Source organism: Sitophilus oryzae, unplaced genomic scaffold, assembly GCF_002938485.1.
Source record: "Sitophilus oryzae breed Bouriz unplaced genomic scaffold, Soryzae_2.0 scaffold_179_pilon_pilon, whole genome shotgun sequence".
NCBI lineage: Eukaryota > Metazoa > Arthropoda > Insecta > Coleoptera > Curculionidae > Sitophilus > Sitophilus oryzae.
Window position 1 is genome coordinate 6671427 of NW_022146501.1, and position 576716 is coordinate 7248142.

At 32.3% G+C, this 576716-nt stretch overlaps 16 protein-coding genes across 30 annotated transcripts; 5 read left to right on the forward strand and 11 right to left on the reverse strand.

Moving 5' to 3' along the window:
* Positions 1-14359: 14359 nt before the first annotated feature.
* On the reverse strand, positions 14360-28029 carry LOC115882912 (MOB kinase activator-like 1). Its single transcript, XM_030901175.1, has 4 exons — positions 27899-28029; positions 26357-26523; positions 23562-23789; positions 14360-14947 (listed from the first exon to the last, which is right to left on the reverse strand). The coding sequence occupies exons 1-4, from the start codon at positions 27910-27912 to the stop codon at positions 14703-14705; spliced, it is 654 nt and encodes a 217-aa protein (XP_030757035.1). The 5' UTR covers positions 27913-28029; the 3' UTR covers positions 14360-14702.
* On the forward strand, positions 27340-29245 carry LOC115882913 (iron-sulfur cluster assembly 1 homolog, mitochondrial). Of its 4 annotated transcripts, XM_030901179.1 has the most exons (5): positions 27340-27411; positions 28395-28486; positions 28589-28642; positions 28733-28808; positions 28863-29236. In XM_030901179.1, the coding sequence occupies exons 1-5, from the start codon at positions 27351-27353 to the stop codon at positions 29039-29041; spliced, it is 462 nt and encodes a 153-aa protein (XP_030757039.1). In that variant the 5' UTR covers positions 27340-27350; the 3' UTR covers positions 29042-29236. The 4 variants fall into 4 exon arrangements, with proteins under 4 accessions (XP_030757039.1, XP_030757037.1, XP_030757038.1 ...); XM_030901177.1 differs by having other exon boundaries at positions 28733-29245; XM_030901178.1 differs by lacking the exon at positions 27340-27411 and adding an exon at positions 28003-28091 and having other exon boundaries at positions 28733-29244.
* A 26-nt stretch (positions 29246-29271) lies between these two features.
* LOC115882911 lies at positions 29272-37382 on the reverse strand. The gene is made up of 7 exons (XM_030901174.1): positions 37280-37382; positions 35787-37226; positions 35480-35730; positions 35371-35422; positions 30983-31176; positions 30674-30921; positions 29272-29419 (listed from the first exon to the last, which is right to left on the reverse strand). The coding sequence occupies exons 1-7, from the start codon at positions 37334-37336 to the stop codon at positions 29343-29345; spliced, it is 2319 nt and encodes a 772-aa protein (XP_030757034.1). The 5' UTR covers positions 37337-37382; the 3' UTR covers positions 29272-29342.
* A 1146-nt stretch (positions 37383-38528) lies between these two features.
* Positions 38529-129063, reverse strand: LOC115882783 (E3 ubiquitin-protein ligase HERC2). The gene is made up of 77 exons (XM_030901024.1): positions 128731-129063; positions 128490-128658; positions 128146-128414; positions 127987-128083; positions 126940-127096; positions 126707-126877; positions 123502-123760; positions 122382-122511; positions 122130-122327; positions 121980-122073; positions 118262-118541; positions 118123-118203; positions 116787-116961; positions 114693-114867; positions 113656-113798; positions 112630-112824; positions 112367-112574; positions 112032-112156; positions 111788-111961; positions 109748-109935; positions 109596-109687; positions 108106-108374; positions 105709-105995; positions 103441-103618; positions 98378-98634; positions 96623-96839; positions 95969-96148; positions 94303-94439; positions 92002-92423; positions 91735-91945; positions 88966-89155; positions 88553-88872; positions 87484-87776; positions 87114-87330; positions 86818-87063; positions 85974-86241; positions 85742-85918; positions 84512-84675; positions 84256-84459; positions 83817-84006; positions 82932-83072; positions 82735-82873; positions 80756-81009; positions 79644-79912; positions 79485-79578; positions 77062-77180; positions 76683-76881; positions 76126-76319; positions 75942-76065; positions 72661-72735; positions 72375-72574; positions 72149-72319; positions 70919-70993; positions 70647-70858; positions 69437-69677; positions 67122-67253; positions 66509-66741; positions 62245-62451; positions 61903-62100; positions 59393-59641; positions 59204-59334; positions 57522-57767; positions 55551-55720; positions 55316-55436; positions 55106-55262; positions 54895-55027; positions 51804-51928; positions 51620-51743; positions 49506-49744; positions 46842-47036; positions 43424-43572; positions 42934-43120; positions 42746-42874; positions 41273-41455; positions 41017-41180; positions 40398-40642; positions 38529-38870 (listed from the first exon to the last, which is right to left on the reverse strand). The coding sequence occupies exons 1-77, from the start codon at positions 128953-128955 to the stop codon at positions 38721-38723; spliced, it is 14406 nt and encodes a 4801-aa protein (XP_030756884.1). The 5' UTR covers positions 128956-129063; the 3' UTR covers positions 38529-38720.
* A 2809-nt stretch (positions 129064-131872) lies between these two features.
* On the forward strand, positions 131873-191777 carry LOC115882903 (rab GTPase-activating protein 1-like). Of its 5 annotated transcripts, none has more exons than XM_030901164.1 (22): positions 131873-131923; positions 132615-132771; positions 133006-133158; positions 135174-135366; positions 138283-138466; positions 140128-140327; positions 140918-141081; positions 142283-142471; positions 144717-144883; positions 144950-145055; positions 166966-167131; positions 167190-167311; positions 170933-171052; positions 171202-171390; positions 171478-171593; positions 171730-171884; positions 176350-176565; positions 182972-183132; positions 183190-183309; positions 183360-183530; positions 183914-184006; positions 186141-187280. In XM_030901164.1, the coding sequence occupies exons 3-22, from the start codon at positions 133012-133014 to the stop codon at positions 186351-186353; spliced, it is 3192 nt and encodes a 1063-aa protein (XP_030757024.1). In that variant the 5' UTR covers positions 131873-131923; positions 132615-132771; positions 133006-133011; the 3' UTR covers positions 186354-187280. The 5 variants fall into 5 exon arrangements, with proteins under 5 accessions (XP_030757024.1, XP_030757026.1, XP_030757028.1 ...); XM_030901166.1 differs by having other exon boundaries at positions 138289-138466; XM_030901168.1 differs by lacking the exon at positions 186141-187280 and adding an exon at positions 189345-191777 and having other exon boundaries at positions 131875-131923.
* Positions 191778-192949: 1172 nt separating this feature from the next.
* Positions 192950-211071, reverse strand: LOC115882736 (protein disulfide-isomerase A5). Its single transcript, XM_030900961.1, has 12 exons — positions 210974-211071; positions 209427-209475; positions 209047-209273; positions 208783-208990; positions 207859-208079; positions 201764-201969; positions 201025-201092; positions 200731-200888; positions 200526-200668; positions 199898-200100; positions 194285-194462; positions 192950-193319 (listed from the first exon to the last, which is right to left on the reverse strand). Exons 2-12 carry the CDS (start codon positions 209460-209462, stop codon positions 193060-193062), a joined length of 1908 nt encoding a protein of 635 aa, XP_030756821.1. The 5' UTR covers positions 209463-209475; positions 210974-211071; the 3' UTR covers positions 192950-193059.
* A 326-nt stretch (positions 211072-211397) lies between these two features.
* LOC115882686 (zinc finger CCCH-type with G patch domain-containing protein) lies at positions 211398-213963 on the reverse strand. The gene is made up of 10 exons (XM_030900887.1): positions 213708-213963; positions 213480-213647; positions 213214-213420; positions 212939-213159; positions 212715-212875; positions 212547-212665; positions 212363-212483; positions 212118-212305; positions 211868-211989; positions 211398-211780 (listed from the first exon to the last, which is right to left on the reverse strand). The coding sequence occupies exons 1-10, from the start codon at positions 213732-213734 to the stop codon at positions 211597-211599; spliced, it is 1518 nt and encodes a 505-aa protein (XP_030756747.1). The 5' UTR covers positions 213735-213963; the 3' UTR covers positions 211398-211596.
* A 206-nt stretch (positions 213964-214169) lies between these two features.
* On the forward strand, positions 214170-275608 carry LOC115882684. 4 transcript variants are annotated; one of them, XM_030900883.1, is made up of 23 exons: positions 214170-214492; positions 214921-215008; positions 221062-221124; positions 221181-221335; positions 228715-228957; positions 231352-231562; positions 234581-234793; positions 238611-238782; positions 240741-240966; positions 243527-243706; positions 246368-246632; positions 246869-246964; positions 247345-247401; positions 248448-248543; positions 251389-251568; positions 253507-253960; positions 257573-257864; positions 261797-261957; positions 264738-264843; positions 264909-265100; positions 270550-270779; positions 272208-272352; positions 275096-275608. In XM_030900883.1, the coding sequence occupies exons 1-23, from the start codon at positions 214327-214329 to the stop codon at positions 275275-275277; spliced, it is 4173 nt and encodes a 1390-aa protein (XP_030756743.1). In that variant the 5' UTR covers positions 214170-214326; the 3' UTR covers positions 275278-275608. The 4 variants fall into 4 exon arrangements, with proteins under 4 accessions (XP_030756743.1, XP_030756745.1, XP_030756744.1 ...); XM_030900885.1 differs by lacking the exon at positions 248448-248543; XM_030900884.1 differs by lacking the exon at positions 247345-247401.
* A 12829-nt stretch (positions 275609-288437) lies between these two features.
* On the reverse strand, positions 288438-308087 carry LOC115882717 (transcription elongation factor B polypeptide 3). 2 transcript variants are annotated; one of them, XM_030900940.1, is made up of 10 exons: positions 307698-308087; positions 307536-307638; positions 307344-307478; positions 305973-307282; positions 305639-305817; positions 303442-303533; positions 302209-302354; positions 300504-300704; positions 292675-292807; positions 288438-288916 (listed from the first exon to the last, which is right to left on the reverse strand). In XM_030900940.1, exons 1-10 carry the CDS (start codon positions 307785-307787, stop codon positions 288816-288818), a joined length of 2490 nt encoding a protein of 829 aa, XP_030756800.1. In that variant the 5' UTR covers positions 307788-308087; the 3' UTR covers positions 288438-288815. The 2 variants fall into 2 exon arrangements, with proteins under 2 accessions (XP_030756800.1, XP_030756801.1); XM_030900941.1 differs by lacking the exons at positions 288438-288916; positions 292675-292807 and adding an exon at positions 295636-295801.
* An 801-nt stretch (positions 308088-308888) lies between these two features.
* Positions 308889-309754, forward strand: LOC115882737 (peptidyl-prolyl cis-trans isomerase-like 3). The gene is made up of 4 exons (XM_030900962.1): positions 308889-309028; positions 309086-309322; positions 309389-309507; positions 309568-309754. The coding sequence occupies exons 1-4, from the start codon at positions 309026-309028 to the stop codon at positions 309692-309694; spliced, it is 486 nt and encodes a 161-aa protein (XP_030756822.1). The 5' UTR covers positions 308889-309025; the 3' UTR covers positions 309695-309754.
* Positions 309755-323289: 13535 nt separating this feature from the next.
* LOC115882692 (glycine N-acyltransferase-like) lies at positions 323290-370455 on the reverse strand. Of its 2 annotated transcripts, XM_030900900.1 has the most exons (8): positions 370329-370455; positions 368629-368963; positions 355188-355294; positions 333229-333345; positions 327735-327979; positions 326597-326748; positions 326109-326227; positions 323290-323670 (listed from the first exon to the last, which is right to left on the reverse strand). In XM_030900900.1, exons 3-8 carry the CDS (start codon positions 355290-355292, stop codon positions 323431-323433), a joined length of 978 nt encoding a protein of 325 aa, XP_030756760.1. In that variant the 5' UTR covers positions 355293-355294; positions 368629-368963; positions 370329-370455; the 3' UTR covers positions 323290-323430. The 2 variants fall into 2 exon arrangements, with proteins under 2 accessions (XP_030756760.1, XP_030756761.1); XM_030900901.1 differs by lacking the exon at positions 368629-368963.
* LOC115882691 (carboxypeptidase E-like) lies at positions 370095-395431 on the forward strand. Of its 2 annotated transcripts, none has more exons than XM_030900899.1 (11): positions 370095-370154; positions 377983-378293; positions 379440-379558; positions 382527-382723; positions 383816-383971; positions 384232-384398; positions 388510-388649; positions 388835-388974; positions 391588-391714; positions 391834-391988; positions 394671-395431. In XM_030900899.1, exons 2-11 carry the CDS (start codon positions 378187-378189, stop codon positions 394800-394802), a joined length of 1440 nt encoding a protein of 479 aa, XP_030756759.1. In that variant the 5' UTR covers positions 370095-370154; positions 377983-378186; the 3' UTR covers positions 394803-395431. The 2 variants fall into 2 exon arrangements, with proteins under 2 accessions (XP_030756759.1, XP_030756758.1); XM_030900898.1 differs by lacking the exon at positions 370095-370154 and adding an exon at positions 376294-376435.
* A 446-nt stretch (positions 395432-395877) lies between these two features.
* Positions 395878-397831, reverse strand: LOC115882693 (integrator complex subunit 12-like). Of its 2 annotated transcripts, none has more exons than XM_030900904.1 (6): positions 397761-397812; positions 397434-397669; positions 397089-397299; positions 396910-397032; positions 396776-396853; positions 395878-396705 (listed from the first exon to the last, which is right to left on the reverse strand). In XM_030900904.1, exons 2-6 carry the CDS (start codon positions 397657-397659, stop codon positions 396612-396614), a joined length of 732 nt encoding a protein of 243 aa, XP_030756764.1. In that variant the 5' UTR covers positions 397660-397669; positions 397761-397812; the 3' UTR covers positions 395878-396611. The 2 variants fall into 2 exon arrangements, with proteins under 2 accessions (XP_030756764.1, XP_030756763.1); XM_030900903.1 differs by having other exon boundaries at positions 395880-396705; positions 397743-397831.
* A 9382-nt stretch (positions 397832-407213) lies between these two features.
* On the reverse strand, positions 407214-408410 carry LOC115882852. Its single transcript, XM_030901100.1, has one exon. The coding sequence runs from the start codon at positions 408408-408410 to the stop codon at positions 407214-407216; it is 1197 nt and encodes a 398-aa protein (XP_030756960.1).
* Positions 408411-422749: 14339 nt separating this feature from the next.
* LOC115882898 lies at positions 422750-425037 on the reverse strand. Its single transcript, XM_030901153.1, has 3 exons — positions 424024-425037; positions 423874-423969; positions 422750-423820 (listed from the first exon to the last, which is right to left on the reverse strand). The coding sequence occupies exons 1-3, from the start codon at positions 424238-424240 to the stop codon at positions 423630-423632; spliced, it is 504 nt and encodes a 167-aa protein (XP_030757013.1). The 5' UTR covers positions 424241-425037; the 3' UTR covers positions 422750-423629.
* An 81966-nt stretch (positions 425038-507003) lies between these two features.
* On the reverse strand, positions 507004-512633 carry LOC115882853. The gene is made up of 4 exons (XM_030901102.1): positions 512048-512633; positions 507899-508345; positions 507377-507828; positions 507004-507150 (listed from the first exon to the last, which is right to left on the reverse strand). The coding sequence occupies exons 1-4, from the start codon at positions 512631-512633 to the stop codon at positions 507004-507006; spliced, it is 1632 nt and encodes a 543-aa protein (XP_030756962.1).
* Positions 512634-576716: the final 64083 nt, after the last annotated feature.

The following is a 576716-nucleotide window of genomic DNA, read 5'->3' on the forward strand; positions in this document are numbered from 1 at the left end:
CTATAACTTTTTTATTTTTTCAGATAAAAAAACGAGATTTGGTACATTAGTACCTATACAGGGTTGTTCACCACGTACGACACGGCGTATTGTAGCTAAACGATTAGATTTTTACAAATTGTAAGTTTTGGGTTGCAGTAAAAATTGCAGTAAAAATTTTAAGGCTTCATTTCTCCGAGGGTATCAAAGTTTTTAATGCTAAATATTTACTGAAGTTTATTTATTGATCAGTTATTGTGTTGCAATAATAAAAATTATACTACCTTATACAGAGTGTCTAAAAATTTATTTTAAATAATTACTTGCTTTAAACGGCAATAACTTGTTTAATTTAAATGGAATACCCTGTATATTTTATGATAATCAGATGCACAATTTAATTGTCTATCAAATTGTATTATGCCATTTTTTACCTATCTCTTCAAGTTTCCGTAGAAAATGCATTTTCTTGTAATTCAGAACTCATTTATCAATATATCCATGGAATACTGACATTTTAGATTATTTTTAAAGAGTACAGACACTAATATTGTCAATATAGTTTGATTATTTTATTAAAAAAATTAAAAAAAACTGTTTAAATATTTGTTAAAGAGGACCATTTAATATGATTCCATTATTCAAACTGCATTAATTGACTGTTTGCGTTGATTAATAATAATTGCTCCAAACACAAAAAAAATGAATTTGGTATGTGTATTAGACAGTGTGGTAAAAAGTAACACCTTAAAAATTATATTTCATTTTTTGACAAATGTTTATTTATAACAACAGAGACGTTCATTTTCATAACTTATTTATTATATTGATTTCTGATTCAAATCCACATTAATTAAGAATAATTTATTAACTAACACAATTAAGTATGTAATTAATTAGTGGTCGGAAATAATGATGGTATATTTAATTAATGGTATACTCTTTTATAAAGATTTAAATAGTTTTCTTTTTGCATACAAATGGGCTAGTAATATTATCGTTTTGCTAAAAACGAGAATATTACTAGCCTGTACATTTTGTACATTTGTTACTTTAAAAATAATCTAAAATGTCAATATTCCATAGGGTATATTGATAAATGAGGCCTAAATTATAAAAAAATGCATTTCCTACGAAAACTTGAAGAGATAGGGAAAAAGTGGTATAATACAATTCGATAGACAATTAAATTGTGCATCTTATTCTCCTAAAATATACAGGGCATTCCATTTAAATTAAACAAGTTTAAAGCTAGAAATTATTTAAAATAAATTTGTAGACTCTCTGTATGAGGTAGTATTATTTTTATTATTGCAACACAATAACTGATCAATAAATAAACTTCAGTAAATATTTAGTATTAAAAACTTTGATACCCTCGGAGAAATAAAGCCTTAAAATTTTTACTGCAATTTTACAAAATTGAAAATGTTTTAAAAACGGTAAGGCTTAAGTGTAATAAACCATAATCAAATTTACCTTTATTTTAATTGTAGAAACTAAAAATGTAATAATATACAGGGTGTTCCATTTTAAAAAATACAACTTTGATATTTTTAATTTATTTGGGACACACTGTATCTTGTAAAAATATTTTTAAATTGTAGCTCTAATAGTCCTTCAACGAACCCAAAACTTACAATTTGTAAAAATCTAATCGTTTAGCTACAATACACCGTGTCGTATGTGGTGAACAACCCTGTATGACATAAATCAGCCATTGATTGAAATATTCAATAATTGTTTTCGGTCACTTCCTGTTTTACCGCAAACGTCCATAACTTTTGATTTTTAAATGACACCCTCTGTATTTTTTTTACTTTATTCGTCGATTGAAAATGAAACTCTGAATAGAATGACATATATCATATGTCAATTTTTGACATTTTCTCATATGGTTTTAAACCATATCAGAGAAAATGTCAAAAATTGGTTTATTTGAAATTGTAAATTGCCATTCATAGCGACAATTTGACTACAAAAGATGTGTGTGGTACCAAATTATTCGTAATAAAATAATATACAAATATGCTAATGTGCCACCCTTGTTCTATTTGAAAAAATTGAGATATGATTAAAAATACGATTTGGGCATCTTTTAACCGGCCAAAACAGGACACGAAAAACATTAGACGATCATTACCATCACCTACCATCAGTTACCATATCTATTTTGATAGTCTAAGGCTCCTTGATTAAAAATTAGTACCGTATGATCGAAAAAAACGGCGTCCAGTTGGCTGGGAAATGACGATCGATGACATTTCCCAAATAAATTTATATATAAAATGGCAGCGATCTTCATTTCATAGTCATCGCTGACGCCCTTTTTTTCGATCATACGGTATTTTTGACTCGGCCATGGCACTCTACAGTATATCCCCGAATTGACTTTGCAAGAGGAAAAATGTTTTTATTTTTGACATTTTGAGAAAAATGCATTCTTCATTTAAATTCTTGCTTGTTCTATTCCAAATTTCCATACCGTATTAGATAAAATAAAAAATACTCCTAAAAATCAAAACGCGATAGCCTAAAATACTAGTAACACAACATTGCAGTTAATAGTTAGAAACTTATTAACTTTTTATAAAAACGCCTGATTTATATTGATTTGTTTTGCAGCCCTGTGTTGAGGTTTAAAAAAAATAAAAAACGAAAATTGATTGATAAAGGAAATGTAAGTAGCAGTAGCCGTCAATTTCAAGATTATGGACCAAAATGTACGGGATTCTTGACAGACAAAACAGATCTCTTTTTCTTTTTTTTTTTGTCTTTACTTTTGTGATGTGTGACACACCCAAGGACTGTCTATATTCTAAAGGGCTGTTCGATCGCGTCAAATCGCCGCTGTCGTAGTCGCCGTGGAATGCTACGTCACGCGCTGACCAGCGCTCCACAGTGCGGCGGATGGTTATTCTAGCGGGACAAAATCTCAAGAGCAATGTTTGGGGCTTAAAATCTAAGAACGTAGCAAATGGTCTAATATATAGCAACTATATGGTTAAATTTATTTATTTATTAACAACTTAATTTATTAATATTGTAAACTATTGCCAAATACATAAAATTATGATATCAGGTGAAATACTTACAAAAAACTCTTTAGCAGTTATTTTTTAATTACTTTGTAATCTTGTGACACCCTCTATATTTTATTTTAAAAAATTATATTTTATTTTAAAAATATTAATTAAGATAGATATTTTAATTTTAACACTCGGTAATTGTAAATTCATATATAGTACCTAAGTATCTAAGACAATTTTTTAAACTCAGTGCCTTTTGATGGAGTTGTTTTGTTTTTATACTATCCGATTGAAATGAATCTTTTTAGGCATTCACCTGTTAAGCTTGAACTCCCTATAACTGTGACTACCTGTGTTGGTAACTATTGGTAACTCAAAAGATCTACATCATTCAATATATCGATATTTGAAAAAAAAGTGAAAGTTTGATATCTGCAGAACAAAGGCACGAAGGATTTTAACAAATAATATACGTACAGTAGAAAAGTACATACCTTTGGCAATCTTCAACATAATTTGGCTTTCTAATAAAATGTATAAGCACTTGTAAATATTTTGTTTTCGTATGATCTCTGCCTTGCTGAGCAGAAAACGACCAAATTTGGTTGATAAAAATGTATCGAAATACAAAGAATATTCATGCATTTTTGTATCAATTGGAATGTCTACTATTTATTCTTATCAGTACACATTTTTTGGCTTATTTCTATCAAACGCTTTTGTCCCTGGCTAAATTTATCTTCCAACGCACTGTGCGCTCGTCCGTCAAATGCAAAAATAACTGTCACTGTCTAAAATCTTTAGCGCCAACTTCAACTCGATCAGTAGATGACGTAAAAAAACTGACAGTGCAGGAAGATAGGAATCGAACTATCCTTATCTCTATAGTATCCTTATGACACACCAGGAAAATTATTATGTTTCGATTTTTCAAAATTTTGACACACCGAACTCAAAAGGTTCGCCGTCACTGTATTAAGCTATTATCAACGCTTTTATTTTTAAAGTCATGAAAAACAGTTGATATATAACATGGATATAACCGGGCATACTGTTATAAGCATGTAACTCGAAGCACACAAACAAAACAATTTCAAAACCCAACCCAGGGTTTACAGATAAACAATTAAACAACTGTGCAACGTAGACTCTGTTGTATAGTTATTAACGTAATAAGGCCGATAAACAACAAATAACGGCCGGGCTGAAGTTTGTGATCCGAGGCGATAGCCGAGGATCATAAGCAGCCAAGGCCGTTATTTGTTATCGGCCGTGTTGCGTTCTAGATTTTTCGTCATACTGCAGATTTTTTAGAGCAATAAACACTACTATTTAATAACAAATTTTATTGAACAATAACACAAGTAAGGATAAAAATACATAATGTCTTATACTAAAATTCATTTTTCATGATAATGAACATGGAAATTAAAAGTGCACTTGTTCTTCTTAGAAATCTGTAATCCTTCCCAGGGATTTACAGATTTTATAGAAGAAGATGATGCTACTGAAGAATGGCAAATATTTGTATCCACTAAAGACACATTATTTTTTGGAGCTATCATGAAAAAGTTGATTTGTTATTTTCATTCTTTTGGAAACTGATTTTTCTATGTAAGTTTCTGCCACTGTTGAAGACTCCCATCCTCCTAGCTCCTTTAGCGATAGTAAATCACCACCATTTTCGGCGAGCATGGTTGCTGATGATCTACGAAATGAATGCCCTGTATAACGTTCTGGATTCTCCAAGTTCAAAAATTTTGCAATTTTCTGCGGTACGCTCCCGATGGTATGTATACCGACGATTTGCTTAACACACTTGCCTTTCTTGTAACCAATGAAAAATTTTGGATTGTCAAAGTTACGAGGACGCAGGTTGATGTATTTTTGTATAAACCATAGGCATCAAACGGAAGGCCCGTTTTGGAATAAGAAATTTCCTATCTTTCTTATTTTTAGTATTTCTTAATGAGACAAGAATATTTTTCTCCGAATCTTCGAAATCATCAACTGTGAGTGACCAAAGCTCGCTGCGCCTACAAGCTCCAAGAATACCAAGCACCAATACAATTTTTCAGTAACCAGGTGTAATCATCGGCATCCAGTAGAAAATTATTTATATCATTCTCCGACAGAACTTTGGCTTTTTTGGTGAATAACCTTCGTTTTTTGCGCCTCAGAAACATGAACAGTTTACCAAATCTATGAACAAATATAATTTAGATGAGTATGATTAAATATCGAAGAATATAATGGCTTTTTACCTTGATATGTCGATGTTTTCATATACTCTCAACGCAAGCTTCAGCATGGATATCTTTGTCCACAGTGATGTAGGAGAATACATTTCAGACATTCTTCTTTAGCATAAGCCAGCAATACCGCTTCATTTACGCTGTTTATACTTCTATCCTGCCGCCACTTCAAAAATTGTCATATTCCTGCTGATATCTCTCTCTGGTTATAGTCGGAAGTAAATTTTGAGTAGCCGCAGCCGCTTCCTCCCTGTATTTCCAACGGAATTTCTCGCGACATCTCGCTATGGTCTATTTTCCCAATTTTGAAAAGTCCAACTGACAATAAATAGTCATTGTTGCAGGTGACAGACGTTACGATTACCTTAGAAACTTAACGGCCGCCGGCCGTTATGATAACGTCCGGCGGACGTTATATGCATCTTTTCCATTCTGATTTTGCTTATGTTATAATAATATAACAATATAGTATGACGAAAATTATATTTTTCAATCTATCGCTTTATATTACTTTTTTCAGTATTTGTTTATTTTTTGATTTTCTATGTCCATGAATTAAGTACCTAGTACAAAGTGACCTTCAGACTGCAGGCATAAATAAAAAATAAATGAATTTTTACTTGAAATTTTATAAAATGCTGGAATATACAGGGTGTCCCAATATTCCGTGGACTACTACGTATTTTTACTACTCTATACAAAAGTGCTTGATTTGTCCGCTAGAGGGCATCAAAGTTTAAAAAAATAAACACACTTTTTCAAATATTTTAAGAACCGTTATTCCGATTTGAATGAGATTTTAGGTGTCTATGTTTCGCTAAGTGCTTTAACATATTTGACATTAACAAAAATCATAATAACATAATCATAACTTGCCCTTATATTATGGTGTTATATGTCCCAGATGAAGATAAATTAATGTCTAATTATACAGGGAAAGGGAAAAATTAAACAAAATATCTTATTTAATTATTTTATATAATTTATTAAAATATATACAAATAATAACATTATAAAAGACACTACGAGTCGGCAATCAATTTTATACTAACTAAAAAATAATATTAAAAGAAAGAAGTTTTTAGTTTATTATTAAAATGTTACCAAAAAAAAATCATATCACTCTAGCCCTTCTGCAGGCTATTTGCACCCAAGTTGTTCCTCATTTATTCCATCAACTAACAACAGTTAATTATCATTTTTATATAAGATCTATCACATCCCAATTTTTTTTTCTTTGAACAGAGTAAATATATAATTCGTATGGTCGAACAAAAACGATGTCATATTAGGCGTTGTGATTATAACATTACCAATATTAATTGAAATGTTATATCTACGCCTAGGTGTGACGTCGTTTTTATTCGACCACACGGTATATTCATCCATTAGAAAAAACGGTTCGCAAAAACTACCCACAACATTTAAAATCAAATTATAGTCCGTTCTCGTATTGTACTGCGACTATTTCTATACTTATAGCAATTATTTATTGAAATTTTAATGCAACTGGAACAATTTAACAAAAAAATATTGTATGGGGTGTCCCACTAAGAATGGTTCTCGGCTGTGTCTCGGACAGTATTAGTCGTAGGGCTTGCGGAAATAAAATATTTATAACTAAAGAAAGAAAAGTGAAAGAATGAGAAATTGCTGGAAATGAATTTCAAGTTTGTAGAACGGCCGCTACAGGGCGTAACTGCCATGGAAAATAACAAAATGGAATTTTTAAGACATTTTACTTAGATATGATTTACTATAAATAATAGCTTCATAATCTTCAGTAAATTTAGAATATTTTTTGTTATAATCGAATTATTTTCACCATCGAATAATTAGTAATAATTCATATTTCACAATCGAATTAATAATTCGAATTATTTAGTAGAATTATAAATTTAACCTAAAAATAAATTCGTCCCAGCTAGTGCTCGTCTAGGGACTATTTTAAACAAATCTGAACAATTGAATAATTTATAGTTTTAAATTTAAAAGTGCCGAGTTTATGATTTTTATTGTTATGGCCTTTTATAAACATTTCAATTCCTGTTGAAAACCTCCTCTCTAAAATAAAAGCTTCTTCTAAAACGTTATAAGTATGTCCTTGTTTACGTGCGATTCGTATTTCTTTTTATTTTATTAGTGGCAATCAATAATTATTTAGATAAAAGTAGACAATTAATTTTAGTGTTCGGGAGGTGTTCGGTGAAATTTGGGTGAGATGGAAATGAACCAAACAATAGTAGTATTCTTTCGTTCTGAACGAAATGAAAATTTTCACTTAAACTGATTTATTCCTACGTGGTATAGGAAATAACAATGATTTCTGGATTTTTCTATATCGGATCGTTCCTTTCTTTGTCGATTCCCTTTATAAATCAGTTTAGTGAAAATGTTCAGTTGGTTCAGAACGAAAGAATACTACTAATTACTAATCTCTGTTACTAATATTCGTCCATAAGAGGTTATGTTTTATGTTCATTTGTAATTCGGTTACCACAGATATAATATAAAATACTACTAATTTTTATCTCGATTATATCGAAAAAGATAATCGAATTAGTTTTAATTTACTATCGAATTAGTCGAATTATTTAATTCGAATTTTCCCAACACTAATGGTCATAATTTATGACCATTCTAATAAAAAATAAGATAAAAAAGATTATTTTATTCAAAAAGTCGACAATATACCAGAATACCATAATACTAGGTGTATTCATATCTAATAATTAAGATATCAATGACAGTGAACAAGAAACGACGCCTCAGTGAATTCATGGTAGACTTTGGAAAAAAATTGCGTTTAATAGGATAATTTAAACATCAAAATATTATTATATCAACATTTTGATAGTCTCAACAGCGTTTTTATCTTTTGATTTCTTTTCTAAAAATTCCTTTCTTCAAAAGAGAAAAAACGCTGCTAAGATTATCAAAATGTTGATCTAATAACACTTTGACGTTTATATTATTACGTCAAAAGCAACCTAACCTAACCTAACCATGACTTCACTGAGGCGTCGTTCTTACTTACTGTCATTAATATCTTAATTATTAGATATTAATACATCTGACATTATGGTATACTGGTATATTGTCGATTTTAGAATAAACTACTCGTCTCTATCTTATTTTTTATTAGAATGGTCATAATCAAGAGGGCTACTGTACCCGTGTTATAAAAATAAGGTAATTAAAAGCTCATTTTTATTATAATTTTGCTAATATCTTCGGTTTGAAAAGATGCGGTTTTGCTGACTTTTTAAGCTTATATTGATCTTTACTATCAGCTAAAATTACATATACTATCTCATTTGAATTTTTTTGAAAAAATGCACAATGTTTGTTAAATTGTAAGACAGCGCCCCCTAGCGTCTACATTCAAAAGCTTATTATTATTATTTATACTGTATAATATAGAGTAAGAACCGCTCTTTTAAACGAGCCCCCGTTTGTTGGATTCCGTTCATCCAGTCCGGAGTTATTAATATTTAAATAAAAACAGATCTAACCTTCCCCCACCACTTTATTTTGGCAGATACTGGAAAATGGTTTTAACAAAAAATATTCAAAATTTAGTGAAGGTTATGAAGCTATCATTAACAGTACCCGTTATCTAGACAAAATTTTGTAAAAACTCCTTTTTCTTATTTTTGACAGCAGTTGCGCCCTCTAGCGAGATACAGCCGAGAGCTATTCTTAGTGGGACACCCTGTACACACTCATTTGCTACTGTTATCACATCAACTAAAATCTGTGTGGAAAGATTTCTACAGAAAATACAATGTACTTGTGAATTAAAATGACAGACAACTGTCACTGTCACCTATCCTCTCATTGGACAGACTTTATAGTAAATTGTTGAATATTTTCAAAAATAAATAAATATGAGCCAAGATTGGGAAACAATATTCAATATCAATAAATAAAGTTGAAGAAAATAACATAACTCATAACAGTAAAACCACAGCGTATTGATTAGACAGCCAGTCGATTTAACGATCGTTTACATGGAACTCTGCGTAAAGATCTAGACATTCGCTTATCTTATGTAATAAGTCGGATTCTGAGCTCCGCTGAAGCTAAAATTATAAAAACAATCGAGACTGGTGCGCTGACTGCCTGTATGCGTACGAGAAAACGCGCAGCAGGTGAAGCATTGGTACTCAAAAATTAGTGAAAACGACTGGCTGTTTAATGAATAGGCTGTGCTAAAATAATATAACGCTGTTTTAGTGGAGACAGCAGTTGCTTATGATCAATGCGTACAATAATAATTCCTTATTCTTCTTTATAACTGTACAAATACATAGTAGTTCAAATGAACAACGAGTAGTGTTTCGATTTTAAAATTAGAAATTAATAATCTGATTACTATGTAATAAACTGCATAATATCAATTCAAACGATTTGAATTCTATTTTTAAAATTAAAACGCTGAACATTCTTATCTTATACCTTTCTATAGTTAATTATTTCTTTCGTATAGGCCTATAAGCAAGAATGGTGGGTCGAAAAATATTTGATTTCATGGTAATGTATGAAAAATACACTTTTTTTCGCTAAGCTCTACAAAACTTTACATCTAAACAGTACATTGTCATATTACATCAATAGAATTACTTTTCTAGAAATAATATTTCAAAATGAAAAAGCGTTAATTGATATAAGTAGAAATAAAAAAAATTACAATTATACCGGGTGTTTCACAAAAGTCGCTGACTCCTATAACTTTTATATTTTTTTTTAGATAAAAAAAACGAAATTTCATGTATTAGTATATGACATAAATTAGGATTGATTGACGCATTCAATTGTTTTCGGTCAGTCCTAGTCATATATACAGGGTTGTTCACCACATACGACGCGGAGTATTGTAGCTAAACGATTAGATTTTTGCAAATTGTAAGTTTTGGGTTCGTTGAAGGACTATTAGAGCTACAATTTAAAAATATTTTTACAAGATACAGAGTGGCCTAAATAAATAAAAAATATCAGTTGCATTTTTTTAAATGGAACACCCTGTATAGTATTACATTTTTTGTTTCTACGATTAAAATAAAGGTAAATTTGATTAAGGTTTACCGCATTTTAATCTTACCGTTTTTGAAATATTTACGTTTTTGTCAAAATACAGTAATAATTTTAAGGCTTTAGTTCTCCAGGCGTATTAAGTTTTTAAAACCAAATATTGTACTGAAGTATTTCTATTTACTAAATTTTGTGTTGCAATAATAAAAATTATACTACCTTATATAGAGTGTTTAAAATTCTATTTTAAATAATAACTAGCTATAAACGGCAATAACTTCTATAATTTAAATGGAACACCCTGTATATTTTATGGAAATCAGATGCACAATTTAATTGTCTATCAAATTGTGTTATATCATTTTTTACCTATGTCTTCAGGTTTTCGTAGAAAATGCATTTTCTTATAATTTAGACCACAATTATCAATATACCCATGGAATATTGACATTTTTGATTATTTTTAAAGATCTAACAAATTTTTAAAGGTTGCAGATATTAATATTGTCGATAGAGTTCGTTTATGTCATTAAAAAATAAAAAAATAATTGTCTAAATATTTGTAAAAAAGGACCAATTAATATGATTCCAGTATTCAAACTACATTAATTGACTGTTTGCGTTGATTAATAATAATTGCTTCAAATAGTAAAAAACTTAATTTTATATGTGTATTAGACAGTGTGGTAAAAAATAACACCTTAAAAATTTTATTTCATTTTTTGACGGATGCTTATTTATAACAACAGAGACGTTCATTTTCATAACTTATTATTATATTGATTTCTGATTCCAAATCCACATTTATTTAGAATAATTTATTAACTAACACAATTAAATATGTAATTAATTAGTATTTGGGCGGAAATAATGGTGGTATATTTAGTTATGGTACACCCTTTTATAAATATTTAAATAGTTTTATTTTTGTATACAAATAGGCTGGTAATATTATCGCTTTTAGCACCTGTACATTTGTTGCTTTAAAAACAATCTAAAATGTCAATATTCCATAGGTATATTGATAAATGAGGTCTAAATTATAAGAAAAAGCATTTTCTACGAAAACTTGAAGGGATAGGTAAAAATGGTATAATACAATTTGATGGACAATTAAATTGTGCATCTGATTCTCCTCAAATATACAGGGTGTTCCATTTAAATTAAACAAGTTATTGCCGTTTAAAGCTAGAAATTATTTAAAATAAATTTTTAGACACTCTGTATAAGGTAGTATTATTTTTATTATTGCAACATTATACCTGATCAATAAATAAACTTCAGTAAATATTTAATATTAAAAACTTTGATCCCTTGGAGAAATGAAGCCTTAAAATTTTTACTGCAATTTCACAAAATTGAAAATATTTCAAAAACGGTCAGGTTTAAGGGTGATAAACCTTAATCATTTTTACCTTTATTTTAATCATAGAAACTAAAAATGTAATAATATACAAGGTGTTCCATTTAAAAAAATACAACTTTGATATTTTTTATTTATGTGGGACACTCTGTAGCTTGTAAAAATATTTTTAAATTGTAGCTCTAATAGTCCTTCAACGAACCCAAAACTTACAATTTGTAAAAATCTAATCGTTCAGCTACAATACTCCGTGTCGTATGTGGTGAACAACCCTGTATAAGGGGTGAGCTACTTTTAAAAAACACCCCGTATATGTTATTTTCCACGCTCCTCAAATCAAGCAAATCAAGAGCAAAAATAAAATCAGCTAACTAAACTAAAATTAACAAAAACTATGTATAAAAAATAAATAGGATAATTCTTATGTGCGAGCATTATGTACTTGCTACCGTCATAATTTTTTCCGTCTAAAATAAGTATATTTGGTCAAGAAGTAAGTTTAAATATCTTAAAAACTAAACTAAAAATTATTGCACGAAGCAAACGAAAAAAAAATTAATGTAAACAATCTAAAGAAATAATTTAATATCTACGAGACCAAATTATTACACCCTGTGAAATATGTTTTTTTCGAAGTTCTACAAAAAAACTGTATAAATAGTAACCTCAGCGATAAAATGTTTGGTATACAGGGTGACCACTGTTCAGAAAACGTTTTATATGTGATTTCATGTTTGATATTTTCAGTCCGTTTTTTATATCATTTGCGCTTATCTATTTTTTATTAGTACACAGGGCGATTCAAACTATATATCACGCTTAAATTGTATTTTTTTCTAGTTCTGTACATTTAAAACACCTTTAAAATTCTAAAACTCCGAATTATTGTTGCTTTTTTAGTTGAAATATTTTATAATACTGTCCTCTTCCAAACTATCATCTATAGACTGGAATTTCTCACATTTTTTATTTTTGACCACCCTGTATATACCAATCAAATGTATGTAATATACCAAACCTAACCAAACAATATATTGTATTTAGTATCATACTAAACACTTATAAATTACTGTATTTTAAGAATTCTTGGTATTAATTACGATAATTTTAGAATACAAATATTATGCCAATCACCCCGTATATTAAGAAAATTATTTTAAAAGCTGCGCTACCCTTGCAAGCATATTTTGTAAAAATTATAGGTTAAAATGTGAAACTTCGGAAAATTCGATATTTCTTTTCGGAATAGTGAGTCACCCCGTATACTGTTTATATGTGCTTATTTCAATAAATAAGTTACGATTATGTATAAACAGTGTGCATTAAAAAAATATATAATATTTATATATCGAGAAATATTGGAAATCTTTTCTTTAGATCAATCTTAATTTTAATAACAACAGTAAGAACTGAACTCTCTTGTTTATTTAAAATAAAACATTATTATTTATTTGGTATTTCCTTTGTTAGTGTTAATATCAATCATTTTTAACCTAATATTTACAATTAAAAAACACCGTCACGCAAGAATCTGTGTTAAATTAAAACAACCTCAATAAAAAATAATTTTAAAAAGTTCGATTAAAATTAAACTAGATATAGAAAAATATGTTTTAAAAAATTAGTATATGTTAGTAAAAAATATTTGCTAGTTTAACAACTACCCTGTATATAATAAGTATAATCTGTCCAGTCAGAGAATGACAGACGACTGTTACCTGTCATGTATCACTGTTATGTATTGTTTCGCTGGGCAAACTACATTATATGAAATTTTTGCACTGTAATTCTGATTGAATAAAAAAAGAGATCAATTCTTAGCCTTGTTTTGATTTTGCTAAAGTGTCGTATAGTTATTTTTTTTGGAAATTCTTAAATGTAGTTCTGTAATAATAATTGTTTATTGTCATAGATTTTTTTATTTACCTCATTTAGCCCAAAGTTCTTTCTTATAGAAAATGAAGCCCATTTTACCTGAAAATGATTACCTGACAGTAGTGAAGATTCATTTTGGCAAACATTGCGGATTGATACATGGTTGCCAAATCAGCTAGTAAATTATCCAATCCATTATCCCTTTTTTGTGGAGGGACTCAAAAAAGTAGTGATTTGGCTGTCTATAATGATAGCTTTAGCAATTTTGTGTCAAATTTGTGTCAAATAGTACCAAAAATAAAATTACTACTAGAAATGGTCACTTTTTGATAAAAAAAAAAGAATGCAAAAACAATATCTAAAGATCGTGTGTCATGGTATGCTTGCGACAGTGTTTCTAGTGGTTTACTTATCCACGTAAGTATAATATATCTAGGGTTGTAAAATATGTCAATACTGGCTTCATTCAGAACGTCGCAATTAGTAGAATAAATTAGTGGTTTCAATTAACGTAGAAGTTTGTTCCTTTAATATCAATGTAAGCATTCCGAACGTCAAAATTAGTGGTAGACATCTTCAATTAGTAGAAAAAGTTATCAAATTTTTAACTTTTCCACTAATTATACTTCAAAATCTGCGAGAAATGTAATTTTGGCCTGTGACTATCTTCAGTCAAGAGAAATTGTGGTTAGGAATCAAAAGTTTATTGTTTTAAAAGCTAAATATTTGATTTTCTCTATGGATACAACTGACTAACGCAAGCTGTTGCTAGGAGATTCTATTAATTTTAATTGTTTTTTTTTAATATTATGAATGATTGTAAACTAAAAAGTATAAAGTGTAATTGGAACCACTAATTTATTCCACTAATTGCAAAATTCTGAATGAAGCTTTAGTTATTGGAAATATAAAAGTAATTGCGCATAAGCTTTATTTGGTAGCGCATAAGCCCATTTGTCGCAAAATTCTTGACAAATCCTGTATAACTACCCAAACAGAGGTACAAATATACCTCTCCTGTCATCAATTCCAAACATCTACTTAACTAACGACACTCTAGCAAAATACCTTCCTCCCTGCATTCCAATCCAAAACAAACGATTGAATCCTAACAAAAAAAGAATAAAACTAAAAAAGGCCCAGGTCCTCCCTACATAACCCCACTATTTATCGCTGCTCCTTCGCAGTCAGCTTATCGATGAGCTCCTGCAACGGTGCCAGTTCTCTTCGTTCGATCAGGCTGAACTCCTGCACAAAGAAGATAAAGTGCTTGAATGAGGTGTTGAGGTGGGCTTCCTCGCCGAGTTGTACCACCTCGCTGAAGTGCTGGTGGTAGATGTGGGCGTAAACGCGGAACAGGCGCTTCAGGATGGTCTTGGCGATGGACTGGAAGTTTTTGGGGAAGGGTACGCCTGGAAGAGACAAGATGGAATTAGTAGGGGCAAAGATTATTATTTCAGATTTTTCAGTAAGACGGAGAAACTAAATTAAACAAGGATGCATTCGGTCCCTTTAAATCACCGATTTAAAAAGCCACACAAGCCCCAACACAACAGCTGTGCGATCGTGCGACCGGATAAATAAAATTATGCGACGAATATCCTTTTTTTTGTAGTTCAAATCGAAAAAAACAAGAAATGCGAAAAAGAAATTTACTAGAAAATATTTTTTACTTTTTGACGGCATAGCTTTGCTTTTGTTGGGCCTGTGTCGGTATTAGTCATTATTTTCTCCTTGTCTATAGTAGTGATGGGAAAAACTGATTAATTACTCGAGTTTCAAGCGATTGCAATAACCGAGTGATCGCTCGAGCGAAATATTACTCGTATTTAAAAATACGGTTTTTCACCCGTCACGCGTCGCTTGTTGTAAGTACTCGTCAACGCCAAGCGCCAAGCAGTAAGTTGCGCGCGCAGTAATGAATGGCAAGTAGCAAGCGGCGAGCGATTCGCTTGATGGCTTGATTTAGTCTATTTCAAAGCATTGTCGATGTAGGTCGTAAAATTTTGTCCCTCAAATACGCAACGAATAAATATATATACGGCGTCGTATAAATTTGCTATCTGCAATGTATGTAGAAAATTCGCTCGGCTTTTTATCGAGTATGTCACATTAAAATCGGATTTCAATTTATTTCATTCCAGGATCGCTTGCGTTCGTCCTTGGTATTCGCCACTTGCATCGCTCATAATCGAGCGATGTCGATTATTTCAATAATCGAGTACTCGAGCGAATTTTCGCTCGAGTTATCCCATCAATAATCAATAGCTAGCCTACTTTATTCGTCAACCAATCTTACTTTTATACTTTTTAAACTAATACCTGTTTTGTCGCTTGATGTTTACGCTTTTTTAAGAACTTAAAATATGACAAAAATCTAAAAAAATGCATTCCCAATTTTAATTAGGAATACATTTTTTACAAACGGCAACAATGCATTCGAGAAAAAAAAGGAAGTCTGACAACGCCTTTACTCCTGTTAAAGGTCCGAGGCAGTCCGAGGTCACGGCGGCATTTACCAGCAAGGTGAAATAAGTCAAATAAGAGCCACATCTGAAATAATAATCTGTGGTAGGGCACTATTTAGTAATCTCTTATTTTACAAATTGTTATTTATAAATATCAGTTAGTGCATGTCATCTGTGTCTGATTATGTCTGATTATAATCAAGCATTACAGAGATGATTTGCTTTAGGAATAAATGGAATAACAGCCACTACCCATACCAAACAGTACATATTTTACGTAAAAAGTCACGAAAATATATACAGGTACAGACGAAAAGTTATTACTCTTCAAAACAGTTAAAACACGTGTAGGTGGCGTCCCCTAGAAATAAGAGTCATATTGACATCAAAATCAGATTTCTCATTATTTCAAAAAACTCCTAGACACGAATTTTCATCCAAATATTGAAGTTACTTCAGAAATTATTTGGAAAAGAACGAAATAAAAAAGAAACTTCTACACCCTGTATCTCCGAAACTAAGCATTTTAGGCCATACATTTATACGAACTTTTTTACTTATTTTTATCTGCAGAATAAGCTGCCGAAGTTTCCGGAATACAGTTCTGACCACCCTGTATAAAGAAAAATACAAATTGATCTTAAGCAAAAAGTATATTTTCAATTTTCACACATAATCATGAAATCAAATATTTTTAGACCTAATATTACTGCTTATAGGACTATATTAAAAAAATAAAGTGTAGAACTTTTTACCGAAAGAAGGTAAATATGAAAATTAATTAACACTATTCTGTGTTGAAACAACCCAATTTAAGTCAGCTTATTAAACAATGTATAGGTATTTTTGTAGACGTAAAATTCTGATTAGTAAGGCATTAAAGCGTATCGACCATAGACTTAAAATAAAATATAGACTACACTATTTACATCTCAACGCGGACAAACAACCTTTTTTGTACACATGTTTACTTCTGGGTACAGTCGACCTAACCTTCCTCATCCAGCCTATGTTGTCACGTCTTTAATATTATCAATATTTTTTTTCTTGTTATACACATATATTGAGATATTAATACTACAGTTTAATAAAGTAGGTTTTAATATTCCATAGATGTATTAAATAGTCCTTATACTACTAAATTATAAGTCGGATACTGTTTAATAAGGATAAGTTCTTTACAATATGACAACACCGATTAGAGGCGAGGGAGCCTATTCATTCATTTATTACCTTGTAGTACGTGTCGCACGTGTGCGGTAAAGCTTTGTTGCCGCTATCTCCCCGGCTGTATTAACGCATTTTCTTAGCTTGTAGTCCTTAAGTGTTTATTTTATTGACTTTTCTGTTCAAAAACTATAAAATATGGTTCGCCAGTGCCAAATTTGCAAGAAATTTGACTTAAATAATCCATTTAAGTCTTGAAACGACTTTTTGACCGGTAGGCAACTCTCAATTTACCCATTGGCAGTCAGTGGCGTTGTTGTAGAAAGGCGCTTATTTAGATAATATTTTAGTAAAATGTAAAATCTGAATTTTTTTCTTTTACGTTACATTATTTACTTACTTACATTGTAACAAAATCATAATTATAACCCTGTTAATAATTAATAATGTTTTTATTAAAATATATTCCGGTTTATTCTAAAATTATCTTCAGAATCTAAAATAACATACAAGAATTTTTAAAATGATATTACATTATGAAACAATATTTTTAATATACCGGGTCGTCTCAAAAGTGGCTCAACCCTATAACTTTTTTATTTTTCAGATAAAAAACAGATTTGTATGTTAGTAGGTATATGACATAAATTAGGATTTATTGACGTATTCAATTGTTTTTGGTCTCTTCCTGTTTTACCGAAATGATTACATCTTTTTATTTTTTAAAGGCACCCTCGGTATATTGCTACTTTATTCGATAAAAAATGACACTCTGAATAGAGTGACATATCATATGTCAACTTTTGACATTGTCGCTTAAAAACATATCCTATTTTAAATTTCAATCCAGTTTTTTCAATCCACTAAGTTTTAATCAAGGAGCCTTGGAAAAATAGTTTTGATCGTCTAATAGGTTTCGTGTCTTGTCTAGGCCGGTTAAAAGATGTACAAATCGTATTTTTAATCATACATACGTCAATTTTTCAAATGGAACAAGGGTGACTCATTAGCATATTTGGAAAAAGCATTTTTATGAATATATTGATACCACACACTTGGTATTTCGAGTCAAATTGTCGTTATGAACCGCGTGTTACAATTACAATTAAACCATATGCGAAAATGTCAAAAGTTGACATATGATATGTCATTCTATTCAGAGTGTCATTTTCTATCGAATAAAAAATTAAAAGTTATAGTCATTTCCGGTTAAAAAGGAAGTGACCAAAAACAATTGAATGCGTCAATCAATCCTAATTTATTTCATATACTAACATACTAAATCTTGTTTTTTATTTGAAAATATATAAAAATTATGGGGGATGAGCCACTTTTGAGACGCTACACCGGTATAATAAAGACAATACCGAGTTAAATAAATGTAGTTTTTATTTTATCCACTTCCTATCACCTTCCTTGCTTTAATGGAACAGATATTATGTTTTCTCTAATTTACATAATAAGACATCCTTAGCCAGAAAAAAATTACAACAATCATATTTTTTTTTCTCCCTGTCGCCGATTCTATTATATCTGTGGAATAGATCCTGTTTTGATTAATATTAGGGGTTGTAAATGTTTGACTAAAATTAATAATTTATTATTAATTTCAAAAATTACCTAATTTCGATTATAAAATTTCTTCTATAACATGTATTTTATTATTTTTATCCTTTTTTGACTCTAAATTGTTTTTTCTAAACTTTTATTTAAAAAACCTGTCCTAAATCTTAATAAAATATAAAAAAGTTTAAATACGATATATTTTTAATTTAATTATAGCTTCATTAAAATAAAAAAAATACGCGGCTATGATACGGAGAGTTCAGGTGTACTTGAGGAAACGAAAGACAGTGTTGTGTTTCTCGGCAGAGTCGTCAGGGAACGACCGTTACGACAGAGACAACCTATCTATCGCTCGTGTCGCACTCGTTATAACCTAAAACAATAACACAACAATAACAAGACAGTGTCTGACCGCATGTTCCAGCTATTTATGAATGAGATGCTCAGTCTATATTTTATTTTAAGTCTATGGTATCGACCGACCGATGAAAATCACGAAAGTGGAAAGAGAATTATGTTTTAATTGGTAGCTTTTGTAGGATATTGTCTCTATTTCATAACAGCAGAACCAAGAATAGAAATAAAAATAATTCGATGAGTCAGAGACGAGAAAATTTATAAAGAAAAAACAACAAGTAATAAAAGAACCGGAAATAATGTACAATCCCTTTTACTAAATATAGATTAACAGTGTGCTAAGTCATGTTCGAAACATTAACCAATAAATACAGGGTGTTCCACAGAAACCTGTATAGGGTGTCCCAAATTCGAGCTTCTGCCTGAACAGGCTTTATAATAAATTATTCAGGTATTGATTACAACAAGAATATTTTGAGAAAAAAAACAGTTAAAATACAAGCCGATGATTTAGAAAATAATATCCAGCATCTATACTAATATATGAAATTCTTAAGTGACTGACTAAATGGTGGGTTCATACAGCCAAATAAAATAAAATAAGAATAAAATAAAATAAGAAATAAGGAATTCTTATTTGTGTGCGTTCATACAGTCAAATAAAATAAAATAAGAAATATATATTTGCTCATGCGCAGTATGATGAGGCTGGATAAAAGTTAACTTTTACGATTGTTTATAGTAATTTTACTATTTATAGTATATTTATTTATTCGTTGCCTACTATATTATACATTTTACTTATGTGAAATTATAAAATAAATTAAATCCAAACTGAAAATATTTGTAGGTTAGAATTAAGCGTGCGCAAAGCCGTTTTCACATAAAATAAAACAAGAAGTTAAAAGATAAAGACTTCTTATTTTATTTGTTATTTTATTTGGCTATCCCATATAACCAACTTTCTTATTTTATTTTATTTTATTCTTATTTTATTTTATTTGGCTGTATGAACCCACCAATACTGATTAACCACGATCCTGCTCAAACCACTCAACGTAAGAAGCTCAATTTTGGCATACAGGTTGATTCTAGGGTGTAGAGGTTCGATAAGAAGGGATTTTTTGAAATTCCAGTTCCAAGGGGGTGAAACCACCCCCCAAATATTACAATATGTTTTATTTAAAAAATGGTCAAGTTTCCAAAAAAACGCTTAAACCCGTATATTTTATTTTGTTGTTTTACATATTTTAAGATTTTTTTATAAATTTATACAGGGTGTTTCATAAAATATGACCATTGAGTAATCACGATTCTGCTTAAACTGCTTGACGTTTAAAGCTGATTTTTGGTAAACGGATTGATTGTGGGGTGTAGAGATTCGGTAAGGAGGGGTTTCTCGAATCTCAAATTCCAAGAAGGTAAAAACGACCCTCAAATATTACAATATTTGTTATTTAAAAAATGGTTAGTCTCTCGGGAAAACGCTTGGACAGGCAAAATTTATTTGCTTTTTTTACTTACTTTGAATTTTTTAAAAAAATCATACAGGGTGTTCCAAAAAGTTGGGTAATTTCTTAACCACGATTCTGCTTAAACTGCTTGACGTAAAAAGCTTATTTTTGCAAACGGATTTTTCGAAAGTCAGATTCCAACGACATCAAACTACCCCTCAAATATTACCATATTGTTTTTTCTCATGCTGACATAAATGTGAGAAAATTTTATCCAGTTTGTATGTTAATGGAAATTCTTGCTTTGCTTTATCATCACCATTACAAATGATTAATTCGACGCGAACGAAGTCGCTGGTACACACTAGTCAATAAATTTGGACAAAATATCTCACAGCACAACAATGTAAAGCTTTTTTAGGGGATATAGCAGTTGCTCAGGATCAGTGGCTACAATAATAACTCCTTATTTTTTGTTTAAGTTACATATACATAGTAGTTCAAATGAACAACAGACAGTGTTTTGATATTAAAATTCGAAATTAATTATCTGATTACTAAAATATGAAAAGAATAGATTGTGATACAGGGTGCTAAAAATTCGGGGTACGAGCATTGGTATGTCGGTAACCGTAATAGATACGAAGATGTTTAAATTAGGGCAAAATTGCGCTTTGGGATGTTCACCAAGACGCCATCAAAAAAGTTTTAAAAATTTCAATGATTGCTGAGTTTTTTGGAAAAAACAGATTTTTTTGAAAATCAGTTTTTTTTTCCTGTCGTTACTTTTTGATAAATCAAAAAACTAATTGCTCATTCTCATAGCCACTTTATTAGGGCTATCTGACAGTATTTTTAGATTTTCAAATTAGCTGACAATTTGTGAGATACAATTTATTTAAACTAATTTCAAGTCCGGGTCTGTTTTTTTTAAATGTTTAATCTATTCATCGCTACAATATTGATAAGCTTTCAGACTTAACAATGACGTGGAGTAAGACATTGAATACGGAAAATCAAATGCAATAAAATAATATCTTTAAATTGCTCACCTGGATATTACTTATTTGAATCTTCCAATTGGCTCGATTTTCCTTATTCGATGTTAATTAGCGCTGATCAATATTGTTGCGATGAATATAATCAGATTAAATAATTTAAAAAACCAGAGTCGGACTTGAAATTATTTTAATTAATAATTATACTAAGGGCTGGCAAATGTTAGTCTTGGGTCGAGATTTCCGTATGTAAGAAGAGTACAGTGCGTTTATAATGTACTGAACAAAGAGAGGACAGTAAACACGTTGCCAAACGTATGAAATAAACCGAGAAACTGTGCACATCGCTAAGAGACATGGAAGGGAATATAGCAGATTTGTCGCAGTTGACCGGTCGACCCAATCAATACCTCTGTCAGTACTTAAAGTTCTAGGGAAAGGTGTACGTCATGCGTTCAGCTTCACGATTTAATTACGTCTCGTGATACTGGATTTGTTTATTTATTAACGAGTCGTTGTAATTTTCCCTATAGCTTGAATTTTTTTAAGTGCAAACTAGAAACACTTGCATTTTTGGTAAAAATAAGTGGAATTGAGTGGGTGTTCGATAGTGGTCACGCTATTAGAACTCTGAATTCAAAAATCGATATCTCGAAATCTATTAGAAATAATAGTTTGTAGTTTTTTCAAGAACTTTGTTAATATTTCTGCTGTATTTTCTTTGTAGACAGTATGTGAAAAGCTTTATCAATAAAAAAATTACACGATTGCTGAAAATTGCTATGCTCTAAAAGTAAATGGATGGATTGTTTACAATTTTTGAATGGAAAAATCAACCTTATCGAATTTTTCTTATGTAAACATATTGTAAAATATCCGATCTTGAAAATAAAAAAAAAAGTTTCAATATCTAAAGTGGTTCTTGAGTTATGGCCTGTTATGTGTTAAAAGTTGAGTTTTTAAATTATCGCGATTACTGACGTTTTCTCGTTATAAAGAATGACACCCTAACGATATCCTTATAATTCTATTTCAGATGCTCAGAAACATTACAAACCTAATGATTTTATCTAGTTATCTCTTGAAAAAAAGTCTTTTAAAAATAAGCGGTTTGCGATCGTCATTTTACTTTACTTGATAGGGAAAGGCGTATCGGCAACGCCGCAACAGCACACCGCGGTCGGTCGCATTTCTCTCACTCCGACTTAATAAGATCCCAATGCGATTTACTTCTACACATGTAAATGCCGACCCAAAAGTAACAGTTGCCAGCACGGTATAGTTTTGTTGTTGTTAAGATACCCAAAACAAAAAAATGTATAAAGTGTAGGATATCATTGTACTCAGGAGACCGGTCTTTCAAAACCTGAAATAAAACATGCAAGTGCGTATTTAAAAAAATTAAGTTGGCATCTGTATCTCACAAATTATCAGCTAATTAAAATTTTATTTAAAAATTTTATTTAATTTAAAAATCTTAAAATACTCTCAAATAGCCCTAATAAAGTGGTCATGAAAATGTGCAATTAGTTTTTGGATTTTCTAGAAAGTAACGACAGGAAAAAATAAATTGATTTTCAAAGAAATCCGTTTTTTCCAAACCAAACTCAGAAACCCTTGAAATTTTTTAAGCTTTTTTGATGGCATCTTGGTGAACATCTCAAAGCGCAACTTTGCCCCAATATAACCATGTTCGTATCTATTACAGTTACCGAGATGCCAATGCTCGTACCCCGAATTTGTAGCACCCTGTATAATTATTATGTAATAAAACAACATATCAATTCAAATTACTGACACAACTGTCATTGTAATGGATCCTCTGATTGTAAAGACTGTATATGAATATTATTATACTGTATATGAAGATTTTGTCCATAACTACAATACAATCGAAAAAAAAAACGGCGTCAGGGATGGCTTCGAAATGAAGACCTGTCATGAAGATCACTGTCATTTTATATGTAAAATGATATGGGGAATGTCAATAATACTATATTTTTGAAGTGAACTTACCTATTTTAGAAGGGAACAACGTTTCGTCATCTAACTGATCCTGCACCCACGTCATCAAATAATCAATGTATTTTGGTGCGGAACACTTTATTGGTTTCTTAACTGTATGCCCATCGGCCCAGTGGTACTCGTATTTCGGACCAGCGGACATGATGGGACAGCTTTCTTCCGTGCAAAACTCCGTTATGGTACCGTACAACATGTTGATTTGGTTGAAAAAATCCACAGCTGAAAATTAAAAAAAATATGTTGAATGAATTCAAAAATAAATATTATTAAAAATGTTTAGTTGCTACAAATACAACATTGCTAAAGTTGTTTCAACTAAACTCTACAAAAATTTTAGACCTCCTCTAGATTTTATTATTTCCATGAGATTATTCCTATTTAATAGTCTATTACCATAGTTTAAGGAAAAGAGTAGTTGCACTCTCGCAAATATTTTCTGCCAGTTTTTGCAATCTGTCGATGGCCGCCAAAACTGAGTAGGTTCTTAGTTTAGAAGTATTTTTGATTTAAAATGTAAAATATGGATATTTTTTAGTTGTTGGGTGCGTTCTCTTAAAAATTCTTTTTATTTAATTCAAAAGTGAAAATCGAAAAACAGGCAGCGCCGTCTATCTGGGGCAACCCAAACTAATGCCATAACTGCGCTCTGTCACAACTTTTTGATTTAGAATGTAAAATATGAATATTTTTTAGTGGTTAGATGTGTTCTCTTAAGAAGATTGTAGCTTACGAAATAATAGCATAAATAATTAATTAATTAATTTTATAATAGCATAATCTCTTATAAATTTAGTGGACTGTATTTTTTATGTTTTTTTTTTATTTTATTTATTTTTTATTATAAGTGGTCGTAATATAATAATATTCAAGTTATTATAGACAAAATATTGCGTTTATATTTGAGGGAAGAAAAGTGCCACACCTAGCTTTAAATCACCGTAAATATACAGAGTGGCCCATTAGTGCGAGGAAGTCCAATATCGTCGTCGTTGTCGAAGATGTGAAAAAAGTTTTACTCATATGTTTCAAGATTTATAAAGAGGCGTATCCTAAAATATTTCGTTATATACAGGGTGTCACAAAAAAGTTACGGTAAAGTTAATTTTATTTTTTTTTTAATTATTTTACCTCATTCTATATACATTATTCTATATAGGGTATTTTTTATGGCGACACGAAAATCGGAATATTTAAAATGGTATATCTCAATTTTTTTTAAATGCAACATTCTGTATATTATTTTTCTGTCAGATGCAGAATTAAAAAGTGAACATTTTTTTATTTAAAGTGTTTCTATATTTTTAACGGTTTCGCAGATATTCGCAGTATTATATTACATATGGCTCTTTCAACAGTAAATTTTTATCAAAGCCACCTAATATGATCTTTGTCTAATATTCTATCGTTGAAAATCCCATATGTAATGAAATACAGAAAATATTTGCAAAACGGCTAAAAATTTAAGAACACTTTAAATACAAAAAATGTTCACCTTTTAATTCTACATCTGAAAGAAAAATAATATACAAGGTGTTGCATTTAAAAAAAACGAGATACAACATTTTAAATATTACGATTTTGGTGATGCCATAAAAAATACCCTGTATACGATAAATTTTTCTACAAGAATCCTGGTATCCTTCAAGTTTAAGAAAACATAGCTAAGTATTAATAAAGTTATATTCACTCTAGTTTTTTACCACTTTTCGTATATAATGTTTTTAACCAAAGTTTTAGTAAATAAGAAATAGAATGGCAACACCGCAGTGTGCTTTAAATAAAGATAGTGTACTGTATGCAGAATTTTATGCCGAATCCAGTTATCTACAGAAAATTAAACTTATTTTAAATTTAAAAAAAAGTTGTAGAAAATCTATGAAATAGACAATAATATAAAAATATATCATTATATATTTTTCCGCATTTCTTCCCATCATCAGAAGATTTTCAGATACAGAAGAATTGTTACCTACACGAAATGTGAAAATATTCTGTTTTCAAGCAAGTTTTTACTCGATGATCATTTTTTTTTATTTTATTTTATTGTGAACTCATATTTTCCTAAATACATATCTGTGAAACTATGGCGAGTGCCACGACTATACTTTGCCTAGTTAATAGACCACAACTATACAGCTACGTCAGTGGTCACGGGAGGCGAGAACAAGGGCATATAAAGTGGCAGAAAAAGAACAAAGGATTTGACAAGGAGTAAAGCTACTAGTTTCCTTATACTATGCTATTACGCTGTACATTCGGGTCGCTCTCGGGGGTGGGGTAAAGCGGGTGTGTGGCCGAAGGAAATCTATATTATAATTCAGAAATCTGCCTAAGGCTTAGCCCGATCCTGTCGTGTTAAGCCACACCCAAAATTCCAAACACGCGTGCTTTGATTAAGGCTTGATTAAGGTTTGCAGAGCTTCAGCATTTGCCATAAATTAGCAAGCAATTTGTTACAAAACCATAAAAATTATATCAGTGTAATCACAAAAATTAAATCTATTTCCGTATTATAACGGAATTTTAAATTATGTCTTTATTTTCGAGAAAATTTAGTCCAAACATAAGGAATATTTTGTTGATGTTTGACTATCAAAATCTTAAAAATAAAAAAGTTGTCTAAAAATGTGCTACAATACGGATATAGTATAATCCTTTATCTTTAATTTTCTTCTTCATTTGTGTAAAAATACCGAGCCAGTTTTACATAAAACGTTAAATGCCGAACGCTTATTTTGCTACTTTTTCGGACTAGTGAAATGGACTTAACAGCTATGGATACTTACTGTTAACAGCTACCCATTCATTCAAGTCTTCTCCTTCGGGTAGCATGACAGCTAACCGTAAATTTCCTGATCCTAAAGTGGCAGCTGCATGTTTCATTAATTCATACTGATGTGTGCCTTCAGGTATATTCTTCTTAGGTTTAAAAGTCTTCGAAGAACGACTTCCACTAGAAAAAAAATAATAAATTAATTTTTACTTGTCTGCTTTTCACTTTCATTTACTTTTTTGGTTTAGACAAAGTTGTTAAGGTACGTCTACACATAACTTTTTACCTGTCAGTTTTGCATGTCAGGTAAAACAGAAAACCATTTATAAGCGATACTAATTGAACTTTTATAGTTACGTAATCGAAGGCGCGATTTTTAAATTCATTGTTACCAACAATGGCCATATTTGGCGCCGGGCTGACTAAATGGAAATTGCCAAGTTTATTTATTTATTTTCTGACATTGCCATTCGTCTTGACACTTTATATATATAAAAAAAAAAGATAAAATACACCAAATTTGGTTATATTTCACAAGGTCGGGAATGTTTTGCTAAGTTGAAGGAATATGAAGGTTTTTTAAGGCTCCTTTGAAGGAATTCGCTCGAAAATCTCTGACAACACTGCTCTAAATGATCTTCCGTCTTAATTCAATTCACGAAAAACGGACTGGTTTTTCGTCCTACTGAACAGGTAAGACTGACAGGTAAAACCTTATGTGTGGACATAGCTTTAAACAAAGTTGGTACTTATTCCCATTAATTAATAGGTACATATTTACCTATTTATTTATTCATGTTTTTACAGTACCCATCATTTTATATAGCTATTAGGTACATTATTTACAATCTATGACATACATACACAATATGATCCTAAACTTTTATGATCAAGCTTGCTTACATTTTAAATAAACAATTTGATATTTTTAGATAAATTATTCACTTTTTTAACCGTCAAAGTCTGCTTGATAGTAAATATGTTTCATTGCATGATTTGAATGCACAATGTTTGATTCTGATATCCAATATGATTTTATTGCAAATATGCAGACCTTTAGGCAAAAGGGTAAGATCAATATCTATATTTGGATACTAAGAATGGCAAATGGCCAAAATAATATGAAAATAAATCAAAACTTTTGTAAAATATCTGGACAACAGTTCATTGCCAAAGATTCATTACATGACACTCTAGGTGTCCAAGAAGATATTACAGAAAGAAAATATCAAAAATTTGCTTTATAAATCAAATAGTAGGTATGTAGGTACTATTAGATATAACAAATTAGTTGCAAAAACCAAAATTTATAGAATTATTTAAGAATAAATGTAGTTGGTAATAGATATTGAGGATTCTGAGTGATCCAGAAAGTATTAACAGCATTAAAACAATGACGTTTCTTTATTATTGAAATAAAACTTAAAATATTGGTAAAATATCGGTGAAATCAATAGATTTGTATTTTATTTTAAGAACCATTACCATCGTCTAAAAATAGAACCCAATTTTTCCAGTTTTTTAAAGACCGTACCTACAAATGAGTCATACTTACAAAAAGAAACTCATTTTTCCAAACGATTCCGATGAAAACACAACAACACTACACTAAAGAAATAAAGCGAATGGTGAAGAAAATGTTACGGAAAAATTTCACAACAAAAACTCGGTTTTTCTTCACAAAATCAATGACCTTTCACTTGGCCACTCAGATGTTCAATTGTTTTGATGTCAGATGGCAAAAAATCGTACGTCAGTTTACTATTTTTATTTATTGCTTAAAAAAGTGTTACAGCTTACAGCTGACATCAAAATATCAAGTGCTTATTTGATTCATAAATTAATCTTCAAAAATTATTGTTTATTATTGAATTTTGAAGCAATTTTATAATAAATTTTACTGTTTTTAAAGAGCACTATACCATGGCCATCATAAATAAAAAGAAGAATTTGACATTGACAAGTTGACATAAATTACGCAGGTCCGTATTTATGCCAAAATCAATCAATGTAGATCTCACTAAAAATATTATGAAATATTAAATTTTTAGTTAATAATCAAATGGCAACAAAAACTGTAGCGACGGCAACGGTCCGGGCAGTTAAACGAAAATTACTACCTACAAGGCAGGCTTTAATATTGGTAAGTTTAAAATTTGTTCTTATGTAAAAGGTTTCTAACCTCAAAGACTGTTTTTCTTTTACCTATTTCTGACTACCTATTTTCAATAATTAAATTTTACAGACCCCCTCAGCAGTTAATCGAATAAAGGAATTATTAAAAGACAAGACTGAATATGTAAGTAAACATAAAAAACATTTTCTTGCTGTCAAAAAATCATCCAAATAAAAACAATTTATTTGTCAACAAACTTGTTTTTCTTTCTAGATTGGTCTCAAAATCGGTGTTAGGCAACGAGGTTGCAATGGATTATCATATACTCTGGATTATGCCACGAAGAAAGGTAAAAATCAACACATTTTTAATCATTTTAATACAACTTTTTATATTATTTTAGAAAATCTTGACGAAGAGGTAACTCAAGATGGTATAAAAGTATTTATCGACAAAAAGGCTCAATTGACGTTACTGGGAACTGAAATGGATTACGTACAAAGCAAGTTAAGTTCAGAATTTGTTTTTAATAATCCGAATATAAAGGGAACTTGTGGATGTGGGGAATCTTTTAGCGTGTGATATAAAGTGTTCAAATATTTAATGAAATTAAGTAGATAATTATACTTAGAAAGCAAGTAGTAAAATATAATACACCAAAGTGAAACTAGGGTACACTTATTATGCTACTGGCATTTAGATAGGAGTTTTAGGAAAAAATTCTCAAGAATAAAAGAATATAAAATGATAAACTCATATATTTAAAATAGATATTATTTAATTTAAAATATAAAAATAGAACTATACAATAAATTAATTTATTTTATAAAATAACTGATTTATATTTAACTTGTCCGCTCTTAAAAATCTAAACTTTTAAAATTTATAGTAGTTTTGGCTGCTGTTTCAGCTTTGTCAAGTCCAAAATTTTATTGGGCGTTTCTGGACCGAATCTGTGTTCTGTAAAATAAAACTTTGTTTATGTATATTTTATACAGGGTGATCCAGTGTTAAAAAAGTTCTATATCTGGTTTTGTATGTGAAATTTTAACTTTTATAGGGTGGCTCCCCTGTATATTATTGCATTTTTGCCTTCCTTTCAGAGCACCTTATATATTCCTAAGATATCAGTAAATATATTTCGGTAGTTTCAGAAATATTAATAAATAAATAAAAAAAAAATTCAGCCTTTTTTAAAAAAAAATATTAAAAATACAAGAAATGTCGTGAAATTAAAACTATATTAGGTACTTACTTCAGATGGTCTATACTTACTTTGCTATAAATATCGTAATCATAAATCATACAGGGTGTTCAAAATTCTACGCCAAAGTTTCTAAAATATAAAATAATTTTTCTGTGTTTTATATATATTCATATTAATTATTTAACTATATATTATGTTTTTATTAGATCGAATATTAAAAAATGAACAATTTTTGTATTATTTCATATGGCTTTTTCAACGGTAAAATACCAGAAAAAAATCATTAGGTGGCTTTGATAAAAATTTACTGTGGAAAATGCCATATGAAATACAAAACCGCGAATATCTGCGAAACCGTTTTTTGAAAATTTTTTTAAATACTCTAGATACAAAAATGTTCATTTTTTAATTCTCTATCTATTGAAAAAATAATATACAAGGTGGTACTACATACTACATTTAAAAAACGAAGAAAAATTATTTTATATTTTAGAAAGTTTGGCGTATTATTTTGAATATCCTGTATGATTTACGATTACCATATTTATAGCAAAGTAAATATAGACCTTCTAAAGTAAAGACCTAATATAGTTTTGATTTTAGGACAGTTCTTGTATTTTTAATAATTTTTTTAAGAAGGGCCAAGAAATATATATTTTTTATTAATTTATTAATATCTCTGAAACTATCGAAATATATTTACTCATATCTTAGGATTATGTAAAATAATCTGAAAGAAAGCCAAAAATGTAATAATATACAGGGTGTTCCTTTTAAAAAAATCATCCTGATCCACTTACACTTTTTTGTGTCACCCTATAGAACTTAAAATATTTTCCTGAAATACATCCAAGTACATATTTTAGGTTTGCACACAAACAAAATTCCCAAGTTTTTTATTCTAGGAGGTACAGATGCCCAACACACTATTGCCGGACCCTGTATATTGAGCTTCTTCAGAACACTGTGTCGCTCTGTATAATTGCATTCCTAATATATTTATTTACCTCTTTTCCCGTTGGAAATTAGATTGTACTTCTTCATGTACTGTACAGTGGCGAAAGAAAACTCCGGCCTATTTTTTATTGCACCTACTTTTTCCTTTGGCGTTAACATTGCGGGGTTTTGATGTGCATTAGCTCTTTTACTGATTTTTGCTAAGTACTCATCGGGCAAGTATTTCATTAAAAGTTGCTTCACCGTGTAACTTATATCTTCCTGGTTGTATGACTGGTCCCCTGTATCATCAGAAGAACTAAAACAATCACATTATATCATTATTAAAATTGTATTTTATTACTTTTTTAGAAAAATACCAGCTAGAACTTTGGTCCAAATTGGGTACTTCCACTCCAATGTTTCTCAAATGATTTAGCGTTGCTTCTTTTACTTTATGTATAGTTTCGTTCTTTAGTTTTTTACCAATATGCTGACCGTTTTGTTCTTGAAAGTTATACATTTCTTCTTTTGTCTGTATTTGAGCTTTCTGAAGTATTTTGTTTACTTGGGTCTAAAAAAATCATAGTACTTCATGTAGAAACAAAAAAATCAAAATTGTGTTAAAATAAAAATGAAATAAAAATAGTATATTATTTAAAACACATAAGTTTGGGTCATATTACAAAAATGACATCTCCCAGAGAAAAACTATTTACACCCTTGGATTCTACAAGAAAACCTCTACAGAACACAGTTTTCACCTTTTCAGTAAGTTAACTGAGCTACAAGGTCAGTTGAAAAATGTAACAATTTCAAAGTTACCCTGTATTCAATAATTAACCGGGGTCAACTTTCGTTTAGCTGAAATCAGTTATTAGAAAAAAAAAATTGTCTTCAAAAAGCTACTGTGAACCACGGAAAACACAAATTTTCCTGCGGAAATGCGTAATTTCCAAATTTCGCACTTTAGAATAACTGAAATCTGCTATAAAAAAATACATTTTGCGTTTTATTTTTAATGTTTTTCTGAACATATAAACACAGAAATTTATTAGACTTTAGAATAGCTGAAATCAGTTATATAAAAAATAAATATATTTTTGCCTTTTAGAAGCATTCACGAATTGAGGAAAATAAAAGTTTTCCTGCGGAAATAAACTGTATCCATTTTCTGAGGAAATTTAATAGACTTTAGAATAGCTGAAATCAGTTGCATAAAAAACAAATATATTTTTGCCTTTTAGAAGCGTTTACAAACTCAGGAAAATAAAAAATTTCCTGCGGAAATGCTTGATTTTCATTTTCCATTTGTTCCTTATTATATTATCAGGTCTTGTAAAGTATACAGTACGTCTGTCCGTTCTGTAGCTACGGGGTATCCATTAGAGGGGAAACGATTCTCTCGATGTTTTTCGTAAAAAATTAGACGACGCGTCCCATCAATAAAAATTCGACAAATTTGCAAGTAGCCAATAAAATGAGTGGGCGGAGCGATTTGCGGTGATGTACTCGTCAAGTCGACGTATAAAATATATTGCTGTTTATTTAAATGTTTTTTGTCCGCATTCTTTTCATAGACACAGATCCAGCAGACGTACTGTAAGTACCCACGAATTTAGTTTTTTTTTTGGCAGAAAGTCCTATGTTTATAGAACAGTTTAAAAGAAAAAAATCCTTGGATGAAGCACTTTTGAACCAAAAAAAATCATTTGTTATTAATCAAACCTATAAAATTTAATAATTTTTTTGCTAGTTGCAATAGAATAATCGACACAACCTCGATAGAAAAAATTTTTTTTTACAATAATAATAGGCACAAAAATATTACTTCAGAACTGAACTTTAAATTAATTAATGAGACATCATTACATAAAATTATACAGTCAATTAAAACAAATGCGGTTGGTGAAGACAATTTGTCAATAAAGAGATCTACAACTATGCATGCCGTTTTGTGGGGAAACCACTAATGAATATAATAAATACCTGTATTCTTGAGAATGTTTTCCGGATTTGTGGAAAAAATCTGTCATAATACCTATTCCAAAAAACGAATCCTACAAATCAGGAAGACTTTAGACCTATTAGTATTTTGCCGGTTGTTTCAAAAATAGTAGAGAGACATATCTGTAATCAAGTTATTACTTACACCGATTTAATGAAAATTATTCCTGATTGTCAATCAGGTTTTCGTAAAAATTTCAGTACAACTACATGTCTTGTTAAGCTTATTAATGATATAAGACTTTCCCAGGAAATGAAAGAAACAACGTGTTTAAGTCTGCTTGATTTTAGCAAAGCATTTGACGCGTTAAATCATAACTTATTACTAGCAAAGTTGCATTATTTTGGACTATCTGAACAATCCGTTAACTTTTACGTGCTTACCTTACTCAAAGATCGCATTGTGTTGGCATAAAAAAAGACTTTAGTCTGCTAAAATCTCCTTATACTCCTATGACCGCTGGTGTTCCTCAGGGATCAATATTGGGCCCGCTATTATTCTCTTTATATGTAGCAGACATGAATGACGAATTATCGCATTCTAAGTTACAACAATACGCTGATGATTCACAATTGTATCTATCTTTCACCAACGAGAATTATATCATATCAATTTACAATATAATATTGATATAAATAGGATTGATAAATTTGCTACAGATCATAATCTGAAATTAAATACTTCGAAATCTTGTGTACTTTTTTTGAATCCAGCAAGACTCGAGTGACGGGTATTACAAAAAATTTCAAAGTTGAGATCAATAATGTTTTGCTACCTGTAGTTGCTGAGGCCAAAAATCTGGGAATACATGTCGATTCAAAACTTACTTTCAATTCACACATTAAAAATAAACTTACTAATGCATATTGTCGCTTAAAAAAACTAAATATTTATAAAAAATTTCTACCACCTTTTGTTAAATATTACTTATGCAATACACTTATTTTATCATTGTTTGATTATGGTGATATAGTCTATGATGCCTCGTTATCTGCAGGGCTAGCGAAATCTATACAAAAATTCAAAATTCATGTATGCGATTCTCGTTTAATATACCCTATAGACATCACATTATACCATACCTAAATAGTAATTCTATATTATCAATGTGCAATAGACGTAAATGTCATATGTTATCATTTATTTATAAAGTTTTAAAAACCGGAAAACCACCCTATTTAAATTCACTTTTCAATTCTCATGAACATTCTTATTTTACCAGAAATGTAAATAATTTCAAAGTCCCCCAGCACAGAACTGCGGCATTTCAGAGATCTTTCAGCTTTGTAGCGATTCAATTGTGGCATCAGATTCCTAAATGCGTTCAAGAGCTTTCATATGAAAAATTTGTAAATAGTGTCAAGTCTATATATTTAGAACAACAAAAACAAAACCGTTAGAAATTTAAACGAGTGACTAACCTGCCTGCCTGCTTTCGTCGCCTTTTAGTTTTTAATTTTAATAATAACCTGATGATTTCAACTTAATTTAACTTTTCCCTGGTGCCCTAGCCTTCCTCCTGGTCATTCCCGTTGATTGCATTCTCTTTTTTTGTATTTGAGTATATTTTATGTATTTTATTTTGAATTCTTTGTATTAATCTTTGTATCATTTATGCATGTATATTTGTTTTAAATATTTACAGGGCTGTGCGACACAAAAACATTTACTGTTTTTGTTTTTGTGTATCGGTTTTTTTTATAATCGCGACACAGTCCCATTTACTTAATTTTTTCTCTTTGTTTATTGTGTATATTAATGTTTAAAAAAAAGTAAATAAACTATTTTGATTTGATTTGATTTGATTTGATTTAAAAGTGTCTAAAATGCTAACCAATCTATAATAAATCTAATAATATTTTTACAAAATCACAGTTAATTATAAAAATATAAAAACCACAGCTTAACACCCTCCACAAAGAAAAGCTAACCAAAGCAACCCAAATGCTAAATGCTAACCAATCTAATATTTTTGCAAAATCACAGTTAATTATTAAAATATAAAAGAAAACTGCATGATTCAATGATTTTTTGTTTTGAATCAGCCCTATTTACGTAAAGCTTTAATAAAAAACAAGAATAAGTGCAACATTCCGAGGTACTTATAGTTTACAAGAACCTATATTATCTATTCTACAAGAATTGTTATTCCTCCAAAAGATGTTTTACCCCACCCAGCACCCCTATTCGCTCCCGGGTCCCGTACGGTTCTAAACTGAAGAATGTATGAAAAACAATGTGCACAAAATGACATTGACACATTTCCGCAAGAATTTTTTTGTATTTCTTTGCTCGTAAAGGCTCGTATAAAACAAATATAAGTTCATTTTTCATGTAAATGATTTCAGCTATTCTAAAGTCAAAGCATTTTTTTATGTAAAATAAAAATAAAAAATTTCCGCAGACACTTTTTTGTGTTTTCATGTTTAGAAAAATGTCTAAAACACACCCCGAAGACTAGTTTTGATGTAACAGATTTCGGCTATACTAAAGTCCGAAAAATGAAAATGACGCATTTCCGCAGGAAAATTTTTGTATATTTGTACCCCTAACGCCTTCTAGAACGCATATATAAAGTCATTTTTTATATAACAGATTTCAGCTAAACGAAAGTTGAGCCATTAACTGACCTAGGATAAATCTGTGTGAAGCATCATTAGTTTCACAAAAAAACTCTACTTATAAACTAGAAAAATGGGGCACCCTGTATATTTAAATTTTTTATATTAAAACAGAGAAAATTAGTGGTTTCTGTCTTACCATTAAATTATTATAAAACATAGGTGCTATTTCTGAAGAACAATCATCTTCACTGCAACAAAAGAATAATTTTTAAAATGTAAAAAAAAATTATTACAACATATTTTACCTGTCTGAATCTTCAAAGTCGTTCATTGTAATTTTTATACTTGGTTCGGGACTGGGACATGATTCTCTTACTTTAATCGGTTCTTTAAATGTCATTGATACATCCGCTAAAGTTTTATTATTGTCACTGAAATTACTAGGAAATTTGTTTTCATCACCAAAATCTTTATCACTGTTTGTTGTCTCAATTTCTGTAATTTCTTGTATTTTTGGAGGTTCCAGAACTTGTCTTCCTACTTTATTTTTCCCATTCTGAAACAAATTATTGATTTCATTTACAAAAAAATGATTTTTTTAAAGTTATATACCCTATTTTGTGGATTGTTAATTGAAACTTCAAAGCTGGTCATAACTCCAATAGAAAAATTAGAAACCTTGTTCTTTTTTGGAGTCATATCTCTCTGTGGTTCCCTGAATTCTTCATGTTGGGTGCTGGTTATATATTTTTCATCTTTATTTCTTTCATTACCAAATTCTCGTTCCCTTATACCTTCATCAATGCAATATCTCGGTTTACTAAACTCGATACTTTTAGTTTTCTGTACATTCCCTTCATTATCGCGAGAAATCAATGTTGAAATTTGCTTTTGAAGTAATATTAATTGTTCATTTTGTTGAGTGATTTGTTGACTCTGTTGTGATATTATTTTCAGGAGGTCTTTTACAGAAACTTCATCGTCAGACTCAGTTTTTACAGGTAAATTTTCTGTATTTGCCGTTCCCCCACAACAACAATTAGATTTTTGAGGCAAACTTGGTGGATCTAAGTTTCTAAGTGGATTATTATAAGGTAATCTGGGATCAGTTTTATAAAATTCTTGCATATTAGAGGTATGGGTTTGTCTGTGTAAATTTGGCTCATGAATTACAGAAATATGTTGAACTGGTCTTGAGTAATTTGAATTTGGTTCATATATTGCAGGATTATCTTGAACTGATCTTGAATAATAATTGATTTCGGGCACTATATTTTTATGTAGCTGTATATTTTCAAAATTACTATGTATATAAGGAGGATTTTGTAACTTTTCAACTGGAATATTATTGCTACTGTCAAATCTTTCTGTTTTATTTGGATGAATTAAGACATCTTTAGACTGTATATCAGTATTTTTCTGAATTTTATCATTATACATTTTAAACTGATGATTGGTCTCTAATTTTGGACTTGCACATTTAACATTACCTCTTTTATAATTAAAAATATCTGTTACTGAATCATTTAATATAATTTTAGGCTCGACTCTCTGTGCTAAAAATTCCTTATAAGAATTTGGTCTTATATCTTCTTTTATTTCAGCTTTATTGTCAGACTCTCTTGAATTTAATTCAGCGTCATTTTGTTCCACAACCACAGGTGCCTTTTTAGGTGAATCAATAATACTAAGATCTAATTTGCGATTGGGTATGTTAGCCATATAGATTTGCTCAAAATTAGGCATTGGTTTTTCACTTTCTGTTTGTTGATTAGTTAAAAACACGCCCTGTTTCACAGTATTATAATCATTTCTAATTCTACCATCGTTAGCAGGCATGGAATAAAGCTTAGGACTTTCAAATCTAACTTGCTTCTTTAAAATTGATCCATTTGATGAATTTCCACTGAAATTCTCTTTATTTGCTCCTACCATATGATGCTGAGTGGAGTTTTGTTGCATTTTCCATTGATTGTATGGAGTAAAGGCATTTCTGGGTATGTTTGATGAACCCAATACTGATATTTCTGGGACCAAGGGAGTGGCCGTAAGCTAAAATGCGTTTGAATTTTTATAAAATAATATTAATAGGTTATTATCTTTACCGTTTCTCGAACGAAAGGTTGCGGAGGGCGACGTGGGGCATCATAAAATGAATCCATGAAAATGTAAACAATTTAACAGTTAAAATTTTATTTCGAGGTTAGGTAAAAATTCAAAACTCTGTCAAATTCTTCTTTTTAATTTTGTTGTCTTCGTCTAATAATTAACCATAGATTAGAATTTGGACCCTTTCCTTTTGATTATCTTTTTCTAACCTCTGGCCGAATGACCTATATAAGTTCCAGCCACTTAAAGTGGAAAGAAGAAAAAAATATATATATGTAATCTGTGGTTGCGGGTATTTTAAATCATAAATATAAAAAAGAAGAAAAACATTACTGTTATTCTGTGGCTATAGTTCTTTTAAGACCTGAAATACAAAAAAGAAGAAGGACGCAGGTGGCGCCATTGTGAAAAAGTGAGAAAATTTTGAACTAAATTGTGTCCATGGTTGCCAAGATATTAGCGAAATCCTGGAACTAATCAAAATTAGTCTTTTTGTATGTCTAAAATGAATTGAACCATTGCAAAATCATGATAAATCTAATAAACATATAAAACAAACTCTTTTTCAGTAAAATAAATATTATATTTTTATACATAGCTTTATTTATGCAGCAAAAAGTTACCATTTTATTTTACGTGTTTAATCTGACAACGTTGACAGTGCGACATTTTCCGTTGTTAACACCTTGGTTAACAGCATTTTTTTTAACGTTGTGCCGCTCATACAATTTTTCTGCTTTTTTGTAATATAATTATATATATTGGTAATAAAACTCAAATTTCATGTTCATAATAAATGTTTATTTACTAACAAGGTGACTAGAAACATTAATACATCCAAAAAGAGAAAACAAAAATACTTTATGGCAGTCAATTTGAATTAAACAAAATAGTAATTAATAAACAGCAAATATAAACATAAATGAAAATAGTAATTAGAAATCTACAAATCTAGAAAGCAACGAATATAATAATATGTTAATCGCGAGATAACTACTACATGGAAATATAATAATTAATTAATATGAGGAATGTTTTAAAAATAGTACTTTTTAATATAAAAGTTATGTTTAATAATGTAGCATTGTCTGCTTATTATAAGCATGTATATTGCAAGTTACATTTTTCTCTAATCTAAAGAACAACTCCGTTACCGCATTTTTAGATCACAGGTGCAAAAACTTATTTGTTTAACGCTAAGAACGAAAATAAGTTTCGGAATTTTCACAATTCCGGTCGTGATAAAAATAAATTTTTATTTCTTTACGTACATATAAAGCCATGGTATATGATGTGTAGTAAAAACGTTATATTATTTGTATAGTTCTACGTTAAGCTAAAAAGATTCGACATTTATACGAGACATTCACGGTGTTGGACGGGCATCACATATACAAAAATTCTTTTCTTTACAATATTTTCGACAATTTTCCTGGTTTAGTTACTTGTGTCCATTTCAGGGTCGCTTTCGACATCAGAACTGGAACTTACAGCCAAGTCTCCGGCCATAGCTACTCGGGCATATTCGTCTTTGTCGATGGATTTGCAGAAATGAATGGCGTATTTTAGTTTCTGTTGCAGGACGTGCTAGAAAAAGTTAAAGAATGAATCATAGATATGTATACACAAGGGCTTTTAGAACGTCCGAGTTCTAAGAAATTTTATCAAATAAATAAAATATAAATAGAATACAGGGTGTCCCAGGCTGAGCGTGTATTAGAAGTTCCTAGAGAACCACAATATCTAGATCGGAGATTTTTTGCACATCGTTGTTTTACAACGAGATCTATCGATTTAAAATATTTTCAATATGGCGGCACTTCCGGAACTACCGGAAGTTGACAGCAACTTTCTTATTTTAAATGGGTGCCATTTTTTTATTACATACTTAAATTATCTGTAAAATTATATGAATATTGATGTTAAACACTCTATATCTAACATTGACCGTTTTTTAAGAAAAAAAAAATATTTAAAATTTTTAGACAAACAAAATTACCTGTTAAAAAAAATTGTATAGCCTAAAAGTCAAATTTGGTGATTACCACAGCCACTGTAACATAAAGAAAAGAAATGTGGCTATCTATTTCAAAAATTAAATTGTTCAAATGTCATATAATAAGGAGGGTAGCTGTCATGGAATTGAGCGATTAAAAAATTATCATAAATCATTTTTTTCAAATGGAAACCCACTTTTTTATTTCAGTAGTGAAAAGGTTTTTCAATTCGTTACTTTTTAACATGTTCCTATACCTAAAATAAACCGTTTTTAAGTTATTTAAGATTTAGTTTAAAAACATATATTTTTTTGATTTTATCTAGCTTCCTTTCGATCCATTTCATCGATGTTGTTCATTTCCACGCCAACCGAGCGCCGTTTTTTTTCGATCGCACTGTAGTAAACACGTAGCGTTGTTTAGCATTTCAGAAAATAAATTTGCATTTTTTTAAATATCACAGATATACATTTTATCTACATATTTATTTCCCCGGGACTATCAGATATTTATAATAACCTAGGATTATATAAAGTGATCAGGGAAAAGAACGCTAAATTCCAATAATATACAAGGTGTTTCGTTTAAAATCACTCCCGCCCAATCACTCTTTTGAGACAGCCTGTACATATATTTTAAGATACGTCCTAGTATGCAGTTTAGGTTTATACTTCATAAATCCGTAAGTAGGTACTTTATTATAAAACCTATATAGTTTGTCCAACAGTAGAAATCCTGACACTGACAGCTGTGCTTGTCATTTTATTTGCTGTCAATTTTTAGACGTCGTCTGTCGAAATAATCCCTTATTCGTTGGACAGACTATAGATTACTACTACTAGGCGATTTCTCTTAACTGAAAAACGTTATTTTTATTGCTTAAAGTCTGTACAACAAGAGGATAATATCTGACAAAGACAGTTGTTGCCTGTCATTTTAATTCACAGGTAAATTTACTTTTCGGCCATTTTTTTAAGTCATCTGTCCAAATCTTCCTTGACTCGTTTGAAAGACATTTTTGAAACCCATTTTTTACAAAAACGAATAATAAATACCAAACATTCACATGAATTAATTGAACTGAGAAGTTTAGATCTTTTATTCTAATATAACTTACCTTGCATGAGTATTTTGGCATCTTGAGTAAGAAAAAGCAGGTGTAGCTTTCGGGCAAGAAATGATCGGGAGGTGAGTATTTATCTATGATCTGAATAACGAAATCTCTGCCTCTGAAATCGGCTATAGTTCGGGGTAGACGGGTCCTACCCCAAACAAATCTCAAAAATAGGGATCGCTCCTGATTGGTGAATTCCTCCATCACTTCCCAGAACCACTGGATTAATGGAGCAGTACTGTCAATTCCTGAATTAAGAGAAATTTTGATTAGGTATAATACCACAGCTTATTCTAGTAAGTGAACTGTACAACCTAACATAACCTAACCTAACTGAACTGTACACATATGATGAAGGTTTTACATGTTACATCTAAAAATAAAACGCCCATATTAAAACCCCTTCAAGGTCTCGTTTATTTCGTTGATATACACCTTTATTAGACTTTTTATTCAATGGACGAGCCACTGAAAGTTTTCTCTCTGTAGATTTTCAAGTTTCAAGCCAGTGGAACTCTTATTACATAACGATATTTATTACATTTAATATTTGTTTTGGGGTATTATTCTTATAAGGTTACAGGATAATATATGTTAAGCAAGTTTAAACCAAAATGCTTACCTTTATATGTGGCTACAGACTTCAATAAAGACAGGGGTATATCAGGGGAACCGCATACCATAGTCTCTAACTCATAACCGCTAAACAAACTCAACAAAGGTACGGGGACCACCTTTGACATTCCATCTCTGACAGCTTTGACTTGCTCATCAAATTCATGTAATCTACATATAACCAATATTTATGAAGTATTTTATACATACCAATTGATACATGATTAATATGATTAAAAATCATATATAGTTGATTCCTTTACCTGAAATTTAAGGCTAATCTCACGTATTCCAGACGATTTTCGTAAGTTATTCTTTTGTATTTCGTACTGAGCGAAACGTCAATGCTGCAAGATGAAGGCGTGCTGAATGGCATCTCCAAATTTTGGAAAAGAGGTTCTTCTGGGCCAGCTTCTCTGATGCAAAGTAAACCAGGTACATAGTCCCTAGAATATACATTAAAAATGAGTTATTTATTATCACAAAAAATGACCTGCAATATAAAGCAAGTCTTAGAAAAGAACACCACCATAACAGACGTTTAAGAGTCCATTTTACTAGTCCAAAAAAGTAGAAAAATAAGCGATCGGCATTTAACTTTTGATGTAAAAGTGGCTGGAGGTATTTTTACACAAATAAAGAAGGAAATTAAAGATAAAGGATTATACTATATCCGTATTGTAGCACATTTTTAGACAACTTCTTAATTTTTAAGATTTTGATGGTCAAACATTAACAAAATATTCCTTATGTTTGGACTAAATTTCCTCGAAAATATAGACACAATTTAAAATTCCGTTACAATACGGAAATAGAAGTTTTGTGATTACAGTGATATATAATTTATATGGTTTTCTAACAAATTGCTAGCTATTTTATGGCAAATTCTGAAGCTCTGCAAACCTTAATCAAGCCTTAAACAAAGCACGTATGTTTGAAATTTTGGATGTGGCAGGATCGGGCTAAGCCTTAGGCAGATTTGTGAAATATAATATACATTTCCTGCGGCCACACACCCGCTTTACCCGACCCCTGAGAGCGATCCGAACAATACAGAGTAATCGACTCTTAAGGGAAACATTGCAGATTTTCTTTCAAAATTGATAAAGTTCGACCAGTGATGGCTATGAAATGAAGATCGCTGTCATTTTATGAATGTCATCGATCGTCATTTCCAAGCCATCTGGACGCCGTTTTTTTCGATCACACGGTAGAATAGGGTGAATCAACGATAATGTTCATTATTTCATTTGTTTTGTGAAATTTGAAGAAATGTTAAATAGAAAACTTTTGGGAATTGTTAAGATACACAATTTAAAATTAGTTTTGAGTATACAGGACATTTCAAAGAAGTGTGGCGGATATAACCTGTTTTTTTAATTTTTTACCTATTTCTTATTTTATTTTTAGATTCTACCTAAATTCTATAGCTATTTTATATCATCATAATCATCCTATTACGGTGTAGCCTTCCTAATATATCTAAAACTAGTAGTTTTTGTAATTTTTCAATCTACTTTAAAAAATGTTAGATTTCAATATAGTAAAAAATTGTCAGTGGTGTATGGTGCTACTGTTTCTGAAGGTGGAGTACTCAAATTTGGGAGGAGAATTCGAATAGAGATGAAGTAAAAGATATATGTAAAGATATTTGGTGCTGCAGGGCGTTCAAAATAAATTTATGTATTTCACATTCACACTATTTAAAATTAAAAAATCATCATTTTATACTTTACCTATCAATTTCAGTGAGATCTGCAGGAGTGAGGTCCATTCCTGCTAATTGCTTCCACACCGGCTCAGCTAAGTTCAAACTCAAAGGTGATCCAGTTCTTATAGCTATGCCCATCAGTACACCCAAATATCTAATCAAAAAATATAATTACACTGGTGTTTACAGTAATTACTGTTTTTAAGCTGTTACCTGAACATATTCAAATGTAAACAGGTTTTGGCTGTCGGATTCAAAATAAAACAGTCTCTGTTAGCTCCCGCTTCGTCTCTGCCGTTAGGGGTGGGTATTAGTAGGGGTAGTGATCCGTTTTGTAGTTCGTCACACATTTCTGCTATTGACTCGCTATAACCACCACCGCAGTCATCTACACTCTCTCCTGCAGAAAGACAACAAATTATAAATATACTTATAAATATGTTTCATAAAATAATAATAAGAGTTTTACAATTTTTAGTGTTTCTTAATACAGTTGGGGGTGCAATACACAACCTTTGGTGTTAACAACAGCAAATTAAGTCCTTCTAGTACTTGCTACAATTAAAAAGACGTCGGCGTGTATACTTTTTCGGAAAAAAGTTTTTCTGTAACTACGAGAGTGAAACGCGCCTTTAGTGTTAAAAAGTGGAGTTTTTCAATCCTCATTTTCTTTAAATTGGATTTAATCAGATGTCATACATACCTACAAATTCTACTTTCCAAACCCTATGAGGTAATGCTAATGCTTCTGATGTTAACAACGGTAATTTTGTTACCATCTGTCCAAATACGGACTTCATACCGTCCACACCAGCCAGGCCACCTCTTGATCTAGATTTCTTTACTTGTAATCTGTAAAATTAATTAATAGCTGAATATAGTACCAATATTAAATATCAATCTATTATCTATCAACAGTCAATTTTTTTAATATTATCAATATTAATTAATTATTATAAATTTTTTATTTTTATTTTATAATTCTGTCTTCAACTGTAGTCGTAAATTTCTCACAATATAACTCAAGTTCATAATGATATGAATACGCTTTGAATATAAAGATTAAGGAAGGAGCATATCAACAAACATCTACAAAACATGACTGACCTAAATTTCGGTTCATCAGTGCCATTCTAATTTTATTTACAACATGTAAAATTATAATGTAAAGGAGATTCAATAATTTGTTAGTTTTGTTTTACGTTGTCAATAAATGTTATTAGTTATTAAAATTATTAAAAAAATAGATAAGTTATAATATTTATTTAATATCAAAAATACCAGCGAAATCAAATTGACGTATCCAATTATTTTTGACAAGTAGTAATTAACAGCGAAAATTCAAGAAAAAATATATAATTAGTTAATTCTAAGTGATTTTTTCATAATGGACTGGTTTAGTACACGTAACGTATATTATACAATTACCAGTGAAAATGATTCACTTATTAATTTCGATTTTTGATCCGATATCTACTGCACAATTACAGTCTTTCTGGAATTTGCAATAATTCCGTTGTTAGTTACCTTTCTAACACAATACCCTTTTAGATTTACTACCTCAGAACAAAACCACTTGTAGATATTATAAATAATAAATAACATAAAATTAGTTAGAGTTTTCTATACGAAAGTTACTACTATCATGGATGCAGTAATACCACTTTATGATAAACAGAACACTTCCAGGACTTATCCAGCATGGTTCACAAGGGATATAATCAACAACTTAAAAGAAAAATACAGACAGTTCAGAATTTACAAGTGCACCAACTCCGTTATTGCATTAGAATCCTTCAAGCGTCTTCGCGCACTCACTAAGAGACAAATCAAAGAGGCCTACTCAACATATGAACAGACGATCCAAAACAATCTGCAAACCCAACCTCAAGATTTATGGAAATTTGTGAACCAGAAGCGTAAACATTCCCGCATACCAGGCATTATGGAATATGAAAACACTCAGCTTTCCGACACATCTCAAGTACTGGATGCTTTTGGATCATTTTTCCGAAGTGTATACGAACAGAAGCAGGACAATTGTCCTGTACAGCTACCACTAAATTGTGTTTCCCTGATTGGACTTGATGAATCTGATGTTCTCAACGCGCTGCGAAAACTGAAAGCTAAAGTCACTGCAGGACCTGATAGTGTTCCCTCTTCCATTGTTAGAGACTGTGCAGCGGTCTTCTAAACCGCTTACTAAGATTTTTAACTTGGCTCTACGTACTAATACTTTCCCCGATGCGTGGAAGAATGTGAAGATTTGTCCAGTATTCAAGTCCGGTAATGTCAACGTCATTGGTAATTACAGACCGATTGCCATTTTATCAAACTTTGCCAAGGCTTTTGAAATGTGCATATTTACGAAATTATTTCCCCAAATCCAAAACGAACTTTCCCCCAATCAGCATGGTTTCTTCCCAAAAAGATATACTGTAACAAATCTTACTACATTTATGGAATATACATATAAAGCTATTGAAGAACACCAGCAGGTAGATGCAATTTTTATGGACTTCTCGAAAGCATTCGACAAGTTGAGTCACTCGCGACTTCTTCATAAATTGGAAAATTTTGGTTTTATAGAAGAACTCGTAGCATTCTTTTCGTCATATCTTTCTTGCCGATTGCAATACGTTGAATATAATGGCCACCGTTCTTTCAGATTTACACCAACAAGTGGCGCTCCTCAGGGTAGTAACCTCGCACCTCTATTATTCTCCATTTACATCAATGATATATTCAACGTAATTGACTGTCCATCCTTATTATTCGCCGACGATCTAAAATTGTTCTCTGTTGTGACCGACTCAGAAGATTGTATACGAGTTCAGAATTCATTAAACTCCATCTTTGCCTGGACTGTTCGCAACCATCTACCACTCAACATACAGAAATGTCAGAAAATGTCCATAACACTAAAGCACGGAGAAATCATATACGACTACAAAATAGACAGCATTACAATGGGAAACTGCGATATGGTAAAAGACCTTGGCGTCTATATCGACAAGCGTCTCAGTGCACGACAAGCGTCTCAAGGCACTGGGTTTTATATCACGCACAACTAAGAACTTCCACAATATTCCGTGTCTTATTGCTCTCTACAACGCATTTGTGAGGTCAAGGCTGGATTATGCTGCATTGGTGTGGTCTCCATTTTATAGTAGCCACGAGCAACGTCTGGAAAATGTCCAACGTCGTTTTTTAAAATTATTGTTTTTTAAAGAGGATGGAATATATCCTCCTCAAGTTATGATCACGGCCGATTGTTGAAGAGATGGAATTTCCTTTCGTTAAAGGATAATAGACTTCGTTCGTCTATCATATTCCTATATAAGTTGTCTAATTGTCTATTGGATTCTCCTTCTCTTCTCGGTGAACTTTGCTGGAATGTACCGTCCGTAAATACTAGAATGAAAACGACGTTTTATACAAAAAAACCAAGTACCGTCCTTGCAAGCAGAGCTCCACTACATCGTGCCTGTTGCAGTTTCAACGACATCAGTAGACAGACAGATTTGGATCTCTTCCACAACTCCCTCCAAAGTTTTAAAGGGCATCTGGACACTCATTTCTTCAAACGTTAATTGTTATCTATTTTTTCATCTATCTTTTGTTTCACATATATACACTTTCTTTTTCTGTATTTTTTTTATATTTTATTAATTATTACTGTATTTCATATTAATATGTCTAAATTGTCTTTTGTATGGGTAAATACCTGTTAGGCAATAAAGTTATTATTATTATTATTATTATAAAATAAGCTCAGAAATGCCAAATAAATACGCAAAACAGAACTATCAAAAATGAGGGTTCATGATGTCGATTCCGTCTGTAATGTATTAATAGATGGATAGCTTTTTTCTCCTTCTTTAATCTTTTTATTCAAAGAAATTTTCTGACAAAAATTTAATTGTCAGTGTTTTCTTATACAGAGTAAGAATACAGAACAGTAACAGATGTTGTCGGTCATTTTAATCCAAAAAATAAATAAATAAATAAATAAATGCCTTTATTGTCGAAAATTTTTAAAAAATAAAGTGTTTTTCTCTCCCTGCACATAGTATACAGTATGCTCATGACATGAATTCAGCTTAAAACTAAACACTTACCTGTTCAGCTCAATAATAGGCCCGTGGTGTTTATCTCTGACCATGGTTGCCTGAACTACTTTCCTAAAAGTAGCTTCTTTTATGTAATAAATCAGGATATTTCTTAGTTCATGTAAAGAATCGTCACCCGTTATCGGGAACATTGCTATACAGGGACAGATCAGTTCAGTAAAATGATGCAAAAGAACCAATCTCCTGAAAAGCAAACAGTAGTAAAATTAACATTTTTAATGAGTTTAAAAAAAGTATATTGTTTTATTAGGAGTAAAAATGATACTTTTTGTGGCGATGTTGTACGTTTGACGTTACAGGCGAGGCACTAAAAGTTCTTGTTACTCCGAATAGAACATGCTATTTTTTTTTTCAAACGTTACAAATAATTTTTTTAAACAATTTCAAACGTTCCAAATAATATAAAAAGATTACAGTTGAGGGTTGGAACCTTTGGTGTTACACAGCAAAATAAAACGACAGCATAAAGAGCAGGTTTGAAGTGGAGGCTAAGAATCAGTTTGAGTATTTTCCAAGAGTATGGTTTAGGTAGATATTAGGTGATATTTTTGCTGTTTTTGACACACATTCAGACACCATAGATAATTTTATTTCTAAGTTAAATAATCGTTTTCCTTCCATTAAATTTACGCATGAAATTGAGAACAACGACAGATTACCATTTCTAGATGTATTAGTTGTTAGAAATACTAATAATTGCCTGGAATTTGATGTCTATAGGAAAAATACGACCACATGCAGATATATTCCTAATGAATCACATCATAGTGTTGAACATAAAATGGCAATTTAAATTTCTTAGTTCATAGATTACTTAGTTTACCACTTTCCAACGAAAGATATGAAATAGAAAGAGATTACATTAGGAATGTAGCTGAGTGTAATGGATATTCTCCTTCATTAGTTGATAAATTAATTAGAAAACGTAGGTATAGGTTAATGATTTCTGAAAATTCGACTTTTCAAGTAGAGAAAGATACGTCTAAATATTTTTCGATACCGTTTGATAGAGAGTTATCCCGTGGTCTAAAAGGAATTTTTAAGAATGTCAATTATAAACTTGTGTATAGTGCTAATAATAAATTACAACAATTATTAGGTAATCCAAAGGATAAAACACCTCCACTGGAAAGGTCGGGTATTTATAAAATTTCTCGTAAAGATTGTAATCAGAAATATGTTGGGCCAACTAGAAGATCAATATTGACTAGATTTAAAGAACATTTAGCTCAAGATATGGTAGACCGGATAAATCTTGCGTTGCCGAACATATTGTTGATAAAGAACATTGTATAGATCTTAATAATTTAAAATTAATTTAAACAAGTCTCAAATTACAGGCAATTAGATGCATATGAAAGCATCAGAATTAATAAATGTAAAGATAGTATGACAGAGACAACGGTCCAATTCCTTTAAGTTCTTTGTTCCTACTACTCTAGTGGCGGAAATCTAACTGTTACGCTCAGTGGGCTCTGACTCGGTTGGCTAGATTTTGCCACGCCCACTCGGTGCCCACTGAGAGAGTATATAAACGCTCAACTTGTAGATTGTCCTTTAGTTTATAATCATCTGCTGATGATGCTAACATGGTTAGCGAAACGCGCGTCCAGTGTAAAAGTAAAAGTGTTTTGGTGTATTGTGGTGATTTAGTGTTTTATTTTGCAATATAAAAAGATTTAAATGTAATACCTTGTAAGTTATTATATATCGAGAAATTAAGGTTACGTTCGTTGGATTCGACACTTTATGTCAGTTTAATAATATATTTTCGTACTTTTATGCTTAGGCGTAAAAGTAATTTACTTTTATGCCTAGGCGTTAAAATTGCTTTTTTATATTGTCAATCACGTCGCAAAAATTAATACTTTTGTGACGTTTGAAAAAAAATGTATAATAATATAAGGTGTCTCCAAAAAAATACTTTATGGGTATTTCGCCACTGCACTGCAAGAAAATCTACAAAATAAAATAGTTATTTTTTGTAAACACTTCTTCGTTAAACCTAAACGGACACTGCTTGTCAGAAGTTATGTTTACAGTTATACAAATTTGCACAGAAAAAAATGCTTAACGTTTCGGAAATTTTATCTCTTTCCGTCGTCGTTAAAATATTTAAATTCAACTATTCGAGAACGCTTTACTTTTTTAAAACAGATACGTCTACTGTTGACGTTCTGTTAAAATGACACTATATAAAGTTAAACTTCAAAATTAACAATTATAGTTTATTATAGTTTTTTTATTTAATTATAGTTTTTTTCTTTATTCTTCGTATTTTTTTTGTTTCCGACGACGGAAAGAGATAAACTTTCCGAAACGTTAAGCATTTTTTTCTTTGTTAGGCAAATTTGTGTAACTGTAAACATAACTTCTGACAAGCAGTCTCCGTTTAGGTTTAACGCAGAAGTGTTTACAAAAAATAACTATTTTATTTTGTAGATTTTCTTGCAGTGCAGTGGCGAAATACCCATAAAGGATTTTTTTTTGAACAGATGAATCCGCCACATAGGTATAGATATTTTTTTAATATAAGGTGTCTTCAGATTCGTATTTTAGAGATTCAGTATTAGTTCTTACTTCAAAAAAATAAAAATATTTAGACAATTTTGCTAAAACCAAGTCTACATGTCACAAAAATATTTTTTATACCTGTGAAGGACCCATGTTGGTATTTCCTGCAGTAAGTCATATTCTATGGGTGCTACGCTTGGCAGTCTCGCGCTTGCCGAACTATCAGTTGACCAAGCCAAAGTGTGAGCTGACCCGCAGGCTACATTTGTGATTTTCTTAACGTTGGCTTGTAGCGAGGTTATGAGGCGTGGCCTCTGAATACCGTTGGTAGTTCCGTCGCCTAGTTGACCTTCATCGTTGTCACCCCAAGTGAACACCTACTCAGGCAAATAATATAAATTACTTACTGTACGGTAAGGTTTGTTTTTATAAAAGTCCTAACATTAATGCCAATGAAATGCCAATTATCGAGAAAAGGATTTTACTGGGTTTTTGGTAAAATCAAACTGTAAATAAACAAACGGTTTGTTTACCTTTTACTTGTACGGAGCGATCAACAATATTTGAAATAGTTTGCAATACTGTGTTAGAGAATTTTACTATTAGTAATGGGTACTAAAAATTTTTACCTACATTACCTACAATTTTTACATGTCTATGGAACATCTAAATTTTATACAGGGTGGCCTATCGAAAACGTTCCGCAAGATATTTTTATTTCCTAAAAATCCAAAAACACGTCAATTTTGTTTGAGGGGGAAAACTTTTGCCCCAAAAATGATTGCAAAATCTTCAACCCTGTAAGCGGGGGTGTCATCCCCCAACTTTTTTCAAATGGGAAGGGGGGTCAAGTGGCGCAATGAAAAAGGCTTTATATATATGAAAATATAAAGGATTGAAATTTGAAAAGTTATTTTTTGAAAAAAAAAACGCCATAAATTGAATTAATTAAAAAAAACTTACCTTATTAATGAAGCAAATGCTGAAAATGTTGCCCGTCAACCTCCATACAGTGATACAAATTATTTTCAAACCGTTCTCGAACATTCTGAAGAACTTGCGAGGTCACTTCGCGACAAACATCTATAATTCGTCTTCGCCGGTCTTCTAATAAGGCGGGTGGAGTGTTATACACTTTACTTTTTATGTGACCCCATAGAAAAAAATCTAAAGGAGTCAAGTCGGGTGGTTATTGTTTAAAGACCGGGAAAGTTATTGTTTAAATAATTACGGACATTTTGAGAGTAATGTGGAGGTGCACCGCCTTGTTGAAATATTAGTTCCGCTTCAACGTAGCCAGGATTGTTCTCTATGATGTCAGTTAGGGCTGGGTCGATGGTATTTTCCAGTAAATCCAAGTACATATCACCTGTTAGATTTCCAGGAAGAAAAAAAGGACCCACAATAGAATTTCCAAAAATACCAGCCTACACGTTCAATTTCTGAGGGTTTTGTGTGTGCACCTCGTGAAAAACCCTGGGGTTGTCCTCAGCCCAGTACCGACAGTTGTGCCGATTAACTACACCGTTCAAAAAGAAAGTACACTCATCCGAATAACACACATTAAATAGGAAATTATTATAATTTGCCACTCGTTCACTCATAGTTTCACAAAATTGCAAGCGACGATCAAAATCGTCTTCGTTGAGTTCTTGTACCGACTGAACTTTTTACGGGTGGAACTTGTGTTTTTTTAATATCCTTTGGACACTTTTACGATTCACGCCGGTCTTAAGTTTAACGATATTGAAAAGAACTTCAACGCACAAGTCACAGAACAGCTATCTAGCAACTACCACACCTGATCGTTCAACCTTGTGGCAAGTGAAAAAAAATGCCTAAACATCTAGAAATAATAAGAAAAAAAAACAAAACAGGAAATTGGTCGAAGGAATTTATCCTTATCATTTACTCTGATAAATGTTTAAATAAACTTTTCAAATTTCAATCCTTCATATTTTCTCAATGACTCGACCGATTTTCAAAAACGAAGCGGGAACGTATAGAGAATAGAAAGCCCGTTTCATTGCGATACCACTTGACCCCCCTTCCCATTTGAAAAAAAAAATGGGGGATGACACCCCCGCTTAGAGGGTTGAAGATTTTGCAATCATTTTTGGGGCAAAAGTTGTCCCCCTCACAAACAAAACTGACGTGTTTTTGAATTTTCTGAAAAAAAATTACCCTGGCCATTATGCCTTGCGGAACGTTTTCGATGGGCCACCCTGTATAAATGATAGATACACACATACCTCTCCTTCGTCTGAACAGGCGACACAATGTAGTGATCCAGTGGCAATAGACACTATTTTCTTCCCTTGCAAGGCAGCCACTTTCTTTGGTCGTCTGATGTGATCGGCAGTACCATGGCCTAGTCTAAAAAAATATTAAAATTTTGTAAACATTAATTTAGATTTCAAAAACAGTTTTTCTAACCTGTGATAGTCTCCTTTACCCCAAGTGTAGACACTCCCAGACCGTGTCAAAGCTATTGAGAATTGAGACCCACATTCGACCTTTACCACTCCCAAACCTGCCAAGCTTTCAATTTTCATTGGAACCTAAAATTTATTACAATTTTAATAGTGTTCGTAGTGCACGTTACTATGGTAATGGCAAAACAATTTCCGATGCACGTGATCAACTTTGAGTGACAAGCGATGGCGACAGCGCTGCCAGATTGTGATGGATTTATGAGATGAATCTTAATTTAAAATTGACAAACAACATATTTATTATATCATTTTTAAAAGAGTTTTACGTTCTATTTTTAATTTAATAACTAATATTTTAGTAATTAATTGATTTATTTGTTTTATAGCTTATTTTACTTATTACATATTGGCAAAAACTAGTCCATTATGAAGATTATTATAAGCGTTATTATATGGGTTATTGATTTACTGATGTACCGGGTGTCCCACTAAGAATAGCTCTCGGCTGTATCCCGGAAAGTATTAGCCGTAGGGCTAACGGAAAAAAAATATTTATAACTAAAGGGGCTATGAGAAATTGCTGGAAATTATTTTGAAGTTTGTAAAACGGCCGCTAGGTGGCGCAACTGCAATGGAAAATAAGAAAATAGATGTTTTACAGAATTTTGCCTAGATAATGGGTACTATAAATAATAACTTCATAATCTTCAGTAAATTTTGGATTTTTTTTGTTAGAACCATTTTCCCATATCTGCTAAAATAAAGTGGTGGGGGAAGGTTAGATCTATCTTTATTTAAATGTTAATAACTCCGGACTGGATGATCAGAATCCAATAACTTCTTACTCTATATTATACCATAATAATAATCATAATAAGGTTTTGAACGTAGATGCTAGGGGGCGCTTTCTTACAATTTAACAAACATAGCGCGTTTTTTCAAAAAAATTAAATACGATAGTATGTGCTATTTTAGGTGGTAGTAAAAAGTAGTAAAAGCTTAAAAAGTCAGCGAAAACCGCATCATGATATCTTCTTTCTAACCGAAGATAATAGCAAAATTATAATAAATACCAAAAAATAAGCCCTTAATTACCTTATTTTTACAATACGGTATGAGTAGCCCTCTTGATTAGGCACATTCTAACAAAAAAATAAGATAGAAACAGTTAGTTTATTTTAAAGTCGACGAAATTCCAGAATACCATAATACCAGATGTATTAATATCTAATAATTAAGATATTAATAATAGTGAACAAGAAACGATGATTCAGTGAAGTCATGATAGGCTTTGAAAAAAAGTTGCTTTTCGCGTAATAGCATAAACGTCAAATTGTTATTAGATCAACATTTTTAAAGTCTTAGCAGCGTTTTTTATCATTTAAATGCTTTTTCAAAATGCCTTTATTATTTGAAGTAGTTGAAGTTGTTGGCATTTTGAAAAAGCAATCAAAAGATAAAAAACGCTGCTAAGACTATCAAAATGTTGATCTAATAACAATTTGACGTTTATACTATTACGTCAAAAGCAACTTTTTTCCAAAGCCTACCATGACTTCACTGAATCATCGTTTCTTGTTCACTATTATTAATATCTTAATTATTAGATATTAATACATCTGATATGATATTCTGGTATATCGTCGATTTTAAAATAAACTAACTGTTTCTATCTTATTTTTAGGTTAGAATGGGTAATCAAGAGGGCTACTGATACCGTGTTGTAAAAGTAAGGTAATTAATGGCTTATTTTTAGGTATTTATTATAATTTTGCTATTATCTTCGGTTTGAAAGAAGATATCAAGATGCGGTTTTCGCTGACTTTTTAAGCTTTTACTACTCTTTATTATCAGCTAAAATTATATATACTATTGCATTTAATTTTTTTGAAAAAAAAATTTGTAAGACAACGCCCCCTAGCGTCTACGTTCAAAAGCTTATTATTATTGTTTATATGGTACAATATAGAGTAAGAAACGCTCTTTTAAACGAGCCCTCGCTTGTTGGATTCGGACCATCCAGTCCAGAGATATTAATATTCTAATAAAAACAGATCTAACCTTCCCCCACCACTTTATTTTGGGAGATAGGGGAAAACGGCTCTAACAAAAAATATTCAAAATTTACTGGAGATTATGAAGCTGTTACTTATAGTACACCTTATCTAGCCAAAATTGTGTAAGAACTCCATTTTCTTATTTTTTGTTGCAGTTGCGCCCCCTAGCGGTCGTTCTACAAACTTGAAAATAATTTCCAGTAATTTCCCATAGCGTCTTTAGTTATAAATATATTCTTCCGCAGCCGCTACGGCTAATACTTTCCGAGATACCGCCGAGAGCTATTCTTAGTGGGACACTCTGTACATTTTACAACGCCATAAGTGGTAATAACAAGTAAAAGGGGGTGCTATTAATGCATAATCTAATAATCACAGAATTTAGTAAAAAGTAACTTTGAAAGTGGTATAATCTGCTTATCAATCAAACTTACTTTTCTGACTGCAGTCAAGGGTAATAAAGGACCTTTATTGTCACGTTCTCGTTCAAAATAGTTAAAGAAAAACAGGGAAGCTACAAGCTCTTTGCTTCGACTGTTTAAATGCTTCGGCAAATTTTCAACACACGGATTTCAAGAAATGTAATACAAAAACTCGAAAATTTAGTTCTTAAAAAAACTTTGTGCTTAAAATTGCAATTTTTAAAAAAGACTATGAAAATAGGCAAAAGAACGAGAATTACTCAGAAAGATTCAACAACATGATATTATACAAAATAATGACTGACACTAGGATAATTGTCAAATAATAAAGGACAACATTGCTGATCGCGGCGCAATGTGACTAACATAGCGATAATAAAATTCGGTTTAAACTAATTTTTGCAGCTTTAATCTAAATAAAATTTATGTTGCAATCATTTGCTCTATAAGGTAAAATGAAGAGCTGCTCGGTATCTTAAATTATGCAACAAATTTAAACATTTTGGCCAAAATTTAATTTAGTCAGGTTTATAGACTTTAGTGTCAATGTCGATATGATTGATGACCTGCATCGGAAAATGTTTTGCGATTACAATAGATACTCAATTCTTACTTTGCACCCATCTGAGCCTCCTCTACCTAATTTTCCATAATCTCCATCGCCCCAGGACCATACGTTGTCGTCATCTGTTACACAAAGAGTTTGGGCATCGCCTGACCCACATGCGACATCTACCACTTTATACCTTAAAATGATAATTAGATTTGTTTTGTTAAACTTGAACAAATTTTCCTGATTTCTTAATTATTAGGAAAATATTTACCCTACTAAGGTTTCAACTAGTTTAGGCCTTAATTGATCTTCGCTATCGCCATGGCCCAGCCTTCCGTAACGGCCTTTGCCCCATGTGTACAAATGTCCAGACGATGTAATAGCTGCAGAATGTGCCCCACCACACGCTATGTCTATTACTTCATACCCTACAGCGACAACAGTTAATAAATTTGAATTAGAAGTAGAGAATTACATTTACCTTGCAAAGCTTCCACTAATTTGGGTTTTTCACATGATAGTCTATTGCCGTGTCCTAATTTCCCATCTTCACCTTCACCCCAAGAATATACGTCGTTGTCAGATGATAGTGCCAAGCAGTGCTGCAATATTGATGAGTTTTGTTATAAAATATACTATTATTCTTATAAAATAAAACTATAGACTGTCCAACGAAAGGAATCGATAATAACAACAGACTATGAATGGAATTTTACCTTTCCTCCAGAATTGACAGCGATTTTCTTAACAAAAACGTGTTGGATCGACTCTAAAAGAGTTGGTACGGAAACACTATCACATCCGCCTATCCCTAGACGACCACCTGCCCCATATCCAGTGGCGTAGACTTTACCATCAGCTGTCACAGCAAAAAGCGTCTGTTCACCTGCATAGAAAAAAATATATAACTATTTTTAACTGATTTGACTTCCTCTAAGAGATGCGAGGCCTTGTCGTTGGTGGGGATGCTCCTAGTCAGGTGCTAGGGGGAATCCCCTCTAGCACTTTGGCTGGGTCTAAGAAGCATCTCATTATATTGTTTTAACAACTTAAAAATAAGTATATTTCTTTAAATCCGAAAGACTTAGTTTAAAACGCACTGTATACATAAATTATAATTATCGACTTTTTAAATTCTCGTATACCAACGAGAGAAGGGAAAATCTGACAAACGGATAGGATAATTGTTAGGTAATAGCCTTGTATATATATTTTTAAAGTAGATCAATCTAAGACGTTTATGGACTAAGACTACTAGATGGCAGGACCGTCTTCGCTGTATTTTTCTACAGAAAAATATTTTTTGTTACTCTGAATTTTGAAGCGACCAATAAAAACAGAGAAAATAAAAATCGATTATTTTCGGACTGTACCAATTGGATACTAATCGACTAGATACTTTTTGTCTATTAACTATTATAGTTTAAAAATGGCGCTTTTTATGATGTCATGACCAACTATGGTTTCCATTTAGAAAAATATATGTTTGTGTCATATGTCAAAAATGACAGGCTTTAGAAAAAAGGGGAGGACGCAATCTCATTAAGGATGTGATTATCTACAACTTTTATCTGAAAACTTTGTGTCTAAAATTGGACTATAATGGAATTAGGGACAATTTTTAAAATAGCCCAATTTTGTTTTTATCGAAATATCTAGTAAGCCATGAACTTTTTCAAAAATTTCGAAGGCGCATTGCAATTCTTTCCCCATTATCCGACTCTCTATTTCCAGTAGTTTCCGATATACCCATAGAGAACGTCGTGGAAAACACCCTGTGTATTGAAAATACTGAAGACCGTATGAAAAATAAATCTTGCCTTATCTAATTAAATTATTTTCCTGATACATTTTTAATGAAAATGAACTTGAATTATTTCAGTTAGACATGTATCCTGCCTTTAGAAAGTTTTATGGTTTAACGGACTTTGTGTGCGAGTTAAAATAATATGATATTTTCAGTTTCTATATAATTCTTCACACATACAAAGTTAACGCAAACTTGATTTTAAAACTCTGACCATATATTTTACATTAATAAAGATTTAATTGGTGTAATAAAGATTTAGATGGTGTATTAAGTATAATATATCAATTTTAATGTCAAATAATATTATTGAAGCAAGTTGCAATTTTTTGAACATTTAATCAAGAATGTAAAAAGTTTTGTTTTCAAAAAAATTATCGTAAAATTCGTAAAACACTCAATTTAGAATAAAATAATCTAAGAATGAAATGATTCTTTTATAAACCTGCATCAAATCAAATTAAAGTAGGTATGTAACTTTTTTTTTAATATTAATTAACAGTAATTAGCATTATCATAAAATATAAATAATGTACCAATATATCGAAATAATAATTTCTTTGTTACTAAGGTTTAGAATTCTTAAGATAACAGGGCAAAAATAATACATTTGAATATATTGCCGATTGAATAACTTGAAGAATATATAAACAAGGGTAACAGTCCTAGATATGCTAGAAAAGAAGCAAACACTCCATTAACTGGACCGGAACCGGGTTTTTCCCATCGCTAATAATAATATTGTCCTCCCCTGACTGGGCGAATATCTCAGTAAACAACTAAACAGTCTAAAGCAAATAATACTTGGTCACAGCATAAAATTAACTGCCTAAATATATATTTGTTAATTTATATATCCCATATAAACACTTAATTTTACCTCCTACTAATTGCACAGGCCTTAACTGCGTCAAAGCCTCGCAAGGCGTCGGTGACTTCACTTTAGCACCTTCCACGCCCCCTAGCTGTCCTCTGTGGTTATGGCCCCATCCGTAAATTGTACCCGAACCACCCCAACTTAGCGTCCAATCTTCGGGTCTCCTGTTCAACCAAACCAAAAGTTGTTCGTCGTGTTCCTTCTTGAATATCGTGTGGTTCTCGTGGTCCAAGTAACCTTCAGTTAAAACTGAATAAAAATATATTACATGATATTTAAAAATATATACCATATTGGTCACTTTACTTCCGTGCTCTGTATTTTAATGCATACGACAAAGATAAATATACAGGGTCGTCCGAACTGTATTCCGGAAATTTCGGCAGCATACTCTGCAGATAAGAATAAGTAAAAAAGTTCGTATAAATGTGTGTGCTAAAATGCTTAGTTTCGGAGATACAGGGTGTAGAAGTTTCATTTTTATTTTGATTTTTTCCAAATAATTTCTGCAGTAACTTCAATATTTGGATGAAAATTGGTGTCTGGGAGTTTTTTGACATGAGAAATTTGTTGTTGATGTCAATATGACTCCTACTAGTAGAGGGCTCCACCTACATATTTTTTAACTGGTTTGAAGAGTAATAACTTTTCGCCCGTACCTGTATAAAACTACTGAGTAAAAAAATATACATTACGACGTTTTTTACGTAAAAAATGTCTCTTGGTAAAAATCGCTAAAGTATTAGTTTTCGAGATAATATCTAGAATCGAAATTATCAATACCTGTCATCATTGACATAAATTATGCATGTTGACTAAATACTTATAAGACTGAAATCATAAATTTGAAAGTTTTTGTGGCAAAAGTTCAACAGAAACTGTTTTATCATCATTTTTTTGCAGGAAATTTTATGATTAATTTAAAAAAAATAAAAATTTCACAAATTTATTATTTCAGTGAACTAACTATCTACTCAACGTGTTTATTTTTCGTCAATAATGACATGTATTGACTATTTCCATTCTAAATATCTTGAGAACGGTTGCTCGTAGCGATTTTTACAAAGAGATATTTTTTACGTAAAAAGTCACAAAGATGTATATTTTTTCCTCGGTAGTTTTATACAGGTACGGACAAAAAGTTATTACGCTTCAAAACAGTTAAAACACATGTAGGTGGCGCCCTCTACCAGTAGGAGTCATATTGACATAAAAATCAAATTTCTCATGTCAAAAAAATCGAAATAAAAATGAAACTTCTAAACCCTGTATCTCTGAAACTAAGCCATTTTAGGACATATATTTATACGAACATTTTTACTTATTTTTATCTACAGAATATGCTGCCGAAGTTTCCGGAATACATTTCGGACCATCCTGTACATGACCAGTTAGACATAACCTAAACAAAATAAAAAGCGACATACAGTGTTGTAGGTTGGTATGTGAAATAACACAATAAATGAAGATACCATAACTAAGCTATTTAATAATGCTCAATTATTTCAGTCACTTTTTTAAAATGCCATTTATAATTGCAGTTTGTACTTTTGATGCAAAATCCGGCAATACCGCATAGAATTTTTAATACATTTGATTTTTCAGTAAGCTGGCTACATCGCTGTCTTACACGTTAAAATCCAAACCACGCTTCTACGGTGACCAAATCTGTATATTTTTTGTACCTTCAAGACCCTCGGATTGCGTATCGGTGAATTTCTTTCGAACTTCCATGCAGAAATTAATAGGTAGAGGCGTGCGACGTATCAAAGATTTGGCAACCCTTGCAGCATTGCAATATCTTCTGTACCAAACCCTGAAAACAGCAATAACACATGAATCACAATTACACATACTATTGTAACTAAAATTACCATTTGTGGTTGTCTACGACGTCTTTCATTTTGTCCAATTCGAGATCACAGGCTAGGGCTACCAAAACCTTAAAGAAATCGGAATGCATCAAGTGTAGACCTGCCCTGACTGAGCCGTCTTCATACTCGAACTGTCTCAAGAGAGCCTGAGGTAATTCTTCGAGAAGATTGCTCAACGAGCCATCTGGTGAGTTAAGTTGTTTTAGTTGATCTGCTGCTGTCTTGTTCTTTGTGTCTATCACTAAAAGTCTACAAAAAAAGATAGTCAACAAATGGGTCCAGTTGTATTATAGCAAAAGTCGATAGAATAAGTATAAACTTAAAAAATCTAGCATTGTAAAGGCGCACTCTCACGACTCGTCTACTTGGCAAGTACGCCAAACTAAACAACATTGGCAAGTGTGGCGCTCACACGACGTGTTCATTTCAACAAGTACGCTAGCACAAACATTGTTTAAATCCTTGGCAAGTAAACAGTATAGTCGCATCCATGGATACCGGTCGTTTTTTCTTTTTAAGTTCTTTTTCGGTACCCTGCAATACGATTTCTATATTCTTTATGTTTGGTCATCCATATGAAGGGTTCATTTTCGTATAAATCCATAAATTTTAAAACAGCATCATTTGAAGACTAGACGGGAAATACCAGCTTTGTCCATTTTAATTGGAGCCGAGAAAAATGCAATTAAGTGCTTTTAAAGAAATATGTTATTTTCGGTTGAATAGTTAGAAAAATATATATTACTAACTTTGAATTATAAGACTAAGGAAGGTGCATAATGCTATCCATGTATTCATGCATGGTGGGCGGAAAAAGCACTCTAGGGTGGGGATCCTTGACAGTTCTGTTTGACGATTCAATTGACACATTTAAATTTGATTTGAAATTTTGTGGATTTGTCAGTCTTTACGGAGCTTATTTTATGTTATTTATTATTTATTCTACTACTGATAGTTGTATAAAGGTAGTAAATCTAGATGGAAATTGTGGCAGAACTTAAATTAACAGTGACACTATCGCGATTTATCGAAAAAGACTCTAAAATAGTTGGTTGTGTAGCGTACGGTAGATCTCGGCAAAAATGTGTGAAATAATGGAACAACTTTTCGCTAGTAAGTGACTATATAATATACATACGTGTAGTAAACCGATCATTTATGAAATTCACTTATATTAACTAATTATATACTTTTTCTTGCATTTTTGCTTTTATTTACTACTTGTCAAAGATTAGATGTCAAAGAATTTAGATACGTCAATTTGACTTACCTGCTTCAGTAGCGTATCGGATGTTTATGGTTATAAATAATTATTATAACTTAACTATTTTTATTAGAATTTTATATTTTATAACAATTTTAATAACTACCAACATTTATTCACAACGTAAAATAAAAAAAAATATTGAGTCTACCCCACGTCTACCCTACATCATAGTTTTACATTTTTTAAATAAAATTAGAACGGCACTGATAAACCGGAATTTAAGTCGGGCATATTTGAGGCCCATCGCGGTGGACCTAAGATTTTTGATATGCTCCTTCCTTAGTACTCTTATTCAAAGATTACTACCAATTCTGAATTATTAATATTGTTAATTATCGCCATATTCTGAAATACCGAAATAAAAATGTCAAAATGCAAAACAAAAGTCCAGGGATGTCCAATTAATATAAAACCTAAATCTAAACTATTATTTTTTTGTTGTAGGAGGAAAATTAATATTTAAGTAGATTTTTATTACAATACATGGATTTACTACATGTAATCAAGATGCATGCTTGTGGTCCATGCGTAAAAACATCTCTAGTTTTTGCCATATTTACGCATGGACTACTCTGGTTTTTCCCTTGTACAGCAAAATAACAAAGATGTAATATCTGTTGTATTATTTCTTTCTTTTTTCTCGAATGACGTTAAGATTTGTCTATAAAGTTATATCTTAAAAAGTATCGTTATCTTAATTTTTATGAAAATGTGACATATGTATTTTTCCCGTGTAGTCTTCATGTGTTCACTCCATTTATTGCTGTGGGAACGATTTAGGTATGTCGCCAATTGAAGTTATTAATGTAAATTTGATATTATATAATCTATTATTATTTTAACGTTCTAAATTATCCGCAATTAACTCGAAAAACACTACGATCCGGAAATAAACCGGACATACGCTATAACAGTACAATTATTTGCGCAGTCGTTTTTTTGCGCTTCGGCAAGGCTGGTAGGTAGCCAAGGCTGGCCAAGTACACTTGGCAAGTGTACGATTAATTGTATGACTCGGGCTATGTTTACCGACAAAATATTGTCAAATAATTGCACAAGGAAACCGTTCTCACGACATGGCGAGTATATTCCAATAACAAATGTTTGTCAGGTACACGAGTCGTGAGAATCCGCCTTAATGTTACAAGTCAAGTTTTACATTTTCTTAATGAACAAATCATTCCCTACAAAAAAAAAAATTCTATACAATTTTTCGTATCTATTGAATGAAACGACTATATACCTGTGTAACTTTTGAAGTGACCACATTCTTTGGCTAGCAGAAAGGAAACTCAGTTGAGAACAAGCTGCTAAGGCTGCTGCTAATCTTGACATTAAGGTCGCATCTGCTCCGGAGTATAGCTTTGGATCTAACAGACAGGTGACCATGTCCATTGATGGTTGGCTCAATATGGCGCGATCAGATCCTATCTCCATAATCCTGTTTTGAGAGTAAAGAGATACAAAAGATACCTGCCTGGTTTGATTGGTTGCATTAATAGTTGATAAATTATCATTTATCAACAATTAATTAGATATTTTTCAAAAAATATTAATCATATAAAATATGTTTCTTGAAGCTTACCCATTGTTTGGGATAACCGGATACACTGTAAATCTCCAACCCCAGCCGTTGACTGAGCTGTCACTGCTGAACGTCCAATGCAATTCGTCTCCTGAGATCCGTAATTCTGATGACCAATCGGACCATTCTCTTCCGCTGCGCATTGCTACGACCCTTCCTGTTCCATCGGTGATAGTGAGAGGATCATGACGACGTTCAGTAGAACACCTGGTATTAAAAAATACAGTTATTTTTTTATTTTTAAAAATATTTTTTCAGCCTTTCTATACTCTGTTTTTTTTACTCAGGTAAGATTTCGACAGACGATGACAGAAAAAAAGCAGATGACGTCCATACCAATCTATTTAGGTTTATATATAAATCCGTCATGCGTCATCTCTTGTTGTTTTTAACCAGATTTATTGGTTTATTTCAAAAATAACAGATCATATTCCAATATTATTGGTTTAACGGAACGATGAACGATGAACGACAAACGGACGCCGATGCGTGTAAACTCGACTTAAAATTTTTGAACTATGTCAAATAGAAATGATAAATATTTTGCATTTTGGATTTTGGACTGTATTTCTAGAGAGAAACAAGCCCTATAACATAGGATACAACATTTTAATGAACAGCGCTTTCCATAAAATCAATAAAATGAAAAATATACGAAATAATATACATGTACTGTATTCTTTCGAAAATCGACAACTATGAAACTATGAACCCTTCCCTGACACAAACAGTACATTGTGGACAGGAAATTGTAGAGAGTAACAAGCCCTATAACATAGGATACAAGATTTAAATGAATGGTGCTTTCCATAAAATCAATAAAATGAAAAATATACGAATTAAAATAAATGTACTGATTTCTTTCGAAAATGGACAACTATGAAAATATGAACCCTGCCTGGACACAAACGGTACATTGTGAGACAGGAAATTGTAGAGAGAAACAAGCCCTGTAACATAGGATACAACATTTTAATGAACAGTGCTTTCCATAAAGTCAATAAAATGAAAAATATACGAAATAAAATAAATGTAGCGATTTCTTTCGAAAATCGACACCTATGAAAATATCAGCCCTTCCTGGACACAAACGGTACATTGTGAGACAGGAAATTGTAGAGAGAAACAATTCCTATAACATAGGATACGACATTTTAATGAACAGTGCTTTCCATAAAATGAATAAAATGAAAAATATACGAAATAATATACATGTTCTGATTTCTTTCGAAAATCGACATCTATGAAACTATGAACCCTTCCTGGACACAAACGGTACATTGTGAGACAGGAAATTGTAGAGATAAATAAGCCCTATAACATAGGATACAACATTTTAATGAACAGTGCTTTCCATAAAATCAATAAAATGAAAAATATACGAAATAAAATAAATGTACTGATTTCTTTCGAAAATCGACATCTATGAAAATATGAACCCTTCCTGGACACAAACGGTATATTGTGAGACAGAAAATTGTAGAGAGAAACAAGCCCTATAACATAGGATACAACATTTTAATGAACAGTGCTTTCCATAAAATCAATAAAATGAAAAATATACGAAATAAAATAAATGTACTGATTTCTTTCGAAAATCGACATCTATGAAAATATGAACCCTTCCTGGACACAAACGGTATATTGTGAGACAGAAAATTGTAGAGAGAAACAAGCCCTATAACATAGGATACAACATTTTAATGAACAGTGCTTTCCATAAAATCAATAAAATGAAAAATATACGAAATAAAATAAATGTACTGATTTCTTTCGAAAATCGACATCTATGAAAATATGAACCCTTCCTGGACACAAACGGTATATTGTGAGACAGAAAATTGTAGAGAGAAACAAGCCCTATAACATAGGATACAACATTTTAATGAACAGTGCTTTCCATAAAATCAATAAAATGAAAAATATACGAACTAAAATAAATGTACTGATTTCTTTCGAAAATCGACATCTATGAAAATATGAACCCTTCCTGGACACAAACGGTATATTGTGAGACAGAAAATTGTAGAGAGAAACAAGCCCTATAACATAGGATACAACATTTTAATGAACAGTGCTTTCCATAAAATCAATAAAATGAAAAATATACGAAATAAAATAAATGTACTGATTTCTTTCGAAAATCGACATCTATGAAAATATGAACCCTTCCTGGACACAAACGGTATATTGTGAGACAGAAAATTGTAGAGAGAAACAAGCCCTATAACATAGGATACAACATTTTAATGAACAGTGCTTTCCATAAAATCAATAAAATGAAAAATATACGAAATAAAATAAATGTACTGATTTCTTTCGAAAATCGACATCTATGAAAATATGAACCCTTCCTGGACACAAACGGTATATTGTGAGACAGAAAATTGTAGAGAGAAACAAGCCCTATAACATAGGATACAACATTTTAATGAACAGTGCTTTCCATAAAATCAATAAAATGAAAAAATATACAAATAATATACATGTTCTGATTTCTTTCGAAAATCGACATCTATGAAAATATGAACCCTTCCTGGACACAAACGGTACATTGTGAGACAGAAAATTGTAGAGAGAAACAAGCCCTATAACATAGGATACAACATTTTAATGAACAGTGCTTTCAATAAAATCAATAAAATGAAAAATAAACGAAATAATATACATGTACTGATTTCTTTCGAAAATCGACAACTATGAAACTATGAACCCTTCCCGGACACAAACGGTACATTGTGAGACAGGAAATTGTAGAGAGAAACAAGCCCTATAACATAGGACACAGCATTTTAATAAACAGTGCATTCCATAAAATCAATAAAATGAAAAATATACGAAATAATATACACATATCCAAAAAAATCCTTATGGGTTTTTCGCCACTGCACTGCAAGAAATATCTACAAAATAAAATAGTTATTTTTTGTAAACACTTCTGGCGTTAAACCTAAACGGACGCTGCTTGTCAGAAGTTGTGTTTACAGTAATAAAAATTTGCCTAACAAAGAAAAAAATGCTTAACGTTTCGGAAAGTTTTCTCTTTCCGTCTTCGGAAGCAAAAAATATAAAGAATCAAGAAAAAACTATTTAAAATATTTAAATTGAACTATTCGAGAACACTTTACTTTTTAACACAGATACGTCTACAAGAAAACGTTGACGTTCTGTTAAAATGACATTATATTAAGTTAAACTTCAAAATTAACAATTACTACCTGATAATTACTTAATAAGGTAAAACCAAAAAGCCCAAACTTTCTGTATGATTATTTTTAAATTTCACGTATGTTATGTTTATTTATGTAATGTTCTTTAAAATCAAAGAAGCGATTGCCATACATTACTAACATCTACAGATGCATGAGTAATACATTTATTTTTATTAGATTGAATTAAAAAAGCCTCTTTTATTTTTCTTTTAGAGGCTATCGCTTCTTTCATTATAATTTTGGTGTTATTAAAATTTATTCTGTGCCCTGTGTCCCATGAATGCTGACAAATCTTAGATTTGTGAAAATCTCCCTTTCTTAAAAATAATCTTTATGTTCTTTAATTCTAACATTTAAGGGTCTAGATGTTTCACCAATGTAAAATTTATCGCATTCACAAGGTATTTGGTATATTACATTTTTTGTTTGTTGTTTTGTATTCATTGGTTTCGTATGTGATAAAATTGATCTAAGTGTATTTTGTGTTTTGAAAGATGTTTGTATGTTATATTGTTTTCCTATCCTTCTTATTTTTTCCGAAACGCCTCGTATGTATAGAATTGTAAGTTGTATATATTGTGTATTGTTATCTTTGTGTCTATGATTTGGGGTTTGTATTTCGTTTAATGTTTTGTCAATAAAATATGGTGGATAGTCGTTTTTTATTAATGTATTTTTTATGTGGTTTATATCTTTGTTTAGTGAAATGTCGTCTGTACATATTATTTTTGCCCTATCATATAAACTTTTTATTTAAAAAAAAATTATTACTGTAAACACAACTTCTGACAAGCAGCGTCCGTTTAGGTTTAACGCAGAAGTGTTTACAAAAAATAACTATTTTATTTTGTAGATTTTTCTTGCAGTGCAGTGGCGAAAAACCCATAAGGATTTTTTTTGGATAGATGAATCCGCCACATAGGTATAGACATTTTTTAATATACACATAATAATGCAGGAAGTTTCTTGAAGCATGAAAGTAAGAAATAGTTCTTTTTCATAAATCTAAGAGTCTCTTTTTAAGATTCTATACGTAAGTATAAAGTGCCTACCGTCTGTCAAACTCCACTCTAAGTGCCTCGGCTCCAGGCAGTCTAACATGACCACTTAATTTGATGTCATCAAAATAGGGATGATTCGACTCTTGAACTACTGGATGAGGAGTTGAAGAATATGGCTGTGTACTGTTGGTCGTATCTTCTAGTTCCGTAACGCACAATTCTAATAGCATGGCTCCAATGGAGGCATTAGCTGCTCCCATAGTTATTAAGGTGGTTGATAGAATCTAGAAATATATAAAAAATAGAGAATTATAATAAAGCTTTTTTGCTTCTTTATTATTATAAGATATTAAAATAACAAAAACATGTTTTCGTTTTTTTTGGTTATATTGAGTTTATAATAAAATTCCTGACATTTTCAATTGATTTTATTTTTTACGAATATATTAACATTTTTTCTCTTTTCACATTAATCTATAAATATTTTTGATAACTGTGTACGAAAGTAAGTGAAATAACGAGTCACTATGTTTCCTAACCTCGTTTCTAAGTGCGTTCCGAAATTAAGAACTGAGCGCGTTCCAATTTTGCTAATTTCAAGAATGCAAAAATTTAATAAAAGAATGTTTGAAATTCACAATGATATGAACTTTGTTTTATTTACCTCTTTGGCTTGGTCATCCTCTATTCTGCCTGCTACAGCTAATTTGAGAAGATCCACAAGCAATCGGGCGTCGTTCTCGGTCAACAACGAGGTAAAATCATCCAAACCAGTGTAACCGCCATCGCCAACAACCTAATAAAATAACACTTACACATATTAAAAAAAATATTGGATGAATAATAATAACAGAGATCTTTAAATTCGTTCTCTACTTCAGACAAGTATTTTTAGAATCGTTTAAGGCTGGTTTACATTTGTCATTTTTGAATGATTACACTGGATGATTTCATCATCATCATCATCATGTAGCCATCGTTGTCCACTGCTGAACGTAGGCCTCCTCCATATTTCTCCATGTCTCTCGATTTTGGGCCGTCATCATCCAATTTCCAGCAATCCTCTTTGCATCATCGGTCCAGCGTGTCGGTGGTCTGTCTCTGCTACGTTTATCTGCTCGAGGTCGCCATTCTAACAATCTTCTAGTCCACCTGTCTTTAGATGTTCTCGCCACATGACCTGCCTATCTCCATTTCATTCGAGTTACGTGTTCCATTATGTCTTTAATTTTGGTTTTTGGTCTGATAGTGTTATTAGGAATTTTGTCTCTTTTAGTTATTCCAAGCATGGCTCTCTCCATGGTTCTCTGGGCTACTCTTAAATTTTCTGCTGACTTTCGTTAATGTTAGAGTTTCCGCTCCATATGTAATTACCGGCAAGACGCATTGTTCATAAACTTTCCTCTTCAAGCATATGGGTATATCACTTTTAAAGGTCTCCCGCAGTTTGCCAAAAGCAGCCCAACCCAAACCTATTCTGCGCTGTATCTCGTGTGTTTGGTTGTTTTTTCCGATTTGTATTTCGTGCCCGAGATATTTGTATATATGTGTTTCTTTTATGTCTGCGTCACCTATTCTGATGTTCTGTGTGAGCACTAAGTTTGTCATTATTTGCGTTTTACTCGTATTTATCCGGAGACCGACTTTTAATAAGGCCTGCACTAATTCTTCGAGCATCTGCTTTGAATCTCCGATGTTATGTGAGACAAGGACGATGTTATCTGCGAATAGATGTGTCAACCTTTCACCATCGATATTTATGCCCCTATTCTCCCAAGAGAGTGATTTCATTGCGTATTCAAGGACAGCTGTAAAAACTTTAGGCGAAATAGTATCCCCTTGTCGAACTCCTCTGCCTACCTCAATTTTATCTGTTGTTTCGTGAAGTTTTACAGTTGTGGTGGCATTACTATATATGTATTCTATAAGCCTTGTATACCTATAATCTACTCTTCCCTGCTCCAATGCTGCTATTATTGATGTTAATTCTACTGTGTCAAATGCTTTCTGGAAATCAACGAACACCAATGCTAGGGGCCTGTTGTATTCTACAGATTTTTCTGTCAGGACTTTAATGACTTGAAGATGATCGTTTGTTCCATAACCTTTCCTAAAGCCTGCCTGTTCTCTTGGTTGATAGAAATCTAATTTACGTTCGAGACGTTTGGCAATGATTTTGGTAAACAGCTCAAAAAACAAACAAGTGACAAAGAAGGCTTATCGGTCTATAATTTTCAAGCTCGGTGATATCGCCCTTTTTATGGAGAAGTATCGTTATGGCGTTGTTCCATTGAGACGGGATTATTCCTTTTTCAAGGCATAGATTAAATAAGTCTTTAATCCATTTAAATAGTGTTCCTCCTCCGAGTTTTACAGCCTCAATCACTATGCCGTCCTCGCCCGGGGCTTTATTATTTTTCATTTCTTTTAAGGAGTTTCTGATTTCTTCTGTAGTTATTTCCGGTATATCCTCTGATCCCTGGTTAACTATCTTTTTGCACAGACGTTGTTGACTGTTGTATGTTTGTTTGGAACAATACATACTGGATGATTTAACTCTGAGTAATTCAGTTTGGATGTACAAGATGGGCTAAATTGGTCACTTTTAAAAGGAAACACCCTTTTTATAGGAGATATCGGTGTCTGGAGCTCAATTTTTATCAAAAACATGATGGTAAAAGCCACACATAGATATCTGTTACCGTTTCGGAGTTACGGGGTATTTTTCAAAAATGTACATTTTTAACAAATCATTGCAACTTTTTTGCTATGAAAATTTTTGTGTTTTTATAAAAACAAAGTGTCCAAGTTGGCCTACCCTGTACATTAAAACTGAGACAGTGTAAATTCCGCTTTATTCAAAAATACAGATAAGAAAAAAATATTTGACTTGCTCTCTTGTCAATGTTAGAAATTTGTACCAAAGGAAGATCAATAAAAATATATTATTAGTATTATTATTATTACTACATAGCATACCTCAGCATGACTGGTTAAAGTGGCAGCTATGACGCTCATAGCGCTCGTCGACATTTTGCTGTGCTTGGACGAAATACTAGCAGAGCAACTGCTAGCTGTCATCGACTGTAGCAGAACCAAAGGATTCTCTTCTTGATCGGGACTCGTTTGCGACGCTGCCATATCGGCAATTTCGGAAAGTGAAACGGGGCTTCCCCTGCGCCCATCACTGTAGCAGTGTCTAGTGTGGCTTGAGGTGTAGCTCGTGTAATAGTCCTGAAAATAATTCTTTATAGACTAAGGCTATATTCCGTTGCAAAAACCAGGCGAACCAGACCGGTAAACTGTAAACTACGGTAAAGAGCGGTTCCTGAAAACATCGGTTTGATACGGAACGGTTTGGTAAAATACTGGAAACGTCAAATGTTGACGTTTTCTAAATTTCAATACCTCTATTATAAAATTTATCTTTTATGCATTTTTAATGTACCTATTCTCTGCTTTTACGTTTGCTTCTTCTTTTCAATGGAGTTTAATATTGAATAGTACTTTATTAATAAACTGTTAAACTCGTTAAACAGTTCTTCAAGTGAAGATTTGCAGGTCCAATATTAAAACAGATCAATAATAAATAAACAAATCTAATCAATATTTACATTTTTATAGCTTACAAAACATTCGCGATTACTGGTTGTCTTGTTTTTCATGTTTTCTTTAAATGTTCCTGGCTTTAAGAAACAATGGCTGCATGATAAGTTTAAATGGTCCTAAAAAGTCATTCTATTTAGTTAATGAAATTTATTTACCTTTACTGCCTACCTCCATTGTTTCTGGATGTAAATACAAAATATTATTACAAATTTTAGAAATTAAATGAGAATTTCACTCAAACTTCCAATATTTGCTTGATTTCTGTCACATAAATGATATTGATTGACAAACAAAACCAGAAAAACCAGCCTTCTCGCGCTGGTTAGTTTGGTGACAGTTGTGACCGAATTTTTCAGGAACCGTGTTCCGTAATAAGAAAACTTTCAGGAAACCAATAGAAACGGAACATAAAACCATAACCAAGGTAAGCAACGGAATACACCCTAAGATATCTTATATAGCAACAGTCAAAAAGTTCACAACAAACGAAACATGACATAACATGTCAAAATTATTATTTATATTGGCCCATGCTAAAATATGTGTCACATTTTTCAAGAAATGGTAAATATCTACTTACTTTTCTTTTTCCATTGTACCGTTATGTGTGGAATTTTGGTTTTTAACGTTGGTATGACTGCACAGAGCTCTTACAATTGCCTGTCGCAATTGCTGTATATGCATGGCATTCAAAATATGTTGCAAAGCTTGTTGCTTCGCTGTATTGCTTTCTAGTGACATTACTATGCTACTTAAGGTGGGAGCCTTCTTATTAAATGACTTAGTTTGATTCTGGAATGGAACAATTAAAAAATATTTCAGTATCTGATTTTAAATGTCACATAAACTTACTTTTTCCCCGTCGTACAAGCCTAAAATTGACGAACCAAGGGGATCTTTGGGTACAGAAAATATCACTGGTTCCACCTAGATAAAATAATATCTAATAAGTAAACTTTTCAAATCAATTATCCTATATTACTACAGTCAATATACAATCTATTCTATATTTATTAATAATACACTCCATAGACAAGTATAAATGATACTATACCATATACATTGATTTTACATCTGGTTTGTATAATAAGATTTGTGTCATTACATATGTCTAAGAATTTCTAAAGTCATTAAGAAGCATTAGAATCCTAGATCATATATACTTACGTGGATAAATCAACGCCATAAGTTTAGCATTAAAAAATATGTCCGCAACATCACGATATGCCATTTTCAAACCTTCTTTATTGCACTTATGAAACGTTCAATAGGTTTGTCTTTTCCGAGGACCTTACTTTGCGCATGCGCATTAAAAGTTGCACGTATTTCCAAAATAATCACAATTTTATACGGTTTAGAACTAGTACAAATTATACATTGTTATGGAAACCAACTTTTCATTGTCATCATATTGTCATAATCATGTTATCTTATTTCCATTGTGTAACGATGCTTGTTTTTTTGCGTTTTTTATTTTAAAAATTGAATTAATTACTCTTTTATCGACTGCTTTTATATAGCCAAGGATGCAAGTGTGTTCAGTGGGGAGTTAATTTCAAGTTTGTGCAATTATATTCCTATTTTTTTTTCGTTGGACTTTCTAAATACTCGTAAAAATGACTAGAAAGTGTTTGGTGTGTGGAAGTTATAATATAAAGGTCCCAGAATTATCTTTTCATAGGCAAGTAAAGTATTCAGTTGTTCTTTTATTTATATTAAACCACATGCATACTTTCTGGTTAGATTTCCTAAGAATATTGATATTCGTACGGAGTGGCTAAATGTATTTTTTATAATAATTTAATTTTTGTTACAGTAACCATTCAATTTATTGTTCAAATATATGCATTTTACAAATTAAATTTTTAAAATTAATGTTCAAATTTGGCGCGTGGACGATAGGTGCTCGACAAGGATATATAGAGTAGAAGCACCGCGTGTGCAACAAAAAAAGAAGAGAAATGAAAGTCGTTGATATGTTTGCGATATTTTCCATAGTGATTTACTTATCCACGTAAGTATATTTGAACTAAGATTAGAATAGTATTCTAAAATATACCCTAAACTGATATATTAACTTACTTTAGTAACTGTCTGTATGTCTTGCAAAGTCCAAGCTACAGAGTGCGAGCTACCGCACGCAACCCTGTTGATATGTACATCTTCTATGCCGTGAACTAACGCGGGCTTCCTGTTCACAATTGTAGTACCGTTACCTTGTTGACCGTGATCGTTATCACCCCAAGCATAAACCTAGGAAAAAAATATTTTTAGATCAAAAAGTAAAATAATCTAAAATATATTATACTTGTCCTGTATCTGTTACAGCTAAGCAATGAAGAGCACCTACTGCTACGTGTATTATTTTTCTGTCCCTTAGACATTCTATCAAGGTAGGTTTTCTGACATGTTGATCTGTACCGTGTCCTAGTCTGAAGTAATCGCCTTTACCCCAAGTCCAGATGTTTCCAGATTTGGTAAGGGCTAGAGAAAATTGAGCACCGCATTCTGAAATTGGTTATTAGGTTTATATATAATGTTTTTTTTACAATGTTTTTTATATAATGGATTAATTATAGAAAGAAAAATAATACCTATCTGTACAACTCCCAGATGATTTAATCTTTCTATGTTGTGTGGAATGTTACATCCTTCTGATCCGCCTCGGCCTAAAGGAGACAAAGTTAAAGAAATTAATAATAGTTATTTTTTATACAAGACGATAAAATGGTATTTTATCGTAGACCGAAAAGATTTCGGGAGACGATAATGCAATTTCATCGTCGTGTATAAAACAATATATTTTTCCATAGCGAGTTACGTTTTAAAAAATATTCAGAAATTATTATTTCAAGGAATTTATTACGAGTAGAAAAATTTTTGTGCTGGGCTGGCGTTGGTTTCTATGTAATTTGACAAATAAATAAAGCTGTCTCTTTACCTGTCAGTTTTGAGTCAATATTTTTTAATTCTCTTTAGTGTCGATTGCTGATTGAATTGGTGCCAGAAATGGCTCAAAATAAAATAAGTAAATTACCAACAGATATTCAGGCTGAGGCGACAAACGCCATATCCAAACTACTTCCATTTAAATCCCGAATAACTTATGAAAAAGAATACAAAAATGGAAGCAATTAAAAAAACGTGAAAGAAGAAATAAAGTTTTTAACCTATCCTCGCTGTTAAAGTATCATTTAATCTACCCTTGCGGTTAAAGTACTATTTTATCTACTATTTTTGATAGATATAAGGCAATTTTAACAGTTGCTATGAAAGAAAATATTTTTTTGTATAAAGCTTGATTTTCATGCATCCGTTGTCCGACGATACGTTGATACGATATTAATTTTATTGGTAGAATTTAAAGACTTTGATCGGTTAGAAAATAACGCAGTTATTAAATTTTTTGCATTTTCATGCCTCCGTTTATCGGATATACGTTGGTGTTATTTTCGTTTCCATAACGATTTTGTTATTTTACTTATATTTTTATTAAGGTTAGATTAAATTTGTCAAAAAGTGTCATAACGTCCGTTATTGTATGAACGGATCCGTTGGCGGTCTGAAGTAAAATATTTACGGATGAAAAGTGGCGCGAAAACGCTATGACCACCGTCGGACCATCGTATCAACGTATAACGGATGCATGAAAATCAAGCTTTAAATTCATAATACATTTTAATAAACGACAAAAAATCTTATAGACCTTTCAAACACATTTGGTTTGGTTTGCGTCAGATGTAATTGCTATTAAGTAATTCATGATTGCTTGCATTCGCGATATATTGCAGTAAATAATAAATCCAGTATTGTTTTATAATATAATAGTAGCTCCCGTATATAGCGTTTAACGCCTTGGGAGTAGCAAGGTACAGGTTGCCATACCAGAGCCATTCGGTATACAAGGTATACGCAATACATATCATTTTTTTATAAGGGATGTGACGGGATAGATAAAGGAATGATTGATTTAATACTTCCTCATTTATTGCGTCACATCACTTTCATTATTAATACTTGTATTAAAAATAATCATTTTCCAGCTGCCTGGAAAATTGCTAATATTATTCCCACAGCAAAGAACTCTAATCCTGCCAGATTATCTGATTATCGCCCAATAAGCATATTACCTTTCCTCTCTAAAGTATTAGAAAAAATTATGCATAAACAACTAACGGATTTTGTAAATGTCTCTAAGATTCTTCCTTTCACTCAGTCCGGCTTTAGGTCTCGCCATAGTACGGCAACTGCTTTACTGAAAGTCAGTGATGATCTTTTCAGAATATGTGACAAAGGCGATACTGGTTGCCTACTTCTCCTGGACTACTCAAAGGCCTTTGATACGTTAAACCATAGGATACTTTTGGAGAAATTGCAATATTTTGGTTTCAGTGACTGTTCACTGAAACTCATGGCGTGTTACTTGGCTGGTCGACAACAGAGAGTTTTTATCAGAGAATCTCCTTCGACTTTTTGCCTGTAGATCGTGGTGTTCCTCAGGGCAGTATTCTTGGTCCACTTCTGTTCTCTATTTATACGGCAGATTTTAAAACGTATTTAAAAAATTTATCTTCACATCAGTATGCTGATGATTTTCAAGTCTACTGTTCCTTGAGTAAAGATTTCAAAGCCTCCGAAAGCAAAATAAATGAAGATCTGAGAATAATTTATGACATTTCACACCATCATGGTCTTTTCTTAAACCCTAATAAGACTCAACTAATTTTTGTGGGTAAGAACTCGCCAGATGTTTCTCAAAAATTAAATATCGTACTTGACAATATCATCATTACACCTGCTAAAAACTGCAAAAATCTTGGGGTTTATTTTGATTCTAAACTGAGATTTGAAAAGCATGTATCATATATTTTGCAGAAATCGTATTGTAAGTTAAAGACACTATATTTATATAAAGATTTTCTTAACAGAGATGTTAAATTGACCTTGTGTAAAAGCCTAATTCTTCCATTGGTCTTCTACTGCGACACTGTCTACGGCCAGCTCTACTTAACAAGGACAAACAAAGCTTAACAAAACTTGTCAACTCTTGCTTAAGGTATTCATTCAGTACTCCTAAATTTGATCATGTTTCCCCTCTTTATAAACAATCGGGCTGGTTAGGACTTGAACAGTATGCTTTTATACATACGTGTATACTAGGTTATAAAATAGAAAAATTTCAAGAACCTCATTATTTGTTCGACATACTTGTCAAGGCAGCTGACCTCCACGACCTTAATACTAGAAAACACAGCAGTTATGTTGTGCCTAAACACCGGACAGCCTTGTTTGAAAAATCGTTTTCGTATTATGTTTCGAAATGCTACAATTCACTTCCTCCGTACATTAAAAGCTGTCCGTCCATTGCAGGTTTCAGGAAATCTCTTGTTGATTTCAATTTAACTTTATAAAAGTATTATTGAATTGTACCTTAAGCTCATGTATGGGTGTTTTATATGTCTTTTTTTGTTCGTTTATATAATTTAGATTTATTTATATTAAAATTGTTATATTGTTGTATTAGTATTGTATGTGTATTTTGTATTTTTTTAAGGTGGTTAGATTGAGTAGCGTATGCTAGACCTCGCCACCTACATAAATAAAGTCAAATTATTATTATTATTATTATTATTATTATTATATAAAACAGATAAAGTGTGTTCAACGAGTCAGAGAAGATTTTTGACAGACCATATCCAAAAAATGACTATATTAAAAATACGGAGCTATTATGCAATACGAAATGTAAATTAAAATCACAAGAAACTGTCACTGTCAATTATCTTCTTTTTAGACAGTCGTTAGACAGTCTCGCTTCATAAGTAGCTGTTTCCTTTCAAAAAGGAATAGACATTACTAATACTCAATTTTTTACCTAATTTTCCAAAATCTCCATCTCCCCAACTAAAAACCAAACCTTGATCTGACAGAGCCAGAGTCTGAGCATCCCTACTGCCGCAAGCAACTTGAACGATCCTGTGACCTACTAACCCCTTTATCTAGAATAAAACAATTGTTAACTATACCCTAAAATATATATTTTGTTTCCTAAATCATACTAGTTTTGGTTTGAGCTGAGTGACGTTATCACCGTGGCCCAGTCTGCCGTATTCTCCTAGTCCCCAAGTGTATAGCTCGCCGCTGCTAGTGATCGCTGCAGAATGTGAACTACCACACGCTATGTCTCTTATTTTCTTGCTTTTCAGAGCTTCAATTAGTTTTGGTTTATCTAAATTCAGTCTATTTCCGTGTCCTAAAATATCGAATTGTGTTCTTTATGCTTAATTATTTATTTTTAATTTCACAAAGGCAAATCAACATACATATACATATTTCATATCAATTAAACTTTTAGTTACGTAATCGAAAGTGTGATTGCAGAATATTTTATGCAAAAAAAAATAATCCTGTATCTTTTACGGTTTCCGAAATCCCAATGATGAGCGTCGAATTCGAGCCACCCTGTACATACATAATACATATATTCACTACACACATACATAACACATTATTAATATAGGCAAGCATATATACTGGGTATTGAAATTTCTGTCACACACTATATTTTATAATATATAAAATTATTATGACCCTCTTATTTAAAATAATTACTTACCCAACTTCCCATCTTCTCCTTCACCCCAAGAGAACACCTTCCCATCAAGAGTAAGTGCCATGGCATGTTTGCCACCCGAATGGACTGCCACTTTTTTAACGACATACTGACTCAAAAAGGGTATAGGTCGTGGGTGCGGTACGTTCATACTATGTCCCAAACCTAAACGACCATTGGTACCTTCCCCACACGCATATAACTAAAAAAATCATGTTAAATTTGTAGTACAGTTAGAAATATTCGTTACAAGCTACAATCTACCAAAGCGACAGAATACATATATGAATTAGGGAGAGCTGTCAACTATGTTAGTTTTCGTTGTAGGCTGTCAAAATCATATACTCACTCACTGGAAATACTATAGTTATTTAGTTTATACCTTTCCTTCTTGAGAAACGACGAATAATGATTTTGAACCTCCGGCTATGTGTATGGGTCTTAATTGGCTTAAAAATTCTGACTGAATGGGCAACTTAACTTTAGATCCTTTCATACCACCTAGATACAATAAAAAAATGTGTAATTTAATATATTATAGCTATTTTTATATAGATTACTAAGGTTTAACTGTTATAATAATAGACATATCAAGGAGTAGTTCAAATGTACCAATTTTTATTTTGATGGATTTGATTTTAATTTGAATATCATACCAATAAATGATCAACTAAAATCAATTTTTGTGGCAATTTTGATGACTAGAGCATTTAAACTTCATGCAAAACCTCAAAATTAGTGGAACAAATTAGTGGTTTCAATTAGCGTAGAAGCTTGTTCCTCTAATATCAGTGTAAGTGTTCAGAATGTCAAAATTAGTAGTAGTAATTTTCAATTAGTAGAAAAAGTTAACAAACTTTTAAGCTTCATTCAGAACCTTGCATTTTAAACTTTTTAGTTTACGATCATTCACAATGTTTAAGAAACACAATTAAAATTAATAGAATATCCTAGCAACAGCTTGCGTTAGTCCTTTGAATAAGAAGACTAAGGAAGGAGCATATCAAAAATCTTAGGTACACCGCGATGGGCCTCAAATATGGCCGACTTAAATTCCGGTTTATCAGTGTCGTTCTAATTTTATTTAAAAAATGTAAAACTATGATGTAGGGTAGACGTGGGGTAGACTCAATAATTTGTTGTTTTATTTTACGTTGTGAATAAATGTTGGTAGTTATTAAAACTGTTATAAAAATATATAATTCTAATAAAAATAGATAAGTTATAATAAGTATTTATTAACACAAACATCCGATACGCTACTGAAGCAGGTAAGTCAAATTAACGTATCTAAATTCTTTGACATCTAATCTTTGACAAGTAATAAATAAAAGCTAAAATGCAAGAAAAATATATAATTTAGTTAATTTAAGTGAATTTCATAAATGATCGGTTTACTACACGTATGTATATTATATAGTCACTTACTAGCGAAAAGTTGTTCCATTATTTCACTCAATTTTTGCCGAGATCTACCGCACGCTACACAACCAACTATTTTAGAGTCTTTTCGATAAATCGCGATAGTGTCACTGTTAATTTAAGTTCTGCCACAATTTCCATCTAGATTTACTACCTTTATACAACTATCAGTAGTAGAATAAATAATAAATAACATAAAATAAGCTCCGTAAAGACTGACAAATCCACAAAATTTCAAATCAAATTCAAATGTGTCAAATGAATCGTCAAACAGAACTGTCAAGGATCCCCACCCTAGAGAGCTTTTATGGTGGCTTTTCCGCCCATAAATACATGGATAGCATTATGCTCCTTCCTTAGTCTTCTTATTCAAAGCGTTAGTCAGTTGTATCCATAGAGAAAGTCTAATAGTTAGCTTATAAAACAATCAACTTTTGATTTCTAACCACAATTTCTGCTGACGGAAGATAATCAAAGGCCAAAATGACGTTTCTCGCAAATTTTGAAGTATAATTAGTGAAAAAGTTAAAAGTTTAATAACTTTTTCTACTAATTGAAAATGCCAACCACTAATTTTGACGTTCTGAATGCTGACATTGAAATTAAAGGAACAAACTTCTACGCTAATTGAAACCACTAATTTATTCCACTAATTGCGAGGTTCTGAATGAAGCTTTAACTTTTTCCACTAATCATACTTCAAAATTTGCGAGTACTGTCATTTTGGCCGTTGATTATCATCCGTCAAGAGAAATTGTGATTGGAAATAAAAAGTTTATTGATTTATAGGCTAATTATTAAGATTTCTCTATGGATACAACTGACTACCGCAAGCTGTAGCTAGGGTATTCTATTAATTTTAATTGTGTTTCTTAAACATTGTGAATGATAATAAATGTTTGAATATAAAGTTTAAATATATTTAATTAATATAATAATTATTTGAGCATACTTATTTAAACAAGCCGCTATAAAGAATCTAAATATAAAATTAGAAAAAATCGTTTTAACATAATCGCGTTTATTTTAATTCTTGAATTGATTAGTTTATTAGTTAGGACAACTTCTAAATTACTATAAAAAGTATATTAATAATTTTTATGCCATTGTGACAAGTTTATCACTGCAAAATCTGAATATATCATCACTTAAATCAAAAATCTTAAAAATCAAAAATAAAGTTTTACAAACAACGGAAATATTTTTAAAGTTTTGTATTTTAGAACCGATATAGCCAAATTTTACACTAATGTACCTATCAAAAAGCTATAGATATTCATTAATATACTCTGTAGAAATCTCCATTCTGAAATAAAAACTCTTTTATACGCCACTGATTAAGAATGATTGATTTGATTGCACTATACTGTATAAAACACTTACCTAATTGATCTTTATCATTAAGGCCCCAAACAAATACTCTACATCCGGTACTGTTTGTCGTTGAAGCATATTCGTCTTGAGATACCGTAACTACCTGCAAAAAAAAAACATTATTCCAAACCTTATTTTAACAAACTTTGTGCTGATTGTAAAACTTACTGATGGCCCAGGAACCGTATCCTGGTTCAAGTCCCAATCGTTGGCCAAAAATGACACGGAAGTTCTAAAATCGCCCGGTGAGTGACGCTTCACACCGACCACAAATATTCCGTGGATTTTACAATCGATTCCGTTGTTCCGGCATTTTGTGACGTTTATCTCGATTATGGGATAGTACTTGTCCATGTTTGAGAGGAGCAAAACCGATGTCTCGTGGCTTTTTACAGAGACGGAGTTTAGCTCAAACAGTGAGTTAGCAGTGGTGCCTCCTAAAAAATGAATAAATAAATAAATAACACAGCGACATACTGATGAATATTTTTTTTCTCGACCTTGTTCTCTTGCAGCCATGGTAATTACATATTCTATATGTAATGTATCTATAATTACATATATACAGAATTGAACGCTCTACAAAAAAGGTCTCTTACAATTTTTCGATAAACCTACTCCTTCAAAAGTTATTCACGGTTAAAGTTAACCACTCAGTGAATTCCTAAATTCTTCAACTTTTTTGACAAAATTATGATTATTTTCGAAAAATTTAATCTATTACTGTAAAAATATACAATTCTGATAGTGTTAAGGTTGGGAATTAAGAAATCTTCAAGTCGAATGAAGTTAAAACCATTTAAGCTGATTTAAGTATAGCTGATTTATTTTAATAAACATTGTTAATTAAAATAAATCAGCTATACTTAAATGGTAGTAACTTTTGAAGGAGTAGGTTTATTGAAAAATTGTAAGAGACCTTTTTTGTAGAGCGTTCAATTCTGCAAATATTTGCAAAAAGTCTCAAATTCCCATGTAATTTAAATGAGAAATAAATCGTCTTTGGGGTAAGGTTTATTGTAAATATTAAGCGTTTACAATGGTCTGTTATTTTTTTTAGACAATAAACTAAAAATTTATAGGGCGTCGTGAGAGAAATGATCAACTTGGATTTAATAAAAACGGAATTCACTGAATTAATAATTTCAGAACGTATTTAAAATTTTCTGAACCATATGAACTAATCTCAGACACACCTTAAAATGCATATTTAACAAATAATGATGACGTAACGTTGAACAATTAAAGTATAATAGTTCAAATATACCAAACACACTTACCATTCACTATAATAACTGAAGGCATGTAGCTATAATCGGCGGGATCGACTCCGACCTTGAGGCTTTTAATAATGACATTCGGTGATATTTCCAGCCTAATCCAGTGTTTTCCCTGCGATCCATTACTTTGCCATACAGAACCGGGCAAATCAAATCTCGCACCGTACATCGACGACACTGATACATTTTGAACTATTCTTTTCCATTCTGTGATCACTTCTCCTTCCATTTCAACAGTGTCCTGTCTATAGTATCTAAAACATATCAAAATTAATTAGTATTTATAAAGGATATAGAAAATAGTGTTCTAAACGTCAGTAAGTGATACCACAGAAAAAAAAATAACTCAAAATGTTTCCTGAGAAAAGTTACAGCCCTTGAAGGGGTAGATAAAAAGAATATAGTTTGTATATTTTTAAAAACATTGGTACACCCTTTCCATTGAAATTTGGTACACTTAAACATATTTTAATGTTTAACCGAATGGCGATAGTGTAAAAATTCGTATCAGTTATGAGAGAGTAGATTAGGGTAGAGGATAGTTTCTTTTAGATTTATAGATTTTAACTTAACGGATACAGATCTTAATATACAACTATAATTGTTTTCGAGATATTTGCGTTTAAAGGTAAGTCGATTTTAGTATTAGCGAAATTATAAGATATAGGAAAATATACTGTTTTTTTTCTCAGGTAAGATTTCGACAGACGACGACAGAAAAAAAGCAGATGATGTTCATACCAATCTATTTATTTCGCTAAAAAAATGTTTCTAATACTTTTTAAGTTAACTATGGATGAGTTTATTATATATCAATCCGTCGTGCGTCATCTCTTGCTGCTTTTAACCAGTTTTATTGGTTTATTTCAAAAATTACAGATCATATTTCAATATTATTGGAGTCACGCAACGATGAACGATGCATGGACGCTGACGCGTACGAACTCGACTTAAGATTTTTGAGGCTTTGAAATTATAGGTTATAAATTTGTATCAAATTATGTCAAGTAATCTGCCTTTTAGACGATTATAAACATTTGCGAATTGTTTTTGCATTTTGGTTCGTGTTATTACGTGCGTCTTTTGAAGTTAAATGGAAGAAAAATCGAGAAAAACTGAACTGTAGACCCAGAGCACAGTTTATAGTTAATATTCGGTGCACAGACAGGGAGTTTTTTATATCTCAATAAAGTTACCATCAATAAAGTTTTATACCATCTCGTATATGGTACTAAAAACAGGAGTAGCTGTAAAATAACATCACACGATAGGTAAATAATAGATATTAGTACTGCACAAAGATAATGCCAAAAGGTACTGGTTAAAAAAAATTAAAATTAAAGTTAGTTAATCAACTTTTAAGGTATGAAATTCAGAAGCTATTAATTTTATTTTATTTGTAGATAAGTTATATTGATAAATATAATAATAAATGCAGGAAGTTTCTTGAAGCTTGAAAGTAAGAAATGGTTCTTTTTTTATTTTTTGGTATGTGGTGTTCTGTTTAAAACACACCCTTGTTTGTTTTTTATTAACACATACCATTTTTTTTTTTGAAATAAAATAACTCAATTAGACTTTTTTTTTCAATTTTATACAGTTCTTTCTTCATAATATTTTGAAATAATCACTTGTCACTCAAACTTTAAATATATTAATTTCCTGCTATGAGTTCCATTTGTACCAACATATTTCTGTGTAGAATAAAATAAACTACTTTGAAATAAAAATGACAGATACATCTATCACTGTCAAGGATGTTCTCGTTGGACAGACTATATTTGATAGGTAACTAGTAGAAGTTTGAATAGAATGTATTAAAAGGATTTAAATACACTACAAGTATTCCTCAAGGAGCCTCTTAGGGCATATGTTCATAGGAACATTTTCATTCATCTTTATCTGTAATATCACTCATGGAAGTGTGGTACACTATTACTTTTACAGCCTGTATATAGACTCGTTTATATTTAACTTACCTTCCCGCCTTACCGGCGTGGATCTCAGTACTTCCCGGTTCCTGAATACGAACGAAACTGTGACGGTGGTTTTTCTTCGTATAAAAACAATTATCGCATAGGTCGTACCCTTCGCACACTTTACATTTAAATCGGGGGCCTAAAAAACGTCAAGTTGGTGTTAATATTTATACTATAGTTTTAGTAGTTCAAATGACCTCTGATAGGTTGGACGCAGCAACTGTTACAGGCAACACCCTCGTGACAGGAGGGTACTACTTCCATTTCGGAGAGAAGACCTGTCCAATTTTGTTGTTTGGGAAAATCCACAGTGACATCGTGACCATTAGGAGAAATAGCTGAAAAAATATTAACAATTTAGTTCTATAAAATCCTAAGGTGTTTATACTTTTTTTTTCTTAAAATTAAACTTAATAAAAATTGGTCAAGTGCGAGTTGGACTCGAGCACGAAGGGTTTCATACCATTCATTATCTATACAACATTAAACACTATATTATTATAAACTTTTTTCCGATTTAGCCGAAATTTTGAATGCGCGTATAAGTAATTTAAAAAAAATGAAGAAACACATTACTAAAAATTGTATTAATCAATAATAAATATGTAAAAAGTAAAAATAAATATGTAAAAATATGTAAAAATTAAAAAAAACGATTAAAAAAAGTCGCCTTGACTAGGATTCGAACCTGCCTTACTACGGCTCCAACGTTATAGTAGCGTAAAGTCCTAACGCCTTAACCACGCGGCCACCGAGGACTTGAAAGATTCTATGTAAAGTCTTACTTAAGATAATGATAATTATTAATTAATTAATAAATAAATTAAGATAATGTTTAGTGAAAGTACTTTTTTATTTATAAACATTTATTTAATTCTGTTTTTAGTATTTGTTCTTATAGCGGCAACATAGATACATTATCTGTAAAAATTTCATCTGTCTAGCTATAACGGTTCATAAGATAGACCTTTGTGACAGACGAACGGACGGACAGCGAAGTCTTAGTAATAGGGTTCCCGTTTTTACCTTTTGGGTACGGAACCCTAAAAAATACAAAAAAAACATCGCAAATTCATACTCACCAGTTACAATTCCGACGCTGTCATGAGTTACATAACCCCACTTATACCTTGGAGTGGTAACTGTAGATTTCACTCTGACTTTATCGCCTACCTTAATGGTAGTAGGAGTAGGCATAGAAGGAGGAAATCCTAATAATTCCACGTGAATGAATCTCACCCAGTAAGTGCTCACTTTGTGTTGCCAATTTACCTTAAAATTATTAGAATTATTTCAGATTATCCATCAGAAGTTTAAAAAAATACTTATATCTAAATTAAAGATTTTTAAATATTAAAAAAGTTGCATTATGAGATCACTCTTCAGAGTAAGAACCTTAATATCTAGAAATACTTGTACTAAGTTGTGTTGTTTAATAACTTATTACATAGCTTTATTCACTCACTTTATAGAATCTATAAAGTGAGTATATAAGTCCTATATTTAGACTATAAAACTTACCTGAAGATTTAAGTCATGTAAGCCTTCCCTGTCAATTTTAACAACTTTTCCTATATCGCCTAACTGTACCTCCTCATAATTTTTACAGCACCTCACTAACATACCAACTTCAACGTTATCCCTCACATACATAGCGTATTCATCATTTGACAGAAACTGGGATCTCCTGCAATATTGGGTATCCGATTCTTGGTTATCTTCGCCCTAAGATTTTATTGGTTTAAAAAAATCCAGATGGTGTTATTAGAAATATTACGTAAACTCCGAGTGACTGTCCTAAGGCGTTATCGTAAGAAATTGACTCTGTGTCGGACTCGTAAACGGAGCTCATGGATTCTGTATCTTCAGCAGCGACCTCTGGATGTTCCAGTAACCATCCAACTATCGATTCAGGACTCATAAGACTCTCCGGATTAATAGCTAGAAATAAACCAAATACATATATTTTCTAATGTTCTAGAAAAATCGTAAAACCATAGTTTTCCCCTTAAAGCTTGATTCTCATGCATCCGTTGTCCGACGATACAATATTAATTTTATTGGTTGAATTAAGACTTCGATTGGTTAGAAAATTACGCAGTTTTTAAATTTATTGCCTTTTCATGCCTCCGTTCATCGGATATTCGATTTGCTTGTGATTGGTGTCATTTTATATTTTCATTTCCATAACGATTTCGCTGTTTTACTTATATCTAAGAGCTAGCCACGTTTTCGAGAGAGAATTTTAAGAAAGCTGGTTCTGTAATATATCTTTTGTTATGCTCTCCTAAAAAGAGTGCCGACTGTCTGGCTGCCGGCAGACGTTGCGTTCACTACTGCGCATCATATCTGTATTCAACATTTGTTCACTACTGCGCATCACAAATTTGCCCTGTATTTCAAGAACTAAGGAGGCTAGGACAAACCTATGTGTAGCATATTTAGTTTCATAAAAAAGTAGCAAAGTAATGTGAAAATCTCATCATTGTCTCTCTACTCATAAACGAGAAATCCCATAAACCACACGAAAATGGGATACCCTGTACAGATGTGATGTGAAGTAATGAACCGCAGTAGTCTACCGGCAGCCAGACGGCCCGCACTTTGGTCAGGAGAGCACAGGAGAGCATAGCAAAAGAGCGAGCTTTCTTAAAATTCCCGTTTTCCCAAGGGTGCTAGCTCTTGTACTATTATATTTTTATTAAGGTTAGATTAAATTTGTCAAAAAGGTGTCAAAACGTCCGTTATTGTACGATCTTTCTCCGTTGACGGGCTGGAGTAAAAAATTTACAGATGAAAAGTGGCGAAAAAACGCTATGACCAATCAGAGCGCCATCGGACAATCGCAACGGACTCATGAAAATCAAGCTTAAACCGCAGTCCACACGCTACGTTTTACCAACCAAACCAAACCAAATCATACGATTAGACGTCGCGTCTGAACCGTGCTTAAGATCACGTGTGTACATTTTAGAAACCATAAAATAAGTACAAAAATAAACTATACCTAACGACTTAATGGCATATTCTACTGCTTTCTTTGTGAAACCCATTTCCACAATCTGATGCACCATTGGATGAACTGACACATCTTCCTCAAGTTCCATTCTCTTACTAGTTTTTTCGCTAACCACACTTTTTATCGAACACTCGCTATTGGGTGTAGCTAACTCACTTGTAGGTGCTTAAAAAAATAACGTTAAAATATCTCTACTAAAAATAAAAGCAGTATTTTTTACCAGTCTTGATATTAATGTTGCTACTGCTAGGTTTGTCGTTATTGATGCAACAAGGGACTTCAAAATTTCCTTCAGCTGCCAAATACTGGCTCAAATTTAAACCAGCCAATTGCATTTCTTGTAGGTTAAAGCCTGGTTTTAGAGGACTGGGTTGTGTGGCTTTCGCCAGAAGTTTCTGGATTAACAAAATGGGTTGTTGGTTTAGTTCTTCCTCTATGGATTGCTGTTCTTGGGATTGGTCCATACCGTTTACTGGGTACTTCAATACCTGCAGAGAGAAAATTATGGTATATATACCCTATGATATCATTAAATTAAAAAAAATAAAGTAATATACAACGAACAAAAAATACATTAATAACACAACACTAGAAACAGTAGAAGAATTAAGTATATTTAGGACTTTTAATACACCTCTCGGGATCTCTACTACCAGAAATCAATAGAAGAATCAAGTTAGCATAGAGTACTTATAAAAGAAACTCAATCATACTCAAATCTAGAATGCCACTTTACCTAAAGGAGAAAACATTCGACCAATGTGTGCTACCAGTCATGACCTGGACACTTAAAACGGACATTATAAGAAAACTGCAGGTCGTACAACGCTCACTGGAACGAAATATGCCGGGAATAACCAAGAATACGACAAAAGACCCAGGTAATAGATGTCATCCACAGAATCAAATCCCTCAAGTGGCAACGGACATGACACCTGGCAAGAAGGACGGACAATAGATGGACCACAAAAATTACAGCTTGGAAACCACGATAAAATATATCCTCCGTAAACATTCAAAATATACAAAACAAGTAATTTTTTAAAGAAAATTTCAAATATTACCTTTCTTAGCCTATGCTGATTGGTATGCAACACTCTCGTCGCGTTCAAGGCGCTCAAAATATTCTGCTGCGTTCTCAAATACGCCAAATTCACTTGCCCGTGGTAAAACTTCCTATCGTGAGAGTTTAAAGAACTGTGTCTAATTAGAAGTAAGTTTGCCCACATTTTTATTGAATTCTCGTTCATGGGCATTTTTTCAAAAGTAAATTCTGGCGATGGAAGAAGCTTTAAATTATTAATTGACACCTAAAAAATATTGTTCTAATTTTCCGTCGAAAAAACACCAAATAACTTACTTTTCGAACTTCGCCGTTATCGTGAAGTTGCATACATAACCTTCCTTTAGGAGTAACTCTGGTTACTGTACCTAGAGCGCCATCTACTTCCGCTAAAGCACCTACTCTGGGTCTGACGTCCCATGCTCCTATAACGTTCAAGCATGCTACTACCATAAAATGCTGTTGGTCGGAGTTCATAGCGTCGTTTTGTGTAGACAAATCGCTCAGAAAATACCTGTAAAAATTACAATAAATGATACCAACGTTAGTAATAGACATCGTATTATATGGAATTGTATTTTTACATACGCAAATCGCTTATTTTTATAGCGTTACTGTATTAGCTGTGCTACTTTTAGTTATTTTTGCCCATCTCTAACAAACTTACCCTGCCAAATTTAATTTTTGCGATAAGATCGCATTTAAAACTTGATTCCATCCCAGAACTCCATGCAAACTCCTCAAAAGATTGATAATTTCTTGAGCTAAGGTACTACTGTGACTCTGAGTAAGCAGTACCAATGATTTATTGCTTGATAACGGTTTATTTCCGGTATCGTACGAACAAGTAATGATAATATTTCCCAAAATATTTAGTAACTTTTCTAACACTTGAGATATTTCCGGATTGTCCATATCCCAAGAATGTAAAACGGTCTGTAGTAGTCTGATAGTAAGAATCTGTAAAATAGTAATTTGTCTAGCAAATGAAGGTCTTTAATTTTCACATGTCTACACCTTGTATGTATACAGGGTGTAAATAAACAACTGGGAAAAAATATAAAATGATTTTAAACAATTTTTTTGATTTGCCAATTCCCTACAAAGTTATTTCCTTATACCCTGTCGGCAACAGAGAGTCTATGGAGTGTAGAGATGAGGAGAAATATCTCTTATGGGACTTTATTTCACAAAAATGGGAAGAATAAATGTTCACCAAATGTCCACAGTGGCGCTAATGACCCATAAATCTAAAAAATAAAAAGTAGCCATAGATAAGAGAACAAAAGTAAAGTAACCAAACATTACCCCAAAAAAGCTTTGTTTTTATTTTTAGAATATAAAACAATTATTTTTATATATTAGAGGCCCAGTATATTGCTGCTGAATAAAAATTGATAATTTATTTCATGTGGCATGAAAATAAAATTTGTATTTTTTTGAAACCCGCGACTTCACGTCAAATATTTATCTCTTTTGAATCATTTCCTGTTCAAAAAACATTCTAAAACATATTTTAAATTTTAGACTTTTGCTACAGCAGCTCCATCTTAAGTCTTCCCTTTTTTATGACCATTTTTTAATGCACGAAGATATTTCTCCTTACCTCTAAACTCCATAAGTGAGTCTTGGGCTGTTATTTACCAGTGAACCAAAATCACAATGTACAGTGTTAACATTTTATTTTGTCCCACATGTAAAGTATGAGAAAAATTAAGTTAAAATTTATACATTACCTGTTTAGGTAGATTAAATTCGTTACCACCTACGCTACTAGGTGGCGTTAAGAACTCAAGCAGCATAGTCATCCAAGGTTTGGTACTGAAAGCTCTACATAGTTGCTGAGTTTGAGATATGGTTCTTACAAGGGTCAGGTTACACCATTCGAAATTGTTGGTGTTCAAAACAGAGCAAAACAAACTGCTCAATCCGTGTAAAGAAGTAGGATGTAAGTTATTATTTGACAGACCAGAACTTATGGTTAAGTTTCTGAGAAAATTAATGCTGGCATCACGAAGCAGCTTTATCAGTTGGTTATCTTTGACAATTTGAGAACCTGAAAGTAGATAGTAAATAATTTTTGCTGGTTATAATTATTTTATGTACATAATTTCACTAAAGAATAACACATATCTATGTCCACACTTACTTCTTTCATAAGATTCGTCGGTCTCACTCTCCGAAGTGACAGGTGAAGGTGGAGAGGCTAATGTCAAGTCGTATTTACCTTCGACGCCCATCCTGTAGCTATTAGTAGTTCCGTTGGCCCACTCCACTCGAATCCAACCGTCTTCGCCCAATTCTCCAATGATTCGACCTTCTCCTGGAGGATTACCATCCTAAATACAAATATGAGCTTGAAAAAGTCGGTGTAACATAAATAGTTAATAGAGAACAAATACAATGACTAAATGTTTTCATCAAAATAAACAAAAAAAATTATAAAATTAAGTTTTATTATTCCTTTTCATTAAAAATAGTAAAACACAAAATAATAAAATTAAATAGTTTCAAGCAGTTTGTCAAATGACCTAAGATATAAATACACTCATTAGTTCAAATGTCCCATAGTATTTTTATCATGTTCCTAACTTTTATTTATTAAAGATCTAGAATAAATATATAAACAAATAAAAATGTTGTAAAGCAAACTTATAGACTGATACAAACGTCTTTTGTATTCTTCTGAGCTGTTTTTAGTATTTTATATATAGTTATTATATGAAAAAAAAGTTGAAGATTTAGTAGGATTATAGTAGGATTTTTACTCTTATTTAGTAGGATTAATTTTTGACATCTAATAGACCTAAGCGCGAATATGTCAGCCATCACGATTAGAATATCTGCTCACTTTAATGCTAACTCTCCCTACCTCTACATCTCTGGGGTTTACCGAATAAAAACAGCTGGTAGTTCAAATGTACTGGACATATTTTTGCTATTTATTAACTTTTGATTAGCTAATTATAGTACTGATAAGTAACAGACTGAGGGTGTATTCCGTTGCTTACCTTGATTATGGTTTTATGTTCCGTTTTTATCGGTTTCCTGAAAGTTTTCTTATTACGCTTTGAATAAGAAGACTAAGGAAGGAGCATAATGCTATCCATGTATTCATGCATGGTGGGCGGAAAAAGCACCATAAAAGCACTCTAGGGTGGAGATCCTTGACAGTTCTGTTTGACGATTCATTTGACACATTTGAATTTGATTTGAAATTTTGTGGATTTGGCTGTCTTTACGGAGCTTATTTTATTATTTATTCTACTACTGATAGTTGTATAAAGGTAGTAAATCTAGATGGAAATTGTGGCAGCACTTAAATTAACAGTGACACTATCGCGATTTATCGAAAAAGACTCTAAAATAGTTGGTTGTGTAGCGTGCGGTAGATTTCGGCAAAAATTGAGTGAAATAATGGAACAACTTTTCGGTAGTAAGTGACTATATAATATACATACGTGTAGTAAACCGATCATTTATGAAATTCACTTAAATTAACTAAATTATATATTTTTCTTGCATTTTAGCTTTTATTTATTACTTGTCAAAGATTAGATGTCAAAGAATTTAGATACGTTAATTTGACTTACCTGCTTCAGTAGCGTATCGGATGTTTGTGGTAATAAATACTTTTTATAACTTATCTATTTTTATTAGAATTATATATTTTTATAACAATTTTAATAACTACCAACATTTATTCACAACGTAAAATAAAACAACAAATTATTGAGTCTACCCCACGTCTACCCTACATCATAGTTTTACATTTTTTAAATAAACTTAGAACGACACTGATAAACCGGAATTTAAGTCAGCCATATTTAAGGCCCATCGCGGTGTACCTAAGATTTCTGATATGCTCCTTCCTTAGTCTTCTTATTTAAAGTTATTACGGAACACGGTTCCTGAAAAATTCGGTTATAACTGTCACTAAACTAACCACCGCGGGAAGGCTGGTTTTTCTGGTTTTCTTTGTCAATCAATGTCATTTATGTGACAGAAATCAAGCAAATATTGGAAATTCGAGTGAAATTCTCATTTAATTTCTAAAATTTGTAATAATATTTTGTATTTACATCCAAAAGCAATGGAGGTAGGCAGTAAAGGTAAGCAAATTTCATTAACTAAATAGAATTACTTTTTAGGACCATTTAAACTTATCATGCAGCCATTGTTTCTTAAAGTTATAGATAAAGAAAACATGAACAACAAGACAACAAGTAATCGTAAATGTTTTGTAAGCTATAAAAATATAACTATTGATTAGATTTGTTTATTTATTATTGATCTATTTTAATATTGGACCTGCAAATCTTCACTTGGGCTGTCTAACGAACTTAACAGTTTATTAATAAAGTACTTTTCCATATTAAACTCCATTGAAAAGAAGCAGCAAACGTAAAAGCAGAGAACAGGTACATTAAAAATGCATAAAAGATAAATTTTATAATAGAGGTATTGAAATTTAGAAAACGTCAACATTTGACGTTTCCAGTATTTTACCAAAACGGTCCGTATCAAACCGATGTTTTTCAGGAACCGCCAACCGGTCGGTTTTGCAACGGAATACAGCCTGAAATAAACTCCATACTTTAACTAAATTTTCCATAGTTTTCATATAGTTTCATGTTTTAATCATTTACTCCATGTGTTCAACAAAAAGTTCGTAATAAAAACTAATATAATAAACACAAAAATGTTTTCAAGCAATATTTCACTTTTTCCATATAAAAATTGCCTAGTAGTTCAAATGTACCATACAATTTTTTATTCATTTATTAACTTTAAATAATTTAAATGATTATTTTAACAACGTTCATAAAATTATTCACCGTGAATAAAAGATAAAGATAAACAAAGAATAAACACAGTAACGAATATCAAAGAAATATTTAAAAATAACATTTCTCACCTGGTCACCCCATTTCCAATCAGTTCCCCTAACTACCTTAGTTCCGATTTTCATTAAACTCGCCAACTCTGCCCCTGTCAAAGACCTCAAACTCGGTTTATTTACATCCACCGCATCGGCGTAGAGAACGTAAAATTCTGAAACTTTCCTTACTATTGTCTGATCCGAACCTGACTGTTTTAATAACGCCAGAACCGATGATATTACTCCACTAAAAAAGTATATTAGATTAACATAGTTGTGTTTTAAATAAGTTGTAATAAATACCTATTTATCAGTGGATTTAATTCTAAAGCATTGTAATAGTTCGAAGCTAAAATTCCAAGTAACGCTAACAGCATTCGAGCTCTAGGCACATCTCTTAGTAAAGTATAGGTGCCCAAGTTCAAAGAAACCTTAGCGTTCCCTTTTAATTTCGAAGACTTCGATGGTACATCTCTAAGAATATAACTTCTCAGCGTTTGGATGCACCACTCGACAATGCTTAGTTGGGACAGAAGCATTTCGGTTTTGAGAAATGGGGTTACGAGTTGGATGTTTTCCAGACAATGCTGTATTCTGTCATGCTTTCTGTCTAAACCCAGGTAACCGTTTAAGATTGAGTATTTTACGGATGTGAGTAAATAGGATTCGTCTAAAAGTTGTTTTATCATGTTGAGCCCTTCTCTGCGCGTCTTGCATCGTTTAACCTAAAAAATAATGTATCAGTCTTGAGTTTTTCAAGTTTATTCAATTTGGCAACACCACAGTTTATTTACAAGATAATTCGTCGGAGTTTTTCCTTTGTTTACTTTTTCAAGTTTTATTTTACGAAATTTATTAAGCGTTTATATGAAAAAAAATCTGTAATAAGGCGTTTTATCGGAGTAAAACAAAAATTCTGTGAGATGGAACAGGTAAAGTGCATTTTTGAAACTTACAACTAATAAAAAATATATGAGCTAAAATTCAATTAATAGAGCTATTATTTACGGTTTTGTTTATTTGTTCTATACCGGGTGCGTCTCAAAAGTGGTTCACCCATATAACTTTTTTATTTTGTCAGTTAAAAAAACGAGATTTGGTATGTTAGTATATGACATAAATTAGGATTGATTGACGTATTCAATTGTTTTCGGTCGCTTCCCGTTTCACCGGAAATGACTACAACTTTTGATTTTTAAATGGCACCCTCGGAATTTTTTACTTTATTCGATAGAAAATGACACTCTGAATAGAATGACATGTCATATGTCAACTTTTGACATTCTCGCATATAGTTTATTTGAAATTATAACTTGCGGCTCGTAACGAAAATTTGGTTTGAAATACCAAGTGTGTGGTATCAAATTATTCGTAAAAAAATGATTTTTCCAAAAACGCTAATAAGCCAGCCTCGTTCCATTTGAAAAAGTTGGGATATCATTAAAAATACGATTTGGGAATTTTTTAAACGGCCAGGACAAGACATTAAATACATTAGATGATCAAATCTATTTTTCCAACGCTCCTTTATTAAGAATTAGTGTTTTTAACATAGCCGTGGCACTCTAGATTGAAATTTAAAATACAATTTTTTATTAAGCGAGAATGTCAATAGTTGACATATGATACGTCACTCTATTCAGAATATCATTTCCTATCGAATAAAGTACAAATATACCGGGGGTGCCATTTAAAAATCAAAAGTTGTAGTAATTTCCCGTGAAACGGGAAGTGACCAAAAGTAATTGAATGTGTCAATCAGTCCCAATTTATGTCATATACTAACATACCAAATCTCGTTCTTTTACCTGAAAAAATAAAAAAGTTATAGGGGTGAGCCACTTTTGAGACGCACCCAGTTTACAGGGTGGTCCGAACTGTATTCGGGAAACTTCGGCAGCATATCCTGCGAATAAAAATAAGTAAAAAAGTTCGTATAAATGTGTGCCCTAAAATGCTTAGTTTTGGAGATACAGGGTGTAGAAGTTTCATTTTTATTTCGGTTTTTTCCAAATAATGTCTGATGTAACGTCAATATTTGGATGAAAATTGGTGTCTAGGAGTGTTTTGACATGAGAAATTTGATTTTGATGTCAATATGACACCTACTTGTAGAGGGCGCCACTTACGTATTTTTTAACTGATTTGAAGAGCAATAACTTTTCGTGTGTACCTGTATAAAACTACTGGATAAAAAAATATATATTTACGACGTGTTTTCCGCAAAAAAGGTCTCTTGGTAAAAATTTCTACAAGTAATGGTTCTCGAGATATTTGGAATCTAAATTATCAATACCTGTCATCATTGACATAAATTATTAACATGTTGACTAAATAGTTATTAGACTGATATCATAAATTTGAAACGATTTTGTGCCAAAAGTTCAACAGAAACTGTTTCATCATCATTTTTTCATCAAGAAAAATTTATGATTAATTTAAAAAAAAAGTTCCCAGTTGGGTAAAGAAAACAATGTATACTGTAGAGTACCACATAGTGATAATAATAATAGTAATATGCTAAAACACCGGGTTCTGCACTATCCTGTATCAAAAAAAATACAGTGGTAAATAAATCCAAAACTTAAACTGCTATCAACTTACTTGCAAATACATAATCTTCCTTAAGACATCTATATCACAGCTTGATTGAGTTACAAATTCAATGATGGGCGTTACCAAGTCTAAATTTTCGTTAGAAACTTTACTCATTTGCTTCTCAGTTAGTTTAGAAACAATACCTACAAACAAAAATAAACTAGGAAAAATGTCATTATCGCCTGGACAGTGAAAATCAAAGCAGAATATGCAAAAATTGGCAAAATAATAAAAAAATTAAGATTATGTCTAGGATATGCAACGCCAACGCCTTTTTGCCTATAGTCTGTCCAACGAGAAGATCCTTGACAGTGATAGATGTGTTTGTCATTTTAATTTCAAAGTAGTTTATTTTATTTTACAAAGAAATAAGTTGGTACAACTAGAACGCATAGCAGGAAATTAATATATGTATTTAAAATTTGACTGACAAGTAACTTCAAAATATTGTGAGAAAAACTGTGTAAAACTGAAAAAATGTAATCGAGTTATTTTATTTAATAAAAAACGGTATGTGTTAATACAAAACAAACAAAAACAAGACACCACATACCAAAAAATATAGAAAAGAACTATTTCTTACTTTCAAGCTATATGAAACTTCCCGCATTTATGATTATATTTATCAATATAACTTATGTACAAATACAAATTTGTAATATTCCGCAGGAATAATAAAACAACATAAATAAAACAAACTATTTTATTAATAATAACACCAAATTTTATTCCTCACAGGTTGATTAATTAACTTTAATCTTAATTTTTTTAAACCAGTACCTTTTGACATTATTTTTCTGCAGTACTAGAATCCATTATTTACCTATCGTGTGATGTCGATATTTTACAGCTACTCCAATTTTTAGTATGGTTTGGTATGGTCCTTCTACCATATTCGAGATGCACTTATCTACGACGAGATGGTATACGAACTTTATTGATAGTAACTTTATTGGTGTATCTGTATAAGACTTTCTGCCTGGGCAGCGAGTATTAACCATAAACTGTGCTCTGGGTTCTACAGTTAATTTTCACTCGATTTTTCCTCCACTTGACTTCAAAAGACACAAAACACACGTAATAACACGAATCAAAATGCATCATCTTCCAAAACGCAGGGTATTTGACAAGAGTTGTCACAAAATTATAACCTATAATTTGGCAAGACTTTGACAAACGTCAAAAATCTAAAGGCGAGTTCATACGCATCGGCGTCCGTTTGTCGTTCATCGTTCCGTCAAACCAATAAAATTCAAATACAATCTGTCATTTTTGAAACAAACCAATAAAACTGGTTAAAAACAACAAGTGACGACGCATGACGAATTTATATTTAAACCCATCCATAGTTAACTTAAAAATTATTAGAAACTTTTTTTGGTAAAATAAATAGATTGGTATGGGACGTCATCTGCTTTTCTTCTGTCATCGTCTGTCGAAATCTTACCTGAGAAAAAAAACAGAGTATACATTATATGCATACCCCTAAGTCAACTGAAGGTGTATTTCTCATTCGAGCCATAGAGATAAAATGAATATCAAAATACACAATAAGATATGTATAATAAAAAATATACGTACGTAATATACACGCAATATACACGTATAAATGTGATATGTATAATAAAAAATATACATATTTCTTCAAATTAAAAGCATTTAATATACCTACCTGCTAAAGCTGCTTCATTTTCTATCTTTTTCTCTTTGTCTTCGTCGTTTATTTCTATTCTTAACACGTTGTCGTGAATGTCTACATTCCATTTTTCGTCTAAATCTGATTTTAAGTCTTCCACCACGTTTTTGGAAGAGTTTGATGTAAAGGACTCGGTTAGAACGTTTTTGGGTTCACCTATAAAACAATTTCGATGTAAAAAATATTCTATACTAAAAATTAGAAATTCAAAAAAAAACTCAGTTTACATGTTGGTCTTCAGCTTCATTCAGAACCTCGCTGTTCGTAAAGTTTGTTACTTTAATTTTAATGTAAGCATTGAGAACGTCAAATTTAGTGGTAGACATTTTCAATTAGTAGAAAAAGTTACCAAACTTTTAACATTTCCACTAATTATACTTTAGAATTTGCGAGAAATGTCATTTTGGCCTTTGATTATCTTCCGTCAAGAGAAATTGTGGTTAGAAATCAAAAGTTGACTGTTTTATAAGCTAAATATTAAGCTTTCCCTATGAATACAACTGACTAACGCAAGCTGTTGCAAACCACTAATTTATTCCACTAATTGCAAGGTTCTGAATAAAGCTTACATCTCTTAGAATATTCAGTATGACGTAAACGTTATCTTTCGCAAATCCGACTATATCTTACTTTTTTGGCCTGCGTTTTTAATCTCGTTATTCATATCGTCCGTTTCGCTTTTGCTCTCCGCTATCTTTCCATCGGATGGCACTTTTTTAATGGACTGTTTCACTAGATCGTCGTGAGATTTTCGCTCCACCGTCTGAGACTGGATCGTGGCATTAACTATATCTTCCGGTTTCTGAATGTCGGAAGTGTGACGGCCACATTTGAGATCTTTAATAACCTAAAAGAAAAATTTCAATAATCTGTTTTTAAAACTAAATTATCTATATACATATGTAAAAATATAATAATGTTTGTTAGGGTCACTAAAACTCAAGAACGGCTGGGCCGATTTTGCTAATTTTGGTTTTGAAATATTTATAGAAGTCCAAGGAAGATTTATAGGGTGAGAAAATATGAAGAAATTGCCAGAAAAATCGTAAATAATAATCGTAAAAACATAATTAAAAACTGGCGGTGGGCCTGTGGTCTAAGACGAGCGCTTCCAATGGAGAGATCTCTCCTCTGAGATCCCAGCCTTTCAATAAAAGGATTAAGGAAGGAGTATATCAAAAATCTTAGATCGACCGCGACGGGACTCTAAAATGGCCGACTTAAATTCCGGTTTATCAGTGCCGTTCTAATTTTATTAAAAACCTGTAAAAATACGATGTAGGATAGACGTGGGGTAGACTCAATAATTTGTTGTTTTATTTTACGTTGTGAATAAATGTTGGTGGTTATTAAAATTAACTTAACTTCTGCCACAATTTCCTTCTAGATTTACTATCTTTAAACAACTATCAGTAGCAGAATAAATAATAAATAACATAAAATAAGTTCAGTAAAGACTGACGTCGTGATACATAGATAGCATCATACTCCTTCCTTAATCTTTTTATTCAAAGATCCGAGCGCTTCCATTCGAGGTTAGAATCCTGCAAAATCTAAACCTTTTTTTTTAAATATACAAATAAGAGTATAACATATCTTCTTCAACATTATTTCTGTTATATTGTGTGCAAGAAGGGTGATTTACTGTTTTTTAGATATTACCAGGGAACTTATTTTTTAATGTTAATAATTTTGAGGTTAAAAATGAAGATTAAGATGTTATTTATTGTTAATGATTGATTATTAACTAAAGTTAATGAATAATAGCATAATTAATGGGGCAGCTAATTAACAAATAAAGATATAATAAACCTAAAAATAAAGATAAAGTCACCTAGTGATCACACATATTAACATGTTCACATCACATATATACATATACATATATATTCATATATCACACATATGAATGATACAACATTTTAATGAACAGTGCTTTCCATAAAATCAATAAAATGAAAAATATACCAAATAATATACCGATTTCTTTCGAAAATCGACAACTATGAAACTATGAACCCTTCCCGGACAAAAACGGTACATTGTGAGACAGAAAATTGTAGAGAGAAACAAGCCCTATAACAGAGGATACAACATTTTAATGAACAGTGCTTATATAAAATGAATAAAATGAAAAATATACGAAATAATATACATGTACTGATTTAAAGATTAATATTATTTATTGTTAATGATTGATTATTAACTAAAGTTAATGAATAATAGGATAATTAATGGGGCAACTAATTAACAAATAAAGATATAATAAACCTAAAAGTAAAGATAAAGTCAGCTAGTGATACACTAAAAAATTGCTGTGTCTTTTTTGAACTTATATCCATTAATTTTTCCCTAAAACTTACTGTATATGAATGGTAAGTGTACCTTTTTCACAAGCGTTCTAACTCGTGGTTCCTTGTACAAAACGTTGACTTTCTTGAAAGCCTCACTCTCCACGCTGATAGCTGGTTTGACTTCGTACAACAAAAAGCGGCACTTTTCCAGCAAAGGAATGCAAATTTCCTTGTAACTTTTGTTGGCCTCTTGCCTGGATTTGGTCAAGTTCCATTTCGTTTGGTGTACCAAACGTATTACTTCGGAGATAGATTTGGGAACTTTTAAGTTGACTGGCTGAGAAGAATCTAAAAGTAACCAATATTATAAGTCAAACCTTACAGATATAGACTTGATATGATCCTTGATTGATTACCAGAAACAGGCAATACACAAATGATTGTATTTAATGTACGGAGCAATAAACAATAATTGAAATAGTTGGCTATTCTGATTTTGCTCGTTTGGTTGGCAATAAATTTACGAAATACGAATATTTATCGGCTGATATCACTAGGTGGCCGGCCGTAGCTCCAGCGTTAGTGTATCGATCTGCGGAGCGGAAGGTACTGGCACAGATCATACAGCTTATAAACTTTGTTTTTTCTTTATAGTTTTTCGTGGTTCCAATTTTCGGAATCGGGCACTAGTTAGGTTACTAGTTTGCGCACATAGCACGCCCACTTATGGCCTCTAAAATTGTGCACAGCGCCTGACCGGCACAGTTATTAGAGAGATATCGGAAAACCGAATAGCGTCATGCAGTATTTACGCGTACCTTATCATGGTTACGATATGCGCGAGTCAATTTTTAACGCAACACCCACTAATAACGTTACCGCCTGACGTAATTTGCGGATCAATCACACCAAGCGCTATTTCTAAATAACGTTTAAAAATTGCTTAAATGGGTATGTGCGGGTATTTGACAACCGGGGCCGGCCGGCGAGATCTTTTATTTTAGGTTGTGTTTGAACTGTTTTGAATTATTACTTTAGTTTTATTAGGTAATTTGATATTTAAGTAGCTGGGATTAGTTTTAATTAAATAAATATGGCCCAAAATATGGATTCCACCTCTTCCAATATTAAAGAACCTATAAAGAGGCTTAGGTTTACAGCAGATGACGACTTAGCCCTTCTAAGAGAATTTGTTGCTTGTTGCCCTAAACCCACTAGCAGACGTTGAACAATGAAGCACTGGAAATAAGCACTTGAGCCCTTTAGTTTTAAAATACCTAGTAAACAAAACAAGTTTTCTAAGTTTTAAATTCAAAGTTAGGTTAAGTTTAAATAGCGGACGCGACGCGAACAGAATTCTTTCCGATCCGATAACTGTAAATGAAGAGAGTTAATACCACCTCACGTAAAGGAAATAACAGAAGTGTCTAGTCCTAGCCGTCAACTATTAAGCTTGACCAATCAGGTTGGTTAGCGTGGTTATTTGGAGTGTGTTAATTCATTTGTGTTTGTCAAAAACTCTAACGTGATTGGTCGGGCTTAACAGTTGCCTGCTAGGGCTAGACACAAGTGGAAATAACACCTGGCCTCTACATATCTTTATAAATGACATAATCCATCTTCCAAATTGCGATTCTATATTGACTAAAATCAATTTCGATTTTCTAACCTTTTTTCGAACACCAAGATAAAAATAAGCCGTGATTATGTAAGTATTTCTTTTCCATGTTAAACACTATTGTTGTATTGTAAAACAGTATTTTTTCCATTGTAAAATATGTCGATTTCAGAAATAACAAAGTAATTTTTTTTATACACTCACCGGCAAAAAAACCGGCCATAAAAAAACCGGCCATTAAAAACTAGTCCCAATTTCAAAGTTGGATTTCTCACGAACCACTTACTAGATTTTGATGATTTTTTTTTAAATTGTAAATTAATTCCTTCTTAACGGATGCTACGTCAGAAATTTCTTTTCCGAATTTATTTTGAGCATATACAGGGCACAACAATAAGACGAAGTTTTTTGCCCGAACTTTGTAATATCCTATAGGGTGCAGCAGCTGTAGTAGTTATTGCTAAATCAAATAACATTGTAGCCTCATCTTTTGCGAGCATTTTGTTTTTTTAATCACGACATTATCTCTGTTTGTATTGGAGATACGCTGATTTAAAACGAACGTCTCGGAAAAAGATTTAGTCCATAACTCAATATCCCAATTCAAATGTAAACCCGCAAACTGAAGACCTGCTCGACGATGTCTTCGAAGTAGTTGGGGTCCTGTGACAGGCCTCCTTGCAGACAAGCTGTTTTCTTTTAGTCTTCGTCGGAGTGTTCTCTCACTGACTTCAGTTCTACGCACGGCTTGTAGCAGATGTTGATTCTGAAACGCTGTAATTATACGATTTCGTAAAGTATTCAGGATTCAGTCAATTGCATTTGTCTTCCGTTTTCTTCCGGAACTCACTCGCCTGGTGAAATTTCCCGTTTCCATATACCGATTCCAGGCATCCTGGACTGTTGTTCGAGGTATACCCAGGGCACGGCATATAAATCACACGGCAGGCCAACTCGCTTTGGCGGGAACGCTACGCGCATACCCTTGCGCACGCCGCCATTATGGGTGCCAGCGACAGAAATTAACCAGTGTCGTAGTCAGTCGTAGTCTTTGTCATCGACAACGTACAGTTACGGCAGCTTTGACTCAGTAGCGTGCGGCTTAATTTATTTTATTCTTTTCTTGAGTGATATATTTTGTTTTTTTTTAGTTTTATTTTTTGTTTATTGTGTGATATATTTGGTTTTTGTAGTTTAGTAGTACAATGGAAGTCCGAAATTCTTTTTAGTTTTAATACTCAGTCATAGTCTACGGCATTCAAAGTAATTTTTATTATTAGGTATCCTGCAAAATGACAAACAAGATTAATTTCTAAATTACTGTTTTTCTGATTATCCGTATCTATTTTTAATTTTTATGGATAGCTCATGACAATTCAGAGAGAAAAGAAAAGAGGTCTCGTTTTTTTATAAGGTCTGCCGTTTTTAATAAGATGTTTGCCAGATCATTTTGGCAATTTTCAGTACCCGTATGTAATTTTCGGACACAAAGTTTTTAAATGTTCTTCTAAACTGGATGAATTTATCCTGGATGGGAATAATGACAGGTTTACAAGATATTGGAATTAGAAGAATTACAAGATAAAATTGTACCAGATTTTTATGAGTGCAACTGTACACTCAAATCGCTTGTCGCTAAGCTTTTATATAATATAAAATTGTGTAATGACATAATAAAAGTTTTAAAGAAAAAGCTTATTTTTCTTTTAATGTATTTAAATAAAAGCTTGTTTTTAAAAGTTTTTTTCTTAAATTTATTTTTTACTTTTTAAGTTATGCTGGTTTCGCAGTGCCATACACTTAAACTCAATTCTTTTTCTTAAATAACTACCTATGGGCATCCTAATAATATGTGTATCGATTTTCATAAAAAAGGAGAACTTAAAAAAACGACAGCTGTCAAAATTGACAGTTCAAATGTGAGACAAATAAAATGAAAACCGACTATGAGGTAGGGATCATCCAATATATCGATTTTTATCAAAATCGGACAACTTTGAGATTTTTTGACAGCTGTCAAATTTGACAGCTCAATTTTTTTCTTTCCTTTTAACCCATGGCCATCCTATATATAGATTTTTATCAAAATCGGACAACATTGAAATTTTTTTGACAGCTGTTAAATTTGACAGCTCAATTTTTTTTCTTTCATTTTAGCCCATGGCCATCCTATATATCGATTTTTATCAAAATCGGACATCTTTGAAATTTTTTTGACAGCTGTCAAATTTGACGGCTCAATTTTTTTTTGACGGCTTGACTTTTAAAAATATAGCCAAACATTTATATTTAAATTCATCAGTTACTTTTCTTCCTTTAGCTGATTTGTTAATTTGTGCAATTTGAATATTAACAAAATTTGCTATGTCCATTGATGGACATAATTTGTACGTAGCCTCTTTAGATTGTTCAATAGATAATTTATTGGGTATTTCTTTAATTCTTGTTTGTAACTCCTGACTCCTGGCATGTTTTTTAATTTTAATTGTCTATTCTCTAAAGTTAAATATTTAATTGATTTTTTCATACTTTTTGAGGAGTATGCGCGGTTAACGATTCATTTGTTTAGATAAAAGTATTGTGTAAATAAAATTCAGTTTCAGTCAATTACAGTATTTTTTTAATACGTCCCTGTCTAGCAATAGTTTATTTTCTGGGAAATTTTTTGATACGTTTTAATCCGGGCCTGACTCGGCACCCATAATCGTGTTTTCAAGGTCAAATTTTATAGAAATTTTAAACAATGGGATCTGGGCAGAGTTAGCCTGCCGTGTGATTTATATGCCGTGCCCAGGGTATCGGACACATGACGTTGACTTCGGCCATCCTCAATTAAAGCCACAATACTAGCAACATCCGTCACAGATAATGGCATTTTTTTAATTTGACAACGTTGTTGTCATATTGTAAATATTCATAAATCCCTTTTCGTCTATGTCGCATTGATTATTTATAGATAAAACTTTCTGCCTGCGAAGCATTTTTCCGAGACGTTCGTTTTAAAGCAGCGTATCTCCAATACAAACAGAGATAATGTCGTGATTAAAAAAACAAAATACTCACAAAAGATGAAGCTACAATGTGATTTGATTTAGCAATAGCTACTACAGCTGCTGCACCCTACAGGGTGTTACCAAGTTCGGGCAAAAAACTTCGTCTTATTGTTGTGCCCTGTATATGCTCAAAATAAATTCGGAATAGAAATTTCTGACGTAGCATCCGTTAAAAAGGAATTAATTTACAATTTAAAAAGAAAATCATCAAAATCTAATGAGTGGCTCTCGAGAAATCCAACTTTGAAATTGTGACTAGTTTTTAGGGTTTAAATTTCAAGAAGATAAAAATTTACGTCAATAAATTGACATAATTTGCTTAAAATTCTTCGATCGATAATTTGTTTTAGCATTAGTACCAATCACTAATCCTAAAATCTTCTAACACAATATTGCCAACTATTTCAATCATTGTTTTTGATGACTTCGTACTTACTACTCTAAACTAAACTGAACAATGATGAGAGAATGAGAACAACTTACATGCATCTAATATTGGCAAAAGAATGTATCCTAATCCTAAATGCTTTAGTAACACAGCGAACAGAACACGTCCTATCTCCTCTACTGGATGTTCAAACGAAAAATCTACCCTGGTTAAGTAGTTATTTGCTTTCGAATGCTGCTCTACCACCGCTAAGAAAGCTATTACGTATTGATCCTAAGAAACAAATAATAAAGAATAAACATAATGTAATGAATGTATTGAGTAATTAAAATAAATCATTAAAAAAAGTATATACCTTGATCTGCAAATTAATAACGTTTAAAATGATATAAAACTTTTAAAATATTCATACATATTTATATTACATATCAAATTTACTATAATTTAATTCTTTAGAAACTTGTACAACTTCCTAGTTGCTCAAAAAAGGTCTGCGTTGCGCATGTCTCTAGATTAAAATTGCCTATTCCACTGTAACCTTCACAGATTTATTGTGGTATTGTTATCTAGATTACTCTCCAGTCGTATCATTTTTGAAAAGTCTAATAACCTGGAGACCGAACCTTTCATATAGCTCTTTGTCAAACTATCTCAAAGACATAATGTTCTAGCGTTTCTTCTTCTGACTGACAGAATCTGCACATGACTTGGTTTGTTAATCAGCGTTGATTGAAAAAATTGGGAAGATACGCAACCTAATAGACGAATTCATGACAAGGCTGATTTGATTTCCACTTACGTCTCAAGTGCTGTATGGTGGATGGTGGAGTCCCTACTTGTTCTGCGGCCAAAGCATAAAACACTCATTTTCTTTAATTCTACTAACGAAGGCATATCGAAGATGGTGTTGAACTGAAAGCGACAGCGTTGCCTAAAATATGTAACATCTGCAATACGTTTGACGAAAATATCTTTGGATGAAAAATCCGCGTTTATGTATTGAAAATTTATTCGTGTTAAACATAAAATAAACAACAAAAATAACGATTCTTTTATAGGCACTGAATATTTCGTATGATCGAAAAAAGTCGTTTAGTTGGCTTGGAAATGATGGTTACTGACATTTACCATGATATTTTACATATGAAATAACAGAGATCTTCATTTCCAAGCCAATTCTTATGCCGTTCTTTGTTTAATCATATAATATTATATTAAATTGTTTTAATAATAGAAAATCCGTATTATTAACGTACTGTACCCAAAATCCGCTAATTTACGGATTAATCCGTAGTTCTGGCAACACTGTTTCCGGCAACCACCCACTCTGGCGACTGAAAGCAGAACTACGGTACAGTAGTCTTTATCCGGTACGCTGTAAACGACCATCAGCGCGCAGCGGCGCAGACCTAAACTAAATCTCGGATATCCTGACGGTCACAACTACATCTCGGACATATTTTATGCCACGAAATCGTCCATAAGGTTGCGCATCTTCTTATTTTTCAATCAACGGTAATAGTCTATCAACTATCTAGAAACCCGATTATTCCAAATAGGTTGTCTGAATTTTATCATATAAGATAATGCTGGAGATACACTAATTTTTAGGGAGATACACCTTGTTTACTAATTAAAATATGGCGCAAAAGCTTATTAAAGAAAAACTAAAATAAAGATACATTTTAATGACCTGTTTATCGAAAAAACATTTAGTTAAGCTAGATCGTCATAATATATTTTAGCTGCAGGAATATGCATATAATATATAATTTAGTACAGACCTCTACAGATTATACATGTTTTTTAGAGTCTATCACACTGTACTGTTCGGGTCTGGTTATTATATTTCAGAAATCTTAGCTTAGCCCGATCCTGTCGTGTTAAGCCACACTCAAAATTCCAAACACACGTGCTTTGATTAAGACTTGCAGAGCTTCAGCATTTGCCATAGAATAGCGAGCAATTTGTCACAAAACCATATAAATTATATATCACTGTAATCACAAAACTTCAATCTATTTCCGTATGGTAACGGAATTTTAAATTATGCCTTTATTTTCGAGAAAATTTAGTCCCAACATAAGGAATATTTTGTTGATGTTTGACCATCAAAATCTTAAAAATAAAGAAGTTGTCTTAAAAATGTGCTACTATACGGATATAGTGTAATCCTTTATCTCTAATTTCCTTCTTCATTTGTGTAAGAATACCTGGCCAGTTTTACATAAAACGTTAAATGCCGAACGCATATTTTGCTACTTTTTCGAAATAGTAACATGGAAAATTGCATATTTTTAAAATATGATAAACTTTATCCAAATTAAAATATTAGTTACTATAAACTTATTACAATATCTTACCGACAATCTGCTCTCCGCTAGAGCGTTAATGAAAGAATTAATCCTGTCTATCGGCAGCTGAAAACTCTTTAACCGTTTCTGAGCAAGGTTCGCTCTGTTAGGCTCAGTAGGGGTGTTATCGGCTGTCGAATTTGTACTTCTTGATTCCCCCTTTTCCTCCTCGTAGGGATTTGGAGGCTCGTCAGCTTGGAGACCTCCGCTCAGGAAGGGAGCGGAAATCCATTGTTTGTACTGTATTTCTTCGTCTTTCAGTGGTAAACTTTGACGGATATTAAACGAGTGAAGACCTGTGTTGATAAGAGAAAAAAAGAAGTTAAATCGGAATGAATGGCATGTTGTAATGATGGAGACGTCCTTTCTATGGAGTTGATATCCACGTAAGTACAGTAATCGCAAAACAATTTCCCTTGCACGTGATCAACCGCCAAATTGTGGTGGATTTATGGGATGAATCATAATGTAAAATTGGAAAAAACATATCATATTTATTATATCATTTAAAGATTTTTATGTTTTATTTTTAATAATTAATATTTTAGTAATTAATTTATTTATTTTATAGCTTATTTTACTTATTACATATTGGCAAAAACTAGTCCATTATGAAGATTATTCTAAGCGTTATTATGGGTTATTTATTTATTTGTTGATGTACATCTTCAACACCACAAGTGGTAATAACAAGTCAGAGGGTGCCATTAATGCACAAGCTTATAATCACAGAATTCACTAAAAACTAACGTATAAATAAATTTGAAAGTGGTATAATGTGCTTACTAATCAACTTACTTCTCCGACTGCAGTCAAGGATAATAAAGAACCTTTATTATCACGTTCTCGTTCAAAATAGTGTATCAGGGAAGCTAGAAGCTCTTTGCTTCGACTGCTTAAATACTTCGGCATATTTTCAACACACACTTTCAAGAAATGCAATACAAAAACTCGAAAATATAATTCTTAAAAGAACTGTTTGTGCTTAAAAGTGCATTTTAAAAAATAAAACTATGAAAATAGGCAAAAAACGAGAATTACTCACAAAGATTCAACAATAACACGATATTATACAAAATAATGACTGACATGATAATTGTCAAATAATAAACGACAATGTTGATAAACACGGCGCAATGTGACCAACATAGCGATAGTAAAATTTGGTTTAAACTAATTTTTGCAGCTTTAATAAAATATCTGTTACAATCATTTGCTCTATAAGGTAAAATGAAGAGCTGCTCGGTATCTTAAAACATACAACAAATTTCAACATTTTTGCCAAAATTTCATTTAGTCAGGTTTATAAGATTTAGTGTCAATTTTGGTATTATAAAAAGATTAACGTCATAATATTGATGACGTGCATCGGAAAATGTTTTGCGATTACCGTATATATGATAGAAAGTATGTTAAAAATGATAAACTGGGATTCAACAGGAATTAACATCGATGGCAAATTGATAAATCATCTCTGTTTTGCAGATGACATTATTTTAATAACAGACAACATACAGGAGGCACAGAATATGCTGGATATGCTGAATGATGCTTCGGAAAAAGTCGGTTTGAAAATTAACTTGTCAAAGACACAATACATGACAAACCTAGTACTAAGTGGAAATTTAAACATTAATAACATACCTTTGGAACAAGTGCATATATATAAATACTTAGGGCATGAGATCGGTATTAGAAGGGATAATCAGACCCACGAAATTCTACGAAGAATAGGTTTGTCGTGGGCGGCATTTAGCAAACTAAGGCATATACTGAGATCTGATATTCCCATATGTTTAAGAAGAAAGATCTTTAACCAGTGTGTCTTGCCTGTCCTCACGTATGCAGCTGAAACGCTTACTTTGACAAAAAAGATATATATATATATAAGACATAGAATACAGGTCATGCAACGGAAAATGGAAAGGTCTATGTTGGGAGTTACACTCAGAGATAAAATACTCAATCATACAATACGAAATCGAACAGGAGTAAGAGATGCGGTGATATCTGTCTTACATCTTAAATGGAATTGGGCAGGACATGTGGCTAGGATGACAGATGGACGGTGGACAAAGAGACTTGTGGAATGGAGACCGAGACACGAGGCCTATAGAAGCAGAGGACGACCTCCTAGTCGATGGACAGATGACATTAAGAGGGTGGCTGGAAACTGGATTCAAGTGGCACAAAATAGAAGGAAATGGCTAGAGTTAAGGGAGGCTTTTGTTCAGCAGTGGACGGTATAAGCTAAATGATGATGATGATGATGTATATATGATCTAGTATCTGGATCTATCTGGATAAACAGCTTAAGAGTCCCAAACTAGTTCAAGTAACTATAAAAACACTTTACCTGTAAGTGTAAATTCATGTTTTAGCACAACACTACCTATTAATACCTACCTAAAAGATAACCCAAGTTTCGTTCAACGTCCAGTAACATGGAACAGGTGTGCATATAATCGAAATTCCCAGTGGCGGGTGTTTCGGGTTCGGGAAGACAGTAGTTGCCCACTAGGTAGTGTTCGATGGATGGAAGCAAGTAGGGATACGAGGTATTGATGACGTGACTCACGTCTTTGCCGGTGTATTTCTGAAGGATGTCGGTGATGGCAGGATTGTCGTTACGGAAATCTTGGACGTCGTAGACCCGATTGTTTAGTACTAGCCACCTATCAAAAAAAAAGGAACAAATATACAAGGCGGTTCGAAGTGTATTCCGGGAACTTCAGCAGCATAGTCTGCAGATAAAAATGAGTATGTCCTAAACTGCTTAGTTTCGGAGATACAGGGTGTAGAAGTTTCATTTTTATTTGCATTTTTTCCAAATAATTTATGAAGTAACGTCAATATTTGGATGCAAATTGGTGTCTGGAGGTTTTTTGACATGAGACATTTGATTTTGATGTCAATATAACTCCTACTTGTAGAGGGCGCCACCTACATATGTTTTAACTGGTTTGAAGTGTAATAACTCCTCGTCCGTACCTGTATAAAACTAAAGAATAAAAAATATACGTTTACGACGTTTTCTACGTAGAAAAGGTCTCTTAGTAAAAATCGCTACGAGTAATGGTTCTCGAGTTATTTGGAATAGAAATTATCAATACCTATCATCATTGACATAAATTAAACATGTCGAAAATAGTTATCAAACTGAAATCTTAAATATGAAATGTTTTTGTGCCAAAAGTTCAACAGAAACTGTCTTATCATTATTTTCCGCAGAAAAATTTATGATTAATTTAAAAAAAAATTCACAAATTTATTATTTCAGTCAAATAACTATGTACTCAACGTGTTTTTTTTTCAATAATGACATGTATTAACTATTTCCATACTAAATATTTTGAGAACGGTTGCTCGTAGCGATTTTTACCAAGAGACATTTTTTATGTAAAAAGTCGCGGAAACGAATGTTTTTCACTCGGTATTTTTATATAGGTACGGACAAAATATTACTCTTCAAAACAATTAAAACACATGTAGGTGGCGCCACCAAGTAGGAGTCATATTAACATCAAAACCAAATTTCTCATGTCAAAAAACTTCCAGACACCAATTTTCATCCAAATATTGATGTTACTTCAGAAATTATTTGGAAAAAATCGAAATAAAAATTAAACTTTTACACCCTGTATCTCCGAAACTAAGCATTTTAGGATATACGTTTATACGAACTTTTTTACTTATTTTTATCTGCAGAATATGCTGCCAAAGTTTCAGCAATAGAGTTCGGACCACCCTGTATACAAGATCTGCGATTTTCTACATGTGCGTACTAGTCTAGAAACTTTACAGTATGTACAGTTAATAAGTAAGTTACAAAAATCCACTTACATGTGTGGCTAGACTTACTTGGATAACACAGTTAATAACCAAAACACACTTACCTTCCACCATCTAAATTATGGTTTTCCAAATCCGCTTTCCTAATAAGAGGTAGATCGTCGTGTAGTTTATGAGATATATTGATAGGTCTAGTCTGAAAAAAACATAATAAATTAATTTTCAATTTATTGATACACTTATCTTGAAATTTTACCTGTGAAACACCTGGCCAGGAAATATCATCTAAATCTATGTTCTCGATATCGGGCGAGACTCTACATAACTTATCTAAGCACCTTAACGGTTCCCTGAACACTTTCAGCCAATCCATGGACGAAAGAAACATTTCCAGTTCTTGTTCCAAAAGGATGAGACTTACCAGAAGTTCAGGTAACAAAATTCCTACAAAATTTCAACCATATTAAACACTGGATGAAATACAGTAATTAACAATTAAATACAGTAAGTTAATTTAATTAGTACAAATTTATAGTGATTTCTAATATACAGGGTGTCCCAGGCTGAGCGTGCATTAGAAGTTTCTAGAGAACCACAATATCTAGATCGGGGATTTTTATCATATCATTGTTTTACAACGAGATCTATCGACTAAAAATATTTTCAATATGGCGGCACTTCCGGAAATACCAGAAGTTGACAGCAACTTTCTTATTTTAAATGGGTGCCCCCATTTTTTATTATATACTTAAATTCTCTGTAAAATTCTATGAATATTAATGTTAAATACTCTATACCTAACATTAACCGTTTTTGAGAAAAACAAATAATTGGACCAAAAAAACTAACTGTCAAAAAAATTGTATAGCCTAAAAGTCAAATTTAGTAATTACCACAGCCACTGTGACATAAAGAGAAGACATATGGCTATCTATTTCAAAAATTAAATTGTTTAGATGTCATAAAATAATGGCGGTAGTTGTCATGGAATTGAGCGATTAAAAAATGATCATAAATATTTTTTTTCAAATAGAAACCCACTTTTTTTAGTTCACTAATGAAAATATTTTTCAATTCATTACTTTTTAACTATACATGTTCCTATACCTAAAATAAATCGTTATTAAGTTATTTAAAATTTAATTTGAAAACGTACATTTTTCTTGATTTTGTCTAGCTTCCTTTTACATTAAGTGTCAAACGATCAGACAATTTATTTCCATCTGTCTGAAAACGAATTATTTGAATTTCCTATATTATAAATACTGCCTTAAGAGTTTAAAAAGGGTATTTAAAAAAATATATCTTGTATTTTTGCTCTTTAGTTGAGTTGCTATTATTAATAATATTATTCCGGATGATCGGAAAAAAAAACACTTGACGTTTAAAGTCATAGGCTACTGGTTAAAATCAAGAAAAATATACGCTTTAAAACTAAATCTTAAATAACTTAAAAACGACTTATTTTAGGTATAAGAACATGTATAGTCAAAAAGTAACGAATTGGAAAGCCTTTTTACTAGTGAAATAAAAAAAGTGGGTTTCCAATTGAAAAAAATGATTTATGATAATTTTTTAATCGCTCAATTCTATGACAGGTGCGGCCATTATTATATGACGAATTTAATTTTTGAAATAGATAACCACATATTTTCTCTTTGTGGCACAGTGGCTGTGGTAATCACTCAATTTGACGTTTAGGGTATACACATATTTTTGACAGGCAGTTTTTTGTTCAAAAATTTTAAATATTTTTTTTTCTCAAAAACGGTCAATCTTTGATATAGAGTGTTTAAAATCAAAATTCATAAAATTTTACAGAGAATTTAAGTATGCAATAAAAAATTGGGCAACCCATTTAAAATAAGAAAGTTGTCAACTTCCGGTACCTCCGGAAGTGCCGCCATATTGCAAATATTTTTAACCGATAGATCTCGTTGTGAAACTATGATATGCAAAAAAACTCCGAGTTAGATGTTGTAGTTCTCTAGAAACTTCTAATGCACGCTCAGCCTGGGACACCCTGTATACCGTGTTTTTCAAAACTGGCTCACCCTATAACAAGTAAAATAAAGAGGGTACAGCAAACAAATAAAGAGAGTACCATTTAAAAATCAAAAGTTGTAGTCATTTCCGGTGAAACAGAAAGTGACATCAACTAATTGAAAATGTCAATCAATCCCGATTTATGTCACATACTAACATACCAAATCTCGTATTTTATCTAAAAATTAAAAAGTTATATGGGTGAAATTCTTTTGAAAAACACCCAGTATATCAAGAAGTGAACAGTTACCTATAATATCACATTTTAACACCTGCATAACATAAATAAAGTTCTTAGGATTGATCATACAAATATCGTAGGCGAGACTCAACGTCGCTGTCACATTACAACTAAAACATTCGATATATTTCGAGAGTAATGTTTCTGCCGATTCTCGACAGTCGAGATTTTGAAGAATTTTCCCTGAAAAGTAAAATAAAAGTGAAATTAATTCATAAAATATGAGTAACACTTGTTTAATATAAATGTTTACCTATTAATAATCTTTGAAACCTTTGAAGAAGTTTAAGGCTAGGAGATTCAAAAGATTTTTGTGAAGAATTCTTTCCACCTGCGCAGTAATCTTTCAGTGACGTTTGTGTTAAATTACTGCTATTTCTGTAAAATAATATAACAAATTTAATGATCATATTATAAAAAAGGACATATTTCAAAAACTACTCAGTATAGATTGACATTATAGTGTTATAGCAACGGTAAAAAATAGAGCTCTCTCAAAAATATTTATAAAATAAATATATACCATCGAACATAAAAATATCACCAAATACAGAACCTTTTCTGAACACTGCGTCACCTTGTACTTACCTTATTAACTGTCTAACTAAATACAGCAACGGAATGGTGATGGGAGACGAGCCCAGTTCATAATTATCATCCACAGTTGCCATTTCTGAAATATCCACATTCAAAGACTCGTTCAGCGCCATCTCCAGGCCACCGTCAGCCATTAAGGACCACACTAGCAAATCTGTCATAAACCTATGACCAGACTTACACATTTTAGAATCGGAATCTGTAGAAAAAATATATAAAATCAACCTGTATAACTTAATAAAGAAAACTTATACCAGAATTGCCTGAGTTTAGCAACAAAGCTGACAGTGTTCTCGCACGACCATTGGCAGTAGGCAGTAGTGCCGACCAACCGGCTTGAAGCACCGCTTGTGCGGCCGCCTGGACCGTAGGTAGAATATTCGAACTGCTGGCCAAATGAACTACTCTTGATTTTATCGACGCCAACAATTTGGAATTGGCTCCCAAACCTTTAAGAGTAATTTTTGTTATATCATAGTAAATCATAATTATTGAATCCTTAAAATAAACAATATAATATAGCAATCACTGTTACAATACGACATAAATATATAAGATGAATTATATTTATGATTAAAGATAAAACGTAAATGCTTAAAGTTACTATAAAAATTAGGATTTTTAAAAGTAGTTCAAATGTACCACCATACATTTTCATCTGTACAATATATAAAACGTCTAGGGTTTTCATTTCTCGTATTTAGAATCATAATAACCAAAGTGTAATTTAGACAATCTAGTGATATGCTGACTATGCTATTTTTTCACAAATACAATATTATAACTAATACATATTTACCAAAATTCTTGGGTTCTATATTATAAATTACATTTACGATTAAAGTTAAAATATGATAAAAGTTCCTGTAAAAAATAGAATTTTCTAAAAGTAGTTCAAATGTACCACCGTACATTTTCATCTGTTCAATATATAAAACGATTAGAGATTACATTTTCTCTTATTTAGAATCATAATAACCAAAGTGTAATTTAGAAAATTTAGCGATATGCTGACTACTATATTTTTTACAAATACAATATTATAACTAATATTTACAAAAATTCTTGGGTTCTATATTATAAATTACATTTACGATTAAAGTTAAAATATGATAAAAGTTACTATAAAAATAGAAATTTTTAAAAGTAGTTCAAATGTACCACATACATTTTCATCTGTTTTCAATATATAAAACGACTAAAGATTACATTTATTCTAGTAAAATACTGAATATACTAGTTTTTTTTCTCACAAATACAATATTATAACTAATATTTACCAAAAGTCTTGGGTTCTATATTATTATTTATCACGCTGTGCAATTGCAGCTGAAGCAAATTGAGTGTGGAAACGGCGATACATTCTTTGTCTTGAGTTGATGGAGGAGACTGGGTCACCACATCCAAAAGTTGATCTAAATATCTAAAAAACAGTAATTTTTAAGGCTTTTTGAAAATTATAGATAATAATTCAGCAGTAACACTAAAATAATTGCGTACTTTCATTGCTTTTATTTACTTAAAAACAACTTTTCAAATAGATCTCTGACGGTAAAGTTCAAAAAGAGTTTCATAACAAGAAAAAAATCCTAAATTATTGACCCAGTTGAATGTTTGACCAGATACCCTGTGAAAGTGATAAGCATAAATAATTAAAGACGTATAGATCTGAGACTGTATTTACAGCCAACATTTTGACTGCCAACATTTTGAATGCGCGTATATGAAATTTAAAAAAAAATGAAGAAACGCATTACTAAAAATTGTATTAATCAATAATAAATATGTAAAAAGTAAAAATAAATATGTAAAAATTAAAAAAACGATTAAAAAAAGTCGCCTTGACTAGGATTCGAATCTGCCTTACTACGGCTACGAGGACTTGAAAGATTCTATGTAAAATTCTTACTTAAAAGATAATGTTTAGTGAAAGTACTTTTTTATTTATAAACATTTATTTAATTCTGTTTTTAGTATTTGTTTTTATAGCGGCAATATAGATACACTATCTGTAAAAATTTCAACTGTCTAGCTATAACGGTTCATAAGATAGACCTTTGTGACAGACGGACGGACGAACGGACAGCGAAGTCTTAGTAATAGGGTTCCCGTTTTTACCCTTTGGGTACGGAACCGTAAAAACAGTAAAAACATTTTAGGGTGGTATAATTTTTGTGGCATCGAGATTTTGACTAGTCTCTACTCAATAACGACCAATAATAGATCTATCTGTAATATTGTGTAAGTAAAGAAAAATATAAAGCGGATAAAAATTCAATTTTGCCTCTAAAATCAAGCACAAAATAAATTTACTTACTTGAAACTGTGTTCTGATAGATCTATAACGAATGGTATGTTTGTGGGTGGAGTAAAACTGTTAAGATCAGTCCATGCAAAGCTTTGAATCGGACCACAACAGATGCCTACTATTCTATGGCCTTTTAGCGAGTCTAGGACTCTGGGTTGTTGCACAAACGTTTCGTTAGTATCGGCTAAAAAGTAGTTAGTTGTTATTCGTTGCAAAATGTACAGCGCGTGGATTTGTAAAAGTTACAAAACAATATTTTGAGAAATACTTTTATTTAATAATAATAATAGCTCCCGTATATAGCGTTTAACGCCTTGGGAGTAACAAGGTACAGCTTGCCATACTAGAGCCGTTCGGTATACAAGGAAGGTAATGTGGCTAGCACTACGCTTCAACCGCCTATTAATACCTGAGGATTGTGAATCCCAAGTACTCATTTAAGGCTGAGTCGACCTAGGTACCCAAACTATTTTTATTTTAATAAAAATTGTCGGCTGATGAAATGCCGGGTGTGGGATTCGAACCCACTACCTTGAGATTGGTAGACGAGAGCCTGTACCTCTACGACACCGGGCACCTATACTTTTATTTATATATTAAAATAATCTTATTATGAAATAGAAGTGGAAACCGATTCTGCTACACAAGGTACAAATTCATCTTAAATAAGTGCAATATATTCCGGGCTGGTAGAACTCGATAAAAGAAACATATTTTCTCTTTACCGTTTTTCAAATAAGTCAAAAATATATAGAGTTATTTTACTTTCAAAAGTTCCAAAAAAATATATTTTTGCTGAAATGTTGAGAACCCCTGGATCTTTTCTAGGTTGTCTTTTTGAAAATTTATCCGTTGCAAAACCAGGCGAACCAGACCGGTAAACTACGGTAAAGGGCGGTTCCTGAAAAACATCGGTTTGATACGGAACGCTTTGGTAAAATATTGGAAACGTCAAATGTTGACGTTTTCTAAATTTCAATACCTCTATTATAAAATTTATCTTTTATGCATTTTTAATGTGCTTATTCTCTGCTTTTACGTTTGCTTCTTCTTTTCAATTAAGTTTAATATTGAAAAGTACTTTATTAATAAACTGTTAAACTCGTTAGACAGCTCAAGTGAAGATTTGCAGGTCCAATATTAAAACAGATCAATAATAAATAAACAAATCTAATCAATATTTATATTTTTATAGCTTACAAAACATTCACGATTGCTTGTCTTGTTTTTCATGTTTTCTTTAAATGTTTCTGACTGTAAGAAACAATGGTTGCATGATAAGTTTAAATGGTCCTAAAAAGTCATTCTATTTAGTTAATGAAATTTATTTACCCTTACTGCCTACCTCCATTGCTTTTGGATGTAAATACAAAATATTATTACAAATTTTAGAAATTAAATGAGAATTTCACTCAAACTTCCAATATTTGCTTGATTTCTGTCACATAAATGACACTGATTGACAAACAAAACCAGCAAAAACAGCCTTCTCGCGCTGGTTAGTTTGGTGACAGTTATAACCGAATTTTTCAGGAACCGTGTTCCGTAATAAGAAAACTTTCAGGAAACCGATAGAAACGGAACATAAAACCATAACCAAGGTAAGCAACGGAATACACCTTTCTACTACCTATGTTGCCATATTATCAAGAAATTATGGTTTTTAACAGAAAAAAATTCCAAAAAAATTGATTTATTTTTTCGCGAGAAAACCCTCAGAATCGTGTTACGGGGGTCAAATATACTACCTCTAGAAATATTTGCACCTTTTTAAGACTCACCCTGTAAAATTTACCACCCACTTTTTGCTCTCAGTTATGGATGTAAACCTTAAAATTTTATCAGAAGGCGTAGGAGCTGGAATAGAAGGGTTGGAAAAAGGAATAGTAAATAATAGAGACCCTAATCTAGTTAGAGCCTATGGGAACAATCTAATTTAGTTAGGATCAACCAAAAAAGACACCAAAAATGGACGTTTTTCCTTATGGCGTGAATTTTCTTTACATACATTTCACTCAACGATAATACCATTGTATTTTACAATGAAAAATCGACTAATACAGTTAAATCTTAATACCTACCGAACTTTATAATTAACCATACCTATTTGCTTGTTTTCGTTTTTGCCCCAACCAAAAACTTCTCCATCTGAGCTTAAAGCCAAACAATGCGATACTCCCACTGAAACAGAAACTATTTTCTTGTCCTGTAGCACCTCTACTACCTCCGGAGTCCTCACGTGATCTTCATTGTGATGGCCTAACTTCCAACCTTCACCCTGTATAATCATGACAATAAAAGAGGCCATTGTACTAATTATAATTGCATAAAATAAGTACATAGTTAGAAAAAGTTTTTCATAATGAAACCCAAAGATTTGAAGACAGTCAAGTTTCTGTGTCACTTTAAAAACTAAAGTAATCGCAAAACAATTTCGGATGCACGTGATCAACTTTGGGTGACAAGCGATGGCGACAGCGCTGCCAGATTGTGATGGAATTATGAGATGAAATCTTAATTTAAAATTGACAAACAATATATTTATTATATCATGTTTTAAAGAGTTTTACGTTTTATTTTTAATTTAATAGCTAATATTTTATTAATTAATTTTTTTATTTGTTTTATAGCTTATTTTACTTATTACATATTGGCAAGAACTAGTCCATTATGAAGATTATTCTAAGCGTTATTATGGGTTATTCATTTATTTATTTGCTGATGTACATCTTACAACGCCATAAGTGGTAATGTATAAAATCAGTAATCAGTAAGAGGGTGCTATTAAGGCAGAAACTAATAATCACAGAATTTAATAAAAACTAACTTTGAAAGTGGTATAATGTGCTTATCAATCAAACTTACTTCTCTGACTGCAGTCAAGAGTAATAATGAACCTTTATTGTCACGTTCTCGTTCAAATTGTTTATCAGGGAAGCTACAAGCTCTTTGCTTCCACTGTTTAAATGCTTCGGCATATTTTCAATACACAATTTCAAGAAATGCAATACAAAAACTCGAAAATTTAGTTCTTAAAAGTGCAATTTAAAAAAAAAGACTACAAAAATAGGCAAAAAAACGAGAATTGTTCACAAAGATTCAACAACAACACGATATTATACAAAATAATGACTGACAATTGTCAGATAATAAAGGACAATATTGCTGAACACAGCGCAATGTGACCAACCTAGCAATAATAAAATTCGGTTTAAACTAATTTTTGCAGCTTTAATCTAAATAAAATATCTGTTACTATCATTTGCACTATAAAGTAAAATGAACAGCTGCTCGGTATCTTAAACTGTACAACAAATTTAAACATTTTGCCAAAATTTCATTTAGTAAGGTTTATAGACTTTTTTAAAGTTTTGTACATAATACGTCTAGTAATTTACAATTTAAAAAATGTCTACAAGTTCTTTAGAAAATTATATACCTTTCCCCAAGTGTACACTTTTCCCTCAGCTGAAAGAGCTACACTGAAATGAGCTCCACACCAAACATTTGTAATTTCAACCTAAAAAAAAACATAAAATAAAAAAAAAACTTTCAAAAATCATGGAAACAAATATTACATCTTCCAATTTCTCGATCATTCTCGGTATTTTACTACCCTCAGCTCCGCCCCTTCCTAGCTTGCCGTAATCTCCATCGCCCCAGCTGAATACTCGACCCGATGATGTAACGCATAGAGTGTGGGCGTCGCCAGATCCCAGAGCCACGCCCGTCACATGGTGGCCGACCAATGAGAGCACGAGAGTGGGCGTGAGGAGGTCGTCAAAGGAGCCGTGGCCTAGGCGGCCATAGTTGCCACGCCCCCAGGTGTACAGGGTGCCGGAGTTTGAAATTGCAGCACTGCAAAATTTTTAATTTTAATTAACTTATTATAGGTTATGAATAAATAACTGTAAAAATGCAGTGTCTAATCGGCGGGAGGAAATCCAAATAATTACAGATAAGAAAAAATAATCTACTTTTGATTTAAAATAACAAACTTCAACTTTGTCATTGTCAGATTCTTACAATATTTTGATTTAGTCTAAAACTTGATTTTCATGCGTCTGTTATCCGTTGATACATAACCAATGAGATACAGGCCAGAGACATCGATCTGTGATGTCACCGCAATAGTCGGGCTTTTGAATTGTGCGATATGGTACTGCATATAGTTTCTGCATAAATAATCGTATTTATTGATAGTTTTGCCAGATATAAATATGAAAAATATTATACACAAAGGTATTAAAAAATAACATTAACTTTTTATCGCGTTAAAGTAATTGAATAGCATTAAAATTTAGATCTAAAACACGAATATTAATATGAAATAAACAACAGAATAAAATCCAGATAATAAAAAGCATGTCCTAAAATTGCGTTAGCGAGTATTTAACAGCTAGTAATAATATACCTTGTGATAAAGTTTCCAAATATTAAAAAATTTGAAAATTATACTTTATCGACAAGTTAAGAAAATGTATTGTATATGATAAGGGCAGAATACATTTTAAAGTTTAATTAAAAATAATTGTAAAAATTTGCCTAACATATTTAAAAAATGTGGATATCAGGTAGAATTAACTATTATCATTAAGTAATTTGTAGTTCGATGTTCAAGTAACCATTTCCATAAATCGTAAATAAAAAGATAAAGATATTTTTTTATATAAAATACTGAAATAAAGTACAATTCATTTAATTTCTTTAAAATATATTGCCATTTCATAATAATAATAATAATTTTCAATATTTATTTCATCCTGAATTTCCAAATCTTGTTTTCTTTCATCGGAATGTTTTCTCTTTATGGGAACATGCACAGTCATATAAGAGGGTTGATTTGGAAAAATTGTAGGCACATCATCTTCTGTAGGTTTTGGACGTGACTTAGTTACAGTTAATATTGTTGGAAAAGAGAATGTAGACAGATCCTGAGTACTTATTATAATTGCTGCTACAAGGCACAGGCACAAAACAATGTAGCGGCATTTTTTATTTCACAAAGTAAAAATAAAGAAACGACAACTGTTTTACCTAAAAATACACGTCACTTACGTTGGTTTAACACTATACACTAACACTAACGCTATTATGTTTTTATATAAATTCCCCAACTTTTTCCTAGCCCGGACACACAGCCGACATTGCCGGTGTTACTATAATTTTTACCGAAAGTACGGGTTTTTTTCGCGGGTACGATGTTATGAATCGGATCTAGATAGTTCACTATTAACTCAAAATTATTTAGTATAATTTGATTAGCATAGAAACACGTAAAAAACACAGATTTGTTGCGAAACTAATGAAAACAATTGGTTTGTTTACGATTACTAATTCTCGACCACTTCGGTAGAACTGTCAAAACAGTCAGGCCTTGAATATGACGTTAGCCACGGTTGATACGAATGGTCGTAGCGTTTTCGCGCCACTTTTCATACGTAAATTTTTACTCCAGCCCGTCAACAGAGAAAGATCGTACGATAACGGACGTTTTGACACTCTTTGACAAGATAATCTAACATTAATAAAAATATAATAGTACAAGAGCTAGCAACATCGAAAAAACGAGAATTTTAAGAAAGCTGGTTCTTTAATATATCTGTTGCAATGCTCTCCTGAACAAAGTGCGGGCCGTCTGGCTGCCGGTAGACTACTGCGGTTCACTACTGCGCATCACATATGTACAGGGTATCCCATTTTCGTGTGTTTGATGGGATTTCTCGTTTATAAGTAGAGATACAATGATGCGATTTTCACATTACTCTACTTTTTTATGAAACTAAATATGCTACACATAAGTTTCTAGACTCCTTGGTTCTTGAAATACAAGGCAAATTTGTGATGCGCAGTAGTGAACAGATTTTGAATACAGATATGATGTGCAGTAGTGAACGCAACGTCTACCGGCAGCCAAAGGGTCACCACTCTGTTCAGGAGAGCATGACAAAAGATATATTAAAGAACCACCTTTCTTAACCCTTAACTGGTCCGGCGTCGTCTGACAGACTACGCCAAATAATTAACTCAGTCTCATTAGTTACTAGGACCGCCCACACGATTGGCGTTCTAGCTAATCCTTCCCCTCTAGGTCATCAACTGATAGCCATATTTCTGCCCAAACTGGATTAGTTTTTTAGAAGTTCTGGAAGAAGTTACTGAAGCCGTAGTCTCGCAGACGACTCCGGACCGTTTGTGTAAAATTTTATGTGTGACAAATTTCTGTAAAATATAACCGGGTCTTCGAAAAAAGTGCGTTTGGGAGACTCTAGTTATGAGGAAACTATTAAAATGATATGATGAGGACTGTGACAGTGACAATATGACAATCTGCCAGACAAATGCATTTGACAATGTTAAATATTCCACGAGAAATACACTTTACAATTGGTAGAATAATTGCAATTCATGTACAACCAGAAGACGCATACGGAGATATTTTTATCCTAGAGTTCTTATCCTAGTCAAAGACAACGTTATGTCCTAGTTAATTATTTTTAATGCCTAGAATGTACGAATCCATTTTGTAAAACATGTCCAGAAAAACGATGAAATTTGTCTCATGCTGCAACTAAAAACTTTTTCTTTAACTCCAGTTTTATAAGTTATTTTTTTTACCATATAGTATTAAAAACTTATTTCTATATTGTAATGACTGTTAGTAATTTGGTTTTATTTTTAGAGCTTAGTATAAACCAATATTGTTTTTTTCCAAATTTATATGTATGTTGTTTTATTTTGTACTATATTTTCTGAAAATTTATATTAATTGATCCCATTTTTGTCTAGATTAGTTTAATAATATATAATATAATATGTAATGAAATAAAAATTTGTTATTTTTTAGTTTTTGTATGTTATTTGGATTTTTAGAAGGCGTAGTCCTACAGACTACGCCGGACTGTTTATGATACATATTTATTACCGGACCAGTTAAAGGTTAAAATTCTCTCTCGATAACGTTGCTAGCTCTTAGACTATAAGTAAAAGAGCGAAATCGTTATGGACGTGAAAATATAAAATGACAATCACGAGCAAATCGTATATCCGATGAACGGAGGCATGAAAATGCAATAAATTTAAAAACTGCGTAATTTTCTAACCTATCAAAGTCTTTAAATTCAACCAATAAGATTAATATCGTATCATCGTATCGTCGGATAACAGATGCATGAAAATCAAGCTTAAGACTTCTTGGATATTTTATTGGTACATCCCAGATGAATTAATTTTATAAGGATAAGAAAAACAAAACCGGTAAAAGTTTCAAATAATTTAAACAACACATATTATTACCTGTAAGTAGCTCCACATTCTATAAAAACGATATCTTTTCCATTCAATGCCTCTATTTGAGTTGGTTCATCTTTAGCCAGTGTATCTCCATGACCTAAGAGAAACATTTTATAATTTATTTAAAAAATTTATATAATTATATTTTTAAACCTAATCGACCAGCATCCCCATTGCCCCATGAATACACTGTCCCATCTTTCTCCAGAGCCATATAGTGTTTTCCTTCTACATGCGCTGATATCATGATGATCTCCTTGTTTTTCAGCGTCTCTATTTGTTGGGGACACTGTGTTTCTGACGTGTAATATACGAAATACACTGCACCAGTGCGAGTCAAAAGCAATAGGCCTGTTAAATTATATTATTAATATCAATTAAACACATGTAGTTATTTACTAATACCTCTTTCTGAGCATTTCAGTTGTTTAATGCTTAACTCCGCCAAGGATTCGCACGTCTGAGGACCGGAGTTCGAGATCCAACTTAGCCATCCCCAGCCCCATAGTTTTTGGCCATTTATTTGAGAAAGATTCTAAAAAAAATGTATAATGTAACCTTTGAATAAGAAGACTAAGGAAGGAGCATATCAAAAATCTTAGGTACACCGCGATGGGCCTCAAATATGGCCGACTTAAATTCCGGTTTATCAGTGTCGTTCTAATTTTATTTAAAAAATGTAAAACTATGATGTAGGGTAGACGTGGGGTAGACTCAATAATTTGTTGTTTTATTTTACAGTGTGAATATATGTTGGTAGTTATTAAAATTGTTATAAAAATATATAATTCTAATAAAAATAGACGTTATAATAAGTATTTATTAACACAAACATCCGATACGCTACTGAAGCAGGTAAGTCAAATTAACGTATCTAAATTCTTTGACATCTAATCTTTGACAAGTAATAAATAAAAGCTAAAATGCAAGAAAAATATATAATTTAGTTAATTTAAGTGAATTTCATAAATGATCGGTTTACTACACGTATGTATATTATATAGTCACTTACTAGCGAAAAGTTGTTCCATTATTTCACTCAATTTTTGCCGAGATCTACCGCACGCTACACAACCAACTATTTTAGAGTCTTTTTCGATAAATCGCGATAGTGTCACTGTTAATTTAAGTTCTGCCACAATTTCCATCGAGATTTACTACCTTTATACAACTATCAGTAGTAGAATAAATAATAAATAACATAAAATAAGCTCCGTAAAGACTGACAAATCCACAAAATTTCAAATCAAATTCAAATTCAAATGTGTCAAATGAATCGTCAAACAGAACTGTCAAGGATCCCCACCCTAGAGTGCTTTTATGGTGCCTTTTCCGCCCACCATGCATGAATACATGGATAGCATTATGCTCCTTCCTTAGTCTTCTTATTCAAAGAATGTAACACATAATAAAAAGTCTGTACTATCTGTGGTAGTATCCACAGATCTTATAAACTTCGTGGATAAAGCTATGCCATAAGTTTATTGCACACAACTTTGTTTATTGTTATTTTTTATATACCAACCTTGTTAAAAGACAAAGGGGGTATGTGTGGCTCAGCTAGCAGATCAAGTCTAGACATAACAAAAACGCAAGCTTGCTTCAAGTCGATTTCGTAGGATTCCTCGTCGGGCAACTCTAGAAAATCCAGAAAAAACTTCGTGCAGCTCGTATCACCGTCCTCAGATTTTTCTTTGAGTGAAAAGGTTGACTGTTGGGCGGGTATTTCCGAAAATCGGTAAAGGAATGGAAGAAGGGGTGCGCTGGCATTATCTACAGACGATCTGAAATAAAATTAAGACATTTTTATTGTAAAGTTATTATTGGACACAAACTCTTGCTACAATAAACTAATGCAATGAAACCAAAATAATACTGTACCGGTTGCGTCTGAAAAGTGGCTCACCACTATAATTTTTTTATTTTTTCATGTAAAAAAACGATATTTGGTCCGTTAGTATATGACATAAATTAGGATTGATTGACATATCAATTGTTTTTGGTTACTTCCTGTTTCACCGGAAATGACTACAACTTTTGATTTTTGAACGGCACCATCGGTATATTTTTACTTTATTCGATAGAAAATGACACTCTGAATAGAATTACATATGTATGTCAACTTTCGTTTTAAAAAATCGTATTTTAAATTTCAATCTAGAGTGCCATGGCTGTGTTAAAAACATTAAATTTTAATCAAGGAGCCTTGGAAAAATAGATTTGATCCTCTAATGTTTTCATGTTTTCTTCTGGGCCGGTTAAAAGATGCCCAAATCGTATTTTTAATCATATCTCAATTTTTGCAAACGGAACAAGGGTCGCCCATTAGCATATTTGGAAAAAGCATTTTTTACAAATAATTTGGTACCACACACTTGGTATTTCGAGACAAATTGTCGTTGTGAACCGCACGTTACAATTTAAAATATGGGAAAGTGTCACAAAAGTTGACATATGATATGTCATTCTATTCAGAGTGTCATTTTCTATCGAATAAAATAAAAAAATGCCGAGGGTGTCATTTAAAGATCAATAGTGGTAGTCATTTCCGGTGAAACAAGTGACCAAAAACAATTGAATATGTCAATAAATCCTTATTTATGCCATTACTAACATAACAAATCTCGTTATTTTATCTAAAAAAAAAATTTAAAATAGTCATAGGAGTGGCCTACTTTTGGGACGCACCCGGTATATTAAATTTACCCATATTACCAGCAAAAAATATAATTGTTAACAGAGCTGCAACAAGTCAGTTTCAAAAAGATTTAAATCTTATGTCTTAAGTCATTTCTAAAATCAAAATGATTTAAATCCATATTTAAATCTAAAGTCTTTGACTTAAATCATTTTCTTTCAAGTACCTATTTTTTAATGTTAATATAAATTTTCTTATAATACCGATTTTCTTATATGTATTACCTATATTAATTTTTGAAATGAAACTTCTTTACGCGCGATGGGAGTAAAGATTCAAGGACATGACACGACACGACGCACAGTGCTTCGTCCCACGGACAAAAATCGAAAAAAAAAAAGTTAAAATTTACTAATATCTGAATATGTAATTTTATACTTATAGCAATGTTCAACCATCCTGTATATTATTTTTCATAAACAGCGTTTTTTGTTAGCAAATATTTTCACTAAAAATAAATTTTGCGATCATTATCTTATCAGTGAAAAGAATAACATTCATAGTAGTTCTGTATATTATGGAGTTAAGCGGTACCTACTTACTAATTGAAAGCCACTATGGATATTGTTAAACACACACACACACAAGGTATGTACTTTAAATTTATTTCTAAACAAGTTCATGATTGTTTAGTTTTTATTTATTTTTTAAGATGATTCTTAAATGGGTATAAAAATTTTACGTTTTCAAACTTCAAAAAAACATATCAAAACATATCGTATTTATTGAATATTTTTGTTGTCATATTCATACACTTTTAATTTTTGTATAGTTCACCTGCGTCTGCTTGCGACGAACTTTATTTTATGATGATTATTTATTTTTGGCTTGATCATAAGGACAAGAATTCAAAATTATTTGTATTTCAAAAAATGTGTTCTTTATTAGATATCGATGAACCTTCCAGTCAAATGAGACACCACTTGTGCCTGTAAAAAGCCCACTATGTTGGAGCGAAACGTCGCATAAAAAAAGTTTCCATATTTCAATTTATTATAAAACCTCATACCCAAGAAAAAGAAAAAATAATATATGGATATGGTCTATTAAAGAGGTAACTATTAACATCCGAACCTCTCATACCAACAAAAAGAACAGTAACAACGCGAAAAAGTAACATAATAGAAAATGATGTACAGAAATATCTTACATGTGAGGATACTTCATCTACCTGTGATTTGGATACTATAAATTTGGAAAATTCTGTCAGCAGTGATTCTTCTGAATCAGAGTAGTTACGATCGCATTTTGTTGTCCTAAAGTAAATTTATAGTATCTTAAGTTTTTTTTTAATTAAATATAACATTAATGTTTCTTTTTCATTAAAATTTTTATCTTATATTAGGCTTATATTGTAGGAATCATGTTCTAATGTTTTGATAATATAAATTATTATTTCCTTAGATGGAACACAGCTCCAACATTTTTATAATTTATAAGATTTTTTTTTCATAAACGTGGGACTAAGAACATCATCATTTAGTACAATGAGAGTACTCATCATTTGTGTCAAATAAACCTAGTTTAAATAAATTGCCTACAATAAAGGAGAAGTTTTGCATTTTTGTCCTCTAGAGCTATATGTTCGAAGCACTGTGCGACGCCGGCCGGCCGACTTGACACATGAGCTAGCAAGGAAAAAGTGGTAAGTCAATTAGGAAGTTGAGATGGGTCTTTGGAGCGTCGAAACTCGGCCCCTATGTGAGCTAGAGGGCTGAAACTCGGAATGTAGATGGAGCTCAAAGAGTCCGTAGTAGAGCATCTTTTCATGATATTTTGACGACGTTTCGTGCACTACCAAACCCCATTATCAATGAATCAAATAAAAAAATCGTCCGATTTAAATGAAATTTGGTATGTCGATAGATTGGACCAAGACCAACTTGACCGTGTACGACACGTGTCACTATGACAGTTATTTTGACGTAATAAACGTCAAAAGTTGATGTATAACAAATTAATGAAGTAAACGTATTCAAATTAAAAAATATTTCTGATGGTTTTCTGTTTTTATAAAATTAAATAGTTTTACCTATTATCAGCTAAGTGGACTCTTTTATCCCACAAATTCAACATCAACAATACCATCTCTAATACACCACTCAAAGTGCCTTTTTGCAGTGCGAATTCTAATAATATGTTCAAAGAGGTGTGTCGATCTTCTATTGGCACTACACAATTCTGTCTACCACTTGATACCTCGCTAAAAGAAAAACAATGTTAGTTTAACTCTTGATTAAAAATATTTATGTTCAATAAGCTTACCCTTCAACAACTTCCCTCAAAAACTTCGAAGATCTTTCTACTACTTCAAGCCACACAGGTGATATGTCTTTTTGGTTATAGAGTGTACATACTGGTAAAACTTTTAAGGCTTCTAAGGACTCGTTTAGCAGTTCACTACATAAGTCAATATCTTCGCCTGAAAATAAATATTATTATAGGATGACTATATACAGGGTGGCCCATTAGTGTGAGAAAGTCCAGTATCGTTGTTGTTGACAAAGGCATGAAAAAAGTTGTATTTAAATATTGCATGGTTTATAATGGTGTATATCCTTAAAACAACTTGTTGTATACAGCCCCCCCATCAAATATAACCTTTTTCCAAGCAAAAATGTCAAAAGTGGACATATGATATGTCATTCTATTCAGAGTGTCATTTTCTATCAAACAAAGTAAAAAAATACAGTGGGTGCCCTTTAAAAATCAAAAGTTGTAGTGACTGAAAACAACTGAATACGTTAATCAATCCTAATTTGTGTCATATACTAACACACCAAATCTCGTTTTTTTATCTGAAAAAATAAAAAAGTTATAAGGGTGAGCCACTTATCAGAAACATCCAGTATACCAGAAAAGTTAATTTTTTATTATTTTTAAAATTTTCAGTAAATAAAGCATAGCATGGCAACACTGCATACCTATTCAAACAAAAATAGTGTGAATTTGATGCTGTGTGAAGAAAAATAGGGGTTACAATTGAAAAAAATACAACTTTATCATTACTTTTTTGGGACACCCTGTACAAAACATAATATTTTTCGGATAAGTTGCAGATTTTTACAAATCATGCAACTTTTATTTGCAATGCACAGCAATACATTTAAAAAGTACTACTTAGGACATTTGTATCATCCTGCACATCTATAAAAATAATTTTGAAATGTGCCCTACTATTGGCATTATATTTTACAAAAAAAATGGAGCAAAAATCTCCAACAGTGAATCTGATATGGGGCTTTTCCAGAACACTGTATCGCCCTGTATAATATAAGAATACTTGTAAAATTATATATCTTTAAGCCTTACCTAACCTCCAAGCTCTTCTTAAGAATGCAAATGAAAAATTCAAAGCTGCTCTTGAACCTACTCTTGCTAAACTTACAGCTGGATCAATATTTGGGATCTATATAAGAACATAGATACATATTTTAACATTTAATCAACGTATATCTTTATATTCCTTACCTTGCAATTCCTAGCAACTGTCTGCTGTATAGAAATACTACTACTTTTATTATCAGGAACATCATTTAAAATTTTCAAATTATGACTTGAAACTGCATGATCGAAATCAACAGAATGAGGTACACGGTTCAATGCAATGAAATATCTCTTCATAATTAATAGTCTATAGTATAATCTGTTAGAAGATAGAGTGGAATGAGCTGCTTCGGAACACAATTGAGATTGCTCATGGTTGAGACTTACGATACACTGTTTTAGTTGATCTATACCTAAAATTTACAATAAGATTAAAATAATACATATCTTTAGGTCAGTTATTTATTAATGTATGATATTATACATACTAGGTTGAGGTCCCCAAGCCCACTGATCTAAAAGTGTTTCAATCAAGGGTACAAACTCCTTTTTATTCAAATTTTGTATCGCTTTTTCCGCATCTAATTTCTGACATGGTGTACAATTACATCCTGATTGAGGACCACAAATTCCATCGCAGCATGTACAAGTCAAGACCTAAAAGGAAAAAAATATGTAATGCTATTCTAGAGCTAACAGAAGATGTTTTATCCATTTAAAAATACTTACTCTCTGACTACAATAATATTTGCCAAATTCCCCCTCCTTAGACATAACACCGGCACTATTCAGCAGCCCCGTCGAGAATCCCCCAGTAAGTTCTCCATCGGATATTAGTCCATTCCAAACATTTACCAAATTCTCGTAACCATAAAATAAGTTTTCTACATTCATTTTGAGCCATTTTAAGTCCAGGCGAGGCTGGGCTCTAAGTTGAGCCTCGCAGCGAGACATGGCTGGAATTTTTCACTCAAAAAACTGGTGTTGAATTCATTTTTTGGCAAGACAACTTTTATTTTAAATGATATCTGTGTATACGGTTCGATAAACTTGACAGAAATCATAAAACAAAATTAACAGATGATTTTGACATTTTATAATTGTATCGGCAACCAGACAAACTAATTAACTGCTACATTTTTTAAAGATATTTTAATAGAAAAATATACTTATACATTTTACAATACGATAATGCTATTATACTTAAAGAAACGATATGTTTATTTTTTACATTACACAGAAGATTATTTAAAAATTTAAAATTTAAGGGAAATTTAAAATACAATATGAAATTTTAGCATTACGGACCTGCAACTACGATAGTGATGGGACATCGAAGTTAAGTATCGATGTTGCGCATCAAAAACAAACATCGATCTCTTAAAAACATCGGTTTTGAAGGAAACATCGATGTTTGATAGGCTTTGATGTTTAATAAATTATAATTTAATAATAATAATATTTATTTTTAAGACAGCTATGTACCGAATTTAATATTTTAAATTCAGTACATTTTTTAAAAAAACTAGTACAATCTAAAAAACATTGCGGCAACACTGCGAGTATATTCCTGTCCGGTTGCACTTAGGAATGGGCGATTATTGGAAAATAACCGGTTTTTAGTTAACTGGATAATTTCACTAGCTTCTACGTCCAACTAGTCAACTCGCATACCCGAGACATGTTGCCGTTTGTTGTCCCTTAATTTCGCAGTTCTGCACTTGAGTTCTGCACGCGCATGTACGATAATCGGTCGGGCCGGTATTTCGCGTGCAATCTAAACAAAAAAAACTTACCCCAGAGACTAACTAACGCAACCAAAACACGCCTACGGCTATTAGCTATTACCGATAGCTGTAAATAAATTAAAAAAAATAAAACAGCTGTAAATAAATAAATAAAATTAAAAATAAATAGGTAAAAACAGTTGTAAAGTTCTATATTTGTGGTACACGAACTTCTTGCAAAATTGGCTATAGCTAGGCATTACTTTCCGCCGTTCTTAAATCTATAGTAATACTCAGGGTGTCCCAGAAATAAGTGCAAATATTTTAACTGGTAATAGAGTTCAACCCCAGAAACACACCTATGAGGGTTTTTTCGCGAAAAAAAAATTGAAAATGAAAAAATAATTTCTTTATAATATTTCCTATAATATAATTAAACTTATTTCTGGGACACCCTGTATAAAATCCTTAACTGACTGATTCACTGAGATTAATTACGATCCTGCTCAAACCACTCAACGTAAGAAGCTCAATTTTGGCAAACAGGTTGATTCTAGGGTGTAGAGGTTCGATAAGAAGGGATTTTTCGAAATTCCAGTTCCAAGGGGGTGAAACCTTCCATCAAATATTACAATATTTTTTAATTAAAAAACGGTCAAGTTTCCGAAAAAACACTTAAAGACGTATATTTTATTTTGTTTTTTTACATATTTTAAGATTTTTTAAAAATGTATACAGGGTGTTTCGAAAGATCTGGTCATTGATTAATCACGATCCTGCTTAAAGCGCTTGACGTAAAAAGCTGATTTTTGGAAAACAGATTAACTTTAGGGTATAGAGGTTCGATAAGAAGGGATTTTTCGAAACTCGAACTCTAAGGGGGTGAAACCACCCCTCAAACATTAGAATATTTTTTATTTAAAAACCGGTGAGTTTTTCGGAAAAACTCTTAAACACGTATATTTTATTTTGTTGGTTTACATATTTTAAGATTTTTTTAAAAATTTATATAGGATGTTTTATAAAATATGACCATTGAGTAATGACGATTCTGCATAAACTGCTTGACGTTTAAAGCTAATTTTCGGTAAACGGATTGAGTGTGGGGTGTAGAGGTTCGATAAGGAAGGGTTCCTCGAATCTCAAATTTCAAGAGGGTGAAAACGCCCCTGAAATATTATAATATTTGTTATTTAAAAAACGGTTAGTCTTTCGGGAAAACGCTTGGACACGCATAATTTATTTTTTTTCCATATTTTGAATTTTTTTAAAAAATCATACAGGGTGTTCCAAAAAGTGGGGTAATTGATTAACCACGATTCTGCTTAAACTGCTTGACGTAAAAAGCTTATTTTTGGCAAACGGATTTTTCAAAAGTCAAATTCCAACGAGATGAAACTACCTCTCAAATATTACCAAGTTATATAATAATATCGCCATATTGTTTTTTTCTCATGCTGACATAAATGTGAGAAAATGTTATCCAGTTTGTATGTTAATGGAAATTATTTTGCTTTGCTTTATCATCACCGTTACAAATGATTAATTCGACGCGAACGAAGTCGCGGGTACAAGCTAGTGCGTTCATAAAATGGCGACAGCAATACAACGGCAACATTGTTGGGTATGCAAGTTGACTAGTGGGACGTAGAAACTATTGATAATTTCTGTTGTAGATTTAACCATTTAACCAAAGGTTTAACCTGATACCTAATAGATTTAAATGGTTATTGTAATAACCGGTTAATAAAATATTTTCTGAAAAAAAATTAACACCTACTATAATTTTTTAAAAGGAAAAATATAAAAAGAAAACAAATACATTTTTAAATATTTCTTTTACGTGAATCAAAGTTTATCTTCTAATGTAAAGGACCTTAAAAATACAAGTTAATTTCAATAATGGAATGAAGAACTGTAAACTGGTAGGCTTCTATTACGTTAATTGCTAACTCATTTTTTTTAATTTTTCAAGTAACACCTGATTTTTTATATATGAAAACAGGGTGTATTAGGAATAAAATTACCGGTTATCCGAATAATCGGTTATTTTTGCACATCCCTAAAACAGGTGTCTTCCGGTCTTCCATCTTTCATCTTTTCTTTGTCTGTCTATTTATTTGCATTGCATTTGCCAGTCCGATAGAAAACTTACCAGTAGCATACCGTTGAAATTTGGTACCGGTGTTTTCAAGGTAGGTGCATGTTAATATATAAGATATAAACAAAATTGCTACTTATATTTAATAAACAATGACAAATTTTAAATAATTTTCGTACTACTCAATTTAAAATTTATCAAAATAACTACGATATTCTGTGAGAAAAACGTGAAATAATCCCTTGTCGGTATAACCCCTTGTCTATTGTCTCCATAAATTGAATTTAAGATATTTATTTAATTTTTTATGCGAATTGTTCAGTATTAGCATTGTTGAGAATACGTTATATTTTTTGCTGTTTACAAAATTATATATAGTTCTATTTTTAAGTTTGGAGTCTCTCAATAGAATCAAAATGGAGCAAATAAAATGGAGGAGAAGTTTAGATTATAATTCTAGATATCTAGAGACACGTGGAGAAAATAGAAGAGGCAACGAAAATTTCAAGCATTTTTTAACAAAAAATCTTACTCATATTTAGTGATTCTTTAAAATAAACGTGAAAAACAAAGACCTAACCACGTGTTGACGACCTAATGTAGTACAAGTTTCTATGGCTAACTATTGTTTTTAAATTCAAAATTTATTACCATCGCAACTATTCAAAACTGAAATAAACCGTTAAAACAGTCCGCATCGATATTAAAACAATGAACACCGCTGGCGATAAAAAACATCGATCGACATTGCCCAACACTAGACTCTGATTGACGTTTTGTTTTAGATTTTGTCAAAAGTCAAAATTTGGTTGGTAATTTTCTGAAAAAGAAAACAACAAAAACGAGAATATTTAAACAACCAACACCGATGTAAATAGACGAAGATGCTAGAGGAAAATAGATTTTTATATTTACACAAAATATAATAGTTTACAGTTTTGAGTAAGTGCTTGTTCGAATTAATCGAATTTTTGGTCTTGCTATGTTGATCACAATGTTGACAGTGTGTTAAATGTTAAAAGCTCCTTGTATTTATAGCATATTTTATGAGCTTTTTTATTGTATTTTATTTATATTATAAGGCGGCATTAAACCGATAAATGCAGAATTACATATTGTATGGATTATCCATTAGATATTGTGTAGATGTTTATAACATAAATATTATTTTTACAGATCGTTATGGAGGATACTTTGAGTGCAGAATCAATTGAATCATTGCCGACAAGTGAGGAGTTTGAATTTCTGTCCGATAAACCGGGAGCTAGCAAGACGCCAACATTATCTTTTGCCGGAGGCCTTAACGAATTAAGAGAAGCTTTAAGAGAGGTATAACATAAAGAGAATACAATAAAGTTGGCATGCACGTCATAGACTTTCGAAACTATTGCTAAATTAAATCTCGAATAAATAAAATTTTGTTTGAAACTTAAAAAACAGCACACTGTCCCATCAAGTAAACAAATTAGCTGATAAAAAAGGCTTTATGTTGGTAGTCATGGCAAATACCGTCTGTTGTCATAAGAATCTTCTTTGCAAATCTGATATTGGTCATTTTTATCCGATATTGATTTTGTTAATTTTTTCTAATCTGACTGTCAGTTTCAATTTTATTCTTTGACAAACTTGAAGTTAAATTTGCGTTTTATTTAGTTAAAACTTTGATCTTCGTTGCAATAAAACGCTGTAATTGCAATAAGTACTCTGAATCAGTAATTTGTCTCATCTCTACTCAATTATTTTGAACAAGAGAGAGTACACAGCAAGCCCTTTTTAGCTGTTAAACTGCATAGAAAGGTAAAAATGGATATTGTTACTTAAGTTTTGCAGCTTTTACTGAAAATACGTAGATCTTTCAGCATGTTTTAGCTGCTCTCCATATCAGTTTAAGACTAGTAGTAGAATCTCACAAAAAGAGCAGACTAATGTTAATCAAACATTTTTTGGCTTTCATTCAGGAAACTTGCTAATAACTTATTAATTAGAATTTTGTTTGTGTAATAACCATAGACAAAGTAATAATTTAGATATAAAAAAATTGTATATATTATATTGTGTCTAAAATTGATTTTAAATGTCTGAAATATTACGAATTTTATTTAACCCTTATCAAAAGTCGAAGTAAAAAAAGTAACTGTACAACATTAGGACGTGCATTCACATATTTTAATGATGTGCACGACAACTGTTAGTGATTTTCATATATATTTTTATTTGTATTGATAATCTATGAAATAATACAATAACCGACACAAAAAACGAACACCATAAAATTCTCCTGTATTTTAAAATTTAATATTTTTTCTTCTGGTGGGTCAGTTTTTATGATTTTTTAACCAATTTGTAGCTCAATTATTTGACTATTATACAAGGGAAAAAAATGTTTATATTTTAGCAAAAGATCAGAGATCAGAAACATCATGGGGAATTGTTTAACAGAATAAGGAATTTAAAAAAATTAAGGTGCATTTCCTCTTAATAGTTTGTTTTTTGGTTTATCTTGATAGCTTTATTTTTATTGAAGATACAACATTTTAGTATTAAAAGGATGCCTTTGCTTTTGGTCCTCATCAATATACCTAAAAAATAGTGTTTATCGTTTTTTTTTGTCACTGTTGTTAAGAAGTCATATTATTATTGCTTGTGTTAGCAGTTCCTCTAGCAAAGATGGTTTTAAGTTAAGAATTTTCTAGTTCAAAAAAGAAAAGGGAAATTTCAGTTAAAATTACGGCGTACAAAAGTTAAGTAATATACAGGGTGTAACATTTAAAAAAAAAACAAGAAAAAGTGCTTAATATTTTAACAATTTTGACATTATATTTTAAACACCATGTATAATTTACGAATAAGATATGTACCAATTGTAAAACAAAATTAGCAGACTTTTGATTGCGTGACATCTTTTATATTTTTAATATATTTTTAAATGTTGCAAAATATATTTTTATATTTATTAATTTCTCTGGAACTATTGAAATAAATTTAATAATAACTTAGGATTATGTAAAGTGATGAGGAAGGAAGTCAAAAAGCAAAAATATGCAGGGTGTTCTGTTAAAAAAATTACCCTCACCTACTGATACTTTTTTGAGACACCCTGTTTTTTTTCCTCAATATTAAGGGAGGAGACAGGGGGGACTTCAGGGTCTGAACTCCCCTCCCCTTCTTGAATTCAGTCAAGTAATACGAAATTATTAATTTGTTTTGTCACAAACGACTCTGGAATATGTACTTTGAGTAAAGTTTTGAGTCTAGCCCCCCTGCAACAGAACTTATGCATAACTATTGCATAAGGAAAATTAGATCAATATTGAGTTTTTGTAAAAAATTGGTTAAATTTTAAGGTCCTTCAAGAACCACTTACAATGGACGATGCCGTAGACGGTGCTCAGTTCGTCAAAAAAGTGGGTCAGTCTACTTTTTATAGCACCCCTATAACTTTAGGGCAAGACCCGCTGACTCAGGAGTTAAGTCCGACAGAAAAACAGGATTCAATGAAGACGGATAACAGCTCTGAGAATGAAGAGGAAGCTAACAGTAAGTAGAAAATTTTCATTTTTCATTGAAACCCTATATTTTTAATATTTGATAGTGATGGCAATTATTGTTAATCTTATTCTAATAATGCATCAACAAATTTGTTAAATTTTAGATACGGTGTTTAAAGATATTTTTTATCAGTATTTAATTCTTAAATAAATATTTCAGAGAGTACAGGGTGTCCCATTCTCGTGTGTTTTATATGGTTTTCACATTACTGTGCTACTTTCTTATAAAACTAAAGACGCTACACAGAAATTTGACATAGCCCTTCTAGTTGCTGAATATATACAGGATGTTCCATTTAAAAGAAATAAGTTTGAGTCATATTTCGAAAATGACTAGGAAAAAAATAGTTACGCCACTGAATACTACGTGAAAAACTCTATGGGTCTTATTTTTCACCTTTTTGATAAGTTTTAAGATAACGGAGATACAAGGGTAGTCGAAAAATGCAACTACTTCAAATTCGCCCTGTATTTCATGAACTAAGAGGGCTAGGAAAAATCTTGGTGTAGCATCTTTAGTTTCATAAAAAAAGCAACTAGAAATATAAAACTAAACTACTTCCTTACGCTACTTGATAATTATTTTTTAACATATTAAATACTTTTCAAATACTATAAAATTTTATAGTATTTGTTGAGTATTTATTATACATCAAAGAAAATGGAAGGTATCAGTATTTATCTGTAGTTTAATTACATAATCAATTATAAAATAATCTGAAGTACCTTACTGCTTAAAATAAATACATTTTTTCGTGTTATAGCAAAGTAAATCTTAAATTGAACAGAATAATACTTCTGAAAATTAGCTATTGTTTTATTCATTTATTTATCAATATTGAAAATTATTTCAAGCTCAAGGCTATGACTGAAATTTGAATATTTAAATATAACTCGCTAAATGCCATAAATTTGCATTGTTTTTTTGCAAATATTGTTTTTTTGTAACAAAAAGTACAATAGACAATTCCTAATAAAAAAATCCTTAAAAATTAATAAATACATTAATATTAGATAAGAAATGAAAACTAGTGCATAATATTTTTTCTCTTTTCATATTTATATTTTCAAAATTCCTTTAAAACACTTTTTGGCTGTGAATAATTACGATGTTTATTAAGTTAATAACGGTAAACTATCAAATATTAAAGGGCATAATCTGTTTTTTGCAGGTATATAAATTTTGCTTATAGCTTTATAAGGAATGGCTCATTTATTTTAATTATTTAGTTTAATTGAAATTCATTTTTGTTATATTTTTAGTAGGCGTGGCTCACTGAAAAGATTATTCAGCTAATCAAGTAACCTGAAAGTTACTGTTAAAGAAAAAAAAATAATTACATGGTGTAAAAAAATAGTGTAGTTAAAAAAATAGAAAATGTTTTAGTCCAAGAGTCAGATGCAAAAACATGCAAAAGTTTTCTGAAGGGTTATATTTTCAAAATCGACACAAAACAAAATATTTTAATTTTTTTGGATTTGTGATTATCGATTATTGATATTTAAACATAAATATTACAATAAAAATATATTTTAAAACATCTATACCAATATATAAAATTCTTATGCGATTGACTCACTCAGTAATCACGATCCTGCTCAAACCACTCAACGAAAGAAGCTCAATTTTGGCATACACGTTGATTCTAGGGTGTAGAGGTTCGATAAGAATGGATTTTTCGAAAATCCGGTTCCAAGGGGGTGAAACCACCCCTCAAATATTACAATATTTTTTATTTAAAAAACGGTCAAGTTTCCGAAAAAACGCTTAAACCCGTATATTTTTTTTATATTTTAAGATTTTTTAAAAATGTATACAGGGTGTTTCGAAAAATCTGGTCATTGATTAATCACGATCCTGCTTAAAGCGCTTAACGTAAAAAGCTGATTTTTGGAAAATGGATTGACTTTAGGGTGTAGAGGTTCGATAAGAAGGGATTTTTTGAAACTTGAATTCTAAGGGGGTGAAACCACCCCTCAAATATTAGAATATCTTTTATCTAAAAACCGGTGAGTTTTTCGGAAAAACTCTTCTTCTCCCAAACCAAACCAAAACACGGATATTTTATTTTGTTGTTTTACATAATTTAAGATTTTTTGAAAAATTATACAGGGTGTTTCGTAAAATATGATTGAGAAATCACGATTCTGCTTAAACTGTTGACGTTTAAAGCTGATTTTTGGCAAACGGATTGACTGTGGAATGTAGAGGTTCGATAAGGAGGGGTTTCTCGAATCTCAAATTCCAAGAGGGTGAAAACGCCCCTCAAATATTACAATATTTGTTAATTAAAAAACGGTTAGTCTTTCGGGGAAACGTTTGGACACGCATAAATTATTAGGTTTATAAATTTTAAAATTTTTTAAAAAATCATACAGGGTGTTCCAAAAAGTTGGGTAATTGATTAACCACGATTCTGCTTAAACTGCTTGACGTAAAAAGCTTATTTTTGGCAAACGGATTTTTCGAAAGTCAAATTCCAACGAGATGAAACTACCTCTCAAATATTACCAAGTTATATAATAATATCGCCATATTGTTTTTTCTCATGCTGATATAAATGTGAGAAAATTTTATCCAGTTTGTATGTTAATGGAAATTCTTGTTTTGCTGTATCATCACCATTACAAATGATTAATTCGACGCGAACGAAGTCGCGGGTACACGCTAGAATTCAAATATTTTTGTATAGTGTCATTAACTTAATTTAACTGTTTTAAACAACAAATATGAAGCCATTCTTTATCAATTTTTTTTCTTCGGTATAATCTTAGTAAATTTGATAATTTGTCAGAATTCTTGCCACACAATCTTCGAAAAATCTTCGAAGTGAGCCACGCCTAATGTTTAGGCCTAGTCCCGCTTGCCGCACGTATCTTATTCGGGAAATGTTTTCTACCAAAGTTTCAGATGTGGACCAGGACTGCACGATATTCGCCGGCGTGACCTATTTGGGTGCCGCCCAAATCAACGCGCCCAAATCCGAGGCGGAAATCCACCGCAACATGGCCATCCTCAACGAGCAGAGCGTCGACCAGGGCATAAAGGTGTCCGTGTCAGTGCCGTTGTCCAGTCAGGGGCTCGTGGTGTAAGTATAGTCTGTCCAACGACAAAATCAATATTTTAATTTCAAAGTAGTTTATTTAATTTTACAAAGAAATAAGTTGGTACAACTGGAACGCATAGCAGGGAATTAATATATTTAAAATTTTACTGTTAAGTGATTACTTCAAAAAAACTGTATAAAACTGAAAAAATGTAATCGAGTTATTTTATTTAAAAAAACGGTATGTGTTAATACAAAACAAACAATAACAAAACACCACATACCAAAAAAATATAAAAAAGAACTATTTCTTACTTTGAAGCTTCAAGCAACTTCCCGCATTTATTATTATATTTATCAATAACCTATGTACAAATACAAATTTGTAATATTCCACAGGAATTAATAAAACAAACTATTTATTAATAATAACACTTACTAAATTTTATACCTTAAAGGTTGATTAATATTAACTTTAATCTTAATTTTTTTAAACCAGTATCTTTTGACATTATTTTTCTGCAGTACTAATGACTAAAATCCATTATTTACCTATCGTGTGATGTGGATATTTTACAGCTACTCCAATAGTATATTGTTACGTTTTTCGTCGGTTCCGTGTGGATAGAAAGTCACAATTTATTTAAACACAATTTATTTAACACTAATTAACAAAAACAATAACAATTAAAAGACTTAAAGAACTGTTTATAACTTATTTACAATTTATCTAATTATTTATCTCACAGAAATTTATTTTGAATTAGCGCGGCGATTGTAACTGTACGCGTCGATCGGTTATTTATCTCTGTCTCCTTCAGGTTTCGGGCATCGGCTTATATATGAGAGAAACAGACAGTCCAGACATATCTCGAAAATTCTTAGCGGCGTTCTTCGAACGTCGGTGGGCGTATGAGTCATAGCCGAGTGGCCAAGCCTAAGGCCGAGTTCACACGGTACGGGTCCGCAACAATATGTTTAGTACGATCCTTGTAGCATATACGAGATGCACTTATCTACCACGAGATGGTATACAAACTTTATTGATGGTTGATGGTAACTCTATTGGTGTATAAGACTTTCTGCCTGGGCAGCGAATATTAACTATAACCTATGCTCTGGGTCTACAGTTAATTTTCCCTGGATTTTTCCTCCACTTGACTTCAAAAGACACAAAACACACGTAATAACACGAATCAAAATGCAACATCTTCCAAAACGCAGATATTTGACATAGGTTGACACAAAATTATAGCCTATAATTTGACAAGACTTTGACAAGCCTCAAAAATCTAAAGGCGAGTTCATAGTTCATACGCATCGGCGTCCGTTTGTCGTTCATCGTTCCGTCAAACCAATAAAATTGAAATATGATCTGTCATTTTTGAAATAAACCAATAAAACTGGTTAATTACAACAAGAGACGACGCATGACGGATTTATATTTAAACCCATCCATAGTTAACTTAAAAAATATTAGAAACTTTTTTTTGTAAAATAAATAGATTGGTATGAACGTCATCTGCTTTTCTTCTGTCGTCGTCTGTCGAAATCTTACCTGAGAAAAAAATAGAGTATACTGTGAATAGTTATTGATTGTATATGATACAGTTCTGTCCTCAGCATTTTGTGTCAGTCTTATTATGCATATGCTATGTCAGAATGCAGTGGCAGCAATTACAAATAATAAATTCGATTTTCAGCCTGTACGACGCCTTGACAAACTCCGTGATCTCACGCTACGAGATCCACCGAATCATGTTCTACGCTAGGGGCTCCGTCGATAGCAAGGAGGCTAGTTGTTTTGCATTTACCTGGTCCCATGGAGAAACGCAAGAATCGGCCATGTTCCAGTGCCATATCTTTCGGTGCGACATTGTAGAAGCAGTCTCAAGAGTGTCGGGTAAGGACCACTATTTATATATGCTCAATGTCATCCATTGAACAGCACTACACATATAGTGCTGTAGTATATCGTTATTAAATTAAATCAAATTACATTGTAAAGTTCTCTTGTCTATTATTCTGTAAAATGTTTAAACTTGTTACAGTATTCGCGTAGACGCTATGTCGACATTTACTTTGTCTAATTTAGAGTTATGGCTCACAAAATAGCGTTGATTGATTTTTGAAGTGTAACAATCTGTAACCTCGATTTTCCAATTATGGTGTAGCCTCCCTTACATACTCTCTTTGTAGTTGTGCCCATTGTTGTCTATTGTTCGCTATGCGGACCATCCAGTTGACTTCCGTCAACCTCCAGTTGGCGGAAGATTTCTTGTAATGTTGCTGTATTTAAATAAATACAGTATCTCAATGCAGTAACGTTATTAGTGCATAAACTATTATTATGACACTTTAACTGTCAAAGTTGTCAAATAACTCCTCCCTTAATATCGAATATTGTTGCCATATCTCTCGACTACCGACAAGTGCTTGCGTTACATAAGTGCTTTGCTGATAATTTACTAGTTAGTTTCTGTGTTGTTCTAGCCTGTTTTGCCAAAGCATTTCAAAGGGTACCAAGGTCCATGAGCAGCAGCGTTACCTCGGTAAACGGTGATATTATGTCTGGCTCTATAATCACTCTCCCAGAGGCGAGAACACTGATGCACGTATTCGAAGTTAATCTAGAAATAAAAGAAGAGGATGGAAAGGTAAACAATAATAATTTTTGATCCCGTTTTGACTTAATAAATTGCCATGATTTTATGTAATAGAGTAGATTCTCTTTTTTTTTCTAAGGTATTTAAGGCCTAAATCTACAGAATACTTACAATTATGACAATATGTCACTTAACATTTGAAGGATCCAGGGGAAAAACCTTTGAATAAAAATATTAAGGAAGGAGCATATCAAAAATCTTAGAACCATCGCGATGGGACTCAAATATGGCCGACTTAAATTTCGGTTTATCAGTGCCGTTCTAATTTTATTTAAAAAGTGTAAAACTATAATGTAGGGTAGACGTGGGGTAGACTCAATAATTTGTTGTTTTATTTTACGTTGTGAATAAATGTTGGTAGTTATTAAAATTGTTATAAAAATATATAATTCTAATAAAAATAGATAAGTTATAATAATTATTTATATCCATACGCTACTGAAGCAGGTAAGTCAAATTGACGTATCTAAATTCTTTGACATGTAGTAAATAAAAGCAAAAAATGTAAAAAAATATTTAATTTAGTTAATTTAAGTGAATTTCATAAATGATCGGTTTATTACACGAATGTATATTATATAGTCACTTACTAGCGAAAAGTTATTCCATTATATCACTCGATTCTTGACCGAGATCTACAATCGCAATAGTGTCACTGGTAATTTAAGTTCTGCCACAATTTCCATCTAGATTTATTACATTTATACAACTATCAGTAGTAGAATAAATAATAAATAACATAAAATAAGCTCAGTAAAGACTGACAAATTCACAAAATTTCAAATTATATTCAAATGTGTCAAATGGATCGTCAAACAGAACTGTCAAGGATCCCCATCCTAGAGTCCTTTTCCGCCCACCATGCATGAATACATGGATAGCATTCTATTCCTTCCTTAATCTCTTTATTCAAAGGGAAAACATAATAAGCGCGGTCCCTGCAAAAAACGGAGGCATGAGAATATAATAAATTTAAAACTACATTTCTAACCAAAGTCTTTAAAATCCGTCTTTATGCAAACTATTAGGGTGATGACAACAAGTGATGACAGTCTGTTCAAAGAGAGAATCCCTGATAGTGACATATGTTTGTGTTTTTTTTGGTTATCATAAATCTTCCTTGACTTGTTGGACAGATTTCATTAGGAATTCATTAAAAATATGTGTATGTTGAACAAATATTTTATTTCAGGGTTCGTATTCCACCGTCGGCAAGGATAAGAACGGTTTTCGATTGAAGACTAATTTAGAAAAAAGGCTGTTTATAGCTATAAAGCAAGTGTCAGACGTTGGCCCTCTGTTGGTCATCGAAAGATGCTTTGGAGTGCTCATAGCTGCTGGTCGGCATGTACGTCATTCAGACATGCAGCTTCTCGAAATGGTAAGTTAGATGTATAACAGGTGTAAGTTAGGGAATTATAACTTGACATCTTCCTTTAATTAAAATTACTTCATTAATTGACTCGTATTGGGGTTTAAAGCCTTCAGGGGTTTCAGAACCTCGCAAGTTTGTTCCTTTAATTTCAATGTAAGCATTCAGAACGTCAAAATTAGTGGTAGACATTTTCAATTAGTAGAAAAAGTTATCAAAGGTGCCCGGTGGCGTAGAGGTACAGGCTCTCGTCTACCAATCTCAAGGTAGTGGGTTCGATTCCCACACCCGGCATTGCATCAGCCGACTATTTTTATTAAAATAAAAATAGTTTGGGTACCTAGGTCGACTCAGCCTTAAGTGAGTACCGGGGATTCACAATCCTGAGGTAATAATAGGCGGTTGAAGCGTAGTGCTAGCCACATTACCTTCCTTGTATACCGAACGGCTCTAGTATGGCAAGCTGTACCTTGCTACTCCCAAGGCGTTGAACGCTATATACGGGAGCTATTATTATATTTAGAAAAAGTTATCAAACTTTTAAATTTTCCACTAATTATACTTCAAAATTTGCGAGAAATGTCATTTTGGCCTTTGATTATCTTCCGTCAAGAGAAATTAAGGTTAGAAATCAAATGTTGATTGTTTTATAAGCTAAATATTAGGCCTTCTCTATGGATACAACTCACACGCTGTTGTTAGGATATTTTATTAATTTTAATTGTGTTTTTTAAACATTGTGAATGATCGTAAACTAAAAAGTATAAAGTGTAATTGAAACCACTAATTGCGGGGTTCTGAATGAAGCTCTTCTCTCAGAGAAATTAGTAAACATGGAGTGACCCTAACATACAATATGACTCATTAGTCCGAGTAGTCTAATACCGTCTTTGTTGACCAAAATATGAAAAAATGGTTTATAAAGATGAATATCCTAAAAATAGTTTGTTTCATACAGGGTGTTCCAAAAAACATGCTGCATTCCAATTTTTCTGTATAGAATTAGATTTACCATAAAATTCTGCATATAGTATACATTATTTTTATTTGAAGTACTATGCGGTGTAGCCATGCTATTTCTTATTTACTGAAATTTGGTCAAAAAAAGTATATTCAAAAAGTGGTTATAATTTGGAGTGCATTTAACTTTATTAATACTTAGCTATATTTTCTTAAACACCATGGATAACGGAATAAATCCGTTAAAGAAAACTCACATTATCTTATACAGGGTATTTTTTATGGCATGACCAACATTGCAATATTTAAATTTCTGTGTCTGATTTTTTTTTTAATAGAACAATAGTATATATAATATAACAATAGTATATATAATAGTATAATAAATAATAGTATATTATTTTTCTATTAAAAACAATTTTAAATGCCGAAGAATACCTTTTTGTATTTAAAGTCTATTTTTTTATATCTTTGTCAGTAAGGACGATATTGGACTTCATCTATAAATAACATTGGTTTGTAGTCAATTCCATCATGAATGAAACAACAGACTAATTTATTAATTAGTTTATACATTACTAGCGTGTGCTCGCCACTTCGTTCGCGTCGAATTAATCATTTGTAATGGTGATGATAAAGCAAAGCAAGAATTTCCATTAACATACAAACTGGATAAAATTTTCTCACTTTATGTCAGCATGAGAAAAAACAATATGGCGATATTATTATATAACTTGGTAATATTTGAGGGGCGTTTTCACCCTCTTGGAATTTGAGATTCGAGAAACCTCTCCTTATCGAACCTCTACACCCCACAGTCAATCCGTTTTCCAAAAATCAGCTTTTTACGTCAAGCGCTTTAAGCCGGATCGTGATTAATCAATGACCAGATTTTTCGAAACACCCTGTATACGTTTTAAAAAAATCTTAAAATAGGTAAAAAACAAAATAAAATATATACGTCTTTAAGCGTTTTTTTCGGAAACTTGACAGTTTTTTTAAATAAAAAATATTGTAATAGTTGAGGGGTGGTTTCACCCCCTTGGAACTAGAATTTCGAAAAATCCCTTCTTATCGAACCTCTACACCCTAGAATCAACCTGTATGCCAAAATTGAGCTTCTTACGTTGAGTGGTTTGAGCAGGATCGTGATTAATCAGTGAGTCAGTCACTTAAGGATTTTATATACTAGTATAGATTTGTGTTCAAGCTATACTCCTGTGAAATGTGGCAACATTACAATATATTAACAAGAACTTATTTAATGTTACAACATTTTTTTCTCGAAATCTAGAAAGAACAAAAAGGTCACTCAAGTGACAATTGCACGACTATCGATGCCACATGGGACCCAACTGAAGAAAATTTTGAACAACTGAACGTCGAGACTCAGAAGGAAATCAAACAATACATGACAATTGCCATAGACCTTGTTATTAGAGGCATACAAGAACCAGTCAGGTACTTTAGTGTGGCAAACAAGAACGATAAGTAATTAATACAACTATTTTTTTAAATTATTTTTAGGTTCTTGATTGAAACACCTGTTAGAATCTTTGGACAGAACGAGAGGAATTTTTGGTACTTTCAAAAGAAATCTTTGGTGCAACAATTTTATCTTAATTTAAAGGAGGTAAGTGTGTTATGTGATTTATGGATAGACAGAAAATCACTGCCTGTGATAATTACATAGTGAAATAAAAGGTTTGTTCCAACATAGAACCGTTCTTGGTTCAGTTACGCTTATGCGCAGTAGAGAGAATGCGTTCCAACCGGTATTGTAATGGTTCGTGAACCGTATTTGGAACTGTGATTTTGATACCAGTCTAAAAGCAGGAATCAAAAGAACTAACCTGCGTATTAAGACTGTATGCCAGCTTATTATTCTTTTTCTTTTGTTTGGTTATTTTCTGTTTTAGGTTATATTTGGTATTTGTATATATATTTGGTTTTTATATCTATTTTAAATAAATATTTTTATATTGTACTAAATATGATGAGTGACGAAGTGGACAGTATATTGGGTATGTGGAAATCACTGAAGATGATTCGAACCTTTGTTAAATAAAGCTTGAATTTCATGCATCCGTTATCCGAACATACGATAATACGATATTAATTTTATTGGTTGAATTTAAAGACTTAAATTTATTGCATTTTCATACCTCCGTTCATCGGATATATGATTTCCTTGTGATTGGTGTCATTTTATATTCTAATTTCCATAACGATTTCTGCTGTTTTTCTTATAGTCTAAGAGCTGGCAACGTTTTCGAGAAAGAATTTAAGAAAGCTGGTTCTTTAATATCTTTTGTTATGCTCTGCTAAACAGAGTGCGGATCGTCTGGCTGCCGGTAGACGTTACGTTTCCTACTGCCTATTATCTGTATTCAATATCTGTTCTAACTAAGGAGGCTAGGACAAATATATGTGTAGCATATGTAGTTTCATAAAAAGTAGCAAAGTAATGTGAAAATCGCATTAATGTATCTCTACTCATAAACGAGAAATATGTACCCTGTACAGATGTGATGCGCAGTAGTGAACCGCAGTAGTCTACTGGCAGCCAGACTAGACGGCCCGCATTTTGGTCAGGAGAGAATAGCAAAAGATGTATTAAAGAACCGGCTAAACCAGTTTTCTTAAAAATCTCGTTTTCCCGACGCCGACGTTGCTAGCTCTTGTACTATTATATTTTTAAATTCAATAATCCAATAAAATAAAAAATTCGAAATTTATATGGAAAGTATATGAAACCTACATTAATACATAAAAATTACGTTTTGAATTTGATTCTTAAATCAGTTCAAAAACCGTCCCAACCAGCATTTAATTTTGGTATAGTAACTGAACTGTCCCAGTCGACACATGGGTACAAATCCGATGCCGGCGCCGCGGCCGGCAATCCCAATTACCGTTCTAGAACGCTACAAATTGCTGTGTTGGAACAAACCTATTCTTAGTAATTTACAGCTATTAAAAACATAAAAAATAAACTCTGATTGACTAAAACGTGAATCAGCAAATGGTCGCAACACTTCATTCTCTGCCGTTTTTTGAGTGCAACGCTTTAAGTCGAAAATCAACATAACATCATAAGATATTGGATTATTATATTGGCGGTATTGGATTACGCGCTCTATGCACAGAACATTCACAGCTAATAAAAAATCATGGCTACATGTGTACCTGTAAATGTGAATTCACGTTTTAGCCCATCTCATCTCTAATGTGATCCTTTAATGCCTGTTTGCATGGGTGAACCTTAAAAGTCAAACTTATCCGAGTTTAGTTCTAATTTAGGATGTATCTTAGTTTCAAATTAGTTTGCAGAGACATAATTAAGTATTACTAACATTTGGCAACAATTCAAAAGAGAATTTTGCAACTAGTCCCATAAATTATTAACAAATTAAGAAGGCCGCGGTTCGGATTCCGCGTTATTAAAGTAGGCCCCGTCAAGATTAGCCTTAGCAACAAAATGGAGACCTTAACTCAACTTTAAACTTTTTATTAATAAAAAGAGGAAATATTTCAGTGCCTTAAAGTGACAAGTTAACACTGTGTCGGAAAAATTCAAAAACTTTTCGTGAGAAACAGTCGGTATAGTGGAAAATAATTGCTACTATCGTCTGGTAAGTACTGTTTAATTCTGATTTTTGCTTTCTTTTTTCTTGCTTCTATTTTCCTTTTTTTCTTAACTGCCTAACCTAGTAAAAAATCTCTATACCTATGTGGCGGATTCATCTCTCCAAAAAATCCTATATGGGTGTTTTGCCACTGCAAGAAAATCTACAAAATAAAATAGTTGTTTTTTGTGAACACTGCTGCGTTAATCCAACGGAAACTACGTGTCAGCAGTTAGGTTTACAGTTAAACAAATTTGCTTAACAAACAAAAAAATGCTTAACTTTTCCAAACCTAACCTAACCTAACTAAACAAAAACCAGTTGACAGTTTGACGTCAACGGTTTTTGTAGACGTATCTGTTTAAAAAAAAAACCAGAGTGTTCTCGAATAGTTGAATCTAAATATTTTAAATAGTTTTTTTCTTTATTTTTTGAATTTTTTTGCTTCGACGTACGGAAAGAGATAAACTTTCCGAAACGTTATGCATTTTTTTGTTCGTTAGGCAAATTTGTTTATCTGTAAACCTAACAGCAGTGTTTACAAAAAATAACTATTTTATTTTGTAGATTTTCTTGCAGTGGCAAAATACCCATATAGGATTTTTTGGAGTGCCTAACCTAGCTTTTTGCATGGCTATTAGCATGGAGACTTTGTGTCCCCCGCAAAAAGGTACTAAATATTCACTCAAGGATTTGAGTCCTTTTCTGCTTATAGTAGACTCGAAATCTGGGGAAAATTTGAGGAATTTACTAGTGATGGGATAATTGTAACTAAAAAGGTGCAAATTTGCTCAAGTACTCGGTTGTTGAAATAGCCAATATCAGTCGACTATGAACTATATTTGATATCAATTAAACTTTTAGTTTACGTAATCGAGGGCGCGATTTTTAAATTCATTGTTGCCAACCATGGACATATTCGGTTCTGCTCTATAATTAACTGGAATTTAAATTTCGCGCTGGGGATTCAGGTGGTAACTCTGCTGTCAAAAATGTCAAGTTGCCGTATTTATTTATTTATATCCTGACATTGTCATTCGTTTTGACACTTTAGTTTTGTATTACGAGTTTTTGGTTTAAATAAATAGTGTTGATATTTTAAGCTTAAAAATGTCACTTTTGAGTTGGTGTTCGAAAGTGGTCGCGCGCTATAAGAACTTTGAATTCAAAAATCGGTATCACGAAATCCATTAGAAACAATTGATTGTAGTTTTTTTTTTTCAAAAACTTTCTTAATATTTCTGCTCAGACAGTATGTGCAAATCTTTATAAATAAAAAAGTTACATGATTGCTGAAAATTGCTATGCACTAAAAGTAAATGGATGTTTTTTTTTAATTTTTGAATGGAGAAAACATGCCTATCGAACTTCAAAATACAAAGAAAGTTTCAATATCTAATGTGGTTCTTGAGTTATAGTCTATAAAATGAATAACTTTGAATTTTGACCGTTATTTTTTACCAACATGGCAAATATAAAATCCCTGTGTCAAAAAAGTTACTGATATTCTTTAAATTGAGTGCCTGAACGAATCAGATAGGTAACTCTTTTTACTTTCGTGAAATGGAAAAGGAAAATAATAAAACAAGTGACAGTTCTTCGTCTTCTTGCAAAAATCAACACGAAATGCAATAATTGTCAAATGTAAAATGTCATCAGCTTTTGACATTTCTAAATATCAGACCAATTCCGTATCTAATAGAACAGCCTCGGAGCGAGATTTATGACGTCACGCTAGTTAGATACTACGGATTAATAAATATGTTGTAGAATACATGGAAAACATAATTATTCCTCATATTTTTGGTTTGTATTGTAAAAATGATATAGTTTACATTTATATATATATATATATATATATATATATATATATATATATATTTTTTTTTTTTTTTTTGTTTTCACTCTTGGCTTTAGGTCGTTGGGGTTGCAAAGATGTTTCTAGATTTTGTTCATTATTTTATATTTTGTGACGACGTTTCGACAGTATATGTCTTTTTCAAGCCTCTTTAAGCACATAAAAACAGTCAGTTAAAATCAATAAGATAAAATGTCAAACTAAAGGTCTTACCTTGAACGTAGATTCTTACAGAGTTAAAATTTGTTAAACTGGACAACACAATAACACATATTAACTATTGTTTTTAATTGTTTTTGGACATTACACTTTACTATAGAGCACGTACGTATTTATCGTTTCAATACCCGATGTCTACTGTTCTTAGTGCGTTAGAGGATCGACAGATATATTTTGCTTAGATTTTTTAGGTCTTTTTTATCATTTACCGCGTTTTTGTTTTTTTGTATCTCCACCATTTCATAAATTCTCTCTTTTTTTGGTGATTTTCTGTTTTTAAAATTTTAGTTTTATTAAAATCGAATGTATGATTTTCTGTTGACACATGATTTGTGAGGGCGGTTACATTTTTTTTATCATACTTGTGCCCTTTCAGTCTATTTTCTAACATGGTATACAAAGAAAACTTGGTCCTCAAGATATCTCAATTTTTTATCTAACCATCCAGCTAACCAAAAAAGATCGGTGATAATTGGCTTGGCGGACAGAGCAATTCGTCTATCCGACCCAGAATATAGAGATGCTGCAATAAAAAAAGCAAAAAATGCATTAAAAGAAAATGACCATCCACAAAAACTAATAAACAAAATATTCAAAGATAGACTCCAAAAATTCTTAAACACAAAAAACAATCAAAATCAAATAGAAAATAAAAAGATTAAAAAAGATATACGATATATTGCGCTCCCCTTCGTAAATGGGTTGTCTCAACAATTACAAGGGTTACATAAAAAGTATAATATAACGATTTGTTATAAAGCACATAACTTGTTAGCTAATAATTTCTCTAAACTAAAATCTGTAACACCGTTAAACAAACGAAGCAATGTTATATATGAAATTCCATGTTCGAACTGCGCCCAAGTTTACATAGGACAAACTTCTCAATGGTTAGAAAATAGACTGAAAGGGCACAAGTATTATAAAAAAATGTAACCGCCCTCACAAATCATGTGTCAACAGAAAATCATACATTCGATTTTAATAAAACTAAAATTTTATAAACAGAAAATCACCAAAAAAAGAGAGAATTTTATGAAATGGTGGAGATACAAAAAAACAAAAACGCGGTAAATGATAAAAAAGACCTAAAAATCTAAGCAAAATATATCTGTCGATCCTCTAACGCACTAAGAACAGTAGACATCGGGTATTGAAACGATAAATACGTACGTGCTCTATAGTAAAGTGTAATGTCCAAAAACAATTAAAAACAATAGTTAATATGTGTTATTGTGTTGTCCAGTTAACAAATTTTAACTCTGTAAGAATCTACGTTCAAGGTAAGACCTTTTAGTTTGACATTTTATCTTATTGATTTTAACTGACTGTTTTTATGTGCTTAAAGAGGCTTGAAAAAGACATATACTACATATACTGTCGAAACGTCGTCACAAAATAAAAAAATAATGAACAAAATCTAGAAACATCTTTGCAACCCCAACGACCTAAAGCCAAGAGTGAAAACAAAAAAATATATAGTATACAGGTCAAAGAAACGAAACAAAAAATATATATATATACCTATTTATAGTAATAAATACTTTGGCAAATACACTATGAAGCATATAAATGCATCAAATGTTTTACAATATACAAATAATGAATAGGTACAATATTTCCAATACAAGGAAAATCGATTAATTTAACAAAAAACTAATATATACTAATAATCTACTAATATCTACTAATAGTGATGTATTATTATTTGCATTCACAAAATTTATATGTATTTTTTGCAAGTATCAATGTTCGATAAATTATATTTGCAAATAATACAATATCATAGAAAAAAAGGGGTCAGCGATGGCTATGAAATAAAGATCGCTGTCATTTTATATGTATTTTGGGAAAAACGCTGATTAAGTTTTCATTTGGTTTTTCATTATTTTTTTTGGTTAAAAAAAATGTTTCGGTTAACATTATAGCTACCATTCGGCTACCTTCACCAGTGTTGTGTCATATGTAAAAAATAGTGTCGAATATAATCCAAAAATTACATATAAAATATTCACAACCTAACCTAACACCACATAATGTTTACTGCAATTAATAAATTAATATAAACTTGTCAAAAGATGACCAGATATTTTTTTAAATTATTATTCTTAACACTAAAACTATCTACATTGACGATGGAGTACGATTTCAGCCATAACACATAACTGTATATTATGTATATTTTATGTAAACTATATCATTTTTAAAATACAAACCAAAAATACGAGGAATAATTATGTTTTCCATGTATTCTACAACATATTTATCAATCCGTAGTATCTAACTAGCGGGACGTCATAAATCTGGCTCCAAGGCTGTTCTATTAGAGACGGCAGTGCGTCAGCATGGCCGCAAGTTGCTAACCTAATAAAATTAACACTAGAAAAGCCCGCGGGAACTGTCAAATTCAAAGTTATTCGTTTCACAGACTATACCACGTGTTATGTGTTAAAAGTTTTTAAATTATCGTAATTACTGAGATTTGCTCGTTTATAAAAAATATTGACACCCTAACGATATCCTTATAATTCCATTTCAGATGCTCAGAAACATATCTAATGATTTTATCTAGTTATATGTTTGAAAAAAGTCTTTTAAAAATAAGCAATTTACGATCGTGATTTTACTTTACTTGATAGGTAAAGGCGTACCGGAGAAATGTGGCAACGCCGCAACAGCACACCGTCGCATTTCTCTCAGTCCGACTTAATAAGATCCCTATGCGATATACTTGTACTTCCACACATGTAAATACTGACCCAAAAGTAAGAGTTGCCAGCATGGTAGATATATAGTTGTAGTGATGTTACCTGTGTTTGTGATCTATTTAAAGGTGATTGATATTGTCGATCTATTATGTTTATAATCAATACTTACTTTAATCTGTTTCCTAGTTTTATGACTGTATTTTTTATGACAGGGCGATCATTGAGTCAGTGATGGGCCAGCTGTAGTAATTTTTTCATTTAGGATTAGGCCAGTAAGCGAGGATTTTAGGGTCCGAATTCTGAACACGATAGAGATATATCTAAGAAACAAAAGTTACATAGTAGCGATGTGTGCTTTCACCCTGGGGGTGAGTGCCCCTTCTCGGGGGTGAAAATAAATTACCCATTAATTGCAAAAATCAATAAAGGGATAAATTCTAAACAAAAAATGTACTATAACATTTTTTCAGAAAATTAATATTTTCCTAGTTATTTAGGATTGAAAATGTTGATTTTTTATCTAAAAACTGCATATTTTTCTGCCATTTTTTATAAATAACTCGAAAACCTTGCGTTTTATCGCAAAACTCATATTAAGCAAAAATGAAGCTTTTGGAATAGCGAATCGATTCATTTTTCGTTGATTATTTAGGTGTAATAATAGTCGAGTTAGCACTGGCGAAAGAACACATTTTTCGAAGAAAATTAATATGACCGTTTTTAAAGTGCTTGAAAAGACCTTTTAAATACTTTTAAAAAAAAGGTCGTAGCTCAAAAACTCGCGGAGTTATGATAAAAATAAAATGGTCACCACATTTTTTCGGAAAAAAATTAACAACAAAATCTATGACTAAAATCATAAAAATAAAAACTAAGCATAACACATGTACAGTTGGCTATATTTAGGTACTAACAATCTCTGCAACTTGAAAAAAAGTTGAAAATAATTTAATTTTTTTGACATATCTCAAAAACTAAGCAAGATACGTAAAAAATGCAATAGAGTAAAATTGAAGGTTTTTTTTTTGCAATATTTTTTCTCTCTTTCAATTTTTTAGATGAAAAATCAACATTTTCAATCCTAAATAACTCGGAAAATAATAATTTGCATAGAATGAATGAGAATGAGATAGAAGAATGCTTAGAATTCATCCCTTTATTGATTTTTGCAATTAAAATAGGTGATTTATTTTTCACTCCCGAGGAGGGGTGGCACTCACCCCCAGGGTGATAGCACGCATCGCTACTCTGTAACTTTTGTTTCTTACATACAGATTGTTAACTCGACAGTTACTTATAGGGGAACAGAATGGCAACACTACCTATTGAGAACGCATGCACTTATAAGGTTTTCTGTCGACTTGTTCCGTCGTGTCGTCTATCGACGAGCGGGCCGAGGTTGCCATATTTCAACCATAAAGCGCTTGCCGCGAGTAATAAACAAATTAACAACCTGTATATCTAAATGCACTGTTAAAATTTCACGTTAATCGGCGTGGGTGTCAAGGATTCGGAGGTAATACCCTATTTTTATCCTCGCTGACTGGCTTATATATTTTAGGTGGAATATCGACGTTGAATATAGTGAAGTGACGCAAATGGTGGGTTGGTAGCAGTGTTTTTAGTGGGAATGTGATAGTTTCAATGACTAAAGAATTCAAGGACAAATAACACCTGAGAGCAAATTGTTATCATGGCACCAAACAGTGCCGTGGCCATATTTTTTTCTTCACTTAACTAGTTGAAGGGATATTTATATTTTTGGTAAATGTTTTGACTACGCCAATGGTTTAGGCGGTGGCATCATACTAATTAATTACGAAAAAAACGTATTAAAATGTTAACTAAAGGTACAAAACTAGTATCGACGTATAGCACACATCAAGTACATATAATATCAGAAAAATAATTATCGAATTCAATAAGAAAACGCTAAAAACCTTTAAAAACGCTTTACCTATGAAACGTAACTCCTGGCTCTTTCTTGTCACTGCTGCTTTTACATTTGAAAGCTGAACAACTAATTAGCATTGTAATAAAGTTTGTACAAAGTTCACTACACACGAACTATTAAAAATTGCTAAAATTGTCGCTGGTGACCAACTGATGACTCATTGTTTGCTACCATAAGAAAAGGCGTCTAAGGTCACAAATTCTGCTGCAGCCCGTATAGGGGCGTTACATGTCCTTATATTCTTTAGTCATTGGAGAGTTGATTTTAGTTAGTTTGATAGGAGATTGACAGATAAACTTAAGGGGTAAAAGCGATTAGTTGTAGATTCTGTTGATATTATTATTGCTGTAAAATTCCAAAAAAGTAGTGTAGTAAAGTTTTGAATTTACAAGTTAGTTTTCTCGGCGATTCTGAAACGATCGACACATTTTTGATTTTTATACTTTCAGTGTGAAGAACACCACGTGTTCCAAGGCCGACCGAAATGCGCAATTAGCTTATGGGCCAAAGCGTTGAGGCCGAGAAGACAACGGTCGTCTAATTTAAATGCGGAGTATTTGGCACTCGCGAAAATAAATCAGGAGTGCCACATGATCAAAAGGGACCATTTGATATCCCGAGAAAAACGGGAGCAGGAGGTATTTGATTTAAAGAAGAAGAAACTGCTCCTGGATATTGCAATCAGAGAGCGAGACCTTAACATCAAAAATTAACCTGTAATATTTATAATCTATATATCTGTAATCTATTTAAGAATTATTTATTTAGTTTAAGAATTCTCTTCTAAGTTTTTTGTTATAATCTATTTATATCTCTTAATTTAAGATCTTTTAATTGTCTTTTTGTTCAAAATTTTTAATGTAGCTATATATTTGTAATCTATTTAAGAATTATTTATTTAATTTAAGAATTTTCTTCTAAGTTTTTTATTATAATTTATTTATATCACCAATTTAAGATCTTTTGATTGTTTTTAATTAAAATTTTTATTTTAAAAATTATATATACATTAAAAAAATTGTAGTTTTTTATGTAGCTATAAACTTCGCCCATATATATTTTTCAATAAAGACATTTATTATATTCTATAACGTTTTTATATACAGAGGGTCGCTGTTATGTATGGAAACGGTCGATTATTAGGTAAAATATAGGAGGTACCGCAAAAAGTTAAATACAAAAGTTATAGGAATTTTAAATATCTATTAGCGAGTAATAAATTTAAGTATACAGGGTCGGTCATAAAGTCGTGGCACTTAAAAGTTTTATTTTTTTAAATAGAACCCCCTGTATATTATTGCATATTTCAATTCTCCCTTCAATTCCAAGCAAAAATCGAAATACACACAATATACCTCAAACCAACCGTCTCCGAGTTATTGACTTTTGAAAATATCACTTAAAACAATTTGATTTAATTAATTTCGATATGTTCAGTTTCATTTAATGATGCCATTCTGCCGAAACTGTAATACTGTTGTAATGACTTTTTAAATGCCTATTAGCTACTAGTAAATTTAAGTATACAGGGTCGGTACTAATGTTGTGACACATCAAACTTTTTTTTTAAAATGGAACCCCCTATATACAGGGTTGTTCACCACATACGACACGGAGTATTGTAGCTAAACGATTAGATTTTTACAAATTTTAAGTTTTGGGTTCGTTGAAGGACTATTAGAGCTACAATTTAGAAATAATTTTACAAGATACAGAGTGTCCCAAATAAGTAAAAAATGCTATAGTTGTATTTTTTTAAATGGAATACCCTGTATATTATTCCATTTTTAAATTGTACGATTGAAATAAAGGTAAATTTTATTAAGGTTTATCACACTTAAACCTTACCGTTTTTGAAATATTTTTCAATTTTGTGAAATTGCAGTAAAAATTTTAAGGCTTCATTTCTCCAAGGGTATCAAAGTTTTTAATACTAAATATTTACTGAAATTTATTTATTGTTCAGTTATTGTGTTGCAATAATAAAAATTATACTACCTTATACAGAGTGTCTAAAATTTTATTTTAAAAAATTACTAGCTTTAAACGGCAATAACTTGTTTAATTTAAATGGAATGCCTTGTATATTTTTGGAGAATCAGATGCATAATTTAATTGTCTATCAAATTGTATTATACTACTTTTTACCTATCCCTTCAAGTTTTCGTAGAAAATGCATTTTCTTATAATTTAGACCTCATTTATCAATATACCCATGGAATATTAACCTTTTAGATTGTTTTTAAAGCAACAAATGTACAAAATGTACAGGATAGTAATATTATCGTTTTACCAAAACGGTAATATTACTAGCCCATTTTTCAAAAAGAAAACTATTTAAATCTTTACAAAAGAGTTTACCAATAATTAAATATACCACCATTATTTCCGCCCAAATACTAATTAATTACATACTTAATTATGTTCGTGAATAAATTATTCTAAATAAATGTGGATTTGAATCAGAAATCAATATAATAATAAGTTATAAAAATGAATGTCTCTGTTGTTACAAATAAGCATTTGTCAAAAATGAAATATCATTTTAAGGTGTTACTTTTATCACACTGTCACATAAAAATTCAGTTTTTTAGTTTTTGGAGCAATTATTATTAATCAACGCAAACAGTCAATTAATGTAGTTTGAATACTGGAATCATATTAATTGGTCCTCTTTAACAAATATTTAAACAGTTTTTTTTAATGAAATAAACTAACTATATCGACAATATTAGTATCTGTACTCTTTAAAAATTTGGTACATCTTTAAAAATAGTCTAAAATGTTAGTATTCCATGGGTATATTGATAAATGAATTTAAAATTACAAGAAAATGCATTTTCTACGGAAACTTGAAGCTATAGGTAAAAAATGGTATAATACAATTTGATAGACAATTAAATTGTGCATCTGATTCTCATAAAATATACAGGGTGTTCCATTTAAATTAAACAAGTTATTGCCGTTTAAAGCTAGTAATTATTTAAAATAAAATTTTAGACACTCTGTACAAGGTAGTATAATTTTTATTATTGCAACACAATAACTGATCAATAAATAAACTTCAGTAAATATTTAGTATTAAAAACTTTGATACCCTTGGAGAAATGAAGCCTTAAAATTTTTACTGCAATTTCACAAAATTGAAAATATTTCAAAAACGGGAAGGTTTAAGTGTTATAAACCTTAATAAAATTTACCTTTATTTCAATCGTAGAATCTAAAAATAGAATAATATACAGGGTGTTCCATTTAAAAAAATACAACTTTGATATTTTTTATTTATTTGGGACACTCTGTATCTTGTAAAAATATTTTTAAATTGTAGCTCTAATAGTCCTTCAACGAACCCCAAAACTTACAATTTGTAAAAATCTAATCGTTTAGCTACAATACTCCGTGTCGTATGTGGTGAACAACCCTGTATTATTGCATATTTTAATTCTACATTATGTACATAAATTGAAGAATTGAAGTGTTAAACGAAGATTTTGTAATTTCTAGACTTGATCTCATTTTATACATCTATAAATGCTAACTTGGGAACTAATGTCAAATATTCTTAAGTATCACAGCGTCGGCAGAATGGCATCATTAAATAAAATAAAACTGAACATATCGAAATTAATTAAATCAAATTGTTTAAGTGATATTTTCAAAAGTCAATAACTCGGAAACGGTTGGTTTGAAGTATATTGTGTGTATTTCGATTTTTCCTTAGAATTGAAGAGAGAATTGAAATATTCAATAATATACAGCAGGTTCTATTTAAAAAAAATGAAACTTTTATGTGCCACGACTTTATGACAGTCTTGTATAAAAAAGTGATAGAATTTTACGCAGAATCTAAAAATAAAATAAAAATAATGTTGCATTTAAAAAACATATGTTATATTCGCCAGACTTTTTGAAGCACCTTGTATACTCTATAATAATTTTGAAATGTGTATCCGTTGCTAACGTCATATTCAAGGCCTGACTGTTTTGACAGTTCTACCGAAGTGGTCCAGAATTAGTAGTCGTAAACAAACCAATTGTTTTCATTAGTTTCGCAACAAATCTGTGTTTTTACGCGTTTCTATGCTAATAAAATTATACTAAATAATTTTGAGTGAATAGTGAACTATCTAGATCCGATTCATAACATCGTACCCGCGAAAAAAAACATACTTTCGGTAAAAATTATAGTAACACAAACGATGCCGGCTGTGTGTCCGGGCTCTTTGAATAAGAAGACTAAGGAAGGAGCATATCAAAAATCTTAGGTACACCGCGATGGGCCTCAAATATGGCCGACTTAAATTCCGGTTTATCAGTGTCGTTCTAATTTTATTTAAAAAATGTAAAACTATGATGTAGGGTAGACGTGGGGTAGACTCAATAATTTGTTGTTTTATTTACGTTGTGAATAAATGTTGGTACTTATTAAAATTGTTATAAAATATATAATTCTAATAAAAGTAGATAGAGTTATAATAAGTATTTATTAACACAAACATCCGATACGCTACTGAAGCAGGTAAGTCAAATTAACGTATCTAAATTCTTTGACATCTAATCTTTGACAAGTAATAAATAAAAGCTAAAATGCAAGAAAAATATATAATTTAGTTAATTTAAGTGAATTTCATAAATGATCGGTTTACTACACGTATGTATATTATATAGTCACTTACTAGCGAAAAGTTGTTCCATTATTTCACTCAATTTTTGCCGAGATCTACCGCACGCTACACAACCAACTATTTTAGAGTCTTGTAAATCGCGATAGTGTCACTGTTAATTTAAGTTCTGCCACAATTTCCATCTAGATTTACTACCTTTATACAACTATCAGTAGTAGAATAAATAATAAATAACATAAAATCAGCTCCGTAAAGACTGACAAATCCACAAAATTTCAAATCAAATTCAAATGTGTCGAATGAATCGTCAAACAGAACTGTCAAGGATCCCCACCCTAGAGAGCTTTTATGGTGGCTTTTCCGCCCACCATGCATGAATACATGGATAGCATTATGCTCCTTCCTTAGTCTTCTTATTCAAAGTCCGGGCTAGGAAAAAGTTGGGGAATTTATATAAAAACATAATTAATAGGGCGTTAATGTTAGTGTATTAATTAACCAACGTTAGTGTATATATTAAGTAACCAACGTTAGTGTATATATTAAACCAACGTAAGTGACGTGTATTTTTATGTAAAACAGTTTTCGTTTCTTTATTTTTACTTTGTGAAATAAAAAATTCCGCGACATTGTTCTGTGCCTGTGCCTTGTAGCAGCAATTATAATAAGTACTCAGGATCTGTCTACATTCTCTTTCCCAACAATATTAACTGTAACTAGGTCACGTCCAAAACCTACAGAACATGCTGTGCCTACAATTTTTCCAATTCAACCCTCTTATGGACCCTCTGTGCATGTTCCCATAAAGAGAAAACGTCCCGATGAAAGAAAACAAGATTTGGAAATTCAGGATGAAATAAATATTGAAAAGTATTATTATTATTATGAAATATATATTATTATTGTGAAATGGCAATATATTTTAAAGAAATTAAATGAATCTGTACTTTATTTCAGTATTTTATATAAAAAAAATGATATCTTTGTCTTTTTATTTACGATTTATGGAGTTGGTTACTTGATGAACATCGAACTACAAATTACTTAATGTTAATAGTTAATTCTATCTGATATCCACATTTTTTAAATATGTTAGGCAAATTTTTACAATTATTTTTAATTAAACTTTAAAATGTATTCTGCCGTTATCATATACAATACATTTTCTTAACTTGTCGATAAACGCATAGTTTTCAAATTTTTTAATATTTGGAAACTTTTATCACAGGTATATTATTACTAGTTGCTAAATACTCGCTAACGCAATTTTAGGACACGCTTTTTATTATCTAGATTTTATTTTGTTCATCTTATGCTGTAGTTTATTTCATATTAATATTCGTTCGCTTTAGATCTAAATTTTAATGCTATTCAATTACTTTAACGCGATAAAAAGTTAATGTTATTTGTTAATACCTTTCTGTATAATATTTTTCATATTTATATCTGGCAAAGCTATCAATAAATACTATTATTTATGCAAAAACTATATGCAGTACCATATGGCACAATACAAAAGCCGGACTAGTGCGGTGACGTCACAAATCGATGTCTCTGGCCTGTATGTCATGTTGGTTATGGTGTATCTTAACCGTCTCTATAACTTATATTTACTATTTTTGTGTAAACCTCGACACAAATCAGATTATGGACTTTACTCTATCATTGACACCCTGTACAAACACCAAAAATTAGGTTTTGATGACCGTAATAATCAAGCAGCCGGATCTTGAACTGTAATGTGACTTCCATCCACAGCTCCAATAACTCTTGGAAACATTGCTAGTTGATAAAAAGCTTTCGTCTTATACAGGGTGAGTCTTAAGTGCAAATATAAAAGAAACATATTTTCTCTTTACCATTTTTGAAATTAGTCCGAAATAACAGGTTATTTTACTGTGAAAATTTTAATAAACAATAATTTTTTGTTTAAATTTTGAGAACCACTGGATATTTTCTTGCTCAGTAATTGTTTATTTTGCCTTGTGCTCAATTTCTATTTTAATAGAAGCATTTGATAGGATTATCTGTGGTCAGTAAACAAACAAAAATAAACACATCACTATTTTTTTTAATCAATCGTATATAGTGGCTTAATAATAAATTGTTATTAAATATTTTTTTTTCAACAATATATTTTTGTTTATGTTTACATTAACTTAAAATATTTTATCAACTATATCGGGTGTTTCTCAAAAGTGGCTCACCCCTATTACTTTTTTAGAGAAAAAAACAAGATTTGGTCATAGATAAATGAAACAAGTTTAGATTGGAAAGTGCCCATAAGGACAATGTAAACACTATTTGGCGCTATTCTCGCAACGGTCGCGACCCAAAACTTTTAAAAATTTCGGAGCGGTTCGGCTGTTTCCGGAATTATATCGCCAAATATTGTTTATTCAAATTTAATATTATTTTCGTTTAATTTTATAAATAAAATACAGTGTGTTGCATACAAGAAACTTTATTTTATATAAGGACGCATGTATGAAATACCTATGAAACATTGGAAACCGACGTTATGCCACGATCCACGATGGTTTTTGCAGTTCACAGTCCACAGCACAGCTTTTTAAGTTTTTAATGCCACTTTTTCACAATTATCACCGGTTGGAGTAAATAAAACTTGAATTAAACTCATGGTATAAAGAAAACAAGGTATGATCGATTGCGGTTCCAATCTCGTTAAGTTTGCGCATACCACCTGTGACGTCATACGCCATCCAAAAAAATATCCATATTGTGCAATTGCCACTAATAAAAAAAAGACATAAAATAGGGAAGAATTAGGACATAACCCCAAAAGTTATGTCAAATCATCGAGCTTGACATTTGAAAAATTATTTTCACATTTATTGTGTTATCTGTTTGACAATTTGAAATTGGCGCGCGGAACTTGCCGACCAATGGTGCCGTTTATCACCTGTGACGTAGTGACCAACCTGCGCAATATCATACCTTGTATTCTTTGTATGATGAATTAAACTCACAAGATAGCAATAATTACTTTGAAAATGGACGCTATAAACACTTTTCGGAATTTCTTTAATGAGAGCGGTTTAGATTTTGAAAGATTATTATGATTTTTGAAGATTCTGACTTTGACGAGAGAAAATTATTTCTGTTTTTGTTTGCCGTTGTTCTTAGCGACCGCTATAGCAGCGCCAGATCGCGTATAACGGTCGCGACCCAAAATAATTTCGCGACCTAAAATTTTTACGGGCTTTCCAATCTAAACTTGTTGCATTTATCTATGGATTTGGTATGTTAGTATATGACATAAATTAGGTTTGATTGACGTATTCAATTGTTTTCGGTCACTTCCTGTTTCACCAGAAATAACTACAACCTTTGATTTTTAAATGGCACCCTCGGTTTTTTTTTTACTTTACTCGATAGAAAATGACACTCTGAATAGAATGACATATCATATGTCAATTTTTGACATTTTGCTTGAGAAAAAAATTAATTTAAATTGCAATCTGGAGTGCCATGACTGTTAAAACACTAATTTTTTTATCTAGGAGCCTTGGAAAAATAGATTTGATCGTCTAATGTTCTTGGTGTCTTGTCCTGACCGGTTAAAAGATGCACAAGTCGTACTTTTAATCATATCTCAATTTTTTCAAACGGAACGAGGGTGGCTCATTAGCATATTTGGACAAAGCATTTTTTACAAATTATTTGGTACCACACACTTGGTATTTCGAGTCAAATTGTCGTTATGAACAGTATGTTACAATTTCAAATAAACCATATGCGAAAATGTCAAAAGTTGACATATGATGTCATTCTACTCAGAGTGTCATTTTCTAAAGCATAAAGTAAAAAAATACCGAAAAAATACCGTTTAAAATCAAAAATTGTTTCCGGTGAAACAGGAAGTGACCGGAAACAATTTTATTGAATACCCTAATCAATCCTGATTTATGTCATAAAACGTGCCAAACTCGTTTTTTTTTTAATTTAAGAAATACAAAAAAATATATGGGTGAGCCACTTTTCAGACACACCCGGTATAAATTTATTCTCTTTTTTTTTTTGTTTTCACTCTTGGCTTTAGGTCGTTGGGGTTGCAAAGATGTTTTTAGATTTTGTTCATTATTTTTTTTATTTTATGACGACGTTTCAACAGTATATGTCTTTTTCAAGCCTCTTGAACGTAGATTCTTACAGAGTTAAAATTTGTTAAACTGGACAACACAATAACACATATTAACTATTGTTTTTAATTGTTTTTGGACATTACTTTACTATAGAGCACGTACGTATTTCCTTTGCAGATCGCTCTGTATAAAACACATTTATCGTTTCAAATAAACTTGTGTAAATATTCGTTGTATAAGTGTTTTATCTAAATAATAATATTATGAGTAAACAATAAGTTTTTGTTTTTGGTGTCAGTGAACTTTTGATTTACGTAAAGAATTATTAAATAATCAGTTTACTTGTTATGTTATACCGTGTGGTGCATCGGAATAAGGGACATAGGAAATCTCATGTAAATTTTGAGAAGGTTTAATATTATCTCCCCAGATTATTTTAAGCATAAGTTGTATGAGATTTTTTTGAAGAGGCATTAAAGATTAAAGTTGTACTTTCGTCTAAAATTTCGTTTTATTCAGAGTCGGCATTTAAATGTTATTTGCAAAAAACTCCCTTAAAATTAGTGAAATCGACTGGCTGTCTAATGAATAGGCTGTAATTGAAGGTGAAGGTTGAATGTAATATCTAAAAAAGGTTCCGTGTTTTCATTTACTGAATACTAGCATGTACCCGCGACTTCGTTCGCGTCGAATTAATAATTTGTAATGGTGATGATAAAGCGAAGCAAGAATTTTTATTAACATACAAACTAGAGGTGTGTAGTTCGTGAACGAACTAGTTCCAATGTACTATTCCGACCCGGGAATGAAAGGAACTATATAGTTTCTGGTTTCTCAAAGAACTAGTTCCTCAGGACCTATTCCGGGATCGAGACTGTGACCGATATAGAATAATACGCGACGGCGATGGATCGGCTAGCGCGCGTAGCGCAATGGTAGGCAGGAGTGGGGAGTGCCAGCCGTACAATATCGGGTCCGGACCACAGTCCGGACCTAGAGGAACTAAACTAAATAGACTAGGTTACGTACGAACGGATCGGGCCAGCGCGATCGATACTAGGCAGGAGTGGGGAATGCCAGCCGTATGCCGTATGTTATCGGATCCGGACTTAAAGGAACTAGAGGAACTAAATAAAAGACTAGTTTACGTATGGATCAGCCAGCGCGATTGATGCTAGGCAGGCGTGGGGAGTGCCAGCCGCTTGTTATCGGATCCGGACATAGAGGAACTATTAAAAAACTAGTTCACGGGAATCTATTCAGTCGGCAGATCCGAGATATAATACAAGGCGACGACGATGGATTCGGCCTTGTCTATTGCCACAGCCGGCGCGGCTTAATTACCACAGAAAATTGTCGTGGATACTGTTTTTGATTTTTAGTTTGTTTTTTAAATAGTTTATGGGAATGTTTCAATTTAGGTCCCTAAAATTAAGAAATATCTTATAAAACGAAGTAGATATTCTGAATTTTTAAGTGAGGAAAAATGCAATTTTTTTAATATTTGCTCCAATTGATTTATTATATAGTTTTTTAAATTCTGATTTGAGTTTTTTTATTTTTTTTATCTGCAATAAAACTTAGCTATATGTTTTTAACATACACAATTACAGGTCTCGTTATATCTCCGTACAATATAAAAATTATACAGATCATACTTTGAATAGTTCTGACTGATAACGAAACGCATTAGCAAGCAAGGGGGATGTTAATGTTAGTCGGGAACTATTGTGAACTAAAGACCTAGTTCAAGGAACTATTCCTCTGGAGGAACTAGAACTAAGGAACTAGTTCCTCCCAAGGAACTAGAATTCCCACCTCTAATACAAACTGGATAAAATTTTCTCATCTTTATGCCAGCATGAGAAAAAACAATATGGCGATATTATTATATAACTTGGTAATATTTCAGTGGTAGTTTCATTTCGTTGGAATTTGACTTTCGAAAGATCCGTTTGCCAAAAATAAGCTTTTTACGCCAAGCAGTTTAAGCAGAATCGTGGTTAAGAAATTACCCAACTTTTTGGAACACCCTGTATGATTTTTTAAAAAATTTCAAAATATATAAAAAAACCAAATAAATTATTCTTGTCCAAGCGTTTTCCCGAAAGACTAACCGTTTTTTAAATAACAAATATTGTAATATTTGAGGGGCGTTTTCACCCTCTTGGAATTTGAGATTCGAGAAATCTTTCCTTATTGAACCTCTACACCCCACAGTCAATCCGTTTACCAAAAATCAGCTTTAAACGTCAAGCAGTTTAAGCAGAATCGTGATTACTCAATGGTCATGTTTTATGAAACACCCTGTATAAATTTTTAAAAAATCTTAAAATATGTAAAACAACAAAATAAAATATACGTGTTTAAGAGTTTTTTCCCGAAAAACTCACCGGTTTTTAAATCAAAAATATTCTAATATTTGAGGGGTGGTTTTCACCCCTTTAGAATTCGAGTTTCGAAAAATCCATTCTTATCGAACCTCTACATCCTAAAGTCAATCCGTTTTCCAAAATTCAGCTTTTTACGTCAAGCGCTTTAAGCAGGATCGTGATTAATCAACGACCAGATTTTTCGAAACACCCTGTATACATTTTTAAAATATGTAAAAAACAAAATAAAATATACGCGTTTAAGGTTTTTTTCGGAAACTTGACCGTTTTTTAAATAAAAAATATTGTAATATTTGAGAGGTGGTATCAGCCCCTTGGAACTGGAATTTCGAAAAATCCCTTTTAATCGAACCTCTACACCCTAGAATCAACCTGTATGGCAAAATTGAGTTTCTTACGTTGAGTGGTTTGAGCAGGATCGTGATTAATCAGTGAGTCAGTCACTTAAGGATTTTATATATTAGTATAGATTTGTAAGGGTTATAAAATACAACAACTTATTAATTTAAAACATATTTGATACAAACGAGAACGTTTTTTTTCTAAATTACTATGTAATTTTAATCACCGTGTAAAACCACACAAACGCCTACAAAAAAAATCGTTATCCGACAATGTAATTAATATTAACGGCAAAACATTACCATGTGCGCGTTATCGATAAAAGTAGAAACACTTTGTTTACCATTTAACGTTAAAATTTAACAGATACCACCAGATTGTCGTTGTGTTATCTTTGCACTTGCATTGTTTATATTTTTCCGCGTCCATTGGCGTTCTCGTGAATTGGAATTTGTGAACTGTCAAAATTGTCGAAAGTTTACAGTGGGGGGTCTGTTTATAAAAAATATACATTCAATAATTGCTAAATGTCCCGCCTATGATTGTAGTCAAATTGGAGGATTTGTAGAGCCACAGATTATGTATACTATATGTATACAGATAAAAATCTTATCTCTAATTCGTGGTACGAAAATTGTTTTTTAGGACGATGTGTTAACGAGTAAAATTTCCTGTGCGCAATAATAAACTCGCGTAAAATAACAATAAACAGCGTAATAGAGAGATATCGCTAAACCGAATAGCGTGCATGGACGTTAATAAGGCCAGGTGTTATTTCCTTTACGTGAGGTGGTATTAACTCTCTTCATTTATAGATATCGGATCGGAAAGAATTCTGTTCGCGTCGCATCCGGTATTTAAACTTAACCTAACTTTGAAATTGTTTTGTTTACTAGGTATTTTAAAACTAAAGGGTTAAAGTGCTTATTTCCAGTGCTTTATTGTTCAACGTCTGCCAGTGGGTTTGGGGCAACAAACAACAAATTCTCTTAGAAGGGCTAAGTCGTCATCTGCTGTAAACCTAAGCCTCTTTATAGGTTCTTTAATATTGGAATAGGTGGAATCCATATTTTGGGCCATATTTATTTAATTAAAACTAATCCCAGCTACTTAAATATCAAATTACCTAATAAAACTATTTTTTTTTTCAATTTCAGAGAAACGGTAAGGACTTTGAAAAAAACGTTTCAATAAAAGCTAGAAGCAAATAATTATAGAGATAATAAAAGCAAAATAATTATAGAGACTATTTTTATGTAAAATTGGACGTTCCACAACTTTTATTTGAACTTATGAAAATAGCTAAAATTCAAATAAAATAGGAGATTAATAGGAGGGGGTAAAATTAGAATTTTAATTTTACTTTTGTCATGAAATCGCTATTATTGTGCGAAGAAATTTACAGAGTTGTCAATCTATATTATGTCTTTATCTGCGTTAAGATCTCTAAAATCTGATACACGATTCGTTGAGACTGAATATTAGTCATTATTATAGAAACTGATTTTCAATTTTTATTCTCGGGTAAAAAAATCTTGGTGCGCCACTGTATGCCCCTAGTGGTATTATTCCCTTCTGTTGTTAAATTTCACTTGAACTATGCATTACAGAACATCACAATTTTATTGTTTATAATGTTAAAGTACAGTGATGCAATTTTAAGAAATTATTCGTTTTGCTATTAAAACTAACAGAACTATTTATAACAGAACGTTGTCGGAGAACACGAGATCATCTACGAAGTGTTGAGCATGGAGACCTCCGGGGAAATCGACAAGAACTTACTGAACCTCAACTTGAACCTGTCCAGCCTTATCCAATCGCCCAGTATTACTTCTATAGATAACTTGACACCGAAGGAGGAATATCAATCAGGTTTGAATACTTTTTAGGTTGGTTTTGAGTTTTATCCTTACATAAATTATGTTTTAAGACGGCGATGAACCCCTACTGAGTGGGACTGGCTTAGTCTCAAAAGACTGCTCTGAAGATATTTTGGAATCGTGGGCGGAGATTTTGACCAAATGGAAGCAGACTCATCAGAAACCTAAGCAGGTGAGTTATGTTTTATTTCTCTAAGAGTCCATTTCACCAGTCCGAAAAAGTAGCAAAATAAGCGTTGAAAAGTAGCAAAATAAGCAAATGAAGAAGGAAATTAAAGATAAAGGGTTATACTATATCCGTATTGTAGCACATTTTTAGACAACTTCTTTATCTTTAAGATTTTGATGGTCAAGCATAAACAAAATATTCCTTATGTTTGGACTAAATTTTCTGGAATATATAGACATAATTTTAAATTCTCTTACAATACGGAAATAGATTGAATTTTTGTGATTATAGTGATATAAAATTTATATGGTTTTGTAACAAATTGCTCGCTATTTTATGGCAAATGCTGTAGCTCTGCAAACCTTAATCAAGCCTTGATCAAAGCACGTGCGTTTGGAATTTTGGGTGTGGCTTAACACGACAGGATCGGGCTAAGCCTTAGGCAGATTTCTGAAATATAGTATATATTTCCTTCGGCCATATACCTGCTTTACCCGACCCCTGATAGCGACCCAAAAGTACAGCGTAATAGACTCTCAAGGAGCCGTTCTTATCAGTAACACTGCGACCCCTAAAGCCTATTGTATTTGTCTCCTCTTTATGTCCCTGTACCCTGCACCATCTTGTGCAGGTCCTTTATAGGATGGGAGCATAATTCCTCCTATTCCAGCGTTGCTTTCTCAAATAGAAAGCGTCGCTTGCGATCCAGAGCTTCGCAGTGATATACAGGGTGGCCCATCGAAAACGTTCCGCAAGGCATAACGGCCAGGGTATTCTTTTTTTCAAAAAATCCAAAAACACGTCAATTTTGTTTGTGAGGGGGACAACTTTTGCCCCAAAAATGATTGCAAAATCTTCAACCCTCTAAACGGGGGTGTCATCCCCCAGCTTTTTTCAAATGGGAAGGGGGGTCAAGTATGGTCAAGTAGCGCCGCAATGAAAAGAGCTTTCTATTCTCTATATTTCCCCGCATCGTTTTTGAAAAATCGGTCGAGTCATTGAGAAACTATGAAGGATTGAAATTTGAAAAGTTTATTTAAACATTTATCAGAGTAAATGATAAGGATAAATTCCTACGACCAATTTGAGTTTTTTTCTTATTATTCTAGATGTTTACGCATTTTTTCACTTGCCACAAGGTTCAACGATCAGGTGCGGTAGTTGCTAGATAGCTGCTCTGTGGCTTGTGCGTTGAAGTTCTTCTCAATATCGTTAAACTGACCTACAATAGAATTTCCAAAAATACCAGCCCAGACGTTCAATTTCTGAGGGTTTTGTGTGTGCACCTCGTGAAAAACCCTGGGGTTGTCCTCAGCCCAGTACCGACAGTTGTGCCGATAAACTACATCGTTCAAAAATAAAGTACAATCATCCGAAAAACACACATTAAATAGGAAATTATTATCATTCGCCACTCGTTCACTCATAGTTTCACAAAATTGCAAACGACGATCAAAATTGTCTTCGTTAAGTTCTTGTACCAACTAAATTTTGTACGGGTAGAACTTGTGTTTTTTTAATATCCTTTGGACATTTGTACGATTCACGACGGTCTCATTGGCCAATTTTCTTGTACTCAGCGTACTATCCATGGCAACTTGGCCCAATACGAATACCTCCATAGCATCATTTACTACAGGATTTTCCCTCTGCCTCTTTTTATTCATAACGGAACCAGTTTCGCGAAATTTTGTTACTAACTCGCGAACAATTTTGCCATAAAGGTGTTTGTCAGGATGGCGTTCATTGAATATCTGCGCAACCCGATTGCCACATTCATTATTTTTAAAATAAAGTTCGATTATTTCCACTTTTTCTGCAAGTGAGTACACTATAATAATTGTTAAAAAGTTTAACGATATTAAGAAGAACTTCAACGCATAAATCACAGAACAGCTATCTAGCAACTACCGCACCTGATCGTTCAACCTTGTGGCAAGTGAAAAAATGCCTAAACATCTAGAAATAATAAGAAAAAACAGCAAATTGGTCGAAGGAATTTACCCTTATCATTTACTCTGATAAATGTTTAAATAAACTTTTCAAATTTAAATCCTTTATAATTTCTCAATGACTCGACCCTTTTCATTGCGGTACCACTTGACCCCCCTTTGCATTTGAAAAAAATTGGTGGATGACACCCCCGCTTAGAGGGTTGAAGATTTTGCAATCATTTTTGGGGCAAAAGTTGTCCCTCTCACAAACAAAATTGACGTGTTTTTGAATTTTGTGAAAAAAAAATTACCCTGGCCGTTATGCCTTGCGGAACGTTCACGATGGGCCACCCTGTATTGTGTTCCGCTGTTTCAGGATCTTTTTCGCAGAGTCTGCAAGGAAGTCTTAGTCCTTGATGCAGATTGAGCTTGTTCAGGTATTCCTCGACAGCCATATGTCCTGTCAAGGTACCTGTTGTAATCTGCACTTTATTCTTGCCAAGCATTAGCAGTTCCTTTGTAGTTTTAGAATTATGGTAATCGCAAAACAATTTCCGATGCACGTGATCAACTTTGAGTGACAAGTGATGGCGACAGCGCTGTCAGATTGTGATGGATTTATGAGATGAATCTTAATTTAAAATTGACAAACAATATATTTATTATATTATTTTTTAAAGAGTTTACGTTTTATTTTTAATTTAATAACTAATATTTTAGTAATTAATTGATTTATTTGTTTTATACCTTATTCTACTTATTACATATTGCCCAAAAACTAGTCCATTATGAAGATTATTCTAAGCGTTATTATGGGTTATTTATTTATTGATGTACAGGGTGGACCATTTTGGTTGTTTCTATAGGGTATCTAGGAAACCGTGAGAAATATTCAAATTTTGATACTGCAGTCTCGGGTTCTTTTTTTGAAAAAATTACAATGGCGCAAACGGATCGTGGCTTTCTTGATCGGTTTCGAACCTACAGGAGGATTCTCAAATTTTGTACTTTTTGAAGATGTTCGATAGTTTGTTTATTTCAGCAACCACGGAAAAATGAATTATACATTCTAAAGGCACTTTTCTGTGTAGAATGCAGTGGCGTAGTCAGACTTTTTTCGAAAAAAATATTTTTTGAGATATTAACTATACTTATGTTTTTTTTTAAATAGAACCCCCTGTATATTTTTAAATTTTCTTATTCAGCTTGGCACGGGCTTCTCGAAAATATATAACACTCTATATTTATTTTCACTATTAACCTCAACATTTCAAATTTTTCTTAAAATGTCCACTTAGTAGATAGTAGGCCGCGCCGAGTAACAAAGTAAACGGTTGTCATGGTGATCGGGACATACCTTTGATGGATGTGTGACATTTCATTTAAACAGATTGAAGTGTGTGTATTTTAAATAATAAAAAAATGAGTAAATTTGAAAATTTTGAGAAATATAATATGTTAGAATGTTATATTGAGTCTAACAAAGGAGAGAAAACTACAGAAGAGATCTCTAGAAAATCTAGAGATCTCTTCTGTAGTTTTCTCTCGCGCATTGTAGAAGATTTCTGTCTGGAATACGGTTGAGTGTTTACCCAAAGAAAATGATAAGCTTTTATAACCTAGAAAGCTTATGAAATAACATGTTTATTATTATATTTACGGAAATTATTCATAAATAATATTTTTTCAGCTTGCCAGCTTAGTGAAATTGGGAATTCCCGAAGCCTTAAGAGGTGAAGTTTGGCAACGTCTAGCGGGTGTCGAGGAAAACACCGATATGATGGACAAATACAGGGTTTTAATAACTAAGGTAATAACTTAATATTTAATCATATTGGAGATTTTATTACTGTAGCTTTCTGGAATTACTGTCAGGAAAACAAAACACTGAAATGTCAAAATATTTGTTTTATGTAATGAAAGTCAGAACTTTTATAAGAGTGTATATTTTCTTTGCAGGAATCAAGCTGCGAAAACGTAATTCAACGTGACATAGCTCGAACCTTTCCTGCTCACGACTTTTTCAAGGAAGCAGGTGGACTGGGTCAAGATTCCTTGTACAGGGTGAGCAAAGCATACGCCGTCTACGATTCCGAAGTGGGGTATTGTCAGGGACTTAGTTTTTTGGCTGCTACGCTTTTATTGCACGTAGGTATCAAGTGTTTGATGTTGGTATCAGTTAATAATAGTAAAATACAGGGATTTATGTATTTTTTCTTACTATCTTCTTTTCAGATGCCAGAAGAACAAGCTTTTTGTGTTTTGGTCAAGCTCATGTACGATTACAAACTTAGAGATCTGTACAAGGATGGTTTTGATAATTTATATTTAAGGCTATATCAATTAAATAAGTAAGTACATATACAGGGTAATTTAAATTCAACCCCTACCATTGAAATCTCTAGAAAACTATAAGAAATACGAGGATGGGATTTTTAGGGAATTATAAAATAACTATACCTACTTATTTGATTATGATGTTTAAAGGTTAATGGAAGAACAACTTAGCTCCTTGTGGAACCATTTCATGGAGCATCGAGTTGAGACTCACATGTTCGCCTCTCAATGGTTTTTGACTCTATTCACTGCCAGATTTCCCCTATATTTTGTGTTCCATATTATTGATGTTTTTCTTTTACAAGGTAAGTTTTGATTTAATTCCTAACTATCAAAAGAACAATACATGGAAATATGTCAGATTTAGCCACCTTTTAAATATTATACGTGAGTCTTAAATAAGCGCAAATATTTTTAGGGGTGGTATATTTCGACCCCAGGAACATGTCTTTGAGTTTTTTTTTCGCAAAAAATGGTGTTGAAAATCGTGCATTTTCTTTTAAATTTCCCTGTATATTTTTCGAAAATTTTAGAACTACCTGTTCACCGCAAATTTCCCTACAGTCTATAGTCTGTCCAACGACAAGATCCTTGACAGTGATATATGTATCTGTTATTTTAATTTCAAAGTAGTTTATTTTATTTTACAAAGGAATAAGTTGGTACAATTGGAACCTTTGAATAAGAAGACTAAGGAAGGAGCATAATGCTATCCATGTATTCATGCATGGTGGGCGGAAAAAGCACTCTAGGGTGGGGATCCTTCACAGTTCTGTTTGACGATCCATTTGACACATTTGAATTTGATTTGAAATTTTGTGGATTTGTCAGTCTTTACGGAGCTTATTTTATGTTATTTATTATTTATTCTACTACTGATAGTTGTATAAAGGTAGTAAATCTAGATAGAAATTGTGGCAGAACTTAAATTAACAGTGACACTATCGCGATTTATCGAAAAAGACTCTAAAATAGTTGGTTGTGTAGCGTGCGGTAGATCTCGGCAAAAATTGAGTGAAATAATGGAACAACTTTTCGCTAGTAAGTGAATATATAATATACATACGTGTAGTAAACCTATCATTTATGAAATTCACTTAAATTAACTAAATTATATATTTTTCTTGCATTTTAGCTTTTATTTATTACTTGTCAAAGATTAGATGTCAAAGAATTTAGATACGTTAATTTGACTTACCTGCTTCAGTAGTGTATCGGATGTTTGTGTTAATAAATACTTATTATAACTTATCTATTTTTATTAGAATTATATATTTTTATTACATTTATTCACAACGTAAAATAAAACAACAAATTATTGAGTCTACCCCACGTCTACCCTACATCATAGTTTTACATTTTTTAAATAAAATTAGAACGACACTGATAAACCGGAATTTAAGTCGGCCATATTTGAGGCCCATCGCGGTGTACCTAAGATTTTTGATATGCTCCTTCCTTAGTGTTCTTATTCAAAGATTAGAACACGTATAAGGAAATTTATATATTCAAAATTTGAGTGACAAGTGATTATGTACAGCTGGTTCCAATAAAATTAAATACGATTTAAAACATATTTTTATTATTTCGGGCAGTATATTCTATGATACCCGTCCCCCATTTCTCTACTCATGTCATGCTGACGTTCTGAAAAATCTATTTGCCACTTTGTCAAAAGCAAAGTTGTTTTATACAATGTCACAATAACCTTAACATGTCAAAATACTTGACACATAAATATACACTGCCCAAATATTCGAAAAAAATGTGTAAAGAGTCGTATTCATTTTTTTGGAACCAGCTGTACTTCAAAATATTGTGAAAAAAAAACTGTATAAAACTGAACAAATCTAATCGAGTTATTTTATTTAAAAAAAGCCGGTATGTGTTAATACAAAACAAACAAGAACAAAACACCATACACCAAAAAATAACTATTTCTTACTTTCAAGCTTTAAGAAACTTCCCGCCATTTATTATTATATTTATCTAAACTATAACTTAACTTATCTAAACCACTCACTAGATTTTGATTATTTTTTTTTAAATTGTAAATTAATTTCTTTTTAACGGATGCTACGTCAGAAATTTTTATTCTGAATTTATTTTGAGCATATATAGGGCACAACAATAAGACGAAGTTTTGTGCCCGAACTTTGTAACACCCTGTAGGGTGCAGCAGCGGTAGTAGATATTGCTAAATTAAATCACATTGTAGCCTCATCTTTTGTGAGCATTTTGTTTTTTTAATCACCACATTATTTCTTTTTGTATTGAAGATATGCTGTTTTAAAACGAACGTCTCGGAAAAATGCTTCGCAGACAGAAAGTTTTTTGTGTAAATAATCAAGACGACATAGGCGAAAACGTATTTATGAGCATTTGCAATATGACAAAAACGGTTGTCAAATTAGAAAATGCCATCTGTAACGGATGTTGCTCGTATTATGGCTTTAATTGAGGATGGCCGAAGTCAACGTTATGTTTGCGATACCCTGGGTATATTTCGAACAACAGTCCAGGATGCCTGGAATCGGTATACGGAAACGAGAAATTTCACCATGCGCAGGGCCGTTCCTGGCGAGCGTGCAGTGCGTGCACGCACGTAGGCGCAACATTTTGGGGGCGCAAAATCCAAGGGTCAATCAGTACTTTGTAACAAAAAATCGATACGCTTTCTTGCCAATAAACAAATACTTAAACCATTATAGGATAAAGTTCGCTTAGCGTCTTTTTTTGCGTTGGCCGCACCGAATAAACAAGTCTAGGGCAATCTGTCGGCAACACATTGGTCTCATCTATTTATTTTTCGTTTTATTCGTTTTATGGAAAGCACTGTTCATTAAAATGTTGTATCCTATCTTATAGAGCTTGTTTCTCTCTACAATTTCCTGTCTCACAATGTACCGTTTGTGTCGGGGAAGGGATCATAGTTTCATAGTTGTCGATTTTCGAAAGAAATCAGTACATGTATATTATTTCGTATATTTTTCATTTTATTGATTTTATGGAAAGCACTGTTCATTAAAATGTTGTATCCTATGTTATAGGGCTTGTTTCTCTCTACAATTTCCTGTCTCACAATGTACCGTTTGTGTCCGGGAAGGGTTCATAGTTTCATAGTTGTCGATTTTCGAAAGAAATCAGTACATGTATATTATTTCGTATATTTTTCATTTTATTGATTTTATGGAAAGCACTGTTCATGAAAATGTTGATCCTATGTCTCACAATGTACTGTTTGTGTCGGGGAAGGGATCATAGTTTCATAGTTGTCGATTTTCGAAAGAAATCAGTACATGTATATTATTTCGTATATTTTGTATTTTATTGATTTTATGGATCCTATATATCCTAGTTCATTAAAATGTTGTATCCTATGTTATAGGGCTTGTTTCTCTCTACAATTTCCTATCTCACAATGTACCGTTTGTGTCGGGGAAGGGATCATAGTTTCATAGTTGTCGATTTTCGAAAGAAATCAGTACATGTATATTATTTCGTATATTTTGTATTTTATTGATTTTCTGGATTCTATATATCCTAGTTCATTAAAATGTTGTATCCTATGTTATAGGGCTTGTTTCTCTCTACAATTTCCTGTCTCACAATGTACCGTTTGTGTCCGGGAAGGGTTCATAGTTTCATAGTTGTCGATTTTCGAAAGAAATCAGTACATGTGTATTATTTCCGAATTTTAGTTTATTGTTTTTATGTATTTCATATAAAATGGGTCAGTTTTTCTTTAGGGTACTATTTTTGTTACTAAATATTTGTGGTTTTGTTTATTTTATTTATTTAATAAATGTTTTTATACTTTAATTAGAATATTTTTTTTACATTTCCAATTACATATTGCTCGTTTGTCGCAGAATATAAATTCTTTAAATTTTTGAGATTAAGATTAAAATATATAATTGATTTAAATATAAAAAGGGCGCACCAAATATTGCTGCACTTAGGCGCCAGATACCCCAGGAACGGGCCTGACCAGGCGAGTGGACACTAGATATTAGTCCCTTAAAATTTCTTTATCTTTTTTTTTAATGTTTATGTTTTAGTTAGTTTTCAGGTTAAACTTACCTACGTTCTGCGTTTTTAAAGCTTTTTTCGAGGCGTTTGTTTTAAAGCAGCGTATCTCCAATACAAACAGAGATAATGTCGTGATTAAAAAAATAAAATGCTCACAAAAGATAAGGTTACAATGTGATTTGATTTAGCAATAGTTACTACCGCTGCTGCACCCTACAGGGTGTTACAAAATTTGGGCAAAAAACTTCGTCTTATTGTTGTGCCCTATATGCTCAAAATAAATTCGGAATAAAAATTGCTGACGTAGCATCCGTTAAGAAGGAATGAATTTCCAATTTAAAAAAAATTATCAAAATCTAATGAGTGGTTCGCGAGAAATCCAACTTTGAAATTGGGACTAGTTTTTAGTGGCCGGTTTTTTTTGCCGGTGAGTGTATAATAACATCGGTAGTAGATTTAAAATAGAGGAACAAATTACAGAAAAAAATCCTGTGGCTCTCAATTTTTTTTTCAAAAAAAAAAGATTTTTTTTTTAATTTTGAAACTTAACTCGGTTATTTTGGACTTATTTGAAAAACGGTAAAGAGACAATATGCTTCTTTTATTGAGATCTACCAGCTCTAAAAAGATTTGCACTTATTTACGACTCATCCTGTATATAATAACTATATAGTTATATCTAACTATACAGTTCTGTTCTTCATAAAATAAAAATATGCTATTTTTCTATCTGTCCAGGAATAGATACACTCTTCCAAATGGCCTTAGCCCTCCTGATGGCCTGTAAAAAGGACCTATTGCAGCAGGATTTCGAAGGAATCCTGAAATATTTCCGCGTATCGCTACCTAAGAAGTGCCGAAGCGAAGAGGCCGCCAAACAGCTGATTAAACTCGCTTGCCATATTAAAGTTAAGAAACTGAAGAAATACGAAGCAGAGTTTCTCGCTGCCAAAGGTAAGTTTTTGGTTTGGTTTTAACTTTGTTTTAGCAAATTTGAATACTGTTTGTGTGAAGAAATTTTTATTCCGATTTTATTTTGAGCATATACAGGGCACAACAATAAAACGAAGTTTTTTGTCTGAACTTTGTAACTCCCTGTAGGGTGCAGCATCTGTAGTAACTATTGCTAAATCAAATCACATTGTAGCCTCATCTTTTGTGAGCGTTTTATTTTTTTAATCACGACATTATCTCTGTTTGTATTGGAGATACGCTGCTTTAAAATGAACATCTCGGAAAGATGCTTCGCCGGCAAAACCGCGATTTATCCTTGAAAAGGACTTTAATCCATTGCTCAATATCCCAATTCACACGTAAACGCGCAAACTGACGTAATAGTTGGGGTCCTGTGGCAGGCCTCCTTGCAGACAAGCTGTTTTCTTTTAGTCTTCGTCGGATTGTTCTCTCACTGACTTGAGTTCTACGCACGGCTTGTAGCAGATGTTGATTCTGAAACGCTGTAATTCTACGATTTCGTAAAGTATTCAGGACAATAAAGCGGTCGTCAATTGCATTTGTGTTCCGGAACCCACTAGCCTGGTAAAATTTCCCGTTTTCATATTCCAGGCATCCTGGACTGTTGTTCGAAGTACATATACCCAGGGTATCGGACATATAACGTTGACTTCGGCCATCCTCAACTAAAGCCACAATACGAACCACATCCGTCACAGCCTTTGAATAAGAAGACTAAGGAAGGAGCATAATGCTATCCATGTATTCATGCATGGTGGGCGGAAAAAGCACTCTAGGGTGGGGATCCTTGACAGTTCTGTTTGACGATTCATTTGACATATTTGAATTTGATTTGAAATTTTGTGGATTTGTCAGTCTTTACGGAGCTTATTTTATGTTATTTATTATTTATTCTACTACTGATAGATGTATAAAGGTAGTAAATCTAGATGGAAATTGTGGCAGAACTTAAATTAACAGTGACACTATCGCGATTTATCGAAAAAGATTCTAAAATAGTTGGTTGTGTAGCGTGCGGTAGATCTCGGCAAAAATTGAGTGAAATAATGGAACAACTTTTCGCTAGTAAGTGACTATATAATATACATACGTGTAGTAAACCGATCATTTATGAAATTCACTTAAATTAACTAAATTATATATTTTTCTTGCATTTTAGCTTTTATTTATTACTTGTCAAAGATTAGATGTCAAAGAATTTAGATACGTTAATTTGACTTATCTGCTTCAGTAGCGTATCGGATGTTTGTGTTAATAAATACTTATCATAACTTATCTATTTTTATTAGAATTATATATTTTTATAACAATTTTAATAACTACCAACATTTATTCACAACGTAAAATAAAACAACAAATTATTGAGTCTACCCCACGTCTACCCTACATCATAGTTTTAGATTTTTTAAATAAAATTAGAACGACACTGATAAACCGGAATTTAAGTCGGCCATATTTGAGGCCCATCGCGGTGTACCTAAGATTTTTGATATGCTCCTTCCTTAGTCTTCTTATTCAAAGGTCACAGCTAATGGCATTTTTTAATTTGACAACCGTTGTTGTCATATTGCAGATACTCATAAATCCGTTTTCGCCTATGTCGCCTTGATTATTTACCCGTAAAACTTTCTGCCTGCGAAGCATTTTTCCGAGACGTTCGTTTTAAAGCAGCGTATCTCCAATACAAACAGAGATTATGTCATGATTAAAAAAGCAAAATGCTCACAAAAGATGAGGCTACAATGTGATTTGATTTAGCAATAGCTACTATAGCTGCTGCATCCTACAGGGTGTTTGGGGCAATTCGGGCAAAAAACTTCGTCTTAAGGTTGTGCCCTATATATGCTCAAAATAAATTCGGAATAAAAATTTCTGATGTAGCATCCATTAAGAAGAATTTAGTTTATAATTTAAAAAAAAAATCATCAAAATCTAATGAGTGGTTCGCGAGAAATCTAACTTCGAAATTGGTACTAGTTTTTAGTGGCCGGTTTTTTTTGCCGGTGAATTTATCAAAATCCAACTGATGAATGTTTATTAAAATAAATCAGCTCTACTTAATGGTTATAAACTTCATTAGACTTGAAGTTTTCTTAATTCCCAACCTTAACACCATCAGAATTGTATATTTTTACAGTAATAGATTAAATTTTTCAAAAATAATCATATTTTTTTCCAAAAAATTGAAGAATTTATGAATTTACCGAGTGGTTAATTTTAACCGTAAATAATTTTTGAAGGACTAGGTCTATCGAAAAATCGTAAGAGACCTTTCTTGTAGAGCGTTCAGTTCTGTACAAGAATATGTAATTGACATAATTTAAATGGTAAATAAATCGTCTTTGGGGCAAGGTTTATTGTGAATATTAAGGGTTTACAATGGTCTGTTATTTTTTTTACAATAACCTAAAAATTTATAGGGCGTGCGTCGTGAGAGAAATTATCAACTTTCTAAATAAGGGACACCCTAATCTATATACAGGGTGGCCCATCGAAAACGTTCCGCAAGGCATAACGGCCAGAGCAATTTTTTTTTTCAGAAAATTCAAAAATACGTCAATTTTGTTTGTGAAGGGGACAACTTTTGCCCCAAAAATGATTGCAAAATCTTCAACCCTCTAAGCGGGGGTGTCATCCCCCAGCTTTTTTCAAATGGGAAGGGGGGTCAAGTATGGTCAAGTAGCGCCGCAATGAAAAGAGCTTTCTATTCTCTATATTTCCCCGCCTCGTTTTTGAAAAATCGGTCGAGTCATTGAGAAAATATGAAGGATTGAAATTTGAAAAGTTTATTTAAACATTTATCAGAGTAAATGATAAGGATAAATTCCTTCGACCAATTTGCTGTGTTTTCTCATTGTTTCTAAATGTTTTTTCTTATTATTTTGCATTTTTTCACTTGTCACAAGGTTGAACGATCAGGTGCGGTAGTTGCTAGTTCTTTGACTTGTGCGTTGAAGTTCTTCTCAATATCGTTAAACTTTTTAACAATTATGGTGTACTCACTTGCAGAAAAAGTGGAAATAGTCGAACTTTATTTTAAAAATAATGAATGTGTCGGGTTGCGCACATATTCAATGAACGCTATCCTGACAAACACCTTTATGGCAAAAAAATTCGCGAGTTAGTAGCAAAATTTCGCGAAACTGGTTTCGTTATGAATAAAAAGAGGCAGAGGGAAAATCCTGTAGTAACTGAAGCTATGGAGGTATTCGTATTGGGCCAAGTTGCTATGGATAGTACGCTGAGTACAAGAAAATTAGCCAATGAGACCGGCGTGAATCGTACAAGTGTCCAAAAGATATTAAAAAAACACAAGTTCCACCCGTACAAAATTCAGTTGGTACAAGAACTCAACGAAGACGATTTTGATCGTCGCTTGCAATTTTGTGAAACTATGAGTGAACGAGTGGCGAATGATAATAATTTCCTATTTAATGTGTTTTTCGGATGAGTGTACTTTCTTTTTGAACGGTGTAGTTAATCGGCACAAATGTCGGTACTGGGCTAAGGACAACCCCAGGGGTTTTCACGAGGTGCACACACAAAATGGTATTTTTGGAAATTCTATTGTGGGTCAGTTTAACGATATTGAGAAGAACTTCAACGCACAAGTCACAGAACAGCTATCTAGCAACTACCGCACCTGATCGTTCAACCTTGTGACAAGTGGTTCTTGTTATTACCGATTCTGAACCGTCCTAGAACTGTGATGCGTATGCGCAGAAGGAAATATGAAGACATTATTTCATTTGCGTATGCGCTGCAGAATTCTAGGACGGTTCGGAATCGGTAATAACAAGAACCCGAAAAAAGCTAATAAGAAAAAACAGCAAATTGGTCGAAGGAATTTATCCTTTTCATTTACTCTGATAAATCTTTAAATAAACTTTTCGAATTTCAATCCTTCATATTTTCTCAATAACTCGACCGATTTTCAAAACGAAGTGGGGAAATATAGAGAATAGAAAGCTCTACTCATTGCGGTGCCACTCATTTGAAAAAAGTTGGGGGATGACCGCTTAGAGGGTTGAAGATTTTGCAACCATTTTTGGGGCAAAAGTTGTCCCCCTCACAAACAAAATTGACGTGTTTTTGGATTTTTTGAAAAAAAAAACCTGGCCGTTATGCCTTGCGGAACGTTTTCGATGGGCCACCCTGTATTTTAAATTATTTTTAATACTTGGGATTTTATCAGCGACAATATTTTTTTCATATTTATCTGTCTCTTATCAAAGTAACACGCAATTTGTTTTCGTATGGAACGTTAATAATTTTAAAAAGTAGTTGTGCCATGGTGTTTTTAATCGTTATTGTTATAATATTTAAAAAATATTAGTAGTGCTTGGTTCATGGAGTTGGTCATGAATATGAACGCAATAAATTTAAATTTAATAGTGCTAAAAGGTAATTTTAATGTAATATATATAATTTAATAATAAAATGGGATAATGTTGCGTCTTAGTTCATTTTAATTGTTGTTTTTGTTGCTTCTATTCGATTCGAAAATATTTTCTGATTTTCCACAGTTATTAAAATAAATATAGCTTGATGATCAAAGTGACCTAAACAGTAAGATTGTGATCGGACTTTTGTCTCAGATAAGAGATACCAAACAGTTGTAGGTTTTCGTAATATCAAAATATATAGTAAATATGAAAGCAATCTCTACAGTGTGGATTAGGTTCTATCCTTAGATTTTATAAACTTAGTGGATAAGTAAATTCGCTTCATTTTTGTTGAAGACATTACAGACATTCGACTATCTGACTATCTTTGTCTTTGACATTGACTAACCAATCATCTGTCTTTCTTTTGTGCATATGTCATTTTTATGTCATAAAATAGAAAATATAAATATATAAATTAGAGAAAATAATAGTTATTCGGATATTAATTATTTATTGGATAATATTTACTAGTGTATTAATTATTTAAAGAAAGAAAAAATCCAAAGGTAAATTACCTAATAATGTTTAAAGTGATTAAGTTACCTAACATAAATATATATTTCGCTGAATAAAAGTCGGTTTAAAAAACTATTTTAAATAACATATACCTTGTTTTTTGAAAATATGGAACATACTTCAGAGGTTTTCATACTTTTAGTGTTGTGGAGTTCTTTTAAGGACAAGATTTTTCCTATTGCAGACAGCTTCACATAATAGTACGAGAGCTAGCAACGTCGGAAAAACAAGTATTTTAAGACGTCTGGCTCTTCGATATATCTTTTACTGTGCTCTCTAGAACAGCATGCGGCCCGTCTGGCTGCCGGTAAACGTTAAGTTCCCTACTGCGCATCGAAGGAAGATCCTATATTTTTATTAGTCCTTTAAATTCTAGTATTGAATATAAATCGAACATGTCTCCACAGCGCAGGGCGTAGAGTTTCCGACCACGAACCGATGATTCAGAGTTCGAATCTGGATTTAATACTTTACTATCAGAATATAAACGAAAATAAAATAAAAAAGTCTTTGCCCTGGCCCGGATTCGAACTCTGAATCATCGGTTCGTGGTCGGAAACTCTACGCATTGCGCTATGGAGACATGTTCGATTTATATTCAATACTAGAATTTATAGGACTAAATTAATAATAAATATAGGATCTTCTTCCGATGCGCAGTAGTGGTATCGGCAGCCAGACGTAAAGCTGCCATGCTGTTCCAGAGGCCACATGCTGTTCCAGAGAGCATAGTAAAAGATATATCAAAGAGGCAGACGTCTTAAAATACTTTCTCGAAAACGTTGCTAGCTCTGAGATTATAATATAACACTTTTATTAGTCATAATGCATACAGGGTGATTCTTAACCTATACGCAAACTATTTGAAATAAAAACAAAAAACGTTAAATTGAATGTGCATTTACTGATAAAGTTGATACATTTTTGTGAAAAAAAACTCAAATTATTTCAGAATCTAAAAATATTTTACTAACGTTTTTTTTCATTATTAGTCATTATTTGTCATCAGGAATAATTTCCCAAGTTTATGCGTATAGGTTAAGAATCACCCTGTATTTATCCACTAACTTTATCACACTACAAAAACAAACTTTCAAAAAGAACACAAATCTAAAATAGTATACAAAAAGTGACATTAATTTTTTTTATTAAAGTATGATTTGACTTTTCAATGTCAAAACATATTTTAATGTTTCCCTGCTTAGAATCTTAAAAAAGTAGCTCAGAAAGTAGTTTTGTTACATTAGTCCCCATTTTATTATTACCAATATTCTAATTCTACTAAACTTAAAACTAACCAACCGATTTAGCTAGCGTGTTCCTAAAAAATTAGCTATTTTTGACTTGTCTACTAAATAAAAATAACGTCAGCGGTCTCATAGACCAAAGGAACAAAAGACACTTTTTTTGCTAATTGTTAGACGGTTGGGAAATAATTTCTTCGGATTCAGAGGCCCAGTACCGCAAAGAGAGGGAGGCCAGCGAGGTGGAGAAGTTACAGGTCACCGTCCAGAGGCTGGAGGAGGAGAAGAAACTCCTCTTGGACGAGATAACGCAGTTGAAGGAGATACTGAAGAGAGAGGTACGTAGTACCCAGAGATATAGAACAATAAAAATAGTCTTAATCTGATTTCTATAGGTTGATGGTGCGGATCAAGAAAAAAGAAACAACGCTCAAGTCGTCAACGATTACAAGCTAGTCAGGCAGCGATTGGACATGCAGCTTAGTGTAGCTAGACAAGAATTAGAAACCTTAATGGTAAGTAGTAAAAAATAATTGGATTATAATGTTGATTAACTTTTAATTAGATTAAAATGTCATCGTGCCCGGACTGTTCGAGTTTTCTCGAAGAAAATAGTCAAGCGAAGAAAAACGCGGGTCTTGGAGATCAGGCTTCGAACGAAGAGAGGATAAGAGAGTTAGAACTAGAACTTGCGCAGACCAAACTCGCACATGTCGAAGCCGAATGTCGAAATCAGGTATGTAACTGAATATTTTATATATCGTCAAAAGTTGACATATGATATGTCATTCTATTCAGAGTGTCATGTTCTATCGAATAAAATAAAAAAATACCGATGGTGTTATTTAAAAATCAGAATCATACGCGACATTTCCGGTGAAACAGGAAGCGACCAAAAAGAATTGAATACGTTAATCAATCCTAATTTATGTCATATACTAGCATACCAAATCTCGTTTTTTTATCTAAAAAATTAAAAAAGTTAGCTATTTTTGAGACGCACCCGGTATAAGAAAAAAAAAATTAAGCAAAAGGTTAAATCATTTACCCACAAATTACTCTATTAAATATTAAGTTGTATTTAATAAAAGTATCTTTTATAACCATTTTATTTTTCAGAATTTAACACATCAACTGAGGGCAACAGAACAAGAATTGGCAAAACATAGTTGGGCACCGTGGATGAGCAAGGCCATTAATTCATTCAAAGAGGTAGGTTTTTTAATGTATTTATGTAATCCTATACAGGGTGGGTCTTAAATACCGTTTTTCAAATAAGTACAAAATAACCGAGTTATTTTACTTTGAAAATTAAAAATAATATATATTTTTTGCATAAATTTTGAAAACCACTAGATTTTTTTGGATTTTCTCTCTTGTAAATTTAATCTACTACCTATGTTGTCATATTGTCAAGATATTTTTAACATAAACTTAAAAAAAATCCAAAAAAAATGTCGCAAATAAAACTCATAGACGTGTTTCTGGGATCGAAATATACTGCCTCTAAAAATATTTGCATTTAAGACTCACCCTGTATAACAACCTTGTTCTATATATATAGTTTTAAGTAAAGTCTGTCTAGCGAGAAAAAGAGACATCGACTCTATAGGGACATCAGTAAAAGTTGGCGTGCACGTCATCATCACGTGGTTTGTGTAATATGTTGATATAAAACCATATTTGTATATTCTAACTAAAATTGAAGTGAAAAATCGGTGACAAAATTACGAATTTCATTTGCGATTTGTCAAAAGTCTAGTAAAAAAGTAACCGTGGCAACATTGCGAGGTGCTTTTTTCAGATATTTTGATTAAGTGCACGCCTACTTTAATTCATGTTCCTATATACGATCTTTATTAATAAGCTTTGTTATCAAATAAGTAACAACCTAGCATGTGTCTGTTTACATCTGGTTTATACAGAGAAGAGAGAGAGAGACCAGGCTACTAGTAACATTGCAAGTTGCCGGACAAATTTACGTTTACCCGTTTTGCGTTCGTACTCGAGAGTCACTGCCGGCTAGTCGGCTATTCAGGCAATACGCAGTTGCAGTTGTGCTTGGACGGGTCGGTCGTGACAGACTAGGAATATGACGCGAGGAGTGCCATGTATTTATTATTTTCATTTTAAGTGTTTACCTTCACTTAAGGTAACATTTAAAATAAAAATACTTAAATATTTATTAGTTGAGTGTGTTTACAAACCAAAACTAAAAATAAATAAATTCTCTAAACCCAAAAAAAAACTATAATATTACTCTAAATAAAAAAAAGTTATAACAAGTGTTCAAAAAGACCACCTTCTTGTACTAGACAGAAGCCTAGGCGGTCGTAAAATCCCCGTCTGACATTGGCTAACATATTAGGGCTAATAGTTTGGAAAGCCTCTCGTATTTTTACTTGAAGCTCATCCAGATTATTAGCCCTATTATGACCATACACTTTGGATTTTACATAACCCCACAAAAAGAAATCATTGGGAGAAAGATCTGGTGATCTAGCGGGCCACAAAATAGTTTAATAATTACTAATTAAACAGTTGGGAAAAGTATTGTTCAAATATCCTTGAACAATACGGGCATTGTGCAGGGCAACCACCTCAGCAATTTGATTACTTGAAAACGTGGGATTTTGATCCGCGGTAGCACAAACGAACACTTGCTTTAACTCATGTTCTTCATTAATCAACACATTAGGCTTTTGTGTTTTTGTGGGGACACGCACACATGTGTTTCAAAATTATTAATAACTCTTGATATAGTAGGTAAAGATGGAGTTGGCCTGTTTACAAAAGTTTGTGGAAAAATTGTTTGTATATCCCGATAAGACCTATTTTGGAAATACCATTTTACAATTTGAATTTTCTCACGAACTTCCTAAACATCCATTATTTTACTTAAAAAATAAATTTTACACGAGAACTGTCGCGAGAATCTACGTATTCGTTTCGGCTATTAAAACACGAATAAATACAAATTCTGAAATTCTTATCACATATCGACCTATTATTTTATCGCATTTTTTTGCCTGCTTTTTATCCGGCGGACGGGTATACGCTAATTCGTCCGGTTCTGCCTATGTTACTACTACGGTGGTCCGGTCTGTATATCATGGCTACATTAGTTTTTGCATTAAGGTTTGTCATTTATATATTTGAGATCTCTCTTGAGAATATTAATCTAAGAAGTATGAATGCTCTTACAGTTTCCTAATCTTTTTAACAGGCTTCTAACTAATACTTCAATTTACTTTAAATACCAGTATGCTAAAATTAGGTCTGTGTTGAATTTTACCATTGCTTTTATCAGCAAATGCATACGTCATGATCGTTTCACGAAATTCAGGTGACCAACAAGAAAGACTTCGCATCTTTGACGACGACGACCACGCCCTCTAGCGCCACATTTATCTCCCACATCAACAACCCCAATCGGCGCGAAAGCGTACCTTTGAGGACGAAGGACAAAACTGGTCACCTGAAGGATGACATCAGGCGGGAATCAGCACCCGTCATCAAGGATTCTCACAGTTGTAGCAGTTTGAAGACGCAGAATTAGTCGTTGTATTTATTGTGTATTGATTTTCGGTCTAGGTTTCGATATAAAGTATACCGTGATGCGTTTTTTATGATGGGGTTATTTATGGACAGAAATAATCGTCTATTGTCGTTTCAAAGGCCACTGCGACGGCGTTTTTTTTTCGATTTTATGATATGAAATACGCGAAGTTGTACGGCTTTTTCATCATCAAAATCAGTCCACTAGAGCATAATATTTTCGTTTTATAATAAGAGATGGGTTGATGACGTCAGAACAGTGATAGGAAGATAATGGATGAGATTGGCTAGAGATCGTGAAGCATGGACAAACCTAGAAGAGGTCTATATCCAACACTGGATGGAACCTGGCTGAGAACGAAGAAGAAGAACAACAAAATATAAATACATTCTTGCGCCTTTCGTGGTTAAACCAAACCAAATTTTGGTTACAATATAAATTTTACTGAACTTTCCACAGCATAGTTTATCCTACATTTTGGTAATTCCATCATAAAAAACACATTATTGTTCGCTGAAATCCGAGGTAGCAATGAAAAGGAGTATTTGGAGTTTATTTTGTTTCGAATTGTCGTTTTTTTTTATTTTTCCATGACAAAAATTAGTTGTTAGTACATTACATTGGTCTCGAACAAATGATATTATATTTTCGTTTTATTTTCCTTGCCAAAAGGATATTCCCTCTGTATTTGCAAAAGTGATGTGTGAAATTATTTAAATACCTACTTCTAAGGGTGATTCTAAATTATGAATGCATTTTTAGTATGTTCGATATGTTACTTCAACTTAATCAGTGGATTTATTCAACAGTTTTCATGAGATTAGAATAAAATAGTTGACGTTGTCACATATTTAAATAAATGAGGAATAAGTTATACAGGGTTGTTCACCACATACGACACGGAGTATTGTAGCTAAACGATTAGAATTTTTCAAATTGTAAGTTTTGGGTTCGTTGAAGGACTATTAGAGCTACAATTTAAAAATAATTTTACAAGATACAGAGTGTCCCAAATGAGTAAAAAATATTATAATCAGATATTATGTTGCAATAATAAAAATTATACTACCTTATACAGAGTGTTCAAAAAAATATATTAAATAATGACTAGCTTTCAACGGCAATAACTTGTTTAATTTAAATGGAACACCCTGTATATTTTACGTGAATCAGATGCGCAATTTAATTGTCTATGAAATTGTATTATACCATTTTTTACCTATTTCTTGCATGCTACCAAAATGCATTTTCTTATTATTTAAACCTCATTTATCACTATACCTATGGAATATTGACATTTTAGATTTTTTTAAAGCAACAGATGTACAAAATATACAGGTGGTAAAAATAATAATATTGCAAGCCCATTTGTTTACAAAAAGAAAACTATTTAAATCTTTGTAATAGAGTATACCAATTATTACTAGTTATTAATATACTCCGCCTATTATTTCCGCCTAACAACTAGTTAATTACATACTTTGTAATAATAATTGTTTTAATTAATAAATTATTCTAAATAAATGTGGATTTGACTCAGAATACAATACAATAATAAGTTATGAAAATGAACGTCTCTGTTGTTATAAATAAGCATTCGTCAAAAAATGAAATAAAATTTATAAGGCGTTACATTTTACCACACTGTCTAATACACATACAAAATTCAGTTTTTTAGTATTTGGAGCAATTATTATTAATCAATGTAAACAGTCATTTAATGGAATTTAAATACTGGGATCATATTAATTGGTGCTATTTAACAAAAAAAAAAACAACAACAGTTCAAACAGTTTTTTTATTTTTTTAATGAAATAAGCGAATTATATCGACAATATTAGTATCTGGTATTGTTTGAAATATTGTTATTTTAGATTATTTTTAAAAATATTCTAAAATGTCAATATTCCATTGGTATAGTGATAAATGATGTCTAAATTATAAGAAAATGCTACTTCTACGAAAACTTGAAGAGATAGGTAAAAATGGTATAATACAATTTGATAGACAATTAAATTGTGCATCTGATTCTCGTAAAATATACAGGGTGTTCCATTTAAATTAAACAAGTTATTGCCGTTTAAAGCTAGTAATTATTTAATATAAATTTTTAGACATCCTGTATACGATAGTATTTTGTTTATTATTGCAACACAATATTTGATCAATAAATAAAGTTCAGTAATTATTTAGTATTAAAAACTTCGATACCCTTGGAGAAATGAAGCCTTAAAAGTTTTACTGCAATTTCATAAAATTGAAAATATTTCAAAAACGGCAAGGTTTAAGTGTGATAAACCTTAATAAAATTTACCTTTATTTTAATCGTAGAATCTAAAAATATAATAATATACAGGGTGTTCCGTTTAAAAAAATATAACTATAATATTTTTTACTTATTTGGGACACTCTGTATCTTTTTAAAATATTTTCAAATTGTAGCTCTAATAGTCCTTTAACAAACCCAAAACTTATAATTTGTAAAAATCTAATCGTTTAGCTACAATACTCCGTGTCGTATGTGGTGAACAACCCTGTATATAGATTAAGGCAAGTGATTTAAGTTGTTGAAGTCGTTTGCTTAAAATTAGGAGTATTTCTAGTCATTTCATTAGCCTCAACAAGGCTATTTATTTTTTTCTATAGGGTGATTCATGAAGAAATGTCAATACCTCAGGTACGTAAGTATCAATATTCAGTAATGAAATTTGTATCTGAAATATTGACATTCCCTCATGAACCATCCTGTATATGTATGCCCCTAGCTTGCCTTGCATTACAAGTTTCTAAAAGACTAATCATATTTTTATTGGAGATTTTTTTATTATTGTCTCAGAATTGATATATAATCTCATGCTCACAAATCTCTAATTTAAATATTCAAGTTTTATACAAACTTCTAGTGTAAGCTCAGGCAAGGACACCCTGTATAACATTTTGTTGAACTTCACATAATCTAACTATATATTAATACTTATACTCTTGTTTTAGTGATATCTATGTAGATGTAAACCACACGAATTGCATGGGCAGGCATATATCTTTGCATGATTATAGCAGGTAGAATCACCCTTAGATATCTCGGATCTTTTATTTAGTATGTATAAATATTAAAAATATGGTATGTACAACAATCATTGAACCTTACGTCATCATTACTAATGTAACATCCGTTTTAGGACGTATTAGTTCATATTGTTTAGAAAATTTCAAGTACGTTATGTATGTTTAGCGGGGTTTCCACATGCAAGGATTACTGGCGCCAGTTTATTGGCGCCATAATTAAATGGCGCCATTACCCGTTTCCACAGGTCTATAGTAAATTTAAAACTCGCATGTCATTACGTTCAGTTTTATGAGATTTTAACACCTTGTTATGGTCCAGGGTGTAAGCATTCCTAATACTTCGAATTTTGGCCTTTGCGAAATTTCTAAAAAAAAACAATTCTTAAGGCTTCAACCCTTTTATTTCGGTCCTTATAATCACTTATTTTATTGTTCCATAAGCAAGGATGTTGTTCGTAGGCTTCCAAGAACTTTATTATTAATTCTGTAGACCACTTTTTTGAAACAAACGACATTTTTACGACTGGAGATGCTCGCTGTATTGTTTATACACAAAACTGGCGCCAAAAAGTCCAGGAGCTTTGGACTTTACTGGCACATGAATTAGTGGCGCCACTAAACTTGCGCCAATCGATTTTACAGGTTTCCACATACAATAAAACTGGCGCCAGTTGAATGGCGCCAGTAATCCTTGCATGTGGAAACCCAGCTTAAAGTTCAACGCTTCTGTACGTTTTGGCGCCAGTTTTGTGTGTAAACAAGACAGCGAGCATCTCCAGTCGTAAAAATGTCGTTTGTTTCAAAAAAGTAGTCTACTGAATTAATAATAAAGTTCTTGGAAGCCTACGAACAACATCCTTGCTTATGGAACAATAAAATAAGTGATTATAAGGACCGAAATAAAAGGGATAAAGCTTTAAGAAGAATTGTTGGTGTCATATCTGATTCTCTCAGCAACTTTGATGTAAATTTCGCAAAGGCCAAAATTCGAAGTATTAGGAATGCTTACACCCTAGAGCATAACAAGATGTTAAATCTCACAAAACTGAACGTAATGACATGCCAGTTTTAAATTTACTATAGACCTGTGGGAAACGGGTAATGGCGCCAATAAAGTGGCGAAAACTGGCGCCAGTAATCCTTGCATGTGGAAACCCTGCTTTTGTTTCTTATTCATTTTGGATGTGTTTCAATCCATAATTCGCACATACCGGTTCTAGTAAGCAACATTTTAGTAACAAACTTATTTGTATTTAGACAGAACAATCGATGTTTAGTTTTGACGCTGATCGTTATCCTTCAATAGGATCATAACCTCAAAAATAAAGAGACAGTTACTAGAAACAGACTGAAGTAATTTACGATATTATGTCGTTATTACGTAAAACAATATATGACGTAACGTTGCACGATGGTTATACAGGCTATAGAAATACTCGTATTAGTGAAACGAATATACCGGGTATGTAATAAAGAGTTAAATTAATATATGATTATGAAAGGTTTATTTGATTACATACCTCGTATATATTCTAAACTAATAATTTAATAATTTAGGTACATATTTTATGTAGCTGAATGGTTTTTTGTTACCAGTTATTTCAGTAACCATAAAAAAGCAAAGAATATTTAAAATTTTGTGTGCCTTTTGGTCTCCAGAGTATGTTAGTAGTTCAAATGAACACATTTATTTTTCATTTTGTTTTACATGTTTATATTACACTACAGAGTTAGTGATGTTGAGATGAGATAAAATATTGCATTAGTTTGATAACGGATGTAGAAATAATATATTCTAAAATATATGGACTAATATTTCTGATATATTTATTTGGGTATATACAGGGTGCATGCAAATGAATAAGTTCGAAAAAATCAGCTACAAATAACGGTTCTTTTTCATATAAAATAAAAAAAATTAAAGAAGAAACCACTTCATCAACTTTTTCGCATTTTTTCATTTTCACTCTGTATAATTTTCTAATGATTAAAGTATATACGAGTCGACTATATGTATGTATAGAAATCATATAAAGAAACATATGACTAACCAAATAAGAAGTGTTTCTTAGAAAATACCTTTTGTTTATACTCTATAGTATTTTTTTGTACATAGTTCTCTCTATTATAAGATTGGATGATGTACTTTGGAAAAAAGTCAGAACGAATATTTTATATTCATATTTATAATTTAGAGACCGATCTGACTTTTATCAGCCTAGCTAAATAAGCTACGTAGCCATGTTTTTTATTTCTAGTGATATATAGAGTTTAATTTTTTGTGATAGTTTAAGATATTTGTGTATTATTAACAATGTTGATTACACGTATACAAACAAGATTCTTTAATGCACTTTTCTAAAATGTAGTTTTATTTTTAAACCTGTACTGTCGTGTTAAGGAAAAACACCTTTACTACAACTGAGATAAAAAATTTCTTTCTTTATTTTGGGAGTTCTAATGAACTATAGTTTTGTCTGCATCTAAAAAGTTTTTTTTAACTGGAATAATAAATTAAAAGTTAGACCTTCTGAAGATATCGTCCCATTGCTGCCAAAAGTCACTAACTTACTTTTTATTACTTCCGAGAAAAATGCGTCTAAAGATGAATTGCATTGCATAAAGATGTTATAGTTAGTAACTATTCGGTATTAAAATAAAACATAAATAGCCAGAAATCGTAGTTAATGACATTTGCAATCGATTCTCCGATTCAAAACATAGTTAGTGATTGAATTTGGTTGTTCGGAAAAATGTTAGTTAGTGACTTTTGGCAGCAATAGGACGATATCAAAATATTTGCTTTTTTATTTTTAGAATTTTCACAAATTATACTTCCTAACACTTAGAGTTAATTGTTTTTTTTCGTATACTCGCTATATACTAGTTGTTTACGATATTCTCCGGTGGTCGCAGCACCGGCGGAGAATGCACCAAGCCTATACAGGGATATTAAACCGCGATATTTTATACCCACAGAGGTATATGAAAATTTCCAATATAATCTTGATTAGTTTTTATTAATAAAAATACATCAAGTAAAACGAAAAACATTCATCAAAATTTACAATATTCGAATATAAAAATAAATTAAACCTCTTGCATAAAGAATATTCCCTATAAATATTCTATTATCACAAAAAGAAATCTCAAAAAAGTAAGTAGCACACCTAATTCTTGTAATACACGTACTTATTACCCTTATATTGTATTTTTAGTGTTATATTATGAGATTAATATAGTAAAGAACGTAATTTTAGAGATTCCAGATAAATTTTAGTAACATAATAATATAATTGTACCTAATAATTGTTGTACATTTGCAACAAATGAATAGACTGAATTATTTTAATTTTTAGACCGTAAAAAATACAAGATTTTAATAAAAAAAGACAGTAGTTCAAATGTCCCGTAAACTGTTTTAGCTTAAATAATCAAAAAATACTGAAAAAAAAAATGTTTACACACATTACATCTAGTGTACCTCAAAAACATCAACACTTGTGATATAATACTTTACATACAACTTACGGAATGCATAGATATAGGTTTTATTTGAGATTCATGACATGAAATGTTATATGAAAGTTTTCAATATGAAAATTGACATCGTTTTTCTCTCTTTTTCTGGGTTAGGTTTTTAAAGTTCATCTTTTTTGTTGTAATACTGCCTGACAAATCGTTTGATGTCGTCTACGGAACGTTTCCCGTCGTAGTCCGCTATGTGTTTTCCGTTTTTGAATAGTTTGATGGTGGGAAAACCTTGGATATTGTATTCTTCGGCTATGTCTGGGTTTTCCGTGCAATCTATAATCGCCATGCACTTGTCGTAGCCTTCGGATTGGAGTTGTTGGGCCGCTGCAACGTAATCGGGTTTCATTTTCTTACAGTGGCCGCACCCTGCAAAATTCAGATTATTATGATCAATGATTATTTTAAATGACAAAAGTTTTTTCTTGCAAGTCTGGAGACTACCTATCTACCTGTTTACAACATCATAGGGAACTATACAGATCAGTCCTAAGTTCGATACACAAGGTACTACTATTTATCCCATATATCATAGTCAAAATTAACTTTCAGTTAACGTTATAAGTTAAAATTTGATTCAAACAGTATAGTTTTACTTTGTTATGATATTTTATATGAAAATCATTAACACGTGTTCACTCTTGAAGGTTTTTGTACACGACATGTTTCCAAACATCATCGTATTAATACATACATAAATTTCACGTGTTTTTTATATTAAATAGCATAGTTCGAAGAACACTGTTACTAAATTCGAATTTATTTAAAATAACTTACAGTTTTATTGGGATCATTGAAACTAACTGGTACTTGTGTTCGTTTTTAAATAAATGATTAATGTAGTATAGTTATCTTTGACTTTTATTCTTGATAAACATAAATAGACCCTTATTGCTGTTGATTACTTTATTCTAGCTATTTTGTGTTAAAATATTTTTCATTTTGGTTTCTTACTTTACCTTTTCCATAAACAAAGTAAGTGGCGCCCTATTTACTGTCTTTGACCATATCTATATAAATACTTAACATCAATATTAAAATCTTTGCAGCCTAAATATTATCATTTTTTAGTTTAATATTTAACAACATTAGAAAGTCACCGCAAGCCAGAAGCCTTACCTGCGAACCCAGCTCTACTCTAACCCTGAGCAACGGATACTTTTTTCTTTCTGTTTGGGTAATGACAGAAAAGTCGTCACAATATAAAATGCGATGTTCATTTCATAACCATCTTTGACGCCGTTTTTTTTTCGTAAGACATTTTTTTGTTAAATCATTTGTATTTGAGAAGATACAAGGAATGAAAATGTTTTAGTACGAACTATTTTACTTACATGGTGCGTAAAACATTACGAGTACAATGCCGTTCTTTTTCAGTTCGTTTTTGAAATTTTTATCATTCAATTTCATGACCGAAGGATCGAGAACCCACTGTTCCTGTGGCGGGGGTGTTGCGGGTGGTGCATTCGCTATAGCCATCGGATTCGACATATACTGGACAAAGTCTGCAGTCTAAAAAATAAAACAATATTTAGGCAACACACATTTGAGAACAAATAAGTGATTTTAACAATTATAAGTAATCCATTATGATTATTGTTAGTTCCTAGTAGTTAGTACGCAGAAAAAAAATCGTGGGTGTTTGGGAAGGCTCGAAAGGAAACGAAACAAGGTTTTTGCGACGTTTCGCGACTTTATTGTCGCTTCTTCAGGCACCAAAACATATATTAAAGCTTCCCAAACACCCACGATTTTTTTTCCTGCGTTTATAAAGAATGACTTGATAAAATTATGGAGTAGTTCAAATGTCCCCTTAGTAATTTTAATATAAATTAATCATTACAGGAGTCCCTCGTTTCACGCGGAGGTTATACACACACCGGAAAAGTCTAGGGATATTACAATTTTATCCAGCCATCGTCAGTAATTTTATTATTTGCATTTCTGATATAATAAAATTAAAATAAACAAATAGTTTACAGGATGTATTGGAAATAAAAATGCGAAATTTACCGAATTTTTCAAATTAATAATAATAATAATAATCGTCTTTATTGAAGAAAAAAAGATGTGTAACATTACATATATTATTACACATCATGCAGCAAGGGTGGCGAAATTTAACAAAAAAAGTTATTCTTACATTTACCTTGATTTTTATTGAACTCAAAAAAATACACACATTTTTTTTATTCTAAACTGCGAATTAAAAAAAAGATAAAACCATTTTTACTTAATAAAGGGTATGGCCTCCTCTACTGTTCATTACAGCCCTACATCGTCTCTCCATGCTCCTGATCAGGTTGTCGATCTCTTCTTGAGGTACAGCCTGCCAGGCTGCATTCACGGCCCGAACCAGATCCCTACGAGTTTTACGAGGCATACCCATTCTCAAAATTCTTCTTTGGACCGCGTCCCATACGTGCTCGATGGGGTTGAGGTTAGGAGATTGTGCCGGCCAGGGTAAGATGTTTAATTGATGAGCATTGATAAACTCACTTACCACTCTGGCTGTATGAGGCCGTATGTATAATATTGTCATGCATGAGAATGAAGTTTCTCCCAAAATCATTGGCATATGGTAACACGACAGGCTCAAGAATTAAATCACGATATGTGATTCCTGTTAGAAACCTTTCAAACGAGATCGGTTTTTCGGCCTAACTGGACTCCTCCCCAGACCATAACTGTTCCACCTTGATATGGGTGCACTTCCTGAACATGATCCAACCGAATTAGGTTTCCCGGTTCTCTCCATACCCTAAGCCTTCTCGAATCCGGATGAATTCCAAAGCGTGACTCATCCGTGAAGAGAACATTGGCCCATTGTTCATTCGACCACTGAACATGATCTTGAGCCCACAAATATCGTACCTATCGATTTCCTCTCGTTAAGGGTTGAGCTCTCGAGGGGCGTCTGCTTCTTAAGTTGACCTCTCTTAATCTATTGCGAACAGTGTCAGGACTAACGGTTACATTATGTGTTGCCTGAAGAATTAAACTAAGCTCTGGTGTTGTAAGAGTCGGTCGGCGTCGAGCATTTAATTGTAAAAAATGATCTTGCTGAGGGGTAGTAATGCGATGTCGCCTTGTGTGCCTTTCAGCAACATCACCACTTTCACGGTAGCGCGCACTTAATCGCGATATTGCAGTTTGCGTTGTATTTAATGCTCTAGCTACGTCGATTTGGCGCATTCCAGCTTCAAGCATACCCATGGTCCTTAGCATTTCGTCTCTGTTAAGTCGGTTAATACTAAACAGAGTTATTTGAATGAATTCTGGCCAGTTATCATAAAAACATAGCCAGTACAGGTTAAATTCGAACAATTGTGCTAGGTGCTTTTTATACATTTGACAAAAAATGCACAAACACTTCTGCAAATATCCCAAATTTAGAAATAACTAGTGTGACTACTTCGTTTTAATCGAAGTAGAAAGAATCGGCCTACAAATATGTGGTTGTTTATTCAAAACATTTATTTTTAACTTTAATAAAATGATATCCCTAGATTTTTCCGGTGTGTGTATTTCTTGAATATACCTCCTAAATTAAAACAAACCTTTTATTACCTACATAAACTATACAGAGTGAGTTATCAATAAGTGCAAATGTTTTTAGTGGTGGTATATTTAAATCCCAGAAACACGTCTATGAGTTTTTTTTTCGTAAAATCATGTTCTATGGTAAGATATTTGTGTAGAGTTTTCAATGTTAACTCCTGTGGAGCCAGGAGTACATATTTTCATTTCGTTCTTCAGTTTCACTCTTATAATTCTTTGAGTTCTTCAGTGACTTCAGCAATATGTGATTCAATACAAGGCTGAACACATACAAATCTGGACATACGAGGCTTTGGACCTTAAGCTGAACATCGACAAAACTAAAATCATGTGCACTCACCCGGAAAATCATAACAGTGCTATAAAAATCGGAGAACTACTGGAATATGTAGCGGAATTCAATTACCTCGGCAGTTTAATTTCGGAAAAGGCAAATATCGACTCTGAAATTCAGCACAGAATTAGCAGCGCCTCAAGAGCATTCTGCAAATTAAAAGACAGGATTTTCTACAATAACGATTTGAGCACAAAAACGAAACTTGTAGTGTACCGAGCAATAATAATCCCCACCATGTAATATGGAAGCGAAACATGGGTGCCGTACCGCCGGCACACGAACGCATTAAACAAGTTGCAACAGAGACATCTGTTGCGAGAATCAAATGGTACCACCATATCTCAAACGTATTAGTCAAAAAAAGGGTGCAAATCATTAAATCTCTCCCCAGGCAGTGACTTGGTATCTGCGCGATTCAATTTCTGGACATACGTAGCTAATATCTATGTTGCCGTGTCCCATCGGATGTTATAACTCGACAACTCGATTTGTTCTCGTATTGAGTTGCATACCCATAAACCTTTTCTATCTAATATGGAATTAATAAAACCGAATAAAACCGCGTAAACTAAGTCACTGGTGTCAAAAATGCAAACATGTATAAGCGAAACGGCGTAAAACGAGAGATTCCTGTACACTGAAAAATATTACTTGTTTATCCCATATGTTAGCTGCATAGACTGAAAATAAAATATAGACTGAGCATCTCATTCATAAAAAGCTGGAACATGCGGTCAGACAATGTCTTGTTGTGGTCTTGTTATTGTTGTGTTATTGTTTTAGGTTATAACGAGTGCGACACGAGCGATAGATAGATTGTCTCTGTCGTAACGGTCGTTCCCTGACGACTCTGCCGAGAAACACAACACTGTCTTTCGTTTCTCAAGTACACCTGAACTCTCCGTATCATAGCCGGGTAATTTTTTTATTTTAATGAAGCTATAATTAAATTAAAAATATATCGTATTTAAACTTTTTTATATTTTATTAAGATTTAGGACACGTTTTTTAAATAAAAGTTTAGAAAAAACATCTTAAGAGTCCAAAAAGGATAAAAATAATAAAATACGTTATAGAAGAAATTTTATAATCGAAATTACGTAATTTTTGAAATTAATAATAAATTATCAATTTTAGTCAAACATTTACAACCCCTAATATTAATCAAAACAGGATCTATTCCACAGATATAATAGAATCGGCGACAGGGAGAGAGAAAAAAATATGATTGTTGTAATTTTTTTTCTGGTTAAGTGATGTCTTATTATGTAAATTAGAGAAAACATAAATCTGTTCCATTAAAGCAAGGAAGATGATAGGAAGTGGATAAAATGAAAAGTACATTTATTTAACTCGGTACTGTCTTTATTATACCGGGTGCGTCCCAAAAGTGGCTCATCCCCATAATTTTTTTATATTTTCAAATAAAAAAACAAGATTTAGTCTGTTAGTATATGACATAAATTAGGATTGATTGACGTATTCAATTGTTTTTGGTCACTTCCTGTTTCACCGGAAATGACTATAACTTTTAATTTTTAAACGGCACCCTCGGTATATTTCTACTTTATTCGATAGAAAATGACACTTCGAATAGAATGACATATCATATGTCAACTTCGCATATGGTTTAATTGTAATTGTAACACGCGGTTCATAACGACAATTTGACTCGAAATATCAAGTGTGTGGTATCAATATATTCATAAAAAATGCTTTTTCCAAATATGCTAACGAGTCACCCTTGTTCCACTTGAAAAAATTGACATATGTATGATTAAAAATACGATTTGTACATCTTTTAACCGGCCTAGACAAGACACGAAACCCATTAGACGATCAAAACTATTTTTCCAAGGCTCCTTGATTAAAACTTAGTGTTTTTAACAACACCATGACACCCTGGATTGAAATTTAAAATACGATTTGTTTTTAAGCGACAATGTCAAAAGTTGACATATGATATGTCATTCTATTCAGAGTGTCATTTTTTATCGAATAAAGTAGCAATATACCGAGGGTGCCTTTAAAAATCAAAAGATGTAATCATTTCGGTGAAACAGGAAGAGACCAAAAACAATTAAATATGTCAATAAATCCTAATTTATGTCATATACCTACTAACATACAAATCTTTTTTTTTATCTGAAAAAATAAAAAAGTTATTAGGGGTGAGCCACTTTTGAGACGATCCGGTATATTAAGAAATATTGTTTCATAATGTAATATCATTTTAAAATTCTTGTATGTTATTTTAGATTCTGAAGATAATTTTAGAATAAACCGGAATATATTTTTAATAAAAACATTATTAATTATTAACAGGGTTATAATTATGATTTTGTTACAATGTAAGTAAGTAAATAATGTAATGTAAGAGAAAAAATTCAGATTTTACATTTTTCTAAAATATTATCTAAATAAGCGCATTTCTACAACAACGCCACTGACTCCTAATAGGTAAATTGAGAGTTGCCTACCGGTCGAAAGTCGTTTCAAGACCTAAATGGATTATTTAAGTCAAATTTCTTGCAAATTTGGCACTGGCGAACTATATTTTATAGTTCTTGACCAGAAAAAGTCAATAAAATAAACACTTAAGGACTACAAGCTAAGAAAAGCGGCAACAAAGCTTTACCGCACACGTGCGACGCGTACTACAAGGTAATAAATGAATGAATAGGCTCCCTCGCCTCTAATCGGTGTTGTCATATTGTAAAGAACTTATCCTTTTTAAACAGTATCCGACTTATAATTTAGTAGTATAAGGACTATTTAATACATCTATGGAATATTAAAACCTACTTTATTAAACTGTAGTATTAATATCTCAATATATGTGTGTAACAAGAAAAAAAATATTGATAATATTAAAGACGTGACAACATAGGCTGGACGAGGAAGGCTCGGTCGACTGTACCCAGAAGTAAACATGTGTACAAAAAAGATTGTTTGACTGCGTTGAGATGTAAATAGTGTAGTCTATATTTTATTTTAAGTCTATGGTTAGCTGACATTTTTGGACAGACTGTACAATTCTGTAACTTACCGTGCGTCCACCACTATACGGCTTTGTTTCCTTATTGTAATAGCTGAAATACTTGATGGTCGGATATCCTTTGACGTCAAACGCGCTACATACAGCCGATTGTGTGGTACAATCTACAGCGGCGAATTCTACTTTAGGATCGTCTTTAAAATGTTCTGCCGCTCCAGAAAATTCTGGTTTAGCTCTCTTACAATGCCCGCACCCTGCAAATTTAATTATTTACCAAACAAGATATCATACAAAAGTTTTTCAATATTTTGCAATAGAGAAATCTTGATTGTTTTTTATGGTTTTCGAAAACTAGTTTTTTCAAACTAATTTTAATATTACTGTAATAATAAAGTGTCCTGATTGGTAAAATAGCTAGCAGGCAACCTTTTTGGTTTAATAACATTTGAAAAACTGCAGAATTTTTGTAGAATCAGAGTAAATTGTATAGTAGTTCAAATGACCCAACAATATAAAATTGATTAAAACCTTTATTTACGTGATCTGCGTTATTAAATAAAGTATAGTAATATAGCAACGAATCAATGAGAAAATAAAAAAAACAAATAAAAAAATAACAATATTTTGAAAATAATATTATTAGAAACGTTAGTATTTCTTTAAAAGCTTGAATACTTACATGGAGCATAAAACATGACTAAAACGTGTTTCTTCTTCTTCAGGAAAGGCTTGAAATTTTCATCGTTCAAATGAACTACTTCGGTGTTTTCTTCGCTCCAATGTTTTTCTGGCGGTGGTGGCGGCGGAGGTTCTTTAGGATCTCTTTAGAACATTTATATATCATGCATAAAAATACTTATATAATAAAAATAACCAGGGATTACCTCATAAATTCTACAATTTTCTGTGCTTCCCTCACGTTTACGTCATACAATTTTTCGCCGTAAGAAAAATACAGTATAGTTGGGTATCCTTTCACGTTATAATTGGAAGCTATATTGGGCTCCTTTGTCGCATCTACGGCTGCTAAAACTCCAGGAATCTATGAAATAACAATATGAAATAATAAAGTTTCTTAAAAACAAAAAAAAAATCCTTTTTCAATCATTATCTTAACGTTAAAATAAAAGGCACGAATTTAGGATGACCAGGTTGGTATATTTAATTTATTTACTTACCCCTGCTATTTTCATTTCCGATGCTGCTTTCTCATATTCTGGTTTCATTTTTTTACAGTGGCCACACCCTATACAACACATAAAGACGATAAGGATATTATTGGTAACCAAAAAGTGAACAAACATATAAGCGATACCAAACAAACTTTTAGTTACGTCATCGAAGGCGCGATTTTTAAATTCATTGTTGCCAACCGTGGACATATTCGGCGCCGGGTTAACTAACTGGAATAATTTAAATTTCCTCCAGGTGGTAGCTCTGCTATAAAAAACGTCAAGTTGGCACATTTATTTGTTTATTTCCTGACATTTTCATTCGTTTTGACATTTTAGTTTTGCATTACGACGTTTTGATTTAATTGTGATACTTTAAGCTTAAACATTTTTACTAGCAGACCTTGCAGTCGAAAATTGTTCTTTTTAGAACCTCTGTTAGTGTGAAGTGTACATGATGCCAAAGCAGCATAACAGCAACTGTAAATAACTCGTTGCAACCTTCTTAGAATATTTTGAACGGGAAAGCGGTAGTAATGGCCCTTTGTGTCCCTTAAGTGCTGTTAGGAAGTTGAATTTCGTTGATGTAAATAATAACTGTTTATATGCTTATAATTAATTCATTTTTGTTTCCTAAATTATTTTAAATAAAAGAAAATATATAAATCGGCAATGCTGCGCCAATTAAGCTTAATCACGCGACTAAAAGTTTATTTGGTTAAATAATAAATGAATATATACATACATGGAGCATAGAACATAATCAGCACCGACGCCTCATCTTTAAGCACTGTATCAAAGTTCGTTGTTGTTAAATGAACAATTTCATTGTCTTTCTCTGACCATTCCGGTTCTTGTACTTTTTCTTTGGGCTCCGTAGGATTCTGCATAAAGGACACTAGGGCAGCTCTTTTATTTTCACCTTCGTACGAGAATTTCAACGAACCATTACTAAGAAAGATACACCTCAGTTTAATAAGTGAAAAGAAGAATCAATACATATAATTAATACTAGCGTGTACCCGCGACTTCGTTCGCGTCGAATTAATCATTTGTAATGGTGATGATAAAGCAAAGCAAGAATTTCCATTACCATACAAACTGGATAAAATTTTCTGACATTTATGTCAGCATGAGAAAAAATTCACAGTCCTTTACAAAGATGCAACCGGGGGGGGCATTGAAAATGATGAATAAAAACGTAAAAATATGATTAGTGTTAATATGAGTGTATTACATACATATGTTTAAATAACGAACTTAACAAAAAACAACAGATTTAAAGATTCACTGAAAAAGTAGTAATGTTAACATTAAATAAAACATTATCAATAATAATTATGCGATCGCACCTATCCGTAAAACAAACAAGCAAAAAAAACAAAATAACATACAAAACATCAGGTTAACATGATGACAGATCATGATCGATGACAGATAAAGAATTCTTACGGAAAGTTACACTTTACGATATAATTTTTTAACTGTTAAAGGCAAACCCCATTTAAACACAAAACTTTTTAATACCTACTACTGTATCTAAAAGATATTTTTTTTTAAATTACTAAATTCTTAGCCACGCTTCTGTTTTTCTTGGCTGTTGTGCGTCACGTCACAGATTAACAGGCCCACGTTTGTACCACAAGGCGATGCTGCAGACAGCTAGGTAGACCGGTCGTAGAAATTTAAGTTATACAACTTGTAGTCAATCTACACAAATATTATCAAAAGCTTTTTTTCTTTTAAAATGTGTTTAGATTTTGTAAAAAGTATAAGTCAAAATCGCAAAACTTAAAATTGATATGAGTTTCTTAGTTTTTAATTAATATAGTGGCGAATTACAAAAATTCCTTTTCAATGAAAATTAATCAGTTAAATAAAATAATTTAATAAATTACTAGCTTTTTCCCGCGACTACGTTCGCGTTACACCTCGAATCGTTCATGCATTGATTTAAATGATTTTTTACTTCTTTATAGAGAGCTAGTGAGCATAGATGTTTTTTTATTTTTCATCTTTTTTTTATTTATTAAGAGCACTAATACTCTCTTTATAGGTTATTTTATATTCTTTGAAGGATAATTGAGGAAGATATATTTCGTTATGATGTCACTAAATAAACCCTTGTATAAAATTTTATACTGTCTGGTTTATAATGTTATAGTATTGCATTTTCGTACAGCAAACTTTCATTCCCTATTCTACTCCCTAATTGTATAAATTTCATAAATTCGCTTTATCTTTGTGCCAATTTTTATGGGTATAATCCAGAGGTCACCAAGTTTTATATAAATTTTTACTAACTTTACCCATTTGGTTGATGAATTTCAAAAATTTCTTCTAATTCTTTTTGTAGGATTTCATTCTTCTAGACCAAATAGAAAGGAATTTTCATACAACAAACTGTTCCGACATAGTTTTACTCTCTAAGAGGATGAATTTCCTAAAATCTCTTTGTGTAGCTAATTCGCTAATGTCGTTTAAGCGAACCTTTGTGCTAATATTTATGTATCTAAAGCTGGCGGTATGAACTGACTCCTAAAATATCTAAAATCTTAATATATAATCTAACTGACATACCACTGACAATGACAAATAATTTATTTCTGGAGGTATATCTGGAGGTATAATTTATTTCTGGTGTGTAGGTGTTTTTCAGGTATGTTTTACTATTTAGTCGTTTTACACAAAGAAATAGGCATTAAGCACTATAAAAATACTTCATAACAAATCTACACACATATACCTTTCATTTAAAAAAAGAATCATCAAGATTGGTGAAGCGGTTTCGGCGGGATGGATGCAAGAAAAAAACCCTTTGAGCTTTTATATATTATGTATGGATTAATTATTTTTCCAACATATTTTACTTTGCAAATTTTTATAAATATTCAGACTCGCCAATATCGTAGTCCACCGTGTCCAGCCTGTTTAGCCAAACGTAGGCCGATTCCTCTTCGGCGGCGCGCGGCGTCGTGACCCTGGCCGATGGAAGAGTCTTGAAGACGCTCATCCGCGCATAGGAACAAGTTGACTGCGTAGCGTATTGCGTATTAATCGATTCTGAAACTTTCTATCTCATGTATAACATGTTACGCAAGTTTATTATTTTAATCTCGATTTTAATAGATAAATATGTGAAATGCCACCTGAATATCTTCCGCCATGACATGTTTTTACTTTTTTGTTATGGTAAAGTGTGATTGTTTTTAAAGTATTTACTTATTTTTTGATCCAGTACACAATAAAGTCTTCGTAGGGAGTAATTTTTTATAATTATTTACAAAAAAACATTTTCTTTAGCGCTTATGACCAAAAAAAACTTTAAACATGAATAACTCATTTCAATCATGCGAAAATTTGGTTTAAAAATAGATTTTTTTTAATATAACTTTCATTTAACGAAAAACGAAAGCCTAAATGAAAAAAAGAAACATTTTAAAAGTTTCGCTTATGTCTTGACAAGGTACCAAAGCAAACCCCATATTTTTTGCTTTTAAACTAATAAAGATATATCAATAAACAATTAGCGATGTAATGGTTTTTGCGCGCGCTGGCCGACTGCCGATGCCGCCGCTGCGCCGAGATTTCCTAAACCCTTGTATATATGACGTCATGGTGTGGCAAATGTAGCATTTTAATTCGATTTGGGCTCCCTTATATAGGATAACAGAAACATTTTCAATGTTAAAACAATATGGCGATATTATTATACATATAACTTGGTAATATTTGAGGGGTAGTTTCATCTCGTTGGAATTTGACTTTCGAAAAATCTGTTTGCCAAAAATAAGCTTTTTACGTCAAGCAGTTTAAGCAGAATCGTGATTAATCAATTACCCAACTTTTTGGAACACCCTGTATGATTTTTTAAAAAAATTCAAAATATGTAAAAAAACAAAATAAATTATGCGTGTCCAAGCGTTTTCCCGAAAGAGTAACCGTTTTTTAAATAACAAATGTTGTAATATTTGAGGGGCGTTTTCACCCTCTTGGAATTTGAGATTCGAGAAACCCCTCCTTATCGAACCACTACACCACACAGTCAATCCGTTTGCCAAAAATCAGCTTTAAACGTGAAGCAGTTTAAGCAGAATCGTGATTACTCAATGGTCAAATTTCATGAAACACTCTGTATAAATTTTTAAAAAATCTTAAAATATGTAAAACAACAAAATAAATATACGTGTTTAAGAGTTTTTGCGAAAAACTCACCGGTTTTTAAATAAAAAATATTCTAATATTTGAGGGGTGATTTCACCCCCTTAGAATTCGAGTTTCGAAAAATCCCTTCTTATCGAACCTCTACACCCTAAAGTCAATCCGTTTTCCAAAAATCAGCTTTTTACGTCAAGCGCTTTAAGCAGGATCGTGATTAATCAATGACCAGATTTTTCGAAACACCCTGTATATATTTTTAAAAAATCTTAAAATATGTAAAAAACAAAATAAAATATACGTGTTTAAGCGTTTTTTCGGAAACTTGAAATAAAAAAATATTGTAATATTTGAGGGGTGGTTTCACCCCCTTGGAACTGGAATTTCGAAAAATCCCTTCTTATCGAACTTCTACGCCCTAGAATCAACCTGTATGCCAAAATTGAGCTTCTTAGTGTGCGAACACAGTGCAAGCAGGTTTGCCGCTTACTGGTAGTCAGCGCCAATCTGGGCACCTATTCTTGACATCGTTCGCAACTTTGCGTATACGCATCACGTGTATTGTTATAAACAGGGTATCCCAGAAATAAGTGCAAGTATTTTAAAGGGCGGTAGATCTCGATAAAAGAAACATATTTTCTCTTTATCGTTTTTCAAATAAGTCCAAAATAATGGAGTTATTTTACTTTGAAAATTTCCAAAAAAATTATTTTTGCTAAAATTTCGAGAACCTTCTTCTTCATGTGCCTTCTCCTCATCGGAGGTTGGCGACCATCAATTGGAATTCCTCCCTGTCTTGAGCCAAACGGATAATTGCACTGGCCTCTCCTATATTAAACCACTGGTGCAAATTCCGCAACCAGGAAAACCGTTTACGCCCGATGCCTCGTCGTCCTTCAGTCTTTCCCTCAACGATCAGCTGTAGGAAACTATATTTGTTATTTCGAAAAATATGACCAAAATATGCTGCTTTCCGTCGTTTTATTGTAGTCAATAGTTCTTGGTCCTTACACATTCTTTCCAATACTTCGAGATTTGTTTGAGAACCACTGGATCTTTTCTGGATTTTCTTTCTTGTAAATTTAATCTACTACCTATGTTGCCATATTATCAAGAAATTATTTTTTTTTAAATAAAAACTAAAAAAAATTGCAAAAAAATTACAAAAATATTTTCAAAAAATTCCGAATTTTCAAAAAAAAAATTATTTAGAAAAAACCTCATAGGCGTGTTTCTGGGGTTGAACTATACTACCAGTTAAGTTAAAATACTTGCACTTATTTCTGGGACACCCTGTATATGGTTACATAGTAGCGCCGTGCCGCGCCGCCTCGCGCTTATAACCTTGAAAAATTAAAGCGTGTTATCAAATCGGCTAGTTCACAGTGAAAGCAGGCAGGCACCGTCAACCAGCGTTCATCGGCGTTCTCGCTTTTACCGGAACGAAAATTTATTTATTTCTGCTTTTGCACGCGCCGACGGCGCACAGGGGGTATTAAGAACTAAAAGTTGGGCAAAATTATGTTTTATGATTTTTTTGCTTTTTTGCTAGTAATATTAATTATTAATTAGAGGAGAGGTTGGTAATATGGAACCCCATTTTGTTTTTCCTACACAATATTTTTTCCTCTACTCTGAAACCCTTTCCACCGATCAAATAGGGCGATTCTGTGCAAAACCAAGCAATTGGATGAGGATGCTAGAACAAGAAAGTAATTTGTATATTATTATAGACGATATTTGAGCGAGCATGAGTGTTAATAGGGTAAAGACTATTTCCTTTAAGAATCTATTTAAGTTAATGTTTTTGTTGGCAGTGGCAAATATTGGCAAGATTTTTGTGCATATTCCAATGCTGGAGACTTTAAGCATTGAACGGATACTAATTTCCATGCGGAATATTGCCAAATAGTCTTACACCTTATAAAAATACCACTAATTTTTTAAATATAAAACATTATAAAAAAATAGAATAGAAGGAAACGTTTCAAAATAAAAATATGGCATAAAACAGAACAGAGCAAACAAACAAAGCTGGCTCTGTATTCATGATGACAGTTATTATAAACAATTTGCAAAAAAAGCACTACAAACAATTCCACTATTTTATAATCTTAGAAATATTCAGAATACACTCAAGATAATTCATAATAATTGAAATATATTATTTATTTGATAGTCAACTTACAACTTAAAAAAAGCTAATAAACGCGCTTACATTTAGTATTTATAGATTTGTATTCAGTTAAGATAAAAAATGAAAATAAAAATATTTCACTTTTGGCCAGGTTTATAGACCAAATACCCCCTATGTGCGGCGCCGGCGCGGGGGAGCGGCGTTTGGATATGGTTAGGTTAGGTTAGGTTAGTTAATCAGGTAAATTTCCTCTTAATTAACTACTTCCGAACCCTGCTCGCATCTCCGAAAAAGCCATATAACAATACACGGCATATACGCAAAGTTACGCATCACGTGTATTGTTATATGGCTTTTTCGGAGATGCGAGATGTGAGCGATATGTGGTCAAGAATAGGTCCCCAGAGACGGCGCTGGTTGCCGGAAAGCAGAAACCTGCCTCCACTATGTTCGTACCCTTACGTTGATTGGTTTGAGCAGGATCGTGATTAATCAGTGAATCAGTCACTTAAGGATTTTATATATTAGTATAAATTAATACTTACGCAAAGTACAATAATGTTGGAAATCCACTAATATTGTACTGTGTTCTCAACACTGCATTTTCAGCTCTATTAACATCGACCGCCGCTAATACAGAGTGATCTTTCAATTCTGTAGCAGCTTGAGCATATTCGGGTTTCAAAGATTTACAGTATCCGCACCAAGGAGCGTAAAACATGATCAAAATGGGCTTGGGCTCTCTCTTTAGAAATTTTACCAGGACCTGAAAGAATTTATATATGTTTCTTCTCATTTTTTTTTTCGTTTTTTTAATGGAAAGATGGGAATTGACGGATGTAATGAAATATGAAATTAAATTTACTGCGCGAAAATTTTGACTGTTTTTTTTATGACATTGATGGATAATAAAAGTTGTAATAAAGAATCAGGTGGGTAAAAACCACAGACTAATTATTTAATTTAAATAACAAATTCACATCATGGAGTTTCACATAGCTTAAGGAAACAGCATATAAAAAAAGCAGAGAAAAAATTAAAATTATTATTTATTTCATTTTTGTCAGGCGCACAAAAATTATTCCCCAAATACTCAATTAAAAATAAATAAATAAATTACCTGTATATCTCAAAAAACAGTAAATATCCTTTATAAACCCAGAATATGTATAGAGAAATGTCAACATTGTTCACTAGTGTAGAAAATATTTATTGTACTGAATTTTAAAAAATATATTACGTTTCTACGAGAAAGCCAGGGCCCAGGTTATATAAATAAATAGTCTGTCCAATGAGAGACTCCTTGACAGTGACAGTTGTGTCTGCCATTTTACTTCACAGGCAAATAGTATTTTCTGTCATCTTTTGTACAATGTAATTTGCTAAAATCTTCCTCGATTCATTGGACAAACTATACATGCTCTTATATTATGATAAAACTACAACATTTTATTTAACTCCTTACTTACTGTTGGATCTGGTATATGAAAAACATCCTTTGCAGCATCATCTTCCTCCCACGGTAGATCTCCAGTAGGGTCTCTCATAAAGTTCGTCATCGATTTTTCATTGTATCTTCTATCATAATCCTTGTTAAACTCTCCATCTTTATAATGTTTCACACTATAAGACTCATTGCTTGGAATTTTATATTTTTTACATATCTTTTTTGCTTCACTAAAATAGATAGTTGTTATAGTGAGAAAATATAACATTTGATTGTATTTATTTACCCTGAACAGTTAATAGTTGCAATTACACCTTCACCTTTGATATTCTTGGCTACTTCTTGAAGAATACTCAAGACATTTTGGGCTTTTTTGTTTGAATTATAAAAACAAACTAAAACGTTGGTTTTGGTCCTGAGAAGTTTCTTGAGATCCTTTGGATCCGTTAGATTGTCCACTACTAGTTGTTTTCCGTTGGATTTTGCCAATTGAACGCGAGATACGAATGATAACTATAAGGTACATGTATTAAATGTATCAAGATACTCACATTCATAACTTTAAACATTAAATTTAGGTTTTAAAAGTATGCCGACAACTAGATATGGTTATACGTGATAAACAAAGTTTAAAAACTCAACTGATAACAGAAAAAGTGAACTTACCAAAAGGAAAGGTAAAAGCAGGCTTAGATATCTCATGGTTTTCAGTTATTTTGCCCGGTGCTTGTCAGATATAACACCCTCCGAATTTTGAACTTTTTTTTATATCACTCGAAAGCATACATCGAAATAAGTATTTCAAGCCAAAAAAAAGTGTGGATGATCCATAATTTAATGAAAAAATAAACATTTAATTATTGCTACAATAGGCTACTTTCTATGCGAAAACTCCTCCAAATTTTGTCGGCGTTGCCAGATTCATTCATTCTTCTTGAAAGGTTCATTAAAAAAACACGTGCTGGTCGGAAGAAAACTCGCGTTAACAGATTATTTTAAAATCAAGAAAAGGCGATCGCCTGAGGAACTGCTCCTTTAGAATTTTTTTTTAGAATTTAGAATGAGTGGGAGGGGGATTAATCACTTCGACCTTACAGATCCATTGTGTCCCCCTTTCTTGAATCATAACTCATCATACAGTCCCAGGGCTTTGACAAAAGCCAGTATCTGGGACGGTTTTATAGAGGGTAGTTCTCCATCTCCAATATCACTCGTACCAAAATTCATGGCATGAATGGTTGTCGTCTCGGCGCACTCAGTGATGAGGTTTGGTTGTGACTACCCATAGCTGATATTTTGCCTACGAGATCTGACTATTTATAACTACAAAGTTGCACGAAAGAGTTTTGATTGCGTTGGTTTCAACTTGTTTGGGGGCTAATCTGTTGTTTTTTTTATATTTTAATACGAATCTGAGTGCTTTCAATGTCTTGATTTTAAAATAACTTATAATCTGTTCTTATCGTGACAGCGCTACTGTATAAGGATTTGTTCGTCCGGCGACCGGCACGTAAAATCAAGTGAAAGCAATCAGATTCGTATTAAAATAAAAAACAAAACAAAAGATTAACACACTCACTCGAAAGGTTAAACCAACGCAATCAAAACTTTTTCGGTTTCAACTCTTTTTTTGTATCATGTAACGTACCGTATGATCGAAAAAAAAACGGCGTCAGCCACGGCTATGAAATGAACATCGCTGTCATTTTATATGTAAAATTATATGAGGAATGTCATCGATCGTCATTTCAAAGCCAACTGGACGCCGTTTTTTTTCGATCATACAGTATTATGTATCATACAAACAATAAATAACTTTGGCAACAATGCTTACACAGCTTACATCCGTAACAACAAATGGTGACAGACGGCTCCGGCGGCAAGTTTGAATCGAAAGAGTAAATCGATCAGGCAAATATTACAAAAGATATCACCAACTCTATTTTTGACTTATGACTTATTAATGCTTCTCACTGATTAATTCTGACCTTTATATTAATAAAAAATGCATATAATCGTCATATTTTACAATAATTACACGCTTATACAACTTCACCATAACCTAAAAATGCACTTTTAATTTATTTATTTTTCAATAATTTGTGGTTCATCCGCAATTTTTTTTTGCTTAAAATTCTTATTGAAGTGTATGCTTTCGACTGATATATAAATAAATGCCAAATTCGGAGGGTGTTATATCTGACAAGCACCATTTTGCCCTACATGGACTTAAAATAGTGTAAAAAGCTTAAAATTTGGACACGCATTCAATTTTTACAACCAAAATACATTTTTTGTGATTCTTTTCTTGACATATAGGCAACTGTTTAAACAGTTAGTTCTTTTGTCAATCTTTGCTACGGATTTTTGCACGCTCATTAAACAAATATGGTAAATTTTTAATAAAACAATCATTTTACATAATAAATGAAAATTTTTCAATAATGCAGTTCTTGGTTTTGGTAGAAATAAACCTCAAACCCTTTATATGGTACAAATGAACTACTCGACAAAAGAAAATTATAAAAATTTCAAAATCACAAAAAACCGCGTAAACTTTTGATTATTGATTTTCAAAATCGTGGTTTCATTAGACTATAATACAAATAAGTTACTTAATATTATAAATAAATAATATTTAACTTATAAACAGTGTATATTACAAAAAGGTTATTACTTTTATAATAAATATTCCTAACATTACATCTTGTCTTAACATATTTTCGAATAACTGTATTATATACCTATAAGGATTCCAGTGAAATATTGAGATGTATCATAATATAATAATACCATTAATCAATTAAAATAAAATATACATTTATAAGCTCAAGAGTTAAAATATAGACATTTGTTTATTGTTTTTTCTCCTATTAATTTCGTTTTTAACAAGTAATACTTGATTTTTCATTTTCCTCAAATCAAATTCTTTTTCCCTCAATTTTTCACCCATATTCTCTGACTGGGAAGTACTTGTATTTGACAAACCTGACAAAACCCTCCTTAATCTATCAATAGCCCTAAAAATGAAAACGGTCAGTCTTACGACAGTTTTAAGTATAAAGTGCTGCTTCTGCTCCAAAATACTAAACACCCTGTATACTTACATTTGTTCCTTTTTTATATTTTCTTCTATTGTGAAACAAGCTACATTTAGTTCTTTGTCGGTACCACTTTTCAGTTTTTCTTTCAACTGTTGTTCGTTTTGTTCCTCTTTATCAGATTTTGACTGAAAAATATAAATAAAAAGATCAATATAGATAATATGCAACCAGTATTGCGCGAGTCCTAGCGAAATCATAGGAAATATAGCGAAATCATAGGTAAATAAAATACTAAAATATATAAAAAACAAACCTTTGAACCTCTCAATGTAAAATTAATAAATTCACAAACATCCATCTTTTCTTTTGATTTCCTTTTTTTCTGTTGTTCTTCTAGCCTTTTCTGTCTCCTTTCTACCTTTCTCTGTAAAGCTTTAACTTTCCTTTCGGCACTGAATAAATTAGGATTGTTGCACTGCTCCTTCAAATTCATGCAAAAATCTGAAAAAATATTTTAATGGGTTGAATTGTTTTTATTGTTTATGACGGTATATATACCCAGAGATTTTCCTTGTGGTAAGATTAGGGCTGTTACTGGCTTCACTATACCACTACCATCTTTACCCAGCCCTGCACCTACAATGTACCCCATTTTCTCCATCAGTTTTGAACCAATTCCCTTAAAAAATTGAAAATGCATTACATGTATTCTTTAGTCATATGATAAAAACAAATAACCTACCTTGGTGTATTTCTCCCACTGTCCAAGAGCTTGAGTATCTGGAGTGTTCATCAAACTCATATTAATTATATCTTCTCTTTCTTTTGCCAATTGACTATTATCACTATCAGGAATATCACCTATAATAACAACAGTTAACTAATAGTAAAGAAAATTACACAATTTTACCCTCAATATCACTGTTATCACTATCATCTCCACTATAATCTTCTGAATTCACTAAAGGCAGTATATTTTCAAATACTATTTCTTCATAATCTTTGTTATCACAATTTTTCGAGTCAAATTTAACTGTACAGGTATCTTTTGAAATATGTTTAATTTTTGCTCTGCAAACAAACATATAAAGTTACACTTATTCCTAGATGTTGTAAACATGCTTATTTACCTACCTATACCATAAATTATTAGATTGTTTTGCTAGAACAGCGCTACCAACAACCAAGAGCTCAAATTTAGGTTCGATATAATCCTCCAAGCTCGAAAATGGTACTAATTCTCCATGTGAAAAATGACATTGTTCCTCAGAGAAATTACAGTCCCGTTCCAGATCGAAATAATATGGGCAGGGTAACATTTCTTTGTGGGTAGGGTTTAAAAATAACACACGAACCTAATTACATTAGTCGTATGGTTTTGATTTTTTAAATAATTCAGCAATTTTTACCTCAAATTCATTATTTAATGGGATTTCATTAGGTACTGAACAAACCATTGCATTATGGTACACTATTTGGCCCCACTGGTGCTTATGCGGTGCCCTGAATTTCTTGCCTTCGAGCTCTTTATAAGATTGAGTTTGAATTGAATTTTTGCTGCCATTATTTGAATCATTATCTGTTATATTTACGGCTCCTTCCTTTTCCATTTCTGACTGTAAAAGTATATGAGAAATACGTAAAAACTTGATAACACAAATGCTAAAATTTTTACCATAAAAAGAGCGTATTCATCATCAATTTCATTGGTATTTGTATCTTTAGGTCCAGTACTATCGTTTGTCAGGGAAAGTAATTCTTCAATGTTTTGTTTTAGACCAAGAAGCTCATCTTTTTCAGGCCCATCAGATAAAACTTCCAACATCTGATTTATACCTAGGAGCTAGAATAAATAAATATCATCTTTTTGAGAATCAACACAAAACTATAAAATCAAATTTACCTGTTGGTAATATTCGTTTGTATCCATGTTTTTTAAAATACCTGTTTTTATTTTCTTTTCAGCGTTTTCCTAGATCACATAAGGTCCTTTTTTAAACACTGCAATCATCCCGTAGAAAATTATATACAAATTAATAATCAATAAATAATGGATCAAAGGATTTAAATTTGATTTAAATCATAGAAAATAACCTATTTAAATGATTATTTTTTATTGATCCTAGTTGGCCTTTGACAGTTTTTTTCCATGATCTTGACATATACAACTTTACATATGATCCGAGATGATCTTGTTTATAATATGATTCAGTCTCCATCTGTGGTCTCCATTGAGTCCATTACTATAAAACCTAAGTATATAAAACAAACAGAAATTAAAAAGGAAGAATCAAGAATCCTTGGAAGGACGAAGAACGTTTTCGTAACCCTGAAAAATAAATGTTATCAACATCCGTAGGTATTTTGTATTTTCTATGGTCCGTTTTTTTACCTTCGCATGCATATTTTCGATTTTAACTTTAATTGCGTTATATTCTCCAAAAAATCTACTACAATAACTTAATATTTTCACACTAACAGTCTTTAGTTGTTCATTTTTACTACTATGAAAAAGATGCTAAATGGAGCAAAATTCAACATGCATTGTAAAAATACCTTTAACTAAACCTATTAAACAATTTTTAGAAACTTTTCAGAGTTTTAACCAACCGAACCGTTTAATACCTAAGGAGAATCTTTCAAGTCATGTGCAAAAAGATTCAGGTTCTTTAGGTGAGACACTAACAGGTGAGGGTAAACTATTCTAATTTAATTTTGTGTATAAAGTATAAAGTTAGGTAAAACCAGTTCATTTAAAATGTGTTTTAATTGTTGTCATAGTCCAGAATGTACAAAACAAAGTTTTACAATACATTGTATAGAAAACAATTTAATAACAAAAGTAGGTGTACCACAAAAGTATATAAACTACATAATTTAGCAACCTAGAATATATGTTTTACTATTACAAATTGTTTAGCAATATAATTGTAACTTGGAATTTGGCAACCTATAAACTACCTATTTCAATTTAGAACAACTGAATACAATTTATAATATCTAGTAATGGAAATTATTAACTATTATTCTTTGTTATTTAAATGTTATATTACAACTTGGTGTATTAATTATTATTTGTTCTATAAATATAAAACCTATTTTTGGTTTTATTATAGATATGTACGATTTGGAGGAACAGCTCGATTATGAGCCCCCATCATTCAATCAAGATGAGGATGCATTTAGTGATCAGGATATATTAAGGTATTTGAAATTTGAAATTTATTGGAATTTTCTAAAACCTGCAATTAACTATTGTTGTGATAAACACAATAAGAGTGATACTATAACTAGTCTGTACTGTACTGTTTGTTAGTGTTACGAAACACTAACAAACAGTATCAGATCCACTGATGTGTTTAAGATACACAGCTAAAAACTTTAAAATATGTTACTAGGTATTTTTAACATTCACTAACAAAATTAAAGAAGATAGATAGTTTTATTTTGTTTATTGTACAATATTTTGGCTTTTGCTGACAAAGTATAATGCTTCAAGTCAATAAAAATCAGATATAGTTTACTGATAGTGATTTTTCCTGTTGGCCTTGACTCTTTTGATAAACTTTCCGAATAGTGATTTAAAATAATTTTAATTTTTACACCATATTATATGAACTTAATTGAAAAAAAAAATACATACATTTTATACCATATGATCGAGTAAAAACGGCGCGGCGTCAGCGATGGCTATGAAATGACAATCGATGACATTTCCCATATAAATTTACATATTTATAAAATAACAACGATCTTCATTTCATAGCCATCGCCGACGCCGTTTTTATTCGATCATACGGTATATTTCCAAAGGTATTTAAATTAAAATTTATTTTGCTGTGTGTGATATCAATGGCAGAATCAGTAAACATATATGGTTAGATTGAACGTAAACAAAATAAAGAATACTTTTTAATTTGAGTTTTTAAAGTGGCATACTTTACAAGAGAAAAATTTATTTATTGACATTTGGAGAAAAATGCATCCTTCTATGCAATGTTTTAAAATGGTTAATCCTGTTTATACTTTTTCAAATTTCCGTACCGTTTTAGAGAAAATTGAAAAAAACGCGAAAATGTGGTTGATTAAAGGGTTGATTATTTTCTAAAGCCTAAAAATTATCTAAAAATCAAAACGTGTTTCTATGGTAATATAATGTCGTTTTCAATCTTTGACAGATTGTTATTTATAGAACTTTAATTAATGTCATATTGTTGGCTGTTAAAGAAGCACAAAATGATTTAGTTCAATGCTACAGAAAAGCAGAAAGAGTGATAATAGTTATCGGAAAATGTGATAGCTTAAAGTGTTAAAGAAGCACAAAATGATTTAGTTCAGTGCTACAGAAAGGCAGAAAGAGTGATAATAGTTATGGGAAAATGTGATACTTTAACAACCAGCATAGATAAGGGAAACAAGTTTAGATTGGAAAGTGCCCATAAGGACAATGTAATTTGGTAGGCATGGGAAACACCGATTAATTTCAATAACCGAGTACTCGAGTTTCAAGCGATTGCAATAACCGAGTGATCGCTCGAGCGAAATATCACTTTCGGTTTTCATCCGTCGCTTGTTGTAAGTACTCGTTAACGCCAAGCGACAAGCAGTAAGTTGCGTGCGCAGGGCACATATTCTTTCGGTAATGAATGGCAAGTAGCAAGCGGCGAGCGATTCGCTTGATCAGTTGATTTAGTTTATTTCAAAGCATTGTTGATGTAGGTCGTAAAATTTTGTCTCTCAGATACGCAACGGATAAATATACCGTGCTGGCAACTGTTACTTTTGGGTCGGCATTTACATATGTAGAAGTAAATCGCATAGGGATCTTATGGTGGGTTCATGCTTCCGATCTTAGCCCTAACACTAACATTAGTCCTAACCCCAAGAATATGAATCAACGTTAACGAACGCTAGCGTTCATGTTCTCATTGTATCGGTCCTAACATTAGCCTTAGTCCTAACAGGTTGGGATATTTTATATTCTTAGGGCTAATGCTAATTCAAAACTGAATCGCGCATGCTCAAAGTTAAGAGTTTTAAGAATTCTCGAAATAATATCTGACATGTTGAATTTGACGGTTTATAAATGTTAATAAACCATATATTTTTTGGTCTAGAAAGTATTAATGTAAAAATTCGTTTCTCTAGTATTAGAAATAATAAAAATAATTGTAAATTTAGGTTAGTTCAAAACATATGTTTTATATGAGCGCAAGCTCTTACGAGAATATTGATTATTTTCTTAAGACAAGTAGGAGAAGTATGAACGGCCTTTCCTTAAGTTCTCAAGGTTAATTTCTTAGGGTTAATGTTAAGGTTAAGGTTAAGGCTAATACTCGAAGTATGAACCCACCTTTATTAAGTCGGAGTGAGAGAAATGCGACCGACCGACGCGAGGGGCGACGGTGTGCTGTTGCGGCGTTGCCGAGACGCTTTTCCCTATCAAGTAAAGTAAAATCACGATCGCAAACCGCTTATTTTTAAAAGACTTTTTTCAAGAGATAACTAGATAAAATCATTAGGCTTGTAATGTTTCTGAGCATCTAAAATGGAATTATAAGGATATCGTTAGGGTGTCATTTTTTTTATAACGAGAAAACGTCAGTAATCGCGATAATTTAAAACTCAACTTTTTAACACATAACAGGCCTCAAGAACCACTTTAGATATTGAAACTTTTTTTTATTTTCAAGATCGGATATTTTACAATATGTTTACATAAGAAAAATTCGATAAGTTTGTTTTTTCCATTCAAAACTTGTAAACAATCCAACCATTTACTTTTAGAGCATAGCAATTTTCAGCAATCGTGTAATTTTTTTATTGATAAAGATTTTCACATACTGTCTACAAAGAAAATACAGTAGAAGTATTAACAAAGTTCTTGAAAAAACTACAATCTATTATTTCTAATAGATATCGATTTTTGAATTCAGAGTTCTAATAGCGCGACCACTATCGAACACCCACTCAATTCCACTTATTTTTACCAAAAATGCAAGTGTTTCTAGCTTGCACTTAAAAAAATTCAAGCTATAGGGAAAATTACAAAGACTCGTTAATAAATAAACAAATTAAGTATCACGAGACGTAATTAAATCGTGAAGCTGAACGCATGACGTACACCTTTCCCTAGACCTTTAAGTAGTGACAGAGGTCAGAGGTATTGATTGGGTCGACCGGTCAACTGCGACAAATCTGTTATATCCCCTTCCACGTCTCTTAGCGATGTGCACAGTTTCTCGGTTTATTTCATACGTTTGGCAACGTGTTTACTGTCCTCTCTTTGTTCAGTACATTATAAACGCATTGTACTCTTCTTACATACGGAAATCTCGACCCAAGACTAACCTTTGCCAGCCCTTAGTATGATATACATATGTGTAGTAAACCGATCATTTATGAAATTCACTTAAATTAACTAATTATATATTTTTTCTTGCATTTTTGCTTTTATTTACTACTTGTCAAAGATTAGATGTCAAAGAATTTAGATATGTATAGGTTTTTATAACAATTTTAATAACTACCAACATTTATTCACAACGTAAAATAAAAAAAAAATATTGAGTCTACCCCACGTCTACCCTACATCATAGTTTTACATTTTTTAAATAAAATTAGAACGGCACTGATAAACCGGAATTTAAGTCGGCCATAGTTGAGTCCCATCGCGGTGGACCTAAGATTTTTGATATGCTCCTCCCTTAGTCTTCTTATTCAAAGGCACTTTCCAATCTAAACTTGTTTCATTTATCTATGACATTCACTGAACATCTTTTATGAACTCTAAATGTGTTTTATTTTTATTATTATGTTTTTATATTACATTCCGCCTATTGAGTATTAGCCTTGTTTATATATTCTTTAAGTTGGTCAACCGGCTAGACAAAATGTGCTGCCAGCTGGAGGACAAATCGTGAACCTTTCGGGGCGGAGTCAAAAATATTGATTATTTTCGTTATTTTCCTCAGAGTAATGTAATAATATAGCCCGGGTTTTTGCATCTTTAATAGTGATCAGCTGATTAAGAAATTTAAACGAAATTTTTATTTTATGTAGATTGTGGATTATTTTTGCCTGTTATTTTAAAAATTCTAAACCGTATTAACAAAGAAATTATTATTTCGATATGTTGGTACATTTTTTATAATTTATGATAATGCTAATTACTGTTAATTAATATTTAGAAAAAGTTACATACCTTCTTTAATTTGATTTAATGCAGAAACTAATAATAAATAAAAATAATAATATATTAAAAGAATCATTTCATTCTTAGATTATTTTATTCTAAACTGAGTGTTTTATGAATTTTACGATATTTTTTTTTGAAAACATAAAACTTTACATTCAAAAAATTGCAACTTGCTTAAACAAAAATTGTAAATATGAATTTTTTAAATGAAGAAAAGCGTGTAGGGTTGTTGGTTCAACTTTTCTTGGCCATACATTTTCCAGGATACGTTGACCGGTGAACGTTTTTTAGAGAACGTTTTTCAAGACATGTTAGAAAAGTTAAATTTAGATAGTCGCGCATCAATAAGGTGGTTCCAACATGACTTTCATTATGACACCTCCCCCCCCCCATAGTGAAAGAAATGTTAAAAATGATTTATATCACAATTATACAAACTCAGGGATCGGAAGAGTTGGACCAATTGCATGGGCCCCCTCGAAGAGGCGGTACGGGAGAACATTTTTTAAAATAACTTAAGTGTATGGGGTAGTGATATTATGAAGTTTTAGTTTGCGTAATGTAAATCGTAAAGAACCGTTTAATAATATATTCTATGTTTTTATGTTATAAATCATAATAGAGTAAGAATACCATGCTAACTAATTGAAATTAGCCAAGAAAGAAAAAAATTGGCTATAACTATAACTCTGTATCTAACTGTAATTTTTCGAAAAAAACATATATACCTATATCGCCGAAAAGCTTAAAAATGGCGATTTTTATGAAGTCATGACCAACTATGGTCAAAAATTATAGGCTTTAGAAAAAATCAGAAAACAAACTCATTAGGTATGTGATTATCTACAACTTTTTGTCTAAAATAGATTATAATGGAATTAGGGACAAGTTTTAAAATAGCCAACATTTTTTTTTTCGAAATATCTAGTAAGCGATAAACTTTTTCAAAAATCCGAAAGGCGCATATTTATGACCCCACAAAACTGCAATTCTTTCCCCATTAACCGACTCTCTATCTCCAATAGTTTCCGAGATACCCATAGAGAACATCGTAGGAAACTCACCCTGTATAGTATTTTGAAACTAACTATTATTATTATTTGACTAGTTTAATTTGATTAATAAGGCTAGATTAATTTAATTTCAAATAAATTTGATCAGATTTTGTTTCGTATATTCTGCTACCAGAAAATCAAGATTATATGATAACGCACTTTTCAACGAAGTTGAAGGAAGATATAGTGTATCTATCACAATACTTAATAGAACTACTACAATTATTACAAGAAAAACAAAAAAAAAATACCCCTTCACCTACTACTCAACTACAAAATAAACGAATATAATCTCTTAAAAACACTACACAACTACTTATTCGTGTATTCTACACTGAACAAATTATCAAACATACTAATTTATCAAACAAAAAAAAATAACAGAATTATCCCTTCGCCTACTACTTAACACAAAATAAACTATAAAAACATTACTACACTAACATGCTACACTAAACACTATAATTAAACTTAATAAATTAATCTAATTTTACACGACAACTACGAAGAAAAAAGAAATAAGAACATTTTTTTAAAACTAGAAGAAACAGAACTTCCATACGTGCGACCAGGATAATAGGTCAAGGGGACAAAGAATATAAAATACTTTAAAATGTGCATTCAGAAGGAAAAAATACCTCGAAAATTATCTAAACAAACATTTTTATTTCTTATCAGTGAGAAGCATCGGCCTTGTCGGCCTTGAAGAATTTGTCGGGTATTTACAATGGTCGAATTGTATAATTGCCAGATTTTATAGTATATCTTATAGATAAAAATTATCTGGTCGATTAGTAACCAATTGGCACAGTCCGAAAATTATCGATTTTTATTTTCTCTGTTTTTATTGGTAGCTTCAAAATTCAGAGTAACAAAAAATATTTTTCTGTGGGGAAACCGGTCCTGCCATCTAGTAGTCTTAGTCCATAAACGTCTTAGGTTGATCTACTTTAAAAATATATATACAAGGGTATTAGGTAGTAATTTTATATATTTAATTGCAGTCCTGAAAGACACATTACAATTAATAATAAGAGTGACTATACACCATCGATAGCGAGCTTCAGGTAACTACTTAACGATATATTATATATTATAGAAAATATAAAGAGTTAAATTCCAGGGACAATATGACTTATTGTAGTTCACACATTAATCCCCATGGTTCCTTTCGAAGTAACTATGGGCAATATGCCCCTAATACTGGGCGTCGTTATATAGATAGTTCTGATGAGGATGACTTTACCGATTATGAACTCAATGATGATGACCAATTAGGTAATGTAGTAAGCTGTGTTTAGCTATATAGGCTTGGTCCATTTCAGTTGATCTCATCAAATTCCGACCGATGCGTTTTAACGGCAAAAAATCAGAAATTATCAATACCTATTTCATGTCGCCGTCATGTTGATCGCATTAAAATAATATTGAAACCGCGGTTTTGTCATAATATTTAAGTATTTTACTTTTTTGCTAGTGCAGTTGTTGAGACTATAAAACACTCAGGTACGATGTTTGTGTGATGTAACGCTGTTTCGGGTAGTAAAAAATAAGTGAAAAAGAATTCGAACTCGGCGTCGCACAGTGCTTCGTCCCATGGACAAAAATCGAAAAATAAGTTAAAATTTACTAATATCTGAATATGTAATTTTATACTAATAGCAATGTTCAACCATCCTGTATATTATTTTTCATTCATTGTTATAAAATAGCAAATATTTTCACTAAAAATAAATTTTGCGGTCATTATCTTATCAGTGAAAAGAATAACATTCATAGTAGTTCTGTATATTATGGGGTTAAACGGTACGTACTTAATTGAAAGCCACTATGGATATTGTTAAACAAGGTATGTACTTTAATTTATTTCTCAACAAGTTCGTGATTGTTTAGTTTTTATTTATTTTTTTAAGATGATTCTTAAATGGGTATAAAAATGTTACGTTTTCAAACTTCAAAAAGGCATTTAAAAAAAACATATCGTATTTATTGAATATTTTTGTTGTCATATTCATACACTTTTAATTTTTGTATAGTTCACCTGCGTCTGCTTGCGACGAACTTTATTTTATATTACTTTTTAGATGGAGTAAAATTGATAAGCAATGCCGATCTGGTTAATACTTGGCTTGATCATAAGGACAAGAACTCAAAATTATTTGTATTTCAAAACGTGTTCTTTATTAGATATTGATGAACCTTCCAGTCAAATGAGACACCACTTGTGCTTGAAAAAGTCCACTATGTTGGAGCGAAACGTCGCATAAAAAAAGTTTCCATCTTTCAATTTATTATAAAACCTCATACCCAAGAAAAGGAAAAAATAATATATGGATATGCTCTATTAAAGAAGTAACTATTAACATCCGAACCCCTCATACCAACAAAAAGAACAGTAACAACACGAAAAAGTAACATATTAGAAAATGATGTACAGAAATATCTTATATGTGAGGATACTACCGTACCTGTGATTTGGATACTATAAATTTGGAAGATTCTGTCAGCAGTGATTCTTCTGAATCAGAGTAGTTACGATGTATGCTTTTTGTTGTCCTAAAGTAAATTTATATTATCTTAAGTTTTTTTTTAATTAAAAATAACATTAATGTTTCTTTTTCATTAAAGAAAAACATTTTTATCTTATATTAGGCTTATATTGTAGGAATCATGTTCTAATGTTATTTCAATTCTTTTTTAAGACAGGGATTTATTTAATACTTACACCGTTTTCATACTATAAATTATTATTTGCTTAGATGGAACACAGCTCCAACATTTTTATTTATAAATTTTTTTTTTCATAAACGTGGGACTAAGAACATCATCATTTAGTACAATGAGAGTACTCATCATTTGTGTCAAATAAACCTAGTTTGAATAAATTGCCTACAATAAAAGAGAAATTTTGGATTTTTGTCCTCTAGAGCCATATCGTCCCATTGCTGCCAAAAGTCACTAACTTACTTTTTATTACTTCCGAGAAAAATGCGTCTAAAGATGAATTGCATTGCATAAAGATGTTATAGTTAGTAACTATTTGGTATTAAAATAAAACATAAATAGCCAGAAATCTTTAGTGACTAGTTAGTGACTTTTGGCAGCAATAGGACGATATATTCGAAGCACTGTGCATCGTGTTGTGTTGTGGCAATTTCAAATGTTAATAAAATCGCCGAAAAAATATTAACGCGTAAAGGAGAGCGTAATTAGGACGCTGGTAGGTGCAATAACATTTAATCATTAATTTTTCCCGTATATTAAACTCTCCCGAAACAACATTTTATAGCTCCATAGTTTCTCACACCGATTTGATCAAAAGCAAAAATGGATTCAAGCAGTTTGACGAAACAAGTGAGTAAACAAAGTGCTCGTTACAGAATCAAAAAATTAAATAGACATATTACTATGAGAGGATAAAATATAATTTGCCATATTAATGGTAATTTTTTTTTAATCAACTAGTGATTAAATGTTTTATAAACATCTTCTAAAATTATAATTATATGTACCTTTAAAAAATTTCGTTATAGCCGAAATAGCTCCAATTATGCCCTGAATAATTAAACCTTTATACCTTAGAATAATTAAATAATACATTTTTCGTATTCTCGCTATTTAAACCCGTGTATTTGTAAGTAGTTGTTTACGATATTCTCCGATGGTGGCAGCACCGGCGGAGAATATGTAAACAACCGGAATATAAAAATACTTGCGTTTAAATAGCTAGTATATCGCAAAATAAAACACTAAATCACCACAATACACCAAAACACTTTTACTTTTACACTGAACGCGCGTTTCGCTAACCATCTTAGCATCATTAGCAGATGATTATAAACTAAACTACAATCTACAAGTTGAGCATTTATATACTCGCCCAGTGGGCACCGAGTGGGCGTGGCAAAATCTAGCCAACCGAGTCAGAGCCCACTGAGCGTAACAGTTAGATATCCGCCACTAGAGTAGTAGGAACAAAGAACTTGAAGGAATTGGTCCGTTGTCTCTGTTCATACTATCTTTACATTTATTTATTCTGATGCTTTCATATGCATCTAATTGCCTGTAATTTGAGACTTGTTTAATTAATTTTAAATTATTAAGACTTATACAATGTTCTTTATCAACAATATGTTCGGCAACGCAAGATTTATCCGGTCTACCATATCTTATCTGAGCTAAATGTTCTTTAAATCTAGTTAATATTGATCTTCTAGTTTGCCCAACATATTTCTGATTACAATCTTTACAAGAAATTTCATAAATACCCGACCTTTCCAGTGGAGGGTGTTTTATCCTTTGGATTACCTAATAATTGTTGTAATTTATTATTAGCACTATACACAAGTTTATAATTGACATTCTTAAAAATTCCTTTTAGACCACGGGATAACTCTCTATCAAACGGTATTGAAAAATATTTATACGTATCTTTCTCCACTTGAAAAGTCGAATTTTCAGAAATCATTAACCTATACCTACGTTTTCTAATTAATTTATCAACTAGTGAAGGAGAATATCCATTACACTCAGCTACATTCCTAAAATAATCTAAGTGTAATGGATACTCTCCACCAAACCAAACCAAACAAGTCTCAAATTACAGGCAATTAGATGCATATGAAAGCATCAGAATTAATAAATGTAACGATAGTATGAATAGAGACAACGGTCCAATTCCTTCAAGTTCTTGGTTCCTACTACTCTAGTGGCGGAAATCTAACTGTTACGTTCAGTGGGTTCTGACTCGGTTGGCTAGATTTTGCCACGCCCACTCGGTGCCCACTGGGCGAGTATATAAACGCTCAACTTGTAGATTGTACTTTAGTTTATGATCATCTGCTGATGAATGCTAACCATTCGCTCACGAAGTGATAGCCTCAGCCACGGAGCCACAGGTGCTCTTTTTTTTTAAAGGTACATAATTATAATTTTAGAAGATGTTCATAAAACACTTAAGCACTAGTTGATTAAAAAAAGTATTCCATTAATATTGCAAATTATATTTTATCCTCTCAAAGTATATGCCTATTTAATTTTTTGATTATGTAATGAGCACTTTGTTTACTCGTTGTTTCGTCGAGCTGCTTGAATCCATTTTTGATTTTGATCAAATCGGTGTGAGAAACTGTGAAGCTATAAAATGTTGTTTCGGGAGAGTTGAATATCCGGGAAAGTTGAATTATTGAATGTTATTGCACCCAACAATGCTCTAATTGCACCCTCCTTTGTGCGTTAACATTTTTTCGGCAATTTTATTAACATTTGAAATTGTCACAACACGACGCCTAGTTCGGGTTCTTTTTCACTGATTTTTTACTACCCGAAACAGCACTCAAACCTCGTACCTGAGTGTTGTATAGTTTCAATAACTGCACTAGTAAAAAATCAAATACTTAAATATTATGCCAAAGCCACGATTTTTATATTATTTCAATGCGATCGACATAAACGGTAATGGGACTGCGTGAAATACTTTATACCCGACACTTCTAATTTCTGCCGTTCGAGCGCTGCGGTTGGAATTTTTAAAATGAACTGAAATGCACCAAGCCTTTGGAGAAATAATTAAACCTAAACGAGTACAGTGTGATTTTTTATGTAGAATTTAGTGGCCATTTCATGTGTTTTATAGGGTTTCTCGTTTATGAGTAGTACTACTTTTTTAGGGTTCCGTGCCCAAAGGGTAAAAACGGGAACCCTGTTACTAAGACTTCGCTGTCCGTCCGTCCGTCTGGTACAAAGGTCTATCTTATGAACCGTTATAGCTAGACAGTTGAAATTTTTACAGATAATGTATCTATGTTGCCGCTATAAGAACAAATACTAAAAACATTATCTTTTAAGTAAGAATTTTATACAGAATCTTTCAAGTCTTCGGTGGCCGCGTGGTTAAAGGCATTAGGACTTTACGCTGCTATGACGTTGGAGCCGTAGTAAGGCAGGTTCGAATTCTAGTCAAGGCCAAGGACTGTATATATTCTAAAAGACTGTTCGATCGCGTCGAATCGCCGCTGTCGTAGTCGCCGTGGGATGCTATGTCACGAGCTGACCAGCGCTCCACAATGCGGCGGATGGTTATTCTAGCGGGACAAAATCTCAAGAGCAATGTTTGGGATTTAAAATCTAAGAACGTGGCAAATGGTCTAATATATAGCAACTATATGGTTAAGTTTATTTATTTATTAACAACTTAATTTATTAATAAATAAATACAAGATAATAAAACTATGATATTATTCCTACATGACACACAAAAACCGTATTGTAAACTATTGCCAAATACATAAAATTATGATATCAAAAAACTCTTTAGCATTTTTTTTTAATTAATTTGTAATCTTGTGACACCCTCTATATTTATTTTAAAAAAATATATTTTATTTTGAAAATAATAAATAAGATAGATATTTTAATTTTAATTTTAACACTCGGTAATTGTAAATTCATATATAGTAAGTATCAAGACAATTTTTTAAACTCAGTGTCTTTTGATGGAGTTGTTTTGTTTTTATGCTATCCAATTGAAATGAATCTTTTTGGGCATTCACCTGTTAAGCTTGAACTCCCTGTGACTGTGACTACCTGTGTTGGTAACTATTGGTAACTCAAAAGATCTACATCATTCAATATATCGATATTTGAAAAAAAAAGTGAAAGTTTGATATCTACAGAACAAAGGCACGAAGGATTTTAACAAATAATATACGTACAGTAGAAAAGTACATACCTTTGGCAATCTTCAACATAATTTGGCTTTCTAATAATATGTATATGCACTTGTAAATATTTTGTTTTCGTATGATCTTTGCCTTGCTGAGCAGAAAACGCCCAAATTTGGTTGATAAAAATGTATCGAAATACAAACAATATTCATGCATTTTTGTATCAATTGGAATGTCTACTATTTATTCTTATCAGTACACATTTTTTGGCTTATTTCTAACCAAACACTTTTGTCCCGCTAAATTTATCTTCCAACGCACTGTGCGCTCGTCCGTCAAATGCAAAAATAACTGTCACTGTCTAAAATCTTTAGCGCCAAGAATTTAGATGACGTAAAAAAACTGACAGTGCAGGAAGATAGGAATCGAACTATCCTTATATCTATAGTATCCTTGGTCAAGGCGACTTTTTTTTAATCGTTTTTTGTTTAATTTTTACATATGTTTACATATTTATTTTTACTTTTTACATGTTTATTATTGATTAATACAATTTTTAGTAATGTGTTTCTTCATTTTTCTTTTAAATTACTTATACGCGCATTCAAAATTTCAGCTAAATCGGAAAAAAGTCTATAATAATATAGTGTCTAATGTGGTATAGATAATGAATGGTACGGAACCCTTCGTGCGCGAGTCCGACTCGCACTTGACCAATTTTTTATGAAACTAAAGATGCTACACACAGATTTGTCCTAGCCCTCTTAGTTCCTGAAATACAGGGCGAATTTGAAAATGTTGCAACGGTGACGACTGAGTCCTATAAAATTGTTTACCTAACTAAACTAAAAAAACCTAACTTAATAGTTTATAAAAGGCATTTTTAGTGTATGGTAATTGCATGGTAATCGCAAAATAATTTCCGATGTACGTGATCAACTTTGAGTGACAAGCGATGGCCACAGCGCTGCCAGATTGTGATGGATTTATGAGATGAATCTTAATTTAAAAGTGACAAACAATATATTTATTATATCATTGTTTTAAATATTTTTACGTCTTATTTTTAATTTAATAACTAATATTTTAGTAATTAATTGATTTATTTGTTTTATAGCTTATTTTACTATTACATATTGGCAAAAACTAGTCCATTATGAATATTATTTTAAGCTTTATTATGGGTAATTAATTTATTTATTGATGTACATCTTACAACGCAATAAGAGGTAATAATAAATAAGTAAGAGGGCGCTATTAATGCACAAACTAATAATCACAGAATTTAATAAAAACTAACGTAGAAATAACTTTGAAAGTGGTGTAATGTGCTTATCAATCAAACTTACTTCTCTAACTGCAGTCAAGGGTAATAAAGGACCTTTATTGTTCCGTTTTCGTTCAAAATAGTTTATCAGGGAAGCTTCAAGCTCTTTGCTTCGACTGTTTAAATGCTTCGGCATATTTTCAACACACAATTTCGAGAAATGCAATACAAAAACTCGAAAATTTAGTTCTTAAAAGAAGTGTTTGTGCTTAAAAGTACAATTTTTTAAAAAAGACTATGAAAATAGGCAAAAAAACGAGAATTACTCACAGAGATTCAACAACAACACGATATTATAGAAAATAATGACTGGCATTAGGATAATTGTCAAATAATAAAGGACAACCTTGCTGAAAGCGGCACAATGTGACCAACATAGCGATAATAAAATTCGGTTTAAACTAATTTTTGCAGCTTTAATCTAAATAAAATATCTGTTACAATCATTTGCTCTATAAAGTAAAATGAAGAGCTGCTCGGTATCTTAAATTATACAATAAATTTAAACAATTTTGCCAAAATTTCATTTACTCAGGTTTATAGACTTTACTGTCAATGTCGATATGATTGATGACGTGCATCGGAAAATGTTTTGCGATTACAATAGGTATGTCGCCAGCAAAATGTTTCTTTTGCTCATTTTCATATGATAAAAACAATTTTAGATAGTGGAATAAAACATTCAGAAGAATCATTATTAAATGGTGGATCCGTAGGGGATTATGATATGGAGTGTAGCGAATCTCAAGGCGCCTCTTATTTCGAAGATATAGATGACGTAAACAATCACATAGATGGCGATAGCGGCTTACCAGAAATCTCGAATCATCAGCATTCTCCTAATTATACCGAAGAGCCTTGTCAACCAGAGCCAAATGTTGCATGTACTAAAGTAGATACAGAAAAAGGTAAATAAATATTTTCATCATTGTTCATCTTCAATCAAAAAAGAACCTATAAAAAGCTCCAAATCAAAAAAGAATCTTTAAAAAATGTGATATGTACTATAGTCTGTCCAACGACTAAATCCGTGACAGTGATAGATGTGTCTGTCATTTTAATTTCAAAGTAGTTTATTTTATTTTACCAAAAAATAAGTTGGTACAATTGGAACGCAAAGCAGGAAATTAATGTACAGGGTCGCTGATATGTATGGGAACGGTCGATTATTGGGTAAAATATACAAGGTACCGCAAAAAGTTAAATACTAAAGTTACAGGGTTTTTAAATGTCTATAGTCTGTCCAACGACAAGATCCTTGACAGTGATAGATGTGTCTGTCATTTTATTTTCAAATCAGTTTATTTTATTTTACAAAGAATTAAGTTGGTGCAACTGGAACGCATAGCATAAAATTAAGGCTGTATTCCGTTGCAAAACCAGGCGAACCAGACCGGTAAACTACGGTAAAGAGCGAAAAAATTGGGAAAATTCTGGAAACGTCAAATGTTGAAGTTTTCTAAATTTCAATACCTCTATTATAAAATTTATCTTTTATGCATTTTTAATGTACCTAATCTCTGTTTTTACGTTTGCTTCTTCTTTTCAATGGAGTTTAATATTGAAAAGTACTTTATTAATAAACTGTTAAACTCGTTAGACAGCTCAAGTGAAGATTTGCAGGTCCAATATTAAAACAGATCAATAATAAATAAACAAATCTAATCAATATTTATATTTTGATAGCTTACAAAACACTCACGATTACTTGTTGTCTTGTTTTTCATGTTTTCTTTAAATGTTCCTGACTTTAAGAAACAATGGCTGCATGATAAGTTTAAATGGTCCTAAAAAGTCATTCTACTTAGTTAATGAAATTTATTTACCTTTACTTCCTACCTCCATTGCTTTTGGATGTAAATACAAAATATTATTACAAATTTTAGAAATTAAATGAGAATTTCACTCGAACTTTCAATATTCGCTTGATTTCTGTCACATAAATGACATTGATTGTCAAACAAAACCAGAAAACCCAGCCTTCTCGTGCTGGTTAGTTTGGTTATAACCGAATTGTTCAGGAACCGTGTTCCGTAATAAGAAAACTTTCAGGAAACCCATAGAAACGGAACATAAAACCATAACCAAGGTAAGCAACGGAATACACTCTAATATATTTAAAATTTGAGTGACAAGTGATTACTTCAAAATATTGTGAAAAAAAACTGTTTAAATTGAGAAAATTTAATCGTGTTATTTTACTAAAAACAATTACAGTAGGTATGTGTTAATACAAACAAGCAAGGGCTTATTTAAAAAAAACACCACATACCAAAAAAGATTTCTGGCTTTCAAGCTCAAGCAACTTCCTACATTTATTGTTACGTTTATCAATATAATTATTCAATATGATTATTATTTGCCTATCGTGTGCTGCTATTTTACAGACACTCCAGTTTTTGGTATCATATACTAGACAGTATACAAACTTTATTTGTGGCTAATACATCTCTCTGACAAACTGTCTCTGGCGGTCTCTGGGCACCGAATATTAACTAACTATGGTCTGGGTCAAAACTTAATTTTCCCTCTAGTTTTCCTCCACTTAACTTTAAAAAACACGAAACACAAGTAACAACACAATCCAAAATGCAAAATATTTATCATTTCTATTTGACACAAAATTATAACCAATAATTTGGCAAGAGTTTGACAATTCTCAAAAATCTTAAGTCGAGTTCATACGCATAGGCGTCCGTTTGTCGTTCATCGTTGCGTCAAACCAATAATATTGAAATATGATCTGTCATTTTTTAAATAAACTAATAAAACTGGTTGAAAACAACAAGAGACGACGCATGACGGATTAATATTTAAACCCATCCATAGTTAACTTAAAAAATATTAGAAACTTTTTTTAGTGAAATAAATGGATTGGTATAGAAGTCATCTGCTTTTTTTCTGTCATCGTCTGTCGAAATCTTACCTGAGAAAAAACAGTATATGTTAAAGAAAACACTACATACAGAGAATTTGTAAAAAAGAACTATTTCTTACTTTCAAACTCAAAAATCTTCCTACTTTTATTATTATATTTATCATTATAACTTATGTACAAATTAAAAAGGCTATTGCTTTAATAATTTACTGGGTTTTATACCTAAAGGTTAGTGGATTTATGTCGTATACTAACACACCAAATTTGGTTGTTTATCTGAAAAAATAAAGAAGTTATAGGGGTGAGCTACTTTTGAGAAACACCCGGTATAGATCCTGCTTTAGCTTGTACCGCAACTTATATTGTGCGTCTTATTACTTAAATTTAATTATTTTATGTTAGTTTTGTATAATACTTATTTTAGTTCCTGAGAAGAAGTCCAGCAAGAATTTCTCTATAACATTAGCTGGTAATAGTAGGTTGCTTTCTATCAAGAAAAAGCAGTTTAAGAAATGGACAACTCCAATCCGAAGCTTTCTTAAAGATAATGTGATAAGATTAACCTCACGTGATAGTTGGGTAGAATATGTTCCGAGGGTAGACTCGGGATCCGACATCAGTAGTACTTCAAGCAGGTAAATTGTTTTTTAGAAGTTAAATAGTTTTTTTTCTGCAGATGGAATAGTGTTCAAACGTTTGTTCCTAAAAATTTAATTTTTAAAAAAAGTTGTTTTAAATTTATTTATAGGCTTGGTGCGTTTCAGTTGATTTCAACAAATTCCGACCGCAGCGCTGTATACGGCAGAAATCAGAAATTTTCGCTATGTGTTTCACGCCGTCCCGGTTACACTTTATGGTGATCGCAGTAAAATATTATTGAAATCGTCGTGGCTTTGTTATAATTTTTAAGTATTTTAGTTCTTTGCTAGTGCAGTTATTGAAACTACAAAACACTCAGGTACAAGGTTTGTGTGATGTAACGCTGTTTCAGGTAGTAAAAAAAAGTGAAAAAGAATCCAAACTAGGTGTCGTGTTGTCTTGTGACAAATTCAAATGTGAATAAAATTGCCGAAAAAATGTTAACGCGTAAAGGAGAGCGTAATTAGGGCGTTGTTGGGTGCAATAATTTCAATAACTCAACTTTCCCCGATATTCAACTCTCCCGAATCAACATTTTATAGCTTCACATATTCTCACACCGATTTGATCAAAAGCAAAAACGGATTCAAGCAGTTCGACGAAACAAGTGAGTAAACAAAGGGCTCGTGACACAATCAAAAAAAATTAAATAGGCATATGAGAGAATAAAATATAATTTGGTAATATTATTAGTATGCTTTTTTTAATCCAACAATGATTAAATGTTTTATAAGATAAGAATGTGCACATTCTTCTATATAGACTGGTGGTAGCAAGGCGGCTGCGGCTTCAAGAATAAAGTGCCTGAGAAAGCCCACCATGATGAGGCGAAACGTCGCATAATAAAAAAAAAGTTTCCATTTTCAATTAATAAAAAAAAACCTCATACCCAAGAAAGGAAAAAAAATACATTTTAGAATAATTATATAATACATTTTTCGTATAATATTCGTATTTTTCGTATAATATTCGCTATTTATACCCGTTTATTTATCGATATCAGTTGTTTACGATATTTTTCGATAGTGGCAGCACCGGCGGAGAATGCACCAAGCCTATAAGTAGAGTGATATTGATTGCCTAAATTGACTATAGTAATCGCCACGAATGTTTGGGAGTGATTCATCGGTCGCTACCATGTGAACTAATCTGTTCAAGGTCACATAAAACTTAATTCCAGTGCCGTGGTGTTTCAAGTCATATAATAATCAATATATAATCTGTTGTAATTTGTTGTTTTAACTGTCAAAGTCTTGTCAAAACATATATTTGGTTATAAATATAAACTGAAATGCCCCATTGGTCGCACTGCAAGCACACCAATGGACTGACGCACAAAAACGAATCAATTAAAGAAACGCGATATAGTATCGTCGTTGTCAATCACGCTAACATTTTAGAATAAGTAGGAGGAGCGCAGGCAGATGATTAGACCATGCCTTTGAAAACCTACGTCTGCGGTAAAAATTTACGTTTTTAATGTAAAAATGATAGCGCGCATGTCGATTCTAACTTCATCAAGTGATGAATCACTCCCAAACATTCGTGGCGTTTACTATATTAATCTTTTCTTAAAATAATGATATTACACAAGCATTTAGGAATCACAGAAGACTAAGTAAGTTATAAGGATGAACCACTTTTGAAAAACACTCGGTATATTTTGTCTGAAAGGTCGAACTTTATGAATTATTAACTACTAAAGTTTTTAACAGTAGTAGTAGAGTTTAAGTTATACTTAGTATACCATATAAATTTTAGTCACGTGATTATGCTTGACCACCGGCATTACCGCTTTTCCGTTCAAAGCATTCTAATAAGGTTGCGATGAGTTTTTTGCAACGGCTGTTAAGCTGCTTCGGCATCTTGTACATCATCATCATCATCATCATCAACCAGCCTGAAGTGTCCACTGCTGGACGTAGGCCTCCCTCAAATATTTCCACTCTTCTCGGTCCTGTGCCACTTGGATCCAGTTTCCCCTAAATCTCTTTAAGTCATCTGACCATCTTGTCGGAGGTCTGCCTCTGTTTCTGAGAGCATCCTGTCTTGGCTGCCATTCTAGTATTAGCCTGGTCCATCTATCGTCCGTTTATCTGGCAATATGCCCAGCCCAGTTCCATTTGAGTTTTTTAAGCAGATATATAGCATCTGTTATTCGTGTACGCTGTTTTATAACTGTGTTGGGTATCTTGTCTCTTAGAGATACACCAAGCATTGCTCTTTCCATAGCTCGTTGGGCTAAACGGATTTTTTCTATGGATTTTTTCGTCAGTGTAAGTGTCTCTGCGCCATATGTAAGTACTGGCATAACGCACTGATGGAACACCTTCCTCTTTAAGCACATTGGTAGATCTGATTTTAACATATATCTTAGTTTGCCGAATACTGCCCATGTTAGTCCTATTCTTCGTTGTCTGGTTATCGCGACCAATTGTTACTTCGTGTCCCAGATATTTATATCAATATACTTGTTCTATATTTGCTCCGTCCACCAAGACATTTCCACTAACAAGATTGGTCATTAGTTTTGTTTTTGAATAATTTATGCGTAGTCCAATTTGATTTGACGCCCGTTTAAGTGTTTCTAGCATATTTTGTGCTTCGTGTATTTTATCTGTAATCGTTGTCGGCATCTTTGCACTAAAAGAGGTTCTAAAATGAACGATTTTCGACTGTAAGGTCTGCTATTTTAAACCTAAAGTACTATAACACAATTCGCTTAAACCAAAAACTCGTAATACAACACTAAAATGTCAAAACAAATCAAAATGTCAGGAAGTAAATAAATAAATATGGTAACTTGACATTTTTTACAGCAAACTTACCACCTACAATCGCCAGCGGGACATTTAAATTTCAATTAGTTCAGCCCGCCGCTGAATATGTCCATTATTGGCAACAATGTATTTAATATTCGCGCACTCGATGACGTAACTACAAGTTTATGTGGTATCGATTATATTTATGTATATTAAAAATTTAACGTAAATATTTTATGCGTTATATTTCAGCCAGCCATCCTCGAAAGTAAATTCCACGAACTCGATGTTTAAATTACCTCTGAAGAGACCTCCAACTAGACAGAAAACAAATAAAAATCTATCAGTTTCAGTCGATCTTCAACTGAATAAAACTAAAGTCACCTCGGTAGGGGATTTGGGCGAAGTACCCCGCCAAAGTCCGCGTGAGGATGACTTAGATTCAGTCATTTCACTACAAGCGAGGTAAGTATAGATTCAAATACTATTTTAAATGAAACAAAAAGGCTTTATTGAAGTGAAACTTCTTTACGCGCGTTGGGAGTAAAAATTCAATTCATGACGGCCGCGTGACGTATGAGAGAAAAAGTGATAGCAGCAGTGTTGCCACAGTTACCCCATTCGGCTTAAGGAGGGTCCACATTTAGTAACAAGTTATATAACATTGCTATTTAACAAGCTACATATCACATGCTAAAAAACCGGGAGCCGTCCACATTATAATTTTCGTAATCATGAATCGTTTTGGCGAGAAAGAGGTTCTGCTAGCAGCAGCGGCGTGCGTAATTATTTTCGAAGAAAGAGAAAGAAAGTCGAGAAAAAAAGCGGGTTTTAGTCCGCCATAGCCTACAAGATAGATCTATATATAGTTGAACTCAATTAGCTTACCTTTTCAATACCTGCCTCGGCTATTTCTCGTGGTGTGTTTCTGTCTTTTAAAAACATTAATAACTTAAAAGCAAACCATTTTGAATTATCCACTTCGTCTAAACTAGTACCTGATTTGCATTTCTTTTGTTCCCTCTGGAACTGCCCTATTAGATAACGCATTTTTTTCTCAACTTTTTCTCTTTTCAAATATATACTTTTTGCAATTTTTAACCATGCATCAAGCTTTTTTTTATTTCACTTTAAATGAGGTACTACGGATATCCCATAACACTGTAGGACTGTAGGATCTCTATACAACTTAATTAGTTGACAAGTCTGCTCTTGGCTCTACTCCATTAACAATATAAGAACATAGAAGAAGTAATCAAAAGTTTTACTATACAGGGTTGTTCACCACATACGACACGGAGTATTGTAGCTAAACGATGAGATTTTTACAAATTGTAAGTTTTGGGTTCGATGAAGGACTATTAGAGGTACAATTTAAAAATAATTTTACAAGATACAGAGTGTCCCAAATAAGTAAAAAATATCAAAGTTGTATTTTTTTAAATGGAACACCCTGTATATTATTACATTTTTAGTTTCTACGATGAAAATAAAGGTATATTTGATTAAGATTTATTATACTTAAACCTTACCGTTTTTGAAATATTTTCAATTTTGTGAAATTGCATTAAAAAATTAAGGCTTCATTTCTCCAAGGGTATCAAAGTTTTTAATACTAAATATTTACTGAAGTTTATTTACTGATCAGTTATTGTGTTGCAATAATAAAAATAATACTACCTTATAGAGAGTGTCTAAAAATTTATTTTAAATAATTATTAGCTTCAAACGGCAATAACTTGTTTAATTTAAATAGAACACCCTGTATATTTTACGAGAATCAGATGCACAATTTAATTGTCTATCAAATTATATTATACCATTTTTTACCTATCTCTTTAAGTTTCCGTAGAAAATGCATTTTCTTGTAATTTAGAACTTATTTATCAATATACCCATGGACTATTGACATTTTAGATTATTTTTAAAGATGTCCCAAATTTTTAAAGAGTACAGATACTAATATTGTCGATATAATTCGTTTATTTCATTAAAAAATAAAAAAAAACTGTTTAAATATTTGTTAAAGAGGATCAATTAATATGATTCCAGTATTCAAACTACATTAACTGACTGCGTTGATTAATAATAATTGCTCCAAATACTAAAAAACTGAATTTTGTATGGGCATTAGACAGTGTGATAAAAAGTAACACCTTAAAAATGATATTTCATTTTTTAATAAATGCTTATTTATAACAACAAAGACTTTATTTTGATAACTTATTATTATATTGATTTCTGACTCAAAAATCCACATTTATTTATAATAATTTATTAACGAACACAATTAAGTATGTCATTAATTAGTATATGGGCGGAAATAATGGTGTTATATTTAATTAATGGTATACTCTTTTATAAAGATTTAAATAGTTTTCTTTTTGCATACAAATGGGCTGTACATTTTGTACATTTGTTGCTTTAAAAACAATCTAAAATGTCAATATTCCATTGATATATTGATAAATGAGGCCTAAATTATAAGAAAATGCATTTTCTACGAAAACTTGAAGGGATAGGTAAAAAATGGTATAATACAATTTGATAGACAATTTAATTGTGCATCTGATTCTCCTAAAATATACAGGGCATTCCATTTAAATTAAAGAAGTTATTGCCGTTTGAAGCTAATAATTATTTAAAATAAATTTTTAGACACTCTGTATAAGGTAGTATTATTTTTATTATTGCAACACAATAACTGATCAATAAATAAACTTCATTAAATATTTAGTATTAAAAACATTGATACCCTTGGAGAAATGAAGCTTTAAAATTTTTACTGCAATTTCACAAAATTGAAAATATTTCAAAAACGGTAAGGTTTAAGTATAATAAACCTTAATCAAATTTACCTTTATTTTAATCGTAGAAACTAAAAATGTAATAATATACAGGGTGTTCCATTTAAAAAAATACAACTTTGATATTTTTTATTTATTTGGGACACTCTGTGATTAACATTAATTTAAAAATAAATCTCCAACATGAATAATGAACAAAACATTTAAACTAAAAGAGACCACAGACTACACAAAACAAATTGTTGGTTAGTAGCAGTTAGTAGTAGTCAGAACTTTGAATAAAAAGACTAAGGAAGGAGCATATCAAAAATCTTAGGTCCACCGCGATGGGCCTCAAATATGGCCGACTTAAATTCCGGTTTATCAGTGCCGTTCTAATTTTATTTCAAAAATGTAAAACTTTGACTATGATGTAGGGTAGACGTGGAGTAGACTCAATATTTTTTTTTATTTTAAGTTGTGAATAAATGTTGGTAGTTATTAAAATTGTTATAAAAATATAAAATTCTAATTAAAATAGATAAGTTATAATAATTATTTATAACCATAAACATCCGATACGCTACTGAAGTAGGTAAGTCAAATTGACGTATCTAAATTCTTTGACATCTAATCTTTGACAAGTAATAAATAAAAGCTAAAATGCAATAAAAATATATAATTTAGTTAATATAAGTGAATTTCATAAATGATCGGTTTACTACACGTATGTATATTATATAGTCACTTACTAGCGAAAAGTTGTTCCATTATTTCACTCGATTTTTACCGAGATCTACCGCACGCTACACAACCAACTATTTTAGAGTCTTTTTCGATAAATCGCGATAGTGTCACTGTTAATTTAAGTTCTGCCACAATTTCCATCTAGATTTGCTAATTATACAACTATCAGTAGTGGAATAAATAATAAATAACATAAAAGAAGCTACGTAAAGACTGACAAATCAACAAAATTTCAAATCAAATTCAAATGTGTCAAATGAATCGTCAAACAGAACTGTCAAGGATCCCCACCCTAGAGTCCTTTTTCCGCCCACCATGCATGATTACATGGATAGCATGCTCCTTCCTTAATCTTCTTATTCATAGAGTCAGAAGTATAGATGTAGTATTCGTTTAATGACCACAGCTATCAGGCCGGATAATAGAATTATCGTTTTATAATAAAAATTAAAAAAAAAAAACATTATAAAATTATAAAGCTAGAATAGTATACACTTTTAACTCTAAATTTTTTGAAGTTTATAAAAAGCATTCTTGAAAAAATATATATCCTTCAAACCCTTCAATTTAATAGCTGCTAGTAGAAGTTTCACTTCAAATATGCGCACATAGTGCACACACAATTTTTTTTTTGTGGTGATATTGAATCCCCAGTAAAGTATAGTTTGTCTAGACTATAATATAATCCAAGTGCTGGACGGACTATAGATACAGGTAGAAGTTTTAGTAATATATTTATTTAATTTTAGTACAATAGGGATCGATAAGGAGCAAGAGAGTATTTTTAAATGTAAGGATGAACCCATTAGTGCGTCAGGTAGCGTTATGGGAACAGAGATTGTTAAAATTAATAGATTAAACGATTGGTTACAGAAAACACAAAGTGGATCGACTAGCCCGAAAAACATCAACTACAATGATGTAACTAACTCTATATTTATGTTATTAAGAGTCAATTTACTAACTTAATAACCTTAATTTAAAGTTATTAGATTATTAGATGTTATTACAACACTGCAATTACCTCCATTTTGATTTCTTTCGAGGCGGGAGATTTAAAAATTAACCCTTAATTAAAGCTCACTCCTATATCTCTTATCTAATATGACATAAATCAGGATTGATTGACGAATTCAATTAGTTTTAGCCTATTTCTGTTTTACCGGAAATTACTACAATTTTTTATTTTTAAAATGTACTAAAGTTGATATAAAAAACTAGGAACACTTCCAATTGGGGAACAGTCCGTATTTTTTGAGAAAAAAAAAATTTAGAGAATTTTTTACAAATAAAAATTAGAATTTTTTTTCCAAAGCAGACCTACAAAATATACAAGAAGTTCCAATATTCCGTGGCATAGAACAACTACGTATTTTTTGAATCAAAATTAGTTAATTGCACACAATTTAACTCTATACAAAAGTGCTTCCCCTGTATAATGATTACATTACTTTTTTATAGTTTATCAACTGAATCAATAAAACGGCAACGCTGTAAATTGACTCTTTACCCATATTTTAGTTCCATCGTTGATTGAAGAAATAAAAAGATGCGCAACCTTATGGGCGATTTCGTGGCAGAAAACCTGTTCGGGATGTAGCTGGCGTTACCGTCAGCCTGTCCGAGACTTAGATCATCTCTGCGCCGTTTACCGCGCAGCGGATAAATAATACTGTACCGTAGTTCAGCTTTCAGTCGACAGAGTGAGGGGTTTCCGGAGGCAGTGTTGCCAGGACTACTGACAAATCCGTACATTTACGGTTTTTGTGTGCAGTACGTTAATAATACGGTTATTAAGCAATTTAATATAATATTATATGATTAAACAAAGAACTGCACGAGAGTTGGCTTGGAAATGAAGATAGCTGTTATAGTCTAAGAGCTAGCAACGTTTTCGAGAAAGTATTTTAAGACGCCTGGCTCTTTGATATATCTTTTAACTATGCTCTCTGGAACAGCATGCGGCTGGTCTGGCTGCCGATACCCGTTGCGTTCACGACTGCGCATCGGATGAAGATCCTATTTTTTTATTAATTTAGTCCTATAAATTCTAGTATTGAATATGAACCGAACATTTCTCCATAGCGCAGCGCGTAGAGTTTCCGACCACGAACCGATGATTCAGAGTTCGAATCCGGGTCAGGACAAAGACTTTTTATTTTATTTTCGTTTATATTCTGATAGTAAAGTATTAAATTTTTGTTTTTTAATCACCAGAATTATTTCACTGCGCTTTGAAGAGATGTTCGATTTATATTCAATACTAGAATTTAAAGGACTAATAAAAATATAGGATTTTCCTTCAATGCGCAGTAGGGAACGCAACGTTTACCGGCAGCCAGACGGGCCGCATGCTGTTCTAGAGAGCATAGTAAAAGATATATCAAAGAGCCAGACGTCTTAAAATACTTGTTTTTCCGACGTTGCTAGCTCTGGTACTATTATTTCATGTGTAAATTTATTATGGTAAAATATTATGGTAAATGTAAATAATCGTCATACGACATATCAGTACCTATAAAAGAATTTTTATTTTTGTTGTTTATTCTATGTTTAACAGAAGTAAATTTTCAATACATAAACGCGGATGTTTCATCTAAAGATATTTTCGTCAAACATATTACAGATATTACACATTTTAATATGGCAACACTGTCGCTTTCAGTTCCACACCGCCTTCGATATGCCTTCGCTGGCCGAATTAGAGAAAATAAGTGTTTTATGCGTTGGCCGCCGAATGATTGGTGTCTCCACCGTACAATACTAATCAAATCAGCCTTGTCACAAATTCGCCCATTAGGTTGCGTATTTTCCCAATTCTTTCAATCAACGGTTCCATTCTATAAACAATATTAGGTTACAATGGATTGTCATTTTAGGTTCCTAATATATTCAAACGTCTCTGTTTTAATTTCTTCTTTACTAATTCTTGCAACAAGAATTGGTGTAAGAATACCCATTCTTTGAAATCACCGACTTGCAGACTTAATAAAATGGGAGATTTATCCAATGAAGAATTGAAGAAGGCTTACGGATTTGCCCAGACTTATCCTAGTTTTTTTGGAAAAGTTTATAAGTTTTTTACAGAAGAATTCGCTAAAAGAGGTTTGTAATAGTTTTTCAATTTTTAAACTTTTGTAAAAAAAATATCTCGCATTATCATACCAAAAATATATGAATATAATTCTTCTCACATTATTGATGGAACATTTGACATCGCATATCTGAACTGAAAACCATTGTGTTCTGTGGTAAAGTCTGTACAGGGTGACCCATTTTCCTGTGTTACAGGGTTTCTCGTTTATGAGAAGCGGTAGAAAGATGCGGTTTTCACATCACTGTGCCACTTTTTTTATAAAACTAAATATTCTACACACAGATCTGTCAGATTCCTCTTAGTTCCTGAAATACAGGGCGAATTAGATTGGTGAAAGCTGTCGTTTTCGAAATATAACTCAAAGTTATGTTGTTTAAATGGGATACTTTGTCATGAGCTTCTATAAAATATAATATACTCTATACTTATATTCGTAAATAAGGCAAAAATGGATTATTTAACTCTTTAACATAAATCAACCTAGTTTAAAAGAGTATTATTTTTATTAAATATTAACCGTTTGAAAATGAACTTGTGTTATCAATATATCTATCAATCGGACTAATTGATGTTTCTGATGCGTTTGTGCATTAATTTCACGCACAAAAACTAGTGTGGATTTAGGGAATGCACCAAAATCTTAATCCCGCAAACCCGCGGGATTAAAGCAATCAATCCCGCGGATTCGCAAAATTGCGGGACTGTAAACAATAGTCATTCATTTGGTCCTAAATGGTACAAAAGGCATTGTACATTTTGCATAGGCCCTCAATATATTGATATAGCGTGTATCTTAAACTAGCTGTACAGAAATTTGGACCGATGTATACAGAGTGTTCAAAAAATATATTTAGTATTAAATAAACTTAAATTTTATTATAATTTATCTACTTATTTTATAAATCAATAATTTTTTGGCATATGCAGAATGTACAAAGCTTTCTGTACCATTTAGAACCATACGTATGACTAAAAATGCATATTTTTCGAAGAAAAAAATTTCGTATTTTTCTTAAGACAAAAAAAATTAAAAAACCGATCAAATTGTTTTTTCTAATTTCAATACAGATTAGTCGTACTTGGTAAAAATTTCATTTTTTAAAAATTGTAAATTTGCGGTAAAAAAGATTCTTTACCAAATTTGCACACTCTTATAAAACACCCTGTATACGAGAATTCACTAAATATATTTTCGAAAACCATATAGCATCTTAATCACAATAGATGTATCTACAAACTGGTCCAAACCGCATCCCAAAATCTTTTTTAGTTCAAGAGATATTCAACTTTAAATTTACCCTAAAATTTGGCTTCTTCAGATAATTATGTCCGGCAGTTTATTCGACGAAATTGTCCACAAGTACTTGTTAAACGCTTTTCTTCACTTACGCACATACGCCAGAAAGAAATCTAACAACTAACCTGTTTGTTTCACTTATTTTTAATGGCCAAGCCATAAGGGGAATCCCCCGGGTTCCGAGCGTGACGCATCGGCCCGGAACGAAGCGGTTTGATCATGATTGGAATCGATTCGGTTACCCAGTAGTAATGTGTCGTTCCCGCAGATCCCGCACGGTAAATCCCGCAATTTTGATCCTGCTGAATATCAGAGGGATCCCGCATTTGCGGGATTGCATTCCCTATGTGGAATAGCCAATAACGAAAATTTGATGTAGAATTAATTATTCGGTTGTTTTGATTACCTAATTTAAACTCGCCATCTATGTTAAAAAGTTAAATAATGATTTTTTACCTTGTTTATGAAAATAACTGAATATTAAATTTTTAGGAAGCTCACAACGAAAATAAAATAAAAATATAATATACAAGGTATCTCATTTAAAAAAAAAACATAAATTTGGATCATATTTCAAGAATGACGCATGACGGTTTCCAGCGAAAACTAGTTATGCCACTGAATTCTACGCAAATAACTCTATACAGGGTGGGTCTTAAATAAGTGCAAATATTTTCAGAGCTGGTAGATCTCGATAAAAAACATATTTTCTCTTTACCGTTTCAAATAAGTCCAAAATAACCGAGTTACGACTACTTTGAAAATTTAAAAAAAAATAATTTTTTGCTTAAATTTTGAGAAGCACTGGATCTTTTCTAGATTTTCTTTCTTGTAATTTTAATCTACTACTTATGTTATCATATTATCACGAAATTATGTTTTTTAAAAAAAATAATCGTGTTTCTGGGGTCGAAATATACTACTTCTAAAAATATTTGCACTTTTTTAAAACTCACCCTGTATATAATATGTGTGTGTATAATATCTTTACACACATATTTTTTTTCTTTGTACATCTTTAGTTTCATAAAAATGTAGCACCACATCTTTGTATTTAAGTACCTTCGTACCTAAGTACCTTTGTACCTAAGTACTTCTTTCACACGAAATTGGGGCACTCTGTACTTTCCATGAGTGTTTTTATAACATTGAGATAAAATTGAAAAATAAAATACATATGACATAAAATTGTATGAAGCTTAATTATTCATAATAATAAAAATATCCCAAAACGCCGGCTTTTATTAATACTTATTTTTGTTCAATTACAGACATGAAAAACGAACTGGTACATCTAGTTTCAATAATTTTCGATGAAATACTTGAAATTGATAAGACTGAGGGTGTGAGTACGGTTTTAGAGTGTCTCGAAAAAACCGATCTGGGTTCATTTCAGGAATCGGTGGATTATTTACTGTTAGAAATTGGAATAAAGCAATATCCGTTATTGGGTAAGTGAACTATAAGTGTATTTTTAACTCAGTGGGACTCTTCCACTCTTCACTACCCACTAAAAAACCACCCCGTGTCTAACACCACTCATGCTGGAAACCGTTTTCGCATTACTTCAGCGTGAGGGCTGTCCTCGCTTATTTGTGTTGCTCTTCCTTTTTCTTTATTATTTTCGTAACCGTAACATGTGTTGCGATCTACAGTTTTTCACCGCCAACCAGTCCAGCACACATGCTCTCCACTGTGAATATTTGTCCAGTCTGTACCTCAAAATACTTTCTCTCATTGTCCCAACGTGGGCAGTTGAACAGAGTATGCTCAACATCGTCCTCCATTGTACAAACAAAAAAAAACTGGAAAACTCCATTGTTTCTGGAAGAACTAGCTTAGAGACTATGGATGTGTAGAGTCCTCTACTCTGGTCCTCTATTAAATTTGTCTTCCGAAACACAGTCTGAAAGAATTCATAATACATAGAGATATTGCAGTTGAGGGTTGGAACCTTTGGTGTTACACAGCAAAATAAAAACACTAAATCACCACAATACACCAAAACACTTTTACTTTTACACTGGACGCGCGTTTCGCTAACCATGTTAGCATCGTCAGCAGATGATTATAAACTAAAGTACAATCTACAAGTTGAGCGTTTATATACTCGCTCAACGACGGATTACCATTTCTAGATGTATTAGTTATTAGAAATACTAATAATTGCCTGGAATTTGATATCTATAGGAAAAATACGACCACACGCAGATATATTCCTAATGAATCACATCATAGTGTTGAACATAAAATGGCTAGTTTAAATTTCTTAGTTCATAGATTACTTAGTTTCCCACTTTCCAACGAAAGATATGAAATAGAAAGAGATTACATTAGGAATGTAGCTGAGTGTAATGGATATTCTCCTTCACTAGTTGATAAATTAATTAGGAAACGTAGGTATAGGTTAATGATTTCTGAAAATTCGACTTTTCAAGTGGAGAAAGATACGTCTAAATATTTTTCGATACCGTTTGATAGAGAGTTATCCCGTGGTCTAAAAGGAATTTTTAAGAATATCAATTATAAACTTGTGTATAGTGCTAATAATAAATTACAACAATTATTAGGTAATCCAAAGGATAAAACACCTCCACTGGAAAGGTCGGGTATTTATGAAATTTCTTGTAAAGATTGTAATCAGAAATATGTTGGGCAAACCAGAAGATCAGTATTAACTAGATTTCAAGAACATTTAGCTCAGATAAGATATGGTAGACCGGATAAATCTTGCGTTGCCGAACATATTGTTGATAAACAACATTGTATAGATCTTAATAATTTAAAATTAATTAAACAAGTCTCAAATTATAGGCAATTAGATGCATATGAAAGCATCAGAATTAATAAATGTAAAGATAGTATGAACAGAAACAACGGTCCAATTCCTTCAAGTCCTTTGTTCCTACTACTCTAGTGGCGGAAATCTAACTGTTACGCTCAGTGGGCTTTGACTCGGTTGGCTAGATTTTGCTACGCCCACTCGGTGCCCACTGAGCGAGTATATAAACGCTCAACTTGTAGATTGTACTTTAGTTTATAATCATCTGCTGATGATGCTAACATAGTTAGCGAAACGCGCGTCCAGTGTAAAAGTAAAAGTGTTTTGGTGTATTGTGGTGATTTAGTGATTTTATTTTACATAGAGATATGTTGATATAGAGAGATCATGGAACAATTATGTTTACATTAAAAAATCGTTAAAATTAACATGCAAATAATTATAATAAATGGAGATTGTATTTTCTAAGAGAGTTGGCAGATTGGTCTAAGAGAGTTGGTAGATTTACAAAAACTACATATAAACATAATATAATATAAAATAGAAAACAAATTTCTTGCAGTAGAGGTATATAATAAAATTATATAAGGATTCTTGCCACTTAACTGCTAATATAGAAATTTAATTCTACGCTGTGTTTGTCATAATGCGGATCAACCTGCTCTCACTACCGGTTTCGGAGGCCTACTCCATCATCAGGTGAGCTTGGGAGATCCACAAAATGACAACCACAGCGCAGAGATAGTTAATTCCGACTTGTCGGAAAGTATCGGTTAGATATTAAGTCCGGAACGGGAGATAGCGGCCTGCGTGCAATGGTAGTACTTTCGTACCACCGAGGCGCAACTATCGATAGTAAAAGGATGGTAAAAAGCTTTTTAGGCAAAAAGCTAAACTTAGCTTTTATGCCTAAAAAAAAGTTTAGACATTTTAATCTAAGTAGTTAACACTACTTAGATTAAAATGTTCTTCGTCTTTCCTCTAGCTACGTTCTCCATCGATTGCTTAATTCGCATCAGCTTCACAAGACGTTACGTGACGTGGCGTCGTTTTTTACTAAATATATTATGGTAAATTCACACAAGTTTTGCGAGTATGTTTAGAGGGATACAATTTTATTACAAGATTGTATTTCTGATATACATTTAATTTTTTAACTCACAAAACCTATTGTGAATCTAATATCGTTTAGTAATAATCATTGAATATTAATAAACCGTTTTGCAAAATTGCATTTTGTTAAAAATATACTGTAATGTAGGTATCTATATTTTTTTGTAAAATTACTTATAATTTTTTCAGTGTAGAAAAAAATAATTTTGCTTTTAAGGTTCTACAATTTTCGAAGTGATATGCAACAGAGATATGGCTCCGTGTTGGCCGATTATAAGGAAGTTAGTTATAGCTGGCGAAAAATTAACTGTCAAATTGGGCAAAAAGTTCCTCGTTCAGTTGATGAGGATGCCCGTCGATTATGAGCTGTGCAAAAAAGTGAACCAGTTGATCACGAAGTATCGCTTCATAAACATGGACGAAATGCCTTCCGATATTGTGAATCCGTTTTTGCAATTGTTCACCGAAGATGACCCAAACAAGTAAGTTATTTTTGTTATAAGCATTGAATAAAAATTACTAAGGAAGGAGTCACTTACTAGAGTTGGGCTAAAACGTGAAATCGCATTAACAGCTATACCCGTGACCGTGATTTACTGTGATAGTAGTGGTACTACTAGTTGGGTTGGAAATTAGACAGTTTTAGCTCTATTTTTTCTCAAAAACTGCTAATTTATGATATAGAATGCTTGATATCAAAATTCATGAATTTTTACAGAGAACTTAACGATATGAGAAAAAATAGGGATACGGCCATGGAACGAGAAACGCGTTGGGGTCCAGTAGAAGAGGTGTCATTCCCCGAGATGACAAGGTAGAGTCAATATGCAATTATTTAATTTCAAAACAAGTCATTCTCGTTATTCCTTCATAGTAGGTGGAAGAATAATGAAGTTTTGGGTCGATTTTCACAAACCGTTTATTAAAAATTTTAATTATCATCCCATTTCTGATGTCGGGGCTAATCTGGACCGAGTATTTTGTTTACACGGTTTTTTATTTATACTGTTAATCCTACTGACTGCGCCCTATTTTTAAAACGACTAATAAACTGTTTAAACCATTTATAATAATTACTAACTTATTTTATTACATGGTTATTGCTTTTTTTTCTCAAAAACTGCTAATTTTTTATAGTGTTTGATATCATAAATAGTACATCGGTATACATACATTTGTTGTTTATTATTTCAGACCCGCGCTCAGCAATAACTTGGAAACCCCATTCCAAGAAAATATGAACAGAGAAAGGTAAAAAAATATTATAAGTCGATATTAATTTTCAAAAAAAAATTTTTTTTTTAAATTCCAAATTTTCCAAAAAAAAATTTGGCGCAAAAAACCTCATAATCGTGTTTCTTGGGTCGAAATATACTACCCCTAAAAATATTTGCGCCTATTTAAGACTCACCCTGTATATAATAGGGAAAAATTTACCAAAACGTAAGGCGAAAAAATACGCAAAAAAATTCACACGGGCCCCTCCTTACATTGCCACCCGGGCCCCTTTGGCCTAGTGCGACCCTGGATCTACGTACTGTACCAAAGAAACATACGAATAAGAATCCGTGTGTTTGCTTTAGCGTGATCGTAACGGAAATTACGGAGATAGCAGCATTTCGGTGGCAATTTCAGATCATTGGGAGTTAGCAGATATTATTGCGTTAAAATAGAAAATTTTCTATAATGGGAAAAAATGTATTTGCTTTCTCTACTTATAGAGTATTTTTTTCTCTTTCTAAGGGCGTTTACACACACGCCGGGAAAATCGGTGCCGGTGCCGGTCCTGAAGTCGATTGCAATATAAATAAATTAGATCTTTCACATATACTCCGATCCGGTAAAATAGTCGGGACCGGCAAATACAATAGAATTAAATACAACTGTCGTAACGGGTCCGGCACCGATTTTGCCGGTGTGTGTGCAAGCGCTCTAATGGTATAAAAAACTTATTAACGTAAAAAATGGAGTTAGCAGGTTATCACGTTTCACTGACGATATTATTATTAAATTTAGTAAATATTGTTGTGCGACCTGAAAAACTGGTCATGAAAATACCGCAAAACGTTGGCACAACAGTATTGTTTTATTTTATTTTGTTCTTGACGGACAAAGCCTAAGGACAAATTCAGACTTTAAGGACGCAATATCCAAGCATTACTATTTTTTTTTCTAAAAGAATCGTTTTTTTTTGTTACTGCTTATTTTTACTGTTTTTAAAAAAAATAATAATTTTATTAAAAATGGCTACTTTGTGATATAGAATGTTTATTATCAAAATTCTTGAATTTTTATAGAGAATTTAACGATATGAGAAACAATTGGGATACGGCCAAGGAACCAGCAACGGGTTGGGGTCCAGTAGAAGAGGTGTTATTCCCCCAGGTCACAAGGTCAATATGCCATTATTTAATTTTAATACAAATTATTCTCATTATTCCTTCATAGTAGGTGGAAGAATAATGAATGGGTTTTGGGCCTTTTTTCACAAACCGTTTATTAAAAATTTTAATTAATATCTCATTTCTAATGTCACTAGGGCACAGGGCTAATCTGGACCGAGCATTTTGTTTACACGGTTTTTTATTTACACTGTTAATCCTACGGACTGCGCCCTATTTTTAACACTACAAATAAACTATTTCATCGCCGAGAATAACTAATTTATTTTCTTTTTCACGGTTATTATAGTACAGGATCTGTCCGCATAATTATTCCGCTTATCGTATTTTTATTATTTATTTATCATTAAATAAAAATAGCTTTAATTTCACAAATAAATGATCAATAAATTTTATGAGCGTAATGTCGTCTCCAAAATCTGCTACTATTATTATTAAGTAAACATAGTTGCCACAATTTTTTTATAGGCACCCTCTGAAAAGTGTTTTCTCCTATTTATAAATATACGTAAAAATTAGGTTTTGATAAAAAATACGATGAGCGTAATAATCATGCAGCCGGATCTTAGACTATTATTTTTTTCTCAAAAATTGCTAATTTTTGAGATAGAGTGTTTGATATCAAAATTTTTGAAATTTTACAGAGAATTAAAATATATGAAACAAAATAAGGGTATATTTTTGTTTATTGTTTCAGACCCGCGTCCAGCAATAACTTGCAAACCACGACCCAACAAAATGAAGGGAAAGTAAACAGAGAAAAGTCAAAATATATCATAAGTTGATATCAAAAAAATAAAACACTAATTTACCACAATACACAAATTCTAAAAAATAATCAGGAATTCTAAAAAATAAACGGAAATTCTAAAAAATAAACGGAAATTCAAAAAATAAACAGATATTCTAAAACTAACAACAAACAAATTTATATTTGATTATTAGTTTTATTAATGGTAAATCATCGTCAGATTCGTCAGAGACAGAATCAATTGATACTGTTTCTGGCAAAGTTTTTGGTACATTTGAATTGTCCCAGATCCAATCAATATTATCTTTTTTGCTTTTTCCTTTCTGATTGTTGAGTTTTATTTTTTTATAAATATCATGATATATATCAAGGTATAAATATCATGATATATATCATTGATATACAGAGAAGACGAGGCCACTAGTAACATAGCAAGTTGCCGGACGAATTTACTTTTACCCGATTTGCGTTCGTACTAGAGATTCACTGCCGGCTAGTCGGCTGGTCAGGCAGTACGCAGTTGCAGTTGTGCTTGGACGGGTCGGTCGTGAATGTGAATAATGAAGTGTTTACCTTCATTAAGGTAACATTTAAAATAAAAATATTTATTATTTGAGTGTGTTTACAACCACAAACCAAAATTAAAAATAAATAAATTCTCTAAACCCGAAAAAAACTAAAATATTACTCTAAATAAAAAAAGTTATAAGTGTTCAAAAAGACCACCTTCTTGTGCTAGACAGAAGCCTAGGCGGTCGTAAAATCCCCGTCTGACATTGGCTAACATATTAGGGCTAATAGTTTGGAAAGCCTCTCATATTTTTACTTGAAGCTCATCCAGATTATTAGCCCTATTATGACCATACACTTTGGATTTTACATAACCCTACAAAAAGAAATCATTGGAGAAGATCTGGTGATCTAGCGGGGCCACAACAGTTTCATGTCCACTAATTGCAACGGTTGGGAAAAGTATAGCTTCAAATATTCTCATGAACAATACGGGTCAAGGTGGGCAACCATCTTGTTGAAACCAGACATTGTGGAATCTTTCTCCAATAACTCACAAATTTAGGACAATCTGCTGCTGTAACAAGTCCAAATACTTTGCAACAGTTAAACACTTTATAAAAATGGACCAATCATATGTTCGCTAAACCACCCCTCCAAACACCGCTTGCTTTAACTCCTGTTTTTCATTAATCAACACATCGCTATGTTTTGTGGGGTCAAATTATTAATAACTCTTGATATAGTAGGTAAAGATGGAATTGGCCTGTTTACAAAAGTTTGTGGAAAAATTGTTTGTATATCCCGATAAGACCTATTTTGGAAATACCATTTTACAATTTACACTTTGAATTTTCTCACGAACTTCGTAAACATCCATTATTTTACTTAAAAAATAAATTTTACACGAAAGCTGCAGCGGGAATCTATGTATTCGTTTTGGCTATTAAAACACGAATAAATATAAATTCTGTAACATTCTTATCACATATCTACCTATTTTTATTTTATCGCATTTTTTCGCTTGCTTTTTATCCGGCGGACGGGTATACCCTAATTCGTCCGGTTCTGCCTATGTTACTACTACGGTGGTCCGGTCTGTATATCATGCCAACCCTGGCAACAGCTGGACCTAGTCTGTTGTATCAATAGAAAAAGCATAATATTTAGTTTATAAAACAATAAACTTTTGATTTATAACCAACATTTTTCTTGGCGGATGATAATCAAAGGCCAAAATGACATTTCTCGCAAATTTTGAGTATAATTAGTGGAAAAGTCAAAAGTTTGTTAACTTTTTCGACTAATTGAAAATTACTACCACTAATTATGACGTTCTGAATGGTTACACTAAAAATAGGTGACCAAATTTCTATGCTAATTGAAACCACTAATTTATTCCACTAATTGGGAGGTTCTGAATGAAGCTTAAAGGCCAAAATGACATTACTCGCAAATTTTGAAGTGTAATTAGAGGAAAAAGTTAAAAGTTTGTTAACTGTTTCTACTAATTCTACTGATTTCGCGGTTCTGATTGAAGTTTAACCGTCTGAGCTCTTTTGTCTATTATTTCAGGCCCGCGACCAGCAATCAATTGCAGACGACCATTCAAAAAAATTTGAATAAAGAATGGTCATTATTTGAGGCGGGAGGTTTCGAAAATAATGAACCAGAACAGCCAATGATCATTCCCACTGATTTTTCTGTTCCACCACCCAATTTTGGCAATTTACAAGAAAGAAATGCCACAGCGAGGTAAGTAATCTCTCTTTATTCTTGTTGAGTTGGTATAAAATACTAGGAACAGTGATTCTGGAACAGTTCCAATGGTTCCCCATTCCCAGTCAACTGCCGCGTCTGCGGCCTTGGTGCTTGCTGATATTTGATTGGCGTGTCAGCTCGTCGGAGTAGCACCGTAACCACCGTAATAACCAGGCCATCCAGCTGTGACGTAAAAATCTCGTGACGTCACCAACTGGAGGCGTAACTCTATTTGGCAGCGTTGATAATTACCCGATAAAAGCTCAGATTGTGGATCTTTTTTCACTTTGTGGATCTTTTTTCACTCAGTAGATATATTCCCAAGTTTTAAAATGGCTTTATCTGAGTTTTTAAAAATATTATAGTATATAAAAATAGTTTTAATAGAATACGGAAAAAATCATACCAAATGTTTATCTCTCACTTTTTATACTTTTTATCAATCAAGTTTAATAAAGGAATATTTTATAGGACATTTAGATCTGAAATTAGAAACCTATTTATATGGCCAAAATACTACAGTCCAGGTAAATGAACTAAAAACACCATTTGAAAGATTTATTATTCACTAGTTTTACAAAGCTAATAGTAATAGTAATACTGATCAAATTATTAGTAATGCTTGTTATTTACTAAATTCTTTAAAATGCGATGAAAATAATAAATTCCTAACTTTTCTCTCTGTTCAATATTAAAGTTATTAACTTGAGTTGAGTAACAGGTTGAGCTTGAAGTAATAAAATATTGTTTTAATGAGTAAAATGTGAGGTATGTTTTACTAGAGAACTTGCAAACTGTTCCTCTTGAAAGTAGGTTTGGAAAATATAGACAGTTAGCTGGGAGTCAGTACAATATTTGTGTTCGACATTTATATGAAGGCGAAAAGAAACTTAGGATTCAGTCATTAATGTAAAAATCTACTTGTTTTGGTTCTATAAAAATCGATACTTTTTATGATTTTATGATGACAATACCTTGTCTAAAGAAATACCACGCGATACAAGTATCATCGAATAAGATTGGCTACATTACTATTTTTGAACAAGATATCGAAAGTGTGAAGAAAGAAAGGCCTGTTATTGCTTATTTAGGAGGATATTGCTGTTATATTGTCTTAAAGGAAATTAAATGCGATGCATGTAAGAATAACTTAACATTTTCAGACAACACTGATATTGAACAAAATTCACTTATAAAAAACCTTACTAAAGGCAATCTTGGGTTTTCAAAAGATGAAATAACTAATATAGTTTTATTTGAATATATAATTTTTAACAAAGTTTTGCAAAGCCATGAAGAGTTTCTCAAAATTCACAATAAAAAAATATTTTTATCAAAAATATCGTAGGAATATCGCAACTTGGAACTATAGTAATATTGGTTGCCTAAATTGAAACTCGCAAATTGAAGAAATCGCAGTCGCAGTTTCCTATGAGAGCCAATCGCAGGTTGCGATTGCGATTTTAAAATCGCTGCGATTAAAGCTTGATTTTCATGCATCCGTTATACGTTGTTACGTTGGTCCGACGGTGCTCTGATTGGTCATAGCGTTTTCGCGCCACTTTTCATCCGTAAATATTTTACTTCGGCCCGCCAACGGACCCGTTCATACGGTAAAGGACGTTTTGACACTCTTTTGACAAATTTAATCTAACAATAATAAAAATATAAGTAAAATAGCAAAATCGTTATGGAAACGAAAATATAAAATAACACCAACGTATATCCGATAAACGGAGGCATGAAAATGTAATAAGTTAAAAAACTGCGTTATTTTCTAACCAATCAAAGTCTATAAATTCTACCAATAAAATTAATATCGTATCAACGTATTGTCGGATAACGGATGCATGAAAATCAAGCTTAAATCGCCAGTTTGCGAATTATTGCTCATCTCTACCACTAATACACTCTACTACACGTTCTTTTTAGCACACACACTGAAAATTCCTCCCGCTCGAACTTTTCCGAATCGGGATCCGACTATTCCTTGGATTCCCCGTATCCCCATCCGCCACATGGCCCACACTTCCCCACCAAAAGATCTTATAAACGGGAAGGGCTACAGTACGACCCTACCAACGACTACGTCAGCGCCCAGAGGAAGCACAAGTTCACCATTTCCATCGATCAGAATCAGCGCAGGACGGCTCAGGTTCAAGACGCGAATCAGGTTGTCGCGGCAAACGTCCAAGAAAATGGTCCAACGGAAAACAGAGGAAACGAAGGAAGGGGAAATAACTTGGCCAACGGTCGCGGTGTACAAACGTTCGACCAGTTAAGAGTGCAAAAGAGAAATGCTGTGGAAATAGAGCCAGTAAATGGTCCGGGAACTAGTAATGCGTCGGGGTCCAGCAGAAGAGATGTCATTCGACAAGATAGTAAGGTCAGAGTCGATATTTATTTATTTATTTTTCTTATTCATGTCAGGTCTAAAGATTACAAACACACGTCAAATATAGTCTGTGAAACGAATAACTTTGAATTTGGTAGTTCCCGCGGGCTTTCCTAGTGTTAATTTTATTAAGTTAGCAACTTGCGGCCGTGCTGATGCAATGCTGTCTCTAATAGAACAGCCACGGAGCGAGATTTATGACGTCACGCTAGTTAGATACTACGGATTAATAAATATGTTGTAGAATACATGGAAAACATAATTATTCCTCGTATATGTAATTTTTTGGATTATATTCGACACTATTTTTTTCATAAGACAGAACACTGATGAAGGCTATAAACGTTAGCTATAACGTTTTTTTTTAAACCAAAACAAATAATGAAAACTTAATCAGCGTTTTTCCCGAACCTAAATCCCAAAAAAATCAAAAATTTTAGAATAATTTTACATATAAAATGACAGCGATCTTTATTTCATAGCCATCGCTGACGCTTTTTTTCTATGATATTGTACTATTTGCAAATATAATTTTTCGAACATTGATGCTTTCAAAATATACATATAAATTTCGTGAATGCAAATAATAATACATCACTATTAGTAGATATTGAATGTTTTTTGTTAAATTAGATCGATTTTCAAACCCCAAAATTTAAAATATATTTTACATTTTCCCCATTATCTTATGTATCTATTCATTATTTGTATATTGTAAAACATTTGCTGCATTTTTATGGTTCATAGTTTATTTGCCAAAGTATTTATTACTATAAATAGGTATATTTGTTGTATTTATTAACTGTATATTATGTATATTTCATGTAAACTATTCATTTTTAAAATACAAACCAAAAATACGAGGAATAATTATGTTTTCCATGTATTCTACAACATATTTATTAATCCGTGGTATCTAACTAGCGTTACGTCATAAATCTCGCTCCGAGGCTGTTCTATTAGAGACGGCATTGGTCTAATATTTAGAAATGTCAAAAGCTGATGACAATTTACTTCTGTCAATTATTACATTTCGCGTCGATTTTTGCAAGAAGAGGAAGAACTGTCACTTGTTTTATTATTTTCCTTTTCTATTTCACGAAAGTAAAAAAGAGTTACCTATCTGATTCGTTCAGGCACTCATTTTAAAGAATATCAGTAACTTTTTGGATAGAGGGATTTTATATTTGCCATGTTGGTAAAAAATAACGATCAAAATTCAAAGTTATTCATTTTATAGACTATACAAGGTTGTTCATCACATACCACACGGAGTATTGTAGCTAAACGATGAGATTTTTACAAATTGTAAGTTTTGGGTTCGTTAACGGACTATTAGAGCTACAATTTAAAAATATTTTTACAGGATACAGAGTGTCCCAAATAAATAAAAAATATCAAAGTTGTATTTTTTAAATGGAACACCCTGTATATTATTACATTTTTAGTTTCTACGATTAAAATAAAGGTAAATTTTATTAAGGTTTATCACACTTAAACCTTACCGTTTTTGAAATATTTTCAATTTTGTGAAATTGCAGTAAAAAATTTAAGGCTTTATTTCTCCAAGAGTATCAAAGTTCTTAATACTAAATATTTTCAGTTATTTTGTTGCAATAATAAAAATAATACTACCTCATACAGAGTGTCTAAAAATTTATTTTAAATAATTTCTAACTTTAAACGGCAATAACTTGTTTAATTTAAATGGAACACCCTGTATATTTTAGGAGAATCAGATGCACAATTTAATTGTCTATCAAATTGTATTATACTATTTTTTACCTATCTCTTCGAGTTTTCGTAGAAAATGAATTTTCTTATAATTTAGACCTCGTTTATCAATATACCCATGGAATATTGACATTTGAGATTTTTTTAAAGCAACATATGTACAAAATGTACAGGTGGTAAAATATATAAAATTGCAAGCCCATTTGTTTACAAAAATAAAACTATTTAAATCTTTGTAAAAGAGTATACCAATTAAATATGCCTTCATTATTTCCGCCCAAAAATTAGGGTATTACATACTTAAAATTGTTTTGTTGGATTGGTTACCACAAAAATGTGGTAAAATTTGACTCAGAAATCAATAAATAATTAATAATAATGAAAATGAACGTCTCTGTTATTATAAATAAGCATTCGTCAAAAAAATGAAATAAAATTTGTAAGGTGTTACTTTTTACTACACTGTCTAATATACATACAAAATTCAGTTATTTTAGTATTTGAATCAATTATTATTTATCATCGTAAACAGTCGATTAATGTAGTTTGAATACTGGGATCATATTAATTGACCCTCTTTAACAAAAAATATTGAAATTCTTTTTTTATTTTTTAATGAATTAAGCGAACTATATCGATACTATTAGTATCTGTACTCTTTGAAAATTTGTTACATCTTTAAAAATAATCTAAAATGTCAATATTCCATGGGTATATCGATAAATGAGGTCTAAATTATAAGAAAGTGCATTTTGTACGAAAACAAGTAGAGATAGGTAAAAAATGGTATAATACAATTTGATAGACAATTAAATTGTGCATCTGATTCTCGTAAAATACACAGGGTGTTCCATTTAAATTAAACAAGTTATTGCCGTTTAAAGCTAGTAATTATTTAATATAAATGTTGAAATACACTGTACAAGGTAGTATTTTGTTTATTATTGCAACACAATATCTGATCAATAAATAGTTAAACTTCAGTAAATATTTAGTAATAAAAACTTTGATACCCTTGGAGAAATGAAGCATTAAAATTTTTACTGTAATCTCATAAAATTGAAAATATTTGAAAAACGGTAAGGTTTAAGTGTGATAAACTTTAATCAAATTTACCTTTATTTCAATCGTAGAATCTAAAAATAGAATAATATACAGGGTGTTCCATTAAAAAATACAACTATAATATTTTTTTACTTATTTGGGACACTCTATATCTTGTAAAAATATTTTTAAATTGTAGCTCTAATAGTCCTTCAACGAACCCAAAACTTACAATTTGTAAAAATATAATCGTTTAGCTTCAATACTCCGTGTCGTATGTGGTAAACAACCCTGTATAGGGCGATTCACGGCCATGGTACATTAGACGTTTATGGAGAACAGGTGATAGGATTTTTTTAATAATAAACTAAAGAATAACAGCACCTGCTCTAACCGCCTTAATTATTATGCTTAAAGTAGTAGAGCATCTTTGTTATTTTAAATGAATAGCCTGCAGTGCGATTCTATAAACATATTTTCTTTCTAGCGACTCATCAATCGTATAAAATAGTATAGGTTAGACAAGAAATCTCTTGCGACGGAGCTTACAGAGTATTATTACATTTTTCGCAACTACTTTCATATTACTTTCTTAAAATTCACACTCGAAAACGTTGCTAGCTCCTAGACTATAAGTAAAACAGCGAAATCTCGTTATGGAAATGAAAATATAAAATGGCACCAATCACAAGGAAATCGTATATCCGATGAAAGTCTTTAAATTCAACCAATAAAATTAATATCGTATCGTCGGATATCGGATGCATGAAAATCAAGCTTTAGCCACTTGATTGAGATAATATGTTTTTTTTTCACTAATTTCAGCTACCCGAACATCCAGTTTTTGGTAAAATACCTTTAAATAAAAGGTACCAATTCAACGTGAGTCTACACAATCTCTACCTCGAGCAAATCAGTCAAGTAGACATCAATGAAGAGGATGTCTATATATTGAAAAATTCGATCAGGAACGCAGACGGCAGGACGTTTTTGGATTTGGTCTACAGGTACAAGAGCCCGTCGACCGTCCAAAACTTCATTTCTATGACGTTGGCTCACCTGAGAGCAATGCGACAGACGATGGCTAGGGTTTTTTTCGCCCTTCTTCGAGATATAGGTAATGTTTGTAGTATATTCCTAGATCATATATATACTGACGTGGATAAATCAACGCCATAAGTTTAGCATTAAACTTTGAATAAAAAGATTAAGGAAGGAGCATATCAAAAATCTTAGATCCATCGCGATGGGAATCAAATATGCCCGACTTAAATTCCGGTTTACTAGTGCCGTTCTAATTTTATTTAAAAAGTGTAAAACTATGATGTAGGGTAGACGTGGGCTAGACTCAATAATTTGTTAATAAATCGCAATAGTGTCACTGTTAATTTAAGTTCTGCCACAATTTTCATCTAGATTTACTACCTTTGTACAACTATCAGTAGTAGAATAAATAATAAATAACATAAAATAAACTCAATAAAGACTGACAAATCCACAAACTTTCAAATCAAATTCAAATGTGTCAAATGCATCGTCAAACAGAACTATCAAGGATCCCCACCCTAGAGTCCTTTTTCCGCCCACCATGCATGAATACATGGATAGCATTATGCTCCTTCCTTAATCTTTTTATTCAAAGGCATTAAAAAATATAAACTAACCAAACCAAAACAAAATATACACACAATTATTTAAAAAATCGTCTAATTATTTATTATTTCGTCCTATTGCTGCCAAAAGTAATTAACTGACATTTTTCCGAATAACCTGAAAATTTAATAACTAACTATATATTGAAGCGGAGAATCCATCGAAACAGTCATTAACTACGGTTTCTGGCTATTTATGCTGTATTTTAATACAGAATAGTCACTAACAACAACTTTATGCAATGTAATTATTCTTTAGACGCGTTTTTCTCGGAAGTAATAAAAAGTAAGTTAGTTACTTTTGGCAGCAATAAGACGATTTCTAGTAACAGTTAATATTTAACTAAGTAACATTTAAACTGTAGTCTGTAGCAAAGTTTGGTTTACTAATTTGGTTTGTTTTTCTAGTTTTAATTGTCAAAGTCCCTCATAATCAATACTAGTTCAATGGATGTATATCAAACCATGCTGGGTGCTAATAAAAGTATCGTTTACAGATTTCTCTTAAGAACAATAAAAGAACATTGCTTTTAAATAATGTCCGTGGACAATACTTTTGTTGACATCGGGTCAAATAATAATTTTCCCAAGCGGATATGTTAATAATGTTACCAGTATTACTCATCATGATGAGTAAGTACATGATTAAGTACCAGTATTACTCATCAGGCAATACTACTCTTATTAATCAATTAAGGTCGTAAACAAACATATATACAATTTTATATACTAATTCAATATAATAAAATTAAATCATAAAAATATTGTAATTCTAGTTGAAGTGAAAAGTTTTGTTCCTAAATATCTACTATATATACCGGGTGCGTCTCAAAGGTGGCTCACCCCTTTTTTATTTTTTTAGTTAAAAAAACGAGATTTGGTATGTTAGTATATGACATAAATTAGGATTGGTTGACGTATTCAATTGTTTTACTTCCGGTTTCACCGGAAATTACTATAACTTTTGATTTTTAAATGGCACCCCCTGTATTTTTTTACTTTATTCGACAGAAAATGCCACTCTGAATAGAATGACATATCATATGTCAACTTTTGACATTTTCGCATATGGTTGATTTGGAATTAAAACTTGTGGTTCGTAACGAAAATTTGACTTGAAATACCAAGTGTGTGGTATCAAATTATTCGTAAAAAAATGCTGTTTCCAAATATGCTAATGAGCCACCCTTGTTCCATTTGAAAAAATTGAGATATGATTAAAAATACGATTAGAGCATTTTCTAAGAATCTATTTTTCCAAGGCTCCTTGGCGAAGAATTAGTGTTTTTAACATAGCCATGGCACCCTAGATTGAATTTTAAAATACAATTTTTTATTAAGCGAGAATGTCAAAAGTTGACATATGATATGTCATTCTATTCAGAATGTCATTTTCTATGGAATAACGTAAAAAATTACCGAAGGTGCCATTTAAAAATCAAAATTTATAGTCATTTCCGGTGAAACCGGAAGTGACTAAAAACAATTGAATACATCAATCAATTGCAATTTAAGTCATATACTAACATACCAAATCTCGTTTATTTATCTGAAAAAATAAAAAAGTTATAGTGGTGAGCCACTTTTGAGACGCACCCGGTATAATAAACGCGTGTTGAAATATTAATTCTGTGGAATGTGGAATATATATCAATATAACATAAGACTAAGACGAGATGTAATTAACGAAATATCATCGTAACAGCTATTTTAGAAACGTGAGGTTTACTTATTTTACTGAGATTTATGAGAAAAAACCCTTTGCCTCGGAACAGATACCGCGACGTTTCGGAAATAGCTCAAAACAAAACAAAATTGAACGAGGCGACAAAAAAATGCTAAAAAATCCCCCTCGCTCTCCTCACAGGTAGTTTTCAGGCGCTTTTAAGAATCGAAAGTAGGTCGAGGCCTTTGAATAAGAAGACTAAGGAAGGAGCATATCAAAAATCTTAGGTCCACCGCGATGGGCCTCAAATATGGCCGACTTAAATTCCGGTTTATCAGTGCCGTTCTAATTTTATTTAAAAAATGTAAAACTATGATGTAGGGTAGACGTGGCTTGGACGTGGGGTAGACTCAATATTTTTTTTTATTTTACGTTGTGAATAAATGTTGGTAGTTATTAAAATTGTTATAAAAATATAAAATTCTAATAAAAATAGATAAGTTATAATAATTATTTATAACCATAAACATCCGATACGCTACTGAAGCAGGTAAAGCCGGAGTCTCATGCATCCGAAATCCGATGGTACCACATCCGAAATTTGAAGTTATCGTGTGAAATAAAAAAAGCCTGTCACATACATCCGAAAGTTCGTTCCGAAATTTGACAGTTTTAACATTTTTCTGCTGCGCTGAATAGAGATTCATGTCATGTTTTATTGGAGAAACACTTATAAAAATAACTTCCTCGCCAAATATCCCGAAATTGCCCACTTCCCACTAAACTTGTTTTTAAAAACAAATGTTTTCAAAAAAAGTGAGGTTAAAAAACACACGATATCGTACAAAAGTTAAACAAAATTTAACTTTATACGACGTCGGATGATTAGTTAAAATTATCGGATAAAAATTGTTGTCAAAATATTTCGACCAATAGGAGCACCGTCGGATCGTCGTGTCATCGGATTTCGGATGCATGAGACTCCGGCTTAAGTCAAATTGACGTATCTAAATTCTTTGACATCTAATCTTTGACAAGTAGTTAATAAAAGCAAAAATGCAAGAAAAAATGTATAATTAGTTAATTTAAGTGAATTTCATAAATGATCGGTTTACTACACGTATGTATATTATATAGTCACTTACTAGCGAAAAGTTGTTCCATTATTTCACTCGATTTTTGCCGAGATCTACCGCACGCTACACAACCAACTATTTTAGAGTCTTTTTCGATAAATCGCGATAGTGTCACTGTTAATTTAAGTTCTGCCACAATTTCCATCTAGATTTACTACCTTTATACAACTATCAGTAGTAGAATAAATAATAAATAACATAAAATAAGCTCCGTAAAGACTGACAAATCCACAAAATTTCAAATCAAATTTAAATGTATCAAATGAATCGTCAAACAGAACTGTCAAGGATCCCCACCCTAGAGTCCTTTTTCCGCCCACCATGCATGAATACATGGATAGCATTACACTCCTTCCTTAGTCTTCTTATTCAAAGGTCGAGGCAAAGCGAAGTTGGTCAAGACAACTGGAAATAAATCGAAATGCGTACAAAGTTGGGCGACGAAATGCGACCTTTTCATTTTTTTTCTTTGACATGTTTCGGGTTGTTTCTGGTATAGTGTGTACGCTGTTTAAGAATGCTTCAAAAGCAGTTACTTGATCAAAAATTGGCTTGGACGTATAGAAAATTAAATTGATACCGATTTTTATTTTAGAAACGAGAGTTCACGATATTTTCGCTGACATCAATCTCAGGGTAATTTTGGAGGTGATTGCCATGAACTTTCTCTTTGAATTAGACGCACATAGTTTGGTCCAGGCTTATACAGACTTGTTGTTAAAATTTCGAAATTGGGACAGTCTGGTTACGTCGAGGGTGAGTATACCTATTATTAAATAATTTTAGATGCCGGATGTTTTTCAAAAGTGGATTTTGGAAAGGAAGAATTTTAAATGGCACCCTCGGTATTTTTTTACTTTATATGATAGGAAATGACATTCTGAATAGAATGCAGTGGCGGTTCTTGGTTATTATTCTAGGGAGGTTAATATCTAAAAATATTGCGTCGATTTTTTTTAACACGCGACCAAATTTAATTGGTTTCTTACAAGGTACTTGTACGTTTAGTTACAGGAAAATAAATCTAAAAATAAATACGAATTATGTTAAAATGAAACCTACCCTTACGTTACATTTTTAAACAGGTTGTCTAGTGCCATAGATAAAAGAAAATAATCTACTATTAAGATAGATATGAAACTTAATAGTAAAATTTTGGGTCAAAGCGCCCCTCCGTGTTTTTAGTAGAGACTACGTTTTACCCAGCGCCTTCACCTTTTCTGCTGTAAATGTTTTTTATGTTTATACTTGAATTCAAAGGATTTATTTTTAAAGTTACTCTGATATATTAGTATATCAGGGTAACTTTAATAAAACATAAGAATATGTATATTTTACAGTTTATTTTTTTATTTATTTTACAGAGTTTCATGTAAATGATCGTAAGTCGACTGGCTGTCTAATGAATAGACCGAGATTTATAGGTTTTAAAGCGAACGAAAAAAAATCAAACAACGAATACATACCATATATTTTTCTTTTATCCAAGATACACACCTTATCGTCTTTTGGAAACACGTGCATTTTTGCAGTTTCGTTAGTTTCTTTTCAAGATGCAACACAACAAGAAAACACCATTTTTACAGTTAATAAATAATAAAACTATTTCTGACTATATTTAAAATTTAGATAGATAGAAAATTAAATAACAAACCGGTATTTGCAGACGCGGGCCCAAATTCAATAAAAATCAAAATTTTTCCTGCGAAAATCGGGCTTATTTCACTGAAAAGGTATTTTTTGATTTATCAGCAATCATTGTCAAGTTGACAATATACAGGGTATTTTCTAATTAGTCTAAAAAAATTGTGGTGTGATTCCTCATGTGTTCTTTAAACAATTTTTATATAACCATTGGGTCTACAGTACTTCCTTTCTGATCTAGCGGGTGTTAAAAAAAAACGATTTTTTTGCTTAACATAAATGGTACACCACTGCTTTTTTAAAGAAAATATATTTTTTCTTGACTGGCCATCCTTTTTCAACAAGATTGATCTTTTGAGTTTTTCTTGTTCATCAAACGGTTGTCGAGAAAAAAATAAATATACTTATTAAGAGCCCGCCTTAATCCGTTTTCTAACGATTTTTTATTTTTTAGATTAATTAGGAAACACCCTGTATATGCATATCACAGGCAACCAAATAAACTAGTAACCTCTAAAAATTATTCTTCCTACCACTAGCGACATACCGTGTTTTTAGTGTGTACTAAATTATTTTATCAAAATTTCACCATTTAAGTTTCCAGGCAATGGTCTAGTGCCATTTCACTAAAAATCCAGTCAATGTTCTTTACACAAATTTTCTACGGTAGGATTTAAAAGACACTTAAATAATAATGTCACAAAAATATAAATACATATATACACATACACATTTCTAAAAGTTTTATTTCACATTTTTTTATATTTTAAGTCAATTCTTTCTCTAAACGTTTTTCGAAATTTAAGCAATTGTTTTCTTTTAACCGCACGACTTTATAAACTAAACACCATATTACGTTGTCTATTTGAAAATATCTATTCCAGAATCAGTTAACAAGAGTTCATCATTTATCCCGAACCAGAAAATTATGAATGCATTTCAAACCCCCGGCTACGACAAAGCTACGGCAACTAAAACTTTTTTTTTTGATATTAAAGATTTAAATATTGATTTATATTGATTAAACCAAACATTATACGCGATAAACGATACAAAAAGCTAGGTTGTTTTATAATTTGAGTTTTTATTAACACCAAACTGCCCTAACGTGATTTTTTTTCAGCGATATGACTGAAATCCTGTAATATATTTCTGTAATATATTACATGTAATATTTTCTTTTAGAAATAATGCACTCGATATTATTAATCAACTATATTGATTCTCAACTAATTAATACACAATATTACAAATTACAATAATAACACGCTGGTTTCTAGACAAAGACAAAAACCGCCACTTTTTATATTGTCTGTCGCCTTTTTAGATGGAATTTGATATATACAACGTGTATTCTAAATTGGTTCAGGGTGTCTCAAAGTCGGTTAAATGGAGAAAAAGTTGCACAATTTGAAAATTCAAAATGCCACCTTAAAACTTGCGAATACTTCCCCTTCCACGTCTCTTAGCAATGTGCACAGTTACTCGGTTTATTTAATATATTTGGCAACGTTTGTACTCTTCTCTCTTTGTTTAGTACATTACAAAAGCATTGTACTCTTCTTACATACAGAAATTTCGACCCAAACATAAACCTTGTCAGCAGGAATATAATAAAATAAATTTCACACTCTCGTTGCTGCTTTTTAAAAAAAAAATCATGTTAATGGCATTTTTTGTAAGAACTAACGTGTTAGAAAGATATAGCGAACAGATTTTTGGTAGGATATATTACCAGGAACTCGTTATGCTGCAATCAAATTACGCAACTTTGCCTCATTTTAACTGACCTCGTATCACTTCTAATTTCCGGCATCCTGTACACTTATTGAGGAACTACCCTTGATAAAATTAGTTTCTAATTATTCTAGCTTTAACATGTTTTCTTTCAGCTGTTTATCAATAAAAACGTGTCCTTGATGGGACGATACCTGTTTATAGCCAAACTACTTCAATATACCAAACCCGAGCTAACCTATGAAATTTTAGTGTGCCCCAGTAAGTTTTATGTGTTTTTCTAGTACGCGTACACTGACTGGTTTAATGTTTTACTGTTTTTGCAGCATTTCATTTGTTAGAACACTGTGATAAGTGGCCACGTGCCCCCGTCGGGCCCGTTCCGGGGTTGCCGGATAGCGATCTACAGGCCAGGAACAATATTCTGACCGAGTTTTTTAAGAAGTCGTATTTGCTCAACTCCCTGGTTGTTATACAACTGTACAAGAGGGCGTTAACGAAGGGCATTTGGGAATTCGGTAAGTTATACCGGGCGTTTTACAAAAGTGGCTTACCCTTTGTAACGTTTTTATTTTTTGAGATAAAAAACGCGATTTGGTATATTATAGTCTGTCCAACGACAATATCCTTGACAGTGACAGATGTGTCTGTCAATTTAATTTTAAAGTAGTTTATTTTATTTTACAAAGAAATAAGTTGGTACAACTGGAACGCATAGCAGGAAATTAATATATTTAAAATTTGACTGATAAGTGATGACTGATAAGTTACTTCAAAATATTGTGAAAAAAAACTGTAAAATTTAATCGAGTTATTTTATTTAAAAAAACGGCATGTGTTAATAAAAAAACAAACAAGAACAAAACACCACATACCAAAAAATACAAAAAAGAACTATTTCTTACTTTCAAGCTTCAAAAAACTTCCTGCATTTAATTATTATATTTATAAATAACTTATGTACAAATACAATTTGTAATGCTCCACATGAATAAATAAAACAAACTATTTTATTAATAATAACACCATACGAAATTGTATACCTTAAAGGTTGATTAATTAACTTTAATATTAATTTTTTTAACCCAGTACCTTTTTTAACATATTTTTCTGCAGTACTAAAATCCATTATTTACCTATCGTGTGATGTCGATATTTTACAGCTACTCCAGTAGTATATGTTTGTTTAGTACAATTACGATCCTTGTACCATATACGAGATGCACTTATCTATTGCGAAATGGGTTACAAACTTTATTGATGGTAACTTTATTGGTGTATAAGACTTTCTGCCTGGGCAGCGAGTATTAACTATAAACTGTGCTTTAGGTCTACAGTTAATTTTCCCTTGATTTTTCCTTCACTTGACTTCAAAAGACACAAAACACACGTAATAACACGAATCAAAATGCATCATCTTCCAAAACGCATATATTTGACATAAGTTGACACAAAATTATAACCTATAATTTGGCAAGACTTTGGCAAGCCTCAAAAATCTAAAGGCGAGTTCTTACGCATCGGCGCCCGTTTGTCGTTCATCGTTCCGTCAAACCAATGAAATTGAAATATGATCTGTCTTTTTTTAAATAAACCAATAAAACTGGTTAAAAACAACAAGAGACGACGCATGACGGATTAATTTTTAAACCCATCCATAGTTAACTTAAAAAATATTAGAAACTTTTTTTAGTAAAATAAATAGATTGGTATGGGCGTCATCTGCTTTTCTTCTGAAAAAATCTGTTTCTGTTTCTCTTGAGAAAAAAAAACAGAGTTTAGTTTTTCGGAATTTGGGTACCGCGCCTCTTAGGAACCGGGATTTCCCGTTTTTTTCGGTACTTTCGATACTGACTAATTTTTGTTCAATGGTGGTGCAGTTCATTAATCAGAAAGCAAGGAATGGTTTTTCAAAATAATATGGATAAAAAATTAAGATTTTTAATGAAAATAATATCGAATTATTAAGTAATCAATCGTGAGAAAATTAACATGAACACAAGTAAAGCAAAAAGTATAGGTATAGTCTGTGAACCGAATAACTTTGAATTTGACAGTTCCCCCGGGCTTTTCTAGTGTAAATTTTATTAGGTTAGCAACTTGCGGCCATGCTGATGCAATGCCGTCTCTAATAGAACAGCCTCGGAGCGAGATTTATGACGTCACGCTAGTTAGATACTATGGATTAATTATGTTGTAGAATACATGGAAAACATAATTATTCCTCGTATATGTAATTTTTTGGATTATATTGGACACTATTTTTTTCATATGACACAACACTGATGAAGGCTATAAACGTTACCTATAACGTTTCTTTTAAACCAAAAAAATAATGAAAAACCAAATGAAAACTTAGTCAACGTTTTTCCCGAACCTAAATCCCAAGAAAATCAAAAATTTTAGAATAATTTTACATATAAAATGACAGCGATCTTTATTTCATAGCCATCGCTGATGCCTTTTTTCTATGATATTGTATTATTTGCAAATATAATTTTTCGAACATTGATGCTTGCAAAATATACATATAAATTTTGTGAATGCAAATAATAATATATCACTATGAGTAGATATTGAATGTTTTATGTTAAATTAGATCGATTTTCAAACCCCAAAATTTAAAATATATTTTACATTTTACCCATTATCTTATGTACCTATTCATTATTTGTATATTGTAAAACATTTGCTGCATTTGTATGGTTCATAGTTTATTTGCCAAAGTATTTATTACTACAAATAGGTATATATATATATATATATATATATATATATATATATATATATATATATATATATATATATATATATATATATATATAAACGTAAGTGTATTTATTAACTGTATATTATGTATATTTCATGTAAACTATATCATTTTTAAAATACAAACCAAAAGTACGAGGAATAATTATGTTTTCCATGTATTCTACAACATATTTATTAATCCGTAGTATCTAACTAGCGTGACGTCATAAATCTCGCTCCAGGGCTGTTCTATTAGAGACGGCATTGGTCCGATATTTAGAAATGTCAAAGGCTGATGACATATTACTTTTGTCAATTATGACATTTCGCGTTGATTTTTGCAAAAAGAGGAAGAACTGTCACTAGTTTTACTATTTTCCTTTTCTATTTCACGAAAGTAAAAAGAGTTACCTATCTGATTCGTTCAGGCACTCATTTTAAAGAATATCAGTAACTTTTTGGACAGAGGAATTTTATATTTGCCATGTTGGTAAAAGATAACGGTCAAAATTCAAAGTTATTCATTTTATAGACTATAACTTAAATTTCACATCAAACAAAATAAACCAACTTAGTTGAATTTGAGACAAAAGCCTTAAAATATTGAATTCAAAATGCAAATATCTATTACAACAACATAATAAATATTATAGGAACTTCAAAAGAGAAAAGAAACAAGATCTACTTTTTAATTATTGTTATTATTAACCGGTTCTGTGATGGCCAAAAAGATCTGAACCCTAATTGGTAGTATTAATTAGAGTTTCCGGAACCGTACTAAAATATTTTCGTTCAACGGTAGTGGAGTTCGTCATTTAGCAAGCTTAATCACGTGACTAAAAGTTGATTTGATATGAACATAATTAGTTAATTTTAAGTGAATTTTATAAATAATCGGTTTACTACCCGTATGTATATTACTAGTGAAAAGTTATTCTATGATTTCCCTCGATTTTTTACCGAGATCTACCGCAAGCTACATAACCAACTATTTTGCAGTCTTTTTCGATAAAACGCAATAGTGTCACTGTTAATTTAGGTTCTGCCAGAAAAAATATTTTCTTCTAGATTTGCTACCTCTAAACAAGAATAAATAATAAATAACCTAAAATAAGCTCAGTAAAGACTAAAAAATACCAAATCAATAATTCAAATGTGTCAAACGAATCGTCAAACAGAACTGTCAAGGATCCCCATCCTAGGGTCCTTTGTCCGTCAACCCTGCATGAATACATGGATGTAGAATGTAGAATGAGTAAGAGGGGAAGGGGTTAACCACTGCGACCTTAAAGATCTATTTGTGCCCCCCTTCCTTAAGTCATTACACAGTCTATAACCCATGATACCCTTGTTGTGAGGGGACAGGGTATTTCCCATCCTCCCCTGGCAACAGTTCTTCCTCCGAGGCGAGGGTACACACCCTTCCACGGTTGGAGTTTGGCCCTCCGTGCCGCCCTTCACAGTCGAGGAGCTTGCCTCCGGCTGAAGAACCCGTGGGGTGGAGGCTGGAGGATCTGTCTCCGTTTTCTGCACCTCTTTAACTTGGTCTCTCCATAGACCTGATACCGGTGTTGTCCCGTATCTATAATAGAGGATGTGTCCCTCTTTCTCTATTGCCTCCTTGGATTTGAGGTCAATTCCTATTGTGAGGACCTGACCATGACCCTCCTCCCTCGAGTTGATAACTCGCCAACTCGATGTCCTTACATTGAAGTTCTGACTCTGGATAAGGCTCAGTAGGTAGGTGGTGTCTTTCCCCTTGCTCCTCGGCAGAAAGACCGTGATGGCCCTTTAGGGATGTTTTCTCCCTTCGCTGCTACCAGTTCCGACCCCTGCCAATTTTTAAGCTTAGGTGCGATTTCCACCAACCAATTCGCCGATTCTTGAGATACACAATCTATGAGGATCATGCCCACCCGAAAGTGTATCCCCGCAAAACGCAGCTGACCCACATTTTGTAGATCGTTGTGTTGCGATCCGATCGCCACTACTTCGTCCAGTATAGCCTCTTCTAGAGACGTTTGCTGGTCGGTGGTCAGAGCATCCTGTGGGAAATCCTTTGGCAGCACCGCCATTTTCACTTGTCCACCAATAGCGGCGTGTCCAGTGATACGTCCCTGCTTGCCTCCCGGTGTTGGACGGCTTTCCATCCTGGCTTTTTTCTCTCCCTGCCGGAGAAGAGGTGAGAGGTTCTTGCTCCCTCTCTTGCCTTTTGATGGAGATGAGTCAGGTTGTTTCTTGGTTTCTTTACTCTCCTTTTTTCGGAGGAGTGTTTTCGCTTTTGCTTCCTCTGGAGCAAGTCCTTCGTGGAGCAGTCGGATGTATCTCCGTGCTTCTGCTCCGCTAAAACCTACTCTCAGAGGATTGTCTAGCCCGCCTGGTTGATCCAGGCCGGGTAGACGAAACGGTAGCTTGTGTCGCTTATTGGGTCTAGAGGTAGGCTCCCGACCCTTGCTGGAGAAGGTGGTAGCTTGTATGCCACTTGTGGAGGATGATCCCAAGCAAGTGTCAGTCGCCCCTCTTGTAGTTTCCTTTGGATTTGGTCCCTTGGAACTTTCATTTGTAATGTTCCCAGTGTCGCTAGGGGGCTTCCCCACAGCTTCACCGGTGGTGTTTTTAATGCTAGATCTCATAGTGTTCCCACGAGTCGCTATGGATAGTCGGTCCACTTCTACAGAGTCCCGCATGTAGAAGTAAGGGGTAAGTACATTGGGGTGCCCCCTGATGCCCCAAGGTTGAGGCCAGTAATGGCTTCTCCTCTATCTAGCCACGCATCCCTTTAACCTGGTCCCACCATCGTAGCATTTAAGTTTTTGGTGAGGGTGTCTCCTCTTGGTCCAGGCGGTTAAGCCAAGACCCCCCCCACACACTCTCTGCCCACGAGACATGACCATTCAGTAGAGGCTGCCTGGTATGACGGACAGGGGTAGCCTCGTCCGGCATCGTTATATGTCTTGGTGCAATTCCCTGGCCACGACACTACAGCCAGGGACAAGACGATGAGTGAGATGCTTGTTAGACCAAGCCAGGCGATAGGGGGATTCCCCCAGCACCTGACCAGGAGCTTCCCCACCAACGACGATGTCTTGCATCTCCTAGGGGAAGGAATACTTGGATAGATTATACTCCTTCCTTAATCTTTTTATTCATAGCAACATAAAGTATTTTTATAATAAAAAATATGGTAAAACATTGGAATGTTTGATTTTTTTGCAGATGTGCAGCGCTTCGTCAATGACATGGTGTTAGATCTAATCAACAGGAAACGAGTCTCTGGCTTGAAGCAAGTCCTGAACGAAATAGATCTGTTTTTCAACTATCTGGCAAAAAATACTTTAAGAGGGTTCCTAGTCAGTATTGCTAATGCAACGAGCATAACGAATATTTTCATGTTCTTTGAGAAATGCGTGGACAAGGGCATTTACCCAAAAATGTTCCACGAAGAGGTGAGAACTATTTTGTATTATTTAACTTTAAATAAGGGTGTATTCCGTTGCTTACCTTGGTCCCCCCTCCTCTGTCGGTTTCCTGAAAGTTTCCTTATTACGGAACACGGTTCCTGAAAAATTCGGTTATAACTGTCACCAAACTAACCAGCGCGAGAAGGCTGGTTTTTCTGGTTTTGTTTGTCAATCAATGTCATTTATGTGACAGAAATCAAGCAAATATTGGAAGTTCGAGTGAAAGTCTCATTTAATTTCTAAAATTTGTAATAATATTTTGTATTTACATCCAAAAGCAATGGAGGTAGGCAGTAAAGGTAAATAAATTTCATTAACTAAATAGAATTACTTTTTAGGACCATTTAAACTTATGCAGCCATTGTTTCTTAAAGTCAGGAACGTTTAAAGAAAACATGAAAAACAAGACAACAAGTAATCGTGAATGTTTTATAAGCTATAAAAATATAAATATTGATTAGATTTGTTTATTTATTTATTATTGATCTGTTTTAATATTGGACCTGCAAATCTTCACTTGAGCTGTCTAACGGGTTTAACAGTTTATTAATAAAGTATTTTTCAATATTAAACTCCATTGAAAAGAAGAAGCAAACGTAAAAGCAGAGAAGAGGTATATTAAAAAGGCTGTACTTAAACTGCCGTTAAACGGTAGCTTACTAAAATGCCGTTAATAGGTATGACGTCGTTGATGTGATGCACTTGACGGGCTTTATGAAATATAAGAATTTTATAAGGACTAACCAACGTTATCCACCCCACCAAATAACCAACTTAACCCACGCAACTAACCTCGACACTGATAAAAAAATATAAAAAACAAATATAAATTAGTAAAAACCAACCAACCCCACCAAATAATCAACTAACCAATGAATTAACACCCTCCAAATAACTACGCTAACCAACCCGCCAAATAACTAAACCAATCCAACCAAAAAGAGTGAAACCAATGCAATAAGATTACGTTATAAGCAAAAAAAAATATAAAAAAGTCTTGGTCGGCGTGAGATTTGAACCACGGACCATGCGCTCACGAAGCGATAGCCTCAGCCACGGCGCCACAGGTGCTCTTGTAAAATGCTTATAGGTAGGCACTACTTTCCGCCGACATGAACGACGTCACAATATCTATTAACAGCATTTTAGTAGGCTACCGTTTAACGGCTGTTTAAGTACATCGTATTAAAAATGCATAAAAGATAAATTTTATAATAGAGGTATTGAAATTTAGAAAACGTCAACATTTGACGTTTCCAGTATTTTACCAAACCGTTCCGTATCAAACCGATGTTTTTCAGGAACCGCTCTTTACCGTAGTTTACCGGTTCGCTTGGTTTTGCAACGGAAATACAGCCTTTGTTTCACTTATTTTGTATAATTTGTATTTTTATATATTTTTGTTCATTCCAGAGTATGCAGCATAAAATTGATATTAAAACCAATATGTTAGACTACGAAATAGAAATAATAATTAGATATTATTTTGGCAAGTTGTGTGAACTGAGAAACTTACCCCCGGGGTCGGAAACAATTAAATTTTGTATTGGTCTGCCAGGTAAGACACAAATATGTATAATATACCTTTTATATCACATAACTAGGGATGGGTTTTTTAAAAATATAGCGATAACTATCGAGTTATTGATATATCGAATAACAATAGGTGACTTCAAAATGATAGGTCTAATTTATTTTATGTTACAAGGAAATAAGTTGAAAAATTAATTTGTTAAAATACATACATACATACCGCCATTACTCAAGGACCGATACGTTTGAGACATGATGGAACCATTTTATTCTTAAGAGTTGTCTAAGATGTCTCTTTTGCAACTTGTTTAATGCATTCATGTGTCGGCGGTACGGCACCCAGGTTTCGCTTCCATATAACGTGGGAATTATTATCGCTCGGTACACCGCAAGTTTCGTTTTTGTGCTCAAGTGATTGTAGAAACCCCTGTCTTTTAATTTCCAGAATGCTCTTGAGGCGCTGCTAATCCTATGATGAATTTCAGAGTCGATATTGGCCTTTCCCGAAATCAAACTGCCGAGGTAATTGAATTCCGCTACATATTCCAACAGCTCATTTCCGATTTTTATAGCATTATTATGATCTTCCGGGGGAGTGCACATGATTTTAGTTTTATCGATGTTCAGCTTAAGTCCCAAGGTCTCGTATGCTCATGTATATGTGTTCAACATTCCTTGCAATTGCTGTAACGTATTTGCAACTAGAGCACAGTCATCAGCGTATTGAAGTTCTGTGATGAATTTTGTACGTGTTTTTGCCCTGAGTTTTTTTATGTTGAACAGACCGCCGTCGTATCTGTATCTAATGCCCAAACCTCTCTCCTACAGTTTGCTGTCCACTATAATGGAGAGCGCTGCCATGAATATATTGAATAGGAGAAGCGCTAAGACCTCCTAACGCCTGTATTTGTTAGGAAGGGATCGCTCAGTGATCCATGATATGACACTCTTGATTTGTTGTTGTTATGGAGGCTTTTACACACTGTAAGAAATTTGATGGGCACTCCGAACTTTTTCATAATTGCCCAAAGTGCATCTCTGCTGACAGAGTCGAAGGCTTTTGTTAGATCGATGAATGCAACGTAAAGTTTAGACTGCTGCTCTTTTACTTTTTCCTGTAGTTGCCGGATGGAGAATATGGAATCGACGGTACCGCGGTTGGTGCGAAAACCCGTTTGCGATTCTGGGAGGATTTTTTCTATATGTGGGTGCAGGCGGTTTGACATAATTTTTGCAAGAATTTTTCATCCGATAGCCAGTAGTGAAATTCCTCGGTAGTTTCCGCAGTCTGTGTTTTCGCAGTGTGTGACTCAATTTGTTAAAATAAGTTGGTACAATCGAAAAATTTGAGTGACAAGTGATTACTTCAAAACAGGGTTGGCATGATTTAAATAAAAAGAAATATTTTATTGAAACTATAATAAATCAAGAAATAACTGTAAAAAAGTTATAAAAATGTGTCCGAGAAAACTATAAAAAATATTTCTATTAACAGATATAACAGATAATAAATCGAAAAATAATTGTAAACGTTATAAAACTACATAAAAATAACTATTCGTCAATTTAATTGTTGGGCCGATTTTTGAACTAATTTCGTGTGAATTCATTAGACCGTTAAACGCAGGGATTTTAAAAAATTTATGTATAAGTGACAAAAATTCGCTGTTCGAATACATACCATTCGCAAAGTCTATTGCAGAACTAGGTTCTTCTTATATAGAGTCTATATCTTCATTCCCGAGAATCTACAATCGACACAAAATTATAACCTATAATTTGGCAAGAGTTTGACAAGCCTTAAGTCGGGTTCATACGCATATGCGTACGTATATCGTTCATCGTTGCGTCAATCCAATAATATTGAAATATGATCTGTCATTTTTTTAAATAAACCAATAAAACTGGTTAAAAACAACATGAGACGACGCACGACGGATTTATGTATAAACCCATCCATAGTTAACTTAAAAAATAGAATAGAAAACAAATTTCTTGCAGTATAGGTATATAATATTATTATATAAGGATTCTTGCCACTTAACTGCTTATATAGAAATTTAATTCTACGCTGTGTTTGTCATAATGTGGATCAACCTGCTCTCACTACCGGTTTCGGAGCCCTATTCCATCATCAGGTGAGCTTGGGCAGATCCACAAAATGACAACCACAGCGCAGAGATAGTTAATTCCGAAAGGTGTCGAAAAGTGTCGGTTAGATATCAAGTCCCGAACGTCTATATAAAAGTCTATATAAGTAGTTAAGTGGCAAGAATCCTTATATAATTTTATTATATACCTATACTACAAGAAATTTGTTTTCTATTTTATTATTTGACTTGCCTGAAAAAAAAGCCTTTTACCATCCTTTTACTATCGATAGTTGCGCCCCGGTAGTACGAAAGTACTACCATTGCACGCAGGCCGCTATCTCCCGTTCGGGACTTAATATCTAACCGACACTTTTCGACAAGTCGGAATTAACATCTCTGCGCTGTGGTTGTCATTTTGTGGATCTGCCCAAGCTCACCTGATGATGGAGTAGGGCTCCGAAACCGGTAGTGAGAGCAGGTTGATCCACATTATGACAAACACAGCGCACAATTAAATTTCTATATAAGCAGTTAAGTAGCAAGAATCCTTATATAATTTTATTAAAAAATAGATGGGTATGGATGTCATCTGCTGATTTTCTGCCATCGTCTGTCGAAATCTTACCTGAGAAAAAAAAGAGAGTATAATTACCTATTTGTTGATTTTTTTTTCAGGCAACGTAGAGAACAACAACCTACAAATGTTAGAGTCTTGTAGAAGCCTACAGTGTATTAACGGGGTAGTGAGAACATTTTTAAGACACTTTTTTTCTTTAAAAGCAATAAGTACTATTCCGACTATGGTCGAGATAGAAAAGGAAGAACTCATTCGTTATTTAGATAGAGCGAGGAAGTGACATTACTAGCTATACCTTCGTTCATTTAAGGCTGTTTCAAACACAGTTACAAACTAAACTAAGAATAACATGAAATAAGTGAGTTCGATTGTAGGGGATACCTGTCCTTCTACCTGTGGTGCATCGTCGTTGGAAACAAATCCCATGCAAATTTTGAACCGTCTAAATATTTGGTCCTCTATTAATGTTACAGCTAACTCGTATAGAGGTTTTTTAAAGGTATTACCTCCGAATTCCTGACACCCGCACCGATTGAGGTGAAATTTTAACAGTGAATAGATATACAGGGGTGTTCACCACATACGACACGGAGTATTGTAGCTAAACGATTAGATTTTTACAAATTCTAAGTTTTGGGTTGGTTGAAGGACTATTAAAGCTACAATTTAAAAATATTTTTACAAGAGACAGAGTGTCCCAAATAAGTAAAAATTATTATAGTTGTATTTTTTTAAATGGAACGTATATTATTCTATTTTTAGACTCTACGATTGAAATAAAGGTAAATTTGATTAAGGTTTATCACACTTAAACCTTACCGTTTTTGAAAGGTTTTTAATTTTATGAAATTGCAGTAAAAATTTTAAGGCTTCATTTCTTCAAGGGTATCGAAGTTTTTAACACTAAATATTTACGGAAGTTTATTTATTGATCAGATGTTGTATTGCAATAATAAACAAAATGCTACGTTATACAGAGTGTCTAAAAATTTATATTAAATAATTACTAGCTTTAAACGACAATAACTTGTTTGATTTAAATGGAACATCCTGTATATTTTACGAGAATCAGATGCGCAAGTTAATTGTCTATCAAATTGTATTATACCATTTTTACCTATCTCTTCAAATTTTTGTAGAAAATTATTTTTTTTTATAATTTAAACCTCATTTATCACTATACCCATGGAATATTGATATTTTAGATTATTTTTAACGATGTAATAAATTTTCAAAGAGTACCAGATACTAATGTTGTCGATATGGTTCGCTTGTTTCATTAAAAGATAAAAAAAAACTGTTTAAATATTTTTTGTTAAAGGGGACCAATTAATATGATCCCAGTATTCAAACTACATTAATTGACTGTTTACGTTCATTAATAATAATTGCTGCAAATACTAAAAAACTGAATTTTGTGTGTGTATTAGACAGTGTGGTAAAAAGTAACACCTTATAAATTTTATTTCATTTTTTGACGAATACTTATTTATAACAGAGGCTTTCATTTTCATAACTTATTATTGTATTGATTTCTGAGTCAAATCCATATTTATTTAGAATGATTTATTAAATAAAACAATTAAGTATGTAATTAACTAATTTTTGGGCGATAATAATGATGGTATATTATTAATTAGTAATAATTATATACTCTTTTACAAAGATTTAAATAGTTTTCTTTTTGCAAACAAATGGGCTTGCAATATTATTATTTTTACCACCTGTACATTTTGTACCGGGTGGCCAACTAAGAATGGACGCGGGCTGTATCTCTAGAAACTACTTATCGTATAACTTCGGGAAAAAAATTCTAATAAATAAATCGACCAAGAGAAATCGCTGGAAATGATTTTCAAGTTCGAAAAATGCCCGCTAGGGGGCGTTTCTCTAATAGCTAATCAGAAATCAGGGTTTCTCTCAAAAATATGCAGGTGAACAGGTATTTTAAATATTACTATTATAATCATCGATAAATTTGTATTTTTTTTGATATAAAGTATTTTGATCTATCTCATAAAATAAGTGGTGGGGGAAGGTTAAACTTGCTTTTATTAAAATAAGGTTGACTTCGGTTTGGGTTAAGCGATTTAAACAAACTAGAGCTCGTTTAAAAGAGCTTTTCTTCCTTAATGACCTCCAGTATAAATTTTGTTTCCACAATTTTTTTCGTGGTAGCTAGAGGGTGCTGTTTGACATCATAACAGATATTACTTTTTGTTTCCTAGCCTACTACTATAATTTTTAGAATATATAATCCTAAGCGGCAGCCTAACATGCTTTGTTCTCTTAATATCTTCAGTTAGAGATCAGATAGAAAGTTGCGGTTTGCGCTGATATTTTGGAAATTTTGTGCTCTATTTAACTGTGTAAAGAGAAATAATGCCTCCTATTTAAATTTTTTATGCAAAAGCGCAATATCTGTTGTGATGTCAAACAGCGCCCTCTAGCTACCACGAAAAAAATTGTGGAAACAAAATTTATACTGGGGATCATTAAGGAAGAAAAGCTCTTTTAAACGAGCCCTAGTTTGTTTAAATCGCGTAACCTAAACCAGAGAGTTATCCTTATTTTAATAAAAGCAAGTTTAACCTTCCCCCACCACTTTATTTTATGAGATAGAGCAAAATACTTTATATCAAAAAAATTACAAATTTCTCGATGATTACAATAGTAATATTTAAAATACCTGTTCACCTGCATATTTTTGAGAAAAACTCTGTTTTCTGATTGGCTATTAGAGAAACGCCCCCTAGCGGGCATTTCTCGAACTTGAAAATAATTTCCAGCGATTTCTCTTAGTCGATTTACTTATTAGAATTTTTTTCCCAAAGTTATATGATAAGTAGTTTCTGAGATACAGCCGGCGTCCATTCTTAGTTGGACACCCGGTACATATGTTGCTTTAAAAAATCTAAAATGTCAATATTCCATGGGTATAGTGATAAACAAAGTCTAAATTAGAAGAAAATTCATTTTCTACGAAAATTTGAAGATAGGTAAGAGTGGTATAATACAATTTGTTGACCACCCTGTACAATGACAACTTAAAGTACATTGGCATTTGCCTGGTTTTGCATAACTACTTGTTACGTAGACTTTTAAAACCATTAAAATCCTTTTTAATACCTTCAAAAACCCTATTTACAATTCCGCTGTAAAATTAATAAGGCAGCCAATATCTGAACAGTTGAAAATTTGCCTGAGATTTCCTATGTTTGAAAGATTAATATGGCTGACTTTGAATTCTGGTTTGTCAGTGGCGTTCTATTTTTTTAAAACTTGGTAAAATATATAAAGTACGGTGAACTAAATAATTTAGTTGGTTGTTTTTTTAATCAATGGGTCAGAACAAGAAAAATAAAATAAGGTTTGTTACCTATTAAGTACTTATTTTATTTTAAGTCTTTCTGTCTTTCAATAAGAATGTTTAGATTTATATTTATTAGAAAATCATAATTTATTAATAAATTGTTTCTTAACAAAGTAAATAGTGTAGATATTAAAATTTTAATATTTTTTTGTAGTTTCAAAATACGGTCATCCATTGATGTGCCATTTATTATTTTATTCTGTTCGTAAAAAAATGGTATCACAGTGGCTTTTCAAATGACAATCGTTGCTAATTTCTGCTGGGCTGATTTCTATGTTATCATTTATTATAAATTGACATAAAAACTTCCTCAAAAATTAATGTTTGATTTAATACAAATCTGTTTAAAAAAAATAATTTTAATTGAATAGATTTTTGTACCAATGATCAGCGTGTTTCGATATTTTTTACCTTTTTTTCTTTAATATATTAATGTTTGACAAGTTTTTATGTCAATTTTTAATAAATGACCACAGAAATTAGCATCGTTTGTTATGTCAAAGACCACTGTGACGCTGTTTTTTAGATTTAACTATATCTCTTATATGCCGTTTTAACGTTTAATGTTCAGCTGTCCCTGACATGAATATCAGGTCGAAGTTAAATGTCGTTTCTAAGCTTACTGTGACATCATTTTTATTCATTTATACCGTATTAATATTAAATTGTTTGAATTTATTGTTAATTCTCTTCTGAGGAAAACAGTGCTGCTGTAAATAGCAAAGTTACAATATACAGAGTGTCGTAAGTTTTACGGGGTTTCTCGTCTATGGGACGAGGTACAAAGATGCGGTTTTCACATTACTTTCCACTTTTTTATGAAACCAAAAATGCTGCACACAGATTTGTCCTATCCCTCTTAGTTCCTGAAATACAAGGCGAATTTGAAATTGTAGCATTTTTCGACTCCCCTTGTATCTCGGTTATCTTATAACTTATCGAAAAAGTGAAAACTGAGTTTCGTAGAGTTTTTCACGTAGAATCCAGTGGTGTAACTAGTTTTTCTCTCGGAGCTGTAAACTTTCCGAAACGTTAAGCATTTTTTTCTTTGTTAGGCAAATTTTTATTACTGTAAACATAATTTCTGACAAGCGGTGTCCTTTTAGGTTTAACGCAGAAGTGTTTACAAAAAATAACTATTTTATTTTGTAGATTTTTCTTGCAGTGCAGTGGCGAAATACCCATAAAGGATTTTTTTGGAGATATGAAAGATATGTTTTTTAAATGGGACACCCTATACAGGGTGGTCGGAACTGTATTCCGGAAACTTCGGCAGTATATTCTACAGGTAAAAATAAGTAAAACATTTCGTATAAATGTATGTTCTAAAATGCTTAGTTTCGGAGATACAGGATGTAGAAGTTTCATTTTTATTTCGATGTTTTCCAAATAATTTCTGAAGTTACGTCAATATTTGGGTGAAAATTAGTATCTGAGAGTTTTTTGACAGAAGCAATTGTCAATATGACTCCTATTTGTAGTGGGCACCACCTACATGTGGTTTAACTGTTTTGAGGAGTAATAACTTTTTGTCCGTACCTGTATAAAAGTATTGAGTGAAAAAATATACATTTCCGCGATTTTTTACGTAAAAAATGTCTCTTGTTAAAAATCGCTACTAGCAACCGATCTCAAGATATTTAGAATGGAAATAGTCAATACATGTCATTATTGACAAAAAAAATAAACATGTTGAGTAGATAGTTATTTGACTGAAATGATAAATTTGGGAACTTTTTATTTTTTTAAATTAATCATAAATTTTTCTTCGAAAAAATTATGACAAAACAGTTTTTGTTGAAGTTTCGCCAAAAAAAACATTTCAAATTTATGGTTTCAGTCTAATAACTATTTAATCAACATGTTTAATTTATGTCAATGATGACAGGTATTGATAATTTTGATTCCAAATATCTCGAGAACCATTACTCGTAGCGATCTTTACCAAGAGACCTTTTTTACGTAAAAAACGCCGTAAATGTTTTTATTTTTTTACTCACTAGTTTTATACAGGTAGGGACGAAAGTTATTATTCTTCAAACCAGTTAAAAATATTTAGGTAGCGCCCTCTACAAGTAGGACTCATATTGGCATTAAAATCAAATCTCTCATATCAAAAAACTCCCAGATACCAATTTTAATCCAAATATTGACGTTACTTCAGAAATTATTTAAAAAAATCGATATAAAATTGAAACTTCTACACCCTGTATCTACGAAATTACGCATTTTAGGACATACATTTATACGAACTTTTTTGTTTATCTCTATCAGCAGAATACGCTGCCGAAGTTTCTGGAATACAGTTCGGACAACCCTGTATATTATTTTTTATTTTGTTTGCCTTGATATATTATTTCTAAAATATAAAATTTCTAAAAAATGCATTATTTAACTTTTTAAACCAAGTGGGCTAGAACAAATCTACGTGTAGCATCTGTAGTTTTGTAAAACAGTGGCAGAGTGATGTGGAACCGCCATCCTCAACATCGGACAAATCTCTATTCATAAATGAGCAACCTCACAAAATTCACGAAAATGGGACCACCCTGTAGTTATATTAGTTTATTATTTATATTCTTATTTTTTTTTGTTAAAACATCCACCAATTAGAAATCCTTATTTCTTATTTTATGTTATTTTTCTGTGTTTGGACCCTATTATTATACCAGAGCTAAAGTTGCGTTTTATGCGACGGCATTTTTTGTAAAAAAAAAATTTAATTCGAGGCATTTTTCTTGTCTCTAAATACCGTTTTTGTTTCTTTTTTTTTTAATTAAGCGTCATTTGTTTATTTTTATATACATTTTTACCTTGCTTTGAGGACACACTAAATTTAAGATACCTTTTTTAATGATTATCTTTGTTGCCATTATTTTTTTTTAAATATAACTTGTTTAATGTTAATGTTGATTTAGAAGCACTTCGGCTTGTAAGTAGGTTCCCAAAGTTGTAATGTACATAAAAGTTTATTTCCAAGCTAAAATTGTTACAAATATAAATTTATAATTTTGTATATGTATAGTGTTTTATTCTTTTTCTTCAAAAATATAAAGGGTGCCTGGAGAGTTAAGCCAGTGCAAATAATTTTGAATTTGCAAACATTTTTAGAAAACTGCGACCATTGAAAATAGTTAGCCTTAGTAACCCTTATTAACATACTAAAAGTCCCCATTTGTCCGATGTGTGCGTCATCAAAAAAAATCGGCCGCCATCTTGAATTTTGGTACTTTTTGGGAAAAAATGTAAATAACTCGAAAACGGTGCGTTATAGTGAAAAACTTCAAGAGGTAAAAATTAAAGAGAATAAAAAACTCTATCAGAATCAATAAAGAATAGTTTATTATCCTAACGCAGTGACGTACAATTTTTTTTTGAAAATAGAGCAATTTTTAAAAGGAATCACCGAAATGCAAATTACTATTTTTTTAAGCTTATTAACAAGTAATATGGATATTTAGCGCCAATTCAACTAAAATACAGTCCTTGTGATATTTGCAAGAAATATTTATTGGTGGTTTAATAATATTTCAAAATTAACAAAAATTGTCAAAGCTATCCTTTACTAAATACATGTGTACTAATAATGTGCGAAAGCAGCCTCCACCTTGTTCCGGTCGGGGCTATTTGCACTTAAACCAAGGTCTTTTTGTTACCATTTTGTAAACAACTTGTTTTTAAAAATACAGTGACAGTTTGAAAAATTAGGCTCCAGGTTGGAAGAAAAAAATAAAATGTAATAAACTACTCGCGAATGTCTTTTTGACATAAATATCATCTACGATCTTAACCTAAGATCTTAACACTTTTTCATTATGATAAATACATTATAAACATACCCCTACAAATCGAATAACAATAATTAAAATTATGACCATTTTAATAAAAATGTGTTACCAACTTGTAACCTAACTTTTCAAACTGTCATCCTTAGGGAAAAAAAAAGAAATTTACAATTTTATTCGATTTGTTCTTCATCGACCGATATTTGTTTGTTCTCGCAAGAAATACCATTACAGTTACCACACAAGCATGAACATGGCATATTGGGTTTTAAACATGTACCATTGCAATTAAAAAAAATAGTACAACAAAATATGATTTAATCTGCTGGGCTATATTCTTGTGTCATTGTCACGTAATTTTTAAAAAATGCCTTTAACTTCAGAGCAAAAATCGATTATATTTACGCGATTAAGGGATGGGGTTCCCATAAGGGACATTGCAGATGCATTAGGGATAAACAAAAAAACAGTGTTGTTGGCTAAATCCAAAATTCAATATAATTCAAATATCCTTATAGACCAGGAGTTCCATCTGGAACTACTAATTCTTGTACTACTTTTTTTTTATCGCAATGGTACATAGTTTATTAACATCCAGATTTGCAATTACAGTAAATCATTTTCAATACAAATTCTGGTGCCACTGCGTTTGACATTGTTTTTGGAACTAAGGTATCCGTTTTTTTACTCCATCCACATTCTGTTGCCTCTTTTCCGTTATTTAGCCAATACAATAACCATTTATAAATAGGTCCTATAATAATATGATTTTCAGCTGCGTTAGTTGTTGGAGGTATGGTAGCTAAATCAAAATGTTTACTATAAGTACCTACCTGACGAGATGGAAGGGCTTTATATTTAAAATACCTCTACTGATCTAAATCTTTTGCTAGCCTATGTCGACCATATAATGAAAATAAGAATGTATTTCCAGCTTCGACTAGCTCAGATTTTTGTGCTGCAGGATCTAAAAAAAACGGATGTAATTTGTCGCAGATGAGGATCTTTTTGCAACGCTTTGAAAGTCGCCAGTTTACATTACATTTTATTTTTTTCTTCCAACCTGTAACCTAATTTTTCAAACTGTCACTGTATTTTTAAAAACAAGTTGTTTACAAAATGGTAACAAAAAGACCTTGGTTTAAGTGCAAATAGCCCCGACCGGAACAAGGTGGAGGCTGCTTTCGCACATTATTAGTACACATGTATTTAGTAAAGGATAGCTTTTACAATTTTTGTTAATTTTGAAATATTATTAACCCACCAATAAAAAATATTTCTTGAAAATGTCACAAGGATTGTATTTCAGTTGAATTGATACTAAATATCCATGTTATTTGTTAACAAGCTTAAAAAATTAGTAATTTGCATTTCGGTGATTCCTTTTAAAAATTGCTCTATTTTCAAAAAAAAATTGTACGTCACTGCGTTAGGATAATAAACTATTCTTTATTGATTCTGATAGAGTTTTTTATTCTCTTTAATTTTTACCTCTTGAAGTTTTTCGCTATAACAAACCGTTTTCGAGTTATTTACATTTTTTCCCAAAAAATACCAAAAGATGGCGGCCGATTTTTTTTTGATGACGCACACATCGGACAAATGGGGACTTTTAGTATGTTAATAAGGGTTACTAAGGCTAACTATTTTCAATGGTCGCAGCTTTCTAAAAATTTTTGATTTCAACATGGTGAATGTCATAACTGCACTGGGGTAAGTGGCCGACGCACAGTGGGGCAGCGAGCCCGAAAAGATACCGAAAAATCTAATTTTATTTCATATCTAATAAAACTGCTTCTAAATGCTTTCTTAAGTCGTAAAATATTATTTTGTCAAAAGATTTAAAAGATTTTAATATAGCACGAGACATCAGCCGAGGTATGTCATAAGCTAATGCATTTTATACAAGCAAATAATAAATTTATTTAACTTTTAAACGTTTTAAAGTCCTTAAAGCCCTAACCCAAGCTTATTAGTAAAGTGAAAAGTAACGTATAAAGTAATCTATTGCAAACTAAATAATAATAAACATGTAAAAATCTTCTTCAATGTTTCTAGGGCGAAACTTAACGTCTGATATTAAAAAGTACCTTAAATTAAAAAATAATATCCTAACCTAACGAGTCTTTTGAAATCTGAGATATTGTTTTCATGTGCGATTCCTTGATAATATGTGCCCAAATAAAACTTACAAAGCAAATAGAAACCTGCCCATACAGTAGATAGACTAACAGACATACATACATACTTTATCCAGCCAAAAAACTGTGCTAATTATTGTCAGAATCGGAATCAGTTTCTTTATTTAGTGCGTTATAACTAAAATCTGGGGGTAACAGCATGGACAAAGCTTCGTTAGAAAAATGTTTCTTTGATAATTTAGGCGGTTTCCTCAATCCAGTAATCAGTGGGTCTGATGATAAGAGCAGTCTTTTCAAAACATCTTCGTTATTTGCTTTTCGGGATGTTTTTCTCGCGAACTTTGATCGATATTGTTTTAGGTCTTTATTTCGGCTTTCGGCCGCTTCTTCTGATAACTGACCAACCGGAACAAGGCCACTCTTAATTATATCCGCTCCATGTAATAAAATTAAGTGTACTGTAGGTGTCATGCAGTACCATGAAAATTTTTCTGTTAAGAGCCTTGCTGTTTCTAGAGCATAATTTCTGAAGTTTTCAATATTGATACTATGGTAGCTAGAAATCACCTCCAAAATAACACTGAATCTTTTTATTACATCGATATCAATTCGTGTGATCTTGCAGGTAATTTCCGCATTTTCGAAGAAACATCTAGCCGTGTTTCCGTCATTACTACTGCCATAGCCTTGTTTTGGTTGGTCTATGATTAAACCAAGATGTGACTTGAATTCCTGTTGAATCCTTTTCTTATTTTCGGCAATTAGTAATTTTTCGTCCTGACTTCTGGATCTCCAAACTTTTACCGGTAATTTATACGCAAGACTCAAAAAAAACTCAAAACAGCGAATACGAGCGTGTAAAACTGGAAGTGAAAAATTATATAAAGTTGAGTCACATTTCTTTGCAAGTATCAAGTTTAAATCATTAAAGTCTTTTTGGGTATATTGGCAAATGTAACACCTTTGAGTGCTTTTGTTGTTGGTTAACGCATTTCTCACCTTTCCATCAATCATAGCTAACAACAAGATGAATCGCACATATAAAACAAATTCTCGGATTTCAAAAGTCAACCCATCGATATTTTTTAATTCAGTTTCTATACGGCTCTGTTCTTGTTTGCACACTTCTGTTGATTCGCGCACAAACTGAATCCTGATTGGTCGGCAGTAGCGCGGAGATGATGGAGATAGATTTTGCCAAATTATTTTGTGAGGGTCTTCCGATTCAGGATTTCCAAGAACCAGTTTAAGTGGAACCAGCCAGGTAACGAAAGCACTCGAATCAGAGTCCTCAAGGTTATCAAATTTTAGTTTGTAATTTTGTTGGCCAGAAGTGCCATCAAACCCCCATTTACATACAAGAAACGCATTTTTAAGTTCTTCTGGACCAAACCTATCTAAGACGTCTTCTTGAAGAGTAATAATTCTTTCCGTTGTGTGCTTTAGTAGAGATTCAAGTGAAACTTCTGCGGAAGTGGATGTTACATTAATGGTATTTGGATAGCATGAATTTTTCGCTTTTTGTACTACTTTGTACGAAGGAAATTTAAGTTTATCTTTTTCTCTAATAAGATTATATTGACTTCTTGACAAGCCCGCTTCTACAAGAACCGAAAGTGCCTCATTTGGTGACAATTGGATGATGTGATTTTCCTTTGTTTTTTTCAAGGCGTTTAGGTACTGTGATGCCATAGTCGGATTTGACGATATTTCTCTTATTAACTTAGATGCTTCTAGATGTCCGGCTTTTCTAAGCTCCATTTGGGCAGCATAGCATATTGCTTCAACTGTGTTTTCATTGCGTATATTTGTAGTTTTTTGACGCTTGGTACTTTCAGAGCATTCTTGAAAACTTGTTTTCGGACGTCCTATTTTTGGAATAACAAATTTCGGAAAAACCATTTTGATATCAAGCCAATCCCTGTTTGTTCGAATGAACATTTTTTCATTTCTACCTGACTTCTGCCATTTTTGTCTGTAGGAGAACATAAATTTTGATATTCTCATAGCAATATTGGGAAATCTGTCTGCTGGGCAATTTGTAATTTGTTTTATGTGTTCCTTTAAAAACTGGCATTGTCGATCTATTTTGGATGATGAGCATTCTTTGGTTTTTTTCCACAAATCACTGTGGCTTATTTCAATAGTTAAAACTAAAAAAAAAAAAAATTGGTCAAGTGCGAGTAGGACTCGCGCACGAAGGATTCCGTACCATTCATTATCTATACATTAGACACTATATTATTATAAACTTTTTTTCCGATTTAACTGAAATTTTGAATGCGCGTATAACTAATTTAAAAAAAAAATTAAGAAACACATTACTAAAAATTGTATTAATCAATAATAAATATGTAAAAAGTAAAAATAAATATGTAAAAATATGTAAAAATTAAAAAAAAAGATTAAAAAAGTTTCCATGACTAGGATTCGAACCTACGGCTCCAACGTCATAGCAGCGTAAAGTCCTAACGCTTTAAACCACGCGGCCACCGAGGACTTGAAAGATCCTATGTAAAATTCTTACTTAAAAGATAATGTTTAGTGGAAGTACTTTTTTATTTATAAACATTTATTTAATTCTGTTTTTAGTATTTGTTCTTATAGCGGCAACATAGATACATTACCTGTAAAAATTTCAACTGTCTAGCTATAACGGTTCATAAGATAGACCTTTGTGACAGACGGACGGACAGCGAAGTCTTAGTAATAGGGCTCCCGTTTTTATACCCTTTGGGTAGGGAACCCTAAAAATGATATGTAAAAATTATATGGCAAAATAATATGTTATGCTGGGTCCTTTGTGACAGACGGACGGACAGCGAAGTCTTAGTAATAGGGTTCCCGTTTTTATACCCTTTGGGCAGGGAACCCTAAAAATGATATGTAAAAATTATATGGCAAAATAATATGTTATGCTGGGTCCTATTTCTATGTATTCAAATTTCAAATTTATAATTTTCTAGTTAATCAGCACAAAACAGCAGTAAGTTTTAGTACCAAATTAAAGGTAAGAGCTTGTATATTAAGAATTAATTAAAGTGCTTGGGGAATACAAAGGTATCATTAACTTTTTGGACCGATAAATCAACAACTTTAAATTGTTTTGCAACATTTGTTCACTTTTAACTGTAACCTAATTATTTCGCTCAAGCTAAAAACGTATCCAAAAACATTTTCTATAGAAATAATCTACACTTACCGGAGTTAGTGTTAGCCATTTAAATTTTAATTTTATTATATTTCGTTATAAAGAAATACCACTTTGAAATTGAGCAATATTTTCATTAAAAAATATTAATTATTACGTTTGGATTATTGTCAACTTTGACAAGCTGCAGCAGGTGTCCTACTGGAGATGCTGATCCATGGCTGGCATGATCAAATAAAGAGAAGAATTTTGCATAGTTTACGAGTATTTTTTTTGCTTAAATCTCATATTTCAATTTTCGACTTTCCGGTAACATTTATGGGTCTAGGCCCCTCTGTGCGACGCACGGTGAGTTTTAAAACGGAACACCCTGTATATTATTGCATTTTTGTCCCTGGCCACGACACTACAGCCAAAGTGTCAATTGGGATTCCTAGCAACTGACTAGGAGCCTCCCCACCAACGACAAGGTCTTGCATATCTTAGGGGTAGATGTCATAATAAAATAACACTTCTAATAAAATATTCTTATTATTTACAAATATATGTACAATAGTCATAAAAGTAACAATTTAAAATAAATATTCCCATAAAATTGATTCAAAAATTTACTTACAAAGAGGACATGAGAACTACAAATTTAAACCATCAAAATAAAATAACCGCAATATAAAGATAAAAACGACACAAAATAAAATCTACACATAAAAAGATTTGTACTATTACAAAGACACGATGTATACAGGGTGTCTCGCTGTCCCTGTACCAATGGAATACCTCATTTTTATACAAACTTATAAGTCTGATTTTTTGAAGGCAACAAATATAGTCTGTTGCATCGCCGATGTATTATATTAATTTATATTAAAAATCTTAAGTGTAAGTAGTACTAGACAAGTACAACATTCAGTTTAACTGAAGCTATTTTACCTAGTAGTATTAGTTTTACTTAGTAGAAAACCAGTGTCTTCAATGGTTGCTTAGTAAAAATTATTTTTTTTTAAAAAAGTTCCGATTTTTGCTATATCTCCGAAACTAAAATTTCATAAAAAATCAAAGTATGTCTACAAATTCATTTGACAACTCTGTATTTTTTAAGAGTTTTGCATATTGTTACGAAACTAATAAACTAAGGTATTTCATTGGAGGCGACAGTGGTACTGAGACGCCCGGTATATCTGTAATTCCAGTACTAAAATAACTTAATATTGGTTGTGCGTGATAAAAACTCCAGTTTATATTAAGTTGTAAATAAAATATGGGAAACTTTAACATTAAAATAAGTTAAGAAAAATAAAATTAAGACCATATACAAGCAAGTTGTCATAGAGGAATTCATTCAATTGGTACTAAACTAACAGTTCTGAACTATCTACGTCCAAAGCGAGTACCTTTCAAAAAGGATAACGTTTTGGCCATGAGCGGAGCCTTCTTCGGTTTTAAGTGGGAACTATGACTATGATTATTACCTGGAAATAAAAGTAAACGTAAGTATAATAATAATCATATGATATAAAAAATAAAATTAAAAAATGCCAACAACAAAAACCAAATATTTTATAGTACTAGGAGAGCTTATGCTGCAGCTTATGAAAATTTTACTCAAGCACGGCATAATAAAGCTCGATTTTCATGCAACCGTTGTACGACGATACGATGATCTTTCGATATTAATTTTATTGGTTGAATTTAAAGACTTCGATTGGTTAGACAATTACGTAGTTTTTAAATTTATTGCATTTTCATGCCTCCGTTCATCGGATATACGATTTGCTTGTTATTGGTGACATTTTATATTTTCATTTCCATAACGATTTCGCTGTTTTACTTATAGTCTACTATAAGAGGTAGCAACGTTTTTGAGAGAAAATTTTAAGAAAGCTGGTTCTTTAATATATCTTTTGTTATGCTCTCCTGAACAGAGTGCGGTCCGTCTGGCTGTCGGGAGACGTCCCGTTCACTACTGCGCATCATATCTGTATTCAACATCTGTTCACTACTGCGCATCACAAATTCGCCCTGCAGTAGGATTTTGTAAGCTCCGTAGCAAGAAATTTCCTGTCTAGCCTATGCTATTATCCTTGTTTATATATTCTTAAAATTGTTCAACCGACTAGACAAAATGTGCTGCCAACTGGAGGACAAATCGTGAACCTTTCGGGGCGGAGTCAAAAATATCGATTATTTTCGTTATTTTCCTCAGAGTAATGTAATAATATAGCCCAGGGTTTCTGCGAACTTTAATAGTGATCAGCTGATTAAGAAATTTAAACGAAACTTTTATTTTATTGTAAATTGTGGATTATTTTTGCCTGTTATTTTAAGAATTCTAAACCGTATTAACAAAGAAATTATTATTTCGATATGTTGGTACATTATTTATAATAATTTATGATAATGCTAATTGTTATTAATTAATATTTAAAAAAAGTTACATACCTATTTTAATTTGATTTAATGCAGGTTTATAAAAGAATCATTTCATTCTTAGATTATTTTATTCTAAATTAAGTGCTTTACGAATTTTACGATATTTTTTTTTTGGAAACATAAAACTTTTTACATTCTTGATGCCAGCTAATTGGTATGGTATTATTGGTATGGAAATTAGCCAAGAAAGAAAAGAATTGGCTATAACTTGTAATTTTTCGAAAAAACATATTATACCTACCTATATCGCTGAAAAGCTTAAAAAATGGCGCTTTTTATGAAGTCATGGCCCACTATGGTTTCCATTTAAAAAAAAAACATAACGTTTTTTGTCAACATTTAACGTGTTTGTGTCATATATGTCAAAAATGACAGGCTTTAGAAAAAAAAACAGAAAACACAAACTCATTAGGTATGTGATTATCTACAACTTTTATGGGAAACTTTTTGTCTAAAATACCGTATGATCGAATAAAAACGGCGTCAGCGATGGCTATGAAATGACGATCGATGATATTTCCCATATAATTTTACATATAAACATTTCATAGACATCGTTGACGCCGTTTTTATTCGATCATACGGTAGATTATAATGGAATTAGAGACAAAAGTTTTAAAATAGCCAAAACTTGTTTTTTTCGAAATATCTAGTAAGCCTTGAACTTCTCCGAAAAAATCCGAAAGGCGCATATTTATGACCCCACAAAACTGCAATTCTTTCCCCATTTAACCGACTCTCTATCTCCAGTCTCCAGTAGTTTCCGAGATACCCATAGAGAACATCGTAGGAAACTCACCCTGTGTAGTATTTAGAAAGTAACTATTATTATTATTTGACTAGATTAATTTGATTAATAAGACTCGATTAATTTAATTTAAAATAAATTTGATCAGATTTGTTTTCGTATATTCTACTACCAGAAAACCAAAATTGTATGATAATGCACTTTTAAACGAAGTTGAAGGAAGATATAGTGTATCTATCACAAATCACAATACTTAATAGAATTACTACAATTAGCAGAAAAACAAAAAGAAAAAATACCCAAATACCTTCACCTACTACTCATCTAGAAAATAAACTAATATAATCTCTTATAAAAACACTACACAATTACTTCTTGTATTCTACACTGAAAAAATTATCAAACTTACTAATTAATCAAACAAAAAGAAAAAATAACCAAATTATCCCTTCACCTACTACTTAACTACAAAATAATAAACTATAAAAACACTACTAAGCTATTTGTGGTATTCTACACTAAACATTATAATTAAACTTAATAAAATTAATCTAATTTTACACTACAACCACTACAAAGAAATAAGAACATTTTTTAAAACTAGAAGAAACAGAACTTCGATAACAAAAAATATTTTTCTGTAGTAAAAGACCGTGAAATACGCCCCGCCATCTGGTGCTTTACATCCATAAACGTCTTAGGTTGAGCTACTTTAAAAATCCATATATAAAAAAGGCTATTATATACGATCGATGAGTCACTAGACAGGAGAAATGGTTACAGAATCGGGCCTCTGTATTTTAGGAACTAAGGAGGTTAGGACAAACATATGTGTAGCATAATTAGTTTCATAAAAAAGTAGCAAAGTAATGGGAAAATCCCACCAATGATCTCTACTCATAAACGAGAAATCCCATAAACCACACGAAAATGGGATACCCTGTACATATGTGATGACCAGTAGTGAACCGAGTAGTCTACCGGCAGCCAGACGGCCCGCACTTCGGTCAAGAGAACACAGGAGAGCATAGCAAAAGATATATTAAAGAACCAGCTTTCTTAAAATTCTCGTTTTCCCAACGTTGCTAGCTCTTGTACTATTATATTTTAATTAAGGTTAGATTAAATTTGTCCAAAAATGTGTCAAGACGTCCGTTATCGTAAGATCTTTCTCCGTTGACGGGCTGGAGTAAAAAAAATACGGATGAAAAGTGGCGCGAAAACGCTATGACCAATCAGAGAGCCGTTGGACCAGCGTATCAACGGATGCATGAAAATCAAGCTTTAAGCGTGGCATATGAAAATGGAAGACTCACAAAGTTCCAAAAAAAAGTCACCTGGACAGTTTGTATATGTTGGGTTAAATCAAATTAGTGGTTATGGTTAGTCTAATTTTAATGCATGTCTATGTATCTACAGACTTTATAAATCTCTCCAAAAAATCCTTTATGGGTATTTCGTTACTGCACTGCAAGAAAATACTGCTTGTCAGAAGTTATGTTTACAGTTATACAAATTTGCCTAACAAAGAAAAAAAAAATGCAATATCTTTTGTCCAATGTCCATTTTTTCTTTGTTAGGCAAATTTGTATAACCGTAAACATAACTTCTGACAAGCAGTATTTTCTTGCAGTGCAGTGGCGAAATACCCATAAAGGATTTTTTTAGAGAGATGAATCCGCCACATAGGTATAGACATTTTTTAGACTTTATAAGTGTCTAACCTACTTTAAACGCAGTTAACTTTTCTGCTATCTCACTTCTATTAAGTAAATTTACTTTAGCAGCATTTAAAGGAACAAAGTAACTATAAATAATTCATAGTTACTTATAAAGTTATATCAACAATTATTATTGTTGATATAATAAAATTAAAAAAAAAATAAAATTTCATATTCTTTTATTAATCTGAGTTTAGCACGGCCCTGTTTTTACTGATTTGCCAAGTTTACTATTCCTCGACCTATTTTAATAAAACTATTAGATCATGTTTCACCATATTGGGTAAAGTTACGCGAGAAGAACTATACTTATTACTATATAACTTACTTCTTTCAACCGCCACTCTTCCAGGATTAGGAACAGACATCTTTCCAGCCTCTCCGGATTTGGCAAGTTGGCTCAGTCTTTCTGTAGGCGTAGTTGATGGTTTCCTAATATCTATAGACGTACCATTCTTAGCCTGCAATGAAATATTGGAATATTTCACAAACTGATATATTTTTTTTACACTTGTTTCCTTCTCGTAACTATGGAATATACTTGGTTTATTGCTACCCTGTATCTAATGATCTTAACACTTTACTAATCTTACTAACTTAACTAATCTTAGTAGGTGCGTAAACAAACTGTTGAGATTAAAAGATATTATTGACGAGAATAGAAATAGTTGACCAGAATCTTAATAGTAACAAACAAGAGATTGTATATTTAAATTATTTAAAAGCAATGAGTATATTTTTACCATATACAGAGTTGGTCACCATAGAAGCGTGGCCTGGATTTTAACGTGTAAGACAGTGATTGAGACAACTTAATGAAAAATCAAATGTATTAAAAAGAGATAAAAGTTGGGTTGATACGTTTCTTCTATGCGGTATTGCCCGATTTTGTATCAAAATTTTAAACCGCCCCCAAGTAGGCATTTACCAAAATATGCTGCATCTAGAGTTGGATCTTTAACTAGTTACTCATTTTGCTATAGCTGTAATAGACACACAGCGTGTAGCCAGTGACATGGTGACACTGCGCAGTTTTAAAATGAAGCTTTACACCTTAAAATATGATTACTAGCACTATTTCTGAACCATAATCTGAACAAACCGATAAGTATTTATTTTTACGGCATTTGTAAAAAGCGACTAAGATACTTCTAAAGAAAGTAATTAAAAAAAGCAAGAGTAATGTTTATATAAAATATATAAAACAGCCCCAGAGTTTCCCATTGGCAAAGGAGTACGACAGGGAGACGCGATATCCCAAAGCTGTTTACGGCAATATTAGAAGAAATCTTCCGGCAACTGGACTGGACCAACAAAGGATTAAAAATAGATGGAGAATAAATATCTCAACCATCTAAGATTCGCTGATGACATACTCTTAATTGCCAATAGTCCTGAAGAACTACAAGCATAAATTAATGAACTAAATAAAGCCAACGAATTAGTGGAAAGAAAAGACATTCTAATAAATAAGACTGGAAATAGTAGAAGAATATATATAAACTCACCGGCACAAAAAACCGGCCACTAAAAACTAGACCCAATTTCAAAGTTGGATTTCTAGCGAATAACTCATTAGATTTTGATGATTTTTTTTTAAATGTAAATTAATTCCTTTTTAACGGATGCTACGTCAGAAATTTTTATTCCGAATTTATTTTGAGCATATACAGGGCACAACAATAAGACGAAGTTTTTTGCCCGAACTTTGTAACACCCTGTAGGGTGCAGCAGCGGTAGTAGCTATTGCTAAATTAAATCACATTGTAGCCTCATCTTTTGTGAGGATTTTGATTTTTTCACCACATTTGAAATCACCACATTATCTCTTTTTGTATTGGAGATATGCTGTTTTAAAATGAACGTCTCAGAAAAATGCTTCACAGGCAGAAAGTTTTATGTGTAAATAATCAAGGCGACATAGGCGAAAACAGATTTATGAGTATTTGCAATATGAAAAAAGCGGTTGTCAAATTAAAAAATGCTGTAACGGATGTTGCTCGTATTGTGGCTTTAATTGACGATGGCCGAAGTTAACGTTATGTCTCCGATACCCTGAGTATATTTCGAACAACAGTCCAGGGTGCCTGGAATCAGTATATGGAAACGAGAAATTTCACCAGGTGAGTGGATACTAGATATTAGTCCCTTAAAAATTTTTTACCTTTTTTTTTAATTTTCATGTTTTAGTTAGTTTTCAGGTTAAACTTACATACGTTCTGATGTTTGATTTGTTTTTAAAGCTTTTTCGAGGCGTTTGTTTTAAAGCAGCGCATCTCCAATACAAACAGAGATAATGTCGTGATTAAAAAAAAACAAAATGCTTACAAAAGATTAGGCTACAATGTGATTCGATTTAGCAATAGCTACTACAGCTGCTGCACCCTACAGGGTGTTAAAATTTAGGCAAAACGCTTCGTCTTATTGTTGTGCCCTGTATATGCTTAAAATAAATTCGGAATAAAAATTGCTGACGTAGCATCCGTTAAGAAAGGATTAATTTACAATTAAAAAACAAAATCATCAAAATCTAGTAAATGGTTCGCAAGAAATCCAACTTTGAAATTGGGACTAGTTTTTAGTGGCCGTTTTTTTTTGCCGGTGAGTGTATTTGGGATGACTAATACACAGCTCGAGATCTCTACCACACCAGAAATCAACAGAAGAATTAAGTTAGCATGGAGTACTTATGAAAGAAACTCAATCATATTCAAATCTAGAATACTATCTAAGGAATGCTATCTAAAGAAGAAAACATTCGACCAATGTGTACTACCAGTCGTGACGTATGCATGCGTAACCTGGACACTTAAAACGGACATCATAAGGAAACTGCAGGTCGCACAATGCTCAATGGAACGAAATATGCTGGGAATAACCAAGAGAGACCGTAGAATAGCGTGGATATGGCAAAAGACCCAGGTAAGATGTCATTCACAAAGTCAAATCCCTCAAATGGCAATGGGTAAGGTACCTGGCAAGAAGAGCTGAGAACAGATGGACCACAAAAATTACCCACGTATGGTACCCATGAGTAATTAAGAGACGTAGAAGAAGACCGAATATGAGATGAGACCATAAGACTAAGAGGGTACCTAAATATGTGAGGGAGGCTACACCATAATCGGAAATGTTTGAATAAGCTGAAAATGATGTATGGAAATTATTTTTTATCATATTTTTTAACCAAACAGTATTTTGAAGCAAAAAACTACTACAACAAAAACAACTAATTGAACTGTATATATTAAAAAACTGTATTTAACAATAAAGTTTATACATGAGTAAATATAGATGTATAAAAAACAAAATACAAAACTATTTATGAAAACGACACCTTGGTTGTTACATGTTCTGATCAAAATGGCATTTGCTTGCTTTGTCCGTTTTTGTGGAGGGAATTTTTAAGCCAACAGTAGGTTTCTCTTAATTTGCCTTCTTCTTCGTCTAAGTAGCTATAAAACGACAATAAACATGTCTATAAATTGTCTTACTTATTTCTAAAGTAAGAATGAAAACTACGTCACGGTAGGAGTAGAAATAACATTTTAATTTAAGTTATACTATAGGTTACTTCTGGTTCATATTTTGGAATAATTGTTTAAAATAAATATAATATAGAGTGAGACTCCTACCTCTTTCGATGTCCTCTAAAAAACATAAACTAGAAAAAAAATCGAAAATATACGCCATGCTCTTTACACAATATAATAGGGTTCTGTTAATGATAATTCTGAACTCTTTCTACTTTCCCTTTATTAATTGCTTTAGTGTAGGTAAAAACTATTAATATTACCTGTTACTTGTAGTTCGTATATAAATAAGTACCCTGTTGTCAAACTTCAATGATCAAATGAAACCAGTTTAAGGTATTTATAGAGACTTATATTGTTCAAAGATTCAAATAGTTTATTGCTCTTTTATGGCATTATAGACCTTTTTCATACTCAAATAGATTAACAAAAGGTAATATAGATATCTCACACAGGACAATTCTAATTTATTGTGAAAAATAATGATGGAGGTATGGTAAAATGGAATTTTAAACCGCAGAAGTAGACATTTGATTAATGTTACAACTATGGGTTGAACAATTAATATTTCAAGAATTATTTTATAATTTTATTACAGTGGAAATTAATAACACATGCTGTGATCGCTTAATTCAATTTCATTCTCACCTCGCTGGTCTTTAACCAAATCTACCACGCGCAAAAACTGGCAACCCTGAATCTCTTTGTGTATCTAAGTCTGACTTATGTTATAACAGCCAGTTATGACAACTCATTAAAAGGACAATTATTATAATTTTAGAAATAACTTAAGGGTTAAAACATATTTTTCCATACAATGGTTCCTTATATAAAAAATCTGTTTACTGATAAATACATGACATTAATAACTGTTTTTGTTTGTAAAGTATGTCATTTCATTCATAGTGTGTAAGTCTGTCATATATTAGATGTCAGTCTGTCGAAATCTGTATGGTAATCGCAAAACAATTTCCGATGCATGTGATCAACTTTGAGTGACAAGCGATGGCGACAACGGTGTCAGATTGTGATGGATTTTGGAGACGAATCTTAATTTAAAAGTGACAAATAATATATTAATTATATCATTTTTTAAAGATTTTTACGTTTTATTTTTAATTCAATAACTAATATTTTAGTAATTAGTTAATAATAAATCAACTATAGCTTATTTTACTTATTACATATTGGCAAAAACTAGTCCACTATGAAGATTATTCTAAGAGTTATTATGGGTTATTTATTGATGTACATCTTACAATGCAATAAGTGGTAATAACAAGAGGGTGCTATTAATTCACAAACTAATAATCACAGAATTTAATAAAAACTAACTTAGAAATATCTTTGAAGGTGGTGTAATGTGCTTATCAAGCAAACTTACTTTTCTGACTGCAGTCAAGGGTAATAAAGGACCTTATTGTCACGTTCTCGTTCAAAATAGTTTATCAGGGAAGCTACAAGCTCTTTGCTTCGACTGTTTAAATGCTTCGGCATATTTTCAGCACACGATTTCAAGAAATGCAATACAAAAAGTCGAAAATTTAGTTGTTTGTGCTTACGTTAAAAAACGAGAATTACTCACAAAGATTCAACAACAACACAATATTATACAAAATAATGACTGACATTAGGATAATTGTCAACAAATAAACGACAACCTTGCTTAATACGGCGCAATGTGACCAACATAACGATAATAAAATTCGGTTTAAACTAATTTTTGCAGCTTTAATCTAAATAAAATATCTGTTACAATCATCTGCTCTATAAAGTAAAATGAAGAGCTGCTCGGTATCTTAAATTATACAACAAATTTAAACATTTTTGCTAAAATTTCATTTAGTCAGGTTTATAGACTTTAGTGTCAATGTCGATATGATTGATGACGTGCATCGGAAAATGTTTTGCGATTAAATATATGCTTTCACCAAATAGGGTACAGTAATTCCCCGCTTTACGCGATTTCGATGTTGCAGAAAAAACAGAATACATTTCAAAATATATAATTGCTTGAAATAAATATAAATATTATTAATAATTAATAAAATTTATTTATAACAAATGCCATTACGAGAAGTATGTCCTATGGTCTTAACTGTAGCTCCTTTGCAAAAATACGTAATAATAATAATAATAAAGATTAATACATACAGTGTGTCCCACTTAAGATGGATACAAGCCAATATCTTGATTGTTTGTTGAGCGATCTTTTTCATTTTTGGCAGGAGGCTGTATGGCTATAAGACGTACATTTTGCCCAGGGTAAGAAATGCGATACTTCATAGACGTACGTTTTATACTGGTGGACGTACGTTCGTTCATGGACGTATGTTCTATACTAATGGGGTTTGATATTTTTCGAGTCAAGAGTAAACTACCCTTAGGACAGTATTTATTTCAAATCTGATAAATTATATTGAATCCTCCTTACCTAAGATACTTAAGTTCCAATTTTGATAAATATTGATACAGGGTGTGTCATTAAAATAAGACATTTTTATTTTTATTATTATTTTTTTAAGTACTTACGACGCCACTGGATAAACAACTGGTTTATTATCAATAACCAATTCTAACCAATTATCAATTAATAATCGTCTTTTTATGGTGGTTTGGTCGAAGATGTTGACTTTTAGTTCGTTATAGTTTTATAAATCTTTGTTTAGAGTATATTTTCAAAGTTAACAGTGATTGTTTTAAATATCAAACTCTTTAGATTTTTTAAAATATTCCTCAATAAAACGAATAAAAATCATATTTCAGATTCCATTGAAAACTGGGGTTTTAAATTATTTTGTAACTCATTTTATTCATTTGCATTAGCAAACTTAAAAAACAATTTTTTAATGTAAACAAAATAGATTGAAAATATTTAGTTTTTTTGTATCGTGTCTTAATTATTATGGAAGCTATCTGAAAACTTAAATCGCTTATTAATTGATAATTGGTTATAATTGGTTATTGACAATAAACCTGCTGTTTATCCAGTGGCGTCATAAGTACTTAAAAAATGATAATAAAAATAAAAATGTCTTATTTTAATGACGCACCCTGTATCAATATTTATCAAAATTAGAACTCAAGTATCTTCTTAGGTAGGAGGATTCAATATAATTTATCAGATTTGAAATAAATACTGTCCTAATGGTAGTTTTAGAATTTTTTAGAGAATTTAGAATGAGTGGGAGGGGGGTTAATCACTTCGACCTTACAGATCCATTGTGTCCCCCTTTCTTGAATCATAACTCATCATACAGTCCCAGGGCTTTGACAAAAGCCAGTATCTGGGACGGTTTTATAGAGGGTAGTTCTCCATCTCCAATATCAGTCGTACCAAAATTTATGGCACGAATGGTTGTCGTCTCGGCGCACTCAGTGATGAGGTGTACTGGTGTTTCACCATCTTCCCCACAGAATCTGCATTCGCCGTTTCTTCTTAGTTTCAATCTACTGGTGTTCATTGAGGAGACAGTGTCCTGTTAAAAACCCCGTGACAATCCGAAGATTGTTCTTACTCAGACCCAGGAAGATCTGTGATTTTTCTTGATCATAAGCCCTCAGAAACTTCTTCGAGTGTCTTAGACCATTGGAAAATTTCCATTCCAGGTTGCGGATGGAATCTTCCAAGTTCTTGAGTTCCGCCTTGAGTTGGTTACCACTTGGAAAGCAGAACGGTTCTGGTTCAGTTAGTGGAGTGTTCGCTGCTTTCCTAGCTAGATTATTTGCTTTTTCATTGCCTTCTATCCCTTGGTGAGCAGGCACCCAGTGTAGGAGGACTTTGTTTTCTTTGCCTAATTTATTCAGCTTCTCTATGCATTCTTTGACCAATTTCGAATTGATTGATACTGAGTTGATCGCCTTTAACGCTGCTTGACTATCAGATAAGATGGCTATTTCTTGTTTCCGATAGTTCCTATCTAAGATAAGTTGTACGCATCTCTCGATAGCGTAGATTTCTGCCTGTAGGATACTAGGGTAAGTGCCCATTGGTTCGGAGTAATTAGCTCTCGGCCCAAACACTCCGATCCCTGTTCCCGTATTGGTTTTGGAAGCATCAGTATACCAATTTATGGTATGGTCTTTTAACTGCTGGGCAAGCGTTTCGCTCTTCCAATCCTTCTTATTGCTCAATACTACATTGACATGTTTGTCAAAGTTGTACGTTCTTGGCATATCGTCCACTGGGAGTTGCAGGAGTGGTATTTCCTTTTTGAGGGTGTTCCAGGCCCCTGATCTGACAATTCTCCCAGTACTAATTCCGTTAGTGACCATTCTAATCATTCTCGCATTGGCATATCTACCAATGACAATGTGCAGTGGAGAGTAAGGGTAGTTTACTCTTGACTCGAAAAATATCAAACCCCCATTAAAATGTACGTCTATGAGGTATCGCATTTCTTACCCTGGGCAAAATGTACGTCTTATAGCCATACAGCCTCTTGCCAAAAATGAAAAAGATCGCTCAACAAACAATCAAGATATTGGCTTGTATCCATCTTAAGTGGGACACCCTGTATATGTATACATATTGGAACCCAGTTAAATGCGATTTCCGCTATATATTATATCTACCGAGTAAAGCGAAGAATTACTGTATAGGTACTTAAATTACTGTTCTTACCTGTCTTCTAGCTATGTTTCTGGGTGGTTTAGCCACACTGTCTACGTAAGCTAGCTTGGTCGTCCTGACAGGAATGCACTTGTCCTGCGCCTGTTTAATGTTAGCTGTCAAAGCTTTCAGTTTGGCCTCCCGTTCATCCAAGCATCTCATGTACATTTCGCGCCATGATTCCAATTCTTCCCGTTTTTTATTTCTAAATTCCTGTTAAAGAGAATTCATTAAATTAGGTTTTATCTTTCGTAACCGGAAAAATGGTAATAATGTTTAAAATATAAAATAATGAACTATTACTTTTTTAATTTATATACAGGGCGATCCGAACTGAATTCCGGAAATTTAGGCAGCATATTCTTCAGATAAGTAAAAAAGTTCGTATAAATGCATGTCCTAAAATGCTTAGTTTCGGAGATACAGGGTGTAGAAGTTTCATTTTTATTTTGATTTTTTCCAAATAATATGAAAGTAATGTCAATATTTGGATGAAAATTGGTGTTTGGGAGTTTTTTGACACGAGAAATTTGATTTTGATGTCAATATAACTCCTATTGAGTAGATAGTTATTTGACTGAAATTATAAATTTCGGAACTTTTTATTTTTTTAAATTAATCATAAATTTTCGTTCGAAAAAATTATGATAAAACAGTTTCTGTTAAACTTTTGATATAAAATCATTTCAGATTTATGATTTCAGTCTAATAACTATTTAGTTAACATGTTTAATTGATGTCAATGATGACAGGTATTGATAATTTCGATTCCAAATTTCTGGAGACCCATTACTTGTAGCGATTTTTACCAAGAGACCTTTTTTACGTAAAAGACATCGTAAATGTATATTTTTTACTCAGTAGTTTTATAAAGGTACGAACGAAAAGTTATTAGTCTTCAAACCAGTTAAAAATATGTAGGTTGCGCCCTCTACAGGTAGGAGTCATATTGACATCAAAATCAAATTTCTCATGTCAAAAACCTCCCAAACACCAATTTTCATCAAAATATTGACGTTACTTCAGAAATTATTTGGAAAAAATCGAAAAAAAAAACTTCTACACCCTGTATCTTCGAAACTAAGCATTTAAGGACATACATTTATACAAACTTTTTTACTTATTTTTATCTGCAGAATATGCTGCCGAAGTTTCCGGAATACAGTTCGGACCACCCTGTATATAATTTTGGCGAGGTGAATCTCTACAGTATGTTTCATAAAATAATGCATTCTTCATAAAAAATTTTGCTTGTGAAAATGGTTAATCACGTTTATATTTTTCCAAATTTCCATACTGTTTTAGAGAAAAAAAAATTAAAAAAAATAAGTCCTAAAAATCAAAAGGCGCTTCTATAATTCCAATTCCATTCTATTCTTTTCTAATCTCCTTCCTGCTATTTTTTTCATTAAACTGTATTTTCATGTTTTTTTTTTAATTTTAAAAGATTATTATTTATTAATAACAATTTTAGAACAAGCAAATTTTTTTTTATGAAGAATGCATTTTTCTCAAAATGTCAATAATAAAAAAGTTTTTCCTCTTGTAAAGACAATCCGCGGACATACTGTATAATGTCTAGTATGCCGCTGATTTCCAGTTGACATCAGTTATATTACAAATAAGCTATAAGTGTGCCTGACGTGACATTTTAATTACGGAAGATAGGCTCAAAACCTAATTCAATACATATATTTTGGTCCACTGTATTCCTTACCTTTTGACAGTGAAGCAACCATAACTCATCGCTATCTTCTATCAAATAAGGATTGTGAAACTCCAGTTGGAAGAGCTGATCTGGAGTTCCTTTTTCCAGAATTGGTTTCAGGATGGAATAAGGGACACCTCCTGTATATTCCAAAGCTAAAAAAAAATATAAATTTAGCAAACTGTTCATTTAATAATTTAGTTACATTCAGGAAATATTCAGAATAGTGTATAATACCACAGATTATACAGATTATAAACTTTGTTTTTTCTTAATTGTTTTTCGTGGTTCCAATTTTCGGAATCGGGCACTAGTTAAGTTACTAGTTTGCGCACATAGCACGCCCACTTATGGTCTCTAAAATTATGCACAGCGCCTGACCGGACCAGTTATTAGAGAGATATCGGAAAACCGAATAGCGTCATGCAGTATTTACGCATACCTTATTTTGACAGTAGAGAGATATCGGTAAACTAAATAGCATCATCCAGTATTTACTACGATATGTGCGAGTCAATTTTTAACGGATAATTTACGGATCAATTACACCAAGCGCTATTTCTAAATAACGTTTAAAAATTGCTTAAATGGGCATGTGCGGGTATTTGACAACCGGAGCCGGCCAGCGGGATCTTTTATTTTAGGTTATGTTTGAATTGTTTTGAATTATTACTTTAGTTTTATTAGGTAATTTGATATTTAAGTAGCTGGGTTTAGTTTTAATTAAATAAATATGGCCCAAAATATGGATGCCACCTCTTCCAATATTAGAGAACCTACAAAAAGGTTTACAGCAGATGATGACTTAGCCCTTCTAAGAGAATTTGTTGTCCTAACCCACTGGCAGACGTTGAACAATAAAGCACTGGAAATAAGCACTTTAGCCCTTTAGTTTTAAAATACCTAGTAAACAAAACAATTTCAAAGTTTTAAATTCAAAGTTAGGTTAAGTTTAAGTAGCGAACAGAATTCTTTCCGATCCGATAACGATAAATGAAGAGAGTTAATACCGCCTCACGTAAAGGAAATAACACATGGCGTGATTAACGTCCATGTACGCTATTCGGTTTACCGATATCTCTCTATTACGCTGTTTATTGTTATTTTACGTCAGTTTATTTTTGCGCACAGGAAATTTTACTCGTTTACTCATCGTCATAAAAAACAATTTTCGTACCACGAATTAGGGATAAGATTTTTATCTGTATACATATAGTATACCTAATCAGCGATAATACTTACCATCTATGTTATCCTGAAGAATTCTAGTACACATATCAAATAGTGAAGGAACCTTTCCACAGCCAACCTTGTTGCCTGAGTAAACTTTGGTGCTAAAAAATAACAAAATTAAAGTTTAACAACTACAAAACTCTGTAAATTCATAGTGCTTTCTATTTAACTGAATTTATGCGATCTAAAGCACAACATACACGGTTTTGTCTAGTGCATATTTTGACGTCACGATTGTACTGTGTATGTACAGGGTGGGTCAAATTCGACGCTTTTAAATGGAAACATCCTTTTCTATAGGAGATAGGCGAAAACTAATATCGGTGTCTGGAGCTCAATTTTCATCAAACACATGATGGTGAAAACCGCACATCAATATCTTTTACCGTTTCGGAGTTACGGGGTGTTTTTCAAACATGTGCATTTTTAACAAATCGCTCTAACTTTTTTGCTATGGAAAATTTTGTATTTCTATGAAAACATTTCCAAAGCACCTTTTTACGTAGAATTTAATAGTTTAAGTATAATTTTTTTAAAATTAATAATTTAAGAGTTATCCACAGAAAAATTGATTTTTTATTTGGGAAACCCTCTATATTTTTAATTAACTGTAAAGAATTTAAAATTACCTTTCCAAAAGGTATAGCACACTTGATATTTTGTTATAATCCCCTTCGAAATACAGAATTTTTAAAAGTTCGCCACTTTTAACTAGTAGGCTTTGGACCCCTTATTGATGATATGCCCTTAATGGAACTCGAAAACATATTTTTCCAGCAAGACGACGCGACGCACCGCCTCTGAACGCTGAAGTTATCAGCAAATTTTTGCAGTCAATTTCAGGAATAATTGAATAGCCAACCAAGATCCCAGCCGTTGGCCGTCGAGGCCGCCTGACTTAGTGCCCATGGATCTAATCTTATGGATATATTTGCGGAAGAATAAAGGTTCCTTATTCTTCCGTATAATCTAGACAAGAATTAGAAATACTTAGCAGTTATGAGAGGCTATCTTTCACCTCTACTGAGTTAATGAATTCCGCGAGAAATATTCAAAAACTGCCCCGTCTGTCCATAACAGAAGACGGTCGATATGTCGAACACCTGTAGCAAAATCTCATGTCTTGGTTTGCTATTTATTTTTATTGTTATTAGATATAGTTTAAATGTGTTGATGTTGGTTAAATATATTTCAAATTGTTATAAAATTCTGCTTCTCTTATAACACATATTATTTTCGTTTTAATTGATGCTCACAGCTTGAATTTTTTGCATTATAGCCGGTGCCGTTCAAAGCCTAGTCATTTAAAGCAGGTAAATTTTTATATACTCTATCTCGAAGAGGAATCGAGCAAAATATCAAGTGTGTTATATTTTGATATTTTGTTTGATATTTTCGAATTATTGTCAACTTGTTTGAAATAAATATTTTTTCGTTTTATTTTTGGAAAGGTAATTTTAAATTCTTTTCAATAAACTAAAAATATACAGGGTCCCATATAAAAAATCAAATTTTCTGTTGATAATTCTTAAATTATTAATTTTAAAAAAATTATACTTAAACCATTAAATTCTACGTAAAAAGGTACTTTGGAAATGTTTTCATAAAAATACAAAATTTTCCATAGCGATTTATTAAAAATGCATATTTTTGAAAAATACCCCGTAACTCCGAAACGGTAACAGATATTGATATGCGGCTTTCACCATCATTTTTTTGACAAAAATTGAGCTCCAGACACCGATATTAGTTTTTGTCTATCTCCTATAGAAAAGGGTGTTTCCATTTAAAAGCGTCGAATTTGACCCACCCTGTACAGGGTGAGTCATTGATAAGACCATTATCTCATTTGTTTCGAGGTTTGTTAAGGCGCGTTCACACCACGCTGCGCCGCTCTGCGCGCAAAACATTTTTTTAACATGTACTCTTGGAGTGTATTTTTTTTAGCGCGCACAAAAGTATATATGTTACTTAATTAAAGTATATGTAAAAAAATGATTTGCGAGGCGCGGCGCGGAGGGGCGCAGCCGGTATGGACGCACCTTCAAGTTGCACAAAAAATCAAATGTAATGACTTAAAAAATTAAATATATTAACAAAGGTAGGTAGGTATATGATAGGTATGGCGATCTGGATCATGAAAATAAAACAAATAAATAACAGATAAAAAAAAATAAAACAAATCTAAATTTTGAATTGTACTTACCGCTGGTGCTTTGCTGAAATAACATGATTTAAAGCCTCATCTTGTGACAAAAATTTCTTAGGTTGAGTATCAATTGGGAAACTCACAGGTCTATAATTATTCGGTGTGATAGATGGTAGTAGACTGGAAATATTAATATCCAAGGGTTCCAAATTGGGTTCCTTCAGTAAGCTCAATTCCTAGAAACAATTTAATATTATCACAAAGATGGAATAATCCAAAATAAGAAATCTGCTCAGTTGTAAATAATGTAGTGCTTGTTAAATGCATTGCAAAGAACTTTTGACTGACAATTTTGTGATTATGAATGTTTTAAAATAAAAAAAAAACTTACCTCTGGTATTGGCACAGAACTACTACTACTACTACTACTTGTACTAGACTTGTTCTGCTTCTCCAATTTTTGGCTTTTATCTTCTTTGGTCTTCACTTTCTCCTGAACCACTAGAGTATCATTCGATTTCTTCTTAGACTTATACATACTGGGCTCTAACATTCCCAAAACATCTGCAAAGCTAGCGCCAGATTCAGAATCAATACCGTTTATCGACTTTACTGCTGATTTTTGCTGGGGTTTCAGTTTATTATTTTTATTATTACTAGTACTACCACCACTTTCTTTCTTGACATTTTTATCCTTCTTGTTATCTGCATTATCCTTTTCTTTTTTGTCTTTGCTCTTGCTACGTTCTGAAGAACTGTCTTTAGATTCTTTGGCTCTCTTCGAAGGAGAGCGTTCTGTAGACGATTCTCTTTCTCTTTTTTTCTCACTTTTATGATTTTTGTCAGATTTTGAGCTACTTTTCTTTGATTCACTAGTTTCACTTACTTTTGATTTGTGCCGTTCATTCTCAACATCATTTTTAGCTTTAGATTTTTCTTTTTCACTGCTTGTTGATTTACTACTACTAGATCTAGAACTCTCCTTTTTATCGTGATTATCCCTTTTGGATTTATCATCTTTAGTCTTAGTTCTGTCTTCAGATTTGCTAGATTTCTTAATTTCATTATCACTCTCTTTAACTTTTGGTGTTTTTCTGTCTTTTGACGTGGACTCACTTTTATGTTTATTGTTTTTGGACTCACTACTTTTTTCCCTCTTTTCTTTGGAACTCTTACTTTTATGTTTAGTATCACTATCCTCTGAATCAGAAGAATTATGCCTTTTCATATGTTTTTTATCACTGTGATGATGCGATGAAGACTTTTTAGATTTTCTTTCGACAGACGAGTCCTCTTCAGAACTTTCACTTTCACTGGACTCGGAGGAGGAGGAACTTTTTCTAGATCTGCTTTTTCTGGAAGCCGATTTCCTATCACTATTTGATTCATCACTGTCAGACTCACTATTACTATCACTGGAACTACTTTTGCGACTAGATTTGGATGATTTATGATGAGACTTATGACTTTTGGATTTGTGTTTTGTCTCTTCATCAGATGAAGAACTATCATCGCTTGAATGAGACCTTTTTGATTGATTCTTATGTCTCTCTTTACTTTTGCTTTCCTTCTCTTTATATTTACTATCTTTCTTTGATGGTGTTCTTTGATGTTTGTCAGTATCTTCCTCACTTTTTTCAGCTTCTTTTTCTAAATCACTACCTGTCTCGTTCTCACATATTTGTAAACTTTCCCCTGCATCTACAAACATACATTTTGTAATAAAAATCATTAAAAACTGTTAAATTAATGAATATCTAACCTTCATCATCAGGGGATTCTGCTTCATCATTGTCTGCTTCATTCTCTTTTTCTAACTCTTGTTCTGCCTCTTCTTCACCCTTTACCATTGATTTCCATTTATCAACCAATATTCTTGCATTTTCACCAACGGTGCCTAAAATTATGAAGTTTTTTATCTCCATAATTTATTGAAAATTAAACTATATTATACCTCCAACTTTTTTGAGGGCATTCACTGTCCTTCCAACGCCTGTCTCTTCCAAATGGCACACTTTTATTGGTAATCTCGATAGTTTATCAATCGCATGCAGCAACTAAAACAATTTATCATAATTTATAGCTAGGTATTATAACAGGAAATAGAGCTAAGTACCTTCTCAGAAGTTCCACTATTTGCATGTCTGTCTAGACTATCTTGATAGTGTTTGATGGCGTTTATTAATCGCTTTTCCGATTCACTCATATTTGAATATTAGCGACCTACTTTATATGTAAGAATTCTCCTTGTTTCATAAATATATATGAACCAGATGGATGCACAATTTATCCACTTCTACCACATAACAATTACTGAATATTACACGTAGCTAATAGATAACGTGCTATCTAATGAAACACAATATTCACACAAAGATGTTAACTTATAAAACGTTCACTTTTAAAATTCGACATTTAAGGGCATTTTTTAAATACGACTTGAACGAAAACTCGACTTCTATCAAATTCTATCAGCTGTAGTAACTACGACGACGACTGCGTGACAAATGGCATTTTCGGAAAACTTCAAATTTGACAAGAGGAAGATGGGAGCCACAGAGCAAAAGAGTGGAATGACTGGATAACAGTAGGGATGGGAATTCTACGTTAGTTTTAAGGCGACAGGTCAGGACTATATAAAATTATTATTTTTAAACTTACTGCAATAACTTTATTCGACTATTTTACACTCATATAAGTGTTAGTTGATATCAGGGGTGAGTAAAACGGTGCTTGAAATATATTTAAAATGAAAATACAAAAATAGATAATCGAAAAAAGTACTTAAATATTAAAATATAGGTTTTAAAAAGTGTCAATTTTCGTATATGTCTGGCTTGCTTATCGTTTTAGTTCTGTTACACATCATTAATCTCTTACTTTAATTACTGTATTTAGTTCTGTTCCACAATAATTATCTTCAACTCAACAGAAGGATTTATCTCAAACAAACAGAAGGATTTTTCTTGTCAGTTATAATAATATATGTAATAATATATACATAAAGTAATAAAGGAATCTTCAATTTAATGTCATTGGTATAAAGGGTAATATTTATAGACCATGTCAATTACAAAAATAAATATATTTTGGCGTAAATATTGATTTCAGCAAAAATATTAAAATGTTACACAATAAATAAATAATATTATTTAATTTGTTACATTAAAAAATTACGTAACAAATTATTAATTTGTTACATACCAGTTACATACCCATTCCTAACAACACCACAGAGAAATTTAGATATTAGAACATTAGAACTACTTCAACAAAACTAAAAATAGTTCAAATGTATCGGTAATGTTTTTCTAACCTTTATTATTTGATTTTGTTTTTAATTTATGGTTTTTACTTTGATTTTTAAAAAGATAAACGGGTAAAGCGATTTATTTATACATAAAATAAAGCTAAACAGGGAGCTAAATCAGGGTAAATTTGAAAATGGTAAATAATGGATTTATGTACTCTATTAGAGTTAATTTCTAAATATATTTTTTCCAGTCTGTTACGCTGCATACAGACGTCGGCAAAATCAAAATAGAGTTGTTTTGCGAAAGCTGCCCAAAAGCCTGCGAGAATTTTCTGGCCTTATGTGCCAGCGATTATTACAATGGAACATTGTTTCACAGAAACATCAAAGGGTTTATAGTACAGGTAGGAGATCCTACAGGAACAGGTAAAGGGGGAACATCAATTTGGGGAGATAAGTTCGAAGACGAGTTTAAAGAACAACTAAAGGTATCTTCTATTTTATTTGTTTTATGAAGCGTCGTCCATTTTAAAGTCTGAATTATTTGATTTAAGCATAATGTTAGAGGTATTGTTTCGATGGCAAATAACGGGCCAAATACGAATGGAAGCCAGTTTTTTATAACTTATGCTCCTCAGCCACATTTAGATTTAAAATACACTATATTTGGAAGGTGAGTCTTACTTTTTGTGTATTGTTAATTGTGCTTTTTGTTAATTGTCGGTGATTTTAGGGTTATAGATGGTTTAGAAACATTAGACGAATTAGAAAAACTTCCTGTAAATTCCAAAAACTACAAACCTTTGAATGAAACAAGAATAAACAGTGTAACGATACATGCCAATCCTTTAGCTGGTTAAGAATAATTAGGAGTTGAAATTAAATACTATTTTTGTAAATAAATACAGCCAATATACAGATTATTTATTGTTTTATTAAATTTTTCTTGTTTTTTTTCCTTGCGAACGTTCCATATAACGGGATAGAACTATATTAGTCTAAATTCCTACTAAAACCTATTGGTACCCTTTTTTTTAGAACAAGACATTTCAGCAAAGATATTTTTTAATGAATAAAGTATCCTACTGAGTCAATGTATACTTGTTACTATTTTTTTTTAGAATAAGGAAGCTTAAGACTTTTTCAAGACCTAAATCTATAATATACAGGGTGACACAATGTTCCTGGAAACTCCATATTCTTTAATTTTTTGAGATATTTACTTCAGTTATTTTTATAAGATATGCAGGCAATGCTAGGCGCATATTTTAAATTTTTTTTTTGTAGATATAAACAGGGCCTTTAATATACAGGATGGCCCATTATTGCGAGGAACTCCATATGAACTCGTCGATGTTGTCGAAGATATGAAAAAAATTATACAGATGTTATGTTGCATGGTTTATAATAGAGCATATTCTAAAAATATTTTGTTGTATACAGGGTGTCTCAAAAAGTTATGATAGAGTTTTAAGTTTTTTTTTAATTGCACCCCCTATTTTTCTGTATACAGGGTGGCGCACCTCATTCGCCTCGGTTGATTATACGAAAACAGAAAGATGTAGAAACAAAATATTTTAAGGGTATATGTGGGAAGGAAATGTGCATAATTTAAAATTATTTTGAAATGTACAGGGTGTGTCAAAACTAAGATCCATACCAAAGTTATATTTTTTCTTATGGAACACCCGGTATTTTATTTCATTTTTGAATTCTTGGACATAAAATAAGGCATTATGTTTAAAAGCTTTGGTTTTTGAGATATTTAAAGATATTTAAATATGCATGCTATAATAAAAAAGTTTGTCAACTTTGAACATTACTTTTCAGAATTAATTCTTGTGCTGACTTTCAAGCCAGAGAAATAAACTTTACTAAATTTTTTTATTGCTTTCTTAATTGTATACAGGGGTATCAAAAATTGCTGGTCTATTTTAAATATTTATTTTACATAAAAACTTCGTTATTTTAAATGCAACACTATGTATTTTTTTAAATAAATCGAAGCAGATTTAAAATTTTCAAAATTTCTCTTTCAAACTATATTAGGGTTTTCTATACCTATCTGGCTCAGATTTTGAATAAAAAGCGATTTTTCAATAAAATTGTAACCAAGATGGCTGGTGTCGCCATGGCAATTTTCTAGTGACACTTAGTAGCTATTTTCAAAATAGACATTAGTTATGGACTTTATTTAAATTTATAACAGGTTATATTTATTAAATTTACTTACAATAAGGTTAATAAGTAAGTATAGTAGTAAGAAACCCTAATATAGTTTAAAAGAATACTTAAATCTGCTTCGAATTATTTAAAAAAATACATAGTGTTGTATTTGAAATAACGAAGTTTTTATGTAAAATAAATAGTTAAAATAGACCAGCAATTTTTGATACCCCTGTCTTTCCGTTTTCGTATAAACAACCGAGACGAATGAGGTGCGCCACCCTGTATAATTGGATTCAGTATAAAATTCTGCATAATATAGTACGCTAATATTCTTTGAAGCACTGTGCGGTGTTGCCATTATATTTCTTATTTACTAAAACATTAGTTAAAAATCAGTATATCCGAAGAGTGGTTAAAAATTGTAGTGAATAAAACTTAAGTTATATTTTCCTAAATACCAATGATAACAGAATAAATCAATAAATCCCCGAAGAAAAAGATAGATTATCCTATACAGGATACTTTTTATGGCGTTACCAAAATCGGAATATTTAAAATGCTATATCTCTATTTTTTATACAGAACATTGGGGGTTGTAGTTTGAAAATCTTACAATTTTATCATTACTTTTTTTTTGAACTACATATGTCTCGTTTGGATAAGCCATGTAACACTAATTAGGTATATTAAACTTTTCTTCATATCTTTGTCAATAATGACGATATTGGACTTCCACGCACTTATGGGCCACCCTGTATATACGCCTTTTGCTTCGCGAATAAGCTATAAAATTTCCATTCCATATAATTTCTAGGTCTATAAGATACAGTAAGTAGTTTGTTGAAATATGAGAATTTGAATTTATTTGGAAATATTTTATAGTAGTGCCCTTTTCAATTTTTTACAACGCAACGCTACAAAACGTAAACGTTACAAAAGTATAAATTTTTGCGACGTAATCAAAGATATTTAAACCAAACCGAGTTTAAATATCTTTGGACGTAATTGACAATATAAAAAAATCATTTTAACGCCTAGGCATAAAAGTGAAGCACTTTTACGCCTAAGCATAAAAGGACGAAAATACAAAGCAAATAGTACCGTATGATCGAAAAAAAAACGGCGTCCAATTGGCTGGGAAATGACGATCGATGATATTTCCCATATACATTTACATATAAAATGACAGCGATCTTTATCACAAAACATCCCCCTTTAGAACTTTTTCTTTAATGGCCATAAGCAGGAGTAAAAGACCGCCCGAACAAACACTAGAGGCGCCACCGGTCATCAAATGGTCATCAAAAATTGCAAAAATTTAATCATCTAATTTTGACACAAGGGGTCGCGCTTAACTTTTTCAATTTTAATTCAATATTCATTGTTTTCAGACTATATTATTAGACTTTGTTGTATTTTGTAAATGTATAAATGTTTTCTTAGTATAAAGTTGCATTATAGTAATTTAAATTATATTACATACATATTTAAGATTCAAATATTATGACATATATGTCAGTTGCCGTCTAAAATGTCATCTTGATAACAAAAAGTTGGTTACTGTCAAAAGTAGTTAAAATCATGTTAAAATATTAAAATTTACAAGTTATAATTAGATATTTTATATTATTTCAACAACAAACACATAATATTACAGCATAATGTTGATATGCAGGTCCAAAACAAAAACCGCCGTTATATTTTTCAGTTTTCGTTGTCAGCCGCGGAAGTTTCAGTGATTTTAGTGTTGTCGGATATTTTTATTTGTGAAATAGAAATATTGCGTTTGGATTGCAAAACTAAAAGTGGAAGTTTTATTGCAATGTAAGTAAGCGTTTGTCCATTTTATATTTTACTTTTTTCATACCTACGACAAATATATATTGAAATTTTATAATTCGTTTTATTTAAAAAATGTTAGAAAACAAGCTTGTAATCCTGTAATTGACATAATTGTTATGTAATATATTCCATTTAAATGTAATATATTACTTAACAATTAAAAAAATGTAAATTTAAGAAATATATTAAAAATATATACAGGCATTAATTGAAATTTTTTGAGTGCGAACAAACACGAGAGGCGCTTTATTATTTACTTTCATTTCTTAACATGGCAGACGAAGTTCTAAAGGGGGATGTTTTGTGATCTTTATTTCATAGCCATCGCTGAAGCCGATTTTTTTTCGATCATACGGTATACTTTTTTATTAGGAGTAAAAATGATACTTTTCTTGGCGAGACTGTACGTTTAACATACAGGCGAGCCGCAAAAAGTCATTTTTACTCCGAATAGAACATGCTATTTTTTTTCAAACGCCACAAATAATTTTTTAAGTAATTTCAAACGTTCCAAATAATATAAAAAGAGTAAAAGTAATACCTTGTATGTAGTTATATATCGAGAAACTATGGTTACGCTCGTTGAATTTGACACTTTATGTCAGTTTAATAATATAATTTCGTACTTTTATGCTTAGACGTAAAAGTGCTTTAATTTTATGCATAGACGTTAAAATGACTTTTTATATTGTCAATCACGTCGCAAAAAATAATACTTTTGTGACGTTTCAAAAAATATATATTATATTATTATATAATCGTATTTACAGGGGGAGTCAAAACTAGAAGTTTTTATATAGTTTTTGTATTTTTCTAATCTTGTTTTTAGTGGAAAAAATATGTTGGAGTAAATAAATTCCAAATATGGAAACTGATACGAAGTTTTTTATCGAACACCGGATTACCCTGTATATATACGTATTGTTTATTAAATATGTACATTTTTGTTCTTATAATTTCAAAAATATCTTGTTTGTCGTTCAATAATGGACTTTTTCGGTATTTATAAAAATAATTGGTTAATATTATTTTGATCGGAACCAACTTTTCTTGTTGTTTTTTTAGATATTTGATGACTTTTTCCTACACACTAAATTCTAGCTATCACAGTCGTATTGTAATAAAATGTCTGTACGTTATTGTTGCTAGTTTGATTGATATTAAAATCAACATACTTTGTAATTTAAAAGACATTATCTACAAAAAATATATACAGGGCATTAGAAATGGGTGCGTCTCAAAAGTAGTCTATAACTTTTTTATTTTTTCAAGTAAGAAAACTAGATTTGGTATGTTAGTACATGACATAAATTAGGATTGATTGACGTATTCAGTTGTTTGTGATCGCTTCCTGTTTCACCGGAAATGACTACAACTTTCGATTTTTAAATGGCACCCTCGGTATATTTTTATTTTATTTGATCGAAAATGACACTCTGAGTAGAATGGCATACCATATGTCAACTTTTTATATTTTCGCGTAAAAAAAATCGTATTTTAAATTTCAATCCAGAGTGCCATGGCTATGTCAAAAACACTAATTTTTAATAAAGGAGCCTTGGAAAAATAGATTTGATAGTCTAACGTTTTTCGTATCTTGTTCTGGCCGCCTAAAAGATGCCCAAATCGCATTTTTAATCATATCTCAATTTTTTCAAATGGAACAAGGTTGGTTCATTACTTTGAATAAGAAGACTAAGGAAGCAGCATATCAAAAATCTTAGGTACACCGCGATGGGCCTCAAATATGGCCGACTTAAATTCCGGTTTATCAGTGCCGTTCTAATTTTATTTAAAAAATGTAAAACTATGATGTAGGGTAGACGTGGGGTAGACTCAATAATTTGTTATTTTATTTTACGTTGTGAATAAATGTTGGTAGTTATTAAAATTGTTATAAAAATATATAATTCTAATAAAAATAGATAAGTTATAATAAGTATTTATTAACACAAACATCTGATACGCTACTGAAGCAGGTAAGTCAAATTAACGTATCAAAATTCTTTGACATCTGATCTTTGACAAGTAGTAAATAAAAGCTAAAATGCAAGAAAATATATAATTTAGTTAATTTAAGTGAATTTCATAAATGATCGGTTTACTACACGTATGTATATTATATAGTGACTTACTAGCGAAAAGTTGTTCCATTATTTCACTCAATTTTTGCCGAGATCTACCGCACGCTACACAACCAACTATTTTAGAGTCTTTTTCGATAAATCGCGATAATGTCACTGTTAATTTAAGTTCTGCCACAATTTCCATCTAGATTTACTACCTTTATACAACTATCAGTAGTAGAATAAATAATAAATAACATAAAATAAGCTCCATAAAGACTGACAAATCCACAAAATTTCAAATCAAATTCAAATGTGTCAAATGAATCGTCAAACAGAACTGTCAAGGATCCCCACCCTAGAGAGCTTTTTCCGCCCACCATGCATGAATACATGGATAGCATTATGCTCCTTCCTTAGTCTTCTTATTCAAAGGTTCATTAGCATACTTGGAAAAGGCATTTTTTTAAGAATAATTTAGTGCCACACACTTGGTATTCTGAGTCAAATTGTCGTTATGTTCCAAACCGCATGTTCCAATATGTTAGAATTATATGCGAAAATAACAAAAGTTGACAGATGATATGTCATTCTATTCAGAGTGTAATATTCTATCGAATCAAGTAAAAAAATACCGAGGGTGTCATTTTAAAAATCAAGAATAATATAATACAAAATAAAATAATATTACAAAACAATATAATTATAAGTACAATCTTTAACTGATATGCCCTGTATATATATATATATATATATATATATATATATACAGTTTGCAAAAACAATTTTAGGTATTAAGAAACAGACATTTTATTCTATTCGTACATATTTTCTCACAAAATTTAGAAACTAACCAACGTTATAATTTTATAATACTTAAAAATTTAGATTAATACATAAAAGGTTAGTATAAAAATTATAACTGTTCACAGCCCTACTTACAAAAAATTGATTCCGATTGTCCCAAATAATATTTCAAACAGGAATTTACACAAACACTATTACAATAAATAATATACTTAAATAATTTAAAAAAAACTAATAAAAAATAACGAATAACATATATAGGGAGTCATAAAAAGTTTATAAACATTTTATGTTTTAAAGGCTACTATACTGTTGAACAGTAAAAATGAACCGTTTAAAATTAAACATAAATCAACAATAATATACAATTTTACATAATGATATAAGCCGTTTTTTGTTTGATCGGATCAAATAACTTTGTTGTTTCAAAACAGTAATAGTGGTAAATTTTGGAAAAATTGAATGTCAAAAATGTTCCCATCACAGCTTTTGCTTGTAAGCCCGCTAATCTAAAGTTAAAAATACCCTGTATTATACAGAGTGGAATAGGTAGATTTTGCTTCGCATACTAACGATACAGGGTGTTTAAAAAATGTTTTTTATAACCATATTTTGTAACCTCAAGATGAACTGAGCTCATTTAAGTCAGATATTACATTTCTCATTTAAGTCATATTTATTCTTAAGTCATTGAAAAATATTTTTAGCAAAATTTACAGTTTTTCTGCAAATTTACACTTTTTCTGTAAATTTACACTTTTTTTGTAAATTTACTCTTTTTCTGTTAATTTCTACGTTAGTCATCCAAAATGCTTTCTGCGTCCTCTAGCAGATATGTCAAAATTTTTTTGTGACTTAATCCGATTTGAAAGTAGGTGTTATTATTTATTCGTCCATAATATTTGATAAGTATCTGTACTTCGTCGACACCATGGCAAATTAACTGGCAGAGAACAAGGCTGCAATTTACAGAAAAAGTGTAAATTTACAGAAAAAGTGTAAATTTACAGAAAAAGTGTATATTTACAGAAAAACTTTTAATTTACAGAAAAACACATATACAGTAAATTTAGTATTTACAGAAAAAGTGCAAATTTAGAATTTACAGAAAAACTGTAAATTTACAGAAAAACTGTAAATTTATAATTTACAGAAAAAGTGTAAATTTACAGAAAAACTGTAAATTTACAGGAAACTGTAAATTTACAGGAAACTGTAAATTTGCAGGAAACTGTAAATTTATGGAAAAACTGTAAATTTACAGAAAAACTGTAAATTTTGCTAAAATCTTTTTCAACGTTGGTATGGCTACGCTTTCGTACCTACGCTTTCGTACTACCTATAGTGTCCCACTTTTGTAAAAAAAATTGAATGAAAATGTAAATTTATAGAAAAACTGTAAATTTATTTTTTTCTGTAAATTTACAGTTTTTCTGTAAATTCTAAATGTGCACTTTTTCTGTAAATGCTAAATTTACTGTATGTGTGTTGAACTTAATCCGATTTGAAAGTAGGTGTTATTGTATTCGTCCATAATATTTGATAAGTATTTGTACTTCGTCGACACCATTGCAAATTAACTGGCAGAGAACAAGGCTGCATTTTAACTTCTGAGTAACGAACGAATGAATAACTCGCATGCAATTTTCAGAAGAACCGTAAATTTACAGAAAAAGTGTAAATTTACAAAAAAGTGTAAATTTACAGAAAAAGTGTAAATTTACAGAAAACCTTTTAATTTACAGAAAAACACATACAGTAAATTTAGTATTTACAGAAAAAGTGCAAATTTACAGAAAAAAATAAATTTACAGAAAAACTGTAAATTTATAATTACAGAAAAAGTGTAAATTTACAGAAAAACTGTAAATTTACAGGAAACTGTAAATTTGCAGGAAACTGTAAATTTATGGAAAAACTGTAAATTTACAGAAAAACTGTAAATTTTGCTAAAATCTTTTTCAACGTTGGTATGGCTACGCTTTCGTACCTACGCTTTCGTACTACCTATAGTGTCCCACTTTTGTAAAAAAAGTTTGAATGAAAAAAAGTAAAATTAAAAATCAAAGCAAAACCTTTGAAGGCGAGTAAAAGGACAATAACTCACAATCTTTAAGTTGTTTAATTTAAATTTTAATGCTTAAAAAAGGGGGGCGACATGTTTCGGGAATTTAAACTATTCCCATCTAAATTTAAAATTAAAAAACCTTAAAAAAGTATTAAAATTTATAAGTAGTAGCTCAGGTAGTAGTAAAAATAAGTACCTTAATACCTTATAAGCGTAGAAAAGAAAATTGACTGTCACTTTCGCCCTAAATTAAACTACCGTATAATAAAAAAAAACGGCGTCTATATGGCTTGGAAACTATGATCGATGACATCTCCTATTTAAAATGATAGCCATCTTCATTTCCAAGCCAACTCCGACGCCGTTTTTTTTAAATGTGTATTATTAAATTATGATTTTTGATTTTTTGAATTGTTTAATAAATAGATCCATAATGTTATACATTTTTGAAAAGTTTGTTTGTAAAAAGACCAATCTATTTCCAGGAAATATACAGGATGTGAAAATAAAATGAAAAATGTGAAAAAAGCATGCTCAGTGTTATAATAATATTTATCTTTTTTCAAATAATTTTATAGCCACTTTAAATTTTCTGACAAGTTGTGCGACAACTATAGAGTTCTTATATTTATTTTACAACACTTGATATTCTGTTTAAGATAATTCTACCTAGACCACTATGTATAACAACAGAATAAAACTGTTTTCCTACACACTAAATAAAGTATTATTTAAAAAATAGCAGGACAGCGTAAAAACTCGCGTATATAATTTTTTTGTATAAACTATTTCGTAATTTTTTTTAATAAATATGCCGTTTTGGTGGATCATAAAGCTTTAACTTTTTTTTAAGGGTCATTAAGAACGATTCTATAGGCGTATCCATAGAGTAATAAATCTAGAGAGATGACAGGTCATTTATAAATCCGAATTTTTCCACTCCGACATATACAGGGTGATTTAAGGATAGAGTAAAGGTACGTCCAAAGTGCACCGACTTTGTGTAAATTATTGTAAACGTGACATCTCTGTATTAGTTTTTACTCTATGGGCTTTTGAGCTGTGATTTCATCAAAATTTTGGTGCAGTCGGCGTAATTGTATAGATAAAGTGTTTTTTAACAAATTCAGTAGAAAACTTTGAACTGTAATATTCCTTTCATTATCTTACATGAATTAGATAAAGAGTTTAAAACTGTGATTTATTATATTTTTTATAAAAAAAATAAATTATCAGTTATGAAAGATATACATATATACAATGCGATCAAGTTTATTGTAGCTGGACTTTATCAGAAAATAGAAAAAGTAGGTATATTTTAAAAATGGAATTCTATTTTAAATATTAAATAAGTATTTTTTATTTTTAAAGCTGGGCGTTTTTAAAATGGGACATTTCTGGCATAATTAGTGCCAGATTTTATTTTCAAATAAGTCAGGCTATAATAAACTGGATCTTCCTGTATCTCTGTACAACTTTATTAAATTATTACAGAATTTCAAAATTTCGTTTTTTATATGAAAGGAAAATTATTGTTATTGTTTATGAATCAGGGTTACTTTTCAATAGGAGAAATATTTTGATAATGATATTTTCCAATTAGAAACGGAAAATTGAAATAAAATAATTACCCAATCGCTGCAAAATACATAGATACCATTTATATATATCATTTCCTATATATTTTATAGGTATAAATTAATATCAAGACGATGTCAGGTTCAATTTGTAGTAAACATTATTGTTGCTGAAGTGTATAATAGATTAGAATATACAATATATTATTTTAAAAGTAATTTGAACTATTTGTAGAATTATTTTTTTTCTTTGTTGATATTTTCAGTTGTTCAAAATTTATTTGTTTTTTTTTGGGGAAATATTTTATTTAAATTATACTTAAATTAATAAATTTTATCTATTTAAATAATAATATACTCTGTTTTTTTTTCTCAGATAAGATTTAGACAGACGATGACAGAAAAAAAGCAGATGACTTCCATACCAATCCATTTATTTCACTAAAAAATGTTTCTAATATTTTTTAAGTTAACTATGGATGGGTTTATAAATAAATACGTCATGCGTCGTCTCTTGTTGTTTTTAACCAGTTTTATTGGTTTATTTAAAAAATGACAGATCATATTTCAATATTATTGGTTTGACGCAACGATGAACGACAAACGGACGCCTATGCGTATGTACTCGACTTAAGATGTTTGAGAATTGTCAAACTCTTGCCAAATTATAGGTTATAATTTTGTGTCAAAATATGTCAAATAGAAATGATAAATATTTTGCATTTTGCATTTTGGACTGTGTTGTTGCTTGTGTTTCGTGTTTTTTAAAATTAAGTGAAGGAAAACTCGAGGGAAAATTAAGTGTTACAGTTACCATAGTTTACAGTTAATATTCGGTGCACAGAGACCGCCAGAGGCACAGTTTTCCAGAGACCATGATCAGAGAATTGTATTAGCCCCAAATAAAATCCTATACCATCTCGTATATGGTACCAAAAACTGAAGTATTTGTAAAATAACATCTCACGATAGGTAAATAATACATTTTAGTACTGCAGAAAAAAATTAAGATTAAATTTAATTAACCAAGATTAGATTTTTTCAATTTTATATAGTTTTTTTACAATGTTTTGAAGTAATCACTTGTCACTCAAAATTTAAATATTTGAATTATGCGTTTCAATTGTACCAACTTATTTCTTTGTAAAATAAAATAAACTTCTTTGAAATTAAAATGACAGACACATCTATCACTGTCAAGGATTTTGTCGTTGGACAGACTATAACTATAAAGAATTATATAAATGGCATCTACATATTTTTATTTTAATGATCAGTAAAATGAACAGGTTCAGTGTGCTTGACAAGGTTAACAAAAAATTTACAAGTTTCTACTTAGTAAAAAAACTTTGAATATAATTTATACTTTATATAATTTGATAATACTTGCGTAAACGTAATTTAAAACGTAAGTAACTTTATTTTCATGACTTAGATCACGTTATACAGGGTGTCAACGAATACGCAAAGTAAAAGCGAATCGTACTCTCTGAAATTGTGAAAAATAATTAAAAAATTAACACTTTCTGTTGTAAATATAACTGTTGTACCGAATATTTATTAACTTTATTTTCTGCTTTTTACAACTACGACGTTTTGGATAGTTAAATCACTTTTCGTTATCAAGTTGATGCTAAAATTAACTTTTAATTAATCTTTAGTTGTTTAAAATAGTAAAGTTGTAGTTGAAATACTTTTCGGCACTTACTGTATACTGGGCGTCCCATTATGTCAACATGACACTACTACATATTTTTGGAAGCAAAATACGTTAATTGATCACAACTTACCTCTATACAAAAGTGCTTCGTCTGTGCGTTAGAGGGCATCAAATTTTAAAGAGTAAACATATTTTTTAATTAGCGTTGTTTCAATTAGCGTAGAAGTTTGTTCGGCTAATTTGAATGTAAGCATTCCGAACGCTAAAATTAGTGGTAGGGATTTTCAATTAGTGGAAAAAGTTATCAAACTTTTAACTTTCTTACCATACAACGTTCCCGTAGCGCAACTCAGAACGCAAAATTTCGTTCTATTTATGTTGATCTGCGCATTGCGTCTATTGGGCCCACTATCTCATTCTAATATAACAAGAGAGAAAGAAGCAGCCATATAAAACGTAATTTCTAAATAGAAATTAGAACAATCGCCTTTCGTTTTTGTCATCATGACAGCCAAGATGACAACATCATGACAATTCGTCATGTTTGTTAATTTTTCTTTTGGTGATTTACCTTTTTTTCTAAACTCTCCATTTTATTGACTTATGAATATGGATAGGGAACAAATTCCTTTGTTCCATATAGGATATTTTGTTACTTATAATTTTAGGTTATACTATTTGTTATTTTATTTGCTGCAGGAGCCAGTATCATCTATTTTCTATATGTATTGGTGCCCCCTTTCTCTGATAGATATGTTAAAGACACACGGTAAAATAAAGTAAGTAGTTATATTTATTATCTTATTAAGAAAAAAGTAGAAGTATAGTAGTGTCAAAAATATTTCGAACCTCTCTTAACATAACAAATTAATACAATTATTTTTTTTCATTTTTTGGGTAGGTAGTTTATAGCTGGTTTATAGTAACCAGAAACTTTATTAATATATCTATTTTACTATTGTTTTAGGATTAAAACTGGACTTGAAAATGGTTCAGGATCATGATTCTCGTAAAGTCTTCTTTGCTTGGATATTCACTTTGTTACTGCAATTAGGCAGTTTTTTCGAAAATGAGATTTTTAATGCCCTTTAAAAAAATTGGCCGATCGTTTCCTGCAACAGTCAGTTCTTCTGCAGTTAAAATTGGTAGGTGGGTGGAATAAACACTGTTATTTTTTGTTATTATATTATAAAAAGTTTATTTATTTTTATGTATAAATAAATATGTTTATAAAACAGTACAATTTTTGCTTCTTTTATAATTTCCCTTATAATAGTAGTATTAATGGTCCTGCTAATTGGTTTCAAAATTGTTATTCTGAGTTGCGCTACGGGAACGCGGTCCCACTCTTTACCATGAGATGTGTCAGTCACTTTTTATTTGTTTGTCTATGTTTCCCACTAATTATACTTCAAAATTTGCGAGGAATGTCATGGGAATGTCATTTTGGCCTTTTGATTATAATCCGTCAAGAGAAAATGTGGTTAGAAATTAAAAGTTTATTGTTTTATAAGCTAAATATTAATCTATTATCTCTATGGATACAACTGATTACTGCCAGCTGTTGCTAGGATATTCTATGAATTTCAATTGTGTTTTTTAGACATTGTGAATGATGCATAGATAAAGGAAATTCATTTAGATTGGAAAGCCCGTCAAAATATATAATTAATTGTATTGGGTCGCGACCGTTGTACGCGATCTGGCGCTGCTATAGCGTTTGCTAAGAACAACCGCCAAACAATAACAGAAATAATTTTCTCGTGGAAAAAGTTAAAAGTTTCTTAACTTTGTCTATGTATTGAAAATTACTACGACTAATTTTGACGTTCTGAATGCTTACATTGAAATTAGGGGAACAAACTGCTATGCTAATTGAAAACACTAATTTCGAAGTTCTGAGTAAAGCTTTAGTGTTTTATTTAATGTCCTATCACAGACAAACGAAGCCTTTTTGTACAGAGGCAAATTGTGTCCAATTGATCTTATTTTAATTCCAAAAATACGTAGTAGTTCTGTCCTAATATTGACAATATTGATAATATTACCTTAATAATATTGAGATACCCTTCATACATATATCTATCATTTTCCTATAATTTATAATTTTAAAATGTAAAAAAAACTTTACGTATTCGATGACTTGACCCTGTATAAAAAAATGCAAACAATGTTCAAGAGGACAATGCACTTCAAGACTAAACAACCACAAACATTAGAAATTCTACCTACAGTATAAAAAAATGGAAGCAATATTCTCCAACAATATCATTCACCGTCATCTTTAATAAAACAAAACTACTTATAATTACAAACAAACACCTTTAACGTATTCTTATTTCAAAGTAACCTTCGGATTCCTTCCATATCCCCACTCCTGTCGCGTCCAGTCTCCGTCTCTCCTTTCCTATTGGTCGCCCTTGAGCTCCACGTCGCCGTTCAGCTCCCCCGCGCCATCTAGCGCGCCGTTCTCCGTTCCCCCTCCGCCGCCGCCACCGCCTTGATAGTCGCCGCTTTCTTCGTACGGCCGCAAGATGGCCCTGACCGTTTCGAAGTACTTCTTGAAGCCCAGCTTGGCGTACAGGCTCTTGGAGGCGTCGTTCTCCGGGCGGATTACGACGAAGGGTAGGTAACCCCTTTCTGTCACCTGGAACATGTTAATATGTGTGGTTGTGTTCACCACATACGACACGGAGTATTGTAGCTAAACGATTAGACTTGCAAATTGTAATTTTTCGGTTCGTTGAAGGACTATTAGAGTTAAATTTAAAAATATTTTTACAAGATACAGAGTGTCCCAATAAATATAAAATATTAAAGTTGTATTTTTTAAATGGAACATCCTGTATATTATTAAATTTTTAGTTTCTATACGTAAAATAAAGGTTATTTTGATTTATGTTTATCACACTTAAACCTTACCATTTTTGAAATATTTTCAATTTTGTGAAATTGCAGTAAACATTTTAAGGCTTGATTTCTCCAAGGGTATCAAAGTTTTTAATACTAAATATTTACTGAAGTTTATTTATTGATCAGGTATTGTGTTTCATTAATAAAAATAATACTACCTCATACAGAGTATCTAAAAAAAAATATTTTAAATATTTTCTAGCTTTAAACGCCAACTTGTTTAATTTAAATGGAACACCCTGTTATTTTAGGAGAATCAGATGCACAATTTAATTGTCTATCAAATTGTATTATACCATTTTTTACTTATCTCTTCATGTTTTCGTACAAAATGTATTTTTTATAATTTAGACGTTATTTATCAATATACCCATGGAATATTGACATTTTAGGTTATTTTTAAAGATGTAACAAATTTTTAAAGAGTACAGACACTAATATTGTCGATAAAGTTTGTTTATTTCATTAAAAACTAGAAAACCCTGTTTAAATATTTGTTAAAGAGGACCAATTAATATGATTCCAGTATCCAAACTACATTAATTGACTGTTTGCGTTGATTAATAATAATTGCTCCAAATTCTAAAACTGAATTTTGCATGTGTATTATAAAAGTGTACAGAGAATGTGGTAAAAAGTAACTCCCTAAAAATTTTATTTCATTTTTTGACTAATGCTTATTTATAACACAACTTATTATTATATTGGTTTCTGATTCAAATCCACATTTATTTAGAATAATTTATTAATTAACACAATTAAGTATGTAATTAATTAATATTTGAGCGGAAAAAATGGTGGTATATTTTAATTAATGGTATACTCTTTTGTAAAGATTTAAATAGTTTTCTTTTTGTATGCAAATGGGCTAGTGATATTATTGTTTTTAGCACCTGTACATTTTGTATATTTGTTGATTTAAAAACAATCTATAATGTCAATATTCTATGAGTATATAATGATAAATTAGGTCTAAATTATAAGAAAATGCATTTTCTACGAAAACTTGAAGGTATAGGTAAAAAATGGAATAATACAATTTGATAGACAATTAAATTGTGCATCTGATTCTCCTAAAATATACAGGGTGTTTCATTTAAATTAAACAAGTTACAAAGATAGAAATTATTTAAAATAAATTTTATACACTCTGTATGAGGTAGTATTATTTTTACTACTGCAACACAGTAACTGATTAATAAATAAACTTTAGTAAATATTTAGTATTAAAAACCTTGATAGCCTTGGAGAAATGAAGCCTTAATTTTTTTAATGCAATTTTACAAAATTGAAAATATTTCAGAAACGGTAAGGTTTAAGTGTGATAAACTTTAATCAAATTTAGCTTTATTTTAACCGTAGAAACTAAAAATGTAATAATTTACAGGGTGTTGTTCTATTCAAAAAAATAACTTTAATATTTTTATTTATTTGGAAAAATATTTTGTATAATAATTTTGTATAATAAAAAAGTGTAATAAATTGTAGCTCTAATAGTCGTTCAACGAACCCAAAACTTACAATTTGTAAAAATCTAATCGTTTAACTATAATACTCCGCATCGTATGTGGTGAACAACCCTGTATTACAGAAATATACTTATATAGTTTAAAGCTCTAAAAAGTGATGCCCAAACGGTGAAAGAGAAAAATGGAATTTTACATAAATGTATTGGGGTAATGTTTTCTGTATACAGAAACCCACACATACGGGACAATATTTAAGTTTTCAGGCAAACCATTCTGAAGCAAGTAAAAAAGAAATAGTTAAAACTTTATGTCAATGAGCAAATACCATAATATGGTACCATATTATGGTATATGGTCATTTATGCTTGGTCACTGCATATTATGCAGTGACCAAGCATCACTTAATGTTGAATTAAATAATATTAAAACGGATTTGCTTCAGAATGTTTACTCCGAGTATCCATAGACAGAATTATGTTGTAGAACTTGTAAAACTGACTTATTGGTTCATCGAGGAGGATTCTCTCTCTCTCTCTCTCTCTCTCAAAGTTTTAGGAATTAATTTGGTTCACACCTGATAACGGTCAGTGATCCTTCTGACCGAAACATTGTGATAATCGAAAATAAATAAAGACAAGTATTCAAAGGCTTAAAGCTGGCTAAAGAGAGATAGAGGTTAGATGTCACTTTAAACTTGACTTACCAAGTTTGTTAGGTGTTTGGCTAATAACATGCCGTAGCCTTTTCTTCTATATTCAGGTCTCGTTTGCATGGAAAACATTGCACCATAATAGGACTGTACCATCCAGGCAGCTAATTCACCTATTTAGAAGTGTTTTATTTTATTTCTTATATACCTATATTTATAAAATAAACCGATTTTCTTCTATGTTAGATATGAATTTATAGGTCATTCATAAGGTTTAGCTTTAAACTACGCAGCAATCAACATTGATTGAAATTGTTGGTTATTCTGATTTCGCTTGTTTGCTTGGCGTTGCCAATAAATTTAAGAAATTTGAAAATTTATCGATTGTTATCAGGTAACGTCAAAAAAAGCCAAGAATTAAATATAACGATTAATTTTTTGACCATAATTAAATTTGTTTTACATAATAATGTAGAAATAAGTTATTGTCACTGTGATATTTGCGGTATTTGTCGAAAATTTGTACGGATATGTCGATATACCTTGGGCAGAAAAGACGCCAAAACAGGGCAATTTATCGATGAGCTTCTCGAATACTTCTATGCATTCCATTTGGTTGGCAGGATAGAGATCGTGGATCATTTGAGCGTGTTCCTGTTTCAGCTGGCTGATTTCTCCCTGTTCGGCTATCACACTGCAAAACAATGAAGAATAAGAATGAGAGAAATATTAGGTTTTTTATCTTTGTATCGAAGCGGGCCTTGATTTTGAGTTGACCTAGTTGCCTAATTATTTTTTTTATCACAATTTAATATTCTATATCATTATTTATCTGCATAATTAAATACTTTTGAAAAGGTAAATCAACATTCTATATTAGTATTACCATTTACAATTAAAAAGCCAGGGTTACAACTGCACTATTAAATGGAGAATTTAGAGAGAATTGGAATGGAACAAGGGATTCCATATCATGGCCTGTTAGGTCCGTTGTTGCCTGTTGTTGCGTTGGTCTTGGCCTGTTGTCCGTTAGGCAACTTTGATTAATAATAATAGCTCCCGTATATAGCGTTTAACGCCTTGAGAGTAGCAAGGTACAGCTTGCTATACTAGAGCCGTTCGGTATACAAGGAAGGTAATGTGGCTAGCACTACGCTTCAACCGCCTATTATTACCTCAGGATTGTGAATCCCAAGTACTCATTTAAGGCTGAGTCGACCTAGGTACCCAAACTATTTTTATTTTAATAAAAATAGTCGGCTGATGAAATGCCGGGTGTGGGAATCGAACCCACACCTTGAGATTGGTAGACGAGAGCCTGTACCTCTACGCTACCGGGCACCTTTCATTTATTAGTAAAATACCTCAGACAAGTTGGTCTTCAATGGATTAACGCAGCGGTGTTTACTAAAAAATAACTATTTTATTTTGTTGATTTTCTTACAGTGCAAGTGGCAAAATACCCAAAGGACTTCTTAGGACACAAAGGAAGACACGCAATAGCCTTACTAGTTTGCAAGAACAAGGGAATCTTAGTCTTGCATTTGCTCATCACTAGTTCTACTCAACTGATGAGCCTCCAGTATAAAAGTAAAGTGTTTTAATGTGTTATGGTGAATTAGTGTTTTATTTTGTAGATAGTTACTACTGATGTAATGCTGATGGAACTCTGTTACTTACGCTTGTGCTTGGGCTTCGTCAGCCTGTGGTTCGATCTGACCATAAACGTCCCCATACAGTTTCTCCATGGAGCCTATGTTGACGTAAAAATCCTCGATTTTGCCCATGATCTTCGCGTGCGTGAAGTTCAGGTAGATCGGTTTCGACCAATCTATAAGCACGTCTTCCGTTTCTAATAATTCTAAGTTATCTAGTTGATCGCAGGGACAGAAAACGCTGAAACTTTCGTACAATTTGTTGTTTGGCTGGAATGCAAAACGAACAGAAATAATTAATAATTAAAGATAATAAAATAGTTAAATATAAAGCAGAAATAGTGTTCAATTTCCACAAACTTCATTTATTGCAATTACTCCACAATCTAGCTAATAAGAGTCTTCCAATATATGAGGGGGCGATCTCATGATTTAATTATATCTATACAAATATTTTAAGTTTGAGGTCTTCTAAATTATACAGATTGGTCCGAACTGTATTCAGGAAACTTCGGCAGCATATTCTGCAGATAAAAATAAGTAAAAAAGTTCGTATAAATGTATGTCCTAAAATGTTAAGTTTTGGAGATACAGGGTGTAGAAGTTTCATTTTTATTTCGATTTTTTCCAAATAATTTTTGACGTAGCGTCAATATTTGGATGAAAATTGGTGTCTGGGAGTTTTTTGACATGAGAAATTTGATTTTGATGTCAATATGACTACTACTTGTAGAGGGAGCCACCTACATATTTTTAACTGGTTTGAAGAGTAATAACTTTTTGTCCGTACCTGTATAAAACTACAGAGTAAAAAAATATACATTTACGACATTTTTTAAAAAAGGTCTCTTGGTAAGAATCGTCACGAGTAATTGTTCTCGAGATATTTGGAATCGAAATTAGCAATACCTGTCATCATTGACATAAATTAAACATGTTGACTAAATAGTTATTAGAGTGAAATCATAAATTTGAAATGATTTTATGTCAAAAGTTTAACAGAAACTGTTTTATCATCATTTTTTCCCAAATTTATCATTTCAGTCAAATAACTATCTACTCAACATGTTTATTTTTTGTCAATAATGACGTGTATTGACTAGAGGCATTTTAAACATCTTGAGAAGGGTTGCTCGTAGCGATTTTAACCAAGAGGCATTTTTTACGTAAAAAATCACAGAAATATATATTTTTTCACTCAGTAGTTTTATAAAGGTACAAGAAAAGTGTGAGTGGATTGGGTTATTTCTTTTTTAAAGAACACCCTGTATATTATTGCATTTTTGGCTTCCTTTCTGATCACTTTACATAATCCTAAGATATTATTAGATATGTTTTGATACTTTCAAAAATATTAATAAATAAAACTGAAAACATTCCTTTTTTATTTACTTTTACTACTAGGGCTTGGCCTTGCCAAAATTATCACCGATTGTCATTCCCATCGTATGGTATAATTATTTTCATTGGTTTTCCAATATTTGAACATTTATCGAAAAAGTGTTAGAAAGTAATAAAAAAGCTTCAATTTTTCAGCAGCATAAAAAATGTAAAAGCCTCTGACAGTAGAGATAAAAAAATGGTCTTTCTTTTCAAACTCATAATTTATCTTCAAATAGAGAAAAGGGCCAAAGCCAATCATTTGTTCCCTTTCATTCGAAAATCAGCCTTTTGATTTTTTACATTTTTTATTTTTGGAAACTGATGTAATGGGATAAAACCGTTGTTTTAGGCTGTATAACCATTGTTTTAGGCTTATCTAGATTTGCGTAGCTTTGAATTCGGGTTTGACTAATTTTAAGACAATTCTAATAAATTATATCTATCAGGGTTACCATACGTCCGAATTTCCAATTTCCTCAGAGATATCTGGATTTTTAAGGCGAATCTAACTGTAAAAAAATTACTTTGTTGAATATTCTAATGGTACCAATGTCACATATCTACTAAATCGACTTTGTTTTAAGGTTTTTCAATAATTGTGAATTCTTTTGTCTATAATTTGTTATGATTACGTGTACTTTATGAATATAAGTCTGCCCAAGGATCCGGAGTTGTGAAATCTCATGTAAAACCAATTCAGTTTATTTTATTTAGTATCTCTTTAAGCACCGAACCTAACCTAACCAACTTTGTTATAAATTGTCAGTATCAATATTAGTCATGTTTATTTCTGTAATAGTTGAAGAGTGGAAATACCAAAGGGGGTAAGTGCCAAATTTTTCAATATTAAGTTACTGCATTAGAAACGTAATAAATACCATACTGCATGTCCTAACAAAAATTACAAATGCCAAGTGAAAACGTTTATTTTTTATGTACAGGGAAAATCAAATTCGACGCTTTTAAATGGAAACACCCTTTTCTATAGGAGATAGACGAAAACTAATATGGGTGTCTGGAGCTCAATTTTCATCAAAAACATGATGGTGAAAACCGTACATCAATAACTTTTACCGTTTCGAAGTTACGGGGTGCTTTTCAAAAATGTACATTTTTAACAAATCGCTGTAACTTTTTTGCTATGGAAAATTTTGTATTTCTATGAAAACATTTCCAAAGTTTACCTTTTTACGTAGAATTTAATGGTTTAGATATAATTTTTTTTAAATTAATAATTTAAGAGTTATCAACAGAAAAATTGATTTTTTATTTGGAACACCCTCTATATTTTTAATTAACCGAAAAGAATTTAAATATTTTTAAATTCTAATAGTTATCAATATAATAAAAGAATAGTACAAAGAAATATTCACATAATACTTTTTGTAAATAAATGGTTTAAAGAAATGATAGCACAGACTAATTGTGTTAAAAGTATAATGTGTTAAAAGTACTAGGACAGATTTATAAAATAAAAAAAATCTCCTCTGCCCCGGCACGTAAAGTATGTTAATTCTTAATATTTTCTTAATAATTTCGTCTATATTAATTCAAAATGGTACATTTTCATTTGTAAAAAATACAGATTTTTAATGTGATACACAAAGTATTTTGCATTTAAAGATTTGCGAATCATATATTATAAAATTATGCAGAGAATACATCAAACCTTTTATGGCCTTTAGTAACTACAAAAAAATGCAATAAATTTTTAAAAACAGTTTTTATTTCCTTTTTTTTTCTTTACTTAGCCCAATAACAGCCTGCTAAACTTTATTAACTAAGTAGAGATATATTTTTTCTAATTTTACACACCTTTACTGAGTTTTATTTATTTTCATTTAAGTTATTTATGCAGTATTTATTATAATATGTTGCGATATTTGACATTATACGTATATGGTAATTCTTGTGGTATATAATGGCCTTTCCTTATATGTTTTTTTCCATAGAGCTGTTTCTTAATGAACACAATTACACTTTTAAAATAGAATTTTTAATCGCTCTATATTCTTATATTTAGAAGGATATTATCGTTTAAGTTTTAATAGGTCTTCTAATTAGACTGTATCTCATTAAACCGCAGGTTTTGCTTTGGTTTAGCAAAATTAAAGTAATAAATTCTAGCGGGAGGTTGTTGGTTTTATAGAAAAATTTTATATTTTAATTTATTTACATATAGTAAATTAATTTAGCTTTTAATAAATGCCTAGAACATGTTAAAGATTTTTATTTTTGGGTATTACCGATTTTTTTTATTGAAATAACATATTGGTACTACATTGCTACATAATAATATAGTAACCTTTATACTTTATAAGTTGTGTATATTTCTGAAACTGAATAAAATATAAAAAACAAAAATTCAGATTTCTATGAATAGTCAACGTATCTTTTCGAGATGTGACGTTATTAAAATATTTTTTTCCATAGCAACTATTAAAATTACCTTATATCTATCAAAAATAGTAGATAAAATAGTACTTTAACCGAAAGGATAGATTAAATGATACTTTAACGCTTTTACGCTTCTCGCGCGTTTTTTAATAGCTTCCATTTTTGAAAATTTTTGTATTCCTTTTCATAAGTTATTCGGGATTTAAATAGAAGTAGTTTGGATATGGCGTTTGTCGCCTCAGCCTGAATATCTGTTGGTAATTTACTTATTTCGTTTTGAGCCATTTCTGGTTCCAATTCAATCAGCAATCGACACGAAAGAGAATTAAAAAATGTTGACTCAAAACTGACAACTAAAGAGACAGCTTTATTTATTTGTCAAATTACATAGAAACCAACGCCAACCCAGTACAATATTTTTTCTACTCGTAATAAATTCCTTGAAATAATAATTTCTGAATATTTTTTAAAACGTAACTCGCTATGGGAAAAAATATTGTTTTATACACGACGATAAAATTGCATTATCATCAGCCGAAATAAAATTAATCTTTTCGGTCGTCGATAAAATACCATTTTATCGTTCTGTATAAAAAATAAATATTATGTCAAAGTTTAATGTTAGATTTGGCCGTGTTTTTCTAAAATATAGAAAACTTTAACAGCTATCAAAATATGAGTAGGGGAGAGGTAGTAACAGTGAACACTGAGACAATTGCCGTACCGAGCAAGCAATTTTAAATTTGACGCCAAAATAAACAAAATCCGTTGCAGATGGCGTTGTCTGATACTCGCCGGAAGCCTCACGGCTGGCACTTCAAACGGGTTTCAGTTATCCATGATTACAGTAAGAGTGTACACTAAAGTAAATTTTGTTTTGCTCTAGAACACGTTTTTTAAGAACTATTGGCTGTTTTATTAAAGGTACGTACCATAAAGAATACTCGTTGTTTATGTTGAACCATAAAGTAGCACATTAAACAGTTATTTTATATTGCTAGGATTATATATTTAATAATTTGTAAAATATTTTATTTAGAAACAATGAGACATTCTTTGTGACGGAACACTAAGACTATGCTATTAAATAGTTCAATTTTTTTCAGATCACAGAATGTCTAGAATCTGAGCCACTAAATTTTGTAGTCTTCATCGTCATCCAATTCAAGACGACTATGTGCTTGTAGAATTTAGTGCTAAACAGAAAGTCTATTATGTGGGAAAAATTATATCACAATGCAATGAAAATGAATATGAAGTTTTATTCATGAGGAAGAGTACAAAAGGCTTTGATAGTTTTTTTGCTCCAAATGTCCCAGATTTGTCATTGCTCGTGGAAAAAGATATAAAAATGATTGAACACAGGGATTAACAAAAAGGCAAACATCTTTGTTAAAATTTGAAATTAATTTCACTAATTTAAACATAAAATAGATTTTAAAGTCATTAAGATAATGTTACATTGAATTAAGAAGCAAATTTTGAATGTTTATTTAAGTTTAAAAATACGTCATAAGCTTGTTCTGACCAAGAGTTAGAACAGTGGGACATTTCCGTTTTTTTAATAAACATTATTTAAGTTTATTTTTCGTTTTTTCATTTGAACTGAGTTTACTAATTAGTTCCTAACGACATACAAAAAACTGAGTTTAATTTGCAGTGAAATATATCTTATAATATAAAAGATATTTTGTCTTAAAATTTTGTGTCTCACTGTTACTACCTCTCCCCTAACTTACCGTTCTTGTCATTCCTGGAAAGTGCAATATCACAGCTTGCTCTGGCCAATTCTTTGTAACGTAGAAGTGAAAATCCCAAACCCTGTCGTTTACAAAAGTCTTTAGAGTTTGATGAAACTGAAACAAAACATAATTGTTAATAAAGAAATCCAAATCGAGTGGAAATTCTTTAACATTCTACAGTTCCATTTAATACCAAAATTTCTATGCTAAATGCCATTCTCTTAGTCTATGTATAAAAACCATAGAGTGATATTTTTTTAATTAAAAATAGATATCTCCAAATTCAAAGAAGATCAAAGAATTCTTAAGTTAGGCGCTTTCTGTGAATCAGTCCGACTGATTCATTTTTACTGAAATAATAATGAACGTGATTTACTGAAATAATAATGATATCGTCCCATTGCTGCCAAAAGTCACTAACTTACTTTTTATTACTTCCGAGAAAAATGCGTCTAAAGATTTGTGATTTTTAAGTCATTGCATAAAGATGTTATAGTTAGTAACTATTCGGTATTAAAATAAAACAAAAATAGTCAGAAATCGTTGTTAATGACTTTTGCAATCGATTCTCCGCTTCAATGGCTTAATAGCCGTAAAACTCATCGCAACTTTATTAGAATATTTTGAACGGGAAAGCGGTAGTAATGGACCCTTATATCCCTTAAGTGCTGTTAAGGTGAGTTTTGTTGATGTAAATAATGACTGTTTATATATTTTTTATAATTAATTTATTTTTGTTTCCTAAAAACCGGGTGCGTCTAAAAGTGGCTCACCCCCTATAACTTTTTTATTTTTTCAGATAAAAAAAATAAGTTTGGTATGTTAGTGTATGACATAAATTAGGATTGATTGGCTTATTCAATTGTTCTTGATCACTTCCTGTTTCACCGGAAATGACCACAACTTTTACACGGTATCTTTTTACTTTATTCGATAGAAAATGTCATTCTGAATAGGATGACATATCATATGTTAACTTTTGACTTTCTTGCTTAATAAAAAATCGTATTTTAAAATTTAATCTAGAGTGCCATCCATCTATGTTAAAAACACTAATTCTTAATCAAGGAGCCTTGGAAAGATAGATTTGATCGTCTAATGTTTTTAATTGCTTGTCCTGGCCAGTTAGAAAATGCTCAAATCGTATTTTTAATCATATCTCAATTTTTTCAAATGGAACGAGGGTGGCTCATTAACATATTTGGAAAAATAATATTTTTCCAAACTTGGTATTTCGAGTCAAATTTCAAAAGTCATATGCAAAAATGTCAAAAATTGACATATGATATATCATTCTATTCGGAGTGTTATTTTCTATCGAATAAAGTAAAAAAATACCGAGGGTGCCATTTAAAAATCAAAAGTTGTAGTCATTTCCGGTAAAACCGAAGGTGATCGAAAACAATCGAATACGTCAATCAATCTAATTTATGTCATGTGCTAACGTACCAAATCTCGTTTTTTAACTAAAAAAATAAAAGTTATAAGGGGTGAAGCCACTTTTGGAACTCATCAATATTTTGATTAAAAGAAAATATGTTAAAGTGGGCAACGCTGTGCCGGTGAAGCTTAATCACGTGGCTGACAGTTTATTTGATATGAACTATGCTTTTGTTCGTTTTGGCTGAACAATGATTCAAACTGAAGTGTGGGGAACATATTTTTGTTCAGTTTTCCAGGTTTGAGAAATTCAGAATTTCCAGATTTTTCTAGGAAATATTGAAGAATTGGCTTCTAAAACTAATTTTCCAATATAATTTCAGACCATACTCGCGGCTTGCCAGACCATCACCATCTATATGAATTTTCGTCGTTTTGGTACATCAAAATATTCCGTAACCCACTTATATCGTATATGATCAAAAAATACGGCGTCAGTTGAAGCGAAAATGAACATCGATGACATTCCCCATATAATTTACATATAAAATGACAGCGATCTTTTATGAGAAGGAAAACATGGTCCTGTCGAGAAAGGAAAACGTTTTCGGAAAATTAAGCACGACACGAGAATGATTTTCTTTTTCCCGAAAGAAGAAGATTTTGTCAATGAAGATATCGACGGTCTTACTTTTTCCCGGATGCTGAAAGGTTTTTGATTGATTATATGCAAGCGAGGGTTTTTGTTTATGGATTACGAAAAGAAGAAGAAAGAAAAAAGAAAAGTCGGGATATGAAAATTATAAGACGTATTGTACAGGGGTGTCCCTAATATTTCATGGACATAGAATTCTTCTAGAATCTTTGTATTTTTGATTCAAAATAAGTTAATAGGACACAATTAAACTTTATACGCAAAGTGCTTCGTTTATCTGTTCGAAGATACACGCAGTATTATTTCATATGGTTCTCTCAACGGTAAAATACAAGAGAAAAATGATTGGGTAGCTTTGATAAATTTTACTGTGGAAATGCCATATGAAATATAGAACCGAAAAATAAATTCAAAGTAAAAGTAAGTATATTAAAAAACACGCTTATCACCGCAGGACTCGGAAGCGACTGATGAGAATTCAATTGGCAAATACGGGTTAATATTAAAGGGCAAAAAGAAACAAAATGGCGAATAATGCGGCGCGTTCGGTTTTCTAACGATTTTTATTTTTTAGATTAATTAGAAGCTTACCTGTATATGCATATCACAGGCAACTAAATAAACTAGTAACCCTTTGAATAATAAAGAAGACTAAAGCCGGAGTCTCATGCATACGAAATCCGATGACACGACGATCCGACGGTGCTCCTATTGGTCGAAATATTTTGACACCAATTTTTATCCGATATTTTTAACTAATCGTCCGACGTCGTATAAAGTTAAATTTTGTTTAACTTTTGTACGATATCGTGTGTTTTTTAACCTCACTTTTATTGAAAACATTACGATTTTAAAATCAAGTTTAGTGGGAAGTGGGCAATTTCGAAGGATATTTGGCGAGGAAGTTATTTTTATAAGTGTTTCTCCAATAATACATGGAATAATACATAATAATAATACATAAATTACAAGTCTAAATGTCAAAACTGTCAAATTTCGGAACGAACTTTTGGATGTATGTGACAGGCTTTTTTATTTCACACGATAACTTCAACTTTCAGGATGTCGTACCATCGGATTTCGGATGCATGAGACTCCGGCAAGGAAGAACATATCAACAATCTTAGGTACACCGCGATGGGCCTCAAATATGCCGACTTAAATTCCGGTTTATCAAGTGTCGTTCTAATTTTATTTAAAAAATGTAAAACTATGATGTAGAGATTGGGCGTGGGGTAGACTCAATAATTTGTTGTTTTTTATTTACGTTGTGAATAAATGTTGGTAGTTTTTAAAATTGTTATAAAAATATATAACTCTAATAAAAATAGATATGTTATAATAATTATTTATTAACACAAACATCCGATGCGCTACTGAAGCAGGTAAGTCAAATTGACGTATCTAAATTCTTTGACATCTAATCTTTGACAAGTAGTAAATAAAAGCAAAAATGCAAGAAAATATATGATTAGTTAATTTAAGTGAATTTCATAAATGATCGGTTTACTACTCTTATGTATATTATATAGTAACTTACTAGCGAAAAGTTGTTCCAATATTTCACTCGATTTTAGACCGAGATCTACCGCACGCTACACAACCAACTATTTTAGAGTTTTTTTCGATAAATCGCAATAGCGTCACTGTTAATTTAAGTTCTGCCATAATTTCCATCTAGGTTTACTACCTTTATACAACTGTCAGTAGTAAAATAAATAATAAATAACATAAAATAAGCTCTGTAAAGACTGACAAATCCACAAAATTTCAAATCAAATTCAAATGCATATTTCAAATGAATCGTCAAACAGAACTGTCAAGGATCCCCACCCTAGAGAGCTTTTATGGTGGCTTTTAAGTGAGTGTATTGAACTAAGTAAGTGGATTGAACACAAGATTACGAAGCAAATACAAATTAAAGAATACCTGATTTAAAAAATAAAAAACAAAGTTGTAACCAACAAAATTCGCGCTTTCGTTCAATAATAAAACCGTTTATTATAAAAACAATTGGATTATGTGGTTAAGTTAGCTGTTAGAGTTAAATTTTCGATTTTATATAATTTAAAAATTTTTGCTCTCCTTTATGAATTGGCACGCCACTGTAAAAAGCCATGTGCTAATTATTTCTTCATTCCTTTAATGTGACTCTGTATTTTCTTGATTGGGGAAGCCATTCCAGTTTGCGAAAACTTAGATTTTAGCGAACGAAGGCAAATTAACTGTCTCACGTCAAATTAGGCGTCAAAGCGGCGCCGAATATCTGTCTGAATTCTAGGGCTTCCGTGATTGGAGGCATTTTTCAGGCCGATATTTGCAGAAATAATGAAGGGTGTACAGGCGATGTATCATTTCGAACGTCAGCTATGATTTAGCATTAGTAAACCTGAAAATCCTAAAAATCCTAAAAATATTTTAAAAGAATTAATAGTCATAGATAAATGAAACATGTTTAGATTGGAAAGTTTCCAAAAGGCCAATGTAAATACTATTTGGCGCTATTCTCACAACGGTCGCGACCTAAAGCTTTTGGTAATTTCGGAGCGGTTCCTCTTTTTCCGGAATTATGTCGCTAAATATTATTATTTATTCAAATTTTTATTATTTCCTTTTAATTTTTTAAATAAAATACAGTGTGTTGCATACAAAAAACTTTATTTTATATAAGAATATATGATTATGAAATACCTGGAATGGAACATTGGAAACCGACGTTATACCACGATCTAGGATGTTTTTTCATGCACAGCACAGCTTTTTAAGTTTTTCATGCTACTTTTTTACAATTATTATCACGGGTTGGAGTAAATAAAATTTAAATTAAACTCACAAAATAGCAATAATTACTTCGAAAATGGACGCTTTCAACACTTTTCGATACTTTTTCAATGACAACAGTTTAAACGTGGTTTAAATTTTGAAAGATTTTATAATTTCTGAAGATTCTGACTTTGAAAAGAAACAATTATTTCTGTTCTTGTTTACGGTTGTTCTTAGCAACCGCTATAGCAGCGCCAGATCCCGTAGAACGTATGCACCCCAAAACAATTATAAGTTTTAGCGGCAAGCCAAGCATTAAAATATAAACCTGTTTCTTTTATCTATGATACCGGTTTCTTGAAAAGCTGTGTCTAAATTCCCGGCGAAAAAATTCACCTTATTTTTGCGCTATTTCTGTCGTAATAAAGTGCTGGAAGTAAAGAGTTGGAAGTGCTTTAACGCAAAGAAAGAATGAGAGGAAGGTTTGGTAAAACAATACAGGAGTATCGCAATGGGCCCAAGGCCTCCGAGTGAGGGATCAAATATGATCCCAAACCCCAGCAACCTAACCTAACCTAACCTACTACCCGAAACAGCGTTACATCACACAAACCTCGTACCTGAGTTTTAGTAGTGTCAATAACTAGCAAAAAACTAAAATACTAAATATTATGACAAACCCACGATTTCAATATTATTTTAATGCGATCAACAAGAACTGTAACCGGAACGGCGTGAAATACATAGTGGACATTTCTGATTTCTACCGTATACAGCGCTGCGGTCGGAATTTTTTGAAATCAACTGAAATGCTCCGATTTTTCTTATAAAGGTAAATTTAAGTCTAAGAACTTATGTAATTGTGTAATGTATGCGAAAATAGTTTTATACATTTAATGGAATTGATGAAATTATTATGAAGTTATATACTAACTTTTACCGTCAAATAAACTCAAATAAAACGTTTGAGTTATTGCAAGGTTTAGGTAATATTTAAATTCGACTCGAACAAAAGTTGTGCGAAGTTAAAAACGAAAAAAAAAACGGAATTTCCGTAAAAGTTCTAACTTCTTTCCTGCAGATTCAGACCGGTTTGAAGTTGCTGCGCATTTGGAAGTTGAAAAAAGGCGTCTTTTACTGACACGAAAGAGCTCTAAAAGAATAAAAATTCGTATATTACATCTTACCGCAAAAAGTCTCTACTTTATGCACAGAAAGGAAATTGAAATACAAAAGATTTTATTTTAATTATACTGATAGATCCAAAATGATTGAAAGAGTTTGGTAAACCTGTCATATATTTCCTGTTTTTTTCTACAATTTCATGTAAATTTTGAAAAGGTCAAATATTACCTCCCCAGATTTATGCAATAGTTGTATTAGACTTTTGTGAAGAGGCGTTAAAGTTGTACTGTCGTCTAGAATTTCGTTTTATTTGGAACGGGCATCTAAAAGTTATTTGCAGAAATCTACCTCCAAATTACTAATAATTTATAATACGGCCCAAACAAAGCTACAATTCGTTTTTTATTCTTTTACTGGTAGGCACAAGGAACTTTATTAAACTATACCAATTAAAAAAATATTTACATAATTCCCTATTCACAGTCAAAAAATGCCCCAAATTATTGAGAAATTCACGCCTTACAATACAAAACTATTAAGGGGAGAATCATTAGCATTCTACTAAGGTGTCGTTTTTAGTCAATCTTAATTTCTGTATTTAATATGCCCATAAAGATGGTTCTTGAGTGTGCTCAAAGCGAAGTCAATGTTTTTTCTTCAACATGAAGAATATTCGTAATATGTTATTTTCATGAAGAATATTCATGTCTATCTTATATATCTATGTTTAAGAGAGGAGATAAGCTGCCCTCAAACTATAGAGGCATAAATCTTCCCTAAGCACCACACTAAAACTTACGATAAAAAGTGATAACAACCAAAATAAACGACTTAACATGCTTAGCAGATAAAACAGCAAGGTTTCAGATCAGACGGGTATGCACAGACGCAGTTTTGTCATAAGACAGATAACAGAAAAAATCAATCAAATATAACAAACAGCGTATATGTGTTTTATTGATTTAGAAAAAGCGTTCGACCATGTGCAGCTAAGAGACGTTGTACACCTTCTTTACAATAGGCAAATCCCACACAACCTCGTTAAAACCATACTAAACATATATGAAGCGAACCAAATTCAAGCTAAAATTAACGGGGTCCTGACCGAACCAATAAATGTAGGCTGTGGTATCTGACAAGGTGACTCACTGAGCCCTCTTCTTTTCAACATCATTATGGACAAAATAATAGGAAATGTACGTTTACTGAAGGGATACAGTATGGGCGACCAGGAAATTACTATTCTATGCTATGCCGATGACACCGTATTGGTAGCTGAAAATGAGAACGATCTACAGCGCTTATTACATCGATTTAATTGCACTGCCGAATCATTTAATATGATAATATCGACCCAGAAAACTAAATGCATGACGACATCAAGAGTACCACTAAGATGCAAACTGGAAGTCGAGGGGAATGTTATTCAGCAAGAGATGAAGTTTAAGTATCTAGGCATAGAAATCTCAGGATATGGTGATGTATTTATTTTTTAGATTAATTAGGAAACACCCTGTATATGCATATCACAGGCAACCAAATAAACTAGTAACCCTTTGAATAAGAAGACTAAAGCCGGAGTCTCATGCATACGAAATCCGATGACACGACGATCCGACGGTGCTCCTATTGGTCGAAATATTTTGACACCAATTTTTATCCGATATTTTTAACTAATCGTCCGACGTCGTATAAAGTTAAATTTTGTTTAACTTTTGTACGATATCGTGTGTTTTTTAACCTCACTTTTTTTGAAAACATTGGTTTTTAAAAACAAGTTTAGTGGGAAGTGGGCAATTTCGGGATATTTGGCGAGGAAGTTATTTTTGTAAGTGTTTCTCCAATAAAACATGACATGAATCTCTATTCAATGCAGCAGAAAAATGGCAAAACTGTCAAATTTCGGAACGAACTTTCGGATGTATGTGACAGGCTTTTTTTATTTCACACGATAACTTCAAATTTCGGATGTCGTACCATCGGATTTCGGATGCATGAGACTCCGGCTTAAGGAAGGAGCATATCAAAAATCTTAGGTACACCGCGATGGGCCTCAAATATGGCCGACTTAAATTCCGGTTTATCAGTGTCGTTCTAATTTTATTTAAAAAATGTAAAACTATGATGTAGGGTAGACGTGGGGTAGACTCAATAATTTGTTGTTTTATTTTACGTTGTGAATAAATGTTGGTAGTTATTAAAATTGTTATAAAAATATATAATTCTAATAAAAATAGATAAGTTATATTAAGTATTTATTACCACAAACATCCGATACGCTACTGAAGCAGGTAAGTCAAATTAACGTATCTAAATTCTTTGACATCTAATCTTTGACAAGTAATAAATAAAAGCTAAAATGCAAGAAAAATATATAATTTAGTTAATTTAAGCGAATTTCATAAATGATCGGTTTTATATAATATATAATGATCGGTATGTATATTATATAGTCACTTACTAGCGAAAAGTTGTTCCATTATTTCACTCAATTTTTGCCGAGATCTACCGCACGCTACACAACCAACTATTTTAGACTCTTTTTCGATAAATCGCGATAGTGTCACTGTTAATTTAAGTTCTGCCACAATTTCCATCTAGATTTACTACCTTTATACAACTATCAGTAGTAGAATAAATAATAAATAACATAAAATAAGCTCCGTAAAGACTGACAAATCCACAAAATTTCAAATCAAATTCAAATGTGTCAAATGAATCGTCAAACAGAACTGTCAAGGATCCCCACCCTAGAGAGCTTTTATGGTGGCTTTTAAGTGAGTGTATTGAACTAAGTAAGTGGATTGAACACAAGATTACGAAGCAAATACAAATTAAAGAATACCTGATTTAAAAAATAAAAAACAAAGTTGTAACCAACAAAATTCGCGCTTTCGTTCAATAATAAAACCGTTTATTATAAAACAATTGGATTATGTTAGTTAAGTTAGCTGTTAGAGTTAAATTTTCGATTTTATATAATTTAAAAATTTTGCTCTCTCTTTATGAATTTTGCGCCACTGTAAAAAGCCATGTGCTAATTATTTCTTCATTCCTTTAATGTGACTCTGTATTTTCTTGATTGAGGAAGCCATTCCAGTTTGCGAAAACTTAGATTTTAGCGAACGAAGGCAAATTAACTGTATCTCACGTCAAATTAGGCGTCAAAAGCGGCGCCGAATATCTGTCTGCAATTCTAGGGCTTCCGTGATTGGAGGCATTTTCAGGCCGTATATTTGCAGAAATAATGAAGGGGTGTACAGGCGATGTATCATTTCGAACGTCAGCTATGATTTAGCATTAGTAAACCTGAAAATCCTAAAATCTAAAAATATTTTAAAGAATTAATAGTCATAGATAAATGAAACATGTTTAGATTGGAAAGTTTCCAAAAAAGGCCAATGTAAATACTATTTGGCGCTATTCTCACAACGGTCGCGACCTAAAGCTTTTGGTAATTTCAGGCGCGTTCCTCTTTTTCCGGAATTATGTTCGCTAAATATATTATTTATTCAAATTTTTATTATTTCCTTTTAATTTTTTAAATAGAAATACAGTGTGTTGCATACAAAAAACTTTATTTTATATAAGAATATATATGATTATGAAATACCTGGAATGGAACATTGAAACCGACGTTATACCACGATCTAGGATGTTTTTCATGCACAGCACAGCTTTTTAAGTTTTCATGCTACTTTTTACAATTATTATCACGGGTTGGAGTAAATAAAATTTAAATTAAACTCACAAAATAGCAATAATTACTTCGAAAATGGACGCTTTCAACACTTTTCGATGCTTTTTCAATGACAACGAGTTTAAACGTGGTTTAAATTTTGAAAGATTTTTATAATTTCTGAAGATTCTGACTTTGAAAAGAAACAATTATTTCTGTTCTTGTTTACGGTTGATCTTAGCAACCGCTATAGCAACGCCAGATCCCGTAGAACGTATGCACCCCCAAAACAATTATAAGTTTAGCGGCTTAAGCCAAGCATTAAAATATAAACCTGTTTCTTTTATCCTATGATACCGGTTTCTTGAAAAGCTGTGTCTAAATTCCCGGCGAAAAAAATTCACCTTATTTTGCGCTATTTCTGTCGTAATAAAGTGCTGGAAGTAAAGAGTTGGAAGTGCTTTAACGCAAAGAAGAGAAAGAATGAGAGGAAGGTTTGAGTAAAACAATACAGGCAGTATATCGCAATGGGCCGAGGCCTCCAGTGAGGATCAAAATATGATCCCAAACCCCAGCAACCCTAACCTAACCTAACCTACTACCCGAAACAGCGTTACATCACACAAACCTCGTACCTGAGTTTTAGTAGTGTCAATAACTAGCAAAAACTAAAATACTAAATATTATGACAAACCCACGATTTCAATATTATTTTTAATGCGATCAACAAGAACTGTAACCGGAACGGCGTGAAATACATGGTGGACATTTCTGATTTCTACCGTATACAGCGCTGCGGTCGGAATTTTGAAATCAACTGAAATGCTCCGATTTTTCTTATAAAGGTAAATTTAAGTCCTAAGAACTTATGTAATTGTGTAATGTATGCGAAAATAGTTTTATACATTTAATGGAATTGATGAAATTATTATGAAGTTATATACTAACTTTTACCGTCAAATAAACTCAAATAAAACGTTTGAGTTATTGCAAGGTTTAGGTAATATTTAAATTCGACTCGAACAAAGTTGTGCGAAGTTAAAAACGAAAAAAAACGGAATTTCCGTAAAGTTCTAACTTCTTTCCTGCAGATTCAGACCGGTTTGAAGTTGCTGCGCATTTGGAAGTTGAAAAAAAGGCGTCTTTACTGACACGAAAGAGCTCTAAAAGAATAAAAATTCGTATATTACATCTTACCGCAAAAAGTCTCTACTTTATGCACAGAAAGAAAGTGAAATACAAAAGATTTTTATTTTAATTATACTGATAGATCCAAAATGATTGAAGAGTTTGGTAAACCTGTCATATATTTCCTGTTTTTTCTGAATTTCATGTAAATTTTGAAAGGTCAAATATTACCTCCCCAGATTTATGCAATAGTTGTATTAGACTTGTGAAGAGGCGTTAAAGTTGTACTGTCGTCTAGAATTTCGTTTATTTGGAACGGGCATCTAAAAGTTATTTGCAAGAAATCTACCTCAAATTACTAATAATTTATAATACGGCCCAAACAAAGCTACAATTCGTTTTATTCTTTTTACTGGTAGGCACAAGGAACTTTATTAAACTATACCAATTAAAAAAATATTTACATAATTCCCTATTCACAGTCAAAAAATGCCCCAAATTATTGAGAAATTCACGCCTTACAATACAAAACTATTAAGGGGAGAATCATTAGCATTCTACTAAGGTGTCGTTTTTAGTCAATCTTAATTTCTGTATTTAATATGCCCATAAAGATGGTTCTTGAGTGTGCTCAAAACGGGAGTCAATGTTTTTTTTCTTCAACATGAAGAATATTCATGTCTATGTTATTTTCATGAAGAATATTCATGTCTATCTTATATATCTATGTTAAGAGGAGATAAGAAGCTGCCCTCAAACTATAGAGGCATAAATCTTCTAAGCACCACACTAAAACTTACGACAAAAGTGATAACAACCAAAATAAACGACTTAACATGCTTAGCAGATAAACAGCAAGGTTTCAGATCGGGCAGATCATGCACAGACGCGGTTTTTGTCATAAGACAGATAACAGAAAAATCAATCAAAATATAATGGAAACCAGCGTATATGTGTTTTATTGATTTAGAAAAAGCGTTCGACCGTGTGCAGCTAAGAGACGTTGTACACCTTCTTTACAATGGCAAATCCCACACAACCTCGTTAAAACCATACAAAACATATATGAAGCGAACCAAATTCGAAAGCTAAAATTAACGGGGTCTGACCGAACCAATAAATGTAGGCTGTGGTATCCGACAAGGTGACTCCCTGAGCCCTCTTCTTTTCAACATCATTATGGACGAAATAATAGGAAATGTGGCGTTTACCGAAGGGATACAGTATGGGCGACCAGGAAATTACTGATTCTATGTTATGCCGATGACGCCGTATTGGTAGCTGAAAATGAGAACGATCTACAGCGCTTATTACATCGATTTAATTGCTGCCAAATCACTTAATATGATAATATCGACCCAGAAAACTAAATGCATGACGACATCAAAAGTACCACTAAGATGCAAACTGGAAGTCGAGGAATGTTATTCAGCAAGAGATGAAGTTTAAGTATCCTACAGGCATAGAAATCTCAGGATATGGTGATGTATTTATTTTTTTAGATTGAATTAGGAAACACCCTGTATATGCATATCACAGGCAACCAAATAAACTAGTAACCCTTTGAATAAGAAGACTAAAGCCGGAGTCTCATGCATACGAAATCCGATGACACGACGATCCGACGGTGCTCCTATTGGTCGAAATATTTTGACACCAATTTTTTATCCGATATTTTAACTAATCGTCCAGACGTCGTATAAAGTTAAATTTTGTTTTAACTTTTGTACGATATCGTGTGTTTTTAACCTCACTTTTATTGAAAACATTGATTTTTAAAATCAAGTTTAGTGGGAAGTGGGCAATTTCAGGATATTTGGCGAGAAGTTATTTTTATAAGTGTTTCTCCAATAATACATGGAATAATACATAATAATAATACATAGTAATTACAAGTCTAAATGTCAAAACTGTCAAAATTTCGGAACGAACTTTTGGATGTATGTGACAGGCTTTTTTATTTCACACGATAACTTCAACTTTCGGATGTCGGCACCATCGGATTTCAGTCATGAGACTCCGGCTTAAGGAAGGAGCATATCAACAATCTTAGGTACACCGCGATGGGCCTCAAATATGGCCGACTTAAATTCCGGTTTATCAGTGTCGTTCTAATTTTTATTTAAAAAATGTAAAACTATGATGTAGGGTAGACGATGAGGTAGACTCAATAATTTGTTGTTTTATTTTACGTTATGAATAAATGTTGTTGTAGATTATTAAAAATTGTTATAAAAATATATAATTCTAATAAAAATAGATAAGTTATAATAAGTATTTATTAACACAAACATCCGATACGCTACTGAAGCTGGTAAGTCAAATTAACGTATCTAAATTCTTTGACATCTAATCTTGACAAATAATAAATAAAAGCTAAAATGCAAGAAAAATATATAATTTAGTTAATTTAAGTGAATTTCATAAATGATCGGTTTACTACACGTATGTATATTATATAGTCACTTACTAGCGAAAAGTTGTTTCATTATTTCACTTAATTTTGCCGAGATCTACCGCGCTACACAACCAACTATTTCAGAACTTTTCGATAAATCGCGATAGTGTCACTGTTAATTTAAGTTTCTGCCACAATTTCCATCTAGATTTACTACCTTTATACAACTATCAGTAGTAGAATAAATAATAAATAACATAAAATAAAGCTCCGTAAAGACTGACAAATCCACAAAATTTCAAATCAAATTCAAATGTGTCAAATGAATCGTCAAACAGAACTGTCAAGGATCCCCACCCTAGAGAGCTTTTATGGTGGCTTTAAGTGAAGTGTATTGAACTAAGTAAATTAAGATTGAACACAAGATTGCAAACAAATACAAAATTAAAGAATACCTGATTTAAAAAATAAAAAACAAAGTTGTAACCAACAAAATTCGCGCTTTCGTTCAATAATAAAACCGTTTATTATAAAAACAATTGGATTATGTGGTTAAGTTAGCTGTTAGAGTTAAATTTTTCGATTTTATATAATTTAAAAATTTTGCTCTCCTTTATGAATTGGCACGCCACTGTAAAAAGCCATGTGCTAATTATTTCTTCATTCCTTTAATGTGACTCTGTATTTTTCTTGATTGGGGAAGCCATTCCAGTTTGCGAAAACTTAGATTGCAGCGAACGAGAGCAAGTGCTGTCTCACGTCAAATTAGGCGTCAAAGCGGCGCCGAATATCTCATCTGAATTCTAGGGCTTCCGTGATTGGGCATTTTCAGGCCGATATTTGCAGAAATAATGAAGGGAGAGTGTACAGGCGATGTATCATTTCGAACGTCAGCTCATGATTTTAGCATTAGTAAACCTGAAAATCCTAAAAATCCTAAAAATATTTTAAAAAGAATTAATAGTCATAGACTAAATGAAACATGTTTAGATTGGAAGAAGTTTCCAAAAGGCCAATGTAAATACTATTTGGCGCTATTCTCACAACGGTCGCGACCCTAAAGCTTTAGGTAATTTCAGACAGTTCCTCTTTTTCCGGAGATTATGTCGCTAAATATTATTATTTATTCAAATTTTATTATTTCCTTTTAATTTTTTAAATAAAATACAGTGTGTTGCATACAAAAACTTTATTTTATATAAGAATATGATTATGAAATACCTGGAATGGAACATTGGAAACCGACGTTATACCACGATCTAGGATGTTTTTTCATGCACAGCACAGCTTTTTAAGTTTTTCATGCTACTTTTTTACAATTATTATCACGGGTTGGAGTAAATAAAATTTAAATTAAACTCACAAAAATAGCAATAATTACTTCGAAAATGGACGCTTTCAACACTTTTCGATACTTTTCAATGACAACAGTTTAAACGTGGTTTACCCAAATTTTGAAAGATTTATAATTTCTGAAGATTCTGACTTTGAAAAGAAACAATTATTTCTGTTCTTGTTTACGGTTGTTCTTAGCAACCGCTATAACAACGCCAGATCCCGTAGCGACAATATGCACCCCAAAACAATTATAAGTTTTAGCGGCAAGCCAGCATTAAAATATAAACCTGTTTCTTTTATCTATGATACCGGTTTCTTGAAAAGCTGTGTCACAATTCCCAGAAAAAATTCACCTTATTTTTGCTATTTCTGTCGTAATAAAGTGCTGGAAGTAAAGAGTTGGAAGTGCTTTAACGCAAAGAAAGAATGAGAGGAAGGTTTGGTAAAACAATACAGGAGTATCGCAATGGGCCCAAGGCCTCCAGTGAGGATCCAAATATGATCCCAGAGCCCAGCAACCTAATCTAACCTAACCTACTACCCGAAACAGCGTTACATCACACAAACCTCGTACCTGAGTTTTTAGTAGTGTCAACTAACTAGCAAAAAAACTAAAATACTAAATATTATGACAAACCCACGATTTCAATATTATTTTAATGCGATCAACAAGAACTGTAACCGGAACGGCGTGAAATACATAACAGTGGACATTTCTGATTTCTACCGTATACAGCGCTACGGATCCATTTTTGAAATCAACTGAAATGCTCCGATTTTTTCTTATAAAGGTAAATTTAGAGATCTAAGAACTTATGTAATTGTGTAATGTATGCGAAAATAGTTTTATACATTTAATGGAATTGATGAAATTATTATGAAGTTATATACTAACTTTTACCGTCAAATAAACTCAAATAAAACGTTTGAGTTATTGCAAGAGTTTAGGTAATATTTAAATTCGACTCGAACAAAAGTTGTGCGAAGTTAAAAACGAAAAAAAACGGAATTTCCGTAAAAGTTCTAACTTCTTTCCTGCAGATTCAGACCGGTTTGAAGTTGCTGCGCATTTGGAAGTTGAAAAAAAGGCGTCTTTTACTGACACGAAAAAGAGCTCTAAAGAATAAAAAATTCGTATATTACATCTTACCGCAAAAAGTCTCTACTTTATGCACAGAAAAGAGAGAAATGAAATACAAAAAGATTTTATTTTAATTATACTGATAGATCCAAAATGATTGAAGAGTTTGAGTAAACCTGTCATATATTTCCTGTTTTTTCTACAATTTCATGTAAATTTTGAAAAGGTCAAATATTACCTCCCCAGATTTATGCAATAGTTGTATTAGACTTTTGTGAAGAGGCGTTAAAAAGTTGTACTGTCGTCTAGAATTTCGTTTTATTTGGAACGGGCATCTAAAAGTTATTTGCGAAATCTACCTCCAAATTACTAATAATTTATAATACGGCCCAAACAAAGCTACAATTCGTTTTTATTCTTTTACTGGTAGGCACAAGGAACTTTATTAAACTATACCAATTAAAAAAATATTTACATAATTCCCTATTCACAGTCAAAAAAATGCCCCAAATTATTGAGAAATTCACGCCTTACAATACAAAACTATTATAGGGGAGAATCATTAGCATTCTACTAAGATTAATCGTTAGTCAATCTTAATTTCTGTATTTAATAATGCCCATAAAGATGGTTCTTGAGTGTGCTCAAACGAGGAGTCAATGTTTTTTTCTTCAACATGAAGAATATTCATGTCTATGTTATTTCATGAAGAATATTCATGTCTATCTTATATATCTATGTTAGAGGAGATAAGAAGCTGCCCTCAAACCATAGAGGCATAAATCTTCTAAGCACCACACTAAAACTTACGACAAAAGTGATAAGAACCAAAATAAACGACTTAACATGCTTAGCAGATGAACAGCAAGTTTTCAGATCGGGCAGATCATGCACAGACGCGGTTTTTGTCATAAGACAGATAACAGAAAAATTAATCGAATATAACAAACCAGCGTATATGTGTTTTATTGATTTAGAAAAAGCGTTCGACCGTGTGCAGCTAAGAGACGTTGTACGCCTTCTTTACAATAGGCAAATCCCACACAACCTCGTTAAACCATACAAAACATATATGAAGCTTGGACCAAATTCAAGCTAAAATTAACGGGGTCCTGACCGAACCAATAAATGTAGGCTGTGGTATCCGACAAGGTGACTCCCTGAGCCCTCTTCTTTTCAACATCATTATGGACGAAATAATAGGAAATGTACGTTTACCGAAGGGATACAGTATGGGCGACCAGGAAATTACTATTCTATGTTATGCCGATGACGCCGTATTGGTAGCTGAAAATGAGAACGATCTACAGCGCTTATTACATCGATTTAATTGCACTGCCAAATCACTTAATATGATAATATCGACCCAGAAAACTAAATGCATGACGACATCAAAAGTACCACTAAGATGCAAACTGGAAGTCGAGGGAATGTTATTCAGCAAAGAGATGAAGTTTAAAGTATCTAGGCATAGAAATCTCAGGATATGGTGATGTAGAAGCGGAGGTGCGAGAACGGACAACGAAGGCAACCAGAATAGCAGGATGCCTGAATGATACAATATGGCGAAATAAAAACATTGAGGTGGAGACTAAAGCGAGAATTTACAAGGCAACGGTACGACCAATAATGACATACACTCCAGAAACTCGACCTGATACAGCGAAAACTAAACAACTACTAGAAACAACCAAAATGAGAGTACTACGCAGAATAGCTGAAAAGACGCTTCTGGACAGGGAGAGAAATGAAAGCATAAGAAGAGCGTGCAAGGTGGAAAATGTAAATGAGTGGGTACTCAGCAGAAAGGAAGAATGGAACGAGCATATCAGCAGAATGGACAACAGAAGGATAGTGAGAGTTTCACGCGACAAATCACCGCTAGGTCGCAGAAGCTTAGGACGTCCATGAAAACGATGGAGCGACAACTTGTCAGTCTAACCGGTAGAGACGACGAAACCAAACAGGCGATTCGCCTAGTATGAAGAAGGAAGAAGAAGAAGAAGATGTTATTTTCTTCCTGTTCAATTATTTATGTCTTCACACTTCCATGTGCTTAATACCTTAGCTCCTTAGTTTCAAACCTCTGTTTTTGTTGACTTATAGTCTAAGAGCTGGCTACATAAAAAACCTTATCATCGTTACATGGCTAATTTTTCTTGTGAAGTATCCTTTTGTGTTGCCATTATGAAATAGTCATGTCTGCCAGCGCGATCCCCGGGCTTAAAGCCGGCGCGGCCAATTGAAATGGTGAAATTTTGACACTAAAAATTCAATAAGGTACACGAGTTATAATTACCAATTAGCTTTTATTTATTATTAAGAAACGTGAAAAATTGTTGGCAGACATTTTTCTCGTGACTAAAATGCCGGCAAACAACACGAAAGAAGCATGAAATTTTTTCCGGAGGTCATAATTTAAAAAAAAAATATTCTATAATAAAAAATTATTATGCACCACACGGTATTTTATTATGAACTGGTTTAATTTATAAGACTTTTTTCGTATAACGGTTTTACTTTTACATAGAGAGCTATACATAGATGAATAGTAGCTTCAACAAGTGGGTTAGACATAATAAATGAGATACGTTTATCGTGTAGCCATACATTTTCAATAAGTACAGTGATTTCCCATCAAAACAGACAATTATAGGATGTTTATTTTCTTTATATTTATTGGCATACATTATTAAGATAATATTTAATTTATATTTTCTTTTACACTGTGATTAAGAGTAATAATAATAAACATCTTTATTGCGACAATTATATATTTTTTCACTTGTATTTTTGTATTTTTCAATGTATCCATTATTGTTGCTTTAATTAAATGATAAAGATAACTTTCTGGCCTTAAAACCATCTTCCCTGCATAACTAACTGCCAACGAAGAATAATAATATGATTTTTACATGATTGCGACACTAGAAAAACAATAAGCTCTATTTCATAGGTATGCTGACAAAGACCAAAAGCAAAAGCATGCTTTTAGTGCTAAAAATTCTAGAGAGATGAATCAACAAACAAACTATTTAGAAAAGACGCAACTTCAAACTTTCGCATTTTGTTTTCCCTCGTATAATAAAAATATTGGGATTTTAATTTTTATTTAAAAAAAAGCAAAAAAAGTCAGATAATTTACTTATAAATTGCTTAAAAATCATCAAAATCGGCCAACTAGAATAAGATATATTGAACTTGGTGTTGTTTTTAAAATATTACGAAAAATCTTTTTTGTCCGATAGTTATTAAGTAAAAATTTAATGGGTTTTTATAACCTTTTGTAAAATTTTTGACTTGCGTGTTCAATAAAACTGCAGTTTAGGAAAAAATAAATACATAACAGCGTTGTAATACGCTATCACGGTGGCGTTTTATTCAAGTTTAAGGTCAAAGCAACTTTTTCCATGATCGATATACTACCAGCACTTTTGTTCCTGTTCAAAGGCAGTGTTTAAAAAGTTTCCCAAAAACTATGAGACTAATTATTGTGTAATAGTATTTAAAAATTTCTTTGGAAAATATTACAGATAAAACTACTAATTATTTTTTTTATAATAAGCTCTTTTTCAATTTCAGTTAATAAATAAAAAGTATCTAATATGTATAGCTATACTATTGTTTTACATGACTTGCCTTTCATTTGCGCTACTATTTTGATATTTTTAGTAATAATATTTTTAGCAAATTTCACCATATTTTAAATACATTTGGTTTATTGTAACACTAAAGAGCGCATAGAATATGTGTATTATATTGGAAAAAAATACTATCAATTTAAAATAAAAACGATTAAATGATGTAATTATCTCTAAATATGTATTATTTATAGGGTTCATAAATACACCGTAAATGTAAGGTGGGAGAGTCTTTAGCTATAAATCAATTCCTGTTTATTTTATCTGACTAAATAGCTTTTGAGAGCTAACTGAAACATTTATTAGGTAGTGTACATTGAACTGCTATATTTCAATCATGTATACAGGGTTGTTCACCACATACGACACGGAGTATTGTAGCTAAATGATTAGATTTTTACAAATTGTAAGTTTTGGGTTCGTTGAAGGACTATTAGAGCTACAATTTAAAAATATTTTTACAAGATACAAAGTGTCCCAAATAAATAAAAAATATCAAAGTTGTATTTTTTTAAATGAAACACCCTGTATATTATTGCATTTTTAGTTTCTACGATTAAAATAAAGGTAAATTTGATTAAGGTTTATTACACTTAAACCTTACCGTTCTTGAAATATTTTCAATTTTGTGAAATTGCAGTCAACATTTTAAGGCGTCATTTCTCCAAGGGTATCAAAGTTTTTAATATTAAATATTTACTGAAGTATATTTATTGATCAGTTATTGTGTTGCAATAATAAAAATAATACTACCTCATACAGAGTGTCTAAAAATTTATTTTAAATTATTTCTAGTTTTAAACGGCAATAACTTGTTTAATTTAAATGGCCAAACCAAACCAAACACCCTGTATATTTTAGGAAAATCAGATGCACAATTTAATTGTCTATCAAATTGTATTATTGTATTATAGCACTTTTTACCTATCCCTTCAAATTTTCATAGAAAATGCATTTTCTTATAATTTAGACCTCATTTATCAATATACCTATGGAATATTGACATTTTAGATTGTTTTTAAAGCAACAAATTTACAAAATGTACAGGCTAGTAATATTATCGTTTTTAGCAAAATGATAATATTACTAGCCCATTTGTATGCAAAAAGAAAACTATTTAAATCTTTATAAAAGAGTATACCATTTATTAAATATACCACCATTATTTCCGCCCAAATACTAATTAATTACATACTTAATTATGTTCGTTAATATATTATTCTAAATAAATGTGTATTTGAATCAGAAATCAATATAATAGTAAGTTATGAAAATGAATGTCTCTGTTGTTATAAATAAGCATTTGTCAAAAAATGAAATATCATTTTTAAGGTGTTGCTTTTTACCACACTGTCTAATACACATACAAAATTCAGTTTTTTTAGTATTTGGAGCAATTATTATTAACCAACGCAAACAGTCAATTAATGTAGTTTGAATACTGGAATCATATTAATTGGTCCTCTGTAATAAATATTTAAACAGTTTTTTTTATTTTTTAATGAAATAAACAAACTATATCGACAATATTAGTATATTATGTGCTCTTTAAAAATTTCGTACATCTTTAAAAATAATCTAAAATGTCAGTATTCCATGGGTATATTGATAAATGAGTTTTAAATTACAAGAAAATGTTTTTTCTACGGAAACTTGAAGAGATAGGTAAAAAATGGTATAGTATAATTTGATATACAATTAAATTGTGCATCGGATTCTCATAAAATATACAGGGTGTTCCATTTAAATTAAACTAAGTAAAGCTAGTAATTATTTAAAATAAAATTTTAGACACTCTGTATAAGGTAGTATAATTTTTATTATTAGAACATAATAACCGATCAATAGATAAACTACAGTAAATATTTAGTATTAAAAACATTGATATCCTTGGAGAAATGAAGCCTTAAAATTTTGACTGCAATTTCACAAAATTGAAAATATTTCAAAAACGGTAAGGTTTTAGTGTAATAAACCTTTATCAAATTTACCTTAATTTTAATCGTAGAAACTAAAAATGTAAAAATATACAGGGTGTTCCATTTAAAAAAATACAACTTTGATATTTTTTATTTATTTGGGACACTCTGTATCTTGTAAAAATATTTATAAATTGTAGCTCTAATAGTCCTTCAACGAACCCAAAACTGTTTGTAAAAATCTAATCGTTTAGCTACAATACTCCGTGTCGTATGTGGTGAACAACCCTGTAGACGTTCTTAAATTTCTGTAAAGTTTTAACTTTTTTTTCTTTCAAAAACTTTCAACTGTTACAATAACTGTCCTGAAGCCCAATCTATATTAGGTATTTACTTTAGATGGTCTATACTTACTTTGGTATAAATATCGTAATCTTAAGTCAAACTGGGTGTTTAAAATTCTACGCCAGACTTTCTAAAATATAAAATACTTCTCCTCGTTTTTTTTAATGGAACACCCTGTATGTTATTTTTTTAATAGATGGAGAGTTAAAAAATGAACATTTTTTATATTTAAAGTATTTAAATATTTTTAATGGTTTCGCAGATACATGCAGTATTATTTCATATGGCTCTTTCAGAAAAAGCTCTTTGAAAAATACGAGAGAAAAATCATTCGGTGGCTTTGATAAAAATTTACTGTGGAAAATGCCATATGATCTTCCTACTAGGCTTCTAGGCTTTAGGTTTGTACTTAAACATTACGCATTATTGCCGGACCCCGATATATTTTAATATATCAGTATATCGATAATCTAGTAACGAAAGAAAAACTAATTTTCTACATACCTTTATGGAATCTGGTAAGAAGTTTGCAAGGAATTCAATGATTTCTGGAAGCTCAGATTCATCCACCAATCTGAAATTCTTTCCTTCGGGTAAAACTTCTTCCATTGCTGTAAAACCAAAAAAAAACATTGTTAAAATACATATTATGTCATAAGTGCTGTGTAGAGTGCTGCGGTCGAAGTTTTTAAAATCAACTGAGATGCTAAAAAGTCAAATAATTTTGCTATAAATTGTTTAAACAATCACCAAAATCGGCCCACCAGATCTAAATAAATATATTGAACTTTAAAGTATACGGAAATTTTCAGATTTCTGTTATTCGTACTGGTCAGTATACTATACAGGGTGAGTTTTCTACGATGTTCTCTATAGGGATCTCGAAAACTACTCGAGATAGAGAGTCGGTTAAATGGGGAAAGAATTTCAGTTTTGTGGGGTCATAATTATGCACCTTTCAGATTTTTGAAAAAGTTCTTGGCTTACTAGATATTGCGAAAAAAACAAATTTCGGCTATTTTAAAAATTGTCCCTAATTCTATTATAATCCATTTTAAACAAAAAGTTTTCAGATAAAAGTTGTAGATAATCACATCCGTTTTTTTAAAGCCTGTCATTTTTGACGTATGATACAAACATATGTTTTTTTAAATAGAATCCATAGTTGGCCATGACTTCATAAAAAGCGCCATTTTTTAAGCTTTTCAGCGATATTATAAGCTATAATATGTTTTTTTTCGAAAAATGACTGAGTTGTAGCCAATTATTTTCATTTTTAAACAATTTCACTTAGATAGCCATGGAAACAAGTTCAATCGTCGTGGCTCTCAGAAATGTGAAACTGTCACATCCAAACTTTGTAAATTAAAATAAACAAAAATTGTAAATATTTATGAATTTTTCAAATGAAGAAGAGCGTGTAGGATTATTGGTTCAACTTTTTTTGGCCATACATCAAAATCTGCGTTTTCAAGACATGTTAGAAAAGTTAAATTTAGATACTTGCGCATCAATAGAGTAGTTCCAACGTGCCTGTCGTTATGACACTAATGAAAAGACACATCCCTAATGAAAGAAATGTTAAAAATTATTTATATCATAATTATGCAAACTCAGGGATAGGAAGAGGTGGACCAGTTGCATGGGCCTCCTCGATCACCAGACTTATCCACTTTAGATTTTTTATGCGGTATGGTTAACAACAAGGTTTACAAAAGAACTTATGAATGTAGTGATAGTGATATTATTTCTTTAAGTTTTAGTTTGTGTAATGCAAATTGGAAAGAACCGTTTAATAATATATTGTTACTCATTATTAACTGTAACTCATTATTTTTTCGAAAAAAAAAACATATTATAGCTTATATCGCTGAAAAGCTTAAAAAATGGCGCTTTTTATGAAATCATGGCCAACTATGGTTTCCATTTAAAAAAAAACATACGTTTGTGTCATATGTCAAAAATGACAGGCTTTAGAAAAAATCGGAGAACACAAACTCGTTAGGAATGTGATTATCTACAACTTTTATCTGAAAACTTTTTGTCTAAAATAGATTATAATAGTATTAGGGACAATTTTTAAAACAGCCAAAATTTGTTTTTTCTAAATATCTAGTAAGCCATAAACTTTTTCAAAAATCTGAAAAACGAATATTTATGATCTCACAAAACTGCAATTCTTTCTCCATTTAACCGACTCTCTATCTTCAGTAGTTCCCGAGATATCCATAGAGAACATCGTCGGAAACTCACCCTGTATAAACATTATTTAATGTTATTTTTTTATTGTGTTACATTGACAAACATTTATATTTATGGGCAGTATTTGTACATTGCTAAATCTAAAATTACTGTATGTTAATTTTTAAATTCTCTTTGCGATGTTCTAAGAAACAAATCATTTTCTGCAGTGGAGAGTTGGTTTCTCAGTAAATGTGTAATGCCCTTAAAACAGTAAAGAATCTCGGAAAGTTCTGTTCGGAACGACTGCACTTATTGGAGTGTAAATCTTGAGTCAACGTAGCGAATCCAGAAAATTTGAAGTCTGTGCTGGATTACATTTTCCTCGGATATCCAGCAGTCCATAAAGATTTGTTTTAAGCTGAATAAGCCATGGTCAGTGAATTGGTTATAAGCTTTTTATTACAATTCAATTCTTTTAATAATTTACTGGTATACCGTTCCGGATCAGTTAGTTTTAAATAACCGAATAAAGTGTAACTAAAATTACCGTACGATCGAAAAAAAGGGCTTCAAGTTGGCTTGGAACTGAACGTCAATGATATTCAACATATAATTTTACATATAAAATGGTTTAAATAAGTTTGGTTAGGGCTGGTTATTATATTTTCAGGGCTGGTAGATCTCGATAAAAGAAACATATTTTCTCTTTACCGTTTTTCATATAAGTCCAAAATAACCGAGTTATTTTGCTTTGAAAATTTACCCAAAAAAATATTTTTTGCTTAAATTTTGAGAACTACTGGATCTTTTCTGGGTTTTCATTCTTGTAAATTTAATCTATAATCTACCTATGTTGCCATATTATCAAGAAATAATGATTTTTTAACTGAAAACTAAAAAAAATCCAAATTTTCAATTTTTTTTCGCGAAAAAAACCTCATAATCTTGTTTCTGGAGTCGAAATACATTACCCCTAAACATATTTGCACTTATTTAAGACCCACCCTGTATAGTGTATCGTTAATGTCTAATCGTTAATGTCGAGTTATGTAATCGAAGGCGCAGTTTTTAAATTCATCGTTGCCAACCATGGACATATTCGGCGCCGGGCTGGAATTTAAATTTCCCGGTGGGGATTCAGATAGTAGCTCTTCTGTAAAAAAATGTCAAATTGCTGCATTTTCTGACATTGTCAATCGTTTTGACACTTTAGTTTTGTATTAAGAGTTTTTGGTTTAAATGAAATGTGCTGTGAAAGCTTACAATTTTTTACTAGCGGACCTTACTTTCTTGATTTTAACAAGTAGCCTATGACTTTAAACGTCAAGTGATGTGACACTTTGTTCAAAAAGCAGTATATTATCGATCATCATTTGCAAGCCAACTTTGTGTTTTTTTTCAGGGTTAATACAGTACATTATTAGTATAATTAATAATATCAACTATTAGATATCACTAAGGAGCAGGGTTGGCATGATTTAAATCAAATGATTTAAATCAAGTGATTTTTTTAATTTTAATAATGTGATTTAAATAAAAAAAAAAAATTATTGAAACTTTATTATAAATCAAAAAATAACTGTAAAAGTTATAAAAATGTGTCCTAGAAAACTGTAAAACATATTTCTATAACAGGTATAACAGATAATAAATTGAAAAATAATTGTAAATGTTATAAAACTATATAAAATTATTTATTCATCAATGTAATTGTTGGACCGATTTTTGAACTTATTTCGTCTGAATCCATTAGACCGCTAAACGCAGGGATTTATTTTAAAATTTATGTATAAGTGACAAAAATTCCAATACATATCATTCGCAAAGTCTAGTGCAGAACTAGGTTCTTCTAATATAGAGACTATCTTCGTCCCCGAGAATCTATAATCGTTCTCAGAAAATATGTTGTTTTATATTTCTTTTTCAAGTTCCTACCGACATTTTGATCTGCAGTTAAGTTAGTAAGTACCTTACATTTTGGCATTAGATAATACATACTAATTTCATTCTCAACTTAAGACTATTTCCGAAAAATAGTGTATTGTTTTATTAAGAGTAAAAATTATACTTTTTTTTGACGATGCTGCACCTTTGAAGGACCATCGTAAAGCTATTCCGACGTTACAGGGAGACACAAAAAGTACATTTTTTCTCCGAATAAAACATACCTTTTTTTTTAAACATTACAAATAATTTTTTAATCAATTTCAAACATTGCAAATAATATAAACAGTAATCGAGCAACAATTTGTACACTCGTTGAATTTGACAGTTAATATCAGTTTAATAATATATTTTTATACTTTTGTGCTTAGGCGTAACAGTGCTTTACTTTTCTGCTTAGGCGTTAAATTGACAAAAATTAATACTTTTGAGACGTATGAAAAAAACGACGACTTTTTTTGCGGAATATATTGGTGACCGATGTGGAAAAATCACACGCCACCTAGAATAATTGTTAATGTTATCGGTATCGGGGTATAGATTAACTGGAAATAAGTCCTAGTCATTTGGAAATCTGATTTAAATATTGTTTTGAATTAAAATCAAAAAAATCTGATTTAAATTAAAAAGGTCTGATTTAAATAAAAAAAATCTGACTTTTTTGATTTTTTTAAAAAAATAATGATTTTTTCCAACCCTACTAAGGAGCAAAAATACGAGATATATTTTTATAAATACTATTTTTAAACTTTTAAGCAACAGTATTTACAATATATGAAATTTAAATAATTTGTTTTTTGAAAGATGGAACTAAATTGTCTGACTTTTTGACACTTAATGTCAAAGAAAGCTAGATAAAATCCAGAAAAATATATGTTTTCAAACTAAATCTTAAATAACTTAAAAACGGTTTATTTTTGGTACAGGAACATGTACAGGGTGGGTCAAATTCGACGCTTTTAAATGGAAACACCCTTTTCTATAGTAGATAGACGAAAACTAATATCGGTGTCTGGAGCTCAATTTTCATCAAAAACATGATGGTGAAAACCGCACATCAATATCTGTTACCGTTTCGGAGTTACGAGGTGTTTTTCAAAAATATGCATTTTTAACAAATCGCTGTAACTTTTTTGCTATGGAAAATTTTGTATTTCTATGAAAACGTTTCCAAAGCATCTTTTTACGTAGAATTTAATTGTTTAAGTATAATTTTTTTAAAATTAATAATTTAAGAGTTATCAACAGAAAAATTGATTTTTTATATGGGACACCCTGTATATTTTTAATTTATTGAAAAGAATTTAAAATTACCTTTCCAAAAATATAACACACTTGATATTTTGCTCGATTCCTCTTCGAGATATAGAGTATGTAAAAATTCGCCCGCTTTAAATAAGTAGGCTTTGAACGGCACCGGCTGTAATGCAAAAAAAAATCTTGCTGTGAACATCAATTAAAACGAAAATAATATTTGCTATGAGAAATGCAGAATTTTATAACAATTTAAAATATATTTAACCAACATCAACACATTTAAACTATATCTCATAACAATAAAAATATATAGCAAACCAGGACATGAGATTTTGCTACAGGTGTTCGACATATCGACCGTCTTCTGTTATGTACAGACGGGGCAGTTTTTGAACATTTCTTGCGGAATTCATTAACTCAGTGGGGGTGAAAGATACCCTCTCATAACTGCTAAGTATTTCTAATTCTTGTCTAGATTATACAGAAGAATAAGGAACCTTTATTCTTCCGCAAATATATCCATGGGCACTAAGTCAGGCGGCCTCGACGGCCAACGGCTGGGTTCTTGATCAGCTATTCAATTATTCTTGAAATTGGCTGCAAAAATTTGCCGATAACTTCAGCGTTCAGAAGCGGTGCGTCGTCTTGCTGGAAAAATATGTTTTCGAGTTCCATTAAGGGCATATCATCAATGAGGGGTCCAAAGCCTACTAGTTAAAAGTGGCGAACTGATAAAAATTCTGTATTTCGAAGGGGATTATAACAAAATATCAAGTGTGCTATATTTTTGGAAAGGTAATTTTAAATTCTTTTCAGTTAATTAAAAATATACAGGGTGTCTCATATAAAAAATCAAATTTTCTGTTGATAATTCTTAAATTATTAATTTTAAAAAAATTATACTTAAACCATTACATTCTATGTAAAAAGGTGCTTTGGAAATGTTTGCATAAAAATACAAAATTTTCCATAGCAAAAAAGTTACAGCGATTTGTTAAAAATGCATATTTTTGAAAAAATCTCCTATAGAAAAGGTTGTTTCCATTTAAAAGCGTCGAATTTGACCCACCCTGTACAGTTAAAAAGTAACGAATTGTAAAATATTTTCACTAGTGAAATAAAAAAAAGTGGGTTTCCATTTGAAAAAAATTATTTATGATAACTTTTTAATCGCTCAATTTCATGACAGCTACCGCCATTATCATATGACATTTGGACAATTTAATTTTTGAAATAGATAGCTACATGTCTTCTCTTTATGTCAAAATAGCTGTAGCAATCACTAAATTTGACTTTTAAGCTATACATTTTTTTGAAAGGTAGTTTTTTTCTTCCAAAAATTTTAATTTTTTTTCTAAAAAACGGTTAATGTTAGATATAGAGTGTTTAACATCAATATTCATAGAATTTTACAGAGAATGTAAGCATGTAATAAAAAATAGGGGCGGCCGTTTAAAATAAGAAAGTTGTAGTCAACTTCCGGTATATCCGGAAGTACCGCCATATTGAAAATATTTTTATTCGATAGATCTCGTTTTAAAACAATGATGTGCAAAAAATCTCCGATCTAGACATTATGGTTCTCTAGAAACTTCTAATGCACGCTCAGCCTAAGACATCCTGTATATATTTATTATTAATAAGCAGTAACTCAACAACATAATGCGTATCATATGCAGTAAGGTTTTGAATCGTATTTTAAAATTATTTTTTTTATTCATAACTCATATTTTACAACTTCTGTTAGTCTGAAGTATCTATTAGAGAGTACACAAAATATTAATATAAACAAAATTTTATAAATATATGAAATTATATTTTTAAAATGTTTATTAATAATAAATTTCGAAAACTTTAGAAAATTACTACCAAAACAGTAATTTTGTAAAGTTTTAATTAGATATTCTAAATTTAATATTACCCCAAAGGAAATATAAAATAAAAATGAAAGAACATTTAGATTCATTCATCTTTCTTTCCTTTTATTTTAACTCTCTACAAACATGAAATAAACTTAATCAATTTGAAATGAACTTTCAACTTAAATCGGAAATTATATTTCCAGGTTAGATAAAATTTATCTGTCATAATAATCTCTGTCAATACTTATTTAAGTGTACAAATTAAAATGTTTTGTAATTTATATTATTTTAAATTATATTAATTAAACTTATATTATACAATCAATGTTTTTTTGTGAAATTAACGAAAGTATTTAAGTTCACATAGTTTATTATTTTTAATTTGCCTGGGATGGATTTTTTAAGTATCCTGGACTTTCGCCAAAATTAACGTTTCAAGGTCACTTTTGCTGTAATATACAGAGCATTTAACGAAACATGGTATTTACAAGATACAATAATACATCTAATAATTATGAGATACATGGAATATTAAAAAATCATGATTAAAGTAAGTATATTTAATAAATAGAGATTAGGACTTTTAAATCAGAGAAAACATGTACGTACAAACTAACAATAGAAGGAAATAAGCATATTTTCATAATTTTACGTTTCTTTGTAATTTTTTCTTGATGCTTCGAATTTTAAGTAGTCTGGATGGAGGCCAAGACTTTAATATCAAGGTTGGATTTGCTCTAATATACAGAACGTTCATTTGGTTGATGCATTTAAACAGTTTAATAGATATATAGCTCATAAATTATAATTTATTATTTTAATACAAATTTATTTCAAAATATATTGCATGTGTGTATCTTTTTCATTTTTTGTTGTTTGTCTTTCTCACCTGTTTGTGTAAATCAATAATGTATATCTGATTTGACTAGCTCTAAATAACTAGTTATTTTTTAAATATTTGATGTATGACTCTAAAAAACGCCAAACTTAATGAAATATAAAATATTTTTTCTTTGATTTTTTAAATGAAACATCTTTTATTTTTTTATTAGATAGAGAGTTAAAACATGAACATTTTTTTTATTTAAAGTATTTCATAATTTTTAATGGTTTCGCAGATACACGCAGTATTATTTCATATGACACTTTCCACGGTAAAATACAAGAGAAAAGTCATTGGCTGGCTTCGATAAAACTTTTACTGTGGAAAATACCATATGAAATATAAAACCACGTACATCTGCGAAACCGTTCAAAATTTTGAAACACTCTAAATACAAAAAATGTTAATTTTTTAATTCTCCATCTATTGAAAAATTAATATACTGAGTGTTCCGTTTAAAAAAAAACAAAGAAACATTATTTTATATTTTGGAAAGTTTGGAGTAGAATTTTGAACATCCTGTATGATTTACGGTTACCATATTTATAGCAAAATAACTACAGACTATCTAAAGTAAATACCTGATATAGTTTTGATTTCAGTACAGTTCTTGTATTTTTAATATCTCTGAAACTATCGAAATATATTTACTCATATCTTAGAATTATGTAAAGTGATCTGAAAGGAAGCCAAAAATACAATAATATACAGGGTGTTCTATTTGAAAAAATTGTCCTGATCCACTCGCACTTTTTTTACCACCCTACAGAAGTTAAAATATTTTTCTGAAATACATCTTACAGATGCCCGACGCACCATTGCCGCACCCTGTATAAAAGGTGAATGGCACTCTCGGTATTCTTTTTACTTTATTTCATAGAAAATGACGCTCTCATATAGAATGACATGTCATATTTTGACATTTTAGATTAAAACATTTATAAACTCAATTTTTTTCAAATGGAATGAGGGTGGCTCATAACATATTCGAAAAGCGATTTTTTTACTAATAATTTGGTACCACACACTTGGTATTTCGTGTCAAACTGTCGTTATGAACCGTATATTACAATTTCAAATAAACCATAAATATGCTAAAATGAGAGACATGACATATGAGAGTGTCATTTCCTATCGAATAAAATAAAAAAATACCGAGGATGCCATTTAAAAATCAAAAGTTGTAGTCATTTCCGGTGAAACCAGAAGTAACCTTATGTCATACTAATATACCAAATCTTATTTTTTTATCTGATAAAATAAAAAGCGTTATAGGGGTGAGTCACTTTTGATACGCACCCGGTATACACCAAAATTATGTTTCTCCTCGTACAGTATGAGCGGTTATATTTAAAATATATAGTATTTTTAAGATGTAAAATAGTTTTTTTAAAGTATTATTTTTAGAATATCGTTTTAAGATGAAAAAATTCTATAAAATATAAACACTGAAAATGATTAAATTTTAAGGTACCGGTTTCTCTTGCCGTTCAGTGTAAATAACCGAAAGAATATAAAAGGAAAATCATATACAACAGAATTATGTTCCTCCTCGTACAGTATGAATGGTAATGTTTAAAACAGTATTTTTATGATATGTGTAGAAAAAATCTCTGTTATATGAATAGTATAAAATATTAAAACAAATAAAAAAAAATTATGATGCATGTTTCTCCTGCCGGCCGGTTAATGTAGGCATCGTATAACCTTTGAATCTTTGAATAAGAAGACTAAGGAAGGAGCATAATGCTATCCATGTATTCATGCATGGTGGGCGGAAAAGCCACCATAAAAGCTCTCTAGGGTGGGGATCCTTGACAGTTCTGTTTGACGATTCATTTGACACATTTGAATTTGATTTGAAATTTTGTGGATTTGTCAGTCTTTACGGAGCTTATTTTATGTTATTTATTATTTATTCTACTACTGATAGTTGTATAAAGGTAGTAAATCTAGATGGAAATTGTGGCAGAACTTAAATTAACAGTGACACTATCGCAATTTATCGAAAAAGACTCTAAAATAGTTGGTTGTGTAGCGTGCGGTAGATCTCCGCAAAAATTAAGTGAAATAATGGAACAACTTTTCGCTTGTAAGTGACTATATAATATACATACGTGTAGTAAACCGATCATTTATGAAATTCACTTAAATTAACTAAATTATATATTTTTCTTGCATTTTAGCTTTTATTTATTACTTGTCAAAGATTAGATGTCAAAGAATTTAGATACGTTAATTTGACTCAAGAATTTGACTTACCTGCTTCAGTAGCGTATCGGATGTTTGTGTTAATAAATACTTATTATAACTTATCTATTTTTATTAGAATTATATATTTTTATAACAATTTTAATAACTACCAACATTTATTCACAACGTAAAATAAAACAACAAATTATTGAGTCTACCCCACGTCTACCCTACATCATAGTTTTACATTTTTTAAATAAAATTAGAACGACAATGATAAACCGGGATTTAAATCGGCCATATTTGAGGCCCATCGCGGTGTACCTAAGATTTTTGATATGCTCCTTCCTTAGTCTTCTTATTCAAAACTTTGAATAAAAAGTATAACCTATAGAATACAAAAGGTGTGCCAAATACAACAAAATTATGTTCATCCTTGTATAGTATGATTTGTTATGGTTAAAATAGTATTTGTATGATTTGAAATATAAATAATAAAAAAAGTTTAAATACAAGAAAATTTTAAGGTGCCGATTTTTTTTTGTCAGCCAGTGTTTATTACTTAAAGAATACAAGGGGTGGATCATATACAACAAAATTATGTTCCTCTTAAAAACAGTACTCTTGGTCATGCCAAAACAGTATTTTTATGAAAAATCTTATCAAAAAAAACCCTTACCTCTCCCAACGCGAGTGGACAATCCTCTTTGCTATCACAGAACTTTTGTCTTTATCTCGTTTCGGGTAAGACTATCACAGAGGGCCTTTGAGGCTTTCTGTGATAAGCCTTTGGCAAAAGTCAGTAAAGTCATACTTTTAATTCTAAAATTGTTATTAATAAGCGAATATCGCTAAAATGCTACTAGCTATTGAGATGAATCAAAAAACAAACTATCCAGAAAAAATGAATCTTGGTTGTAAAGTAGTTTTTAAATTCTATACTTTGTTAAACCATTCCACACTAAACTTTCACCATAATAATACCATTTTGTTTTTTTCTCATGTAATAGACAGATGAGAACTATACTACCTAATTTAAAAAAGAGGTTGAAAAGTCAAATAATTTGACTACAAATTGCTTAAAAGAACATCAAAATCGGCCCACCAAAACATATAATATTGAAATTCAAAATTCACGTGTACGTTTTTTGAGCCGATCGGTGTGTATCATAACCTAACGTGTACAAGAGGTGTATATAAAGAAATTTTGTTCCTCCTTGTACAGTACAATTGGTTACAGTTGTATTGGTAAAATTGTATTTTTATGATGTATACAGGGTGTTTCAAAACAAATGCGAAAAACTTCAGGGGGCGATTCCTTGTTTAAAATAAAGGATAGTTTGCTTCATAAACGTTGGGTCAAAAGTCAACCATTAGGGAGATATCGCGGTACAAAGATGGCGGAAAAATAATGTTTTTATTTTTTATCTTGAAAACGAAAAGAGATAGACTAATGAAATTTTATGGGAGCATTACTGTTATGAAAACACACTTTCTGGTAATTTTCACTTTTTAAAATGAGTAGAAGGGTTTGAAATAACTACTCCTATCATTCTTGTTAACGAAATTTAAAGAAAAATCTTATCAAACACATAGCAAAAAATTAATTTGGATAGCTTGGTTTGTTTAGAAACTTTTATCTCTTGTGTTTTCTTTGATAAAACTCGCCGATTTGAAATTGTAAAATAAAATGTAAAGCATTACATGTCAGGATAAAAACATTTTTAGATAAAGAATCTAGTGATAATAACGATAATAATAAGAATCTAGATAATAACGTATTGCAGTAGAGTAATGTCAATAAAATAATATTAGAAACATCCCCTAAAAAGTGACAGCGACCGACTAGATTTTATCCTAAAAAAATTAGAGCAGCCCACTAGATTCTCTATCTAAAAATGTTTTTTGTCCTGACATGTAATGCTTTACATTTTATTTTTTAATTTCAAATCGGTGAGTTTTATCAAAAAAACATAAGAGATAAAAAAGTTTCTAAACAAACTAAACTATCCAAATTAATTTTTATTAATTTTTTTGCATGTGTTTGATAAGCTTTTTTTTTAAATTTTGTTAACAAGAATGATAGGGGTAGTTTATTTCAACCCCTTGCACTCATTTTAAAAAAGTGAAAAAATTACCAGAAAGTTTGTTTTCATAACAGTAATGCTTCCATAAAATTTCATTAGTCTATCGTTTTTCGTTTTCAAGGTAAAAAATAAAAACATAATTTTTCCGCCATCTTTGTACCGCGATATCTCCCTAATGGTTGACTTTTGACCCAACGTTTATAAAGCAAACTACCCTTTATTTTGAACAAGAAATCACCCCCTGAAGTTTTTCGCATTTGTTTTGAAACACCCTGTATACAGGGTGAGTCTTAAATAAGTGCAAATATTTTCAGGGCTGGTAGATCTCGATAAAAGAAACATATATTCCCTTTAGTATTTTTAAAATAAGTCCAAAATAACTGAGTTATTTTATTTTGAAAATTCCCCCAAAATTGTTTTTTTTGCTTAAATTTTGAGAACCACTGGATCTTTTCCGGATTTTCTTTATTGTAAATTTAATCTACTATCTATATTGCCATATTATGAGGATATAATGTTCCAATTTTTTTTTCAAAAAGTTCCAATTTTTTTTTCGCAAAAGAACCTCATAGTCCTGTTTCTGGGGTCAGAATATACTACAGCTAAAAATATTTGTACTTATTTAAGACTCACTCTGTATATAAAACTATCTGAAATATAAACAATAAAAAAAAATACATGAAAACTTTGTCTGTTTTTGAAAGTGTCTTTTCTTGCCGTTCAGTATATTTTATAACCTAAAAAGTATAAGGAGTAAATCATATACAACATATTTATGTTCCTCCTCGTACAGTATGATTGGTTGTGTTTAAAAGGGATTAAATAGGAGACAATTTTAAGGTGCCGGTTTTTTGTGCCGGTCAGTGTAAATAACCTAAAGAATACAAGAGGTGAATCATATACAACGAAATTATGTTCGCCTTCGTAGACTACGATTTCTTTTGCCTAAATAGTATTTTTATGATACATATAACGACAAATCTTTGTGAAAAATAAATAACAAAAGGGATTAAATATAAGAAAATTTTAAAATGACGTTTTTTTGTGGCGTTCAGTGTAAATAACCGAAAGAATATAAAAGGAGAATGATATATTTTACAACAGAATTATGTCCCTCATTGTACAGTATGAATGGTAATGTTTAAAACAGTATTTTTATGATAGGCATAGAAAAAAATCTCTGTTATATGAGTAATAAAAAAAAGCTTGTTTCTCGTGCCGGCCGGTTAATGTATAGTATAACCTAAAGAATACAAGGGGTGTATCGGATACAACAAAATTATGTTTATCCTTGTAGAGTACGTTTTGTTATGGCTAAAATAGTTTTATTTTTATGATATGAAATATGAATAATAAAAAAAATTAAATACAAGAAAAGTTTAAGGTGCCGGTTTTTCTTGTCGGCTAGTGTTTATAACTTGAAGAATACAAGAGGTGGATCATATACAACAAAATTATGTTTCTCGTAGAAACAGTACTCTTGGTCATGCCATAACAGTATTTTCATGAAAAAAATCTCAATAAAAAGACCTTACCTCGCCCAACGCGAGTGGACGATCCTCTTCGCTATCACAGAACTTTTGTCTCTCGTTTCGGGCAAGAAGCGAACGGACGAACGACAAAGGGCTCCTTCCTCGGTACTGCCGTGGCCCCCTTCCGACTCAGAGCAGCCCCGGAGGAAATTGATCTGGCGGCGGCGGCGCGGCGCGTCGGTGGCGGTGGGGTGCGACGTGGGCGCTTCCTGCCCCTCTGACTGCGCCCCTCGAACTGGTCGGCGGCCGCGGCGTCTGGTTGTGGAATAACGAGGGTTCTGTTGTCTGAGGAGCCGAGTGGAGGTGGTAAAGGGTTGGGGGCGGCGTTGCCGACGTGCCTGGAAAAGTAGGAGGTACCGTGTAAAAAAGAAAGTGTCATTGCATGGTACAATATTATTTATTTTATATACACTCAGAGGCGAAAAAAGCAACAAAAACGGTTTTCGTGTGTTATACAGGGTGTTTCAAAACACATGTGCCATCTCTCGTGGGGAGACCTCACGTAAAAATAAGATTTATTTTTCATATCAACATATGTCCAATTCTGATCGTCGATTTTGATCGTCGCGGACTGGTATTTTTGGAAATTCTATTGAGGGTCAGTTTAACGATATTGAGACCGCACGATCGTTCAACCTTGTGGCAAGTGAAAAAATGCGTAAACATCTAGAAATAATAAGAAAAAACAGCAAATTGGTCGAAGGAATTTATCCTTATCATTTACTCTGATAAATGTTTAAATAAACTTTTCAAATTTCAATACTTATTTTCTCAATGACTCGACCGATTTTCAAAAACGAAGCGAGGAAATATAGAGAATAGAAAGCTCTTTTCATTGTAGTGCGCCTTCCCATTTGAAAAAAGTTGGGGGATGAAACCCCCGTTTAGAAGGTTGAAGATTTTGCAATCATTTTTGGGGCAAAAGTTGTCCCCCTCACAAACAAAATTGATGTGTTTTCGGATTTTTTGAAAAAAAAATATCCTGGCCGTTATGCGTTGCGGAACGTTTTCGATGGGTCACCCTGTATAAAATAAAGTTTCTTATATGCAACACAACGTATTTCATTTAAAAAATTAAAAGAAAATAATAATAAATTGGAATAAATAATATTTGGTGACATAATTCCGGAAAAAACCGAACCGCTCCGAAATTATCAAAAGCTTTGGGTCGCGACCGTTGCAAGAATAGCGCCAAATGGTATTTACATTGTCTTTATGGGCACTTTCCAATCTAAACTTGTTTCATTTATCTATGGAATGACATTTATTACCTGTTTTTTTTTGTCGTATCCACTCTATTTTTAGTGTCTGCATTAAAAACATCATAAAAATATATTTGTATTATACAGTTATACCATATTCTGTATAAACTATTAGAAAAAAAGTTCTATACTTAAATTGCATGAACTAAATATAACATCAATCTAATTTTCAAAACTAACCAAATACAGGATATCTATCAAATTATTGACATATCAAAAGGTTACATTCGGGTACAACTTTCCAGTGATTTTTGCATAAAATTACGAGTAAGTTTTAATAATCACTTTTCATCTTTGTTATATAATTTTCCTGGAAGATAAACCTGACAACCGCGCACTTTTATAACTTGAAACAGATTTCCAATTAACAGTTATACTCTAGTTATACATTTATATTTATATAACGTCATTATTATTTCTAATAAATTGTAAGTATGTTACCTGGAAGATACTGGAAGAATGCAATTAATAGTCCTAGCTCTAAAAAATGTGGACCGCTTCACCGCATTTCTTTAATGAATTTCAGAGGGTTAGGGTTTGAAATAATTATTATTATGCCATGTTTTGTGTTTTTGATGACAAATCCAGTCATTTTGACAGATAAATGAAAGATTTATTAATACCGTGTGATAAAAAACATTAAAATGTTTTTTTTTACAAAAAATAAAAATTTTGTTTAATATATTTTTGACTAAAAATAATTGAATAGTTGTCGATAAATTAGACATATTAATTTGAAATATCATTTATTATACAGGGTTCGGCAATAGTGCGTCGGGCATCTGTAGCATCTATAATAAAAAAACTTAGAAATGTTTTATAAGTGGAAACCTAAAGTATGTAATAATATGTATCTCAGGAAAATATTTTAACTTCTACAGGGTGGCTCAAAAAAGTTTGAGTGGATCGGGATGATTTTTTTAAATGGAACAAACACCCTGTATATTATTGCATTTCTGGTTTCTTTTCTGATCATTTTACATAACTCTAAGGTATTATTAAATATGTTTTTATAGTTTCAGAAATATTAACACATAAATAAAAAAATAGATTTTTTTTCAGTCTTTTAAAAAAAATATTAAAAATAAAAGGAATGTCCTGAAATCAAAACTATACTAGGTATTTACTATAGTTGGTATGTACTTCCTTTGCTATAAATATCGTAATCTTAAACCATACAAGGTGTTTAAAATTCTATTGCAAACTTTCTGAAATATAAAATAATTTTTCTTCGGTTTTTAAACGGAACACCCCGTATATTATGTCTTTGTCAGATGGAGAATTAAAAAATTATCATTTTTTGTATTTAAAGTATTTTAAAATTTTTCAACGGTAGAATACCAGACAAAAATCATTAAATGGCTTAAAAAAATTACTGATGAGAAACCCTAATATAATATTACAAATAAAACCGTTAAAAATTTTGAAATACTTTAAATAAAAAAATGTTCATTTTCTAATTCTCCATCTAACAAAGGAATAATATACAGGGTGTGTTCTATTTGAAAAAAACGAAGAAAATGTATTTTATATTTTAGAAAGTTTGGCATTGAATTTTGAACACCCTGTATGATTTAAGATTTCGATATTAATAGCAAAGTAAGTATAGACCAACTACAGTAAATAAATAGTATAGTTTTGCTATCAGGACATTTCTTGTATTTGTAATAATTTTTTTAAAAAAGATTGATAAAATATTTTTCTTATTTATTTATTAATATCTCTTAAACCACCAAAACATATTTAATAATATTTAAGGATTACGTAAAGTTATCAAAAAGGAAGCTAAAAATGCAATGATATACAGTGTGTTCCATTTAAAAAAAATGATCGCAATCCACTCACACTTTTTTGAGCCATCCTGTAGAAGTTAAAATATTTTAATAAAGTTCCATGTCTGCAGGCTTTTGCTTGGTTACAAACTTATGTTTATTCGAAACAAATAAATTATTATTTATCTATCTATCTACTCCTTCTTTAATCATTTTATTCAAAGGTTTATATACTTTTTCCGCATACAATCTGACATCGTTGTCAAAATGCTATGTTGCTAATAGTATTTAATTATTGCGCGTCTGCCATTGTTTCAAGTACGAATTACGTGAAGCCCTATTGTTGAAAACGAATCATTATTCTCATTTATGGATGCGTTGTCAAGTTTTTCAAACAGATTATACTGATCGACAATAAATATTGGGATGAAACCTTAAAAAACAAGTCTGTTGCACGAAAGGCAATTTATTTTAATTAAAAAAAACTGGGTGGCCAATAAAATGTAAGCCTAACGTAGTTGTATGAAAATTCCAATTGACCATTAAACCATTAAACAAAGTAAAAAAATTACAGTGAGTATTCAGGATGTCCCAGTATTCCAGACATTGAGACATAGAACTACTAGGTATTTCTGGAATCAAAACAATTTCATTGGACACACTTTACCTCTATATGTACTTTAAAAAATAAAAACATTTTTTCAGATATTTTAAGAGCCGTTATTCCGATTTGAATGAGATTTTGTGTGTATGTTTTGCTAAGTGCTTTAATATTTGGCTTTCACAAAAATCAAGAAAAAGTAAATTTTAGTATAAATTTTTCCCACTCAACCGACGACCGATTGTTTTTTCGTAAAATTGTCCTTATATATTTACTACATTTTTTGTCCCTAGTAAAAAAACGCAACCGCGCATACTTTTTGACAAAAAAAGTTACATTTCCGAAGCTGATTTCCAAAAAATATTTTTGTCACATCAAGCTATCTATATATATTATATATCACTAAATATATTTGCCAATAAGCTTCATAAAAAGCTTAAAAAAATTAATAATTTTTAAATTAATTAACGTTCAGGTTTATTTTTGATTGATGCCCTCTAACGGACAAAAGAAGCACTTTTCTATAAAGATAAATTATGTGCAATTAACTTATTTTGATTCAAAAAATACGTAGTCGTTCTATGTCCACGGAATATTGAAACTACCTGAATATTCTGTAGGTCTGCTTTGGAAAAATAAATTCTCCAAAAAAATTTTCTCAAAAACTATGCGGTCGGTGTGGCGGTTTTTTACAAGAGACAAAAATGTAGAAAATACTAATACCATTTCGAGAAAAAATCTGTGATCAGTTTAGTTGGAAAATACTAATGGACAAACGAAGAACTTTATAGAGGGGCAAATTGTGTCCAATTAAATTATTTTTATTCCAAAAATACGCAGTACTATACAGGGTGGGCCACTGAAAACTTACAATGGCTTAATTCTTAAACCAAAAAAGATATCAAAAAAATAAAAAATACCGTTTCTATAATATCGAGGGGAAATACATATGACGTATTTTTTGAACCACCCCGACCTACCCCTTAGGCGGCACCCCTACTCACTTGAAAATCTTAAATGGCAACACCCCACTTGTGGCGCCTTTTTGGAAAGCCCATGAAAAATGCTAAACGATGATCATAAAGTTTTTAGGGTGAAATTGAAAAACTACCCCTTACACGAAAAATTAGGTGGACATTAATGAAAAAAGTGATTTTTTCAGCATAATGAGGCAAATGAGGTATTTTTCAAACCACCCCGACTCCTAGGTGCCTCCCACTCACTTCTAATCTCAAGATAGCGATACCTCACTTGTAACACTTCTTTGGAAAGCTAATTGAAATTGCTAAACGATGGTCATACAGATTTCAACTTCTGTCTTCTTTCAACAATTACTGGTAAGTAGTGATAAGAAATGTAGGTTTGACAATTTGAAAGAAATTTAAAATGATAATTTATTTTAACAATTACTCAAAATGACAGCCGTTTTGTTCCATACAAAAATACAAACGATTTTCAAATTCTTCTCTCACTTTTTGGAAAGTCTCTCTCGGAATATTTCGACATGCTTCAGTTACCCTCTGCCGCAATTCTTGCAACGAACCTGGTTTTGTCTTGTAGACTATGGATTTAGTGTAACCCCACAAGAAAAAGTCTAAAGGAGTGAGATCTGGTGACCTTGTCGGCCACTCGATTGGACCCCTTCTGCCAATCCATTGCCTTGGATAATATCTATCCAACCACCGCCTTGTGACAATAGAATAATGCGGAGGGGCTCCATCTTGCTGAAAATGTATGAGGTCTTCATTAAGAGTTAAATTTCCTTCCAAATCTCTTTGATTTTCAACCTCATTTACAATGGCTGGCTCTATCAAATTGTTCAGCATTTCCACATAAGCATTACCAGTCAAATTTCCGTCCATGAAAAATGGACCTATAATTTTATCGCCTAGTATTCCGCACCAAACATTGAGCTTTTGGGGATGTTGGGTGTGTCCTTCAACAACAATATGCGGATTCTCATCGCTCCAGTATCTGCAGTTTCCCTTCGAATTTCCTCCGTCATTAGTTCACAGAACTGAATCCTTCTATCTGGATCGTCGTCGTCAAGTTCCTGCAGAATCTTCATTTTGTAGGGATGGAATTTGTGCATTTTCAATACTCTCCTGACAGATGTTCGAGGTATATCTGTGATTGATGCCACCTGGCGTGTTGATGCTTCTGGATTGACCAATACCTGACCAATAACTTCCATCTGCATTTCTTCATTCAGTACCCTGGGCCCTGTCCTTGTTTTATTTTTGATCGACCCAGTTTTTTGAAACTTTAAAATCAAATCTCTAACATAAACGTGACTTACGTTTTTGTCCGGATTTCTCTCATTTAAAGCACGGGCCGTTCTCAAATAACACATACCTTCAGCAAAATAAAGAAAAACTATTTGAATTGTTTCTTCCACAGTATAAACCATTTTTCTTTCAAATAAGCGAATCAAATAAACGTTTAAAATACCACCAAATTTGCAAACGATTGAAAATCGATAGAAGACAGTGCAAAAACGCAAAGATATGCCGGTTTAGGATTCCTGTTTGTTGAAAGTAAAAAAATAGATGATAAGGAAGAATTTGCGTTATCGCAAAATTAGGCTGTAAAAACATCTTTGTGATGCCTTTTTTATTATCTACATTTAAAAATGGCATTGATGAAATTAGAAGTGAGAGGATGGCACCTAGGGGTGGGTTGGGGTAGTTTAAAAAATGCCTCATTTAGCTGGATCCCAAATTGTAACTTATGCTGAAAAAATCACTTTTTTCATTAATGTTCACCTATTGTTTCGTGTAGGGTAGTGGGGTAGTTTTTCAATTTCACCCTAAAAATTTTATGATCATCGTTTAGCATTTTTCATGGGCTCTCCAAAAAGGCGCCACAAGTGAGGTGTTGCTATTTAAGATTTTCAAGTGAGTAGGGGTGCCGCCTAAGGGGTAGGTCGGGGTAGTTCAAAAAATACGTCATATGTATTCTCCCTCGATATCATAGAAACGGTATTTTTTATTTTTTTGATATCTTTTTTGGTTTAAAAATTATAGCCATTGTAAGTTTTCAGTGGCCCACCCTGTATAATCTATCTGTCCATGGAATATTGGCACACCCTGTGTAAAACAATCACTAAATTAAACAACAGGCATTAGACATCATTCCAAGACTTTAAAATAACCAGTTTAGGACAAACAATAATCTCAGTTTAGGAGAATCAGTGAGAATTTGAAATCTAAATATTAATTAATATATTCTAAAATACTCATCATCAAATATTTATATTTCAAACGTTTTTTTTTATTAAGTGGAATTGTTTCTAGACGTTTTTCATTTTAATGAAAAATATATAAGGGCTAATTAAATAAAATAAAAAAACAGAGATATATTTCCATAAATAAATATGGCAATAGTTATTTAGGCACTTCACAGCGTTACTGATACGGTAATCAACTAATCAAACAAAAAATTACAAAGAGAGTCAGCATCTAAAGGCCGTCACAGACGTCATTCTTTTTCGGTAGTTTTACCCGTCCGACTAAATTTGTATAGGACGTATGTAAGGTCTAAATTGAACAATGATGTTGCAGAATGTAGAATGTATTGGGGGGGGGGGGTAATCACCGCGATCTTACAGATCTATTGTGTTCCCCTTTCTTGAGTTATAACTCATCCTACAGTCTCAAGGCTTTGACCGAGGCTTTGACAAAAGACAGTATATGGGACGGTTTTACAGAGGTTATTTCTCCATCTTTGATATCAGTCATACCAAAGTTCATGGCACGAATGGTTGTTGTCTCGGCGCACTCTGTGATGATGTGTTCTGGTATTTCCCCATTTTTATATCCCCGTATCCAGCAAGGACAGCAAAACTGGGACAGCCTGTATTATGATAATATTGTCATCCAGTACATTATAAAGTTTGCCTGAGCGTGTAAAACTGTCAAGAAATCTACGTCTATGTGGGCCTTAACTTATCTATCGAAAGAAAAAACAACAATATACCCACTCATTCGTCCTAAAAATCCATAATGACGCTGACGTCGTTTTTCGACGCCTGCGTCGCAACGGTGGATAGCACCGAAACTCTGTATAGAAACGTCATTTAAAGCTGTATGGTAAAGTTAGTTCGTTGTGAGGTATTGTTATAATTATTAATATTCAGGTGGTTAAAATAGCTGACATTCCTGGTGGATAACAGTGTAAGTTATTCAGTTTTATGCTTTCGTTACCTTGGCATAGATGTTTTGTAGAATTATTTAACAAAATTTATAGGGTGTTTAAAGTAAATATATCATATGTTGGTGTTTGATATGATTTCATATGGATTGTAATTGTTTATTATTGTATAATGGGATATAAGTTTAAGAAATTTATAAATATAACTGTGTTATTATAATGATATAATTTTCAACCAATGTGATAAAGTTCATCTTAGGTAGAGTAAAATACTCAACGGTTATAAAAAGATACACGTTAAAAAGATATTTTAATAATTACAGAATAAAAACTAGATATAAACCTATAATTATGTGACAAAAATTAGCTAGATGAAATCAAATGCTCAAAATGCTTCCTTTCCTGTTAACTGCATAAAATAATTGTCTTTCAAAAAGATTTTTTCATTTTAAAAGGCATTATGTGGAGTTCTATGTCGAAAATCAGCTAAAATAAATTCTCTCATGTTGTCGACAATAGTTGGTCGAGTTTTGTAAACACTGTCTTTAACATATCCCCATAAAAAACTCAGACTAGATAAAATCAGGAGCATTTAAGCATTCTATTAATTGGTGAATGCACACTGCATTCACCAACTAATAGAATCATGTCAATTCTCTCTGATATAGGATAAGGAATTTTTTTTGTTTTAACTGACACAAAATGATAACTAGTTGTTACAGTTGGACTAATTAGACAGCTATGTTGAAGTAACGTCAGACATATCACAGCCACCTAGATTTTATCAAAGAATAATGGTCTACTCAGATCAAATCATGTAATGGAAAATCTTTGTTTGAGGGGTAGGCAACCTTAATAGTATTTTAAAGAGACATGACTTCTCCATTGAATATCGGAATAATATACTGGGCGTTTAAAATAAAAGAGTAGCATGCTTTTAAAGGTGACCAATGATCAATATTAATTTTGTCTCACCCTGTATAACTTTTTGGGTCAAGTTTTAATTTGATTTAAAGTACAACAGTTAATTTAACTACATATTAGGCTATACCGGGTAAATTCCAATTTAGGTAGCTTTTATTGTAATTTAAAAATTGTTCTTGATTTCTAAAAAATGATAAATATGTCAAAAACCTTACATTTTAGTCATATAGGTACTTCTCTTATAAAACTCACTTTTATTTTTCTTCCAGAATCTGAAAATCAATTAATATATAGGGTGTTCCATTACAAAAAACACAACTTTGATATGTAACTTTTTTTGGGGACACCCTGTAGAACTCTCTATATTTTTAAAAAGTGATCTGAATTAACCTACATATGCTCACAAAATTTCATTTCAATACAAACTGTGGTTCTCCTTGGGGCCTCCGCGGCGCCGGCGTATGAGAAGCGCCACCCTGTATATAGCTATCTAAACCCATTAATATTTACTGAAACATAGAAAATTAAAAACAGTTCCTTTTCAACATTTTCATACCTTATGTTCTCACGTTTTTTCATAATATTCTTATTTTCACTCAATATTTATTTTTAATTTATATAATGTTCCTCTGTCTCTTTTTTATAGAGTTCCTCACCGACAAGATAGAACTCTCAACCAATCCTGCTGTCAGATATATAGCAGGATAAAACAACTGTTTCATTCCTGTATACTCTTTGAACACGGGGTAGGAAAAAGGAGATAATTGTGCGACTCTTGAAAGAGACCTGAGGGCAAGCGACGTTTCGAAAAATTGCCGCATCATCATTATCATCATCAGGGGTGATTAAAATGAAGGTTTTCGTCGCTCTAGTGCTTTTACAGATTTATCTGTACGAATCTACGGACGGGTTTGAGTTTAAGCATCACGATAATCAGGAATTGTTCCATGTTTTGAGGTAAGAACGATTTTTTAACCATTTTACTATTTTTTGTAATATACAGTGTGAATCTGAAATAAGTGCAAATATTTTCAGGGCTTCTAGATCTCGAAAAAAGAAACATATTTTCTCTTTACCGTTTTTCAAATAAGTAATAAATACTTTAAAAAATATTAAAAAAAATTTTTTTCGTTTAAATTTTAAGAACCGTTGGGTCTTTTCTCGGTTTTCCTGCCATATTATGAAGATATTATGTTTTTTAACTAAAAATTAAAAAAAGATTTTAAAAAATTCAAAATTTTCCAAAAAAAACTTGCGAAAAAAAACTCATAGGCGTGTTTCTGTGATCGAAATATACTACTCCAAAAAATATTTGCACTTATTTAAAACCCACCCTGTATAACCCCATCATTTATATTGTAAGTGGATTTACCGGAATTATAATGTAAAAACCTATTTTGGAATGGGATATGAGGAACAAACATTTTAGAAAATCTTAAAAATAAACTTTTTGTCGATATATCCAAATTTCTCAAAGCACTGTATCAGTTTTAACTGAAATGTTATAAACAATGACATAAAAATTTTAATAAAAAAGTCCAGCGTGCCTTAAAAGTCTCCTTTATTTATTTTCTTAACTTTGAAGTTTTCATATAGCTGGAAAACCTGCAAAGGAAGTTGAAGAGTTTTCTTTGTGTTTCCTTTGTAGATCGTGCGGATATTGTTTTCTATTGTTTGTATTTTCACTCGTGTCAAGCTTTTTGTTGTAAATCTTTTTTTGCTTTGCTTATTTCTACAGAAGAATTTATATTTTATATCTATGTAACCATATTTCAGAACGTTTTAAAATGAAGTATACAGATCGAAAAAGTTTAAATAGATAATATACATAGACTTAATACTTTTTATATTTTTAAGGCTCTGATAATGTTAAAAGTAATGTTTAAAGTATGTTATTAAGTAACATAATGTTTATGTTTTTGTAATACCATTACATACTTACTGAAAGCATTTTTGAATTAAAAAAATTGGAATGTTAATTAATGTTTCATCCCTCCTCGAACTCAGCGAAAAGAAAAAGTAAAAAGATATTGAAGTACCTAAGCGTTCTCCTTATGAGTGTATTATTAGCTTGTTACCATTATTTATTGAACTTATTTTTAGAGATGTCAATACGAAATGCAGAAATATTACCAGGGTATACGCATTGAACGAACCATCAGTTTTGGGAATACCCCTGTATGTCATCGAGTTTTCAACGAGGCCAGGAAGACATGAAACATGTGAGTTATATCATATCCCTTATATCATTATATACAAGTAAACAAATATAAATGAATAAAAGCGAAATATAATCCAGGAACACAACAAATTTAATTTTTTTTAATTAATTTAATGTTTTTATTCAAAAGAACTATCAAACATTTAAAAAAGCAATTGCTTTCGAAATTTTACACATTCCTTTGCACTCTAAAGACTGTCCAGCGAGTCAGAATACAATTTTTCTGTGACATAAAATGATACACAGAACTGTCGCTAGGATGTATGCTCTCGTTGGGAGGACTATACAGAAAGGTCCACAGACTTCGAGACATAGGAAAAATCAAGTCCATTTAGCGTGTGTCGCAATTTTCACACCTTAAAAAATTTGTTTTTTATAGCTATAGCAACTGCAGCGACTATGAAAAAAGCTGTGTGGTTTTCATAGAAAATTACCCTGTACTCCATTTGAGGGGCACCTGTAATCCATTTGAGAATGTTATAAATCGCTAAAAGAGGTTTCAAATCTCTTGGATTTCTATTAATATTAAATAAATTTTATTAAAAATTGAACTAAAATTGTTAGTATCATTAAAAACAATTCAAATTCAAAAATTGTATCAGTCAAATTCCCCCATTTAAGGTGAATATTAAAGTAAATACTTATTAAAGTACTACTTATCTTTAAGAAAAATTTAAATCATTGGTGCAATTGGGCCTTAATGCCATTTCGAATGAATAATAGTATTAATTAGTAGTGGGAACTATCGAATGAATACTATCGAAACATTCGATAGTTGCAATTCATTCTAATAATTCGATAGTTAGTAAGAAAACATTCGTTGAAAACTATTCGAATAAAAATTATCGAATAGATCCGTCATCTGCCTTGAAATATTGTATTCTAGTAATTCGGCAGCAAAAACCATTCATTTATAAAATTCATTCATTTATGAAATTCATTTATTCGTCAGGATCGATTATAATAAAATATTAACTGAATTTTAGTTGTCGCCCGGCGACGTAGGTTTCTTTCCGAGAAACCCGACAGCGGTCGGTGGCAATGCTATGAAAGAAGCCGGCATCTTTGATTTTTTGCGGAGTCAGATATAGATAAGGACACATTATTGTTTTTATTAGGGTGCTAGTATTTACACAGAAAATACATTATGAAGGGCGCTGTTGCCATATTTTGGTATTAGTTGATATTAGCAAAGAATATTATTGTTTGGCTTTAGTTAGTTAGGGATAGTATGTCTATATATTCTGCTTTTTTTTATTAATATTCTGTTGTTACACTGCAATAATACTTGTTATTTTGGATGTAGGAAAATGATTTTTAATGTTTTTAAGCAAAGACTGGTTTAATAAATAATAATAATTACAGAACTAATTTGTTATATTAACAACAAATTTTAAAATCATGAAATATAAACATTTATTAATTTTCTAAGCATGCAGGGTAATGGAAGGAAAATATAAATAAAAAATTATAAATCAAAATTATTTATATTAGGTGCTTTATATTACTATTTAAAAATTATATTTACTTTTACTGGCATTTACTTTAAAAAATAAATTAAATATTTCTTCGCAAAAAACTACATGTAAGAGAATTAGCATAAACAAAATACAAACATCGTTAACTTTTTTTTTTAAATTGGCACGTGTAAAACTTTCATTTTAATTTTCTCACCCCATAGTTTGAGTTCGATAACCATTTACTTAACCACATTACTTAAATATGATTATTAAGTTCAACTAATTCATATTATTAAAACATCTAAAATACAAATATGTATTTTTAAAATTAATTGTAAGTTCATCTCATCTCTCTTAAAAATTGCTACTTCTCAAAATTTCCCATTAAAATAGACCATATACCATATAAAATTAAATAATTGAAAGATCGGGCTACGGAAAACCACACAAATTTTCGGAAAAATTTTGACCACCAGCACATGCACACAATCGTCAATAAATAAAATTAAAAAATAACTACTATTTTAGTATTTTAACTATTTTAATAAACGCAAAAATAGCACAGTATTTATACGGCGAAGTTATAAAAATTCGGAAGAACTAATAATGCACTGACGCATACAAAAATCAAACGAATACTAAATTTCATTTATCAAAAGCATTCGATAGGTAGTCGTGGCTCAACGATAACCATTTAGTCGCACGGCGAGGTTGTCACATATGCTTTAGTATACAAATGAATGAATGATTTTATTCGAATAAAACCATTCGATAGTTGAAATCATTCATTCATTAACCATTCGATAGTCTAATTCATTCGATAGTTCCCATCGCTACTGAAAAGGACCTTTGTTTTCCCATGTTCGTCAAGGTAGGTAATGGGTAAACGGTAAAAAAACAGGATAATGAAATTTAAGAAATTTCAAAAATTGTTCAAAAATGCCTCCCTCTTGCATTAAACAATAACCCAAACGATCATAAAATCCTCTCCTCACATTGGATAACATATCATAGGTGACAGTGTCAAAGGCATTAAATATTTTCTGCCTTAACTGCTCCAAGTTTTGAATTTCTTCATGGCCGTAAATTTAAGATTTTATGTACCCTCATAAAAAGAAATCATTCACCGAGAGGTCAGGTATATATCCATAGCTATAGTGATATTAATATATTACAAATATTAGGTTTATTTAGAAAATATTTTCATTTATAATGACAAAATGGATCAATAAGTTTATTTACATCTTGATATAATAATAATGAAAGCTACTTACGTCAAGCTGAATTACATTTAGTATTTTAATATCTATAATATGTATTATAGAATCAATATATTATTGGAATAAGTTCAAATAAATAATGCTTAACGTGTGACCCACTAAATAAGTTAATGTATCGCTTTTGGAAATAATAATTTTTTAAAGCAAACATTTTTTTTAAAGAAACTAGGTTTATAGAATGTAAATATTAGACTCTTGATTAATATTAATTTCGTACATCGATTTTCAGTAAAACCGGAATTCAAATATATCGCAAATATGCACGGAAACGAGGTTCTGGGCAGGGAATTGCTTCTGAAATTGGCGGATTACTTGTGCGAAAGTTATTTAAACGGGAACCCGGAAATTAAGGCCCTTATAAAATCGACCAGGATCCATCTGATGCCCAGTATGAATCCGGACGGATGGCAACTGGCCACAGACACGGTAAGCAATATTGAGAAAAATAGATTTAGATAAATAATAATTTGAGTATATTAATAATAAGAATTGAGTAAATCAATAAGGAGGTAAATATTGTGGCGCATTGTATGCCAACAAAAAATACTTGCCAAGTAGGTACACGAGTCGTGAGAACGCGCCATTATATTGAAATCTTTTGTTTTGTTAAGGCGCATTCTCACCACTCGTGTACTTGGCAAGTATTTTTTATTGGTCTACAGGGTTTGGCAGGAGTGCGGCGTAGCTCCTATAATAAATAACTTAGAAATTCTGTATAGATGCCCAACCTACCGTGTATACCCTGTATACCAATTATAAATGTTTGTCAAGTACACGAATCGTTAGCATGCGCCTTTAGTTTTGTTATATTTTTTACAAATTTGAGTTAAGGCGCGTTTTCACAAGGTTTTCACGAGTTAAGTGAACTCAAGCCCCGTTCTCAGAACTTCGTAGTGTTGCCAGCGACATGTCAAAAGAACCTACGATATTTGTACAAAATTCAAACAGCTGTCAATTTTAAATTTACTTGTGATTATCTTCTATCCCTTGGTGGGCAGGACTAGGACTGGAAAAACATTCTAGTGATAACCCATATACACCTGGTGAATATGTCGACACTTTTTTAGCTTTAAAATATGTCCCATTTATAGTAATTTTTATCCTCAAAATTTCACTAGAAACGTTAAAAGTGCTTGTGGAAGAAAATTATAATAAATAAAAAAACTATTAAGACTGTAACACCCTGTATCTATGAAACAAAGCCGAATCGGACCTAAATTGATATGAAAAATAAATGTTATTTTTACGTGAGGAGTCTCCCCACGAGAGATGTCACCCGTTTTTTGAAACACCCTGTATAAAAACTGCTATAATACGTCTTTATAAACGAATTTTGTCGAAACGAGAATATTTAATCGAGGTCCGCAGACCAAACCAAGGTGCATGGGAGGGGGGTATTGAATAAAAGTCTGGCCAACTGAATATAAAGTCATTCATATGATAATTTATTCATATCGAAGCACTGATTTTAACTAAGATAAAATATGACTTTGCCTAATGTGTCTTTGACTATTTCAGGGTGGACAAGACTATCTGATTGGACGTACCAATAACAATTCCATCGATCTCAACAGGAATTTTCCCGATTTGGATAGGATCGTGTTCGAGAATGAAGAGGAGAATGCGGTGAAGAACAACCATCTGCTGGAACAAGTCACAAGAATTAATGATCCAGTAATTAGCATTATTATTCTTTAATTAAATTCATTAGAAATATAATAAATTCAAAAATTAATTTTAAATAATTTAAAAACTATTGGCTGTACTCAAACTCTACGATCTACAAATTTTAAATACTCCACTGTTATAGTTTACAATCTCGGAATTCTAGTGACCGTTCTTGAATTTGGGATTCCCTGTAGTTCTTCGCTTTATAGTTATCGATTATCTAAATCACCCAGATGTCAGTAATGTATTGAAATTATTTTTTTTAGCTACAGCCTGAGACTCGTTCAGTTATTAGGCTGATAATGCAGATTCCTTTTGTTTTGTCAGCCAATATGCACGGTGGAGATCTTGTAGCAAATTATCCCTATGATGAAAGCAGGACTGGAAGTCAAAAAGATGAATACACAGCCACACCTGATGACGAAACTTTCAGGTAACAAAAGATATTAAAAAGAAACACTACAGAATTTAAATTATTTCTATACAAAAATCTACATTTTTCCCTTCTATTAGTGTCCATCCATTTTGGATGTTAGCTAAGCTATAGTAGAATCCACGAGAGATTCCCTTCTTTTGACATTTGATATTATGTATGAAGTATATGACAATCTTATGGCAACACTATAGTCTAAGAGCTAGCAACGTTTTCGAGAAAGTATTTTAAGACGTCTGGCTCTTTGATACCTATATCTTTTATTATGCTCTCTGGAACAGCGTGCAGGCCGTCTGGCTGCCGATACACGTTGCGTTTACTACTGCGCATCCAAAGAAGATCCTCTATTTTTTACTTAGCGGTTTAAATTCTAGTATTGAATAAAAACCGAGCAAGTCTCCATTAGCCCGGCGCGTAGAGCTTTTGCCTATGAAGCGAAGGTCAGTGGTTCGATTCCGGCTGGGGTTGCAACTTTTTTATTTATTTTTTTCGTTTATATTCTGATAGTAAAGTATTAAATATTGTTTTTTTTATCACCAGAAAGGATAGCGTTTATGGGTTTATGATCCGTAGTGTATATAAGTAGAATTTGATACTTTCATTTGTTTTGAAGGATTATTGTGGTAATTAATTATTAGATAGGTTTAGGATAGTCTGGCTGCCGCGCCGGTAGGTGGCGTTCACTACTGCGCATCACATGGGTACAGGGTGTCTCATTTTCGTGCGTTTTTTGGGATTTGGGATATCTGGGACTTCTCGTTTATGAGTGGAGATACAATGATGCGTTTTTTTTCACATTACTTTGCTAGTTTTTTATGTAACTAAATATTTTATCCCTAGATTTGTGCATTTTCTACACATTAACATTAATCAATCTTGTTTAGAAAGTATTATTATTTTATTTAATTTAATTTAACCAGATAATTTTGTTTTCCATCGTTATCTTAACAAACTTAACTGAAAATAAACTTGTGTAGCTTTTAGATAACAATCTGTTAAAAAGAGTATTATTAAAATGATTATTAAAATAATAAACAACAGCTGAAAAAAATATTTTGAAGAAAGACAGACAGAAATTACCTTCATAAAGCATTAAAATGTTAATTTTTATATATTATGTTTAAATCTTTAAAATGAAATTATAAACGAGAAATCCCAAAAAACGCACAAAAATGGGACACCCTGTAAACCTACTGGCGCGGCAGCCGGACCATTCTAAACCTGTCTAATAATTAATTACCACAATAATCCTTTAAAACAAATGAAAGTATCAAATTCTACTTATACCCACTACGGATCATAAACCCATAAGCGCCATCCGTTTTGGTGATAAAAAAGCAAATATTTAATACTTTACTATCAGAATATAAACGAAAAAAAAAATAAAAAAGTTGCACCCCCAGCCGGTATCGAACCACTGACCTTCGCGTCATAGGCGAAAGCTCTACGCGCCGAGCTAGTGGAGACTTAGCTAGATTTTTATTCAATACTACAATTTAAAGCGCTAAGTAAAAAATAGAGGATTTTCTTTGGATGCGCAGTAGTAAACACAACGGGTATCGGCAGCCAGACGGGCCGCATGCTGTTCCAGAGAGCATAATAAAAGATATATGAAAGAGCCAGACGTCTTAAAATACTTGTTTTCCCGACGTTGCTAGCTCTCGTACTACTAGAACATAAACAATACCTAGGCAGTAGACTTAAGTGTGATATTATATCGTGGAGATTGCATTGCTGGCGGGTTTTATACAGGGTGAGTCTGAAATAAGAGGAAATATTTTTAGGAAGTAGTATAATTCGCCGCCAAAATCATGTCTATGAATTTTTTTAATAAATTTTTGGATTTTTAATTTTTAGTTAAAAAACATAGTCTTGGCAACATATACTAGATTCAATTTACAAGAAAGAAAATCTAGAAAAGATCCAGTGGTTCTAAAAATTTAAGCAAAACATATTTTTAAAATTTTCAAAGTAAAATAACTCGGTTATTTTGGACTTGAAAAACGGTAAAGAAAAAATATGTTTCTTTAATCGATATCTACCAGCCCTGTAAATATTTGCACTTATTTAAGACTCACTCTGTATATTTAGATAGTTTTCTACTTGTTGGGTTTATATTTTTTGTCGGTAGCATTTTTATGATAACTGTTAGATTATATTTTCCTGTTCTCATATTATCACATAAGATTTTCTGCTATACAGGGTTGTTCACCACATACGACACGGAGTATTGTAGCTAAACGATGAGATTTTTACAAATTGTAAGTTTTGTGTTCGATGAAGGACTATTAGAGGTACAATTTAAAAATAATTTTACAAGATACAGAGTGTCCCAAATAAGTAAAAAATATCAAAGTTGTATTTTTTTAAAGTAGATTATAAAAACATCCTGTTTATTAGATTATAAAAACATCCTGTATATTGTTACATTTTTAGTTTCTACGATTAAAATAAAGGTAAATTTGATTAAGGTTTATTATACTTAAATCTTACCGTTTTTGAAATATTTTCAAATTTGTGAAATTGCAGTAAAAAATTTAAGGCTTCATTTCTCCAAGGGTATGAAAGTTTTTAATACTAAATATTTACTGAAGTTTATTTACTGATCAGTTATTGTGTTGCAATAATAAAAATAATACTACCTTATACAGAGTGTCTAAAAATTTATTTTAAATAATTATTAGCTTCAAACGGCAATAACTTGTTTAATTTAAATAGAACACCCTGTATATTTTACGAGAATCAGATGCACAATTTAATTGTCTGTCAAATTATATTATATCATTTTTTACCTATCTCTTTAAGTTTCCGTAGAAAATGCATTTTCTTGTAATTTAGAACTTATTTATCAATATACCCATGGACTATTGACATTTTAGATTATTTTTAAAGATGTACCAAATTTTTAAAGAGTACAGATACTAATATTGTCGATATAATTCGTTTATTTCATTAAAAATAAAAAAAAAACTGTTTAAATATTTGTTAAAGAGGATCAATTAATATGATTCCAGTATTCAAACTACATTAACTGACTGTTTGCGTTGATTAATAATAATTGCTCCAAATACTAAAAAACTGAATTTTGTATGGGCATTAGACAGTGTGATAAAAAGTAACACCTTAAAAATGATATTTCATTTTTTAATAAAATGCTTATTTATAACAACAGAGTTATAACTTATTATTATATTGATTTCTGACTCAAATCCACATTTATTTATAATAATTTATTAACGAACGCAATTAAGTATGTAATTAATTAGTATATGGGCGGAAATAATGGTGTTATATTTAATTAATGGTATACTCTTTTATAAAGATTTAAATAGTTCTCTTTTTGCATACAAATGGGCTAGTAATATTATCATTTTGCTAAAAACGATAATATTACTAGTCTGTACATTTTGTACATTTGTTGCTTTAAAAACAATCTAAAATGTCAATATTCCATGGATATATTGATAAATGAGGTCTAAATTATAAGAAAATGCATTTTCTACGAAAACTTGAAGGGATAGGTAAAAATGGTATAATACAATTTGATAGACAATTTAATTGTGCATCTGATTCTCCTAAAATATACAGGGCATTTCATTTAAATTAAAGAAGTTATTGCCGTTTGAAGCTAATAATTATTTAAAATACATTTTTAGACACTCTGTATAAGGTAGTATTATTTTTATTATTGCAACACAATAACTGATCAGTAAATAAACTTCAGTAAATATTTAGTATTAAAAACTTTCATACCCTTGGAGAAATGAAGCCTTAAATTTTTTACTGCAATTTCACAAAATTGAAAATATTTCAAAAACGGTAAAGTTTAAGTATAATAAACCTTAATCAAATTTACCTTTATTTTAATCGTAGAAACTAAAAATGTAATAATATACCGGGTGTTCCATTTAAAAAAATACAACTTTGATATTTTTTATTTATTTGGGACACTCTGTATCTTGTAAAAATATTTTTAAATTGTAGCTCTAATAGTCCTTTAACGAACCCCAAACTTACAATTTGTAAAAATCTCATCGTTTAGCTACAATACTCCGTGTCGTATGTGGTGAACAACCCTGTATACTCTGAAAAAAACATGGTTGTTTTGTAGATATCTAGCACTGGCATATTCCAGTAATCATGCCGATATGGCCAATCCAAAACGAGGAGGATGCGGTGACGTCGACAGTTCCAAGTTTGCCAAACAGGGAGGCATTACAAATGGTGCAAAATGGTACAGCCTTCAAGGAGGTGAGTTCTATTCGAGTTCTAACATTTAGGTTTCTGTTACTATAATTTAGTATTCTATACTGTTTTGTATATTTTTTTTCAATAAATTTATTTATGTAATTAGCTTTCGGGAATAAAGACTTGTAATATTACATAATATTAAAAAATAAATTTAAGATATTTTGAGACGGTTTATTTTTTTAAAGGAATGCAAGATTTCAACTATCTTTCCAGCAACGACTTTGAAATTACTTTAGAACTGGGGTGCAACAAATATCCGCCAGCGAGCGTTTTGGAAAAAGAATGGGAACGTAATAGGAAAGCTATTATTGCTTATATGTGGCAAGTGAGTATCATTTCTAAAATGCGACTTTGTATATTTTGATGTATAGATTTTCTTATTTACAATTTGTCAAACTACAGACAAAACTTTTATTTCTAAATACGTAATACCTGGAACTGTTATTAGAGAACAACGGCATACGGTCGAATCGGCCGCTGCTGGCACGTATACGTAGACGTACAGAATCTTTTACGTGTATAAAAAATAAAAAATATAAGAAATGCACATGCGTACGTAAACGTTTACGTGTTTGTAGGCCGACTCGACCGTATGCCGCTGTTCTCTATTGATATTTAAAAATTACAGTTTAAAAATATTACAGCTCTCTGTTATATGTTGTTCTGGGCGATTCCGATATTACATGGCATGCATCAGTAGCTGTGTTGATATTACATGGCATGGATCAGTAGCAGGGCATTGTTATTTTAATATAACTGCTAATTTTAAGAACTAACAACTATTGCAAATTGTTAGGTACTTCTGAATAACAGTTTTAAAATATAAGATTATTTGTATCATACACTTAATTATTATTATAATTGCTCCATTTTTATGATAATAATCTCTTATACAGTCAAAAAATTAATAGATAGAGAGCTAAATTATCAGAAAAAGAACCAATGTACAGGGTGTCCCATTTTCATGTGTTTTACAGGGTTTCTCCTTTACGAGTAGAGATAGAAAGATGCGGTTTTCACATCACTGTGCTACTTCTTTATAAAATTAAAGATGCTACACCATGGGCGCCGGAAGAATGAAATTTAGGGGGGGGCAAGGTAAAAATGAATAAAAAATTGACATTTTTGGTAATTATTGGGAAAACTGGAAATCGTCCGATTTTCACCAAAATTGGTATACACCCTATTTTGAAGTCGTAGATTACGAATCTGAACTTTTTTCTTGGCGGTCTCTTACCGTTTTTCAGAAAAACGGAAAATAATTTCAATATCGAATTTTTCTTAATTTCTCATATTTTTAAGGTTTTCTAGCACATATTTTGTTAGGTATTCAATAATCAATAATGTTTTTGCTATTTTCTGTTACTTTTTAACCAATTCTATGCATAATAGAGAAAATTTGCTAAAATAAATTTGTAAACAATCTGAAAATGTTAGATTATAGCTTTGTTCGGGTTCTTGTTATTACCGATTCTGAACCGTCCAAGAACTCTGCAGCGCATGCGCAAATGAAATAATGTCTTCATATTTCCTTCTGCGCATACGCATCACAGTTCTAGGACGGTTCAGAATCGGTAATAAGAGAAACCCGAAGTAAGTTTATGTGTTTCTGGCATTTAAAGCAACGTTGCCAATGCTAAACCTAAATTTAGCGTGTTTTTTTCGCTCATTCTGGAATTACGAAAGGCGGTCGCCAGAAGAACGGCTCCTTCCCATAACTGCTATTTTACCAACGAGATCTGACTATTTATACCCACGAAGTTGCACGAAAGAGTTTTGATTGCATTGGTTACAACTTCCATGCAGAGGGTGTTAATCTTTTGTTGTTATATTATTAGATTAACTAAAAAAAGATTAACCCCCTCCGCAAAGAAGTTAAAACCAATGCAATCAAAACTCTTCCGCGTAATTTTGTGGATATAGGTGTATATTTAATTATTGTCGATCTCATAATAGGTAATTTATTTAAAATCCCTAATCACCCGAAAAAATAGAAGATATGGCAACGTTGTAAATTTTCAAATTTCTAGATTAGGTCTAGAATATATTTGTCTCTCTTATTACATAGGAGAGAGAAAGAAGGATATATCAAATGTCAAACTTCCATCTGGTCTCAATTTTCTTTGCTATTTTGTTAAGAAAAGTGTTTTTCAGTAAAATGTTGGACACTTTTCTATCCCCAATCAAGTGTGGCTTTTAGATAAACTATAATATAATAAAAATATAGTGAAATTATTACTTTTTAGGGCCGAAATAAAGAAAAATTCAATGTTGAAATAATTTTCCGTTTTTCTGAAAAACGGTAAGAGACCGCCAAGAAAAAAATAGATTCGTAATCTACGATCTCAAAATAGTGTGTATACCAATTTTGGTGAAAATCGGACGATTTCCAGTTTTCCCAACAATTACCACATTTATTATTATTTTACAGGTAACACCTAACAATTTCATAATAATGATTATTTTTTTTACAGATGGATGTAAGAAGATAGCTTTTATTTTTATTGTTTCAGTGATCCAGGGGGGGGGGGGGCAAATGCCCCCTCTTGCCCCCCCTGTCCGGCGCCCATGTGCTACACACAAATTGTACCTAGCCCTCTTAGTTCCTGAAATACAGGGCGAATTTTAAAATGTTGCACTTTTCTACAATTTTCGTATTTTATAATTTAACGAAAACTTGTTTTATAACTTAACGAAATGGTGAGAACTGTAGAGTTTTTCACGTAGAATTCAGTGGCGTTACCACGGTTACTACTATAAGATAAGTTATAAGATTAGGTTCATAAAAACCTAGCACAGCAATGTGAAAACCGCATCTTTGTATCTCTACTAACAAACGGGAACACCTGTAAAACACATGAAAATGGGACACTCTGTATACAACTATTTAAAAAATATAGGTACTAATCATGTTCGATAATTTATTATTATTTGATAGGTTCATATTGGAATTAAGGGTATAATATACGATTCCGAGACCAAACAACCCATTAGTGGAGCAACAATCCATGTCAAAAATATCACTTCTGGTCTGTCTAATGATATTCATCACGATGTCACATCAGGTAAAATAAAACACCTATAATAACTTTTCGACTTAGCTTGTTTTTTCGTTCGTCAGAAATAAAGTGAACAATATAGATCTCTTAAAAACACTTCTAACACTTAATATTATTATTTTTAGTGTATGGAGGTGATTATTATCGACTGCTCACCCCAGGAACATATAAAGTGACTGCTTTCAAAGAGGGATATCTGCCGCACAGTAAGTTAGTTACTGTAACCAATCCAAGCTACACTGAAGCACAACAGGTTGATTTCGCCCTCAAACCTCTCCCAGTAAGTATCAGTATAAAATATTAAAGAAAATTATTGGAAAATTTGAAAATAGAAACAATTTGTATTTGCACATTTGAAAAAATATATCAAAATTTATGTTCTAGAAACTTACTTTCAGTAGGCACTTCATATTTTTTATATACTTTTATTTATTTTAATCATTTATGTATTTCAGAGACCACACAAACATAAGTACGTATAGTATATATTTTCGTGCACTTTAAAGGTATTTGGCAGCACTATAAAAAGTACTAATTGAAAATAGTTAAATCTCCTAAGTAGTACGCTATGTTAAATAACATCACATAATTTAAAATAGGTACAAATAATAGTACTTAATTTTTTTGTAATACGTGCCTACTAACAAAATCGTGTTATGGGAACCACAGCCTATTCATACTCAGCCTGTCGATCATTTGCATGGAAATCTGCTTAGCAAGATATTCATATATCTTGCATTATGAAACAAGTCAGGTTTTGAGCCATATTGATATTTCGTTAAAAAAAACGACCGAGATTAGCGCTCCAACTGCTGACATAATATGTGCGTGAACATGTGCGACAGGTGAAAGAAAATGCTCAACAACAAACGAAAATTACTAATATTCTGGAACCCCATAAAGCAAACGACTGTGATAACACAAAAATTCAAATTCTTGTAACTTTTCTGTATGATTCAGATTCGTTAATGCTGTATAAAAATAAGACTTTTAATTTTAATGTGTATTACCCTTGTTTATTACCTTATACCTGGTCATGACCAGCTGGTAGCGAATAAGCTGTGGTTGGAACGCTATTAACTGGGATAACAAGAGATAAAAATTCTTGTATGTTGTGTATGACTGACAGTCGACACTATGATTTATGATCAATGCCTACCTAACAATTTATGCTATATAAAACTCCAGAAAGTGTAATAGCATTAAATGCTGTTATAAAAAAAGAATTAATGCTGTTACACTTCTTTTTATCTTACCTAGCACTCATCCTTGTTGTATGCTCGTTTAATATCCATCCTTTTTCTATAATAATAATAATCTTTAAAATTAACAAAATATTCCTCAACTTGTATGTAATATATAGTGTGACATCTACTGTTCAAAAAATCTTCATATCATATATGGAGCATCATATATTTTTATATATTTTTTACAAAATATGAGAACAATATCGTACTCGATATACCTTTAGATTCTAAAATACTGTATTATAATTATTACCGAGTAGTTTGTGAAATATGAATGATCATCTTTAGAATAAAATTTCTACATTGCTAAGCACTGGAAAAAGTCGTTAAGCTTTTAAAAAATTTAAATCCTTTATTATGCTTTTTAACTGATACAGTACACATAATATAGTGTCTTTTCATCTAAAAATTACGAGTTAAAAATACAAAAAGAGTAGTAAAATAAATTTAAATAAAGACTCAACCGTTTTAAATAATACGTAATTTTAAGAAAGCGATTTATTTTTATTTTAATCAATGGATTAAACCAAAAGACAATTTTAGAAATTTAAAATGCAATTTATTCTAAAATATAAATAAAATAATAATATTTGTGATGAACAAATAATAATTTACTAGAGAAAGAGGATGCTTAACAAATCATTATTATTTTTATTCATCAATATTTGTAGAGGAACACCAAAATTCCTGGTTTTTCTACTTTCAATTTATTTTGGCAAATTGAAATAAACAAGTTCAAATATACAAAAAACTCTTTACTGTGTGTTATCTATGTATATACTTAGCTATTGATGCTAAAATATACAGGGTGGCCCATCGAAAACGTTCCGCAAGGCATAACGGCCAGGGTAATTTTTTTTCCAGAAAATTCAAAAACACGTCAATTTTGTTTGTGAGGTGGACAACTTTTGACCCAAAAATGATTGCAAAATCTTCAACTCTCTAAGCGGGTTGTCATCCCACAACTTTTTTCAAATGGGAAGGGGGGTCAAAAGTGGTACCGCAATGAAAAGGACTTTTTATTCTCTATACTTTCCCGCTTCGTTTTTGAAAATCGGTCTAGTCATTGAGAAAATATGAAGGATTGAAATTTGAAAAGTTTATTTAAACATTTACCAGAGTAAATGATAAGGATAAATTCCTTTGACCAATTTGCTGTTTTTTCTTATTATTTCTAGATGTTTACGCATTTTTTCACTTGCCACAAGGTTGAACAAGGGTTGAACGATCAGGTGCGGCAGTTGCTAGATAGCTGTTCTGTGACTTGTGCGTTGAAGTTTTTTTTAGTTTTTTGAAGACCGATTTTCAAAAATGAAACGGGAAAGTATAGAGAATAAAAAGCCCTTTTCATTGCGGTACCACTTGACCCCCCTTCCCATTTGAAAAAAGTTGGGGGATGACACCCCCCCTTAGAGGGTTGAAGATTTTGCAATCATTTTTGGGGCAAAAGTTGTCCCCCTCACAAACAAAATTGACGTGTTTTTGGATTTTTTGAAAAAAAAAATATCCTGGCCGTTATGCCTTGCGGAACGTTTTCGATGGGCCGCCCTGTATATGTATCGACTGTATGCTATCATTGAACACATTTTTTATAAATATGTAATATGTTTAAATTTCTGACAAAAATTTATTGTGTTTTGAATAGTGGGCCACACTGTATAGAAACCCATAATGTATCAAAAAGAATGTAAATTGTATTCTTATTTTCTTTTAAGATTTCACCATTCATCCAATCTGATAATTATATCGAATCGAAGATCGATGACCGCTACGGATCCAGGAACCAAGATTGGGCGGCTTGGGCAGAAGAAAGGGAACCCATCCTAGAACCAATCGCAATAGCGTAAATTCAATAAAAGAACGTCTTCGAAAACTACCTGAGGAAAACATAAAACGGCCAATCATTTCTATTCCTTCCTCCTTCTAAGTTTACATTCTTCCCAATCTTTAAAAGCAAGGACTTAATCAAATAACATGTGATTTTCCGATTAGTAGAATTGCTAAATTAAAGCAACGCTCTTCTTATTCTATCACACAGTAGCTTTGTTCGGGTTCTTGTTATTACCGATCCTGAACCGTCCTAGAACTCGGCAGCGCATGCGCAAATGAAATAATGTCTTCATATTTCCTTCTGCGCATACGCATCACAGTTCTAGGACGGTTCAGAATCGGTAATAAGAGAAACCCGAAGTAAGCTAGTATCTTTATTTCCGAAAAAATAGAATAGACTGCGCATAATCGAATTTAAATACATATAAAATAGATGTTTAGAATACAGTAAGAGAGTATATAATCATAAACAAGAATCTTCGTACCTATGGAACCCTGCATAGTAAAATTGTTATTGAGGATGAACTACAGTCTGTCTTAAGTTACATTTGAAATAGCGAAACTTAGATTTTAATTATTTATTGTTATTCGATGATAAAAGACAATGATGTAACCATATCCAAATAAAGAATGATGTTTAATTACAGCCAGTTGTTTTATTTTATTATAATTTTAAGGAATATACACGTATAATAATTATATTCAGTTAATTTTTAAAAATTTAGGCCAATAATAGAAAGACATAAATAAAATATATATATCAAAGGAAAAATACGACAGTGACAGTTATAATCTGTCATTACAATGTGCTCCAACTTTTTGTAAAACAATTTGTACCTTCTACAGTATGTCCCCTGATAGTCTTTGCAAGAGGGAAAACTTTATTATTTATATTTTGAGAAATATGCATTCTTCATAAACATTTTTGCTTGTTCTAAGATGGTTAATCCCGTTTATACTTTTCCAAATTTCCATACCGTTTTAGAGAAAATTAAAGAAAATATGAAATTATGGTTGAATTTTTTCTAAGTTCTAAAAATCAAAACGCGTTTCTACGGTAATATAATTTCGTTTTCATTACTTGATAGATTTTATTAATAGAATTTTAATTAACGTCATATTTTTGCTGTTTTAAAATATTAAAGAAGCACTAAATTTATTTAGTTCAATGCTACGCAAAGGGGTTATCGGAAAATTGATTCTTTAACAGCAAAGAATATGATGTTAATTAAAATTAATAATAACCATCTATCAAAGAATAAAATCTAAATTATATTACCACAGAAACGACTTTTGATTTTTAGAACTTCAATCATAATTTCATGTTTCTCTAATTTTCTTTAAACGGTATGGAAATTTGGAAAAGTATAAACGGGATTAACCATTTTAGAACAAGCGAAATTTTTTTTTGAAGAATGCATTTTTCTCAAAATGTCAATAATAAGAATGTTTTTCCTATTGAAAATACAATCCGGGGATATACTGTATAATATTTTTCAACTTATGTCCAATGAACTTTTTTTCATTTTGATTCCAAAAATACGTAGTAGTTCTTTGTCCACGGAATATTGAGACACCCTATGTTTATTACTACTATCAATAACATACGCAGAAAGAAGTACAGTTAAGTACACTTATACATTTTTTATATCCAGTATTATTTTCATATCATTATCTATATATTTCAGCATCTTTTATATATATTAAAGTTTTGTTTTAGTAAACTTAATAAATCTACATATTTAAAAATGCTCATTCCTTGACCTTGGTAATTTAATTTTTAGTTTTATAGTCTGGTTATCTATAGATTTCTTTAAAATCAAAGGTCAGTCATGCTTTCTTTTCTCAGAATACTTTGACGAAGAACTCTTGTTGCTGCTGCTGCTACTCTTGCTGCTTGAAGACTTTTTATCATCAGATCTAACATTTTAATATAAAAGTAAAAATAATTATAAATAATAAAATATCAGTATTTATCAAAAAACATTACCTAGACGAAGAATGACTTGGAGATGCATTACTTGATTTTGATCCACTTGAAGATTTGGAACTCGATTTATATTTATCGCTATAAAAAATTATTTTTTTTATTTACCCTCCGTCATAATAAGCTTAAAAATGTACCTTGATGACTTATGCGAGGAACTGCTACCATGTTTATGACTACTACTGGAACTACTTCCTGATTTTGAACTAGAAGAACTCTTAGACACATGCTCCTTTTCAGATGTTTTAAGCTTCTTTGAACTAAGAAAACCAAAAAAAGATAAATACTTTCAATTCTCCTTAGAACAACTACATACCTAATAATACTTTTACAGTTTGAACATGTCCAAGTATCCAACATTTCTTCATCGGCAACAGCGGGTCTGTGACATTCCTGGTGATAGAGCGCATGACAGTCACTGCATTCCAACAGTCTGTTACGAGCTCCAACATCCATCTTGTTACAAATCACACACATAAGGTCATCATTAAATAAGTCTAACTCTAAGTCATTATCAGAACCATTGCCTAAAAAAATTCTTTTTGATTTGTAGACATTCTCGTATTCTATATAAATGCTACAAAGTGTTTATTTATACATAGAAAAATTCTTATGACAATATAATAGCAAAAAAACTTTTATAAACTGATTTAACACATACCTTTGTCACCAAAAATACTTGCTGGTGCACTAGTCTCTTCGGGTTCTCTTGATGGAAGTTGACTTTGGAAAAAATCAGTATAGTCTTTCACTACCCCATACTTTTGATATATAGCTTCTTCTAGGACATATTGTAGTGGTACAGGATCCCCTTTTTTCAGTTTGCGGCTTTCGTACATTAGGCCTATGCATTTTATTAAATGGGGATCTAAATCGTTACTCGTCATTGTTCAACGCCTAAAAATTGATATAAATTTTTAATTGTTGTGATTAACTGAAATTTTATACTGTGTTTATAGTGAATAAATACCTATTTCTAAAATCTCACCGAAGAAAACAAAATATTTTTTTGAAGACAGCAAAAAGTGGGGTTAGGGATGATATAGTTGAACTACTGTAGTACATTTGAACTACTATACTGTTTGTCCAAATTAAAGAGAATTTCTGCTATAACTGGTTGCATATTGTACAATAAAGAATATGGAATATTTGAAAGAAATATTTAAACTTTAAACACAGATACGTCTAAATATTTAAATAACATTAATATGTTTGTTCAACCGCAACACCAACTGCAATTCGAATTTGATTTGATCTTTTGCGGATTTCTTGTGGTGCTTCTCTAAGCTTATTTTATGATATACAGGGTTCGGCAAAGGTGCGTCGGGCATCTGTAGCGGCTAGAATAAAAAACTTGAGTATTTTATTTGAGTGCAAACCTAAAGTACGTACGAGGATGTATTTCAGGAAAACATTTTAACTTTGGGGTGGCTCAAGAAAGTGTGAATGGATCGGGATTATTTTTTTTTATATGGGACTTATATACAGGGTGGTCCGAACTGTATTCCGGAAACTTCGGCAGTATATTCTGCACATTAAAATAAGTAAAAAAGTTAGTATAAATGTATGTCCTAAAATGCTTAGATTCAGAGATACAGGGTGTAGAAGTTTCATTTTTATTTCGATTTTTTCCAAATAATTTCTGAAGTAACGTCAATATTGGGAGTTTTTTGACATGAGAAATTTGATTTTGATGTCAATATGACTCCTACTTGTAGAGGGCGCCACCTACATATTTTTTAATTGGATTAAAGAGTAATAACTTTTTGTCTGTACCTGTATAAAGCTATTGAGAAAAAGAATGTACATTTACGACGTTTTTTACGTCGAAAAGATCTCTTGGTAAAAATCGTTACAAGTAACGGTTCTCGAGATATTTGAAATAGAAATTATCAATACCTGTCATCATTGACATAAATTAAATATGTTGACTAAATAGTTATTAGAATGAAATCATAAATTTGAAAAGTTTTTCTGTCGAAAGTTCAACAGATAGTGTTTTATCATGAAAAATTTATGATTAATTTAAAAAAAAATAAACATTTCTCAAATTTATTTTTTCGGTCAAATAGCTATCTACTCAACGTGTTTATTTTTTGTCAATAATGACATGCATTGACTATTATCATTCTAAATATTGTGAGAACGGTTGCTCGTAGCGGTTTTTACCAAAATACATTTTTTACGTAAAAAGTCACGGAGATGTATATTTTTTAACTCAGTAGTTTTATACAGGTACGAACGAAAAGTTATTACTCTTCAAAACAGCTAAAACACATGTAGGTGGCGCCCCCTACAAATAGGAGTAGTTTTGACATCAAAATCAAATTTCTCGTGTCAAAAAACTCCCAGATACCAATTTTCATCCAAATATTGACATTACTTCAGAAATTATTTCGAAAAAATCCAAATAAAAATGAAACTTCTACACCCTGTATCTCCGAAACTAAGCTTTTTCGGACACACATTTATACGAACTTTTTACTTATTTTGATCTGTAGAATATGCTGCCGAAGTTTCCGGAATACAGTTCGGATCACCCTGTATATTATTACATTTTTGACTTCCTTTGAGATCACTTTACATAATCCTAAGACATGAGTAAATATATTTCGATAATTTCAGAGATATTAATAAATAAATAAAAAATATATACATATTACTATCATCGGTAAAATACGAGAGAAAAATCATTGGGTGGCTTTGATTTAAATTTTATTATTTTATTAATTTATTTTTTATTTAATTTTTTTTACAAAAAAAGTTCATTTTTTAATTCTTCATCTATAGAAAAATATTACACAGGGTGTTCCATTAAAAAAACAAAGAAAAATTATGTTATATTTTAGAAAGTTTGGCGTAGAATTTTGAACATCCTGTATGATTTACGAGTACCATATTTATAGTAAAGTAAGTACAGACCATCAAAAGTAAATATCTAATATAGTTTTGATTTCAGGACAGTTCTTGTATTTTTAATAATTTCTTAGAAAGGCTAAAAAATATGTAATATTTTTATTTATTTATTATAATATCTCTGAAACTATACAAAAATATTTACTTATATCTTAGGATTATGTAAAGTGATCTAAAAGGAAGCCAAAAATGCAATAATATACAGGGTGTTCCATTTAAAAAATATCATCCCGATCCACTCACACTTTTTGAGCCACCCTATTGCAATTAAAACATTTTCCTGAAATACATTCCTAAGTTTTTTTTATTCTTGGAGCTACAGATGCTCGACGCACTATTGCCGGACCATGTACCGTATGATCGAATAAAAACGGCGTCAGCGATAGCTATGAAATGAAAGCTTTGTTCGGGTTCTTGTTATTACCGATTCTCAACCATTCTAGAACTCTGCAGCGCATGCGCAAATGAAATAATGTCTTCATATTTCCTTCTGCGCATACGCATCACAGTTCTAGGACGGTTCAGAATCGGTAATAAAAGAAACCCGAAGTAATCAGAAGATCGCTGTCATTTTATATGTAAAATTATATGGGAAATGTCATCGATCGACATTTCCAAGCCAACTGGACGTCGCTTTTTTCGATCATACGGTATTTGTACACGTTTTAAATAAAATTAGAATGGTAGCAGCACTGATTAATAGTTATTTTTTATACATGACGATAAAATGGTATTTTATCGTCGATTGAAAAGATTAATTCACGAGCGATGAAATCGCTCGCGAATTAATTTCGGGAGACGATGATACAATTTTATCGTCGTGTATAAAACAATATTTTTTTCCATAGCGAGTTACGTTTTAAAAAATATTCAGAAATTATTATTTTAAGGAATTTATTACGAGTAGAAAAAATATTGTGCTGGGTTGGCGTTGGTTTCTATGTAATTTGAAAAGTCTCTTTAGTTATCAGTTTTGAGTCAATATTTTTTAATTCTATTTCGTGTCGATTGCTGAGTGAATTGGAGCCAGAATTTCCTCAAAACGAAATAAGTAAATTACCAACAGATATTCAGGCTGAGGCGACAAACGCCATATCCAAATTACTTCCATTTAAATCCCGTATAACTTATGAAAAGGAATACAAAAATTTTCAAAAATGGAAGCAATTAAAAAACGTGCGAGAAGAAATAAAGTTTTTAACCTATCCTCGCTGTTAAAGTATCATTTAATCTACCCTTGCGGTTAAAGTACTGTTTTATCTACTATTTTTGATAGATATAAGGCAATTTTAACAGTTGTCATGGAAAGAACGGAATTTAAATCAGCCATATTAATCCTCTATCCTGCCCTACCTAGACGTTGATATGCTCCTTCCTTAATCTTTTTATTTAAAGGTACGAACAACTTTTCCTATACGATGTCGCATCCAATCTAACCAGCCAGCGCTTTAAGCACACGTTTTATTTTAACCTACCCAAAAACAGAAATGTTTACCTTTAAAGCCATCCTTCTACCATTACCTCCCTTCCATCCCAACCCCCTTGTCAACCTACGGAGCAATCACCTGAATCCCATTGACAAAGGGCCCTTCGATTTCATTAGAGGAGCACGGATCCGCCCTTAGCTTGTCGGCCGATACATTCGCACGATATTGTTCGGGCCTCGTGTGCCCTTTAAACGGCCTAAAGGGCCGACATGTGGGCTAAATAGGGGGGGGGGGATACGCGTAGTTTATTTTAGTACCTATACGCGTTAAACTGTAGAATAGAAAATGCCTTTTTAGGATATTGGAACTATTTTCATATTTTAATTTCCTGTGATAAAAACAACAAATAATATATAATATATATAATACAACAAATAAGGCAGTACAATGTGTTGCATCGTGTGTACAAAAAATGTAAGTTTGTCTGATTATCCCTTCTAATATCCAATATCCATCCATCCCTTCTGATATCCATCGAAACTGCCGCATTAACGATAAATCGTAGCGTGTGTAGGGAAATTGAATGGTTTGCAGTATGCAGTCGTCAAATCGTTTGCAGTACGGAGCTTCCGTAAAATATCGTATCAACGGGTCGTGTCTGGGGTGGGGTTTGAACGCGTGGAGTGTATTCCCTGCCGCATCGCGCAGTTACCATATAATTTTTATTTATTTTTGGTTTAATCAATATTATGGATTTAAAAAATAAGACGTTCTGGGAAGACTTTATTGATTTATATAGAGAAAATAGATGCCTATGGGACGTGAAATCAAAAGATTATGCAAATAAAATGAAAAAAAAATCTTTCTCTCCAGCAACCACTTTTTAAGCCATTTCATTTTTGATTTCTTTTTGTTCATCACAAGCACGGCAGCTTTCTTCTTTGAAATTCTTGACATAACGGTAGCCCTTCTCGACGAAAAGTGAATAATCTGAACTGCGGCAGTACAATGTGTTGCATTGTGTGTACAAAAAATGGCTGTACTGCAAGCCGTACGATTTTCTTTACGATCTGCAGTTCAACGCGCAGTACGATAAATCGTTACGTGTGTAGGCCGTTTTACACTTAGAGATAAAAAACCCAATCATACAATACGAAATAAATCGAACAGGAGTAAGAGATGCGGTGATATCTTACATCTTAAATGGAATTGGGCAGGACATGTGGCTAGGATGGCTGATGGACAGTGGACAAAGAGACTTGTGGAATGGAGACCAAGACACGAGGCCTATAGAAGCAGAGGACGATCTATAGAAGCAGAGGGCGTCAGCGATGGTTATGAAATGAAGATCGCTGTCATTTTATATATAAAATTATATGGGGAATGTCATCGATCGTCATTTCCAAGCCAACTGGACGCCGTTTTTCTCGATCAGACAGACAGTATGCGAAAATCTTTATAAATGGCAAAATATATCTTTTTGCGGACGACACTAGCTTCACTTGGAGCAACAAGGACGTCACGGCACTTCATAGGATTATATCAAATGATTTAATCACTATTAAATCTAGGTGCGACTCGAACCTCCTGAGTCTCAACATTTCTAAAACTAAAGCTTTGTCGTATAAAAACTCGCTGCAGCCTTTTGTACTTAACAACACCTCCATTCTTAGGGCTTGTTGTAGACAGTTCTCTGAAATGGGACATACATATCGAAGCTTTGTCGAAAAAATTGAGCTCTGCCGGTTTTGCATTAAGATCTGTTTCTAAGGAGCTTAACTTGTCAGTGGCTAGAACTGTTTATTATGCACTTTTTGAGTCGCACCTCAGGTATGCCCTTCCATTCTGGGGTATGTGTTGTGCGACTCAATTTGGACTGCATTTTCAAGCTCCAGAAGTATATTCCTCCTTATAATTTCATTTCAGATGCTCAGAAATGTATCTTATGATTTTATCTAGTTATCTTTTCGAAAAAATGTCTTTTAAAAATAAGCGGTTTGCGATCGTAATTTTACTTTACTTGATAGGGTGTGACAAATCCTTTCGGATTAATCACTTGTCTATGGGTAGCGTGACTATTTTATAATTATAGAAAACAATTAAGTTGAGCGGAAGGCAAACTTGGATAAGAAGTACATCGACTCTTTGGGGCGTATGTTTAATGCTTTGCCTTGATGATGTTAGTTACACAAATCTACTATAACTTACCTTAATTTCGGCCCGACCTCTATCTGTAAATCTGTAGCTCATTTCTCGAGACTTTTCTGGACTGCTTTGGAGATATTCTGCCCGTTCATAAGGACCTTATTTATATACTTTTAAAACACTCTTGGTTATTTTTTACTATAGAAATAAAACTGCCGAGTTTTTAGAAAACATTTAAATTTAATATTAAAAAGAAAATAAAGAAGTAAAAATACTGAAAATAAAAAAATTATATATATATATGATCGAAATTACTTGTTATTACTAAAAATGGAAAAGAGATGGAAAAATACAAGAAAATTGTCTGGTGTCTGCTTCGTTGAAAAATCTGATAATTACATAATCAATTGAACCTTCATTACTAAATCTTACTACCACACATTAAAATAATTTTAGAGAAGAAAGTTAAAACAGAAATTAAAAACATTTGACAAAAGGACATAAAAAAAATACTATTAGTAGACACCAGACTTAAAAACTACAGGGGGTCACATCGTGAACCTTACCGAGTTTCGCGAACCCGAAAGAGAACCGTCTCTTTTAGAAACTTAAACCGAACTAACTTTTCTGCCTAAAAACAGCCCCGAGGTTCCAACATTACAGGGTTGAAGGGTGGTGCATTCGGTACTTCGCCAATAGGATCATCCCTAAAGGTACTGTTCTTTGCTTGATTGGTCAGCTTGACACCGCCCTTATTCTCATTTATGTCTAGATACGTGCTTTCCTAAAGTTCCCAGATCCTTTACAAACATCCGGCGATAGTTACATGTTATCAAGGGTGGTTATTGGTTTTACAATGTCCCAGCGTTTTTATCTAAGGTCTATCTTTACAATTTTTTGTTTACTTCTAAGTTCTACAGTTTATTTGCTTTGCCTTTCTATAAGTTTGGAAATTCAAAAATAGTCACGTTTGAAAGATGTTTGTTTTATTACTTCCTGTTAAAAGACCCTCTCCCGAAACTAATAACCGAAAACATCGACTTGAACGTAAAGGACATAGGAAATAATCTGTCAATCATATAAATAATAATATAAAGGAAATAATCTGTTACAAGGGAAAGGCGTACCGGAGAAATGTGGCAACGCCGCAACAACACACCGCACCGTCGCATTTCTCTCACTCCGTCTTAATAAGATCCCTATGCGATTTACTTCCACACATTAGATTTAGATTTAGATTCTTAGAGGTGGCTTTCGGCCTGATCCACTGCGACCTTCTCAGATCTATTGTGGTCCTCTTCTGATCCTTAGATTACATTCTCCAGTCCTATCCTTTTAACAAAGTTTAGCAACTTGGAGACTGAACCCTCCATGTAGCTCCTTGGCAATGGCCTATCATTGCCTATTACCGGGAACCGCACATTTGCCAGGCTGTCACACCGACATAAAATGTGTTCTGACGTTTCTTCTTCAGATTGGCAGAACCTACACATAGTTTCGTCTGTCAATCCCATCAGCTTTAGATGCCTATTTAGCTTACAATGCCCTGTTAGTAGACCTACTACAGCTTTGACTGTCTTTCTGTCCTTGCTTATCAAGTCTACCGTGAATTTTGGCGAACGTTCTACAATGAACCTTTTCGCCTGTCTGCCCTGGTGAGTTTATCCACCATTCTAGAGATTTGTTGGCCACCCATCGCTCCGTGGCCATTCTCATGACCGCCTTTGCAACGCCGCAGAAGGGTTCTGGGCCTATGAATGGCATTGATGAGCCTTGCTTGGCCCTTTCATCTGCCTTTTCGTTACACTTGTGACCCTCGTTCCCTGGCACCCAGGCCAACGTAACAGTGCTACGTTCGCCCAAAGTATTCAGAGCACGCACACAGTCCCCCACTAGTCTAGAATTGACCTCCGTGGAGCTGAGTGCCTTTAGCGCCGCTTGGCTGTCTGTGAAGATCGCCACAGAACGATTTGTTCTTTGTTGCCTTATTATTTCTTCTACACAATAGTGGATTGCCGTTATTTCTGCCTGGAAAATTGTGACATCCTTGGATAGGCTTACGTGGAAGGTCTCCCTTGTTTCGGCCCTACTATCTCAGCTTCTACGCCTTCTGACGTTTTTGAGCATACCAGGTTGCCTCAGCTTGAATGGGTACACCTTTACTCCAGTCTTCCCTTCCTGGTATGGTTATATTAAATTTGTTGTTGAAGCTATACCTAGTAGCTGTTGCATCAATTGGCAATCCCAATACTTTGTCTGCTTTTAGCTCTTCGATTAGCTTCTGGTTAGCAGCACTATGCGTTTGGCTTATGTGCTGCTGACCGTGAATTAACCTGTGCATGACAGATCTGGCTTCGCCTTGTATGAAAATATGTAGTGGTGGTAAGTTCAACAAGACTTCCATCGCATTTGTAGGAGTGTTTTTATGGCCCCAGTTACACACAGACACGCAAGCCTTTGTGTGGAACTTAACAGCCTTACCGCACCCACTTGCGATGTCTTTGTCCACCACGCCACCGACCCGTAGGTTATCATGGGTCTTACTACCCTTGTGTATAGCCATAGAGTCATTTTAGGGTTAAGTCCCCAGTTTTTTCCACACATCCTTCTGCACCTACCTAAAGAGATGGCAGCCCTCTGTGTTGCTTTCGCTATGTGAGTATTCCATGTAAGCCTTTGATCAAAAAATATCCCAAGATACTTTGTTTCTTTGGCAAATGAAATCTCCGTTTCTCCTAGCACTGGTGGTTTTAGGCCTTTTGGTGCTATCTTTTTTGTAAAATTGACAATTTGTGTTTTCTGAGCATTGACTGTCAGTCTCTCTTGTTTGCACCACTTGTCAACTTTGTTTAGGGCTGTCTGCATTCTTTCTGATATCATACCAGCAAACTTGCCCCTGACCACAATTACGATGTCGTCTGCATATCCTAGGCAATAAAAACCTTGTGTGGACAGTTCGTTGAGGAGGTCATCTACCAAGGTTGCCCAAAGTAGAGGAGATAACACTCCTCCCTGTGGACAACCTCCACCCGCTACTGCTTTGATAGTAGCTTGCCCTAGAGTGGAAATCACTATCCTGTTTTCTAAGGCGGCCCTTATCCATCTACATACCACTGCAGGTGTACCTCTTCTACTCATTGCATTTACTAGTGAGTCGGTAGTAGCATTATTGAATGCTCCCTCAATATCTAAAAAAGCGGCCATTGCTATTTCTTTGTCCTCTATCGACTTTGAAATAAGCCTATTTAAATCATCTAATGCAGCATCCGTGGATTTACCTGGTTGGTATGCATATTGACGATTGCTTAGGGGACTATCCCTTAGCACTTCGTCCCTTAAAAACCTATCCAAGAGCCTCTCTAGCGTTTTCAGTAGGAAGGAGGATAGGCTTATCGGTCTATATGACTTTGGTGTAAAGTCCGATACCTTGCCTACCTTAGGAAGATATATGACCTTAACCTTTTGCCATCTTTCTGGTATGACTCCCCATGCCAGGCTAGCTTTGAGAATCTTACATATGTGAGGTATTAATTCCTCTATTCCCATCTGTAATAGTATGGGATATATACCGTCTGTACCCGGAGATTTATACGGCTGGAATTTATTTATTGCCCATCTAATTCTACTTGGTCTGGTAACTTCTGTGGCAATTTTCCAATCCACAGGCCTTGGCCTGGCCAGCCTTGGGTCTAGGTTGGTTTGCCTAGTAGAGTCCCTCAGAATTAGCGAGGCCGGAAAGTGAACTTTTACTAATTCTTTAAGAGACTTTCTTCTTTAGTTTCTGTATAAGTGCCATCAGCTTTCTTAATGAAACCTATTTCCTTGATGGATGCCCCATCTTTTGCCAGGACTTTATGGATACGAGAGCATGCCGGGACATCTGTAATTTCCTCGCAAAACTTTCTCCATGAATTCCTTTTGGCTTTTCTAATTTCTTTATTGTATTGCGTGAGCTAATACCTGTAGGTAGCCCAATCTTGGTTGCTTTTGGCCTTGTTAAAGAGGCTTCGAACTTCCGATCTTAACCTCTTCAAGCCGTTGCTCCACCAGACTGTATTGCTACCCGTGTTTTTCTTAGTTTTTTCTGGACAGTTTTCATGATAGGCCGCCACAATTGCTTCGCTTACCCTTTCCACTGTCGAGTTTAGAGCTTCTACGCCCTTTATCTGTTCCGTATTACCGTCTAGATACCTACTGAGAGACATTCTAAATCCTATCCAGTTTGTATCTCTTGGGTTACGATATTTGATTTCTGACGGAAAGATATTAAGGTCAAACCGAATATGTCTGTTGTCCGAACACGACGGTTCGTCCGACACATGCCAGTTTGTTATGTTATCACTTACCTTGCCTGTGCAAAGAGTTAAGTCTAAAACTTCTTTACGAGCCCTAGTGACAAACGTAGGTTTATTTCCTATATTGGATATTAGTAAACCCTCAGATAAGATGAAATTTAAAACAGACTCACCTCTAGTATTGATGTTAGTGCTGCCCCACACGGTATGATGTGCGTTGGCGTCACATCCTATAATGAGCTGTATTCCTTTTTCTAGGCAGAATGCAAGTACGTCGCTTATAATGCTAGGTGGACATTGAGCTTCATCGCCAGGGAAGTAGGCTGAGCATATCACCATTCTCTTTTCTCCTTCTTCCGTGGTTAGTGTTAGAATAGCTGTAACTACATCATCGGTGCAGAGCACCGGTATTAGTGTACAATCTACTCTATTACTATGAATTATGCACGCTCTTGGTCTTATGGGCCTAGGCGTGCATAAAACCTTACCTTGTTTAGATGATAGACCAGCAATTTTCTCGCCTATCCTCCAGGGTTCCTGCAGGAGGGCCACATCAATGCCTTCTTGTTCCATCCTTCTGACCAGCGTTGCTGAAGCAGCTTTTGCGTGCTGAAGGTTGGCCTGCAGGATCCTTATTTCTCTCTTCACTGCAAGAGTTGGAAGGGTCAGGTTTACAGGACTCTTCCTCCCCGATGGATTCCGCGAGCTCTTGGACCAATGTCCTTTTGAGCGGGCTGGTTCCATCCAGAAGAGGTTCTTCCTCCACCTGAACTTCCATCGGTAGGGATTGCTCCCCTTCTGCAATACAGGTAGTTGCGTCTGGCTTCTCCCGCGATACTGTACTCTTCCACACATGTAAATACCGACCTAAAAGTAACAGTTGCTAGCACGGTATATTTCACTTTCAAATTTGGAACACCTTGCATTAAAAAAAGAAACAAATTTTCCTGAATTTTTTCGTACCTATTCATTTACAACTTCTATACCATATCGATAGTAACACGTTAGAAATTCATCAATACAACACGACTGAAAAGAAAACTTGTCCTTCTGGAAATTCCGACCCAATAATATAAAACTTCCTTTTCCTTTTCATCCGAACTATTCATCCCCTTCCCGACTTCCTCATCCTTTTAACTTCTTGCGACGATCCGAAAATCTCTGGGAAACTGACCGATTGAAACATTCCTCAGAAATAAATCCTTAGAGAAACCGTACCTACCCTCATCCCTTGCAGGAAGCTCAGTGGCGGTCAAATCCAATGTGAGAGAATAAGGGTTATATGAAGGCAAAGAAAACTTTCAAAAATAAATTTGTCAAAAAAAAATACTTATTAGAATAAGTCGAATTAATATAATATCAAAGGAAGTATAAGGGTGTTAATTACCGAGGGTAAAGTTTCTGTTTCGAAGGCCTATAGCCCGAGGATATTAACACTATAATTCCCGTGGTACATGGATAATTTTATTTCTTACTGAATTTAGTATATTTTGTCCCATTTAAAAATCTACAGAAATGTTGCGTATATTAATCTTCCGGTATATTTCTATTAACGCTGTTGGTAAGAACTTTGTTGTCAGATTACTATTGTATTAAGTAACCTGTTTATAAACAATTAACGGTTGTTGTCGAACGAGTTCAGATTTTCGTCAAAAAGAGGGTTTAAATATATCTATACTAATATATAAAATCCTTAAGTGACTCATTGATTAATCACGATCCTGCTCAAACCACTCAACGTAAGAAGCTCAATTTTGGAATACAGGTTGATTCTAGGTGTAGAGGTTCGATAAGAAGGGAGTTTTCGAAATTCCAGTTCCAAGGGGGTGAAACCACCCCTCAAATATTACAATATTTTTTATTTTTAAATAAAACGGCCAAGTTTCCGAAAAAACGATTAAACACGTAGGGTCAATCGACCAGTGAATGAACAGTTAACCGAAGTATTAACTTTAAATAAATCACGATTTTTTATTTTATATAATATGGGGTAAAACTGGTACAAAGGCAACTATCTATAATTGAACAATTAAGAAAATATTACCTAGACACAAAAATAAAATAATACGGTTTCACAAATTTCAATTTTCGGCGAATAAGCGAAATATCTAGTAAATGAACGATAGAAGTCAGTGAATAAACACATAAAGACCAGTTAATGAACGTTGTATTTATTAAATTAAGCTTTACAAAAATTCAAGTTTAAATAAACATAAGCTTTTAATAAACATAATCAGGTAAGAGTATAATATAAAAAACATTATGCTGCATTTACATATTAATAACAAAAGTCCCTTCAGCGCTATGAGGTATTGGAACAGCAATTTTTTTCACAATTTTATCCGAGTAATACCAAATTTGATCAGGTGGTGACGGCCACTTCCAAGTGTTCTTTTTTGTACTATGGATGTTTTTTATCTTTACCTCTGTCAGTGTATATATTTTGTTCATAATTTTAAGTTTTGTACGTGTTTTTCTATATTCTTTTGTGTATATTTGTATACATATTACTTTTATTGTACCATGTGTTTGCCATACGATAAATAAATAAATGTACTATGGAGAGCACTTACTTTATATTCATTATTTTTAACAGCCTTTATTAGGCCAGGATAATGTGAATCCTCATAGTTTACCAGAACATAATCAAATACAAATAAATACAAATACTTTATTGCCGACAAAATGATCTTCCCGATCACAAAGCAACGTCACAGAACAGAGTATATTATCCCATTACAGAGTATATTATCTTAGAACATTCTTAATCACCTTTAACAAAAGGAACACTTAAGTCAAAATTTGATGTTGATTTTTCTAAACTTATTGATGACAATTTAGGGGAAATTTTATTCTTAGTTCCTTCTTCGTCCGATTCTTCGATTTTTTGAGCATTATTACGTTTCGTCATTTCTGACCATTTTTCTTATTTTTCGTATGTTTTCTTTTTTTGTCCTTGTAGTTTCAATTCAAATAGTGACAGATTTTCATCCGTACTTGAGGAATCATCTCTGTTAAACCGTTTTGTATACTGTTGCTCGATTTTCTGATCTTTATCACGCTTCCGCTTTTCTGACTTTTTCTCTTGTTTTTTGCATGTTTTTCTTTCTTGTCCTTGTTTTAGCTTCAATTCAAAAAGTGACAGGTTTTCACTCAAGTTTCTGTTAGGTCTCTTTATTTCATACTGTCGCCTGATCTTATTTTTTCGTTCTTGTTGTTCCATTCGCTTTCTTTCTCTATCGAGTTTTTTTTTAATGTCTTCCTCTTTTTGACGCTTTATTTTATCTTGTTCTTGATGAAATTCTACCCATTTTGTTGAAGTTATCGCCTAGAGGCATCACTTAAGTTCATGCTGCCTGATTCTACTGCTCTGATACCCAGTGACAACTGCTCTTTGGAATATTTGAATCTAGTGTATTTCCGCTCCATCTGTACCAACAAAAAATATTTATTTTTAGTAATCGCCGAAAACTTTTGATAAAACTATAATACTAAAAATTAAACCTCCAAAACAAAAACTAGTGCCCACTTATCCTAATAATAAGAGACAGAAATCATTTGCAAAAAGGTCTTATGCTTAATCTAGTAAATGAACAGGAACAATATCCAGTAAGTAAACGATTCAAAATCCTGTTCATTTACTGGCTGGCATTTATTTTTATTACATTTAAGGTATTTTAATGGATTTACATAAGTAAACAAAGCTTAAGGGTCATTTTAAAGCAATTTCAGATAATCGAATAAAATACCAGTAAATGAACAGCCGTTCATTCACTGGAATTTGAACTTTTTTCCCGCCAGTTATTAAACACATTAAATGAAAATATAACCTAAAAGATAATAGATGTTTTACTTTTGGATTAATAACGATGAATTGTTGAAATGTATATTCTCACACACTGCCAAGCTTTTATATTTTATGAACAATTAAATACCATCATTAATAATAGGATATGCATCTACTTACCCTAAAGAAAATGGCGCTTAAAAGACTAACAACGTCAGACTACAACTTTGAACAGCGATTAGCACGTGTCGTTTATTAACTGGTTGTATTTTAGCAAGTTAGTCGTAAACTACGCAGTGTAAATTAGATTAAAAAAGGACAACAAATAGAGTTTAATGGCCGTATACCTTATTAGAGCAAGATAAAGTTATTTTGTCCATTAACTGGGTCACATTCATTCACTGGTTGGTTTACCCTATATTTTATTTTGTTTTTTTACATATTTTAAGATTTTTGAAAAATGTATACAGGGTGTTTCCAAAAATCTGGTCATTGATTAATCACGATCCTGCTTAAAGCGCTTGACGTAAATAGCTGACTTTAGGGTGTAGAAGTTCGATAAGAAGGGATTTTTTGAAACTCGAATTCTAAGGGGGTGAAATCACCCCTAAAATATTAGAATATTTTTTATTTCAAAACCGATGAGTTTTTTGGAAAAAACTCTTAAACACGTATATTTTATTTTGTTGTTTTACATATTTTAAGATTTTTTAAAAATTTATACAGTGTGTTTCATAAAATATGACCATTGAGTAATCACGATTCTGCTTAAACTGCTTGACGTTTAAAGCTGATTTTTGGCAAACGGATTGACTGTGGGGTGTAGAGGTTCGATAAAGAGAGGTTTCTCGAATCTCAAATTCCAATAGGGTGAAAACGCCCCTCAAATATTACAATATTTGTTATTTAAAAAACGGTTAGTCTTTCGGGAAAACGCTTGGATACGCATAATTTATTTTGTTTTTTTACATATTGTTGCGGGCCGGTGTGGACTCGACCTAACCTCACAATATGGCCCGCCCTCGGATGACCTTAACATCGCATAGACACCGCAATGATTCATTCGTTCGAGAAGAATCGAGTCCCACTGGAATGGACGAGTACATACGAGAACATTCGAAAACCTTCTCTACGCACCTAACGATCTATGGACAATTCTAGAGTTCTTTACCTGCCGGTATAAAAGCCGGCGGCCGTGGCTACAGGGGGCAGTTATAAATATACCAGTGCAGTTGACGCGCTAAAATTCAAAATAAATTCTTAGTTATAAATCGTTTGTAAATAGTTCTATAAGTCTTTTATCGTTATTGTTTTTGTTAATTAGTGTTAAATAAAGAGTGTTTAAATAAATTGTGACTTTCTATCCACACGGAACCGAGGAAAAACGTAACAATTGGTGTCAGGTGTGGGGTGTGTGATAAGAAAAATAAAAAAACTAACAATGGCTCCGAAGAAATTGTTGAAAGACTTGAAAGTGTCCGAACTGAAATCCATATTGGAAGAGAGAGAGTGCGAGACAGATGGAAAGAAAAGTATTTTGCAAACCAGACTGAGAGACGTTTTGATTGAGGAAGGTGAGGATCCTGACACATTTTGCTTTGAGCTGGAAGGTGACCTTGACTCGTCCTTACAAAAATTAGAAGACAGTTTGAATGATAAAATGACAGAGAATTCTCAAAATTAGACGACAACTTGAACAATTTGAATAGTAAAATAACTGACTTGGAAGTTAATTTAGAAGATAAGATCGCAAAAATTCTAAAGACATACAGGCCAGCTTCAATAATAAAATATTGAATTTAGAACAAAGTTTATACAACAAGATAACAGAAAACTCCAAGGAATTAGAAGAAAAGATAATAGATACACAAGACAAAATAGCACAGATTGAGGACGATGTTAACAGAAAAATCGAAATTTTAAAAGAAGAAATAGCGAAGTCAAATTCACCAAAATGTCAAGAAACATCGGAGGGACCGAAACTAGTCGAAAATAGGTATGCCTCAAAATCAGTTATAAAACCTCCACAGTTTGACGGAAAAACCGCTTGGGCCAATTATTTTTGCCAGTTTGAGGCCGCTGCGAGAGCGAACGGATGGACAATCGCTGAAAAGGCTACCGCTTTGACTGTCGCACTGCGAGGAGATGCGACTGATATCCTGCAGACACTGTCACCATCGGAACAGGGAGATTATCAGCAATTGGTACGACATTTAGAAATGAGGTACGGCCAAGCTCATTTGGAACATGTCTATCATTCCCAGCTAAAAAATCGCATTCAAAAGTCAAATGAGTCTCTGCAGGAGTTTGAAGCCGACGTAGCCCGCCTCGTTCGCCTTGCGTACCCTGCTACGCCAGAGAATGTTATGGAGCGGTTGGCAGTACAGGCATTCTCCGACGGCTTACGTGATAACGAGACAAGACAAGCACTTCTCCTAGCCCACCCAACGCACTTGGTGGATGCTTTAGCACGTGCCCTAGAATTTGAGGCCGCGAAACAAAGTTCTAGGTCTTTAGGAAGAGTACGGGCCATCGACGAATGTTCCGACGAATCCGTAGAAGGGATTGTTCGGAAGGTAATGGACCAGTACATGGGCAAGAAGGGACCGATTCGTTGCTGGAACTGCGGACAGGTGGGACACGTGCGAAGCCGTTGTAAGGAGAAGAACGAAGAACCGGCTTCGTCGAGGTCGGAAAACTACTAAGGGTCGAAATAAAGGGGCACACGTCGACCTGTACCAAACATGCCCCAACTGCTCAAGTCGCCTCGCTACAACACAAATTCAACAGCATTTTTGTGGATGGTTTTGTTGATGGAGAGTTCCGGACCATGCTGTTGGATACAGGTGCGACGAAAACTATCATCAGACCGGACATTCTTAAAACATCGAAGAAGGTTAAAACAACACAATGGCGATTACGTACTGCTACGGGGGGCTCCGCTGCTGTCCATGGAGAAGTAAACCTTAATTTTGTTATTGGGAGCACCAGTTTTGAACATCCAGTATTAGTAGCAGATATCGAAGATGAACTAATTCTTGGAATGGACATTATGACCACTAGAGGTTTTGAACTAAACTTCAAACAGGGAATTTTGAAAATAAATGAAGAAGAAGTGGTTCTACATCGAAAATGTGAGGAGACGCTTCGCGTGGTGGTAGCAGAAGATGTTTCGATCCCTGAGCGCTGTGAGATATTTTTGGATGGTTGCCTGGAAGGTAAAATGAATAATGGGAGTATTATTCTGTTGGAGCCAAGGAACCATGACAGCGAAATAGGACGAGGGGTCGCTGTTGGAAAAGCCCTGCTACGAGCGAAGAAGACTGTACCGGTGAGAGTAATGAACACGAATTATTATTCTGTATCCTTGAAGAAGGGAACCCTGTTAGGGTACTGTTGTTCGGTCTCCTCAGTCATTCGAAGCGTGGAAGCCTCCAAAGTTTCGACTTCAAAAATTCCGGACAAAATGGTGAAGGAGTTAGTAAACGTTAAAGGATTATCTCCCGAAAATAGTAGAAAATTGAGAAACCTAATAATCAAGTATCAAGACGTGTTTGATAAAGGAGAAGCAGGAGATAGAGGTCGTACCAATTTAGTACAACATAAAATTGACACCGGAGATGCACGACCAATCAAACAAAATCCGAGAAGACTTCCGCTCGCCAAACGTGAAGAAGCTGACAAAATCCTTCGAGAAATGAAAGAAGAGGGTGTCATCGAACCATCTAACAGCCCGTGGACATCGCCGGTAGTACTAGTAAAGAAGAAAGACGGTACCACCAGGTTCTGTGTTGATTATCGGCAGCTCAATAATGTTACCAAGAAGGATAGCTATCCCCTGCCGAGGATAGACGATACTCTAGACACACTGGCGGGGTCAACGATATTCTCTACATTAGATCTGAAGAGTGGATATTGGCAAGTCGACATGGCGCCGAAAGAGAGAAGACACAGCGTTCTCGGTGGGCTCCGGACTGTGGCAATTTACCGTCATGCCTTTTGGATTGTGCAACGCGCCAGCTACCTTTGAGAGACTAATGGAGTCTGTGTTAAAGGGACTATCCTGGACTACCTGTTTAGTGTACCTGGATGACATCATAGTGGTTGGGAAATCCTTTGACCATCATCTGAAGAATTTGGAAGAAGTTTTCAAGCGACTAGGGAGTTCTGGTTTGAAACTTAGCCCCAAGAAATGTCATCTGTGTCAAGAAAAGGTACACTACTTGGGCCATGTAGTCTCCTCCCAAGGAGTTGCGGTAGATCCACAGAAGACCAAGACAGTGGAAGAGTGGCCGATACCTAAAGATAAACATGAACTACGAAGCTTTTTGGGACTATGCACATACTATCGACGTTATGTACAGGGTTTCGCCACCATCGCAAAACCATTGACCAGACTTACCGAAGGCGAGAGGCGTTTCTCTTGGGACTCAGATTCTGACGAGGCATTCCGAAAATTGAAGAAGGCCCTGACTAGTGCGCCCATACTTAGCTACCCTCTTGGCAACGGAAACTTTATATTGGATACCGACGCTAGCAATGTTGCATTAGGCGCTGTTCTGTCTCAGATCCAGGATGGTCAAGAAAAAGTCATTGGTTATTTTAGTAAGACCTTGTCAAAACCGGAAAGGAACTACTGTGTAACCAGACGAGAATTACTAGCAGTAGTTAAAGCAGTGGAACACTTCTACAAGTATCTCTATGGAAGAAAGTTCTTGTTAAGAACAGACCATGCTGCTTTGAAATGGCTGTTGCAGTTTAAAGAATCCTGAAGGGCAGGTAGCTAGATGGATTGAACGATTACAAGAATTTGACTTCGACACAGAACATCGAGCTGGGGCAATCCATCGAAATGCCGACGCACTTTCCAGAAGACCTTGCGCTAAGGACTGTAAGCATTGTTCCCGAGCAGAAGAGAAAGAAGTGCAACTCCTAAGAACAACTGTGGTTAATGATAGTTGGCAACCCGAAGATTTTGCAAATGACCAAACCAGTGACCCAGAATTAGGTTTAGTAATTAACTGGAAAAACACAGGCCAAAGACCAACGTGGGAAGAAGTTTGCAGATATTCGCCGAACGTAAAGTCGTACTGGGCCCAGTGGAATTCCTTGGTAATAGATAACGGACTACTTCGCCGTGTGATCGAGAGACCGGAGGGACAAGAAGAGAAGACAGATCGTCATTCCAAAGAAGAGGGTCCCAGAAGTCTTGGAGGAAGTTCACAATGGAACCAGCGGAGACATCTTGGTGTTACCAAGACACTTGGCAAGCTGCGTGAACGGTTCTACTGGGTGAACTGCAAAGAAGATGTGAGGGCCTGGTGTAAGAAATGTGACATTTGCGCAGCCATTAATGGGCCACAAAAGCGTGGTAAAGCCCCTATGCGCCAGTACAATGTTGGTAGTCCCTTCGAACGAATAGCGATCGACGTGGCTGGTCCTTTCCCGGAGACGAACGATGGCAACAAATACATTGTGGTAGTAATGGATTACTTCAGCAAATGGGTCGAGGCCTACGCGTTGCCAAATCAAGAAGCGTCCACGATTGCTGATGCCCTTGTTAAAGAATGGATCTGCAGGTTTGGTGTTCCCATGGAGCTTCATTCAGATCAGGGAAGAAACTTTGAGTCCAATCTGTTCCAAGGCGTCTGTGAAGTCCTGAACATCCGCAAGACCAGGACGACTGCTCTACATCCACAATCCGATGGGATGGTTGAACGCATGAACAGAACTATCAACCGTTATCTGGCCAAAGTAGTCTCTGACCACCAAAGAGACTGGGACAAATTTCTTCACCTGTTCCTGTTGGCCTACCGTTCATCCGTCCAAGAATCTACAGGGCAAACTCCAGCCAGCATCGTTATGGGACGGGAAGTGCGCCTACCCTGTGATCTGAAATTTGGTTGCCGACCGGGAGAAGAAGTCGCCGGAGAAGATTATGTCCACACACTACGTCAAAGGATGGACGACATTCATCAGAGAGTCCGCCTAAATATTCAAAGTGCTAGTGACCGAATGAAGGAACACTACGACATTCAAGCTGAGCATGGAGGATACCAACCAGGGAAGTTGGTGTGGCTATATAACCCGCAGAGACGTCGTGGGTTATCTCCGAAGCTACAATCCTCGTGGGAAGGGCCATACGAAGTCATGGATAGAATTAATGACGTCGTATACCGTATCAGAAAATTGCCAAAAGGAAAACCGAGGGTAGTCCATTTCAACCGTTTGAGCCCCTACCAAGGCGAAATAGAAGATCGTGCTGGGACCGTGAGAACCTGCAGCTTTGATCCCCCTGATTCGGAGATGTCCTTTGACGATTTCATGGCCCGATACAACAGCAGTGAGAAGGCTCGCTATGGTGTAACCAAAGAAGATCAACGAGACCTCTTTTCCGTGCCTCCTGATTATTCGCTCGCTCATTGTGTGGCTCGAGATTTGCGGATGTCCAGAGGAATCGCTGCGACGTTCAATGAGAAGTTTGGGCGTGTCGGAGAACTACGCCGACAGGATCCAGAGGTTGGAAGCGTCTTGAGGCTAACCGACAATGCACATGGTCAAGCAAGGCACATCTTCTACCTGGTCACCAAGGAATGGTCCCCGAGTAAGCCGACTTATCTCAATCTATGGAAGACCCTGATTGAACTGAGAGAAGCCCTGCTAAACAACAACATTGCACGATTAGCCATTCCGAAGCTGGCGTGTGGACTCGATGGTTTGAGTTGGCGTACAATCCGGAACATGATTGAAGTCTTGTTCAGATTTACGGGAATCGAGATCCTCGTTTGCTGCTACAACCCAAAGCTGAGATCGGGAGAGAAAACTGTAGACTGCTATTTCTACCAGACTTCGCAATGTACCAGGGGCCAGCTTTGCAAATACCTTCATTCACCGTATACATCTCGGGACGAGCATGTGCCTAAGAAGGGGGCAGTGTTGCGGGCCGGTGTGGACTCGACCTAACCTCACAATATGGCCCGCCCTCGGATGACCTTAACATCGCATAGACACCGCAATGATTCATTCGTTCGAGAAGAATCGAGTCCCACTGGAATGGACGAGTACATACGAGAACATTCGAAAACCTTCTCTACGCACCTAACGATCTATGGACAATTCTAGAGTTCTTTACCTGCCGGTATAAAAGCCGGCGGCCGTGGCTCAGGGGGCAGTTATAAATATACCAGTGCAGTTGACGCGCTAAAATTCAAAATAAATTCTTAGTTATAAATCGTTTGTAAATAGTTCTATAAGTCTTTTATCGTTATTGTTTTTGTTAATTAGTGTTAAATAAAGAGTGTTTAAATAAATTGTGACTTTCTATCCACACGGAACCGAGGAAAAACGTAACAATATTTTGAAATATGATTAACTTGACGCGAGCGAAGTCGCGGGTACACGCTAGTTTATATATAAAGACGCTAGGAATACAAAAAATTATTAAAGGATTTGAAGGATATATATTTTTTATGTAACTATAAAAAATTAGAGTTATTATAAAACCGTATACTATTCTAGCTTTACAATTTTATAATGCTTTTTTAATTTTTATAAAAAAAAACGATAATTCTATTACCCGGCCGGATAGCTGTGGCCCATTAACCCAAAATACTTCTATATCTATATCTCTGACTACTACTAACTTCTACTAACCAACAATTTGTTTTGTGTTGTCTGTGGTCTCTTTTTGTTTAAATGTTTTGTTCCTTATTAATGTCGGATTTATTTTTAAATTAATGTTAATCGTTAGGCAACGAGTAAACTCACAGAATATGTATGTATAAATCGCCGTCTTTTTTAGACAGATGTCACTTGTCTAGTCATTATTCAATTCATTAACCGAATTTTTTGAATATTGCTAACAAAAGTTTCATCTTAAAATAAAATTTTAAATCAATCACAATTGTTTATCTCCATCATTTACCGGATTAATAATACAGAAATTAGAGGCGATATTTGAATATCCTTCATACCCCTCTGCTTGGCCGCTACTGAGGAGGATGTTCAGGAATATCGACATATCCTGGAAAAATCTCCTCTGGGCATCCCAGAGGATAAATAGTTTGATTTTATTCGAGGTAATCTGTCGTAGATAGAGCTGGCCGGTGATATAAGAAAGATATAAGAGAAAGAGGTTATGGTGGATATGGTTCAGTCCGTTGTCGTATTTTATTGGGAACGATTTTTTTTCGCTGATGGCTGTCTGAAAGCGAGACCCCAAACCAAACTAAAGTGGCTTTATATCGGACACATATTGATAATAATAATATATTTATTTCTTTTATTTGAGTTAGAAAAATATCTTTCATTTAGGTTTCTGCGTTATGTGTAGTTTCTTTTGCTAGTTATTCGTTTTTACAACTCGTAGCCGCATTTAAAAAAAATATATTTTCAAAAACTTACAGTTACAAGATTAGACTTTAGTTTAAGGTTTATTACAATAATAGAGAGTAACCGAGAATGACAATCGTGTGAGAACATTATGCTTTTATATGGAAATACTGCTTATTCGGGAGAAGACGATCTTCTGCAGCTATTCTTGGCATGGCTTTGATTCACACGGATACGTAACTTGAGCAAAAATACTTGATTTTTGTTCAAGTAAAATATGAAAATATAGTTTAATTTTTAAAAAATTGAAGTTCCAAAAATCAAAACGTCTTTCTATGATAATAAAACTTTAATTAACGTTATAGAGGGTTTCCCAGGCTGAGCGTGCAATAGAAATTTCTTGAGAACTACAATGTCTAGATCGGAGATTTTTTGCACATCATTGTTTCACAATGATATCTCGCTCGATATACCGGAAGTTAACAGCAAGTGTCTTATTTTAAATGGGTATCTTCTTTTTTTATTACATACTTAATACATTACATACTTATAAATTGTAAAATTTTATGAATTTTAATATCAAATATTCTATACCTAACATTAACCGTTTTTGAGAAAAAAATATGTAAAATTTTTGGAAGAAAAAAACTGCCCGTCAAAAAAATGTGTTAGGCTATACGTAAGTATACTCTGTTTTTTTTCTCAGGTAAGATTTCGACAGACGACGACAGAAGAAAAGCAGATGACGTCCCATACCAATCTATTTATTTTACTAAAAAAAGTTTCTAATAATTTTTAAGTTAACTATGGATGGGTTTAAATATAAATTCGTCATGCGTCGTCACTTGTTGTTTTTAACCAGTTCTATTGGTTTATTTCAAAAATGACAGATCGTATTTCAATTTCATTGGTTTGACTGAACGATAAACGACAAATGGACGCCGATGCGTATGAACTCGCCTTTAGATTTTTGACGTTTGTCAAAGTCTTGCCAAATTATACGTTATAATTTTGTGCATGGCTGGGAAACTTAAAAGGAAATGACAGTTCATTAAAAATAGTTTTTCCTCCAAGATGCAGAGGCGCAAAATATTAAAACTGTCAATATTAACAATGCAAATGTCAATATCTGACAATAATAAAATTTGATTTTTAACTGTCACTCAGAGACGCTTTTGTTGTGATTTTACGGTTTGATTTCGTTTTGATTTGTCGAATTATTGTAAAATTAAATTCCTTCAGATTTTTTGCCAGTATTCTGTTTTAGACAATGTTTTTTAAAAATAGTGGGACAATTTGTGTTTTGTAATAACTCTTAGTTATTTTTTATCATGGAGTTTAATTGTTGTACACCTGGTTTCCGAAGAATACAATGGTAAGTAAATTAAACATATCTACTTACAGTTATATATTTTTTAAATTAGTACTGCTAATAAATGCTACTTGCAGAGCAGTTATTTAATTTTTTTACGGTGCATGTAAGGAATTAAGGACGCGCGTTTTATATTAGCATGATCAGCAGATGATTACATCTGATTTAATTTGTTTTTATTATTTCAGGTCCCAAACGGAAACAAACTGGGAATCTTGCCTACACCAAAATTATATACCTAGCCGTTTCCAATTCACTTCAAAGGAAGGAAAATTATGTAAAACTGCCTGCTATTTGCTGAAAACCGCCAAAGATTAAATTATAACTGTAACAACTTAATATATACTATTTCTAGTATTTTTAATATCGTCGGCTTAATCGGCTTAGTGCGTAACTCCATTCCTACAAATTTTTCAGGAGACACAAAAAACGATTTTACCTCTAACTTTATTTAATTTTATCACAATTATTGCTTTTAATGATTAAAAAATATCATAAAAGTGACAAAAACGAGGGGCATAATTAGTATTGTAACATTAATCATTAATTTTTATAAAAAATGGAGATAGGTAATTTTCTTTTTTATATTTTAATTTAAAAATTGGAGATAGGCATTTTTCTTACCAATAAAACTATAGCAATAAAATAATAAGAAAATGAATATGAAAATATTTTTATTTATAAAAGTAGAACATTTAAGAACTTAATTTAAAAAAGATTAATCATGAGGTAGATTATTATAGAAATCGTGATAATCGCTTTCCATGCTTAGCTTAAGCTGTTGGAGGTGTCCATATTTTTCTGCTTTAATTTTTAGCCTATTTTTGTGTAGTATCGGTAAGTTATCTATATTAGTTGCCTTAATAGATTTTATGTTCAACCTTGTTGGAAGAGCTTGCCAATCTTTTTCTGAATGACGAAGTTTAAAAAAACTCCATCATTTGAGTACTTCAAGGCTTTTATATCGTTTACTAATGGTGCTCCAGCGATTATTTCTGGTCGAATGGATTTGAAATATTTTAGTTCATCATATTTTTTAAAGAAGTCGTGCATAAGGTACTCAACTTTGTAAGGAGTTTTTTGACATGCTGTTTTACAAATAAATACGTAATCTGCGGGAATATTGATTTTCTTGTTTCGGATCTTTCTTTCGATAACAGAGTGAACGCTGTCCACTTCCATTTGTGTATGGCCCTTATGTAAATATTTTTGTACCACAGTTACATTCTTTTCCAGTGCAAAATTAAACAGACCATTTGATAAAGTTGTGTTTTGTTCTGGGTATCCACACCTGTCCTCCATAATATATCTTTTCCAGTGCAAAAATTAAACAGACCATTTGATAAAGTTGTGTTTCTTGTTCTGGTATCCACACCCGTCACTCCATAATATAATTCTTAATTTCATTTTGATTTTCTAATTGATATTGTTCTAGATGTCCCTTCAGAAAATGAATTATGATGCTTGAAAATTCGTTACTTGTTAATCCGCCTTCAGACTCATTCCACAGGTAGCAATAACCTTGTTTGCGCTTGACGTCAAATATTGTGAAATTATGAACGATTAATTTGGTCTTGTAATAAAGCGAAGAAACATTAGATTTTGGAGAGAGCAAAACCGATTGGAGATCCATTGCTAAGACTTCATCTTGAGACTCTTTATCTGCACTCTTTTCGTTTCTTGCTTCACTTTCAATGTTATGTGTTCATTGTACTTTTCTTCTGTTAAATTGCCTGTTTGATAAGCGACACAACAGTCGCATAGATCTTTTTTTGGTTTATAAAGCGACAACCTTTTTTTGTCAAATTCCTTATGAAAAGTGGCAATTGATACAGATTTTCCATTACGTGTTTTGCAGTAGTCGTTTTTATAAACCTTATATAAATGGGCTTTAGAATTCCAAATAGGTTCTAAATAAAGCTTAGCGGTAGAAGCCCTACAGTAATGCGACTCTAACTTTGGTAGAGTCTCAAAAAACTCATGCAGCAAACGAACAGAAGTATTAATTTTATCAGGTATTTCAGTCTGGTTAAAATGGACTTGGTCGCTATTTTTTGTCCACTTTTTTATAACCCACTCGTTCACCCCTAATGTGTTAAGAAACATTACTTTACACACCCTTAGTCTGGCCTTGCCCAAAAAAAACTTATGCGAATATGATCTTCTAGAAACTTCTCTATATCCTCTCTTTCTACTAGTGGTTTCTACGGACACATGGTTTTTTACGAACATCTTCTTTTCTGCCCAAGTATATTTCCAGAACTGCGTAAAAATAATTTCTCTCTCATTTTCCGCTATCTGTCTACATTTCAAAATACATTTTGGATTTGCACTTAGTTTACAGTTACAGGCCTCTTTTAGTAATCTTGGTTCCTGTACAGTATCATACCTCCACTTCCTTTTTTTTCCCTAAATAGGATTTTCCTTTTTCTCTATTTATTCGGTTTCTATTTTCATACCATTCGTTTCTGTTTACTTCGTATTTTGTTGATCGTTTTCGTCTTGGGTTTTCATCTTCCAATATGTTGTCGTCCGGTAAATTACTTGGCACGGCAATAGGGTCATCTTCTGAGTCAGAGGTATCCTAATTTTTTAAGGCTGGATTAAAATCGGGATCGTTATTATCCGTTTCTCCATAAATGTTTTCCTTAATCAGTGTCTCGTGAATATTGATAGTTACCTCAGATCTACTAGGTTGTACTGCTGAACAGGAAGGTATTTCATTAAATATCCGGTCAACTTCCATATTGAAGTCCACTGAAGCTAATGTTTCTTCTAAAAATAAAACTTAGATAGTGAAATGACACTCTCAATCATATTAATCCTACCCCTTCTGTCCTTTACCAGCATTTGAATTTCTTGTTCCTCAGATAATATACATTCAGCATTATTGGATGCAACCATAAGTTCGCTTATTGGTACATCTACAATTAGATGCCAAGTTTGTTTAGCTACATAGAGGTTTAATGATTACTTACCACCATCGTTTAAAAATATAATTTCGGCTTCTTCAATGGTTTTCGATAGATCTAAGTTATAACTATCATTATTTTTTAAGGTTGCATTGAAATCCGGATTGTCGCTAAATGGTTTTTTATATACGCTATTTTTAACTGGCGCCTCGTTAACATTGCATTGTGTATTACTTTTTACAACGTCCAATGCTTTAAAGATTCTGTCAATTCGCCTTGCCATGGTCTAAAATAAATAAACCGAACATGGTCTATAAACGTTTGAAATTGATATATAAGCGAGTATATAAGCTATGTTCTACACGAATGGAGAAGAAATCGCTCTAAGAGTGTAGAATAAGCCATTTAAGCATGTTTTAGACTCTAGTTCTTTTGCAATAAAATCATTCGAAATTAACAGATGGTTTAGACTGACCCTGTTTACAAAACCGATAGATATATTTAATATTTGGTATAAGCTGCTCATTTAACGGAAGCGTATACTTGATTAAACAAAATATTTTCTGTAACTGAAAAGCAGGTTAAAATATGTTTATAATTCTATAACAAACGTGAAGAAAAGTACTTATGTCCTATGTGAGTAAATGTAACTACTAAAAATATAAAACACGAAAACTGCGTAACTCCCTTAAAAATAATATTTTGCCTTTACCGCTCTGTTTATTAATTTTGACTCTAAAAATGTACTGTACCTAATAAATAGAAATTACTCTTACCTTATAAGAGTTAATTATACAAAATAAGATGTTAGTATCACTGCAGCAAAGCCAATAAACCACATAACATTGTTATACATGTGTTCACCATGAAAATGTATAACAAACCGACGGATTTACGGATTTTGCCGATTGAAATTGGCGGGAAAGGAGATACGAGGTTTTCTACTTATGGAATGCCAAATAAACCGATTTAATTTTGGATATACGGATTTCTGCAAGTCATGGGTTGTAATATTTCCTACCAGATGGCACAAAAATGTCATTTTATGAAAAATGTGGAGTTACGCATTTTGCCGATTAAGGCGACGATATATTTTTTAATTAATATCCGACATATAAGAACACTTTGTATGCTTTTAATTCAGTTGATTTATCGTTTATAATATGTTCGACCTAATTAAAAGCACACAAAGTGTTCTTACATGTATGTCTAAATATATTTTAAATTAACTAAAACAACCCCCCTTCCCCGCACCCCTCTCTTCCATTAGTATTTCTTCCTCCGTCTACTAGAGGCGCCCTTGTATAATAAAATTGAAATGTATTATAAGTTGCCTATCTATTTAATAGTATAAGTCTTTTATCTATGATTTTGTGACAACTTTTGTCAAATACCCTGCGTTTTGGAAGATGATGCATTTTGATTCGTGTTATTACGTGTGTTTTGTGTCTTTTGAAGTCAAGTTGAGGAAAAATCGAGTGAAAATTAACTGTAGAACCCAGAGCACAGTTTATGGTTAATACTCGCTGCCCAGGCAGAAAGTCTTATACAGACACATCAATAAAATTACTATCAATAAAGTTCGTATACCATTTCGTCGTAGATAAGTGCATCTCCAATATGGTAGAAGGACCATACTAAACAAATACTAAAAACTGGAGTAGCTGTAAAATATCGACATCACACGATAGGTAAATAATGGATTTTAGTACTGCAGAAAAATAATGTCAAAAGGTACTGGTTTAAAAAAATTAAGATTAAAGTTAATTAATTTCGACAGACGATGACAGAAGAAAAGCAGATGATGTCTGTGAGGTATAAAATTTGGTAAGTGTTATTATTAATAAAATAGTTTGTTTTATTTGTGTTGTTTTATTTATTCCTGCGGAATATTACAAATTTGTATTTGTACATAAGTTATATTGACAAATATAATCATAAATGCAGGAAGTTTCATAAAGCTTGAAAGTAAGAAATAGTTCTTTTTTATATTTTTTGGTATGTGGTGTCTTGTTTTTGTTTGTTTTGTATTAACACATACCGTTTTTTATAAAATAAAATAATTCTATTACATTTTTTCAGTTTTATACAGTTTTTTTCACAATATTTTGTTACGCTTATTACGTTTATTTAATAAGTTACTTGTCAGTCAAATTTTAAATAGATATATTAATTTCCTGCTATGCGTTCCAGTTGTACCAACTTATTTCTTTGTAAAATAAAATAAACTACTTTGAAATTAAAAATGACAGACACATCTATCACTGTCAAGGATCTTCTTGTTGGACAGACTATATATATGATCTAGGGGCTATACACATTTTTAACGTCAAATTTAGTGACTACCACAGCCACTGTGACAAAGAGAAGACATGTGGATATCTACTTCAAAAGTTAAATTGTTTGAATGTCATATAATATTGGTCGCAGCTCTCATGGAATTGAACGATTAAAAAATTATCATAAATCATTTTTTTTCTAATGGAAACCCACTTTTTTATTTCACTGGTGAAAATCGTTACTTTTTGATTATACATGTTTCTATACCTAAAATAAATTGTTTTTAAGGTATTTGTTTGATCTCTCTTAGATGATATCTCATTGTGAAAAAATGATGTGCAAAAATTCTCCGATTTAGATATTGCAATTCTCTATAAACTTCTAATGCACGCACAGTCTGGGACACCTTGTATATTTTGCTCCCAAGCAGCATTTGGACGTCGGGACAACGTTGTGTCACGCGACCAAACGTCGGGGCGCAACGTCGGCACAACCTCGTGCCAACCCTAGTCTGCACTAGTTTGGAGAATAATTTTTGGGTCGAAACGCGACGTTGGATACCGACGTTGGCTAGAAGCCTAATTTAGTACAAACTGCAACGTTGTTTAAAATCCTAATTCACAGAAATACAAAACTAATATGGCGTCTAAGTCGCGTTTTATCCTAAATTGGGATAATTATAGTAAATATATTATTTTTATAATTTAGTTAGAGACATATGTCAGATGGCAGTGAAGGAAAACAAAACAAAAGTATTTAAGTGTGGAGGATGTTTGAAGATCATAATTATTGAAACACTTTAACCGACTCTGTAACTCGTTACCCAAGGTAAAAAGTTAAACGCAAACAACTTTATTGATAAATGTATTGTTTCTACTTTAAAAAATACTAATGGGCCTTGAAATTAAAGAAGTTTTAAAAATTTTCTTGAATTTTTTTTTTAGTAAAATGAGAATAATTTATTCGCATTCGAAAAAATTGTTTCCGCGTATTTTTTAGGGTCAAATATTTCAAGTTAATGTATTCAAAAAGCAGGAATTGCTATTTTAAGAACGAAACATTTTCTTATTTAACAACATGGCGGCTTTAACTTTGTTGTTTTGGAGATTAAGATGGAGTAGTTCGAGTAGTCGCATACTGGACTAATAAAGTCGCAGTTCGGCCTTAACAGGTAGTATACTAGTCGCAAGATTGCCTAATTTAGTCATTCTAGAGTCTAGCTTGTGCCGCCCTCTATAATCTAAATAAACGAGGAAGTGTCGGTAATATATGTCGATGTATATTTAAATTTAGTTTTATATGTACCTTTCTTATGTCCCATTTTAATTAAGTTTTTTTTTTATAAAAACAAAAACAGCACTGAACTGTCTGACTGAACAGAACAATGAATTGAAAATTTAAGATTTAAGGTTATGGTTCAATACAGTTGCAAAAAGGTAGTGACTCTACGTCCTACCAACGTAAGAATAAGGAAATCTAAACAACGTTGGAATTAGTAAAACAGACGACGTTTGCATAACGTTGGAATAGGTCCTGAAACTGACGTCGGAAAACTCTATATTATCCAACGTTGTAACTACGTTGTCCAAATCACCTAAAGATCACTTAAGCAAAAAAGGTTACAAGACACGTTTATTCGACGTCGCAGAAGCTTCTACTTTGCTGTAGTACTAGTCCAACGTCGGCACAACGTTATAAAAACGTTTAAATTTATTTTAATACCCAAGGTAGGGAGCTAACTATTTTTTGTAACTAATCCAACGTTGTGTTTAGTAAACATGTGGTCGCAAGTCGTGAAAATGCTACTTGGGTATTGTGTTAAAGAAGCAGAAAATTAATAATCATTTTTTCCGTAGCATTGAACTAAATACATTTTGTGCTTTTTTATATATTAAGGCCGCAAAAATATGGCGTTAAACCAAAGTAATAATAACAATTTATCAAAAAATAAAAACCCAAAAATTACATTACTTTATTTTTACTTTTTAGCAATGCGGTTTGAATTTTTGGCACGTAAAAGTAAAAATGGGATTAATCATTTTAGAAGGAGGAAATTTTTTTATAAAGAATGCATTTTTCTCAAAAAGATTATAATATAAAAGTTTTTTCTGTTGTGTAGTATAAGTAGATATTTATTATATTATATTATTTTATTTAATCATCAATCAAATGTTGCTGCCATTTATAAAATTTTAAATGATAGAATAAATAATTTAAACTTAGAACCCTTAAATCCTAACACAACTTCTGAACTTGATTCCTCTCATTCAGATATATCAGAAACCGAAGTAAAAATGTCTGAAAAATTCAGTTTAAAAACGGCCGCAGGCTTAATTCCTATTATGAATGGTTCGGAAACAGTAGCAAAACAAAGACCACTGTAGACCATCCTGTATAGAGAAAGCTATAAAAATATAATTTCTGGCCAATTTAACTCCAAAATATTTTTTATGACATTTTTTTAATAGCTCTATAAATTTTTATTTTTTTTCTGTCAATTTTTTATGAATTTTACATATTATTTTATTTCCCTCTTTAAATATCTTTAATGTAGCTGTGTTAAAGACCTTCTCTTGACACTAATAACTCAAAAGAAACACCCCAAACACCGAAAAGTTCTTAAAATAACCGTCCTCATCAAAATTTCACTCTCTACCCTTTGTCCACTTCACCTGTAGACTCCAGCGTGCCCTTGTGTTTTCGTCCTACTCATTTCAGGCCCTTTTGTACTTCATTCTGAAAAATTAACGTCCTCCCTTTCAATCGGCAAATGAAGTTCCTTGTCTATGCACCGGTAGAGCGCGTTTCGGTCGTTTTCCAGCGCTCATCATCACTGTGCGGTTTATTTTTTCCTTTTTAAGAAATTTAAAAAGCCAGACTAGGATAATAATATGGGGAGAGTGTTTTTTTTTCATTCATCTGGTGGGATTAGATTTTTCAATGACTGCAACCGAGTAGTGATGGGCATTACAATGTTTTTAATAAATCGAATTATGCGATTCAATTTCTCATATTTCACCCTGTAGAATTTTATATATTATAAAAAATTTGGCAGGACGATGTACAGGGAGGCTCCAAGGAAAACGATAGTTTATATCTAAATGAAATTTTGGGAGCATCTGTAAGGTTAATTGAAAGCATTTTATAAAAATATATAGAGTTCTATATACATGATGTCCCCAAAAAAGTTACATATCAAAGTTGCGTTTTTTTGTAATGTAACACCATGTATATATTAATTATTTTTTGGGTTATAGAAAAAACATAAATGCGAGTTTCATTAAAGAAGCATATATCTAAAATGTAACGTTTTTGACATATTTCACATTTTGTGAAAATGAAGAATAAATTGTAAATTTCAATAAGAGCTACCTAAATTGTAATTTACCCTGTATATAGCTTGATATTTAGTTGAAATAACCAGTAGTATGTGAAACCAAGTTAAAATTTGATCCAAAAAGGTATACAGAGTGAGGCAAAATTAATATTGAACAATGATCACTTTTAAATGCAAGTTTCTTCTTTTTTTACATGGAACAGTCAGTATATTATTCTGATATTCAATGGAGACTTTATACATCTTCAATATACTTAATACATAATTTATGATTTTGCGGCAGTAGATCTTTATTATTTGATAAAATTTAGGTGGCTGTGATACATCTTTCGTCAATTTAACAAAAATTAAAGGAGGTAGAGTAAAACATTCAAGGGTGTATGCGATACGAGATACACGTTTAAAACATAATTTTATTATTACAGAATTAAAACTAGATATATATATGTATAATTGTGTGACAAAAATTAGCTAGATGAAATAAAATGCCCAAAATGCTTGCTTTCCTGTTCACTGCATAAAAAGATTCTCTTTTCAAAAGATTTTTTATGTTAAAAGGTATATATGTGGAGTCCTACTTCGAAAAGGAGCCACAATGTTGTCGACAATAGTTGGTCAAGTTTTGTAAACACTGTCTTTAACATATCCCCATAAAAAAGCCCAGACTAGACAAAATCAGGATCATTTAAGCATTCTATTAATTGATGAATGCACACTGTAGTTAACAATTAATTAATAGAATCATACCAATTCTCTCTGATGTAGGATAAGCTTCCATTTTCGGAAAATTTCTGAGAATTTTTTTGCTTTAACTGACACAAAATGATAACTAGTTGTTAAAGTTAAACTAATTTGACAGCTATGTTGAAGTAATGTCACACATATCACAATCACAGCCACCTAGATTTTATCAAATAATAAAAATCTAGTGACACTAAATCATAAAAATTTAAATATCTAGGAAAATATTTATTTGAGTGATAGATAACCTGAATAGTATTTTGAAGACAAATGAATTCCCCATTGAATATTGGAATAATACACAAATATACAACTTCGATGTGTAACTTTTAAGCAGGACACCATGTAGAACTCTTTATATTTTTAATAAGTGCTCTAAATTAACCTACGCTACCTTTCAAAATTTAATTTTAATACAAACAGTCGTTCTCCTTGGAGCCTCCGTGTCGTATGAGAGGCGCCACCCTGTATAATCTCGTTTGTCAGTTTATATGCATGTCAAATTCAATTTTATATTATTAATCTAAATATTAATTACGAATAGCAAAACTCATTTATCTTTATCAGATCGAAGTTTAATGAGATATATTCATTAAATGCACGCATAGAGTAAAATGAATCCATTTTAACAAATACAATCTATTATACACATATGATTTTATTGGATCCAAAATACAAAACAAGTTCCGACATGAGTTTACCACGAAAACCAGAAAATAGAATCAATATCAAGCGAAGTGAATTTTGATTTTAGTTTTAGATGCTTTTCCATTAGTGGGGATTTCATTAAATGGGCAAATCGAGTGATAATTGTTTCAGTCTCTGCTGTTTACAGCCAATCGACATAGTTATTTATGCAGTTCAAGCTATACTGTATCGGTTAACCCAATTTATTTCAAAAATTGTTTATATACACAAAGTTTTGTTGACAGTCTGCTTATTAAAAGTTTTTAGGTTATAACTTTACAGGATGTTTTTATATAAAAATCTTTGAATATTTTCAAAAAATTCGTACATAGACGTAAAATTTAGTTCTGAGCAATTTTTTTCTTTGACATAAATATGTCGATATGTTGTTATCGAACGCTATATAGTGTATGTGCAATTTAGGGAATGCCATCCCGCAAATGCTGGATTCCGCAAGTGGGGGCCCCTTTGAGATTCCGCGGGATCAAAGTTGTGGGATTTACCGTGCGGGATCTGCGGGATCGACATATTACTACTAGGTAACCAAATCGATCTCGATTAAAATCAAACCGCGTTGTTCTGGGCCGATGCGTCCACGCTCGGAACCCGGGGGATTCCCCTAAAGGCTTGACCATTAAAAATAAGTGAAACAAACAGGCTAGTTGTTAGATTTCTTTCTGGCGTATGTGCATAAGTGAAAAAAGCGTTTAACTAGTACAACTGTGGAGAATTTCGTCAAATAAATTGCCGGACATAATTATTGGGATAAGCAAAATTTTAGGGTAAATTTAAAGTTGAATATCTCTTGAACTAAAAAAGATTTTGGGATGCGGTTTGGGCCAGGTTTTAGATGAATCTATTGTGATTAAGATGCTGATGTGGTTTTCGAAAATATATTTAACGAATTTTCATATACAGGGTGTTTTATAAGAGTGTGAAAATTTGATCAAGAATCTTTTTTACCTCAAATTTACAGTTTTTAAAAAATCGAAATTTTTACCAAGTACGAATAATCTGTATTGAAATTAGAAAAAAAAATTTGATCGTTTTTTTAATTTTTTTTTGTTTTAAGGAAAATACGACGTTTTTTTGAAAAATATGCATTTTAGTCATACGTATGGCCTTAAATGGCACAAAAAGCTTTGTACATTCTGCATATGCCAAAAAATTATTGATATAGAGTGTATCTAAAAGCAGATAACTAACTCAAGTTAAAAAAAACTTCAACATCAGAATAATACTTTTATTTATAAAATAAGTAGATAAATTATAATAAAATTTAAATTTATTTAATATTAAATATATTTTTTGAACACCCTGTATACATCGTTCCAAATTTATGTACAGCTAGTTTAAGATACACGCTATATCAATATATTGTGGGCCTTTGCAAAATGTACAATGCCTTTTGTACCATTTAGGACCAAATGTATGACTATTGTTTACAGTCCCGCATTTTTGCGGATCCGCGGGATTGATTGCTTTAATCCCGCGGGTTTGCGGGATTGAGATTTTGGTACGGGATTGCATTCCCTAGTGCAATTATTTTTTTATAAGCAAAATTTTTGGTACGCACTGTATACATTCAATAATTAATAAGAGTACATGAAATTTTATTCTCGCTGTAAATGAATAACTTAAAATTTTGTTTTTTTTTAAAAATCAAAACAAATTAATGTTTTATTCACTCTTTTTTCATAATTATATGAACTATGAGATACGTTTCTTTGTGAACATATTTTTCCTTATTTTGCGATTTTCCTTTAGGGATTTCTACCAAGAGATATTTTTTTACATAAAAAGTCACGGAAATGTATATTTTTTCACTCAGTAGTTTTATACAGGTACGGACGAAAAGTTATTATCCTTAAAAACATTTAAAACATATGTAGGTGGCTTTCCCTACAAATAGGAGTCATATTGAGATCAAAATCAAATTTTTCATGCCAAAAAAACCCAGACACCAATTTTCATCCAAATATTGACGTTACTTCAGAAATTATTTGAAAAAAATCAAAATAAAAATGAAACTTCTACACTCGGTATTTACGAAATTAAGTATTTTTGGACATACATTTATACGAACTTTTTTACTTATTTGTATCTGCAGTTCTCCGAAGTTTCCGGAATACAGTTTGGACCACCCTGTATAATGACCCAAATTAATATTAATATACGAAACCTCGTTTTTTAACTAAAAAAAAATAAATAAGTTATAGGAGTAAACGACTTTTGAAAAAAAAAACCGTTATGTCACTGGCTTTTTTAGTTTAAAATAAAAAAAAACTGTTATACATAGCTTGCTACTTGCGTAGACGCAAAACGCCATTAAAACTGATAAATAGATTTTCTGCTAAATGGGCTGGATTTCGATTTTAGTCTGTGGCAGTGCGTTTCCAACCGTAGCTATTTCAATAAATTCGAAAATTAAGTTGAACTGGCAATGGGTTTTAGTCGCTGCTATTAACAGCCAATTGATATATGTATTATCTGTGTTTAAAGCGATGTCAAATCGTTAAACAACACTATATTTCGATTAGTATCAAAATCTGTTATAATTTAGTAGCTTTACCGGATTTATGGCATATATTTTTGGTATAAAAAATAAACTTATAGTATTTAATACTTGTAGTCTATTTACACCTGTCAGCCATGTCTCAATTACAGCTAAAAGAGTATCATTGCAACGGAAATTTTAACGGGCATGTTGACACAAATCGGGCTCAGTCAACGAAATTTTACCGCCGTATCTTACATCGATTTTAAAAATCTAAAATTATAGACGCGAAGTTAATTTCTAATTCTGCCAGCATTAGTCTCTAGGTTGATAATTTTTCTATGAATTTTAATTTATCTGTAATCGGCATGAGAATTTAAATTTAAAGTGAAAGAAATTTTTTGACTAGAATATTAAAAAGATTTCTAGTTTTATAAGAGAATAAAAGTTATTTTTTTCGTCATTTTGCGTCCACGTCTTGCGTCTTGCGTCTTGCGTCTTGCGTCTTGCGTCTTGCGTCTTGCGTCTTGCGTCTTGCGTATTACGTATTACGCCTTAAGTCTTGCGTCTTGAGTCTTGCGTATTCCATCTTGCGTCTTGCGTCTTGCGCCTTGCGTCTTGCGTCTTGCGTCTTGCGTCTTGCGTCTTGCGTCTTGCGTCTTGCGTCTTGCGTCTTGCGTCTTGCGTCTTGCGTCTTGCGTCTTGCGTCTTGCGTCTTGCGTCTTGCGTCTTGCGTCTTGCGTCTTGCGTCTTGCGTCTTGCGTCTTGCGTCTTGCGTCTTGCGTCTTGCGTCTTGCGTCTTGCGTCTTGCGTCTTGCGTCTTGCGTCTTGCGTCTTGCGTCTTGCGTCTTGCGTCTTGCGTCTTGCGTCTTGCGTCTTGCGTCTTGCGTCTTGCGTCTTGCGTCTTGCGTCTTGCGTCTTGCGTCTTGCGTATCACGTGTTGCGTCTTGAGTCTTTCCATTCTTTGCTACAAGTTAACAATAAAAAATTTTTTTCCTCCTTGTAATCACAATCCGGAGATATACTGTAGAATATACTTGTATTTATACCTATAAGGTATTTTTCGAATAAGATTTTAATGGCAAAATACCGTATGATCGAGAAAAAACGGCGTAAACGATGGCTATAAAATGAAGATCGCTGTCATTTTATATGTAAATTTATATGGGAGATGTCATTGATCGTCATTTCCCAGCCAACTGGACGCCATTTTTTTTCGATCATACGGTATATAAAATATACAATGAAAGAAACTGAACGAGAAACTTGATACAGAGCGTTTTCGAAATGCTGGGTCACACCGTATATGCAAAACTTTAATCAAAATGTTACAGTACTTCTATTTCCTACAGTAATTTCCAATAAAACACAAACTGGAAACTTCTATCTATTCACTTTGTTTTAAGACTGTGTCCTGAAACGTTTGCCTATATTTGAGGCAGTTCAGTGAGCCACAACAAACTTATTTCGTATAAATAGTTATTGATTAAATCGGGCGTTCTAGTAGTTCGATGTTCGTTTTATGTTAATATGGTTAATTAACCGTGTCTGCATTAGTACAGGATGAGTCAACAATAGAGTAAATAGAGTTTCTCCAAAAAAATCCTATATGGGTATATCGCCACTGCAAGAAAATCTACAAAATAAAAATAGTTATTTCTTTTAAAAACTGCTGCGTTAATCCAACGGAGACTACTTGCCAGCAGTTAGGTTTACTGATTAACAAATTCGCCTAACGAACAAAAAAAAATACTTAACGTTTCGGAAAGTTTATCTATTTCCGTCGTCGGTAGCAAAAAACACAAAGAATAAAGAAAAAAAAAACTATTTAAAATATTTAAATGCATCTATTCGAGAACACTTAATTTTTTTTTAAAACAGATACGTCCACAAAAACCGTTGACATTCTGTTAAAATGACATTATATCTGATTATATCAAGTTAAACTTCAAAATTAACAATTACTACCTGATAACAATTACTTAATAAGGTAAAACCAAAAAGCTTCAAACTTTCTCTATGATTATTTTTAATTTGTTTTTAATTTTTACGTATGTTATGTTTATTTATGTTATGTTCTTTAAAATCAAAGAAGCGATTGCTATACATTACTAACATCTACAGATGCATGGGCAATATATTTATTTTTATTAGATTGTATTAAAAAAAACTCTTTTATTTTTCTTTTAGAGGCTATCGCTTCTTTCATTATAATTTTGGCGTTGTTAAAATCTATTCTGTGCCCTGTGTCCCATGAATGCTGACAAATCATAGATATGTGAAAGTCGCCCTTTCTTAAATAATCTTTATGTTCTTTAATTCGAACACTTAAAGACATGCGAGACCAACTTGTTTTTGCCTAACAGCCAAAATATGGTTAATGTTTCGGGAAGTATATATACTTTCAGTCGTCAGAAGCAAAAAAATACAAAGAACAAAGGAAAGACTATTTAAAATACCTAAATACTAACTATTCAAGAACCCTTTAGTTTTTTTCAACAGATACGTCTATAAAAACCGTTCTGTCAAACTAACAAATGTTAAAATGTTCTCACAATCGTTTATTTATCTGAAAAAATAAAAATGTTATAGTGTTGAGCTACTTTTTAGTATAAAAATAAATATTTTGTTTACTAAAAATATCTCTTAACATAGTATTTTATAACTTTATAACTTGTGCCATACATAAATTGATTTTTTTCCTGGATATCTACTGAAAGGCAATTACTTCAGACGGGTAAAATGTAAAAGTTGGTGCAAAATTGGTCTGATTGATATAGTTCGATTTTTATCTCTGACAATTAAAAAACTCCCACCATTTTTTATTGAAGCCATTTTGTAACAGAATAAAAATGGACGTTTTTACGTTTCGAACTTTTGACACTGAAAAATATGTCAGCGGATAATGGATCCGGTTTTAGCTTGTTAGAATTTCGTGGACTAATCAAATTTTACGAACCTAAAAGTAAAATATTTTTTTTAATGGTTTTGCGTCGTGCTTGTTGCGTATTACGTGTTGCGCCTTGCGCCTTGCAACATGCGCCTTGCGCCTTCCGTCTTGCGCCTTCCGTCTTGCGCCTTCCGTCTTGCGCCTTGCCTCTTGCGTATTACGTCTTGCGCCTTGCGTCTTGCGTCTTGCGTCTTGCGTCTTGCGTCTTGCGTCTTGCGTCTTGCGTCTTGCGTCTTTCGCCTTGCGTCTTGCGTCTTGCGTCTTGCGCCTTGCGTCTTGCGTCTTGCGTCTTGCGTCTTGCGTCTTGCGTCTTGCGTCTTGCGTCTCGCGTCTCGCGTCTCGCGTCTTGCGTCTTGCGTCTTGCGTCTTGCGTCTTGCGTCTTGCGTCTTGCGTCTTGCGTCTTGCGTCTTGCGTCTTGCGTCTTGCGTCTTGCGTCTTGCGTCTTGCGTCTTACGTCTTGCGCCTTGCGTCTTGCGTATTACGTCTTGCGCCTTCCGTCTTGCGCCTTGCGTCTTGCGTCTTGCGCCTTGCGCCTTGCGTCTTGCGTATTACGTCTTGCGCCTTGCTTCTTGCGTCTTGCGTCTTGCGTCTTGCGCCTTGCGTCTTACGTCTTACGTCTTGCGCCTTCCGTCTTGCGCCTTGTGCCTTGTGCCTTGCGTCTTGCGCCTTGCGTCCTGCGTCCTGCGTCTTGCCTCTTGCGTCTTGCGTCTTGCGTCTTGCGTCTTGCGTCTTGCGTCTTGCGTCTTGCGTCTTGCGTCTTGCGTCTTGCGTCTTGCGTCTTGCGTCTTGCGTCTTGCGTCTTGCGTCTTGCGTCTTGCGTCTTGCGTCTTGCGTCTTGCGTCTTGCGTCTTGCGTCTTGCGTCTTGCGTCTTGCGTCTTGCGTCTTGCGTCTTGCGTCTTGCGTCTTGCGTCTTGCGTCTTGCGTCTTGCGTCTTGCGTCTTGCTTTTGGCGTATTACGTGTTGCGTATTACGTCTTGCGTCTTGCGTCTTGCTTCTTGCGTCTTGCGTCTTGCGTCATGTGTCTTGCTTCTTGCTTCTTCCGTGTTGCGTTTTGCGTTTGTGTGTTACGTGTCAAGACATCACGTGTCAATATCCGTCAAAAAAATTGTGGTTGAAAATCAAAATTCATTGTTTTATATGCTAAATATTAGGCTTACTCTATAGATACAACTGACTACCGCAAAAATTTTATTCATTTTAATTTTGTTTTTTAGACATTGTGAATGATCGTAAACTAAAGTTTCATTCAGAATCTCGGAATTAGTAGAATAAATTAGTGGTTTCAATTAGCGTATAAGTTTGTTCCTCTAATTTGAATGTAAGCATTCAGAACGTTAAAATTAGTGATAGGAATTTTCAGTTAGAGTAAAAAGTTAACAAACTTTTGACTTTTACACTGATTATACTTCAAAATTTGCAAGGAATGTCATTTTGGCCTTTGATTATCATCCGTCAAGAGGAAATGCGATTAGACACCAAAAGTTTATTGTTTTATAAGCTAAATATTAGGCTTTATCTATGGATACAACTGATTACTGCAAGCTGCTGGTAGGATATTCTATTAATTTTAATTGTGTTTTATAGACATCGTGAATGATCGTAAACTAAAAAGTATAAAGTCTAATTGAAACCACTAATTTATTCCACTAGCTGCGAGGTTCTGAATGAAGCTTAAAGAGTATCCTGTAACTGATACCACTAATTTATTCCACTAATTGCGAGGTTCTGAAAAAATTAAGCTTTAAACTTTATGGATACGGCTGATTACCGCAAGCTATTGCTAGGATGAAGGAGAAATTTAAAATGCAACAAATCTTTAGAGAAAATTGCTGCATTTTAAATTCCTCAATACGTCGATACATGAAAAAAAATACCTGTCGAATACCCGTCGATCCAGAATCGAATTTTCCGGCCCGTTCGGATTGGTCGTCACGTGGAAAATCCATCAAACAATTTCCCGTCTATCCAGGAGCGTCCGAGAGCGACGCGCAGGGGGCGCAGGCGTCGTTTAATCCGGAAAATTCCCCGACGCGACGATTCAAAATCGCGGCCGCTTTTCTCTCACTTGTTGTCGCCGTCGATCCGAGATCACGGAGAGTTTTCCTCAATAGTTTTCCGAAAAGCGCGCGCGAACTTCGTTATCTTGAGTTTTCCGCACTGGAAAACAGCTTTTCGCCGGTCCAGATCACCTTATTTTTGTATTTGAAAAATAAATTACTGTATATATTAAAAGAAAAAAATAGATTTATAGTTTTTCTCCTCAGTTTAGTTTTTTTTCTTTTAATTTTATTTGAATTCTTTATATCTATCTTAGTTATTAGTTGGTCTTTTTTTGTTTTGTTTTATTGGTGGTTCAGATTATTTTTTATTTAAAATGGACAATATAAAATGGGACTATTACAAGTTTTGATCTAGTTTTTGCAAGATACGATCTGAATCATGGACCAGAAATCACGCATTGTAAGTTTTTTTTAATTTATATTATATTTATTGTTAAAATCTGTTATAATTTGTATAATTTTTGTAGTCGTATTCAAAGAAATAATAGAATTAGTTATAATTTAAATTTTGTAGAATGTTTCATATTATTGATAATACGATGTCTTATACAGGGTAAGTCTTAAGTAAGTGCAAATAATTTCAGGGCTGGTAGACCTCGACAAAAGAAACATATTTTCTCTTTACCGTTTTTCAAATAAGTCTAAAATAAACGAGACATTTTACTTTGAAAATTAAAAAAAAAAATGATTTTTCGCTTAAATTTTGAGAACCACTGGATCTTTTTTGGGCTTTCTTTCTTGTAAATTTAATCTACTACACCTATGTTGCTATAATGTCCAAATATTATGTTTTTTAATTAAAAATTAAAAAAAAAACATATTTTTTTTCAAAAAAAACCAAATTTTCAATTTTTTTTTTCGCAAAGAAAATCTCATAAAAGTGTTTCTGGGGTCGAAATATACCACCGCTAAAAATATTTTCAATTATTTAAGACTCACCCTGTGTATTATTTTGCATAGGAAATTAAACAAGATTTTTTTTCTGCCAAAAATAGTAAAATGGTTTTAACTATACTATACAGTATGTCCCAGGATCGTCTTTAAAAAAGGAAAAATATTTTGAGGAAAATATATTCTTCATAAAAGTGTTTAAAACACTTAATCACCACAATTGAGATTATGTGGTTAGCGAAACGCGCGTCCAGTGTAAAAGTAAAAGTGTTTTGGTGTATTGTGGTGATTTAGTGTTTAAAAAAAAAGTTGTTTATGTTTTCCTCAAAAATATTTTTCCTTTCTTAAAGACGATCCAAACACAAGAACCTTCAGATTTTTTTCCTCCGTGAATTTTTTTTCCAAATCTGAATATTTTTCTTATTTTGGAGTTTTTATTTATAATAGTATTAATTATAAATCAGTCTTTTAGAAACATAAAAGAATAATAGTATTGCCAATACAAAAACAGGCGAAACTGCTTTCTTTTTATAATACACTAAATGTAACAAATAAATATTGAATTGATATTAATAGATAATGAAAATATACGGACAAAACGGAAATTACGCCTGGCAAACTAATCTCTGAAATTTAAACTCCTGGATTATTTTATATAAAATAAATATATTTATATTATGTCATAAATTAAATATTCTATATCGAAAATACGGTTGACTTAATATTGGTTAATTGTAAAAATATGCTTAATATTTGCATATTTAAATATATATAAAGGGTGAGTTTTCTACGATGTTCTCTATGGGTATTTCGGAAACTTTTGAAGACAGAGAGTCGGTTAAATGGGGAAAGAATTGCCGTTTTGTTGGGTCATAAATATGCGTCTTCCAGATTTTGGAAACAGTTCATGGCTTACTAGATATTTAAAAAAAAAACAAATTTTGGCTATTTTAAAAATCGTCCCTGTAATTGTCTATTAATTAGGATCCTGTAATCCTGTCAGACAATAAAGTTATTATTTTTAGCCGACCATACCAATAGGTATAAAAAAAGTTTTTTTAATTTCACTCAAAATGACTTTTTTTTTTTTGAGGAGAGGAAAAATCTTGCATAAGACACCGTTGTGTAGTGTCGGATTCCTACCGACTAAAAAAACCCTCCTCGCATTCCATCGCTCTATCCAGCTGGAAACCGCTTGCGCATTACTTCAGCTGGAAGGTTGTCTATGCGGTTAGGCCCCGCATTCTATTTCCTTTGGTTTTTATTATTTCTCGAATGCATCTATATGTAATTTTCCATGACGTTTCACCACTTAGTAGCCCTTGCATCATATTTTTGGCATTAAAGACTTGTCCACCACTGTCCCGTTGGAATGACTCTCTAAACTGCTTCCATTCATTGCAGAGGAATAGTGTGTGTTCGGCACTGTCAACTTCCTTGCAATACATACACAAATTTGAGGTGGATCTCTCCCTTTTATGTAAATAGTTGTTAAAGCATCCGTGCCCTGTCAATGCTGGGTTAGGAAATAGTCCGTCTCTCCAAAGCTTCTGTCTAACCAGATATTAATGTCTGGTATGAGATCATGTGTCCATCTACCATATCTATCTAGTTCCCACTCCTTTTGCCATTCAATCATCAGTATGCTTCTTGCCTCCAGTTTTGATGTCCCTATGTATCTCTCTCTCTCCTCTACAAGTAGGTGAATAGGCGGCACCCCGGATATGACATTTAATGCTTCAGTGGAGACGGTTCTATATGCACTGCAGATCTTGAGGTTCAGTTTACGGTGTATAGCTTTAAGTTTTTGCCTTATATATCCCTTTGATATTGCGAAGTGCCACACTGGTGCGGCATATAACAGTTGAGAGTGTGCTACACAGGCTAGGATTCTACGTTTGGAAGCAAGTGGCCCTCCTATATTAGGCATCAGCCTACCCAGTGCGGTCAAAGTTCGTTCCGCCTTTCGTATAACTTGATTTATATGCTCGCCGAATGTAAGCTTTGAATCAGGCCAAACTCCAAGATATCTTATTGCATTCTTTGGTGAAATTGTTGTACCGAGAAGCTCAAATGATATATGAGAGAGTTTCCTCTTGGTGGTTAATAAAACCGCTTCAGTTTTGTTCGGTGCTAGTTTTAAACCTTTGCGCTCGATCCAGTTGGCCACTCTTTGTAGCCCTGCATTAGCAACACTCATGAGTGTCTTTTCGTTTTTGGCCGTTACCACCATCGCTACGTCATCGGCAAAGCCGATTAGTGTTACTCCTTCGGGCATTGCCGTCTGTCCGTCTGTCCGTCTGCCGTCTGTAACACGATAACTCAAAAACCGCTAAACCGATTTTAACCAAATTTGGCACAAAAATAGTGTGGCACCCGAGAATCTGGCCATTAGTTTTTGGTTGGGGTGGGGGGTTGGTAAGGGGGTATAGGAGGGGGTTAAAAATTTAAAAAAATCGTAACTCCAAAATTACAGTAGCTAGCGAAACGCGGTTTTCAAATTAAGATTAGGAATAATATTTGCATTACAAAATTAACTAAGTCGCAGTTTTCGAGATATTAACATATTTTAGCATAGGCGGCTATACGTGCCTCCCGGCGCCAATTTTTTTCCATAGGAACTGTTAAAAATTACCTATATCTATCAAAAATAGTAGATAAAATAGTACTTTAACCGCAAGGGTAGATTAAATGATACTTTAACAGCGAGGATACACTGATAAAAATTAGGGTAAATTTACATTATTTTTTCACAGACAATTTAGAATTTTTTTACATAAAAATAATTAGGAAGGTATTTCTACAAATGAGTAATTGAATATTTACAAAATACATGGTAAAAATACATTTTATGTGTATTTTTACAAGGATGCATGTAATATTTCTTCTATTATACGTAAATTTATATGAAAAGTACAGGCTACTATGTAGAATCACAAAATACAATGTAAAAATTTGTCCAAATTGTAAATTTACAATGTATTAAGTTTCTTCATCCAATTATAATAATGTATCAGATCAAATGATTGGTTACGCAATAGTAGACCACGCGATGAAGCCGTCCACTGTCTATAGAGACTGAACTGTATTAGGTCCGCCATCACTATAGCTTGTCGTTTTGGGTGATACAGCTACATTATTTAACTTATATTGGACAAATCAATATTATTTGAATTAATAGTCTAGGTGAAAATGAAAGGTAAGTTGTTATTAATAACTTTAATACAAAATGTTTAAAACTCTGTAAACAAAAATAATATTTAGAAGTTACAGGGCTGCGTCTGAATCTATATTATATAGTATTGGAAGAGAGATATGAAAGATAATTGAATATAGTTCAGAAAGGAAACTTTGATATCATCTTTATGGCAAATAAAAAAATAGAAACCAGAAAAAAAACGTAACTAACAAACAAGGAAAATGTGGAAATTTCGATGAACAATACGTTTACAAAATAATATTATACAATACTTGTTTGTAGTAGGGTCAGATCCAAGAGTATTATCTCGGCTTATTCCTTTTCTAGTCACTTTTATACTGCAAATATGTGCAAATATGTAAGTATTACAAAAACTTAGTTCTAAAGCATTACATTTTTACAAGTATTGTTAAATTTCCTAAATATTTTTTTAGAAAGAAAAAGATATATGAGGATTAATTTTTTACTGAAAGGTATTGGCGTGTTTAGGCCTGTAGTAACCCTGGATATGATTCAAAAGCTTAATGTAAAACTTCACCTGAATTTCGACATACTCGTAAAAGCAAAATGTATCTCAGAAGGTAAGTTTTTAATATGAAATATAGTATTCATTCACAGATTACATTGTAGGACATAAAATCTTGAACTAATTCTGTTTAAATTATTTAATATTCAATAATATAAAACATTTTATGTTTTTTAAGTAATCTATTCTCGATATTTTTGATTTGTGTTTAAATATCTTTTTATGGAACTATAATACTGAAAGTTAATAGATATTTAAATAATTCAATGAGTTTCTTTTATAAACACCTTTTGGATGCAATTTACCAATTCCTAGCTCCTGGTCATATTCATTCATCTATAGTGTAATAATACATGGTAAATACACATTAAATTGGATAGAGTCAAAAAAGTTGCATGTCCATATAATGTAAAAATAAACGCTAATATAGTAAAAATACATAATCTGAAGTGAACTTAGTCGTATAATTACGACACTAAAGAAGTATAAGTACGTTGTAAGCTTAAATACCAAATGCATTTCTACATTTTGATTTTACACACAAAAAATGTAAAATTACATGATAAATGTAAAATTCCAGACAAGATGGAATTTTACACATATTTGTGTGGCATAAAAGTAACCAATAATCTAATGTGTATTTTTACATATTTTTTTTATCAGTGTAGGTTAAAAACTTTATTTCTTCTTGCACGTTTTTTAATTGCTTCCATTTTTGAAAATTTCTGTATTCTCTTTCATAAGTTATTCGGGATTTAAATGGAAGTAGTTTGGATATGGTGTTTGTCGCCTCAGCCTGAATATCTATCGGTAATTTACTTATTTTGTTTTGAGCCATTTCTGGATCCAATTCAATCAGCAATCGACACGAAAGAGAATTAAAAAATAGACAAACCAACGCCAACCCAGCACAATATTTTTTCTACTTGTAATAAATTCCTTGAAATAATGATTTCTGAATAATTTTTTAAAACGTAACTCGGCTATGGAAAAAAAAATTGTTTTATACACGACGATAAAATTGCACTATCGTCTCCCGAAATTAATCTTTTCGGTCGACGATAAAATACCATTTTATCGTCTTGTATAAAAAATAACTATTATTTATTATTTATTTATAACTATGAGAAAATCCGCAGCATCAGATTTTCATTTTTAAATTCTGTAAGATCTAAAAATAGTTCTTATAAATTTCATCGAAGCATTTTTTTGACATGTAATTAACTTCGTATCGTAAACCAAACGACTTCATTAAGGCTATATTCAAAGGCCGATATTGCGGCATAATTGATACAAACCGAAAGAGCCTATTTTCGTGAATTTTCGGAAGGAAACAAGCGAACTTTTCTATTTTCCCCAATTTTCTACATCGAACGACTTCGAGTATTTGCTTTTTCGCTCTATTTATTTCTCGAGGCATCTCAGGAAGAAAATCCACAAAGATCTGACAAGGCATAACTAGGAAAATACCTGTGGAGAAGGGATTACAGAAATAAGGAAAGGTTTTACGTTACTTTTTGTGTTTTGCATAAAGGTTCAGCAATTCGATTGTGTTAATTATAGTGGTAATACACTCACAGCCACGAAAATCGGGCATCTTAAAATTTTCATGTATTTTATACAGAGTAAGTTTCCTACGATGTTCTCAATGGGTATATCGGAAACTACTTTACCGAGATACAGAGTCGGTTAAATGGGGAAAGAATTGCAGTTTTGTGGAGTTATAATGCGCCTTTCATATTTTTGAAAAAGTTCATGGCTTACTAGATATTTCGAAAAAAACAAATTTTGGCTATTTTAAAAATTGTCCCTAATTCCATTATAATCTATTTTAGACAAAAAGTTTTCAGATAAAAGTTGTAGATAATCACATCCCTAATGAGTTTGTGTTCTCCGATTTTTTCTCAAGCCTGTCATTTTTGACATATGACATAAACATAAGTTTTTTTAAATGGAAACCATAGTTGGCCATGACTTCACAAAAAGCGCCGTTTTTTAAGCTTTTCAGCGATATAAGCTATAATATGTTTTTTTTGAAAAATTATAGCTTAAAATTATAGCCAATTCTTATCATTATTTTTAAACACTTTTACTTAGCTAGCCATGAAAACAAGATCAATCGTTGTGAAATTTGAAACTAATTGTAAATATAAATTTTTCAAATGAAGAAAAGCGTGGAGGCACCCCCCCCCCCCATAATAGAAAAAAAGGTTAAAAATTATTTATATCATAATTATTCAAACTCAGGAATACCTCCTCTATTACCTGACCTATCTATTTTAATTTCAGTTTATGTGATATGGTTAACAACAAGGTTTACAAGAGGCGGTACGGGAGAAGTTTAATTGAGTCGACCAGTCGTTCTGTAGTAGTTTAGTTTAAAAAAGATGGATTTATGTACTCAAAACAATGGCGGATTTTTTAACATTTTCTAAAATAACTTAAATTGTATGTACAACTTAACAAGTATAGCTAGAGACGTGAGAAATATAAAATAAGAGACGCCCCTCGATGCGCAGTGGATAGCCCACAAGTTTGCTTGTATCAGATTTTTCGTAGCGTAACTGCATCTCTCTTCCGCCGAATGCGTTCTCTCTCTATCGTGTGCGCGACCGGTGCTATCCCCAAGTCTCTTCCTATATTTGTCAAACTGCACTTAGTGATATTATAACGTATAATCGAAAAAAAAAACGGCGTCCAGTTGGCTGGGAAATGACTATCGATCACATTTCTTATATAAATTTACATATAAAATGAAAATGATCTTCATTTTATAGTCATCGCTGACGCCGTTTTTTTTTCGATCATACGGTGTTTTAAATCTTTCTTTGTGTTATGTAAATTGTAAAGAAGTTTAAAGGACCCATTTAATAATATATTCTCTCTTTTTATAAGCTGTAATTCGTAAAAAAATAAGAATACCATACCACTTTAAATCTTTCTTTGTGTTATGTAAATTGTAAAGAAGTTTAAAGGACCCATTTAATAATATATTCTCTCTTTTTATAAGCTGTAAATCATAAAAAAATAAGAATACCATACCGCGACGATTGATCTTGTTTCCATGGCTAACAGTAAAAGTGTTTAAAAATGATAAGAATTGGCTATAACTCAGTAATTTTTCGAAAAAAAAAAGATATAGCTTATATCGCCGAAAAGCTTAAAAAGTGGCGCTTTTTATGAAGTTATGGCCAACTATGGTTTCCATTTAAAGATTTGTGTCATAATATGTCAAAAATGACAGTCTTTAGAAAAAATTGGAGAACATAAACTCATTAGAGATGTGATTATCTACAACTTTTATCTGAACACTTTTTGTCTAAAATAGATTATAATGGAATTAGGGACAATTTTTAAAATAGCCGAAATTTATTTTAATCTAAATAAATATCTAGTAAGCCATGAACTTTTTCAAAAATCTGAAAGGCGCATATTTATGACCCTACAAAACTGCAATTCTTTCCCTTTTTAACCGACTCTCTATCTCCAGTAGTTTTCGAGATATCCATAGAGAACATCGTAGGAAACTCACCCTGTATGGTTGTTCACCACATACGACACGGAGTATTGTAGGTAAACGATTAAATTTTTACAAATTGTATGTTTTGGGTTCGTTGAAAGATTATTAGAGCTACTTTATTTAAAAATAATTTTACACGATACAGAGTGTCCCGTGTGAATCCCCACAGAGTGTGTGTGAATAAGTAAAAAATATTATAGTTGTATTTCTTTAAATGGAACACTTTGTATATTATTCTATTTTTAGATTCTACGATTGAAAAGGTAAATTTTATTAAGGTTGTAGGTTGTAGTTAAAAATGCACATTTTTGAAAAACACCCCGTAACTCCGAAACGCTAACAGATATGGATGTGCGGTTTTCACCATCATGTTTTTAATAAAAATTGAGCTCCAGACACCGATATTAGTTTTCGTCTATCTCCTATAGAAAAGGGTGTTTCCCTTTAAAAGCGTCCAATTTGGTCCACCCTGTACATATCACATCCACTTATAAATTACGATAAGGAAATATATTCTCCGGCATTACGGATGCTCTGGTTGTAATTCTCCGCGCGTACAGCTTCACACGGTGATAGCCGAAATTTATTTGCTCAGAACCTCTCTAATTTGTACTCTGCTCTGTTCTACGCCGGCACAGGTATAATTTGTGCCGGCTTAACGAGATAGAGTTTTTGTAGCGCGTAGTTATTCAGCCCGTAATGCGGTTCTGTATACCACTCCGGACTGTTAAAAATATAATGTCTGTTTCGGGCGCATATTTGGCCAGTAGGACGGTGTGTAAACGCAACATTTTGTTACAAATTTAATTATGGTTTGAAGAGGATGTACCTAAATAGCATACCCAACTGCGGTTGGAATTAGCAACTCTACATTAAAGTTATTTTTTATATTTGGCAGAACTGCAACAAGTCAGTTTCAAAGAGACTAAAAACTCAAGTGATTTCTAAAACCAAAATGATTTAAATCTTAAGTTATTGATTTAAATATTTTTTTGTGAAAGCATTTCGAAATTGACAGTTTTTGATGTGTATTTGAGATTCAAAATGACATTCTTTTAGGCACATAGATAAATGCAACAAGTTTAGATTGGAAAGCCCGTAAAAATTTTAGGTCGCGACCGTTATATGCGATCTGGCGCTGCTATAGCGGTCGCTAAGAACAACGGCAAACAAAAACAGAAATAATTTTCCCTTGTCAAAGTCAGAGTCATTGCCTGGAAACTTATATGGTGAAATTTTGATAAAATAATTTAGTACACACTAAAAACACGGTATGTCGCTAGTGGTAGGAAAAATAATTTTTAGAGGTTACTAGTTTATTTGGTTGCCTGTGATATGAATATACAGGGTGTTTCCTAATTATTCTAAAAAATAAAAAATCGTTAGAAAACGAATTAATGCGGGCTCTTAATAAGTATATTTATTTTTTTCTCGACAACCGTTCGATGAACAAGAAAACCTCAAAAGATCAATTTTGTTGAAAAAGGATGGCCAGTCAAGAAAAAAATATATTTTCTTTAAAAAAGCAGTGGTGTATCATTTATGTTAAGCAAGACTACCTGTGTTGGTAACTATTGGTAACTCAAAAGATCTACATCATTCAATATATCGATATTTGAAAAAAAGTGAAAGTTTGATATCTGCAGAACAAAAGCACGAAGGATTTTAACAAATAATATATGTACAGTAGAAAAGTCCATACCTTTGGCAATCTTCAACATAATTTGGCTTTCTAATAAAATGTATAATTACTTGTAAATATTTTGTTTTCGTATGATCTCTGCCTTGCTGAGCAGAAAACGACCAAATTTGGTTGATAAAAATGTATCGAAATACAAAGAATATTCATGCATTTTTGTATCAATTGGAATGTCTACTATTTATTCTTATCAGTACACATTTTTGGCTTATTTCTAACCAAACGCTTTTGTCCCGCTAAATTTATCTTCCAACGCACTGTGCGCTCGTCCGTCAAATGCAAAAATAACTGTCACTGTTTAAAATCTTTAGCGCCAACTTCAACTCGGTCAGTAGATGACGTAAAAAAACTGACAGTGCAGGAAGATAGGAATCGAACTATCCTTATCTCTATAGTATCCTTGACCATGGTGTACTTATGGAAGAAAGTCAATCATATTCAATTCTAGAATGCCACTTGAATGTGTACTACTAGTCATGACATGCGGAACCTGGACATTTAAAACGGACATTATAAGAAAACTGCAGGTTGCATAACGCTCAATGGAACGAAATATGCTGGGAATAATCAAGAAAGACCGTAAAAAGAATAGAGTGGATACGACAAAAGACCCCAGGTAATAGATGTTATCCACAGAGTCAAATCCCTCAAATGGCAATGGGCAGGCCACCTGGCAAGAAGGACGGACAGCAGATAGACCACACAAATTACAGCATGGTACCCAAGAGGAATTAAGAGACCTAGAAGAAGACTAAACCTGACATGAGACCATGATATTAGAAAATAACAAGGGATAACTTGGGCCCGCATAGCCAACAATAGACAACAATGGACCCAGCTACATAATTGGAAATGGTTGAATAAGCTGAAAATGATGATGATGATTCCGAAGCTGAAAATGATGATTGATGACCGATATTCCCAAACCATTTCACAGGCTGCATGTTGCATATACAATTATTAGTAAGAGCTAAATCTCTCCAACGAATTAGGAAAGATTTTGACATGGGCATTTTGACATATTTTTGGCATTTAAAAAATGACCGAAAATGTAATTTACTTGTGAATCAAAATATGACAGGAACAACTGTAAATGACGTGGATGGTCATACAGACTCATATTCATAACGCTCACGTGAACATAACAAAATAAATAGAAAATAATTCACAATATTCGCATCCACTAGTGGGGCACCGAAAACAAAAAAATAATAGTATTAAAATAAATATACAGTAGACGATATCACATTAGTGATGAATGGCATGCTATTATAATATTAAATTTAAAATAAACAAGTTGAGCCCGCTTAATGTCTAAATTCGATATTATAGCCTCCATCAATTTTGCTATTAATCGAATTATACAAATAGTATAATCAAGTTCAATCCTACGGCAGTATGGCGAATAAAAATATCATTATTAATTGAATTAAAGTAGAAATTCATTACTTGATAGCTTTAAAATAGAGTTACGTTTACCGATCGGCGTAGGCAAACAGAGTTAGCTTGAATATTAGATTATTTGAAATTGTATTATTATATACATTTTAATATTATTAAAGTATTTTAAATAAACTTTCATGTATGAATTATGCAGTCAGAAAAAAAATCAAAATCGGAAAAATTCGAGGTTTCCTAAAATATTTTTTTAGATTTTTTTAATATGACATAGTAAGCAAGTTTTCTCTAACTTAATTTGTATTCTTCTGGCTTACGAGATCCCTGCAGTGCGCATTGTTATGAGACGCCGCGCCGTGCATAGAGCAAAAACGATTATCGTTGATTGAAGAAATAAGAAGATGCGCAAACTATTGTTCGATTTCGTGACACAAAATCTGTCCGAGATGTAACTGGCGTTACCGTCAGCCTGTCCGAAATTCCGAGATTTAGCTTTGCGCCGCTGCGCACTATCGAGAGTCGTTTACAGCGCAGCGTCTAAAGAATACTGTACCGTAGCAGACCGTAGTTCTGCTTTCATTCGACAGAGTGAGTGGTTGCCGGAGACAGTGTTCCTAGAACTACTAATTAATTTGTAGATTTACGGATTTTAGGTACACTACGTTAATAATACCGATTTTCTATCATTAACCAATTTAATATAATATTATATGATTAAACAAAGAACCGCGTCAGAGTTGGCTTGGAAATGAAGGTCGCTGTTAATTTATATGTAAATATTATGGTAAAGTCAATAATCGTCATTTCAACGTCAACTAAACGACTTTTTTTTTTCGATCATACGACGCCTTCAGTACCTATAAAATAATTTTATATTTTTGTTGTTTTCTATGTTTGACAGCAGCAATTTAGACCTTTAAATTGTTGACTTCTACTCGTTGTAGTTGCACGAAAATACCATCTCAAGATACAACACAATATATTCTTTAATTTTACATAAGTTTTGAGTAACTACAAGTGGTAGAAAATTGCTTTTTTGCATTTTTACTAACTTCATAAACGCTTTATTGGTATGGAATTCATAACCAGCGCGCAACATCAGCAAGCGTCAATCACAAAAGGCTGTGATCATCATATTTTGACAGTTCAAAGTATCAAAAAAACTCGCGTTTTGTTGTAATAAAAAATATTGTGCAGCTTGAAAAACCAACAAAATTCTTTGTTTTAAAAATGAATCGGTTTCAAAATCATACTACATTCAAAATATGCCTGAAATTGTCTGATGTAATGATCAATCATCGTACGATGACTTATTTACCCGCATTAATAGAGGATTGTGGCTCATATTTGAAGAAAGAAAATTTGTTTCGAATTGTTCACGAATATTGGCATCTAAACTACTCAAAATTCAAAGCACTAAATGGAAAAAAGGTGCATAAAATAGTGTCTAAATATTATATTTCATTAGACATAGACATTTAATTCAGTCCATTCCAAGTCCTACATATTCGCCATTAAGAAGAAAGGAGGTGTCCAAAGAATATAGAAAACATCTCAGCTTTGTAATTGAAATGTATCAAAATTATCACGTAAACAAATAAAAATCAAACTCTCAAAAAGATATTCTGTCATTATAAACGTTAAAAATGTTCCAGTATAATTCACTGTCAGGTGCCCCCAAGGACTGTATATATTCTAAAGGACTGTTCGATCGCGTTAAATCGCCGCTGTCGAGTCGCCGTGGAATGCTACGTCACGCGCTGACCAGCGCTCCACAGTGAGGCGGATGGTTATTCTAGCGGGACAAAATCTCAAGAGCAATGTTTGGGACTTAAAATCCAAGAACGTAGCAAATGGTCTAATATATAACAACTATATGGTTAAATTTATTTATTTATTAACAACTTAATTTATTAATAAATAAAAAAAAAACAAGATAATAAAACTATGATATTATTCGTGCATGACACACAAAAACCGTATTGTAAACTATTGCCAAATACATAAAATTATGATATCAAAAAACTCTTTAGCAATTTTTTTTTAATTAATTTGTAATCTTGTGACACCCTCTATAATTTATTTTAAAAAAATATATTTTATTTTGAAAATAATAAATAAGATGGATATTTTAATTTTAATTTTAACACTCGGTAATTGTAAATTCATATATAGTAAGTATCTAAGACAATTTTTTAAACTCAGTGCCTTTTTGATGGAGTTGTTTTGTTTTTATACTATCCGACTGAAATGAATCTTTTTGGGCATTCACCTGTTAAGCTTGAACTCCCTGTGACTGTGACTATTTGTGTTGGTAACTATTGGTAACTCAAAAGATCTACATCCTTCAATATATCGATATTTGGAAAAAAAGTGAAACTTTGATATCTGCAGAACAAAGGCACGAAGGATTTTAACAAATAATATACGTACAGTAGAAAAGTACATACCTTTGGCAATCTTCAACATAATTTGGCTTTCTAATAAAATATATAAGCACTTGTAAATATTTTGTTTTCGTGTGATCTCTGCCTTGCTGAGCAGAAAACGACCAAATTTGGTTGATAAAAATGTATCGAAATACAAAGAATATTCATGCATTTTTGTATCAATTGGAATGTCTTCTATTTATTCTTATGAGTACACATTTTTTGGCTTATTTCTAACCAAACGCTTTTGTCCCGCTAAATTTATCTTCCAACGCACTGTGCGCTCGTCCGTCAAATGCAAAAATAACTGTCACTGTTTAAAATCTTTAGCGCCAACTTCAACTCGGTCAGTAGATGACGTAAAAAAACTGACAGTGCAGGAAGATAGGAATCGAACTATCCTTATCTCTATAGTATCCTTGACCATGGTGTACTTATGGAAGAAAGTCAATCATATTCAATTCTAGAATGCCACTTGAATGTGTACTACTAGTCATGACATGCGGAACCTGGACATTTAAAACGGACATTATAAGAAAACTGCAGGTTGCATAACGCTCAATGGAACGAAATATGCTGGGAATAATCAAGAAAGACCGTAAAAGAATAGAGTGGATACGACAAAAGACCCCAGGTAATAGATGTTATCCACAGAGTCAAATCCCTCAAATGGCAATGGGCAGGCCACCTGGCAAGAAGGACGGACAGCAGATAGACCACACAAATTACAGCATGGTACCCAAGAGGAATTAAGAGACCTAGAAGAAGACTAAACCTGACATGAGACCATGATATTAGAAAATAACAAGGGATAACTTGGGCCCGCATAGCCAACAATAGACAACAATGGACCCAGCTACATAATTGGAAATGGTTGAATAAGCTGAAAATGATGATGATGATTCCGAAGCTGAAAATGATGATTGATGACCGATATTCCCAAACCATTTCACAGGCTGCATGTTGCATATACAATTATTAGTAAGAGCTAAATCTCTCCAACGAATTAGGAAAGATTTTGACATGGGCATTTTGACATATTTTTGGCATTTAAAAAATGACCGAAAATGTAATTTACTTGTGAATCAAAATATGACAGGAACAACTGTAAATGACGTGGATGGTCATACAGACTCATATTCATAACGCTCACGTGAACATAACAAAATAAATAGAAAATAATTCACAATATTCGCATCCACTAGTGGGGCACCGAAAACAAAAAAAATAATAGTATTAAAATAAATATACAGTAGACGATATCACATTAGTGATGAATGGCATGCTATTATAATATTAAATTTAAAATAAACAAGTTGAGCCCGCTTAATGTCTAAATTCGATATTATAGCCTCCATCAATTTTGCTATTAATCGAATTATACAAATAGTATAATCAAGTTCAATCCTACGGCAGTATGGCGAATAAAAATATCATTATTAATTGAATTAAAGTAGAAATTCATTACTTGATAGCTTTAAAATAGAGTTACGTTTACCGATCGGCGTAGGCAAACAGAGTTAGCTTGAATATTAGATTATTTGAAATTGTATTATTATATACATTTTAATATTATTAAAGTATTTTAAATAAACTTTCATGTATGAATTATGCAGTCAGAAAAAAAATCAAAATCGGAAAAATTCGAGGTTTCCTAAAATATTTTTTTTAGATTTTTTTTTAAATATGACATAGTAAGCAAGTTTTCTCTAACTTAATTTGTATTCTTCTGGCTTACGAGATCCCTGCAGTGCGCATTGTTATGAGACGCCGCGCCGTGCATAGAGCAAAAACGATTATCGTTGATTGAAGAAATAAGAAGATGCGCAAACTATTGTTCGATTTCGTGACACAAAATCTGTCCGAGATGTAACTGGCGTTACCGTCAGCCTGTCCGAGAATTCCGAGATTTAGCTTTGCGCCGCTGCGCGCCGAGAGTCGTTTACAGCGCAGCGTCTAAAGAATACTGTACCGTAGCAGACCGTAGTTCTGCTTTCATTCGACAGAGTGAGTGGTTGCCGGAGACAGTGTTCCTAGAACTACTAATTAATTTGTAGATTTACGGATTTTAGGTACACTACGTTAATAATACCGATTTTCTATCATTAACCAATTTAATATAATATTATATGATTAAACAAAGAACCGCGTCAGAGTTGGCTTGGAAATGAAGGTCGCTGTTAATTTATATGTAAAATATTATGGTAAAGTCAATAATCGTCATTTCAACGTCAACTAAACGACTTTTTTCGATCATACGACATATTCAGTACCTATAAAATAATTTTTATTTTTGTTGTTTTTTCTATGTTTGACACGAATAAATTTTCAATACACAAACGCGGATTTTTCATCCAAAGATATGTTTTGTCAAACGTATTACAAATATTACACATTTTCATATGGCAAAACTGTCGCTTTCAGATCCAGACCACCTTCGATACAGTTATTTAAATAAATAAACAACGCTTTATTGTACAAAGAGCCAAAATAGCTTCATCGACAAAGCATTTACAAAACAAAAAAGCACAAAAACAAATATACAAATAATAGAAAAATGTCATACAATACAAATCAATTCAAAAAAATTTACGTCATTAAAATTACAAATAAAATATACATGGACATTGTAGAACACAGGCGTATCGAGAAAATTTTACAAAAGAAAAATTGTAAATAGATAAAATCATGTTATATCATAAACTCAAGAGTTATAAAATATTAAATATTAAATACTAGACCTTTAACCAGTGTGTGAGATTATCGAAATTTTAAAATTCAAAATTGTTCATGATTAAACATCAACAAAAAAGTCGTTTACCGCATATAGGGCTCTCTCCAGTAATAGTAGAGCTAGCAACGTTTTCGAGAAAGTATTTCGACGTCTGGCTCTTTGATATATCTTTTACTATGCTCTCTGGAACAGCATGCGGCCCGTCTGGCTGCCGATACCCGTTGCGTTTACTACTGCGCATCGGAAGAAGATCCTATATTTTTTATTAATTTAGTCCTATAAATTCTAGTATTGAATATAAATCGAACATGTCTCCATAGCGCAGTGCGTAGACTTTCCGACCACGAACCGAAGATTCAGAGTTGAAATCCGGGTCAGGTCAAAGACTTTTTTATTTTATTTTCGTTTATATTCTTATGATTCTGATTTAAAGTAAAGTATTAAATAATTCTGGTAATTAAAAAAAAACAAATATTTAATACTTTACTATCAGAATATAAACGAAAATAAAAATAAAAAAGTCTTTGACCTGACCCGGATTTCAACTCCGAATCTTCGGTTCGGAAACTCTACGCACTGCGATATGGAGACATGTTCGATTTATATTCAATACTAGAATTTAAAGGACTAATAAAAATATAGGATCTTCTTTCAATGCGCAGTAGGGAACGCAACGTTTACCGGCATTCAGAGGGGCCGCATGCTGTTCTAGAGAGCATAGTAAAAGATGTACCAAAGAGCCAGACGTCTTAAAATACTTGTTTTTCCGACGTTGCTAGCTCTCGTACTATAAGTATGATTTCAGAGCTTTGCGAAATGCGGGAAAGAATGAAAGTGACTTTATATTCAAAGGCAAATGATTGTACATTTTCTTGGCATTGTACAGTATTGAGCCCTTAACTAGTTCTGAGCTCGGGGTTGGCAGATAAATATCGTGCTCCGTATTCCTAAGTGGATAGTTGTGAGAAGGCCTTTCCGGAATAGCAGATATGTGCTTGCGGATTACGCAAACAGATTCAAAAATGAATAAGGAAGGAAGTCAGTATTTTGAAATTTTTAAAGAAATTCTGGCAGTGAGTTCTACTGTTCAGTCCCAATAAGTACCGAACTGCTCTCTTTTGAAGTGTAAAAATACGATCAAATTTTGTCGCGCAGCAAGTACCCCAGAATGGAAGGGCATAACGAAAATGCGACTCAAAAAGGGCATAATCTAGAGATTGATGAGTTAAGTTCCTTAGAAAATGATCTTAGCACAAAACAGGCAGCGCTTAGTTTTTTTGATAAAGCTTCGATGTGCAAGTCCCATTTTAACGAGTTCTTTACAACAAGTCCTAAGAATTTCACAGAGTCCACGACGTCAATAGTGGTGTTATTAAGTACAAAAGGTTGTATAGTATTTTTATATGACAAAACTTTAGTTTTTGAAAAGTTGAGGCATAGGAGATTAGAATCGCACCAAGATTTAATGGTGCGTAAGTCACTGGATATAGTATTATACAGTGCCGTAACATCTGGGCCGCTCCACGTGAAACTAGTATCGTACGCAAAGAGGCAGATTTTACCGCTAATGTCTAGATTTGCAATGTCGTTGATAAACACCAGAAACAAAATAGGGCCAAGTACTGAACCCTGAGGGACACCACATTCTATAGGCTTACAAGAATACATAGACGTATCAATCCTCACAAGCTGCCTTAGTTGCCAAGATATGACTTAAGCCATGACTTAAGCCATTACTTAAAAAAAAAATAAAAATGATATTATAACGAGTCGTATAATATATCATATTAGGTATAAACTTAATATACCGGATGTAGCAAAAGTTCTAAACACACTAAATATTAACTTACGCCCGCTTCTACACAAGGAAAGTTGAAAGATTTATTTGCAGATCTCTAACTTTACCAAGCGGGCAGAAACCGGGACAATTTTGGCAAACAATCCAAAGTTTTAGCTCCGTACACATTTATACTGCTGCTATTAAGTGTACCAACCGGATGTTTCCTTAGGTGTGATAGCGCTAATAAAATTCCCCATTCTTAATTACTGACATTGTATTAAATTATATTTTATTATGCGTTAGTATGAAAGTGAATTTAATTACTGATTATAAATAAGTTTTTAACGATCTCTTGGTAGGTTTAAATTAAAATAAAATGTATCTTTTATACACATTTCATTTTAATCGTTGACTGAAGTTTAAATGCGTGTTCTATTATTCTATAGTAAAAGTGGTAAACAAAAAAGTTCAAGTTATTAATGTTAGACATTGATAAATAAATAAAAAAATGCTACAGAAACTTTTTACAACTATAAGAAAAGAATTACAATACTAAATGCACTTGTCGAGTTTTAAAAAATTTGTCAAGTGCATTTGTTCCGTACTATTCATTATCTATACAACATTAGACACTATATTATTATAAACTTTTTTTCTGATTTAGCTGAAATTTTGAATGCGCGTATAAGTAATTTAAAAAAAATGAAGAAACATATTACTAAAAATTGTATTAATCAATAATAAATATGTAAAATTAAAAATAAATATGTAAAAACATGTAAAAATTAAAAAAAAACGATTAAAAAAAAGTCGCCTTGACTAGGATTCGAACCTGCCTTACTACGGCTCCAACGTCATAGCAGCGTAAAGTCCTTAACGCTTTAAACCACGCGGCCACCGAGGACTTGAAAGATTCTATGTAAAATTCTTACTTAAAAGATAATGTTTAGTGAAAGTACTTTTTTATTTATAAACATTTATTTAATTCTGTTTTTAGTATTTGTTCTTATAGCGGCAACATAGATACATTATCTGTAAAAATTTCAACTGTCTAGCTATAACGGTTCATAAGATAGACCTTTGTGACAGACGGACGGACGGACGGACAGCGAAGTCTTAGTAATAGGGTTCCCGTTTTACGCTTTGGGTACGGAAACCTAAAAACTAGAAACTAGAAGTTGCAGTCATAATCGCTTTCTACAAACTTCCAAGAAGAGTCTATCTGTGGTAGGTTAACTTTGCGGCAACTACTTTTCTGTTTCTACATAGAGCGGTTTTAAAGAGTTGTTTGTAATCGTAATAAATATCTTTTTAGATACAGAAAAAATAGTCTTGAATTTATTTAGTTTTTTGTCTCTGAAATAATTTATCCTTTTCCAGATTGTCATTCTGTTTCTTTAACTCTTTTATTTAAGAGTTTGGGTATTCCGCCACAGATAAATTTGTTATACTGACAGAAATCATCAATTTTTCAGAATCTTATTTTATGCTATGTTGGGTTCGTATGAGTTAGCTGAAGTAGCAGTGGGATATATATAGTATAGTATCTTTGGGACATATATTTATAGAAAATATTGTTTTAATCCAAGAATACATCCGAGTTTATCTAATTGTGTTAGAACATGTTTTTTAGTTATTTGCTGAAATAAAAAATCACAAAACAAATTAAAATAGGTATATCATACCCCATTTTGTTATGAAAAGCTTTCTTAATGATCAGAAATATGATTAAAAATAATATTATAACGAGTTGCTTATAATAAATTAGTTATGAATTCAATATACCGGATGTAGCAAATGTTTTACTATATACTATATAGAAACTAGTGCCGGCTTATACACAAGGACATTTGAACATTTATTTGCACATCTCTAACTTTACCAAGCGGGTAGAAGTAGGTACAATTTTGGCAAACGATCCAAAGTTTTCGTTATGTACATATTTGAAATGCTTGCGGATATTTCTTTAAGTATGACAGCGCTCGTAAAATTAATAACATTCCCTCTTCTTAATTACTGAGACTGTATTAATTTTACTTTTGAAATACCGTATGATCGAGAAAAAACGGCGTCAGCGATGGCTATGGAATGAAGATCGCTGTCATTTTATATGTAAATTTATATGGGAAATGTCATTGATGTTTATTTTCCAGCCAACTCGACGCCGTTTTTTTTCGATCATACGATATATTGAATTAAAATATTAAAGGATATAATATATAATCTAATAAAATACAATAAAAAATATTAAAGAAGGAGAATTATACTGTATAATAAAAAAAACGGCGAGAAGGGAGGACATGTTTGAAAAAGTGACATATACTGCTGTTTTAATATAAATATTATTTTCAATTTATTTCTGTAATGTGTATTTTCTGTTTCTTCAATGGCCTGCAAATTTTGTGGAATACCACCCGAAATACACACTTTTATGCAAATGCTTAATAATGTTAACGTTTAAATTTATATAAGAAGAGAAAAAATTTTGAACCTAACCAACAATTCGTATTTATAGTGTTTGACAGTAATTTTGTTAATTTATACGAATATTCTCGTTGATTATTGGTTTGAAATAAATATGACAATCTCCTCCAATGAAAATGCGAGTTGCGTAACTTTAATAATTCTAATTTTGAGCTAGCAAATGAGCTAGATGCTTTACCTAGACCGTTATTCAGAAGCTACAAAATTATCGACAAAAAATGCATGAAAATTTAGTTCCTAGCACACAACCAGAGGATATTGGTACACAGGTACAGTATAAAGTTTATTATAATGATTTTCTTAGCTTCAAAACAAATTCTTTTGGTGTTTTCGAGATCTTTACCACTTTTTTTTCTCGCTAGCTTGTGCGTCAAGGTCGTGTTGTGTCAAGGCTGTGGTGTGTCATGGCCTTGAACTTTTATTCCCATCGCACGTAAAAAAGTTTTACTTCAAAAATGATTAATACAAATTCGTGTTTCATTTAAAAGAATTATGACTTTTAATTTTGTGTATTTTTAATTTAAGAGATACGCGTACGTTATTATTATTTTTTCTGGTCTAGGCAAAACTAAAAAAATTAATATTAATTTTTAAAAAAATCTCAAAAGCTAGGTTATAGTCTGAGAAACGAATTACTTTGAATTTGACAGTCCCCACGGGCTTTTCTAGTGTTAACTTTATTAGGTTAGCAACTTGCGGTCATGCTGACGCAATGCCGTCTCTAATAGAACAGGCTCGGTTCGAGATTTATGACGTCACGCTATTTAGATACTACGGTAAATATGTTGTAGAGTAGAATACATGGAAAACATAATTATTCCTCGTATTTTTGGTTTGTATTTTAAAAATGATATAGTTTACATAATAAATACTTAGGCAAATAAACTATGAACCATACAACTGCAGCAAATGTTTTACAATATACAAATAATGAATAGGTACATAAGATAATGGGTAAAATGTAAAATATATTTTAAAATTGGGGTTTAAAAATCGATCTAATTTAACAAAAAACATTCAATATCTACTAATAGTGATGTATTATTATTTGCATTCACAAAATTTATATGTATATTTTTCAAGTATCAATGTTCGAAAAATTATATTTGCAAATAATACAATATCATAGAAAAGAAGGCGTCAGCGATGGCTATAAAATAAAGATCGCTGTCATTTTATATGTAAAATTATTCTAAAATTTTTTATTTTCTTAGAAATTAGGTTCGGGAAAAACGCTGATTAAGTTTTCATTCGGGTTTTCATTATTTTTATTTGGTTTAAAGAAACGTTTCCGCTAACATTCTAGCCTTCATCAGTGTAGTGTTATATGAAAAAAATAGTTTCGAATATAATCCAAAAAATTACATATAAAATATTCACACCACATAATGTTTACCGCAATTAATAAACTAATATAAACTTGTCAAAAGATGACCACATATTTAATCCGTAGTATCTAACTAGCGTGACGTCATAAACCTCGCTTCGAAGCTGTTCTATTAGAGACGGCATTGGTCTGATATTTAGAAATTTCAAAAGCTGATGATATTTTACTTTTGACAATTATGACATTTTGTGTTGATTTTTGCAAGAAGAAGAAGAGGAACAACTGTCACTTATTTTATTATTTTCCTTTTTTATTTCACGAAAGTAAAAAGAGTTACCTATCTGATTCGTTCAGGCACTCAATTTAAAAAATATAAGAACTTTTTTGACAGAGGGATTTTATATTTGCCATGTTGGTAAAAAATAACGCTCAAAATTCAAAGTTATTCATTTTATAGACTATATCTGAATGTTTGTTTGTACTCTTGTCAAAGCTCTTCAATATGAACATCATATACAGAAAATTGCAGTAAAAAATGCTTTGATAATTTTGAATTTACCTTACCTTTATGAGAATGTATGAGCTGTAACAGAATAATGAAAGAAATGCAATATTCGTACGTATGCTGTTTAATTATTTTTTTTACATTTTTAATTTAGTAAAGTACAGGAGCCTTTCGTTTTACGCGGTGGTACGTTCCTTGAAAAAAAATGCGTAAATCAAAACCACGTATGTTGAAACAAGTTTTCCTTATCACATAAACTATACAGGGCGAGTATTAAATAAGTGGAAATATGGTGGTATATTTGACTCCAGTTATACGTCATGTGGTTATTTTCGTTATGAAAATTTAGTATTTTCAAAAAAAAAAAAAATTGAAAAACAAATTTTCAGTTAAAAAACATAATATCTTGATAATATGGCAATATTGATAATACATTAAATTTAGGGGAAGATAAAAACAAGAAACGAGTTTTCAAACTGCAAGCCTATTTTTTGTATTTTGAACTTATCTGAAAAATGACAAAGAAAACAAACATAATAGGTATATTTCTTTTGTCGGGATTTTCCAGCTCTGAAATTATTTGCACTTTTTTAAAACAGACCCTGTATAGTAAATATGTATGTGAACATTATACCGGGTGTTTCCCAAAAGTGGCTCATCCCTATATTTTTTATTTTTTTTCAGATAAAAAAGGATATTTGGTACGTTAGTAAAAAACGGCATTAGCAATGGCGGCTATGAAATGGAGATCGCTGTCATTTTATATCTAAAATTATATGGGGAATGTCAACGATCGTCATTTCCAAGCTAACAGAACACTGTTTTATTTCCGATCATACGATATAAGACATCAATCTGGATTGATTGACGTATTCAATTGTTTTTGGTTACTTCCTGTTTCACCGGAAATGACTACAACTTTTGATTTTTAAATGACACCCTCGGTATTTTTTTTACTTTATTTGATTCACAATGACCGCAACCTGGAATGGAAATCTTGCAATGGTCTGGGACACTCGAAGAAGTTTCTGAGGGCTTATGATCAAGAAAAATCACAGATATTCCTGGGTCTGAGTAAGAACAATCTTCGGATTGTCACGGGGTTTTTAACGGGACACTGTCTCTCAATGAACACCTCAGTAGATTGAAACTAAGAAGAAACGGCGAATGCAGATTCTGTGGGGAAGATGGTGAAACACCAGTACACCTCATCACTGAGTGCGCCGAGACGACAACCATTCGTGCCATGAATTTTGGTACGACTGATATTGGAGATGGAGAACTACCCTCTATAAAACCGTCCCAGATACTGGCTTTTGTCAAAGCCCTGGGACTGTATGATGAGTTATGATTCAAGAAAGGGGGACACAATGGATCTCTAAGGTCGAAGTGATTAACCCCCCTCCCACTCATTCTAAATTCTAAATTCTAAAAAATTCTAAATTCACAATGACATTTTGAATGAAATGTCAACTTGAATTGTAAACTGTGTTGAATGAAATATCAACTTGAAATTATAACATGCGGTTCATAAAGATAATTTGACTCTAAATACCAAGTGTGTTGTACCGAATTATTCGTAAATTTTTCCAAGGCTCATTGCTTAAAAATGAGTGTTTTTGAAACAACCATAACATTATAGATTGAAATTTAAAATTGATTTTAAGCAATAATATCAAAAGTTGACATATGGTATGTCATTCTATTCAGACTGTCATTTTCTATCAAATAAAGTAAAAAAATACCGATGGTACCATTTAAAAATCAAAAGTTGTAGTGATTTCCGGTGAAACAGGAAATGACCAAAAACAATTAAATGCGTCAATCAATCCTAATTTATGTCATATACTAACATACTAAATCTCGTTTTTTATCTGAAAAAATAAAAAGTTATAGGGGTGAACCACTTTTTACAAGCACCCCCTTGTAAGAAAAACTGCGTATAAATATGCCGCGTAAAATGAGAGACTCCTGTATATTTTTTATACTTAGAAATGAAACGTTAAGAATGTAATAATAAGTTTCTCCATTACAGACATGACATTGACAAATTTAAGACTTTTCCAATATACTGTTATATAACAGAATTAGAGAGGAGAAATATAATCCTGAAAATGACGAAGGATTATTTGTAAAAAAATGAAGTAACACTACAGAGATTATAACTTTTCTAAGTTTGAAAAATCCTTTATTGCAAACGGATCTCACAGACCTCAGTAAGTAGAAACATTAAGAAACTGGAAACTAGTTGCCATAAAGTTAACCACAGATCGGATCTCCAAAGTTTCCAGAAAGCGATTACGACTATAACTTTTATTTTTTAAACTTCTGAAGCAGATTTAATATTGTAGTTCTTTGCTTAAACTTCAAAAAGTTATACTGTAGTATTTTATAATAGTTAGTATTTTAGTTCACCAGTTACATGTTTCTCTTTTTATGTATACAGGGTGCCATCTCGTGGGGAGATCCTGCTTAAAGCGCTTGACGTAAAAAGCTGATTTTTAGAAAACGGATTGACTTTAGGGTGTAGAGGTTCGATAAGAAGAGATTTTTCGTAACTCGAATTCCAATTTTAATAATAAAATTTAATAAATAAAAATGCAAAATTTACCGAATTTTTCAAATTTACCTTGATTTTAATTGAACTCAAAAAAATACACACTTTTTTTTTATTCTAAACTGTGAATTAAAAAAAAAGATAAAACCATTATTACTTAATAAAGGGTATGGCCTCCTCTACTGTTCACTACAGCCCTACATCGTCTCTCTATGCTTCTGATCAGGTTGTCGATCTCTTCTTCAGGTACAGCCTGCCACGCTACATTCATGGCCCGAACCAGATCCATACGAGTTTCACGAGGCATACCCATTCTCAAAATTCTTCTTTGGACCGCGTCCCATACGTGCTCGATGCGGTTGAGGTCAGGAGATTGTGCCAGCCAGGGTAAGATGTTTAATTGATGAGCATTGATAAATTCACTTACCACTCTGGCTGTATGAGGCCGTGCATTGTCATGCATGAGAATGAAGTTTCTCCCAAAATCATTGGCATATGGTAACACGACAGGCTCAAGAATTAAATCACGATATGTGATTCCTGTTAGAAACCTTTCAAGAAAAACGAGATCGGTTTTTCAGCCTAACTGGACTCCTCCCCAGACCAGACCATAACTGTTCCACCTTGATAAGGGTGCACTTCCTGAACATGATCCAACCGAATAAGATTTCCCGGTTCTCTCCATACCCTAAGCCTTCTCGAATCCGGATGAATTCCAAAGCGTGACTCATCCGTGAAGAGACCATTGGCCCATTGTTAATTCGACCACTGAACATGATCTTGAGCCCACAAATATCGTACCTCTCGATTTCCTCTCGTTAAGGGTTGAGCTCTCCAGGGGCGTCTGCTTCTTAAGTTGACCTCTCTTAATCTATTGCGAACAGTGTCAGGACTAACGGTTACATTATGTTGTGTAAAAAATGATTTGCTGAGGAGTAGTAATGCGATGTCGCCCTGTGTGCCTTTCAGCAACATCACCACTTTCACGGTAGCGTGCACTTAATCGCGATATTACACTTTGCGTTGTATTTAATGCTCTAGTTACGTCGATTTGGCGCATTCCAGCTTCGAGCATACCCATGGCCCTTAGCATTTCGTCTCTGTTAAGATGGCTACGCTCCATAATGTCGTTTAATACTAAACAGAGTTATTTGAATGAATTCTGGCCAGTTATCATAAAAACATAGCCAGTACAGGTTAAATTCGAACAATTGATGCTAGGTGCATTTTATACATTTGACAAAAAATGCACAAACGCTTCTGCAAATATCCCAAATTTAGAAATAACTAGTGTGACTACTTCGTTTCAATCGAAGTAGAAAGAATCGGCCTACAAATATGTGGTTGTTTATTCAAAACATTTATTTTTAACTTTAATAAAATGATATCCCTAGATTTTTCCGGTGTGTGTATTTTAAGATTTTTTAAAAATTTATACAGGGTGTTTCATAAAATATGACCATTGAGTAATCACGATTCTGCTTAAACTGCTTGACGTTTAAAGGCTGATTTTTGGCAAACGGATTGACTGTGGGGTGTAGAGGTTTGATAAGAAGGGGTTTCTCGACTCAAATTCCAAGAGCCTCAAATATTACAATATTTGTTATTTAAAAAACGGTTAGTCTTTCGGGAAAACGCTTGGACACGCATAATTTATTTTGTTTTTTTACATACTTTGAAATTCTTTAAAAAATCATACAGGGTGTTTCAAAAAGTTGGATAATTAATTAACCACGATTCTGCTTAAACTGCTTGACGTAAAAAGCTTATTTTTGGCAAATGTGAGAAAATTTTATCCAGTTTGTATGTTAATGAAAATTCTTGCTTTGCTTTATCATCACCGTTACAAATAATTAATTCGACGCGAACGAAGTCGCGGGTACACGCTAGTTTATTTATAAATATGTCTTGCGCTCCTTCTAATGAACTGCCAATTCGTTAAAAACAATTTGCCTCTAAAATTCCTATAAAATATTTCGTTTCAATTTACGCTATACTTTTCCAATCTTCCTCCGCCGCCACCCATGACGCCGTCGGGCATTTTCCGCCGGATCGGGCAAATTTACAGAGCGACGCCGAGGCAAGACGCAATTTCGGATAATTCGGGATTAAACATGGAGCTACAGCGACTAATCTTGTTGTAAGCAGATTCGGTGGAAATCGCATCGGGGCCACGCAGGTTGACCGCGGGCTGTGGGGGTGGTTTTGGGGGGATAGGGGGTCGTAGGCAGTCCCTGGGGTATCCAACACACGTAACAAATTCGGTTAAGGGGGGAAGCGGATTAGTCAATTCGATAATGCAGAGGTATGACAAAATAATATTTATTTATGTAGTAAAATAAAAGTAAAGATTTCAGTTAACGTCTCCTTTTTGCTGCCAGGGCTAATCTGGACGGGGCCTACTTTGTTTACGCGGAATCCGAACAGCGGTCCTCGGCCATATATCATGGTCAATGGCCTACCGACTTGGTAAGTGTCTTAATCGACTGTTACTCACGAGATATCCGATCTCATCCGGCCTCGAATCGGCGTGAATGAGCAGTGTGTGTCAATAGATTTTACACTTTTGCCTTTTTTTGGACAACAGCCCGATACAATTTCGAACCGGTCACCCGTCCATCCACTAGTATCGCCTTACGTCGCTTAACTTTGGTGTTCTAATGGGAACCGGTGTTCCCATTAGAACACCGAAGGCCGTTGCCTTTAGTGAAATAATAAAAAACACAAAACAAAATAGGTACATCATATACCATTTAATTATGACAAACTTTCTCAGTGATTTGAAATATTATAAAAATATTATAACGAGTTGTTGTTATCTTTTACCTTGACTGGTGCTCATAAGTAAATACAGGGCCATAAGAAAGGAGAAATATTTAAAAAGAAATCGGCGATAACTCGTAAACGGGCTAATCAAAAATATCTAAAGTTATTCTTTTGAATGTGAGTTTTAGTGCTCTTCAATAAACCTAAATAGAATTATTCTCTAAAATAATTAGGGAAGCCAATAATTGAGCCCATTAAAATTTACATGGGATTTCATATGTCCCGCTCGACGATGCAACACCGGGTATATTATGTATAGGCTAGAAAGGCAGATTTAAATATATAAAAATAGTAACCTCTCTGCGTATGTTACATATTTTTCATATAGAATATAAATACAATAGACATTTTTCTCAGTTGGCTGTATTAGTAACTATAAATATTGATATATTTCATGCTATTTATCAAAAAGAGTAGAAAAACAGAGCCAATTTTTTTTAATATTTCCATACTACATGAATGCTTTTATTTAAGCTGTATTTGTCTAGCGAATCAATCAGGCATTGTGTAACTAACAAAAATCTATTTCGCGCATACGTATAACAAATTGCTTTGCTAGCTTGGACTATTGTTTTTTAATTAAAAAAAAATTGAAACAATGATAAAACTAGTTTACAAACCTCGCTACAGTTTGAATAATATGTACAATTTAGTTTATTTTATTTGTAGTTAATTTTATTTAGTATTTATATTTTTAATCGTTTTTTTTTTCATCTTTTTAATCAGGTTGTCTAGAAGTATACTGGGCTATCTTCGCCGAGGTTATATTAAACATTCTAGAAACTAACATATCTAGATTAAAGCTTTTCTGCAAATAAATGTTAAACAATGACATTTTCATAACTAAATAATTTCCTTAATATGGCTATATACTGGGTGTCCCAATATTCCCTGAATATAGAATTACTACGTGTTTTTGGAATCAAAATAATGGACACAATTCCGATTTGAATGAGATTTTGGGTGTCTATGTTTTGCCAAGTGCTTTAATATTTGACTTTCTCAAAATTCAAGAATTGTTCAGCTTCTCAGACATTCTTTAACCAACTTCGAATTGATGTTTTTTTTCACAATTAGGGGCCGTCCTCTGCCGGAAACACTGCGACCTGTGAGGCCTATTGTGTTTGTCCTCTTTCTATATCTGCACCCATTCTCCCTATCCCTGTGCCCTGCACTAACTTATGCAGGTCCTTGATAGGATGGGAGCATAGTTCCTCCGGTTCTAGCCTAGCTTTCCCAAATAAAAAGTGTCGCTTGCGATCCAGAGCCTCGCAATGACATATTATGTGCTCCGCTGTTTCAGGATCTTTATCGCAGGGTCTGCAGCAAATACTTCCTTGATACAGGTTGAGCTTGTTCAGGTAACACTTGACAGCCATATGTCCTGTCAAGAGGTCTGTTGTAATCCGCAATTTATTCCTGCTAAGCATTAGCAGTTCTTTTGCGGTTTTAGAGCTAGGTCCTTGTATAAAATCCTTGCTGTGCCTGTACCCCTGTCTGTTTCTCCAGTGGGCATTCTGCTTTTCCCTGATCCAGAGTTTCAGTGAACTACGGGCCATACATTTGGGTATTCCCAGTACTGGCTCTGGATCAAGATAAGATGCCGATGATCCTTGCCTAGCTAGCTCATCGGCTTTTTCGTTGCCTTGAATGCCGCTGCGGCCCGGCACCCAGAATAATTTAATTCTGTTCCTTCGAGCCAGAGCTTCCAGTTCACCTAGGCATTCCCAGACGAGTCTCGACGATACCTTTGGGCTCATAAGCGCCCCAAGTGCCGCCTGACTGTCTGAGCATATATTGATGAGCTATTGATCTGAATAAGCTCTTCTATTGTTTTCTCTCGCATATTGTAGAATGGCGAAGATTTCTGTCTGGAATACGGTTGAGTGTTTACCCAAGGAAAAGGATAAACTTACCCTTGGTCTTTCCCCAAACTTACTCCTGGTTACCCTTGGTCTTTCCCCAAACCTTTCCCCAAACTTTCCCCAAACGTACTCCGTACTTCAGCTCCTGTTCCTTCAGCGGTCTTTGACCCGTCTGTATACCAGGTTAGTCCATCCTGAAGGAATGTTATATCTGTCCACATTCCTCGATCCATTTTGTTCACCTCGAATGTGGTAGTGATAAAGAGGGGTCATTTGGTCCGATCTCATTTGGAGTAGAGGTCCTTCGATAAGATTTTCCATTTTTGAGTGTCCTGTTTCTGTCCTATTTCCCAGAGACAAGACACTTTGTTGTCGATAGAGTCCCATTCTTGCCTCCGCCTGGATCACTATGTGAAGAGGCGGAAGGTCCAGAATCGACTCCATTGATGCAGTGGGCGCTGATTTCATTGCCCCTGTTATGCTCAGGCAAGCAAGTCTTTGCACCTTATTAAGGCTGAGCATTGTTTGTTGCATTACCTTAGGCCAACATACCAAGGATGCATATGTTACTGAAGGCCTCACCACTCCAGTGTACAGCCAGTGCACCATCTGTGGTCTGAGGCCCCAGATTTTTTCATGAAGACGTCTGACTACCGCTAGTGTAGTCACCGCCCTCCTTGTGACATTTTCCAAATGTCGGTTCCAGGTCTGTTTGGTATCAAGCGTGATTCCTAGATACTTGACCTACCCCGAGAGAGGAATCTCATCATCGCAGAGTCTTAGAGGGCCTAGTCCCTCAAGTATTCTGCGCTTGGTGAAGGGGATTATTACGGTCTTTGTAGGACTAATATTTAGTTCCTCCCGTGTCACCCATGATTCCACAATCTTCAAAGCCCTTTGCATTCGCTCCCTTACTGTTGTGTTAAACTTACCTCTGACTAACACGACCAAATCGTCTGCATATCCCAGAGTGTTGAAACCAGCCCTGTTGAGACTATTAAGCAGTCCGTCCATAACGAGATTCCATAGCAGAGGGGAGAGAACTCTCCCCTGCGGGCATCCTCCCGTCACCCGGACTGCAACTGTCTCATTTAGTATGGTGGTATATGCCACTCGACTTTTGAGCATGCAGTCTATCCACCTGCAGTAGGTCTCCTCTAATCCGAGGTTCCTTGTAGCTCTCGTCAGTGACTGAAATGAGGTGTTATCAAACGCTCCTTTTATGTCGAGGAATGCCCCTAAAAGCACTTCCCTTGTTTCGAACGTCGACTCCGAACGTGGATTGATGGTTACTGAGTTGATCGTTTTTAGTTGCTGCTTGATTATCGGAAAATATGGCTATTTCCTGTTTTTGGTAGTTCCTATCTAAGATAAATAAAATAGACATTATTTAAAACTGCCCTTTATTTTTACCAGGAAACCATCCCTTGAAATATTTTGCTATTGTTTCGAACCCTGTATATTCCAAGTGTGAATCTATATGTGTGAATTCCAAGTGTGAATTCTATATTATTTATTATATATTTATAATAGTCATGTTCCTTTTTTTTAACACTATATTAACATTCGAAAAAAAACTAAAATTAATCTGATGTGAATATTTTTAATAAAATACTAAAATTTTATTCAAATTTCTATAAAAAAACAAAATTATAAAGGGTGAAATAATAACAAAATTATTGTGGAACTAATTTAACACTTAATCATAAGTTTAGAACTAATAAGTTTTTTAATTTGTAAGTTGTTTAAGTAAAACAACGACAACGATGTTCTAGAAGACCAAATAAACTGTCACCCTAATTTCAGTCCTGTGATTGATGATTGTTTGGATAGCTCTATTATGTCTTATCGTGGTATATTTTTAAAATCAATTGAACCTATTTTTAGACGTACTGTTGTTGCAACAAAGAAAAAAACTGAAGACATAATAATATTGAATCAAGAAATAGACATATTTGTAAGACAATGGCGTAGAGAAAGGATGGGTTCTGGAGGTAATGTGAGAATATATTACCCCCAGCTCTATATTAATCTGTATTATAAGATTTATTATTTTGTGTCAGAATCAGAATTAATTAAATCGTTAAATTAACAGTGATACTATTGTGAATTTCAGAAAAAGACTGTTAACTAATTACTTGTGCATCGAGAAAAAGGAGAAAAAATCGAGATAAGTAAGGGAATATTGTAAGGGAATATATTTTTTTTTATTGGTAATTAACTATACCGGATGCGTCTCGAAAGTTCACTCCTATAAATGTATTATTTTTCCAGATAAAAAGACGAGACTTGGTATGTTTATATGACATAAATTAGGATTGATTGACGTATTCAATTGTTTTTGGTCACTTCCTTTTTCACCGGAAATTACTACAACTTTTGATTTTTAAATAGCACCCTCGGTATATTTCTACTTTATTTGATAGAAAATGACACTCTTAGTACAATGACATATCATATATTACGTTTTGACCAAAAAAATATCGTATTTCAGATTTCAATCTAGAGTGCCATGGCTGTGTTAAAAACTAAATCAAGGAGCTTTGGAAAAATAGATTTGTTTGTCTAATGTTTTTCTTGTTTTGCCCTGTTCGGTTAAAATATGCCCAAATCGTGTTTTTAATCATATCTCAATTTTTTCAAATGGGACAAGGGTGGCTCATTAGCATATCTGAAAAAAGAATTTTTTGCGAATAATTTAGTACCAGACATTTGGTATTTTGAGTCAAATTGTCGTTACATTTATGGCCAGGGCACTCTAAATTAAAATTTAAAATGCTATTTTTTAATTGTTATCAATACCTGTCATCATTGACATAAATTAAACATGTTGACTAAATAGTTATTAGACTGAAATCATAAATTTGAAATGTGTTGTTCCAAAAGTTTAAAAGAAACAGTATTATCATCATTATTTCGAAGAAAAAATTATGATTATTTTAAAAATAAAAAGTTCCCAAATTTATCATTTCAGTCAAATAACGATCTACCTCAACATGTTTATTTTTTGTCAATAATGACATGTATTGACTATTTTTACTCTAAATAACTTGAGAACGGTTGCTAGTAGCGATTTTTACCAAGAAACATTTTTTATGTAAAAAAACACGAAAATGTATATTTCTTTACTCAGTAGTTTTACACAGGTACGGACCAAAACCTATTACTCTTCAAACCAGTGAAAAAAATCTGTAGGTGGCGCTCTCTACAAGTAGGAGTCATATTGACATCAAAATCAAATTTCCCATGTCAAAAAACTTCCAGACAACAATTTTTATCCAAATATTGACGTTACAGTTGTACAAATATAGGAAGAGACTTGGGGATAGCACCGGTCGCGTGTTATTTTATATTTCTCACGTCTCTAGCTATACTTGTTAAGTTGTACTTCAGAAATATTTGGAAAAAATCGAAATAAAAATGAAACTTCTACACACTGTATCTTCGAAACTAAGCATTTTAAGACATACATTATGCGAACTTTTGCTTATTTTTATCCCGAATATTTAAGTTTCCCGAATACAGTTCGGACCACCCTGTATATTATAGATATTTATAAGAGCCAGGAAATGTCAAAGAGTGTTTTTGATAATACACTATTTTATAAACTTTACTTTGGTTTTAGTTAAATGTACTGAAATCATTTTTGCTTTGTAATCCGCCATTTTGTAATTGATTCTCAGATTATCTTTTAATGGCATCCGGTTAAAAATGGCCTCCCTCAAGGCGTTAATTAAAGAGTTCGTTAAAGATAACGGTTTCGTCGGGGAGGAAAACTTCGAAACAGGTTTTGGATCTCGTTCTGATTGCTTTAGCTTCCGGCCGCAGATCGATCCTCCATTTTTTCTTTGACGAGTTTTCGAAGCAGTCGATTGAATTCAAATCGCCTAAAACTTTGCTACATCCTAAATACAGGGTTTGTCTTAAATTAGTGCAAATATTTTTAGGGCTGGTAGATCTTGATAAAAGAATCATATACATAATCATTAAATAACTCGAATAACTGAGTTATTCAAGTTTGAAATTTTAAAAAAATTGATTTATTTTAAAAAAAGTTTGAGAGCCACCGGATTTTTTCTGTAATTGCCTCCTCAGTGCCGTAATCATGGTAATGTCAGAGCACTGCCGTTCTTTAAAAGATCAGCCTGGGGGCGGACTTTTGTTTACTTCATCATCTGTACATACTTAGATATTGGGTTAGATTCCGTTTCATATTTTGTCGGTTGATTTTTGGTTTTAACTCTTTGATTTTTGGTATTATTTATTATTGTAGTGCAAAAAACTAATTATTTTGGTGTTTTAGTGACATAAACTACTACCAGATATATGGTCACTCTCGGTTTTGCATAAAAAATAGAAAAATTACACGTTGTGTAAGTGATTTAACCTAAAAGTGCCCATACATTTTTTACTTATCGTGATTTTTGTGTGTGTTTTTTAAGACTAACAATTCATCAATAAAGCTTAAGTGGAGTGTGTTTTTGGTGCTATGCCTCATCTTTGTTGTGTTCTTGGTGGAAAGGGTAGTTATACTAGGCAGCCTAAAGTGTCCGGAAGAGCAAGAAAAGTGGGTACGAGTTATAAATCAAGAGAATTCTATTGAAAATATCTTTAATAAATTTAAAAATAATATTCTCCCATAATGGTATTAATGAAAACTGGACAATTATGTTTATTTTATTCATATTGTGGAATATCCACTCCAAGTGTTGTTGGTTCAGCTTCGATAGATTCAAACACGTAAGTTGGTATTATGATCTAGGGAAAAATAAAGAATATGTGTATTAAAGATCATGAAAAAGATTATTATTTTGAGTTCAAATTTTAAAAAAGATTTTTGTAAAGACAAGACTGATACAGTTTAAAAGAAGAATGTGTTTTTGTTTGATAATATATAATGTATGTCAAGCACAACATTTGTTCAGTAATTTTTAATGAATAGTGTTGATTATTTATAATACCAAATTAATATCAAATATTTAAGTGATGGCTGAATACAATATGAATAAAATAACAATAAAATTGGTATATTTGCATAATACAAAATTAAGTTTTAAGAATAAAGGTGTTACTAAAAATACTAAGAAATTCATATTTCTTTGTTTTAATTGGTCTAATGTTATTTACATTTTATGTAAGAAATATACCGTATCATCGAAAAAAATCGGCGTCTGGTTGGCTTGGCAATGAACATCGATGACATTCCCTAAATAACTGTACACATAAAATAATTAACTAGAATTTTACAATCTTGGAAAATTTGATATTCTTGAACCTTGTTTCTAAATATTCTAATTTTTTTTATTTTCTTGGGATTTAGATTCGGGAAAAACGCTGATTAAGTTTTCATTTGGTTTTTCATTATTTCTATTTGGTTTAAAAAAAAACGTTTCGGCTAACATTATAGCCTTCATCAGTGTTTTGTCATATGAAAAAAATAGTGTCGAATATAATCCAAAAAATTACATATAAAATATTCACACCACGCACATAATGTTTACTGCGTACTGCGTACTCCATAGTCAATGTAGATAATTTTAGTGTTAAGAATAATAATTTTAAAAAATATGTGGTCATCTTTTGATAAGTTTATATTAGTTTATTAATTGCAGTAAATATTATGAGGTGTGAATTATATTGTATATGTAATTTTTTGGATTATATTCGACACTATTTTTCTCATATGACACAACACTGATGAAGGCTATAGTTAGCCGAAACGTTTTTTTAAACCAAATAAAAATAATGAAAACCCAAATGAAAACTTAAATCAGCATTCCCGAACCTAAAAATCCCAAGAAAATCAAAAATTTTAGAATAATTTTACATATAAAATGCCAGCGATCTTCATTTCATAGCCATCGCTGACGCCTTTTTTTAGATAATATTGTATTATTTGTAAATATAATTTTTCGAACATTGATACTTGCAAAATATACATATAAATTTTGTGAATGCAAATAATAATACATCACTATTAGTAGATATTGAATGTTTTTTGTTAAATTAGATCGATTTTCAAACCCCAAAATTTAAAATATATTTACATTTTACCCATTATCTTGTGTACCTATACATTATTTGTACATTGTAAAACATTTGCTGCATTTGTATGGTTCATAGTTTATTTGCCAAAGTATTTATTACTATAAATAGGTATATATGTTGTAGTTATTAACTGTATATTATGTATATTTCATGTAAACTATATCATTTTTAAAATACAAACCAAAAATCTGAGGAATAATTATGTTTTCCATGTATTCTACAACATATTTATTAATCCGTTATATCTAACTAGCGTGACGTCATAAATCTCGCCCGGAGGCTGATCTTTTAATAGAAGGCACTGGTCAGAGATTAAGAAATTATACCGTAGGAAAATATGCGATGAACAGGCAGTTCTAAAAAGTTTCTAAAATACACAAGAAATTGCACAATTTTCAAAATAATTTTTTGCGAAAAAAAAATCATAGACCTGTTCCTGGAGTTGTAATATTTGAATTTTAGTAAGCGTTCAGCTACCCAGTGTCTTTACATAATAAATAGTTAAAATCCTCTACTGAGGGACAGGAAACTCTAACTCACAGTCTTGTATAAAACTTTATTTAAAATTGTTACTATTTTAAAAAATTCAGGCAACATGTTTCGGGAATCACAATTCCATCTTCAGGCCCTGAAATTAAAAATATTATAAATAAAAAACAATCAAAGTAATCATATTTGTCAAACGAACAAAGCCAAGTAACAAAACAATAAAATACTGGTACATAAGACATAAAAGTTAAAATTATCCAAATTATTTGTACAAAGAAATGTTAAAAAATGCCAAGCTGAACTTTATCTATACTAATATATAAAATCCTTGAGTGACTTACTCACTGATTAATCACGATCCTGCTCAAACCATTCAACGTAAGAAGCTCAATTTTGGCATACAGGTTGATTCTAGGGTGTAGAGGGTCGATAAGAAGGGATTTTTCGAAATTCCAGTTCCAAGGGGGTGGAACCACCGTCACCCGTCAAACATTACAATATTTTTTATTTAAAAAACGGTCAAGTTTCCGAAAAAAACGCTTAAACAGGTATATTTTATTCTGTTTTTTTACATATTTTAAGATTTTTTAAAAATGTATACAGGGTGTTTCATAAAATATGACCATTGAATAATCACGATTCTGCTTAAACTGATTGACGTTTAAAACTGATTTTTGGCAAACGGATTGACTCTGGAGTGTAGAGGTTCGATAAGGAGGGGTTTCTCGAATCCCAAACTCCAAGAGGGTAAAAACGCCACTCAAATATTATAATATTTTTTATTTAAAAAACGGTTAGTCTCTCGGGAAAACGCTTGGACACGCATAATTTATTTTGTTTTTTTACATATTTTGAAATTTTTTAAAAAATCATACAGGATTTTCCAAAAAGTTGGGTAATTGAGTAACGACGATTCTGCTTAAACTGCTTGACGTAAAAAGCTTATTTTTGACAAACGGATTTTTCGAAAGTCAAATTCCAACGAGATGAAACTACCTCTCAAATATTACCAAGTTATACAATAATATCGCCATATTGTTTTTTCTCATCCTGACATAAATGTGAGAAAAAATTATCCAGTTTGTATGTTAATGGAAATGGAAGTTTGACGAAGATTCCGCGAGCGACCACAGAACCATAATCTTTCATACTAGTCTAACCTTGAAAGAACATAGGCCACCTCATAGACAAATTAGATGGAATAACCATGTCACCGCAAGATTCAGAGACAGGCTCGCTGAATCCATGTTTACTGTCAAAGAAAATACTATAGAGGCATTTGAAAAAGCAATAAGGAGTGCGTGCGATAGTGTTAGGCTCAAAGGGCGACCACGGAAAGACACCGTGTATTGGTGGACACCTCAAGTCTCCGATGCTCTTAAAGTAAAAAATGCTGCACATCGCAGGCTTGCGAGGCTACACAAGAGAGGTGCACCAACCAAGGAAGAGACTGCCGCCAGGCAAGAACTCGTAATAGCCAGGAGAGCTGCCAAACGCGCAATTGAGGCTGCAAAAAAAGATTCGTTCAGAAATCTCATCAATGAGGTGGAGAACGACATTTGGGGCACGGCATATCGTCTTGTGACAAAAAGATTTGGTAAACAGGTGAGCCCGGTAGTGCCGGATAACATAACAAGAGTGCAGGTAGATAGACTGTTTCCTGGAACACCTATAATTAGATGGGAGCTAGATTCAACTGATGGAAATAGTATCCCCCTCATCGAACGAACGGAGATAAAAATTGCGGCAGCCACCCTGAAAATCCACAAGGCTCCAGGGCTTGACAACATTCCTGCAGAGGCGGTAAAGATTTTGGCAGATGATTATCCCGAAGAGCTGGCAGAGGCCATGACAAAGTTACTGCGCGAGGGACGTTTTCCTGATCAGTGGAAAAGTTCACGAGTCGTTTTGATTTCCAAGCCGGGAAAAGACAGGAGAGCCTGGAGGCCTACGACCAATCTGTTTAATCAGCGCGATGGGCAAATTACTTGAGCGTATAATCCATACCAGACTGGAGGAAGATATGACAGCCAATAATGAAGAACTGAACTTAGAACAGTACGGGTTTCGCAAGGGATACTCCACCGTGGAGGCTGTTAAGAGAATTTTGCAGCTCGCTGAGAGCGCAAAGGCTGGTGAATACAGGCACAGGGAGACCTGCCTGATGGTGGCTTTGGACGTGAAAAATGCGTTTAACACGGCCAGGTGGGACATAATTATAGAAGAGCTGGAGAGAAGGAGAATAGAGAAATATTTACTCAACATCGTAAAGAGTTATTTCTCCAAACGGGTGGTTCTTACTGGGAGTGATTACAGTAAGATAGTCAGTATGGGAGTTCCACAGGGGTCAGTTTTAGGACCTTTTTTGTGGAACATCATGTATGATCCGGTTCTCGCCATCGATCAACCCAGTGGCGTGTACACGATAGCCTTTGCGGACGACTTAGCCGTTGTGTCTATAGGTAAAGGTCTGGATGAAGCCAAGAAACTTGCAACGATAGCCGCTGAAAATATAAGGCAGTGGATTGAAAGCAGAAGGCTAGAACTAGCACCTGAAAAGGCCTGTGTTTGCAGACTGACCGGCAGAGCAAAACTGGTAGGGGCTTTGGAGGTCAACATTCTGGGAGTATAAGTGCCAATTAAGGACGAGATTAAATACTTGGGCGTCTGGCTAGACAAAAATGGCACCTTTGTCTACCACACTCAGACAAAGGCAAAGAATGCAGCGGAGAGTGCAAGAGCTCTAACAAGACTCATGCCGCGCGATGGTGGCGCCGGCGATTGGGCACGCAGGATGCTGGCAACTGCACACGCGTCGGCTGTGCTGTATGCTGTACCCACATGGGCAGAAACCGCTCTAAAGCTGGCAAAGAATGTTGACGCTCTAAACCGGGCACAGAGGACGGTGCTCCTGTATGTAAGCAGGGCAAACAGGACAGTGTCCACAGAAGCGCTACAAGTGCTCGCTGGGATAATGCCTCTAAACCTACAAGCTAGATATAGGAGCGAATCTTACGGGCTAGAAAAAGGTGCCATCAAAGCAAAAAAGGAAAAATTCCTGGAGCTGTGGAATAGAAGATGGCAAAGCGGCGATCTGGGCGGATGGACTCGGCGCTGGATATCAGACCTACTGTTTGGTGCAGTTTCTGAGCGGACATGGTACGTTCGCTGCCTACAGGCATCGCATCGGTAAAGCTGCCTCTCCTCACTGCGGAGCTTGTGGCGATGTAGAGGATGCCGGGCACGTATTATTGGAATGCGACCGACATGCGGCACTGAGAACTGAGACGGAAGCCATCACAGGACCTTTGACTGAAGGAAGCCTCATCACGGTTATGCTGCGTGATGAGCACTGCTGGAAGGCTGTTGACCAGCTGTGTCTCGACATTCTTACTGAAGTCGACGAGGTAGTGGCCGCAAGACGCAATAGAACTATGTAAATTGCCCTGGATGGGCCCCTGTCAGTGATAATCGATTCTGTGATAATAAAGATTAATTTTAAGCGGGCTACTAGAGCGATTCAACGTCGACGGAGTGCCTAGTAAAGGTAGGAGTGGATGCAACCGTATGCCTCACGCCGATCGACATCCACACCTAGCATAGGAGAGGGGTTTAGTGGGTATTATGCGGCTAGTATCGCATTGTCGCATCGAGCCCCACACTTCGGCCGGTAAATCGCTTCCCCTCTTCTCTAACAAAAAAAAATGTTAATGGAAATTCTTGCTTTGCTTTATCATCACCATTACAAATGATTAATTCGAAGCGAACGAAGTCGCGGGTACACGCTAGTAACACTATAAATATCTATCAAAGACATTTCTTCGGTAATGATGTTTATTTCTCTGTTTCGAACTCCTCTCAGCCGAAACGTCAAAATTGTTAAAGCTACTTGAATTTGAAAACAAGAACACGATTAATTTGGCCTTGGCACGTCCAGATTCCTTATCGCCGAATATAAAAAGGGCGAGTTACAGTCGCCCTTAAAATAACTGTCGAGGCGGTGTTTTTAAACAGGCCACCCCTTCGCTCGTACACGTTGTAGTTTAAACTCGTAAATTGTCCCGCGATAGGAATTTTCTCAGACGACACGAACACCTATATCGGAAAATTGCCTATCGAATGGCTTTTCCGTTTTTTTTTCAGATAAATGTGTACGGTATCTTCGTGCCAGCGTGAATATTATCAGCTTCTCCTTTGTGTTTTGATTAAAAAAAAACTTTAAAGGTAAATTTTAATTTTTTAGTAATAGTTAGATACATTTTCAAGAGATATTATAGGGGGTGTAAATGAATAAATATCTTAAAAGTTTTTTTTTAGAATTTAGAATGAGTGGGAGGGGGGTTAATCACTTCGACCTTACAGATCCATTGTGTCCCCCTTTCTTGAATCATAACTCATCATACAGTCCCAGGGCTTTGACAAAACCCAGTATCTGGGACGGTTTTATAGAGGGTAGTTCTCCATCTCCAATATCAGTCGTACCAAAATTCATGGCACGAATGGTTGTCGTCTCGGCGCACTCAGTGATGAGGTGTACTGGTGTTTCCCCATCTTCCCCACAGAATCTGCATTCGCCGTTTCTTCTTAGTTTCAATCTACTGAGGTGTTCATTGAGGAGACAGTGTCCTGTTAAAAACCCCGTGACAATCCGAAGATTGTTCTTACTCAGACCCAGGAAGATCTGTGATTTTTCTTGATCATTAGCCCTCAGAAACTTCTTCGAGTGTCTTAGACCATTGCAAGATTTCCATTCCAGGTTGCGGATGGAATCTTCCAAGTTCTTGAGTTCCGCCTTGAGTTGGTTACCACTTGGAAAGCAGAACGGTTCTGGTCCAGTTAGTGGAGTTTCTCTCCTTTCCTCCTCGTTTCGCTCCTTTCCTAGCTAGATTATTTGCTTTTTCATTGCCTTCTATCCCTTGGTGAGCAGGCACCCAGTGTAGGAGGACTTTCTTTTCTTTGCCTAATTTATTCAGCTTCTCTATGCATTCTTTGACCAATTTCGAATTGATTGATACTGAGTTGGTCGCCTTTAACGCTGCTTGACTATCAGATAAAATGGCTATTTCTTGTTTCCGATAGTTCATATCTAAGATAAGTTGTACGCATCTCTCGATAGCGTAGATTTCTGCCTGTAGGATACTAGGGTAAGTGCCCATTGGTTCGGAGTAATTAGCTCTCGGCCCAAACACTCCGATCCCTGTTCCCGTATTGGTTTTGGAAGCATCAGTATACCAAGTTATGGTATGGTCTTTTAACTGCTGGGCAAGCGTTTCGCTCTTCCAATCCTTCTTATTCCTCAATACTACATTGTTTGTCAAAGTTGTACGTTCTTGGCATATCGTCCACTGGGAGTTGCAGGAGTGGTATTTCCTAAAAAGTTAGGAGATACCTACTAACCGAATACTACTTAATCCTACTAATCAAAACCAAATTAAAATTGCTTTTCAACGATATATTATATCCCTATACCTAAACCTTCTGGTTTCTTTAGTAAAGCCATTTAAAAGATAATAATTCTATTATAATTGTTTCGTTTAAAGAAAGTAGTTACCATGACAAATATTCCAACTCTATAAAGCTTCATTCAGAACCTCGCAATTAGTAGAATAAATTAGTGGTTTCAATTAGCCTAGAAGTTTGTTCCTCTGATTTGAATGTAAGCATTCAGAACGTCAAAATTAGTATTAGGAATTTTCAATTAGTGGAAAAAGTTAACAAACCTTTGACTTTTCCACTAATTATACTTCAAAATTTACGAAGAATGTCATTTTGGCCGTCGATTATACAAACATAATAGGCCTTACAGCTCGCTGTATTACCGGCATATGACGGAAGAGAAAAAAAAAATAATAGCGTAATAAATATCATAAATTCATACTTTTTTTAATAAAAAACAAACAAACAAAATGTATTGTACGAAAACAGGCTGTAAAAATCATCGCCATCGATTTGGGGTAGGGTGAGCGCATATTCACCATACCCCAAATTCGGTGCTGCTCTGACGTTCAAAATTAAAATTTTATTGACAAACTTTCGATACTGAAATAAATCAATTTTGATTTTTAAACAAAAGCCCTTCCAATTTCCTACGTGATTCTGCAACATTCCGCCAATTATAAACATACAAAAATTAATTAATATTGAATATTGGAAAATTCTTTTCTGTATATAAACTTTAATAAATTTAATCATTTTGGAGAACCTCCAGTTTTGAAATTTTTGATGTTTATTAAATATGAACTTATTTTAACAATATTTGATGATTAGATTTTGAAAGATATTTTTTTTTAAAATTCTATAATTTGTTAAAAAATTTGTATGTGCACTATGTGCGCATATTTGAAGTGAAACTCCTTACTAACAGCTACTAAATTGAAGGATTTGAATGCTATATATTTTTTTATGAATGCTTTAATGAAAACCGTATACTATTATAGTTTCATAATTTTATGATTTTTTTTTAATTTTTATTAAAAAACGATAATTCTATCACCCGGCCGGATAGTTCTGTCAACTGTGACCATTAAATAAAAATATTACTACATCTATATCTCTGACTACTACTAACTGCTACTAACCAACAATTTGTTTTCTTTCGTCTGTGGTCTGTTTTTGTTTAAATGTTTTGTTCATTATTCATTTTGATGATTTATTTTTAAATTAATATTAATCGTTAGGCAACCAGTAAACTCATAGGATATGAATCTCTTTTGCATAATTAAAACTGTCACTCTAAATCGCTGTCTTTTTTAGACAGATGTCACTTGCCTTGTCATTATTCAATTCACTATTTGAATTCTCAGAATGTTGTTAACAAAAGTTTCATCTTAAAAAAATAAAATTTTAATGAATCACAATTGTTTATCTCCATCATTTACCGGATTAATAATACAGAAATTACAGCTCAATTACAAACAATTCATTATTTATAGTGATTTTTGCAGTAATTTTATTAAATTCTTCTCGTTGATTATTGGTTTAAAATAGATATGATAATGAAAATGCGAGAAATGAAAATGCGAGATACTAAATCTAAATTCTAATTCTGAGCTGGTAAATGAACTAGATACTTTATCTAGACCGTTATTCAGAAGTTTACAAGAAATACGAACCTCTCTTCAAGAACTCGAACAAGAAATGTTGTTGCCTTAAGCTAAACATCGACAAAACTAAAATCATGTGCACTCCCCCGGAAGATCACAACAATGCTATAAAAATCGGAGAAGAACTACTGGAATATGTAGCGGAATTCAATTATCTCGGCAGTTTGATTTCGGAAAAGGCCAATATCGACTCTGAAATTCAGCACAGGATTAGCAGCGCCTCAAGAGCATTCTGGAAATTAAAAGACAGGGTTTTCTACAACCATGACCTGAGCACAAAAACGAAACTTGCAGTGTACCGAGCAATAATAATCCTCACCATGTTATATGGGAGCGAAACCTGGGTGCCGTACCGCCGACACATGAACGCATTAAACAAGTTGCAACAGAGACATCTTAGACAACTCTTAAGAATCAAATGGTTCCATCACATCTCAAACGTATCGGTTCTTGAAAAAGCTAACTGCGAGAGTATTGAAGTCATGGTTACAAAATTCCGACTAAGATGGGCTGGTCACGTATGCAGAATGCAAGAAAACCGCATATCAAAATCACTGCTTTACGGTGAGCTTATAGACGGTAAGAGGAGGCCAGGTGGATAACTCAAAAGGTACAAGGACATTCTCCACGAAAACTTAAAGGGGATTAACGTGCAGAATGAGTGGGAAGTAGCAGCTCACAATAGAACTCAATGGAGAAGAATTGTAAACTCAGTTAACACCGAGAACCAAAAAGTTAAGAGGCAACAAATAACATCACGTATTGGGCTTTTCAGTCCCAGAAAAGCTCATGAAAGAAAACGCCTTGCGTGACCATCTTCTGATGCGTGTCAAATACTCGTCAGCGAGTAATGGCAGTATGTATAGTATGTATGTATAAATCTATCGATAAAAATATTGTTACGTTTTTCGTCGGTTCCGTGTGGATAGAAAGTCACAATTTAGATAAACACTATTTATTTAACACTAATTAACAAAAACAATAACGATAAAAGACTTATAGAACTATTTACAAACGATTTATAACTAAGAATTTATTTTGAATTTTAGCGCGTCAACTACACTTGTATATTTATAACTGCCCTCTATAGGCCACAGCTGCCGGCTTTTTTAACCGACAGGTAAAGAAATCTAGAATAGTCCATAGATCGTTAGGTGCATAGAGAAGGTTTCGATTGTTCTCGTATGTACTACTCCATTCCAGTAGAACTCGATACTTCTCGAATCTTCGAATGAATCATTACGCTATCTATGCGATGTTAAGGTCATCCGAGGGCGGGCCATATTATTAGGTTAGGTCGAGTCCACACCGGTCCGCAACAATATGCATGAAAATTTACGTCCTGGCACACAAGGTTGGTACAATATCAAGTCTATTAAGGTACATTCAGGCTGAGAGCGTCGAGCGTCGCGTCTCATTTGCGTTGCGTCCGCCCCATTGAACTCGAACCCCGACGCTCATTGGCCCTAGCCCAACGCCAAACGCGACGCTGTCTGCCTGAACGGTCTAATTTAAGTGAAGTGAATTGATTCCATTTCGACACGCGGACGCGACGCAAACGCGACGCGACGCTCGACGCCCTCAGCCTGAATGTACCTTTATAGTGATTTTCTTAGACGCGTATGGCACAGATCGTTACGCAGTGTTGTCACAAGCTTCTTCTCCTTCTTGTTTTATAGATGGTTCTGCTACAAGGCAACCGCCAGATTTTTCATCGGGGTAGATTATCAGGAGATAGCGGGGTTAAATTTTTTTACAAATGGGTAGCTGTGGCAACACTGCCGCCATTACTTTTCCTCTCGTCATTCAAAACCATTGTCACGGCCTTGAAATTTTACTCCCAAAAAAAAGAAGCGCGTAAAGAAGTTTCAATTCAATAATTATTTTTTTACGTGGGCAATCTTTCTACGACAGATGGCACATGCTTTTTGAAACACCCTTTATGTCCTATCCAATGAAATTTATGACCTTCTTTCCTTCCAGTCCCTTATCAAAATCGAGGAAACTTTATTTTCCTACAAAAAACCTTCTATGATAAACTCGAACGTGAAATTTCCGCATAGGCACTTTACAAAAGCCCAACTGGAGATAAGTTTAAGCATTCAAGGTTCGGAGAGACGACACAATAAATTTTGCGTTAAAAAACAAACTATAAAGTAATATTTAACGACATTTTGATTCTGAATACGTCAGTTTTTATAAGGTAGAGTCAAGCTGACGGTCAAACGCTGACCTTTTTTGTATGGTGTTCAGTGTCCAAATATGTAGGTAGATAAAGGAAAATTAAATATACCGGCATATGTTCTTAAAAAAATAAGGTTCCGTCTGGAGACCTTCCAACTTTATTGGGTGTAATTGGTATAGAACATTTTTTAGAAAGTTTTATATGATTTTTCTTATATTTTCATATATAAGTATTTTATATGTTTCCAATATATTTTAAAATTAGCAAAATAGACATATATAAGAAAACAATCCATGCCATGCATGGTCGACGGAAAGAGGACTCTAGGGTGGGGATGCTTGACAGTTCTGTTTGACGATTCATTTGACAAATTTGAATTTGATTTGAAATTTTGTGGATTTGTCAGTCTTACTGAGCTTATTTTATGTTATTTACTAGCGAAAAGTATCATTTATTCTACTACTGATAGTTGTTTGAAGGTAGTAAATCTAGAAGGAAATTGTGGAAGAACTTAAATTAACAGTGACACCATTACGATTTATCGAAAAAGACTGTAAAATAGTTGGTTGTGTAACGTGCGGTGGATCTCGGTCAAAAATCGAGGGAAATAACAAAATAACTTTTCGCTAGTAAGTGACTATACCGTGCTGGCAACTGTTACTTTTGGGTCGGCATTTACATGTGTGGAAGTAAATCGCATAGGGACCTTATTAAGTCGGAGTGAGAGAAATGCGACCGACTGACGCGACGCGCGACGGTGTGCTGTTGCGGCGTTGCCGATACGCCTTTCCCTATCAAGTAAAGTAAAATCACGATCGCAAACCGCTTAATTTTAAAAGACTTTTTTTTCAAGAGATAACTAGATAAAATCATTAGGTTTGTAATGTTTCTGAGCATCTGAAATGGAATTATAAGTATATCGTTAAGGTGTCATTTTTTTTATAACGAGAAAACGTCAGTAATCGCGATAATTTAAAAACTCAACTTTTTAACGCATAACAGGCCATAACTTAACACTTTAGATATTGAAACTTTTTTTTTATTTTCAAGATCGGATATTTTACAATATGTTTACATAAGAAAAATTCGATAAAGTTGGTTTTTCCATTCAAAAATTGTAAACAACCCACCCATTTACTTTTAGAGCATAGCAATTTTCAGCAATCGTGTAATTTTTTTATTGATAAAGATTTTCACATACTGTCTACAAAGAAAATACAGCAGAAATATTAACAAAGTTATTGAAAAAACTACAATCTATTATTTCTAATAGATTTCGAGATATCGATTTTTGAATTCAGAGTTCTAATAGCGCGACCACTATCGAACACCCACTCAATTCCACTTATTTTTACCAAAAATGCAAGTGTCTCTAGCTTGCACTTAAAAAAATTCAAGCTATAGGGAAAATTACAACGACTCGTTAATAAATAAACAAATCAAATATCACGAGACGTAATTAAATCGTGAAGCTGAACGCATGACGTACATCTTTCACTAGAACTTTAAGTACTGACAGAGGTATTGATTGGGTCGACCGGTCAACTGCGACAAATCTGCTTATCCCCTTCCACGTCTCTTAGCGATGTGCACAGTTTCTCGGTTTATTTCATTCGTTTGGCAAAGTGTTTACTGTCCTCTCTTGTTCAGTACATTATAAACGCATTGTACTCTTCTTACATACGGAAATCTGGACCTAAGACTAACCTTTGCCAGCCCTTAGTATAATATACATATGTATGTGTAGTAAACCGATCATTTATGAAATTCACTTAAAATTAACTAATTATATATTTTTTCTTGTGTTTTTGCTTTTATTTACTACTTGTCAAAGATTAGCTGTCAAAGAATTTAGATACGTCAATTTAACTTACCTGCTTCAGTAGCGTATCGGATGTTTGTGTTAATAAATAATTATTATAACTTATCTATTTTTATTAGAATTATATATTTTTATAACAATAATTTTAATAACCATCAACATTTATTCACAACCTAAAATAAAAAAACAAATTATTGAGTCTACCCTACATCATATTTTTACACGTTTTGAATAAAATTAGAACGGCACTGATAAACTTTTTTTTTCCTTTTCCTTTTCCTTTTCCTTTTCCTTTTCCTTTTCCTTTTCCTTTTCCTTTTCCTTTTCCTTTTCCTTTTCCTTTTCCTTTTCCTTTTCCTTTCCCTTTCCCTTTCCCTTTCCCTTTCCCTTTCCCTTTCCCTTTCCCTTTCCCTTTCCCTTTCCCTTTCCCTTTCCCTTTCCCTTTCCCTTTCCCTTTCCCTTTCCCTTTCCTTTCCCTTTCCCTTTCCCTTTTCCTTTCCCTTTCCCTTTCCCTTTCCCTTTCCCTTTCCCTTTCCCTTTCCCTTTCCCTTTCCCTTTCCCTTTCCCTTTCCCTTTCCTTTTCCCTTTCCCTTTCCCTTTCCCTTTTCCTTGTCCTTTTTCTCTAAACCCCAAAAAAAAACTAAAATATTACTCTAAATAAAAAAAAGTTATAACAAGTGTTCAAAAGTAGACACAGTGTGTTCTGCCATTGACTTTCCACAACATATTAGGGCATAATAGGGAAAGCCTCTCGTATTCTTACTTGCAGCTCATCCAGATTATTAGCCCTATTATGACCATACACTTTGGATTTTACATAACCCCACAAAAAGAAATCATTGAGAGAAAGATCTGGTGATCTAGCGGGCCACAAAATAGTTCCATATTCACTAATTAAACGGTTGGGAAAAGTATTGTTCAAATATCCTTGAACAATACGGGCATTGTGGGTCAGGCATTGTGGGTAGGGCAACCACCTTAGAAATTTGATTACTTGAAAACGTGGGATTTTGATCCGCGGTAGCACAAATGAACACTTGCTTTAACTCCTGTTCTTCATTAATCGACACATCAGGCTTTTTGTGTTTTTGTGGGGACACGCACCCTTGTGTTTCAAAATTATTAATAACTCTTGATATAGTAGGTAAAGATGGAATTGGCCTGTTTACAAAAGTTTTTGGAAAAATTGTTTGTATATCCCGATAAGACCTATTTTGCAAATACCATTTTACAATTTGAATTTTCTCACGAACTTCGTAAACATCCATTATTTTACTTAAAAAATAAATTTTACACGAGAGCTGTCGCGAGAATTTACGTATTCGTTTTGGCTATTAAAACACGAATAAATACAAATTCTGAAACACTGTTATCACATATCTACCTATTTTTATTTTATCGCATTTTTTCGCCTGCTTTTTATACGGCGGACGGGTATACGCTAATTCGTCCGGTTCTGCCTATGTTACTACTACGGTGGTCCGGTCTGTATGAATTAATTATTAACTTATAATTTCTGTTGATGTTCGTAACAAATAAGAAAAACAATTTGCACAGAACCCATTCGAAATAAAAGGTTTTTGGATCCAATTAGCATCTTTATTAAAGCAATTTATTTTTTGTTGTTGATCTTATATAAAAGTCCAGATTTAATTGTGCATGAAAAAGTTTGTTACTAAACCAGAAAAAGTTTTATGTTTTCTTTTTCTTGCAAGAAACACAGAAGTTTTAATTCAGTTTCTTTGAGGTCAAATATAGAGTAAGCCCAATAGAGCAAAACTAGAGCCCAATCTGGAAGACTTATAATAGGCTTATTAGGCCAGTAAGCGAGGATAAATAGGGCGTTACCTCCGAATTCTTGACATCGATTGACGTGAAATTTTGACAGTGAATAGAAATATATGTAAGAGTACATAGTAGCGACGTGTGCTTTCACCTTGGGGGTGAGTGCCACTCCTTCTCGGGGATGAAAAATAAATCACCCACTTTAATTGCAAAAATCAATAAAGGGATGAATTCTAAGCAAAAAATGTTCTATACATTTTTTCCGAAAATCAATATTTTCCGATTTATTTAGGATTGAAAATGTTGATCTTTCATCTAAAAACTGCATATTTTTCTGCCATTTTTTAAAAATAACTCGAAAACTTTGTGTTTTATCGCAAAACTCATAAAGCAAAAATGAAGCTTTTGGAATAACGAATCGACTGATTTTTTGTTTATTACCGTAAGTGTAATAATAGCCGAGTTATCACTCTGGTGATAAAGGTGATATTTTATTCTTCGAAAAATACTGGTACTCGGTGGCGTAGAGGTACAGGCTCTCGTCTACCAATCTCAAGGTGTGGGTTCGAATCCTATACCCAACATATATAGTGCAGCAACAACAACAATTAAAATCCACGAAGGAACAAAGCCAAATCGCATAGAAAGAGGTGTCAGACAGGGTGACACAATATCCCCTAAACTCTTTAACCAGCCATTAGAAGACGTTTTCCAAAATTTAGACTGGGGAGAAATAGGTATCAAAATATGTGGACAATACTTGAATCACCTAAGATATGCGGATGCTATCGCGTTAATAACAGAAAAGAAAGAAGAACTGGTAGAAATGCTGGAAGAACTGGATACAGCAGTTAGAAGAATAGGACTAAAAATGAACTACACTAAAACTATAATCATAACAAACACAGATGAAAACATAACAACCAGAATAAACCAAGAAAAAATAGAACAAGTTGAAGAGTATATATATCTGGGACAAATGATTAAACTGAAAAAAGAAAACCAAACAGCTGAAATAAAGAGGAATTTGGAAAATTAAGTTACATATTAAAAAACAAAAGATATCCACAGTACCTCAAAACCAATTGGAAAATTAAGTTACATATTAAAAAACAAAAGATATCCACAGTACCTCAAAACCAAAATATATAATCAATATACCCTGTACTTACTTACGGATCCCAGACCTGGACACTGACAAAATCAAATATGGATAAGGTAACAAAATCTCAAAGATCTATGGAAAGACAAATGCTACATATAAGGCTGGTAGATAGAAAAAGGAATGAGTGGATCAGAGGAAAACCAAAGTAAGGAATGTTAGAAGTGAAGTAGCAAAATTGAAATGGAAGTTTGCCGGTCACAATGCCAGACAGAAGGATGATCGATGGAACAAATGCATCGTAAACTGGAGGCCCTGGGAGAATAGAAGAAGTAGAGGAACCCCCAGATGAGATGGGCGGACGATCTGAGGAAACATGCAGGCACAAGATGGATGAGCACGGCGACAGAGAGGGAAGAGTGGAAGAGATTGGGGGAGGCCTATGTCCAACGATGGACCGAAGAGGCTGAATAGATCGATAGACCCGATGGCGTAGAGATACAGGCTCTCGTCTACCAATCTCAAGGTGTGGGTTCGAATCCTACACCCGGCATTTCATCAGCCGACTATTTTTATTAAAATAAAAATGGTTTGGGTACCTAGGTCGACTCAGCCTTAAATGAGTACTTGGGATTCACAATCCTGAGGTAATACTAGGCGGTTGAAGCGTAATGTTAGCCACATTACCTTCCTTGTATACCGAACGGCTCTAGCATGGCAAGCTGTACCTTGCTACTCCCAAGGCGTTAAACGCTATATACGGGAGCTATTCTATTTTTTTTGGTGCACCCTAATGTACATATAACAACTATTTTAAACAACCGATTAAAATAGTTGGTAATAACTGATCGATCAATTTTTGATCACTCCGTAGAAACCTCTGTTTAAGTTTGGCATTGATAACTCCTCAAACTTTTCAACTACTAATTACTGTTAAAGTTGTATAACCTGTGCGTTGTGTTGTAACTACTGAGCAATTACCGAACAGCCTTGAGCATATCGGTACCTTTCAATCGGTTTTGTTTGTAATATGTGCCATTTTCCTTCCATCTCGCGTGACGTCCTCGAACAGCTGAGCCCTTTCTCAAGGGTTTCTAATTTTAACCGTCAAAGGTGAACGAGGAAGAATTTTACGTGGAGCGTTCGAGGATTAGGCAGGTGGATTAGGCTGAGATGTAAAATATTTAAGGAACTAATAAAATGCATTACAGGTGAAGTAAATAGAATTACAGTAAGGGAAGCACAAGGTGGGATTTTTCATTTCATTTCATCATTTTTGGACACATTTTAGGTAATGTTTCTAATAATAGTGTCTGTTTCTTGACACAAAATGGAAACGCTATGCCACAAATAGGAAACATTTTCGAAACCTATATATTTTATATGGCTTTATTACATGTATTTCCAATATGGTGGCACTAGCCCTTTGCTGAAATGTTTCCGCTGGAATTAAAACTTTTAGAGGAAATGTTTCGAAACATTTTCTCCAATTTGTGTCCAAGATGTTTCCGTTTTCAGCAGCCACTGTTTCTAAATGTGAAGAAACACAATACTAAACTAAAATAGTCTATGTCTGTGTGTGGATTTCAAAATGAAAACAACCATGAACAATGATGTCGACATCCGCCATAATTTTTTTTTTGTCTTAAGATCTTTGTTTTTAGTTTTTTTCGCACAAAAAATGTCTGGCAAAAGCAAATTTGTCGTTTAATTTAATAATGCACTCTCATATTATGTTTAATGCGCTTCCTCTAGGTACCGGTACCGGGTGTTGCATCGTCGAGCGGGACATAGGAAATACCATGTAAATTTTAATGGGGCCAATTATTGGCTTCCCTAATTATTTTAGAGAATAATTCTATTTAGGTTTTAAAGAACAACTTTAGATATTTTTGATTAGCTCGTTTACGAGTTATCGCCGATTTCTTTTTAAACATTTCTCCTTTCTTATGGCCCTGTATTTACTTATGAGCACCAGTCAAGGTAAAAGATAACTGTCAAATGATGTTGTCATTTCAGAAATTTACCTATTTAGTGCTTTATTATTATTGAAAAGTCATTTCTAAATCGGAAATCTTAAAGATGTATTTATAAATATAAATTAATATGAATTAAAGTAAAATAAAGTAATCAATTACAAGGTTAATTATAGTATTATTACAATATTCAGTAACTTATTAATTTAGGTACTATTAAATTGTTAGAACTTTAGGATTTAAGATGTTCAAATATTCCTCCATCGACTGCTAGACAATAACCCAGGCGATCATAAAATTCTCTTCTTACATTCGCTAGTTGGTAAACTAAAATTCTATTGAAATAGCCTTTTTTAACTCGTCTAGATTTGGGTATTTTTTATCCTTGTATATCCTGTTTTTTAAATGGCCCCAGAGAAGGAAATCATTTGGCGAAATATCAGGAGATCTTGCTGGCCAATTTACTGTATGATTTAGGCAATAACGTTTCCGTTAAAACTATTGTCTAAATATTCCCGAATACCCAGGGTACTATGTTCCGGGCAGCCATCCATTTGGTACCAACTTCCTGATTTTCCCTATCCTAAAAGCAGGTAAAATATGATTTTCGAGTAGTTCCAAATAATATTCTGCATGTAAATTTCGAGTAAGAAATAGTGGCCCGATAATATTGTGTCCGAATATCCCTGCCCAAACATTTACTTTCTGTGGATATTGCGTCCTTGTTTCGACAAACCTGTGTTGGTTTTCTTTGTTCCAATATCGATAATTTTGAACATTGGGTTCATTATTTAAGGTAAACGTGCATTTGTCAGTGAAACATATGTTTTTTAAAAATTCCCTATCCGTGTTTGCTCTTTCCATCATATCAAAACAAAACGCCTGCCGCCGTATTTCGTCCCCATCTCGTAGCACTTGGTGCTTTTCATATTTCAAGGAATAGTATTTATGTCGTTTCAAAATTCGAAACGCTGTAGTGTGATCTATTCCTATTTCATCCTCAAGTTTCCTTGTGCTGATCTTTCCATGGTTCTCTTCCACGCACAATAAAACTTCCAAGTCGGTATCATTTCTTGCATCTTCTCTTTGTTCCTGCCTTGCTTCACATCTGCAGTTATTTATTAGGGTACCTTTGGTCTCAAATCTCTGGATATTCCTTGCGATTGTAGATTTTCCAGGTATCGGTCTATTCGGATACAGAGCAGCAAACATGTCCGACACCTTTTGATAACTATTTCCTTGATAATACCATTTAATCATCAATACTTTTTCTTCGGTAATGTAATTCATCGCTAATATTTTCGGTGTAGGTATGAGTTTTTAATAATAATAATAAAGCACTAAATAGATAAATTTCTGAAATGACAACTTCATTTGACAGGTATCTTTTACATTGACTGGTGCTCATAAGTAAATACAGGGCCATAAGAAAGGAGAAATATTTAAAAAGAAATCGGCGATAACTCGTAAACGGGCTAATTAAAAACATCTAAAGTTATTCTTTTGAATGTGGGTTTTAGTGCTCTTCAATAAACCTAAATAGAATTATTCTCTAAAATAATTAGGGAAGTCAATAATTGACCCCATTAAAATTTACATGGGATTTCCTATGTCCCGCTCGACGATGCAACACCCGGTATATTATTATTTGTTGTTACAAAATAATTTTTTTGTTTCAAATATATATTTTTATTTTTATTTCTATATCATGGTTCTGAAAATAAAAATACATTAATTAATGTAAGAAGAACGCGTTCTTGAGTTTAAAAGCTCAACAATCGATAGAAACATATATTTTTAGTTAAAAACGCTATCACTAGCCAACATGGCGGAATTTTAATTCATTATTTTCTAAAATTGATATGGACTCGGACACAAATCATCTGCATTATATCATATTTGTGTCTAAAAAGAGAGAAACTCGTGTTTCGAAAATAAATCGACAATAAATGGAAACCTTGTTTCCAAAATGTTTCGATTTAGTGCTATCTGTATAGAAATTTCGAACTAGCCACCTGTCATCATAATTCAAATATTTTTATTTACTTATTACACCATTAAAACATATATTCCATTGTGGAAAAAAGAGAAAAGAACGTTTGCTGGTGAGTGTAAGTGCTGTTATTACATTTATTTCTAAAACAAATCATCTCGGTAATGCGTATAATAAATTATTATAAAATCACATAAGAAAAATATCTGTATTTGTACTAACCATATGTCCATCCTTCTGCTTTTTTAATTATAATACTATAAAAACTTGAAGAATGCCTAAATGCTACTAGCCTGAAGATTGTGGAATCATGGGTGACACGGGAGGGACTAAATATTAGTCCTACAAAGACCGTAATAATCCCCTTCACCAAGCGCAGAATACTTGAGGGACTAGGCCCTCTAAGACTCTGCGGTGATGAGATTCCTCTCTCGGGGAAGGTCAAGTATCTAGGAATCACGCTTGATACCAAACTGACCTGGAACCGACATTTGGAAAATGTCACAAGGAGGGCGGTGACTACACTAGCGTTAGTCAGACGCCTTCATGGAAAAATCTGGGGCCTCAGACCACAGATGGTACACTGGAGTGGTGAGGCCTTCAGTAACATATGCATCCTTGGTAAGCGGCCTAAGGTAATGCAACAAACAACAATGCTCAGCCTCACCAAGGTGCAAAGACTTTCTTGTCTGAGCATAACAGGGGCGATGAAATCAACGCCCACTGCATCAATGGAGGCGCTTCTGGCCCTTCCGCCTCTTCACATAGTGATCCAGGCGGAGGCAAGAATGGGACTCTATCGACAACAAAGTGTCTTGTCTCTGGGAAATAGGACAGAAACAGGACACTCAAAGATGGGAAATCCTATCGGAGGACCTCTACTCCAAATGAGATCGGACCAAATAACCCCTCTTTATCACTACCACAAACCATTCGAGGTGAACAAAATGGATCGAGGAATGTGGACAGATATAATATTCCTTCAGGATGGACTAATCTGGTATACAGACGGGTCAAAGACCCCTGAAGGAACAGGAGCTGGAGTATTTGGGGAAAGACCAAGGGTAAGTTTATCCTTTTCCTTGGGTAAACACTCAACCGTATTCCAGACAGAAATCTTCGCCATTCTACAATATGCGAGAGAAAACATTAGAAGAACTTATTCAGATAAGCTCATTAATATATGCTCAGCCAGTCACTTGGGGCGCTTATGAGCCCAAATGTATCATCGAGACTCGTCTGGGAATGCCTAGGTGAACTGGAAGCTCTGGCTCGAAGGAACAGAATTAAATTATTCTGGGTGCCGGGCCACAGCGGCATCCAAGGCAACAAAAAAGCCGATGAGCTAGCTAGGCAAGGATCATCGGCATCTTATCTTGGTCCAGAGCCAGTACTGGGAATACCCAAATGTATGACCCGTAGTGCACTAAAACTCTGGATCAGGGAAAAGCAGAATGTCCACTGGAGAAACAGACAGGAGCACAGGCACAGCAAGGGTTTTATCCAAGGACCTAGCTCTAAAACCGAAAAAGAACTGCTAATGCTCAGGACATATGGCTGTGTTACCTGAACAAGCTCAACCTGTATCAAGGAAGTCTTTGCTGCAGACTCTGCGATAAAGATCCTGAAACAGCGGAGCACATAATATGTCACTGCGAGGCTCTGGATCGCAAGCGACACTTTTTATTTGGAAAAGCTAGGCTAGAACCGGAGGAACTATGCTCCCATCCTATCAAGGACCTGCATAAGTTAGTGCAGGGCACAGGGATAGGAGAATGGATGCAGATATAGAAAGGGGACAAACACAATAGGCCTCACAGGTCGCAGTGTTTCCGGCAGAGGACGGCCCCTTATTGTGAAAAAAAATGCTACTAAATTGTATATACAGAAAATCGACAATCGAAATATTTCAAATTAAATATCTCGGAAACTGTACATTTTTGAAACACAGTTTAAATGGGGCGAATATAAAGCTCCACTAGCTCTATCCGCTACTTACCGTCTCCTATAAATAGGAAACATCTTATTTTTATTTACAACTTTATTTTTTTTTCTGCTGGTATAATTTAATGTAGCGTCCAAACGCCAAAATTTTTGAAGTGACTTCCACCCTTAATTTCTTATTTAGAATCATAAAAAAGGCCCCCTAAAAATTTACTGGATTTAATATCGATCTCGACTGGACTATGGATTTTTTTAGTGCAGCCGATCTAAAAACAAAATACAACAGGAGTTTTCAAGGGAGAAATATCAACGCGATATGAACTATATTAAAATAAAGAACATTAAGTTTATGCTCTAGTCTATTTTGTAATCGTAAAACCAAGCTCTATGGCATTATTATTAAGACTATGAACGTAAACTTGGCGGTTAATATTATATTCTTCTCGGTGATTTAGGTTTGTGGTAAGGCGAGACCGCCCGCACGCTGCTCAGGGCAAAATTACCTTTATAACGATATTTCGCGTGGATTCGTGGTTATGCAGGTTTGTAACAGAGCTTCGAGGTTTTTGGTTTCGTCATTTTAACTGGAGGGATAATTGGAATATTAACTTACACTTTGGAGAATGGCAATCTAAAACCTCTATTAAAAATAGTAAAATTCAATATTCTTGTTTGACAAATCTTCCGAGAGTTGCTCCTTATAGAGGGTGGTCCGAACTGTATTCTGGAAACTTCGGCAGCATATTCTGCGGATAAAAATAAGTAAAAAAGTTCGTATAAATGTATGTCCTAAAATGCTTAGTTTGGCAGATACAGGGTGTAGAAGTCTCATTTTTATTTCGATTTTTTCCAAATAATTTGTGAAGTAACATGAATAGTTGGATGAAAAATGGTGTTTGGGAGTTTTTTGACGTGAGAAATTTGATTTTGATATCAATATGACTCCTACTTGTAGAGAGCGCCACCTACATATTTTTTAACTGGTTTGAAGAGTAATAACTTATCGTCCGTACCTGTATAAAACAACTTTGACATCTACACCTTGTATCTCCGAAACTAAGCATTTTAGGACGTATATTTATACGAATTTAATATGAATACAACTTATTTTTATCTGCAGAATACGCTGTCAAAGTTTCTGGAATACAGTTCGAACCACCCTGTATATAAAGGGTGGCGCCTCTCATACGCCGCCGCGGAAGCTCCAAGGAGAACGGTAGTTTATGTTTATATTGAAATTAAATTTTGACAGCATATGTAGGTTAACTAAAAACATTCTATAAAAAAATATAGAATTATACAGGGTGCCCCCCAAAAAAACTACACATCAAAGTTGTGCTTTTTCTAATGAAATACCCTATATATTAATTGATTTTCGGATTCTAGGCAAAACATAAAGGTGAGTTTTATTAAAAATGCATATACCTAAAATCTGAGGATTTTGACATATTTCACATTTTGTGAAAATGAAGAGTAAATTTTAAATTTCGATAACAGCTACCTAAATTTTAATTGACTTTGTATAGCCTTATATTTAATTACAGTAACCATGGTATGTTAAACCAAATTGAAATTTGACCCGAAAAGTTATACAGGGTGAGACAAAATTAATACGGAACATTAGTCGCTTTTAAAAGCAAGTTACTCCTTTATTTTAAATAGTTTAACATAACACTCAGCATATTTTTTCGGTGTTCAATGGGGAATTTATACCTACAATATAAAAAAAAATAAAAACACTAAATCACTACAATACACCAAAACACTTTTACTTTTACTTTTACTTTATCAGATGATTATAAACAGTTTATAATCATCTGCTGATGATGCTAACATGGTTAGCGAAACGCGCGTCCAGTGTAAAAGTAAAAGTGTTTTGGTGTATTGTGGTGATTTAGTGTTTTTATTTTACTGTGTAACACCAAAGGTTCCAACCCTCAACTGTAACCTACAATATCTTCAAAATATTTTTAAGGTTGCCTTCCCCTCAGACAAAGATTTTCCTAGATATTTTAATTTTTATGATTTTGCGTCAGTAGGTCTTTATTATTTGAAAATAATCTAGGTGGCTGTGTGATATACCTTTTATTAATTTAACAAAAATTAAAAATTGTAGAGTAAAATACTCTATGGTAATAAAAAGATACACCTTTACTGCATATTTTAATTATTATAGAATTAAAACTAGATATAAACCTATAATTATGTGACAAAAATTAGCTGGATGAAATCAAATGCTCAAAATGCTTCCTTTCCTGTTAACTGCACCTTTAGGCAACGTTAATAGTATTTTTAAGAGACATGAATTCTCCATTGAATATCGGAATAATATACTGGGTGTTCCATTTAAAGTAAAAGAGTAACATGCTTTTAAAGGTGACCAATGTTCAATATTAATTTTGTTTCACCCTGTATAACTTTTTGCATCAAGTTTTGATTTGATTTAAAGTACAATAGTTAATTTAACTACATATTAGGCTATACCGGGTAAATTCCAATTTAGGTAGCTTTTATTGTAATTTAAAAATTGTTCTTTATTTCTAAAAAATGTTAAATATGTCAAAAACCATACATTTTAATTATATATTTCTCTTATAAAACACACTTTTATTTTTCTGCCAGAATCCGAAAATCAATTAATATATAGGGTGTTCCACTACAAAAAAACTTTGATATGTAACTTTTTTTGGAGACACCCTGTAGAACTTTCTATATTTTTAAAAAGTGCTCTGAATTAACCTACATATGCTCACAAAATTTCATTTCAATACAAACTGACGTTCTCCTTGGAGCCTCCGCGGCGTATCAGAGGCGTCACCCTGTATATGAGCGAGGCTACACCATAAAATTAGAAATGGTTGAATCAACCGGTAATGAATCATAATATAATTTTTATTAATTGAACTCATGCTATCGGCGTTCTATAGACCCGACGAATACCAAAAATACACTCAGATTCAATGAATATTCCCCACGCTCGGTCTCCATATCTAGGCGTGAAACAATCCAGCTAAAAGTTTCGACTGTTGCTAACAAAATGAAACAAGTTAGCCGTTAGTTTGGGCCGAGGCGAGTGGACGTTGACGCCGTTTGGGCTTTTAATAAAAACCTCTATGCGAGCTTTTAATGAAAATGGGAGGAAGAGAGACACAAATAGATCCAGTAATGAGCGGAGCGAATTAGATTCTTATTGGATAACTGTATGACGTTTTTCGTAGTTATGCTGTTAAATTTTTCGAATGTAAAATAGTATACCGTGTGTTGCATTGTCGATTTGACCGTGGGAGAAATTCCGTGTAAATTTTAAAAATGATGAATATACATTTTTTTATTTTACAGAAAAATCTGTTTGAAACTTAAAATGAACCAAAACGTTGATTTTGAATGATTTATATGAATTCGTTGTTGAGTTAAGAGAGATCATCATCACTCTCAGCTTATTCAACCATTTACAATTATTGTCTATTACTTGGTTGTACTCATAGACTTAAAATAAAATATAGACTGAGCATCTCATTCATAAATAGCTGGAACATGCGGTCAGACAATGTCTTGTTATTGTTGTGTTATTGTTTTAGGTTATAACGAGTGCGACACGAGCGATAGATAAGTTGTCTCTGTCATAACGGTCGTTCCCTGACGACTCTGCCGAAAAACACAACACTGTCTTTCGTTTCTCAAGTACACCTGAACTCTCCGTATCATAGCCGGGTATTTTTTTTATTTTAATGAAGCTATAATTAAATTAAAAATATATCGTATTTAAACTTTTTTATGTTTTATTAAGATTTAGGACAGGTTTTTTAAATAAAAGTTTAGATAACGTCTTAGAGTCCAAAAAGGATAAAAATAATAAAATACACGTTATAGAAGAAATTTTATAATCGAAATTACGTAATTTTTGAAATTAATAATAAATTATTAATTTTAGTCAAACATTTACAACCCCTAATATTAATCAAAACAGGATCTATTCCACAGATATAATAGAATCGGCGACAGGGAGAGAAAAAAAATATGATTGTTGTAATTTTTTTTCTGGTTAAGTGATGTCTTATTATGTAAATTAGAGAAAACATAAATCTGTTCCATTAAAGCAAGGAAGGTGATAGGAAGTGGATAAAATGAAAACTACATTTATTTAACTCGGTACAATCTTTATTATCCCGGGTGCGTCCCAAAAGTGGCTCATCCCCATAATTTTTTTATATTTTCAAATAAAATAACAAGATTTAGTATGTTAGTATATGACATAAATTAGGATTGATTGACACATTCAATTGTTTTTGGTCACTTCCTGTTTCACCGGAAATGACTATAACTTTTAATTTTTAAACGATACCCTCGGTATATTTCTACTTTATTCGATAGAAAATGACACTCTGAATAGAATGACATATCATATGTCAACTTTTGACATTTTCGCATATGGTTTAATTGTAATTGTAACACGCGGTTCATAACGACAATTTGACTCGAAATACCAAGTGTGTGGTATCAATATATTCATAAAAAATGCTTTTCCAAATATGCTAATGAGTCACCCTTGTTCCATTTGAAAAAATTGACATATGTATGATTAAAAATACGATTTGTACATCTTTTAACCGGCCTAGACAAGACACGAAACCTATTAGATAATCAAAACTATTTTTCCAAGGCTCCTTGATTAAAACTTAGTGTTTTTAACAACACCATGGCACCCTGGATTAAAATTTAAAATACGATTTGTTTTTAAGCGACAACGTCAAAAGTTAACATATGATATGTCATTCTATTCAGAGTGTCATATTTTATCGAATAAAGTAGCAATATACCGAGGGTGCCTTTAAAAATCAAAAGATGTAATCATTTCGGTGAAAAAGGAAGAGACCAAAAACAATTGAATACGTCAATAAATCCTAATTTATGTCATATACCTACTAACATACAAATCTGTTTTTTTTATCTGAAAAAATAAAAAAGTTATAGGGGGTGAGCCACTTTTGAGACGACCCGGTATATTAAAAAATATTGTTTCATAATGTAATATCATTTTAAAATTCTTGTCTGTTATTTTAGACTCTGAAGATAATTTTAGAATCAACAATCAACCGGAATATATTTTTAATAAAAACATTATTAATTATTAACAGGGTTATAATTATGATTTTGTTACAATGTAAGTAAGTAAATAATGTAATGTAAGAGAAAAAATTCAGATTTTACATTTTACTAAAATATTATCTATATAAGCGCCTTTCTACAACAACGCCACTGATTCCCAATGGGTAAATTGAGCGTTGCCTACCGGTGGAAAGTCATTTCAAGACTTAAATGGATTATTTAAGTCAAATTTCTTGCAAATTTGGCACTGGCGAACCATATTTTATAGTTCTTGAACAGAAAAAGTTAATAAAATAAACACTTAAGGACTACAAGCTAAGAAAATGCGTTAATACAGCCGGGGACATAGCGTCAACAAAGCTTTACCGCACACGTGCGACGTGTACTACAAGGTAATAAATGAATGAATAGGCTCCCTCGCCCTTAATCGGTGTTGTCATATTGTAAAGAACTTATCCTTTTTAAACAGTATCCGACTTATAATTTAGTAGTATAAAGACTGTTTAATACATCTATGGAATATTAAAACCTACTTTATTAAATTAATATCTCAATATATGTGTATAACAAGAAAAAAAATATTGATAATATTAAAGACGTGACAACATAGGCTGGATGAAGAAGGCTCGGTCGACTGTACCCAGAAGTAAACATTTGTACAAAAAAGATTGTTTGACCGCGTTGAGATGTAAATAGTGTAGTCTATATTTTATTTTAAGTCTATGGTTGTACTAGTCTTTTGTTGTATGCACTCTATTCCCCTCTTACGGTCTCTCTTGGTTATTCCCAGAATATTTCATTCCATTGAGCGTTGTGCGACCTGCAGTTTCCCTATGATGTCAGTTTTAAATGTCCAGGTTTTGCATGCATAGGTCGTAGCTGGTAGTACACATTGATCGAATGTTTTCTTCTTTAGATAGAGTGGAATTCTAGATTTGAATATGATTGAGTTTCTTCCAGAGTACTCCATACTAACTTAATTTTTTTGTTGATTTCTGGTAGTAGAGATCCCGAGCTGTGTATTAGTTATCCCAAATATACACTATATAGGGTGATTCACGGCGATGATGGCATGCTAGACGTTTATGGAGAACTGCCGATAGAATTTTTTGGAAAATTTGAATTTTTACATAAAAGCACCTACAGTGTTGCCGCATCATTCGAAAAGTGGTATAAAAAGTTTAAATAAAACATCCGGTATATTATTATATATATTTTTTAAACTACTTCCATATCTCAAAATTTTTCTATTGTTTCTAAAGTGTCGAACATACTAACCTATACCAATCTCTAATAGTTTTTGAGATAAAAAATAACATGTGTAAAATTGACAAAAACATGACCGTGAATAAGCATCTGTAAAATCAATAATTAAACATTTTTAAAGTTGAAATTTGGGTTATATGATATAAAATAACAAAGATTTGAGTAATTTAGTAAATTACTCAAATATTAGGTATGATAGGCTATTAAGATCGGCAAAAAAAAAGTTTTTTTAATTTCACTCAAAATGAGTTATTTGGATCATAAATGACCTAAATACAAAATATTTTCATGGTGTCTGTCTGTCCGTCTGCCGTCTGTAACACGATAATTCAAAAACCGCTGAACCGATTTTAACCAAATTTGGCACAAAAATACTGTGGCACCCGAGAATCAGGCCATTAGTTTTTGGTGGGGGTGGGGGGTTGGTAAGGGGGTATGGGAGGGGGTTAAAAATTTTAAAAAATCGTAACTCCAAAATTACAGTAGCTAGCGAAACGCGTTTTTCAAATTAAGATTAGGAATAATATTTGCAACAAAATTTGTAATAACATCAAAATCAGTCAAAGTCGCAGTTTTCGAGATATTAACATATTTTAGTATGGGCGGCTATACGTGCCTCTTGGCGCCAATTTCTTCTCCAAGGGTATCAAAGTTTTTAATACTAAATATTTACTGAAGATTATTTATTGATCAGATATTGTGTTACAATAATAAAATATTCACTACCTTATACAGAGTGTCCAGCAATTTATATTAAATAATTACTAGCTTTAAACGGCAATAACTTGTTTCATTTAAATGGAACACCCTATATATTTTATCAAATTGTATTATACCATTTTTTACCTATTTCTTCAAGTTTTCGTAGAAAATGCATTTTCTTATAATTTACTAACTATAACTATAATAAGTAACAAACGGAAATAATTATTTTTTCTTACCTCCTGTTTGATATCCAATCATTTCATTTAGATAGATTGGATATGCCGACTTTCCTTAACCTATAAACCAAATTTCGGCTTTCAATATGCCGAATTTATGATTTAACCAATGCTTATTCAAGATCATGTTTTAGTCAATTTTTTCAATTTCCACACATGTTTTAATTTTTATCTCGAAAACTATCAGAGAGTAATAGTATAATACAGTAAGTATAATATAAAAATTATGAGATATCAAAGTAGTTTTCAAAGATTTAATAATATACCGGTTGTTCCATTTAAAATAACAAATATGTTACCACTTTTAGTATGAAGAAACAACACTGTAATGCTGAAAATAATTTAGACAGGTGTCTTTATGCAAAAATCCAAATTTTCAAAAAAATCCTATCACCGGTTCTCCATAAACGTCTAACGTGCCATGACCGTGAATCACCCTGTATTTTTCTACAATTTCCAGTGTTGTGTTATTTATTAGAAAGACGTTTCCGATATTTAGTAAATAATTAAACGGTACTGAAAATTGCGATTTTGTATTGATTCAAAATTACTCTTATTATACATAAGGACCAGGCTATAGTGTGACCAACGGATCTGTAGCTACGAGGTATCGGCAGGAGAACGCAGTTGTAAACAAAACACGCCCAATTTCATTCATAAAATAGACATGGGCGTACGGTGTTATATGAAAATAATGTGTATCATAAATATAATGCTCAGATTAATAATTTTTTTCAAAAAACTTTATGCTGTTTGAATCGTTACTGTTGAGTTAGCAGATAAACACTAAAAGCTTTTATTAAAGCTCCCTTAAATATTTTGAATCATTTTATTATTGCGTTGTTAATATAATAGAAGAAATAATTACAGCTGGGGGTTGGAGCCTTTGGTGTTACACAGCAAAATAAAACACTAAGTCAGTACAATACACCAAAACACTTTTAATTTTACACTGGACGCACGTCTCGCTAACCATGTCTGCCATCAGCAGATGATCAAGACTGAGTCTTGAGGTAATATTTATTTATATATCTGTACTAACTAAATTTTTTTCTATAATACATAATTTTAGATATAACTATTTCCAGCAAAAAAAATCTTGAAAATAGTTAACTTTGGAAGCGCAAACAAAACATAATTTTACTCACCAGTAGATCCAATATTGCCTATTACACCAGATATGGTATCGCTCCGCCAGCAGTTTTAAAAGGTTAGGTCATTGTCTACCCATATGTTTCATCCAAATAGATAATACTTGGCTATATTCTCGAATTTCGCGTATATATTTATATCTCTCTCTGCAATATAATGGGCCGCTCCATTAATATTTATCTGTTATTTTGACATTTACGCCAAAAAAATTCATTTGATTTTAATAACCCCTAAGCGTTTCCCTGCAAAAGGAAAATTCGATTCTTCCTGCAATTTTTGCAAAAGCTTTCTAATTGTGGGGACGAGTTTGAATTCGAGATAAAATCTATTTATCAAATTCCTGACCACTTCGAAAAAGTCGTCGAGCTTTTCGACAGCAGTCTCACGTGGTCGTTTCTTTCCAAAGCTGGATCATTTTATCGGGGTTAGTTTTCAGCCTTTTTTTTATCTTCTGTGTGAATTTTTTTATAGCCGATACGCTAACTCCGGTATAAAGAAATATCCGCCGCTCAAGTTTACGTTTAAGCGGCAACTTAAGCGAACTCTCTGTAGCTTCTTCATCGCAAACCCTATTATGAACACAAGGAAATAACCAAATGAGATTTCATCCACGTTATTATTAACTTACCTATATAAATTAGCTATTATTTCTCTTGTCTGACTATATAGTGTCTTACCCTTAACAATTTTATTCATTTTAAAACACAAATATACGATCAAACTTGATATTAATAATTAAAAACTACGAACGAAAAACATTATAACAAGATAACAAAACAATAAAACACAACTTAACTATCAAATATTCGAAAAATATAGGAATAACGTTTAGGATAACCGGTATAAAATAATGAAATAAAGTAATAATGATCAAAAAAATGACACCGCCACTGGATATTTCAATAGTATTCAATATTCCTACTCTTTTCAGAAGAGACCGTGAAGTTGGGGATAAAGCAAGCGAATAGGAAAGGCGTAAAAGCCATGGCAACCACGTGGTAACAAATCCTGTGACGTACTCTCGCCAATCATGTTCGATGAATAGGCGGCCATGCGCGGCGATGCCGGTTGGGCAATGATATCGTTGAAAAATCTTCAACTTTCATAATAAGCAGATTATACAGAATGAAAGAAATAAGTTATTAAATAAAACATATCGAACAATATGAACTACGTTAAAATTCCTCAGTAATATACGTCAGAATATATGCTAAACACATTATATATAATAAAAATATATTAAATTTATAGTTCATGTCTGGCAATTTTGCAATTTTATAGATAAACGTGGCAATATTGATTTTTTTTTCTCGCATTCTTTCCGTAGCTTCAGATCCGCTGGTCAAACAGTACTAGTAACATAGCAAGTTGCCGGACGAATTTACGTTTACCCGATTGCGTTACTCGAGATTCGTACTCGAGATTCACTGCCGGCTACTCGGCTGGTCAGGCAGTAAGCAGTTGCAGTTGTGCTTGGACGGGTCGGTCGTTACAGACTAGGAATACGACGCGAGGAGTGCCGAGTATTTATTATTTTCATTTTAAGTGTTTACCTTCATTTAAGGTAACATTTAAAATAAAAATACTTAAATATTCATTATTTGAGGGTCTTTACAAGCCAAAACTAAAAATAAATAAATTCTGTAAACCCAAAACTCATTTCCAAAATTAAAAAATACATCAATAAAATAAAAAAAAATAAAATATTACTCTAAATAAAAAAATGTTATATAGTAAACGCCACGAATGTTTGGGAGTGATTCATCGGTCTCTACCATGTGAACTAATCTGTTCAAGGTCACATAAAACTTAATTCCAGTGCCGTGATGTTTCAAGTCATATAATAATCAATATATAATCTGTTGTAATTTGTTGTTTTAACTGTCAAAGTCTTGTCAAAACATATATTTGGTTATAAATATAAACTGGAATGCCCCATTGGTCGCACTGCAAGCACACCAATGGAATGACGCACAAAATCGAATCAATCAAAGAAACGCGATATAGTATCGTCTTTGTCAATCACGCTAACATTTTAGAATAAGTAGGAGGAGCGCAGGCAGATGATTAGACCGGGCCTTTAAAAACCTACGTCTGCGGTAAAAATTTACGTTTTTAATGTAAAAATGATAGCGCGCGTGTCGATTCTAACTTCATCAAGCGATGAATCACTCCCAAACATTTGTGGCGTTTACTTTAACAAGTGTTTAAAAAGATCACCTTCTTGTGCTAGACAGAAGCAAAATCCCGGTCTGACATTGGCTAACATATTAGGGCTAATAGTTTGGAAAGCCGCTCGTATTTTTACTTGAAGCTCATCCAGATTATTAGCCCTATTATGACCATACACTTTGGATTTTACATAACCCCACAAAAAGAAATCATTGGGAAAAAGATCTGGTGATCTAGCGGACCACAAAATAGTTCCATGTCCACTAATTAAACGGTTGGGAAAACTATTGTTCAAATATTCTTGAACAATACGGGCACTGTGGGCAGGGCAACCATCTTGTTGAAACCAAACATTGTGGAATCTTTTTCCCAATAACTCACGAATTCTAGGGACAATCTGCTGCTGTAACAAGTCCAAATACTTTGCAACAGTTAAATTACCCTCTATAAAAAATGGACCAATCATATGCTCCCCTAAAAAACCACCCTAAACATTTAGCTTTTGAGGATATTGCGTGCGTACCACAAAACATCTGTGCAAATTTTCCCGAGACCAATATCGTACTTGTGTAGGGTTATGACGACTCAATAAATGAAAACTTGATTCGTCGGTGAAAACTATACGCCGAATAAAGTTTTCATCTAAATTGGCCTTTTCCATTACAGATTCACAAAATGCCATACGCCGAAATTGGTCTTCATGGAAAATTTCTTGAGTTTTGCGCGCTTTATACGATCGGTATCCATTCTTTTTAAGGACTCTTTTAACCATGCTAGGTGAAGAATCTGTTACCTCAGCAATTTGATTACTTGAAAACGTGGGATTTTGTTCCGCGGGAGCACAAATGAACACTTGCTTTAACTCCTGTTCTTCATTAATCAACACATCAGACTTTTTGTGTTTTTGTGGGGACACGCACTCATGTGTTTCAAAATTATTAATAACTCTTGATATAGTAGGTAAAGATGGAATTGGCCTGTTTACAAAAGTTTGTGGAAAAATTGTTTGTATATCGCGATAAGACCTATTTTGGAAATACCATTTTAGAATTTGATTTTTCTCACGAACTTCGTAAACATCCATTATTTAACTTAAAAAATAAATTTTACACGAGAGCTGTCGCGAGAATCTATGTATTCGTTTTGGCTATTAAAACACGAATAAATACTGAAAAAAAAATAAATTCTGAAACATTCTTATCACATATCTACCTATTTTTATTTTATCGCATTTATTCGCTTGCTTTTTAGCGGACGGATATACGCTAATTCGTCCGGTTTTGCCTATGTTACTACTAAGGTGGTCCGGTCTGTATATTACTCCTACATTAGCCCTTATTACTCCTTACTCTCCTTTTCAATGTTAAATACTCTAGCTGAAATTGAAAAATTGTATGCTTTACATTGAAAAATATGTCGATTTCACAAATAACAAAGTCAAAACTTGTAAATTTTCAAGAAGATAAAAAAAGCTTAAAAAATACATCAATGTATTCATATAATTTGATAAAAAAATTTAATCGGTAATTTATTTTTTTTATATATATATATATATATATATATATATATATATATATATATATATATATATATATATATATATATATATATATATATATATATATATATATATATATATATATATACCGACCTCTTGGGCTTCAGAGGTTACTGTTCTTCTCCAGGTATTCCTTGGTCTTCCCCTGGCACGTCTTCCCTGTTGATTCCATTCAAGTGCCTGTCTAGCGATATCTCTGTGGGGTCTGCGCAAAATGTGCCCAATCCAGCCCCACTTTCTTTTCTTAATTTCGATATCTATTCGATTTTGTGATGTTTTTCTCCACAGTTCTTCGTTGTTAATTTGATTGGGCCAGAAAATTCTCAATATTCTTCGAAGACACTTGTTAACAAACACCTGTAGGCGATCCATGAGACCACGCGTAACCTTCCATGTTTCGCATCCATAAAGCAAAATAGATTTGACATTGCTATTGAAGAGCTGGACTTTAGTTTTTTTGCTATATATAGAGGAATTCCACACAGGTGTAAGCATGCCAGAAGCTCTTTGTGCCTTCAAAATCCTTTCCTCTATATATTTCTCTGTGCCCCCATCGCAGTGAACCATACTTTCCAGGTACTGAAATTCATCAACTCTTTCGATGGCTCGGTTGGAGAGGTATAGATCTTGGTTGTTGGGAGTATTTGACCTCATTTCTTTGGTTTTCGCCACGTTGATTTGAAGACCGACATTATTAGCTTCCTCTTGGAGTCTAAGAAGTTTTTGAGACATATCCGAATGTGAATGGGAAAAGATGCATAGATCGTCTGCGTAATCCAGGTCTTCTAGCCTGCTTAACAGTCCCCATTGTATCCCTAGTGGTTCTTTAAATGCTCTATTTAGTACTACATCCAGAACGATGTTAAAGAGTAGCGGCGAAAGTATACACCCCTGTTTTACACCTACTGCAATAGAAATTTTCTCCCCCACTTGACCTTTATGTAATACACAGCTTGTAGCATCATGATAAAGCATTTTAATCATGCGGATTATTTTTTCGGGTACCTATTCCTTTTTCTCTCAAAGCTTTCCAGATGGCTATGTGTTTTATAGTATCGAATGCTCTTTGAAAATCCACGAACACCATGTATAATGGCGATCTGAACTCTTGAGATTGCTCTATTATTATTCTGAGAGTATTAATTTGGTCGATACATGATCTTTGAGGCCTAAAGCCTGCTTGTTCTTTTCTCAAAGTCGGTTCAAGGGCATCTGATATTCTTTTTTGGATGACTGTAGCGATTATCTTGTTAATGGTGTTAAGTAAGGTAATGCCTCGCCAGTTCTTACACTGGGATAAGTCGCCCTTCTTCATCAATCGTCGTACCTCATCAATATCATTTGTTACCTGTTGAGGCTCACTAAAAAATTCTGTCCATCTATGCAGCTGATCCTCTTTTGAGGTCAGTATATTTCCTTCTTTATAATTTATTTTAGCATCAGCATTAATCACTAATACATAATTTGCTTACACAGTTTCGGCAACTATTTCAATCATTGTTGATTGTTTTCTATATTGTCGATAAAAGCCATAACTAAATACTTTTTAAATTGTGCACTATTTATTTAAAACAGTTTTTTATAAATAACTGAATAAACGCACCATTATAAAAACAGAAAAATAAGTATAGAAATACTTTTATAATTTATTTCCTTTGAAATTCAAATCTTCCATTATCTCCTTTGAACAGGTCTCACGTTTCTATAAAGCAAATTTTCAGTTTGATTTTCTTGGCTTACGACCTTTTCAACAGCTATCCAACATTACGGTCGGAACCAATTTTAAATGTCAACGGTTGTTAAGAGTGACTTAGATGGATTATTAGTAGCTAATGTTTATTTTATAACTCCCTTAAAGACCCAGATTCAAGCAATTTGGAACGCAGTTATTGTTTTGGGCATAATGTGGGAGAGTATGATTAACCGATTCTTGTTCCGAGGTTTATGAATTATTTATTTATCACTCTTTTATATTAATTAGTAGTGGGAACTATCGAATGAATACTATCGAAACATTCGATAGTTACAATTCATTCGAATAATTCGATAGCTAGTAAGAAAACATTCGTCGAAAACTATTCGAATAAAAATTATCGAATAGATGCGTCATCTGCCTTGAAATATTGTATTCTAGTAATTCGGCAGCAAAAACCATTCATTTATCAAATTCATTTATTGGTCAGGATCGATTTTAATAAAATATAAACTGGATTTTAGTTGTCGTCCGGCGACGTAGGTTTCTTTCCTAGAAACCCGACAGCGGTCGGTGGCCATGCTATGAAAGAAGCCGGCGTCTTTGATTTTTTGCGGAGTCAAATAATGATAAGGACACATTATTTTTTTTATTGAGGTGCTAGTATTTACACAGAAAATACATTATGAAGGGCGCTGTTGCCATATATTCGTATTAGTTGGTATTAACAAAGAATATTATTCTTTAGCATTAGTTAGTTAGGGATAGTATATCTATATATGTTTTGCATTTTTTTATTAATATTCTGTTGTTACACTGCAATAATACTTTTTATTTTGGATGTAGAAAAATGATTTTTAATGTTTTTAAGCAAAGACTGGTTTTATAAATAATAATAGCAGTAAAAATTTGTTATACCTATTAACAACAAAATTTAAAATCATTTAATAATATAAACATTTTTTTAAGTAGTAGCAAAATATAAACAACAAATAGAAGTCAAAAGTATTTATATTAGATCCTATTTAAAAATAATATAGTCTCTAAATGGCAACGTTGGTTTATTAAATAATAATAATTACAGAAATAATTTGTTATATTAACAACAAATTTTAAAATCATGAAATATAAACATTTATTAATTTTCTAAGCATGCAGTGTAATGGAAGGAAAATATAAATAAAAAATTAGAAATCAAAATTATTTATACTACTTTTTATTGCTTTAAATTATATATTTAAAAATAATATTTACTTTTACTGGCATTTACTTTAAAAAATAAATGAAATATTTCTTCGCAAAAAACTACATGTAAGTGAATTAGAATAAACAAAATACAAACATTGTTAACTTTTTTTTAAAATTGGCACGTGTAAAACTTTCAATTTAATTTTATCACCCCAAAATTTGAGTTCGATAACCTCTTTTACTTAACCACATTACTTAAATATGATTATTAAGTTCAACTAATTCATATTATTAAAACATCTAAAATACAAATATGTATTTTAAAATTAATTGTAAGTTCATCTCATCTCTCTTAAAAATTGCTACTTCTCAAAATTTCCCATTAAAAAAATGCCTATTATATATAACCTAACCATAATATACCATATAAAATTAAATAATTGAAAGATCGGGCTACGGAAAATCACACAAATTTTCGGAAAAATTTTGACCACTTCGCACACAATCGTCAATTAAAAAAAAACTACTATTTTAGTATTTTAAATATTTTAATAAACGCAAAAATAGCATAGTATTTACAAGGCGAAGTTATAAAAATTTGGAAAAACTAATAATGCACTGACGCACACAAAAATCAAATGAATACTAAATTTCATTTATCAAAAGCATTCGATAGTCGTGGCTCGTGGCGCAACGATAACCATTTAGTCGCACGGCGAGGTTGTCACATATGCTTTAGTATACAAATGAATGAATGATTTTATTCGAATAAAACTATTCGATAGTTGAAATCATTCATTCAGGAACCATTCGATAGTCTAATTCATTCGATAGTTCTCATCGCTAATATTAATAGTCATGTTTCGTACAGTAAATACAGCTGGGGAATGATAATCGATGATAATTTTGGCGAGATCAAGCCTTCTTTATTTTTTAATGGCCCTTACTTCCGGTTGGCCTTAAGTAGATTTTAACTTATTTTTATATACAGGGTGGTCCGAACTGTATTCCGGAAACTTTGGCAGCATATTCTGCGGATAAAAATAAGTAAAAAAGTTCGTAGAAACTTATGTCCTAAAATGCTTACTTTCGGAGATACAGGGTGTAGAACTTTCATTTTCATTTCGATTTTTTCCAAATAATTTGTGAAGTATAGTCAATATTTGGATGAAAATTGGTGTCTGGGAGTATTTTGACGTGAGAAATTTGATTTTGATGTCAACATGACTCCTATTTGTAGGGGGCGCCACCTACATGTGTTTTAACTGTTTTGAAGAATAATAACTTTTCGTCCGTACCTGTATAAAACTACTAAGTAGAAAAATATGCATTTACTCTATTTTTAAGGTAAAAAAGGTCTCTTGGTAAAAATCGCTACGAGTAATAGTTCTCGAGATATTTAGAATTGAAATTGTCAATGTCTGTCATCATTGACATAAATTAAACATATGTTAACTAAATAGTTATTAGACTGAAATCATAAATTTGAAATGTTTTTGTGTTAAAAGTTGAACAGAAACTGTTTTATTATAATTTTTTCGCAGAAAAACATGATTAATTTAAAAAATAAAAAAAAATGAGATTTATTATTTCAGTCAAATAAGTATCTGCTCAACCTGTTGATTTTTTTGTCATTAATGACATGTATTGACTATTTCCATTCTAAATATCTTGAGAACGGTTGCTTGTAGCGATTTTTACCAAGAGACATTTTTCACGTAAAAAGTCACGGAAATGTATATTTTTTTACTCAGTAATTTGATACAGGTGGGGACGAAAAGTTGTTACTATTAAACACATGTAGGCGGCGCCCACTACGAATAGGAGTCAGTATTTGAGTTAGTATTTGAAGGAAAAGAACAAAAAGTGATATGAGAACGGTTTCAAACTACTTGAAATGCAATTTTTAACTAAAACGATGACAAAATGTTTGTTTTAGATTCAAAGAACAATCCATTATATACATTGCGAGTTTACTTAAAAAAGTAAAACTGATGTTGAAGCTCTGATGTTAAAGTTAATATGTTCTTAAAGTTCGTGGATAGTCTTTGCCTGTCTTCTTTTTTGATTAGGTTCTTCGATGCAGTCAACCATTTCCATACTGCCTTCAACACGTGAAAGAAACAAAGCAGCAGCTCTGCCTGTGGCCAATGTTTTTTTAAAACACTTCTTTCCCTGAGATCATCGTCGGTTAATATTATTTTTGGAGAAACTTTCTGAGGCATGATTGCCTTTAAATTCTTAATTACTTGATTACTAGAAATTAGAATTACTAGAAATGATACACCCAACTCGAATGTCTCCTACTGGAGACTGCGTTGCAAAAAAGTAAATCTTGTGGTTTTGCACGTCGCAGTTTCCTGATGCATCAACAAATAAAATTTCTGTTGCCTGTGTAAGGTAGTGAGCAGCTCGTTGCATAATTGGTGTGCATAAACAGATCGTATAATTATCACCAACACGAATAATTTTAGAAAGAGTGCTTTTATTTTTTTGTAAGTTATTTTCTAAAGCTAAGAGCATGCCTTTTCCAATTCGTTCTCCATAGTTGTTTTTGAAATGTGCCGTCCATAAATTTGAAAAATCGGTTTTAGTTGGAAAAAAGTGCCTGTCTAAAATCATTTCTTCGTACTTGTCGCCCATTTCTTCCATCTTAATACTAGTGAATGGGTGATAGGCAGTTGCAGTAGTATGTCTCTTCTCAAATAGCTCGAAAATATATTTTTTTGTTTCGCTATCTATAGGGCTTTTTAACAAGGCTGCTCCGCTATCTATTGTGTGATTATGTTCTTCGTAAAAAATCACAACACAAGGCCATGTACTTGCAGTATCCATGGCCTTTTCTATTAAAATTCTCATTTTTGCAGGACAGTCGATATTACGATACTTTTTTGTTGTACGCGATTGATTAACTTTAAAATGACAATGGTAAGAGCGTCTAAATATGTTTTTTAGATTTTTTCAACGGTGTAACAGTCGTGGTAGGTTGCCAACTAATTTTTGTTAAATCTCCTAATTCGGTTACCCATTTCTGTAATAAATTATATAATAACAACATGCAAAGCCAAATTTTTAAATGAATAATTTGAAGACTAAACAACAAACTATGTCGGACGGCATAACTACCAACGTTAGTTCAATTCAATCATATTTTCCAAACGCTAGGCTCAAACGCGAATTCAGCCGTATAAACTGCCAACGTTAGTTCAATGTAATCATATTTTGCAAACGTTAGGCTCGAAAGCTTGCGACTTTATTGAACGCAAACGTTAGGCTCGAACGTTAGGCTCGAACGCTTGCGACTTTAGCCGAATATCGTATTACGTTGGCAGAATATGAATATGCGAACGGTTGCTCGTAGCGATTTTTACCAAGAGGCATTTTTTACGTAAGGAGTCACGGAAATGTATATTTTTTCACTCAGTAGTTTTATACAGGTACGGACGAAAAGTTATTACTCTTCAAAGCAGTTAAAACATATTTAGGTGGCGCCCCCTACAAATAAGGGTCATATTGGCATCAAAATCAAATTTTTTATGTCAAAAAACTCCCAGACACCAATTTTAAATTAAATACTGATGTTACTTTAGAAATTATTTGGAAAAAATCGAAATAAATGGCACTTCTACACCCTGTATCTCCGAAACTAAGCATTTTTGGACATACATTTATACGAACTTTTTTACTTATATTTTTATCTGTAGAATATGCTGCCGAAGTTTCCGGAATACAGTTCGGACCACCCTGTAGAGTAAAAATTATTTTTAAACGGTGTATTTTATACAGGGTTATTCACAACATACGACACGGAGTATTGTAGCTAAACGAATATATTTTTACAAATTGTCAGTTTTGGGTTCGTTGAAGGACTATTAGAGCTACAATTTAAAAATATTTTTACAAGATACAGAGTGTCCTACATAAATGAAAAATATCTAAGTTGTATTTTTTTAGATGAAACACCCTGCATATTATTACATTTTTAGTTTCTACGATTTAAATAAAGGTATATTTGGTTAAGGTTTACTGCATTTTAATCTTGCCGTTTTTGAAATACTTACATTTTTGTCAAAATACAGTAACAGTTTTAATGCTTCATTTCTCTAGGCGGATTTAAGTTTTTAAAACCAAATATTGTACTGAAGTTTTTCTCTTTACGAAATTTTGTGTTGCAATAATACAAATTATACTACCTTATACAGAGCGCCTAAAAATTTATTTAAATATTTACTAGCTTTCAACGGCAATAGCTTCTTTAATTTAAATGTAAGTGTCTACTAAGGCTGGCAAAGGTTAGTCTTGGGCGAGATTTCCGTATGTAAGAAGAGTACAATGCGTTTATAATGTACTGAACAAAGAGAGGACAGTAAGCACGTTGCCAAACGTATGAAATAAACCGAGAAACTGTGCACATCGCTAAGAGACGTGGAAGGGGATATAGCAGATTTGTCACAGTTGACCGGTCGACCCAATCAATACCTCTGTCAGTTCTAGGGAAAGGTGTACGTCATGCGTTCAGCTTCACGATTTAATTACGTCTCGTGATACTTAATTTGTTTATTTATTAAAAAGAAGTCGTTGTAATTTTCCCTATAGCTTGATTTTTTTTAAGTGCAAGCTAGAAACACTTGCATTTTTGGTAAAAATAAGTAGAATTGAGTGGGTGTTCGATAGTGGTCGCGCTATTATAACTCTTAATTCAAAAATCGATATCTCGAAATCTATTAGAAATAATAGATCGTAATTTTTTCAAGAACTTTGCTGCTGTATTTTCTTTGGAGACAGTATGTGAAAATCTTTATCAATAAAAAAATGACACGATTGCTGAAAATTGCTATGCTCTAAAAGCAAATGGATGGATTGTTTACAATTTTTGAAAGGAAAAAACAACCTTATCGAATTTTTCTTATGTAAACATATTGTAAAATATCCGATCTTGAAAATAAAAAAAGTTTCAATATCTAAAGTGGTTCTTGAGTTATGGCCCGTTATGTGTTAAAAAGTTGAGTTTATAAATTATCGCAATTACTGACGTTTTCTCGATAATTTAATAAAAAAAATGACACCCTAACGATATCCTTATACTTCCATTTCAGATGCTCAGAAACATGTCTAATGATTTTATCTAGTTATCTCTTGAAAAAAAGTATTTTAAAAATAAGCGGTTTGCTATCGTGGTTTTACTTTACTTGATAGGGAAAGGCGTACCGTCAACGCCGCAACAGCACACCGTCGCATTTCTTTCACTCCGACTTAATAAGATCCCTATGCGATTTACTTCCACACATGTAAATGCGGACCCAAAAGTAACAGTTGCCAGCACGGTATATAATTCGCTTATTTCATTAAAAAATAAAGAACATTGATTTGATCCCGTTTTTTTTCGACCATAGATAGATTTTTCATACCTACATAAACTATTTGACTGAGAAACAAGCTCCTATCAGTTATTTCTACTTCTAGCACAAAAGTCTGCTGCTATTGATTAAAAATGATGATTTTTCTTTCATCTAGAGGGCTGAAAACCTTGTACACATTTAAAAAAAAATACGTAGACCTGTGCTAGATGGAAAATTTTCTTGCGTTGTTATTATTTGACATTGAATTTTTTACAGCCATTTAAGATGCACTAAAAATACAAGCTTTTTCACTTATTTTTCTCTTTCTTCTCGTCAATTTTTATAATTCGTAAACAAACAACCTCATATTTTTCTTATTCTTTATTTTAGATTTTTTCATCCGTTTATATTTCTCAATGTTTGGACTGGAAAAACAAGACGCTGGAAAAACAGAACCCAATATTTCGCCTTTATCGAAAATTCTCCTTTATGTAAAATATGGGTCGGTGGATTTATTTCATACCGCCATATATTTTTTTGTTGAAATCGTTTTTTGTCTTTTCTTTAACAAACATTTAGACAGCTATTGACTCTGAAATCCAGCACAGGATTAGCAGAGCCTCAAGAGCATTCTGGAAATTATAAAACAGGGTTTTCTACAATCATGACTTGAGCGCAAAAACTAAACTTGCAGTGTACCGGGCAATAATAATCCCCACCATTCTATATGGAAGCAAAACCTGGGTACCGCGGCCATACCGCCGACACATGAATGCCTTGTTACAACAGAGACACCTTAAGCCGCGTACACATCTGAGCAAACAAACCGAATGAGCACTTTTAGTCTAATGAGCATTCATTCCGGCGAATTGTGTTTTCTCCGCACAGAACCGCATGAGCCTGCATTCGGAGGCGCTCCAGTGTTTGTGTCCGAATTTAGGGAGAAACATGGAACATTTAGGAGTATAGTGCTGCGTTCACTCATTTATGAGTTGCTAAAGAAAAAAAGACGACGACGTCGTACTAGATGGTCTTCACAATTATATCTTCAAAGAAGTCGAGATTGGAGCCTTAACAGTTCTTTTTTATTGCACGACATCCGATGGCAGGCGATTTAAAAAATTCACAAGAATGTCAGAAAGTGATTTTTCATTTCTTCTAAATGACATTAAGGACAAAATATCCAGAAGAGATACGTACTTCCGAAAGGCGATTCCGGTAGAAGAACGTTTGGCGTTGACATTACAGTTCCTCGCAAGTGATGATTCTTTTACTAGTTTGCAGTGTATGTGGAAAATATTTAAAGAGCTGATATCCGAAATAGTTCCTGAAGTCTGCCAGGTTGTCTCTTCAGTTTTCCAGCAATTTCCCTCCAAGCATCTTCTTTTTTAATTTTATTGAAATACAGCTCATGTTTAACTTTTCATAAAATAGGCCTTTTATCAAATTCTTTGATTAATTGCAAACACCTGTCTTGCGAAAAATCCATGTCGTACGAGGCCGTTTGGTTGCGACGGTGTGTGATACGCTACTAAAAACTTGTCCAGACTGAGCACGAATTTCCTTTGATGGACCGACAACTCTCGGATCGGCTGGCGCACCCCATGAGCGTGTTCAGCGCAGTGCGTGCGTCTGTCTACATTTGAATGCTCATTCGGTTCGTTTGCTCAGATGTGTACGCGGCTTTAGACAACTCTTAAGAATCAACCATCATGAAAATTAGGATTTTATTAAAAATATGATGAGCGATACAGTTGAGGGTTGGAACCTTTGGTGTTACACAGTAAAATAAAACACTAAATCACCACAATACACCAAAACACTTTTACTTTTACACTGGACGCGCGTTTCGCTAACCATGTTAGCATCATCAGCAGATGATTATAAGCTAAAATACTATCTACAATTGGAGCGTTTATATACTTGCTCAGTGGGCACAGAGTGGGCGTGGCAAGATCTAGCCAACCGAGTCAGAGCCCACCGAACGTAACAGTTAGATTTCCGCCACTAGAGTAGTAGGAACAAAGAACTTGAAGGAATTGGACCGTTGTCTCTGTTCATACTATCTTTACATTTATTAATTCTGAAGTTTTCATATGCATCTAATTGACTGTAATTTGAGACTTGTTTAAGTAATTTTAAGTTATTAAGATCTATACAATGTTCTTTATCAACAATATGTTCGGAAACGCAAGATTTATCAGGTCTACCATATATTATCTGAGCTAAATATTCTTTAAATCTAGTTAATATTGATCTTCTAGTTTGCCCAACATATTTCTGATTACAATCTTTACAAGAAATTTCATAAATACCCGACCTTTCCAGTAGAGGTGTTTTATCCTTTGGATTACCTAATAATTGTTGTAATTGATTATTAGCACTATACACAAGTTTATAATTGACATTCTTAAAAATTCCTTTTAGACCACGGGATAACTGTCTATCAAACGGTATTGAAAAATATTTTGACGTATCTTTCTCCACTTGAAAAGTCGAATTTTCAGAAATCATTAACCTTGATTGATGAGCGTGACAATTCTGCAGCCGGATCTTAGACTAACTGAAATGAGGAAAGGTATATATTCTTAAAAAAATAAATAAAAAAATATGTAAATAAATAAAATGAAGCAATACTATTGACAATAATTAGAGCAGTAGTCGATTAAGGGAGAATCCTAGATTTGCAATTTTGCGGTTCACCGACCTGTTATATTGGGTCAGTCTATAATTAATACGTACTGTAATCAACGACGGCTTAAGCATTGGGTCTAATTTCAATATCAGATATTGTGATATATTTGCGAGAGAAATTTAATAATTCGAAATTATATATCTTAAATTTAGACTATTTTATTAAAGATAATAATTAAATCATAAATATGAATTATACATAAATTATAATATGATTAAAAATATGATTTAGGCATCATTTGGAAATGTCATGGCAACCATTAGACAATGAAGTCTATTTTCCAATGTTCCTTAATTAAAAATTACTTTTTTTAATACAGCTAGGATAATCTAGATTGAAATTTAAAAAATATTTTTTAAAATATTATTTTTTTAAATATAATAAAATAAAAGTTTTATTAGTATCGCTTATAGTTGAGTTAATAACTCTGGAAAATTTATATTCCAAAAAGAAAACTTCATAATCTTCTCTTGTTACAACCCTTAATTAAGTTCCAACTAGAAGATTACAGCTCGGATATCGGATCAAGTTGATTAACGTGGCCTAATAGAATCGTCAGTTAAATCTTTTAATCCCGCTGATTCTGATTCTCTCATTGCTCTCGAACAAATACACTCTTTATCCCTACTAGCTAAGCCCAATAAAACTAATTAAAAGATAACATTAGGTAAAATTAAAAAAATCGTGTTACCTATGTGAAAGGCTCTGTAAATAGTTGTTGTTGCTTGCATGTATTAATATTTTTTTTTATTTGGATGAATGAACTCGGAAAGTCCAAATAAAATAGAAATATATAACTCAACTTTCCCGGATATTCAATTTAGCCGTGTATTTGTTTAGTCAGCTGTTTGCAGTATTCTCCGATGGTGGCAGCACCAGCGGAGAATTCACCAAGCCTATAGACATTATTTATAAGTTTAATCCTTGTTTATACATATATTAACTAGTTATTCAGCGTGAGTTAGTTCTGGGATACTGATAGATGGACACTACGAGAATTGCATCGCGGTTCATTCCAAAATTTGAATTTCTAATAAGTGGGACAATCGCAAGAACGATAAACTTATTAAGTTAATAATTATTCTTATTAGTTTACAGTTTTTGCGATTGTCCCACTTAATTAGAAATTCAATTTTTTGAAAGACCTGCGATAAAATTCTCGTAGCCATCTATCAGTGAACTTCCAGAACTAACTCACGCTGAATAACTAATTAATATACAGCGTTGTTCACCACAGACGATACGGAGTATCGTAGCTAAACGATTAGATTTTTACAAATTGTAAGTTTTGGGTTCGTTGAAGAACTATTAGAGCTACAATTTAAAAATATTTTTACAAGATATAGAGTGTCCCAAATAAATAAAAAATATTATAGTTTAATTTTTTAAGATTATGGTTTATTAATGATTGATAATTTAAGGTTTATTGATTAAGGTTTATTACACTTAAACCTTACCGTTTTTGAAATATTTTCAATTGTGTGAAATTGCAGTGAAAATTTTAAGGTTTCATATCTCCAAGAGTATCAAAGTTTTTAATGCTAAATATTTACTGAAGTTTATTTATTAATCAGTTGTTGTGCTGCAATAATAAAAATAATACTACCTCATACAGAGTGTCTAAAAATCTATTTTAAATAATTTCTAGTTTTAAACGGCAATAACCTGTTTAATTTAAATAGAACACCTTGTATTTTTTAGGAGAATCAGATGAACAATTTAATTGTCTATCAAATTGAATTATACCTTTTTCACCTATCCTCTAAAGTTTTTGTCGAAAATGCATTTCTTATAATTTAGACCTCATTTATCAATATACCCATGGAATATTGACATTTCAGATTGTTTTTAAAGCAATAAATGTACAAAATGTAGAGGTGCTAAAAACAATAATATTACTAGCCCATTTGTCTAAAAAAAACATTATTTAAATCTTTATAAAAGAGTATACCATTAATTAAATATACCGCCATTATTTCTGCCCAAATATTAATTAATTACATACTTAATTGTGTTAGTTAATAAATTGTTCTAAATAAATGTGGATTTGAATCAGAAATCAATATAATAATAAGTTATGAAAAAGAACGTCTCTGTTGCTATAAATAAGCATTCGTCAAAAAATTAAATAACATTTTTAAGGTGTTACTTTTTACGCAAACAGTCCATTTATTCGTTTGAGTACTGGAATCATATTAATTGATCCTCTTTAACAAATATTTCAACAGTTTTTTTATTTTTTTAATGAAGTAAACGAACCATATCGACAATATTAGTATTTGTACTCTTTAAAAATTTGTTACATCTTTAAAAATAATCTAAAATGTCAATATTTCATGGGTATATTGATAAATGAGGTTTAAATTATAGGAAAATAAAGAGATAAGTAAAAAATGATATAATACAATTTGATAGACAATTAAATTGTGCATCTGATTCTCATAAAATATACAGGGTGTTCCATTTAAATTAAACAAGTAATTGACGTTTAAAGCTAGTAATTATTTAAAATAAATTTTTAGATACTCTGTATAAGGTAGTATAATTTTTATTATTGCAACACAAATTTAGTAAATAGAAATACTTCAGTACAATATTTGGTTTTAAAAACTTAAATTCGCCTAGAGAAATGAGGCATTAAAATTATTACTGTATTTTGACAAAAACCTAAATATTTCAAAAACGGTAAAATTAAAATGCGGTAAACCTTAATCAAATTTACATTTATTTTAATCATAGAAACTAAATGTAATAATACACAGGTTGTTCCATTTAAAAAAATACAACTTTGATATTTTTTATATATTTGGAACACTCTGTATCTTGCAAAAATATTTTTAAATTGTAGCTTTAATAGTCCTTGAACAGACTCAAAACTTACAATTTGCAAAAATTTAATCGCTTAGCTACAACACTCCATGTCGTATGTGGTGAACAACCCTGTCTAAACAAGGGTATAATAATTCACATTAATGCCAACTGTTGTTATGAAATACTTTTTCCACAACCCAAATCTAAGCACAAATCGGAGAGCCCTTTCAAAGCCTAAACATACGTACTCGACTTTTTTTAAGTTATATGGTGTTTTTTATTCGTAAATTATTGAGAAGCTTATGTGATTCTACTTGAGCAAAAAGGACTTTACGCCCCGAAAGAGGAACTTTTTCGTATTCATGCGACGTCCATTTTCGCCGAATGAATGGTGAAGTACGTTTTCAAAAAGCGAGATGTCGTCGTTTCGAAGGCTTTTATGCCGCCGTAAAAAAAGAGGAGGAGGAAAGCCGTTTAAAAAGGCTCCAGTCGACGGCTTTTCCTGTTAAAAGTTGCCGATCAATTGGAAAATGGCGGTCATAGGACTTTTGTTGGGTTTGTTAAAAGTGACGCTGAATGTATTACCCGATCCGAATTATTGGAATTTTTAATAGTGTAGAATGTAGAATGTTTAGGAGGGGAGTTAATCACCGCGACTTTATAGATCTATTGTGTGTTCCCCGTTCTTGAGTTATAACGAGTTATAACTCATCATACAGTCTCAGAGCTTTAACAAAAGCCAGTATCTGAGACGGCTCCACAGAGACCAGCTAATTTTAATAGTTATTAATGATACACGTTCGATACGAACTTTTTAATAAAACTTGTGTAACTAAGCCACTCAGCTTACGCCTTGTGGCTTAACGTTACACGCGTTTCATTATGATGTTCGTATCGAACTTGTATCATTAATAACTATTAAAATTAGGTTTTTTGTAATTATATCTTAAATACCAGTATTTTTTGATTTGAAATTGCTGTATGTTGGAATAATATTAATAATAACATATAATATTAATAATATTTAATAATACATTAAGTAAAATACCGTACGATCGAGAAAAAACGGCGTCAGCGATGGCTATGAAATGAAGATCGCTGTCATTATATGGGAAATGTCATCGATGTTCATTTCCAAGCCAACTGGACGCCGTTTTTATTTGATCATACGGTATATAATTTATTAATTTTACTTTTGTTTTAATTTTATTAATTGTGATTAATAAAATTGCGTTCATTTCATCAAGGAACCCGAATTCGACATAATATCAAGAGATAACTTTTAATTGGCATTAAATGGCTTACACAATTTTGATATCAAAAGAAAAAAGTCAGTGGCGCACGGTCCGTGATGAATTCATCGACTCTTTTTTAGCATTAAAATATGTAGCACTTATAGTAATTTTTACCCTCAAAATTTCATTCAAATCACTAAAAGTACTTGGAAGAAAATTATAATAAATCAAAAAATTATTAAGACTTGTATTATTAAAACACCCTGTAACTACGAAACAAAGCAGAATCGGACCTATGTTGATATGAAAAATAAATCTTATTTTTACGTGGGGAATCTCCTCACGAGAGATGGCACATGTTTTTTAAAACACCCTGTATAATGAAAATACAATTTGCTTAGCAAAAAATATTTTACTGTCTTATTTGGGCTTTTAATTAAAATTCTATAACACCGAATGCTTGAAAGCATGAAATGAAAATTTTTACGATGTGACTTTTACAATGTAGTATCGACAGCTACCATTATCCATTCCGTGTCTAGAGTAAGAGCATGCTCGATCTGGCATAATAAAATGTTTATGCTTGCGAGCCCTCTAGATTGGAGGCTTTAAAGGAAACACTACTGCCTCAGACGAAACTTCATTACTTTGTATAGACCGGAAGGGCCGGATAGATACACTTCATATACTTTTATAAGGAAGAATAATAGAAAATCGTGATATTTTGAAATATACCTCAAAACAAAGTTCCTAAACATATTTTAGATAGTAGAGTAAAATAATAAAAATGTAACTATATTACATATCTTAACTATCTAAGATTCGCTGATGATATAGTCATACAGCCAGCAGTAAAGTGGGTCTCAAAATGAATTTACTAAAAACTAAAGTAATGTACAGGGTGTCCCATTTTGGTTGAAATCATACGGTATCTCCGTTATTCGTAAAGATAGAAGGGTGCGGTTTGCACAAACCTGGCGGTTCGGATTTCGCGTAAACAAAATAGGCCCCGTCCAGATTAGCCCTGGCAGCAAAAAGGAGACGTTAGTATATATCATCTTGTATACAGGATGAGTCTTAAATAACTGCAAATATTTTCAGGACAGGTAGATCTCGATAAAAGAAACATATTTTCTCTTTACTGTTTTTCAAATTATATGGAAAGTCCAATATATGGAAATTAAAAAAAAATGATTTATTTTCAAACGTCAAAAAAGTATTAATTTTTGCGACGTGATTGACAATATAAAAAAGTCATTTTAACGCGTATAAAACTAAAGCTCTTTTACGCGTTTAAAAGTACGAAAATATATTATTAAACTGACATAAAGTGTCAAATTCAACGAGCGTAATCATAGTTTCTCCATATACAGAGTTGTTTACCACATACGACACGGAGTATTGTAGCTAAACGATTAGATTTTTACAAATTGTAAGTTTTGGGTTCGTTGAAGGATTATTAGAGCTACAATTTAAAAATATTTTTACAAGATACAGAGTGTCCCAACTAAGTAAAAAATATTATAGTTGTATTTTTCTTAAATGGAACTCCCTGTATATTATTCTATTTTTAGATTCTACGATTAAAATAAAGGTAAATTTGATTAAGGTTCATCATACTTAAACCTTACCGTTTTTGAAATATTTTCAATTTTATAAAATTGCAGTAAAAATTTTAAGGCTTCATTTCTCCAAGGGTATCAAAGTTTTTAATACTAAATATTTACTGAAGATTATTTATTGACTAGATATTGTGTTGCAATAATAAAACATTTACTACCTTATACAGAGTGTCCAAAAATGTATATTAAATAATTACTAGCTTTAAACGGCAATAGCGTGTTTAATTTAAATGGAACACCCTATATATTTTGCGTAAATCAGATGCACAATGTAATTGTCTATCAAATTGTATTATACAATTTTTTACCTATCTCTTCAAGTTTTCGTAGAAAATGCATTTTCTTATAATTTAGACCTCATTTATCACTATATCCATGGAATATTGACATTTTAGATTGTTCTTAAAGCAACAAATGTACAAAATGTACAGACTAGTAATATTATCGTTTTTAGCAAATCATTTATCACTATACCCATGGAGTATTGACATTTTAGATTATTTTTAAAGATGTAACAAATTTTCCAAAAGTACAGATACTAATATTGTCGATATAGCTCGCTTATTTCATAAAAAAAATTAAAAAAAAACTGTTTAAATATTTTTGTTAAAAAGGACCAATTAATATGATCCCAGTATTCAGACTACATTAATTGACTGTTTATGTTGATTAATAATAATTGCTCCAAATACTAAAAACTGAATTTTGTGTGTGTATTAGACAGTGTGGTAAAAAGTAACGCCTTATAAATTTTATTTCATTTTTTGACGAATGCTGATTTATAAAAACAGAGACGTTTATTTTCATAATTTATTATTATATTGATTTCTGAGCCAAATCCACATTTATTTAGAATACTTTATTAATTAAAACAATTTAAAAGTATGTAATTAACTAATTTTTGGTCGGAAATAATGGTGGTATATTTAATTCGTATACTCTTTTATAAAGATTTAAATAGTTTTTTTGGTATACCAATAGGCTTGCAATATTTACCACCTGTACATTTTGTGTATATATGTTGCTTAAAAAAAATCTGAAATGTCAATATTCCATGGGTATAGTGATAAATGAGGTCTAAATTATAAAAAAATGCATTTTCTACGAAAAGTTGCCGAGATAGGTAAAAAATGGTATAATAAAATTTGATAGACAATTAAATTGTGCATATGATTCACGTAAAATATACAGGGTGTTCCATTTAACTTAAACACGTTATGGCCGTTTAAAGCTAGTAATTATTTAATATAAATTTTTGGACACTCTGTATAAGGTAGTAAAAATTTTATTATTGCAACACAATATCTGATCAATAAATAATCTTCAGTAAATATTTAGTATTAAAAACTTTGATACCCTTCGAGAAATGAAGCATTAAAATTTTTACTGCAATTTCTTAAAATTGAAAATATTTCAAAAACGGTAAGGTTTAAGTGTGATAAACTAATAATAATAATAATGATAATAATAGCTTTGAGTAAGTACTGTAGATAAGGTAATAATTAAAAAAAAAATAAAAAAAAATTAATAAATAATATACGAAGTAGGTTGACAGATGCAGCATTTTAAAATTTGCTCTGTATTTCATGAACAAAGATGGCGAGAACAAACCTGTGTGTAGCATCTTTAGTTTCATAAAAAAAGTAGCACAGTGAGATGAAAACCGCATCTTTGTACCTAAACCAGAAACCTCATAAAACACACGAAAATGGGACACCCTGTACATCATTACAGAATTTTCTACTATAAAACACAAAACAAAATTCATCAAAAATAACGCAGTAAGTACAAAATATATGAATAAGCGTAATGATGAGCGTCATAGACGACATACGTACATCGATACCTTCTTCGGGGTCAACACCAGATATGAGGGGGCTAAAAATAGGCTAGAATCGGGCCAATTTAAACATTTATGCCGCTGGTGGGACGAGAGGGGGGGCAGAGGGGAGGGGAGGGGACGACGTCACAGCATCCGGGAAATCAATCCTCGCTTACAGTGTCCTTTATCCCACCACTGCTTTTCCCCTGAATAATTACTTTGTCTCTCTGTTTGTTTTTATTCTAAACTGTTCTACCTTTACTGTTTTACATACAGTTCAAACCAAACAAACTTTTAGTCACGTGATTAAGCTTGACCGGCACAGCGGTCACGCGACCTTGATCTGGTTCGAAGAGTTCTCCGCATAGAGTAGAGGCTGTTAGACTTTAATTCACACTTGATAACTGTCAATTCATCCATCTGACCAAAATCTATACTAATATATAAAATCCTTAAGTGACTGACATACTGATTAATCACGATCCTGCTCAAACCACTCAACGTATGAAGCTCAATTTTGGCATACATGTTGATTCTAGGGTGTAGAGGTTCGATAAGAAGGGATTTTTCGAAATTCCAGTTCCAAGAGGGTGAAACCACCCCCCAAATATTACAATATTTTTTATTTAAAAAACGGTCAAGTTTCCTATTGTATTTTTTATTTGTTTTTTTACATATTTTAAGATTTTTTAAAAATTTATACAGGGTGTTTCGAAAAATCTGGTCAATTGATCACGATCCTGCTTAAAGCGCTTGACGTAAAAAGCTGATTTTTGGAAAACAGATTGACTTTAGGGTGTAGAGGTTCGATAAGAAGGGATTTTTCGAAACTCGAATTCTAAGGGGGTGAAACTATCCCTCAAATATTAAAATATTTTTTACTTAAAAACCGGTGAGTTTTTCGGAAAAACTCTTAAACACGTCTATTTTATTTTGTTGTTTTACATATTTTAAGATTTTTTATAAATTTATACAGGGTGTTTCATAAAATATGACCATTGAGTAATGACGATTCTGCTTAAACTGTCTGACGTTTAAAGCTGATTTTTGGCAAACGGATTGACTGTGGGGTGTAGAGGTTCGATAAGGAGGGGTTTCTCGAATCTCAAATTCCAAGAGGATGAAAACTCCCCTCAAATATTACAATATTTGTTATTTAAAAAACGGTTAGTCTTTCGGGAAAACAACATATTTATATATTTTTATATTTTTTCTACATATTTTGAAATTTTTTAAAAAATCATACAGGGTGTTCCAAAAAGTTGGGTAATTTCTTAACCACGATTCTGCTTAAACTGCTTGACGTAAAAAGCTTATTTTTGGCAAACGGATTTTACGAAAGTCAAATTCCAACGAGATGAAACTACCCCTCAAATATTACCAAGTTATATAATAATATCGCCATATTGTTTTTTCTCATGCTGACATAAATGTGAGAAAATTTTATCCAGTTTGTATGTTAATGGAAATTCTTGCTTTGCTTTATCATCACTATTACAAATGATTAATTCGACGCGAACGAAGTCGCTGGTACACGCTAGTGTTGTGTAAATTTCAAAACTATAAAAAAACCAACAAGAAGATCCTTTATTTTGTAAATCACTGTTGTATTGGATTACGAGCCTTGATCTATAGAATTATTCCTTCTTTTTTTCTAATTAATCCTGAATCAGGATCAAATAACTACAACAGGACACCTAATTAGACATAATTCCCTTCCTTTTCTTTTGAAAACTTTCTCTTTATTTTCCCCCTTTCTTGTTGTTGTTCCTGGAGTTTTGTTTCCTCGTTCTCGAACCTCTGGACCGATGCCAAGAAAATTAAAAAATGAGAAAAACTTATTGGAATTGCCGTGTGTTGGTAATTATCCAGGCGAATAAAACTGCTAACAAGTCAGGAAATGTTGATAATTGGTTTTCCCACTTTGTTCTGTGAGTGTTTATTTGTTTTACACAGATTGTCAGAACTTTATTTCATACACGTGAAGACTCAAAATCGTATGATAGAAAAAAAGACGTCAAAGACGGCTAGGAAATGACAAACGATGATAATTTTGACAAGACAGTCTCTGGACTCCTACAAGACCTGTTAATAGTTGTCATAAAACCTGTAAAAACCTGTTAACACTAATTATAAAAAGATATAACCCCCCCGTTTCCAGATACACAAATCTCTTTCAAAAAAATTATTTTATTCACGAATTTTAAACTATACCATTTAAAAATCACTTTTACTCAATATAAAAATAATAAATAATGCCTATATAAGAATAATATAAGAGTTCCTTGCCTTGAACTACTAATATAGAAATTAATTCCACGCTGTGTTCGACATAATGTGGATCAACCTGCTCTCACTACCGGTTTCGGGGCCCTACCCCATCATCAGATGAGCTTGGGTCGTTTCCACAATATGTCGAGCACAGCGCAGAGTATATAAACACCACTTGTCGTAAAGTAGCGGTAAGATATTAAGTCCCGCATCGCAAGATAGCGGCCTGCGTGCAATGGTAGTACTTTCGTACCACCGAGGCACAACTATCAATAGTAAATAAAGGCTTTTTTCGGCTAGCCCAAATTATATAATGGAAAATAAATTTCTTGTAGTTTTTAGGTATATAATAAAATTATATAAGAGTTTCTTGCCTTGAACTGCTAATATAGAAATATTCCACGCTGTGTTCGACATAATGTGGATCAACCTGCTCTCACTACCGGTTTCGGGGCCCTACCCCATCATTAGGTGAGCTTGGGTCGTTTCGACAATATGTCGAGCACAGCGCAGAGTATATAAACTTAATTAATTAATTTCTATATTAGCAGTTCAAGGCAAGAAACTCTTATATAATTTTATTATATACCTAAAAACTGCAAGAAATTTATTTTCCATTATATAATTTGGGCTAGCCGAAAAAAGCCTTTATTTACTATCGATAGTTGTGCCTCGGTGGTACGAAAGTACTACCATTGCACGCAGGCCGCTATCTTGCGATGCGGGACTTAATATCTTACCGCTACTTTACAAGTCGTGTTTATATACTCTGCGCTGTGCTCGACATATTGTGGAAACGACCCAAGCTCTCAAACATGTTGTATCCTATGTTATAGGGCTTGTTTCGCTCTACAATTTCCTGTCTCACAATGTACCGTTTGTGCCCGGGAAGGGTTCATAGTTTCATAGTTGTCGATTTTTGAAAAAGATCAGTACATGTATATTATTTCGTATATTTTTCATTTTATTGATTTTATGGAAAGCACTGTTCATTAAAATGTTGTATCCTATATTATAGGGCTTGTTTCTCTCTAAAATTTCCGGTTTCACAATGTACCCTTTGTGTCCGGGAAGGGTTCATAGATTCATAGTTGTCGATTTTCGAAAGAAATCGGTACATGTATATTATTTCGTATATTTTTCATTTGATTGATTTTATGGAAAGCACTGTTCATTAAAATGTTGTATCCTATATTATAGGGCTTGTTTCTCTCTACAATTTCCTGTTTCACAATGTATCGTTTGTGTCCGGGAAGGGTTCATAGTTTCATAGTTGTCGATTTTCGAAAGAAATCAGTACATGTATATTATTTCGTATATTTTTCATTTTATTGATTTTATGGAAAGCACTGTTCATTAAAATGTTGTATCCTATGTTATAGGGCTTGTTTCTCTCTACAATTTCCGGTTTCACAATGTACCGTTTGTGTCCGGGAAGGGTTCATAGTTTCATAGTTGTCGATTTTCGAAAGAAATCAGTACATGTATATTATTTCGTATATTTTTTATTTTATGGATTTTATGGAAAGAAATGTTCATTAAAATGTTGTATCCTATGTTTTAGGGCTTGTTTCTCTCTACAATTTCCTGTTTCACAATGTATCGTTTGTGTCCGGGAAGGGATCATAGTTTCATAACAAAGTAACAAAACAAGTAAACAAACAGAAGAAAATACAAAACAAGTATACAAATTACATTGTCAGTTTAATTGTTTAAAATAAACATTTATAAATGTTTACAATGTCAAAGAATAAAAAAATAAAAATAGGATTCAAAAGGAATAGAAATCATTTACGGCGTAGAAAGCCTTGTCTAGTAAATAAGATTTCAATGCTTTGCAAAATAAAGAAAATTATGTTGTGGATTTGATTTCAAATGGCAGGTAATTGTGCATTTTTTGCGAGTTGTATAATATTGAACTTTTAACTAACTCTGAGCCGTAGGGTAGGTAGATAAAGATCTTGCTCAACGTTCCTGAGTGTATAAGTGTGAGATGGCCTTTCTTGAGAAGCTGATACATGCTTACGTATTAGGCAAATGGCTTCAAATATAAATAAGGAAGGAAGAGTTAATATTTTTTAAAAAGTCCTGGCAATGAGTTCTGCTGTTTAGTCCTAGTGAATATCAAACAGCTCTTTTCTGGAGCTTCAAAATACAATCAAATTGAGTGGCACAACACGTACCCCAGAATGGAAGGGCATACCTGAGGTGCGACTCAAAAAGTACATAATAAACAGTTCTAGCCACTGACAAGTTAAGCTCTTTAGAAACAGATCTTAATGCAAAACAGGCAGAGCTCAATTTTTTCGACAAAGCGTCGATATGCATGTCCCATTTTAGAGAATTGTTTACAACAAGCCCTAAGAATTTTACAGGTTTTACGGCGTCAGTGGTGGTGTTGTTAAGTACAAAAGGCTGCAGCGAGTTTTTATACGACAAAGCTTTAGTTTTAGAAATGTTGAGAGTCAGGAGGTTCGAATCGCACCAAGATTTAATGGTGATTAAGTCATTTGATATAATCCTATGAAGTGCCGTGACGTCATTGCTATGGGGCGACGATGCAACACACGGTATATCATTTTCCAACTGTAAAAATAACAAAAAGGGCACATTCTAAACTGTAAATCACAAAAATGGTCTAATATTCGACGGCTATGCCGTTATGTTGTGATATATTACGCACGCATTTCTATAACAGGCACTAAATTCTTGTTAATAGGTCTTTCAAATTACTCTTCATTATTTACGAGGAGATAATTTAACATTCGATGAACAAATATCTAATAATTTGTTAAGAAACTAAAATGAGACGTTATTAAATTCTCATTGCATATTACAACAGACATGTAATAATATCTTAGCACATATCTAACACACTTTAAAATAAAATGTGTATGAGTTTCGAATCTACTGTGTAAAATTTTAAGTACTAGTAACTTTTTATACGTACATCAAAGTGTTTTACTTTATTTTGAAATGGACGTTTTTCCGCTTATTAGTAAGACCTGCACTGATAAAAAAGATAGACTTCAACTAAAGTCGTCATCGTTCTTGAAAAAAACATTTAGTGGCAAGAGAATTTATTTTAGCGTAAAAGAAAATATTTTGCCTGAAGAAAAACTCTAAATTCGAAAATTTCTTTTGAATCTATTTTCATTCAACCAAGTGCAAGTTACTTTGTTTTAAGATAATAACAAAAATACGCTAGGAAGTACTTCATTCAAGAAACATGGCCATTTTTCCAATAGCTAAATACTCTTTTGATGAAAAATAATAACGACACGCAAAGACGATGACGAAGGACGGTATATACAATCAGTCGGCAGTCCGATCAGTCGTACGTCGCATTTCATAGGTGTGTCATAGGTCGCACATCATAGTACGCACAGGTTTTGTTGCTTGGAATTGTTCACTTGGGTTTTTGCATAATTAGCTTTTTAAACGCATATCGTATAACAAATTAGTGATCGTTATTAACATGCATTTGTCATTTTTTATGGACAAATTTTAGGATATATGGATTCTTTAAAGGAGTTTCTGAAAAATTGGAAATTAGAGCATTTATTTTGCTATATTTGAAGGTAACAGACATTTACCTAATGCACCTGTATAGATAATGCATGCATGACTATTGATAGAATAAGAATATAGGTATCGATTTTTTATGCAAATAATGACAAAAATTTTAGAATTTCAAGTCGTATTAAAAAAATCAAAATGTGACCAAAGCTTATAATTTTAATAATTTGTTTTCTTTACTTTGATTAATCGTGATGTAACATTTTTTTGTAATTTGTAGAGTGATGAACCACCCCAAAAAATACCAAGGAGTGAAGAAGCAGAAATAAATAGCTACTATCGAAGAAAATAATATCACTTTATTTAGTACAGACTAGGAAAACCTAAATTTATCAGAAAATAATATACCTAGGAATATGCCTGTATATGATGTATAGACTTCTCTTAGATCAAAATAAATTTTAATTGAGTCAATGGTATTCGCTATTGGTTTAAGAAAAGTGTCTCTTTAATCAAGAAATGTCCCTTTTTAATCAAGAATTTTTGCATGAATCAAAGAGACTATTGTTCTTGTAGCAAGAACTTCTTTGCATATTATTTTTGGATCAAGAGTGAAATACTTTTGATAGATAGATTCTTCTATTCTCTAAAGTAATTTTTTAAAGCTTATGAAAAGATAGTTAATGCTTTGGGCAAAGAAACGTCGTTCTTGGCCCTATTGAAAAGCGCCAATCTTTTGGGTCAAAGTCATATTCATTTCGACTGAGAGATCGTTTTTTTCAGTGTGATGTTGTCCGTCCTTGCCAGGTGTCCTGCCAATTGCCATTTGAGGGGTGTGATTCTGTCGATGACATCTATTACCTGGGTATTTTGTCGTATCCACTCTATTCTTTTACTCTAGTCTTTATTCTGGGTTATTTTCAGCATATTATTATATAAGTGTCTAGGTTTCGCATGCATAGGTCATGACTGGCAGTACACATTGGTCGACTATTTTCTTCTTTATATAAGACACCCTATATACTTTTATACAGGGTGAGTCTTATATAAGTGCAAATATTTTTAGGGGTAGTATATTTTCACCCTCAAAATGCATCCATGAGGTTTTTTCGCAAAAAAAATTGAAAATTCGGAATTTTTTGAAAAATTTGTTGGAAATGTTTTTAATTTTTAGTTGAAAAACATAATATCTTCATAATATGGCAACATGTATAGTAAATTAAATTTAGAAAAATAAAAACCCAGAAATGATCCAGTGATTCTCAAAATTTAAGCAAAACATGTTTTTTTAATTTTCAAAGTAAAATATCTCGGTTGTTTTTGACTTATTTGAAAAACGGTAAGGAGAAAATGTTTCTTTTATCGAGATCTACCAGTTGAGAAACATAATATCTTCATAATATGGCAACATGCATAGTAGATTAAATTTAGAAAAATAAAAACCCAGAAAAGATCCAGTGATTCTCAAAATTTAAGCAAAAAATGTTTTTTTAATTTTCAAAGTAAAATATCTCGGTTGTTTTTGACTTATTTGAAAAACGGTAAGGAGAAAATGTTTCTTTTATCGAGATCTACCAGTTGAGAAACATAATATCTTCATAATATGGCAACATGCATAGTAGATTAAATTTAGAAAAATAAAAACCCAGAAAAGATCCAGTGATTCTCAAAATTTAAGCAAAATTTTTTTTTTAATTGTCAAAGTAAAACATCTCGGTTGTTTTTGACTTATTTGAAAAACGGTAAGGAGAAAATGTTTCTTTTATCGAGATCTACCAGAGAACATTTGTACACCCTGTATATTTTTGAGAAACTTGTAAAATACAAATTCTTCTTCTTCTTCCTGTGCCTTGTGCTTAGCCGCACGTTGGCGATTGTCTGTACTCTTCATACAATGTGTAGACTGCCGTTTTCGGCTCTTCGAAATATGGTGGCTGCGTCGCTGATGTTACACCAATCCCGTATGTTTCTTAGCCAGGAATGTTGTTTTCTTCGTGGGCCTCGCCGTCCCTCTATTTTTCCTTGTAGAATCAGCTTAGGAATGTAATATTTGTCTCCTCTAAGGATATGGCTGAGGTATGAGACTTTCCTTTCTTTAACTATGTTAAGCATTTCTCGTTCATAGCCTGCAGTTCTTAAAACTTCTTCGTTGGTGGCATGTGCGGTCCATGGCACACGTAAGAGTCTCCGGAGAGTCCACATTTCGAAAGCCTCGATGCGGTTCAGGGTTCTAGCCTTGAGAGACCAGGTTTCTGCGCCGTACAGTAAGATAGGCCATATATAGCATTTTACTACCCGTAGTCTAAGTGTTAACGGGAGACTGCGTGCTAATAGGAAGTTTTTAAGTTTAAAAAATGTTGGTTTGCATAATTCGTTCTAAGTTTAACTTCCTCATCGCAGTCTCATCGTTCATTGATCATGGCACCCAGATATTTAAATCGTGGAACTCGCTCTATAATATTTCCATCCACGGTCAATGCGGTGTTGATTGTAGGCTGGCATCCTATTACCATAACTTTGTTCTTGGCAGCGTTGATTTTAAGACCGAAACGATTTCCCATGTCCCCTATCTTATTTATTATTTGCTGGAGATCCACTAAAATTGGTGCAAGTATTGCCGTATCATCTGCATATCTTATATTGTTAATTGGAACTCCGTTAATCTTAATTCCTCCACTTTCTTCTTCCGGGGCCATTTGAAATATCTTTTCGACGTATATATTAAAAAGTATTGGTGACAGTATACAGCCCTGGCGGACTCCTTGACACACATTGAAGGTGTCTGTGGATAAATTTTTGTTAACTCTTATCTCCGCGGTTTGGTTCCAATATAGTTCCTGTATGATTCTAATGTCTTTGGCGTCTATTCCTATCTCGAGCAGTCTGTTTAGGAGAATATCGTGTTTAACGTTGTAAAAAATACAAATTAATGTCTTGATAAAAATACAGGGTGGTCCGAACTGTATTCCGGAAATGATAGTATTCTTCAGGTAAAAATAAGTAAAAAAGTTGTATAAATGTATGTCCTAAAATGCTTAGTTTCGGAGATACAGGGTGTAGAAATTTCATTTGTATTAATCATTGCATAAAACTACTGACTAAAAAAATATACATTTACGACATTTTTTACATAAAAAGGTCTCTTCGTAAAAATCGCTAAGAGTAATGGTTCTCGAGATATTTGGAGTACAAATTATCAATACCTGTCATCCTTAATATAAATTAAACATGTTGACTAAATAGTTAATAGACTGAAATTATAAATTTGAAATGTTTTTGTGTCAAAAGTTCAACAAAAACTGTTTTATTATTATTTTTTCGAACAAAAATTTGTGATTAATTTAAAATAATAAAAAGTTCCCAAATTTATCATTTCAGTCTAATAACTATATCTAATCTACGTGTTTATTTTTGTTAATAATGACATGAATTGGTTATCTCCATTCTAAATATCTTAAGAACAATTGCTCGTAGCGATTTTTACCAAGAAATTTGGTAAAAACTCTTGGTAAGACTCACTTTTTAAGTAAAAAGTCACGGAAATGTATATTTTTTCACTCAACTAGTTAAAAAATATAAATAGGAGTCATATTGACATCAAAATAAAATTTCTCATGTTAAAAAAATTCCCAGACACCAATTTTTATCCAAATATTGACGTTACTTAAATCGAAATAAAAACGAAACTTCTACACCCTGTATCTCCGAAACTAAGCTTTTTAGGACATACATTTATACGAATTTTTTTACCTGCAGAATATGCTGCTAAAATTTCCGGAATACATTTCGGACCATCCTGTATAGCGACAAAAATATTTTAAAAACCTAAATATTGTCCAATATTCTAAAAATGAAAACATTAAAAAAAATAACTAAACTAAACCATTAGATTCGCCGAAAAAAAAATATATAAGGATCCGAATTGCCACCAAATGATTATCCTCTGTACTTTACACAATTTACACGCGTACGATTCGCCGTTTCTATCTTCAGAGTTACCAGCACAAATTATGTATTTTAATTAAGTCAAGTAAGACAGCGCTACAACACCGGCGAGGTTTTGTTCCCCAAACATCAATCTCCACAATGGATAATCGGGCGTGGAGATCTCGCACAGCCGGTCCATTGTTCCGAGGCGCTTTATTCGTTTAACGTTATAATACGGCATTATTGTAACTTGCTAGTTAACTAGAGACGACGCGACGCCTCTTACCTGAAGCCGCCTGTTCACACCGTGCCGTGCTTCAGAGGTGTGGGTATAAATGTTATTATCTGGAAAATGATGTAGTACGATCGATAAAGCTTTTTTTTCAATAATAAGGGGCTGTTCTGTGCCGGAAACACTGCGACCTGTAGGATCTATTGTGCTTGGTCCCCCTTCTTTATCTGCATCCACTCTCTTATCCCTGTACCCTGCACCAACTTATGCAGGTCCTTCATAGGATGGAAGCAAGTTTCTCCAGTTCCAGCCTTGCTTTGTTTACCTGAGTAACCTCTTCTGTTGTTTTCTCTCGCGCATTATAGAATGGCGAAAATTTCTGCATGGAAAACGCTGTTAAAACATGACAGCTGGTTTTAATATATAAAAAACAATTTTTATGTTTTAACAGCAGGATTACGAGTACGTGGATAACGCTGGTTTTTATATCTAAAAACCAATTGTTATATTTTCACAGCAGGATTACTGGACGTCGCCGTCGGTTGGTCGTTGCAGCCACACTTAATGTATTTTAGTAATAACCTTCTCTCTTGATATACAGGGTGGTCCGAATTGTATTCCGGAAACTTATTCTGCAGCAACTTCTTATGTCCTAAAATGTTTAGTTTCGGAGATACTGGGTGTAGAAGTTTCATTTTTATTTCGATTTTTTCCAACTAATTTATGAGGTAACGTCAATATTTGGATGACATTGGTGTCTGGAAGTTTTTTGACATGGGAAATTTGATTTTGATGTCAATATGATTCCTACTTGTAGAGGGCGCCACCTACATATTTTTTAACCGGTTTGAAGAGTAATAACTTTTTGTCCGTACCTGTATAAAACTACTGAGTAAAAAAATATACATTTACAACGTTTTCTACGTAAAAAAGGTTTCTTGGTAAAAATCGCTACGAGTAATGGTTCTCGAGATATTTGGAATCGAAATTATCAATACCTGTCATTATTGACATAAATTAAACGTGTTGACTAAATAGTTATTAGACTGAAATCATAAATTTGAAATGTTTTTGTGCCAAATGTTTTATCATAATTTATGATTCATTTAAAAATTAAAAATTTCCCAAATTTATTATTTCAGTCAAATAACTATCTACTCAACGTGTTTATTTTTTGTCATTAATGACATGTATTGACTATTTCCATTCTAAAAATCTTGAGAACGGAATTCAGTTCGGACCACCCTGTACTATAAAAACTGGAAACAATCTAAATATGTGTAAATACTCAAAATATTATAATAATTGTATTATTAAAACGTGTCTGATATATTTTATAACATTTTTCCACGGTTCTATAAAACTTTGGCACCTATAAAACACGATTTATGTTGTTTTTCGCATCCGGTAGACACAGAGCAGCGTTCACTTTCCTATATTACGGCGGATTTATCGATGAAATGCAATGGAGCGAGCGGGTGACAACACGAGCGACAAATGCCAGCTACGTAGCTATCGAACAACAATAACGCGAAGCTATCGAACAACAATATTTCGTGAACATAGAACAATCACATTTTTTTGGATCAAAATAAGTTAATCGCACATAATTTATCTTTATAGAAAAGTGCTTCATTTGTCCGTTAGAGGGCATAAATCAAAAATAAACCCGAACGTTAATTAATTTAAAAATTATTATTTTTTTCAGGCTTTTTCTGAAGCTTATTTTCGAATATAATTTGTAATACTAACATAAAATTCCATATTCTCGCCAACTAGATTATTAGAGCATAATAGATTTTATGTGCCTCTACCGGGTGCGTCTCAAAAGTGGCGCACCCCTATAACTTTTTTATTTTTCCAGATAGAAAAACGAGATTTGGTATGTTAGTATATGACATAAATTAGGATTGATTGACGTATTCAATTGTTTTTGCCCACTTTCTGTTTCACCGGAAATTACTACAACTTTTGATTTTTAAATGGCACCCTCGGTATTTTTTTACTTTATTCGATAGAAAATGACATTCTGAATAGAATGACGTATCATATGTCAACTTTTGACATACTTGCGTAATAAAAAATCGTATTTTAAAATCAAATCTAGAGTGTCATGGCTATCTGAAAAAGAGTAATTCTTAATCAAGGAGCTATGGAAAAATAGATTTGATCGTCTAATGTTTTTAGTGTCTTGTCCTGGCCAGTTAGAAAATTCTCAAATCGTATTTTTAATCATATCTCAATTTTTTCAAATAGAATGAGGGTGGCTCATTCGCATATTTGGAAAAAGCATTTTTTACGAATAATTTGATACCATACACTTGGTATTTCTAGTCAAATCTTCGTTACAAACCGCAAGTTATAATTTCAAATAAACCATATGCGAAAATGTCAAAAGTTGACATGTTATGTGTCATTCTTTTCAGAATGTTATTTTCTATCAAATAAAGTAAAAAAATACCGAGGGTGCCATTTAAAAATCAAAAGTTGTAGTCATTTCTGGTGAAACAGGAAGTGACAGAAAAAAATTGAATACGTCAATCAATCCTAATTTATGTCATATACTAACATACCAAATATCGTTGTTTTATTTGAAAAATAAAAAAGTTATAGGGGTGAGCCACTTTTGAGACGCACCCGGTATAGCTTGATGTGACAAAAAAGTATTTTTTGGAAGTCAGTTTCGGAAATATATTTTTTCCTCAAAAACTATGCGCGGTGGCGTATTTTTACTAGAGACAAAAAATGTAGTAAATACTAGAAGGACCATTTTACAAAAAAAAATCGGTCGTTGATTGAGTAGGAAAATATTATATATATTATATACTAAAATTTATGTAGGGTTAGGGGTAGTTTCCACCCTTCCCGTACATTTCCTTGATTTTTGTAAAACTTATATGTTAAAGCACTTAGCAAAACATAAACACCCAAAATCTAATTCAAATCGGAATAATGGTTCTTAAAATATCTGAAAAAATGTATTTAGTTCATTGTTCAACTAATTCCTTCATGAACTAGCTCCGATAAACTATTCCGACCCCGGAACGAAAGGAACTAGTTCCCGGTTTCTCAAAGAACTAGTTCCTCAGGACCTATCATGAAACTGACATATAATAATACGCGACGGCGACGGATCGGCCAGCGCGATCGTAGCTCAATGCCAGCCGTATGTTATCGGTCCCGAACAGAAAGGACTGGGGGGAACTAGTTAAAAGGCTAGTTCACCGGAGTCAGTCCGCAGATCCGAGATATAATACAAGGCGACGATGGATCAGGCCTTGTCTGTTGCCACGGCCACCACAGAGAATTGTCGTGGATACTGTTTTTTTTAATTTTTAATTTGTAATTGAATATTTTAATGAAATCAAATATTTCTAGCAAGCAACGGGGATGTCAATTAGGACGGAAACTAATGTGAACTAAAGACCTAGTTCAATGAACTATTCCTCTGGAGGAACTAGAACTAGGAAACTGGTTCCTCCCAAGGAACTAGAATTTACAACTCTACTACACACCTCTACTATGAAACAGCAAAATAAAGCTATAGTTTAATTAGTATTATTCTAGATATTTTATTTTTTAATTGTAACTTTGTTAATCTTTGAATAAGAATATACAGAAACCACTTTGTATTTACATTTGCAGTAATTTTACCTGCTTCCAATACTAAAATCAAGACAAAAAATCTCTTATTTACTCGTCTAGGGCTTGATTTATTTGCGCCAGACATGCGACGTGATTTTTTGCTTTGCCCCGCGTCCAGGTTGCAATGCTGCAATTTCAGTTTTTTACTCTGTGACCTTTTTTATTGCTACGCTAGTTAACAGTCGCGCTCGCTGCAATTTAAGTAATCGGTTTAAGCGGATTCGGCCAACCGGGTTCGTGTTAATTAAAAAAATTGGTGTAATTACATTCGGCCATCGTTCACGTCCAAAGTTTTAGCTTTTGACGCACCAACAGGGATTTTCAGCAATAAAAATTTCATGACAATGATTCGCGTCTAATATACAGGGTGGCGCCTCTCATACGCCGCGGAGGCTCCAAGGAGAACGACAGTTTGTATTAAAATGAAATTTTGTGAGCATATGTAGGTTAATTCAGAGCACTTTTTAAAAATATAGAGAGTTCTACAGGGTGTCCCCAAAAAAAGTTACATATCAAAGTTGTGTTTTTTGTAATGGAACACTCTATATATTAATTGATTTTCGGATTCTGGAAGAAAAATAAAGGTGAGTTTTATAAGAGAGGCATATGACTAAAATGTAAGGTTTTTGACATATTTAACATTTTCTAAAAATAAAAAACAATTTTTAAATTACAATAAAAGCTACCAAAATTGGAATTTACCCGGTATAGTCTAACATGTAGTTAAATTAACTATTGTACTTTAAGTCAAATTAAACTTGATCCAAAAAGTTATACGGGGTAAGACAAAATTACTATTGAACAATGATCACCTTTAAAAGCATGTTACTCGTTTATTTTAAATAGAACACCCAGTATATTATTCCGATATTCAATGAAAAATTCATGTCTCTTCAAAATACTATTAAGCTACCCCTCAAACTAAGATTTTCCTAGATATTTTCATTCATATGATTTGATCTGAGTAGATCTTTATTATTTGATAAAATCTAGGTGGCTGTGATAGGTCTGACGTTACTTCAACCTAGCTGTCTAATTAGTCCAACATTAACAACTACAGTACGTTTGTCCATTCTGTAGCTACGGGGTATCCGTGAGAGGGGAAACGATATTCTCTCGATGTTTTTCGTAAAAAATTAGACGACGCGTCCCATCAATAAAAATTCGACAAATTTGCAAGTAGCCAATAAAATGAGTGGACGGAGCGATTTGCGGTGACGTACTCGTCAAGTCGACGTATAAAATATATTGCGGTTTATTTAAATGTTTTTTGTCCGCATTCCTTTCATAGACACAGATCCAGCAGACGTACTTTAGTTATCATTTTGTGTCAGTTAAAACAACAAAATTTCTCAAAAATTTGCCGAAAATGCAAACTTACCTTACATCAGAAAGAATTATACAGGGTTGTTTACCACATACGACACGGAGTATTGTAGCTAAACGATGAGATTTTTACAAATTGTAAGTTTTGGGTTCGATGAAGGACTATTAGAGGTACAATCTAAAAATAATTTTACAAGATACAGAGTATCCCAAATAAGTAAAAAATATCAAAGTTGTATTTTTTTAAATAGAACACCCTGTATATTATTACAGTTTTAGTTTCTACGATTAAAATAAAGGTAAATTTGATTAAGATTTATTATAGTTAAACCTTACCGTTTTTGAAATATTTTCAATTTTGTGAAATTGCAGTAAAAATTTTAAGGCTTCATTTCTCCAAGGGTATCAAAGTTTTTAATACTAAATATTTACTGAAGTTTATTTACTGATCAGTTATTGTGCTGCAATAATAAAAATAATACTACCTTATACAGAGTGTCTAAAAATTTATTTTAAATAATTATTAGCTTCAAACGGCAATAACTTCTTTAATTTAAATGGAATGCCCTGTATATTTTAGGAGACTCAGATGCACAATTAAATTGTCTATCAAATTGTATTATACCATTTTTTACCTATCCCTTCAAGTTTTCGTAGAAAATGCATTTTCTTATAATTTAGACCTCATTTATCAATATACCTATGGACTATTGACATTTTAGATTATTTTTAAAGATGTACCAAATTTTTAAAGAGTACAGATACTAATATTGTCGATATATTTCGTTTATTTCATTAAAAAATAAAAAATAAAACTGTTTAAATATTTGTTAAAGAGGACCAATTAATATGATTCCAGTATTCAAACTACATTAACTGACTGTTTGCGTTGATTAATAATAATTGCTTCAAATACTAAAAAACTGAATTTTGTATGGGCATTAGACAGTGTGATAAAAAGTAACACCTTAAAAATGATATTTTATTTTTTAATAAATGCTTATTTATAACAACAAAGACTTTAATTTGATAACTTATTATTATATTGATTTCTGACTCAAAAATCCACATTTATTTATAATAATTTATTAACGAACACAATTAAGTATGCCATTAATTAGTATATGGGCGGAAATAATGGTGTTATATTTAATTAATGGTATACTCTTTTATAAAGATTTAAATAGTTTTCTTTTTGCATACAAATGGGCTAGTAATATTATCGTTCTGTACATTTTGTACATTTGTTGCTTTAAAAACAATCTAAAATGTCAATATTCCATGGATATATTGATAAATGAGGTCTAAATTATAAGAAAATGCATTTTCTACGAAAACTTGAAGGGATAGGTAAAAAATGGTATAATACAATTTGATAGACAATTTAATTGTGCATCTGATTCTCCTAAAATATACAGGGCATTCCATTTAAATTAAAGAAGTTATTGCCGTTTGAAGCTAATAATTATTTAAAATAAATTTTTAGACACTCTGTATAAGGTAGTATTATTTTTATTATTGCAGCACAATAACTGATCAGTAAATAAACTTCAGTAAATATTTAGTATTAAAAACTTTGATACCCTTGGAGAAATGAAGCTTTAAAATTTTTACTGCAATTTCACAAAATTGAAAATATTTCAAAAACGGTAAGGTTTAAGTTTAATAAACCTTAATCAAATTTACCTTTATTTTAATCGTAGAAACTAAAAATGTAATAATATACATGGTGTTCCATTTAAAAAAATACAACTTTGATATTTTTTATTTATTTGGGACACTCTGTATCTTGTAAAAATATTTTTAAATTGTAGCTCTAATAGTCCTTCAAGGAACCCCAAACTTACAATTTGTAAAAATCTCATCGTTTACAATTTGTAAAAATCTCATCGTTTAGCTACAATACTCCTTGTCGTATGTGGTGAACAACCCTGTATATGTATGCTTCTATTAGTTGGTGAATGCAGAGTGAATTCACCAATTAATAGAATACTTACATGCTCCTGATTTTATCTAGTCTGGATTTTTTATGGGGATATGTTAAACATGTTTTACAGTGTTTACAAAACTCGACCAACTATTGTCGACAATATGAGAGAAATTATTGTAGCTGCTTTTCGAGGTAGAACTCCACACAATGCCTTTTAAAATGAAAATATCCTTTTGAAAAGACTTTGAATCATTTTATGCAGTTAACAGAAAAGGAAGCATTTTGAACGTTTGATTTCATCTAGCTAATTTTTGTCACATAATTATAGGTTTATATCTAGTTTTAATTCTGTAATAATTAAAATATGTTTTAAACGTGTATCTTTTTTATTACCGTTGAGTATTTTACTCTACATTCTTTATTTTTTGTTAAATTAACAAAAGGTATATCATAGCCACCTAAATTTTTTCAAATAATAAAGGTCTACTGACGCAAAATCATAAAAATTAAAATATCTACGAAAGCTTTTGTCTGAGGGGTAGGCAACCTTAATAATATTTTGAAGATATATAAATTCCCCATTGAATACCGGAATAATATACTGGGTGTTCCATTTAAAATAAAGGAGTAACTTGCTTTTAGTGCGAAGTGTACAAGCTTAAAAGCCGTAAAAAACTAATCACAACTTTATTAGAATATTTTGAACGGAAAAGCGGTAGTAATGGCCCTTTATGTCTCTTAAATGCTGTTAAGGAGGTGAATTTTAATGATGCAAATAATAACTGATTATTTTTTTATTTTTGTTTCCTAAATATTTTGATTAAAAGTAAATATATAAAAATGAGCAAACCTGTGCCGGTCAAGCTTAATCACGCGACTAAAAGTTCATTTGATATGAACTATACATTTAAGCCCTAAAGCCTTCTTATATTCTTTGTGTTTCAAAATCGAAATAAAAAATACATTTTCTAATAAACCAAAGTCCTTATTTAAGCCCAAATAAATAATTAGATATCTCTAAAAATAAAAAAGGTAGGTATGCTATTAATAATGAATATAACACACGTTTTTTTTCATTATTTGACGAAGAAAACTTGTTATTTTTTTAATTAATCAATGAAACTTCGAGAGGAAAGTAATTGCAACCAGATTATTTCTCCCGAGGGCGAAAAAAACCCTTTTCAAAAAATTTAATAACGCAGATTCTAACGACGAAAACCGAGTAGCAGAAAAAAGCGGGCATTTTGAGATTAGATTTCCAAGAGGAGCGAAATTTGAAGATGGAAGAAAGTGTCGAAAGAAAGGCGAATTTTAAATATTGAATTGCAAAGAACCGTTGGCTTTGATGAAAAAGGAACAAAAAATTTAAGAAGATGATATAAAAATTAAAAAAACGATATAAAAAGCAAAGAAGATGTAAAATTTAAATAGAAATTATACAGAGTTAAGCTTCAATCAGTAGTTCGAAATTAGTGGTTTCATTTAGCGTAGAAGTCTGTTCCTTTAATTTCAATGTAAGCATTCAGAACGTCAAAATTAGTAGTAGATATTTTCAATTAGTAGAAAAAGTTTTCAAACTTTTAACTTTTCTACTAATAATTCTTCAAAATTTGCGAGAAATGTCATTTTGGCGTTTGATTATCTTCCGTCAAGAGAAATTATGGGTAATTGTCTCTGATTGTGGTTACAAATCAAAAGTTGATTGTTTTCTAAGCTACATATTAGGCTTTCTCTATGGATACAACTGATTAACGCAAGCTGTTGCTAGGATATTCTATTAATTTTCTAGTTGCGCTCTAGTTGCAAAATCCCTACAACAAGTACAAGAAATGCTGAACACATACCGGGTGTTGCATCGTCGGACGGGACATAGAAAATCCCATGTAAATTTTAATGGGGTCAATTATTGGCTTCCCTAATTATTTTAGAGAATAATTCTATTTAGGTTTATTGAAGAGCACGTATTAGCTCGTTTACGAGTTATCGCCGATTTCTTTTCAAATATTTCTCCTTTCTTATGGCTCTGTATTTACTTATGAGCACCAGTCAAGGTAAAAGATAACTGCCAAATGAAGTTGTCATTTCAGAAATTATTCAATAACTTATTAATTTAGGTACTATTAAATTGTTAGAACTTTAGGATTTAAGAAGATGTTCAAATATTCCTCCATCGACTGGTAGACAATAACCCAGGCGATCATAAAATTCTCTTCTTACATTCGCTAGTTGGTAAACTGAAATTCTATTGCATTCGGCAGAAATAGCATTTTTTAACTCGTCTAGATTTGGGTATTTTTTATCCTTGTATAACCTGTTTTTTAAATGGCCCCAGAGAAAGAAATCATTTGGCGAAATATCAGGAGACCTTGCTGGCCAATTTACTGTATGATTTAGGCCAATAACGTTTCCGTTAAAACTATTCTCTAAATATTCCCGAACAGCCAGGGTACTATGTGCCGGGCAGCCATCCATTTGGTACCAAACTTCCTGGTTTTCCCTAGCGGCATCATGTAAAGCAGGTAAAATATGAGTTTCCAGTAGATCCAAATAATATTCTGCATTTAAATTTCGCGTAAGAAATAATGGCCCAATAATATTGTGTCCGAATATCCCCGCCCAAACATTTACTTTCTGTGGATATTGCGTCCTTGTTTCGACAAACCAGTGTTGGTTTTCTTTGTTCCAATATCGATAATTTTGAACATTGGGTTCATTATTTAAGGTAAACGTGCATTCGTCAGTGAAACATATGTTTTTTAAAAATTCCCTATCCGTGTTTGCTCTTTCCATCATATCAAAACAAAACATCTGCCGCCGTATTTCGTCCCCATCTCGTAGCTCTTGGTGCTTTTCATATTTGAAGGAATATGAATTATGTCGTTTCAAAATTTGAAACGCTTTAGTGTGATCTATTCCTATTTCATCCTCAAGTTTCCTTGTGCTGATCTTTCCATCGTTCTCTTCCACGCACAATAAAACTTCCAAGTCGGTATCATTTCTTGCATCTTCTCTTTGTTCCTGCCTTGCTTCACATCTGCAGTTATTTATTAGGGTACCTTTGGTCTCAAATCTCTGGATATTCCTTGCGATTGTAAATTTTCCAGGTATCGGTCTATTCGGATACAGAGAAGCAAACATGTCCGACACCTTTTGATAACTATTTCCTTGATAACCATTTAATCATCAATACTTTTTCTTCGGTATCTATAATTCATGGCTAATATTTTCGATGTAGGTATGAATTTTTAATAATAATAATAAAGCACCATTAAAGCACTAAATAGATACATTTCTGAAATGACAACTTCATTTGACAGTTATCTTTTACCTTGACTGGTGCTCATAAGTAAATACAGGGCCATAAAGAAAGGAGAAATATTTAAAAAGAAATCGGCGATAACTCGTAACTCGTAAAATCAAAAATATCTAAAGTTATTCTTTTGAATGTGGGTTTTAGTGCTCTTCAATAAACCTAAATAGAATTATTCTCTAAAATAATTAGGAAAGTCAATAATTGACCCCATTAAAATTTACATTGGATTTCCTATGTCCCGCCCGACGATGCAACACCCGGTATACCTGGCCATACGTGAATGTATAATGTTTAGGAGGGGCATATCTATTGTGTTCTCCTTTCATGATTATAACGAGCTGCTATAACTCATCATAGAGTCTCAAGGCTTTAACAAAAGCCAGTATCTGAGACGGCTCTACAGAGGCCAGCTCTCCATCCTCGACATCAGCTCTACCAAAGTTCATGGCACGAATGTTCGACGTCTTGGCGCACTCAGTGATAAGGTGTTCTGGTGTTTCCCCATTTTCCTCACAGAATCTGCATTCGCCGTTGTTTCTCAGCTTCAGCCTACTGAGGTGTTCGTTGAGGAGACAGTGTCCTGTTAGAAACCCCGTGACAATCCGGAGATTGTTTTTACTTAAATCAAGGAAAATCTTTAATTTTTCTCGGTTGGAAGTTCTGAGGAACTTTTTCGAGTGTCTTAGACCATTGGAGGACACCAATTGCAGATTACGGATGGAGTCTTCCAGATTCTTCAGTTCCGCTTTCAGTTGGTTTCCGCTTGGAAAACGTTAGTTGGTTAGAACGGTTCTGGTCCAGTTAGCGGAACTGTTCGCTCCTTTTCTAGCTAGATCATTTGCTTTTTCATTGCCTTCTATCCCTTGGTGAGCAGGCACCCAGAGTAGGACGACTTTATTTTCTTTGCCTAACTTGTTGAGCTTCTCTAGGCACTCTTTGACCAACTTCGAATTGATGGTTACTGAGTTGATCGCGTTTAGTGCTTCTTGACTATCGGATAAGATGACTATTTCCTGTTTTCGATAGGTGATAAATTGTACGCATCTTTCGATAGCGTACATTTCTGATGTTAAAAGACTTTAGATGTTAGACATAGACGATAATTTTTTTTAGATGTTAAAATGTCATTTTCAATATCCCTTCGTGTTGCATTTTTGTGCATTTTTTAATCAAAAAAATAACAGAATCGCCTATATGCAAATTACAAATTATATTTTACACCTAATTACTAAGAATCTCATTGAGAACAGAATTGCCTCTTTAATAACTTAATAACAAGATACCTAACATAATAACAAGAAAACTTTCATTACTTTCCAAGGAAATCAGCGCCGTCGTAGTCTCCCAAGTCAAAACTCGCATCAGTGTTTAATTTTCGCGCCGAGATCGTGGCATTGGTCCAATTTCCCGCAGGCATATTGCATCCGACCGAGCATCTTGATAAAATACCCTCGAAAATCCACGTGGAAAACCGCTTTCCACCAACCGATTTGCTTATTTTCTCATTTTCCGAGCCGTAGAATGAGATGCGCGAATTCTGGGGCTTTTTTAGGTAAAACAGAAAAAGACATCGTTGTAAGTTTATTAAGTACATTAATTTATTTCATTGCCTGTGTATAATGAAGAGAGTTCCGATACAATATCCAAATTACCTTTAAAATTTGAACCAATCTGGCAACGTTAAAATGCATTTAATTTTCAAACCGAAGCGAATCTAATCGAGTAATAGGTCCTGGAATATGTATATAAAATAAAGTTTTACCTGTAGTTTGTTCTACTGCTTCGTTAAAAGTTTCCCGTATTAAATTTCAATAGCTTTCGCAACTTTCCGAAAGCATTTAATTGATTTTCCGATTTTGAGTATTCCAAATATAATATTACACAGGGGAAATTGGTAGACGTGCAAGATTTATTAATAGGCAGTTTAACCCTAGAATTCGTAAATTTTACGAAAACTAAAAAACTTTTTGAAGTGAAAAAAAAGTTTCTTTACGCGCGTTGGGAGTAAATATTCAAGGTCGTGACACACGGCCTTGATGACGGCCGCGAGACAGCCGTGACGCATGCGAGACAGCCGTGGTTTGCGAACTAGCGAGATGAAAAGTGATAGCGGCAGTGTTGCTACATCTACCTCATTCGGGATAGATCTACCCCTTTGTAAAACAATTTAACCCTGATGATAATAATCTACCCCGATAAAAAATAAGCTTGTGGCAACACTGGGTAACTTGAAACTGTACCAACCTTGATTTCATGCATATTTATCATCATCGTTTTATCATTTATCATCATTTTATTCATCGATAGGTTTATAACTTCTGAATAACAGTCTAGATAAAGCATCTAGCTCATTTGTCAGCTCAGAATTAGACTAAGTAACGAAATAGAATGTTGAAATCGAAGAGCGTCCGCCTTCTATGATGACGTATCATATTTTTACGTCAGAGCTATCTGGCCTATTTTCCTCGATGGTAACGCTCCATATCGAAAGACCGACGTGATAGGAAATAGACCGCGAAATAACGTGCACGATCTTCGTTTGAAAATGGCGCCACAGCTGCCGCGGGAAATGGGAAAATAAGCGAATCAGCGGCGGGAAAGCGGTTTCCACGTCGATTTTCCGCCGGTTTACTGGGGTACCTGTTCGGAAAATGCCACCAGACCGGGGGGAAATTGCGGTGGAAAGCGAATGTCAGAATTAAAGTTTGGGTCCGCCGGAGATGAGGCGCTTTTTTCTTCTTTTGTCGAACGACAAATGAATGGTAATGGAGTTTGTGTGTAATTGTTCTTTAATTGCGGTTTTGGGATTTTAAAAACCATTTAGGGCTCGATAATGTCATTTTTTTCTCTTGTTAATTGAAATAGAAAACTGAATTTTGCTTTATAAATTCATAAAATACCGTATCGAGAAAACACGGCGTCAAAGACGGCTGGGAATGACAATCGATGATAATTTTGCGCTACCTTACCTTCTTTTCTTGATATTTATTCAGTTATATCTCATCATACAAGGTGGCGCCTCTCATACGCCGCGGAGGCTCCAAGGAGAACGACAGTTTGTATTGAGATGAAATTTTGTGAGCAATACTATTAAGGTTGCCTACCCCTCAAACAAATATTTTCCTAGATATTTTCATTTACACGATTTCGTCTGAGTAGATCTTTATTATTTGATAAAATTTAGGTGGCTGATAAAAATTATATGTCTGACGTTATTTCAACATAGCTGTCTAATTAGAACTAGTCCAACTTTAACAACTAGTTATAATTTTGTGTCAGTTTAAACAAAAAAAAATCTCAGAAATTTGCCGAAAATGCAAACTTATCCTACATCAGAGAGAATTGATATGATTCTACTAGTTGGTGAATGCAGTGTGCTTTCACCAATTAATAGAATATGTAAGTGCTCCTGATTTTATCTATTCTGGATTTTTTTATGGAGATATGTTAAAGACAGTGTTTACAAAACTCGACCAACTAGTGTCGACAACATGAGAGAAATTATTGTTGCTGCTTTTCGAGGCAGAACTCCACATATGCCTTTTAAAATGAAAATATCCTTTTGAAAAGAAAATCATTTTATGCAGTTAACAGGAAAGGAGGCATTTTGAGCATTTGATTTCATCTAGCTAATTTTTGTCACATAATTTTATTATAGGTTTATATCTAGTTTTAACTCTGTAATAATTAAAATATGTTTTAAACGTGCATCTTTTTATTACCGATGAGTATTTTACTCTACAATCATTAATTTTTGTTAAATTAACAAAGGATATATCACAGCCACCCCCCTCTAGATTTTTTCAAGTAATAAAGATCAACTGACGCAAAATCATAAAAATTAAAATATCTAGAGAAATTTTTGTGTGAGGGGTATGCAACCTTAATAATATTTTGAAGATATATAAATTCCCCATTGAACACCGGAATAATATACTGGATGTTCCATTTAAACTAAAGGAGTAACTTGCTTTTAAAAGTGACTAATGTTCCATATTAATTTTGTCTCACCCTGTATAACTTTTCGGGTCAAATTTCAATTTGGTTTAACATACAATAGTTACTGTATTTAAATGTCAGGCTATACAAGGCCAACTAAAATTTAGGTAGCTGTTATCGAAATTTAAAATTTACTCTTCATTTTCACAAAATGTGAAATATGTCAAAATTCTTAGATTTTAGGTATATGCTTCTTTAATAAAACTTACCTTTATTTTTTTCATAGAATCCGAAAATCAAATAATATATACGGTGTTCCATTAGAAAAAATACAACTTTGATGTGTAACTTTTTTTGGCGACACCCTGTATAATTCTATATATTTTTATAAAATGCTTTCAGTTAACCTACATACGCTGACAAAATTTCATTTCAACATAAACTACGGTTCTCCTTGGAGCTTCCGCGTCGAATTTGACCCACCCTGTACAGGGTGGGTCAAATTCGACGCTTTTAAATGGAAACACCCTTTTCTATAGGAGATAGACGAAAACTAATATCGGTGTCTGGAGCTCAATTTTCATTAAAAACATGATGGTGAAAACTGCACATCAATATCTGTTACCGTTTCGGAGTTACGGGGTGTTTTTCAAAAATGTGCATTTTTAACAAAATCGCTGTAACTTTTTTACTATGGAAAATTTTGTATTTCTATGAAAACATTTCCAAAGCACCTTTTTACATAGAATTTAATGGTTTAAGTATAATTTTTTTTAAATTAATAATTTAAGAGTTATCAACACAAAGATTGATTTTTTCTTTGGGACACCCTCTATATTTTTAATTAACTGAAAAGAATTTAAAATTACCTTTCCAAAAATATACCACACTTGATAGTTTGTTATAATCCCCTTCGAAATACAGAATTTTTAAAAGTTCGCCACTTTTAACTAGTAGGCTTTGGACCCCTTATTGATGATATACCCTTAATAGAACTGGAAAACATATTTTTCCAGCAAGACGACTCACCGCCTCTGAACGCTGAAGTTATCAGTAAATTTTTGCAGCCAATTTCAAGAATAATTGAATAGCTAACCAAGATCCCAGCCGTTGGCCGTCGAGGCCGCCTGACTTAGTGCTCATGGATCTAATCCTATGGATATATTTGAGGAAGAATAAAGGTTCTTTATTCTTCCGTATAATCTAGACAAGAATTAGAAATACTTAACAGTTATGAGAGGGTATCTTTCACCCCCACTGAGTTAATGAATTCCGCGAGAAATGTTCAAAAACTGCCCCGTCTGTCCATAACAGAAGACGGTCGATATGTTGAACACTTGGAGCAAAATCTCATGTCTTGGTTTGCTATTTATTTTTACTGTTATTAGATATAGTTTAAATGTGTTGATGTTGGTTAAATATATTAATATATATAATATTAAATTGTTATAAAATTCTGCATCTCTCACAGCAAATATTATTTTCGTTTTAATTGATTCTCACAGCTACAATTTTTTTGCATTACAGCCGGTGCCGTTCAAAACCTACTTATTTAAAGCGGGCGAATTTTTATATACTCTATATCTCGAAGAGGAATCGAGCAAAATATCAAGTGTGTTATATTTTTGAAAAGGTAATTTAAATTCTTTTCAATAAATTAAAAATATACAGGGCGTCCCATATAAAAATCAAATTTTCTGTTGATAATTCTTAACTTATTAATTTTAGAAAAATTATACTTAAACCATTAAATTCTACGTAAAAAGGTGCTTTGGAAATGTTTTCATAAAAATACAAAATTTCCCATAGCAAAAAAGTTACAGCGATTTGTTAAAAATGCATATTTTTGAAAACACCCCGTAACTCCGAAACGGCAACAGATATCGATATGCGGTTTTCACAATCATGTTTCTGATAAAAATTGAGCTCCAGACACTGATATTAGTTTTTGTCTATCTCCTATAGAAAAGGGTGTTTCCATTTAAAAGCGTCGAATTTGACTCACCCTGTACCTAAGGGCTTTGACAAAAGCCCTGAGACTTTAAAAACCTTAGACTTAAAATCTGAGATGCCTTCACAGAAGCCAGCTCGTCGTGCAACAAATATGTTAGAGCAAAAAAGGCGAAGGTGCTGGCCTAAACGTAGTCTTGACTAAGCACACGGAGGGGCGCTTTCGCCCAAAATTTTACTATTAAGTTTCATATCTATCTTAATAGATGGTTATTTTCTTTTATATACCTATAAAATAAAATAAAAACCATACGCAAAACAGCAAATTGACAACCGGATGGATATTTCGTTGTGCAAACAAAGCCAATATTTTTTTTATACGTAATCCAATAAAAAAAAACTCTCTAATCTGACAGGATAAAAACTGATACCGTCAAAATATCCCCGAGCAACATAATAACTTAATTAAAAACGAGGAGAAGATAAAGAAAAAGCAATATTTCTGATGTTTCAATAAAACCAGTCCGTATCGACAAATAATACTTTCATTTTCGGTCCTAATCGGAGGCTTTCCACCGCCGCAACAGCGAAAAGAAAAACCAATAAAAGAAAATCTATTACCCGTTTTTCCAGGGAGACTGGTGTTTATCTTTTTGCGATTGCCAGGCAATATTAGCCAGGTTACCCGGTCGACGGGGTTGGATATGGGTCAGAATATCGAGTTTGGTATGCAGAAAACATCGGAGAACTTGTCAATTGAAAAAGAAGAAGGTATTATTTATGGTAAAACATGTCAAATAAAGAGTTTTTTTTAATATTGAGTAAATTCCTTTGTCGGTTTTGCTGCCTTTTGTTCATATGCTGATATTTCCAATAAAAAAATATTAATGCCAACAATTTTCAATTTTAACTCTATGAAATATTAACCCAATGATATTTCAAGTAAGTGTATATTATACTAGCGTGTACCAGCGACTTCGTTCGCGTCGAATTAATCATTTGTAATGGTGATGATAAAGCAAAGCAAGAATTTCCATTAACATACAAACTGGATAAAATTTTCTCACATTTATGTCAGCATGAGAAAAAAACAATATGGCGATATTATTATATAACTTGGTAATATTTGAGGGGTAGTTTCATCTCGTTGGAATTTGACTTTCGAAAAATCCGTTTGCCAAAAATAAACTTTTTACGTCAAGCAGTTTAAGCAGAATCGTGGTTAATCAATTACCCATACTTTTGGAACACTCTGTATGATTTTTTAAAAAATTTCAACATTATTTCAAATGTAAAAAAACCAAATAAATTATGCTTGTCCAAGCGTTTTCCCGAAAGACTAACCGTTTTTTAAATAACACATATTGTAATATTATTTGAGGGGCGTTTTCACCCTTTTGGAATTTGAGATTCGAGAAACCTCTCCTTATCTAACCTCTACACCCCACAGTCAATCCGTTTGCCAAAAATCAGCTTTAAACGTCAAGCAGTTTAAGCAGAATCGTGATTGCTCAATGGCCATATTTTATGAAACGCCCTGTATATATTTTTTTAAAAATCTTAAAATATGTAAAACAACAAAATAATATATACGTGTTTAAGAGTTTTTCCGAAAAACTCACCGGTTTTTAAATACAAAATATTCTAATATTTGAGGGGTGGTTTCACCCCCTTAGAATTCGAGTTTCGAAAAATCCCTTCTTATCGAACCTCTACACCCTAAAGTCAATCCATTTTCCAAAAATCCGCTTTTTACGTCAAGCGCTTTAAGCAGGATCGTGGTTAATTAATGATCAGATTTTTCGAAACACCCTGTATACATTTTTAAAAAATCTTAAAATATGTAAAAAAACAAAATAAAATATTAATATATATATTTATTATTATTATTATTAGTGTTTAAGCGTTTTTCGGAAACTTGACCGTTTTTTAAATAAAAAATATTGTAATATTCCACTCCCCTTTTTACCCCCTTAGGGGATGAATTTTAAAAAATCCTTTCTTATCTCACGTATACATCATAAAAGGAACCCCTGTCCAAAATTTCAGCTTTCTAGGGTCAAGGGTTTGGTCTGGGCGTTGATGAGTCAGTGATGAATGAATCAGGACTCTCTTACAGATTTATATACAGTGGTGGCCAAAAGTATGGAAATTTTTTAATTTGTCATTTATGCTGAGAAATTAAAATATGAAATAAAACGACTTATATAATCGTGACCTACGTTTCACAAGGAACCAACCACAGCTTCAGTACAATTTATTAATAAATAGATTAGTATGGGACGTCATCTGCTTTTCTTCTGTCATCGTCTGTCGAAATCTTACCTGAGAAAAAAAACAGAGCAAAAGTCCGTTTGAATATGCAAAACATGCAAAATATGCACTTTGCATATTAGGATTTCCCTACTAATAAAAACTTTTAATGTCAAAAGGAAATTAAAATAATAAAATAATGTAAAAAAACATTTTAAACAGAATAATAAAATAAAAAATTATAAAAATGTAAGTATTATTTTTTTTCTAATTTTTTCAGGTAGACATTGCCGTAAAATGAGCAAGATCGGAAGTTCAGGTGAAGCTATAATATGGATAACTCCACCGAAGCATCTATCTTCGATTCGTTTCAACAGAACAGAACCACTCCTGTGTTCTCCATAGGACCCGAATTCATGACGCAGTGGTAAGTACCTTTTTCAAATAAAATAAAATTCACCAATCCCGTCACTTTTTGGTATTTCGAAGTGCTTAAATAATAGACCGAAAGATCATTGCTTTCCGAATCCAAAAATAGTTTGCCCGTGTTTATTTCTGTGATACGCAGCCGAGAAAAATTTATAGTAGACAATATACTTGATATTGTTGAAGTGAAACTTCTTTACGCGCGTTGGTAGTAAAAATTCAAAGCCGTGACACTTGGCCTTGAATGACGGCCGTGTGACGGTCGTGACGCGCGAGTCATGCGTGAGCTAGCGGGAGGAAAAGTGATAGCGGCAGTGTTGCCACAGCTACACCATTTGGGGTAGATCTACCCCTTTGTAAAACAATTAAAATCCGCTATCTCGTGATAATCTACCCTGTTCAAAAATAAGCTTGTGGCAACACTGGGTAACGGCCTGTGTCATACGCGGCTAAGTAAATCGCTATAATAAACTTGATACTCGTATTGTACCAACCTGTGTGCTAGAAAGTAAATTTTCAGGCATATTTTCATCGATAAGTTTATAGCTTCTGAATAACGGTCAGGTTAAAGCATCTAGTATATTTGCCAGCTCAGAATGAGAATTTAGAGTTAGTAACTCGTATTTTCATTGGAGGACACTGTCATATTTGTTTCAAACCAATAATCAACGAGAATATTCGTATAATTTAATAAAATTACTGTAAACCACTATAAATAATGAATTGTTTGTAATCGAGCTCTAAATTATGTATTATTAATCCGGTAAATGATGGAGATAAACAATTGTGATTGATTTAAATTTTATTTTAAGGTGAGACTTTTGTTAACAACATTCTGAGAATTCGAATAATGAAATGAATAATGACAAGACAAGTGACATCTGTCTAAACAAGACAGCGATTTAGAGTGGCAATTTTGATTATGCAAAAGAAATACATATTCTTTATTTATTATTCTTTATACATTATTCTATGAGTTTGCCTAACGATTAACATTTACAATTAAATAATTAACAATTTAAAATTAAATCCCCAACATGAATAATGAACAAAACATTTAAACAAAAACAGACCACGCAACACAAATTATTGATTGGTTATTACCAGCAAGTAGTAGTCAGAAGATACAGACGTAGTAGTAATTTGGTTTGATGGCCACAGCTGCCAGGCTATCCGGATCCAGCCGAGTGACAGAATTATCGTTTTTTAATAAAAATTAAGAACAAACATTATAAAATTATAAAGCTAGAATAGTAAACGGTTTTATAATAACTCTATTTTTTTTGAAGTTTATAAAATCATTCATAAAACAATATACAGGGTGTCCCTCTTAAAATGGATACACGCCAATATCTTGGTTGTTTGTTGGGCGATCTTTTTTATTTTTGGTAGGAGGCTGTAATGGCTATAAGATGTACATTTTGCCCATCGTAAGAAATGCGATACATCATAGATGTACGTTTTAATGGGGTTTGATATTTTTCGAGTCAAGAGTAAACTTAGGACAGTATTTATTTCAAATCTGATAAATTATATTGAATCGTCCTTACCTAAGATACTTAAGTTCTAATTTTGATAAATATTGATACAGGGTGCGTCATTAAAATAAGACATTTTTATTTTTATTATTATTTTTTAAGTACTTACGACGCCACTGGATAAACAACAGGTTCATTCTCAATAACCAATTATCAATTAATAATCGATTTAAGTTTTCAGATAGCTTCCATAATAATTAAGATACGATACAAAAAAATTAAATATTTTCAATTTATTTTGTTTACTTTAAAAAATTGTTTTTTATGTTTGCTAATACAAATGAATAAAATGAGTTACAAAATAATTTAAAACCCCAGTTTTCAATGGAATCTGAAATATGATTTTTATTCGTTTTATTGAGGAATATTTTAAAAAATCCAAAGAGTTTGATATTTAAAACAATCACTGTTAACTTTGAAAAATATGCTCTAAACAAAGATTTATAAAACTATAACGAACTAAAAGTCAACATCTTCGACCAAACCACCATAAAAAGACGATTATTAATTGATAATTGGTTATAATTGGTTATTGATAATAAACCAGTTGTTTATCCAGTGGCGTCGTAAGTACTTAATAAAAAAATAATAATAAAAATAAAAATGTCTTATTTTAATGACACCCCTGTATCAATATTTATCAAAATTAGAATTTAAGTATCTTAGGTAAGGAGGATTCAATATAATTTATCAGATTTGAAATAAATACTGTCCTAAGGGTAGTTTACTCTTGACTCGAAAAATATCAAACCCCATTAAAATGTACGTCTATGAGGTATCGCATTTCTTACCCTGGGCAAAATGTACGTATTATAGCCTCCTGCAAAAAATGAAAAAGATCGCTCAACAAACAATCAAGATATTGACTTGTATCCATCTTAAGTGGGACACCCTGTATATCCATCAAATCCTGCAATTTAATAGCTGTTATAAGTTCCGCGCGCACTGAATAGGTATCGGCGAGAGCGAGCGTTGCGAGAGGCGCCAGCGGCACGACCGGTCGGAAAGTCGATTGTAGCCGCGCACTGGAGTCGCACGATCGACGGTCGAGAGTACGTCACCAGCATAAATTTGAGCATAGATGAGGAGAGGTTTATTCAAATTTAGTCAAATTCATTCGGCATTTCAAAAAATTATAAAGTATTATTACTATTTATATTTTTATGCAACTTTTTATATTTTATGCTTTATGATGGAAATTGATATTATTTAGATCTTAACCAAACACACATTAATATATTTAGATCTTAACAAACCACATAAAATTAGTGAAATAGAGTGGAAGATGGGGATAAAATATACTACATGACTCTTAGCTTGACCGATTTTAACAAATTTGGTATAACTCAAAAGGGTTTAATTTGTTCTTTAAAAACAAAGCTAGATATGAAAAATAGTCAAATAAAACTTTTTTTAATCTAAATAAGTGTCATTACAAACATTTATATATAGCTTTTATTTTAAGTTTTTAAAATCTTTGTTTTAAGTCCAGGGGCGGATCGTGAATTTGTGGGGCCCTGGGCTGAATCTACTTAGAGGCCTACCTAAGTACTCAACTAATAGCCATGTCAAAAAACTGTTTCTATAATGATATATTATTATTATATATTCTTTATTGCACAAAAAAAAAACCATAAATGTTACTTAAATCTACGCAAGTATTAGTTGTACAAAAGGCGACTTATTGCTGTGGTAGCAATCTCTTCCAGGCAACCTTTGGGTGAGAGAGAAACCGAAATAGTGATATTATATAAGAATATAAAAAAAACAATAAAACAATTTTATTTACTTATTATGAATTAGTAAAAGAATATTATAGGTTGCAGTCACAGAAATTGACAGTTATTTGGCCATCACATTGCAAGTCTTTTGTTAGATCACAGTTTATGGAAAGAAGTGATAAATTATTAGTAGTCGATGGTTCGACATTGTTGTCCTATATTTATTTTCTACATAGGACATCTTGGAGAAGGAGCGTTCTGCTTCACAGCTAGTGATTGGCAATGATAAAAAAATCTTTAAATGGTATAGCAGTTAGGGAACACGTCAATAAGTTTATTTTCATACATGAGCATAAAAATGTCACTGCAAGAGGTGTAAGACTCTGGCTTAGATTGGAGTCAGTCCGATTTTAATTGAATGCACTCATTCACTAAATGCTCGTCTACGTCATCGGGATAGTAATCAATAATATGACGTGCAATTTCCAAATCTATGTTTTCGATATTTTTGTCTTGCAAATCCATTAAAATTTGAATTTTTGCTATATTTATGTCTCATAGACTTGGCTCCTTTTATTTAAATCCATAATCAGCTTATCCAACGTAACGTTTAACGTGTCTCTTTTAAATCTTTCTTCTTTCTGCGCCGTATACTGAGAATTCACCTGTAGACTTATCTGAAAATTTTGGAATAATGCGTCTCTTGTTTACGTCATTGTAGTCTATCCCCACACTAGTACTTAATTTTTAGCTTTCTTTTCGTATTCCTTTAGCTTTTGATCTGATCGGTGTCGTATGTTGTTCACAAAGTCTTTTAATGACACAATTAACTTGTTGCCTTCACAAATGTCTAAACCAAGCGTATTTTTTTATTAACTAAATGAAATCTCTGCAAAAATTCTTCCCAAAAGATAATCAAAATTGCAGTCTCGAGTTTCGCCATTTTATTGAATAAATTTCGTGCCTCTTTCCGGAAATCAACTTTCTCAATCTCATTTTCGCTGAAACTTTCGAAAATTTTTATAATGTCATCATAATTATTTTTAAGGCTTTGACAGCATCATAGTGGCAAAACCATCTGGTCTGGCTTAAACTTTTTAACGTGAATTTTAATTTTATTTCACGATTCAACAGTGCCCACCTATGGGTCTATTGTTTTTAGCGGGGTCTGGAGGCCCCTTGTAAACTCGGGGCCCTGGGCTGCAGCCCAAACAGCCCTTAGGTAAATCCGGCCCTGTTTAAGTCAGTAGTAAATAAAACAAAACTTGTGTTTACATTTTGTTTAATGATTGACGTTTCGACCAATTTTAATTCGGTCTTCTTCAGTATCTATAATATACGTATAAATAATTTTCTACGTTTGTGGTAAGAAAAAATTATATATTAAACACATAGTTATTGATAAAATTGTATTATATATTATAGATTCTAAAGAAAACCGAATTAAAATTAGTCGAAACGTCAATCATTAAACAAAATGTAAACACAAGTTTCATTTTATTCACTACTGACTGAAAACCAAGATTTTAAAAACTTAAAATATAATAAAAAAGTCAAAGAAAATTGAAAAAAGAAAAAATATAAATAGTTTTTATAGTACTGTATTATCGAAAAGGAACGGCATCAGCGATGACCATGAAATGAAGGTCGGTGCCATTTTATATGTAAGTTTATATAGGAAATGTCATCAATCGTCATTTCCCATCCAACTGGACGCCGTTTTTTTTCTATCATACGGTAAATATATGTACAAATATTTTATTCAAACATAAATATTATTTTCTCTATTTGTACCTTTTACGGAGCGATCGACATAGTAACATAGGATGACTATTTATCAGCTGTGATTACTAACGTCAAAATAAACCAAAAATTAAATAATATGATAAGTTTTTTGACGATATCAAAATCGATTTTCAAAATAATGTGAGATAATCAAAACGAGATGAGAAATAAATGGGTTTAATCGGAAGGTTTTCTAATTCAGTTATTGAATAAGTGTAGTAAACAATATAGGTTACGTGCTTGTAAGAAATTTTTATAAAAAACCGCATATTAAGTATGATATGGTCTCGTACACTTTCGATTAATAATTCATCGGACATGTTTAATGTAAAACCGCTCCAGTAAAAACAGTCGCTCGGCGTAGACTATTCGCCCCCTCCCATGCATTCTCTGACTGCGCCTGATGGCGCGAGTACCGCCGATAGCTCGAAGCGCACCGAGCGCACCGATCTAATGCGGTGCGCGGGCTTAGGCTCCGCGCGCACTGCATCGGATCGGACCGACCAGCAAAAGCGACTGCGACCATCGTACATATAGACGGCGCCGGCGTCCACTAAAACATTTCGGCCTGTAGAGGCCAGATTCCTACCTCTACCTATCTACGATAGTCGAGTCATCGCCTTCGCCGGCCCGATCCGATGCAGTGCGCGCGGAGCTTTACATTTATTTCAACGTAAACTGAAAATTACGTGTCGCTCGCTCTCGCCGATACCTATTCAGTGCGCGCGGAGCTTTAGTAAGAAGGTTTATTTCAAATAAGCGCACAGAGTGCCCACACAATTTTTTTATATTCTTCTTATCTTCTCTGAAATGCTTGGTATAAACAAATTCGGGTTATATCAATCTCAAACAGTATTTTAGAGTCCCTCCAGGTTTATTTATTTCTTTGATGGTCATTACTTCATATCGGATATCCACTGAGAGCACATAATATTGATGATCTAAACACTTTCTGCTGTACATGTCCTTATCTCGAAGCTTTTATACCAATAAATACTTTTATCTATAGGATTTATGAAACAGAAATATTCAAAATTTCCCCTTGAAGGTATAACCACGCGAGGCTTAAAATTTCAATTTGAAAATCGTCTGCGAGCTAAACGACGATGTTCACGGACAATTTAACAAAAAAGAGTTTGTGTGTAACGAAATATTACCGCAGAAAAAGGAAAAGGTCGGAAGAAAGTCGATAACCTGCGGATATTTGCTAAGACATGTGCGAAATGAGGTTCGAAAGCAAGACGAGTTCAACATTAATTACACCTTCAATTGAAAAGACTTTTTAAAAAAAAAATTCAGTAAAATTTTCTTTGAGTTTTCAACACTGAGAAAATTAGTTTTAAAAATATTATTTTTAGGCAGAATATTTTTAAAAAAGAAAATAGAGGTTAAAAAAATATAATACCGGGTGATGCATCGTTGTTGGAAACATAGGAAATCCCAATTGAGATGAACCGCCTATTTAGAAATAGACATATTTCTTTAAATACAAAACATTAATTTTTGAGACACTCTGTATACAGAAATAAAATTATTGATTTTTAAAATATTATTCGCAAAACTAGAGGGAGGGAAATCGGACGATAAACAGAGATAATAGTTGTTAAATAATAGCTTTTAGACTACTGTTCGAGACTTTTTTTTTTTGAAAGATTTTCGAGCTCCGCCACCAAGGCCTTAGTACCTACGGGTTAAATTAACAAAAACCTCTTCCGTTTTCTTCTTCTTCCTTCTTCATACTAGGCGAATCGCCTGTTTGGCTTCGTCGTCTCTACCGGTCAGACTGACAAGTTGTCGCTCCATCGTTTTCGTGGACGTCCTAAGCTTCTGCGACCTAGCGGTGATTTGTCGCGTGCAACTCTCACTATCCTTCTGTTGTCCATTCTGCTGATATGCTCGTTCCATTCTTCCTTTCTGCTGAGTACCCACTCATTTACATTTTCCACCTTGCACGCTCTTCTTATGCTTTCATTTCTCTCCCTGTCCAGAAGCGTCTTTCCAGCTATTCTGCGTAGTACTCTCATTTCGGTTGTTTCTAGTAGTTGTTTAGTTTTCGCTGTATCAGGTCGAGTTTCTGCAGTGTATGTCATTATTGGTCGTACCGTTGCCTTGTAAATTCTCGCTTTAGTCTCCACCTCAATGTTTTTATTTCGCCATATTGTATCATTCAGGCATCCTGCTATTCTGGTTGCCTTCGTTGTCCGTTCTCGCACCTCCGCTTCTACATCACCATATCCGGAGATTTCTATGCCTAGATACTTAAACTTCATCTCTTGCTGAATAACATTGCCCTCGACTTCCAGTTTGCATCTTAGTGGTACTTTTGATGTCGTCATGCATTTAGTTTTCTGGGTCGATATTATCATATTAAGTGATTTGGCAGTGCAATTAAATCGATGTAATAAGCGCTGTAGATCGTTCTCATTTTCAGCTACCAATACGGCGTCATCGGCATAGCATAGAATAGTAATTTCCTGGTCGCCCATACTGTATCCCTTCAGTAAACGTACATTTCCTATTATTTCGTCCATAATGATGTTGAAAAGAAGAGGGCTCAGGGAGTCACCTTGTCGGATACCACAGCCTACATTTATTGGTTCGGTCAGGACCCCATTAATTTTAGCTTGAATTTGGTTCGCTTCATATAAGTTTTGTATGGTTTTAACGAGGTTGTGTGGGATTTGCCTATTGTAAAGACTACTCAGGTCGAACGCTTTTTCTAAATCAATAAAACACATATACGCTGGTTTGTTATATTCGATTGATTCTTCTGTTATCTGTGTTATTTTGTTTTTTTTACATGTTTTGAATTTTTTTCAAAAATCATACAGGGTGTTCCAAAAAGTTGAGTAATTGATTAACCACGATTCTGCTTAAACTGATCGACGTTTAAAGCTTATTTTTGGCACATCTGAGAAAATTTTATCCAGGCTGTATGTTAATAGAAATTCTTGTTTTGCTTTATCATTACCATTAGAAATTATTAATTCGACGCGAACGAAGTCGCGGGTACACGCTAGTTTAAGTGTAAAATAAATTCGAACTCTAGTGTGTAGTTGGTTTACTTATGAAGAATATACTACACATTTTCTTATATTGCTGTTTTTGACCGGAAATGGTAAAATCATAACTAAGAGCTTCTCGTCCGTCGAGTGAGATGCACCCTGTACACTGCTACTCAATTCAGGATCTACGCGGATCGAGGGGCAGGGCGTAGGTAGATCGGAATGTATAGGTATAGACGAGTGGCGGATGTTTGGCTTTTTTATATCGCAATTTGTAAACAGCGCTTATTTGTAAACAACCACCGTTTTTAGAGAGGTATTTTAGATAACAATCGATATTTAGAAATGTTTTGACACCCTGGAAATACTACCACCGAGCACGTCATTGTTGCAACTTGCAACTGAGTTAATACGCCTGGCAGTGACCGCCTCATACTCTTTCAGATATTTAGCAGTAAAATAAAGAAACTTGTTATTATTAAGCTGTTATTCTAAGCTGTTTTTTATAAATAACTATAACAGTTTTAACTGTTATCTAAAAATAACAGTTTTGCCCATCACTATATAAAACAATATTTTTTCCATAACGAGTTACGTTTTAAAAAATATTCAGAAATTATTATTTCAAGGAATTTAATACGAGTAGAAAAATATTGTGCTGGGTTGGCGTTGGTTTCTATGTAATTTGACAAATAAATAAAGCTGTCTCTTTAGTTGTCAGTTTTGAGTGAATATTTTTTAATTCTCTTTCGTGTCGATTGCTGATTGAATTGGAGCCAGAAATGGCTCAAAACGAAATAAGTAAATTACCAACAGATATTCAGGCTGAGGTGACAAACGCCATATCCAAACTACTTCCATTTAAATCCCGAATAACTTATGAAAAGCAATACAGAAATATTCAAAGATGGAAGCAATTAAAAAACGTGCGAGAAGATATAAAGTTTTTAACCTATCCTCGTTGTTAAAGTATCATATAATCTACTCTTGCGGTTCAAATACTATTTTATCTACTATTTTTGATAGATATAAGGCAATTTTAACAGTTGCTATGAAAAAAATATATGTTTAACACAACATAGGTTTCTTAATTTCATTTAAATTGTTTGTTATACAGTTGGCTAAAATATTACCTCTTCAACTCTTTTGAACGACCTTGGGTTGTTATACACAATTTCTGCAATTTTTTTTTCAAATATTGACTCCCCTATTAATTTTGCAGCTAATTCGTAAATAGGTTTTTAAAGGCGTAAAAATAATGCGTATGCTGAAATTAATTTAACAGAATAAATAATTGAGAAATGTAAGCAATCGTATACCTATGTATAGCATGCAACAATTCTATTGATAATTATATCAAGCATTAAAGCTTTTAATATCACACGATGTTTGTTAAAATTAAAAATTATATGTGTTTTGTTATGTCGGTTATCGCTAACACTCTAGAAAGCAATTGCTCCCATGCAAGAACAGCTTGAAGCATTACGAGTCCATGCCGTGCTAATAAATGTAAAATATCGCCTATCTATTCGAAATATCTTAATTTGTTAATGTAGGTTAGTTTAACTCTGTAAATATATTTAAAGTACAAAAATAGTAATTATCAAAAATAGTTGGCTCTAAAAAGTCGAATTTGATGTGGAAATGTCATTAATCAAATTTTTAGGTAGAATTGTACAGGGTGGTGCGAACTGTATTCCGGAAATTTCGGTAGCACATTCTGGAGAAAAAAATAAGTAAAAAAGTTTGTATAAATGTATGTCCTAAAATGCTTAATTTCGGAGATACAGGGTGTAGAAGTTTCATTTTTATTTTGATTTTTTTCCAAATAATTTATAAGTAACGTCAATATTTGGATGAAAATTGGTTTCTGGGAGTTTTTTGACGTGAGAAATTTGATTTTGATGTTAATATGACTCCTACTTGTAAGGGGCGCCACCTACATGTGTTAACTGTTTTGAAGAGTAATAATTTTTTGTCCGTACCTGTATAAAACTACTGAGTAAAAAAATGTACAGGGTGGGTCAAATTCGACGCTTTTAAATGGAAACACCCTTTTCTATAGGAAATAGACAAAAACTAATATCGGTGTCTGGAGCTTAATTTTTGTCAAAAACATGATGGTGAAAACCGCATATCGGTATCTGTTACCAAGGGTGTTTTTCAAAAATATGCATTTTTAACAAATCGCTGTAAATTTTTTGCTATGGAAAATTTTGTATTTCTATGAAGACATTTCCAAAGCACCTTTTTATGTAGAATTTAATGGTTTAAGTATAATTTTTTTAAAATTAATAATTTAAGAATTATCAACAGAAAATTTGATTTTTTATATGGGACATCCTGTATATTTTTACTTTATTGAAAAGAATATAAAATTACCTTTCCAGAAATATAACACACTTGTTATTTTGCTCGATTCCTCTTCGAGATATAGAGTATATCAAAATTCGCCCCCTTTAAATTTATGTCAGCATGAGAAGAAACAATATGGCGATATTATTATACAGGGTGTTTCAAAACAAATGCGAAAAACTTTAGGGGGTGATTCCTTGTTCATAATAAAGGGTAGTTTGCTTTATAAACGTTGGGTCAAAAGTCAACCATTAGGGAGATATCGCGGTACAAAGATGGCGGAAAAATAATGTTTTTATTTTTTATCTTGAAAACGAAAGAGATAGACTAATGAAATTTTATGGAAGCATTACTGTTATGAAAACACACTTTCAGGTAATTTTTTTACTTTTTTAAAATGAGTGGAAGGGGTTGAAATAAACTACCCCTATCATTCTTTTTAACGAAATTTAAAGAAAAATCTTATCAAACACATGCAAATGCTTTAATTTGGATAGTTTAGTTTGTTTAGACTTTTTCACCTCTTGTGTTTTTTTGATAAAACTCACCGATTGGAAATTAAAAAATAAAATGTAAAGCATTACATGTCAGGACAAAAAACATTTTTAGATTAAGAATCTAGTGATAATAACGATAATAATAATCATCTAGATAATAACGTACTGCAGTAGAGTAATGTCAAATAAAGCACCGGCTGTAATGCAAAAAAATTCTAGCTGTGAGCATCAATTAAAACGAAAATAATATTTGCTATGAGAGATGCAGAATTTTATAACAATTTAAAATATATTTAACCAACATCAACACATTTAAACTATATCTAATAACAATAAAAATAAGTAGCAAACCAAGACATGGGATTTTGCTACAGGTGTTCGACATATCGACCGTCTTCTGTAATGGGCAGACGGGGCAGTTTTTGAACATTTCTCGCGGTATTCATTAACTCAGTGGGGGTGAAAGATACCCTCTCATAACTGCTAAGTATTTTTAATTCTTGTCTAGATTATACGGAAGAATAAGGAACCTTTATTCTTTCGCAAATATATCCATAGGATTAGATCCATGGGTACTAAGTCAGGCGGCCTCGACGGCCAACGGCTGAGATCTTGGTTAGCTATCCAATTATTCTTGAAATTGGCTGCAAAAATTTGCTGATAACTTCAGCGTTCAGAGGCGATGCGTCGTCTTGCTGGAAAAATATGTTTTCGAGTTCCATTAAAGGCATATCATCAATAAGGGGTCCAAAGCCTACTAGTTAAAAGTGGCGAGCTTTTAAAAATTCTGTATTTTGAAGGGGATGATAACAAAATATCAAGTGTATTATATTTTTGAAAAGGTAATTTTAAATTCTCTTCAGTTAATTAAAAATATATAGGGTGTCCCAAATAAAAAATCAATTTTTCTGTTGATAACTCTTAAACTCATCAAATTTCTCATGTCAAAAAACTCCCAGACACCAATTTTCATCCAAATATTCACGGTACTTAAGAAATTATTTGGAAAAAATCGAAATAAAAATGTAACTTCTACACCCTGTAACTCCAAAACTAAGCATTTAAGGACATGCTATACGAACTTTTTTACTTATTTTCATCTGCAGAATATGCTGCCAAAGTTTCCAGAATACAGTTCGGACAACCCTGTATAGATATTAGTAGAAAAACAAAAAAATTGTAGCAGACTTTTTTGTAGAGAATTCAATTTCCTATACAGGGTTGTTCACCACATACGACACGGAGTATTGTAGCTAAACGATGAGATTTTTACAAATTGTAAGTTTGGGGTTCGTTGAAGGACTATTAGAGCTACAATTTAAAAATATTTTTACAAGATACAGAGTGTCCCAAATAAATAAAAAATATCAAAGTTGTATTTTTTTAAATGGAACACCTGTATATTATTACATTTTTAGTTTCTACGATTAAAATAAAAGGTAGATTTGATTAAGGTTTATTATACTTAAACCTTACTGTTTTGAAATATTTTCAATTTTTTGAAATTGCAGTAAAAATTTTAAAGCTTCATTTCTCCAAGGGTATCAATGTTTTTAATACTAAATATTTAATGAAGTTTATTTATTGATCAGTTATTGTGTTGCAATAATAAAAATAATACTACCTTATACAGAGTGTCTCAAAATTTATTTTAAATAATTATTAGCTTCAAACGGCAATAACTTCTTTAATTTAAATGGAATGCCCTGTATATTTTAGGAGAATCAGATGCACAATTAAATTGTCTATCAAATTGTATTATACCATTTTTTACCTATCCCTTCAAGTTTTCGTAGAAAATGCATTTTCTTATAATTTAGACCTCATTTATCAATATATCCATGGAATATTGACATTTTAGATTGTTTTTTAAAGCAACAAATGTACAAAATGTCCAGACTAGTAATATTATCGTTTTGCTAAAAACGATAATATTACTAGCCCATTTGTATGCAAAAAGAAAACTATTTAAATCTTTATAAAAGAGTATACCATTAATTAAATATAACACCATTATTTCCGCCCATATACTAATTAATTACATACTTAATTGTGTTCGTTAATAAATTATTATAAATAAATGTGGATTTGAGTCTGAAATCAATATAATAATAAGTTATCAAATTAAAGTCTCTGTTGTTATAAATAAGCATTTATTAAAAAATGAAATATCATTTTTAAGGTGTTACTTTTTATCACACTGTCTAATGCCCATACAAAATTCAGTTTTTTAGTATTTGGAGCAATTATTATTAATCAACGCAAACAGTCAGTTAATGTAGTTTGAATACTGGAATCATATTAATTGGTCCTCTGTCACGCGTTTTGGCCTTAGCTCGGCTCTTTTAAATTAAAAAAAAAAGAAAAAGAAAATTTAGAAAAGAAGAAAAAAAAATACGAGGAAGAAAAAAAAATATTATTAAGTTAGCGATTAAGAAAAATAAATATTTATGGAATTTGCAGGGGTCTAGTCGCGAACAAATTTATGCCCTAGCTCAGAAAATTCGGAGAGTAGGGGCGGGTTAAGAGCGCCACTGACTTTAGACGGAAAAAAAAGTCAGAAATCCCCCAAGGTGTATTTAGGGCCTTACAAGTTCCACAAATACATAAATAAAAAAGTAAATAAATAAACAAAAAAAAGTCAAGATCTTAGAGAATTATGTAGACATAGGGCCAAAGGAAATATAAAAAATAATGCAAACTGATTAGTTTCAGTACCCTCTATTGAAATGTAAAAAGAAAAAATAGGAAACAGTAAATAGAAAATACCAAATAGCAAATAGTAAATTAAATAAATCAATAAAAAAATTGTGCACCTAGGTACCTTTCGTGATCACGTAAGATTTACAAAATAAAATATATATGTATATATCAGCGCAACTAAATTCAGCTAATATATCAAATTAATCAACAAATTAATAAATCAAATAAATAATACTAAACCAATTCTCTAATAATAATAATTAATAATATAGTTATTAAATAAATAAATCAAAATAATCAACTAATAATTATGAATTCATCAGTTCAAGAAATTTAGATATCGATAAAAAAAAAAATGAATAGATTTAAATTTTAAATGGAGACAAAAAGAAACTGTGTCAGCTGTATTAAATTTACAAAAAAAATTAAAGGGAAAAAAAAATGAAATATTATTTTATCAACAGAATTAAGTATGTGAAAATTTATTCTAATTAAATTATAATGTTAAGAAAAAAATTATCTACGTTCAGTATTCGTACGCACCAATGAAATTCAAATCGTAAGATAGAGAAAAAAATAAAAAATTGAATTGTACGATACCAAATAGTTGAAAATCTTCTAAATCAAATCAATCTTGGGCAGACACCGTCGGCTGTCAACTGTCAACCGTCGACTGTCAACTCCTCCAGAAAAGTAAAATGGATACAGCAAAAAAAACTGCTCCAACAAAAAACTGGCTCAGAGAGAAGTCTTCAACACAGAAGAAAAACTTCTTCGGCCCAGACAAAAAAAAACTTCTTCGGTCCAGACAAAAAACTCTTCGGCTCCGACAAAAAAAACCCTGCTAACTCAGGGTTTTCTACGAATCCTCAGGTGATTAATATTATTTCTTCCCCTGGATGGAATGGGGTGCTCAATAAAAAAAAGGCGGGCTGCTTGGTTGACCCACGTCAGCTTTTGAGGTAAAATCCCGTCACCGGTAAACCGTAGCACCGTCCAAAAAACAAAAGGTAAGATAGGATGCTGCAGTAATTTTTGAGGCACACTCGAAAATCCCCACAAGGGTAAAAAATCAAAAACTTGACAAAAATGACCGAGAGAGGCCTCTGTACCTCACACTAGCTGAACATAAAGTGACCAAAACCAAGGTAGTTCCAAGAAAAACGAAAACCCTTTTTTTGCAAAGAAATAGCCAGATAAAAACACGAGCCCTTGATAAAATATGGATTGCCAACCATGAGCTGAATAAAGACATGAAGAAAAAGTTATATATTAAAGGAAAATAAAGTTAATATCAATAATTTATATAATTAATAGAATAAATAAAGTTAACGAGATTAATGAAAGTTATATAGAAATTTGCTTATCAAAACATTCAAAAATTAATAAATAACAACAATCTAGAGATATTGCGCATGACTCACTTGCCGGATCGATACGATATTTTTAAGACAATTATGCTTAGAAAATTCTACCTAAAAATTAAAATAGAGCAACATAAATTAAATGAGTTTAACTAAGTGACAATAGGCTCAATAATTACTGTTGATTAAATAAAATACAAAAATATATAATCAATTTATTAAAGTATATTTTGGGTTGCCTAATAGTTAATGTTAATAAAAATATAAATAAATATTTGACAGTTCAATTCAAAAATTTCTAACCTACGTATTTAGTATATAAACAGAATTAACGGCGGAAAGAATTATTTTATCTATTTCGGCTAAAATAAATATTAAATTGTATTAAATCAAACTAGTTTTGTGCTGCAAAAAAAATGTTATTAAGTGTGAAATATGTTTAGTTAAAAATAAGGATGGAATAATTACTTTTGTTAACATGTAAGTACGATTTATTTATTCTTGGTTTACTGAATTGAACTGATCGATATTTCAGACTAATAATAATATCAATTAGCGTTAAATTATTAAAGAAAAGAAATAAAATAGTTTAGTGAAATTTTGGCACGTTACACCTCTTTAACAAATATTTAAACAGTTTTTTTTTATTTTTTAATGAAATAAACGAATTATATCGACAATATTAGTATCTGTACTCTTTAAAAATTTGGTACATCTTTAACAATAATCTAAAATGTCAATAATAGTCCATGGGTATATTGATAAATAAGTTCTAAATTACAAGAAAATGCATTTTCTACGGAAACTTAGAGAGATAGGTAAAAAATGGTATAATATAATTTGATAGACAATTAAATTGTGCATCTGATTCTTGTAAAATATACAGGGTGTTCCATTTAAATTAAACAAGTTATTGCCGTTTGAAGCTAATAATTATTTAAAATAAATTTTTAGACACTCTGTATAAGGTAGTATTATTTTTTATTATTGCAACACAATAACTGATCAGTAAATAAACTTCAGTAAATATTTAGTATTAAAACTTTGATACCCTTGGAGAAATGAAGCCTTAAAATTTTACTGCAATTTCACAAAATTGAAAAATATTTTAAAAACGGTAAGGTTTAAGTATAATAAATCTTAATCAAATTTACCTTTATTTTAATCGTAGAAACTAAAAATGTAATAATATACAGGGTGTTCCATTTAAAAAAATACAACTTTGATATTTTCTACTTATTTGGGACACTCTGTATCTTGTAAAATTATTTTTAAATTGTACCTCTAATAGTCCTTCATCGAACCCAAAACTTACAATTTGTAAAAATATCATCGTTTAGCTACAATACTCCGTGTCGTATGTGGTGAACAACCCTGTAGATATGTAAGACGAGAAAAATTGTTTTTTTGACTTTGTTATTTGTGAAATTGACATAAATGTTTCAATGTAAAAAATACTATTTTCCAATACAACTATAACGTTCAACATTGAAAAGGTACAGATCTAGTAAATTTTTAAGCTACGTTGCTACGAGTTTTGTCTATTTCCAAACAAAATCAAAAGTGGAGATTGCAACAGCATACACACAATTCTCTATAGACATCTATTGAATTTCTAGACATATCCTAAAATCCCTGGAATACTTTGCTATTCTGGTGCGAAATAAACCGAGTTTTAAGAGCACGGCTCTAGCATAATCCGGCGACATCAAAACAGAACAGCCGATAATAGTTTTTTAATCTCAGGCGATCTTTTTTGCTCTTGTACGCCTGTTGCCAGTTGATGTTTACATGTGGCGGCTGATGCTTTATAGGGCAAAAATTAAATGACATAAGAGGAACTAAAGTTGAGCAATATTCTAGATTATTATGTATCTTTTGGAGTCTGTAACAGATGTTTTGAATTTTTATAGCATACTCGTTTTTCCTTGGCTTTATTAAAAATTTCATATGATTTATAATACAATATTTTTTTATATTTAATATTCTTCAAATAAATGTCTTATTTTTGAATGTTCGAAAAAATGGTTGAACAAGCTGAAAATGATGATGGTAACGATGAAATAATTAAGTAAATTTCAGCTAATTTACTACATTTATGCAACCCTGAAGTCTGGACTCAAGTTCTCGACCTTTAAAATCCTTAATCCGTAAATAAGTTGACCGAAGCAATCGATTGGGGTGGGTAAAGGTAGAAAGTAGAGGCAAGGCAACAAAAGTCGTTGTCGATTTTGAAATATCGCCGTTTTTCATTGCCACTTGATTAATGACTGTAAACTTTAAAGGTTAAATTAATTAGAGTTGTTCGTGTTCGAAAAGAATATGGTTTTTGTGTTTAAAACAACAGAAAAAATGCTGAAAAGGTATATAGGAGTGTAAAATAATTTATAGTTAAAATAAAAGTATTTTAAGTTAACGTCTCTATTTTGTTGTCATGGTTTATCTGGAGAAATAGTTTAATTTTTTTTCAAAGGTCACAAAAGTATTAATTTTTGCGACGTGATTGACAATATAAAAACGTCATTTTAACGCCTAAGCACCCCGTGTCTGCTGATATTTGCGAGATGCGGAGTCGTAGGTTGTGGAAACAGTTGGTTGCCGGGGCAACGGGTTGTTGATTTCGCTCGAGAGAAGAACATAAATAAAGGAAATAAATTTAGATTGGAATGCCCGTCAAAATTTGGTGTCGCGACCGTTGTACGCGATCTGGCGCTGCTATAGCTGTTGCTAAGAACAACCGCAAACAAAAACAGAAATAATTTTCTCCATGTCCATATCTCTTGTCAGAGTCAGAATCTTCAAAAAATATAAAATCTTTTAAAATCTAAACCGCTCTCATTGAAAAAATACCAAAAAATGTTTAAAGCGTCCATTTTTAAAGTAATTATCTTGTAAGTTTAATTTAAATTTTATTTACTCAAACCCCTGATAATTTCTGTACCCCACAAAAAATCGAGTATGCTCTCTGTTGCTTGGCCGCATAGCTATATATCTTCGAACCATTTCCACCATATTTATTCCTTCAACATTCCCGTTCGTTTTAAAAAAATCTCGTGATATCTTTGTTTTCGTAAATGGAATAATGAGTTTCATTTATAAAATTTAAAGAAAATAATAATAAATTTGAATAAATAATAATAATATATATTTGGTGACATGATTCCGGAAAAAACCGAACCCAAGCCGAACCGCTCCGAAATTTTCAAAAGCTTTGGGTCGCGACCGTTGCAAGAATAGCGCCAATAGTATTTACATTGATTGTCCTTATGGACACTTTCCAATCTAAACTTGTTGCATTTATCTATGAGAAGACATTGTTTGTCAAAATAGAATTATATTTAAATATCAATTTCTGTTAAATATATTAATCTTCCGATTACAAAAGATGAATTTTGAATTTTTAGAAAGTAAATTTATTTCCGATATACAGGGTTGTTCACCACATACGACACGGAGTATTGTAGTTAAACGATGAGATTTTTACAAATTGTAAGTTTTGGGTTCGATAAAGGACTATTAGAGGTACAATTTAAAAATAATTTTACAAGATACAGAGTGTCCCAAATAAGTAAAAAATATCAAAGTTGTATTTTTTTAAATGGAACACCCTGTATATTATTACATTTTTAGTTTCTACGATTAAAATAAAGGTTTATTATACTTAAACCTTACCGTTTTTGAAATATTTTCAATTTTGTGAAATTGCAGTAAAAATTTTAAGGCTTCATTTCTCCAAGGGTATCAAAGTTTTTAATACTAAATATTTACTGAAGTTTATTTACTGATCAGTTATTGTGTTGCAATAATAAAAATAATACTACCTTATTACAGAGTGTCTAAAAATTTATTTTAAATAATTATTAGCTTCAAACGGCAATAACTTGTTTAATTTAAATGGAACACCCTGTATATTTTACGAGAATCAGATGCACAATTTAATTGTCTATCAAATTATATTATACCATTTTTTACCCATTTCTTTAAGTTTCCGTAGAAAATGCATTTTCTTGTAATTTTGAACTTATTTATCAATATACCCATGGACTATTGACATTTTAGATTATTTTTAAAGATGTACCAAATTTTTAAAGAGTACAGATACTAATATTGTCGATATAATTCGTTTATTTCATTAAAAAATAAAAAAACTGTTTAAATATTTGTTAAAGAGGACCAATTAATATGATTCCAGTATTCAAACTACATTAACTGACTGTTTGCGTTGATTAATAATAATTGCTCCAAATACTAAAAAACTGAATTTTGTATGGGCATTAGACAGTGTGAAAAAAGTAACACCTTTAAAAACGATATTTCATTTTTTAATAAATGCTTATTTATAACAACAGAGACTTTAATTTGATAACTTATTATTATATTGATTTCTGACTCAAATCCACATTTATTTATAATAATTTATTAACGAACACAATTAAGTATGTAATTAATTAGTATATGGGCGGAAATAATGGTGTTATATTTAATTAATGGTATACTCTTTTATAAAGATTTAAATAGTTTTCTTTTTGCATACAAATGGGCTAGTAATGTTGTACTTTTGTACATTTGTTGCTTTAAAAACAATCTAAAATGTCAATATTCCATGGATATATTGATAAATGAGGTCTAAATTATAAGAAAATGCATTTTCTACGAAAACTTGAAGGGATAGGTAAAAAATGGTATAATACAATTTGATAGACAATTTAATTGTGCATCTGATTCTCCTAAAATATACAGGGCATTCTATTTAAATTAAAGAAGTTATTGCCGTTTGAAGCTAATAATTATTTAAAATAAATTTTTAGACACTCTGTATAAGGTAGTATTATTTTTATTATTGCAACACAATAACTGATCAATAAATAAACTTCATTAAATATTTAGTATTAAAAACATTGATACCCTTGGAGAAATGAAGCTTTAAAATTTTTACTGCAATTTCACAAAATTGAAAATATTTCAAACACGGTAAGGTTTAAGTATAATAAACTTTAATTAAATTTACCTTTATTTTAATCGTAGAAACTAAAAATGTAATAATATACAGGGTGTTCCATTTAAAAAAATACAACTTTGATATTTTTTATTTATTTGGGACACTCTGTATCTTGTAAAAATATTTTTAAATTGTAGCTCTAATAGTCCTTCAACGAACCCCAAACTTACAATTTGTAAAAATCTCATCGTTTAGCTACAATACTCCGTGTCGTATGTGGTGAACAACCCTGTAGAGTGCTTGAACTTGTTGAAGACTCATCATTGCCAGAAATGTTACCCAAAATATTACATGACACTTTTTTCTTATTTTCTTTGGAATTTTCTATATAGCTCTCTCTGCTCTCTGCCACTGTGTTAGAGCGCTAACCACCATGTCTTTTAACAGTTAATAAATCCACTCCTGAATCTGCAAGCAACGACGCAGACGATCTACGGAAACAATGTCCAGTGTATTGTTGTGGATTTGGTAGACTTAGGAACAATGCTATTTTATACGGCATTTTCCCTAAAGTATTAATGCCAACGGGTTGCTTAATACATTTTCTATTTCTGTACCCCACAAAAAATCGAGTATGCTCTCTGTTGCTTGGCCGCATAGCTATATATCTTCGAACCATTTCCACCATATTTATTCCTTCAACATTCCCGTTCGTTATAAAAAAATCTCGTGATATCTTTGTTTTCGTAAATGGAATAATGACATGAATGCATTGTCCTTCATCTTTAACGATTTGCAGCTGCAGATTTGTCAACTCGATACGCCGCCGGCAGGCTCCCGCAAGTCCCACTATCAATGAAACTTTTGTCAGGAAATAAGTTTTACCATCGGCTTCCAACAAAAAACGAGTTATGTCTTCTTTTCTTAAAATTCTCGATTTTTTTTACCGAAATCCTTCCGATTTTCTTTTTAGAAATGCAATTAAATGGACGTACTTACTAATATCTGTATTTTTCTTCACTGACTGAACTGAACGTAGCATGGAATAATATACCCAAAGTGATGAAGCCTTCCTATACTTTGAAAGATGTTCAAAATATGCCAGGAGAACCTTTTCGTTACTACTATTCTTGAATCCTTTCCCTTTACACCAATCTTCAAGTTTTACATAGGCTTGCTCGTACGTTTGTTTTGATTTTTCGGGAAGTAGGGAATCGACAACGTTTTGCGCAATGCCTTCAATATCCGAAGGAACACTTTCAGAATCAGAATCACCCATATTAATATTATTTTTTGCTTTTTGCTAAAACTGAACGTTTAACACAAAATTGAACATCAATAATTGAGTTGTCAAAGTCAAAATGGAAACAATCAACAAGCACGGTTATATATACCACGGCGTCAGCTAATATGGGCACCTGATAATTTTGAATTTTAATTTTTATGAGGATATCTCTGAAATTTTAAATTAAATCAAATCTCTTTGGATCGTCCCTCGTGTCGCGTCGTAGGTTAAATTTTGAATGATACACGTTCGATACGAACTTTTTAATGAAACTTGTGTAACTAATCCACTCGGCTAACTAAACTAAAATTATTATGATGTTCCTATCGAACTTGTATCATTAATAACTATAAAAGTCGTGCCTCTTATGTAATTATATATCGAGAAACTATGATTACGCTTGTTGAATTTGACACGTTATGTCAGTTTAATAATATATTTTCGTACTTTTATGCTTGGGCATAAAGGCGCTTTACTTTAATACCTAAGCGTTAAAATTACTTTTTTAAATTGTCAATCACGTCGCAAAATTTAATACTTTTATGACGTTTGAAAAAAATATATTTTTTCTCGATTTTAAAACTATCCCATCTAAAAATCATTTTTACTCAATATAAAAATAAATTACAACTGCAAGTTGGTAAGCGCCCTTAGAAAGTAACGAACGAAGAGTACGGGCCAATAAATGACATCTAGAGCTTGACCTCGCCAAAATTATTATCGATTGTCATTCCCAGCCGTCTTTGACGCCGTTTTTTTTCGATCGTATGGTACACTAATTCACATAATTAAGAAAATTCTCATTTAGGAAAAGACATTGTAGTTTCAATTTCGACAATAGGAAAAATTCAATCCCTTAAATAAATGTATAATTACAAAAGTAAGCAAACCAAAGAAAAAAAAATAATACAAAAGGTCAGGTCCGTCGTGTCGTAAAACAGTCGTAAAATCCCAGCTAATTTTTTTCACAAGCGCTTGCACGCGGTCAGGTATGGTAATGGCCCTTGGCAAGGGTTTCTTTATCTCTTAATGTAAATAATTTGATCGCAACCCTTTATTTTCTTATCTTCAAAGTGAAGGTATGCCGGGCAATTGAGATTTGGAAACTTTTTACGACTTAACTTGACATTAAAACTCCGAAGGTCAGAGTTTTTCCATTTTTTTTCTTCTGCGTTTCCTTATTGTTATTTGTGTTTAGTTTTCTGATTAAAAATAATTTATGTGACAGTCCATTTTTAGGCTATTTTTATTAGATTAAATCTATTTTAGAATTTTTATACCTTCAGAATGTAAACAGAAAAACGCTATGTTGATATTTATTGAAAGAGTTTATTAAAAAACAAAAATCGTACAGGAAAATCAATAAAAGTGGCTTGCACGTCATCAAAATATTTGACAATGTTGCCACGACTACTTTTCTTACTTTGTTTTTTGACAAGTGTCAATTAAAATTCGTAATTTTGTCACAGATTTTTTATTTCAATTTTAGACACAA

Excerpts from the sequence above, each read along its gene's own strand:
- LOC115882913 (XM_030901177.1), top strand. The coding sequence starts at position 27,351 with ATGTTTGATTCTGATATCCAATATGATTTTATTGCAAATATGCAGACC. Across the intron at positions 28,487-28,588 it reads CAAGGCAGGCTTTAATATTG|ACCCCCTCAGCAGTTAATCG; the intron begins GTAAGTTTAAAA and ends TAAATTTTACAG. Across the intron at positions 28,643-28,732 it reads TAAAAGACAAGACTGAATAT|ATTGGTCTCAAAATCGGTGT; the intron begins GTAAGTAAACAT and ends TTTTCTTTCTAG.
- LOC115882912 (XM_030901175.1), bottom strand. Across the intron at positions 23,790-26,356 it reads TGAATGGGTAGCTGTTAACA|CTGTGGATTTTTTCAACCAA; the intron begins GTAAGTATCCAT and ends TTTAATTTTCAG. Across the intron at positions 14,948-23,561 it reads GTTGTTCCCTTCTAAAATAG|GCGTACCCTTCCCCAAAAAC; the intron begins GTAAGTTCACTT and ends TGTCTCTTCCAG.
- LOC115882911 (XM_030901174.1), bottom strand. The coding sequence starts at position 37,336 with ATGGATTCATTTTATGATGCCCCACGTCGCCCTCCGCAACCTTTCGTT. Across the intron at positions 30,922-30,982 it reads TTGGACCAAAGTTCTAGCTG|TTCTTCTGATGATACAGGGG; the intron begins GTATTTTTCTAA and ends TGATTGTTTTAG. Across the intron at positions 29,420-30,673 it reads AATTTCCAACGGGAAAAGAG|AACACAGATTCGGTCCAGAA; the intron begins GTAAATAAATAT and ends TTTATTTTACAG.
- LOC115882783 (XM_030901024.1), bottom strand. The coding sequence starts at position 128,955 with ATGTCTCGCTGCGAGGCTCAACTTAGAGCCCAGCCTCGCCTGGACTTA. Across the intron at positions 122,328-122,381 it reads ACTGAAATGCTCAGAAAGAG|GCCTATTGCTTTTGACTCGC; the intron begins GTATTAGTAAAT and ends ATAATTTAACAG. Across the intron at positions 40,643-41,016 it reads GTCTGTAGCCACATATAAAG|GAATTGACAGTACTGCTCCA; the intron begins GTAAGCATTTTG and ends CTCTTAATTCAG.
- LOC115882903 (XM_030901164.1), top strand. The coding sequence starts at position 133,012 with ATGGAGGATACTTTGAGTGCAGAATCAATTGAATCATTGCCGACAAGT. Across the intron at positions 167,312-170,932 it reads CTCATCAGAAACCTAAGCAG|CTTGCCAGCTTAGTGAAATT; the intron begins GTGAGTTATGTT and ends ATATTTTTTCAG. Across the intron at positions 183,133-183,189 it reads AGGAGATACTGAAGAGAGAG|GTTGATGGTGCGGATCAAGA; the intron begins GTACGTAGTACC and ends TGATTTCTATAG.
- LOC115882736 (XM_030900961.1), bottom strand. The coding sequence starts at position 209,462 with ATGAGATATCTAAGCCTGCTTTTACCTTTCCTTTTG. Across the intron at positions 208,080-208,782 it reads TTCATATACCAGATCCAACA|GTCCTGGTAAAATTTCTAAA; the intron begins GTAAGTAAGGAG and ends AAATTCTTTCAG. Across the intron at positions 201,093-201,763 it reads GATTATGTTCTATGCTCCAT|GGTGTGGCCACTGTAAAAAA; the intron begins GTATGTATATAT and ends TGTGTTGTATAG.
- LOC115882686 (XM_030900887.1), bottom strand. The coding sequence starts at position 213,734 with ATGGATACAAACGAATATTACCAACAG. Across the intron at positions 212,876-212,938 it reads TCTAATAATTTATGGTATAG|AGCAAAAATTAAACATATTT; the intron begins GTAGGTAAATAA and ends GTTTGTTTGCAG. Across the intron at positions 212,666-212,714 it reads TGATAACAGTGATATTGAGG|GTGATATTCCTGATAGTGAT; the intron begins GTAAAATTGTGT and ends TTGTTATTATAG.
- LOC115882684 (XM_030900883.1), top strand. The coding sequence starts at position 214,327 with ATGGAGCAAAATTCAACATGCATTGTAAAAATACCTTTAACTAAACCT. Across the intron at positions 238,783-240,740 it reads AAAACATCAACTACAATGAT|GTTCCTAATATATTCAAACG; the intron begins GTAACTAACTCT and ends TTGTCATTTTAG. Across the intron at positions 261,958-264,737 it reads ACAGTCTGGTTACGTCGAGG|CTGTTTATCAATAAAAACGT; the intron begins GTGAGTATACCT and ends GTTTTCTTTCAG.
- LOC115882717 (XM_030900940.1), bottom strand. The coding sequence starts at position 307,787 with ATGAGTGAATCGGAAAAGCGATTAATAAACGCCATCAAACACTATCAA. Across the intron at positions 307,283-307,343 it reads AGAATCCCCTGATGATGAAG|ATGCAGGGGAAAGTTTACAA; the intron begins GTTAGATATTCA and ends GTATGTTTGTAG. Across the intron at positions 292,808-300,503 it reads GAAACATAGCTAGAAGACAG|GCTAAGAATGGTACGTCTAT; the intron begins GTAAGAACAGTA and ends ATTTCATTGCAG.
- LOC115882737 (XM_030900962.1), top strand. Across the intron at positions 309,323-309,388 it reads AGTTTAAAGAACAACTAAAG|CATAATGTTAGAGGTATTGT; the intron begins GTATCTTCTATT and ends ATTTGATTTAAG. Across the intron at positions 309,508-309,567 it reads AAATACACTATATTTGGAAG|GGTTATAGATGGTTTAGAAA; the intron begins GTGAGTCTTACT and ends CGGTGATTTTAG.
- LOC115882692 (XM_030900901.1), bottom strand. The coding sequence starts at position 355,292 with ATGGAAGAAGTTTTACCCGAAGGAAAGAATTTCAGATTGGTGGATGAA. Across the intron at positions 333,346-355,187 it reads TCTTACCAGATTCCATAAAG|TTTCATCAAACTCTAAAGAC; the intron begins GTATGTAGAAAA and ends GTTTTGTTTCAG. Across the intron at positions 327,980-333,228 it reads TTCCAGGAATGACAAGAACG|CCAAACAACAAATTGTACGA; the intron begins GTAAGTTAGGGG and ends TTTGCATTCCAG.
- LOC115882691 (XM_030900899.1), top strand. The coding sequence starts at position 378,187 with ATGAAGGTTTTCGTCGCTCTAGTGCTTTTACAGATTTATCTGTACGAA. Across the intron at positions 378,294-379,439 it reads GAATTGTTCCATGTTTTGAG|AGATGTCAATACGAAATGCA; the intron begins GTAAGAACGATT and ends ACTTATTTTTAG. Across the intron at positions 388,975-391,587 it reads TTATTGCTTATATGTGGCAA|GTTCATATTGGAATTAAGGG; the intron begins GTGAGTATCATT and ends ATTATTTGATAG.
- LOC115882693 (XM_030900904.1), bottom strand. The coding sequence starts at position 397,659 with ATGACGAGTAACGATTTAGATCCCCATTTAATAAAATGCATAGGCCTA. Across the intron at positions 397,300-397,433 it reads AAGTATTTTTGGTGACAAAG|GCAATGGTTCTGATAATGAC; the intron begins GTATGTGTTAAA and ends GAATTTTTTTAG. Across the intron at positions 396,706-396,775 it reads CCAAGTCATTCTTCGTCTAG|ATCTGATGATAAAAAGTCTT; the intron begins GTAATGTTTTTT and ends TTAAAATGTTAG.
- LOC115882852 (XM_030901100.1), bottom strand. The coding sequence starts at position 408,410 with ATGTGTGGAAGAGTACAGTATCGCGGGAGAAGCCAGACGCAACTACCT.
- LOC115882898 (XM_030901153.1), bottom strand. The coding sequence starts at position 424,240 with ATGGCAAGGCGAATTGACAGAATCTTTAAAGCATTGGACGTTGTAAAA. Across the intron at positions 423,970-424,023 it reads TATATTTTTAAACGATGGTG|ATGTACCAATAAGCGAACTT; the intron begins GTAAGTAATCAT and ends ATCTAATTGTAG. Across the intron at positions 423,821-423,873 it reads GCTGGTAAAGGACAGAAGGG|AAGAAACATTAGCTTCAGTG; the intron begins GTAGGATTAATA and ends TTTTATTTTTAG.
- LOC115882853 (XM_030901102.1), bottom strand. The coding sequence starts at position 512,633 with ATGAGAATTTTAATAGAAAAGGCCATGGATACTGCAAGTACATGGCCT. Across the intron at positions 507,829-507,898 it reads TTTGAGAGAAAAAGGAATAG|GTCAAGTGGGGGAGAAAATT; the intron begins GTACCCGAAAAA and ends TATTACATAAAG. Across the intron at positions 507,151-507,376 it reads CTTCTGGCATGCTTACACCT|ATATCGAAATTAAGAAAAGA; the intron begins GTGTGGAATTCC and ends AAAATCGAATAG.